The sequence below is a fragment of the Martes martes genome (assembly GCF_963455335.1).
Source record: "Martes martes genome assembly, chromosome: 3".
Lineage (NCBI taxonomy): Eukaryota > Metazoa > Chordata > Mammalia > Carnivora > Mustelidae > Martes > Martes martes.
Genome location: NC_137890.1, coordinates 73,595,139 through 74,159,262, shown reverse-complemented (window position 1 = coordinate 74,159,262; position 564,124 = coordinate 73,595,139). Strand labels below are relative to the sequence as shown.

Sequence of the window (564,124 nt, the reverse complement as noted above, 5' to 3'; positions counted from 1 at the left end):
GGTTTGGTGCCCCTCTTTTTTTGTTGTTGAGAGAGAAAAAGAGAACGAATGGAGAAAGAAGAAAGAGGGAAAAAAAGACAAGAGAAAAGGAAAAGCACCATTAGGTTTCAATACAGCACAACAAGGTGGGTATCTTTTCTTTGAAGCCCAAAAGAGGACTATGGGGGAGAGGAAAAGAAGAATGTTGCAGAAGTCACCCATCCGCAGAGCTCACAGGGAAGAGGCATGGCGAGACGCAGGAGGGAATTCAGTGGGTCTCAGAACCTCACACGGTACCCCCTTTCCTCAGACCCTTATCCCTCCTCAGCCCCCCACCCTCACCTCCTCATCCCCACTGCCATGCCCTCCCACTCCCTCCACCCCCGCACCACCTCCACCGGGCCCCCACCCTGGTGCCCTCACTGTCACCCCTCAGCCCCACCCTCAGCCCCCACTCCACCCCATCATCCCCACCCCCACCGTCTTCCCACTCTAACCCTTACCTTCTCATCCCTATCCCATGCCCCTCACACCCTCTTCTCAGCATAAGACAGACTTGGATTCCTCCCAGGGAGTTACCCTAACCACTACCTTTCCGAAAGCAGGGATTGCTTTTGGAGCCTGTGGGTGATTACGTTTCTCCCCCTTATCACTTTAGCCAAATGTATTCTTTTCTTTGTTGACATATCATTCCTTCATGATATTTTTTTTCTTATTATAAGACAACAGTAATTGAGTTCACTGTAGAAATTTTGGAAAATACAGAAAAATCCAAAGAATTTTACTTGCCCATATTTCTACCACCCTGAGATAACAACTATTATTATTTTGGGGTGCAGACTGTCCATCTCCCCCCCATGCTTATGTTACATATGTATCTACAGGTAATCTCTTCTTTGTCCTCTAAAATTTGCGATTACATTCCTACCATTTGGTAACCTATTTTTTTTTTTTTACTTTTTCTCCTGCTTAGTACCATTTTTCATCAAAATTGTTTAGTAAATTTTTATTAGTTCAAACTGCATGAATTCTCACTTTGTGAGAGCGTAGCTATGGCACCTATGAAAAACAAAAGAAAACACGTATATGGGAGTATCTGCAGGCGCCAGCCTTGCAATGAGCTAACGTGTATTGATTCATTTCATCACTGTAGCGTAAAGCAAGTACTATCCCATCCCCATTCTTCTGATGAGCCAATTGGTACATACAGTGTGATGTCAGCTATATTAGAAAAAGACCAAAAAATAAAGCAAAAATAGTAATTACCTCTATAAATGTCATACCTTTCACTCTGTGCATCGCAGAACACCCATTCCACAGTTGGTTCTGGAATGCTCTCAGATATGCAGACCAGGGCGTCCTGATTTTCCATTTTTCTAAAGTAAGGTCTCCTTAATGTGTAAAGCAGTGTGTCTAGAGTATCATAAATTAGTAACATTTTAATATTTTAAAACCAATTGTCTTAGCAGCCCCCTCAGAAAAAGAATTCTGCACTATTAAGGAAGGTTAAATATTTTATACCATAGCAGCCTCTTCTGCTCCCCTCCAAATATGTACAATAATATATCTCCTCCATTCCAATATATTAAATTCAACTCTGGCTGAAATGTCTACTTCAGCATTTGTCCTCTTAGCTAATTTCTTGGGATATTTCATAAACCTACAGACAACTGAAGTTAAGTGGAGTGAGGTCATGTAAAAATACAAATAGTGATTTGCATAGGAACAAGAAAACGAGAAATAACAGTTTATGCTCATATATTTAAGACCCAGCTTTCTTCCCATGATTTATTTTATCTAGAAGTAGGCAGAAATATGCTGATACAAAAACACAGAAATACAGTAGGAGAGAGTTAGAATTGGAAGAGAACTGAGAGGTTCAGTTTCGGCTTCCTGTTCTTTTTGGACCATCACACCTCCCCTCTCCCCCCCACCCCCATCTTTGGCTCCCCACAATGCTTAAGGTACAAACTTTCCACTTCTGGGTAGACCCCCTCTAGCCACAGGAGTTCACTACCTCCCTGGGTGGAGCATTCCGTTTATCAACAAACCTTTTCCTTTAAAAGAAAGATTCCCTGTTCTAAATTCCAATCTCTGATCTTATAATACATTTTGTTTAAAAATATTATATATGTGCACACAAAAGAATATATGAAGTGTACATTTCAAAGCATAATAATAAACACAAATGCCCACAGACCCGTATCTGACTTAATAACTAGAATATTAATAAATATCTTCAAATCTATTTTTATGCTCCCCACCACCTCAATTCTAGGTAAACTTTATCCTGAATCTTGTATTTATCATTCCTGTGCTTTTAAAAATATTTTTACCACATAGATGTGTGTCCCCCAACCATATATTGGTTTGTTTTGTTTGTTTCTGATCTTCAAAATGTGGTATCCCTCAATATGTAGGTTTCCATAACTTCATTTTCTCATCCAGCCTTATGTTGGTGGTTTTGCCTTATGGTTTTCATGTAGCTATATTACATTAATTTTTTTTACAGCTATAGAGCACTCCATCCGTGAATATATTACTATTATTCCATTTTCTTGCAATGAACATTTAGCTTGTTATCAGTCTGCTGTATTTGCCAACAATGGTACTATGAACATTCTGTACTGTACTGAGGCAGGTGTGTAAGTTTCTTTAATAATATACCTAGGAGGAAAACTGCTGGTTTATATGATATGAGCATGTTCTGCTCTACATATAACAATAATATGCTTTCCAAAGTGGTGGTACTAATCTAACTTACATGGCAGGACATGAGATTTCCTTTTGCTCTGTATATTGACCAAGACTTCTTAATTTTCAACAATCTAGTGGGTATAAAATGGTATCTCAGTGTGGTCTTTTTTTTTTTTTTTAAGATTTTACTTATTTATTTCTCAGAGAGAGAGAGTATAGGCACAAGCAGGGGGAGGGGCAGAGGGAGAGGAAGAAGCAGGCTCTCTGCTGAGCAAGGACTTGATCCCTGGACGCTGAGACTGTGACCTGAGCCGAAGGCAGATGCTTGACAGACTGAGCCCCCCAGGCACCCCTCTCAGTGTGGTCTTAATTTGGTTTTCTCAGTTATTATTTTAACATATTTATTGACAATTTAGTTTTCATGTTCTGAAAGTGAAATGTCCACTCATCTTTTGTTCATTTTTCTGTTGTTTTTTCTTACTGATTTATAGAAGCTCTTTACCTATTATAATTATTAATCCTTTATTGATTACATGAATTGCACATATCTTTTTTCATTATGTGATGGTTTTTATTCTTTCTTGCAATTTCTGACCATTGATCAGGCCCCACATAGGCCTGATCCCATGACCCTGAGATCATGACCCAAGTTGAAACCAAAAGTCAGTCACCCAACCAACTGAGCCACCCAGGAGCCCCGCCCCCATCCAAGGTATTTTAACTAGTTAGGCCAGGTTCCCTGACTCATATGCCAGAAGAGTACGTTACATTACACTGCCATCAGTCTCCTCCCTTCAAAATATTTTCTTCTCTGTGCTAAACATTGTTAAGTCCTTCGGCTGTTTGAATTTAACCAAGTTCTTCACTATCTGGCTGCTCTGTTTTGTCAATATTCTTCTGAGAAGAATAATCATTCATTCATTTCCTGAACCTAGACATTCCATTCTCATGAATGCTGCCAAAGTTCAGCTTTCCTTTTTTTTTTTTTTTTTTTTTAAGGTAACCAGGCTTTAACTGCTGGCTACTGCTAAACTTGTGGTTTGCTAGTAAACCCTTTCCTCTTTTTCACATTGGCTGTTGCCAAGTCTCCCCCACCTGATTTTTTTTTTAGCCTCACCACCCAGAATGTTAAAAGCATGTTACAATTTACCTGAATAGTTGTTGTTATATTTTTACACTATAAATCTGAAGTGCAAAGAAGATACCCTACATATAATAAAGACAACAGGAGACACCACTTACCTGACACAAACTCAACTCTAAACACTTGGCAAAAAAAGAAAGACGGCAAGCAAAGAATCGTTGATTCCCTTCCGACCTGAACTGAACCACAGAGACCTGCTGTCCCACTGAGCGGGATCAGGGACTGAGGAGGGGACAGGGAACAAGACCAAAATCAAAGAGAAACAAAAGCTCTCTTTTGATTTTTGAGCTTTCAGGCCTCTGGTCCTATACATATCAGAGTAAACTGAAGGGCTTTTCAGAACTTCTCACAAATTTTGACTCTACCTAATTTTTTGCCTTACAGGCCGATTTTAGAAACCTACCACCCCACCCCCGGCCCCAATTAAGGTGACACTTCTGGGGATCTAAATGGCCACAGGTGCTCTTTAGGTTAGTAGCTAGGACCACAGGCACCAGGGCAGAGTGGTGCAGACTGCGTAGACCTGGCCTCCAGTGGTGCCCAGTGTGTCTGTTTTCCCAGCCGCGTGAAGGGGGAATGGCTGTGAGGCAATGAGATGGTTCCAGCAGCATCCCCCTCAGCACGGATGGTATGTGTAGAACACCGCCCATGGTTATCCCTGAGCCACGGCACCACCGTGGACTGAACCTTGGCTTCGAGCCTTCAAGTCACTTAACAAGGAAGAGGAAGCCTCATACTCAGGTGTGGCCAGGTAACCTAATTTAAAATGGCCTAGGGGTGCCTGGGTGGCTCAGTGGATTAAGTGGCTGCCTTCAGCTCAGGTCTTGATCCCCGAGTCCTGGGATGGAGCCCCAAATCAGGCTCCCTGCTCAGTGGGAAGTCTCCTTCTCTCTCTCCCTCTGCCTGCTGCTCCCTCTGCTTATGCTCTCTCTATCAAATAAATAAAATCTAAAAAATAAGTATATAATATAAAATGGCATAAACCTAGAGATTTGGGAGCATTGCCTTAGTCCCTAAAGGCAGTAGGATGTATGTGAAGGCACCTACCTCTAGTCCCTGCGTGTCGTGTGACCTGAAGTGTTCGGTGTCTACGGAGCTGAGTGGGAGCAATTCCTAGGCCTGCACAGAACTGGGAGGAAACGAGAAGCCGGAAGGCACACTCGCGGGATGATTCTGCCAACCGCACAGTTGCCTCCGCAGATAACAACATTTGGATGGTTCCTGGCGGTTTGCGGAGTGATCTAGCATTTGTACAAATCAAGGATCCACGAGCTCCATGTGGTTATTTAAGTCCAATTTGTAACATCTTAACATGAATGAAAGTAACACCGTGGTCCTCAGTCACACTGGCCACGTGTCAAGTGTTCAAGAGCAATGTGTGGCCGGTGACTACCTTGTTAGAGCGGACACGGACATCTTCCGATCTCAGAGAGCTGTACGGAGTGGTGCTGAGATCTTTCAATCCTGTGAGGTATGTATTTTTATCCCCATTGTACAGATAGGCAATTTGAGGTTCAGGGAGATTAAGTGACCTGCCAAGGGTGGTAGGAACAGTTCCAGAGTAAGAACCCAGGACTTCTAACTCCAAGGTCAAAGTCAAAATGTTTTCCATTTCTTCCCTGTCAGTCATGTCACTGAAAAAAGGGGGCTGAACAGAGAATGTTCTGAGAGTCCACAGGTCATGCCGGATGGTTGAAGTGAATTCAACTATTCAACCACATATTGAGGGAAACCTGAATATTGTGTCCCCAGCAGCTGGCAGGAAGCTCAAGGGCTAAACCACTCCTTTGGAATACTGTGAATACCCAGTAGCGAGGTGCACTTACTTCTTATACTCACTGTAAACAGTATTGTGTAATTGGTAGCTTCGGTCTGAATGAAAAGTAGGTATTCTCCAGCTTGGGTTTCTGTCATTTTCAAAATGACCATGGAAACAACTCCTCTGAAGAAAAAAAAACAAGAAAGAGAACCGGTTACTTTGGAAAACGTGTGAAACTAAAACATAAAATTTCACCCTGAGTCAGCGGGCAGCACAGGGGGCCCACATTCCATCTCTGACTGTGGCACCAGGGGCTGGCAGCTTCTCACTCTGCCGGAGCCTGGTTAGTTTGACTTGGACTTCATTCAGGCCCTCCCCTCAGAGTGAGGGACCTCCATTCCAGCACATTCTCCCCATGCTTCTCAGGCCTCTTGGAGGGACAAAATGCGCAGGCTTGGGGGGTTCACTCCTGCTGGCAAGAGCAGACCATTCCCCTCAGTGACAAGCACCTCACAGTCATGTTCTGTCACCTGGCCACCAGCCTCACTTCCCCACTTACAGACCCACATGACTGTACGAGCAAGATGCCCAGAGCTAAGGAACATTGTCTTTTGTATGACTCTCTCTGTAGATGAAAGAATTCAAGCAAAATCTAACACAAGCCATTATCCTATGTGAAGGAGAAAATCACATATAGGTAAGGAGAAAGATGGCCCGGTGTTCGCTCTTTGAACTTCTTAGGGGCTCGATACCGATACATTTGTCTAGGAGCAATTTTTTCCAAGAAACTTCGATGTGTTCAGTGATACTTGTCCTCATTAAAGCTTACAATATTCTCTAATAGTTTGTTGAGTGATGTTGGGTGTAAATTTATGCTTTCTGACCTTTAGATGCTTATTACTCAAGAGTGTAAGATTTCTCTAACAGTGTTAGTCTCAGCCCACCATCCACTGAGAGGCAGACTCTCAGGCCCTGCCCAGACCCAGTGGACCCATTGAATCAGGATCTGAATTTGAACAAGGTCTCCAGGCAATCCAAATGCACATTTCTGCAGAGACGCCCTGCCCTGCTCTAGAGCTCCAAGCTGCTTGGTTCCAGAATACTATTCATAGGTTAGTAGGAGACATATTTGATTGGTGCCTGCAGACACTCTGGTCCTGTGCTTGCTTTCTCTGAACCACTCATTCTCCTGGTATCATTTGTGAACATTTAATTCATATCATAGGCAACTGGAAGATAGTGATCACAGCCTAGGTATTCAAGCTTTCTAGCCATAAGCCCAGAGCTAGATTTCCATGGTAAGTCGCTATCGTGGACAAGTTGCTAAATAGTTTTGGTATTAACTAATCCACAAGATTAGGTAATACCGATCAGTCAAGTTAATACCTATTAGTCAAGGCCGGTGACATGGACTGACAAATGGGACCATTGGTCCTAAATCAAAAAAGGCAAAATCTCATGGAATGACAAGAACCCTGCATTTGCTTTTTGGTCTCAATCCAGTGGGAAATATTGTGGCATAAAATTTTAATAGGATTACAAGAACATTTCTTTAAGTCAAAATTTTTAATAGAAGAGTGCTTTGGTTTAACCCCAAGGTACAAATAACCAAAAAACAGAAGTGAGTAAAACAGCCTCAAAAGAGGAAAGGAAAATGAATGTGTTCCAAGATTTAGAAGCAAACTTCAGAATTATGGCCGCTGTCCTAAAAATTACTTATGAGTTTATTTGACGTTAAGGGAACAAATGCAAACAGTCTGGTACAAGTCAGTCACAGAAATGTTCCCTCATACCTCAGTCAGGCAGGATACCCACTGTAGGCCATTTGGGTCCCACTTACTGCACGGTTTCTGGAAAGACAGAGACTCCTCTACACCATAGGGCACCAGAACACCCCAAGAACTGGAGAGAAAAGTAGTCTTAGAATTACCAAGGGGCATTTGAATGACTTTTGTCTCTTTCTTCCTGCCCCCATCTGGTCTCAGCAAGAGGGACCCAGATAGCAGGTGGGTGGGAGGGGCACAATCAGAACAGAGTCAGACACAGACTTGGCCATTCCATCACAATTCTTGGCTAAGATATTTTTCTGGATCACGAGATCCATGTTCCATCATACCCAGATCAGTTTCCTATTAAAATACCTTGTGGATATCACTGGCAATTCTGCTCATCATACTGTGAAACAAAATAGATTAAAACCAAATGTTCTTTCCCCTAGCATTTCCCAGAAAGAAGCTTCTGGCTACTGCAAGTAGAATGTAATGAACATTTTCTAACTTTTTATCTTTAAGACAAGATCCAATTAAAAAAAAACAAGAGACCATAAAAATCCCAAATATTCTTTCCCTGTTTGTTTTTACATTTTTCTAACTGCTCACTGCCTTCTTAGGCCCTAACTATATCTATATGTAATTTTTTAGGTACATAGGCTTTATTTTTTAGAGTAATTTTAGATTTATAGAAAAACCGGGTGGAAAGTACAGAGAGATCCCACATATGTTCCCCCCCCACACACACATTTTCCCTATTGTTAACATCTTACATAGGTGTGGTATATTTGTTACCATTGGTGAAGCAATATTGGCACTAACTCAAGTTTGTAATTTACACTAGAGTTCACTTTCTGTGTTAGATATCCTATAGGTTTGATAAACACATAAAGCCATGTATTCATGCCCTAACTATATTTTTAGTTCATTATTTCACTGGAGATAACAGTTACGATGGATACGGATAGATATTTGAAAAGAAACTCCAGGTGAACTACATTCTAAGGCAAGGAAGTTTTCCTCCCAAAATCCTTGTGGGAGCTCCCCACCCCCGCCCCCACTCCCCACTCACCTATTTTGTAAATCAAAGTGTGGCTGGCAATTCAGGGAGCTGTGTTTAAAGACCCAGAGACAGGAAATATTCCCCGGGGTATTGATCAGTACTTGCAGCGTGATGGATGCCAACATGTCCACTTCCACAGTGGCTGCTCCATACACGGCCTCTGTGCTCTCAGGCTTCAAGGCGCACCCGAGGTCTTCGGGGGTTTCTGATGCCTGTGTGGAAACAAGGTGAATTCACTATTCGTGCTTGTTTTTACAGCCTCTTCTTAGCTGGGACCTTTATCAAATAGATTCGCATTGATGTACTGCCCACTGTGCTGGAGAACGTATTACTAACTGAAAATCCTATTATTTACAATTCTCAAAAGAAGAGATAGGAGCACCGGGGTGGCTCGGTTGGTTAAGCGCCTGCCTGCCTTTGGCTCAGCTCATGATCTTACAGTCCTGGGATTGAGCCCCATGTCGGGGTCCCTACTCAGCAGAGTCTGCTTCGCCCTCTGCCTCTGCCCCTGCTTGTACTCTCACTCTGTGTCAAATAAATAAATAAAATCTTTCAAAAAAATATAGAGGGAGGGGGGCCTGAATGGCTCAGTTGGATAAGTGTTTGCCCTCAGCTCAGGTCATAATCCCAGGGTCCTGGGATGAAGCCCCACATCAGGCTCCCTGCTGGGCTTGAGCCTGCTCCCTCCTCTCCCTCTGCCTGCCGCTCCCCCTTGCTTGTGCTTGCTCTCTCTCTCTGTCAAATAAATAAATAAAATCTTAAAAAAAAAAAGATAGATGAGTTTAGGCTGCATTTCTAATATGTTTTACATATGGTTATGCGTTGAACTGTGTCCCCTTGAAATTCATGTGTTGAATCCTAACCCCCACTACCTCAGAATGTGACCTTATTTAGATATAAGGCCTTTCCACAGGTAATCAAGTCAAAAGGAGGCTGTTAGGGTGGGTTCTCATAAGAAGAGGAAATCTGAAGAAGACACACACTAGGAAAAGTGCCATGTGAATATGAAGACGAACCTCCAGGAGTCAAGGACAGAGGCCTGGAACAGATGCCTCCCTCACAGCCTTCAGAAAGAACCAACCCTGATGACATGCAGATTTTAGACTTTTAGCTTCCAGAACTGTGAGATAATAAATTTGTTGTTTAAGTCACCCAGTCTGTGATACTCTGGTATAGCAGCTCTAACAAACCAATATACAAGCAATAGTCATAAAATGCATAAGACATAGGTGACTGCTTTTGTGATTACTGGTATGTAGATAAGAATCTACATAGTAATAGTAAATTGGTATTTGTGTTAGAGGGAATTTAAAAAACAAAATATTTTCTGGGCAGATACCCCCCACAGGCTCATTGCCACCACCACACTTCTTCCCTACTTTGAGTAATTGAGACACATTGAAAGAGGGTGTAGTAGCAACTTCTGTCTCTGGACCCTTCACCTCCTACCCTCAAACACATAGTGTAGCACGCCTAAACACACACACACACACACACACATGCACATGCGCGCATACCCACAACCATGCACCCACAAGCTTCTTCAGGTGAAGAGCAGGGTAGGTCTTCTGCTACTGATCATAAGCCATACTTCTGGTTTTACTTATCCATTTATTCAGCAAGTAACTGATAAGTTCATTTACTCTGTATCTGTTAAGTGCTAAACCACGTACTGGGCACTATGGAAGTTGGAAGAAAAGACATTGATCTTGTCCTTAAAGTGTTTCAAGTCTAGTAAAAAGGAATAACTAAAACACCAGGCGAAATATGACGTACCCTCTAAAAAGATACCAGTTACTTTGAAAGGTAAATTTAAGGGGCGCCTGGGTGGCTCAGGAGGTTAAGCCTCTGCCTTCGGCTCAGGTCATGATCTCAGGGTCCTGGGATCGAGCCCCGCATTGGGTTCTCTGCTCAGTGGGGAGCCTGCTTCCCCCCCTTTCTCTGCCTGACTCTCTGCCTACTTGTGATCTCTCTGTCTGTCAAATAAATAAATAAAATCTTAAAAAAAAAAAAGGTAAATTTAAGTGTTCTGGAACTTCGGAGGAGGAAGATGTAACTACCAAGCTGGGAGGGTTGTAGTGGGGAGGCTTCACTGAAGTCCAGAAATTGAGCTGGATCTTAAAGGAGAGACACAGAATAAAGTAAAAACAAATCAAAACAAGGTAAAAAATCTGCCATACTAGAAGAAAATATTTGCAACATATATTATAAATATAATACCCCTAATATATAAAGAACTTGTTACCAATGAGGGACGCATGACCAAAACACAGTAGAAAAATGGGGAAAATAACGGAATAGGAAGATATTGAGAATAACCCTTGAACATAAGAATAAAATGTTCAAACCCAGTTATCATTAGAGGACGCAAATTAAAATAACACTGAGGTATTACTTCTCATCTATCAATCTGCCAAAAATTTTTCAGTATGACAACGCATGGTGTTGGTGAGGTTATGAAGAAACAGCTATTCTCATACATTTCTGGAGGAATACAAGCCAGTGTGACCCTTCTGGAGGAATGTTTGGCAATAGCTAATGAAATTACATGTGCACCCATCCTTTCAGCCAACAACCCCCGCTCGAGAACTACATGTATAAACCTATACCTACAAACAAGTAATTGCAAAATACTAGAAACCACCTAAATGCTCATACACAGAAGAGTGGCTGAATAAACAATGGTACCTCTACATAATGGAGTACTGTGCAGCTATAAAGAAGTATGAGGACAGTTTCAATGAACTGATTTGGAGTGATCTGGATATACTGTTAGGTGAAAAAAGAGCTACTTTCACATATACTACAGCTCTTGTAAGAAAGAAGGGGATTCAAAAAAAAAAAAGAAAGAAGGGGATTCATAAAATACACACGTATCTGCTCATTTGAGCATAAGAAATCTAGGACTAAGACAAAAAAAAATCTAAAGTGGGGACACTTGGGTAGCTCAGTCAGTTAAGTGACCAACTCTTGATTTTGGTTCAGGTTGGGATCTCAGGGTTGTGGAATTAAGCCCTTTGTCATGCTCCACAGTGGGCATGGAGCCTGCTTGGGATTCTCTCTCTTCCTATACCCCTCCCTCCATGCCTGGCACTCTCTCTCTCTCTCTAAAAAAGAAAAAAAAAAAAAACTAAAGGGATTGGCTATAAACAAGAAGTAGGTGGGAAAAGGATGGAAATTTGGTTATAGGTATGAAGAGGGAGTAATACTTCTTTGAGTATATCTTTTTATACACCTTTGGCTTTTAGGACCATAAACATGTTTCACATACTCAAAAAAATAAACAACTAAAACAACCAGGATTTGGGGGGAACTCAAAATGGAATAGTAAAAAAATTTTAATTATATTACAGATTCATAATGTAACTATGGTAAAGAGGGTGGGAAAGAAACAACTAACATAAATAACAGAAAAATACTACACTGGATACTGTATGATTAAAGGCAAAAAGAACTATACACAAAGACTCTATTCTAGTTTGTAAATATGTTTCTCACTGGAATGTGGGTTAGCAATTCTGAAATTTGTTTATGTATATACCAGGTTTATGTAAGTCAATTATTATAGATAATGAGAACCAGGTTTCTGACTATCAGAGAGAGAAATACAAATATGGAAAGAGGAAAAGGTAGGATAAAATCTTTGATGCTTAATTGACATCATAGCTATCAACATCAATTTATGGTGATCTAGAGATAGGTAAGTAGGTAGATGTAGAGATGATAGAGAGACAAAGTGTTGTGTGTGGTGGTGGGGGAGATTGTATACATACATACATACATTTCCTAGAGGGCCCAGAGGCAATGACATCCCAATAACAATGAGCACACCCAGCTCTCAGACCATGGTTTCTAAATACTACTCTCCAAAAAACCCAGTGTTGTTTTTGTTTGTTTATTTGTTTTGTTTTGTTTGAGAAGTGGCTAATTTTAGGGCTAAGGCAGGAAAAATGCAAGATGAGCCTGAACTGTATTGTAGTTACTGGAAAGTAAGGCAGTGTTTGAGAAAACACGAGCACAGGTTGAAAGGACACAGAAGTCAACCTGAAGTAGCTCCCAATGGCCAAAGCTATACAAATCTGAGTAATAAATAAAACTGATAGTCTTGGGCTATAAATCATAGAACAAAATAAATATCCCTGAGTCCATATTGATATAAATAAATAAAATGGAGAGAAAAGAGAACTCTTCCTTATGCAATTCCAATTTAGAAATGTAGAGGGAATAAGGGAAAAAGAAAGTTATCATTAGGAAAACATCACAGTAATAACTGTTGTAGGCAAGATCCACCAATGGGTGCTAAAACCAGCAGGTGAAAACTGGAGGAGAAACAGGATATTGGCAAATGCCCCCAAATACCTGCTATTTACAAAGAAAATAGTAACTTTGCAGTGGAGAAACTCAGCATATATTACATTCATCTTCAAACAGAAATGATAAATGGTGAAAGCATTCAGGTTTTAAACAACAATTAAGTGGATTGTGGGAACAGTAAAATCATCTTATTTCGGTTCCAGGTTTTATCGGTAATAAAGCTAAGGATGTAATTGCTTATTTAATAGCGTTACATTATCAAGTTTTGTCTACTAGAATGTTTGGTTATTCAAAATGCTCCTGAACTGTAAGAGTCTCAGAAAGATGTCTCATCTGAGCAACGTGAACTGTGGAAGAAATCAAAACCAATTTTTTAAAGACTGCTGCTCCCCTAACAATACACTTCCCCACTAAAGTGGGAAAATGCCCAAAAGGAGCAGCTTCAACTTCAGGAAGGTGAAAGCACATTATGCAGACTGCTCATCTTTGCATCATCTAGGATTTGTAGGATTATCTGTTTAATGTTGCTTGAGAGACTAGGTCTTAATACAATCCTAAATATTGCGCAAGAACATAACTTCTACAACATGAAAAAATTCCAGCAGGACTTAATCCCAGGAACCAAGATCAATTATTAGCTTTTTTTACAGATTGTGTTTTCTAAGAAAACACTACAATATGTGCAGCTATTTTCTTAAGTTGAAAGACACCAAAAGTTTAAAACAACATAGCCAATAATATCAACATTTTTTTGAGCACACTGAAATACTGTATGCAAAAATATTAATTATTAATAAGCAATATGTTATGATGCCAATATCTGTTTTAAAAAAAGTAAAACCAGCCATGCTTCTGGCATAAAAAGTCACGTGTTAAATCAGGAGTTTTCCATGCATGTAGAATGTTACGGAAACCTATTTCACACTATATTTTAAATTTAAGAATATTTTTACTATCTCTGATCTTAGGGGGTGGGGAGTGAAGTCCAGGGCATCATATAGTGTATGTTATGTGTTTATGTGTTCTATTTATGTAGAAGAAAACAGAATGACTTTATATTGGTATGAATCCTTAGCTGGAAATGTTCATGGAATTGGCTACACTTTATGTTCACTTTTTGTTACGTGTTTCTAATATTTTCAGTTCTCTATCATCTAAGCTTTCTTCCTTTGAGTAAATACCTAAGCTGTTAGAGGAATTGCATGAAGGAGAAGGGTGATGGAAAACAAATTTGAAACCTGAAGGAGCCAGAGTCAGATGACGGAGCAATTTGCATGTCACTTTAATGGGAAGCCACTGAAGGTTCTAAGGCAGGCTGTAAAGGATGTAGCCATGCTTCAGAATCGTCTGGGAGCCCTATCAGAATGAACTGGAGAAGGAAGAAGCCACTTACAATATTATTGTGATTACAGAGGAGTTAATGAGGGAAGTGGCTATGAGACCAGAGAATATGAGGTGATTATATGAGAACTATCAAAGAAAGGGAATTGACAAGACTTGGTAACTGACTGAATGTGAAGGTGCAGGAGAGGAAGTAGTCCAAAATAATGCTGACCTCTCAAGCCCAGAAACTAGACAGGCCCATAAACAGAAATCAATTAATATAAGAATAGGAGCAGGTTCGGGAAAATAGAAATGAAATATAGGTGGGTTTTAATGAGCAAATGGAAAATCTGTTATATCTAGATCCAGGAGGCACTTGGAAATTAGGGACTCGGGTTTAAGGTAGAAGCCTAAATTCTCTTTAAGGAGAAAGGGTAATTCCTTTTACTTATTCATGCTGAGTATCTGTGTCTTTCCTGAATCCAGACCAGGAGAGAACATGACTCTGGATAGAATGGAGTGCATATGAGTACATGATATATTTAAACACACAAAAGGAAAAACCCATATAGCTGTGCTAAGCCTCGATAGCTTACAAAGTATGGCCTCGAGAGAAAATAGCTAAAGTTAGAATTTTAATATTACTTTACCATGGGATACGATGATGATATCCCCAGTGATGAATCATTGTTCTTATGATTGATTAAAACACACTTGATCACAGGCAGATCTTGATTTGTAATAGTCTCAAATATCATGGCTGAAAAAACAACTGTAAAACAAAATAAAGACAACAATGTTGATACATGCACACCTTTAAAAGAAAATATGCATTCATTTCACAACAAAAGAACAAAACAAAATGTAATCAGGCGAAGGAGGCCAACAGGAAAGTATGTATGACATATGATTTCATAAAAGGCAAATCTTATTATAAATCAGGAACAGAGATACTAAGAATAGTCCTTTACAGTGTGCTATTGGGCATTTGAAATATTGAGGAATGAGGAATGATTATGGGCACACAAACAATTTTTCCTTCTTCATGGATGTTTGTGAAATCTTTTCCATGTGCAACTTAAATTTTTAGAATTATGTGCCTTATGGAGAGTCTGTTTTCATCCATTGTGCTAGACACTCAGTGGGCTTTTTCAATCCAGAAACTCATATTCACCTCTCAGCAAAAGTTTTCATGAATTATTTCTTTGGTTCTTTCTCTCTCCTTCACTTTCTGTTCTCCTATCATTTGGATGTTTTTCCAAAATGACGGATGATCTTTGACAGTATGCTCACATATAAGAATGAAGTCCAAAGTGTTCATCGTAAGCTCTGTGGGCATGGTTTGACCTGCTGCCCCATTCTCTCTGTGTGGTTTTCTTTAGTTTTTTTTTTCATGGACTAATCAGATCTCCCAAAGAAGAGTCCTCACTCATATTGGCTGCCCAGGTTGTGGGAGTTGCTGCTGGCAATTTATACTCTTTTTTGGGGGGGGGTCCTACAAAGGAAATCAGGTTGCTTTTCAGCTTTTTCATCCTGCATCTTTTTTTTTTTTAAGATTTTATTTATTTATTTGACAGACAGAGATCACAAGTAGGCAGAAAGGCAGGCAGAGAGAGAGGAGAAAGCAGGCTCTCCACAGAGCAGAGAGCCCGATGCGGGGCTCGATCCCAGGACTCTGGGATCATGACCTGAGCCGAAGGCAGAGGCTTTAACCCACTGAGCCACCCAGGCGCCCTCTTCATGTGTTTTAAATCTCTCTAAATTTTATTTTCTGCCTCTCCAGTGTCATTGTCCTTGTAAGTTTATGCCTTTAAAAAATTTTTGTCATTTGAGTGGATTCTTGGTGGAAGGTAAATGTATGTGTTCAACCGTCTTTGTACCATGTCGTCTGATTAAAATCTCAGTATTGTAGCTATGAGAACTGCATATTAAGATACATTCACTGGTTTGTTTTCATCTATCTTTATTATTTTATTCTTTATTAAAGAAGTCATATTATACCAATACAAGTAGAACTGTAAGAGGAAATTCACCCTAAATCATGACATCCTGACAAATAAACCATTTTCATTTCCCTAGAACCTTTCCCATCCATAGACATAGTTTTTAACTAATTGCATTAATAGAGTAGAAATCATTTTGTATTCTGATTTTGAAAATAATATATCATAAACATTTCTTATGATACTAGATGCAATTGATCTGCTTTCCTTTGGTGGCACTAACAAAAATGACCTAATCATTCCCTTGCTGTTATACATTCTGCAGTTTTTTTTTTTTTTTTGCCCTCTGCCATTTAAAATACTTCACTAAAGGACACCTAGGTGGCTCAGTCGGTTAAGCATCAAACTGCTGATTTCAGCTCAGATCCTGATCTCAGGATTGTGAGAGTGAGCCCTGCATCAGGCTCCGAGCTCAGTAGTAGTCTGCTTCGGATTCTCTCCCTCCTTCTCTCCACCTACTCCTTCCCCTCCTCATATGCACATGCAAGCTCTCTCTCTCTTAAATAAATCTTTGAAAAAAATGAAATAAAATAAAATACTTCACTAAGCTTTTCACTGTTTCTTTTTTTTTATCTAAGCATTTCACTTTTAAATATTATTTCTTTAGTATACATTTCTGGAAGTGGAACTAGTGGATTAAAGGATATAAATATATATAAAGGACATACTTAAACAGTTCTTGATATGCATTGCCATTTGGTTTTCCAAAGGTGCTATACCAATTTATATAGCCACAAGTAAGGTGAGAATGTAATTGTTTGACTACAATCTTATCAGCATTTAGTCATTATGTGTTTTTTATTCCTCCTAACATAGCCCCTAGTCTTTTGTTTTCCTTTCTTTTTTATTTTAAGCAATCTCTACACCCAACATGGGGCTCAAACTCATGACCCCGAGATCAAGAGCTATATGCTCCTGAGAGTCTTTTTGAGAGTCTCTCCCTCTCTCTCTGCCTTCCCCTGACTCGCATGCTCGTGCTCTCTCTCTTTCAAATAAATAAAATTTTTAAAGGTTTTATTTATTTATTTGAACAGAAAGAGAGACAGCGAGAGAGGGAACACAAACAGGGGGAGTAGGAGAGGGAGAAGCAGGCTTCCTGCAAAGCAGGGAGCCTGATGTGGGGCTTGATCCCAGGACCCTGGGAAGGCGACCTGAGCCAAAGGCAGATGCTTAATGACTGAGCCACCCAGGCACCTCTAAATAAATAAGACTTTAAAAAGGGGGGGGGTTGCATGCTCTTTCATCTGAGCCAGTCAGGTGCCCCAGCCCCTAGTCTTTTAAAAGAAAAAAAAATCAAATAAGCACAATTGCAAGGGACGGGGGTGGGGGTTGGGGGGGTGGGGGGTGGGGGGGCACAGATCAGAGAGTTTAGGAAACTTCCCTGTCTTATTTCCTAGTGTTTTTTTCCTCCCTACTCCTTTTTTTCAAATAGTTTTATTCAGCATAATTAATATACAGTAAGCTGAACATAATTTAAAGTGTATAACTTGATAAGTTTTGACATAAATACAAATCAGTCTATAAAACCATCATCATAGTCAAGATAGTGACCTTATTCAGCCCCAAAAGTTTCCACATGCCCCTTGGTAATCCCTCCCTCTTACTCACCCCACAACCGCATGCCATGCAACTTATAATTTCCTTTCTGTCACCGTAGATGAGCTTGAATTTTCCAGAAATTTCATATAAATGGAATCACATAGTATGAAATTTCTTTTTTTGTCAGGCTTCTTTCGTTCTGTTTTATTTTTAGATTCATCCCTACTGTAGTACGTATCCGTAGTTAACTCCTTTTAACTGACAAGTCTTTTATACAGATACAACACAATATTTTAATTCATTTACCTGTGGATAAAATTTGGATTGTTTCCACTTTTGGCCTCTTACAAATAAAGTTGCTATGAATATTTGTATAAAAGTCTTGGTTTGGACATATGCTTTTATGTTTCTTGACTAAATACCAAGGATTGGAGTACTCAGGTCATGGGGAGGTATCTATGTCTCTTTCTAAGTGCCAAGCTGCTCTCCAAAGAGGTTGTATCATTTTATATTCTTATTGTCATTGTACGGCATTGTCATGTATGTCATTCCAGTTGTGGAAGTCACATTCTCAACCAATACCTGGTATGATGAGAATTTTTAATTTTAGCCATTGTGCTAAGTATATAATAAATCATTGTGGTTTTAAGATCTATTTTCCTAATGATGTTGAGCATCCTTTTGGATGTTTCTATGACATACTATATATTCTTTGGCAGTGTGTCTGTTTACATATTTGCCCTCATCAAATCTTTTAAAATTGGGGTGCTTATTTTCTTATTATCGAGTTTTGACAGTATTTTCTCCCTGTTTTATTGTGATATTGTCAACATGTACCATTGTATAAGGTTAAGGTATACAACACAATGATTTGATATATGTATACATTACAACATGACTACCATAGTAAGTTAACATCCATCATCTCACATAGGAATAATTTTTTTTCTTGTGCTGAGAACTTTTAAGATTTACTCCCCCAGCAACTTTTTTTTTAAAGTACAAAATCTTTTTTTTTTTTTTAAGATTTTATTTATTTATTTGAGAGAGAGAGAGACAGAGTGAGAGAGCATGAGAGGGGAGGTCAGAGGGAGAAGCAGACTCCCCATGGAGCCGGGAGCCTGATGCAGGACTCGATCCCAGGACTCTGGGATCAGGACCTGAGCCCAAGGCAGTCGCTCAACCAACTGAGCCACACAGGCGCCCCCCTCCTAGCAACTTTTAAATACATAACAGAGTATTGGTAACTATAGTCACCATGCTTTACATTACATCCCTAGAATTTATTTATCTTATAATTAGAGGTTTGTACCTTTTAATGACCTTCAACCATTTCTCCCACCCCCTACCCATGCCTCTGGCAACTATCAATCCCTTCTCTCTGTAAGTTTGGTTTTTTAGATTCTACATAAAAGTGAGATCATGCAGTATTTGTCTTACTGTCTCTGACTAACTTCACTGAGCATAGTGCCCTCAAGGTCCATTCATGTTATCAGAAATAGCAGGATTTCTTCCTTTCTTTTTTTATGGTGGAATAGTATTCATAGATAGATAGATAGATTGATTGATTAGATGATAGATAGATAGATGATAGATGTATACTTATCTCAATAGCAAAAGAAGAAAAGAAAAAGAGATCTGGTTGGAAAATGTGCAACAGACACTTCTCCAAGGAGGACAGTATCACTAATCATTAGAGAAATGAAAATTGAAGCCGCAATGAAATATTATCTAACACCTGTTAGAATGGCTGTCATTAAAAAGACAGAAGATGACAAGTGTTGGTGAGGATGCGGACAAAAGAGAAGCTTTGTGCACTATTGAAGGGAACATAAAACGGTACAGTTACCATGGAAAACAGTATATATAGTAGATCTATCTATCCACGTATCTCACATTTTCTTTACCCATCCATCCATCAATGGACTCTGAAGTTGTTTCCAAATCTTGGCTACTATGAAAAGCGCTGCAATGAACACAGGGGTGCAGGTATTTCTTTCAGATAGTGATTTTGCTTCCTTCAGATATGTACCCTGAAGTAGAATTATTGGATCATATAGTGGTTCTATTTTTATTATTTTGAGTAACTTACATACCGTTTTCCATAGTAGCTATACCACTTTACATTCCTTCCAATAGTGCACAAAGTTTCTCTTTTGTCCACATCCTCACCAACACATGTCATCTTTCTGTCTTTTTAATGAAGTCATTCTAACAGGTGTTAGAAAATATTTCATTGTGGTTTCAATTTTCATTTCCCTAATGATTAGTGATGCTGTCCTCTTTGGAAAAGTGTCTATTCATTTCTACTATGCATTTTCTAATCAAATTTCTTTTTCTTCTCCTTTTTTTGTTGTTGCTATTCAGTTGCATGAGTTATTTTCGTATTTTGGATATTAATCCCTTATCAGAAACATAATTTACAAATGTTTTCTTCCATTCCATAGGTTACCTTCTCATATTGTTGATGGTTTCTTTTGCTAAGCAAAAGTTTTTTAGTTTGATGTAGTCCCATTCATTTATTCTTGTTCTTGTTGCCTTTGCTTTTGTTGTGAAATCTGAAAAATCTAATCTTGCTAAGACTGATGTCAAGATTACCCCCCTATGTTTTCTTCTATGAGATTTATGATTTCAGGTTATACGTTTAAGTCTTTAATCCATTTTGAGATTTTTGTATATGGTATAAAATAATAGTCCAGATTCATTATTTAGCATGTGGCTGTCTAGTTTTCCCAACATCTTTTATTGAAAAGATTATCCTTCCTGGATTGTATACATTTGGCTCCTTTGTCATAAATTAATTAACCATATGTGTATGAGTTTATTTCTGGGTTCTCTATTCTGTTCCATTGATCTATGTGTCCACTTTTTTGCCAATACTGTACTATTTTGAATACTATTGCTCAGTAGTAGTGTTTAAAATCAGAAAGTGTGATGCCTTTCACTTTGTTCTTTCTCAAGAGTGCTTTAGTTATTTAGGGTCTTTTGTAGTTCCACACAATTTTTAGGATTTTCTATTTCTGTGAAAAATGCCATTGGAATTTTCATAGAGATTGCACTGAATCTGTAGATGGCTTCAAATAGTAAGGACATTTTAACAATATTAACTTTTCTAATCCATAAGCATGGAAAGTCTTTCCATTTATTTGTCTTAGTTAATTTCTTTGATTAATATCTATACTTTTCAGGGTACAGATCTTTTCCTTCTTTGGTTATATTTATTTCTAGATATTTTATTCTTTATGATACAATTATAAATGGAATTTCTTTCTTAACTTTCTTCCTGATAATTTGTTGTGAGTGTACAGAACCAAGAACTGATTTATATATTGATTTTGTATCCTACAAGTTTAATGAATTTCTTAATTAGTTCTAACACTTTTTGGTTGGAGTCTTCAGGGTTTTATGTATATAATAACACACCACTTGCTACAGAATTAGTTTTACGTATTCCTTTCTGATTTGGATGCCTTTTATCTCCTTTTCTTGCGTAACGGCTCTGACAAGAACTTTCAGTACTATGTTGAACAAAAGTGGGAAGAGTAGGCATCCATGTCTTCTTCCCAATGATAGAAGAAAGGCTTTTAGCTTTTAATCACTGAGCATGATATTAGCTATGGGCCTGTCACATATGACCTTTATTACATTGAGGTATATTCTGTCTAAACTCACATTGTTGAAAGTTTTTATCATGAATGGATGTTGAATTTTTTTAAAAAAAGCTTCTTCTGCATCTATTGAGATGATCATACGGTTTTCCCCTTCATTTTGTTAATGTGGTATATCACGTTGTTTGATACTCAGATGTTGAACCATCAAGCATCCCTGGAATAAATCCCACTAGATATGGCATATGATCTTTTTGATGTATTGTTGAATTTGGATTGCCAATATTTTGTTAAGAATTTTTGCATCTATTTTCATCAGGGATACTGACCTGCAATTTTCATATATATGTCTTTGCCTGGTTTGGGTATTAGGGTTATGCTGGCCTCATAAAATGAGTTTGTAAGTGTTTTCTTGTGTTCTTTTTTGGGGGGGAGGAAAGAATTTGAGAAAGATTGATACTCATTTTTCCTTAAGTATTTGGTAGAATTCACCACTGAAGCTATCTGGTCCTGGATTTTCTTTGTTGGTAGGTTTCCCAGTCCTGATTCAATCTCCTTCCTAGTAATTCTATTCAAATTTTCTGTTTCTTCATGATTCAGTCTTTGGTAGGTTGTATATTTTTTTTAGAAGTTTATCCATTTTTGCTAGACTGTTCAATTTGTTGGCATATAAGTCTTCATAGTAGTCTTACGATCTTTTGTATTTCTTTGGAGCCACTATGACCATTAATTTAAACTCTTAATAGGTAAACAATTATCTTTGTTTCACCAAGGTTTGTTTCTGGAGTTTTATTTCATTCTTTTGTTTGGAACATATTCCTCTTAATTTTTCTGTACTCTCTGTGTTGGTTTCTATGCATTAGAGAAAACAGCTACCTCTTCCAATCTTCACAGAATGATCTCATGGAGGAGATAAACCTTGTCATCCAGTCCAGGCTAAGACCTTGGTTGCCTCTTAAACCTTTGTAATTGTCCAAGCCACCTTTTTTGTTTTTAATGGCTCTTTTTTTTTTTTTTTTTTAAGATTTTATTTGACAGACAGAGATCACAAGTAGGCAGAGAAGCAGGCAGAGAGAGAGGAGAAAGCAGGCTCCCCGCTGAGCAGAGAGCCAGATGGGGGGCTTGATCCCAGGACCCTGGGATCATGACCTGAACTGAAGGCAGAGGCTTCAACCCACTGAGCCACCCAGGTTGCCCCTTTACTGGCTCTTACTAGTAAAGGTATGCCAAGACCTGTGAGTGCCTCAAAGGGGAGGATCTCAGTCAGCACCTAGATGAAGAGTGATTGGAAGCTAGACTCTCAGGCAGCAGTTTTTCAAGTATGCAAAGCGACCTCTTTCAGGAAAAGACAGGAGCTGGAAGTTTGTCTGCTCCCTTTGCACAGAGCCATGGGGGATAGCCACTTAGGAACTGTTTCTTTGTTTGCTACAGTCTTGGGGGACCCCTCAATACAAGCTCTGCTGAACCAGTGCCAGGCAGTTAAGGGGTGAGTCCTCTGGGCCGCACCCACAAAATCCAGGGCTCCAAACATGTGCACATGCTCCTTTCAGGAAGGTACTAACAGAGGAAAAAGTGGAGATGGTGCTTGCCTCTCCAGTTTTGGGCAGGATCACAGTCAGTTCCTAGATGTATGTTAAATTGGAAGCCTAGCCTTCAGGCTACAAACAGGTCTCTTTAAGGGAAAGACTGGGAGATAGGCCTTTGGGTTGTTGCTTCTGCACTGAGCCCTAAGGGTATGACCACAGGGAGTCCTCCCAAGCCCAAAGAATTGTTTCTTTGTTTGCTGCAATCTTGCTGGTCTCATAGATGCAAGCCCCACAGGTTTTCAGAGCCATGTGTTTTGGGAGTATGTCCCTCAAGTGTAAGTCTTAATGATAGGAATGCTAGATGTTGGGTCCAAACCCTTCATTCCTTAGGGAGAAGCTGAGAGTTGTGAGTTCCTTCTGGTTTGTATATTGCTATGTTGGGGACTGGGTTCTCGTGAGACTGACGTGTGTCTCTGCCTTTTCCACCCATTTTAGTGTGGGTTTTTTCCTCATTTGTGTGATGTGTAAGAGTCACTCAGCTAGTTTCTGGATTTCTTTCAGAGAAATTGTTCCATGTGTAAGTGTAGATTTGGTGAGTCCATGGGAGAAAGTGAGTTCAGGAACCTTTTATATGGCCATCTTCAAGTTCTGAAACTTCTTTTTAAAAATATATTCTGGGGCGGGGCGCCTGGGTGGCTCAGTGGGTTAAGCCGCTGCCTTCGGCTCAGGTCATGGTCTCAGGGTCCTGGGATCGAGTCCCGCGTCGGGCTTTCTGCTCAGCGGGGAGCCTGCTTCTCTCTCTCTCTCTCTCGGCCTACCTGTGATCTCTCTCTGTTGGATAAATAAATATATATTATATATATAAATATATATATAATATATATATATAATATATTATATATATATTTATATATATATATATTTATATATATAAATATATAAATAACCCACTGAGCACCTGGGTGGCTCAGTGGGTTAAGCCTCTGCCTTTGGCTCAGGTCATGGTCTTAGGGTCCTGGATCGAGCCCCACATTGGGCTCTCTGCTCAGCGGGGAGCCTGCTTCCCCCTCTCTCTCTGCCTGCCTCTCTGCCTACTTGTGATCTCTGTCTGTCAAATAAAATCTTTAAAAAAAAAGATTTTTTTTAAAAAATCTTAAAAATCTCTGCCTACTTGTGATCTCTGTCTGTCAAAAAAAATCTTAAAATATATATATATATATATATATATATATATATATATATATATTCTGGATACAAGTCCTTATAGAATATGTAATTGACAAATATTTTCTGCCAATCTGTGGCTTGTCTTTTGTAGACTTGAAATTCTTCATCTTAAAGATGTTCAATTTATCATTCCTTCTTTTACGGACCATGCTTTTGGTTTTGTATCTAAAAAATTTTTGCTCCATGTAAGGTTGTAAAGGTTTTCTCCTAGTTTCATAGTTTCAGGTTTTAAACATACATTTTAGTTTTATATTTAGGTCTATGATCCATTCTGTGTAGACTTTTTAAATGGTATGACTATGGATCAAAACTTTTCATATGATTATATTTACGTGGGAATATTCAGTTGTTATAGCACCATTCATTGAAAGAGTTTGATTTCTCCACTGAATTACCTCTATACCTTCATCAAAAATGACTGACTGAATATTTCTAATTTCTGAAGTCCTTATACTTTTCCATTGATCTATTTGTCTATTTGGATTCTGATTCCACATTGTATAGATTATTGCTTTATAATAAGCCTTGAAATCAAGATGATAAGTTTTCCAACTTTGTTCTTTTCCAACTTGTTTTGGGTATTGTAGGTCTCTTTCATCTTCATATTAAGTTTAGAATCAGCCTGTCAAAATCTGCAAAAAGGTTTGCGGGGATTTTGATAGAAATTATATTGAATCGCTGGGACAATCGAGTAAAACTGACATTTTAACAATACTGAGTCTTATAATACATATATATGGTACATCTCTATTTAGATCTCCTTTAATTTCTCTTAGCAATTTTTTATAGTTTATAGTTTTATAGTTTTCAATGTGCTGATCTTGCCTTTATCCGTATTTCATCTTTCTGGACGTTTTTACTTCAAATTCTGATTCTTAGTTACAGAAACAAAATTGAAATTCTACACTAATCTTCTGTCCTACAAACTTATAGAACTTACTTATTAGTTGTAGTTACTTCTTTGTAAGTTCCATAGGATTTTATACCTAGATGATCGCATTGTTTGCACATAAAGACAATTTTATTTCTTTTCCAATCTGGGTGTCTTTAAATTTTTTTTTCTTGCCTTATTATACTGGTTAGAATCTCCAATACAATGTTGAAGAGAAGTAGTGAGAATATTCACCCTTGCCTTATTTCTGATCTTAGTAGAAAATATTCAGCCACTTGATATTAAAAGTATGTTTGCTAAAGGTTTTTTACAGATGCTGTTACTTAATTGGAGGAGAACTACTTCTAACCCTAAGTTGTTGGGAAATTTTATTAGGAATGTATGTTGTATTTGGTCAAATGTATTTTTTGTATCTATTGAGATAATCATATAGTTTGTTTTTGTTTTTGTTTTTCTAGTGGCTTTTCTTTTTTATTCTGTGAATATGGTGAACTACATTGATTCATTTGCAAATGTTAACCAACCTTGCCTTCCTGAAATAAACCAGCTGACTATGATGTGTTATCTTTTTTTATATATGATAGAATTCAACTTGTTAAAGGATTGCTAAGAATTTTTGCTTTACATTTTGCAATTATTGGTCTGTAGGTTTATTTTTGTTTTTCTTTCTAATATCTTTGGTTTTGGTATCAGAGTAAAGCTGGCCTCATAGAATGAGGTGAGAAGCATTATCTTCTCTAAAATTTTCTGAAAAAGTTTGTACAGATTTGGTATTATTTCCTTTTTTTAAAAATTATTTCCTCTTTAAATATTTGGTGGATTCTGCCCCAGTAGTTTTCATTATGGGAATATTTTTAACTACAAGTTCAGTATCTTTAACAGGTATAGCATTGTTTAGTTTATCAATTTTCCTCAAATGAACTTAGTAGTATGTATCTTCCAAGGATTATTTTTCCTTTAAAAGGAAATTGTCAAACTATAGGCATAAAGTTGTTAATAATATTTCCATATTATCCTTTTAGTATCTATAGATTCTGTAGTGATGTTGTCTCTGTTATTCCTGATCTTGGAAATTTGTGTCTTCTCTCTTTTTCCTGATCAATTTGGTTAGAAGTCTAGCAATATTATTGATCTTTTATTGATCTTGGTTGCATAGATTTTCTCCTTTTTGTCTTATTTTATTGATTTTTTCACTTTCATCATGTTTGTTTCTTTCCTTTTGTTTACATGGGTTACAAATAATTAATTTGTTAATTTCCCTCCTTTTGCTTATGTTTGAAATGCAGTTCATTAGTTTGAATTTATAATGTTATAATTTAAGGCTATTAACCATTTAATAATTAATAATTTAGTACTATAAATTTCCTCTTAAGTACCACTTTAGGAACATCCCACAAATTCCAATATACTGCATTTCACTTTTACTCAGTTCAATATACATTCTCATCTATCTCCTGGTTACTTTCTTTGATCCACAGATTATTCAGAAATGTGTTCTTTGGTTTCCAAATATTTGAGGACTTCCCAAATATTTTTCTGCTAGCAATTTCTAATTTAATTACAGCGAAGTCACAGTATATATTTTGTATGTCTTTAATCTTTTAAAATTTACTGAAGCTCATCTGATGGTCCAGAATATAGCCTAGCTTGGTAAGTATATTGTGTGTGCTTGAAAAGTGGAATATTTTGAGTGGGATATTCTATAAATGTAAATTAGATTAAGTTGGTTGACGTTGTTGTTTAAGTCTTCTATAAATTACTGATATCTTTTTTTCTATCAGTCATGGAAAGAGTGCTGAACTCTGAATATAATTGTGGATTCGTCCATTTCTCTTGGCAGTTCAATCAGATTTTGATCCATGCATTTTCAAACTCTGCTATTAGATGCATAAATGTTTATGATTTTTATGTCCTTTTGATGATCCAAGTCCTATAGCATTATGACATGACTTTCTGCTCCTACTAATATTCTTCGCTCTAAAATATACTTTGTTATTTATCTTCTCCAACTTTTGATTAGTGTTGGCATGGATTTCCTCTTCCACATCCTTTTACTTTTAACATTTTTGTGTCTTCCTATCCAAGGTTGGCTTTATTTATGTACCATATAGTTGGGACTTTTTTTTTTTTAAACCAAGTCTGACAACCTCTGCTTTTCAATTCTGATGTGTAGATTATTTAAATTTAATGAAATTATTGATATGCTTAGGTTTAAATCAATCATATTGTTTTTTATTTGTTCCATCTGTTCCTTTTTTCCCCTTTTCCTCTTTTTCTGCCTCCTTTGGAAATAAGTGAGAATATTTTATGATTCTACTTAATCTCATTTCTTGGATTATTAGCCAGAATGCTTTGCTTTGTTATTTTAGCACTTGCCTTAAGGTTTATAGTATACATCTTTATCTTAATGCAGTCTTTTAAGTGCTGCTATATCACCTCATATAAAATATAAAGATCTTATAACAGTATATTTCAATTTCACCCCTCCCAGGTTTTGTGTTATTGCTCTCATATATTGCACTTCGACATAAATTATACATGCAACAAGTCACTGTTATTATTTTGCCTTAAAGAGTCAATTATCTTTCAAAGGAGTTTAGACAATAAAAAAAAGTCTTCTATTTTACTCACTTTCGGAGGTCAAATATACATGTCATTGGAAAGAACAGGGGAAAGGAGGTCAGAAAAAACAGCTGATGAAGTAATGGAGAAAATGTCCAAATCTGATGTAAATTATAAACCCACAGATCTAAGAAGCCCAACAAAACCCAAACACATGACTCAGGAAAAAAAAAAAAAACTACAAAAGTGCATTTTAATCAAATTGTTTAAAGCCAATGATAAAGAGAAACTCTTGAAAGTATCCAGGAAAAAAAGGTACATTCTGACAGTAGACTTACACATCTATTTGACCAATTGCAGTTCTCACTGATTCTCTGTTCATTTTATTTTGTCTTTTCTGTTCATTTTGGATTGTTTCTATTGCTGTCTTTAAGTTCACTAATCTTTTCTTCCACAGTCAATCTGCTGTCAACTCCTTCCAGTTAATTGCAATTTTCATCTCGAGAAGTTCAATTTACGTGACTTTTTAAAATATTTACTGTGTCCCTGCTTGACATGTATAATCTTTCCTCTAGTTTCAGAACTATGTAGAATATAATATAACAACTATTTTAATGCTCTTGTCTACTAATTTTATATTCTATGTCATTGCTGGGTCCCTTTTGTATGGCTGATTTTTCTCTGTGGGTTGAATTTGTAATCCTTTGTTTGTCTATTAGTTTGTAAGTGGAAACCAGGAATTGTAACTTTCACCTCATATCAGATGTTTCTGTATTTGTTTACATATTTTTGAACATTTTTATGGGATCTAGTTAAGTTCATGAAACACTTTTCCTTTCAGGTCTTCCTTTAGACTCAATTAGGCAGGACCAGAGCAGTGTTTATTCTAGGGCTAATTTTTTCCATGAGTGGATGTCATCAAAACTTCTGGGTGCCTGGGTGGCTCAGTGGGTTAAGCCTCTGCCTTCGGCTCGGGTCATGATCTCGGGGTCCTGGGATAGAGTTCCGCATCGGGCTCTCTGCTCAGCGGAGAGCCTACTTCCCCCTCTCTCTCTGTCTGCCTTTCTGCCTACTTGTGATTTCTCTCTCTGTGTGTCAAATAAATAAATAAAATCTTCAAAAAAAATAAAAAATTAATAACTTCTGCTCCCCAAAGGAAGTGTTCTTAAACAAAAATGAAAAGTGAAGCCATAGACTGGAAAAAAATATCTTCAAAACAAACAACCTGATTAAAAATAGGCAAAAGATCTTAGGAAACACTTCACCAAACATAATATAGGGTGACAATTATACACACAGAAATATGAGCAACATCATTAGTCATTAGGGAAATGCAAATTAAAACCACCATGACATATTGCTACACACCTAGGAGAAGGGTTAAAATACAAAGACAAAAAACTGACCATACCAAGTGATGACAATGATGTTGAACAATTGCAACTCTTGTACACTGTCAGTAGGAATGGAAATTGGTACAACCACTTTGAGAAACTGGCAGTTTCTCATAAAGTTGTATATTCATACTCATCATACATTCCAGCAATACACTTCCACTTTTCAGTGTTTACCCAAGAGAAATTAAAACCTAAGCCCGCACCAAAACTTATATTCAACTATTTATAGCAGCTTTAATGATAGCTGCCAGAAACTAGAAGCAAACAAATGAACTTCATCTGGTCAATGGATAAACCAACTGTGGCACATCCAACAATGAAATACTATTTAGCAATAGAATGGAAAAAAAAGTACTGTTTAAAAAAAAAAAAAAAAAAAAAGCAACAGAGGCCCAAAACAGAGTTATTCATGCTATGGCCAAGTCACCAAACCAGGGCTTACTACATAACCTAATGGCAATTTCAACCTTCCCTAGAATGCAGTCTTAACTAACCAGTCAGAAATTTTCTGGTGAGCTTCCATGAGTTTATCTGTCACACGGGCCCTCTCCATTCCCCCAAAGAAAGACAAAGTAATCCACCTAACAAGACACCCTGTCTATCTCCCTAAAGGAAGGTGACCTTGTCAGAAGCAATCTTTTCTTTTGCTAAAGGTCCCAGCCCATGTCTGTCTATAAAATCCTTCTGTTTTGTACAGAGCTCCCCTCTACTTGCTAGATGGGAACCGTCCAGTTCATGAAGCACTTAATAAAGGTAAATAGATCTTCAAAGGTACTTGACGGACTTTTGGCTTTTGAGTACTGATATGTGTAACATGGATAAATCTCAAAGAATTAGGCTGTGGGAAAGAAACAGGCTCAAAAGTCTAGATATTACAAAACTCTACTTACATGACATTCTGGAAAAGGAAAAATTATAGGGACAGAAAAGAAATTATTGGTCACCAGAGGTTGGAGGTGGGTATTGGGGTTGATTAACTATAAAGAAGAATAAAAGAAGCTTTGGGGGGAATGGAAATGTTCCATATCTTAATAGTAGTGCTAGTTATATGAGGATAGGTATTGGTTAAGCTCAGGGAACCATACACTAAAAAGGATAAAATTTGCACTAGGAAAATCGTACCTTAATAGACCCGACTTTTTAAAAAGCCAAAGGAAGAATTTGCCACCATTGAGATTAAGGTTCTTCATGACAGAATCCATTCGCAAACCCTGGTAGCACTTCCCAGAGTCCAGTTCCAAACGCAGTCTAAGCAATGAGGACAACTTTGGAATTGGAAAAGTGGTGTGCTTTAAAGAGACAGGGCTGGGGTGGGGGTGGAGGTAAGTGGAAAAAAAAATGTAGCACCAATCAAAAATAAAATTTCAGGTATAACTAAAATCTCCTCCACTGAAAGGGTGTTGGATTTAGACATTATAAAACAAATCAGAGCATGTCAGCTCACCTCATTTTCAGGTTCTCCAAGATGAGTCTCCTGGGAAACATAGAGCTGGCGAAGACTTAAAAGGTCCTGGTTCCTGACACAAAGCTCCTAAAACCCTTGAAATTTCCCGAGTGACACGAGTGTCTTGTTATCCATGGTGGGCCCTTTTGAGCACACTGGAGTTGAAGCTAATGAGGTGGCTTTGGGCGGGGTCCCTAGATGGCCTCAGAATGGGGCTAATAGCCAGAAAGACCAAGTAATCAGAGGGTGGGAGCTTTCAGCCCCTTCTACTGACCTCTGGGAAAAAGGGGAGCTACTGATTAAACTCCATAAATATTCCTGGACTGGAAGTTTGATGAGCTTCCGGGCTGGAGAGCTTGTGGACCTGCTGGAGAGGGGCTTCCTGGAGAGGGCATGGAAGCCCCGCCCCCTTCCCACACACCTTTCTCTATGCCTGGCTTCTTTCTGGCTGCTCCTGAATTAGACCCTTTTTAAACAAACTAGTAATCTAGTAAGTAAAATGCTTTTCTAAGTTCTATAAGCTACTGTTGCAAATTAATCAAACCCGGCGGGGTGGGTGACATGAAAACCGTGGCAAGAGGGATGATCTGAATCCCTAACCTGTGGGATCCGAGGCTGTCTCCTAGTAAATAGTGTCAGAATTGAGTGACATTATAGGACATCAGCTGGCATCTGAGAGTTGCTTGGTGTGGGAAACACCTGCTGCAAGACACACACACACACACACACACACACACACACACACACACACACCTTTTTGGTGGCCAGAAATGTTCAGTGCTGTTACTGGAGAAGAAGAGACATACAGGAGTGCCTTCCCTTACAAATGGGTAGCTCTAAAGTCTCGTCCCCTCTACTCATTCTATGCTCTTTTTTCCTGAAAATTCTCATGATTTTAACTGTCATCTGTTTGCTCATTAGTTTTGAAATTGTACCCCCGGTGTGCATCACTACATATCTGGGAGTCCCAGGAACCTTCCATTCAGACTGAACTCTCCTTTTTCCTTCCTAAACTTACTCTCTCCTTTCTCTTCCCTCTCAGTTAGTGGCAACAGGGCTACTGTTTTCGAAGACAGAAATCCAGAAGCCATCTTTGACTCCTCCACGTCCCTCACTTCCCATCAGCCAGGCCATTGTCAACCCTTGACATTTTAACCTCTTGGTAATTCCCAAATTAGTGTGCAGCTCTGTGTCTCTGTTACCATTGCCCCAATTCAAGCTCTAGTCATTTCTGGCCTGGGTGACTGCCCACAACTTCCTAGCTGGCCTCCCTGCCATGGACCTGTCAGCCTGACATCCATCAGCTCTACAGAAACGTCTTTCTAGGGGTGCCTGGGTGGCTCAGTCTCATGATCCCAGGGTCCTTGAATCGAGCCCCACGTCGGGCTCCCTGCTCAGCAGAAGCCTGCTTCTCCCTTTCCTACTCCCCCTGCTTGTGTTCCCTCTCTTGCTGGTCTCTCTCTGTCAAATAAATCAATAAAATCTCTAAAAGAAAATGTCTTTCTAAAATATTCATCAAAGCATGCCACTCCTCTGCTTAAAGCCCTTCAACGACCCACAGCAATGGTGCTTACTCTTTCTTAAGTTGGACCCCTTGAAAAATCTGATGAATGCAATAACCCTCTCTCCAACACACACACACACACACACACACACACACACACGCATGCACACACACACACGTACGCACACCCCCGAGGAATACATGGATAACTGAATTCCATTCAGAAACTCCTGTTGTACATGATAAAGTCCAAGCCCCTCATCACATCACCAAAACACTCCTTACACATTAGACATGGAGCCTCTGACAACCCAGAATGTTTTTTGAAAGATGTCCACTGAACAGTCTTCAAGTAATTTTCTGAATCACAACTTTTCAAATGAGAATCACTCTGTCCCGGAAGCGTTGTACATTGTGTCTCAGCAACCTAGAAAGGAACTCTGCTTTTCCATCCACTGCGTGTTTCTTACCTCTGGACCTTTCCTTTGCTGTCCAATTGGCCTGGAATGTCTTCCTCCCCCTCCCCTGTCAACTCTTCCTTGCCTTTCTAGTCTTGGCTCTGGCATGACTTCTGCTTGGAAGCCTTGCCTTACTTTCTCTGTCTGGTTACAGGATCAGTCTGTGCATATTTCCAAACATGCACTGCAATTTCCCTTTTGTATGCTGGATTTTTTCCTGCCAACACCCCCAACATTAGACTGTGAACTCTTTGAGGGCAGAAACCAGTATTATAGGGGACTTATACAAGTCCTAGATAAAGGCAGTACTCAAAAATGTCTAAGAAGGGAAGGAGGAAACTCCTGTGACTCTAAATCCTGATGATTTCTTAAGACATTATATACTTCCCTTTCTGCAAAGCACCTGCCTAACAAAGAATGCAGCTGTACTTTACAGGAATTATCTGATGAAGGAGTAAGATACTGCTTATCTCCTTTTTACAAATGAGGAACTTAAGTGCTGAGAATTTCTCTGCCAGAGGAAAGAGCACATGTTTCCTAACTGTCTTGTTAGTCCTGATATATCTATCTGCATTGCCTCCAAGAACAGAATCCCTACCATTAGGAAAATCCTAACTCAAGTACCAAAGCATCTGAAAACAGAGTTCAGTGAATATCTTCTAATCCAAACGTAACAGTTTGTATAAATTATGACAATATCCTGTTTTAGTGTAGACTGTAAATAGTTTTTTGGAGGACTCTTGGCTACCATTTGACTTATAATGACAGCAGTGAAAAAAAATATTTTACTGTTTAAACCTAAAAAATAACAATAGTTCCTCTTTTAGGATCTTATGCAATTCCTCCAGCCACAAAAGAACACTGTGTGTGTACTTTATATTATTTTTAAATTTCCTCCACATGTGTTGGTACCCATAGACCAGAACTGCATGATTCAAATTAACGACCATCCGTGAGTTCTACAAAAGCTTTTATCCCTTGAGGACCACTGATGGTATGGCCATAGAAGGTAGCAACCAAATGTAAGTAAGTCACCTACGTATAAAGCTCATAGCTTATATAAAGCTACATATAAAGCCCACCCCCCTCCAAAAGACCAAAAATCCTTCGGCCACATGACTATGGCTACCTAACTAGTCAGTGGCAAAGGATCTTCTGGAAGTCATGGAAAAATCTGAAGATCACAATGTCACCTGACAAAAACCAAGAAGCTCTACTCAGACAAACCTCCTATAGTGAGATTCACAAGAGTGTGTTATTTCAGAGCGAATGAAGGATAGAGCAGGGGGCCTAGACCAAGATATGCAAATTATAAAGCAAGTTAAGCTAATTTTCAATCCCTCATATTCCCCCCTCCAAATTCTTACTTCTGTCTCCGCAATGTCCTTTCAACATAAAGAAAAATGATATGATATAATACTTTTGAGGTTATTTGCTTTTTGTCCAATCAGAATCTTTACCCAAAGATAAAGGTAGTATCTGGTGGGTGTCTGGCACACTTCTGAGCTTGAACATTGAACGTTAAGGGCTCTTGTCACACTGCTTACTGAGTTTCACTGAAGAGAGACAAGATGACAGGAACAAAAAGAACTGTGTGGAAAGTGCTAGCACTGAGCCTTCCTGTGGGCTTCGCAAGGGAGAGAGATGCTCTCTGGGGGTAAAGTGAGGTTGATAAGCTTTGCTCAAAGAACCACTTAGAAAATGCCTTCTTCCCAACACCATGCATTTCTTAAATAGAATAGAATTAGATATTATATGTAAGTTCCTTTTTTCTCAGTATCTTTCATCCTTGTATCCCTTGTGCCCAGCACAGAAATATGTGTTCAATAAGATTTTATGAGACAAAAAAATGTTTTTCTTTCTCATGCACGCTTCCTCTTCAAATTTCTTATCCTAAATCCTCTCTGGAATATAAGTAAAGTCTTCCTCCTTCACATTTAATATCTCCTCTCTTGATTGTTTTGCAGTTCAATGACAGGAGAATTCAACAACAACAATGACAAAATCTTGATTCATAATGAAGAGTTCCTGAAAGTGCCTTTATAGTTATAAAAAGTGGAGCCACCCTTTCATGGAAGACAGAGTCCAGAACTCAACCTCAGAGATAATTTACTATGGGTCTATGTGATGGACCTAAGAAGACATGAACAGCCGATCTAAACTTATATGGCAGCAACAATTAGAACTAGACTTTTAGAATCCTGGGACCTGATTATCAGGCCATCAGGTCTGGTGTCCTCCCATCTAAGGCAAACCTATCTTTGCCGAGCAGTCCCTTCCCTCCACCTCCTCCTGAATCACTCCTTCCTCAGGCTAGCGGTTCATCAGAAGGCAAAAAAAAAAAAAAGCAAGAAAAGCAACAAGGGCAGAGGATGACAATAAAATGTGTAATTCAAGGCTCTATGAATTTTCCCACATGAATGAAGGAGATAGCATCACATTTATTGAACTATCAAAATCCCCCTCCTCTTCTCCAGTCTCAGCACATAATGCAGTGGAGACAGTGGAGAGCACATTTCCATTCTTTAAGTCCTACTTAGAAAGCTTCATCATTTTTCATGAGAGGTAGAGCTGACAATATAAGGGAAATGGGGATAGCATCTTAGAAGTCAAGGAATTTAAAGTTTTTAAATATTATGAAGTCCTCACTTAAAGTTTCTCGCATTCTGCTCCTTTGTTCAAGAAAAATGTGTAATACCAAGTATTGGTAAAGATGGGAGGGTCTGGAACTCCCAAAAGCTGCCAGAGGGAATGTAAATTGGTAGGGCCACTTTGGAAAACTGACAGTTTCTACCAAAACTGAATCTATGCCTTTCCCTATGATCTAGGAATTCTACCGGTGGGTAGCACCCTAAGAAAAATGAGTGTTTATGTCCACCAGAAACATGTAAAACAGTGTTCACAGCAGTGTCATCCCTAATTAAACAAAATTGGAAATAACCTAAATGTTCTTCAACAACAGACTGCATAAATAAATTGTATAGTATATTGATACTTTAGGAATAGTACTCAGCAGTTTAAAAAACAAAACAACATCGCTACTGAGACCAAGGCTGAATCTCCTAATCACAAAGTTGAGTGAAAGTAGCTAGACATCAAAAAGCACATAGGATGATTGGATTTACATGAAGCCTAAAACCAGGCAAAGGGAGGGTATTAAAAGTCTGAATGGTGGTTACCTTTGGGGGGATATTGACTGAGAGGGGGTGGGGCTAGGATTGTTCTCTATCTATATTCAAGGTTCTGTGGGTACATACACCTATAGAAACTAATGGAATTGTACTGTTAAGATGGGTGCATATTTGCTGTATGCAAATTATACCTCATTTAGAGAAATCTGGAAAGAGATGTGAAATTTCTGAGATTGTTCCTAAATATAAAGGAATTCAGTGCAGCTTAAATATAGTTGCAAGTACGAATCTTTGTAAGCCTCTGTGTGCTATTGAAAAATTCGCTTACTACTTAATGTCGTACATAACAGAGAGCCAGCTTTTTGTATTAATAGACTGGAAAACATATTGTAGGATACATCTGAAATGTACATATTTACCAATTAGCAAAGATAAATGTTTAAGAAATGCAAAAGGTCTGTTTTCCCACTCTTCTACCCCTTATGTTACATTTCTTAATCTCTAATTCTGAATTATTTTTAACAAAAGCTATTGGAAATAATTCCTGCATGTCTATGTGCCACAAAGACTTCAAGTTAGAATGCTCGAATTTTGGAGCTGGCGAAAACACAGTCGGGCACCCTCACTGGATGGAGACCGATGGGGACAGCGAGGCGGGGGCGGTGAGTGCCAGTCGCAAGGTTGCAGGACTAGACAGGGACCCAAGGCTCCCGGGCTCCTCAGGCTCCCGCAAATGTCTCCTTCACCCTAAATTCAAACCATCCTCTTATGTTTCCGAATCGATGAGCTGGATCTAAAGGGGATTTTCTCTCTCTCTCTCTCTCACTGCCGACCATGCCATCCAAGAGATTATTTGGGCACAGTCAACTGAGTCCTTGAAAACCCCCTTGGGGTTTAATGCCAGGATAAAAATCCAGTAGAGTTAGAAGGGGCAGCTAGTATTCTAATATGTAAATCCTGTTTGCATAACATTTCCAAAGTAGCTATTCGTTGATCCCACTGAAATGCGGCGGGGGTTGGAGGTCGTTACTCGGGATGACTAGCTCTGGGGGAGAACGCGGGCGCCTTTCCCCCTCAGAGTTCACTCCGTAAATCAAAACCTCAAAAGAAGAGTCCAAGACGCCACCCGGGAGTCTCCGGTCTCCGGGGTCGGTCCAGGCGCGGTCCGGAGCCACCTGGGGCCACCCTTGGGGCCGCGGCCTCGGGCGGACGGCCCACCACCCGGCGCGGGGGACCGAGCGGGCCGCGGCGCGGGCGCGGGGAGGTGGGGGTGGGCAGGCGGCTGGCGCGGCCCCGGCTCCGGCCCCGGCCCTGGCCCCGGGCAGGGCGTCGGGAGGCCGCCCGCGGAATCCGGGCCGCCGTTCGGGACGCGGGCCGAGCCGGAGCGGCGGCTTTAGAAAAGAGGCAGGACGACGTAGGGTGGGCAGGCAGAGGCCGCGGGCAAGTTCGGGGCGAGCCGGGAGGGCGGCGAAAGAGGGGAGGGGCGCGAGAGCGAGGGAAGAGCGAGCGCGGGGAGGAGCGAGGCAGCGGGGACCGGGAGGCGCGCGCCCGGGTCCACAGTGCGGGGTGGGGGCGAGGGCCGCGCCGGGGGCTGCGGGGGCGGCGAGCGGGCGTGCGGGGCCTTACCGAGCAGCGGCAGCTGGCCGCCACGGCGCGCCCACGCCGGCATGGCCTCCGGAGCCCGGGGTCCCCAGGCCGCGCCGGCCCAGCCCTGCGATGCCGCCCAGAGCGGCGCGCCCCGCGCTGCAGGTGGCTCGCTTAAGGATGCGCGTCACCGACCGCAAATTCCCTCGGACTGGTGCAAAGTGGAAGGGGGGAGGATCCCTCTCCCCACCGGCAGGGGCCGAGGCGGGAGCCGAGAGGTTGGGCCGAGCCGGGAAGCGGGTGCCTGGCGCAGCGCTGCGGCCGAATCCACGTGCCCGCCGTGGTCCGCAGCCCGCGCGCTCCGCGGTGCCCGGGGCTCCCCGACTGTGGCGGGGGAGATCGGTCGCCGTTCCGCTGGGGAAGTGGTCGGAGCTCCCTTGCTGTGGCTGGGGGGAGGGGACGCGGCAAGGACTCTGCCTTGCCCCCGGGAGTCCCTGATCCTTCCCGTGTGGAGCCCGGAGTTGGGGACAGCAGAGAGCCAGAAACCGTCCCCCTCGCGCGCGGGGGTCTTTGAGGTCCCGGGATGGCAGTGAAATCCGCGCCACACACCCGCAGCCCTGGGTGGCTCGCGGAAGAGCAGAGGGTCGCATTTCGGGGTCGGTGGATCCTAATTAACGGACTGATTTTCTTTGTCTCCCCCTCCATCTCCAAGGATGCTCAGGACCCGTTCAGTAGTGGCAATGAGGAAGGCAGGCTAGGTTTCAATGTCAACCGAGGCAAGTAGGGAGGCTAAAAACCAGCCATGGAAACAAAAGCAAAATACACAGAGTACATCCTAGAGGATAGTTTGAATTATCCATTTCATAATTCTTGTTCTTCATCGAATATATACCTCCAGTTGAAAATTATTTTCTTTGCAGTAAGTTGAAGATTGGAAAGCCTTGGATGCTAGTTCTGGGTCTTTCCTTAACTAGCCCCTTGACCTCACAAGCTGCTTGACCTCACAAGCTGCTTGCCCTCTCACCCAGCTTACTCATCTGTAGATTAGTGGAGTGGGCCAAATGGTTTACAGGTGAATCCCAATTCTAGGAATGCTGTGCCTTCAATTACGTAAATAATTTTCTAATGAGGCGTGATAATTGGCAGTGTTCATCTTTGGCCATAGGATCCTTTCCCTCAGCGGTACTCTATAGCACCGTAATTTTTACCCCATAGGGTATGACGGAAACAAGTGTCTACCGTGGTGCTGCCACTGTGGAAAACAGTATGGCAGTTTCTCGAAAAAGTAAAAATAGAATTACCGTGTGATCCAGCAGTTCCACTTCTGGGTATATACTCAAAAGAACTGAAAGAGGGTCATGAAGACATATTTGTACACCCACTTTCAAGGCAGCATTAGTCATAATAGCCAAAAGGTAGAGGCGACCCACATATCCATCTACAGATGAATGGACCAACAAATGTGGTATATATATGTACAATGAGCTATTATTCAGACTTTAGAAAAAATAAGGAAATTCTAATATGTGCTGCAACATGGTTGAACTTTGAGGACATGCTAAGTGAACTAAACCAGTCACAAAAAGACAAACGCTGCATGATTCTACTTGTATGAGGTACCTAGAGTCGTCAAATTCATAGAGACAGAAAGTAGAATGGTGATTGCCATGGGTGGGAGGGAAGTGAGGGGAATGGAGAGTTGGTGTTTAATGGGTACAGAGTTTCAGTTTTGCAAGATGAAAAGGGTTCTGGAGATTGGTTGCACAACCATCTGCATGTACGTAAGGCTACTGAACTGTACACTTAAAAATGACTAAAATAGCAGATATCATCTTGGTGGATTTTATCACAATTAATAGTTTCAAAAAAATAGTAAGCATCTACCTTGGGTCCAACAAAGAACTAGAGGAAGAGGTGTGAGTTAAGGGAGGCATAAAGAGATAAAAGCAATGAAGCAGGCTAGTAACGAGAAAAAAATGGGCTGTGATCCTCCTGACTTCCAAGATCAAACACATTACCTTTTATTTATAGCATGATTACCACAAGCTTTCAAAGAAACTGAGGGTTGCAAGTCTGTAGAATATCAGCTTGGGAGAAAAAAGGTTCAAGAACACAAAATCATGAAGATGTGATGTTTCGTCAAAGAATCTTGGGCACAAGGCAAAAATCTCTATGAGAAGTGGTAAGAGGGAAGGAAATTAGTCAAATAACAAATGAGTGAAATAGGGAAAGACAAATACCATATGATTTCATTCATCGGTGGAATTTAAGAAACAAAACAAGCAAAGAAACAAACAAAACCAGACTCCTAAATATAGAGAGCAAACTGGTAGTGACCAGAGGGGAGGTGAAGGGAAGGATGAATGAAATAGATAAAGGGGATAAAAAGCACACTTTCCCAGTAAGCACTGAGTAATGCATAGAATTGTTGAATTACTATATTGTACGAAACTAATATAACACTGTATGTTAGTTATACTTTTAAAAATGTGCTCAAGAGTTGAAATTTAATAAAAATAATAATTTTTATGCCTTCAGAAAAAAAAAGAGAGAAGAGAAATTAGGAATGGCTTCTACACACACTTGATTTTCCCTGGAAATTGGTGGAGAAAAATAATTCCAGAAAGAGCAAATTTTATGGACTGAAATATTTTGAGTTATGAAATATAGGCTAACCTTTGGGAGGTGAGATAATGCCTATCATTCTTTGAAGTGTGCCAAGAGTTATGTCTCGTATGGGACCTAATTTAGTCCTCATAACATCACTCTGAGAAGTTAGCCCTACGTTATCTAGAACCTTAGGCCACACAGCTAGTTATGCATGCCAACTGTGAAATTTTCCATCCCAGATCTCGTGATATAAATCCCAATATAAAGAAGCTCCTACAGGGGCAAGAAGTAACGAGGAATGAGATGAAAGAATCAATCAAAAGAGAGATGAGTAAGTTAATTTCTGGGTTGAATGGAGGGACTTGCATTTGCTTTACAAAAGACATAGTTCCGTAGATGCTTAGCACCGTAATGCTTAGTGCTACGTAACTAGAGGAAGGGGCCATTCAAATTACACAAACAGGGAACCTGGGTGGCTCAGTGGGTTAAAGCCTCTGCTTTTGGCTCAGGTCATGATCCCAGGGTCCTGGGATCGAGTCCCGCATCAGGCTCTCTGCTCAGCAGGGAGCCTGCTTCCTTCTCTCTCTCTCTCTCTCTCTCTCTCTCTCTGCCTGCCTCTCTGCCTACTTGTGATCTCTGTCTGTCAAATAAATAAATAAAATCTTCAAATTACACAAACATATCTCTCCCCCTCTTCAAAAATCATGGTATAGTTTCAATAACAACCTATAGGTGACGTGTTTTCATATCATTTTTAAAATACAAAGCTTTACGTTTTCCTGAAAATAAGGGACAAGCAGAAGCAATATTTGAATAGGATTCTTGTGAATCCAGTTGAAATATCAACCAGAGTATAATTTTACAAATTTTTAAAGTTTACTTATGTGTTTACTTTTTAGTAATCTTTACACCCAGCATGGGACTCGACCCCAAGATCTCACGATCAAGAGTCACACCTCTTCTGACTGAGCCAGCCAGGAGCCCTAATTTTATACATTTCTATTAACAGCAAACTTGAACCTACATCTTGGCAAAACTGACAATACCAAGCATCAGCAAGAATTCAGAGCAATGGGTAGCTCTCATCTATTGCTAGTGGGAGTCTAAACTGGTATAAACACTTCGGAAAATAATTTGACATAACTTACTAAGTTGAACGTGTGCATACCCTCCTCCCAAGTTTCACCCCAGTATATATAAACAAATGCATATACCCTGGAGAAATACTGCACACATGCACCAGGACACATACACAAAAATGTTCATAGTATTATTGTTTGTGATGTCAAAAAATTGGGAACCATCTAAATATCCACGATAAAAGAATAAACTCATATATTCACATAATGAAATACTATATAATGGTGAAAATGATTGAACCACAGATATTTGAAACAACATGGATGAATCTCATGGGGTGGGGGACGGTTAAGTAATTCATGGAATGATAGACCCAAAGACAAAACCAAACAATAATCTTTTTAGGAATATATTCATAAAGGGCATAAAGAAAGAGAAGGAATAATCACAAAAAATCAGGATAGTGCTTAACTCTAGAATGGGGTGGGAGGAGAAGGATTTAACTGAAGATTTCATTCGAGAAGGCAGTATTTCTAAGGACCTAGCAATCCTCTTATTTTAACCTCTGCAATGGATGCTGGGTGTTTGTTTTATTATTTTTTAAACTATGCAACTATTTTTATACACTGCTGCAGGTATTATGTGTTTCACAATAAAAGGAAATTTAAAAGGAATATTGACACAACACTTCTACCTATGAAGTAGTCTTATCCAAACAAGCAAGAACCATTGAATCTGATTGAGATCCTAGATCCAGCTACCAATGAATAGGAAATACAAGAGATAGTGGAACATGGCAAATAATGACACAAGAATACAATCAGAAAATTCCAGACCCTAGCAAAGTTTATAGAGCAAGTAACTTATTTTCTTCAATAAAAATTAGTAAGGAAAAAAAAGTCAGAGAGAACCTATAGCTGAAAAGAAAACTAACAGATATATCAAGCAATTGCAATGTACAATGTAAGGATTTCCTTTGGATCCTAATTCAAGCAAACTGAAAATGTGAAGTAGTCAAGAAAATGTGACCGTGATTTTATCTTTGATATTATTGTTTTAAAAAGCTTATATATCATAAAATTGTTACATATTTTTAAAATAGTTCCTACCTTTCTAGAAGCTCATATGAAATATTTACAGATAAAAAGGCAGAGCTTGAGAGAGGAATAGAGAATGACGGCTAATGAATACAGAGTTTCTTTTGGGGATGATGAAAATGTTCTAAAATTAGACTATGGTGATGGTTGCACAATTCTGTAAATATATTAAATATATATTTCGTGTACTGAGTTGTACACGAAAGAGGTGAACTATAGGGCAGATCAATTTGATCTCAATACAGCTGTGAAAAATGATATAAAGTCTGAGATGTTCTTCAAAATCATTTGATGTGGGAAGGTTTGAGTGGGGAAATCAAAATTGGCCATGTGTGACTAATATTGAGTCCCAGCAATACTTAAATAAGCCCATTATATTTTTCTTAGAAATTTTCTGTAATAGAAAGATTTGGCAGGGAAAAGGATTTTGAAATAATGGCGTATTTAAGTCACCCCGAATGTGTGGAAGACAACTGTCCTCCCTTAGACATCACCAGCTGCTCCTTATTGTCATAACCCACCTGAATTAGAATGAACGATTTCACCCAACCCTGGAAACTCTCTTCAAGACACAAACTCAGTGGCACACAGGTGAACCACAAAAATTTCAATGCAGGGTTGTGTGGTAACTGACAGTTCTGTGTCTAGGAGGAGTTCAAAACAAGCATTTTTTTAGAATTCTTGGCAGCAGATAATGTATTGGTTGGTTAAGTCTACTGTAACATAGTACCACAAACTGAATGACTTAAACAAGAGAGATTTATTGTTTCACCGTTCTGGAGGCTAGAAATTCAAGATGGAGGTGAGGTAAGGGTTAGTTCCTTCAGAGAGCTGTGTGGGAGAATCTGTCCCATGCCTCACTCCAAGCTTCTGGTGGTTTGCTGGCCATTCTTGGCATGCTTCGGCTTCTGCTACATTGCCCCGGTTCTCTGTCTTCATCTTCACGTGGCATTCTCCCTGTGTGTATGTGTCTATCTGTCTATCTCTGTGTCTAAAATTTCCCCTCTCTTATGAGCACACCAGTCATACCAGATTAAGGACCACCTAATGAGCACACTGTAACCTGAGTACCTATGGAAAGACCCTATCTCCATATAAGGTCATGATCTTAAGTACAGAGATTAAGGACTCCAAATAACACTTTTAGGGGTGAGAGGGAGGCACAATTCCACCCATAACACATAGGTTTCAAGATCAGTACCTAGAAATTAATCCACATGATTCTTCTATAGCTTAGTTATTAATTGCGGGTAGATTGTAATTTAATATTTTGCTTTTACAAAGAAATAGAACATGAGTTACTTTTAACTTGTTTTAACACAAAAATAAGAGCCATTAAAAATTATGCCTCTAAAGAACTTCCATTAGAAAGGAAACAAAACTAGGGCACCTGGGTGGCTCAGTTGTTTGAGCATCCAGCTCTTGGTTTCAGCTGGGGTCATGATCTCAAGGTTGTAGGATCAAGCCCTGCCATCAGGCTCCTTCCTTAGCAGGGAGCCTGCTTGAGATTCTCTCTCTCCTTCTGTCTCTCCCCACCTTTTCCCCCCATGCTCTCTCTCTGAATAAATAAATAAATAAATAAATAATAAAATCTTAAAAAAAAAATACAAAATAATGCAAACATGTATTAGATTTTTAGAGATCATATATATACAATATGTTATATATATACAATATAAACATATATTATATATAATATATATAATAAATAAAATCTTTTTTAAAAGGATACAAAATAATGCAAACATGTATTAGATTTTTAAAGATTTTATATATATATAGATATATATCCCAAATGCCTGGAAGGCAAAATGCAAACTGGTGATCACTGACTTGTGGCTTTTTGGAGTGCTATGGAACTGGTTTCTCCAGTTAGAAATCCGAGGCTCAGGGGTGCCTGGCTGGCTCACTTGGTAGACAGACATACTCACACACAGGGAGAGCATGCGACTCTTGATCTCAGGGTGGTGTATTTGGACTCCATACTGGATGTGAGATTACTTAAAAATAAAATCTTTACGGGCACCTGGGTGGCTCAGTCAGTTGGATATCTGCCTTTGGCTCAGGTCATGATCTCAGGGTCCTGAGATGGAGCCCTGTGTCAGGTTTCTGCTCAGTGGGGAGTCTGCTTCTCCCTCTCCCTTCCCCTGCTTGTGCTCTCTCTCTCTCTGTGTCAAATAAATAAAATCTTTAAAAATAAAGAACTAAAATCTTTAAAACAAACAAACAAACAAACAAAAGAAATCCAAGGTTCAGCTCTGTTAGGTGGCACACCTAAGGTCTTTCACCTAGTGTGAGGCTACTGGGATTCAGATTGGCTCACTCCATCGTCCTGCTTTTAACCATCATGTCTCAGTATAATTGCCAAACACTGTACTAAGCACTTTATAACTGTGATCTTATTTAATTCTAATAACAATCTGATAGTTTATTATTCCTACTCTAAAGATGTCTATTAAGAGGGTAAACTGAAGCAGGGAGAGATGGAGGATTCCAGAGGCCAAAGGAAGGAGTTCATGAAAAGGAGGCAAGAATTGAAGATGGTTGCATCCAATGTAATGACTCCTTGGCCCATCTCAGAGTGTCAAACGACAACTGAGCGTGCTAAGACTCAAACAATATATAATCAACAAACCATTTACATCCTACAAGCAGAGAAGGTATCTTTTTTTTGGAGTTCTTTGGCACTTGGGAAATCTTGATCATATATCAGGTCACATAAATCAATCTTGAAAGCAAACATTACATTCTCTTATCACTCTACAGTGAAGCCAAAAAAAATCATAAGTCTGATTCTAAAATCTTGGAAGTTTATAAACACTCTGTTAAGCAATATTGGGCTCAAGGAGAGCAGCATGATTCAATTAGCTGCATCATATAAAATAATGGAACTAAAACAAAATGAAGGTGTAGAGTTTTAGCAAGTCAAAAAAGCGATCAACAACGAGCTAGTTAACATACTTCAGACAGATGGAATAGAGAAGAGTCGGTCTGGGAGAAGGGGAACTTGGGTTCATTTGCATTTCAAGGAAATGTACATCACGTTTCAAGGAAAATCACCAAGGACTCTACTGTCTTGGTAACCAGGAAAGGAGAAAGGACTTTGAAGAACCACAGTCCTGGGGAGCAAGGGATATAAGGACATTCAATTCATTCAATTGGTGGGGGAGGGTAGGACAGCATCCTCTCCGAGGGAGCCAGAGGAAGGGGACTTCAGGAAGGGTGAAACTAGGTATGCCAGGCCAGTACAGATTGGTCCAAAGCCTCGGAGTGGAATTTTTAGGGATTGAAAAATAATTGGCTTTTCTTGTCCACAGGGCTGGTAAAGCATAGAAGGGCCGTTTTGTTGGGGCCTATAAGTCCCCTACAGAAAAGAGCAGAAAGTACTGATCCAAAAAAAGAATCAAGAAGACAGATAACAAGTGTGGGGAAGATGTAGAGAAATTAGAACCCTCACACACTCCCAGTAAGCATTTAATATGGTAAGCTGCTCTGGGAAATATTCTAGCAGTTTCTCATAAGGTTAAACATTACAATTACTTTATGACCCAGCAATTTCAACATAGGTATGTACCCAAGAGAAATGAAAACATATGTCCACACGAAAACTCATACATGAATGTTCTTAGCAACTTCATTCATAGCCAACAAGTGGAAACAACCCAAATGCCCATCAACTGATAAATAGAAAAACAAATGTGATGCATCCGTACAAGGGAAAGTTATCTGGCCATGAAAATGAGAGGTAGATACTACAATATGGTACCTTAAAAACATTATGCTAATTGAAAGAAGCCAGTCATAAAAGACTACATACCATATGATTCCCTTTATAGGAAATGTCCAGAATAGGCAAATCAGTAGAGACAGAAAGTAGAGTAGTGGTTTCCCAGCGCTGGGAGAAGCAGGGTTGCAAAGGAGGGGTGACTGCTAATGGGTCTGAGGTTTCTTTTTGGAGTCATAAAATTTTCTTCACGTAGATTGTGGTGATGGTTGCCCAACTCTGTGAATACACTATAACCACTGAATTATACATTTTAAATGAGTGACTTTGGTGGTCTGTGATTTATATCTCAATAAATATATTTTTTAAACAAAAAAAAAAAAAAGGAAGAAAGAAACTGAGAATTGTAAGCTTGCCAAGAGTCAGCAGCAGAAATAACCGTGTATTTAAGAAAGGAATCGTTTTATTTAGGACCCAAGCAAACTATGGAAACTACCCCAGGCATCTCCAGCATCCTCAGAAAGTGGGGGTGGGGTGGGACTGAGAGCTGTCCTAGGGCCATTTACACTTCCAGGAAAACAGTGACAAACAAACTGATCTAATATTTTTGTAGAGTTCCTGTGTCTTTTGTTCCCTTTACTTCTCTTGTAGCTTCTTCAACGAAAATACTTAAAAATACTAAAATGCACTTGTGTTTCATGACAAGATAATAAAAGTAGAATTGGTAACATTTTCTGTTGCTCAGAAGGCCTGGCTGGTGAGTGGGGAGAGCAGGTAAGGATGGAAGATAGCAAACCATCTTAGGGCCTGTGGAGGATTCCAAATAGAGCATCCCAGCTCGGACCAAGAAGCTGATGGAAGAAAAGCTGTAGGTTTCACATTCTTCCTACACAAACCTGTTCCTATAGGGTCCGCGTGCCGCTCCTTGACCTTAGGGGAATTTTTGGGTTTGTCTTTGTGTACTTCCTACCACTCCCATGCACATCTGTGATGTCTTGCGTTTTATCCCTCTAGACTTCTGTTAAGCTGTAGGCAGCCAATCTGCTTATTAACTACAACCATCATCCTCCCACCTCTCAGATCATACCTTCTCAATCTTTGCTGGTCTGCCTTCTCTTTCCCTTCCCCAAATGCTGGTGTTCCCCTGAACTGAAGCCCCTCTCTTCTCTCCTCCAGGCTTCCTAGTGATTTGTCTACTCCCAGCACCATCTCAACACCAAAGATTCCAAGGTCTGTATCTTCAGTTTATACCCCTCTCACCAACTACATTTTCAAAAAAACCAAAATGGGCTCCTCCTGAAAGACACTATCCCAGTCACTATTCATCCTTTTACTAACCTCTTCTCTTAAATCTCCATGTTCAACTCATCATCAGGTCTAGATTGGGAGATATAACCTAAATACCTTTTTTTAAATGTTCTCTCTGTCCTTTCTATTCTCCACTGCCATTAGTCTTCACAATGATCTTGCTTAGATGATCACAGTCACCCCACAACAACCATCACTGTCTCCATCTCTTTGAGAGTCTCTAAAACACAATAGGATCATAACACTTTGTTTAAGTAAAGCCTGGATGATGCCACATGTCATTCTATAAAGACTAGAATATTGGTGCAGCCTTAGAACACTCCCTTATAAAATATTAATCAATTACAAAGTGGAAAATGATGACTCCATACTAGAGGAACCTAGCATGTGCCAACTCAACCAGGTGATGAAGGTTAACATCACCCACAGGATGGATCAACATGGAATGTCTCTTGTTGGGATGCTTGAAGAAGAACACAGTGTTATTTCTGTGGTATTCCTTCTAAGAATGCCTTACCGGAGTCTGGATGAGGAAACATGAGACAGACTAAAATTGAGGGTCATTCTAAGTAATGAAATGCCTGTACTCTTAACTGTCAAGGACACAAAAGACTGAGGAATTGTTCCACAACTGAAGAGTCTGCAGAAATAAACAACAAAATGTAGCCCATATTCCTGAATGGGATCCTGGACCAGAAAGGGAAAGAGACATTGTTGTAGACAATATTTGAATGACATCTTGAACTGTGTACTAATGTTGATTTCCTGATATGGAGGGTTTGTTTCCTAGTTAGAGAGGAGAGTGAGTTTGCAAAAGGGAAATGGAAATCAGAGATTTTAGGGCCATGCCTCTTTCTATATGCATATAGAAAGAGAGCCTGAATACAAGAGAATAAATGCAATAAATATTGACTGGAGAATCTAGATGAAGGAGATACAGAAATTCCTCTTACTGGTTAAAAAATTTTCAATAAATTTGAAATTATTTCCAAGTAAATTACTTTTTGAAGGCAATTTCTTGCCTTCCATCTGCTTTTTCTTTCCCCTGACCTTTTTCTTTCCCTTGAGCTGGAATGTGGACATGACTGTCAACCCATTTTGATGATGCAGACAGGACCACATCCTAGGGTCTGGTAGAGCAACAGTATGGAAGGCATTTAGGACTCAAAGGAGCAACCCTGAAAGTCTGGGCTACCTACATACCTCTAGACAGCTACTTGAGAGAAATAAACTTTGATTGTGTTTAATCAACTGTATCTTGGGGTGTCTTTGTGATAACAGCTTAGCCTGTACTCAGCCTATTTTTATTCCTACTACTCCTCCATAGGTACCCGAAGTTAGAGTCATAGTGAACTAGAATTCCAAACTCACCACCTTCTACCTGGTTTCCATGTCTTGATACTTGATACTGTTTCTGTCTCGAGTGACCCCTTCCCTCTTCTCACCATTTTCCCTGCCCCTTTCAGTCTGCCTTCTAGATTTGTCCTGGACTACTCTGTCAGCCCCTGACTGCACCCCAGCTGTGAGCTAGGTATATCCTCTTCCTTTCTCATGTCTGTATATTGCACTGTATGTTTGTCCCACACTTACCCACAGCCCACCTACACCCCTTTTATTCACATGCATGCCCCTAGACTCTAGCACAGTCACCAGCATACAGTATACTCTCATAAATCATTAAATATTTGTTGCATGACTTGTTGAATTTTTTGACAGATTTCTAAGCTATCTTTTAATACAGAAATGTTCAAACATACACAAAAGTAAAGTTAACAATGTAAATGATACACGTTTCCATCACTCAGTTTCAGCAACCACGATCATCTTGCCGGTGCTGGGAATGGATAGAGTTCAAGAGTAGAACATTTGGACATAATGCTTTAACTAAAAAAAAGTTTACTTCAACAGGGAGAATTTCAATCACTGTGGCAAACTGGCAAGGAGATATTTTACAGCAGATTGGTGTTTCCGGGATAGGAAGTCTTCAAATCAGTATGCATTTTCCAGTGGAGAGGCAAGAAGAGAAATGAAAAGTATTCTTCATTCCCTCTTTCAAGCAACACTTATTAAATGCCTTCTATGTGCTAGACACTGGGGTTACCTAGGTGAGGAAGACAGTTCCTACATTTAAAGAGGCACACACACACACACACACACACAAAATAATAAAGAGGCATGCAATTCTTTTCTTTTCTAAAGATTTTATTTATTTATTTAAGAGAGAGAGCGCAAGCAAGCATGGAGGGTGGGGGAGGGGCACAGGGAGAAGGAGAAGCAGATTCCCTACTAAGCAGGGAACCCAATGTGGGTGCAGGGTTCGAACCCAGGACCGGGGGATCAGGACCTGAGCCTAAGACAGATGCTTAACCGACTGAGCCACCAAGGTGCCCCAAGAGGCATGCAATCTAATATGGATTGATAGCTACATAAAAAAATACTTGTGGCAGGGTGCCTGGCTAGCTCAGTCGGTGGAGCGTGCAATTCTTGATCTTGGTGTTGTAAGTTCGAGCCCCACCTTGGGTGTACAGATTACTTAAAAATAATATTTAAAAAAACAACCAAAAACACTCGCACCAAAGTGTGATTAGGATTTTGATGGAAACTTGTGCCAGGCACAATAGAGTTACAGAGAAAAGTGTGGTCAGTTTTCTATAAAATATTCCCTCCCCCTCTGGACCTGGAGAGCTGGCTTCCTCTGTAGCTCTCTCAAGTGCTATTTATTTCCCCCAATTTCATGTATCTTGGAGCCTGGAATGTGGACATTCTGCCAGTTCTCTATTGCTTCTCCCATACCATTGCCTCTTTTCTTTTTCTCTATCTTATTTAAAAAGAATATTCTGAATTTCTAGAAGTAGTATACATTTTTAAGGCAAAAAAAATTTGGAAAGTACACATTCATACACAAGTGTTAACTAGTATTAACAACCTGATGTTAACAGATTTTTCTCTATGCATGTATGTATACATAGTTTTTAAAATTAATAAATATTAATCAAGTGTAATTTTATTTACCATAATGAATTAATTTAATCAATCAATTTTAATAATCATCATCAAATAAATAAACAAAACCTTAAAAAAGTAAACAGACGAACAAAAAACAGCTCCTGACCCCAAGATCAAGAATCACATGCTCTACTGAATGAGCCAGACAGATGCTCCTGTATAAAAATTTTTAAAAGTATTTTTTTTTTTTTAAAGATTTTTATTTATTTATTTGACAGACAGATCACAAGTAGGCAGAGAGGCAGGCAGAGAGAGAAGGGAGGAAGCAGGAAGCAGGCTCCCTGCGGAGCAGAAAGCCCGATGCGGGGCTCGATCCCAGGACGCTGGGATCATGACCTGAGCTGAAGGCAGCGGCTTTAACCCACTGAGCCACCCAGGCGCCCCTTAAAAGTATTTCTTAAAAAATAGTATCATCTTGGGGCACCTGCCTGGTTCAGTTGGTAGAGCATGCAACTCTTGATCTAGGAGTTGTGAGTTTGAGCTCCACACTGGATGTAGAAATTATTTAAAAATAAAATCTTTTTCTAAAATAGGATAATCTTTTTTTAAATTGTATTTATTTATTTGAGACAGAGAGAGAAAGAGAGAGGGCACAAGCAGACGGAGGGGCAGAGGGAGAAGGACAAACACTAACTGCTGAGCAGGGAGCCCAATGCGGGGCTCAATCCCAGGACCATGGGATCATGACCTGAGCTGAAGGCAGACGCTTAACCCACTGAGCCACCCAGGTGCCCTAGGATAATCTTATATATATTTTTATAGCTTGCTTTTTAAAAAAATCAAATGCTGTCTATATGTAGATTTTTCTACAGTATTATTTGTAATAATTAGAAATTTCATCACACCGATGGGTCATAATTTATGTAACCAATCCATGTTGTTGGCATTTTATAGCTATTTTTATTTTAATTAATATTCATTAAAGGGGCACCTGGATGGCTCATTGGGTAGAGTGTGCAGCTCTTGATCTCAGGATTGAGTTTGAACCCCTATTGAACATAGACATTATTTAAAAGAAAAAAGGTGAGAAAAGAAAAAATATTCAGTAATGGTTGCAAATTTTTCAACTAAGTGTTTTGAAACTTTTGAGCTCAACTTAGGAATCTTATTTTATTTATAAATCTAATGTAGTATGTCTTGAAATTTGAAATATCCATTTTTACTTTTTCAGGGTTAACACTCAATCATCTTATAAATTTAAATTAACTATAAATTTATTATTAAATATTCCAAAACACTTAATGCATTTACAAATTTTCTTGGATATTTTAAACTATCACACATTTAGTAACTTTATTCTTCTTTACCTAATAAAGTCTAATCAAACTTTCTCAACATTCAGGGAATATTTGCATGAATAATAAGGGAATCCTTGTAGATTTAATAATTGGATTCCCTTAAATATTGATTATAAATTTAATTAGTCAAATATTTCTAAGTATTTCACTTAGAAGTATAAATCTAACATGTCGGGTTCTCTTAAACACATCAAATATCTCAAATCATGAGTAAAACATAGAAACTGTAACAATGATTTACAAAACATTATAATACTTCAACAAAAATATTAACATTGTTATTTGGGATCAATTTTATTTTTACCATTTAAAAACTTATCTTTATACATTCCAGCATTGCAAGTTTACTTCTCTAAGAGAAGCTTGGTCTGGCTGTGATATACATTTAGGGTCACAGGTTATAGATTTGTCATTAGGAGGTGAGAGCATGGATGCACCTTCCAGAATAATTCACGGGCCAGCCTGTATTTGGCTGATCACTTCTTCAAGCCACGTTGGTTTTTAGAAATGAAAATCCAATACATTATGTATTTTTTCTTAGTCACTGCCACCCCTTTTTAACTGCAACCTCTCTTTCCTGAGTCAAGTTGAGGGGATGTTGCACTTGCCCCCCCTCCGCAAGTCTAGTTACTTTCCTCCTTCATTTGCACCCCTCTGCCCAACCATTGTCATGAGGACATACACCTGTTCAACTCTCTTCCCCCGATAACATAGACACCCTTGCTCCCAACAGCTCTGATCACAATCTGCCCATTTCCATAGTTCCACCCTGAAAATCCTCTACCTCTGAAATCGTACCTCTGAAATTGTCAGTACATGGGTCCGAGAGCAACTCCCCACCCCTCCGTGGTCTGCACCTTCTTTCAAGTCTAATTGTGATTAAAAAGCTGCTGAGGTTCATCTGGAAAGTGAGCTTTGGCAGATTTCTCTTTCTTTCTCTCTCTTTCTTTCTTTCTTTCTCTCTCTCTTTCTTTCTTCCTTCCTTCCTTCCTTCCTTCCTTCCTTCCTTCCTTCCTTCCTTCCATTCTTTCTTTCTTTCTTAAAGGACAGGGAGAATATGGCTTAACGGAAAGAAATAGAACAGATCTGTCATCAATCAGGATGAGGACTATGTGATGGCCTTGTGGGCAAAGATCAGCAGATGAGTCAGGTCACAGTGGAAAACTCGCGTGGGGGTATAGTGAGGGATGACTTAGGTGAATGAAAGGAGGGGGATCCATTTCATATGAGGGCTTTAATTTGAAATGGGAATTGAGTGCCCCTCTCAGAGCAGCCCACGTTTTCGTGCCATGGAAAAGCATCAGGAATACTTCAACGTCCATGGTATGAGGGAGAAGTCTTTAAGAGGGATTAACCATGGCTTGCCTGTGAACAAAACTTGACCCAAGCACTTATGATTATAGATTTTTCAAAATACAAGCTTCTGAGAATTTTAATGTTGTTGTTATGATTTTAGGGGATGGACTATATTTCACATTTGGGGGAGTGGGTTTTCCTCATAAATCATGGACAAAATCCAAAAAATCCTAGCATTCCAACAAACAGTAACCAAATATCTTTACTCAGGACTAATATATATATACATATGTATATGTATATTTATTTATTTATTTAATTTAAAAAACACTTGATTACATTTCTAGATTTATAGTTAACAATTTAAAAAGAGTCACTTTAAAGGCTTTCTTTGAGTCAGTCTCAATTATTCAAGGACTCATTAACCGATTTTGGTTGTACTTTAAGATGGCCTGGGGATCCTACCACCTGGTGTTTATGCTTTCGTGTTAAGACCTACCCCAAGTGTAGGCTTCTAACACATAGAAAATGGCAAAAATGATAGGACGCCATTTTCGAGATTAGGTCATAAAAAGATGGAGGCCTCCATCTTGCGTGTTCTCTATCTTCTTTCACTCACTCTCTCCAAGGAAAGCCACCTGCCATACTGTGAGTTTCCTCACGGAGAGGATATGAGGCCCAACATCAGCCACATAATAAGTTTAGTGGGTGATCCTCCCCAGTCAAGCCCTGAAATGTCTACTGCCCTGACTTTGATCATAGCCCATGGGAAACTGAGCCAGAAGAACCCTTCTAAGCTGTGCCCAGATTCCTGACTCATAGAAACTGTGAGACAACAATTGCTCATCATTTTAAGCTGCTGAATTTTGGGGTAATCTGTTAAGCAACAGCAGATCACTAATATACTCTCTTTTGTTTAGCCTATATTCAAACCTTAATAAATGAATTGGGGAATGCATGGAAATTCGGTCAAGCAGGAAATCATGAAATTCTATAAAAGGAGGAGAAGTTAGAGGATGTTAAAAATAAAGAAGATGAGACTTGATTAGTAATCATATGTAAAAAGTATATTTTTTTACTCTATCATTCATATAAAATATCCTCTGGGTTGACATTTTTTAGTAGGAGGAACATATTTGTGTTGATTCATCCACACTTGGATCTTTAGGCCCAATGGCTCATATTTGTGTATTGGCTGGGATGTGTGGTGTAACTGATGCTGAAGAGGATGGTGAGAGCAGGGGGCTCAGACTAATTGAAATTGAAGTCATAGGCTTATTGAAACCAAGGGATAGATGAAATCAGTTTTGACTCTACCTCTAGTCCATTGGACAGAGCTGTCCTCTAGAAATATAATGCAAGCCATGTACGAAATATGAAATTTTTTAGTAGTTACATTTTTATTTATTTGTCAGAGAGAGAGGGAGAACACAAGCAGGCAGAGCGGCAGGCAGAGGCAGAGAGAGAAGCAGGCTCCCGCTGAGCAAGGAGCCCGGTGTGGGATCAAGGACCCTGGGATCATGACCTGAGCCGAAGGCAGCGGCTTAACCAACTGAGCCACTCAGGCGTCCCAGTAGTCACATTTTTAAAAGATAAAACAAAACAGGAGAAGTTATTTTAATAATATATTTTATTTAACTCAAAATAGAAAAAATATTAACATTTCAGTATGTAATCACTATTAAAATATTATAGAATATTTAAGTGTTTTTTGCCCTGTGTCTTCAAAATCCACTGTGTTTTTTTGTACTTAGAGTACATCTCAATATGGATGCTAAGTTTTTACTTATTTATAAGTAAATGCTTGAGACTATTTTGCATTTCCGAAAATTTAGGGTTAAAAAGGTAGATTTGCATACCCAAATTGTTCCAGACATACCTAAAAGTTTTCCAATAACTGATTTGAGAGTCAGTGCTTAAATTTAAATTAATTAAAAATAAGGTAAAAATGCAGCACTAGCTCTCTCTCAGGTGCTCAACAGGGACACGTGGCTGGTGGCTACTATACCACACAGGGCAACTCTAGTACAGAGTCATACTCAATACATGGTTGCTGGATGAATTAATTTCACAACACTATTTCACCAATTAAATCATCCAGGAGTTGGGATGCCTGGCTGGCTCAGTCTATAGAGCATGTGACTCTTGATCCTGGGGTCATGAGTTTGAGCCCCATGCTGGGTGTAGAGATCACTTAAAAAAATTAGCCATGAGGGGGGCACCTGGGTGGCTCTGTGGGTTAAAGCCTCTGCCTTTGACTCAGGTCATGATCTCAGGGTCCTGGGATCGAGCCCCACATCGGGCTCTCTGCTCAGCAGGGAGCCTGCTTCCCCCTCTCTCTCTGCCTGCCTCTCTGCCTACTTGTGATCTCTGTCTGTCAAATAAAAATAATTTTTAAAAAATTAGCCATGAATCGGGGAAATACAAATCAAAACCACAGTGAGATACCACCTCACACCAGTCAGAATGGCTAATGTTAACCAGTCAGGAAACAACAGGTGTTGGCGAGGATGTGGAGAAAGAGAACCCTTTTACACTGTTGGTGAGAATGCAAGCTGGTGCAGCTACTCTGGAAAACAGTATGGAGGTTCCTCAAAAAGTTGAAAGTAGAGCTACCCTATGATCCAGCAATTGCAGTGCTAGGGATTTACCCCAAAGATACAAATGTAGTGATCTGAAGGGGCACATGCACCTGAATGTTTATAGCAGCAATAATTGCCTGTTGTGCCTAGCACAATAGGCAAACTATGGAAAAAGCTTAGATGTCCATCAATAGATGAATGGAGAAAGAAGATGTGAGATATATATATATATATACATATATATATATATGTATATATATATATATAAATAATGGAATACTATGCAGCCATCAAAAGAAATGAAATCTTGCCATTTGCAACGACATGGATGGAACTAGAGGGTAATATGCTTAGTGAAATAAATCAATCAGAGAAAGACAATTATCATATGCTCTTACTGATATGAGGAATTTGATAAACAAGACAGAGGTTCATATAGGAAGGGAGGGGAAATGCGAACAAGACGAAACCAGAGAGGGAGACAAGCCGGAGACTCTTAATCTCAGGAAACCAACTGAGGGTTCCTGGAGGGGAGGGGTGTTCGAGGGATGGGGTGGCTGGTGATGGACGTTGGGGAGGGTATATGCTGTGGTTAGTGCTGTGAATTGTGTAAGACTGAAAATCACAGAACTTTACCCCTGAAACAAATAACGTATTATATATTAATTTAAAAAAAGAAAACATTAGCTATGAATTAAACCAAAAGGCTGCCAGAAAAAAAATGTTATCAATAATTATGTTAGTAGCCACTAGAGTATCTTCGGTATTAGGTGGTCTTACTTATACCCATACCCTGAAGACAGCATGCTTTCTCTACACAGTGCAGCTTGAACGCTAAGCCATCAGGCAATCCATCTGAAATGTGTAAATTCTTTGGAAACACTCATTTATTTGTTTTCACCACGTGATAATTTAGGGATTTAAAATTCTCCATTAATAAATATGGGGATGAAAATCAAAATGGCTAATGAATCATGAATGGAATAAACTCATTTTAAGAATTGAAATGAAAAAAAAAAGAGTTGAAAAGGTGAGTAACTTTTCAAGGACATGCCAACCAATATTACCTTCATATCACAACATCACTAGGTTGATTAGCATATTTCCAAAACAACCCAGATTTCCACCCCCCCCAACATATACACATACATTCGATCTTCTATGAATCCAGTGATATAAATTAGAAGTTTACATTTTAGATTGGGGTGCAGTTGTACACTATGAAAGATTGCAGAAGGCTGATAGTAAACATGTGCTATTTCTGGACATTTAACAGAGACATACAGTAAGAAAGTAGGGAATGTTCACCTTATCAGTTAATTTGCTTTCTTGAAGTTAAAGCTATTTCTGTCCTTTTGTAATAGGGGAAAGGGACTACACAAGTATTGATAGGATCTTAAGCTTAGGCTGAGTTTCTAAATCAAAGCACAGGAATAAATGTTTATAAATGTAGCGTGGGAACCCCTGGGTGGCTCAGTCGATTGGGATGATGCCTTCCGCTCCCGTCATGATACCAGGGTCCCGGCATCGGCATCCGCATCTGCATCCGGCTCCTCGCTGGGCAGGGAGCCTGCGTCTCTTGCCACCTCTGCCTGCCACTCTGCCTGCTTATGCTCATGCGCTCTCGCTCTCTCTCTTTCCCTCTCTCTCTCTCTGACAAATAAATAAATAAATAAAATCTTAAAAAAAAAAAAAGGAAATGTAGTGTGTCTTTGCTCTCTCTTGCTTTTCTTCCTTCATTCTCCCTTTCTTCTTTTCCCCTTTCTTTCTTTCTTTCCTCCCTCCCTCCCTCCCTTCCTTCCTCCATTCCTTCCACCTTCTTTTCCACAGATTAAAACCTTGCTCCGGGGGCAGCTGGGTGGCTCGGTGGACTAATCCTCTGCCTTCAGCTCAGGTCATGGTCTCAGGGTCCTGGGATGGAGCCCACATGGGCTCTCCACTCAGCGGGGAGCCTGCTTCACCCTCTCTCCCTGCCTGCTTCTCTGCCTACTTGTGATCTCTCTTTCTCTCTGTCAAATAGATAAGTGGAGTCTTAAAAACAAACAAACAAACAAACAAACAAAAACCACAAAACTCAATTCCAGGTGCCTGGGTGGCTCGGTTGTTAAGCCCCACCTTTGGATCAGGTCATGATCCCAGATCCTGGGATAGGGTCCCACATTGGGCTCCCTGCTTGGCGGGAAGCCTGCTTCTCCCTCTCCCACTCCCCCTGCTTGTGTTCCCTCTCTCGCTGTCTCTCTATCAAGTACATAAATAAAATCTTTACAAAAATAAAAAAATAAAAAACCAAAAATCTCAATTCCTAGAGTTTTTGTTTTTGTTTTTGTTTTTGTTTTTTTTAGAAGTGCTATGTGGAAAAACCACAGACATCGAGAACTCTTAGGCAGAAAGTGATTCAGAAGAGCTGGGCTCTGAAAGTGAAGAAGTTTTAAGAGAAACTAGCCAATTAATTTTGCTTATATTTTCTTTTTTATGGATGCCAAGACTGTACATAATTTAAAAAAAAACCTGTCTAAGTAAGTCTAAAACAGTTCTTTCAATAAATATAAAATAAAAATTCTAATTGGTAAGAAGGTATTTTTCCCCCTGGTATTATGTAAGATAACAGTGTATCTTACTCTATGTTTGAGGGACTATAATAATCCAATCCACATAGTCATTTTTGAATATAGAAATGTTCTAAAATATGTTAAGTTGTATATTCCTACAGGTAGTTTTAAAATAATAAAATATTTAATTATTACAGAATAATATCTGAAAAGTTCTTTCTTTGAAAACCCAATGTTACTGAATAGACCTGAATATAGTGTGAAATATGGCAGGGATAGAAATTACGAATATCCTGAAATATTTTAGTTTGTTTACAAACATTTATAATTTCATGCTCCCTGCCCTTTCTTGCAGTTCACTGTTACCTTCTGGTGAAAATTAAGAAATCACTACATGGCAGTTATTAGATCTGGTGTCCAATCCTAGCTGTTCCATTCACACTGTATAACTTAACCTTGGTAGACCACAGCTTCTCTGTTTCTTTATCCACAAGGCTACTTCCCATTCTAAAAATGTTTTTAACTTTAAAAAGTCTACAATTCAACCAATAGTCAATATAATTAGTCTGAGGAAATGCAAATATTTGGCATTGATATGCCTCACAGACAATATTGACATGAAAACCATACCACAAAATAATAGGAGCAGAGACTATTTTCTTCTAATCCTGTATCATAATTTTAATAGGCTTGCTCTAACTTGAAGTAAGCATCATACCACTCATTCATCAACAAGTGTTTGTTGAAAGCTTTTGTGCACCCAGTTCTGAGGTAAATGGAAACTGTCCTTGCCCTCACGGAGCTGATATCCAGTAGGATGGACAAACATTAAGGAAAGAACCTATCATTACAAATTATGATCTATCCTAGAAGGGAGAAAGTGTCAATTGCTAATGAGAGACTAAACAATGGAGACCCAGTTTAAATTGGGGGGTGGGGAGGAAGGGTCTCCTTGAAGAGATTTAAACTGAGACTAATAGCAGGATTTGTATCAAGTTTGTGTGTTGGGATAGAGGTACGGGCCTGTATTCCATGTAGAGGAAATGGTGTCTATAAAGACTTTGAAGTGGAAAAGATCTGGTGTGTCAAGAAACTCAAATAAAGCCAGTGTGGGGGGGATGCCTGGGTGGCTCAGTGGGTTAAGCCACTGCCTCCGGCTCAGGTCATGATCCCAGAGTCCTGAGATCGAGTCCCAAGTCGGGCTCCTTGGTCAGTAGGGAGCCTGCTTCTCTCTTCGCCTCTGCCTGCCTCTCTGCCTGCTTGTGTGCTCTCTCTCTCTCTCTGACAAATGAATAAATGAAATCTTAAAAAAAAAAAAAGAGCCAGTGGGGGGCTGTTCTGACAAGAGATGAGGTACATAGGTATATCGTATCACGCAGGACTTTGAAGAACATGCCAAGGAGTTTGGATTTATATTGATTCAGTGGGAAATGAATAAAGATCTTAATGGGGGGATGTGATGAGGTGTGATTTGATCAGCTGTTTAATTTTATTTGTTTATTTATTTCCTCAGCCTTACTGAGATACAATTGACATAACATTATATAAACTTAAGGCATACGGCATGATTTGAAACATGTATGTCATTACCACATATATGATTTGAAACATGTTGTCATTACCACAATAAGGCTAGTTAATCAGTCACCTCCCATAATGACAGTTTTTGTGTGTGTGTGTGTGGTGAGAACATTTAAGATCTACTTTTTCAGCCATTTTCAAATATGTCATATGGTATTGTTAACTCTAGTTACCGCATTGAGCATTAGATTCCCAGAACTCACTCACCTTACAATTGGAAGTGTATACCCTTTGACAATATGTATTTTTAAAATGTTGATTGGATGATATTTTGGAAAATGGATTGCATAAGATAAAGTAGGGGGCTAACAATCGTTTAGGAGAGAAGTGACCGTCATATGAACAAGTATCATGGCAGTGGAGGGGAAGGGAACAAGTAGATCCATTTTGAAGGTGGGGTAAAGGGAACTTGGGAGATGGGGTGTTCAGGATGACCTTCAGGTTTCTGCCTTAAGAAACTGGGCCTTTAGAGGTGCCCTTTACCGAGTCGGGAAAGGCTGGCAGAGAAGTTTGTTGAAATAGTGAGATTGTAGTTTTTGACATGGTACGGTTGAAATATCTGTGAAAATTCAAGTGAGAATGTCAGGTAATCATTTATAAACAAGTCTGGAGTCAGAAGAGAAGTCTGGGTTGGAGATATAAATTTGAGAGTCTCCAGTCTACAGATGGTATTTAAACCATGAGTCAGCTGGGTGGGATCTCAGAGGAACAGAATACAGAAGGAAGGGCCCAGAACACATGATGCCCAAGTGTATTTGTATACTCTACTTAGAGTATACTTTAGAGTATACTTTGTATACTCTAAAAGAAACTAGGCTTCTGAATTTGGGGCTACAGCAGTGAACAGGCTTACTTTTCCATTGGTTGGTTCATTAGTTTACTCATTCATTTATTCTGCTATATATACCTGTATCTACCTTTTAAGTAAGTTCTAAACTGAAGGTCCTGGGGTATTTTTCCCTTGTTGTCAGAGCCAAAGGGAGGATCCAGGTTTGGGGGCGGGGGGACTTGAATCACATATAATTTGGGGACCCTTCTTTTTTAAAAAGGAATGCAACTTTATAAACATAGAATTAGGCACAAAAGTAAATATTTATTAAGAACTGGAAAGATATAACAAATTACAGATTTTAATTTTTTTTTAATTCCAATGTAATTGATGTACAGTGTTACATTGTTGCAGGTGTACAATATATAGAGATTAAACAATTCTATATCACTCAGTGCTCATCATGATAAGTGTTCTCTCAATCTCTTTCATCCACTTTACCCATCTCACCCACCCACCTCCTCTCTGGTAACCACCAGTTTATTCTCTCTATTTAAGAGTCTGGGTTTTTTGGTCTCTTTTTCCCTTTGTTTTTTTTCTTAAATTTCACATATGAGTGAAATCATATGGTATTTGTCTTTCTCTGACTTATTTCACTTACCATTACACTTTCTAGAACCATCTATATTGTCACAAATGATAAGATTTCATTCCTTTTCATGGCTGTGTAATATTCCATTACACACACACACACACACACACACACACACACACACACACACACATAAAAAATATTCCATTATATAACTATATATATCTATATATCTATATCTATATCTAGAACCATCTATATTGTCACAAATGATAAGATTTCATTTCTTTTCATGGCTGTGTAATATTCCATTATATATATCTCTCTCACATATTTCTTATCCACCTATTGTTGGACATGAGCTGCTTCCATATGTTGGCTATTATAAATAATGCTGCAATAAACATAAGATGCATATCTCTTTTCAAATTAGTGTTTTTATTTTCTTTGGGTAAATACCCAGTAATGGAATTACTGGGGCACATGGTAATTCTATTTTTAATTTTTTTCAGGAAACTCCATACTGTTTTCCACAATGGGTGCACCAGTTTGCATTCCCACCAATAGTGCACAAGGGTTCCTTTTTCTCTACATCCTCATCAACACTTGCTGTTCCTTTTGTTTCTGATTTGAGCCATTCTGACGGGTGTGAGGTGATATCTCATTGTGGCTTTGATTTGCATTTCCCTGAAGATGAGTGATGTTGAGCATCTTTTCATGTATCTGTTGGCCACCTGTATGCTTTTTTTTTGGAGAAATGTCTGTTCATGTATTTTGCCCATTTCCAATTGGATTATTTGTTTCGGGGGGGAGTTATAGATTTTTAAAAGTTGACAAATACCAGAGATATTACAAAATTAAAACAAATAATTTTATTTCTACATTTATATATTTATTAATTAATTAATAATTAACTGTCTGGTGTATCTTTATATCACTTCTTTCCTACCTTTTCTGGCTCCATAAAGTTTCATTGCCTCTACTCATGTCATTGTTTTTAGAAAATAATATTTTCTAGAAAGAATAGAAAGATAATTAAGTCTTTCATAAAGTATGGTCAATCAAAATTTTCATTGTTATTAATAGTTTAAAATTTCTGCATTACAATCCATGACTGGTTATGCCATGTCAGTTTTTAGTATTGTTTTCAAATCTGGTAAAACCTCAATTAAATTTCTTTCACATATGAATGGTAAGATTTCAGGGTCATTTCATTGCCTTAGCGCCAGCTTTGCATGCCATCTTGTCTAGAACAACCAGAATTTGTCAGAACAAGAGGCGTTAGATATGTTAAAACTCAATCCAGGGGTGCCTGGGTGGCTCAGTGGGTTAAGGCCTCTGCCTTCAGCTCAGGTCATGATCTCAGGGTCCTGGGATCAAGCCCCACATCGGGCTCTCTGCTCAGCGGGGAGCCTGCTTCCTCCTCTCTCTCTGCCTGCCTCTCTGCCTACTTGTGATCTTTGTCTGTCAAAAAAATAAATAAAAATCTTAAAAAAAAAAACTCAATCCAATCATAGAAGCATAAAATATAACTTCACCTAAAGACATACTGGCTGTCTGTAATACTGCTACAGGCTTTGCTCTACACACAAAGGAATTCTGGCAAATTCTATTTTGTGCCATTCCTATTTTTTAAAAAATGAATGGTTCATTTATATGTGTATACATTGCATTACTGAACACGTTCCCAACAGGCTAGGATTTCCATTTTAACTAGGTGTTGATGAGAAACAAAGCCTCCAGCTTATAATTTCACATGTTATCAATTGGAAGAATTGACTGGAAGACTTTTCTACAGACTAGGCTACAGACTTGGCTTTAGTCCTAGATGTTTGTGTTATGCTTCGTGGCAAGTTGACATTGGAGGTAGGAGTGCTCTTAGAAGCCATTCCTATAACCTGGATGACTCTCAGTGACTTATCTATGCATAGAACTGACTATGAATCCCTTAACTATATTCCATTAAACCCAAACTAAGTAAATATATCCAAACATAACCCAACACAAGGGAAGGACTGAGTGGAAAGAAACAATTGTTTGAATTAGCTGTGGTTAAAATGTATTACTTTTAAAAATTTTACAAACAAATATGACTATGAGGACACATTTCTAGGGCCCCTCCCAAGGCCTTTTGCGAGGCCATATGTAACCCCAGCTTCATTGGTTTCATAGTAAGTTGACTTCTAGTCATTAAATTTTCAAACACAGAGTTATCAACAGTCTTCAAATGGATATTATTTTATCCTCTCCTTGCAGGCAGAACAGTCATTCCTTCTCACACGTTCCTGTTTGTCAGTCTTGGGGGGAAATCTCAAGGTGATGGTTTGAGTTGCTGCTCTGGGGACACCACTGCCTAGTATAAATTGCTTTTTTCTTTTTTTCTCCTCCTCCTCTTTCTTCTTCCCTTTGTTGCTTTTGTTGCTGTTGTTGAGCCCCAGCATCTTCTTTTTTTTTTTTTAAAGATTTTATTTATTTATCTGACAGAGAGAATCACATGCAGGCAGAGCAGGCAGAGAGAGAGGTGGAAGCAGGCTTCCTACTGAGCAGAGAGACTGATGCGGGGCTCGATCCCAGGACCCTTGAGATAATGACCTGAGCCGAAGGCAGAGCCTTAAACCACTGAGCACCAGAGCCCCAGAGTCTTGATTTCAGCTCCTGTCGTGATCTCAGGATTGTGAAATGGAGCCCCAGATCTAGCTCGGCACTCAGTGGCGAGTCCGCTTCTTTCTCTCTTCCTCTCCCCTTGCCCCTCCCCCTGCTCACACTCACGTGTGCGTGCTCTCTCTCTCTAAAAATAAACAAATAAAATCTTTTTTTTTTTTTTTTTTTTTTTTTAATTAACAGCCTTGGGGGTGCCTGGGTGGCTCCGTGGGTTAAAGCCTCTGCCTTCCGCTCAGGTCATGATGCCAGGGTGCTGGGATTGAGCCCCACATCGGGCTCTTCTGCTCAGCGGAGAGCCTGCTTCCCTTCCTCTCTCTCACTGCCTGCCTCTCTGCCTACTTGTGATCTCTGTTTGTCAAATAAATAAATAAATAAAATCTTTAAAAAAAATAAAATAAAAAATAAAAAATTGACAGCCTTGAAAAAACTTACCATATACATCTGATAAATTAAAATCCAGGGGGAAATAAAAACCTGTAACTAACTATTCCTCCAATAGTAGTTATCACAACTATGTCTCTACTTTGGTGATTCTCTTCCTTTGAAAACTATGATTTAATTCTAATTTGTTTTTTTTTAAAGATTTTATTTATTTATTTGACAGAGATCACAAGCAGGCAGAGAGAGAGGAGGAAGCAGGCTCCCCGCTGAGCAGAGAGCCCAATGTGGGGCTCAATCCCAGCTCAACCCCGGGATCATGACCTGAGCCGAAAGCAGAGGCTTTAACCCACTGAGCCACCCAGGCGCCCCTCTAATTTGTTTTTTTAGCATGTAAATAACTCAAGTAGTATGTTATACTTATCATATATATTAGCAAACATACTTAGTGGGTATAGCATGTAAATAACTTATGTAGTATATTATACCTTCCTTAACACACTATGAATAGTTGGCCTAAACAAAAATTACCTAATTATACTACCTAATTATACACCTGTCCAGAGAACAGTTAACCCTACCTGGGAGGGAGAGAACAGACAAGGGAAAGCAGAGCTAGGTGGGAGAGGTGTTTTGGGGGAAGGAATAACAGTATTGATTCTATCAGAGGTATTAAAAGAAGCATAGCTCTTAAATTTAGATGGTCTGGGTTGAAACATGGCTCTCTTTTACTTAGCTACATGATCTTAGGTAATTTAGTTGACCTTTCTCAGCTTCATTTTCTTTTGAAAATGGGGGCAATAATATTTGAGAGAATTCTTGATGAATTTGATGAGGTAACAGTAGGAAATAATCATTAACACTTCAAGAATCTATCATCGTCACATACACAGACAGAGCTTTTTACTTATTTTTTAAATCTTAGTGTTCATTTTTGTAAAGTAGGCTCCACATTAGTGGAGCCCAAGTGGGGACTTGAACTCATGACCCCAGGATCAAGACCAGAGCTGAGATCAAGAGTCAGACACTTACCTGACTGAGCTATCCATGCACCCCTTAGTGTCTGTTTTTTTAAATCAAGGTTATCCAGGTATATTATTTAAAGCTTTTAATAAAAAACAGTTCAAAATCTGGAAGGTATGCCCATAATGTTTTCATGCCGTCTTCCCCTCACTATTCAATGTTAGGATTTCTTTCTCCCTTTATTTCAACTGAGTGTCATTTTCTGAATCTCATTTCTCTCTCTTGCTTACTGGGTTTCCAGTATTGCTGAAGGTTTTGGACGCAATACTATATACACATTCTCCTAAATTTTCTTATTTACTTTTTATATCCCATTTGGATTTTATTTTTCTATGCTGGATCCTTCTAGAATTTTCACATGCTGTTTTGTTTTCTAAAACAGCAAATCATAGCAGCAACAGTTATTTTTAAAAATTCCTTTTCTCACAGAACTAAAACAACAACTTTGCCATAGATTAAGTTTCACAAAACTTGGATGTATTTTTCTCTTATTATTATTATCTCTTACTATTTAGTTATCTGTTCCAATACCAGTACTGTACTCTTGTAATTATAGGAACTTTATAACAAAGTTTTAATGTCTGCTAAAGCAGGTCTTCCCTCATTTCCCTATTAATTTGTTCTTATGATGATTAAATTCTTGGCTTCAGATACCAAACAAGAGTAAAATATCACAAACAACCAAGCAAACAAATCCCCTAACAGCCCGTCTTGTGAGGATTTTGATTTATGTATGTAATTTTCAAGGATTTAGAGTTTAATGATGTGACATATTCCCACACAGGCATTTCTGTTAGTTTGTTTATTCAGATACTTTTTCTTGTCAATAAATTGCTAATACTTTTCTTCATATAAGTCCTGCAGTGTTCTAGTTAGATTTATTTTTACGTGGTTTATAATTTTACCACTAATATAAGTAGAGATATCTTTAGTTCCATTTCTAATTGGTTCTTAAAGAGAAAAAGTTATTTATTTTTAGCTATTTTTCTAATATTCAGCCACCTTAACATTTTTTCTTAATTTATATTGGTATTAGACACAGTAGGACAGTGCTGTCCAATAGAACTGTCATATGCAAGCCACTTACAAAATTTGAAATTTCCTTTGAAGTAGCCATATTATAAAAATAAAAAGGAAAAAGCTGAAAACAATATCAATAGTATATTTTATTTAGCTCAATATATTCAAAACATTATCATTTCAACACGGAATATGCAAAATTATTAATTAGATGTTTTATATTTTTTTGTTTGTTTACATGACATCTTTAAAATCCAGTATCTGTCCTATCCTTGCAGCACAGCTTGGACCAGCCACATTCCTAGTGCTCAGTGGATACCTGTGATTAATGGCTATGATACTGGATAGTATAACTTTCAGATTTTCTATATATACAATCCATGCAATCACATCATTTATAAATATAGTGTTGATTTTATTTTCTGACTATCAGGAAAATCTCTCTAAAAACATTAACAAGTAATGGTGATAGCAAGTATCCTTGTCTTTTTCCGTATTTTAATAAACATGACTTTAATGAAATGCTTTATTTTTTAAATAACATCCTCCTTAAATAGTTTCCTTTTGTTTCCAATTTACTTAAGGCTCATATGAAAGAACCGAGGAATTTTAATTACTTATTTTCACCCATTGATATAATGTCTTTTAATCTGTGGATAGAATTAATTTGTTAAGAGATTTCCTAATCTAGAACAACTTTTCATTTCTATAACAACAATTCTTGGTCATGATTTATTATTCTTTTATGTTCAACTTGCTCATATTCTAAATTATTTTAGATGTTTAAGATTCAGTTTGCAAATATTTTATTTAGGTTATTTATGTACATATTCTACAGTGAAATTAGCCAATAAATTTATTTATTTTGGCAATATCTTTACAAGGATATTTGGGTAGTGAGGTTATCTTAGTTTCATAAAGTGAACCAGGATATTCTCTTTTTCTAGCATCAAGAATAGTCCTTGAGAATTTTCTGTTCTTAGAAGTTTATATAAAATTCAGAGGCAAAACCATTTGGATTTGGCTTATATTTTCAAAAGTTATATTTCAAAGTCATGTTTTAATTCCATTGCTATTGATCTTCTGAGTTTTCAACCTCTTTCTGAGTCAGTTTTGAAAATTTAAATTTTGCTTTGAAAGCCCATTTCCTCTAGGTTTTCAATTTCACTGTCATAGCATTCAGACTATATTCCTTTAAAAATACTTTTGAAATTTCTGAAAAAGGGAAATCTATAGAAAATCTATAGAGGCAGAGAGTACAAAAATATTTGTTAAAGGCTGGGGCAGACACAGGGGAATGAAAACTAAAGGGTATAAGGTTTCACTTAGAGGTGATGGAAATCTCTAAAATTGATTGTGGTGATAATGCACAAGTCTATACTATACTAAAAATCACTGAACTGTATACTGGAAGTGGGTGAATTGTATGATAAGTGAATTGTAACTCAATAAAGTTGTTTAAAGATCAGAAAAATTAGGAAAATAGAAAAAAAGATTATCTATATATATATATTTTAAAGAATTCATTTTTTCTTTTTCTATTTTTTTCTTTTAAGATTTTATTTATTGGGACGCATGCATGGCTCAGTCAGTTGAAGATCTGTCTTCGGCTCAGGTCAAGATCCCAGGGTCCTGGGATCAAGTCCTGCATGGGGCTCCTTGCTCAATGGAGAGCCTGTTTCTCCCTCTGCCAGCAGCTCGCCCTGCTTCTCCTCTCTCTCTCTGTCAAATAAATAAGATCTTTAAAAAAAAAAAGATTTTATTTATTTGACAGAGAGACAGCAAGAGAGGGAATACAAGCAGGGGGAGTGGGAGAGGGAGAGGCAGGCTTCCCGCCAAGCAGGGAGCCCGATATGGGGCTCAAACCCAGGACCCTGGGATCATGACCTGAGCGGAAGGCAGATGTTTAACAACTGAGCCACCCAGCTGCCCTGAAGAATATACTTTTAATCTCAAAACCACAATGAGATACCACTTCGCATGTATCAGGATGATTACTATTTTAAAAAAAAGTGTCAGTGAGGATGCAGAGAAACTGGAACTCTTTTGGTTCCAATATCCAAAAGAAAAGCAGCATGTGTTTCAAAGAGATATTTGCTCACCTACGTTCACAGCAGCACTATTCACAATAGCTGGGAGGTGGAAGCAATCCAGATACTCACCAATGGATGAATGGATATTATATAGCCTCAAAAGGAAAGAAATTCTGGATGAACCTTGAGGACATTATGCTAAATGAAGGAGGCCAGACACAAAGAAAGAGAGGCTGTATGATTCCACTTATATAAGGTATCTAAAATAGTCAAATTCATAGAAATAGAAAGTGGAATGGTGGTTACCAGGGGCTGGGGGCAGGGGAAAGGGGAAATTGTTTAGAATTTAGACAGTTCTGCAAGATGAAAAGTCTGGAGATCTGTTTTGTAACAAGGTGAATATAGTTAACACTACCCAACTGTATGGCTACAAGAGGGTAAAATGGAAAATTTTACGCTATGTGTTTTTACCACACATAAAAATCTTTCAATCTCTTCCATATTTATTGTCATAACACTTTTTAAATTCCTAATGTTGTCTGTTATATCATTTACTAAAAATACTTTAACAATGTAGAAAAAGAGAAAAGTGAGTAATTCAGAAGTGTTACTGGTCAATGAATTATCACATAGTGAACACATATAACCACTACCCAAGTCAAAAAATAAAACATCACTATTATCTCACAAGTCCTCTACATGACTCCTGCCTAATGCCTTTCTCTCTCCTTCCTAAATATAGACACCACACTGACTTTAAACACTACAGATTAGTTGTGCCTGTTTCCAGACTTTTGTATAAACAGAATGATACAGAAGGTACTCTTTTGAATGTACTCCCTGGCATCTTTCTCTTGACATTATGTTTATGAGCTCCATCCATATTGCTGCATGTAGCAATAGTTAATGCATTTTTTTTTTTTTAAAGAGAGATAGCCTGGGTGGGGGGGTGGTAGTGGGAGAGGGAGAGACAGAATCTTAAGCAGGCTCCACCCTGAGGGTGGGGCCTAACATGGGGCTTGATCTCACGACCCTGAGATCATGAGCTGAATCAAAATTAAGAGTTGGCTACTTAACCAACTGAGACACCCAAGTGCCCTGATACTTAATGTATTTTTCTTGGTCTATAGTATTCTACTGGATGAACATATTCCATAATTATCCATTTTATGATTTATAGGCATTAGTATTTTTTTCAGTACTAACCTGTAATAAATGATATTTTTAGGAATAATGTATATGGCTTTTGGCACATGTGTGGTGCAAAGAAATAAATGTATTTCTGTTGGGAATTCACATAAGAGTTAAATACCTGTGTTTGTGTTTATTTTAATAAATAAGGCCCATGTTCATAGCAGCAACCATTTCCCAATGTACTTGTACCAATTTCAACTCCCAATGGCAGTATATAAAGATTCTGGCTATACATATTCTTGTCAGCATTTGGTATTATCACTTTTTAAATTTTAGCCAGTTTGTCAGCTACGCTGTAGTGTTCATTTTTGTTTTAATTTTCATTCTGATTATTAATTAGTTGAAAATCTTTCATACTTAGTGACTATTTATATATCATCTTTTGAGAGTTGCCTGTTCAATTTCTTACTAATTTTTCTATTGGGTTATCATTTTCTTACTGATTCGAGGGAATTCTTTATATATAATGGTTACAAATCCTTTACCTATTTTATGTGTGGTAAATATTTTATCCCACTTCCCCTTTCCACTTTTTTTTTTTTAAAGAAAGAGAGAGCATGAATGGAGGTGAAGGGGCAGAGGGAGTGGGAGAGTGAGAGAATTTAAGCTGGCTCCATGGACTTGGGGCTTGACCTCATGACCCTGAGATCATGACCTGAGCTGAAGGCAGCCACTTAACTGACTGAGCCACCTAGGCGCCCCAAGATCCCTTATGAGTTATGTGTTATTTTCGTATCTTTTAATTACACATCTATTTAAAACCCCACAAAGTCATTGCTATTGTTTTATACTGTCCATATTCATTCAGTTTTTACCAATATATTTCACCCTATTGCTCTTCATTCCATCCATCTAAAGTCCTTTAGTGTGGGTCTGCTAGTGATTAATTTTCTCATTTTGTCAAGACTGATTGTCTGATTTTTCTCAACACCTGAGCCATCCAGGCGCCCCTTCATCTTCATTTTTAAAGAATATTTTCACTGGACATTGTATTATAGATTGGTAGTTATTTCCTGTATGTGTTTTGAAGATAATAATGATGCATATTTTTCTTTTTTCTTGCTATCATTGGACTTGCCAGGAGTGTATCTGTTTTCTATTTCCTTAGTTTTGATCTTTCCTTTATTACACATTTCCTTTTCCTCCTGTCTCCCAGTTCATTTTGTCCTTGAATGAGTTTGTTACTATTCATTCCTTTTTTTTTTTTTTTAAATATTTATTTATTTACTCACAAGGGGCACCTGGGTGGCTCAGTGGGTTAAAGCCTCTGCCTTCGGCTCAGGTCATGATCCCAGAGTCCTGGGATCGAGCCCCGCATCAGGCTCTCTGTTTGGCGGGGAGCCTGCATCCTCCTCTCTCTCTCTCTGCCTGTCTCTCTGCCTACTTGTGATCTGTCTGTCCAAAAAAAAAAAAAAATTATTTACTCACAAAACAAACTGAGGGTTGCGGGGAAGGGGTGGTGGGGGGAGGAAGAGTGTGGTTGGTTTATGGACATTGGGGAGGGTATCTGCTATGGTGAGTGCTGTGAAGTGTGTAAGCCTGACGATTCACAGACCTGTACCCCTGGGGCTAATAATACATTATATGCCAAAAAAAAAAAAAAAAAAAAGAATTGTCTTTGGGGGCACCTGGGTGGCTCATTCGGTTAAGTGTCTGATTCTGGATCAGGTCTTGATCTCAGGGTCCTGGGATCAAGCCCCACATCAGATTCCCCACTGAGTGGGGAGTCTGCTTGTCCCTCTCCCTCTCCTTCTGTCCTTCCCCCCGCTGTGCGAGCTCTCTCTCTCTCTCTTTCAAAAAATAAATAAAATCTTTTAAAAATATTTATTTATTTATTTGAGAGAGAGAGAGAGAAAGACAGAGAGGCAGACTCCTCACTGAGAGCGGAGCCCAACCCGGTGGGTGTGGGGAGGTGGGTTGGATCCCATGAAGCAGAGATCATGACCTAAGCCGAATTTGAGTCCCATGTTTAACCAAGTGAACTACCCAGGTGCCCCTCATTCTTTTTTCATAATTAAAGTACTTAAGACTATGTATACACTTCAGGGCATGGGGGTGGCTCAGTCGTTAAGCATCTACCTTTTGCTCAGGTCATGAGATCCAGCTCCGCATAAGGCTCTCTGCTCAGCCAGGAGCCTGCTTCTACTCTCTGACTCCCCCTGCTTGTATTCCCTCTCTCATTGTGTCTCTGCCAAATAAATAAAATCTTTAATAAAAAGAAAAGACTATGTATATATTTCTTCTTAGTATAGCAGTGTTTTCTAGGCTTTAAGATGCAGTATGTACTCTTTAGTTATTGTAAGGACCTATTTAGCCAGAGTGACTCCATCTTGGTTAAAAGCCATTTTGTTGTTTGTGCAGTAAAACTTAAACTGACCCTGCCCCCCGCCCCCCAGAGAAACTTACTTAGAAGCAAGTCTGGGAAACCAGTAAAATATGGTCAGCTAGTTCCTAATAACAGAGCCCAGAATACAAGGCCAGGTCGGCCAGTTCTTGATAACAGAGCCCAGAATACAAGGACAAGTTGGGCCAGGTGGAGACATCCAATCAGTAAGAAACACACATACTTTTTCCCTAACCACCAAAGAATGTAAACCCCGCCGTTTGGGCGCCAACCTTGAGCACCAATTCTGACCAGAGTAATAGGTTAGGTCAGCTACTATAGGGTAAATTGTAATTCAATTGGCCACCTACGTGTGGCCTAACATGACTACAATCTCATTGGCCACCTATGTGTGGCCAGGCTTTTGCTCTTTAAAAGTTAGTCTGTGAGACTGGGAGGGGTCGCTCTCTTTGGAGACAACCCTGGCCGGTCAGTCTGACTTCTAACGCTTAGCATAGAATAGAGCTTTGCATAACTTTCACCTCGTTTCAGTGTTGTTCCCCTGATCTATCAGTTTGACCTCTATCACTCTTTTTTTTTTTTTTAATTTATTTATTTGACAGACAGATCACAAGTAGGCAGAGAGGCAGGCAGAGAGAGAAGGGAGGAAGCAGGCTCCCTGTTGAGCAGAGAGCCCGATGCGGGGCTCGATCCCAGGACGCTAGGATCATGACCCTAGCGGAAGGCAGCGGCTTTAACCCACTGAGCCACCCAGGTGCCCCTATCAGTTTGACTTCTAATACTTATCATAAAATAAAGCTTTAAATAACTTTCACTTTGTCTCAGTCTCATTTTGTTTAATAACGGACCTAACAGTTATATGAATAGAATATATATTTTGGCAATTGGGTACAAAGTTCTCTATTTGGCTGAAGCTTAAGCCAGTTGATTATATTAATAATATTTTAATACCCCTGGTTTTTTTTTGTCTATCTGTTAAGTTCTGAAAGAGGTTTATTAAACTCTACCATCATAATTATGTGTGTGTGTGTTGATTTGTGTGTGATTCAAACCAAGTTTTATATTGCTAGGTGTTCTTGCATTTTAGCATTCAGTAATATTATTTGGCATATGAAAGTTTATTAAGATTATTATTATTTTGTGGAGCTCACCTTTTATTTTTACAGAATGTTCCTCTTTTTCACACTTAATATTTTGGCCTTAACTTTTCTTTACCTCACGCTAATATTTTTACTAGTTTTTGTTTTCACTTAGGCCGATCAAAAATCCTAAAAACACTGTAGTACCTAGATCCTTGCTCTAAACTAGAGGGGTTTGAGTAGACTTGTGCCAAAGACAAAGTTCCTTGCTTCAAGGAGCTTCACTTTAATTTTACTAATGGCATATCCTATTAAGATTCTTGTTTTAATATATACATTTTTTTCAGCAAGTCTCCTGATATAAAGCTTTTCATCAGAGTATCAACTAGAAAATCTGTACAACAAATACTTAATCTTTGCAATAGTAAAATAAATGATTAATACAGCACTATTAGATTTAAAATAACTTAATTTCTAAACTAAAAATAAATTCATATAAAAATATAATTGAAAATTTAGTATAATTATTTATAAAAATTTAATATAACTAAAAATATAATGAAAATTATAATAATGGGCATATTACACATGGAAATGTTGAAGTGACTTTCTGGAGTAGGGGGTGCCTAAGCAACAGAAATGGTAGCAGTGAGCTTTGCTAAATTGAAGCTACTTCTGTAAGGCTGCTGGTAGCTGTATGGATGATAATAGTGATTTCCTTTAATAATCAGGGTTATTTCCAAGGTACAACTAATGTTAAAATCATGTTTGCCTTCACACAGGAATAGAACAAGAATCTTGGAGTTCTTTGAAAACTTGTAAAGGAAGGTAGCAAATTGCTTTTATTACCACAAAGACTTAAAATCTGTATACTACATACAAGTATGTAAGTACGATGACGCTGATGAAAGACTACCTCTCCTAAGGAGGGTCACAGATACACTACAATTTTTTTTCAACATATCAATTGTTTTTTGTTTTGGGTAGGCTCCACACCCAGCATGGAGCCCAGCTCGGGGCTTGAACTCATTACCCTGAAATCAAGACCTTAGCTGAGATCAGAGTTGGAGGCTTGACCGACTGAGCCATCAGGGCAGGTGCCCCAACATATCAGATATTTCTAACCGCCACAAACAGACTTTTGTTTTAAGTGCACCAGAAATTTGTCAAAACAAGATTAACACTAGGAAGTTGCTAATAATCTTATATAGAATTATAGAGCAGAACTTAGAACTTAGAACATAAGAGGACACACAATTTTGCAATTATAGAAGAAATAGATATAAATGCAGTCAGTTTCATTTCTGAGACTCAAAAATAGTCAAAAAACTTATCTACATCATGTAGTTTCCATGTTAGTTGTCTTGATGGAGAATGTTTTAAACTCAGGCTACTATCACTAACTACTCAGAAAATGTGAAGTTTTCCCTATTACTGGTATTCAATACAAATTAACATCAGCTTTAGCTTTTAGCAATCTGCTACTGGGGGAATGTTGCTAGAGGCCGCCCAGACAAAATGTAATTCTCACACTATATTCCAAAGCAAATATGATTTATGGATTATTTGCAGTTTTGGATAAAGTCTTCATAGCATGAAAATGACTTGGAGTTGTCTGAAGATTTGTTTTTAGTAAAGGATACTCAGGAATGAATCTTTCCTAAAGAGACAGCCCTCTTATGGAGGAGTCAGTTGCCTACAAAATACTTTGGAGGAGATATAAAATGTGTGAAAAATAAGATCCTAGGATATTTTTCAAAAAGCAATCACATTAGACTATAAAATCAAATGAACACATTCCCTGTAGAATACTTATTATAATTACATGGGAACATTATACACTTACATACTTATAATTTTGCTGTTGTTTTAGGAAATTATTTTCAGCATCAGCTTTTGAGCCGAACAAGAATATTGGTTTTATTTATATTGACATCATTATTTTAAATAAAAAATGACATGGCCCTGTTCAGTTATTTTTATCATTTATCACACCTGGCTCTGATAACTTTGGGTCATCTCGAAAAATCTGGTCTTCCCTTAAGGAACAAAGATTTGCTGATGATATTTTAGAAATGTGATTAGGGTACATAAGTAAATCTCAAAAATATGGTATAACTTAGAACAAGCCTTGTTTTTACCAAGGTGACAAGTTGGGAAATAATGTTCACTTAGATTATCAGGTGAAGGAGAAAAAAAACCTCATTATTTCATCATACCTCAAAGTTCTTCCACCCAGAAATGGGAATATTGCTGCATTTGTAAATACTACCATTAAAGCACACGTAAATAATTTTGGAAGTTACCTCCCTCCGTATTAGTATGTCAATATGGGCTTCAAAACCCCAGACTTGCTTGAGGGCTGTCTTAATTGAGTATCCAATGGAATGAAGTATGAATTTGGTGCATTTTAATGAAGGGTAAGGAGGGACTATATTAATCTCAAGGTGAACTAAAGGCAACAGTAAGAAAATCCAGAATGAGAGGACACAAACCCTACTGAAATGGTCATAGATTAGGAGAAAGATGATAAAACACAAGATTTTACAGAGGCTAAGAGGACTATTTTGGGGCAAGTCATAGAACCTTAGAGATCTTCTTAAAGTCTCAGGCTCCCAATATCAAAATAACATTCGCATTTTAACTGTTTCACAGGATAGTTGGGAGGAGAGATGAAAACTATGCCTGACTGCTTCTGTAAGCCGTGAAAAGCTGTGGAATTTAAGGCATCATTACAGTAACTGTCAATGTCATCATCATATAAGAAGAAAAATGTATGAATGAGAGTGTTAGAAGAAGTAATATTAAAGGCAATAAGATATAAAGTTGTGAGAGGTAAAATGCCTTCTACACAGAAAGGTGGTTAAAATTATTTTGGAAATAGAAACTTTGTTTTCTTAGTGGCAGAGAGATCATTCAATCCTCAAGACAGCCCCATAAAGTAGGTATCATTTCCATTTTAAAAATTAAGAAACTGAAGCTAAGAGAGGTTAAGAGACTTGCTAAAAGCCACATGGGTCTAAAGTAGTAAAAACCAGGTTTCAAATCACTTATTTTAATTTCAAATTCAGTGCACTTTTGTGTCTCATAAACATTTTGTGTTCACCACACAAGCTTAAGCTTCAGAGGATGTCCTATGCATTGTATTAAGTTTTAATACCTTAATGACTTGAAATGCATTTTACAGTATTTCTGCAAGTCCTACCATGTGGGCAGCACTGAATGGCAGAGGTAGAGGCAAAAAGAGGAGGAATTAAAAACAGAAAGGGGTGACTGCAAGCTGTGTGGGAAGTGCTACAAAAATGGTTATTACTGTTGAATATTACACAGGAAGCATAAAGTGGCTGAAAAGTAGCTAATAAATTTACTAATGAATATCAGCAGTGGCCCTGGTTAAAAAGAAATACTTTAACAAAGCAAGGGCAATTAAAAAAAAACCAAAAAACAAAGCAAAGCAAAACAATAAAACAAAGCAAGGGCAATGTCTGATTATTCTAGATTAAGGGATGAATGGAGATGAAGAGACTGGTTATGAAAGGATGATTCAAATAAATTGCCTGTGAAGAGAAGTTAGGACAAAAGAAGGATACCAATGGAGAGTGAGGATTTTCTTTCTTTAAAATCAAATTTTAATTACTGAAGCAGGCATATATACTTCTTGTAAAATCTGAAATATCACAGATAAAGCTAAAATCCCCTTTCACCACTGCTCCTGATCTCCATTCTGATAGCAATGTAATGTTTATGGTTTGTCCTTTCTGTGCACATTTATATGTATCATTGTAGGAAATAAATTTTATTTTAGATAAAAGGTACTACATTCCATATTTACCTGTCTTGTGATTTTTTTGGTCATTCAATAACACCTCTTGGTGTGTAATGGCACACATAGGTCTAGCTCTATATTTATGAACATTTAGGTTATTTCCAATTTCACTTTTATCAACAATGCCTCAAATGAACATTGTGATGCATGCCTCCTTGAGCACAAAAGGGTTTTTCTAAGGGAGATACCAACAGTGGCATTGTTGGGTCTTGGGCATGGATATTTGAAAATTTTACAAATCTTGCCAAATTGCCCTCCAAAGTGGCTGTGTTAGTTAGCCCTCCTACCAGCACTGTTTCTGGTATTTTTAAAAATAAAAACAGAAACATTTTTGTTTCGGATTACAAAAGGCTCACAATAGAAAGGAATGGATGCCTTACACATTATTGCAGTGTGAGACTTTATATATTCATGTTCTAGGAGAGTCAGAAAAGATGCTGGATGGAGAACACTAGACCCCTGAGGAAATGTTAAGAAGTCTGGAGCATGAGTGAACAGTCAGTCGTAGATGGGAAGAAGGGGCTCCTGTTCTAAGGACATAGGCCGTGTTTTCTTTTTATGGCCACATGAAGTAGAAAGCAAGGTAGAAGGGCTGGAATGGCAGGGTTTGGGGGACTGAAGAATGCAAACACATTTTAAAATAGGTTGTACCAGGACAGTGAGAAAGCAGGTGACTGGGACGCCTGGGTGGCTCAGTTGGTTAAGCGGCTGCCTTCGGCTCAGGTCATGATCCCAGCATCTTGGGATGGAGTCCCACATCGCGCTCCTTGCTTAGCAGGGAAGCCTGCTTCTCCCTCTGCCTCTGCCTGCCATTCCGCTTGCCTGTGCTCACTCTTTCGCTCTCTCGCTCTCTCTCACAAATAAATAAATAAAATCTTTAAAAAAAAAAAAAAGAGAGAGAGAGAGAAGGCAGGTGACTGGGCCAGTGTTCCTCAAAGTGTGTTTGAGGAACACTGACTCCATAAGATGAGTTTAAAAAAAAAGTTAAAAAAATTATGGTAAATTCTGCTTATTAAACCCTGCTTTTGGAGAATTACAACTTATCAACATATTCAAGGATCTGAAAAAGACAAAGTGTTTAACTTGGCATTTCCCAAACTTTCTCAACAATAGAACCTTTTCCTTTGTGTAAAAGCAGTTAATGCACTGTTGAACCAGTCATCTGTGAAATATACTTTGGGAAACACTGAACTAGAAATATACTTTGGCAAATGTATAATAGAAAGAGCACTAGTTCAGTGACTTTGGGAAATTTGAAGAAATGGGCAACAAATGAGTGTCCAGCTTGTCTTCACAATTAATTTATTTGAAAATAAAATGAAACAAAAAATACACGGAACAATTTAACAAACATCCATGTACTAACTTCTTAGATAAAAGGTTAACATTAAATTATAATAAATTTTTAATGCTTATTTTTCTATTATAGAAATAATATATGTTCATGATACAAATTTGGGAAGAAGAGGAAAGAAGAAAAAACTACTGTCATTTTACCACCTTAGTATAAAACCACTGTTGATGTTTTGAGGCAGTTACTTTATTGTTATTTTTATTAGGTTTTTTATTATTTACATCATTATAATAACACAGCATATACAATTTTGTATCATGTTAAATATTTACATTGTATTGTCAGCACTACTGTATATTTTCCATGGCTGCCTTTTTAATGGCTGCATAATATTCCAAGTGGATAGCTGACTATTTAACCATTCTCCTTGGTTTAAGAATTTACACTGTTAGCAACTCTTTCTTTTTTGGCTTTCACATGAAATACTGCAATGATTACAGGTGAGCATAAAACTCCTTATTTATAGTTATTTTCTTAGGACATATTTGCAAATAGAATAGTTTAAAGGTAACATACATTTTAAAGGGTTTTGAAAAAATATTGCCTATTTGCTTTGCGGGGGCACAGGGAAAGGCTGTATCATCAGTAATATATCAAAGTGCCTATTTGTGGGGTGCTGGAGTGGCTCAGTTGGTTAAGTGTCTGCCTTCAGCTTGGGTCACGATCCCGGGGTCCTGGGATCCAGTCCGGCATTGGGTTCCTTGCTCAGTGGGTAGCCTGCTTCTCCCTCTGCCTGCAGCTCCCTCTGCTTGTGCTCTAACAGATAAATAAATAAAATCTTAAAAAAAAAAAAGTGCCTGTTTGCTCTGTTTCCCTCCAATTTAATTCAGGTTTCATTTTGTTAGCACTGGTCCATTTTGTTCCAACTGATGGACATGCACAAGTCCTAATGTCATTAATTGCATTATCTATCCCCACTGGTTTTACAACATGTTACAGATCTGCTAAACATGTTATATATTTCTCCATCTAGGCAGCGAATAACATTTTTTCATAAAATGTTGAGAACAGAGTCCAAAGGAAGATAGTAAAGACCATATTGACCATCTTTGGATATTGCTTAAGGGGTTCCAATGGCAGCTTTATCAACATTTTGATTATGACTAATCAAAGATACTTAAGTCACCTAACTATAGCATATTAGTCTATTTTTCTCCATTTTGTTCACAATGATTTAATAGTAAACTCTGTCAAACAGGGTACTGAGGGGTGATTTCTCTTTGGCATTTCCCCTCATGATTCCCAGGCTGTATTTTACACATTTTTGTGTATCAGAGCCTAGCACAGAACTTGCTTGATACATAGCACACAGATTCTCAATAACAGTTTATTTGAATGATATGCTTAATTTGGCACGAATTTAATGAACCTCTGTTGTCCACTATAGATACCACTTTTCTTTCTAATCCATTAATAAACATACATGTTCATTTAGGAATGGCAAATGTATAATGGAAAGAGCACTTAGAAAAAAAAAGATTTTATTTATTTATTTGAGAGAGAGAGAGTGCAAAAGGAGGAGCAGAGGGAGTGGGACAAGCAGACTTGGTGCTGAGGTCCCAGAGGTCATGACCTGAGTCAAAATCAAGTTGGTTGCTTAATTGACTGAGCGACCCAGGGTGCCCACCTCAACCAAGAGCACATTTTATAATTAGAATTCCCTGTAAATTGGCTTTGCAACTTATAAGTTGGTTACTTTGTAAATCCAGACCTTACTCAGTTTGTTCATCTACAAAATGGTGACAACCCATCTTTCTTACTTTCCTCATAGGGTTCTTATAAGAATTAAAATGTTTTTCTCCAAAAGGAAATCTGATCATGTCCTTACTTGGACTTTTTAAAACCTTGTAATAACTTTCTTTTCTTTTCTTTTTTTTAAGATTTTACTTATTTATTTGACAGAGGGAGAGGCAGCGAGAGAGGAAACACAAGCAGGGGGCAGTGTGAGAGGGAGAAGCAGGCTCCCCACTGAGCAGGGAGCCCGATGTGGGACTCAATCCCAGGACCTTGGGAACATGACCTGAGCTGAAGGCAGATGCTTAACAACTGAGCCACCCAGGCACCCCCTGTAATAACTTTCTATTGCCCTCAAGAAAGAGTTAAATCCTGGGGTGCCTGGGTGGGTTAAGCCTCTGTCTTCCGCTGGGGTTCGGGGTCCTGGGATCAAGCCCCGCATGGGACTCTCTGCTCAGCGGGGAGCCTGCATCCCCCCCCCCCACTGCAGTGCCTGCTCCTCTGCCTGCTTGTAATCTCTCTCACTCTGTCAAATAAACAAACAAAATCTTTAAAAAAAAAGAAAGAAAGAGTTAAATCCTTTAACAGGCCATACAGAGACTTTTGTGATCACTATTCTAACAATGAAAGCTCTCTTTCACTGCAAGGCCTTTTGCACAAGCTGTGTGCTTCGTCTGTAAAGCTATTTTCTGCACCCTTCTATGCTGATTACTACTAGCAGCAATTCTACTAATAGCAATAGCTAAAATCTGAATTCTTACTAAGCACGGGACACTTTACATACAGTAGTTTGTACTTTATCAAGTAGATTCTATTATCTGTTTTACAGATAAGGCACAGAGAAGTGAAGCAACTTACCCAGAGAAACACAGCTATTAAGCCTTAGCTCACTGTCTGAATTCAAAGCAGATGTTCTCAACTTCAGCTATTATGTTATCAACTTTCTCTGGAAAATCTAACATCTCTAATATTCTCTAATAACCAATGTGTTAAGATTAGCACTTAAGGCACTGCCGCCTTATCGCTGTGTACTTTATGGGGGGCTCTGCAACCAGAGGGATAAACAATCCATTTGAACTCAGACAAGACTGCATCTAGTTTACTGTTGTTTCTCCAGGTCCTAGCAGTTTCTGCTAAACATAATGGGCATTAATAAATATTTGCTGACTAAATAAATACACTAAAGTGTTTTTAAACAAAAGACAGAAGACAATGTTATTTTTGAATTTGGTTAAGGAACATCACCAGGCTTACCAGTTTGTGATGTATGGGATCCACTTTTCCCCCTTTTGCAGTGTAGTACACTTGCTTATATCCGTTCTTCCGTGATCTCTTCTGTTTGCCACAATTCCTTAAATACTGTCGACAAATATTCCCCCTTCACAGCTGCGATACTGCCTTCTGAGAAAATCTTTTACAGAGAAGAGAAACGAAAATGTTAAAATTACTTTTCCCTTCATAGCAAGGGAAAACTTTTTTTTTTTTTTTTTTAAATATAGCGCAGCAAAACAGATCGCTGAGGGAAGAGCTATCTTTTTAAAAATGAGTTTCAAATCAAGACTAGGCTGATTGGAGAAAAGCAATCTAGCACATTTATAAATGAAAAGTTCTGAGGCTGCCTAGGCAGCGTTGTCCCCAGGTGGCACCTTATTTTTCATAATATTTTACTGAGGCCTTTCAGTAATATAAATAGAGAAAACAGGTGCTGCACTGAGCAGGGGGTTTGTCCAAATGAACCTTTTTTTGGCTCAGTTTTTTGATAGAAGGCCCAGAACTTAAGGTAATCAGTCCTGCAGCTCTCATCACCTTCAAGGAGAAGGAAAAAGAGGAAGGTGGTGAGAAAAGAGGTAGGGGAAGTGTGGCAAACAGATGAAACTATTCTCCAAATAGAGCAAGGGCTTAAGCTCCTTGCTAAGGTGCGGCCCCTCAAACTGACCGTTTAAATTCTGTTAATTTTGTCTTTTCAATTCAAAAAGGACGCCTGGCTTTATAAGTACGAAGATATACAAAAAAGGAAAGTATTCATCTCGTGAGAACTTCACCACCCTAATCAGCGTCCGGGAAAGCCACCGCGGACACCCCATCCATCCCCCGGCCCGCTCGCGGATGCCCCGGGGGCCGGACGCCTAGCGAGGTATCCCCTCGCTCTCCCGCTACCCACAAGCCACCGCGCCTCGGCGCGCCTGCGCAGCGGCGACGGCCCTCTCAGGAAGAGGAAAATGGAATAAACAACTCGGAGGAACCAGAGCGCGAGAGAGCGAGTGGAGGCAGAATTTAAAAATAAACCGGCTCTCCACCCTCCCAGCCCGTTCGCCGCTGCCGTTCCCCCTTCCCTAGCCCGCGCCCTCGAAGGCCCCATCTGGGCCCGCGCGCCCACCCCGTCGTCCCGCGCGGCCCCTTTAAGAAAAGAGAACGAGAGAGTGAGTGAGAGAGAATCCCAACTCTCCCCCTCCCCTCCCCTCCCTCCTACCCCCTCCTCCCTCCCCTCTCCCCTCCCCCCCTCTCCCCGGGCGGCTCCGGCTCCCGCAGCGGGACAGACCCACCCGCCCAGGCTTTTATCCGGCACCGGCAGCGTCTTCCTTCCCTCCCCGGTCTATGGTGGCGGCGGCGGTGGCGGCTCCTCGGGCGGCAGCGGAAGACGAGGCTGCGGCGTTGCCATGAACAGTGGCGGCGGCCTCCCGCCCCCCTCGGCCGCCGCCTCCCCTTCCTCCTCCTCGCTGGCGGCGGCAGTGGCGGTGGTGGCCCCGCCGGGGGTCGGGGGTGTCCCCGGCGGGGCGGCGGCGGGAGTGAAGCTGAAGTACTGCCGCTACTACGCTAAGGATAAGACTTGTTTCTACGGGGAGGAGTGTCAGTTCCTGCATGAGGACCCGGCCGCCGGAGCTGCCCCGGGCCTCGGCCTCCATAGCAACAGCGTCCCCCTGGCTCTGGCGGGCGCGCCAGTGGCCGCCTTTCCGCCCGGAGCGGTCCCGGGCGGGGGAGCCGGGCCGCCTACGGGGCCCAAGAAGCCGGACCTAGGGGGTCCGGGTGCAGGAGCCGCAGCCGGCGGAGGAGGCAGCAGCGGGGTACTCGATGGACCGCGGCTGGCAAGTGAGTGTGGTCCGGGCGGGGAGGGCCTCCCCGGCCTGGGGTCGGCGGCGGAGCGAAGGCCTGGGGCCGGAGGGGGCCCGGATGAGGCCCTGCAACGAGCTTTGCCCGCGGGTCCCCCCCCTTCACCTCCCTAGGCGGTCTGAGAGGCCTAGGCCGGGCCTGAGCCCTCCTTCCTTCTTCCTGCTTCCCCTCCTCACAGCCCTAGGCGAGCCGGGGAGCGAGGGGAGGCTGGGTTCCCCGGTACGTGGGTGGGTGGACTGGGGTGCTGTGAGTGGGGGCGGGGAGGAAGGGGGATGGGCTGTGCCGTGCGGTGTGTGAGAAATGGGGTGTCGTTTCCGGGGGGTGTGGAAAGGGGCTGGGTTTTCAGGCACATGTGTTTTGCGTGCCCGTGTGGAGTGGTGTCTGCGGAGTGTTGAGGTTCCCTAGTGGGTGTGTGTGGGTAGGGGGCGGGAGGTGATGGGCGGGCTTAAGGCTTCCCGGAGTAAGTTGAAAGAACGGAAAAAGTTTGTGTAAGCCTTATGGGAGAAAGATTTTCCAGGCAGGAAATGCTTTCTAAGGATTAGGAGTGAAGGGACAGCAGCTTTTATATTATGTTTAGGTTTAGTCGAGAGTTTAGAGTAGGAATTTATGAAGACTTGCATTTCAACGTAGTCTTCCTGAAGCCAACATAAGTTTGCCGTTGTCAGTAGGGATCCTGACTAATATAACTTGGTATCAAGCAGACTCTTAGCCTGGAGCTTTGAAAACGTGTCCTGGGCAGCGTTCATTTGTGTGCAACTGAGCACTAGAGTTCGAATATCTTAAGGCTCTTGGTATTTTTTACTTTTTCTCTTGTCATTATCTGTTGCCTTTCAGCTTTTTAGTTTTCAGTGAGTGGAGTTTACAGTCATTAGTGTAAATGCAATCTATTTTACAGAAGCAGAGCAGGTGGCAGATTTTTCTTTTTTCTCAGTATATTGACTACTACTTTCTTTCTTTTTTTTTTTTTTAAGTATATTGACTATTTCTAAACCAAAAGGGGTAAGAGCTTACTTTCTTGGGCATTCTAAACAGTTTTTAGATCTTAAAATAATTTGATAGGCAACTTAGCTTGGACGTTAATACATTTTTGCCTTTTTTTTTTGTTTTTTTTAAGCAGTTACTTGCTTTTCGAGGATTATCTAGTGTTTTCCTAGAGACTTGCTTTTTTAAAAAAAGATCGCTGTGATGGACTTGACTTTAATGCTCATGTATTTGGCTAGATTGATGTGCTCAGAAGATTAATTTGTAACTAAAAGTGTTTTGTAAAAAATGGTTACTTTATTGGTGGAAATTTATCACTTTGGAGTAGCAACTTTGCATATTCAAGGTAAACTTTCGCTGGCTGTGTGAGTTGTGGCTCAAAGTAATTTGATCAGTGTTTGAAAAGTACTGGGAACCTGGTCGGTGGCTTTGTTAAATACAGAAAGGCATTTTCAAAAATGCTGGCATCCGATTTAATATGTCATTTTTCTATGATTTTCTAGTACGCGGAAGTAGTAGATTTGGGACGTGAAAGATAAGACAGGATATTGTAAACAGGTGAAGATGGGAGGTCAAAAAAAGATACTGGCAATGGCTCAAAGGTTAGGATCATTCCATACCTCAAAAAAAAGAAAGTAATTGTGTGGGATATAGGATCTTGAGAGAACAGGTAACTACTGCAAAAGAAGGCATTTTAAAATTTAATAGTTAGCCATTTAACAGATATTTGATTAAATAGTTGAGTTATGTATTTAGGTTCTGTAGGGCTTGCTTTAGCTTGCCTGGGTGAAGCCTGAGGCTCATCTTTTCTGCTGTAGACTTGGTAACTGAATAGTATATAGATTCTGACTCCTTTTAGACAAGAGCAGATTGCTTCATATCAGTGAGTGGCCAGTAAAAAGTTGCTCAGGAATCAGGAAAAGAGAACTGTGTTGGTAATTTAATGGCTGCTTAGAATTTTTACACTTAAATGTTTAATTTTTAGTTTACTTTCTACCTTTTACTGGATTCTTTGGTGTATCTTTGGAAAGAGGCTTGATTTGTTAAGTGCATGAGGTAATTTAACGAGGCAACACATCCTAAGAGCTGCTATCAGGAGAAATTTAAATTTTGTTAGTTGCTGCCTTGATCATCTTAACATCATGGTTTTATTTTGTTTTTATTTTTTCTTTGCTCTTCTTTAAAGGTAAGATTGTATAGTGCTTCCTTAGCTGAGAGGTCACAAACTGATCTGCTCTGATAAGCTAGATTTGCCTGCAGAAATATTTTGTTTGGGCTTCATGGAATCTTCTGTGTGTGCATGTGTCTGTTAAGAGTTTTTATTGAGGTATACATACCCAGGTAAAGTATACAAATCATAAGTTTTTGGAATTTTCACAAGATGAACTCATAGTTTATCATCAGTACTCTGATCAAGAAGTAGGACCTAATCATTACCCCCCAAAAGTCCTGCTCTTGTCCCCTTCCAGTCAGTACCCTTTCCCAGATGTGCCTTTTGATTTCTAACACCACATTCTGACACAGAAGATTCATTTTTCACTTTTTTTGAACTTTATAGGAATGGACTTCTTTCTTTAAATCTATCTGTGAGATCTATTCCTCTGATGTAGAAACAGCTTCTGTAGTCTTGTTTCTGTATAGTGTTAACATTGTATGGATATACCACATTTTATTTTCCCATTTTACAGGTGGGCAGTGGAATGTTTCCAATTTTTGTTATTGAAAATGTTGTTTCGAACATGGTTTTTGATGAACAAGTTTATGCATTTCTCTGTTGGATCATCTAGGAGTTAAATTGCAGGGTCATAATAGGGTATGCATATGTTCAGATTTAGTAGGTGATTTCTGAAGTGGTTTTACCATATTTACATTCCGTGTGGCAATGTGTGAGAGTTCTAGTTGCTCTACGTTCTCACCAGTACTTGGCATTAGCTGTCTTACAGTTTTAGCCATTTTGGTGGCTCAGATTTTATGGATGGATTTGTAGTTAGTTAACATTAAAAAATCAAAAGATGTACTATAGAAGTAGATTTCAGACTTCCTTTGAAGGGCAGCTCTTTCTCATATTGGATTTAGGACCATTGCGGCAAGACTCTCAGTTTTGCCTTATTCTCTGACTTAGGTGACTTGTGTGTCTGGCTACTTTTAGCCTTTGAGTTTTTGACCCTTCCTTTCTACTTCACATTTGCAGAATTTCTTCGTTAGTGTTTCAGATCATGTTAAAACTTAAGAGGTAAATGCAAAAGAAAATTTTATCCTTATTTTGCATTGGAAAACTGAAACACAAAGGCTTTTTCTTCTTAATATACTTAGTTGCAATGATGTTTCGGTCTTGTGAAGGAGCCATACTTTAATTTGTTGCTTACCTTTTATGTATGCAGAGTATTATATTTTCTTAGTCCGGCTCTCCAGCCCTTCTGCTCACCTGGCAGTATAGTAGTAAACATGTTCTGGGATTCAGGATTGTTGTTTGGGAAATAACAGTTTTTGTTTTTTTAAAGAAGAATTTTTAAAAAATACTTTAAAGAAGTATTTAAGTTTTTTAAGAGAGAGAGCCGGTGGAACCAGTGGTGGGGGTCTTGGGGGGACAGTGGGAGAAGAGGCAGGGGGAGAAGTAGAGAGAATTTTAAGCAGGCTCCACACTCAGCGTGGAACCTGAAGGGGGCCTCCATCTCACAACCCTGAGATCATGACCTAAGCCAAAAATCATGAGTCAGGTATACTTAACCAGCTGAGCCACTCAGGCACCCCTGAAGATGTATTTAAGGTTTTGACATTTCATATTTGTTGGACTTGGGATCTTCTGAGGCTTAAATATTGTTTGATTTGTGTTCAGTTGAATTACTGATTCTTGACATTTTAATAATGTAATTTTAATTTTCAGCTAGCTAGACTTCTAATCTTTAAAGTGCTCAATTTTCAGCAGTTAAACTATTTATATGCCAATGTTTATATTTTATGTACATTATTTGAAATCTAGTGGATTTGTTTATTTTATCAAAAACAGATGTATTTTTTCAGTTCAGTTAGTTTAGTTAGCAGTAAAGGCTTTGATGTAAGACACATCTGTGATGGAATCCTGTCTTTCTTTTTAGTTTGTGATCTAGTGTAAAGTTTGAAACTTTAAGCCTCAGTTTTTCTTATTTTAAAAATGGGGGTAACAGTAGCACTTACTTCAGTTGTGATAGGGTTGCATGGGATAGTACCAGTGCATTGCTCAGCCCATAGTGACATTTTAGTTGTAGTTGCTGTTATTAATCAGTATTATTAATAATAAATCTGTAAGTTGTGTATTTTCTTTCCTCCATTTTTTGAGAATATGCTTTTAAGACCAGTGAAGTACTTAGATTATGGAATTGTGTGTGGTTGTCTATCCAAATGGAAGAGAACAATGGATAAATTTAAGTTCATTTACTTAAGTTCATTTACTGCGTTTAAGTTCATTTTACTTAAGTTCATTTTACTTAAGTTTACTTTAAGTTCATTTACTTAAGTTCATTTACTGCGTTTAAGTCAGGATTACACTTACCTAGAATTACAGAATTACACTATTAGCTAACAGGAAAGTGAGGAGCGGGAGTTTGTCATTAGGATAGCTGGCATAGGTTTAAACATTTTTATTGGATAGTGTACATAGTGGATAACAAAGACTTTATAATACCATTCATTTCACTCATTTTATATTGTGCTTGCAAGGTGGCAAGCTTTGACCAAACTAGGTGTAAGGAATATAATATAGAATAAAACGAAATTCTGCCCTAATGGAGTTTCTATTCTAGAGGAGAATACAAACACAGGTATAAGATAATATTAAGCCTTGATAAGTTTTATGAGGAATATTCAAAAAGGGATGTATTATCATAAGTTGAGGTAAGATTCAGTTAATGAGTAAAAGTGCATAAAAGTGCGCTTTCTTTCCATAGAGTGCATTTGAAATAGCCATATAAGAAGATAAATGGTTGCCAAAACAAAGCAAAATATCTTTATATTTTTGCCCTTTTGTAGGATTTTTCATTTTTTAAAAGATTTTGTCAGAGAGAGAGAGAGAGAACAAAATCAGGGGTGGGGGAGTAGGAGAGGGAGAAGCTGGCTCCCAGCTGAGCAAGGAGCCCAATGCGGTATACCATCCCAGGACCCTAGGATCATGACCTGAGCAGAAGGCAGACACTTAAATAACTGAGCCACCCAGGTGTCCTGGATTTTTCCCTTTTGAAATGAACCTTCTATTTTGAGATAACTGTTGAGGCACATGCAGTTGTAAGAAATGATATACAGAGAACTTGTTGTTCCATCACTCATTTTCCTCCGACAGTAACATGTTTCATAACTTTAGTGCAGTATTAAAACCAGCATTGATTGATATAGCCCACTTATCATATTCATCTTTCTGTAATCTGATTTGTACTCCTCTGTGCCCATACATGTGCATTTAGTTCTGTGGGATTTCTCACAAGTATGTTGGTGTACATACCAACACTGTCGAGACATAGAACAGTTTATCACCCTCTAGTTGCCCTTTTGTAATCCCCCGCCTTACTCCCTCCCCAAGCTTGGCAACTACTAATTTGCTCTCTATTTCTATAACTTTGTCATTTCAAGAATGTTTAAATGGACTCATATAGCATGAAATCTTTTGGGATTAGTCCCCCTCCGCCCACACAGAGCATAATTCTCTCAAGATTCAACCAAATTGTGTGTATCAAGAGTTCATTTGTATATATTGCTGAATTTTTCCTCTGGTTTTTAACTCGGGAAATTTATATTTATTACAGAGCAGCATTTTTTGGTTTGCTTTTCTGTAGGCATATCTACTTTGTGTGCAGAATTATGAACATTTACAGTAACCCAGAGATAATATTTTAAAGATTTGTGCTAGGAGCATTTATTTACAGACTTGAATATTTATTTATATGTTTTAGGGTTGATTTTCACTTAATCTTTTTTTTTTTTTTTAGTTATGAAACGCAAACTTTTTTTGTAAAAATTTCCATTGGTGCAGCAGTGTATAAAGTCTAAGTAGACCAATCTTATCTTATTACCTGGGGTTGATAGTTATTAATATAATGCTTTTGCGCTCCTAAAAGCTCTACCTCCAAATACAATTACGTTGAGGGTTAGGGCTTCAGTATATGGATTTTGGGAGAAGTGTGTGCATGCACACACACTTAAGTTTTGTAGCAGTATTTCTCACCTTTTTTATGTATTAACTTACTTTATATCCTATTTATAAAATGGTTTAGTTTGATATTATATAAGTGGAATATGATAAAATACTTGTTTTGTGTACTGTTTTCAGATAGCTTTTAGAAAGCCAATATATACAAGTATTTGTGTCTTCTGCAGGTATACGGGAATTACTCCTGGACTGGCGGCTCAGAGATTTTGATTTTTAGTGCTCTTACAAAATCACTTTGTGATCTTTAAGCTAGTCGTTTAGTCCACATGGAAATAATGTTTATCTGTAAAATGGGAGAATGAGGATAGAGTACATGTTGTCCAAGATGCTTTTAGCTCTAAAATGCTCTGTTTTCTAAATGTTCATGTTCTAGAAAACAAATTACTTCATGTTTGATCTTTAGATCCTCTTCCCCTCCCAACAACTCTTAAAACACAGACTGCTCAGCAGTTTAACATCCAGTACAATCTTGGCTGGGTTAATTGGTATGTAGATAACAATCCTCTTCCATAAAAAAGCTTTCCCCTTTTTTGATGTCTGTTTTGTTATCTATTTTTTGTTTAAAAAATAAAGTTATTTTTTTCTTTTTAAAGTAAACTCCACACCCATAGTGGGGCTTGAACTCAACCACCCTGAGATCAAGAGTCTCATGCTCCACTGGCTAGCCAACCAGGTGTCCCATTCCTATTTTTCTAAAGCGAGTTTTTAATTACATTTTTATTATAAAAATTCCAGCTTAAAAAAAATGGGAAACAATGTCTTGTTTTTGGAACTAAAAATGTAATACTTGCACAGGTTAAAAATTTAAATAGCACAAAAGGGTACTCAATGAAAAATAGTCTCCCTCTTTCTTTAGTTGCCTGATTCCTTTCCAAAAGGTAGTCACTCTTTATAATTTATAATGTGTGCATTCAGAAATACTCTTTGCCTATACAATCATTTATATGTTTTATATTTCCCTGTCTCTACCATCTACTGACACATATACGTGTACACATACACGGAAGCACTTTGAATTTTCTCACTGAATTTCATATTTTGTGGTTTGTTCCACATTCATACATAGAAATCTACCTTGGTCTTTTTAAAGGCTGCATAATATTCTACGGTATGCTGTATTCTTTTTAATGGATAGCTAGGTTATTTGTAGTCTTATTACAAATAATGGCACTAAGCTGTTGTATCTTAATGCATTATGTACATTTATACATAAACTCACACAAAATATATGTACATATATTAAGCATATAGAATCTTCAGTAATTTGGTAATTTTGTTCAAACTTGGTACATTAAGAAAAAATTATGTGGACAGCTACCATATGATCTTACATATATGTGGGATGTGAAAAAATCCTTGAGCTCATAGATTCAGGGAACTGATTGGTAGTTTCTGGAGGTGGGGAGTGGAGGGATGTGAGAAATGGATGAAGATGGTCAAAAGGTACAAACTTCCAGTTATAAGATAAGTAAATCTTGAGTATGTAATGTATAGCAAGGTGGCTATAGTTAACAATACTGTATTGTGTATATGGAAGTTGCTAAGAGAGTAGATCTTGAAAGTTCTTAACATAAGAAAAAAATGGTAACTGTGTAGTGACTGATGTTAAATAAACTTAACGTGGTAATGGTTTTGTAGTATATGCATAAATCCAATCATTATGTTGTACACCTAAAACTAATACAATATTCCATGCCAATTATAGCACGATAAAAAAATCTGTATTTTACACATTATTAGCCGAAATAAGATATTTGAAATAGTCATCAATATCAAATCTACCCCAGCAAGATTTTTTTCCCAGTGGCTCAGATATCTAGAGATAGTTTTGTAAATCACATCTTTTGCAACTTAATAGATTAGTATTTGTTAATACTTTCTGGGAAATTTCACTTGTATAATAGAAGACTAGTGTTATTATTTAATAGTCTTTCATTGTTTATCTACATTTTGTTTTTTTTTTTAAGATTTTATTTATTTATTTGACAGATAGAGATCACAAGTAGGTAGAGAGACAGGCAGAGAGAGAGAGAGAGAGGGGAAAACAGGCTCCCCACTGAGCAGAGAGCCCAGTGTGGGGCTGGATCCCAGGACCCTGGAATCATGACCTGAGCCAAAGGCAGAGGCTTTAACCCACTGAGCCACCCAGGCGCCCCTGCAGTTTTGATATGGTTACCTTAGGGTGCTTTGATAAATTAAGTAGAGCATGAAAGAGCTGGAAAAGCGGGAAAGAACTTTATATATTATTAGATATAACTTTATTATTTTGCTTATCTTTTCCTAAACTTATTTTATTGTTTAATATTGCTTTTCCTGAATCTGACCGTATACTTGATTGAAAGGATAACCGAGGTGAAGAGAAACAACATAGAATCGGGCCTCTTAAATTTCATAAGTGACCTTTTATGGCTCATAGACTTTATAGAAATGTTAGCTGTCTCTGTGGAAGAGTCTTGATGATGATGGGACAGCGAATTTTCTTTCTACTCCCAAGGCTTGGAAAAGTGATAAAGGCAATTTTTAAAGTAAAAATTTTAGAAGAGTCTTCTGATATATATTATAAAAAGATTTAATGTAAGCAAAAGAATGTATTTGAAAAACAGACTTTCAGCTTAGTATAATTAGGTCTAAAAGTGGCGATTCATTCATTTTATTTAATTATTTGATTAACACAACATTTACTGAGTACTTGCTCTGTGTCAGCCACAGTCTTAGATTCTTGGGATACGTTAGTAACCAATTATGATAGATTCCTTTCTTTGTGAGCCTTCCATTTTAGTGGGTAGGGTGGACAGCATTTGTAAACATAATCCCCAAAATTTTATATATTATAAATTTATATATTATAAAATTTGTTAAAAGATTTTAATTGCTATTAAAAAAACCCAACTCTGCTCCTAACTTCTCATTAAACTATGGGTTTGGATGATCTTACACTGATATTTTGGCACAAGGAGTGAGCTGGTTTTAGAAATACATTAATAAATTCTGATTTACTCTACTGAGAAAGCAAGAACAATGGAATACTCAAGACATTTATTTATTGGCAGATTGAGATTGCATAGAGAAAGCAATCATCTTGGCACAGATCCTAAATGAGAACTGTCTTGCTGTAAGACAAGTTTCAGTAAGTAATAAAGGGGCAGTACTAAATATTAAACATTAAATAACTTCTCGTGAGAACCCAGTTTATTTAGTTGTTTATTGTCAAGTTTGTAGCCAGTGTACCTTGGAAGGCCTGTGGTATTGTAGTGCTCCTCAGAGCCCACTGTTTACCAGAGTCTTGCTGTACTACATACAGTTCGTCTCTGATTCTGGAAACTAAGTAACGTATATCTTAAGTTTTCAGTTCAAAATAGTGAACTATGTATAGTCCAATGTGAAACACTAGGATCTCAGCTGAGCTCTTATTAAGCCGCTGTGATCTATGTAAAATTGCTGTTTCAGGATTTTTCCCCCCCATCTTCTCAGAGGCCTTGGTGTGTCTATCTTGGTGCAAAGGTATGATAACTTTCATAAGGGCCAGTTTGCCAGATAGAATTTACAGTTTTTAAAACAATGTTAACTTGCCTCTGGAGGTATATTTTATGCAGATGACTACTTAGTAAGTATGACATGGTATATGTATACTCTGGGCACTGATTAGAAAGCTTAATTATCAAGCTTTTATTGAGCACTTTTGTGCCAGATACTGTACTGTGTAGGCGAACGCAAAGATGCGTGGTTCTGGCCATTTATGAATGGGCAGTCTAGTAAAGGATTTTGAAATGTATAAATTTGGGCATAAGTATGATACAGTATAGGTATAAGGTTGTATCCAAACAGACTCTATTCAGGGATATTTTGGAAGGTCTCATGAAGAGGGAATATTTGAACTATTTTTTGAAAGATATATGAAGCATACCTGGTAGGGAAGAAGGGCATCCTAGGCAGATGACAAGGACACAGATTTTGAGAGACAGGTGAGTGCATGGTTGTGTTCTGTAGTCTCCTGATGTGGAGAAGAGGCTTTATTATGGAGAGTGGGACCAGATGATAGATTGTGTGGCCACATTGTGAAGGCCCTTGTAGGCTGTGCTCAGTGGAGTGATAAGATCTATGTCTTAAAGAGATAACCATAGGAGTTTTTGGCTTCCAAGGATGGAGATAGGGAAACAATTTGGAGTAGCCTTGTGGCAATGGGAGAGAGAAATGCCAAGGACTTGATTTAGGCAATCGGACACATTTGAGAGAGATTTGGTGAAGCACCTACTTCAGAGTATAGATGGGAGAGAGAAAGGAGTTAAGGATAAGTGAATTTTTAGCTTAAAAATACTTGTCACACACGTACTTGAAGATTTAATAATAGGTCATTGTAAAGGTGAGTCTGTAGGAAGGGCTGAGAGGAATGTAGTGTAGTGGTTTTTGTAGCCTTTGAAGTAAGTTTGTTCTGGTTTCGAATTTCATCTCTGGCACTGCCACCAAAATAGGCAATAATGATATATATTTTAAGGGACTGATGAGATTGTATATATAAGCAATACATGGCAGCTGGTATTATTGTCTGTCTATATGTAATTTGTCAGAATCAGAAATGAATGTTTCAAAGCAAGAAGGTGAGCGTTCAAGAGGGGAAGATAGGTCTAGGTAAATGGCTAAAAAGGGAAGTTCTTAAACAACATATTTAGCCCTTTATTATCTCAGTTGAGTTGTGGTTTACTATGTTTTCTACTTCTTTTGAGAATTAATATAAAAAATGTTTCTAGAAATTTTTCTTTTACCTGTATCGAAGATGCATGATGATCAGTACTCCAGATATAAAAATCCTTATAAAAATTTCTCTGAAGAATTTAGTACTAGGAAGTGTTTTTGCTCAAGGAATTGGTATTGGTTATTTTACTAGGTGAGTATTTTTAACTTACATTTTTCCTTTTTATCTTGGCTGCTTAGGAACTTCTGAACTTAATGTTCAATTGAGATACTTTTTTAAAGCTTATGTTTATTGGTTTAATAATCCCCCATTTAATCTTTTATTTTTATTATATGTGCATATTGGGGGAGGGTGATTAAACAACAAATTTATTGTCTCACAGTTCTGGAGCCTAGAAGTCTGAGATGAGGGTGTTGGCTGGGTTGCCTTCTTCTAAGGGTTGTGAGAAATAATCTGTTCCATGCCTCTCACCAAGCTTCTGGTGGTTTGCCTGCAGTCTTTAGCATCCTTTGGCTTGTAGAAGCATCACCTTGATCTCTGCTTTCATCTTCACAAGACCTTCTTCCTGTGTGTGTGTCTGTGTCCAGATTTCCCCTTTTATAAAGTCATAAGTCATATTGGTGTCAAATAACTATAATTTAAATAAAGAATTTGAAAAGAAAAAAAGAAAAAGGAAACTGATAGTGAAACCAGGAAAAAAAAAGTTGTACTGTAGGATTCACCTGAATGACCTCATCTTAACTAATTACATTTTCAATGATTCTGTACTGAAATAAGAACATTCTGAGATACTGAGATCAGGACATCAACGTGAGTTTTGGGAGGATACATTCAACTTGTTGAGTGGGTAAAAAATGAGATAACGCACATAAAATTACATTTGACTTATGATTGATGCTGTGTACTACTAAGGTCTTTCTTCTCTTTAGTTATCATCTATGTTGGTTAATGATGCCTCAGAGTTAGGTGGAGAATCTGGAATGTGGAATTGGTCTCTTTATGGTTCTGCACAGAAACTTTATCACAAATACATTAATTAGTGTTCTCATAGTTCCCTTGGACTTTTTCTTAGTTTTAGGAGCTTTTGAGGGAAGTCCAGTCCTTCACACAATCCTGTACGTCTTGTCCAGCCACCTGCTTTGGATTCGAGTCTTTTCTTTCAGACAGTTCCTATGGAATGTCTGAAATATTCCAAGCTACCTTTTCATCATTTAAAAAACTACGTGAAAAACTTCCCCTAATGCATTCTATACAAAGAACATGTTAGCTTTTCATCAGAAAAAGCAAGATAACTTTTACAAATAAATTTGTAAATGGATCCAAATGATAACCACAAAAAGTAACCATTAGGCACATAGTATCATCTAGGCATGTCATTGTACTGAATTATTCTCACAACAGCCCTGGAAAGTAGTTGTGATCATTTCTATTACAGAGGAGGAAAATGAGACTTGGATTAAATATGTTTCAAAGTGGGGTGCATTGCTGGCTCAGTAGAGCATGTGACTCTTAATCTCGAGATCTTGAGTTCAAGCCCCACTTTGGGCATGGAGCCTGCTTAAAAGTAAACAAACAAACAGTTGGAGGTCAGTGGTTGGCAACTGGCTGAAGCAGATCATATGGGCAAGTTGTATTTGCTCAGTCTGCATCAAAAGGTTGGTGCCCCTGGCTGCTGAGTGGGTGGAGGAGCCCCTGTTTCTTAGGCCTGCATCCACCTTACCATCATCTAGCACCTCTGAGTCTTAATTTCCTAATTAGGAAAATTGGAGGCAATGATACCATTTACATTGGTATTTTATGAAGCTTGGATGTGAAAGTCATAATATAGTGCATCTTTTATCAACTTTTAAAGATACCTATTTTTAAAAAGGGCTTAACTGTGTTTATACAAGTGTGCTACTAGATTAGAGAATACCAAAAAAAATAGAAGTAGTCCCAAATCTCGGTTAACAGGTAAGTTAGATGGGTAGATGTTACAGAAACATGTAAGAATTTGAAGATTTAAATAGTTGAAGGCAGCAATAAAAGTCAAAGGAAATGTGTATATATTTTTAGTCAGATGAGTGGTATAAATGATATGGTATGGGGTAGAGGTTTTAACAGCTTGGAATAATTGGGCAGTGCATTCTAGAGACAGGAGAAGAGGAAAAAATATTTATGATGACCTATGAGGCAGTTTGCATAGGTTGCTTCACTTGAGTCCCCACCACAACTCTGAGTGAGATGCTGTTGCCTCCTTTTTCAGATGAAATGAACCGTAGAGGATTGTTTGCTCAAGGTCATACAGTTAGTGAGTGGCAAAAGTAGGATTGGAACTCATTGTCTAATTCCAAGTGTTTTTTTCTTTTCCATCATATATCTGTGTCTGAAGAACATAGAGCTAGGGGTGTGTGTGTGTGTGTGTGTGTGTGTGTGTAGGTGTAGGTGTAGGAATTGATGGTACTCTATTTGTAAAGTGTAGACTTTGAAAATTTAGTGAGTGTATCATTTTGACTGGAGGAGAGAGTTCAGTAATGTTACGATTATTGTAAAGATATTTTTATAGTAGATGTGTATATATATATATTTACTTTGATTACACTATAATCTTTGGTCTTTTGGAAATATCTTTGTATTCATTTTTTTCACTGATGGATACCCACTTGTTTCAAGCCTATTTATTGAATAATTCCTTTTTTCTCCACTGATATTATAAAGTAGCCTTTTAGAAATAGATTTGCATGCTCTGTTCACCCTTTGTAAGTGTGCAGCTCAGTTTTTAGTAGATTGTATTATAGAGTTGTGCAACTGTCAGGATTCTTATACTGTTTCATTGTTTTTAATAATTTTTCATTGAGGCTTGCAGAGTAGATGGTATGAGTTTCATTTTACAAGTGATGATGCAGTCTACATTTTATAAGTATTTTGCCCGAGACTTTATGGCTAGTAAGTGGCAAAACTGAAACTCAAACCTAGTACCTTGGGAAATGATAGAGATTGAGAACAGATCGTTGAGGGCTTTTTAATGTCAGACTGAGAAGTTTGGGTTTCATCACATAAGGGTAAACATTGCCAGCATCTTGGCTATGATGTCCTCTTCAGCAGACAAAAACCACTCAGTATTTTCAGGGGTCATTTTTTGTGTTCTCTGGAACTGTAGAGCCTGAAGCTCCTCCATGTAGAAAGGGTTCCTTAGTCAGGTACATTTGGGAAGTACTCTGTCTCCTTTTTGAATTGTTACAGTTCACATTGTAGACATAGGCTCTGAGAAGTTGTGTAGTGAAGAATGGATTTACTTTTAGTTTTTTGAGCTTTTTCCACTTGACTTCAGAATTCCCTTTGGGTAACATTAGTTTATTCTAATGTTTTTGGAAAGTTAAACCCATTTCATCAAGAGGGGACAAAACTGAAGATGAAGGAGAACATTTATTTAGTGAAGCTGTGAGTTTTTTTTTTTTTTTTAAGTGGGTTATCGTCATATACATTCATATGTTAACAATGGCAGGGTAACTGCTGACAGATATAGAAGTTCTGATTCTCTAGGTACTGAGAAATCCTTTGGTTCAAAGTTTGAATGCCTCATTATCATTTTGAAAGTGCAGGATTGAAATTTCATCTTTTGATTTCTAATCCCACTCTTAAAAACTGGAAGGCAGTTTCATGCAATTGAGAGATTGCCATTACATCCCAGTTCTGTCACTTAACTAGCTTTGTGGCATAGGGCAAGCTTTCCTATCTCTCTAAATCAGTTAGTTTGCTTAATTGCAAAGTAAAAGTAGTATCAACCTTGCCACAGTTGACAGTCGGACTGAGGTTCTTATCTACACAGTGGTTGTTGAATTGATTATTATTCTGTACAGATACAAGTTATAGTAATAGAGATGATCATAGAGCTTTCCTAGAAATAGTAAGCTTTACTTATAGTGGATTGCGTACTATTATTCCATAGAGATAGTGTAAAGTTTACGTAAAGTGGATTGCAAAAATAAGGGGTTGAAATAGTGAAAAGTTCTTAATTGTCTAGTCTTGGTAATGAAAGTCTCTAATGTGTCTTATGCTTATGTAATTTAAACTTCAAAAGTATTCTACATGCCTTTTCTCTTTGTGCATCCCATAAGGTAGGTAGGATATGTGTTTATTCTTAGTAACTTAGAAAAACCCAGTATCTTCAGGATCTGATTTTCCTAACTACTCTTGGAAGTATCAAATCCCATTCTCTTCCTTCCAAAATAGGAAAAATTAAGTGAAAGTATATGTGTGGAATTTTTCCTCTCAGCTTTATTGAGATACTGACATATAACAAGGTATATGGTGTGATGGTGTGATACTACATACTACATATGTAGTATGTACATATATACATACTACAGAATGATTACCACATAGGTAGGTCAGCACCTCTGTCCCTTCATGTAATTACATTTTCTTGTGTGTGATAATAACTTTAAAACTCTACTCTTCTAATAAGTTTCAAGTATATAATACAGTTTTTTAATTATAGTCACCATGATATACATTAGATCCCTAGAACTTACTCATCTTGGAGCTGGAAGTTGGACCAACATTTCCCCATTTCTTCTGCTTCTCAGTCCTTGGCAACCACTGCTCTATTTCTTTGAGTTTGGCTCTTTTATATTCCACATATAAATGAGAACATATACTATTTGCCTTTCTCTGACTTAATTCACTTAGCATAATGCCCTTAAGGTCTGTCCGTGATGTCAAAAATGTCAGGATTTCCTTCTTTCTTATGGCTGAGTAATATTTCATTTTGTGTGTGTATGTGTGTATACACAGAATACATACACATATACATATATGTATATACCACATTTTATATATATATCACATTTTCATTAGCTATTCATCTGTCAGTGGTCATCTAGGTTGTTTCCATGTCTTGGCTATTAGGAGTAATGCTGCAGTGAACATGGGGGTGCAGAAATTTCTTCAAGACTGTGATTCCATTTTGTTGTATTAATACAAAGTAGTACTCCTGTCTTATCTGCAGGGGATACAGTGGTCCTCTTGTCTGTAGGGAATACAGTCCAGTACCCCCAATGGATGTTTGAAATTGCAGATAGTATGAATCCTATGTATACATTTTTTTCCTATGTATACATATATACCTATGCTAAAGTTTAATTTATGAATTAGGCACAGTAAGAGATTAAGAACAATAATAAAATACAATTATATCAATATATTGTAATAAAAGTTACATGAATGTGGTTTCTCTCTCTCTTCCAAAATATCTTATTGTACTGTTACTCACCCTTCTTGTGATGATGTGAGTTGATAAAATGCCTACATGATCAAGTGAAGTAGGGTGAATGATGTAGGCATTGGGACATAGTATTAGCTTACCACTGGCCTTAAGATGCTATGTCAGAGGATCGTCGACTTCCATATGGTTGACTGAGGTTGACCATAGGTAACTATGGAAAATGAAACCTTGGAGAAGGCCAGGGGGCGGGGTGGGGGGGACTACTTTAACCAGAGGTAAGGTTGCTGAATCATGTGTTCTGTTTTTAATTTTTGAGGGACCTACATACTGTTTTCAATAGTGGCTCCACCAATTTACAGTCCCACTGACAGTGGTCAAGGATTCTCTTTTCTCCATGGCCTTGTCAAAACTTATCTCTATCTTTTGATAATGACCATTCTAACAGGTGTAAGGGGGTATTTCATTATGGTTTTAATTTGTATTTTCATGATGATTTGTGATATTAGGCATCTTTTCATATGCCTGGTGGTCATCTGTGTGTCTTCTTTGGAAAAATGTGTATTCAAGTCCTTTGCTTATTTTTTAATTGGATATTTTTGAAGGGCTGTTGAGTTATAGGAGTTCCTTATATATTTTGGATATTAATCCCTTATCAGAGAGATGGTTTGCAAATATTTTTCTGTTGTTTTATGGATTGCCTTTTTATTGTGCTGATTGTTTCTTTTGCTCTGTAGATACTTTTCATTTGATACAGTCCTACGTGTTTATTTTTGCTTTTGTTGCTTGTGCTTTTGGTGTCTCGTTAAAAAAATTCTTGCCAAGACCAGTGTTTTTTTCCAGTTGTTTACAGTTTTGGGTGTTTATGTGGAATGTTTAATTAATTTTTTAACCCTAATTACTGGCCATGTTTAACCCTCTCCCCTCCTCTCTCTCTTTTTTTGTTAAGCCTTGTCAGTTGTTTCTTTGTTAGGGAGCATCAAAGTTGTGTCAAAGTTGTGTATTCCAAAGGAATGTAAACCAATTTTAATATAGCAAGAATCAGTCACTACCAGAAATTTGGTAATAAATTAGGGTAAACTCTATTTCTAAGTGATATCATATTATGAAGGATGGGATGTTTAAAAGATTGCTTTATTGTCCTCTGACAGTTTAATATTCATTTGTTTTGCAAATAACTTTGTTATGCTTAGGTGCTTATTTTTATTTTTTTAAAGATTTTATTTATTTATTTGACAGAGATCACAAATAGGCAGAGAGGCAGGCAGAGAGAGAGGAGGAAGCAGGCTCCCTGCGGAGCAGAGAGCCCAATGGGGGGCTCGATCCCAGGACCCTGAGATCATGACCTGAGCCGAAGGCAGAGGCTTTAACCCACTGAGCCACCCAGGCGCCCCTTAGGTGCTTATTAGTCCAGTGGATCTTGCTTAAAATTTACTAAGGTGAGACGTTGACCATAGATACTTAAATTCTGGCATGTTCAATAATAGTTTTATTGTAGTAGCTTTTGTAACATAGGAAGAAAAGAGAAAATTGGATTTAGAATTTGAAAACATTGAAATAAAAATGCTGTATTTAAATAATTTGACTCTGAAATTGTACTCTATTTTTTTGAAAACTATTTTATTTTATTAGGAAAAGGTAAATAGTAGATGCTATAAGGGTTTTGGTGGAATATAGGAACTCAGCCCCTTATGGATTTTTCTGTCATCATCATCGTCATTGTTATAAAAATAGCTACATTATAGAAAAATAATCTGAGAAAAGACTAATCTCTCCCAATCTCAACCCAATAACACAAGATTAAAATTTTGGTGTGTGTCTGTGTGTGTATATATATGTGTGTGTGTTTAGTCTTATAATCTGTGTATGTATATATGTAAGCACATTAATTATCATACTGTAAATAAAAATGCATTCCCTTTTTACTTCACATTGTAAACAGTTAAACGATACATACCATTATTTATTAACCTCATTTTCTACAACCTTTTATTATGGAAAATTTTAAACTTTGATAAAAGTAGAGAGGAGAATAGAATAATCCCTTATCACTCAGCTTCAATAAGGACCGGCATTTTGCCAGTTTTATTTTGTCTCTCCTCCCAGTTTTTGATTTGCTAGAGTATTAATAAATCCCAGAAATTAATTACTATAATTTCTAAGTAATTTCATAGTACTCTTTCGAAAGTGTGTTGGAATTTACTTAATTTTTTTGTTGTTGGGCATTTCACATTGTGTCTTATTTGTTATTAAAATAAGACTTTTAATACTTGTATATAAATGGACAAAGTGATGAACAACTTCATGTGTAAATCTTCAATGTTTCTGATTATATTCTTCCGCTACATCTGAAATTATAAACACTAATTTAAAAGATATGAACCATTAAAAATCTTTTTATAATTATAAAAGGAATACATTCTAATTGTGGACATTTTGTGTAATAAATCTCAAAAATAGAGACTAAAAATTACCTCAGAATTACAAGTAATCCCTAAATATTAGTCTGTTTGGGCCACTGTAATAAAATTCCACAGAGTTGATGTTTTATAAACAACAGAAATGTATTTCTCACTCTTCTGGAGGCTGGGAAGTCAGGGATCATAGCACTGTTAGATTTTGTGTGGGGGTTGGTGAGAACCTACTTCCTGGTTCATAAATGGGTATCTCATGCTCTCACATGGTTGAACGGGCTAGGGATCTCTGTAGGTGTCTTTTATAGGCATATTAATCTTATTCCTGAGGGCTCTACTCCCATGACCTAAGCACCTCCCAAAGGCCCTACTTTCTTACCATTATCTTTGGGGGTTAGGATTTCAACACAGGAATTCTGTGGTTATACAGAAATTCAGATCATAGCACCCTATATTCAGCCATTAGCTTTTTGTTTAGTTTTTTTCTTATTTGGGGGTTGGAGTGGTTTCAGTGGTCATCAAAGGCTATGCCTAGAAGTGGACGACCTACTTGAAGCTTAGCTTATTTGTAAAGCATACAACTTTGTACTTAACTGGCAGCTTGGAAAATAGCATCATTCCATGTAGTTACTGGAAGGTAGCATCTACAACAGATTGTCCATTACTTTGTTGATATATCATGCATTGTCCTACTAGTTACAATCATTCTGTATTCACCTATCCCAAAATCAACAGCTTATCTATGTTCCTGAACTCTATCTCATTGCTACATCTGCAGAATTGTTTTTACTGAATTATGAGTTAATATGAGACTGCTGGTCTGTTTCATAAGCTAGGTTAAGAGAAACAGCCCTGAGAAACTTCCATCTGTTTCTCATATAAAGATTCACAGGAGATTGCAGTGTTTTATATTCTGCTGTCTTCTTGCAAAGTTAAAGAAAATGATGAGAAAATGAAATGCGAGTTTGGTTTGTTTCTTCATGTTATGCTTGGTGGTGCTTATGTGGCTAATATAAAATAAATTACTTTATCTGTGGGAAAGAAATCCATCAACTTGAGCTTTGATGAACAGATTTTTAGAGCTGAGCCAGTTTTATTTGGTCCTGCCTTTTGTTATGAACAGATAAATAATAAATGTGACCGAGATTTCAGACTTCAAAGTTTATTTAGAGACACGGAAACTACATCAATATTTTGTGCTTTTAAAGAATTAAAATATTTGAATTTTCCTTATCTTTCAGTTCCTGGAATAGATGGAGGTGCTTTAACGGATTCGAGTCTCACAGATTCCTATTTCAGCACCAGCTTTATTGGAGTCAATGGATTTGGAAGCCCAGTGGAAACAAAGTATCCTTTGATGCAGGTATCCTTAGTATGAATTTATGTGGCACTAAACAGTGAAGTTTATTCCAATGGTGGGGGATATCTACAGTCTTCATTTATTCCTAAATTTGTTGAGTAGGAGGTAAGGTTTTAGGAATTGATAAGGTTAGGTGGGATAAGGTTGGATTCAGGGTGAGCTTTCAAGGGTGGAGACTGGGGTGGGATGACAGTGGACTACGTAGATGTTAGGTGGAAAGAGACTAATTTCACTCCTCTGTGTTTTGTGGGTATGGAGTGAAGACCTTTCAGGATGAAGAGACTAGAGGTTATAGAGTATAAGAAAGAATGGAACATGTTTAGAGAACAGAGAATAGCCTGATTTTACAGAATCTATAAGGTATATGAACAGTAATACCCATTGGGAGAGGATGTTAGAAAGCATTTGTTGACTTTGTACATAGTCACTTCATATCTTCTGAGATGGAAATTGGACTTTATATTTATTTTATAGATAAGGAGACTTAATAGTTACGTATGTTGCCCAATCTAATAAGTTATGGAAATGCAATTCAAAATTGGTGTGCAACATTGGTTTTAAATATCTGGCTAGTGAGTAAAATTTTCATTTGATGTGTCATAGAGAGTATTTGGAAATTTTTGCATGAATTATTGTAATCCATGTAGCAACATTTGTAGGAAGATTAGAGTGTCAGTAATATGAGAAGTGGATTAGAGGGGAAGAAACGGAGAAGAGTCTGAATTAGTTGAATATTCTTAATTCTGTATTTCTCAGTGATATTATATGTATCTATTTTGTTTTTCAGAGAATGACTAATAGTAGCAGCTCCCCAAGCCTTCTAAATGACAGTGCCAAGCCATATGCAGGCCATGGTAAGACTTGGTCCCTTTTTCTCTTTTCTATTTCTGACTCTAAAAATAATATGTTCATTGTAGAAATCTTGAAAATTACAAATGGGTATAAGGAAGAGAATAAGAATGATCTGTTATTTTCACTCTAAATAACTATTATTTGGATTCCATATAATTCCAAATAATCATTATGTGTGAGTGTGAAAATATATATAAATGTATACATACATGATATGTAATAATACTTAGCCAAGTATATACATGATAATACTCAAGATTGCATTGGATATACTTTTAAATTATATCATGAGTGTTTCTTGATCATTATAAATTGAATTCTATTGGTTATTTTCATAATTTACTAAACTATCTTTTAAATCTTTTTTTAAAGAAGTATGTACTCTAATATTGGACTATGTGTATGAGTCTGTATTCATATTTTGAGTTACGCTTTTGGAAACATTCTTAGACATGGAATTACTGTTTCGAAGATTATGATCATTTTTAAGGCTTTTGATATGGAATTTTCGAGTATCTTTCTGTATCCTATTTTAAAAGACAAATGTTAAACAAAAAAATAAAAACAAATGTTCAAGAATGGTTTCTTAAAATATGTAACAATTGAGTGTTAATACTCTGCATCAGTAAAATGCTAACAACTATTATTAATGGTGAGAATAGGAATTTGCGTGTTGATTATTTTCTGAGATAGACATTTTCTGTGTGTGTTTCAAAATTTCTATCACTGTTTGGATATTTCAACTTTTTTCTTGCTGTAGGAAAAAAACAATATAGAATAAAATTATTAGAAACTAAAATTTGTAGCATAATAATAATTTTAGCTTTCCCATAGAGTTTATATGTTGACTTTTAAATGCTATCAAAAGTAGACTAAAGGATGAATAATACTACTTCTTTTTCTAAGTGCCTTGAATGTATAAATTACATAAAAATATTTTACATCTTGTTATTTTATTAGCTTCTCTTTCTTTGCATTATTAAACGTTGTTAATTCTAATGAAGGACCAGACTATGAAAATTCAGGCAGACGAACCTGGAGAAATTAAGCAGCAATCTATACTGCATTATGAAGAGATTTAAGGTTCCTTTAAATGAGAACACTTACTATGGTTTTTAGAATTTTATAGACAATTTAATGAGAAACATAAGATTAACTAGAGCTCAGAATTGAAGATAACGATATTCTATGTATGTCATGCATACCTTTTCAGAAGCTCTTCTGATTTATTAAGTGAAAAACAGTTTACAGATACACTTTTGTTTGTAATTTCTGGCCACAGAGTAATAGAACTTTGAAACTATAAAATCTTTGAATTTCATGTTTGTGTTGTAAAACATGTAATATTTCCATCTTTAAAAACTTTACCTATATTTTTAGTAAGAATTAAAATATCTGGTGATAAATTTATAAATATGGAATGTTCTCTAGAATAGATGGGTTTTAAGGCGTTGCTTACGTGTTAAAATCCAAGTCCAGTAACTTGGAGTGTGGTTTACGATCTTGCCCACCTCACTGCCCCTTTAATTTTCCTCATGATTTGGTCTCAAGCATACAAACATTTACTACAGGTAGCCTTCCTTCCTTCCTAAACACATTACTAATAGCATGGTTAAGAGTCCTCTTTTCTTTTTTTCTGTTTGATTTTTCTTTTGGTTGTAAGCAAACAAATGCATCCTAATCCATATAGGTTCTGATTAAATGTGTACTGAGTATTTGCTCAACAAAGTATTCTCCAGTTTGTGTTTTAGTCACTTAGAAAATATTTGAACGTCCGTTGTATGTGAGGCATTGAGTTTAACAGTAACTGTGGTGTATGATTTTTATTACTGTTATAAGCATTGTCAAGTTAAAAATTTATTAGATTTGTGAGTTACTTGAGTTGTCTGTATGGAAACTTATGTGACTTACCTTCCAGATCCTCTAACTTCACCTGCTTCATCCTTGTTTAATGATTTTGGTGCCCTCAACATCTCTCAGAGAAGAAAGGTAGGTGAAGTTGAAATTTATGTGAGACTAAATGGAATACAGAGGTGATATTGGGGTCATCACCTATATAATGGTTAATATTCTCTTAAGTTGGGGGGCATTTGTATGGACTGTGATATTTTTCTTGCTTTTGTTTGCCCTTTTCCTTGGTATATATTTCATATATGTAGAATTTGATTTGTCTCTGTGCATGAAATAGAGATTTTTTATGTGAAGGGATGAAATCCTTTTGCTCATTTTCTTAATGTATTCTGTTTTCAAGAAAACATCTAATTTAATGTTGTAGTTGCTGTTAATGTGACCCTTTTCAGGCACACTAATCATGTCTTAACTTTATTTTTTGAGTGCTTTGTCTAAAATTTCAAATATTTCTCCCCTAATTTAAACGCCTCATGGCAAGGCAACCTTAAAAATCTTCAACTTTTCGTAAGTGGTTCACCTGTTTGAAAACAGTTTAAAATCTCTTCATTTAGAAATTTAATTTTATTTGGAATTGAGGTTGATAGGCCTTGCATAGATTTTGAAGTATTTTATAGGGGCTAGTTCTGTGACAAGGAGAAATGAAGTTCTATTACAGTTTGAAGCCTTTGAGTCTTAATGAGAATCATTATGTCAGTAGTAATAATGATCTAGAGAAGGTGGTAGTTTTAGTTGGGATCAGTAGCCCCTAAAGATGTTCAGGAGGTTGTAAATCTTGGTGGAAATTACGGCAGTGTTATAACTAATTTCAGTTTCCTAAGTAATGGAAGAAAGACCCCCCCCCCCATAAAGAATATTAATTTTAGGAAATTGATGCAAGTTTAAGATGCTTTTAGGAAGTTATCTGATCGGGGGTAGTATAAAATGAAATTGAAGAAACCTAGATATTCTCAAGAATCATGGGATCAGGTATAAATGACATCAGTACCTTACGTACCTACTATTATTTCTATTTTGAAACTAAAGATCAAGGAGATAATTACTGAATGCTTTTAATGATAAATGAAAATGTGTGGGCTTGATTTTATAGACTTACTAATGGGCTATCATCAAGAAAACGTTTACTTTTGCTTTACATGCTATTCTCATAAATTGGAATATGTAGTTTCTGAATCCTTATAGTAGAAGTGGAATAGAATTGACTCATTGGCAGTAGTGGGAAGTGACAGTAGGCAAAGCCAGTCAATATGGAAGAAAACTGAAATGCTGAAAAGCAGATACAAGCTAGAAATCAAATTATCTGGAGCTATTTGGTGTAAGGAAAAAATATAAAGCCCTTAAGTAGTCTTAGGGAGTCCCCTTTTTAAATAATCAGTTAATTGTGATAAATTGCATTTCCGATCTATGAGTAGAAAGTAAAACTAGAATGGCAGATAAACACTTAAAAAAGTGTTCCTAATATGAGGGTTTAGTGGCCTATACCTTTAAGTTGAAATATATGAGTTAGAGCTACTCACATTTGTTTTTGAGAAAATAGTAACAATCTCTGGAGACTGGAAAAAGAAGGATATATAGTGCCTGTTCTTTTAAAATTCATTTTAGTAAAAGAAAGTGGTAAATGGAAATGTTATTACCAATGTGACCTCAGTATTTGGAAAGGAAGCAGATTAATATGGTGAAATGAACACTATTTTGAAACTTTTGAGGTCTTCTAGCTTTGTGACCTTTGTCCAACTTTCTCGGCTGTAATGAAATGAACATGAAGTGAACATGGCCTGGATAATGGCTATGGTATCTTTAATCTTAAATCTCAGTGTCTTTAATCTTAAAACTCAGTGTCTCTCTAAACTGAAAGGACCTGTGTATTAATCTATACTTAGAAATTCAGGGTTCACATAGTATATCTTTGAAGGGCCATATTTTCTTGCCATTTACATTTAAAATAATATGAAGGGACATAAGATATTTATGTAGTAGTGGTAGTGGACTATATAGTTACTGTGTTTGGTACAGGTTGCATATGTTTTAAAATTGTTAATGGTTGAATTTTAATTCAATTTAATTAAATTTAATTTAATTGTTAATGTTTTGAATTTCTTTGTGTTAGAAAAACTCTTACCATAAGTGTTGCATGCTCCATGTTGTGAATTGAAGGCATCTGTAGACTTTCTTTTGTTGTTGTAGTAATGCTTAATGTCTGTTTCATGATGCAGTTTTAGTGGAAGTAACTCAAATTTAGGTAAATATAATTCTAGGTTAATATAAGCAGGGTGTCATGATTACTTAGAGACATTTTATTTCATAATGATATTGGAGAACAGATAGGCCATACCTACTACTATTTCATAGCTAAGTTATTTTCTGGAAATCTCATTTGGTGATATTACTACATTTTGCCTGGTGAGTATATGTGTTATTGGGATCAGATCAGTCAACTGTTTTTACTGTAAGCAGACTTACTATGTGCTATGTGGAAAATTGAAAGAGTATTGATGTTTTTACTGCCCTCTCAAGTCTAGTTGAAGAGGCAATACATGAACCTACTTACAGCATGTTAATTAGTGTTAATTTAAATACGATGATTGCTAAATACCAGAGAATTCTCTAGATGTAGAAGCGTTTATGGTGAAAGATGTTTTGAGTTGGGGTTTTTTGAAGTTGAGGAATATGTTGAGGCAAATAGTAAGAAGGTATTGCTTGATTACAAGTAGAGAGTTAGGATCATCAGTAAATTTTTAAATTCTTTGTATCATAGATGAGCTAAGAGATGATGACTGAGGGCCTTGCATCTATAGGAACTGGTTGAAGTAAAATGTGGGATGTGAAAAACAGTATTAAATAGGTTCATAGCCGTTTGTCTGGGTTGCTTTATTGTTGCTAGATGTGTGACAAACTTCCTGAAGAGTTGTATACTGAGAATATATGCATTAGGGCAGTACTGCTCATGTGCAGGGATCGGGGCTAATCCCTGAAGTATTTGTGACCTGTCTGTAGGGAGGTAAGTTAAAATACTGAAAGTAAATTTTTAGAAACTTCTATAGTAATTTGATAATTTGATACTGCAGCATCCAAATATGTGCTTATTTTCTAATAACTCACTTTTACTTTATAAAATATACAACCACAATATTTAGGAAATTATTATTGAATCTTCATGGTATTTCACAACTGATGTTTGAGAAGCACTGATTTTTTTTTTTCTACATTAGATACATTTAATATTATAGATAGGGAAAGTAACCAGTGTTTGAAAATGTGTAAAATTATTGTTGGCCAAGAGTGGCGGTAGAAGAAATTAAATCATAGCTGTGTACTCTGTGGGAGAGTTAAGTCCCCCAAAATGCTGGAGATGGAGTTTTGATGAAAATGAGAGCTAATATATTTGAGAGTAATACATGAGGAAACCTTAACAGCAAAATAGATGATGCTGTGAACTGGCCTGGTAGAAAAAGAGGTGAGAGTCATCCTGAATCACACCTGTGATCTAGAGAACAGTACAGTTTTGGGTAAGAATCCTTTGGGAAGAAAGTATCTTTATAACAAAGTTATAATACAGAGTTATAATACAGAGTTATAATATTATAACAAAGTTATAATACAGTTATGTATAAATGAAGTGAATCAGTACTATGACATCTCAGTAGATATTCTTGCTATGCTGTGAATTTTTATGCAGGGCGACCACAAATGATTGAGACATGTCCTAAGCAGAGTGAGAAGCCCTCAATGTATTTGGCATTATTGGCTTTCTCTTGTATATCTTTCTTAGCCTCTCTTTGCCTTCTTTTTTAAGCCATCAAGAGTCCTTTTTCTACTCAGCACCCCCCCACTCCCACCCTCTGCCCCACTACCCCCATTAAAGCAAAAAGGCTCTGGTTCCTGTCAGTTATACTTCTTGTTTTAGTTGTATTTTAATGTGATGTTTCAGTCAATATGCAGCTTTACCTGGACATTTGCGCTCCATTTCCATTTGGGATAACAGATTTTCACTTTAGTAAATTTTTAACATTTTAATAACAAGTTAAAGTCTTTAGACTTAGGGGACAAAGATTTGTGAATATCCTGTTTATTTCTTCTGTTCTCGATTTTAAAACTATTAGGATGAGGGAAGTGGAACCAAGTGGGACCAAGGGGTTTGGCTTATTTGCTGGTGGTTTATTTGTGAGGAGATGTAGGTTTTAGAGGTTCAGTTCTAGATTATTCTGCTTGAGGTCAAAGTTCACTAACTAAAGTTTAATTTAGTTAAACTTTCTCTGCTTCCTTCCATGTTTTATCTCAGTTTGGAACCTCCTTCCCACTGTGTTCTACCTCAAGATTATACATTCCTCTTTCAGCCATCTGGTGATATATATTGTATTTCCTGATTAACTTAACATTTAAGTTTTTTCTTATAACAATTCGGTTGTCATGTCTTCAAAAGATGACTTTCACACTGTTTCTACTCTTGAGAATAATATATGGAGTAACAAGGAACGTGGAGAGTATTTATGGTAGGGTTCTTTTCTGGAGAAAGGCTAAAGTAAATTTGGAGAAATTAATAGAATTATGGCAGAGAAAATTTGGAATGTAAATCCTTTCTTAATTCTTCTGATGGTTAGGTTTATTTTGGAACATCAAGTCAAGTATTGATCTCAGGAAAAATAAAAAGTGAGGAGAAAATGGAGAATATAGTGAAAAATAACAAATCTTAATGGAAATTGCAATATAAAACTAAACTTGTAAAACCACAGTGTTTGAACTTTTTTGTATATGTTCTCAAATACTGTTTTACTTAGTGTTTAGATTTGCAGGTCAGCCACATCAGTATCATTTACCTATGAGTATTGTGCAAGTCATGTTTCTATGTAAAATTGTGTTTAGAATTACAATTAAACAGAGCTGTTCTTCTTTCACTGGAGTAGACTGAGCCTCCATTCATCTCCACTTGCCGTGCTGTGGGAAGGTGTACTATCCCAACCTAAACCAGATGTAGTGAGGTTGTAGATTTAGAGCTAACATATGGGTCCATATGGGAATTGGTTGAGTCCAGATTCCTATAGGCAGGGAAGCACCCATGGTTATTGTTTATAGCTTGCTCAGAGCCCCTTCGTGAATTTTTATTTCTCTCAAACAGTAGGAATAATAATAATCTAGTGGTATTGAATAATGGTTAAAGTTTTAGGGTTTGGAGTTGGATGCCAGGAGTCTGAATCTCCGTTTCTTCACTGATTATCATTGTGTCTTTAAGCTTAGTTAAACCTTTCTTCGTTCACAAGATGAGAATAATAACAATACCTTGTGCCTACCATGTGGAGTTGTTACGAGGACTAAATGGAAATGTATTTCCTGGGTAGAAATGCCCAGTAAATGGTGGTTCTCATTGTAGTAATACATGGTATTAGCCAGACCTTTCTAGCCTTATTTGGAAATTGTTAACTGTTGTTAAATAAATAAATATCTGTTGCTGCCCACTCCGGATCAGGCTGTATTATAACTGCCCACTGGAGAAGTAGTTCTCTTCTAGCTGCTCTGAGGATGTCTGTCTTTTCTTTGAGGTGCTCAGGCCTCTCCTCCTCCAACATTTCTTTTTTGCTTCTTCCTCACATAGCTGTTAACTTCTCAAACATGTGCTTCAAATTTGGTGAAAAGCTATCTGGAGAGATCTCATGATGTACTGGCAGATGGATAGAAACTTGATTTTATTCATATTGATAATGATTTTCTGTATCTGTTCCAGGTAATATGGTGAACTTAAGTAATTCTTTCATAAATTAATGTTTTATATTACCTAATCTCCCCAACAGGTCTTTGAGAGAGATTATTTGGGAAATGGAAATTTTGGGAGATCAAGTAATTTATGTAGAATGATATAGATAATTATTTACATTTCAGAGAAAACAAAAAGTCTTTAGGGCAATATGAGAGATAAAATGAGTCTTAGATACAGTGAGAAACAGGTAGTGGAAACAGGCTACTGGTAATATGCAAGAAAGGAATAAAACATCGACCTTATGCTTGTTTCTTTTTCCATTTATGTGATTATCTCAGTAAAAATTTCCATAAGCACAGTTTTTAGGGAAAGAGTATACAATTAAACTTTTGATATTTGACATAACTTTATAGAAATGTTGCACATGTTTATATTCCTTTTCATAGATGGTGATTTTCCTAGAGCCTTGAAAATACAGAGATGTGAAAGGATTTCACATCTCTGTCATTGTATAAGGCAAAAAAAAACCCTCATTGTTTAAATTTAATTTCTGGGGTGCTGTTGAACTTCTCATTTATATTAATTGGCTATTGGTGTTTCTTTAATGTCTTTTGCTCATTTTTCTACTTGGCTATTTTTAAATTCATTGTAAGCTCTATGTGTGTTAGAGATTTAACCTCTTCTATCAGATGTTTCAATCCTTCTCCCCATTTTGTTTTTGGTCTTGAATTTCATAACGGATTTATGCTGTCACTTTTGAAATGCCACACTTACTCTGATGATCTCTTATTAAGTACATTTAAAAAGAACAAAATATTAAGCTCATTTTGTTAAAATAACATAATAATTCTCTATTTGCTGAGTCAATGATTTTAAATTGAAGGGACTATCAATGTTTCATGTAATTTGAATCTACTGTCATTTTTATTGCTAATGATCGATAGTAATTAACTTCCTTTAGCAAATGAATATGTTCTCAATCTTCTCTGCATTTTAATTGTCAAATTTAAATTTCACTTTCTTTCTGTTGCTTTTACCTCAATCTTAATCATTTCTTTTTTTTGAAATGCTGCGTAAGTAACGTTAGGTTCAAACTTGTTTGGAAATATGATAGCTCCTAGAGAAAAGGGCTCAACTTTGAAAGAGTTAATTTTGTTTTCCTACTAAATAAAAAATACTCCAGGCTGGATTTCCAAGATTGTGTTGAGATAAAGATATGCTTTGGAAAGAACAGATTAAATTTTGTTGTAACAAATCAGGAGTTCAACCTTGTATTACTTTGTGTATTTTAGTTTAATTGGTACTTTGTGTGCAGTGACCTCTTGGCTTTTCTTGAGTCAAGAAAGAATCTTCAAATTTATGATTGTAAGGAATTTGTTCTATTGACTGATTATAAAAGATCTCATGGCAGATCTTTGTTTTAGAGGGTTTTTTTTTTTTAAGAGATGTGTGGTGGTTTGGTGTTTGATTCTTAACCATATTTAAACGTGTTAACTGAATGAAGCAGCATGCCTTTTCTGTACAATATGTAATTGTATAGTCCTTATTTTGTTTTAGCTTTGGGCATTTTGGCTTACCTAATAATGACAACTTGATAAAACCATGGTGCATATACTACTTGGACTTAGGAACTAGTAGCTCACTCTGAGATTGTGTGGTTGGCTTTTTACTTTTCTCTGATCATTGTATTTACAAAGTGGAGTAGCTGATTTTAATAGCTTGGCATTACTGGTGGCTATCTCTGTTTTCCTACGAAGTAGGGGTCGGTAATGAATTAGTAAAGGTGAGTTTAGAATTCTTATCACAAACATGCTAGCCAAAGTTTTAGCTAAATTTAACCCAAACTGTGTAATTTCTCCCACTCTGTTTAATTCCCAGTATTTTTTTTTCCATGCATTTTGAAGATGGGGACAGGGAGCTGCTGAATTTCATTTCTTTGAATGGAGCCTCTGTAGCTCTTGTTTCTTATTGATAACCATCTATGCCAGTTAGATTCAGAGAGAGATTGATTCATTTAGAAATTGGTATTTGGTCATTTTAGAATTAGCTAGTATAATGTAAGAGTGAAATATGTTTAGGAATGTTATAGAATACGGAAAAGCTTTTTTCAGATTGGAGGCAGAGTATCATTTGAGTACAAACTCCAGGGCCTGACGTTGTATTAGTTGTGAGATTATAGGCATGTTATTTTAACTTCTTCTAAGCCTCACTTTTCTCATCTGTGAAGTTGGTTCTACAATTGTGCCAGTCTGACAGAATTATGATGATTAATACCATAATGGGTATAAAGTGCTTGGCATAGTGCCCTGTGCTTATTAAATGGTAGTTCCAGTCTTCTACTGCTTATGATTCTGCAGTTTTAAAATGTGTTTATCTGTTTCTGAATGTGTGTGAAATTTACTTTTGATTAACCACTACCTTATTTTAAGTTCAATTATAGCAGGGTATATTAGAGTATAATAGTAATACCAAGTATATATATTATTTAGCAGATCTGAAGATGCTCTGTTACATTTTAAGATTTAATTTAACCAGGGTTACACACATAAATACATAAAAAGGGAACCTTTTGCTAACAAGCAAATAGGCATTTTAGCATGATCTTTGGTTTTGATAAGGTACTGAAACTCATTATAAAAACTTAAAATTATTACAGTTGATCGTATGTTGTGGAAATAAGGTTCATGACTTAAAAAAACACCTTTACTCACGTTCACTTAAAATAACTTTTTGTCATGGCATTTTATTTATCTACATTTTATATTCTAGTTTCACTCTAAAGCAAAAGAATGAAAGAAGTTGCAGTTTGGTATTCTAGTTCTTTTGAAATTCAATATGGCCTTGCTTAGCAAGAGTATTCCAACTGATCTTGATTTTGTTGGAGTAGAACTCCATTGTAATATTGAGGTTTTAAGGACAAAAGTAATGACTGCTTGGTAGGCTTTCTTAAATTTATGCAGGTAATATTGGGGAACTGATTCATAGTAGAGCTTAAAAATGTGTTTGCATGTGTATGTAAATCCTCTTTTGCTTTATTTGATGTCATTTAGATCAATTTTTACTTAGCAGCATCATCTGTTTTCATCCTGTCATCCTGTACATTGATTCCACAAATTAAAAGTTCTTTTTCATTTACAGATGTTTACCTGCCCCTGAGTCTTAACAGTGAGCCTGTTTCTCGATAGACTGATTTGTCTATTATATCCTACTCTTTTTTTTTAATTTGAACAATGAAAGTTTAAGGAGTCTAATATGTTTTCACAAAAAGCCCATAATTAATAATTAATTGACAAGACAAATACAATATGATCTTTGCAGCTGGCTTGCTCTGTTTCTGACTTTTTAAGTCTTTTACCTATGGAGAAAATGATTAGAGCCAATGCTACAGTGACTTGTAGGTCTGGATTTACTATTTTAAATTAATTTGGTGTAGGATCCTTTAGGATCCAGGTAACAAATTAGGTAGAGGTATAGTTCCCTATCTTGATGATTATATGAAAATTAATTTATTTGATTTAAAAATTCAAGTGGTTTTATTGTTTGGGGTCTGTTTTTTCCCAGTGACTTTAGATTAACCACTGAATTAATGGAATTACAGTCTCATATTTAGTTCTCATAATTATAAATATGCTAAAATGCCAAGGCATTTAATTAATTGAGGGAAGACCATTGTGAGTTAGAAGAGGTGATAAAAGAAATGCAGGTGTATTTTCAAATGAGTATGTAGTAGATTCTAGATCAGAGGTTTCTATTAGTAGACCTAAGACCATCAAGAGTGGCAGGAGGTGGGTTGCCGAGTTACTATAGCAAAAGGTAATGAATTTATGTAACTATTAACCACTATCTGAAAGAAGGTAATTCATATATATGTACCACTGTTTTTAAGTATATGGAGCAGTTTTGACTAATAAAATGAAAATCATCCAAAAGTGTCATTCACAGTAACTTTAAATCATCATTCATTGTTTCAGAGTATAAAGGGTTAAAGCACAATTGTGTTTTTGATGTCCAAAAAGAGTTTTTAAATTTCACGGTATTGGAAACTTTTTGTACTAGGATAACAATTTGATTTCTAGTTTATTACTAATTAGATGACATATAACTACATATGGCTGGTAATATGAAATGTTGTTTTGCAGTTGTACCAAAAGAATTGTACACTGAAAAATTGGTCCGTTACTTGGTAGCTTTAACTACATTTTCATTACAAGCATGGTATTTATAGATTTTTCTTTGGCTTGACTGAAATTTCAGGAGAAGAGAATATATCTTAGCTTTGTATTTCTAGGAAGAAGGGCATAGAACCTTATGCTGAAATGTTGACTGAATGAATATGTGAAAAAATGTGTATACATTTAGAGTTTTGAACTCAAACAGTCCTAAAAATTAGCTTTTACTGTTTGTTCTTTTTTTCGACATAGAGACTTAGCTCAGTTGTAAGGAATGAAGGTGGACTTCCTTTAGACCTAAACCATTGGAAATGGCTTTTATGAACGAGTGCAAGGAGTTTTGAAGAGCCAGGGCTCTGGGGGCTGCATGAGTAATGGTCTTGAAGGCTCTAAGTATCTGGGTCAAGCTTTATGGATTTGGGATGTTGAACTATTGGATTTCTCTCTTTTTATTTCAGGGAGTGGTTTTAGTTTCTGTCTGGACCAGTAGTTGTTTCTTATCTAGGTTATTTCTGTGACATTCTCTGGAACTTCACTACTCAAAGTGTGGTCACCAGATAAGCAGTACTAGCAGTCTTGGGACCCTTTTAGAAATGTAGTCTCAGGCTTCACTCTAGACCCACTGAATCAGAATCTTTATTTTAGTAACATCTCGAGAAGATTCATAGGTTTGTTATAGTTTAAATACGGAAGGATCCTTGAATACTTTTGTTCAAATCTAACCTATTGTTTTATTTTTTAAATGCTCAGTATAAAGGGTAAAGCTATTTTCATCTTCTTATTGTACTGTTTATTTAGATTTTGTCAAGAATGATAAAAATTCACTCTTAGAGTAAATCTTGAGACTTAAAGTAAAAATTGTGTAACTAGAGGGGAGGAAGAGGGAGATAGGGAGGAACAGTTTCAGGCCCTGCTGTATATTTTCTACAGGAACAAAAAGAGATTGGGAATTTTGATGTACAATATTGACTTACTAGGAGGTGGGGTACAAAAGCTGGTTATTTACCAATAGGACAGGACATTTACAAATGCTTGCATTCCATAAGTGGAATTCCATAGAGGGGCAAGGCTATCAAGAGTAGAGGATCAACAAGAGGACATACCTGTTTTTTTAACTCTCACATTCTCAAGATTGGTCTAGGAAAGGATTACTAGAAGCTAAGGAAAAGGGAAGAGGAATGTTGCTTTTGTTTGCTCTGGAGTAGAGGGTTTGGATCTTAAAGATCTCAAGAATTTTAGGGTAATAACTTTAGGGGTGAACAAACATTTTCCATAAAATTTTGTTTGTCCCTTTTATTTCTTCATCTTCTATTTGACTTCTCTGATTTCCTTAACCCCCACTTTCAATCACCTATAGTTGTTATTAACCTAGCAGTTTTCTCCCCAACCAGGCTTTATTAAGTCTATTCCCATTTCAGTTCCCTTGAGTTCACATCCTTCACCTACACCAGTGATTCTGAAATGGGGGCAGTTTTGTTTCCCCATGACATTGAAGATGTATTTGGTTGTCACATCTGGGACTGTGGTGCTACTAGCATCTAGAGGTTAAAGGTCAGGGATGCTGCCAAACATGCTACAGTGCACAGAACTGCCTCCATGACAAAGAATTATCGAAAGTCTGTAGTGCTTGTAGAGTTGAGAAATTCCAACCTGGATTACTGTCAGAGTCCACAAATTTGTTTGCCTGTTTCCACTTTAATTTTCATTCAGAAGCTTTTAAGAGTTCCCCATTGCCCATGGAATGAAGTCTAATTGCCCATGGAATGAAGTCTGAAGTCCTTGGTATAGGCTATAGAACTGTTTTTTCATTGCTTTGAAGACTCATCTTTTTGCTCTTCAAGGGATAGCCCTCTCTAAAGGGCTGACTGAATACTTGGAGTTTTCGCCTAACACCACAGTGCCTCTACATACACTTTTTTCCGAGCCTACAGTACCTCTCTCTCCCACCTGCCTCCTCCATCTAGGTGCACTTACTCCTTCTTCAGAGTTGCATTCGCCTTCTCTTTGAACTCTTTGTCTCTGCCCTATGGTACCTTAATTATATATGCATTCTTTATATCACAGTATGTTCTGTTTGCATGACTTTGTTTCCTACTACATTATATTCTTTTTGAGGGAAAGGTGTGTGTTTTATTTAACTTATTTGAACAATTCCTGATACAAAGTAGTCTCTTAGATGTTTAGTTGAACATACATTTTTTTTTCTTCAAGGGATAAATAATAGGGTAGTTTGGAAATTAGTTTACAGTTGAGATATTACTCTAATTTATGTCTCGTGCAGTAATATATAATCTTTTTGCCTCACCTTCATGCTTTCTATGGCTGCTATCCCTTTTCAGATGTCATTTTGCTTTCCATTGCTTATGATGGTAATTTAAATGGTATTGATATCTTAGGTCTTTTCATTCAGTATCACATAGAAGGTTGTACTTTTGGATTAGATTTTAATCTCTGGCTAGTTATTGAAGGAAGTTAAATCTATAATGGCACATGTTTGTGGATCTCTTCCACCTAAGAGGGAAGGCATTAGGCTAATTATAGGTTTTTGAGGGTTGGGGTGGAGAGAGAGTAGTGAATTCTTCTTTGGAAAAATGAGCTGTTGAGGAGGGAGAATGCTACAGTGGATTTATTTAAATACTTTTTTCTAAATTGCTTAGTATGCTGCTGTAAGAAGATAAATTGTGCTGTTGTAATAACCAGCTCAAAGCAGGTCTGCATTTGTGAAGGATCTGAATAACAGAAGACCATTTAACTCAATGATCTACTTGCTTTCAAATATATGACTGAAATTTAGGTGCCCTTGTAGTAACCCTATTTGATAGGTTATTTTGTTTAAATAAATACTCTTTCATGTGTTGGAACTTTTCTAATAGTTAAGATATTCTTTAGCCCAGACATTTTCTAAAATATAAAATTCAAATTAGTGAAAGCTTAATAAAGGTGTAGTATTTTTGCTGTGTATCAAAGCCTTGTAGTTGTGAGCTGTATTACTAGAAATAACTTGCTTTAAAATTCTTTCATTTATAATATTGTTCTGATGGGTACATATTTATTTTCATCCACAAAAGTTGCTTGTGATGTAGACATAAAGAGTAATTGAATTGGTACAAGAGTGCATGGAGATGGAAATATTTTAGCTTCATGGAACTTTATCCACTGCTGTAATTATTGGGATGGTAGGTAGTTTAGTTACCTTTCTTATGCAAGTTTAATTTTTTTTTCCTCTTAAGTCAAAGACTACTAGCAGAGGCCCATTTCTGTAGTTAGTGTCTACTTTGCATAGAATGATTTCATAGGCATTATTTGCAAGGTCATTTTGAAATTTAGAAATCAAGGGTTTTCTTCAAATTAGTTATCTCTACTGGTCAAAATTATATTTTATATATTTCATATGTTTGCCTGGCTAGGACACTTTTTTTGAAGAAAGTTAATTTTCACTATTTGCTTTAACAGACTTATGACAGAACAGTGAGTAAACATAAGTTATTTCAGGTCTTAAACTATCTTCCCAAGAATGATTAGCATTCCTTAAAGGGAAAAATATATATACAAATTCCTATAAAGATACAATTTACTGCAAATTTACTATAAATTAGAGAGATAAGGTGGTGGAAACTGTCATTAATTTTCACATATAAAAAAGCCCTGCCAACCACTACTAAGGTTGTTTACTAACTTTATTATAATGTTTGCCAATGAGTTCATGCATTTATTGGACAAGCTATTTAATATCAGTCTGTGTACATTACTGGTATACTCATAACACCCATGAAAGTTGTGTATTTTTTTTTTTTTTTTACAAAATTTGAGCTTATTTCATTTAATACCTTAAGTTGAAGGACCACTTAAGACATAGTGACTTGTACTTTTGCCTAATATGCATAGAATTCAAAAAAAAATTTTTAAATCCATTCCTTAGGAATTAACTGCTTCTTTTAAGTGGAGGTAGTTCCTCAGCAGGAAATAAGATAGCAAAATGGGAACAGAAAAAGACATAGTTTGGAGAATTTTTTTTTACCTGTATTTGGTGCCTTTTGAAGCATTTCTTCATATTGCAGTGAGAATAGGTAAGTGCCAGTGGAAAAAATTTTGCAAGGCATTTAACTTTGCTGATAAGTTAATTTCTATTCATTAAGGTTTTATAAAATCAAATTATAATGTATACTTCTAAAACATCTGTTGCTTTTTACCTATATGTTGTTCAGCCTGTTAGGACTGTGGGTTATTTTGGAGGTATGTATTGAGGGCGGGGGTTGGGAAATGGTGGGTGGTGATAAGGACATTAGAGGGAGTGTCTTAGAAATTTTACTTGTTTCCTATTCCACCATCCCTGATATCATCTATATGTTAGTTATGTTAGTTTAGATTAGTGTGGGGGATGTTAGGAGTGGCCTGGTTTCTTTCCTTCTTTTTCCTAGCCAAGGAAGTATCGCCTGGGGATGCTGGAGGAGAGGCTAGTTCCGATGGGATCAAAGGCACGAAAAGCAAAGAACCCTATTGGCTGCCTTGCTGACAGGTGTAAATCAGGAGTACCCATCAATATGGTTTGGTGGAACAGAGTCACAGAAAACAATTTACAGGTAAAAATAATTTTATTAGACATTTTTTGAAAGTGAATATCTTGGTTGCTTTCTGTGTCTGGGTGGGATGGTGGGTGTGAGATTGAATGGTTTAGTTGATATCATTAGGTGATTTTTTTTTTTTTTTAAATTAAAGGAAGATTAGTGGCTTGTTAACCAACTAAATGACTTTGGTGACTTTTTGAACTTTCTCTGCTTATAGTTTACTTTCCTAAAAGTATACTAAATTTAGTTTTTCCCTTTTGGATTTTGTTGACAGATATGAGGTCAGTTATTTTTAATACACGAAGTTATTCAGGGTACTGTATTAAAAAATCATTATAAAATTTATTATGGGAAACCTCATTTATACTCTGAATAACAGGAAGCTTCATATGTTTACTTTTTGTACATTTTTACTAAATAAAAATTATGTAAACAAACTTGTTAAGTATTGGCTCTAAAACGAGCTTCAATATTACATTGTCATAGGCATAAACATTTTAGTCTTTGACTCTCCCTTATCAATACTGAATAATGAAAATGGATTTTATAACTCAAAAACTAGCTTTTGAATAAGATTCTGAAGTACCTATGAGATAATTTGAATTAGATTCAGTTTTAATTTGGAGTATAATTATTCTCATTTTTAAAAATTGGTAATGGGGGGCACCTGGATGGCTCAGTGGGTTAAAGCCTCTGCCTTCAGCTCGGGTCATGATCCCAGGTTCCTGGGATCGAGCCCCACATCGGGCTCTCTGCTCAGCAGGGAGCCTGCTTCCTCCTCTCTCTCTGCCTGCCTCTCTGCCTACTTGTGATCTCTGTCTGTCAAATAATAAATAAAATATTAAAAAAAATAAATTGGTAATGGTATAATATAGCTCTTAACCCAAATTTCAGTTTAGATGTAAGCAGAATATTTTTCTTCCCAAATGTTCTGAATACATCGGTATTTTTCATGTATATTGCTAGCCAAACGTCTGTAATCCCACACATGTACCACACACAGAAAAGCTATAACAAAGTTAACAACTTGGTTATATTTCTGTCACCAGCCTTGTGTTACGAAGGGGTTCCACAATATTTTGGTCTGTTCAGTATTAATACCATAGCAATATCTTTATTGCCTTGGGCACAAAAATAAAGGAGTTAGTCCAAAAATATTGCAAAACATAGTTTCTGTCCCAAATGAAATTTTCCATAGTATTTTCTAAAGGTAAGGGAAGCCTGGGGGTGGGGAGAGGGGGTCCACGTCATGATACACTTAAAATTTCATTGGAAAGTTTTGACTATGTCAATTATGAATAGCAGTGTAGTTCACTGAATTTTTGTCTTTTTAGATTGGTAGGAGAGAGATTTGATGTGGATTGTTAGAATTATTTTTCAGTTTTAAAAAATCAGAATAAATGGGGCCCTAACTGTATAAGAACTGTTAAAAGTGGAACTGGAAGTGCTTGTAGGCTGTGGGGTAAAACAGTGATAAATGCATGGGTATATCCACTTGGCCTTTCCACAACTGCCCATCTTATCCTATTGTCAGCTTTTGAGGTACCTCTGTGTAGCACAGCTTGAAAATTCGTTAGGTTACTGTAAGAATGTATGCTAGAAATTGTTTTATTTTTAATTAAAACAGGTTATAATAAGATTTTCAATGTACAAAAGATTGAATTTGTGTTATCTGAATCTCCTATTTCAACTACTACTGTTATTTTATACTTCAGCTAGTTCTTTTCCTTTAAGGACATGAGGAATGCCTTAGTAGCTTGGTCTGATATTGGAAGGACAGTATCACCTTGCAATATCAGTCACATGTTGAAGTATTGAAAAGTGCCCATCTGGTGTCCATTACTATGTTTGTGGATTCCTAAACTGTGGATACCTGGTGTTGTTTATGCAGTGCAAGGAGTATGTCAGTACCTTTTTTTTTTTTTTTTTTTTAACTGGGGTTTTTATCTTTTTGATGTGTAAGGAAACTAATTCGTGTGAATCAAGTCTTTACCTTTTTTTTTTTTTTTTAGTTTTGTATGATGCTTTTTAACATACTTGTCCACAAAAATTTTATAGAGTAAAAGAATATGAGTAGCCAGATCTATTAATCTTTCCTGTTTTATTTGTTTCCTTTCTTTTAAATCTTAGGCCTTCTCAATCCTAAGGTCAGAGAAATGTTTATTTGTACTTTGTTTTAGTAATTATAGCTCTGTTTCTTAAATGGTTACCTTATGCCAGGCACTGTGCTAAGCTCTTTACATATATTGTCTCTTTTGGTCTTTCTAATAGCTTATGAGAGGAATATCACTATTAAATGAAGAAACATCTTCAGAGAAGCTAAGTAACATTAAGGTTAAATAGTAGTAGTAAATAGAGGAGCAGACATTTTAACCCATGTTTGTCAGACTTTAAATTCTCTTACTCTTTATGTGATATACACTCTATTGAACTATAGCTGTGGTTAGCTTAATTATCTAACTGGTTAACTGAACTTCTGTAGGGCAACTTGTTTTTGGATGAGAGTGCATACATATTTTCTATCCATGGATTGTCTTATGCATAACAGCAGGATTGCTAAGGTCAGTCCTTTTTCCTCGTGATTCCATCTGATTTTCAGTGACCTTTAATTACCTTTCTTTCTGGAACTGGAAACATTTCTTCTTCTTCTTCTTTTTTTTTTTTTTAAAGATTTCACTTATTTATCTGACAGAGAGAGATCACAAGTAGGCAGAGAGGCAAGCAGAGAGAGAGAGTGGGGACGAAGCAGGCTCCCTGCCGAGCAGAGAGCCCGATGCGGGACTCGATCCCAGGACCCTGAGATCATGACCTGAGCTGAAGGCAGAGGCTTAACCCACTGAGCCGCCCGGTCACCCCTGGAAACATTTCTTTACATTGATTTCTTAGTGTTAAGCTAACATCTTTAGAAGTTTTTCCACTTTCGAAAACAAAAGATAACCAACAAAACCCTCATACCAAAATGAGCAACAGAAACTTTTCTCTGAAGGTTTCCACATGAATCATTCATAATTGCATTTATTCTCTTCAGTGTTGGATTTCTTTCAAGAGCTCCATGATCCCCTTTTAGTACTAATATATATATATTTTTATTTTCCATTAAGGATCTCATATGAGAGATCCTGTTTACACATTTGTAAGACGGTGATTCATGCTTTCATTTAAAACATACATATAAAAATACATGTGTATATATACATAGTGTGCTAATTAAAGAATCAAAGATATTTATTATTTTCCTTAGTTTTTCATAGTGTGATGAAGGCTAAATTTATTTTTCATATGGCTCTTTGAAATATTGATAATGTTCATCCGGTTTCCATTATTCTCTTTGTGGAGTTCCCACTTGAGGACCCTTGGAATAGATTCTTTCTTTTCTCTGATTTCTTTACCACCCATTTATGCCTTCAGTGTCTGCAGTTTGGTGTCATCAAAATTTTGCTAAAATTGGAACACCTGGGTGGTTCGGTCATGATCTTGGGGTCCTGGGATCAAGCCCCATATAGGGCTCCTTGCCCGGCAGGAGCCTGCTTCTCCTCCCTCTCTCTCTGCCCTCGCCCCACCCTGCTCATTCTCTCTTCTCTCTTTCTCAAATAAATACATAAAAATGTTAAAAAATTTTTTTTGCTGAAATTGCTCTCAAAATTTGTCAGAGAGCTCCTTAATTACGAAATGGAGTGTTTTATCCAGTGCTTAAAACTGCTGGCCACCTCACTATTTTTGAAACCTTCCTTTTTTCAGTTATGACTTTTTGTTTTACCCCTAGCTCCTTGTGAGCTCCGGTTCTTGACTCACTCATTCTTCGCTTTCCCTTGTATGCCTAAGACCTAAAATTTTCTTTCTATTAGGGTTGTCTTCTGAGTTCAAGACTCATATTTTTTCGTGCTTTTTGATATCTTTGCATGTTGATATGTATTCCACTGTCACTGCAAATTTGGCTTGTCTAAAACTTAGGCATTTTTCTATTTTCAAAATCTGCAGTTTCTTTTGTAGTTCTTCTTTAATGACTTTATCATCTTCCCAGTCCAGTCACTGAGGCTTACATATCTTAATTTCTCCCCTGTCATCTCATTTTTCTACCATTTATTATAAGAAGGAAACTATTGAAGTTTTGACTAATTGAAAGATAGTACATTGGACAGTTTATTTGCCATCATATTAAGGCTTTGCCACAATAATGACATATTATCCTCTTTTGACAAATAACATAAGTTGCAATTTAGAAAAGCTTTATTTTTTTTTTTAAGATTTTATTTTTAAAGTAATGTCTATACCGAGTGTGGGGCTCAGACTCATAACCCTGAGGTCCAGAGTCACATGCTCCACTGACTGAGCCAGCCAGGTGGCCCAGACCTTATTGTTAATAAGCGATAGAGCTAGGATTCTAGCCCAGCTCTGTTTAATTCTAAATCTGAGATTTTCCTACTATGTTGTCTGCCTCTAATCCCTATTCTTTAAAATTCTGCAGTATCTTCCTCTTCTTTCCTTTTTTAACACTACTGACATAGTTTCTACCCTAAGGGTATCTTCTGTATAATTTTTGTCAAATCCCTTTGGGTCTGTTTTACTTATCTAGGGCTATCTCTCTAACTGTTTATACATACTAAATTCTAATCAAATGGAATCTTTCATACCTCATATAATATGAAATACATTGTCAGATCTCTGTATCTTTGTATCTTTGTACAGTTGTTAACCGAGCCTTAAAAAAAAAAAAAAACTTTCTTCCTTTTCCTTTAAGAGTTAATTTAAATACTACCTTCATTGTAAATACTTACCTGAAAGAATTTTTTTTAACTATTTCTGTAATACTTGGTGTTGTTTAAGAGTTACTTCATTGTTTTATATTGTTTCTTTACATGTTTGCTTTTTTCCCATTGGACTGTAAATATTTGAGACTGAGCATGTATTTATTACTGTTTTTGTACCCTTAATGTATTTTGTCTCTAAATGTTACTGTTTAATTTCCTTTTATTAGGCAGTGTGTATAATTTGTGGTAATTTATTCCAGTACTTTTCTATGTTTAAAAATTGTTCTGGGATTTATAGCCACCATATTACTTTTGCTTAGTTTTATTATCACAGCTGATTTAGAACAGAGGATAGTGATTTCTTTTGAAATGTTAGAGAATCTTCTTTTTTTTTTTTAAACTCATTAAAGTTTATCATTGTTTAAGTATTCTTGATATTTTCTAATCTTCTGATCCTGGTAGTAGTCTTAATTACTTATTGACATTGTTGTTAAGTCACAGGGCTTCTCCATTTTATATTTTTCTCATCATCTTAGCCCAAACACCAAGCAGATGGTAGGTGGAAGGTCACCCGAGACTCCATATCAGTAGTACTTTATTTTACTTAAGTGAAATTCTCTTTATCATTCTTTGGTCTTTGCCTAGGTTGTTTGTCCATTTCTCTGCCTGACCAATCTATATGTCAGTTTCCAAATTTTTTATTTGTTCTGTGATTATATAGTTCAGATACCATTGTTTAGGATTGAAATATTTTAGCACTTACCTTACAGAATTGTGAGAATTCAAATTTCCAGGCACTTAGTAGATACTAAATAAATTTCCATTCCATAAGTTTCACCTTATCTCACTCCTAAAACTCGGTCTCTGTTTAGATTTACATAGGATGCCATCAGTTATATTCAGATGTATGTGGCATGGTGTGTGTATTTTATATGTAGAGAGAGAAAGAGGCAGTAACATTAATTGTCTTTTAGGGGCTCACATTTTAATGCCAGCTCTCTTGAATATTTTTAAAATTTTGTTTAAAAACGCCTTTTTTTTTTTTAAAGGCATAACAGGGGTGCCTGGGTGGCTCAGTGGGTTAAGCCTCTGCTTTTGGCGCAGGTCATGATCTCAGGGTCCTGAGATCGAGCCCAGCATCGGGGTCTCTGCTCAATGGGGAGCTTGCTTCCTCCGCTCTCTCTGCCTGTCTCTCTGCGTACTTGTGATCTCTGTCAAATAAATTTTTTAAAAAATCTTTAAAAAAGTAGGCATAACAGTGTGCTCTCACCTTTCCCATAAGACTTAGTGTTAAGGGGTGCCAGAATGGTTCAGTCAGTTAAGCATCCGACTCTTGATTTTGGCTGGAGCCTTGATCTCCATCAAGCCCTGTGTTGGCCCCTACTCTCAGCAGAGAGTCTGCTTGTGGATCTTTTTTTCTCCCTCTGCTCCTACCCCTGCACGCATGCTCTCTTTCTTTCTTTCTCTCAAATAAGTCTTTTTTTAAAAATTATTTTTATTAACATATAATGTATTATTTGCCCCAGGGGTACAAGTCTGTGAATTGTCAGGCTTACACATTTTGCAGTACTCAACCATAGCACATACCCTCCCCAATGTCCATCACCCAAAAAAGAATTAGGTGTCAGCTGGAATAAAAGGATGGGAAGTGCATGGCTTTGTGAACTTCTCAGGGTATTGCAGGTTAAGATTTGCCTAGAAGTAATGACATGTTAAATAAATTTCTGTTCATTTTGTCTCAGACTTTTGGAAATAATGGGTTATAGATCGTAAATTAATAGTGTTACTGTTGTTTTAGCTCACCCCCGAAGTGATGTAAATGAATGAGAATGGTTGGACTATTGGCTTTATTAGGAGATTCATACTTGTCAACATCTCATTTGATGGCATTTGCCCACCTTGTGGTTTGATTAAATGGCATTTCTTGTAAGGAGTATTTAATTAGAAGAATGCTCACATTAAGATCTTTTGACTCGGGACGCCTGGGTGGCTCAGTTGGTTAAGCGGCTGCCTTCGGCTCGGGTCATAATCCCAGCGTTCTGGGATCGAGTCCCACATCGGGCTCCTTGCTCCACAGGGAGTCTGCTTCTCCCTCTGCCACTCTGTCTGCCTGTGCTCGCTCGTTCTCTCTCTCTCTCTCTCTCACAAATAAATAAATAAAATCTTTAAAAAAAAAAAAAAGATCTTTTGACTCAAAAATTCTCCTGTGAATTCTAGTTGCTTGTTACTGGTGCTCTTAAGATCCTAGGGAGGTTTTTGAAACTCACCAGATATATCTCAATCTTTAGTTACTTTCTGATTTTTAGTGTTAATTCAGGTGATTTCTAGACGTTAGGCCCTAGGAGAGAGGATGGTTTGGGCTTTAGGCTGGGATGGTTTGGAATTTTTTAAGGTTGAAACTTAAACCCTACCCCACTCAGTGGTCCTCAGGACTTTGAAGAGTTCTAGAACTGTGGTGCGGCGAAAACGGCATTAGTATGTATGCACTGCTTTCTGACCTCAGGCCCCCTTTTCTCCCTTTATAGCTGGTATTCTAAGCCTTTAACACTACTCAAACTTACTCACCCCTTCCATGTCACTTTTGAGTAAATGACTTGTGTACTTCACTGGAGGGAGAAAGGGCATGAGAATGAATTGCTTCATGTGGTAACTTTCAGCCTGTGGACAGCATTTTCATTCATAACTTTCCTTACTGTTTTTCCTCCTGTTTCAGATAAACAGTTGTTCCTTTATTATGTGCTTCAGAACCTGTCTTTATTTATCTGTTTATTTTTTATACATTTTATTATTTATCCGTTTTCAGTTTTATATAATGTCTTCCTCAACAATGATTTCTTCCTCCTAGCTTGTGAACATGCAATGTTTAAATTTCTTTTGCTCTGGGATCCTGGGAGTAAGGAATGCTATCTGAAGAAATGTTCTAGCATCAATATGTTTGGGAAATTGCAATAAAATTTGAGAAATGCTTACTACTTATTGTTGCTACCTTTTTTTACCTTTAATTCATCCCTCAATTCCCATTGTTTTGCCATTCGCTTTCACCACTATGTTGAAACTTTTTGATAAGGTCACCTAAGTACCAAAAGTACCAGTTCTTATTTGATCTCTAATGTGTTTGACATTCCTCTTTCTGTGAACTTAGCTCTTGGGCTGTTCGTTATTAGTCTGTTTCGAGGACCTCTTGTTTGTTGCTTTGACCTCAGGAACTCTCCCAAACTCTGTCCTTCACTCCCTTCTCATTTATTCCACACAGTGCTCCTTGGGGGGTCTCAGCAGATATTTATCACTTCAGCTACTCCCCGTCCATAGCTGACTTTCAGGGTTTTTTGTTTGTTTGTTTTGTTTTGTTTTTATCATCCCCTCAGTCCTTCGCATTCGCTCTGAATACTAACTTCTTCAGAACATCTTCATTTATGTGGCATAAGACTTTGAAAATTCATTCTATCTAAAACAAATTTACATTTTTTTCTTTAAATGTGTTTTATTCACACTTGTCTGTATATACCTGCTGTCTGTCGTGATTATGGTATCACCCAGTTGTGAGTTTTTTTGACTCTTCCGTCTTCCTTATCTGTCACATCATTTGGCCACCAGGTGCTGTTGATTGGGCTACTTTGAAATTGTCTTCACTTTTAATATTACTGAGTTATAATTTAGGTCCACCTTCATTTCTTATCTGGATTGTTATTATTGTAAGACTGTTATTATCTAGTATCCTGCTTCTGGTCTTAACTTTCAAACCACTACCTGACTGATATTTGATCTTGTTTTTTACCTTTGTCATTAGTATAAAATTCAGATCCTTCAAGAAGGTATTCAGGGTATACCTATTGATCTCTTTCCTGATAACTGCTATAGACCTACTGAACTATTTGTAGTACCATGAAGAGTACCATGCTCTTTCTGCCTCTTCCTTTGAACATTGTGTTTGAACATTGCTTTGCTTGCTTTGCCCTTTTCTCTGTCTTGATTCAACAAACTTGTCTCTTAAGATTCATTTTGAGCATATAGTTTTATGACCTAATCAGTCAGCATTAAGCATTTGTTCACTTTTCCCTAGCACTTTAATTGCTCTAATTAATGCATATATAACTTGTCTTAAAGGTTAACAGTGTATGGCACACTGTAGATACTTAATATTTTTTGATATCTAGATGTTCTGAGCCCTTGAGATTGTGGAATTAGGTTCAGGGTACATCATATCTGTGAAATGCCCATCTGTGAGCTTGTAGAACACAGTGCCTAATTTTTTTATAGCTGCTGCTTCTCTACAGTGCCTAGCACAGTATCTTCTATGTATTAGCTATTCAAATAATTGAAAGAATGAACCTGGATTAGTGATTATTTGGAGATAAAAATATTTGGCCTGGTGGTAGTCCTGAAATTTAATGCTTTGTGCAGTTTTTTAAAACTTTCTTTGGTATAGTTTCATGTCAAAAAAATATCATGATGGAAAAATCTTGGAAAAATCTTAAATACATCTTGAATCTTATAACGGAATATGGCAGAGTTCTTGGTTGGAGAGAATGCCTCTAAGTAAATCTCTCTTACTGTGCCATGTGGCAAATAGGTTTTACTATTATATAGCTATGGTTAGAAACTGCATAGATACAGAAAATAGTTATAGCTGTATTCTTGCCTCTTTGGAATGCTGTGATGGTCTCATTGTCCTGGATTACTCATTAATTGACCTGAATGGATAGTTTTGCTTTTTTTAGGGAGAGTAATTTTTTTTTAAGCTTTCTTGAGGTAATTGACATGCAAATAGGTAGAGGAATATTGAGAATGAGCGAGGTGATAAAGCTTCTGTGACTGTTACCGATTACTGCTATTGGGTAACTGGTAACATAAATAACTTTCAAGTGGAAGAGGAGAAGCAGTTCACCCTTTTTTTGTTTGAAAATGTGTTCTATCCACTGTACACAGATTTTGCTTTTTTATTCTGTTGGTGTCAATTTAAATATTGCATATTTTACATGAATTCCTGTGTAACACCATGCTGTTCAGTGATGATGATAGGCAAAGAAAAGGGAACTGTTTAAGTGGCTTTGTGATTAACAAATCTTAAACTTTCTTACAACTTGTTTGTAAAAAGTATATGTACTTAATGGAAAAAAATTCAGATAGTATAGGGAAGTACAAAGAAGGAAGCAAAAATGTCTCCAGTTTCCTCACCACCCAGAGATGACATCTCTGTTAACATTTTAGTGAGCATCTTCAGTTACATCCTTTTATATCATATGCTTGTGTGCACATACATTTTCCCTCTTTCCCCTTCTTCCCTTTCTTTTAGGCATTGGTACACCATTTTACAGAAATAGCTATTTAGTATAATTGCTGTATTGTAGCCTAATTTCTATTTTATTTTTACTCACTGGACTTCTTTCTATGGTAAATAAAAATAAATCAGTTCACATGATTTTTAATGGCTACATGCTATTATAGGTATCAAAATCCACATGAAACATGACTAAATCCCTACCAAGAGATATTTTAGTCACTTCCTTTTTAAAAAAAATCATAAATTTAAAAAATATGTGCAAAACTTAATTTTTTCTACATACACTGTTTTCTCCTTAGCTAGTTCCTAGATGTTGGGAGTACTAGGGCAGCTTATTTTTTATTTTGATGCATATTATCAAACTACTCTCAAGAACAGTGTTTAGGGTATTACCTAGTTATGACAAACTTCATAAAGGATGGACTAATGAGTACTTTTTTGGGGGAAATTTATGTTTCCATAGTTTCAAGCTGTTATATATAATTTTTTTTGCTGAGCTTGTGAAAATTTTTCTGTTTAACTCTATCATAATATGAAGCTTATTTCGAATAGATTTTCACTTGTAGGTTCTGATGTACTGATACTATTTCACTCTAAAGATAGCCAAATTATAAATAGGAGAACTTCTGTTTAAGACAACATTGAAGTGTATCTTTTGGAAGCATTAGGAATCAACTTTCTTCCACAGTCTTCACCAATTTGATTCTGACTTATTTAGAAATCATATTTACTCTATCAGTGTGTTTATCAGAGAGCCCAGATTGCTTCAGAAAATAGACTAATTTCACAGTAGTAGTATTTTAGATGTTAACTTTTAGCTTATAAGGTGAAATTTTGCTGGTCTTAAAAAGGTTAGTTTCTGAATAGCCCAGAAGTCGAGTATGTTTTGATAGTAAATTTAAAATGGACCATATTTGGATATGCTTGAAATAAGGGGAAATAACAGCCTATTAAATTCCAAAAAATCTTGTAAAAATGTGAACTTGGAGGGTCTCGTTAGCCATTTGACTTCTCTTTTCCATTTCATCCTGTTCCTCTTTATTCTATATTACTTATGAACACTGAACACTGGTAAAAATAGCTCTGGATAGGGCTATTGTTTATGTCCTTGTGTCTCATCTTTTTATGCCTTTATAGATCATTTTATCAAGGCACAATGCTTACCAATTCCTGCCTTTCCCCCTCATTATCAGTATCCCCTCTTTTACCTACCCAAGTAATTCACTGCTCTTTGCCCTTGCCAGGAGACAGACAGACAGACATACACACACACCCCTTGGACACAAATCTTTTGAATTAGTCCCAGCTGGGCTCTTGTTAACTCCAAAGAGGGAAGAATAGTCATAAAGATGGTGGATTGGAGTAGGTTTTAGAAAAAAAAGTAGATAAGGCTAGATTTATATCAACATTTCATATCCTTTTTTGAAAAATTTTACTTGATTCAACCAAGAACAGTGGAAACTTGATCTGTTCAATCTAACTGGATTTCATCAGTAAATCATTAAACAAAACTTCCCCTTCTCTTCCTTTCTTCCCCCTCCCCCTTCCTCTTTTTCCTCCTCTTCTTCCTTTTCTTTATTTCTGTTTTTGTCTCTTACTCTTTTTAACCCTGGTTGAAAAATATAAGAAGGATTGGAGTTGAGTAAGATTGGAGTCTAGTTGGTCCATTGGGATGATGTTGCAGTAAACCTGAGAGCAGATGATGGTGGTGTAGACTAGGACACTGATGGTGACATATGTAGAAATAGTTGAATCTGAGAAATATGTAGGATGTAGAGTAGATATCTTGATTTGATGCTTCAAAGATATCTGCATTATCAGAAGAATAGTTGTGATATAATTTATCTGTTTAGGATAGAGATGCTATAGAAAACACAACAAAACTTGAAAAGAAAACCAACTTAATAGGGAGGTGGTAGACTTGCTCAGAAATTGTATGAAATGATAGTTGCAAAGCACCTCTTTACTGATAAGAGCCTGACCAAAATGAGGAGTTGGCTAAATTTTATTTATTTATTTATTTATTTGACAGGCAGGGAGGCTCAGGCAGAGAGAGAGGAGGAAGCAGGCTCCCTGCTGAGCAGAGAGCCCATGTGGGGCTCAATCCCAGGACCCTGAGATCATGACCTGAGCCGAAGGCAGAGGCTTTAACCCACTGAGCCACCCAGGCGCCCCTAAATTTTATTTATTGATCAAACTAGGGATATCTTATGTTTTGAAAACATTTACTACTAGATCAGTTTTCTGGCCAAGGTGGAAGAATGGGTGTTGGACTTACCCTCTAGAAACAGCTAAAAAACTGAGCCAGTAGATGAAATAACAATTTTCAAGACATTAGATACCAGACAGTGGAGGACAATCATCCCTGATAGATGGGAAACAAAGGTGAATCTAACTTACTGCTTGGAGAGAGTTTCCAGGCCTGGTGCATGAAGCCGGAACTCAGGTGGAGCCTAGTGATTTATTTAATTGAGGAGACCAAACGGGAGGTTAACAGAAGGTTATAGTTCACAAGAAAAAATACTGATGAGAAGGGAGTTCATAAACAGAAGGAACTTTAGACACTTGGAAAGATCCTGTTGAATTGTCAGCTGAGTACTGATCAGAGGAGGTTATGAGTGAAGAGGCTGTTTGAGCTGGAAGAAGAAATTCATAAAAAGATCACAAAAAATAATTCTGAGTTCATACAAGACAGCTTTAGTTCCTATTCTCACCAGCCAACATGGAAAACATGATGATTTATGAAGTACCAATATGGTAATGGGAAGTCTTTTGCCTAGTAGTGGGGCTAAATTATTGTCTTAAAATAAATGCTGCCCTGGGCCTTCCTAATGAAGTTTAAAAGCAAGACCTGAAGGATCAGACTATTTTTTAAGCAGTTTATGATGGAGAACAAAGCTCCAAAATTTTTATAGGAATATTAAAAAAAAATACCCAATACCCCAAAAGATAAAAGTAGCAATATTTGGCAACCATTCAAAAATTAGTAGACATACAAAGACTTCTTGTTGTGAGTCTTAAATTATTTTGAAATATTTCTTATAAAACAAAATAAACACTTTTTTCAAACATACAAGAATTGAGGGATTCACCACCAGCAGATGTGTACTTCAGTAGGTATTAAAGGAAGTATTTCAGGCAGAAGGAAAACAAAAACCTGTGGAAATCAGAATCTATACAAAGAGGTGAAGAACACTGGAAACAGATACTACATGAATAAATATAAGAAACTTTCCCCCTTATTTAAGTCTCTTTTAAAAATACTTGTTCAGAGCAAAAATAGTAACAGCCTCTTATTAGGTTTATAACATAATAGATTTTAAATATGTGATGAAACAAAACAAAGTCTGGGGGAGGAGAAATGGAAGTATAATATTGTAAGCTTGCTATACTATATGTGAAGTAGTTTAAAACTGGATGATAATTGGTGTTAGGGACTGAATTGTATCTCCCCTAAATACATATGTTTAAGCCCTAACCCTTAATATGACCGTATTTGGAAATAGGGCCTTTAAAGAAATAATTAAAGTTAAATGTCATAAGGATGAGGCCCTAATCCAATATGACTGATGTCCTTAGAAGACAAAGAAATACCAAAGGTCCACAGAATAGGCCTATTTCCTTGAGGGCACAGCAAGAAGTTTGCTGTCTGCAAGTCAAGGAGAGAGGCCTCGGGAAAACCAACTCTGCTGGCACCTTGATCCTAGACTCTCACCTTCTAGAATTGTGAGAAGATAAATTTCTGTTGTTTAAGCCGCTCGGTATATGGTATTTTGTCATGACCCTAACAGACTAAGATAGTTGGTGATAAGTTAAATATATATATTATAAAACCTAAGGTAGCCACTATAATAACACAACAGAGAGTTATAGCTGATAAGCTGAGAGAAGAAATAAAAAGAAATTTAAAAAACTAGTTAATTCCAGGAAAAGGAAAAGGGGAACAAAGAACAAAGAGAACAAATAGGAAAAAAAGTAGCAAGATAGTAGATAGTTTTGAATCTAACCATATTAATAATCACATTAAATGTAAATAGCCTTAATGTCCCAATAAGAAGGCAGAGATTTTCAGATTGGATTTAAAAAAGCAAGATCCAACTATATGAAACTGACAAAAACCCCACTTTAAACATAAAGACAAAAATAAGTTTAAAGTTATACCATGAACTAGTCAGAAAAGATTTGTGTGTGTATTACTAGCGTCATACACCACATATATATACTATGATAGTATATTTATACTAATACACTACCTATTATCAGTCTGTACATTGTGTGTGTGTATATATATATGGATATATATGGTATAGTAATACCGTTGGCCTTGAACAATGTAGAGGTTACGGTGATAACTGCCCACGCATTTGAAAATCTTTGTATAATGGGGCGCCTGGGTGGCTCAGTTGGTTAAGTGTCTGCCTTTGGCTCAGGTCATGATCCCAGGATCCTGGGATCGAGCCCTATAGGGCTCTCTGCTTAGTGGGAGTCTGCTTCTCCCACTCCCTGTTGTTCCCCTGCTTGTACTCACTCTCTCCGTCAAATAAACTAAAAAAAAAAAAAAAAAAAACTTTGTATAACTTTTGACTACCCCAAAACTTAATGACTGGCAGCTTCTGTTGACTGGAAGCCATACTGATAACATAAACTTTTGATTAACACACATTTTGCATGTTATATGTATTATACACTATATTCTTACAGTAAAGTAAGCTAGAGAAAAATAATAAAATCAAAAGAGAAAATACATTTACAGGTACTGTACTATATGGAAAAAATCTGTGTAAGCGGACTGCACAGTTCAAACTCATGTTATTCAAGAGTCAACTGTATATATAGTACATTGATGTATATATATTATTATACCTGGGGTAGCTATATTCACATCAGACAAAGTAGGTTTCAGAGCAGAGAATATTAGAGAACAAAGAGAGTTATTCAATAAAAATAAAAGAACAGTTCTTTAAGAGCATGGATGTACCATTCTTAAATGTGTATATACTTAATAGCAGGGTTAAAATATGAATATGTGAGACAGAGACTAATAAGAGTTGCAAGGAGAAGTAGACAAACAGTGATAGGGATTTGAGTACTCCTTAATATCGGAAGGAGGAGACAAAACAGTAAGGTATGGGAGATTTGAACAGCTCTATCAATTTGACATTTATGGAACACTCTGCCCCCGAACAACTGAATACATATTCTTTTTAAGTGCACATAAAACATTACTTAGACCAATTCTGGATCATGGAACAAATCTCAGTAAATTTATAAAAGGATCAGGTCAGACAAATATGTTCTCTGACCACAGTGTAATTAAAGTAGGAATCAATATTTTTGGAGAATCTTCAAGTATTTGGAAACCAAGTAACATACTTCTAAGTTATACATGGGTCAAAGAAGAAATAGGAAAAGTAGAAAGTATTTTGAACTGAGTGAAAATGAAGACTTGTCAAAAGTGGGATGCTGCTAAAACAGTAATGAGGGAGATTTATAGCACTAAATGCTTATAGTAGAAAAGAAGAAATGTTCTTAGGTCAGTGACCTTAGGTGCTACCTTAAACTAGAGAAAGAAGAACAAATGCAGCCCAAATTTGGCCCCGCAAAAGATAAGTTCATGTCCTAATCTCTGGAACTTGTGAATTCTACCTTATTTGGAAAAAGAGTCTTTACAGATGTAATTAAGTTAAGGGTTTGGAGATGTCTTCCTGAATTATTTAAGTGGGACCAGAACAATGGTAAGTGTTCTAGTTAAGACAAGGGCAGAGGGAAATTATACACAGGAGAAGGTGATATGAGGACAGAGACAGAAACAAGTGATGTGGTACAAGCCAAGGAATCTCAGAGAATGTTGGCAGTTACCAGAAGCTGGGAGAGAAGCATGGGATAGATTCTGCTCCAGGGCATCTGGAGGGAAGCACCAACAACTGGATTTTGGACATCTGGCATCCAAAAAGTGGGAGAGCATACATTTCTGTTGTTTTAAGCCATCAAGTTTGTGGCAATTTGTTACCAGGAAACTGGTACATATGTACTAGCAACAAATAATAATACATTGAAATTTTTAAAATTATGTAATTTATAATAATATCAGAAATATAAAATAGGGCTCAATCTGACCTACTGGACCTATAATTGAAAACTTTGAAACATTCCTAAGAGGAATTAAAGAAGACCTAAATAAATGGAGGCATTTATCATGTTCATGGATCTGGAGACTCATTATTGTTAAGATGTTAATTCTTAGCAAATGTATCTATAGATTTGTGTAATCCCAAGTAAGTAGTTGATTTTCAACAAAGTAGCAAAGGGCATACAGTAGAGGAAAAATGATCTGTTCAGCAAACAGTGCTGGAATAAAAAAAAAATATTAGACCCATAGCTCATACGTTATAAAATTAACTCAGAGTGGAACTTAGACCTGCATGTAAAACATGAAACCACAAAACTTAACAGAAGAAAATGGATAGTATCTGTGACCTTTGTTTAGGCAGTTATTTCTTAGTAACACCAAATATATGACTCTTAAACATTTTATAAACTGCATTTCATCAGAATTTAAGAACTTCAGTTCTTTGAAAGATACTGTTAAAACAGTGAAAAGACAAGTTATAGACCGGGAGAAAATATTTTTATATCGTATAGCTGACAAAGGACTTCTATCCCAAACTGTCAAAATTCCAATAAAAAACAAATCCAATAAAAATGGCCAAAAAGTGTGAACAGACATTTCATGATAGAAGACACAGCGTGGCAAATAAGTCATTTGGGAAATGCAAAATAAAACCACATTGAGATACTACACACCTATTAAAAAGTCTCAAATATAAAAGTCTGACCAAAGCACACGTTCCTGAGTACGTAGGGCATCTTGATCTCTCCACAGTGTGCTGGTGAACATATTAAAATATAGTACAACCACTTTGTAAAACAGCTTACCAATTTTTTAACAGTGTTAAATATATATCCATACAAAGACTTGTACGAGTGTTCTTGGCAGCTTTGTTTTTAATAGCCAAAAACTGGAAACAACCTTTGTCTATTGGATGAAAAGATAAACAAGTTGTGGTATAGTGATGTTATTGACTGTTAATCAGTAAAAAAGGAATGCAGTATTGATAAGAGGCAGTAACATGGATGAATCTTAATGTTGCCAAATGAAAGAAGCTAAGGAAAAAACCAGTGCATAAATATGTATGTCAGATCCATTCATATTATTCTAGAAAATGCAGATTAATCTATGGTGGCAGAAAGCTGATCTGTGGTTGCCTTAAGACCAAAGTAGGGGAGTAGAGAGGAATGGGAAGGAGGGATTTAAAAGAAGCTTGTGGCAACTTTTTGGCATGATGGATATATTCGTTATCTTGATTTGGGTAATTGTTTCTTGGTTGTCTACCTGTGACCAGAGTTATCAAAGTTTACATTTTAAATATGTGTGGCTTATTCATATGTCAATTGTATCTAAATAAAGCTGGTAAGAAAAAAATTAGCAGGTCAGGTTTCATTCAGAGAGTAAAAAGGTTACTGATAGCAACTTAAGCCTTATTAAGACAAGTAAAGTAAGTTGAGCTCTTTATAAGAATCTTTACCATGGCAGGTATTTAATGGGTTTTATGGGTTTATTATGTGATTTTTTAAAAAACCTGAACAATACTCAAAAGCATTAGTGGTTTCTCAGCCATATGTCACCTTAAAACAACTTCTTCTTACAGACCTTTTTGACATACTTGCAGTGAAATACTACATAAGACTTTGTGTTCTGTTTTCATTTAATATAAACTTCCTGTTTTTCTACTTAATTTTAAAAACATACTAATGGTTGTTACTTTTTATTTTGTTGTACTATTTATTAAATTAGTACCTTAATTTCTGGGACTCATTTATTGTGGTCTTAAATAAGTCTTCTCTTTGTAGTGGAGTCCAGCAGACTATTAAATACTGAATTTTACTTTAAAAGCAACAGTTTCCATGGAATCATGTAATAGAAAAACATAAAATTTTGTTAAACCTAAGTTAGAAAACTTCATCAGAAAATTACTTCATTTGTAAAAAAAAAAACCCTATTGGATAGGAAATGCTTTATCATTTTGGTTGAGTGAGATGTCTACATTGAAATGTTAATTATTTTTAAGTATAATAACAATGGCAGTAGTGCTTTTTAAACTAAATGTGAGTAGGACTCTTGATTTAGTCTATTTCTGTTTAGAGAGTACAGGTAGGGATCATAGCTAAATGTTGTAGGATGGTGTCAGTTTATAAAAAGCACTTGGCTGTTTTTGGCATGCAAGTTAGTAGTGGAAACGTAAGTGTATGAGAACCACAAACTATTTTTATTGATAAATTCTCCCAAAATGATGTCTGTTACTTCACTTGAATAAACATTGATTTTTTTTTTAAACATGCATTTAGAGCTGTTTAAGAAATGCTGAAAATTAGGATTTAAAATGTAAGTACTAGAATAGAAATAGAAATTATAAATATAAATATAGTTACCTGTATATGAAATAACAAATATAGTAGTGTAGGAACATATACTAGATAGTTATGTAAGGATTATGAAAATCATAGGGCAGGAGTAATAAAACTTTTTATTACATTCTCTTTAGAGGTGTTGAAGTTAGGCAGAACATTTGTACAACCCAAGTCCTTGAGTCTTTTTTTTTTTTAATATATATTTTTGAAGATCTTATTTCTTTATTTGACAGAAAGAGATCCCAGGTAGGCAGAGAGGCAGACAGAGAGAGAGAGGGGGAAGCAGGCTCTTGCCGAGCAGAGAGCCAGATGCGGGGCTCGATCCCAGGACCCTGCGATCATGACCCGAGCCGAAGGCAGGCGCCCAACCCATTGAGCCACCCAGGCGCCCCCCTTGAGTCTTCTTTATAAATGTAACCTTCACTTCCTAAAGCTAAAAGAAATTAATTCCTTTCTGATGAACAGATATTTGATTTTAATATGACATACTGGTTGTAGTTAACCAGTTTTGGCTTATTTTTCAAAAAAAAATTGTTCTTTTTAACATGTTAAAGGTGTGTGCCTATACTATTTTGTTACTTTATAAATCCCGTATTTATAATTTAAACCAAAAAATTAAAGTCATTTTAAGGATACATCTTTTAATTGTAGTTATTATTTTAACTAATTGTATCATAAAAAGTATTTTCATTATTATAATAATTGTTAATTATTACAAATAAACTCCTAAACCATCCACTCAAGGGAAATGCTTTGCCATCTTAAATCAGAAAAGAGAAGGGAGAGAGGATTTTAGGCTTCTCTTTTCACTTCTTATTTAAAATTCATTGTTGGTAGGTTGCATCTTTGATTGTTGAATCTGTAAAGGTTGCAGTTTAGTGTGTAAAGTTTCATGGTTATATTAATTTTAATAACTTCTAATAAATTTGGAAACTCTTTTTAATTAAAATGACATTTTATATATGATTTGTTTGGGAATGGTGGAATAGACTTTTCCCTCCTTTTTCTCCTGTGTAGGATCCTTTAAAAGTAAGCTTTCAAATTAATTTAAAATAGATTTAATTTAGAGTAGCTTAGCTTTGAAATCTGTTATTCACAGTAAATATAAGATATAACTGACATGGAAAATTTAGTAATACCTTATTCTCAGGAGTATGCTACTAAGATTTTTTTGTTTACACATATAATTTTCTTTGTCCAGATTTGCTCTTAGTAATCTTATAATCCTGAAGTCTCCATCTCTTCTAGGCACTCTGGACTCTTACCAAGATACTGATTACTTTTATCTTGACTCTCATCTTCTAAAATAGATTTAAGATTAACTGAAACACATTGGTTTAGCTCTGAAGTGATCTTGTTAGTAGCCATTCGTTCCCTTAGAACTAGGGAGTAGTATAATAGTAAAATGCATGGACTTACTTTTCTAGAAATTTTCCCAGAAATTAAGGAATTGACCATACTTTTGTAGAACATACCACTATTTTTGAAAACTTTAGAATTTGGAAGTGTTTGAAACAGACACACACACGCACAAAGAAAAGTGATAGAAGAGGATTTTTTTTTCTCTTTGAAAAATATATTTTGGATCAGGCCTGGGTTTGTTTGTTTTTGTTTTGTTTTGTTTTCAGAATTTCATATCTTAGATGTGACAGTTAAAGAGATTTCATTCTTTAATATATTTTAATTAAGCCCAGTTTAACATTTCTTCTACATTTTATGAACTTTGCATTTAACCTTAGCAGGCATGTAATTGGTAAACTCTAATTTGTTGTAGAGTTTAAATTTAGGTCAGCCTGTTGACTTACAGTCTTCTGAATCTAATAACTTGAACTCTAATTTGGCAGTGTAGAGTGGTGTTCTTATTGAATTAGGGAAGTTGTTCTCTGGGTTGTACAGGAATTAGTCCATCTTATTTTCTGCCTTGTGTGGAAATGCATTTTTACATTCTAATCGGTTCTAAAAGACTTTTAAGTGCTTGAATGCTTTACATCATGATTCAGTGCATTTTAAACTTAGTTTCTATGTATGCATAGAATGTGTACTGAAGTGTGAGCCATACTAAATTATCTCCTTGGCTCACCATTTGAAAGTTGAATTCAAATGATTAATGTTAAGAGTGATTGAATCTTTATTATGCTTAGGCATCTAGAATTTAAAATGTTCACCATTTCAGAAAAATTGAGGATATTTATTTGTTCCATGTTGACAAAATACAGGCCATTTATGAATTTGTTATGGAGTCTCATAATGTTTCAGTAGTTCTTAAAGCCTAAAGTACTGTGCCACTTGAATATATAAAATGTTGTGGCATAGTACAACTGAAGAAAATTTTTTCATGTTATCGCATAGTAAAATACTTGAAATATCAACAAAAGTTACATGTGATATTGTAGGGCATTGAAAGCATTGGGGCCTCTCTTAGGTTTTTCTTATAGCTTGATTCTTCCCACCTTTTCCTTGTTTTTAAATGTTTTTCTTGTGTTTACTCTGTTACTTAAATACATGACACCATATTATTAGGGAAATGTCTTAAGTGTCTTAAAAAAGGGAAATGATTAATTTTGGAAGAAAGGCGCTTTTGACCTTTATCCTGGTAGAAGTGGTTTGAAGATCTTAAACTTGAAACTTGTTGCTCAGTTTTGAGGTAGTCTCAACCTCCCAGTTCTCTAAAATGTGTTAGGATAGTTTGGTAATGATGCATATTTGACAGTCAAGGCAAATTTTACATGTTTCTGGGGTTAAATTCTGCAAATGAAATGATTAAAATCCTCAAATTTGATTTAAAAATTTCCTTCAAGAAATTTAATTATACCACTCCAAAATACAGAAACTAAAAACACTGTAAATCCTTTCAATAAAATATTTTACTCAGTAAATCATTGTGCAATAATGCCTAGTAGATTCAATGTCTTTTTTGGGCTTAAAGTGTGTTAACTTACTATATTTGATTTTTAAATAGACACCAAATCCTACTGCAAGCGAGTTTATTCCTAAAGGAGGATCAACCTCCAGGCTGAGTAACGTGTCCCAGTCAAATATGTCTGCCTTCTCTCAAGTGTTCTCTCACCCATCCATGGGAAGTCCTGCTGCTGCTGGATTAGCACCAGGTAAGTTGAGTAACTGTTTCCAGTGAGTTCCAGATATCAAATCTGTAAGCACTATTTGCTATTAGTTTATCAGAACTGAAATTGTATACTTGAATGATTCACATTTAGACACATTATGAGTTTTATGTTCTTAGTTTTGGTACCATAGATCAAATGTATAGTTGAAAATTTTAAACAAAATTTAAATAAAAACAAAAATTCTATATAAGCATGTTTAAAAGCACAAAAAGAAATTTAAAGTAGAAAATGGTTTATTAGAAAAAATAATCTACTTGGACCTTAGTATTTCTCTATTTTTTCAAGTCAATAATAATGCTGTTTCACTCAAAAACTCCTATAAAAGCCTCAGAAGTAGAATATTGATATGTATATATGCTTCAGAATCTTCTTTTTATAGTAAGTTTCTAAGAAAATAATTCTGTGTCATTCTAAATACAAGTTTAGGTATATTGTCTTTCAGGTGTTTGATTATAAATCTATAGTAGTAATTTTAAATTGGCTAAAGTATTATAAACAACAGTAGGAAAGAAATCTATTTAGGGGTTGTAAGGTCAAGAAAATAGTACTTTTCAATCTTTTTTTTTTCCATGTTTACCCATAATGGCTGAAGAATTTGAATAAATGCACTGATACTTCAGGGGTCCTGAGGTATAGTTCAATGTGACCCTTCCAGAATTCTATTTTCTTGAAGTCCTCTCTTTTATCTTAAAAATTCATACAAATTTTTCATTCTACTCCATGTAATAGACATTTATTTTAATACAGAAATATGAAAAATTTGTTAAATAACATCATCCATCCCTGCTGCTGTGTACCTTAATTAGAAATCCAAGGTGTGGAGAATTATGTTGAATTTATAATAAGTGCAGGGTAGGTTATCTTGTCTCTATAAACTGTTTGAAATTACTCACACGATTATGTTTCTAGAACCTGTGCTGGATAATCATCACTTAGTCTTCAATGTTTCAAAAAACAGAAATTGGATGCCATTGAAGCCAAAGGGTCTACCTAGATCAGTCTGAAACTAATAGTGCCTCCCGGGCTTAATCCAGTTAATAAGATTCATCGGTTTTGATACTGATATTGAAATCAAAGATCTTTATGAAATAAAGAATGAGAGTAGTACTGATAACTTTATGGAACAGAGCATCAGGTTTAGTATATAAAGTATCAAGTGTACTTAGAGGCAGAATAACCTTATGTTGCTAAGGATTTTATCAATGCTTCTTTCTGCTACCTTTTTCCTTCTTGCTCTCTTCCTTCCCACTCATCTTCCCTTCCCTTTCGACCCATTCCCCCTCTCCTGTCTGCTTACCTTTTCTTCTACTTTGGCTCTTTTCAGGTTCAGTTAAATTTGTAAATATTTTCCCTTCTTCCCTAGAGAGCAGTGTCAGGATTGAATATCCCTGGTAGCCTAAAAGTTTTACTTGTAAGTTAATATGCTACTATGATTTTTGTCCCATTGAGGTGTGTTCACATTGTTTACATGAACATAATCTACATGTCAGCTATACATCTAAAATTTCTTAGAGATTGTCCAGACTTCTGAGCAGTGTTTATAAAGAACCCACAAGCACGGTATCCATATGCCAATCAGAAAACTTTGGCTCTCTTAGTGAAGTACCAGTTTATTTTGGCCCGACAACACGTCTTTGCCTGTTTCAGAAGTAATTATTTTGTTCACATCTTTGATCAGATTAGTTCAGGCTTGCCATTAAAAAAAAAAAAGCTTTTTAAATATTAAAGGAGTTAAAAATGCCAAAGGAAATTTTAAATCTTGAAAACAATTAGAAAATTTATTAATGATTTGTTACTTCTTTAAGTTCTTCGGTAGGTGGGTAGGTAGATGTTTCATTGTGTGTAGGTAGAAGTTTCATTGGTCTCATTTGGGTATCAACAACTTAAATTTGGGATGAAATTAATTAATATAAAACAGTAAATTAACTGAGAAACTATTTACTCTTCTATATAGCTCTATATTATTCTTCTGTATATTTTAACATTAAAATGGTCATTTTATTTCCTATTAATGAAAGTAATTACTGTCTGTCTGGAACCTTTGGTAATAGGTCAGTATACATATTAAATGTATTCCTGAATACCTATTATTTAAAAATTGTTCTTCATTCAAATGAAATCAACTAATAAGATCAAGTATTTTCTACAAATACTGGAATGATGAACGGTTTTGCTTTTATTATTTCTTCATATTTTCTCCTTTTAGTTAATGGCTTAACATTTTCTGGAGAGGAACAAAGAAAAAAATTAAGTCTCCCTTCAATGTCTTTCATCACTTCTTACCCACAAAATTTTTTTTCCCCAAGGCCTGGGAAAGGTTTTTGGTATTTCTACTTTTAAGTTGTAGAATCAAAAAGGTGGTAGAGTTTATTTACCTACCTTAGTGGCGATTTAATTTATCTTTACTGCTTCTTGTCTACTGTAGATATAACCTATTGATCATTTTCAGTCTATGAAGTTTCATTTTCTCTTTTTTTAATTTGTGTTTTAGAAATTATTGCCCTTGGAAATATGTCAAATACCGTTTTTCTAAAAAAACATGAAACCTTAAATACTTTGGCATGCAGATATCAACTAGAGTAATGGCATTTTCATTTTGACCAAAAATGTGAACATATTTGAGCAAAATTAAGTAGATAATTAGAGTTTCAATTTCCTCAAATTATAAGGAATTAAAAGCCTTCCTGGAACACAGTAGATTCTGAGTGAATCCTGAGTGAAGATGTTCTCATCACTTTTAAACCTGATTTGCATTTTTAAAAAGCTTCACTACAAAAGTAAAACTTTATATAAAAGTTATTTGAATTTATTGATAGCTAATTAGGTTTCAAAGGTATTTAAATTATTAAAAATATGCGGCATATGTTAAGTTGCCATTGAATTGTACACACAGCCATTTTCTGCTCCTTTAGGAAATCAAGGATTTATAAGTTTAGTTGTTTTATGCACAATTAACCTAAGAACAGTAGCTTGCTACTAAGTATCTGCTATGTGTAGTTACAGGAGTATTCGGGGTATGGCACTCAACTTGGACTTCATAGTCTTTGAGATAGTTATATGCATATTCTTTATTTGTAAATGTACATTTTTCTCTGATCACAGCATGAATTATCTTCTTAGAGATACAGACTTAGGAAATTTAAGAACCACTGGCTTAACACACACTTAGCAAAATCTATTTCCTGAATGTGTTTTAGTAAGAATGTTTAAAACGTAATAGATAAAGATCTCTTTTTCTAGTAGTTTTTGCTTTAAGTGACGTTTTTGAATAGATCTTTAGAAATGAAAATATGACTACAGTAAGTATATGAAATGATAGTTTATGCCTTAATTTTTTGTGCCATGAAAACTAATTTTATCATGAGAACTAATTGTTGAATGGTTTTTTTAGTCAGAATTTTTCCTAAGAATTTTTCCTAAGAGTGTTTTGACTTGATAGTAGACTTAGTAGACTAAGTTTTGCTCTGCTTTAATTACCTCAGTATTAACCATAGTCTGTTTGAGAATGATTTTAAGAGAGGTAGCAGGGGGAGCATACATTTCAAGGGAGTTCACCAATGTATTTGGTGGTTTAATGCACAGTTCTGACTCAGGATTTGAGCATCTCTTGTTCTGCTTGATTGTGTGTGGATACATGGGAGGGGCAGAGAGAGTTTTTGAATTTGAAAATGCCATCATTAATTTATAAAGAAGAAAGAGAGCCATAAGTGACTTTCAGTATTTTCAAAAATTCATTCTTTAAGATGAAGATGGTGCAGATTTTTGGACCATTAGCCGGATTTTAATATGTTATTGCGACAAATCTCAGATAATTGATTTGGGGAGAAGCATTTAATTATACTACATGTAACATTATTAAATAATTTTATTCACTTATTATAAATCTTATTGTAATAGTCTAGAAAAATCTAATGAAAATACAGTTTTAGATTGAATTTTTTGAAATGATCTTTTCTTTTATATTCTTGAGGTTGTTGAATTGGTGGGTAAAATTAGCTAATATTTATTTTTTGGCTTGGGCAAGGTGTGGGGAAAAAGGGGACAGGAAAGGAAAAGGGGAAATTAATATTTTTCATCATTTTTGTTTTAAAATATTAAAATATTAAACCATATATATATAGTTTTAGGTATATGTATCAAATGGTGCTACTTAAAAATATTTTATTTTTATAATGTTGAGATATATCCTAAAAAGGATATTTTCTTTTTAGTTTTAAAGTTCTGTGCTAAAAAATAATAAAGGTCTGTGATTCATTAGCTCTGTGGCATTTCATATCATAGGCAAAGAAATGGAGTGTAATTTATTTCATTTGCATAGTTGTTGGTTTATGGAATAATTTGATTCTGGTCATTGATCTAGGTGGAACTTTTTGGAGTCGACATTAATTGAGCCTTGTGCCAGTGTAGAGGTGACTTTCCTAACAGATTATCATCTAACTTCTTCTTAGTAATAAGGAATTCATTAGCTAAGCGAGCTAACTCAGTGTACATTTTAAGTTTGAATAAAAAAGAAAGTTGTATCTCTTGCTAAACTAAACTCTGTCTTGTCTTTTATTCACTGGACCTAGTTCTTTCTCTTTGTGTTGAATGGGGTAAAAATTAGAATCTTTTCCATGTGATAGCCCTTTCAAATACTTTCTTTTTTGGACAAGTTGTATGTATGTGTGTTCATATAACTGATTGATTTGTATGACTGAAAAACAAGAGAGAGGGCAAATTGGGATATGTTGTCAAAATTAACAACTCATAGGTCAGAAATCACAAATTCCTCTAAGTCATTGTGGTTGGAACACTGCTGTGGATAAAATCAAATGCATAGATATGTCTACCCTGCGAGCTATGTTACTGCTCTGATATCCAGCCAAGAAGCCTATGTACCTGTGGGAAAATAGGAAATTCTTCTAATAGGTTGAAGCTGTGGTCTTGCTGATAGTGAATATCCAAGTTCATATTTAAAATTGTACTGTGTATCTTAGGTTCTACATTATAATCACTGAAGGCATAAAAACTTCATAATCTATCATTTTAGATTATTTTATGCTTTGCTCAGTGGTAAAATTACTGAAAATAAAATTATAAAAATATTTATGTAATTCTTAAACATCACCATGTTTTATAGTATGTTACTCTAGTTAGATTTTCCTATAATTATTTTCTAAAAGTCTACCGTTAAATGAATTCTGTGGGTCAACCCAGTCAGGAAACTCTGCCACTATTTTTTTTTTTTTTTTGATATTTCAGTCTGAATTGATTTGTCTGAATTGTTTTTACTCTTAATAGTAGTAGAGGTAATGTAGCATTAAAATATTCTTCATTGTTTAAAAATATCAGTCTAGATTTCCTAAGCATATTACCAGTTCCCTGTTCCCTAAGACAACCATGTCATTTCTTATCTAGCACAAACAGGCATATAGATGGTGCCTAATAAGTGCTTACTCACTTAAGCTTCATTTTTGTCTTGGAAAAAAATGTTTTAATTGGTCAGTATCTTTAAATATAGTGAATTTTAATGATTTCATGAACATCTTTGAAAACTTCTAAAAATTGCAAATGTTCAAGAGAATATAGATATTAATAGTCCTATAAGAACAGAAATGTGCCATTTGAAAATTTGACTATACCAGAATGAGAGTCACTTTGTGTCTTGAGGTGCTGAAACATTCTTAAAACCAGTGAAAATATTTGTAAGTATTATTTTTAAATTGCATGTTTCCATTTTTGTAACTACTTTGTTTTTCAGGTATATTCTGCAGAATCACTCAAACCTTTCCAGGTTTTCTAATTGGGGAGTACTTTCTACATTCAAAAATGAAATAAAAATTTATAGTTAAGATCAGGGGTCTCTGAGGTTTTTTTGAAGAGAACCTTTTCATTGCCCTGTAATGTTAAGCTCATCCTAGATGGAGACTGCTTTTTGTATGCATGTATATGGATACAGATGGTACTGTCCCAGGGAAGATTTACTAACAGTAGAACTGTAGAGCCATAACCAGGTTGGGAATGCCTGTGGGCCTGTATTCCCTTCCCGGTTGGGAATTTCAGGAAACTGAGGCGAGACGTTAATGGCGCAGAGGGGGATGTGGCTGCTGCAGCTGTCTTGGAGACCTGTCAGGTAAGGCTTAATAGCTACCAGTAGATGCTGTTCTACTGGTTGGGGAAATCCCCGGTTAATACATCTTGTTAGGTTTTAGAGGTCCTATTGTGGACTTCTGTTTAAATCTCATGTATTGGCTAACTTGTCCCTTACCTATGGGGTAGGGACTGGATGGGAGCGGGTAGGGGTTTCCTTTCCACCGAAGTTCTCAGTGATCTACTATTACAGCAACATCTGCTTCTCTTTGGCTGCTTTCATTGGATCATGACTCGATTGCCTTTAGAACGTGGTGCTAATTATAATAAAATAGCTGTGTGGTTTTGGCACACCCTTTGATCCCTGTGTTTTAGCATCTTCGTTTCTATGAGAAGCTAATATTTGATGATTCTAAAAGTCTTTCTAATGTAAAGTTCTATTGTTTTGTGACATCTTGATCTGTAGATGATAGGCATACTAAAAAGAGGCAGAAATGAACACAGTGATGAGAGAGGTAGCAAAAGGAGAGTTGGGTATTTGTACTAGACTTAAAAGGGACTTTAAAAGGTACTGGACTTCCTGGACATTGTCTGTATAAATGGAAAATCCCACCAAGGCTATCTGGAGATGAGGGGAGTTTTGTTTCAGCAATGTAAGATTGGAATCTGGGGTAAGTGGTTCTGGATGAAATGAGGCAGAAAGAGCATGTATTAGTTAAATGCTCAAGAACATTCTGGATTTCTAGCTGGATGTAGAGAATTGGAGTCAGGTCCCTGCCCACCCCCCGCTCCCGCCTTAAGTCAAATGGGTTGAGAGCTCAGGATCATTTCTTCTTTAACCTTTTGGCTTAATTGGGCCTGGTGCATGGTATGTACTCAGGGAGAGATTGTGTGAATAAAATTACTGTGCTGTGTGTCATGTCTTTAGTTAGGGATGGTCCTCTAATTCTATAGGAATGACATGAAAGGTGGCAGCCTCTTCTTTCTTTTTAATTTTAATTTTTATTTTTTTAGAATTTATTTTTTAACTTAAATTCAGTTAATTAACATATAATGTATTATTTGTTTCAGGGGTACAGATCTGTGATTCATCAGTCTTATACCAGGTGCTCATCACAACACATACCATCCCCAGTGTCCATCATCAATTACCCCATCCTCTTGCCCCCCTCCCCTCCAGCAGCCTCTTCTATATCTTGAATTTTCCCTGATTCTTCTCAACTTGACTAGTCAAATTCAAATATGAAAGCCACCTGTTTTCTTACTCTTTTTTGCTTCTCAGATGTGCAGTCCATGTGGAGTGCATGGGAAAGGTCTTAGAAAAGGAGAGGAATTAAAGATGTATCTATTTTAAAGATGTATCTATTTAAAAAAAACATATAGGCTAGTAAAGCCTAAACATAAATACTAGCAAACAGTCAAATGTGGACTGCATGTTTATGGTGACAATGTTTAGTTCTGGATTTTTTAGTCATGACTCTCTTATACATTGATCTGTCTGAAATGAGATATTTTCTTGTGATTTCATAAATATCTTCCTGTATTGTAGATGTGGTTTCCAGATTTTAGATTGGTATTCCTATAAGTAGTAACTACTAACTGATAGTCCCTTTGGGGGTTTTTGTACCTTAAAGAAAACAGTACAGATCAATAGGATGTTAGTATAATTATTGTCTCCAAACTGCTCCCTAGACTATAGTTACTATGGCTTGTACTCTTATTGTCCATTGTTTGTGATGTGGTGGTAGGCTAACCTGCTGAAACAAACAGATCCAAACTGTAAGGGCTTCTTCACGTGACAAAACTTATTTCTTGCTTTTGTACTAGTTCAGGGCAGATATTCAGGTTGTCTGAGATGCTCTTTTCCATGAAATCAGTTAGAGACCCAGATCAGGTGGTTTCTGGGCATCTCTCCAGGCAACTGGAAGAGGAGGAGCATCAGTAGGATGTTGGTAAGGACAAGCCTGGAAATTGTCTAGTGTCCAGTAATAACTGTCCACCAAAATTTGAACTTTGGTTTTTTTAAGCAGTTAGGTTTCATTTGCCAGTCTTCTTTTGATGCAAGATTTTAACAGTTGATCCTTGTTATCTCATGTCTATACATTTTGGGACACTATCTTATTTGCATCTTTGGTATCTAAAGATATTGATAAAGAAGCTGCAATAATTGATTTATTTAGGATCACAGGAAATGGAGGTTTCCAGCATACTTGATTTTTTATTTATTTACTTTTTTTTTTTTTTTTTGAGAGAAAGAACACACACAAGCAGATGTGGGTTTTGGAGGGAGAGGGAGAAAGAGAATCTTAAGCAGGCTTCCACACTCAGCATGGAGCTGGATTCAGGGTTTGATCTCATGACCCTGAGATAACAATCTGAACAGAAATCAAGAGTCTAGAGTCGGATGCCCAACCTACTGATCCACCTAGGTGCCCCGCTTGATTTTTTTTTAATATGTCAGAAGTTTTATGGCTTTAATTGTCAAAACATGAGATTTTTAGCAATTTTTCATAGATTTCTAAAATTTGTAGTACTCTTTTGTTTCAGATAGAATATAATCCTTTTTTTTTTTTTTTTGATGGATCATGCTCAACTTTGTCCACCTCAGTGATCATATTGGACCAGAATCAAATTGATACCCTTTAGGTATCAGAGTTTGTAGATCAGTTTGTTTCAAGTTATATAATTACTTAGATTCTTCACTTTTCCATTGTCCTCTTACCCCAGTATGTTAGATTATAATACCTTGAAGGCAAGGCCTTTTTCTCTTGCTCTCTGAACTGTTGAAGTGCTCCTAAATGGATATACTCAGGCAAGTTTATTTGAACCCTTTTATTGAGTTCTTAACTGGCATTTTATTGATGACTGTGCCGTGCTGTTAGTATTCCTACCTTTAGGACAGTTCTCAAATTTGAGAGTCCATCACAATCACCAGCCTTCTTGGGTCTCATCCCCAGAGTTCCTGATTTCATAGGTTTGGGTGAACCAAAAAATTTACTGTTCTAATTTGTTTCCAGGTATTGCTGATAAGATTGCTTTTCTTGGGAAGCTGTTTGAGACCTCACTGTTCTTAGTGCTCTATGCTGTCTTCTTTCCCCTTTTTTCTTATAACCCCTTTCTTTTCCTCCTGATCTGCTGAGGGCTGAGAACACAAACACATTTTTTAGTACTTTTTTTTTTTTTCAAATAAGAAAAAGACTTTGAGTTAAGGACTTGAATTGTTGCCTTTGAATAAGGTACATGGACTTTAAATTATCCTTCGAGACTAGTTTTTTTCTAGTTCTTGGATAACTGAAATGATCAGATAAGTTTTCCATTGAATTGTTACAGGAGTTACTGAAGCTCATTCAAGAACATAAACAGAATTAAAAAAAAAAACAGAACACCTGGGCAATGGAGATTTCTTCCACCTTAATAATGGTAAAAGGACAAAATAGTTTTTAAGTTAATTACTATAATACATTGATGTCTATTCTGGCTCCTGATAAGGACCATGGCTTTTTAAAATTTTATTTATTTATTTATTTATTTATTTTTTAAAGATTTTATTTATTTATTTGACAGAGAAAGATCACAAGTAGGCAGAGAGGTAGGCAGAGAGAGGGAGGGAAGCAGGCTCCCTGCTGAGCAGAGAGCCCGATGTGGGGCTTGATCCCAGGACCCTGAGATCATGATCTGAGCCGAAGGCAGAGGCTTAACCCACTGAGCGACTCAGGTGTCCCTCTTTAAAATTTTAAACTCCGTGGATCTTGAACCAGTAATCAGATACCTTTTATTTACATGTTACATTTTATTATGTATGCTTTAAAGTTTTTATGTGGAGGTCAACTAAATTGTTATGTTAGAGAAATAACAGAGGTATTTATTGATTCTATCACAACATTTTCTTGAAATCAGACTTCAGTTTTTGTTTTAAATTTGGTATTAGCTTTTATTCATTGGAAAGAAATCCAAAGTTAGAATAACATTAATATTAGCCTTACATTATTTTTGTGAATATCTATAATTTTTTTTAAGATTTTATTTATTTATTTGACAGAGATCACAAGTAGGCAGAGAGTTGGGGGGTGGGAAGCAGGCTCCCTCCCGAGCAGAGAGCCCAATGTGGGGCTCGATCCAAGGACCCCAGGATCGTGACCTGAGCTGAAGGCAGAGGCTTTAACCCACTGAGCCACACAGGCACCCCAGTATCCATAATTTTTATAATCAGACACATCTGTCTTAGAGTAAGTTTCTTGTTTATAAACAGTACAAACATAATTTGTCACTATGAATGAAGAATCCATTTACTCAAATATTCATTATCACTTGAGAAGCAAAAAATGTTTCTTTTGATCTAGAAGAGTTGGTTTTGTTATGAGATACCTGTCCTCCTCCCATTTGGTTTTAACCCTTCGTTTAAATAGCATAAATATGATTTAAACGATCGCCAACACTGTAGAGGCTAGGAAAGATCCTACCATTTTAGATCATTAGTCCAAGTTTGGGGACAGGCAGGTCACTGTTATGTTTCTTCAAATATTACAGTGATCAAATTAAGTACCTACCAAACAGGCCAGAGGATATAGTTCTTAAAATTGTAATTCAAGTCTATACAGTTGTTTTTAAAAATGTGGATAAGTTATTAACACTTTTAGAGTTTAGGCATTATAGATTACACGTAGTTAATACTCTAATACTTGTCAAATTAATTAATGAAAACTCATGGAAATAAGGCTGTTAATAAAGGTAAGGTTGAAGTTAGGCCAAAGGGAAGAATACTGTTTGTAGACATGGGAAGCAAAACAGATGTTTAGGCTGTGGTTTCCATCAAATAGTATGTCAGAGTATGTGGTTGATAAAACTCAAGTTAAATTCCTAATACGAATTTACAGTGTTTGCCTAACTTTGGTAAATGAGATTAGATAAAGTTTTTCAGGAAGCTGTAGGACACGTAATAGATTTTTCAAATGCTTTTAGTCTTTCTAATAGCCAGGTAGTCCAGATACTTTTTATCACATGTAACTAATCAGCCAAAATGAAGTAATGATTATATAAATCAATTGTTAAAATTTTCTAGAGGTTGAGGAGAAAACCTGAGATGGAAACTGAGTTGTATTTATTTTGGCCAAATCCACATGGCTTCTATTAAAGGTTACTTACATTAAAAAAGAAAGAAAGAAAGAAAACTTTTTGACGGTGTTAAAACTTTCCATTTTTATTGTGTAATGTAGTGAAGAGAAAAATATTTGTACTTTTCATCAAATATAATTTTTATAACTGAAATGTTAACCATGATTCAGTATTTTAAAACATTTTGTGCTTTTTCTTTATATTTTCCTAAAAGTAAAAATATTGGTGGTTCTTTATATACTTTTTAAAAGAATGAAAAACAGTACTTGTGATATCTTCTTGGTCCTATTCAAATAATTTTTAGTTCAATTTTTTTTTTTGATGGAGTCTTTAAAAACAAGATTTAGGTTTCTCCTACTCACTACTATATTAAAAGGCTTAAGGTGGATACTGAAGGATGGCAAAATAAGAGTAGAATCAGGAATACCACAAGTACTGGAGGTTCTTTGAATCCAAGGTTCAGTTTACCTTGACTCTAGATTTTGGAGACTTCAAGATTAGAAAATTGTTCTATCACATCTTTAAAAAAGCATTTCAATGGTAGCTGATGACTTGATTCTCTTCCCCTCTATGTGGGATGCATTTGCATGTAGGACGTGAAGCTCTACTACCTTCAATTAAAAAAAAATCTATGAGATACATACTTCATTGAGAATTTAATTTCCATTAAAAAAATCCACAAATTTAGATCATATATGTATTAAGAATCAGAGTAAGTTTTCAGGTAAGGTGTTTATTTTTTATTAATTTAATTCAAGTTTTGTCATGAATAACCTTTAGCCTCAAAACTGTTCAAAATGCTCCCTTTGGATGAAAGCTGTAATCTTTCAGGAAAGTAATTTATATGTAAGATCTAAGGTGAAATCATGCCTCTATTAAATATGGTCTGTGAGTATACATATTCCCTATCCTTTTTATGGAATGAGTTTTTAGGTTAGGCCCAGTACAAAACTTTTACCTGTATTTTCAGGTTAGAGTACTGTTTTCTTCTTTTCATTATTTTTTCCTATTTGAAAAGTTTAACAGATACCCAGAATGCATATTGTTAAACTAGAAAATGAGAATTTAAAACCAGTAATTTCAAACAAAAACAGATATATTGATGTAATTGGAAGAATTGTAGACAGTAATTTTGGGTGATTGCTTTTAGTAATTCTGAAATAAAAACAATGGGAGAAATTCTCTTAGTAATCTTATATACCTAAATTATTAATGATGAAATCATAAAACAGTTTGAATAAAAGACACTGTAAACAGGATAGAGTTTTCTTTGCTTGTCTGATTTACAGTTCTATGTGTTTTTTTGTGTTAAATGCTTATATTCCATTTTATTCATTTATTACTTAGCACAGTATTATTTAAATTTTGTTATGCATTTTAATCTCTTCTATAGAGAAGCAGGGATTTTTGTGATTTGCTCAATTGCATGGTTTCCTAATATTTTGGAAATTATGACTGTCTTATTCTTGGAGTTGTGACTTTTTTCTTTTGGAGGAAAAATATATTGTGTGGCTTGTGTACAGTTTTTTATTTTGCAAATTAATTTTGTGTATTGGACATTTTATCTATTCCTTGTGGAAGTTTGAGAGTTGTCTCGGGTAGAAGTGAAGTAGGTTCTCATCTCATTCTCATCATTTCACTGGCAAAAATCAGATTTATAGTTTTTCTTATTTACTAATCTCCCTGATGAGAGAGCTCTCAAATTTTCCATCTGTATTTTATAAAGAGAATATATTTGTAACTTAAAACTTTCATCTAATGAAAAGTAATTTATTTATAATTTTGTTGCTTTAAAACTTGGTAAAATAGGGGCGCCTGGGTGGCTCAGTGGGTTAAGCCTCTGCCTTCGGCTCGGGTCATGATCCCAGGGTCCTAGGATCGAGCCCTGGTTCTCTGGTCAGCGGGGAGTCCTCTTCCCACCCCGCCCTGCCTGCCTCCCTGCCTACTTGTGATCTCTCTCTCTCTCTCTCTCTTTCTCTCTGTCAAATAAATAAATAAATAAATCTTAAAAAAAACCCTTGGTAAAATAAATAACACATTTCCAATTTTTAAAATTTTGATAAATTGACATTTAGGTGTTTTGGTTCTCATACTTAACTTTTGGAGATATTTTAGTGTGTACCTGTATTCACAGGACATAACTAGTAACCACATGGGGGAATTGCTTGGAGAAACTTAAGGAGATGTTGAGACTTGGTTTTATTATAAAGTTTTTACTATATTCAAACTACAGTCAGTAGGAAATATGACACCTGCTCTCCACCCCCCAAAAGGGGAAAGGTCTATTTTAAACGTAATTGCGTAAATTAATCCTTTTGTTATTTTAATAATTTTGACTTTTATGACTAATATACAGTAAGACAAAGTGCTGTTGCTTATGTTCATAAAAATATTTCTGACTGTATGGATTTACTTCATGGCCTTAGCCATTAATACTAGAAAAACCTACTAATTAAAACTATGTGAAAATTAGCTTGGATTAGTGTTAATCTTTTAAAGATTAACTGAGGATGTATGTCAACATTTTCCAGGGTGTTTTTAAAAAAATTTATGACCAAGACCCATCCTAAACCCACCATTCCAATTTCTCACCCAGATCCTCCCTTCCTTTCCCCCCAGTTCTGCACATGTCTGTTTTTAGACAGCTGATCTGGCAATTCCAGTGTCCATTCCTGGAACCAGCGCTTTAAGGGGTTAGGGACAGTGGAGAAGCACTCCTCTTCTTACAGTGGGGCAGAGCAGGACTTTTCTCTCCCTCAGATGCTTTCAGTTACATATATTTATAATTAAAAGAAAATATTACTGTGTTGTCCTAAAATTTTTCATTTTTGGAATTTTGATATGAGTATGATGGAGCTGTTGTGCATATGCATGTGAATTGTATACATTATAAAAAAATTATAGGTAGCAAGTATCCTAAACTGTTTATCATTTCCCCAGCTTCATTTCCCACTTAAGCTAGCTAAGCTTTTTAAAAATCTCTTAATTACCCTAGAAGAATAGTCCTTACTTCATTTCAGAATTTATTAATTATTCTGCATTCCATTTGTGGATTTAAGGCTTTTTCTTATCGGGGCTTTTATGAAGTTGGGTAAACCTATCATCACCCTCTGAAAGATGCTTGAGTGAGAAACTTAAGATTCATCTTTGCTCTCTTCTCTCACTATCCACAGTGAGTTAATGGGTAATCTAGTCAATTCAATTTGCATATGATATCTCTAACATACATTAACATACACTGCCCCTGGTCCTAGCCATGATAGACTAATTGGTTTACCCCTGAAGTTCATTTCCCATTTAAAGGCAAAAGTATTCTTAAATATAAATGAGGTCATGGCCTTCTAATTGTTAGTAGAATAAAATCCAGGCTCCTTACTATGGCTTACATAATTCCTGTATTGTATACTTGTCTAAATCTTACCCTTCTACTCTCCCCTCCGCATTGTGTATTCAGTTACAGCCCTGCTGGCCTTCCTCAGATAGGTCCAGCCCCTTTTTGGCTCATGCTCTTGGCATATGTTGCTCCACCTGTTCTTTTGGTGACTAGGTCTTTCCTTCTCTTAGGTGTCAGCTAAAATGCCACAAAGGAAAAGTCCTTGACTAATTTAAAGGACATTTCCCACCATTATTTTCCTCAGGTGGTTCTTTTTATTTCCTTATCAGAACTTACTGCAATTTGAAGTTTTATTTTTGTTTAGTTTAGAATGGTCTTCTTTATGCCTATTGGAATATGAAGTCCCTTGTGGCGGAAACTGTGTTTAGATGCTAAGTGAATATTTTTAGAATTAAAACAATTAAAAAAAAAGAATTAAAACAGTTGAAGCTAACTGTTTAAAGACTGCTGCTTTCTTTTCTGATTAAGTAAGCCTCATCCCTTTAACTTTACCTCATGGAGGACCTACTCTGTTAAAAAGTATACATCCTATTTGAGAATATGTATTTGAACATGGTCAGGCCCCCCTCTCCCCCATCTCTGTGCCTTTGCTTTTACCTTACTCTTCCTGGAAGGCTCTTCAGTTTCTTGAGATCTTGCCTGTCTTTCATTGACTAAGATCAAATGCCTCATTTTCTTTCCCTGAAGCCATTTCTACCTCTCTGGTCATTCTTCTCTGTGCTGCTGTAGTGCTTGAGTATATCATAATATATTTTTTTAATTTTGTCTATGTTTTGGGGCACCTGGGTGGCTGAGCCAGTTAAGTGTCCCCTTAATTTCAGCTCAGGTCAGGATCTCAGAGTCATGAGATTGAGTCTTGCGTTGGGCTCATGGACTCCATGCTCATCGGGGAGTCGGCTTGAGATTCTTTCTCTCCCTCTCTTGCTGCCCCTCTCCCTGCTCACTTGCACATGTGCTCTCTCGCTCTCTCTAAAATAAATAAATCTTAAAAAAAATTTTTTTTTTGGTCTATTTATATACGTTTCTCCACTAAAGCTAAATGCTTCTTCTGGGGGCGCCTGGGTGGCTCAGTGGGTTGGGCCTCTGCCTTCGGCTCGGGTCATGATCTTGGGGTCCTGGGATCGAGCCCCACGTTGGGTTCTCTGCTTGGTGTGGAGCCTGCTTCCTCCTCTCTCTCTGCCTGCCTCTCTGGCTGCTTGTGATCTCTGTCAAATAAATAAACAAAATCTTAAAAAAAAAATGCTTCTTCTGGAGGCGTTTTTAACATTTTATCCATTATTGTGATCTCACATGGAGCCCTAGAGTAAATTTTTAAATTAGAAAATTTTGAGCACTTTAGTGGGCTTTATTTATGATAGAGTGTGAACTTCATGAGATAGGGACTAGGGCTTATTTCTTGAATTCCTGGAACCTTGTTCAGTGCCTGATCTAATGCAGTGGTTCCCATAAGCTTCCATATAGTTACAGATTAATCTTTGGTGCTTCTAAAATACAGCCTTGCCTGCCCCATCTAAGATCTACTGCATCAGAAACTAGACAATTGGAGCAATGTCCTTTGTATTTTTAAAGATTTCGCAGGAGATTCTTTTTTTTTTTTTTTTCCAAAGAGTTTATTTATTTGAGATAGAGAACACAAGCAGGGGGAGCAACAAGCAGGGGAGAAGCAGGCTCTCCACTGAGCAAGAAGCCCGACATGGAGCTCAATCCCTGGACTCCGAGATCCATGAACTGGTCTGAAGGCGGACGCTCAACCAACTGAGCCACCCAGGCACCCCAGGAGATTCTGATATCTGCCCTTTTACTTAAAAGAAAAAAAAAAGTTCAGAATGCCAGAGAATTTTAAGAAAAGTGAAGTTTTAACTGATTTGAATGAGGATGTCCAGGCCAAAAGGTTCATGGAAAAGGAAATACTGGAGATGGGTTTTAAGGGATGGAAAGGATTTCTTTAAATTTTAAACACTGTTGAGAATCTGCGAAGTTGGTTGGGTTTTGTTTGTTTGTTTCAACCAGTTGAGTACCATAATCTAGAAATGCTCTTACTCAGTTAGTGAACTTTCAAAAAGTAATTCAACCTAATAGTTAGGTAAAAAGACTGAACAGCAATGTGAAGAAAATCTCAGATGTGGTACTGAAGCTGTGGGTGGGTACCAGCGTGCAGTGATTCCACGTGACAATTTAAAGGACTATCATTAGCTCCTGTGGATAATTCTGTTTCTCCACCTTAGGCTTTTAGTCACTGCTTTTGTTATGTAGAATTTCTTTTTCACTTATCTTTTCAAAGAAATATCTTTGAAGTCTACCATTTGTGTGATGCATGTGGTGTGATATTTCATCTCTGTTATTTCAGAAGAGTGGGATTTCATTTTAAGATTAAAATTGCTAGGCAAGTGTGCCTGACTGGCTCAGTCAGTAGAACATGTGGCCCTTGATCTCAGGGCCATGAGTTGGAGCCCCATGTTGGGTGTAGAGAGTACTTAAAAATAAAATCTTAAAAAAATAAAATAAAATTGCTAGGCAAGTGGAAAAGTTTAGATTGGGCAGAAACTTGGAAAAATTAATGAAAAATGGCACTGAGATAGATACCTTTTCCCTATATTTAAAGTATCTAGTACCCCTCTCTTAAAATCTTTACCAGTTTTGATTGCCATTAACACTCCAGAGTTTGGCATACTATGTTTTGAGAGTCATGAGAATGTGGGGAAAGGGGGCTCATAGGAGGTAAGACTGGAAAGGTGATTTGGAGTACAGGTAGCAGGAGCTTCCCACTCAGCAGGCATTAGAAACTAGACTTAATTACCACTTCTGCCCCTAGGGGACCTGTGAACTAGGAATACCAAGCCTTAATTAGAGTTTAGAACAGTGGTTTTCAAAGCAGCAGGACGCTTGTGAAGATGATATATAATCTCCAAATCTAAATTTATATAAAGTCGCTAAAACTGGTATTACAGGGTTAGATTTTAAAAATTTATTCATAAAGTTATTCAGTGACAATAACAAGTCCGTGTGGTACTTTGTTGAACACAATAGATTGAAATTGGTGGGTAAAGGATAATAACTACTCTTTGTTCCTCAGTCTCCTTTTCTATATTTTCTATCATATAGTAACATGAGAATCACAATTCACATGAATACATTGTACACTTATTTGTTCAATTTTGCATAAGTACCTATGCATTTAAATAAAGATTACTCCAGAGTCTACCTTCCTAACAAAAATCCCATATAGAGAGAGAAAGAGAGAACGTGCGCGGTGACAGGAGAGAGAGGCCTTATTCTGGATGTCCTTGAAAATACTGTAATCTGATACAAACTGAGTATGTTGGTGATAATCTCTAGTATGCTAAAAATGAAGCATACTGTTTGGACCTGCATATGTGATTTTTATTATTGATTTAATAAATACTGAAAAAATAGATAAAAGAATTTCAAATCAAGAAATTTACACAACCCTGAAGCTACTCTGGAAGCCTAGGGTTTTACCTGATAAAGTTTGAAAACCACTGGCCCACAAGGCCTATTTTTCAGTAGGAGGGAACTTACCAGTACATAATGAAGGAAGCTGGGAGGGTTGGAGCTTTTCTGAACTGAGTTCTTCCTCTGAACCACAGAATACAGACAGTGATTTGAGTGACTCTCTAGTGATGTGCAGTTATGTGTCTTAGCTCATTAGGGCTCAGCTCTTTCCTGACAAAGGCTGGGAATGTGAGGAGTCAGTAAGACTTTAAGGCCAAACCGAAGCAGAAACCCCTGCAAATGACCAAAGTGTCAGATGCTTATATGCAACTGAGTACAATTTTCAAGGCAGGGTATCGGTTCTGCTAGTTTTATCTTCCATAAATCTGAGCTCAGGCACAGAGATTCTTAGTTGAGAATCAAGAATTTTCTAATTACAACTTGAAAATGACAAGGGAAAGATTTTGATTAGAATTTTTCCACACTTGAATGAGTAAGTAATAGAATTAATAAATTTTAAAAAATGAAAAGTTGTATTGGTCACCTTCATGATTCTAGTTGTATTGGTCACCTTCATGATTCTTTTTGGAGACAGTCTTGAGTAACGTATTTGTTTTATGAAAATCTTTTAATCTAATTCATGTGAAAGGACAAAATGACATTTCTGTGTTCTGAAATTAGCTTGAGATCCCTAGTTGCCTTTCTTACTGAGTTTTTTGCTTCCCTTTTCCATAATAGCATGATATAGTGGACAAAATCCCTAACTCCTGAAGTGGAAAGGCCCCCTAGTTCTGTTGTGTATATCTCGAAGCTCAAAGGCTGTGCATGTTGATTTTTGGGTTTTAGAAATAATAGGGAAGGCAACCTACTATTGCCAAGTCCTGAAACAGAACATGTTACTCTTTTTATCTTTTGATTCAGAGTATTTTTTGTAACTAATGAATGAAGATCTTGGATTTAAGGGATTATGTAACACTTCACTAGTTTTTTTATGTATGGCGTTAAATATAGCTACCCTAAGACATGTAGACTACTTCTGGGTGGCGACATTTAATTTTCACGCACTTCACTCTCTGTTTCTTGCACGAACAAGTGTGCGTGTGTGCATGCACACACAAAAATCAGCTCTTCAAAGATAAAAACAAAACAAAACAACAGCTTTGGCCCTTGGAATACTTTTCGTTTATATTCCCTGTAAATTTCTTCTTGAGTGAGAAACTATATAGTTTGTGTGATAGCTTTTCATATAAGCTTTTTAATCTATTTAACATTTCTTTGCTGTAACTGAGTGAAAGCTTTAACCAAGACCTATGGCACATAGCTGCCTTCAGTTTATTGGCTATTTCTCTAGTTGAAAGGAAGTTGAACTATTTTTTGGACCCAGTAAGTTGTCCTTTCCACTTGGGTGTTGAAAGAGCTTATGAGCAGTAGCTGTTCTGATTTTTGTTGGTTGTTTTCTCTAGGGAACAAGCTACCCTCTGAGTCAGCCCTGGACTTGAAGATAAATCCTACAATTCATGAAACTGACTGATCCGACTAAAGGATGGATAGTTTGGGCAGCGTTGGACAGCTCTATGAGGGGTCTGTTGGTTTAACTGAAGGGATTGTTGAGTTCAGCAACTTTTAATTCCCCTAATCATAAGGGGTTGCTGTTGTGAAAACAGGGTTTGTGAAGGAATCAGTTCTGGCAATTAACATGAATATCCTTATTGACTCCGTTTTCATTTTATCACACTTCATGGAACAATTCTTTAAAGTATAGAAATTTTACTGCTATTTGTTGCCAGCAAGAATTAGTACACCCTCACGAGGTCAGCATAGGATTTTGCTGAATCCAAGTACCCTTTTTTCACATGGGGTTGTAAACATTTCTTTCAAGTAAACCTTTTGGCATTTGGGTTGTTTGATCTTTGCAAAGGTAGTTTGCATTTGTGGTGTGAAACTTCTAGGACTAAATTGAACTTAATTTGATTAGTGTGTATTTTACTAGATCTGTGAATAATTTACATTTTGGCTTGTGGTTAATATTGTGATATGCTTTTGATAATTACCAATTTTTGCCTTGAAAAGTACAGTATTTTTTAGTATCAATCTTTGAGGAAATGAGAATAATTATGTTTAAATAAATAGATTTTAAAATCTGAAACAGTGAGGGATTTAAACTACAGAAAGCAAGTATTTATCCTAATATTCTAGGCCATAGTAAATTATTCAGGAATACTGTGGATTGTCTTTTTGGAGGCCTTTAAAAATGGAGTATGGCATGTCATAGGGAATATTTTGGCCAAAAGTACGTCTGTAGGTAACACACATAATCCTGTGGTTTAGGATTGCAAATATATTTATTTTAGTCATTTGAAAGTTAGCATGATTTAGAATATATAAAATAATGGGAATTTTACCTAGCCAGTATTTTAGTTCACTACTAAATATCTTTTATTGTTCAGGCTTGAAGTGCAAATGATCATCTGTCATGTCAGAGTTTGGAAAATTGGGCTGTAGATAATGAGCTTTTATACATAGATTCATTAGTTGCATGGTTATTTTGACCTCAAACCTGGTACTTTTAATTATGAACATTTTTAGCCAGTTTTGATAATTATTTGCAAAGCTTAATTTGATGGGATGATGAAATTATTATGGGGAAAGAAGTAAAGCCTATTATCTTAGCTATTACTTCCTAATTCTGTTGCTTTTTGGGTGCTGGTTTGTTTTATTTTGTACAGTCTATTCAAGGATTAGATCCATATTTAAAATACACACATGCCTGTATGACCATTATCTCAGTTGTATATTTATTTGAAAGTTTTCTTACCTCAGTTTGTGGCTTAACAGTGATAGTAAAATGTTTCCAAATTAAAATTTATTAAAATAGACTTTTTTACTTGATGGCAAGATCTTGAAGAATCTTGCTCTCAGTCCCCTTGTTTGGCAGAAAAGTGATCAGAACCATAATCTAGATTTACCATATTTTCCTGGATTCTCAGGTGCCATCTATTATAAAACGCATCCTTCAATTTAATAATAACTTTTGGGGGGGGAGAAAAATTAATGTCACTAGATATATAAGTTTAAAAAATCTTTAATAAATAAAATAACCTAGACATCCATATTGCTAGGATTCTTTAGAAACTCTGATTCTAACATAATTTTCAAATTCAAGGGCCTTCTGAATCACTCTTGTCTTGGCAGGTATACATGGCTTCATAGTCACATATTTCTTTTCATAGTACCTAAACCTTTAGGACTGATGGTATCATTTTGAGACTTATGTAGAATTCCAGAAACTTTTTAACAGATCAGTGTTTTTAATTGGTTGCACCATTCTCCCTTCCTTTAATATTTTATATTTGACTTGCAAAAACTTGCCATTTCTGCCTTTAACCAGGTTTTCTCTTTATACTATAACTTTTCCTTCTAGGTACGTTACTTTTATATAGTCATTAGGGATTTAAATTTAGGTTAAATTCAACAGCATGAGTACTACTCTTGAGCTGTATTAGCACTCAAGGGGCCTAGATTCTAGTTTCATTTGTATGATCACTAAATTTCTATGACTGAACAAATCACTGGGCCCCAACTGTCTGATTTGTAAGAAGAGAGAAAAAACTTAGTCTACTTCTGGCTTAAAAGTTGGAAGTTATAAAATATTTTCTTCAAACTATTGGTAAGTTCATGAAGTAGATTCTTAATTCTCTTTAGTAGATAATTAAGTAGATTCTTAATTATTTTTAAAAAGATAATTAGGACTTTAAGAGTGACTCAGTGGGGTGATTATAACGAAACAAAAATATTGACTAAGGATTTTTCCAAATTTAGGATTTTTAAATTTCTATGTTCTTTTATTATAAGGCAATATAGGTGATGGTGACTTTAATATTTTATCAAACAAGCTTATGCTCAAGGTTATTCAGAGTGTAAACTTAAAAGAAATTGATTTTATTTTAGGTAATGTTATTAATTATTTAACTGGCTTTTCTATATTTCCTAACTGGATCAAATAACTATGTCATGAGAAAAATTTTAGTTCACATTATAATGCATCACTTAAAATGAGCTGTTTTCCCCTAAAACCATTCTTAGCATCTTAATAGACTTTAGTTGATTGAGAATATTTTCTCTAACCTTCAAATTGCCTTTGGTTTTTAAAAAGTTATTGTATCTATTAAAAAGTTGAATCATAGTGTTATCTTTTAAAAAGCAGCATATAGGGTGCCTGGGTGGCTCAGTCTTTAAGTGTCTGGCTTCAGCTCAGGTCATGATCCCAGGGTCCTGGGATCGAGCCCTGCATTGGGCTCGCTGCTTGGCGGGAAGCCTGCTTCTCCCTCTCTCTCCTCCTGCTTGTGTTTCCTCTCTCACTGTGTCTCTGTCTGTCAAATAAATAAATAAAATCTTAAAAAAAAAAAAGCATATGTGTATGTTCTATTATATATATATACATTTATCTTAACTATAAATATCTATATATACATTTATCTTAACTATAAATATCTTTCAGGATTTAGGGTGATTTCTTAGGATACTTTCTAGAACTAGAATTTCTGGGATAAAGGTTGTGAATAGTTTTTAAGCTACTGAAACTGAAAGCAGCTACTTTTTGATGCATATACCAAATCATAGCCTGGATGATTCTCTGTAGGATTCCTCAGAATCCAGCAGTTATTTACTAAGTCTAAAGTTTTATTTCATAATTTTCTAATGTTTAAGTAAGTAAACTTTTTGAATAGCTTCTACAATTTTTGTAGGCTAGAAGCTAAGAAATACAACCTAACTATTGATAGTACAAGTCTTTTCTATTTAGTGTTAGAAGCTAAAATCTTAGTATAAGCCATAACATTTAGTGTGTATATTTAAATAGTTCAAATACTTAAGAGATAGGAGCTGATGAAGCACATAGGTTCAGCTCCTTTTTATATGAACTACATTTAATTTTTCTTTGCTGTATTTCCTAGCCATCGTGTATATGTCACTAATATATGTAATCTTTCCTAAAGGTGTGTAGATAAAAAGTAGTGAAATTCACTGCCCTATCTTAAGGTTTACTTTTTTTCTTCTGTTCCTTCCCTGAGGCATGTGTTTAGATGGGAAAAACAAAACATTTGCCCTTAGATTTTTCTGTAACAATATTCACTTTACTATAGAGCAAAATTACGAAACAGTGGTGACTATACTGGATGCAATTCAAGGTGTCTGTGAAGAAGTGAGCTAACATAGCAGGCTAAAGATTCTTGTCTTTGAAAAAGCCTGCTTGCAAGGTTGGCCCTTGGCTGATGTCCAGGAACTTGGAGTTAAGGAGTGTTCCTGTTGTTCCACAGCCTGTGAGGGTGGTTTATTGTTCCTTGATTCTTTAGGTAAATAGTTTGGTTTATGCTGCACACCACATGTATTGTACACGTGTTACTGCAGGAATAGTGAGCTGTGTGAACCCTCATGAAAGGAAGAGAGCCTAAGGAAACCTACACATGAATTCCTCTGGGCTCTACCTGTGTGTTTTCCCCTTGAGATAATGGATGTGTATGCTTGTTACATTGCTGTGATAAATCTTCACCATGAGTGCAACTATAAGCTGAATCCCTTGCGTTCTAGTGAATTTCTAAACATGGGGGTGGTCCTGAGGACCCCCCAGCCAAGGATCTTTGTTACTAAATTTATGGAGAAACTCTTAAGGATTGATTATATTTTAAAGCAGTTTTATTTATACAGTAATTATTGTGTGGAGAGTTTAGTCCATTTCTCATGTTATTCTGTAAATCTTAACATTTTATTTCAAGAGGTTCTGTTCAGTAGAAATCTGTCCTGCATACAGTAGAGTTACCTAGAGTGTCTTGGGAATTTATTTGACAGTTGCAAATTTCAAATAATTTGTTTGGCAGATTGCAAATTGCAGATAATCAAATTGTAAATAACTCCGTGATACCCAAACTTTTAATTGTTAAAATGATTACAATAAAATACTGAAACTCACTTTCTCTTTCTGCTAAGAACAGTTAGTGATAGAAATGAACTAAGAATTAAAGTTTGTGTCTGAAGCACTGAAAGAGCAAGTCAGGGGAAGTCTTCTGAACCTTACTTTGGAGTTGACCTCTTATACCCATCCTTTAAATCATCAGCAAAGTCGAAGAAAAGAATGTATTGTTGCTCTGTTTAAGACCCTGTTAGAGTTTAGGAGTAAAAACTTAGTGTCTGTGTTTTGGGCTGTAACTGTGTATCAGTTTATTTCAGGAGGGTGGTGTTATTGGGGAATTTCATTAAAAAAATGAGTAAATTAAGATATATAATTTTAGTAGTAACTTTGTTTTTTGTACCAACTGGATTTTATCACATGAATTCCTTAGTATGATTTTCTCTTGGATGAGGCACCAAATATTGACTCTGTTGCTGGGAAGATAATGCTTCTTCTATTTTTCTTCAATTTAAGTTCCATCTGTTCAGTATGAGATGTATTTTGATAATTTCTTATTTAAACTGTTCTCTTCAGTATAGTCATAACATGACAATTTATTATTGGGGATTTAATTTGGTTATTGGAACTTTGTTAAAATTATTAGCATAAGCTAATTTTATCCAAGCTACATTAACCTGGAAAGAGTAATGCTAGAATAATCAAACTGTTCTGTAAGAACAATGTCCTTCACTCCAAATTCTTGCAAATTCCTCTCTTTCTTTCACAGCAGTGTTTGGCTTGTTTCACATTTGCTTTTAAATAGCAGTGGTCAACATCTGTGTCACTCGATAGCATACACATTGATTTTTTTCTTCCCAACTTCTTGTTATACTCAGGTAATTCTGGTGATGGCATTCTCCATTTCCTGATCATGGCTATTGCTCTTTTTAGCATCTTGGTTGTTGATGTCAAAAAGAGGAAACTTTCACCTCTATATTTATTTATTTTTAACAGATTTCTTGTGTGCTGACAACTGTGCTATAACAAAGTATAGTTAGGAATACAGAGAGGATTAAGGTATATGGTTCTTTTCTACAAAGAGACAAAATGTGTGGTACCTGCTGCAAAAGAAAATCCAAAATGATGGGAATAATTTTAATATATGGGTATTGAGAAAATTTTTTATAGAGTGAGAAGACTTTTTAGAAGGATGATTTGGAATTTACCATAAGGACGGGGTTTAGAGAATTTGGTGTTGGCCAGGAGGGTTGTTGATTAATGTCCCAGAGGAGGAAGGAGTTTGGGAGACTTGTGGATACATGAGGCAGCATGGTGTCTTCATGGAAGTTGCATTGAATCTTTAGATGAAGAGAATCATCATCATTACATCTTTGTATCTGTGAACATGGGCTATCTATTCTTTTCCTTTTTTCCAGGTCTTTCTACAGAGTTATGTAATTTTCTGTGTTCGGGTCTTACATATATTTTGTTAGAGCTTCTGAAACACTTCATAGTATTTGTTGGCATTATAATTGGTGTCTTTAAAAAATAAAGTTTTTTGAAGTATCTAGTGTGTAGATAATGGGATTGACCTTTGTATGTTGGTTACGTTGATATTTCTAATATTTTATAGATTCTTGTATGTGTGCAAATAATCATAGTTTTATTTTTTTCCTTTACAACCTTTCTTCTATCATTTTGTTGCATTGGCTAAGGCCTTTAATGTGGTATTATTTAGAAATAGTCATAATTGGCATTTTTTGTCATGGTCTTGATTTTAAAAGGAAATGTTTCTGATGTTTCACATTTAGGGAGATCTTTACTCTTGGCATCTCAGCTGCATCTGTATTTGAGAGTGCATCTTTTTTTTAACTTCTCTGAAAGAAAAAAATAATTACTTTTTGTTTTTTCCTAGTAGGGATTTAAAAGTAACTTGAGCGCTTTTTTGTGAAGCATTTATTCAGTGACTCCTGTGGGCCTAAAAGATGAGCAAGACAAAAATACCCACTTTTATGGAGTTCCCAGCTTTTATTTTTCATTTTATGGCTTTGAATTGTTTACCATTATCCTGTCAATTAAAAAGTCTTAGTTGATGGGTATTGCCAGATTGATTTCCAAGAGATTGTAATAACTGATATTACAAGTGTGTGACAGTATCTATATGCTACCCACCTTTTTAATAATTGTTGAAATAAACTTTTTAAGTTTGTGCCAGTCTGTGAAGGAGACCAGTGGTAATGCTGGTCTTAAATTGCATCTCTTTGTGAAATAACCGCGTCTTCTTTTTTTTATATTTGAGGCATTTATTTTTCTTGTCCACAAAATGACTAGTAGTGTAATTTTTCCTTTTGCTTTTAATTGCTTTCCATTGTCTTAATGATTTTAAGAACTGTATTAAGCAGATTAGCCTTTTCTTAAGTATTGGAAGTATCTTTTTTTGCTGTGTAGGAAATTTATTTTTGAAGAAGTTAAATTGACAACATTTTCTTTTGACTTTTTCATTTTGTGTCTTCATAACATTGTGTTTTTTAAAATATTCTTTGAGGCACTTTTCTTCTTGAACTCTTAAGTATTCAGTCTGAATATTTATTTGAAATTTATGTGGGTAAAATGAATGAAAGAGTCAGTTTGCTTATATCTTTTTTTTCTAAATAATTAGCTTTGCTTATATCTGTATTCATTGTATCATTTAGTGCCAGCAGTAAATGGTCATATCTGACTGCTGTCCTCTATTCCACTAAAGTTTGAAATGCCACCTTTATCGTATTTCTTGATACGTATTTGAGGTCAAGTTCTGTGCCCGTTCTGTATGGACCCACTATTTATGTGACTCTTTATCAAACATTTTTATCACTGTAGCTTTTTTTTAAAATTAGTGTAGCTTTTATCACTTTTTATTATTTTCTGGTCTTATATCATACTTTTTTCTTCTTTTACCTTTTTTTGTTCTTCTACTCTGCTTAATTTTCTTTAGTAATTTTCCTATTCTTAATGTTTATTTTTTCACATAATTATAATTGGTTTGCCTAATTATAAAAAATTCTATTGGTATTATATTGAACTAGGATTAGTTAAGGGTAGAATTGAAATGTTTATAACAAGTAAGTATGAGTATTTATTTCCTTTTTTTTGAGTCACCTTTTGTTTCTGTTAGAGTTTTAATCTCTTCTTAATATAAGCTCAATATTTCTAGTTAAGCCCAATATTTTTATTGTTTGTTTGTTGGTTGAGTTAAACCCCCCAAATCATGAAATTCACCATTTCAGAGTATACAGTTCAGTGGTGAGTATGCTAACATATTCACAACTGTGTAGCCGTCATCACTGTCTAATTCCACATTTCTTCACCCTAAAAGGAAACTTCATACCCAGTAGTAGTGACTCCCCATTTTCTCTATCTCCAGTCCTTGGAAAGCACTAATTGACTTATGTGTTTGTAAAGGATTTGCCTGTTCTGGACATTTCATATAAATAGAATCATATAATAAATGGCCTTTCGTGTCTGGCTGCTTTCACTTAATGTTTTCAGGCTTTATCTATGTTATAGCACATATCAGATTTCCCCCATCTTATCATGGGTGAATAACATTCCATTGTATGGATGGATCAGATTTTAGTTACACATTTATCAGTTGATAGACATTTATCAGTTGATAGACATTTGAGTTGTTTTTATTTTTTGACTATTATCCATAATGCTGCTATGAACATGTAGGTACAAGTGTGTATTTAAACATATGCTTTCAGTTCTCTTGGGTAACATACTTAGGAGTGGAGTTTTTGAGTTATAGGATAACTATGCTTAACAATTTGAAGAACTGTCGAACTGTTTTCCAAAGTGACTGCATCATTTTACATTCCCATCAGCAATGTATGAGGATTTCAGTTTTTCCATTTGCTTGCTAATATTTGTTACTGTCCATGTTTCTGATTGTATTCTAGTGGTATGAGGTGGTTTTGTGGTTGTGATTTCTATGTTTCTAACGACTAATGATTGTTGAGCTTGTTTTATATGCTTATTTGCCATTTGTATATCTTCTTTGGAAACTGTTTATTCACATCCTTTGCCTATTTTTAAATTTGTTTTTATTGTTGAGTGATAAGAGTTCTTTATATATTCTGCATACTAGCCCCTTATTGAATTTTCCTTTTAATTTCAGTGATTGTTTTTCACTCTTAAAGAGTCTAGTTCTGTTTCAGAAGAACAGATACTCTGTTTTTTTCAAGATGTTTGTCATTTCTCTCATGTCTTCAATCATTTTAGTTTTATGTCTTTTACAGCATTCTGTTTTCTGAGATTCGTTTTTCTCAGGGTATTAATTCTCAAGTATATTGTGATGCTGACTCTTATTTTGGGAGTTCTTTTAAAAAGTGGGATTGTTTTTCTGAGGAGAGATCGAGTTTTTGTGTGTTCTGAGTTGTAGAAGCATTCATCAGAACAGTTGGTGTTTGCTTCATGCAAGTGTCCAGTGCAGTTCAAGCTTTATATTAATTTCTCACTGGGATGCCTATAACATGTCTTCTGGGAATTTTTTTTCCTATACCTGTGCATGATACAGGCACCGAGTTCTTCTCTCTCGCTACAACCCCACCCTTCTTCTTTCCTCCATCTCTCTTCCACAAGCAAGCTTACTTTTTGCCTCTATGCACCAGTAGGTAGAAAGACATTTTCTCATTCTACATTCACTGATGTGGCAGCTATTCCAGACTTCTTGGCTTCACACTGAGATTAGAGTTCCATTCCCCATGTGTTATGGGCTGAAGACCATGTTTCATATTCTCATGTGGGCATTAAAGCCTCAATTAGCCTAGGTTTTTTCTCAAACTACCCACAGTATAACCTCATAATTCCAAATTTTTTAAAAATTTCTTACTCTTGGAATTTTGTTGTTGTTGTTCTTTTTTACCTGAGCTATATTTTAAATTTGGGTCGTATTATATCTCGTAGTTCCATCTATTCACAGCATTGATGGGGGTTGAGCGGAGGGTATCATGTTACCTCATTCTCTCCACATTCCCAAGAAACAGTATTGCCCTAACTGGTTGCTTGTATTTAGGAATGCTGTTCATTTAGTATAGATTAATATTGTAACCATTTACTTTAATGAATTCTGTCATTACTTACAAGAGTCTTTTTGTTAGTTTTCTTGGGTTCTTCATGTATAGAATCATGTCATCCAAAAACACTGATAACTTTGTCTCTATATATTAGCCTTGAGGTTTTTTTATATCATTTCTACATTTTGTTAATTCCTCTGGTTATCTCCTCCAGGGAGCATCTCTTTACTGTTTCCTCACTTTTATTTGAATTAGGATACATTTAAGAGAAGATTGTTTTAAATGTTCTAAAGCAGTTAATTTAACATATATGATTTAGGTCTCACAGTTTGCATATTCACCTAATAAATTATAGTGTAGTTATGGTATCTGATGTCACCAAAATGTCATTCTAAGAGTGAACTACAAAAACTAACACAAAAAGTAAATACAAAAATGAAATATTTCTGAATCATTTTTTAAATACAGATTTTCATTCTTCCAGATTGTCTCTTACGGTACAGTATCCTCAGTGGTTACTATATTTGCTTTAGTGTTCTGGTGGTTGAATACCAGTGAAGAGCAGGGTGTTGGTGTTGTAATAATCACAAGTAGCACTTATCCCTAGTATAAGGAAAGATGGAACTTATAAAGGAGTGTTTACATGTGAGAGAGATAAAACCACATCTGTTCATTTTAATTCGTCTTTATTTTTGACTACTCATTTCTGTAATATTGTTCTACTTCTTTGTGCTGTGGATAAGTTAGTGTTGTATCTAGGCAGTTGACATTAACTATGTTGTGCCCATTGTCTTCACAGTAGTTAGGTACAGAATACCTCTCTTTGAGCAGATGTGTGCATCTTTTGCTCAGTTCTTTAACATGTTTGTAAAGTATTCTGGTGGCACAAAGCTGTGCCTTATGTGACTCGGTTTGATATTTCGGTAACTTAGGAGTTAATTTCATTTTTAGCTTCCTATACATTTAAATAGCCTGTTGCCCCTATGAGTGGTGATGCTTAATAGTGTACATGTTTCATTTTGAATGTATTTAAATAACTGTAATCCGCCTCAGCTCAGATATATGAACTCAGATTTCAGTGCTGCAATGTTCAATTAGAATAGCTACAAAATTACAAATTCTTAAGAGAAAGCTTTTACTTTACGACTTAAAAATTCTAGTATACTTGAATTTCCTTCTTAACTGACCACAGATTGTTTTTGGTAAATCTTTTGCCATGTATTCAGCCTTAAAGAGAGAGTCTACCTTTTGTCTCACTTGCACACCTACTTTGATGTCAGAATCTTTCCTTGCACCCCAGGCTGCACCTCCTCCACCCTGTGTGGCTCACGTAGTCACAAACTGAGTACTGGCTACTACCATGGGCAATGGATCCCCTTTCGGCTCTCTAGTACAAGACTTAGGAACTGGGCGACTGAATAGCATATTGGCTAAGAGCACAGGCTTTGGAATCAAAGAGACCTGAGTTGAGTCTTGGTTCTTTGGTTTAATAACCTAGGTTTGTCCTTACAATACATTTAAAAAGTTTTTTCTTTGCAGTGAGGTGAATACTATATACCTACCTCACAGGGTTGTTGTGAGGATTACATAGACTGGTGTATATGAAGTACTTTTATTAGGGTCCACCACATGGAAGGTGCTCAAGAATTGATAGCTGTTGTTTGTTGCTGTTACTTTAAGTTTAAAGGTGGTAAACAGATTTATTCCTCTTTGGTGGCTTGGCTGGCTTTGTCTTGGAAAGACTTGGACACTAGCTTTAGGAAAACTATTTTAAATGCATTTCACATTAGGTAAGTGGGGAGTATTTATCTTTTGAAAATAGTTAAATAATTCAATTTTTGCTTTTTGGATTATCCTTCAATTAAATGTGTAATATAGAGTTAGAAAAATAGAACTCTGGACAGTTTTAAAAAAAAAAAAAGCTTATATCTTAATTTAGTAGCCTGGCTTCCTTATAAATAATGATTTTTTGAAAAGCAGTTTAGATTTTTAAAGTCTGTCAGACACATTTAAGACGTACTTGAGAATGCCTGGCCTATTTTAATTTCAGTGCAGTAGACACTGTGTTATAGCAGTAGGAGTGTTACGTTTGGAGTTTGGAGACTTGGGTTTGAGTCCTGGCTTTGCTGTTGAATTTGCACAAATGTCACTGGTCAAATCAAAACCTCTTGATGTCTGAATTCTGATCTCTACTATGGTGCTTGTAACTTGACCTGCGTCACCTGCCCAACTCATTTAGTTGCTCAGAAAACCAGACAAAATAATTAAGTCAAGGCTCTTAAAAAGTGCAAAGAGCTGTTCAGAGTAAAGTTAGTGTTAATCTCAGTTCTCACTTTAGTTTTGTCCAGCTACATCTTTTCCAAAAAACAATGTTGGTTTTTTATGAATGTCTCAACATTGAAATTCATGTCCCTGTTAATTATATTTCTCTGACCAGAGGCATTTTGGTCAACTTTTTCCTTGCATTGTGAGATGGCACCTTACTCTAAAGGTGTGGGTTTTAGTCATTCCCCAAATGGCCAGAAAACAGTTTGTGGATAAGCCCGAGTTTTTTCAGAAAGTGTAACTGTAGCTCTAGAAACCCCTTTCAATCTCTGCTCAGAACTGATCACCTCCATTAAGCCTTTGATTAACCTACCTGGTTTTAATTAATTTGCATTTCATCTGCATTTATGCATGTAGTTTGCAGTATATTAATTTATATTTGAGTGTTTTTGTAAGTCATTTTTTGTCTTTTACATGTGACCTGGTCTTGTTTTCTCAGCTAGCTTGGAATCTCCTGAAGGGTTACGACATTTATCCTTTCCCTTTCTTCACCTTAGAATCATAATAGTGGATGCCTTACAAAGAATGGTTTCTTACTAGTTGCGTTTGAATAAAACTTTTGTTAGAATCTAGTGGCATCAGTTGGCCTGATTTTACAAAGTATGCATCTGCAGAAATTTTCATTTGTTTTAGTATATGCCTATTTAGAGTTAAAGATAAAAGGCATCAGAACAGTATATTGCTTGATTTAAAAATGTAATGTGTAAGCTGTCATGTATTTCAGCTAAGACTAGACTTAGTTGTTTTGCTTTTTCAAACCATTCTGTTAATTGTATTTGGCCAAAAGAAGTCTAGTAAAACTCATTAAATAGTTTGATTTTTAATACGATAGTACTTAAGGGTAACGTGGTGTTTGTATTGTTAATAGCCATAGCTTTAAATGATTCTTCACAAAAAGGGAATTGGGTCCTTTATGAAAGAAAGGCTTTTAAAAAGGCTTTTAAGAGTCCCAGTTTGTTATTTCTCATTTTTCCATTAAATTAATTTGTCAAATTACTAATGATTCTTACTGTTGAAGTTTCTCATGTAAACCTTGATATGGAGGAGACTATTCTTGCAATAAATTTCCTAGTTTATTTGAAAATGTCTATCTTTGAAAAAAGAAACATCTTTACATTTGCTTTCATCAAAGCTTTCTCTAAAACAAACCAAGATAAAATTATGGCTTTTATTTTTGCCCTTGAATTTGCTAAAGATGATGTTTCTTCCAAATGAATGTTTGCATTTTAATTTTCCAGATGTGTTTCTTTAAAACCAATTTTTGCTCCCTAAGAAACATTTTTACATCTTCTTCAGGAATGTCCTTGTCTGCTGGATCTTCCCCTCTTCATTCTCCCAAGATCACTCCGCATACTTCTCCTGCTCCTAGAAGAAGAAGTCACACTCCAAATCCAGCAAATTACATGGTGCCTTCTAGTGCCTCTACACCTGTTAATAATCCTGTTTCTCAGACTCCATCTTCTGGTCAGGTGATCCAAAAGGAAACTGTCGGTGGGACAACTTACTTCTATACAGACACAACCCCAGCACCTTTGAGTGGAATGGTATGTCTGCATTAAAGGAGAAGTGATAGTACTCTTACTATTAATGAGATTAATGAGGAAGTTTACCCCCTCTTGCATCTTTTTATTATGATGTGAAAAAGTATTTGATTTTCTAACTTAGATGATAATTCTCATCTCTCCTTATCTCTTCAAAGTAAACTGTTTCTGCAGTAATAATAACTCCAGTTTTGGACAAATCTGGTTTTAATCACAAATTAGATTATATTCAAGCTCTAGTTTAGTACTTCATGGCATGTTTTGTTCATGGGGTTACCTTATACTTGTGCTACCTAGAGTTGAGGTTTGCTACATTTGTTTATGGTTATAGGTAGTTTTACCTCTAGTAAGAAGTCAGAGAAAGTAGATGGTTTTTTATCCTAGTTACTGAAAGCAAACTCATGATTAACTCTTGCTTCAGATGAGGCAGTGATTCTGGATAGTGGAGGACATGTAGTGATAAGAGGTCTCCAAAATGGGTTTTTGGTAAGGAGGGTGGAAACCCAGGGGAGGCCCTGATCATGGGTGAGGAAAGAACTAACAAGGGAGGGAGGAGGGAAAGGGCAGAGGGAAATGTCATGTTCCACAAATTGTACCTTTTAGCTTAATTATTATATCTGTGTTCAAAAATTGTTTTTTAATTAATACAGTAAAATAAGTAGTAGTCGAAGAGCTTGTGAGTTAGAAAGGCAAATTCTATGAAAACATAAGAGCTGATCTAAATTGTAGACATTTGACATAATTTCAGACGATAGTTTCATCAATTTTAGATGAAAAGTATATTTGGATTTTAGTAAGCAGATTTTGATCTCACAAGTTAAATTAATGGTTTATTTTGATTAATATTTACTAAAAGGCAATTTGAATGGAAAGATGACAGAGTTCTTTTATATTTTTTAAGAGTCTCAGTCCTGCCATTGTTTTGTGACTTTTGAATCTTGGTACCCCTGAGCCCATTTCCCCAGTTGTAAGTGGGGATAATAATACCTGACTTTCTTATGAGAAATAAATGTGAAAACATTTATAGAAGTACTTGTAAATTATGTAAAATGCTTTTTAAAAACTAATAAATAGCTAATAGTTTTGTTCTGTTTTGTTTTGTTTTTGGTCAGAGATCTTTCAAAAATTATCACAGAACAGCTTGCCGAACAGAAGGTCAAATAATTGAGGTAGAGTAGAGACTTTCCTTGGTTCTTTCAAGTAAGAATTCCATCAATGTTTTACCTTTTTTGGGGGTTTATTATATTTTATAATTATTTACATTTTTGTTATATTTTATCATATTTGTAGAAAGAGAAAATTTAATCTATAAAGAGGTTCTTTTGTCACAAAACTGTCTCAACTGTTTTTGTAGAGATTATATATGGCACATTTTTATGATGTTTTTACCCTTCAGACCACTCTTAAAAATATGCTCATGGTAAACCTGAGGTGGTTAAGCCAAACTGTGCTATCTGGTGTAAGAAAACCAAGGCAAGAAAAAGGAGGTATTATTCTCCCTACAGATAAAGGTCAAAGGAAACCTTACAGGTATTGCGAAACCACTTCCTGATTGAGATTCAGAGCAAGAGTAATCATCTAAGGGCAGCAGAAATCAGCTGAATTCATTTTTCAAAGGGCGGGGTGGGGGGGTAGTGTTTCAGCTTGTAAAATGAAGAAAGAAAAGATAGTTTAGAATGTATGTCGATTTTGTGTCAGGGACCGGTGAAGAGGAAGGAGAGGCATAGGAAGAGAGAAGCAGCAAGGGGTGGGGAAGAGTTCAGTTCCAAGAAGCTGGAAGATTTAGTAACTTGGCTGTAGTTTGCCCAGACAGTATTTAAGTAGATTGTTGCTCCCTTCTGTTCACCTAAGCAGCAAACCCAGACCCAGAGTAAGTCAGCTGGTCCTCTTTACTTGCAGTTTGAAGTGTTTAGCCAGGTCTACGGCCATACCACCCTGAACACGCCCAATCTTGTCTGATCCCAGAAGCTAAGCAGGGTCGGGCCTGGTTAGTACTTGGATGGGAGAAGTGTTTAGCCAGTATGTACACAACGGTTTGTTCAGGTTGGCCACAAAAAGCCCGTCAAGGGGGTGGTTCTTTGGTGAGCCAGGGCAATGTTACCTCATTATCTGACTGAATCCAAACACTTTGAATATCTGCTTTCATCCTCTCTTGCAACTGCTTTAAAAAATATTTACAAACTATAACTTTTCTTCCAAAGAGCAGCTTTGGCTTCTCATTGGAAGTTAAATTTTACTGTAGTTGAAGAAATGTTTCCTTTCTCATTAGATTTTTATATTCATTATTACATTATGAGATTTTTTTAAAGTGAGTTCATTCAAAAAGTATAGTAATAACAGGTCTTGTGAGGTGTTTAATTCATTATCATTAAAATGTATCCACTTATCTATCACTGTCATTTAAAGATTAAAACTTTATCAATGATAAAGCTTATCAGTTGAGAACAGTTGGTCATTACATTTCCCCCCTCCCTACCTTTTTAGGTATTTCCAAACTATCATATTTATCCTCCAACTGCACCTCATGTTGCTTATATGCAACCAAAAGCAAATGCACCTTCCTTCTTCATGGCTGATGAACTCCGACAGGTATGCTTTCAGAGTCCCTGGTGGACATACTTCATGTCTGTTGTGCTTTAGCAAACAACTGGAGAAAGAACAAAGCTCTTTTCAAATCATACAACTTAATCAAACATGCTGTACTAAAGTAGATAGAATTTAGAATTTATGAGTTCTCATTGATTTATTTAAGGAAACCTGTTATTCAAGAAAATCGCAAGTATGTATTAGGACATAGAACAGACAAGCTGTTTAAATGGGCCACCTTTTTATACTTCCTATCCTGTACATTGAAAAGTCTCTCTAACGTTTATTAAATAAATTATTTAAATGGTTTCTAACCTTCAGACAACTTTTTGCTAATATCTATAGGATGAGAATAAGTAGTATAGCCTAGAAATAAACCTCATTTTAAAAGAGCTTAATATTTTCTATAAAGTAGGTTTTATAAAATAGTTTTTTTAGGGTAAACTAATCTAGGTGCTATTTGATATGTAGAATTTCATTTTATACTTATATTCCCAGAAAAATTTTTATTTTACAGAAGTAAGTTGTACCAGTATAGTGTTGACAAGTGAATTACTGACAAGCTTACAGTTGGCCTTGAGTTTGCCACTACAGGGTTAGTTATGGGCTTTGGGTTATAGACAGCTACTTCACCCCAACCCTAATTGTGGCTAGGTCTGTCCTATCTAGTTAGACATTTTATCATTATTAGAAATACCATTTCACATTATTAACATTAAAAAGTACACATACCCCAAAATATTAATACTTATGTTATTTAGTTATAATAGAAAATCCAATTTCAGAAGCTATGTTTATATGTAAATATACTTGTTTTCTTTTCTTAGGAGCTGATTAACAGGCATTTAATAACAATGGCTCAAATTGATCAAGCAGATATGCCAGGTAAAATATGAATTGATTGATCCTTTTAAAGGATATTATAATCTTTATGTACATGTTTTTATGTTTTGAGCAGCAGTTGCTAGTTATGAATATATTTATTTGAAATCTACTTTTGAAGAGTTCCAAGATGCCACTGATCATGTAGTTATTTCACTTCTGTGACAATATTCTAGTTCGTCAAAAAAAAAAAAAAAAAAGGTGCTTTTAGAATTCATGGTGATTTACATCATTGTGCACGGAAATATTGGTGTCTTCTGAAACTTGATGAAATATGGATAAACAGAGGGGGAAGGTAATTATTATTTTTGAAACTATGGTGTACCAGTGTGCTAATTAAATTCTTTATGTCTTACTTTCTCACAAAAATTTTATGACCTAGACATGAATACTATCTTTTCCCTCTTATGTATGAGGATAACTGAAGTTGACAGGAAGGCTAAGTAACTTGGTTTTTAAGACGACTGGCTAGTAATCAGCTGGTTGGGTCAGAATTTAAACCTAGGTTTTTCTGATGGTACCACGGTGTTTCTTAGAATGCAATTAAAATCTCTTTCCTTAGCTTATTCTGTATATAGCAAGATTAAATATGGTATAATTTAGCAGAACTTTACAAATAATGTAGTAGGAATACATTTGCCATAGAGATAATCTCAAAACATGTGGTTGTAATCAAGGATTCGGCATAGTCCACTGTGTATCTTGTTGATTGCTAAAGAATTAAAAGAAATATGTCTAGCTATTATGCCTCAAGACCAGTCTTTTCAGTTTAGAACCTACCATAGCCTGAGATTTTCAGGTTGGAATTTTCCCTCATTATTTAACATTGTCTATGAGGCCCTAGCCAGGGTAAAAGGAGAAAATAGGTTTATTTTTGCCTTTCCAGTCTTTATGATGTCAATCATGTATAAATAACATAATTGGAGATTAGACATAATTTGAAATTATAATAGAATTTAGGAAATAGCTGGATATAAGATTAATACATGTCAGTTAAATGTCTATAGACCAGTAGCCAATTAACTTCAAAATATGATGAAAAGATGTTACTTACAGTCGTTTCAGGTTAGCAGCAGCTAGGAATAAATACAGCAAAAGATATGTGAAATAATCTCAATGGGGAAGACTTACTAAGAGATATTAAGTAAGATAAATAAATAGAGTAAAATACTATATTAGAAATAGGAAGACATAATGATTAAAATGTCAGGTTTTCTAAGCTGATGTGTAGGTTCGGTATAATTGCAGTCAAAGCATGCGAGCTGTTTTTACTCATAATTCTTCTTACACCGATTTTGTGTCCTATTTATTAAGGGCTCAGTCCCACAGAAATACTCCTGTTTCAGATGCCAGCTGAAATGGGTTACCCAGGCTACCCACACTGTGTGTGGCCAACTACATATTTGGGGGTTTCTGCAACCACTGTCACCACTTCCCCATCCCCCCACCCCACTGGTTCAGTAATTTGCTACAATGACTCACTTTAGGTACTACTGCCTGTTTAGTATAGGGGATGCAACTCAGGAACAGGCAAATGGAAAAGATGTTTAGGGCAAAGTAAGGGGGGGAGTGGGGACGGGGACAGGCATAACCTTTCCAGGTGTGCCACCTTCCTAGTACCTCAGTGTGTTCACCAACTTGTAAGCTCTCTGAATTCTACTGTTAAGGTTTTGTGTTTGTTTTTGTTTCAATTGGAAGTTTCATTGTGTGAGCATGGTTGATGAAATCTTTAGCTTTTAGTGGTGAACTGAATCTTTAACTTCTTTGTCTAACCTGGGAGTTAGGAGAGAGGGATGAAAGTTCCAAACTTTTAATCAAAGTTTGATCTTTATTTTTTAAAATTATATTATAGCATAACAGAGCTTTTCATACTATATGATAAAATTTATCAAAGAGCAAAGGGCCAAGACTACCCAAGGTACTTTGAAGATGATGATCAAGAATCTGGGTATATTGAGGGAGGGGAGGCATGGTTTGAGTCTGTAATAACTATGGACAGGGCAATGGGTTAGACAAATCGGTTAATGGACCAGGCTAAGGAGAGCCCGGACACATTCTGTGTTATACGTGGCATTGTCAGTGGGGAAAGGAGGCATTGGAAAAATGGTTTTCTTTATGGTAAAAGATAAAATTGGATCATTATCTTTAACCACATCTGAAAATCAACTCCAAATTGATTAAGAACTCAATTGTGTAAAACAAAACTATAGAAACTCTTACTATAAAATCAGTGAATAGATTTAATATTTCAGTGGGGAAAGATTTCCTCTACAGAAGACAAAGATCATTCTCTCTTAAAGAAAATACTGATAAATTTTACTAAATTAGAATTAAAAACAATCCAAAGATACTCAGAGTAAAGAAAAAACCTGGAAGAAGGTATTTACACAGCTGATGAAGAATATAAAAAACATGATCAGGTAAAAGCATAAATGACTCAATTAAAAAGGGCCAAAAGAGAGGAGTAGGCATGTGAAGAAAGAGGAAATTCACATGACCGATATGACAAGATGTTGAACATCATTGATAATTAGGGGAAAATACAAATAAGATATCATTTTATTCATTCATTCATTCATTCATTTATGGATTATATTTATTTATTTGCGAGGGAGAGAGAATGAGCAGTGGGGAGGAGCAGAGGGGGGCAAGAGAGAAGCAGACTCCCTGCTGAGCAGGAAGCCCAATGCGGGGCTCTGTTCCAGGACCTGGAGATCATGACTCAAGCCAAAGGCAGACACTTAACTGACTGAGCCACTCAGGAGCTTGGTTTTAAAGTCTGGTCATATAAAGTATTAGGATACGGATCCGCAGGTTCTCCAGTACATTGCTGTTGGTGCTATAAATTGGTGAACCTGTTACCACTTTGGAAAACTCCTAAAGCTGAGTATCTGGTATGCGATATGATCCAGCAGTTCTCTTCTGGAACTACGTAAACTCCTGTACATTTTCTTTTCTTTCTTTCTTTCTTTTTTTTTTTAAGATTCTATTTATTTATTTGACACAGAGAGAAAGAGAGAGAGGGGGCACAAGCAGGGGTAGTGGCAGGCAGAGGGAGATGGAGAAGAAGCAGGCTCTCCACAGAGCAGGGGAATTCTGATATGGGACTCGATCCCAGGATTCTGAAATCATGACCAGAGCTGAAGGCAGTGGCTTAATCAACTGAGCCACCCAGGTGCCCCTCCCATACATTTTCAAATGCAAAATGTGTAAAGTATCCATAATGATGTTGCTTAAAATAGTAGAAACTTTGATCAATTCAAATGATAATGGAACATTGTACAGAGGCTTAAATGAAGAAAGTTTACTGATGTGCAACAATACAGAAGACTCTTAGTAATATAATAGTAAAGTTAGTTGCAGGAGACTACATATAGCATGATAGCTTTTTGTAAAGTTAACTAAAATTATGTATTTACATTTATGTAAATGTATGTGTATATGCATATGTGTGTATTTATATGCAATAAAACTATAAAAAGAGAAGGAAGTGAGAGAAGGAAGGCAGAGGTTGGTAGAGAGCCATATATTTAGATGTAGGTTAAAGTAATTGAGCTTTTGAGTGCTGAGTTTGCAGATGCTTATTATGTTATTAAGCATAATTAAATAAAAGCAGTCCCTGCATAGACACGAACCAGTGATTCGAGTGTCACAAGCTAAAGGTTATGGTTAATCCAGTTCTGTGCCCCTGTGTTCAACAAATTTTAATAAATGCTTTTTTTTTTTTTTTCTGTCACAGCTCTAACTGCTCTTTTTCGTGTCTTATGTTTACTGTTAATCTTGATCTCATGTTGACTTGTTTATTAGTGTTTGGTCTTGCTGTTTTTTTTTCTCTTCCTTTTCCATTCTCTACTTCATACTCCCACCAGATTAGTACTTCTCAACTTTGAAATCATAATTTATTTCCTGTAGATCAGGGGTTCCCCACCAGGAATGATTTTCCCCCTCATGGGTCATTTGGCAATGTCTGGAACAGTTTTGGTTGTCACACCTGGCAGTGGAGTGCTACTGGCTACTAGCAGGTTGCTTCACACCCTACAATACACAGAACAGTCCACGACGACAATGAGTATCCAGTCCAATATGTCCATAGTGCTGAGGTTAAGAAACAGTAGTGAGTCTCAGACAGTCGATACCTTAGATCCAGCTTACCATTCTGTATGTTCTTTGACGGGAGGTAAGGTTGAGTAGAGCAAAGACACTGACATTTTCTTTTTTTATCATTATTGTTAGTATTATTTGGTGGACTTGGACCCCAGCTAACACTTGGGGCTGAACTAAAGAGTGCAGCTCTGTCCATAGTCTTCCAAGTTGATTTTTCTTTATTTTGGTTTTTGATATTTAAAGATTTAGGCATCTCCTTTTATTCATAAAGGCACTTCCCTTTATTCGTACTTAATTTCGTGCATTTGTTCAATTGAGCTAGGAACAAAGAACAGAACAATAATGAATAGTCCTATCAATGGAAACATTTGGTTTTTAAGGTTAATATTAGGCCACATTTGATTATTTCGGGTAGAGTGAGAAATACAGTGTTAAAAGGTTACTCTCTGAAACAAGGTAAAATCATAATATGCAAACAAAAAAAGCATTTTGAAGATTATATTTAAGTCATGAGGAGCCTTTTATAAGACCTATTATAGAGCAGGAATATTAAAATGAATGTGCAAACTGCCTTTTTCATAGAGGAGGATAGGAGTTATTTTTGCATTGCTAGCAATTAGCTACATGCAGATTAGGTGTAAAATATCTCCATAGCATCAGAATCAAGACACTGGAAGGATATCCTTTGGATGGTGCCTAGTATTCTACTGATCCATAGTTTTGTTTGTTTGTCTGTTTGTTTTTCCTGTAGTGTAGAGAATTCAACATGCCTTGTTTGAAAGTACAAATAGGAATAAAGGAGTTAAGAGTGTAAGATTTTTAGTTGATTGTGACCCTCACTCACTCTTCATCCTGCTGATGCTATGAGTGCCACTGCTTGGCATAATGAGTTTCAGGTCCTTAGTATAGCACTCACATTTCCCTCTGATCCAGTCCCAACATAACTCTGTCAGTTTTTTCTCCACTTGGCACCTCCTCTGTGGTGTACCGTATTCTCCCACCACATGAGATTTCACAGTTCCTGAACACAGTGTACACATTCAAGCCTTGGTGGTGGTGGTTCTCTTCACTCTCTCGCCGTAAAGCGAAGCACTCTTCTTGGGTCGTTTTAGCTCACTGAAAGCAGTCTCATCCTTCAGTTTGTAGTATATGTACCAAATCTTCTGTTATATCTTTCCTAGTATCCTTGGGAATGGCTCCCTTCTCCCTTCTGTTTCCATGTGTAGTGGTTCTCAAACTCTGGTCCTTGACCCAGCAGCATCTTTTCTGTATGACCTGGAAACCTGTTAGAATGACAAATTCTTAGGCCCTACTTAAGATCTACTAAATAAACACTGGGCATGAGGCCCAACAAACTGTGAATTAATCCTCTCTATGATTCTGAGGGGTGCGAAAATGTAAGGACCAGTGCCACAGTGAGTTGTACTAGTTTCATAGCTATTTTCCTTTTACTGTATTATATTTTCTGTAAATCTGTCGTTCTTTTCTAAGTGTCTTGATAACCTGTATTTCATTAATACATAGTAGGCACTCACCATATTTTTACTATTTTGAAATTAATGACTTCCTCTTATTAGATGCTCCCCATGAAATACCCAGAAAACAAAATTTTATTCATCATCTGTATGTGGAAATTACGCTGATCATTAAAAAATAAAGGGGCAGAAATTATAGCTATATTCCCTTGTGTGTATATACCTCCCTTGTACTGCTTTATTTCAGAAGAACGTGCTGCTTGACCTTGTTTTGAAAGTTAGATTGAATCAGTGTTTGTTTTGCACTATGGCCAAAATACTGTCTGGGGTTAAGAGCACAAGACTATAAAAAAATCGGAGTCCAGAGTTTGCATCCCAGCTCCCTGTCTAGACATGTGATCCTTATTTTCCTTACGAAATAGAGAGTTCTGTCTCCTATGGTTCAAAAACTAAGAGTTAGTGAATGTAAGAATTTAGTAAAGGCAAGAGGGGTCGTTTTGAACCTGTCTTCTGGAATGACAGTTTTTTTCATAGGGTTTTATATGTATTACTTAACAGTCATAAGTAAAAAATTATTGGTGGTTTTTGTCTGGTTTGTCTTTTTTGTTTTGTTTTTAGAGATTTACTGCTGTGTTTTTAAAATAGTGTTAAACAGGGTTGCCTGGGTGGCTTAGTTGGCTAAGTGTCTGACTCTTGTTTTGTCTCAGGTCATGATTTCAGGGTTGTGAGATGAAGACCCATGTTGGGTTCTGCATTCATTGTGGAGTGCTCTTAAGATTCTCTCCCTCTCCCTCTGCCCTCCCTCCCCCTTCCCGCTTGCATGTACATGTTCTCATTCTCTAGTGAAGAATAAAAATAAAAAATATAAATAGTGTTAAACATATTTATTGTAACAAATTTGGCAAGTGTGAACTAGTGTAAAGAAGAGAATAAAAATCCTCCCACTCAGAGGTTACAATTGTTAAAGTTTTTGCTGTATTCCTTAGATGATTTCCTGTGAATATTCTGCATGTTCACTAGCTTGCTTTTCATTTGAAATATCTTGAACATTCCTGAGTCATTCAAGATATTTAACAGAATGGAAGCTGTCCAATTGGAAAATGTAATTTGATTATATGTGAAGCATTAGAAAACTCTTGTCGTTTTGGATTGTAAAACCAATAACAGAAGAGAAATTGCCTATACTCTATAGAGAAACCAGCCACTGAATACATTTAGTCTTTATAAGAAACAACAAATTGGGATTCAAGATAAATAGTTTTTTTCAATGCCTAACTAGAGTATCATGAGCAAATTCCAATGCATTATCCCGATTATTCTTAAACATTTTTCTTACTTTGAGGAACATTGAAAGCATGATGATAAAGTTGTTTTCATTTTTTTTCTTTTATACTTTGCTAGGGATTAAAATTGTGCTATTCTACCCTATGGTTGAACGTTCTGATAGATTGCCATATTTACACATACATACACAGACATGTCACACATATGCTCTAATTTAATGTTACTTGTTCTGAATTTCTTTATGCCTTAAAAAGCAAGAATTCATATGCTTAACACCACTAAGTATATTTTGTGTAAACTTTATAGACACACAATCTGTCTTGATTTTTATTCAACATCAGAATCAAGAAATGTTCAACATCTCTAAGTGATAACACAAATTGTTTCTAATAGCTGAGAAACAAAGAGTTGTATTGTGCTATTAGAGATAAGAAATGTTTTCGAGTGTATGAAATCTGGTTGTTCTTTTGTTGTTTTATAATGCCTATTTTTATTGATAGTGAGACCAGTTTGGTTTATAGAATTGTTATGAATGTTGACACTTCCAGAATTCAAAAGTATGTTTTAATACCAGTGGTTTATGGTAGATTGGATTTCTTTATTACTCTGAGAGATTGATGAATATCAGGAAGTTAAAGTTGTCTTCCTATGAATTACTCTAGCAGTCCCTACAGAAGTTGACAGCTACCATAGCCTATTCCCTCTAGAACCACTGCCACCACCCAACCGGATACAGAAATCAAGTAATTTTGGATACATTACATCTTGCTACAAAGCTGTAAATAGCAAAGATGATCTGCCATATTGCCTTCGGAGGATACATGGTAAGGAAGATAAATTATCTTCTTTTTGAAGCATGTTATTGAGGCTAAGATTACTGAAATATTCCTGCATATATTTATTTACTTAATATGCAAGTTTAAAGGGTAATAAATAAACGTATTTCATTTGGAAATTAATAGCTCACAAATGATACATAACATGGCTTTTTCTTCACATTTCTGACGGAATAAAGGGGAGATGTCATTTACAGTTGAGTTGAAAAGATTTTCTTTTCCAGGTTTTCGTCTTGTTAACACAAAGTGCATGGTGTTGGTCGATATGTGGAAAAAAATTCAGCACTCAAATATTGTAACCTTGCGTGAAGTATTTACCACTAAAGCATTTGCAGAGCCTTGTGAGTAATTTGTACTTGTCTTTCTGCTTATGGGCTTCATTATTTGAAGTCAGATTGCAGTAATGAGTGTTTGTGTTTTATTTTAAGCTCTTGTGTTTGCATATGATTTCCATGCTGGAGGAGAGACTATGATGAGCAGACACTTTAATGACCCTAATGCTGATGCCTATTTCACAAAGAGAAAGTGGGGTAAGAAAAAGATGCAAGCGCACTATGTTTTGACAAATGCTTTTGCTCTGTGAAAGAGTAGTTTTGTATTTTAAAATGTATGTAAATTTGTTCCTGTAATCATAGTGCATTTTAAAAAGAAATGTCTTAAAGAATTGAAGTCAATCCGTAACCAGCTGGGAAATAGGGTAGTGTGTGTGTAGACTGAGATGAAGACAGGGTGTGAAAGATTCGTGGAGGTATTTGAAGACTGAATAACCAAGAATATGATAAAAGTTTTTCCTTTTAAACATTTTTTTTCCTTTAAAAATACAGTGCTTTCTGAAGAAAGATTTTGAAAAATGATGCCTGTAGCTTCACTGCCCAAAGCACAGCCATTATCATCTCTTCATATATTTCTTTCCAGTCTTGGTTTTTTGTTTTGTTTTGGTTTTTTTTGGTCTCCTTTCATATCATTTCCTTTTCCTTTTATCATTTTGTGTCATTGCATCTTTCATTTATTTTAAGTATTTTCTTTTTTTAATCTTTGTTATTTCTTTTTTTAAAATTAATTTTTTTTCAGTGTTCCAAAATTCATTGTTTATGCACCACACCCAGTGCTCCATGCAATACGTGCCCTCCGTAATACCCACCACCAGGCTCACCCCACCCCACCCCCAAAACCCCCATTTTCCCCCTAAGTTTTGTATTCTCTGAATATAATTTAATGACTCATAGTCCAGTGTGACTATATAGCATTTATGAAATGATTTCTCTAAAAAGATGCTTTTTTTAAAGGTAGGACTTCATGTTACTTAAGGAATTAGTCTTCGAAATAAATTCTCAGGTAACGTTTACTTAAGCAGGGAATATTTTCTTTTTCTGCCCCTTTCCAGTATTCGTAATTCAAAGAACCAAAATATTGTAGCTATGTTCCAATAGATGTTTATTAAAGGGTAAAATAACTTCAGAGTAAAAGTAGGTCCATTTTGAGATGTCTGTTAATTAACTTTTATTTGGAGAGGAAAATGTATATATCATTCTCTTGTTTAGGGAGAGGAAAAGAAGCGTTGAATTCTTTTTAAAAAATGTTTATTACTGAAGTTGACAAACCATTGCATTTTTTACTGTGGCTTTTAATCTCTTTAAAATTTTCTTGAGTACATACTGAGAATAACTAAGGAGGAAGAAAGATGTGAATCCACGTTATACTATCTTTTGGATTGTGACTCCTTAAAGACTCTGAATTGTGGATAAAAATATATTACTTCTGTTTACTTGTAACTTTGCTTTCTGGCAGTTGGAAGAAGAAAGCTGTGGTTACATGGCTGTTTTCACGTTAAAAATCTGGTCATATGGTGTGGTCATTTTTTTTTTCCTTTTGCCTTGTCATCTGTAGACACATACATAATTTTGTTGAAGGGGATGTGGTATAACTTTTCCTATAGATGAATATAGCTGTAGTTGTTCAAGTTTATTTTAGTAGTAACACCTGTGAGATGACTGTTGGCTTTAATTTATAGCTGGGTTTCTCAACCTCAGCACTGTTGACATTTAGGGCTGGATAATGATTTTGTGGGGGCTGTCCTGTGCATTCCAGGATGTTAAACAGCAGCCCTGGCCCCTACCCTTTAGATGCCAATAGCAAGCCCCTTCTCCAGTAGTGACACCAAAAATATCTCCATACATTGCCAAATGTGACCTAAGGAGCAGAATTGACCCCTGTTGAGAACCACTGATGCTAGCACTCCTTTCTAGTTAGTTTTTTAATCTTTATTTTTGGTGTTGATTGATTATTTGATTTATTATATTTACATTTTCAAAGGAGTCATTCCTTTTTCTGATATTTGAAAATATTGTTTGAATAGTAGATTTCCTTGGACATACTGTATATACTTCAGTTTGTAGTAACTTCTCATACGAGGCAATTGTCAGTTTTCCTATTGTGAATATTAAAGAAAGAAAAAAGTGTGTGTATAAACTTTTGGAGAGACATAGATGGAATTCTACCATTTTCTTATACTATTTAACTTGGCGCAAATTAAAAGATTACATATAAGAAATATACTAGTTCAGAAAATGGGAATAATCATGTCAAACTGTACTATAGGAGTTGTGATGAGAGGTTTAAAATGGCACCAGGAGGCTCTGCTGCTGTTAACAATAATAAAGGTTAAGACAGAGTCTGGCACAGAGTAAGCAAGCACTGTGTTTGCTATAAATACTTTTTTCTTATTACCATGTTCATTAAATAGTTTGATCTAAAATCTTCATAGTCATCTTTGATGATGTCTTGACATTTGTCACTAGAGCCACTTTTTGAGTTATTTAACACTGTTTTCCAGAATGTGTTATCTTCAACCTGTTGAAATTGAGGGAAAGCAGTTTTTTAATTTCGTATTTGTCTTTTCTTGGAAGTGTAATCCCAATCCACAGATTTGCTCTTTATTACCTCTGAAGTTAACATTTAACTGTGTTGCTCTTATACCTAATTCACAAAAAATTTGTTCAGTCATAAGAACACTTGAATTTATAAGGTCGTATTCCCTGAAATAATTTAAAAATCTTTATTAAATTTATGTGGCTCCTTTTCCACTGATTTAAGGATTACCAGTGACCCAGGAAATAGTATTAAGAAGCATTTTTTTCTTTTTTAAGATTTTATTTATTTGAGAGAGGGAGAATGTGAAAGGGGAGAGGGGCAAAGGGAGAAGCAGACTCCCCGCTGAGCAGGGAGCCTGATAGGGACTCTAGGATCGTGATGTGAGCTGAAGGCAGTCGCTTAATGGACTGAGCCACCCAGGCACCCTCAAGAAGCACTTAAACAAGAGATGAGGGGCATCTGGGCCACTCAGTCAGTTAAGCACCCAATTCTCGATTTTGGCTCAAGTTATGATCTCAGAGTCGTGAGATCAAGCCCTACATCGGGCTCTGTGCTGGGCATAGAACCTGCTTAAGATTCTCTCTCTCCTCCTCTCCCTCTTCCCCTCCCCGCTCCCAACTCCCTCCCACCCCTGTTTATGTGCCTGTTCTCTATCTCTCAAAAAAAAAAAAAAATGTTAGAATCAAAATTATTCCTCTCATGATAGATCGGATTATTTTTGTTTCATTATTAGATATGATATTATTAGATATGATATTAGATAGTGATACTCAGTGTTTTACATTTATATTTTTATGAGTTGGATACCATCCTGCCTAACTGACATGGCTGTAAGAAACGAGACTGGGCAGTTTATGGAGAATAAGAAAATATTCAGCATAAATGATGGTAGAGACTCATTTTTCTTTCAAGCCACAGAATGAAATTGTTCACCTACCTGAACAATAATAGAGGCTAAGATTATTTTAAGTAAAATAATAATCTTCACCATCCTGTTTTTATTCAGAATTTATATTTATTTGGTTCACAACTAAATAAATATAAATTCTTTAAATAATTTTGTTTATTCGGCAATTACAATGGCCACAGAAAAGAGAACTTCAGTGAGAGCTCTGCTGCTACTAACAGTATAAAGGTATAATCTCGTAAATAGGAAATTGGAGTTTGTCTCTTAATTTCTTACTAATAAACTAAACTTTATAAATAAATAAATAAATATATAAACTTATATTTATATATTATATATTTTAATGTATGTGATAGATATTAGTATATCATATAATGTATTAATAAACATATAAGTTTATATGTAGGTATGTATAAATTGACAAGTTACGGGGCACCTGAGTGGCTCAGTTGGTTAAGTGTCTGCCTTCGGCTCAGGTCGTGATCCCGGGGACCTGGGATCTAGCCCCACATAGGGCTCTCTGCTCAGTGGGAAGCCTTCTTCTCCCTTTACTCTCCTGTGTGCGCTCTCTCTCTCTCAAATAAATAAATAAAATTTTTGAAATAAATAAATTGACAGATTGTGCCATGATACATGAATTTTTTTGTTAATTTTGGTTTGATGTTTTAGTATTTCAGTTGGTTATTTAAAAGGTGTCATTTTTGTTTTGTAGGTCAGCATGATGGACCATTGCCCAGACAGCATGCAGGATTATTGCCAGAGTCTCTTATTTGGGCATATATCGTCCAACTGAGTTCTGCATTGCGTACCATTCACACAGCAGGTTTGGCATGTCGAGTTATGGACCCAACAAAGATTCTGATAACTGGCAAAACAAGGTACTAGCATTTTGAGTTTTGGTTTCTTTATTGCATGTCTAACCTATGACAGCTTAGTAAACTGATTTAATTCTACCTTTTCATGTATTCCATCCAGAACAACTGCTGTGACTTTGAGTTCATTTGTAAGTTTAAAAAAGAAATGTTGAATTCTTAATAAAATGCCTGATTATTAACCAAGAATCTTGTAAGGGTTTGGAAAGTATATATAGTTAGGGTTGGGGGGATATAGACATAATATCAATATACCTTTTCTGTGTATAACTGTGGTTCTCAGATTGTAGCATGAAACAGAATTACCTGGAGGGCTCATTAATAAGCACACTCTATTGGGTTCCACCCCAGAATCGCTTCTCGGCCTTTTGGCTAAGATCAAGTGGGGTTCCACCCCAGAGTTCTCCTTCAGCAGGCCTAAGAATTTACATTTCCAGCAAGTTCTTAGGTGATGCTGTTGCTTTCACTGGGTCCCCTGCTTTGAGAACCACTGACACAAAATCAAGTAACAGCCCTTGACTTCACCAGTTTTATTCGAATTACTGTAATTTTGAGAGTTATCTCAGACAGCATAGCATAAAGAGCTCAAGATTTGGTACCTGGTTATTTGGGTTCGTCATATTCTAAGTCTGTTAGTTGCTATTTATATGATCCTGAGCAAGTTCTGTAACTTCTGTGTATGCAACAACCTTGTAAGACAGGTACTATTATTATCTGTTCCACATTTATAAGGTACCTCTCTCAGAAGATTATTGAGAGGATTGAATGATTAATACATGTAAAATTGAATGACTAATACATGTGAGTGGTACCTAATACATCTTCAGCAAATGTGAGAAATCTAATTAGTTCTCTTTCATGAATAACTAATAAAGAAGCAGCTTGGTGTGGTGAAAAGACCATTGGCCTGAAAAAGACCTAGTCCTGAGTTTATCCATTTCTGGCTTCTATAACATTATAGGCCTGTCATTAGTATTTTTGAGCCTTAATTTCCAACTCACCTCTAAAGTGGTGTTTGATAGAGGTTACATGGGGAGGTTAGACTAGATAATATTCTGAGATCCTTCCTAATAATATAGGAAATGTTAAATTTAAAAAAAATTTTCATTTTAATAATTTTTAAACAATTCTCTGGTCTTTAAAGGTTGCGAGTAAATTGTGTTGGAGTTTTTGATGTTTTAACATTTGATAACAGTCAGAATAATAATCCATTGGCATTAATGGCTCAATACCAGGTGAGTAAGAATGAACATGGGTACTTCCTTAATAACTTAAGGCTTGATTTTCTTTTAAGACAGATTTTATTTTTTAAGTGTTTCTGGGGTGTTAAATCTGTATTTCAATTTATTCTGGGGGTGTCTCTGTGCCAACTGTGAGTTATGAATGTTATGAATGTAGTTTAGAGCCCTTACAAGTGGGAATATATAAAGTTAATGACAGTGTCAAAGACTAACTGTTCAAATGAAAATGTATTTATGTGATGAGGAAATTTTTCTTCAGCATAGATTAAAACAGATTAATTAGTTGAATAAATAATATTAATTGACATTTTCCTTTTTTTCAATTCTTTAATGTGTTAAGATTATAGCTGTTATTTTTACTTTTAGATATTGTCCCCCTACCAATCCAAAAATTTTAGAAATATTTTTGAAGGAATATTATTATATTGCCATTTTCTAAATTTTTTCTTTTGCATACTCCTTGTATATAATCAGAATTTGATTCTAGTCTAGTCATAATAATAGTGTAGATCTAGGCCCCTTTGATGTTTTTTGCTGTTTATTTCATACTTCTTGATTAATACAAGGCCTAGGAGAATAAGACCCTGTCTCTGCAGGGAGCATTAAGTGTGTTGCTTTTGCCTTGATTACTCTGTGCAAGTAACACGGCCCTGTAAAGTAATTATTTCATATCATTCATCATTGCAGTACTTCACATTTTTTAGAGGATATGCAGGTGCTGTTTTAAGACAATGTTAATTTTTGTGTGAGAAATTTTTGGTGTTTCTGAACATTTATTAACTGATAGACGTTTGGTATAAGGCAGAATCTCTTAATTACATGGAGAAACAAGGAAGGAAAAAAACACTACCTTTTCATTGCCTTCTCATTTCGACTTGTTTTGTTTTAATCCTTAAAAAAAAGATTTTAGTTTGCTTTATATTATAAGCCAAAATTTCTGAACAAAAAGAAAAAGAATGAGAACGAGTAGAGTCTAAGTAATGCCTAGTAATCCAATTCATGTGTAAACCTCTTTTACTGCAGAACCAGGGACAGTACAGTCCCCAAGATTTAGAGCCACTCATCACTTTGAGTTGTATGCGGCCTTACCACATCTTCCTTCCCCTCTGCTCCTGCCCAGCCAAACTCAGCAGCAGCCAAGCTGTCCTGGTTGGTAGCACCATCTAGTGGGCACCACACAGAAGAATTTGACTACTATTTTCCCCCAGCAGCTTTCTTCTGCCCAAGGGGATTTGCTCATTCTTTCTTATCTAGGGTGGTGGTTCTTAGTGACTTTCCTTCTTAGCTTCTTACACCTGGTGCCTGACTAACAAGCTCTGGAGATTTTTCTTCCTAATCCCTTTCCTTCTAGAAGTGACTGATTATTGACTGAAATATTAGTGATTTTTCATGTATCCAGGAAAATAATACTGAATTTTTGAGGAGAAATTAGACATTATTTAGAACCAGTGCCACCTAACTCTATTGCAAGTATCTGGAAACCCCAGGTCCTCACTAAAAAATGAAACACCTTACAGTTTTGTTTTTTTACAAGTATAGCTTTAAGGCTCTCATTCTTCTTTATTCTTGAGTAGAGTTCTTTTAAAAAAAAAATTCCTGGTATAAGACTACTTTGATTTTGGTTTTCTGTGAGTATCATAGCAGTATTATCTTCCCTTTTTTCTTTGTGAATATACATTATTTCAGTTATGTTAGTGGTTGTGTAGTTACCTTGACAAACAACTCTTTTTAAGAAAAAATAACCCTAGAGTTCCAAACAAACTACTCTTAAGTAAGCATTTGGGACAATTGACTGGTAAGTTAGGAACTGCCTTCATTCATAAACTCAGACTGCTTTCAACCAGTCATCACCTTCGCTTTATTTTCCAGCAGTAAAGGATATCTCAGGTTTTCTTTTTTTTTTCCCCCTTTATTTTTTGGGGGTGGGTGATATTTGTGTGGAAGATTTTTCATATAGCTTATGGTAAGGTAAAGGAGAGAATTAAAGATAGTCCCAGTGGGGGATTGTGATTGTAGAGAAGAGGGTACATGAGAAAGGAGTGCATTGTTTCTTGTAGTCTATTTTTCATAGTCTGTTTCAGACACGTGAATAGAGACTGACTTTCAGTAAAGTGGACATAAGTAGAGCCATAGATAGAATCAGAGAAAAATCAAGAAATCAAGAATCAGGAAGAAACTGAAAATGAGTGGGGGGAAAACCTCCAGAATTCAACAAATGGGGGGAAAAACCAGATGGAGGTAAGAAGCAAAATAACAAATGGAAAACTATTTAGCTGGCAAATAAGGAAAGGAGAGTTACTAAGCTTTTATGATGTTAAACTCTCTTAATTAAACAGGACTTCATGAACCTCTTAGTTAAAATCATTTCTAATTTAATCTGGATTATGTGATGTGTATACCTTATTTCTAAAAGTGGGCATTCCCACCTTGAGTCAGCTTTAGAAAGGTGGTGGGATGTATTCAAAATCAGATGTTCTTATTTTAAAATCCCACCCAGTCTTTCAGCTATCTTGGACTTTGTTTTCCTGTCTCATTAATAGGAAATACTGGAGTGTTCTAGGTGGGAGATTTAGTTACAGCATCAATTCAGGGTGGAGCCGAACTGAAAATTCTATTGTTTTAAGGGTTGGGAGGCTGTGTGTTGATACATGCTGCTCAAATACTTGGTAACTAATAGCAACCTTCAGTTTGCTGAGGATATGGGATTGAAACACAGAAATTTACATTTAACATTTACATGTACTGATTTCTCTTGACCCACATTTTTATGGTTTCATTATATAACTTGGAATATTTTACTTGACCTTGAGAATGACTGAGGGGAATCCTTTTTGAGTTCGTTCATAGCAGTGCCCTCCGGAGAACAGAAGCGTTGGCAACAGTAATAGTGCTCCTTCCCATGCCACCTCCCCTCCTGCCTTTCTGGGCTCCTAACTCTGTACCACAAATGAAGTTGTAAAAAGTTTCTTTGACATAAATCCTTGGCATCTCTTATTCTGATAGAGTCAAAGTAGTTTTTTTAATCCATTTTTCCACTGGTTGGTTATAGGATCTCATGTTCAAAGTGTTAGATTCATCAATGCTGGTTTTGGATGAATTTTTGAATTTGGATTTTTTGATGTTATTTTAGTAATGGGAGTTTGACTTCTAATTTATACTTTATTATAAAATGTTGCATAAAATGTTAAGGATAGCTATATAGTGCTTAAGTTTCATTAGTGACTTCCTTCAAATATTCACCTATTCTGCAACTATACCATTTATAAACATTCCACGTTCCACGAAGCCAGTGATTCTTAACCCTGGCTGCATACCAGAATTCTTGTGGAAACTTTGAAAAATTCTAATACCTAGGTCTTACTCCAGACTGGTAACACCAGAATTGGGGTCAAGGGGATGGTCATAGGGTGATTTTTTTTTTTAAGCTCCTCAGTTGATTTTAATGCATAGTTAGATTTGAAAACTTTTTTATAGTAAATCAGTATTCAGTAAGTGTATCCAGCAATTCAGATCAGGTCTCAGATCTTGAAGATCTACAGTTTTCTGTCGAAATTACTTCAAATGATTGTATTTAATGCTGAGCTATTCCATTCTCCTAGGCATATAATTATTATAGGTACCTGCCAAGAAGGGCCACTTTGGATAACCATTCTGTTTCCTGGAGTTGTAATAGGTAATAGAGAGCTTACCTCAATTCAGCTAGCTGTCTTTTGAAAATTCTTTTAGAAGGAAAGCCTCAGAGTGGTACATCTTAAAAAATAAACAGGTAGGGAGGTAAGCAGGCAGGCAGATAGAGAGATAGTTGGATAGATACCAGGTGACTACAGAGCTCTCAAAGAACTGTTATAATATAAGGAAAAAATTTTGGAAACAAGGGCAGACAGGATGTCATTGGGGTTTGCAGTGTTTTCGATGTTCTAAAAAAACATGCTCTGAAATCAGGTAATGGTTATGTTGTGTTCGGAATAAAGGAATAACTTTTCTTCAAATAATTCCTCAAACTCCCACTGTATTTTGGGTATAATGGAAAGTAAAACAGGGGCATACTATAAGTTGTAATAATCATAGTAAAGCGAGTGTATAGTAACCAGCCTTAAATTTCTTGTAACAAGAATGTCAGCTCTGTCTAAATTTAAAAAAAATTTTTTTTTTAAATTTTAAAGCAGCAATCCCATAGTTGGCTTGTAAATTGCTCAGAGTAATGTTTCTTGGAGCTACATTCATCAGAATTGTCTGGGTGCTTTTAAAATGTTGGGCCTGCTCATCCAGACCAAATGAGAATCTACCAAATGAGAATCTCTGGTGGAGAGGCTCATCTTACCAGCTCCCAGGTGATTCTGAGCGCCAGTATTTGAGAACCGTGTGCTGGGAGTTCTGCAGCTTTTTTGTAAAGGTGCTGGCAGTAGTGGCAGTGTATTATATTTGTGCCTTATAAAATAAAAATTAAAAGTAATATTTATTCTTCCATGTCAGCAAGCAGATCTGATATCATTAGGAAAAGTTGTGTTGGCTTTGGCTTGCAACTCTTTGGCAGGAATTCAGCGAGAAAATTTACAGAAAGCCATGGAACTGGTGACAATCAACTACTCCTCTGACCTGAAGAATCTGATTTTGTAAGTTTTACTATACAATTAAGTGTATGTAATGATCATGAGATGAGACAGCTTTTTCATAAAGATCTTTTAATAGTGATTGTATTTTAGTTCTTACTATTCAAAATCAGGCAGAACACAGTTAAACAACCTTTAAATTCTTTATTGTTAAGTATATATTTCTTCGAATAAATTCACATACCAGTGTATTTAGTTATTGATGTTTTAAACATTTGGCCTCTAAAGTTGCATTGGTATTCACTAGCTACATAAACTTTTTAAGTTTAAAATAAAATAAATTAGTTCTTCAGTTGCACTAGCCACATTTCAAGAGCTCAAAAGCCACATGTGGCTTCTGGCTAATATATCCCATAATCTCAGAAAGTGCGGTTAGACAGTACTGCTCTAGAGTGATCAGTATCTCTCTGAACGCTGTCATAAATAAACCTCTGATGTGATCCAGTTACAGACTCTGTAGCCAAAACATCCACTCCAGAAAGCATGTTCATCAGGGTCCCTTTGCTTCTACTCCAGTATCTTCAGACTCTCAAGAAGTCCTTGAGTATAGGCTTGAAATGTATTTGACTTAGGAGGAACCCACTGTGGAGTACAGTCATCACAGAAATATATATCTGTGAAAGATATATCTAACATTAGGGAATTCTAGAGGGTGGACAACCATAATTCTTATAAGTTGTTCTAGAGAACAGATGCTAGGCTATCTCTTGACATTTTTCCCATTCTGTTCTAGAAGCAGTTGGAGAACAATGATCCTTTTCAGTGTCTTAGTTTTAAGCTGTTTCTTGTGATTTTTTTTTTGTAGTCTTGGATGGCTCAGTTTCTTTTTTGGACTAGTCCTGGATATAGAATTGAGGGTTAGAGGATGGGGATGCCCATTTGTGCTTTGTTACACTAGTGTAAATGTCGTTGCTCATGACAGAGTCCTGGAAGCCAGTAGTTGCCCAGTGTTCCTATTAATAATCAGATGATTGCTCTTTCAAATGAAAATATTTGTTTCATATGTTTTCACAGCAGTGATTCCTAGCCTTAATTTGCAACATCTAGGATGTTTCAAATAATCTCAAGTAGTAATCTCCAAATTTTCTTTTTAAAAAACTGGGAGTAAAGGATATAATTGTAACAAACTAGCCATATGTTAATAATTGTCAAAACTGGGTGATGGGTACATGGACATTCATTATACTATTCTGTCTATAAATTTTCCATAATAAAAATTAAGTAAAAAAGCAGTACTTTCATACTAATAACAGTTGTGTAGAGCAAAAGACTGTGTATTAGGTACTTTTGAACTGATGTGAATGAATTATTTTTCCCAATAACCCTATAAATTAGCTCCATTTTAGAGATGACAAAACTGAGGCATGGAGAGGTAAAAGTAACTTGCCAGAGTTACAAAGCTTGTAATAACTTTAAGTAGTTAGATATAAATATGTCAGTAATTACAGAAAAATAGCTAAGACATAGATTATCCACACGAGTATTTTATTCAAGAAAAGAATGCCTTTTCTGTGCCAGACTGAAGATACTGTGAACAAGATGAACAAAATCCCTAACTTCTGGAGCTTCCACTTAATGAGGAGGAGATAACAAACATGTAAACAAATAAGGTGTTTGCAGGTAGTGCTAAAGTCCAGTGAAGAAAGTAAGACAGAATTATAAGCAGAGAGTGTGAGAAGGGGAGGCTACTTTAGTGAGAATGGTTAGGAAATGGCTCACTGGTCAGAATAGGCAGTAACAGGTCACGGTCATCTTTGTATTCTAGCAGGTAGCTTTTTAAAATGTAGTATTTTTCTGCCTCAATTATAATGGTAGAAGAAACTGAATTGGTCTCTTCTGATGTATGTTAGTGCATAACATGACAACTGGTGAATGAAGTTGCAGAGCAGAAGGCAGCTTCCTAAAAAGTTGAGCCTTGTTTAATTTATCAAAATTGAAGACCCAGTTTTAGTTTCAAAAATTGTTTTGAAGAGCAATGGAAAAATCTCTTCCCTATAATCACCCCCTATTTCACCCATCCCAAAAAGTTTGTAACAGTCTTTTCATGTCCCACTATTGTAAGAAAGGGTTTGAGAATGGAAATGATTAAGTGTAACCCTACTCAACTTTCCTTTCTCATTTTCATAATAGCAAAGATGTAGAAGAGACTTATTTCTTCCATTGGCTCTTAAAATTTTCCAGAGAAATTATTAAGTCTTTCTTATTTATTTATTTATTTATTTATTTTTAAAAGATTTTATTTATTTATTTGACAGACAGAGATCACAAGTAGGCAGAGAGGCAGGCAGAGAGAGAGGAGGAAGCAGGCTCCCTGCCGAGCAGAGAGCCCAATGCGGGGCCAGATCCCAGGACTCTGGGATCATGACCCGAGCCGAAGGCAGAGGCTTTAACCCACTGAGCCACCGAGGCGCCCCCCCCCCCTTTTTTTTTTAAGATTTTATTTATCCATTTGAGAGAGAGTGAGAGCATGAGAAGGGAGAAGCAGACTCCACGTGGAGCTGGGAGCCTGATGCGGGACTCGATCCCGGGACTCTGGGATCATGACCTGAGCCGAAGGCAGGTGCTGAACCAACTGAGCCACCCAGGCGCCTGAGAAATCATTAAGTCTTACAAGTGAACTTGACTTGCATGAAAAAATGTTTTCGAATTTATGTAAACTAATACGATGGTAGCAGCGACAGCTATGTGCTTGTGGGTTGTGTTGTTTTTTAAATTACGTGTTTGACATTCAAGTGATTCTTCATCTTCACCAGGTATTTGTTGACTGACCAAAACAGGATGCGAAGTGTAAATGACATCATGCCCATGATTGGTGCTCGATTTTATACTCAATTGGATGCTGCTCAAATGAGAAATGATGTCATAGAGGAAGACCTTGCAAAGGTAACGATCTAGTTACAAAGAGATATACACACTTGGCACCTGTATGTGTAGAGAGAGAGAAAACATAGTAATTTTTGTGCTAAGTATAGGGCATAATTGGCTAAGACCATTTGCAGATATATTTGTCCAAACTTAAGGTTCAGTATTTTGATTTCTTATGTCCTCTGGGCATTTTTTTTTCTCTTCATGATTTTGCTACAGTCAGTTGACATAGTCTTGATGTTGTTTTTCATGTACGTTACTTTAACCGTTCTTAAAAATGCCCAGCTGCATGATCTTCTTGAATATTACTGTTGAATGAAATGGAAATACTATATTCAAAACTATAACCAAAAGGTGGGGATTTTATGATTTAGTATTTATTGGTTAAAGGTAATATTGGTATAGGATACCAGTTTTGTAAAATTTTGCTTTTATATTCGGTTAGCTGAAATATTAATACTCTCTTTCTTTTCAAAATGTGTTATAGGAGGTTCAAAATGGAAGACTGTTTAGGCTTCTAGCAAAATTGGGAACAATCAATGAGAGGCCGGAGTAAGGATTTTCAGTATTTTACAATATATTTTCAATCAGGGGTGCTAACAGGAATGTGTTTTCCTTAATCTTACTGGTTTTATTTGGAAAAAGAGAAAAATTCTCATGTGAAGTGACCTTAAGCCTGCTGTGGTAGCAATTAGGATGCTGCTTTTTAACTATAGCCTAGATGTGGTTTTTCTTAGGGATTCCACACACACATACATATACAGAAAAGATACTGTTAGAACACTCTGTTGTGGTTTATACAGGAGGGAACATGTTATGACAATCCATACTGCCTCTATCCTGTCTCCCTTTTGAAGTGTGGTCAGTTCAGTTTACCGTAGGCAGATTAGAGACTTCAGACAGGTCTAATGGTTACATGCCCCCTGTCTTCTATTAAAGGGCATTATTTATAGCCATCATATCAATGACACCACCACCTTATATTATTTGTCATTTAGTTCTGCCTCATTTGCAGGTTAGAGTTACCATATGTTCAAGAAAGAAGTAGAGTTGATGTCTGTACTAACTGTAGTAACTATCAAGGACAGGTGGAACAGTATTATAGCTGTTGTCATGTAGTGTAAGTGACGTTACAGGAACATTACTTCTGTTAATAGGGATAGATGATACATAAATATTTCTTGAGGGAGTTTTTTTGACCACAGAATTCATGTTCACTTCCCTTCGAAGTTAAAAAGAAAAACTCAATTAGTATTTTTCATGATAATTTTTCTAAATGAAGAGAAGATGACATTAGGAAAAAAAAAACTTCTGGCTGTTTCTTCTGGCATTTATTTATTTAAAAGTTGATATGCTTATAGTACTATTTCTTGATTTTTTTTTCCCCCAGTATTTAACTCAGCTAATGACTTTGTCCTATGGAAGATGAGGGTTTGTCTTTCATACCCCTTCCCTTAACCAAACACACACACAAATATGCACGTTCTACCACTTAGTCCATAATTTTGAGTTAAATCTTCATTCAGTGTTGACATCAGTGTAACAGGGTAAATTTGTTCATAGTTGCACCACATAGTAAACCATGACTATAGTTTCTTTCTTCTGTATTTTTTTTTTATTTTTGTTTTCCTGGGGTTATTAATTGTCTTATATAGAAAACTAAGCAAATGAAAAAATATTGACCACCAGTTTATTCCAGACTCGCTGCCAGAGTTATGAAACACCTTTCCATATGGTCAAAAATAGGTAACCTATCAGCTCCTTTTTTTTTCTCCCCCTTAGAGAAATTGCCCCTGGAGCCTCTGTCCTTCTGTTCCTATCTGGGCTGGTTGAGCTTTAAGCCTGCTCACACTTACACTTTAGAACTGGAGCTTCCCTTCACTATTATCCTGGGAGTTCTCATTGTCTCTCCCTTTGTGTTGGATACCTTGTCTCTTGCCTTTTTCCTTGGTTTACTCTTTTGATTTATTGGAGCACGTCCTCCTGTAACTTCCTGAGAAAGGTGAGTTTTTTGAGTCTTTTTAAGTCTGAAAATACCTTTATTCTGTTTTTACACTTTATTGATAGTATGAGTGAGTATAGAATTCTAGATAGTCCTCAGAAAATTCTTTTTATTAATTAAGTCTTTTGAGTAGATTAATATGAACCAGTTTTTTGAAAAGCAGAAAAGGGTTTGCAGTGAAAAAAAATCTACTTTTAACGTCCCCAGTCTTTCCACTTTCTCCCACTAATCTTTATTTTATATAAAGATTTCTGAGTTACAATGATATATTCTAATCTCCCTCCTCCCCCTTTTTAATATATACAAATTGTAGACTATGCACAGTGTTCTGTATGTTGCTTTTTCCTCCTAACTGTATTTTGGAAATCTTTTTGTTTGGGTATGTTTCGCATATACCAAACACTATTCTCAGTAGTTTACAAATATGACCTAACCTTACTCCTCATAACAACCTTGTGGTGCAGGTACCATTAGTATTCCCACTTAACAGAGATATTTGGGCATAAAGAGGTTAAAAACTGGGCACCTGGGTGGCTCAGTCAGTTAAGTGTCTGCCTTCAGCTCAGGTCTTGATCCTGGAGTCCTGGGATCAGGTACCATGTCGGACTCCCTGCTCACTGGGGAGTCTGCTTCTCCTTTCCCTCTGTCCCTCTTCCTTGCTCCTGCTCTCGCTCACTCTCATTCTCTCTCAAATAAAGAAAGTCTTTTTAAAAAAAAGTTAAATACCTTTAACAGGGTCACATCATTAGTGAGTATATGAGCCAGAATTTGAATCCAGACAGTATGGTTCCAGAGTCCATACTCTTAACCTAATGCTCTGCTTCTGTAATCGATATAGCTGTGTAATAGTCCATTCTGTGGATACACCATAATTTATTTCTCCAGTTCCTTATCAATAGACATTTGAGTTGTTTTCAGTGTTTTGCTAGTATAAACAGTCTTGCAGGGACTGACTTAATGCATACTTAGTTTTATATGTGCATGGATACAGGCCCAGTTGTGATTGTTAGGTCTGTGGTTGTGTAACTGTAGACTGTTAACAGAAGGGTTTCCCAGTATATGAGGCATGAGAGCCTTTTGCCAGCAATACTTTTTCAGCTTGTGGATTTTTGTCAACCTGTTAGATGAGAGATTGAATCTCAGTGCAGTTTTATTTTGTATTAACTTTTACAAGCATGTTGCCTGTCATTTTTATGTTTTTGATCCATTTCTCTTCCTTTTCCTGTCCATATCCTTGGTTCATTTTTATTTACAGTTGAATTGTCTTTTTGATGTGTACAAGCTAGAGAGAGTTATCCTTTGTGATCATTTTCTTTTTAGTTTGTCATTTTTCTTTTGACTCTGCTCAGTTTTTTTCCATGCAGACATTTATATATGTAGTCTTAATTGATCAAGCTTCTCTTACGCTTTTGGATTTTGAATCATAGAATGGAGAAAGGCCTTTTCTACTCCCACTATTTTAAAGGAATTACCTCATGGTTTCTTCTAGAGTACTTATGGTTTTACTTTTTTTCATATTAAATTTTTATATATGTGGAATTTATATAGGGTATGAGGTATGTATTCAGCTCCTCTACCCTTTCCCCTCAGAAGACTACCCAGTAGCCCAAAAGTTATTTATTGCGTAGTCTAGCTTTTCTGCGCTGTTTTAAGGCAGCACTTCTTTCACATTAGTATTTTAATGACTAATGTTCTAAAATCTGGTAGGTGCTAGTTCTTTCTTATCTCCATTTCATTGCCTGTTAATTTGTTTTCCTAAAACAGCTTAATTTTCTATATAAATTCTAGAATCAGCTTTTTTGCTTAAAAAAAATCAGTAAACCTGATGGTATTTTTTTGAGAAGTTAACGTGTTCATTAATAAATTTAAGGAACATTTGAGTTTATAGATGTTGAGTTTCTTAACTAAGGTAATGGTCTGTCATCATACTTGTTAACGCCTACTTTACTATTCTTAAATGCTGAAGTTGTGCCTTATGTTGTTGTAGCACACAAAGTTTACTAGGTATTTTTTCTTGTTGCTATTGTAAATGCGAACCTCCCGCCCATTCTTTCTTCTTAATCTAGTCTAATCTTCTTAATCTAATAAATTCTTAGATTGCTTATTATCGGAGCACATAAAAATTACTGATTTCTGTACATTTTGTACCCTGGTATCTTAGTGTTTGGATAGTTTTTCACTAGATTTTCTTGGGTTTCTTAGACACATAGTCCTATCTCCAAATATAGTTACATTTCCTCCTTCCTAATTTCTATACTTTTACTTTCTCTGGAGTGATTGTGTTGGCTGGTACCTCTAGTACATAGTTAAGTAATACTAATGATAATTTCTGTCAAAATTTGAAGCATTACACCATTGTCTTTTAACTTCCAGATTCAAAGCCATTTTCTTTTCAAACCCTTGCCCTTCCCCTGTGCTTTTAGAATCTTTATCAATGATGTTCAGAAATTCACAGTGATTTGCCTTGGTGTATGCCTTGTTGATTCATTTTGATGAATTAACTGGTATCCAGACCCTTTTAATAATTGAAAACTGATGTCCTTCAGTTCTTCATTGTTTCTTTGATAATTTCACTCTTTGGAATTTCCATTGCTCAGATGTTAGACCATGACAATTGATTTTCTAATATTCTCTACTGTTTTCTTTATTGTATCTTTTTGTTCTACTTTCTAGTTAATTATCTCAATTTATTTTGTCTAAAAATAAAAGTTTTTTTTTCTAATCTGTTTGTGAATATTTAAGTTTCTGTTGTCATATTTTTAATTTTCAAGAACTTTCTGTTCTCTAAATGTTTGTCTTCAGCATCTAATTCTTGTTTCTCTGAGACTCTCAGTTAAAGATTTTTGGTTAGGTTTTGTTTTGTTCTAAGTTCTGTTCCCTGCAATATCTCATAGGAATCAAGATTTTGTTTTGTTTTGTTTTGTTCATTTTCCAAAGGATTTCTGATCCTTGGCTGTGCATTCATATTAAAAATGACCTTTTTCAGGGTACCCGGCTGGCTCAGTCAGAAGAGCATGTAACTCTTGATCTTGGGGTTGTAAGTTTGATTCCTACATTGGGTGTGGAGATTACTAAAAAAATAAATGAATAAACTTTTTTAAAAATGACCTTTTTCATCTAAAAAGCTAAAAACGGGAAGGTCCTTGCGGGGTCAGGGATTGTAGAATGTGTGGCAAAGTAGTGTGATGTTGTTATGTATAATTTTTGCTTGTTTTTGGTAGATTCTTAAATGTCAGAATTTCTCTTGGGCAAGTTCATATCCAGAAAAAAATTGTTCAGCCTTTGTCTGTAGTGTAAACCCAGAGTCTAGCTTTGGGTAGCCAAAGTAAAAGGAAAGTGTTGGTTAAATAGTCTCAGCCACCATCTCTTGCTCTTCGTGGCATCCTGGAGGCTGGAGCTTCTTTGTTCACCCTGTCTAGAAAGATTTCTGGTACCCTTTCAGGCAAATTTCTGCAAAGCAGAAGTGGAGGCAGGGATGAAAAAGAGGTTATCTATTTGTTATTTATAGAACTTTTCATCAGTTCTGCCATTTCCAGCTTTAGTTTATACCTGCGCTTTCAGTGGTACCAATGATTTCCCTTCCTGGGCCTCTCTGGTCTGGCCTGCTTTTGTGGCTTCCCCTTTTTGTTTGTGCCTTCTGTAGCATCCGAGTTCCGTTTTTTCAAGTCAGCTGATCATACCAGTTACCTGTTTTTCACCTTCCAATTTTCTCTTCTGTTGTTGCTCCTGCTCACTTTGTCATTGTGTGTTTATTATATCCCTTTTTAGACATTTATTGTCAATTTGGTGGGGTTTTGAAATGGAATGGAGATAAATGGGTGTGTTTAATTAGCATTTTAATTGAAAGTCCCTGGAGTGATCTTTGCAAAACTCATATGATTGTGTTTCAGCCATGTGGTAGGCTTTCCATTTTGTTCTTAGAAGACAGGCCTGTTTGTTTGGTTTTTCCCAGACCTAGTTTTTTAACCAAGACTGCATAATCTGATCTCTCCCTTCCTATCTTTGCTTCAAATCAGCCTCATTTTTTTTTTCTTTTAAGTTTCTCCTCCCTGCTCTTGCCTTCTCTCCCCCTTTGTTCTTGTCTTTTCTCTTCCCTCTCCTTGCTCTTATTCTCTGTCTCTCCCTTGGCCTCTTTCTTTTCCCATCCCCAATCGCATCCAGCACTGATCTTTGCTGAGTTTCTAAAGTGCTGCATGCTCTGTTCCTTGCAAATACTGCTGCCTCTGACCAGGACCTACTTCCTCTGGGAAGAGCATCCACTGCTTCCTGTGGAAAGCTTCCCTTGCCTTCCCAGATGAATTCATGTTTCTATTGCATACCATTTCCCTTTCTCTTGATGGCGTTACCTCAGTATGCAACTTTCTTTGCTTATTTGAACATCTGTTTTCCTCACTAGACCATAAATTCCAGAGGTCACTGGAAAGTGACAGTGGTTGTTTTGACCAGATGATCACTGTCACTGTTCTCTAGTTATTTTATGTAAGCATAAAATAGAGAAATGTTTTTGTTTCCTTAAACATTTCTCTATTTTATGCTTACCAGTAAAGTTAAACACATATCTGATCATATCTCTCTACTCCATACCCTAAAGGTGAGAGGAGGAAAAGAATCTCTTTAAGCTATTTCTAAAGATCTTCTAAGACATTTTCTTTTTCCTCCATTTTATCTAATGGTAGGAGCTTAAATAAGAAAGTGATTATAAAATAGGAGTGTGAAAGGGATGATTGCCTTTGAGACTTAGAAACTGATATTCGTATACTTTCATGTTGTGTGAAATTAGTTTTTAAAAATTTAGCAATCTGCACATAAAATTTGAAAACAAAATGTTTTTAGCCTCCCTTTAACTTTAGGAGGATTAAAAAAATAAATCACACCCACACACACCCCCCCCCCACACACACCCCCACACCCTACTTCCTTATCAGAGAAAACAATAAAAATAAACTAGTACGGAGTCTGAAGAATCAACATGGCCATGTGGTAGACAGCATGGATTATTGAGGTAAAATATTACCTTTCCCCAGGTTTCAGAAGGATCCTACCTGGTCGGAGACTGGAGACCGTTATCTTTTGAAACTCTTTAGGGATCATCTTTTCCATCAGGTGACAGAAGCGGGTGCTCCTTGGATTGACCTCAGTCATATCATTTCTTGTCTTAACAAGGTAATTTGTATCTGGATTTTTAAGATCACAATGCCATCTACAATTTTCAGAGTTGCAAATACTAAGAGACTTAAGTGTAGATGTATTCTACTCCAGCCTAGAAGATATTTTATTAATAATTACCAGGTATATCTACTTAACAATTTCTAGACTAGGCAGGTTTTTTAACATCAACATGAATAATTATAGAATTTTTCGTTGTGGATCTTTTCATTGTGATAAAATGTCGCAAAAGCAATGGATGGGAAAAACAAAAATAGTTTTATATTGAAAAAATTTTTTAAAGTTGAATTCCTTTCTTTTAAGTCATCGTTGAGTGTTGTTGAATGTCCTACATGTTATCTGTTCATTTACTGCTAACTGTGGACATAGTAATCCAGTTTTACAATAGTAAAAGCACAGTAGGCCCAGCGCTCTAAGTGGAGAATGAGGTGAGTAGATGAACTTAGGTAGATGGAGATCTATCAGTTCATTTGAGAGGTGAGCTTTGTGTTTTTGAAAGGGCTAGGAGACAGTTTACAAAGGAAGGAAGGAATGCATTTTCCTTACGAATTGCTTGGAATCACAGAGTGTAGAACAGGTCTCCAGAAGTAAATAAATCCTAGTCTTTGTATAGGCTTATATCTAAATCTCAGTGGTCGGCAGACTGGGGCCTGACAGCCTGTATTTGTAGAGTGCACAACCTGAGAACAGTATTGATATTTTTAGGAGATTGTAAAACAAACAAACAAAAACCAAAAGCAAAACTAAGAAGAATATGTGACAAAGACTCCATGGCCCTGAAATTTAAGGCATTTACTATCTGGCCATCTTTATGGAAACCATTTGCTGACCCCTGGTCTAAACTGCCCCTAAATTGCAAGTACTAAAGGAAATACCTACCATGGCACAGAATGTAGAGCTGGTAATGTACAGCGTGCTAACTCTTCAGGGAATCTTTAGGGAAAACGTGGTTTTGTATGTTTGTTTGTTTGTTTGTTTAGGCATGACTTTGCCTTGCTGGAACTTCCTTACAACTCTTTGAAAAGAGTATTGTCTGTAATCTGCATTAAGACAGTAATTAAGCTAATCCAGTGCGACTTATACATTTATTTGCTCTTTCCCTTAAGGGGAAAACATTTTTCCTGAAAGTAATGAGTGAAGAACAATTGTCCTAGATTTTAGAAAATAGTAAACATAGTAACAAAGTGCCAGTGACTAAAAATATGTGGCACTGGTGTAAACACTGGCTGGTAGATCCTATGAAATAGAGCCATAGATACCTTAAGTGAAGAGTATTTAATGAATAATAGGATAATTGATAACTTGAAGAAAATTCTATTTCATTTCATAAAATAGCTAGTAGTAAATAAAATTTATCCCAAACCTGAAAGTACGATAATTTTCTAAGTTTGGAAAGAGTGTAATAAATTAAAAGGGATGGATGGCCATATTGATGATATAAAAAATTAAAATCTTACATAGCATATTTTGGTAGAAATTATGACAGATTAACTGTTAAAATGATCTGAAAGTTTGAGCCTTCAGAGTTAGTAAATGTTAAACATTTTAACGAATGATTTAATGAAAAAGGAAGGAAAATGTACACCGAAAAAGTGAAAACCATAACAGATAAGTTAAATGGACTAAGGATTAGTATGTATGCTTTATAAAGACCTCATTAAAATATTACTACCAAATCTTGACCACTAAGTGGGTAAAGATCATAAACTGGCACTCCTACAGTGGAAATAACACAAATAAATATAGGAAAGCATTTGGTAACATTCATTAAAAAAATGTAAATAAACATAACAAGGCATGCACTTGATACAGAATTGCTTATAAATTGGTACAACTCATAAATCAGTGGTTTCTGATACCCTTTGGAAAACAATTTAGCTGTATGTATTAAGCTATAAAATTATCTGTACTTTTTGATTCAGTGTTTATATTTTTAATTATCTCTTCAAAGGAAGTAATTATTCAGAAGAAAAAATTAAGTAGATGAATATGTTCATTGCTCTATAATTTGACACAAAAAAGTTGGAAGATACTGGGGTTCCTTGTGGGACTCTTGATCTCAGGGTCGTGAGTTCAAGCCCCACGTTGGGTTTAGAGCTTACTTAAAAAGAAAAGGAAGGAGGGGTGCCTGGGTGGCTCAGTAAGTTAAAGCCTCTGCCTTTGGCTCGGGTCATGATCTCAGGGTCCTGGGATCGAGCCCCGCATTGGGCTCTCTGCTCAACAAGGAGCCTGCTTCCCTTCCTCTCTCTCTGCCTGCCTCTCTCCTTACTTGTGATCTCTGTCTGTCAAATAAATAAATTTAGAGAAAAAAAAAAAAAAAAAGAAAAGGAAGGAATAATGACATGATGGAATATAATGCAGATAAGAACTAAGCATGAAAGATAGGTGGAAACATCCAAGTTGAGAAGTGTGCATGCTGATTAGTGATGTAAAATGCTTACGTATATCTAGATGGGAATATGACAGAAATTTTTAAAATATTCATCAGTGCTGCTAAAGTTGTGCTAAAATAGATACAGTGGATTATCCTCTGCCCAGTATGAACTTCCCATTTTGTGTGTCTGTCTGTTTCAGTTAGATGCTGGTGTGCCAGAGAAAATAAGCCTCATTTCCAGAGACGAGAAGAGCGTACTTGTGGTGACTTACAGTGACTTAAAGCGCTGCTTTGAAAACACTTTCCAAGAACTGATTGCAGCTGCGAATGGTCAGTTGTAGTATTTGCTGAAAAAGCACGCAGGACATGGCTGAGGACCTTAACCGAGAGCAAATTGCACTACAGCTGAACTGTTCTCATCCTCTCATTTCACATTTGGGAAACAAACAAGAGATGAGCAAAGCTGCTTGCACTTCAGTCAGGTACACTGTTACTTGAAAGGAAGAATGTTTCACTTATCCTAGAGCTGTGGCTGCCGTTGGGGCCATATCTGTGAAGAATTTATTTTAGATTAAGGGGCACCATTAGGTGAATGGTGTTCCTGCTTTTGTTTTCTTCCACTTGTATATGCACTAATTTTAATTTTTTAAAGACTTTTTTCTGATCTTTGAACTTTTGCCACATTGTATACTTACTTATTAAGGGAAACTATTTGCAAGGACATTTTTGGGAAACAATGCTGGGCAGCGTTTTTGTCACTGAGGGTTGCAGAATTTGCTCTTTTGGGGATGGGTTGCCCTGAATAACATAATGGACCAGGTAAATAATTTCACAGAAGTACAGTATAGTGTATAATTCTTGTAAGAGTATTGTATGCAAGCTCTGTATGCCACCCACACTGTTAGTTCCAATGAAGATTTTTGGGTTTTTCTTGTTTTGTTTTGTTTTGTTTTTAAGTACACACAAAGAGAGATCAGTGAGTTGTTGGATACGAATTCCCCCATCAGTAGATGTAAATCCTTTCTGAGTGAGGATTGGATAAACAGGAACTTAAGGAGCACGTAAAGCTCTTTGCTCCAAATTCAACCAGAGTCTTTTTTTAAAAAGCTGTTTCCCTGCTTGTCAGATATATTTACATTTATGCAGTTTTTTTAATAGAAAAAAAAATTCTGATAAAGGCCTGAAGGTCAGGAGTATATTGCTTTAGATTCTTTCCAGTTCGCTTTTTTTGTATAAAGTTCTGTTCTTTGAACCACAGCTTTATTATGGTACTTTACACTGGATACAGACACAGAGACACTGTTCAGAAGATGAACTAAACACAGCAGTGGTCTGGCATCAAGAGCTTTCTGAAGTTTTACAGCCTGAATCTGGAGGGATAACAATCTGCTGTGCCTTTGCAGTCACTGCTTAGCCCAAAGTAATAGTACTTTTGATAATAACTTCACTATGTGGGATATTCCTGAATAAGTCAATCTCAAAAGTTTGGAATTTTCCTCTTCTTAACTTTCTTAATATTTGGACGTGCAGTTGTCGCCAAACTTGGGTATTCATGGAATTTCTAGTTAATGAAATACCTATACTTTGATACTGAAGACTGCCAAATACATAGGAATTTTCTTTCACAAAAAAACAGTAATGAAGACTCTATCTCCTTTCCCAGCACTGAATGTTTTACTAGCACTGGGTGCTCACCATGCAACTATGAAGAAAATGTGGAAACTCAAAAGGTCAGGAAAGACTTCCAAGCACTTGCAACTGATGTTACGGTCTTCAATTTTAATAATTATACATATTTGTAGTTTTCAGAGAAGTTTTTAATATTTCTCTGTCCACTTTTTATAAGCTTTAAAATGATTTTCTCTGCCTTGAGATTTGCATCAAGAAAAAACACCTCTCCTCACCTGAAAGCTTTGAAGACTAAAGACACGCTTTACACATTTTAACAGGTGTGTTTGAGTCCACGTTTGGTAGCATCAGTTGTTGAGTTAAAAAGAAAATCAATTATTGCATTTGATCTGGATGGATTTTAAAAGAACATAATGTTCAATATTCAAAGGATAATTAACATTTGCCACCATAATGTTCTTTTTTATGTAAAAGGAACAAGAACTTGGAGACATTAACATGCAAAAGTCTTTTATCATTAGCTCATGTATTTGAGGAAGAGCAGCTGTCTTTTTATATGTTTTTTGACAAATCATATTGTAATTCTTTTGTACAAAAAAGAACTACTTGTATTCTAGAAGAAATATGAAATGCTTAATTTATAAGCGGGCTGGAGATTTTTTCCAATATTGTTTTCTTTGAAAATGAAAGGGGATCATCTATTTTAGTTTTGGGGTCTGGGAACTTTTTGAAAATTTAATTTGTGGACCAATGTTTTGTGAAAGCTAAGGAAGGGCAGGGGTAAAATAGGGCTTGAATTTCTCATCCTGTATAGACCAGCAAACTTCCCTCTGCAAGGCAGGTTCAAATTACAAACCCAAGAATGTTTGCATCCTAAGTGCTAGTTTGCTTCAGCCCCTAGTAACCTCAGGACTTGGTTTGAATATAAAGGTAGACAGCTGATATGTTTTCATGAGTAAATATTGTCGGCCAGAAAACAGACGGTGTCAGGTAATACATATTTTTTTTAAGCTTTGTTTTATATTTATTTTTCATTTAGTTTTTATTGGGAATGGTTTTCAGTAGAACTCTTAGTTCTGCTTAGGTGTTTTTTGGGGGAGCCCTCTTTTCCATAGTGTAATTCCATTTGAGAGGTTGTCTAAAAGATAGTCTTTTTAATTCATAGGAAGATTTAAATATCTGAGAATAGTCAAATTAAGGATATAAACTTCCCATACCTTCTGTTATGACAGATCAAAGCACAGAAAGGACAACCCTTGAAATCATGTAACGTTGGTCATTTCATTTTTTTGTACCTATTTTAAATTCTGTTAGTGTATTTACTTCATTGTAAATATTTTTGAGGGTACCTTTGTATTTTGCTTTTGACCTTGGTTCTGTGGTTTGGATGTCAACAACTTCCCTAAAAAGCACCAGTATGTTAAGTTCTGATGTCATGATCCCATGTGGGTTATTCATCTTTAATCCTGTTTTCAGTCTCTATGTGTACAGCCGTATTTTTAATAAAGAATTACAGAGAAATTTGTCGTTTTTTGGGGTATCAGTTTATTTAACAAGATGATGTTTGCCTGATGATCGAGATTTCAAAGGCTGAATACTGCCTGTGTGTTTGGAGGAATTGTTGGTGGCATGTTTATTCATTAATTTACCAACTATCTGTGAAATGCCTACTTGGATCTTTTCTAGGTACTAAAAATGCAGATGTGAGTGCTTGTTATTTATAAAGTGCATAGTTACACTCAAAACATTTCTTTTTTTTTTTAAGATTTTATTTATTTATTTGACACAGAGAGATCATAGGTAGGCAGAGAGGCAGGCAGAGAGAGAGTATACTCAAACATTTCTATATAATACCTGGCTTTTACAATGTAGTTGAGGAAAGAAGACTGACTTATGTGAAAGGATAGCAAATGGTAGGTGGCTAGCCTTTGATTCAGTACTTCAGTAATTTACTATTTAGGTATAGGTCTTCCAGAAACATTATTCAGAATATAAGAGCAGATTTCAAGAATGGCAAAGATGTTAACATCTGAGTACCTAGTGTTTATTTCCTGTACATTTGAAAAGTTAAAAAATGCAGAATAGAGGGTGATAAGGGACTTGAGACCTAGGTGAAGGGTAACTAGAGTAAAGAGGAAGGAGGGATTATTTTCACTGAAGGAACTGTTGAATTGCTTGTAGAAATTCAGAGAGAAAGAGAGAGAGAATAAGTATAGAAGTTCCTTGTGGGGAAAAACAAACAAACATGGATTTGATGGCAAATTAAAATGACCATTGGAGGTTCATTGAGAAGAGAGACTAGTCTGCCTTGAATAGGGGATGTTTTGGGGGGTCTTTCAGATTTAAATTTCGTAAGAGAAAACATTAAATATACCGTTAAAGCTAGGCCAATGTTAACATCTCCTACACTCTAGTGAATGGACATACACACGGGTTTATTACTTATATCTCCTGTGCTCTGAATAATCGAAAACAGGCGTTTCCCTCCACCTTGAGCAAATGCGCTCGTAGGGGTGCATCTGTAAAATATCTTTCATATAAGTGGGGGGGAAGGAGTACAGTGAAGAAAGATTTACTTATTTATTTATTTTTTAAAAAAGACTTCTTTATTTTTAAAGAAAGAAAAAAAGAGTGCATGAATGGGAGGGGCAGTGAGAGGGAGAGAAAATCCCAAGCAGACTCTACACTGAGCGCAGAGCCCGACACAGGGCCCCATCTCACCACCCTGAGACCACAGCCTCAGCTGAAACCAGGAGTTGGATGCTTAACTGACTGCGCCACCTGGGCACACCAATGAAGAAAGACTTTTAAACCACACATCTTTAACATTTATTTAAAGTAGTCTGGATGATGGTTAAGAAACTAGCTTGCCAGAACAAGCCTGCCTGAGTTCATATAGTGGCTGTACTACCTAGAGCTCTGTGATCTTGGGAAACCACCTACGCACAGTTGAATGATTGGGATTCACTCATTCATTACATATTTATTGAATGCCTGTTAAATGCCAGGCATTGCTCGAGAGGAACCAACAGAACAACTCTGACCACTACAGACAAATATTTCTGCTCTTACAGAGTCTCTGCTCTTACAGAGTTTCCACTCTAGTGGGGAGAAGACAAAATACATAGTAGCATAAGTGGTACTAATGGCTGTGGAAAGATAGGAAAGTAGGGTAAAAGATGGCGGTGGGGTTACCAGATGTAGCGAATAAAAATAGAGAACACAAAGTTGAATTTGAATTTCAGATAAACCGTGGATAGTTTCTTTTTTAGCATAAGTATGTCTCAGGTATTGCATGGGGCATACTTGTCTTAAAAAATTAATTTGGTTATGTGAAATTTGAATTTGGATATCCCTGTGTTTCATCTTGCAACTTGAGATGTGGGGAATGTGGTGGTGCTGCTAGAATTTCCAGTGGGATGATCTGGGTAGTAGCCCTCACCGAGAAGGTGCTAGTCAAGCAGGACTTGAGGTAGGAGCCAGCCATGCAGATATCTGAGGGGGAAGAACTCCAGGTTGGAATGGAATGGAACTCTAGGCAAAGGGGCCAGTGTGACTACAGAAGAGTAAGGAAGGGAAGTCAGGTAATGGGGAAGGAGGGTTGTGTTTTGGAGACCATTTTAGAGCCATTTTGGCTTTTGCTCCCATTGAAAGGAGAAGCTGCAGGAAGATTTTAAGTGGGAGAAAAACCTGATATAATTAAAAAGGATCTCTTTGGTTACTAGTAAGAAGCTCTTGTAGTATTTTGAGCAAAAGATGATAGGGGTTTGGACTGGAGTGATAGCAGTAGAGGTGGTGTGAAGTGATTAGGGGTTCCAAATATATTTTAAAAGTAGAGCCAAAAAGATGTCCTGATTATTGGATATGGAGGAGAAAAGAAGTCAAAATCACTGTTAAGATTTTGAAGTGATGCTGACAGGAAGGAGGATTCTACTGAATTGAAAGATACTTGGAAACAAGGGTTTCTTTGGAGGGTGGGCAAGAAGGATGGGGAAGCGAGGAAAGACAATTGCGAGTTTGGTGTGGGGCCTGTTACGTTTAAGATGTTCAGTACACATTTGTTCTGGTTACTTATTTTGTAATGAATGACTCCAAATTACTGGCATAAAACAACAACCATTTTATTATTCTCAGGAATTCTGTGGGTTAGGAATTTGGACAGGGCACAGCTGGGATGGCTTATCTCTATTCCATTAGGTCTGGGGCCTCTGCTGGGAAAATTCCAATGGCTGGGGGCTGAAATCATCTGGTCTGGCATTGGGACTGAATGACCTAAAAGCTGGGGTCAGCTGGGGACTGCCAGTGGAAGCACCTATACGTGGCCCCATCCTGTGGCTCAGCCTTCTCAATTATTGGCGACTGGGTCTCTAATGGGAGCTTCTGAAGCATGAGTATACCAAGAGACTTGGATGGAAAGGGCATGATCCCTTCTGACCTGGCCTCAGAGTCATGCAGTGTCACTTTTGCCACATTCTGTTGATTACAAGTGAGTCACAAAGGCGTCTCTGATTCTAGGGGAGAGGAATTTGATGGGGAAGTGGCAAGGGCACATTGCCAAAGGTCATGTGGGATGAGAGATGTTACTGCCACTATTTTTGGAAAATACAGTCTGCCACAGCATCAAGAGATGTCAGTTTAACACGCAGGTGTGTGAGTTTGGAGCTTGGGGGACAGATCTCGTCTGTACATGTAATTTGCAAGTCATCATATAGATGTCATTTAAAGCCCTGAGATTGGTTGAGATCATGAAGGGAGTTAGTATAGATGGAGGAGAGGAAAACGTCCAAGGGCAGAGCCCTAGGGTGACTGGAACAATGTGTAAGAGAGACAGAAATGACCCGTGAATTAGGAAGAAAAGTGTGCAATGTCCTGGAATCAAAGTTAAAACAGGTATTTTCAGGAATAAGGGGCAAGTTGTTGTTGAGTCCAGAAAGACTGAGACTGAAAATTGGCTGTTGGATTTAGCACTTTGCAGAAAACCGATACCCTTATCAAGGGCGGTGTCCATGAGCAGGACAGAAAGCTAGGTTTGAGAGGAGTGAAGAGTACTTGGTGGGGGAGGGATCATAAACAGAGACTAACCACCTCAAGGAATTTTGCTGTCAAGAGGAGTAAAGAAATGTATTGGTAGAGGGGAAAGAAGGATGGAAGTTTTTTTTGTTTTGTAGGGAGAGAAAATAGCGTGTTTGTCTGATCTAGTGGGAAAGGGACCAGCTGATGGGCATGAGGGAGTGCTGTGTTTCTGAAGCCGTGTCCTTGAGCCTAGGAAGGAACCCAGCTGCATGAGGAAGTGTTTCGAACTGGCCATCCAGAAGAGAAGGCTGACTGTGGAGCACAGGTGCTGGCAGGCAGGTAGATGTGAGGGTGAGATTTTGAAGCTCTCTTGATTACCTCAATCTTCCCATTGATGTGGGTACAATGAATGTTAACAGTCGCGTTGGATTGCTTTGAAAAATAAATGAGTTTATTCCTCTAAGGCACTTTAGCATAGTTGCTGGCTCATGAAGTTAATCTATTTTCGTCTGAGATTAAGCCCTTAATCTTTTTTAAATGGGTCTTCTGTGAAAAGTTGTCATATTAAATGGGTTTTTTTCTTTTAACAATCTCTTACTGAATAATAGCACACACATGCACACAGGTTCGCAAATAAGTATATAACTCTGAATTATCACAAAGCGAACACACCTAGGTACCCAGACTGAGAAATAGAACATTTGTGGCATCTAGTTGTTTTTGTTTTGTTTTGTTTCTCTCTTAAAATATCCTTAGTTCAAAAAATAGAACGCTAGTCATCCCTATGTTGGAATCCAGGATATTTTTGTAAAATTTACTGGCCTGTGAAACCCAAAAGTCTGGCAATATGTTTAACACTGAGGAGTCCAGTAAACCTTACTGGGCCATCCTTCTGCTGGAAGAAAGAAAGAAAGAAAAAAAAACCCACAACAATTCCCAAAGGTCCTGTAAGTTTCCAGAGTCATGAGAAAATTTCAAAACAATGATGTGACACCAATTCTTCGAGCATTTTTCAAGTCATGTGCTTTGATGAGTGACTTTACTCTTATGTTATGAAAATCAGTAATATTTTTGAAGGATTTCAGATTCATGAAGATAAAATGCCTCATGCCCTCTTCAGTTAACCGCACATTTACTGGGATGAGTCATTTTTCCTCTTTCTTGCCTCTGTACCCAAGAGAATCAGACTGATTTCCCTTACATGTCTCCAGTCTAGTTTCCTCATGTTTTTAGGAAGGTGAGGTAAGAGCACTTTCCAAGATGATGTGTTGGTCACTTATGTCTATTAGTGATGATCTGAATTATTTCTCTTTTTAGGATGTAATCCACCAAAAGACAAGCAAAGGACACTTGGCTGGTGTACTTTTCTTAGGGAAGCTCTTGTGTCTTAGGCTTTTGTCTAATTACTTTGTATGGTTCCCTGCACACCACCTCTAATACTCAACCGTAAATGCACACACACACATCCTGTAATTATGGTCATCATTTCTTAGCTGAAAATCAGTGTCTGGGAAAACCCACCTCTTTTTAAGTTGAGGGCACTTCCATTTGCAGCCAGCACTTGCCCTCAGTGTGTACATTTTACTCCGTGTTCTTTTTAGTGTTTTGTTTTCCGGGCCATGTGCCTAGCATGAGTTTGGTTTTGATTTACTGATGCTTTAGAACCGTCATCTTGCGGCACAGAGAGAAAGCTCTCAGAACACCAGTCCTCCACCCCCAAGGAAACCCATGACCCATTTTTTCATGTATAAGTAAATTGGAGAAAATATGTAGATGTTTTTAGAAGTTAATTTTATTATATGAAGATAGCATACAAAATACATTCATAGTGACTAGAGATGTAGGACCAAATTAAGTCTTACTTATATCTGCAGCATATATTCTTGGTATGTATAAAAGTAACTTTAAAATTCCAGTCTCCTTAAATAGTTACGCACAAAACACACACACATATATACACATACAGTTACTACCACTGTCAAAGATGCACTCCTCCTTTCACCAGTGAAAAGGGGCTGGCAAGTATCTGTTTCATGTCTGACATTCTTACGGGCTGGGAGACAAGGCACAGCTAGAAGACCTACATGACATTTTTCAGGATTTGGACGAATTTGTCCCATGGGCTAAAACGAAGGTCTGAGCATCATTTCGTAGACTAACTAGATACAGACTTGCATATGGTTTCAGTCCCGTTCCACCCACACTGTTACACATAACATGGTCTCACAAATCCTGAAAGGAAATGCTGCTTTACTTGTCAGTGCCAACTATTTTTGTCATAAATGGCAAATGGTTCCAATAATATCATCGGTTAATTAATGTTTTAGTTTTCAGTGCTGTTTAATAAATGTTCAGGGCCGGTAAACAAACCATTCTGTGGCAAGCCCTTTGCCACTAGATAGACCCATTCCTGCAAGCTTCCACTTTTCTTTCTGCATTAAGACTCTAGATGGAACCATTGCTGACTGATGGACTCGTGGAGGCTATAAACCTGAGTCTTTGAAGCAGCTGAATTAACACAGTTCTAGTATATGTTTTTGTTTGTTTTTGTTTTTGTTTTGGAAAGATGGCATTACTAAAGTCTGAACAATCCAGAATTAGATCATTGAAATCAAGATGCGGTACCTGTAGTGAAGGTTTTTGTTTTCACTCACTGCTGGCTCCTTGTCTGATTTGAAAGCATGAAAGAATTGATTGAGGTCTTCTTTTATTTTCCCTATTCAACCTCCCTCTGGTTCCCTGACTGATACTGTTGCCGGCTGTCCCAGGCGCTTTTGTGCGTGCAAAGAAGAGGAAGAACAAAGCTCATCCCCTATTCTGGCCCTGGCCTGGTTTTGTTGGCCCTGGGCTCTTGGTGGAGAGGCCTGCCTCACCTCTCTGCTGGCCAGAGGTTTCCCCAGCAGAGCCACCAGTGGTGCACCTGCCGCCTTGCTTGGGGTGTGCTGACCGTCCCAGCTCTTTATACTAAGAAACTTGAAACCAGAGTGTGACACACAGGGAAGGAAGCAAAGATTCTTCTAGCATATTTCAGGTTCTAGAGTTAAGTTCCTTGCATAAAGGGAAGCATACTCTTCTCTACCACCAGAAGCAGCAGGTCACTGTTGTCTGTCCAGCCTTGACTGGTTTTAGAAGGTGCATACATCCTAAATACATAGCATCAAACTGAGCCTATTGAGAGAGCCAGGGTCCTCAGACCCTGAAACGTCGGCACCCTTGTGTACCCTGTCTCCCTATTTCCATCATCCTCAGACCCAAGGCAAGGTCCAAAGCAGATGAAAAGAGGCTTTTCTCCTCTTGATGGCTCATTAACTAATATCCTGAGTCCCAATTCTAAAAGTATCTTGCATAAATTACATATCACCTTTTTTCTCAAGGAGCATAAAGTGCTTAATAAACATTGGTTAACGTTCTTCCACATCTTTCCAGTAGACTAGCATGAGACAGTAGAATCCCCATTAAAAAGGAAACATGGTTGACTTCCTACCCTTTGGGTCCCAACTGTTTCAGTGAGTTGGTTTGGTTGGTATAGAGATGGGGTTTTCACTCTGTTCATCCTGTTTTGGCTCCATCTGTCCTGGTTTTGGTATAGAGGAAACCATCCGCAAGACTCGTTTTCATCCTCCTCAGCTTCCTTTTATAACTAACTGGACAAAACAGGTTAATGTAAAAAATGGAGTGAAGTATCTTGATTATATATTAAGACTCAAAATAGAATCTGACAATATTTTGGAACATGTGGCTTAAAGCCCGACCGGTAACCCTAACAGGCCAAACTCGTTCCAATTAGCTTACTCGGAGCAAGGAACCTGCTAAGTGTGAGGCCATCACGCCGCAGAGCCGACTTAGCTCAGGGTGAGTATTCAGTGTATCTTGCTAGAGGGGCCTGCAGTCTTGGCTCAGATTTAAGCACAAGTTCAGTGCTAGAAATTTTAAAATGTGCCATGGAACGGACATAGATCCAGTCCCATAGGTAAGATTTTAAAATTTGTTCTGTAGTTCCAAAAAAATTCGTTCATCCTTTTCTTGCCTGCCAGAATCCGGAAAATGTCCCCTCGTCCTTCTGTCCTGCCTGCTCCCTGGCTGAATTCTCCATGTGGACTGGGTTCGGTCGGGCTTTGGAAGCCACAGCATGGTCATGGCTGATAGCCCTCTCCTACTCCCTTCCCATCTGGGACAGCACAAATTCCCTACAGTGCTCTGTCCTGTTTGCTCTCTGCTTCCTTTCTCCCTTCTTTCCTTCTCCTCCTCCTATGTTGCTTCTGCTAGAGGACCCCAGAGACATTGCACAGGCCGGCTTGGGGCTGGTTGCCTCCCGGTTCCAGGGGGCTGGGCCCTATCAAGTCCATACTGCACTGCGGGATCAGTGCATCTCCCGAATCATCAAATGCCCTGTGGTCTTGGGGGTAGGAGCAGGTAAGTCATTGGGCTTAGAAAGGGTTTCTCTAACACACTGAAAAATGTGAGGATTTACCAGTGGTGTTTTTCACTTATCGCTATTACTCTATCTGGGGTTACATTCTTGTTAGTCAAAAAGAAAAAAAAAAGCACTATTAAAAATCACAAAAGGCAGCTTGCTCCTGTGGAAAGGTAAAGGTGTAAATTTATATATGTGTCATACTGGCAAAAGCTAGTTTTCAGGGGGCATAAATACTTGTGTGGTTCTAGAAAGAAGGTGATGTGTCAAACTTTAGACAGGCGGGGTGGAGTATAAGACCACCGAGTTGTAGTCTGGGGGAGGAGAGCAGCACGAAATCTTCTTTTCCAGCTCTGAATTGTCATACGTGAACCTGCGTCTTCCTCTGTTGATGTGCCCACACCCGGAAGGGCAGAAAGCAGGCGGCGTGAGGTCAGAAAGCCCCGACTCCTTGCTTTTACTGGTTACTCTCAAGCTAAAGAGAGAAAAGAAAAAAATAAATAAATATGCAAAACCGATTGCTTGAAAACAAACACTAACGTCCACTCCTCCCTGTTAGGTCTTGGCTCATAACTGTTCTAGAGCTAATGGTTATTGAGCCCCTTCTCCGTCTCAGGTCAGGGGCTCTGTTCTAGGGCCATGCGCTGTTTCTCTACTACTAGCTTGGGGGCACCGGGCAGAGAGATGCCTTCCTCTGGCCAGGGACTGGACTGAGTGAATAGATACTGCAAATCCATAATCCCGGGTGGAAAATAATTCCAAGATGGGTATAGCCCTCCCCTGCTTTCGGGCCAGTTGGCTACCGGGGTAGGCTGAAAAACGCTCCCGCCTCCAAAACACGTTGATCTCAAATCCCTGGAACCTGTGAATAGTGCTTTGACAAAAGACTGAACAGTACCTCATGTGGCAAGACAGGTGATGAAGCTAAAGGTCTTCAGAGGAGGAGCAGAGCCTGAACAGCCCAGGTGGGCCCTAGATACAATCACACGGGTCCTTATAAGGGAGGCAGATGGAGACTCCCAGCCACACGCAGAAGGCGGCGGTTGAAGGCGGAGCAGGGAGGCCCGGCCGCAAGCCCAGGAGTGCGTAGACAGACACCGGGCGCTGGGAAGGCGAGGAAAGGATTCGCCCTCAGAGCCTCCAGAGGAATCTCGGCTCTGCCAACACCTTGGTTTGGGACTTCTGGCCTCCAGAAGTACAAGAGAATGACTTTCCTCTTGGCTTAAGCCTCTAACTTCGTGGGGATGTGTCACAACAGCCTCAAGAAACAAACAGCGTTTCAGACAAACAGGTCAGTACAGCTGTTTCCCTACCATGTTTGTGTTCTAGAAAATGGATGTTAGGGGACTGTCGCTAGCAAGGCTCCAAGGAGGAGAAACTGGCTTCTGGTTCTTTCTGTTACATCCAGCCTGAGACAGATACATGGGGAAGAAAAGCTGCTCTTGTCCTTTCATGTTCGTTTGTTTCTTCACGCTGGGGTGAGAACGAGAAAACCTCGTGTGTTACCGCATTATTCCGATGGGGTCTGGACTAACACGTCAAGCATTCTCTGTATTTTTTTTTTTTTTTTTAACATGGAGGTTAAGATCTTGGTAAGGTTTTTTTTTTTTTTAATTTTTTTATTTTAATAAACATATAATGTATTTTTATCCCCAGGGGTACAGGTCTGTGAATCGTCTGGTTTACACATTTCACAGCACTCATCATAGCCCATACCCTCCCCAATGTCCATTTCCCCACCACCCTCTCCCGTCCCCCTTCCCCCCTGCAACCCTCAGTCTGTTTCTTGAGATTGAGTCTTTTATGGTTTGTCTCCCTCCCAATCCCATCTTTTCATTTTTTCTTTTCCTACCTCCCCCCAACCCCCCCCCGCCTTGCATCTCCACTTCCTCATATCAAAGAGATCATATGATAGTTATATTTCTCCGATTGACTTATTTCGCTAAGCATGATACCCTCTAGTTCCATCCACGTCATCGCAAATGGCAAGATTTCATATTTTTGATGGCTGCATAGTATTCCATTGTGTATATATACCACATCTTCTTTATCCATTCATCTGTTGATGGACATCTAGGCGCTTTCCACAGTTTGGCTATTGTGGACATTGCTGCTATAAACATTCGGGTGCACGTGCCCCTTCGGAGCACCACGTTTGTATCTTTAGGATATATACCCAGGAGTGCAATTGCTGGGTCGTAGGGTAGCTCTATTTTCAGTTTTTTGAGGAACCTCCACACTGTTTTCCAGAGTGGTTGCACCAGCTTGCATTCCCACCAACAGTGTAGGAGGGTTCCCCTCTCTCCGCATCCTCGCCAGCATCTGTCATTTCTTGACTTGTTAATTTTAGCCATTCTGACTGGTGTGAGGTGGTATCTCATTGTGGTTTTGATTTGTATTTCCCTGATGCCGAGTGATGTGGAGCATTTTTTCATGTGTCTGTTGGCCATCTGGATGTCTTCCTTGCAGAAATGTCTGTTCATGTCCTCTGCCCATTTCTTGACTGGATTATTTGTTCTTTGGGTATTGAGTTTGATAAGCTCTTTATAGATTTTGGATACTAGCCCTTTATCTGATATGTCGTTTGCAAATATCTTCTCCCATTCTGTCAGTTGTCTTTTGGTTTTGTTAACTGTTTCCTTTGCTGTGCAAAAGCTTTTGATCTTGATGAAATCCCAATAGTTCATTTTTGCCCTTGCTTCTGTTGCCTTTGGCGATGTTCCTAGGAAGAAGTTGCTGCGGTGGAGGTCAAAGAGGTTGCTGCCTGCATTGTCCTCAAGGATTTTGATAGATTCCTTTCGCACATTGAGGTCCTTCATCCACTTTGAGTCTATTTTCGTGTGTGGTGTAAGGAAATAGTCCAATTTCATTTTTCTGCATGTGGCTGTCCAATTTTCCCAGCACCATTTGTTGAAGAGGCTGTCTTTTTTCCATTGGATATTCTTTCCTGCTTTGTCAAAGATTAGTTGACCATAGAGTTGAGGGTCTATTTCTGGGCTCTCTATTCTGTTCCATTGGTCTATATGTCTGTTTTTGTGCCAGTACCATACTGTCTTGATGATGACAGCTTTGTAATAGAGCTTGAAGTCTGGAATTGTGATACCACCGACTTTGGCTTTCTTTTTCAATATTCCTTTGGCTATTCGAGGTCTTTTCTGGTTCCATATAAATTTTAGGATTATTTGTTCTATTTCTTTAAAAAAAATGGCTGGGATTTTGATAGGGATTGCATTAAATGTGTAGATTGCTTTAGGTAGAATAGACATTTTCACAATATTTGTTCTTCCAATCCATGAGCATGGAATATTTTTCCATTTCTTTGTGTCTTCCTCAATTTCTTTCATGAGTACTTTATAGTTTTCTGAGTATAGATTCTTTGCCTCTTTGGTTAGATTTATTCCTAGGTATCTTATGGTTTTGGGTACGATTGTAAATGGGACTGACTCCTCAATTTCTCTTTCTTCTGTCTTGTTGTTAGTGTAAAGAAATGCGACTGATTTCTGTGCATTGACTTTATATCCTGACACTTTACTGAATTCCTGTATAAGTTCTAGCAGTTTTGGAGTGGAGCCTTTTGGGTTTTCCACATATAGTATCATATCATCTGCAAAGAGTGATAGTTTGACTTCTTCTTTGCCGATTTGGATGCCTTTAATTTCTTTTTGTTGTCTGATTGCTGAGGCTAGGACTTCTAGTACTATATTGAACAGCAGTGGTGATAACGGACATCCCTGCCGTGTTCCTGACCTTAGCGGAAAAGCTTTCAGTTTTTCTCCATTGAGAATGATATTTGCGGTGGATTTTTCATAGATGGCTTTGATAATATTGAGGTATGTGCCTTCTATCCCTACACTTTGAAGAGTTTTAATCAGGAAGGGATGCTGCACTTTGTCAAACGCTTTTTCAGCATCTATTGAGAGTATCATATGGTTCTTACTCTTTCTTTTATTAATGTATTGTATCACATTGATGGATTTGCGGATGTTGAACCAACCTTGCAGCCCTGGAATAAATCCCACTTGGTCGTGGTGAATAATCCTTTTAATGTACTGTTGGATCCTATTGGCCAGTATTTTGGTGAGAATTTTCGCATCTGTGTTCATCAAGGATATTGGTCTGTAATTCTCTTTTTTGGTGGGATCCTTGTCTGGTTTTGGGATCAAGGTGATGCTGGCCTCATAGAATGAGTTTGGAAGTTTTCCTTCCATTTCTATTTTTTGGAACAGTTTCAGGAGAATAGGAATTAATTCTTCTTTAAATGTTTGGTAGAATTCCCCTGGGAAGCCGTCTGGTCCTGGACTTTTGTTTGTTTGGAGATTTTTGATGACTGTTTCAATCTCCTTACTGGTTATGGGTCTGTTCAGGTTATCTATTTCTTCCTGGTTCAGTTGTGGTAGTTTATACATCTCTAGAAATGTATCCATTTCTTCCAGGTTGTCAAATTTGTTGCCATAGAGTTGCTCGTAGTATGTTCTTATAATTGTTTGTATTTCTTTGGTGTTGGTTGTGATCTCTCCTCTTTCATTCATGATTTTATTTATTTGGGTCCTTTCTCTTTTCTTTTTGATAAGTCTGGCCAGGGGCTTATCAATCTTATTAATTCTTTCAAAGAACCAGCTCCTAGTTTTGTTGATTTGTTCTATTGTTTTTTTAGTTTCTATTTCATTGATTTCTGCTCTGATCTTTATGATTTCTCTTCTCCTGCTGGGTTTAGGCTTTCTTTGTTGTTCTCTCTCCAGCTCCTTTAGGTGTAGGGTTAGGTTGTGTATTTGAGACCTTTCTTGTTTCTTGAGAAAGGCTTGCACTGCTATATATTTTCCTCTCAGGACTGCCTTTGTTGTGTCCCACAGATTTTGAACTGTTGTGTTTTCATTATCATTTGTTTCCATGAATTTTTTCAATTCTTCTTTAATTTCCTGGTTGACCCATTCATTTTTTAGAAGGATGCTGTTTAGTCTCCATGTATTTGCGTTCTTTCCAAATTTCCTCTTGTGATTGAGTTCGAGCTTCAGAGCATTGTGGTCTGAAAATATGCAGGGAATGATCTCAATCTTTTGGTACCGATTGAGACCTGATTTATGACCCAGGATGTGGTCTATTCTGGAGAATGTTCCATGTGCACTAGAGAAGAATGTATATTCTGTTGCTTTGGGATGAAATGTTCTGAATATATCTGTGATGTCCATCTGGTCCAGTGTGTCATTTAAGGCCTTTATTTCCTTGTTGATCTTTTGCTTAGATGATCTGTCCATTTCAGTGAGGGGAGTGTTAAAGTCCCCTGCTATTATTGTATTACTGTCGATGTATTTCTTTGATTTTGTTACTAATTGGTTTATATAGTTGGCTGCTCCCATGTTAGGGGCATAGATATTTAAGATTGTTAGATCTTCTTGTTGGACAGACCCTTTGAGTATGATATAGTGTCCTTCCTCATCTCTTATTATAGTCTTTGGCTTAAAATCTAATTGATCTGATATAAGGATTGCCACCCCAGCTTTCTTCTGATGTCCATTAGCATGGTACATTGTTTTCCACCCCCTCACTTTAAATCTGGAGGTGTCTTCGGGTCTAAAATGAGTTTCTTGTAGGCAGCATATTGATGGGTTTTGTTTTTTTATCCATTCTGATACCCTGTGTCTTTTGATTGGGGCATTTAGCCCATTAACATTCAGGGTAACTATTGAGAGATATGAATTTAGTGCCATTGTATTGCCTGTAAGGTGATTGTTACTGTATATTGTTTCTGTTTCTTTCTGATCTACTACTTTTAGGGTCTCTCTTTGCTTAGAGGACCCCTTTCAATATTTCCTGTAGAGCTGGTTTGGTGTTTGCAAATTCTTTCAGCTTTTGTTTGTCCTGGAAGCTTTTTATCTCTCCTTCTATTTTCAATGATAGCCTAGCCGGATATAGTATTCTTGGCTGCATGTTTTTCTCGTTTAGTGCTCTGAATATATCATGCCAGTTCTTTCTGGCCTGCCAGGTCTCTGTGGATAGGTCCGCTGCCAATCTAATGTTTTTACCCTTGTATGTTACAGACTTCTTTTCCCGGGCTGCTTTCAGGATTTTCTCTTTGTCGCTAAGACTTGTAAATTTTACTATCAGGTGACGAGGTGTGGACCTATTTTTATTGATTTTGAGGGGCGTTCTTAGCATCTCCTGGATTTTGATGTTTGTTCCCTTTGCCATATTAGGGAAATTCTCTCCAATAATTGTCTCCAATATACCTTCTGCTCCCCTCTCTCTTTCTTCTTCTTCTGGAATCCCAATTATTCTAATGTTGTGTCGTCTTATGGTGTCACTTATCTCTCGAATCCTCTCCTCGTGTTCCAGTAGTTGTTTGTCTCTCTTTTGCTCAGCTTCTTTATTCTCTGTCATTTGGTCTTCTATGTCACTAATTCTTTCTTCTGCCTCATTTATCCTGGCAGTGAGAGCTTCCATTTTTGATTGCACCTCATGAATAGCTTTTTTGATTTCAACTTGGTTAGATTTTAGTTCTTTTATTTCTCCAGAAAGGGCTTTTATCTCTCCGGAGAGGGTTTCTCTAATATCTTCTATGCCTTTTTCGAGCCCGGCTAGAACCTTGAGAATTGTCATTCTGAACTCTAGATCTGTCATGCTACCTATGTCTGTATTGATTAGGTCTCCAGCCTTCGGTACGGCCTCTTGTTCTTTTTTTTGAGGTGAGTTTTTCCGCCTTGTCATTTTGTCCAGGTAGGATTTGCTTTCTCCTGCTGTGGAATTCCTCTGTTCTTGGTGACTGAAGTTGGTTTTGGATCGGTTTCTTGTTGATCTTCTGGGGGAGGGGCCTGTTGTAGTGATTCTCAAGTGTCCTTGCCGCAGGTGGAATTGCACCGCCCTTGCCAGGGGCCGGGCTAAGGAATCCGCTCGGGTTTGCTTTCGGGAGCTTTTGTTCCCTGAGCGCTTTCCGTAGAGTTCCGGTGGACGGGAATGAAGATGGCGGCCTCCCAATCTCTCGGCCCGGAGGAGCTGAGAGCTTGGGGTTCCGCTCCTCAGTGCACTCTCAGAGCAAAGCGCCCAATAGCCCCTCCTCCCTGGCTTGTGGTCGCGCCTCGAGGAAAGCAGTCAAATGTTGGAGCTGGAGAAAAGCGCCGGGTCGCTTTTGTCTCCGCGGCCTACGGCCGCGCTCCGAGCCCACCCAGCCTGCGACCGGCACAAGGTAACCCCGGGCTTAGAGCTCACTCCTCGGCTTTGTCGCTATAGCCGGCTTCCCCGCTCTAATACCTGCGAGCTCTGCGGCACTCAGACACCCCCAGTCCTTCTGTGACCCCGCGGGTCCTGGGGTTATGCTGACCCCGCCTGGGTTTCCCCCCAGTTTAGCCTCTGGAGCGATGTCTCCCAGTGGAGCCGACTTTTAAAAGTCCCGATTTTGTGCTCCGTCGCTCCGCTGCTTGCCGGGTGCCGGCCCCTCCCCCCGGGGTCTATCTTCCCGTCGCTTTGGATTCACTTCTCCGCAGGTCTTACCTTTCAGAAAGTGATCGATTTTCTGTTTCTGGGATTGTTGCTCTTCTTCTCTTCGATTTCCCGTTGGATTTGTAGGTGTTCACAATGCTTAGATAAGCTATCTAGCTGATCTCCTGCTACCTGATGTCGTCTCAGCCTGCTACTTCTCCGCCATCTTGACTCCTCCCCCGCATTCTCTGTATTTTTAATGTCAGAGTCGAGGGCGAGATGATGGCTTTCCTTCACAGAGATCTAGAGTCAGTGTTTCCAAATAGGGAACAAAAGGTTGCTGGGAGCCTGCTTTCTTTTCTCCCTTATCCACGTCGTCTTTGTGAGGGTCCCCTAACCCGCTCCCCTCTGAGGGAGGTACCATCACGGTGCTCATGTTAAAAGGAAACAAGTGCGAAGATGTCTGCCTGGCACTGTGCCTCCCCTTCAGACTTCCTTGTGGTGGTTAAATTGTGCTAACTCTGTCACTGAGGGGCATCTGGGGCCACATTTTGATGTGGATCAAGGTCAGTGAACTATAGCCTGTGGGCTGGCCACAGGCTGCTTGGTTTCCTTTTTTTTTTAAACAGCTTTATTGAGATACGGCTCACCTGTATAAGGTGTGCAGCTGCAAGGTTTTTAGTATATTCACAGATGGCGCGACCATCAACACAATGGCGTTTAGAACATTCTCCTCACCCCGCAAAACCCATACCCAGTAGCATAGCCAGTTACCCTTCCTCCCACACTTCCCACCCCCGGCCCTAGTCCTCCACCGACTGACTTTGTTTCTATAGATTGGCCTATTCCTGGCATTTACATAAATGGTCTCATATGCTATGTAGTCTGTTGTGACTGGCTTCGTTCACTGAACAGTGTTTCCGGGGCTTGTCCACGCTGTAGCATGGATCCGTACTTCATACTTCTTATTGGCAAATAATATTTGTACGGGTGGACTGCGTTTTTATCAACTCATCAACTGAAGGGCAATTGGCTTGTTTTTACTTTGGGTTATTATGAATGCTGCTGCCATGAACTTTTGTGAATAAGCTTTTGTGCGGCCGTACGTTTTCATTCTGTTGGGTATATACTGAAGGAGGGGGATTGCGTGACTCTATCCTTTGCAAGAATTGCTGCTATCCTGTTTCCCAAAGTGACTGTACCATTTCCCATTCCCATCACAACACACAACGCTTATAATTTCTCCACATCCTCATCAACGCCAACTTTTTGGTTCTAGCTATCCTAGCAGGTATGAAGTGGTATCTCGTCATGGTTTTGATTTGCGTTTCCCTGATGACTCATGACCTTAAGCAACTTTTCATGCGCTCATTGGCCACAGTCATCTGTTTCTGTAAATAAAGTTTACTGGAACATAGCCACACCTCCTTGTTTATAGATGGGTGATGGCCGCTTTTATCCTACAATGGCAGAGTTGAGTAACTACTGTTGTTTTTAAGATTTTATTTATTAGAGAGAGAGAGAGAGACAGAGAGAATGAGCAGGGGGAGCAGGACAGGAGGACCCAGAGAGGGAGCCTCTCTGCTGAGCAGGGAACCCAATGCAGGGCTCGATCCCAGGACCCTGAGATCATGACCTGAGCCAAAAGCAGAGGCTTAACTGACTGAGCCACCCAGGCACCCCAAGTAGTTGTTTTCTATGTGACTCCTGAAGAAAAAGTCTGCTGACCCCTGGTTTAGAGGAAAGAGGAGCACGTTCTCCCTCTGAGTGAGATGGGCAGGCATTGAGTTGGGAAAGGTAGGAATGCCTTCTAGATCAGCTCAACCTTTGCCTGTCCAGCACGATCCCTAGGTAGAGACTAGCACAGAGAAGCTGCGGTGATAGGTCCGGTCATGTAAAAAGCTAGGGTCCAGGTAATTCCAACAGCACTTGCCAATGGCCACCATAGGGAGGGTGGGGTGCCAGGAGCCAACAGGAAAGCAGCCTTCTCTTGGAAGCATTGGCTTCTCAGGATGGCATGTCTTAGGCTGGGAAAACAGGACCGTGTGCTTTCCCATACCAAAGCTGCCAGCCCCGGGTATAATCACGGGCCAGCTGCCCTCCCTGCCCCCATAAGCATGTCTCCATCTGACTTTTGCTCTGTTCAGTTGGGCCTTGAATCGGGCTCCTTCCAGCCGAGACACTGTGTTTCATGTGTTTGGACTGCCTGTCCTGCTAGAATTATCCACACGTTTCCATTTCTCAAATCCTTCTCAGCACTTAGTGCTCATTTCTCCGATTTTTATACCCTCCTTCTTGCCCATCTGAGGGCAAAAAGTGCTTTTCTGCAATGCCCAAACACTGTAGTTCAAGAGGGCGAGTGGTCCTCGAATGTCCCCACTGAGTTTTCCCCAGCATCTTCCTTCACACCCCTCCCTCCTTCGGCTGGTCACAGAAAAGACCCCCAGCTTCCTTACTCAATCTTCACGGAGGCCTTGGGTTTGCTCTCAGCCCAGGTGAAGCGCTTCAACAAGGGGGAGGCCAGCAGGGTGCTGCTGTCCACCTGGTAATCCTGGAGGGAGGAAGGAAACAGATGTCACTCCTTGGCTGACCCAGAGAGGTCCGATCTGGAGGCGTGATACTGGGATGCACGTCTGAAGTCCCTCCAAGCTCTGTCCTCCCCTGCCTATTAAGACCAAGCATGTTCTCCGCATGGGCAAATCAAAGTGTTGTCAGTGGCAAGAAACGCCTATTATGTTTCTTGTGAAACCTACCAGTCAAGACCCTGTGACTTTGAGGTCCTTCTTCCTAAAGGTGACAAAAATACCTTTAAACAAAAGGGGAAGCTGCAGGTAACAGGAGAGCATTTTTCAAAGTAAACTTGGGTGCAAATGATTGTATAAAGCTATGAAAGCGAATTACGGCAGAGGATTGTTGTCTGTGAGTATGCTGCTATTTGGGGCCTGCCTAAGATGCAAACACTGCGAGACGTTATAAAGACCTGGTGTATTATTATTATTTTTTGTGTGTGTGTGTGTATCCTACGGAATTTTGGGGCCCTCCATGGTCACGGTTTGCAACAATTCCATTTTCTCCTTGGTTCAGCTTTAGCGTGGAGTCCCAGGCAGGCTCCTGCGTACTCTGCGTTCCCAGTGTGTGGATGCCACACTCTGTCCCTCTGAGTCTCTGACGGGGGGGGGGGGGGGGGGGCTGTGTTCATGTGTGTACTCACCAGTAGGCAAGCCTAAGTGAGCAAAGAGCTGTTGTGGTCCCCACTGTATCGGGCTGGGGAGGGTAAGGTGGACAGGAATCCTCTGTGTTTGGCTCACTATCGCTTCCTGGCACTTAAAGCCGGCTTAAGAAGCAGAAAAACAAAATTTCCAGCTACTTTTCTTTTGTGTTCTGTGGCTTAGTTGTAATGCTTTTCAATGTTCCAGTCATCTTGTCCTCTCTAGTGTGTTTGAAACTCTCCTGGTGCTTTCTAAATGGTGACTGTGCTGGGTCTCAAGGCCACAGTGTTTGCAGTCATCACCTTCCCATGGGGGTGGGCTTCCCAGCCCTTTCATGGGACCTGGGCCTTACCAGTGCCCCTCAAACTTTGCCATGCACATCTGTCCCCTGGAGACCTCGTGACAGGGCAAAGTCTGACTCAGTGAGTGTGGATGGGTTTTGAGACTTGGCATTTCTAGCCCGCTTAGTGGCCACGGTGTTTATCTGGAGATCACACTTCAAGTGTCAGGGGCTTGGTGGCAGAGGGGTACTCCTGCCCAGGCCTCCCTCTCCTCCCCTTACTGTCTCAACCTCCCATCCCAGAGTTTCAGAGGGACAAGCTGGATAAAGCCTTGGGTTTGCCGGGCTGCACTGTTTTCTCCCAGTGTGGCTGATCAGCTTCTAGAACCTCAATGGGAAGGAGCATGAGGCCTGGGTCGCCTTCTCTCAGGACCGCAAGGCTATTCTTAAGGGAGAGCTTTCTGTTAGATCCTGAAGACCCAGCCACTCACAGCTTTGAGTTCCTCCATTAATCTGAAAGCCGGATTCCATCTTTGATCGCCAAGAAGCTTAGAAACACACTATGAGGTTTCCTAAGGGACTCAACTATGACCAGGTGAAGACATGGCCCTGGAGTGAATTCGGGGTCATTGTCAAACTATAGAATTACCTGCTTTCAGGTTAGCTCTGTATAGTTAAGTCTTGTTAAGTCTGTATAGCTAAGTCTTATCACTCCCCTGAAATTATCATTTCAGTCACTACTCATGACTGACCCCCACGGACTGAGAGCCACCAGACTACCGGAGTTTGTGTTTGGATAGAGACTGCAAAAAGGGTCCTGGCATGGTGCCTTGAGTACGTGAATCCCATTACTTACATCAAAGATAGAGGCGGTGTTTGGTGAAAGTTCTTCAAAGGTTTTGATTCTCTCCAGACTCATGAAATTGAAAGCATTTACGTATCTGATGAAGAAGCAGAAAGAATAGTCAAGACAGGAAAATGCATCCAGCTTTCATTAGCTGGGAGACTACGGGCACTGTATCCCAGCTGAGGTGAACCACAGTCCCACAGGAATCCCCTGGCTCCTGAGGCTGAAAGTCTCCTGCTGTGTCCTCCCCTCGGGGTCTTCCCATGGCGGTCAATCCACACTGCATAGTTTTGAGCAAAACCCCAGAGGGACCCTTGAGAGACACCTCAGTGGTTGGGGTTCTAGTCCCTTGTGGAACTGGAGAAATGTCAGGCCTAGAAGAAACCTGAATCCTCATGCGGTCTAAACACCCTATCCTACAAAGGAGAGAAATGATGCCCAGAGAAGGGAATAGGACTTGATCACGTAGAGTTGCCTACTTCTCAAAGGGTGTGAGGAGACCAGGGAAATGAGGTCACACAGCTCATTTAACAGCTAGTCCTGTAGATTCTGTTCTGGGGTTCCAGACTGGGAGAAATGGGTAGTATTGTTGTGTTTTCTCCTATAACTACTGGTCTGTTGCTGATGATCCATTAGGAAGGCTGGCAGAGAGCTGCACTATGTGCTTCCTCCTAAGGCAAGTTCACCTATGGACTGAGTTTCTCCATCTGAAACCCCATCATCACTTGTAAGGCCGAATTTCTTACATAAGCTACTTATTGGCCTAAGGCTAAGCAGCATCCTAAAAAAGGCAAAAATAACTGACAACTTCCCTCCCCCATCTCTGATACAATCGGATATCGCTCATCCCGGCTGGTTTTTTAATCTTAAAAAAGAGTGATTCATCTGTGTCAGCCTCTTGGGCTGGGAAGTGTGAGAAGTATCACTGACCTATAACCCACAACCAGAGATCCGGGCTGGCCTTCTAGGCCTGTCAGAGATGGCTATCGGTCCTTTCAGACTGCCCCAACCCTTAGCCGTGCCTCCCTTGGCTGAACTGGGGTCAAAGCTCTAGGGTTGTGCCCATGCAGATAAGGATGCCACAAGGCCCACAGGATAGTCTAAATATCCTAAAAACTGCTCTGATCGCATGGGAACAGGGATCGAGTATCCAACCAGGTTACAAACTCCAATCTGGCACTTCCTAGATGCACCGTTTTGGCAAGCCATCTGCCATGGAGCCTTAATGTCCCCGTTTGTATAACAGGACTAATAATACCTACTGTAGAGTACTGTTTAGAGCATTAAAGGAATTGATGTCCACAAAGAGCCAGGCACAGGGCCAGGCCACACACAGTGTGTGTCTGTGTGCCCACTAGTACCGAATGTGTACGAAACACGTGGAACCGTTAGCAGTGGTGAACATCCTCATGTACTGTTAGGACTGTTGTGTGATGTGTGTGTAACCACTACTAAGGACGTGCTGATACATGTGTAACCACTTGTGCCGAACATGTGTGATACACGTGTAATCAATAGTACCCAAGAGTCAAGTCCTGCCCCCCAAGTAGCGACACTAAATCAGTATTTTCCCCCTGTATCTCTTCAAATTCCTCTGCAGTAATGAGAGATAGGCTAGTGTGTCAAGTAAGAAAAAAAAAAAAAAGTTTAAGGCTGTATTAAAAAAAAAAAAATCATGGGGAAGGAAGGAAGATGTAGGAGCATTCTAGAATAAAACCGAAGAAAATGTAATGTGCTATTCTTGATTGGATCCTGTGTTTGTCTTTTGTTTTTTCTTAAGGTATAAAAGACATTAGGGGAACTTAAGGAAATAGGAATATTTAATAAGGGAATTATCCGTTTCTTTGGTGTGATCATTTTGATGTAACATAGGAGAACGACCTTCTTACAAGATTTTGGGGTAGAATGTTATAATGCCTTAAGCTCTCCTTCAGTTGGTTCAGCAAAAAGAAAAAAATACACCTATAAAGTCTATACATAGAGACAAAATAGAGCAAAATGTTAACTACAGTTGAATTTAGGAGGTAGACTCGTTTGTCTACTGTTTGAAAATTTTATAATATAAGACTGGGAAAAGAAGGAAATCTTACCTGACATTATCAGAACTTCCTGAATTAAACTTTGGATGTGAAATATCTTCCTTGAAGAAGTCATCAGAGAAGGCAGGAGGAGAATATGTGAACCCACTATTTCCTGTCAGTATGGCATTTAGTGGGATATAGTCCTTGCCGTCCTAAAATACCAAAGATAGAGCTCTAATTATACAAATTTCTATTTCAACCCATGTCTGGGAAATAGGCCAGCTTCAGCTGTGTCATTTCTGCCATCTCTGTTGTGTTTTAGGAAGATAATTGTCCATACACACACTGCACACATGCACACACACTTAACTGCTAATCTCTGCTATTAATAGCTCTTAAACAACAAACAAAACACCCCCTTGACTTCTATTCAAAGGCATTTGGGGCTTCTCATATGCAAGATAAACTCAGCTTTACCTGTTGTACGTTTGCTTGAAGCAAATCGCCTAGCTTTTCCACAAGTTCTGCAAATCTTGGCCTTTCTTTTGGGTCTTTGTGCCAGCAGTCCAACATGATCTGGTAGCTGTCGGGGCCGGGGGGGGGGGGGGGAAGCACAACAGAAGTAGCTGAAGACCAGTGGTAATCATGTAAATTGCCCCATGCTCATCAGCAAAGTGATGCGTGTCGTCCCGTAGACCCAGACTAGGCTTCTTGTAGCATATCGTGTTTGCCTTCACGTTTGGACGCGGATAGGCCACACCCTCCCATGCAAGGCTGCTGGGACCAGGTCCTGTAGTAGTGGGAAGCACGTCTACAAAGGCAGACTAACAAACCAACACTCTGGAGCCCATCGCCACCCAAGTTCTTTGGCGTGCTGGTCGTTTCTGTGGGAGGGAAGGCGCGAGCTCTTCTTGAATAAAGCTGGGCTCCTGCGAAAGGAAGTCCCAACACGGACTTGCACTTCGCTGTGCGGTGGAGCGCTCCTCCCCTTGCTCTCAAAAGCGGGGCAATGTCCCTTCAAGGTAAAGGCTCACATAGACACCAATATCCATGGGCAAATTGTTCATAGTACTTCTAGTCTCAGGTTGTTAAGAAGCCTGAGTCAATCTTTTTTTTTTTTTTTTTTTTAAAGAAGCACGTTGTGTGTCCACAGCCTCATGGCTCCATGATGGAGCTCAGCAGTGGAGATGGGTAGAGAAGGCATTGTTTACAGGACCCCTGTCCCTTCCAGAAGGTGAACGTTTGTGTAGAGTGTGGGTCATTCCTTGGGCTGCCTGCAGGTTCTTGCATGTGGCTCCGCCCCGCCCCTGCCCAGCTCCGACATTTCAAAGCTGCCATCACCAACGGGCCTCCCTCACCTCTCAAGGTGCTAGGTACGGACTGAGTGAGGTATGGACATGTTTGTCTTAATCTCACAGAAGCTAGATCGTGTCCTGGGATTTAAATGTCAACATGCTTCCCCTACAAGTCTTCTCCTCTGACCTTGGAGATTGGAAAGGTATTGGGTTCTTCTCTTGGTCTTGCTGGAAGGAACGAAGGTCTCAGCCTGCCCCGCCCCCTCTGCAGAACACAGGCCAGAAGCTTAGAGATTTACCCTCCTTGGGTCTTGGCTCTCCTTGAGAGCTGTTTACTCTTTGTAATCTCTTCTCTCAGAAGATCATCTGGGCTCGAGAGTTCTCTGACCAAGTCGGAGCAAAGTCCGAATGGCCTCAGAATTTGGAACCCGATCAGAACCTGGCTGTTGGCGCTATGGGGGCAGGGGCCATGTCTCCACATCCCTCGCCTAGCTCAGGCCATTCCATAAAAGAACTCCAGCATCTGATGTGAAGTCAGACTGGTCTCTGGGAGATTTTGCAGATTTTGCTGATCTGCAAAATATATATCCTGACTGAGGAGCGGGATAGACGCAGTGCTCCGAGCTTCCGGGCAGCTGGAGAAAAGGAGGAGTAACTATGTGATGCACATAAGGCAAAAGTTAAAAACAGACCAGATACTTGGAAGAAGCCCGGATGTTCTTAGAACTGAAAACCGAAAGGAAGCTGTCCTAGATGCCTCTCAACACTGTCATTTCCATCTAGGAAATAACAACTTCATGGGACTGTCTTGTACCTTGTCCTTCAGTGTTGGCCAAAGCCTGAACAGCAGAAGTACCACTCCGGAAAAACGATTCTGAGAAGCAAGACACTGTGGTCCGGGCTGTGTCTCCTCAGGTCCCCAGGGCAGGGGTGGCCCCATGTGGTCTTTGGACACCCTCCATGGGTACTGGTCTTCAAAGGCAAGCTCCTCTACTAGATGGTGGAGTTGAGCGTACTTTTAAGTGCCCAGCGAGCACCTCTTCTAAGTCTTTGATTAAGGGACTGGGGCTCTTAAGGATCACTTATCTGAATCACAGATTCTCCTGACTTTGTCCAAACTGATGGGTCAAGGCGCTTCCCCAAAGATGACTCTGGTTCCCTCTCGTCCGTGTATTTCATCTACTGTACCCATTTTACTTAACTCCCAGGGGGTGTGGTGGGGCTCAATGGGTCCCAAGAGCTGGGAAGGCCAATGTCAAGGACCACTCTACAAGGCTCAGTTTGCAGACATGCAGGAGACTGAGGTGAGGAGGGGGAACACAGGCTCTCCAACTCGGGGCCTATTGTCCCCCACTGTCTGAGAGACCTAGGACAGGGGCTGCAGTGCCCACGGCCCCTGACTATCCCTGACCACTAGCCTCCGAGCCAGGGCTCAGGACACTTGCTCTGTCCAGGCAACCCAGGCCAGCCTGCTAGTGGCCAGAGGTCTGAAGGGGCCTAAGACCATCCGCCCGATCCTATGTGGAACTCACGGTCTACTAAGTTTACACGGTTGACCAGTTTTTTGAGCTGGGTGCAAAAATGTTTACCAAGGAGACAGGAGGTCACTGGCCAAAGCCCGTGGTCCCACATCCCCTGGCTGCACTGGCTGTGATGTGATGAAGGCTGGCCTGCTTCCATCTTACCAGCCTGAGGCTGAGGCCGTTCTAACAACGAGCAGTCCTGGAGGCTGTTGGAAGGACATTCAGTGTATATGCGGATAATGTAAAAGGTAACCAAAGCAAGAAAGGCTTGAACCAGGCAAAAAAGGGGGATGGTCCTGTTGGGGGCCTTGGCTTCTCTTAGTCAGTACCCTTTCCCTGCTGAGCCAAACACCGCCGTGAAGAGGACTCTCCCTGACTTCTCTCTGCCCAAACTAGCAGAAGGGACCACCTACAACTACTTGCTGTTTTTATTTTGATTCTCGGTTTCTGATTTCTACTTTCCATTCCTCTTGCTTAAAATCCAATGCAAATCATCTCCGCAAACACCAAAGGAAAAGGAAAAAAAAAATCAAAACATTCATTGCTTATTTCCTTATTGAAAGACATCTGATTAAACAGGCCCTGGGCAAGGAACCAGCCACTCAGGGTCAAACCATTTACATCACTAAGTAAACAGGTTGAGCACAGTAAAGACACTCGAGCTTCACCCAACCCAACAGCCCTCCCTGAAACCAGCTGGGGGAAGGGCTTCCTGTTCAAGCTATCACCCAAGTCCCCAAGTGCAGGCACTTTAGGCCAAGTTCAGGTCACAGGGGCCAGTTCTGAGAGCTGTACTCTGTCCTCCACCCAGGCTTCCCGCTGTGGAGCAAACAAGAAGGCGAGTTACGCCACCAGCTCTCGAACTCTTGAGAATGGCTGATGGTTTGGATTCTAGCCTTCTGCGTACACATTTCACAAAGCCACTGCTTTTCGCCATTTCTATAACTCCCCAGCATTGAGGAACCATCCTTTTGTCTACAGGCTGCATGGTTTACAGGGGTTTCCTGGAGTGGGTTCATGTGAAGACTTAAAGCTTTGATAAGGTCCAAGGGGGTTTTCAGCCCAAAACTGATATGACTTTGTACCTCTACTGTCCTTTTGGACTGGAATCTGGACAGGTATTAGACTCTGCAAGCATGTAGCCTGGTGTTGTGGACTCTGGGCTCAGACATGCTTACTAGCCATGTGGCAGACCACTTAGGTATTCTGTGCCTTGGTTTTCTCACCTGTGAAATGGCGTGAATAACTGTACCTACTTTATAGAGTGGTTATGAGCATTAGGTAAGTTAGTATATGTTCAAGGACCCTTAAAACAGTGCCTGGCACTTAAGCACTAAATATCTTAAGCACTTAAAAAATATTAAATGTTACTCAGTAGTTGAGAACTAGTCTTGTGACTGTCAGATTTTTTAAAAGAATTATTTATTAGAGCAGGAGCTGAAGGGCAGAGGGAGAGGAAGAAGCAGACTTCCTGCTGAGCAGGGAGGCCAATGCGGGGCTCGATCCCAGGACCCTGGTATCATGACCTGAGCTGAAGGCAGCCGCTTAACAACTAAGCCACCCAGGTACTCCGTGATTGTCAGGTTATACAAAAAGTGGAAGGAATATTCAAAGCATGAGTGGACATATTAGAGAAACCTTTTTTTCCTAAGGAATGTGGGGTATATTTCTAATTTAACAGTCCTGGGATGTAGGGAAATCCATCTAAAAGACAGGCTTCTAACCGTCTCCTCTGCTACTTAGTTGATGGAGGACACATCACTTTGCTTTTGAGAGGATTAGTCTCATTACTCATCAAATTCAAATTACAACATCTGCCTATTTGCCCCTCAAGGGTTGCTGGGAGCTTTCGATGGAACTGTGTGGAGGAAACACTTAGAAAACCATAAAGTTCAAAGTAATCTCATTTCACTCCAGATCTCCTGGCGGTTGCCCCTCTCCACCAAGCAAAAGGAAGCAAGCGATTAAAAGCTCTCTGTGCCTTCCAGGTTCCACAGCCCAAATGTCATCCTGGGGGCTAATCTAGTTTCGTTCCCAGGTCTCAGGAGCCCTGCATCAAGGTCTCTGGACTTTCCTGACCAGACCCCACAGTAGCCTGACAAGACAGGCGCCCCAGCTCCTTTCTGCACTCACGCTCCTCCCCGGCGCTGCCTTCACAGGCCCTGAGTCTCCCTCTCCCATCCCCCCATCCCCCCATCCGGGGCCTGACCTAGTCTTGTCTCCAGATGCTTAAGGAAAGAGACTGCAACCTTGAGCTTTGGCCAAGCCCACACTTCCTTTATTCCCTCTGACTCCTCCCCAGAGGCCATCCCAGGGTTTCTGACAAGACCCCATTGTGCAGGTAGGACAGGGAGGGCCGCCTGCCGGTTCAGGAAAGGTGGTGCCGCCGCAGGAAGGTCCGAGTCCTTGTCAGCAGCTGGACGGAACTGCCCGGTGTCATCCCATTCCTGCTTAGACCTCGAAGCGCAAAACCTCCACAAAGCTTCAGGGGCAGCAGGGTGTCTGAGGGAGGCCAGCAAGTGTTTGCATGGTGGAGAATGCCTTCACACGGAGCCTAGACTCTAGGACTGTAAGCAGGGACCCCCTCAAGAAGTTCCACAGAGCTGCCAATTCCTAGAATGAGTCTTGAGAAGTCTTAATGCCCACAGAGCCTTCTGGGGAGGATGATTACCACTTCATTCGGCAGAGTCCCCTTTCCCTCTCCTGCACCACTTCCCCTGAACTCCACATGAAAACCCCTCATGGGTCTCTAGCGTGAATGGAGGACTGGCTGGCCCATAGAGGCTTCTAGCCCTCTGTCCCTGGGGCTGCTTAGCTCATCTGGCTCCTGCTTTGGGAATGAGGACAAGGTCTTGTGTTCTGTGCCTGGGTGGTCTGTTCACTGTGCCTGCGTTCATGCCTAGAAGCTCAACTTCTGAGTTCAGTTCCAGCTAATGGCCTTGAAAAGTCATGTCCATGCTCAAGAGGGGAAATATGGAGGCACAGGTCAGGGATAGTGTGTCCCGCTTCCAGAAAGTACTCCCAGCACAGCTGGGCCCAAGAGGGGCTGAACGTCAGCAGGACGTCCCCTTTCAGAGGTGTGCTGGTGGGGAGAGTGAGGTTGGGCGGGGAAGGGAGCAAGTTGGGGGGCTCACATTTCAGGAGTTGCATACTGGGGGGCCCTCATCCTCATGCCTTCCTTCAGGCGGCTGCAGAAGTCCTCGTCCATCTGCACACCCGGGTATGGAGACCCACCTGCGGGAGACATTGCGGGAAGCACAGGGCTTGTCATGGCTGAGGATGCAGAAGACCACGGGGTGGGGAGGTGGGGGGGACGTGAGTTCATGTCTGCCTCCTCCCTTTAAACTGATGGCTTAGGACCATATCCCCCATGGAATGGATCTCCACAGCCAGTACCACCCTCGGAGAGGCTCTGCAGACCCTGGTCAGCCAGTACCACAGGCTTGCTTGGTGGGTCCTGTGGTACTGGCTGTCGGAGGCCCCCAGGCCATTCCCATGTCAGAGGAAGGTGTGTCCTCGGCAGGGCGTTCCCCTCCCCCCACAAGGAACTCTCAAGAAAGCCTGTCATCTGAGACTCCTACCTTGGGTGACTGAGAATCTTTTCAAAACCCCAGTGGACCTGGGCTTGGATAGTCATGGGTCATTCACACCTCAGTGAGAATGCTTTACTTCAGCACTGTCTTGTGAATGCTGCTGGGAGCGACCCAAGGGAAGGGGGACCTTGAGCTCCAGGGCGAGGCTGAACGGGGTAGGGTGTCTGTGGGCTGGAGTGTGCCCAAGGGGGGCCCGACTCTGCCTTCTGCCAGTTCTACCGTCCAGGAGACCCACATAACCCTTCCTTTCAGGGGGATGCTTGGCTGGAGCTAGGGCAACTCCGGCCTCCCGGCCGGCTCTACTGCAGACCTAGCATCTAGTCTCTCTCGACATGTGTTTGTCTGCACTTTCTAGTGCTCGTGGCTGGTAGGAAGCAGCTGGGAGGCGTGAGGCTCTGGCCATGTGTCACTGTGGGGCCACTGCGGACGCCAAGCTGCTTTCAAGGACTGGAAGCAACAGGTGTCTGTCATCGAAAGCAGGGGAATGATTTTCACACATTACAGGAAACCAGGGATGTTACTGGGTGACTTTTATTTGCTCTGAAAGGCAAATTTTTGGCAAAGTCAAAAGACTGTTGGCTAGACCCCATGCTTGGGAGGCCTCGGAGCATCAGTGTGTGTCTGTGAGCAGATGTGGGCCCTGTGCACATCTGTGTGCCTGGGGCCTTGAACAGGGCTTCTCACCACCCAGTATGGATGTTATTGGAAGCAAAATAAATGCAACCATATTCCCATTGCTCATCCTAGGTAAACCAGCGTCTAGGGCCAGCTGCATCCTAGAAATGAGCTGCGGCCCGTTTCTAACAGTGATGCCGGGTGAGCTGAGCTTGCTAGGGTCTTTCTAAAGAGGGGAGGGTGATGTGGGGGGGGGAAGGAGCAAGGCATTAGGAATTGGGGGGTTTGAGGAATTAGGAGAAGGAGCGAAGGAGAGGGAAAGTAGTTAGACCGGCGAATGTGATGCTGGCGCACCCCCCGAAGCCCGTGTGTGTTCCTACAGAGTGTCCTCCCAGTACAGGGCACTCACATGTGCACCGTTCCTCATGGGAGCTCCTACAAGGACCCAGGCATCTTTTAGAGGCTGATCTCAGGGTGGGTCTATCCAGAGGACACTCGACAGAGGATGCAGACCTTTGGTTCTGGGCCATTTCTTTGCTCCCTTCCGTCCCCCCAGATTTACCTAGGGAGAAGATTTCCCACAGCAGAACTCCGTAAGACCACACGTCGCTCTTGGTGCTGTAGATTTTGTCGAAGATAGATTCAGGAGCCATCCACTTCAGAGGAAGTCGAGTCTAGAAAAGGGCGGGGGGCCTTGAGCAGAAGGACTGGAAACAAAGCATGTTCAACCCAAGCGCCCATAGGGTCACCTCCCAGATAACACGTGGCCCACAAATCATTTCCTAGAACAGCTATGGCTTCCTAAAATGGAGGAAACTCTCATAACACGCGTTGTCACACTGATAGAGAGAGCAGACAATGTCTGGTGAGCCCCTCCCACGTATCCAGCCTGTCCTCCCTCCAGGACTCTGGAAGAAGCCCTTTCCCCGCCAAATGGCATGTGCTCTACGGGGTCCTGGCAAAGGCTAATCTGAATTAGATCCAGAAAAGTCGACGATTTTCAGGGCTTTGGTTTTTGGTGTTTAAGAAGGAGGATGTTGAAAGGCATTCCTGTGTGAGAAAGGCAGGATTCTAAAAGTCACTGAATCGGGGAGCGGGCAAAGGCACTGGAAGGAAGGAAGGTGAGAGATCAGAGATCATTGAGGAGACTGTTTGGATAGTTTTCAAGTGTGCGGACAAATCTTCCATCTCTTCAGACAGCAGGAGTCCCGGAGGGTTAGGCCCTCACTACAGATGGATGGGATTTGACAGGAACTATGGGATCGTGGCGGTGGGGGGTAGGGGCTGGGGGAAACAGAAGTGGGAGAGGCTGGAAGAGACAGAGATGACAGGAAATAGGGACAGACTTCTGAAATGAGCGCTCCTGAGGCAGGTTTGGTGTTCTTCTTTTATAAGAAGAGACTGTGGAGCAGTGGTTCTCAAAGACTAGTCTCGGGAGCAGCTGTGTCTGCAGCACCTGGAAACTGGTTAGAAAGGCAGACCTTCAGACCACACCCACGACTCCCATCAGAATCTCTGGGGGGCAGAGCTCAGTCAGTTATGGTTTCATAAGCCCTCCAGGCGAGGTGTGTTCACGTTCAAGTTGGAGAGCTGCTCCCTCAGTCCCCCTCAGAGCCCAGACACAGGCTTCAGCCCTCTGGCTGGAGAAGAGAGGACACAGGAGGTCACCCACAAAGGTGAAAAATAACACTCTGTTCAAAAACAAGCGGGGAAGAGAAGCCAGTGGGAGCCAGCAGGGAGATGCTAGGTGGGAAGGCAGGCATGGGAGGTAAACCATTTCCTCCTCCGAGAGATAAGACTGACACCCTCCCCCACCCTTTCCTGAGCTATCCACACCTGCTGAATCAATCACCCGGGGTTTATTTGAGGAAAAGAGTCCAAGCTGTTCCTTCCAGCTGTACAGAGTACAGGGAACTCCCACAGGAGTCAAAGGGGGGCGACGAGGGGGGTCTTCCCAGGCCCCCACTGGACTGAACACTTCTCGGGGTACCAGGCTCTTGCAGTGCTGCCCAAAAGGTACCAAGCCAGCAATGGGGGAGAGAACAGAACCAAGAGATGGGGGTCTTTTTGAGACCCCCGCGAGGGCTCTCTGATACGCAGCCCATCTGGGCTGCGCGTCTGCACAGAAAGCACATTTGCAGGGAGTGTGTTAATATTTACCCAGGGCTTTGGTCTGTGGTTTAAAGATGACAGGGTATAAATGAGTCAAAGAAACACCACACTGACTTACATCTCCTTTTCTCACATAATCGGGGTTCTTATAAATATCCCGGGCAAGGCCAAAATCGCAAATCTTCACCACATTGTTCTCAGATAAAAGAATATTTCTTGCGGCCAGGTCCCGATGAATGCACTAGAACGAAACAGTTACGTCATCACTGCGTTTCCTTAATCTGACCCACCGTTGCCCTGTGCCTTTTCGGTGTCCCAATTCCTCTTAATTGGAGGATCCATTTCACATGCTTCCTTTACATGAAGGAAGCGACTTCCAGAGCCCACGGGGTGACCATAAACACGAAGGCGTTTCTTTACATAGAGGCACCCACCCAACCCTCCCTAGGCCCCAAAGCCACAAAATGCCCCAAGTCCGCTTTGCCACTGGTCGGCAGGACAGCGTTCCTGGTAAACCCAGCTGGCCATCGATGGCTCCCAGTGAGCAAAATCCCATCAACCCCGCCCCTGCCTTTAGTCCTGAGCCACCAAGGTCAGATCATGATCCGGCTGCAACTTCGGGGTGCGCTCCACATGGATGAATTAACAGGAGCTCTCCCAGGAAGTTGTGTATTCCGAAATTTTGGCCAGTTTTGAAAACATGCCAGAGGGCAATGTGGACAGTGGTGGCCAGGTTTGTCTGGTCTGAAGCCTGGGGAGGTTTTCCCCTGGAATCCAGGTCTACTCATGGGTATCCAGGGCTTCTCTGTCCCTATCAGGACAAATCGAGGCACTTGGTGTGATGTTTCCTCTACATAAGTCTAAGCAAATACTAGGAAGGGCAGATTTAGAGCCACAGTGAACGTGGGTCCATAGAATGTCCACATGTCCGGGTCTCGCAAAGAAGGGAAGCAGTAAAAGGCAAGGCTGACCTTTCTGGAAGACAAAAACTCCATGCCTCTGGCCACTTGGAAACTGTAAGAAATCAGATCTTCCATAGTGATGGGCTGCTTGTAGAAATCATCAGAGTCTGGAAAGCATTAAAACCATAACTGTTTGTAATGGTTCTTGTTATTCCACCAAATCCCAGTTTATTGGAACAATGTTAGCAAAACATAAAACCAACAAGTAGATCAGAGTTCATTTTTAAGAGCATTGGAGTTTCAACATGAATATCAGAGATTTTTCCAGGCCTCCAGCCCATTCTCCCCAAGCATGGGGTGGAGGTGGGGGGATGATCCGTTTGGACAAAAAGCCCTGAGGGGAGACAATTGCACAGTTCCCTGTCAAAATTAGTAACTCTGTAAATAATCTTAATTCAAATCTTATCTCCTCAGGACATTACCCTTCAAGTCTCCCACGGATGTTTATTAGGGTGATAAATAAGAAAAAAATGTCAGAGATGCACAGTATGTTGTAAAAATATCTCAGACTGTAGGACAGGAAGGACTTAATACCTACCCTCCTCTTCCTCAACATCGCTCAGACTTTTATCTTCCTGAAACCCGGAGCTTGCGAAGCTCTCGCTGCTGGTGACACTATCTAGTCTTGGTTTCTTGTCTTGTTCAAGGTCTGGCTCCATTTTTTCTGTCTTAGACTCCACGTGTAATGCGGCATCCTTTGGACCAACCGAGAAGGGACACAGAGGAAAGAGAGTTTCAGGACAGCGATGGGGGAAACTAATCCCTCCAGGGGTGGGCGCCTGAGTTGGGAGAATGTCCTTAAACAAGACAGGTGGTAAATTGGTGGCAAGGGCCCTAGGGCTCAGATGCCTGGCTCTTCACGGGGTTCTGGAGTCTGTTGGACTTTCGAGTGGATTTCAAGATAGCACCTTAGGTACGATAAAGAAATATTAACAGTCACTGGTATTCACCGAGTGCTTGCTCAGGGTCACCAGTATATTAAGACTCTTAGGGACATTTTCTCATTTAGTCTTTGTAACAATTTTATGAAGTAGTTATTGCTGAGACAGGAAGAAACAGGTTCGGAGGAGGCAAGTAATAAAAGTCACGTGCGAGTAGTAAATGGCAACACTTAGACCCAGCTTTGGCCAACTCCAGTCCATGCCTTTAACCACTTTTTCCATACCACATGCCACCTTGTGAAAGATGATCCGAATAATAGAAACAAACCCCTAGTGGACTTGGGGTTTCCCTTGGCATAATGCCTGTGAGTAATGAGAGACGGCCATACTTACCGATTTCTCTGGTATCTTTGGAGAAGAAGGGAATGCAACCATTTCTTTGTCGTCCCCCCCCCCCCCCACCCATTCAGAACAAAGATCCAGCTGAATCCTGGTAAGAGTAGAGAAGGCCTTTCATCCTGGACTGGGCATCCAAGCCCTGGTGTGTAATCTGGCTCTTTCATTAATTACGTGATATGGGGCAAGTTACCTCCGTTTTGGGGTTTCATTTTCCTTCCTGGAAAAGCTCTATCTTATGATATTTGGTCTCCTTGGAAAGGATGTGTTGGTTCTGAGTGTTTGCATGGAACCGGAAAAGATTTTTATCATCTTCGGTAATTCACCTGGTAACTGTGACACTACAAACTTGGCGTGCCCAGTGGCCTCGTGGCCATGTGCTGGTAGAGCACGGACCTCGGCTCAGTCACACGAGCTGTCTGTACTGAGGAAGGGGCTGAGAGGGACTGGGGCCCTTGATGCATCTGCCAGGAGTGGCAGAGCTGGGACTCGCCAGCCACACAGCATGGCCTTGCTTGGCTTTCCCCAGACATGTCACACGTTAGGAGAGATCCTTCCACTAGAGGGCGCAGTGGGAGTAAGCAGAGAACAGGAGGGAGCCACCGCAGGGACAGCCTGACAAACTCAGGTGGGAGGTAACCAGGCTCTTGCCTCCTAACCATAGCCCCCCAGGAGCCCTGCACGGGCGGGCGACAGGCAGGCCGCAGCGTAGACCCCCACTGCCACCCCACGTGACCTACCTGAGAAGAGGTAAACTGTAATTCTTTGTTACTGTGTCTCCCAGAGGCAGTTAGAGTTGGTTCTGCTCAGCTGGGGACTGGAATTGGATTTTTCACAAGACCCGGCTCAGAACACAAGGCAGCAGGGAAAAGGCACTGGCAAGGGTGTGAGGAGGAAAGTGCTCAACAGGTCTGCTCACGGCTGAGCCCGTGACAATCCATGCTCTCTGCTCTCCAGGCCACCTTCATCCTTGTCCTCCCAAGGGGTCCCAGCCCTGGACACGTCTGCAGAGGTCATAACTCAAGCTCCCTCACCCCCCTCCTTGACTCCCTATCAGTGCCGCATTCAACTTGGCTTACTGGTAACCACCGCTGTGAAATAAAGGTGTATGTATGGAACTTTCAAGACTCTGGCAGAATGTGGTAAATTTATTACAAATAGTATTGAGAGATCCTGCTACATTTATTTGGAAAACGAAATATCCCATTTCTATTTAGGCTTTCAGTTTTTCCTTCACTTTCTCTTTATATTCCTTTAGGTTCCAAATATGAAATACAACCATGTGTTTTCCATGAAAACACTGAGCTCCACCAACAGGGGGGTGAATCATTAAATATAGCCAGAGGAGGAAGCAGAGCCTTCTAAACAAAGGACGCACGAACCCAAACGTTCCATCCTGCCCAGGTCCCTGGGGTATGCTGCCGCCTTAGTTCTTCTTGAAGCCAATCCAGAATTTCAGGACTGAGGGGACTTTGCACTGCTCCCAACCCGGGCCACCACTTTCCCCTTTTTCTTAATAGTGTTTCCCCCATCCTGCCCCCACTCTGCTTTCCTTATCCAGCATAAGGCCCAGAAAAGCTTTGCAACAGTCGTCAAGAGAGCAGGGCTCTTCTCTCCCAGACTTCACGTCTGCATAAGTGAGTGTCTTTAAGGCAATCTCTCACTTGACTTTTCTGGGCACATCTATAATGTGAGAGCATGAACTAGCTGAACACAAGGTCCTTTTCAGATTCAAGATTTTTTTTTTTTTTAATAATTTCTACCCCCAACATGGGACTTGAACTCAGGACCCTGAGATAGAGTCCCATGCTGTACTGACTGAGCCAGCCAGGTGCCCCTTCAGCTTCAAGATTCTAACTACTGGAGGGCATGGTGTAAAATGGGAGACAATAAGTTCTCGATAAATGTTTCCAAGTCGGGTAGACCACCTGTGTCTTCGTTGGGCCAAAGTTGGAGGCATGAGAGAACTGGCCAGTTGGCCGGTGGTTCTTATTTGTATGTTCCATGACTACTATGTGACAGATGGGTGTAATTCGTGGAAGTGTTGCACTTTATCCATTGTACAGTCATATAGATCAGTGGCATTACAATGGACTCTCCCAGTCTTTCTCTCTCAGTGGGTCAATCGTGACAATGACCATTAACATGCCTGGAGTGCTTAACTCGGTGAAAGATGTGATTCTGCCAACAATGGCATGACTTCGGCTCTGTAAGTACCTCCATTTAATAAAGGAGGGAACTGAGACTGAAAGATTGAGTAACTTGCCCAAGGTCCCAGATTTTGAGTGACAGAGACAGGATTTAAACCCAGGATGTCTGATTCTGAGTCTGCGTGTTTAACCACCACAATGCACGGACTCATTACCAACACTGCTGATTATCAGGTAATAATAATGTTGAGTCCTTGCTCCCTGGGCGGTTCCAGCACAGAGAAGGACACAACCTTGGTAGGACGGGTCACATCGGCAAAGTTTTATTCCTCCATTCAGTAATCTCTGCCTTCACGACTTAAACCTACATGTTCCTTTTGTTACATGGCTTTATTTTAGTGGGTAAGGCTGGTTCTGTGTTAGCACAGGGTTGACATGGGTGGTGAGGGTCTGGGGAAGGTGAAGAAAAGGGCACAGCAAGAGGAGAAAATAATTTCCTGGGCCCCGTCACTGACTTCATGGTCACGGCAAAGTCACTCAGTTGAGTCCTTATTTTCTCTAGTAAATGGAGACAATTATACTTACTATCCTCTTCTTTAAAGAAACAAGTAACTGCTTTGGGCGGGTGTCTGTGTATATATGGAGAGAGAGAGAAGGGAAGAAAATGCTCAAGATGCTTGGTTGGGTAGTCAGGTAGATGACTTGAAATTTTAACCTCTAATTGTTGCTGCATATGCTGGGATTACGTATTCTCTGCTCTGCCCACAAAAAGTGTGATATATTAGCATGGAAGGAAAGAGCAGAGATTGGGTTAGGGGCTTAGTGGCTAGTGGAAACATGTGGGTTTCTCTTGCTTTATGCCACCATAGCCTAAACCTCCACCCCCTACATTTCTTACCTTGTTGAGAAAGAATAAGTCTCGCTTGCTCTTGAGGTAGTTGGACAGATTTCCATATTTGCAATATTCGACAATCACCATCAGGGGCCCTGCATGAAAACAGATGGCTTGTCTGGGTAAGGGTAAGGGAGAAGCAGGCAGCCTAGGCTGGATCTCTAGGACTCTGGTTGGGGCCTCCCAGCCCTCACCTGCTTTCTGTACCCACTGCTACTCTGAACAGGTAGTGTCTTCCCGACGACCCTTCATTTCTACTACGTTTGCTGACCTTGGAAAACATTGACTGCACAGGTGTTCTGCACCTTTCTTTCTGGCTAAAGCAGTAATCACACACCTATACCCAAGTGCTAACCTTGCCGCAGGGGAAGGTAGACAGGTCTTCAGGAACACGCCGGAGCCCTGAGTCATAACCACAGCCCTGTCCCGGCCACTTGCCCCAGAGAGGAAAACCGGTCTGAGGAGAAGGGCCCTTCTGGGTGTCCCTTACATCCCCTCCTCCTGAGATCCCACCAGTAGTGACTCCTTCCTTTATAGGAAGCTTCAGGGAAAGCTCACCCTTCTACCCGTTACCTTAGCTCCGGCCACACTCCTTCAAAGCCGTTCTCAGACAAAAATGCTCTCCACCTGACCTGGAGCCCGTGGAAGGAAATCTCAAAGGGAATCCTTCTCTTTAGAACCTTTCAACTAACTGTACAAGGAAGGCATTTCTAGGACGGGAGCGCCTTTCCATAAGCGGACAAATTGTTTCCTCTGGACCTACTGAGAGGCCCTTTTTCGGGAGGTGAGGAGGAACAGGAGAAGGAGCTGTATGTCCGACTCTGCTGTCGGCATGGGACCGGGGAAAAGGGAGCAGGCCCTCCTCATTTACCTCCTTGCTTGGTACAGGCTCCCAGCAGGTTGACTACATTCAGATGGTGGCCAATGTGGGTCAAGATCTTGAGCTCAGTCATCAGAGCTTTGTACTCGCTGGCTGTGGCCCCCTCTGTGTGAGAAACAAGGAAGAGTCAGGGCGACAGGACAATGGGGCTCTTTCCGCTGGAGGCGGCATTCCTGCCCTCCATGTTTGCCAATGCTCGGCCGGTGGCTTCGTTGACTTCCCCACATTCTGCAGAAAGACCCGGTCTCCAGACTGTTTTCATTACTCCCTCCCTCCTGAGCCGACATCCTTTTGATTACAGTAAGGCCCAGAAGCAGTGGTGGGGTTAGTCACTGGGCATTTCCTCTTGGTGGACCTGGTCTGCTCAGCAATGCGCTGACTCAGAGCTGGGCACCTTGTGGAGGCGCCTTCCAAAGGCTTCCGCCCCACAGCACCAGGCGCAGCAAGAGCCTTCCAGACAGGGGATGAGCCCACACCTCCCCTCTTTTTCTCACTTTCCCCTCTTTGAAGAGTTACAAAGAAGGAGCACCGGGGGTCTGCAGGAGTGGGATGGCCGCTTCTGTAAACATCTTTGCAATGTGTTATTTTCTCCCTATAACCTTTTCCTCCCTGGAGTCTGCAGGGTTATCTCGAGTTGTAAGGATCCATAAGCATCTGACTTCAACTTCATTCGCAGAGATAAACAACATCACTCTAAGTTTTAGCAGAGTCTAAAGCCTAAATTAAGTTTGTTCTGTTTGTTTTCACTCTTTTTTTTTTTTTTTTGGTGGTGGTGGGGAATGGGTGGTGGGGGGTGTCTTTCTTACTGGTTAACGTATAAGACATTTACAAAATTAAAAAAAATAAAGTCATATAATCTTGCAAAATATTCTAACAATATGATGTATACAGAGTAAAAAGTGAGAATCACTCCAGCCACTTACCTCCCTAGACTTTTTTCTATGTATTTATAAACACATACTCCCACTTAAAGGTCTTCTTGTTTTGTTTGCATAAATGGAATCCTCTCTGTATTTTTTTAAAATTTGCTTTTTTTTTTTTTTTTAGTATGTCAGAGACTTTTCCCATTCTTGTAGCATTCTTGACATTTGAACTGTCTCCAGTTGGGGTGTGTGTGTGTGTGTGTTTTGCCATTACAAATAACGCTGTAGTAGATAGCCAACGTGTAATCTTTGTACATAGATGCGAGTATTTCTGTAGAACAGTCTGGGAAATGGCCAGAACATGTGCATGGCATTTCACAAGCACAAATCATTTTTAAAATTATTTTTTTAAGTAATAACCAGATAAACTCTAGAAGCTCTTCAATGGGATCAAGATTAGCTCATAGTAGATGCTTCACAAATATTTGTTAGAAAGATAAACACCATGAACACTCTTCTCATTTCAGACATGGGCACAAGGCCCAAAAAAGGTTAAAGGTCCACCTCGAGGGCACTTTGAAGGAGCTTCTGACTCACGGCCTATGTCTGACATTCTGTCTTTTCAATTTCTCCTAGAAACAGATGGCCAACCAATTCGAGCAAAAAAGCTGAATGAAAATGGTTTTTAGGAATTTTATGGAGTGGGTGATTTGGCCATCTTTTAAAAATCAAGGCTCGTGGCTTAAAAAAGACGAGGATTTATAAAGATATCGTGCCCTGCTATTTCTATATTGCAAAGAATACATTCTTTGGGCCTTTAAAAATTGTCAAGTCAGCATCGTCCCCCTCAAACTCAACAGCCCCTGCACGCTTCTATGTCCCTTTGGCACAGAGTGGGGAAACCAGGCTCCCTTGCCTGGATTGTTCCATTTCCAGGCAGGTGTTCTCTTGGATCCAGGACAGACAGGCATGAGCAGCAGACCCGCCTCTCCGGGAGACGATGTGTGGTAGTCAGCCGGGAAACCGGACCAGCTGAGGAAGCAGATGCTTCCAGACGGAGTTTCAACTTCGTTCAAGGTTGGATATTAGGTTGCCTCCGTAACTTGGGCTAGGATCACGTAAGGATTTTGGAGCACCGGGCCATTTCCCGGAGACCGGTCTCGGCAGCCCCTCTTGTGTAGTGCTGTGGTGGGGGGGATGGGGGGAGGGGGGAGGGCTGCTCTCAAACCCTGACTTTTGCACTGGGGACTTTTGCCTTGCAGAGATGATTTAATCTTTATGGGCCCTGTTTCCTCATCTACTAACTGGGAGAATAATACCTACCTCACAAGGCTGGAGAGAGAAAAATCAGAAAAATGGCAATTTCATGTGGTTCACACGTGAAAGTACTTAGTCTGGTGCTTTCTCACACGGAGGACATGGTGATGCCTCTTCCCTTCAGCATCTGGGGCCAGGGTGGGGTCAGGGTGCTGGAGGGCGGGGGTTCTCACAGGAAGGCCTGCCATCATCGGGGCAGTCCATTTCGAGCATTAGTCCTGATTCATGAGTCTAAGACTCCTTCCGCGGCTACTTTCTGGTAGAATGGTCAGGTTCCTTGGAGAGCTTTATCAGAGCCTTTGCCTGACAAGGACAGCCTTTTGGGGGTAGAAAATATCATTTCATGGGGCTCTTGTAATGCTGGCATCCATGCTGGAAGAAAGGACGTGTTCTCTGTATGCGACTGGTCGTTTCTCCTGGAGCCTTTCCTAGGGATCTGCCTGGCTGGGCTCACAGCCCCCTATGCCCCAGGATCCTCTGGTCCTATCTCAGAGAGCTCGGAAAGCTAGAAAAATGTCCTTCGGGGTTTCCAGTACTTTTTGGTTTTGGAATCTTCAAATGAGTCAAAATGACATGAAAATTCCACCGTGAATGAAGAAATGAAGTATTTTCCATATTTTAAAAGACACCTGCCTCTTTAGGGAGTCTGGGTTATGCACTTTCCACCTATTTTCATTTTCATCTGTCCTGTGGGGGTCATAAATCACTTTGTCATGTGACTCCACCTCCCAAGGGCTTCCGAGAGTGGTAGTATTTGTCAACACTAGAAAGATAGATATCTATTTTAATTTCTAAAGAGGAAATGTTTTGTGGGTGGGACTTGACAGTATAAAATAGTTAAGAGTTCTGATGATCTCAATTATTGCAGCTTCATAATTATACTTTATAGTCAGGTCAAGCCCCAGCCAAGCCTCCGGGATTTATGATACACAGCTAATTTCCCATTACAAGGTCGCTAATTTCCCATTACAAGGTCATAATGGATCATTCCAAAACTCTGAACCTGTGGTTGCAGTGAGCTTGAGTCCCTGGTAGTTTAGAGGCCACAATGAGAGACAAGAAAGATCTCTGAGGTGACAGAAATCGTTTTCCCGTGGACAGTGCTGGGTGGTTTCATTTATAATGTTTATTCTGAGCTCTCACTGGCCTGATCTAAAACTCCTGAAGCCAAGCCTTCTTCCAGCAGCGGAAGACCATTTATGTGGCCAGAAATAGCCACGTCTGTTCCTAGGCCCTATCGAGCTTGCACTAGGGTTTTAGGAATGCAACCAGTCTGCTGAAAGCCAAGCTATGGCCCCCATACCTTTCAGCATTTTCACAGCCACAGTCCGGCACGTGGGTGACTTCTTAATGCCAAATGCAGAAGCTTGAACCACTTTTCCAAAAGCCCCTCTTCCAAGGGACTTGCCTGCAATGAAAAGACGACATTCATTTGTTTGCCAAGCCAGCAGGGTGAGGTTAAGTCTCGTTCAGGAAGAAAGTGCCTGGTGTCCTATGTGCATGTGAGCCATGTAGACTTTGAATGGAATCCCCAATAAGCTCAGCCCCAAAGAGCCAAAGTAAGGGACACGTTTCTGGGTATCTTCCTTCTGCCTCTTCACTGGGCTTCTCAGGGGCCTTTGTCCCTTACAACTAGGCTGGGCCCCGGGAAGGCATTTGCTGTGGGTGGGTGACCAGTTTCCTCCTCACCAAATCCTCCTGGGGAGTCTCTTCCATTGTTTAACAACATGACGACCAAGACTTCCCTTTGTTTAACCTAAGCCACTTTTCTTGATTTCTTCTGAGCTGTTTTCTTTTAAGATTTGATTGATTTGAGAAAGGGAGAGAGAGAATGCACTAGAGAGGCGAGGGGCAGAGAGAGAAGGAGAAGCAGGCTCCCTGCTGGGTAGGGAGCCCGACGTGGGGCTCGATCCCAAGACCCTGGGATCATGACCTCAGCAGAAGGCAGATGCTTAACCAACTGAGCCACGCATGTGCCCCTCTTTCTGATCTGTTTTCAACAGGAAGGAAGAAACCGAATGACACTCACTACTATTGGTTCTAATAACACCCCATAGCTACACAAAAGTCTCTAAATCATTTCTCAGCTCTTCCTTTGAGGCAACGTACTCCCAGCTATCCTAACATGCCCTTACATGTTGCCCACATCTCCAGGGCACAGCACTTGAACCTAGCAACTCCTCGTAGCAATTTGTTTCAGCCAGAGACATGGTTGCCAAATGCCATAACAAAGTCAGGTGTCTTTCATGGCCCCTGTCATGTTCTGTGACCACTGTCACCATGTTTCTTTCTTCATCCTCGCATGAGACCACGTGACTCGGAGGGAGAGATAACCACGTCTGACTCTTCCCAGAAGCGAGCTCCGGGCCTTAGTGCACAAGGAAGAGTAGCAATTTGGGAACTTGTGAGACGCTCACAGCAAGTCTTATACAGTTATGGGTACCTAGAGGAACCCTTGGGTTGGAGACCGTGAAGGTGACGCTCTGTGAAGAGGGCATTCCCCCAACCCTGGAAAACCTCAGGTCCTTTTTATATCATGGCACGGGTAGCCAAATAGAACCGAGAGAAATAATGCACCTCAAGCATGATGTGGCAAAAGGAAGAGTGAGCCACAGAAGTCACTCTGGCTGGGTTCTTCTTTTTTTTTTTTTTTTTTAAGATTTTATTATTTACTTGACAGACAGAGATCACAAGTAGGCAGAGAGGCAGGCAGAGACAGAGAGAGAGGAGGAAGCAGGCTCTCTGCTGAGCAGAGAGCCCGATGCGGGGCTTGATCCCAGGATCCTGAGATCATGACCCGAGCCAAAGGCGGAGGCTTTAACCCACTGAGCCACCCAGGTGCCCCTGGCTGGGTTCTTCTGACAGGAAAAGTGGCCAACACAGAGCCTCTGGTCAAAAGTAAATCCTGGTAGTTAAGAGGGTTAACTTGACACGACCCCTCCTCTCCAGCCTAGTCCTCTTTCTCAGACTGTCCTGATAAGGGATCTTCAATGAGTTAACCAACCAACCAACCTACCTTCCTTCCTTCCTCCCTTCCTCCCTCCCTTATATTCCCATCCCTTCCCCGCAAAGACATAGGTTTCTGTTTGTTTTCAAGATTCTTGCAAAGCTGATAATGAAGCTTTCCTGCTTCCTTATCATATTACAGCTTTATACTTGTCTGCGCAATGACTCAGTAACAAAGATGATGTCACCCTGGCTTGGCTTAGTATTGTCCCCTCACTACCAACCATCCCAGGCATCCAGTCAGGACACAGGAAGAATTCAATTATCAATGTGATCATCAGAGTCTCTTTGTAGATGTCTCTTCATATCTGCTTCCTGGGGACTCCCTCTTCATTAGGAGGGAACACTGGTGACATCACATGCTTTTTCTCAAAAGGACGGGTAGTGACTGATAGAGGTCATTCCTCCCAGAGTGGGCACCATGGACAGGGGTACGGGCTCTGTTTCCCCCTTTGGATAAAACTGTCCATGAAACAGACCAGAATGGGGACTCTAGGTTTAAATAAAAGTGCCTTGGGCAGACCCAGAAGGTAGTGAGTGTGGAAATCACGTGTGGAAAGAACACAAGCAGACTTGTGGAGATCAGGCATTTTGGTTGGAGGTTCATTCCTTGCTTTTTTGGGGCAAAAGAACATTTTCCTTCTGCAGTGCCTGGGAGGTAAAGTGTCCCGAGCCTGACAAATAACCCGGTAATAATCTCGATCTTAGGACACCTCTCCAGGTAATAATCTCGATCTTAGGACACCTCTCCACATACCACGAAGACTCTTGCTTTGTTTGGGGGCAGGCAGAATCCTCTTCCCTCAGCCCCCACACATTCCCTTCTTTGTCAGCACAACACACTTGATTTTAACTAGTGTTTGGGGATTTTGCTTCTGTCAATGAGAATAAGCTTGTTCTCACTTGGCTTCCCTCGGCCTTTTCATCTATTCTCTGGGAAGCAGACTGCTGCCTCATAAAACAGCATGAAGCTATTATGGGCTCTTTAATCATCTGATGCATTGGAGTCCTTTGGCAGACCCACTGTTCCAGTTTCAGGGGAGCCCGGTGACCCTGGGCTTGACCTTGCCTGATCCTTCTTTTCCCTTAAAATCCTCCTTGGTGTTACCTACACGCCACTGACTGGTTCGTTAAAGTGCTAGGTCATGGCTATACAATGAAAGGCTATTGGAATCTCCTTCAAGAATGTCCTTGACTGACCAGGGTCCCTGGGACACTCCAGGGACAGTGCCCGGCAGCACTGACGTGCAGAGCTGGACTTCTAAGAGGCAACACCAGCCCAGGCAACCGTCCACTTGCGAATTCCACCTTCCCCATGTTGTTTCCTAGATTAGGTAATTCTGACTTTGTTTTGCAATAGAAAGCTGTGTTGTCTGACATTATCCCAGCTTCTGTGATACATTTACAAGAGCTGACATCTCCCTTAGGTTTAGTGAGGAAGCACTAACAAAACAGATTCCTTTTCTTCCTGGATTGCAGGAATTTCAATGGGAGCAACACTTTTGACCTGAACTCCTACTGTATCCATCTATCAGGTACTATAAATTCCAACTTCTCTCAACAGGGCTGCTAATAGGAACCAACGAGTACAAAAAGCTGAAATTGGATGCCACTTGTCTGTGTATTTCCCTACACAGTGTGCTTTTCTGGGTATTTATAGCCCCATTGTAACTCTGCCCATCAAACCAGCTTTTTCTCTCCATCCATCCAGACATAATCTTGGTTACTTTCACTTGCCAGACATTACTTAGGATTACTTTCTGTCATTTATTTGGCTCAACCCCCCCCCCCCCAAATCTTGGGCTCCCATGCTAGTAGGAGTTGCATTCCTCTAGCCCTCACAGCCGGGCTCTGCACTGAAAGACAGAGTGAGCTGACTTAACACCCATTCTCTCGCCCATCAAAGACACTCACAAGCACATGAGCCAAATCATAACATCTGGCAAGTCCAGGAAGGGAAAGAACCATAAGACAGATCTTCCACAAGGAGAACCTCCTGAAATGGGATTATCTAAACCCACGGAGGCCCCACAGGAAATCTGGTGGAAGGATTAGCAGTGTCCCTCGGTGTGATAGGGAGCACAGGGACTCTCGGTGAAGGAGTGAAGAGATGGGACAAACAGCTCATATGTCCTATACGGGAAGAGGCATGTTTGATTGTGACTAATAGCTCTGGAAAGCAATGTGGCCTGAGAATGGCTTATGGTTATGGGAAAATTATCCCAGTTCCCTGCCAAGGTCATGGAGGGGCTGGGCTAGCCGCCATATAATTTAGACTTGCAGAAGGAACTCATCTAGTGTACCACCTGCCCTTAACTACTCTAAATTTAGTTGATTTTTTTTCCCCTGTCAGCAGCCATTGCTGGCTTTTGCCTGTCTCTCCAGCTTTTTACTGATTTCCAATTTTCTTCCCCAAGCCAAACAGAATGTACTCTCGGGGCCAAGTATTCTTTCTCGTGTAAGAAGAAACGTAAGCAGAGTCATTTCAAGGCCCAAGAGAACAGCAAGAACCATTTCTTCCTCACCGTCCCCTCAGACCCCCACTCCAATATAGTCTGCCTGTTGGGGGAGGCGAGGCAATGCCGTCGAATTTGGAGCGATGGGCTCTTTCCTGACGAGATCCAGGACACTGGATCCACGATCTCTGTTGTCGATTCCAACTATTAATGATTCTGGCATACACAGGAGTGAGTAGAAATTTTTCAGAAGCCACAGTCCAAATATTTTGGGCAAGAGTCACTGAGGCTCCTTTTGTTTTGTGCTACCCCAGGCTGGAGATTCATTTGCATCGTGATGTCTGAGCTGGAGGAAAGCACGGTTGCCTGATGTTTACGGGGGAACGACCCTTCTTGCTCTTCAGAAATGAAACTTAAAAGACCCCTGGGGCTTTCTTCTCTATCTGGACATTTCGAACACCCACAGAAATGGAGCGTATAGAATCTGTGGATTTGTGCCGACGGGTCTATGTGGTCCACAGCCTTGAAAGGGTGCTGACGCTCTGACCACATGTTTGGCTGTGTTGTTTGTTCCTTGCCATCTTGAATTGTGTTCTAGGTCACAAATTTCTAAGTCCTCAAAAATGTCCCTGTTTAGGAGTGCCTGTACTTGAAAGCCCGGTGGTGGAACTATCCATGCCCTTCACTTATCTCCTTCTGTGGCAATCTCCTCCACCTTTGGAGGGAAGGCACTCAGACACCTGTGTAGCCTCATGGCTTAGACGGGTGTCTGCTACTCAAAGGAGGTGCTTAGAAACGTGGTGAGAATAAGTGGGGGCCCCTGTCTTCCCCTTTTTTTTTTAAATTTTTGATTTAAAATTAAAATTTTGATTGACTTATAATTTGTCAGAGAGCATAAGCAGTGGGAGTGGGAGAGGGAGAAGCAGGCTTCCTGCTGAGCAGGGAGCCTGATGTGGGGCTCGATCCTAGGACCCCAGGATCATGACCTGAGCCCAAGGCAGATGCTTAACCAACTGAGCCACCCTGGCATTCCCCTCCCTGGTCCCCTTGTACTGGCATCCCAGCATACTGTTAGAATTATTTCCCTCTGTGCCCACCTCCCTTGCTAGTCTGTGAGCACTGGAGGGGAGAATCTCGAGTCTAGTTGACTTTTGCAGCCCTTGGGGCACAGTGTGTTGTATGTAGTAGGTGCTTGGTGTAGATTTAGGGATCTGCTGATACATTACCCAGTTTCAGTCTCTCCCGGGCAAACTCCCATTTGCTGGCATCATAAGGGAGCCGCTCGCACTGCTCGTCCAGGGGAACTTCATCTGGGTCCATTATGATCGATAGGTAGTCTGTTTTTATTTCAGAAGAAGACTGGGAAGGAAAGAGATCTCAAAGTCACCAACAAGAAAACAGCTTAAAAAACCCTTAAAAAACAATATCCAGCAGCATCTGCTGCTATTTTGGTCCCTTCGGTCAAAACCATGTGGTTGGGTACAGAAAGTACCCCTCTGCATACACGTCAGAAGGACACACTTCCCATTAAACAGCCCCTCACTCTTCTCATGCTGCATTTCTATAGGCTGGTTCGGCCATACTGTCTCCAATACTATGCACCCAGATTCTCTGGTGACCTTGTTGCTTGTTCTCAGACAATGATCCGATGATAGTCCTTCTCCAAAACATGCAAAGCATTTTTATAAAATCATTCCAAATGACTGGCCGAAAATAACTTTCCATGGCCATTCTGTACAAGCAGGGATATACGTCACAAGCCAGGCCAACAGTGAGAAGTGTCACTATGGCTTTTCCGCATTTGCAAGAAAGGTCAGAGGTGGTGAAGTGAGCCCTGGAGCCCGGGAAGGCTGAGACGCATATTTCACGTGGAGTATTTAAATATACGCAGAGGGCCTGGCTCCTTGGTTCCTGCAGCTACCTGGAAACACTGTGGGGTCCCTCGGTGAGAACAGAGTAAGATTAACCTTCAATAAAAAATAGATTATTTCAACGCCCCAGGAGTCTATAGGGCATGGGACTTAAAACACAGCTGTGGGGGCGCCTGGGTGGCTGGGTGGGTTGGAGCCTCTGCCTTCGGCTCAGGTCCTGGTCCCGGGATCCTGGGATCGAGCCCCACGTCGGGCTTTCTGCTTCCCTTCCTCTCTCTCTCTGCCTGTCTCTCTGCCTACTTGTGATGTGTCAAATAGATAAATAAATGCATCTTTAAAACACACACACACACACACACACACACACACACACACACACCCCACAGCTGTGTCCTGAGCTCTTTGGCCATTAGTGGGATTGTCAAATATGTAAGGCGAGCATCTGCCTTCAGGTACTTATGTTATCTTGGTAATGGACAACAAGGCCAGATAAGATCTTTTATTTCAGAGCATAGATAACTGGATTTACATTTAGTGTCTTAGATTCATATCAACAGTTGTGTTGCTGGTTAATTTGGATGTAGAAGTGACTTTGGCATTTCTATGGGCAGTTCGGGAAAAGAAGGCTGCTTACCCATATAAGGTGGGTTTTGGAAAGTCTTGCCTGGAAGTTACATCAGCTTCATGTCAATGAGTTTTGGAAGCCTCTTGCGTTGCCCTTCCCTAGGCAGGACCAGAGTTCAGGAGAGAAGTCACCCTCTCCATACACACCATTTCACGCTCGCCTGCATTCTTCAGCTCTTACTCACCCTGTTCTGGGCTGTCACAGCTCACCTCATCCATCACTTGCAATCGGTATCCTTCTCCCAGAAATTATCACTGAAATGTGTGACAAATAGCTCGAAGCAGAAAGATCGGCCTGGCCTCCACAGGGAGTGGAAACCAGAGAAAGACACGGAGCACATTGGTCCTGAGCTACATTTGCCACTGGTGCTAATCTGTGAGGGCCAGCCCATCGGATGCTCGAGGGAGTCTAGAAGACTGGGAAGGAATATAATTCCTTTTCCAGGGTCCTGGGTGTGCACTGAAGGAGACACTGGGGTAGGTTTTATGACTATGTCATAAAACCTATGTCCATTATAGGCAAGGCCATGAGAAACAACCTCCAATCTTCAAAGCGCACAGGCTAGGGGAAGCCTAGCAAGGAACGTGTCAGTTTCGGGAGCACACGTGGGAAAGCTGGTGGAGGTGTTGAGACAGATGGGGGATCAGGCAATGAAAGACAGTCCCCCTATGGAATTTTATGGTTTATCTCAATAAGGCAGATGAGAGGAAACACCAGACAAGCCTCAAGTAAGGGCTCGAGGAGAGTTAGAGAGTAGAATCTTAGTTGACAAATATTTATTCTTCCGATTGACATTAACACTGAGCAGCTACCAGGTGTTTGGCTTGGAAGCTACACAGCAAAGTGCCTCAGCGCACAGGCACTGAGGCTGCTGGCTGCCGGGCTCCGCGGAGTCACAGATCAGCTCTGGACCAGCACCTAACCTCCGCAAGTGGCTTAACCTTTCTAAACCTGGTGTCCTTATCTGCGGAATAATGATAATGACAGTGCTTATCTCCTAGGGCTGTGGTGAATATTGCATGAAACCATCCATGTCAAGCTGTTAGAACAGGGCCTGGGACACAGGAAGCATCCATCAATGTTCGCTCTCATCCTAACGCTGGCCTGTGCAGCGTGGGGGTACAAGGATAGCATCCAGTCCCTATCAATGAGGAATTCACTTGCGGTTACAGAAACCACATGGAAATAGTTTTTGAGGACCTGTATCTCTTTGCCTCCCACAATTCATCAAATTCTCTAAGGATTCTCTTTTGGAGAGATTAAACGTTTGCTCTCCTCCTTTCTTATTGACATCAAGATTTCAAATTTTTAGAAGTTCTAGGGCCACCTTCAATGTCCTGGTTCACTGTTCCAGCCTTATTTCCGCTCTGCTCCTGGGTGTTCCTTCCCTCCTCTGGGCCGTGGGAAGGAGGAGGGTGGGCTGCGTTTTTCTGTTCCTTTCCTTTCTGCCACAGCCTTCAAACTCTTTCTCTGAACTTCATTTTCTCTAAAGTTTTTTCTCCCCCTCCCTCTTTCGTAGGCTTTGGACCTCCCTTCTAGATTTCGCAAGCTTTGCTTGTGTTAGACCTAATTCCCTCCATGCTCTGTCTCCCCTTTTAAGATGCCGGTGGTGTGGCCTCTGTGCCGTTCTAGAGCAGTGGCCTTCACTGTCACATCTCAAAACCAGTCGTTCCACACAGCCCATGCCTGATGTTACGTATTATCACAGAGGATGCCCGCTGAGCCTCGCCTCTCATACCGACCCCATAAAGGACACCTCATTGGTTTGGTTACTAAGCCTAAGGTCACACAACCTGGGTTCAATGCTCCACTCCAACTCCAGCTAGCTTTATGATTTTGGACAGGTTATTTTACCTCTCTGAACCTCTCTTTCTCTCTATAGTAGGAATGCTAACACATCTACTTCCTTGCATTTTTGGAAGGATTAATTGAGATAGTACATGAAGAGCTCATCATAGGACCTGGCATGATAATGAGGGCTAAGAAATCTCTAGAAATGGAGGAGGCCTCCTTGACACTTTTCAAGTCCTGTTGATTTAACCTGCTAAATACGTCTTGAATTTTAATCGCTTAGACTAAGAGCTACCACCATGTCTCACTTGGGCTACTAGAAAGTCTTCTGGTGGGTTCTTCTATGCACCCTTGCCTCTGGTCCATTCTTGCTGCCGAAGCCAAAATTCTCCTTCCAGACACAGCTCTCTTTCACTGGTGATTGCCTTCCTTTGCTTAACAATACTGGTCCCCGCCCCCATGCCCCCAGGCTTTCTTTTACTTCCAGAACGGAGACTGAATTTCTTACCGCAGCCTGCAAGGCCCTATGTGGCCAGCCTCTGCTGCCTCTTCTCTCCTACCTCACCTCCTACCTTGTTCTCTCCATGGCAGTCACACTGGCCTCTGTCAGGCTCTGGTTCCCGAAGTGTCCCTGTCCTGCCCCAGCCTCGCACCGGCTCTCCCTCTGCCTGAAGCACTTTTCCCTCCCTTCTCGCCCGACTGCCCCCTTACAGGACAACGTTCAGCCAGCTTGCCTCCAGTGGCAGGTTCACGTTTGCGTGTGTAACTGGTGAAAGCCGGGCTCCTCTCTGACTGTACCCTCTGCATGTCCTCTCCACTGTCACCCGACAGCCTGACGCTCCGTATGGAGCAGGTACGTAAATGTTGGAGGCGTGAATGAATGGATGAGTGCATGTTGACTCTCCTCCCTGGAACTACAGAGAAGCGAGGGGGGCTGCAGGCCTAATGATGGAGAGCTGATATCTTGTGTTCAGGCTGAACCTTGCAGCAAAGAATGTAGTTGTGTGGTGGGGCTCAGAAGAGGGTTCCGTCTGGAACCGCCGGAACCGCTGTGCCCTGTGTGCCCTCCTATGACATTAGGAGATGTAAGTCAGAGGTGGGTCTCTATTTTGCTTTTGCTTTTTCATTTCTTGGCAGAGAATAAGACTTTGCAGGTCTTAGGCTGACTTTAAAGATTTTATGACCTATTTTTATATCAAAAACATCCCTTCTGTTTCTAGGAAATAGTCCTCTGTTCATTGCTCTAGGTTTTGGTTTGAATACTCCCCTTGATGGTTGAGAGGCATTTTAATGACTCATGTTTGGTGTTCCCCAGACCAGAATCAGAAGCCAGGAAGAAGGGGACTGGAGTCTGACACCGGCTTAGTGCGTGCTCTAGACGTGAGGCTAGCATTTTAGAACATTCTGTAAAAAGAAGCCTAGAACTTCATCTGAAATGTTCTTACCCTTTTCAGTTTTCGGATGAAGAGCGTTAACAGGAGCCAGAAGAGGGTTGCAGCCACACAGGTACACGTCAGAGTGATGAGCTCCAGGTTAGACTTGTCTGAGGTCCCTGCAGAGAGAAAACCATCAGGATGACCCTCAAAAGGCACCATCCAACTTGGAGTCTTTGTGATTCTAGAAAACAGGACTAGTGCCCCTAAACGGTTCGTCATGGTGAACCAGGTCTGCTGGCGTAAGAGTTAGTCTGGGACAGGTCTTCTCTTACCTTCTGAGTCAAGCAGGGTGCGTGATCTTACTGTCATAAACTCACACAGAAATGAAAAGGCTTTCCAGAAATTCTGCGGTTGAGCTTGCAGACTCTATAATCCCAGAAATAGCTAATTAAGAATCAGAGGAGAAATTTTTAAAAAGGAAAAAATTAAGGCAGGAACAAAAGCCCATTCAAGGGCTAAATCTGGAATACGTGAAATCTCCCTAGTGGGTTTTAGAGGAAATTCTAAAGAAAAGGAAAAAAAAATTAAAATGACATAAAAGTGCTCCTTTGGGACTCGCAAAGTTCTTCTACTTTGATTTTAAAAATAAAAATAAAACTCAAGGACTGTCACAATTGCCTGCTCGCTTCTTTTTGAACAGTCGGGCCAGACTGCCCACCTCCTGCTCCCCACTTCTGGCTCCATTTCTGACCTTCGCAGCGGCAGCTGGCCTGCAGGGGCTGGGATGCTAAGGGGGTCTTTCCCAATTGCCCAGAGTCAAAAGCTGATCAGTTCCTCCTCGCCAAGAAGAAACCACCCAAAGCATTCAGGAGAAGCCTCCAGAGGGGAAGATCTTTGGGATTTGGAAAGGAATACCCCCAGGGGGCCAGAACAGTGGTTTCCTACTTACAGACTCTAGGGGACAATTTCTGGAGAATTCTAAAGTAATGCCTTATCCTTTAACCTCATTATAAGGAGACAGAGCCCTCATGTTAAGCTAGGGAAGAACAAATGGAACTTACTCTCTTTAGAAATAATGATGTGGGGGCGCCTGGGGGGCTTGGTCGGTTAAGCCTCTGCCTTCGGCTCAGGTCATGATCCTGGAGTTCTGGGATTGAGCCCTGTGTTGGGCTCCCTGCTCAGCGGGGAGTCTGCTTCTCCTTCTCCCTCTGCCTCCCTCTGCTCATGCTCTGTCTCTGTCCCTCTCAAAAATGAAATCTTTTTTAGAAACGGTATGAATGGCATCATTGCGCCCTCAATATGTGGCCAGCCCTCAGAACCCCCTTACGAAGCAGGTAGCAATAACATTCCCATCTCCTAGACAAAGCACTACATCTTGTGGGTTCTTTGTTTCAACTCAGCAAGAAGATACTGAATCCTACTGCAGGTGACTGTCAGTCTGGAGGCGATGGGAACAGGAGCAAGAGAAAGTAGTCATGCTCTGGGGACTCGCGCCCAACCTAACTGAGACATAAGGCAAATAGAAAGGAGGGTTGAGGGAACCTAATGCTTTTTGAAAGAGGCGACATTTGAAATGGATGGTGGCCTACAGAGATGAGGCGGGGGAGGGCATGGAGGCAGAGGGCATGGAGGCAGAGAGGCAGCAGGAGCGGGGACCCAGAGCTGGGATGACGGGGTGCCCATGGCAGTCTAAGGCCAGGCCAGGACCTGACCACTGAGAGGTTGAGCATCTGTGTGAAGGGTTTAAACTACGTGCTGCGAGCCAGCAGTTGGAGCCAGGGAAGTTTCTCTGAAGAGCAGCAAATGCACAAGCTAGAAAGAAGAGCGGCGGCATCCTTCCCTCTCACCCGCGTGCTTCCTGCAGGCCGCGATCCTTGCCACAGCGGGTCTTTTCGTCTAGAGGGGAAAGGCTCATTTTCTCTCCATCCAGTCTGACACAAAGTCCTGCCCCTTCTCCTCCCATGGCTCAGGAAATTGTCACCTCCTGTCCTGCCAGGCTCTCACCACCTACCTCGAGTCCCCGCCAGCTGTCACCTGGACCACGGCACTACCTTCCTAACCAGCCTTGACTCCCCCCAGGACTCTCCTCCTCGCTGAGCCAGCGTGACATTGCCTCTGTCTAGATGTCATCCCTGCCCTCCTCTGTCCCTGTGGCTGGCAGAAGAAAAATCCTAATCTTTGGTTCCTTTGTGCCCAACCCTGCCTGTCCCTTCACCTTCATCTCCTGCCATCCTCCCATGGGCTCCAGTCACCTCAAAATCCTTGGAGTTTCTTAGATCGGCCAGCCCTTCTGCATGGCCGTGCTTCGGCCCTCGCTGTTTCTCTACCAGAACGTAGACTGCCGGGGGCTGCGGCCACATCCCCCTCATCTTTATGTCCCTGCTCCTCGGTCTGGGTGAGTGAGTGGGTAACTTATGATGGGCTTTGTCACCGGAGAGTTTCATGAAGCTTTTAAAGGGTTCAGGGTCAAATTCCTGTTCATGGGCATTAATTCAATAAACACATGGAACACCACCTGTGTTGCAGGCTCTGTTCTCGATGCTGGCATAGGGTGGTAGATGAAAGGTATGGTCTAGAGTTCACAGGCTGGCATTGACCTCTGACCAGGTGAATAGGTTCAAAGTTCTGAGTGGAGCAGCAGACGGTAGGATTGTGGTTCTGTTCACCGCTCTGTCTCTGATGTTTGGAAGCATGTCTGGCCCTGAGTGGGCATCCTGAGTTTAGTGGGTGAGCAAATGGATGAGTTTGGCTTCATTTGCTGCTTTGTTAGCTTGCGGCTGTTTCCCTGACCCTCACAGGACTGAGAACAGCTTCCTTGAAGTTTCGAAGGATAAGTTTTTCTCTCAGTATGCATCCCCTTGATGGGAATATGGTAAGCTCGAGTTAATAGAAGGTTGGCTTTCCTCTCCCATGTGAAAGGTCGGAGGCTTCCCTGTTGTATTCACACACACACACACAAACACACACACACTCACTCACTCACTCACACTCACAGTCTTCTCTGCTTATGCTGCAAATAAGTTCTGTGGAATCTTATTGTGACCTGCTCAGGCCATTCTGGCCTTTGGCTGTTGGAGATGCTGATAGCATCTTGGGACACGATACTGTCTGCATTAAACCTCTGCAGAGGCCTCCTGGCTGGAATGCCCTGGGAGAGGCCCCCTCCCATCGTGGGAATGTTCCCACTGCATTCCACGGGGCAGGAAGTTGACCCCCAAAGTAATTCCACAGCTCTTACTCAGGCAAGATTCCTTTCGGTGGGACCAAATGGGCTTGTGTGCACTTATACATTTAAAGAATCAACGTAAAAAAAATAATAAAGAGTCAACTTATTAAAAAACATCTTCAAGACGAACATCTATGACAGTGGAAAGATCTCCTTCGCGTTCTATTCCTGCTTACTGAAAACTAGACTAGGAATTTAACAGGATATCATGTAGTCTCTGTGCTCGCTCGCTCGCTCTCTGTCCTATTTGCTTTATTTGGAAAGTAATCATTAGGATAGTCTTATGTTGAGGAGACCGACTTAGGTCAGCAGCATCTCCTATGCAGCTCTTGGACGTTTTCTCAGAGGTCAAACCTCCCCACACGGGTCTGACTAGACCCAGCTTCAACTGGCTGGTGACAGCTGACGAGCTCAGTCTGTGAAATGGCCCAGCTGCCCGTGGCAGGGGGAACGGAGGCCAGAGGAAGTGTGGGTGGGGCTTGACACTAACTAGGCGCGAGCGCTGGGGCTCCAGGACATTGCTCTCCTAGGTGGTGTGTGCAAGACTACTTCGGGTCACGCGGCAAGGTTATTTTTATATGGGCGAGTGACAAGAATGTGCCCCCTTTGAAGAGTTAGGGTGACTCTACTTTTTAGTTACTGACTACTAACCCTGTTGCACAGAGCTTTCCAGGTCAGCTACCCTCTCAGGCTTCAGACCACGCCTCCTGGGACAGGAAGGGCAGATGCCCCCCAGGGGAGGCACTGAGTCCTGAGGGGTGATGTGCCTACTCTAGAGCCCTTGCAACTGCAGGGACTGGCTACCCTGCTCTGAGGTTTTGCGATGGGTCAGTAGGCACCCAGCTGGACTCTGGGTTGCGGCAGCATCCCACTCACCCTGACATGTGGCACTGTGTGGCCCCGGACTGCCCGAATCAACAAGCAGGAGAGCTAGGAAACTCAGCTCTCGCAATGGAACCGGGGGTTCTTCCCAGGAGTTAGGAACAACCCCCCAAGCAAAAGACCAGGGCCTCTGGCTCTGGGACCTGCCTTGACTTGAGATGAGCCCAAGTTTCACCAGGAAAGGGCAGGAAGCAAGCAGCCATGTCTTAGACCAAGGACCCTGTGCCCCATCTTCCTCCACATGTGGAAGTAACAACAGCACCTCAGCTCACAGGAGAAATGTGTGATCCAGTGGGAGTGATTCTTTTGAAGTTTCCCCCCAACCCAGCACTGCCTTTTTTTTTTTTTTTTAATCCTTATTAGTTTTTGGACTTCAAATACAAGATAATTTGGTTCTCATCCAAACCTACTGCAAATATCACAGTTTGTCTCTTCTTTCTAAAACTATTCAGACTTCGGCCAAGTACCGATTGTTTTTCACAGAACTGCTTTCCCTGAGAAATTTGCCTCATACCTCCCAGGGTGGTTTAGGTGGTGTTCTCTGGTGCGATCATTATTTTAATTTGAGGTAACAGTTTATGTGGGCTACTTGTCCACTGAATTCTCAAGACATCAGGAGACGGTTGTGTTTCGTGTTCATTTGGCATCTCCAGCACTGGTCCAGTGGAAGTCTCAACAAATACTTATATAAGAATGAAAAGCAAATGAATCAGACACACCTAGACCTCATCTTCCACATGAACTAGTCAAGCAGTGCTACCACCTTTTATCTAAAATCCAATAACCAATAATCCAGCTAACCTTATCACATAATTTCTCTAAGACTCACAAGAATATTCAAATTGCCTCTTCTACTATTTTTGAAGCCTTTTGGGAATCTTTGTACACCGGTTTGGAACCCCTCTTAAGGACATAGAAATACTGTATTCATATTAAATTGGAAGTACGTTTTCAAGAATAATTTTAAGGAAAGATACTTAAAATTGCTATTATGCACCATCAGGTCTAGGACACGTTTTGGTTAAAGCTGGTAAAGCTAAATCCTTTGACCTAAATCCTTAGGACAAAGAGGAACTTCGTGGTTTGGAACCCCATTTGGGTAACTCCCTGCTTAAGTGTAGGAAAACTAAAATACAGGAAGTTTTGTTGAAGTTCATATGGTTTATCATATTAACAAACAATAATGTTAGCTAATATTTAAAAAGTTTCTATTATAGACCAGATATGGTTTTAATGTGTTAATCCTTATAACCCCGTAAGGTGGGCATACCATCATTAACGTCGATTTGGCAGATAAGCACCAAGAAGGTAAATAACCGGCCCGGGGCCGCAGCTCAGGGGCAGTGATGCACCTGGCTTCAGAGGGGGTCCTCTGCTCTCTTAGGGCAGAGAGGCAGCAGGGCAGAATGGTTCAACATGGATCCAGTTCTCCGCTCTGCCACTCCTACCTTTGTAACCCTGAACAAAGTCCTAGATCTTTCTGTGCTTTAGATTCTGACTCGCACATAGGAAAAAAAAAAACCCCATTGGGTTGTCACAGAAGCTGAGTAGACTAATGCATGTTCAGTGAGCATAAGCTATTAGAACTGAATTCCATCACCATTTTTTGAATTCTTGATCAAGGCCAGCTTTATGTCATTGTTTAGACTTGAAGTACAAAGGCATGCATATCCTGCCCCCAGCCCTCCTGCGTGAAATTAGTGAGTAACAAGTTCACTTCACCATTGGCAGCTCTGGTCTCTCCTTGGGAGCCCTTCTGAGTTGCCAACACCCAGGAGAGGAGTGACATCAGTCACCAACATCTTCACGTGAATTAGTTTAGCACATCCTTCCCAGTGCCAGGAGAGCCAGGGGAGTGAATTTGGGGCAGGATTGAGGAAGAGAGGAGCTAATGTGGAGGGTCCCTTGGGCTTGGAGGAACATCAGAAAGAAATGAAACCCAAAAGCTGGCCTGGCCAAGGGGGATACGAGGGAGTGGCTGCATATCCAAGACAGTTTTGGGCTTTTCCTATTTTTTACACTCAGAATTGATGAAGGAATACAGTGTAAGTTTCCTGCTCTATGGGTCCTTTCCTGAAACGCAATAATGTTCAGTTATCACGGCACAATTTTACAAATGTCACCTCTACTACCACTCCAAGCATTTAGACTGTGGGACCCTAAGGCAGTCCTGTGTTTTCCAGGATTTCTGTATCCATCAGTCATCCCCAAAAGAAGGTTTAATGTCTTATTTTCTCTTATGTAATTATAAAGCCTACTGAAATAGTATTTCAATAGCAAGGCCTTAAATCTGTTAGAAGAATGTATTTATATATAATTGCGGTTCTGACTTGCCATCATAAAGTCTAGTTTATCTCAAGTCCTTGGTCGAGAATGTGCCACGCTTTCATTGACACCATTCCATTGAGTTGCATGGACTATTGAGCGCTATGTCAATTTCAGAAATTATTTTGGTTACGAACAGTTTTGTGTTGTTGTTTTTAACGTTAGAGCTTCCCCTTTGAGAGTTCCACGTGTGCTCCTGTGCAGTCCAAACCAAACAAGACCTGTGACTATTTAAAGAAGCCACTCTGACTCCACAGTCCACTCATCCTTTTCAGATACAAAAATAACACATTGTTTTATCTATGAGTATAAGAATCCTTTTTCAAGGGAAATAAAAAGAGCAGACAGTTTCCTTCCTGGCTAATTCACGAACCTCTTTAAATCTGTTAAACATAGCCGCAGACACAACTCATTTGCTTGGTTTCGTTTCCTAAACTCAACCTGACAAGATAGGTCAGCGTTAAGGGTCTATATGCAGATATTGGGAAATCAAGTCAAAAGCTAGGGGGTGTTCCATGGCCACCAGATTGAGAGCCACCAGAGAGAGCAAGGATCCAATTTTAGTAACAAGATTACTAGCCATGTCCTGCACTGAACACTTTGGAAGAGCATCTAAGGATCCAACTTTTATTCAGTGAGCTTCAAATACATCCATTCAAGATAGCGTGTCCAACTAATAAGATCCACTTTTAAAAATCTCCTTATCCCAAACAAAAATGGAGCTGACACCTGTCTTGAAATTTCACCCCCATCTCCCTTCCTTGGTTCTGCTTATCTCTTCCGGAGTGTCAGAGAAGGAGTGAAAGGTCCCCTCCATCTGAAGCTTCTCAAATATTTGAGGAAAACAATAATATCACTCCTTAGTTTTTAGACTAAACATCCTCATTTCCTTGCGCTACTTCATCGTGACCGTATTGGGATACGGCTGCATGGACTTCTGAATGGGTACAGTAGTTCAGGCAGTTTGATGAATACAGATCAGGGGATCTGTTTTCTCAGCTATCCACAATTTTGAAGCAGAGAGGTTGGATATAGCTGTCCTGGCCAGAGCAAGGGGAGGAAAACTTACAAAACCGAGCCAGGAAGAAGGCAGAAAAACTATAAAAAGCAGACAGAAGAACTCAAAAAGCATGGCAGTTGAGGACAATAACGAGTCGAAAAGAAAGAACCACGTTGCAAGCTATAGCATTTCTCCAAGTGCTATTGGAGATTCGTGCCACACGAGCGGAAAGAGGTCATGAATCAAAAGTACCAGTTTCTCAGAAGAGCCAGTGGCTAGACAAGAGGAAATATTTAAAATTACCTTGACTTTGTTGTTGCCAAGGGAGATACCAGCGTAGAAGGCTCACAGTTGCCTCGTGGTTCACGGCCCCCTCTGCCTTGCCGACCCAGCAGACTCTGAGGCTTCCTTTATACCTTAGCTTGCCCCCCATGGCCTTTCTTGTCTCTCTGAACTCCTTGAGCTCTTGTCAGCAGCACTGTGTGGTCTGCCTGATACAAACTAGTGTTTCTACTTTACCCTTAGGAGGAGCTCAAATTGTCTTTTTGAAGATTTATTTATTTAGGCGGGGGGCGGGGGCACATGGGAAGGGGCAGAGGGAGAGAATATCCAAGCGGACTCCAGCTGAGCACAGAGCCTGACATGGGGCTCAATCCCATGACCCATGAGATTAGGACCTGAGCCGAAACCAAGAGGTGGATACTTAACCGACTAAGCCACCCAGGTGCCTTGAGGAGCTTAAAATTATTACTGATCTGGTTCTAATTGTTTCATGTGCACCTTAATCTGCTCCAACCAGGTTCTGAAAGCACACTGAGGTTTGACATGCTGCACAGTCCCAGGAGCATAACTAAGTTGTCGAGTTAAGAACAAATTGAATTTAGCTTATCTCTATTGCCCTAAACAATCTATCGATATGCATCTTTTTTCAGACATTCAGTGGTTTTCTAAGTAGATCAATCTGGCAAACACATTTATCGAACGCTCAGGGAGAGAGGAGTGAAGAGTAAGCTGTGGTAAGCGTTGCATTAAACGTTCACGTCAAGTACTCTGGGATTATGGAGGGGACAGTGATGGGAAGGCAGGAGGTCCTTTCCTCTACACCTGAAGCAAGCAAAAATGAGTTGTCAGGATGAGTAGCGTTGTCCAGGGGGAGAATGAGGTGGGAAGAAGGAAGGCCGTGGAGACCAAAGGAAGGCGCTCTGTGTAGGCAGAAGATGAGAGGAGAGGCAGTGTGCATTCAGGGGGTCATGAGCAGTTGCACAGCTGGGGAGTCAGGGGTGAAGGGAGGGATAAGCCACAAGGCCCCAGGAGGAGCCCAGGGAGGACCTTGGGTTCCTGGATGAGGATGAGAGGCGATCCAGTACCACTGCCAATTTGAAGCAGGGAAGTAACGAGTCATAAGATTAGTCATTTAAAAAAATCACTCTAGAACTGAAAGAGGATGGAAGGAGAGAGAAGTAGGTGGACTGTTTGGGAGGATGAGAGATGATGTCAGGAGATAACAGGGTCAGGATGTCTGTAGTGGCAGCCAACATGGGCAACTGAGGTGAGAATGGTCGCCCCTTTCCTCAGAAACAAATGACACAGCCTGATGGAAATGTAGAGTGTGTAGAAATGTGTAGAAATGATCAGTGGCAGCCATATTCTTCATGCTATCTGACATCAGAAAAGCATTTAGTGGGAAAAGGAATCACTGTAGGAAATTAGAACCAGGTAGAGAGAAAACCAAATGACAGGATAACTGAAAAAGTCTGCAGGCTCAAATTTACACTAAGGCCTCAAGGGCAAGTTCCTACGGCATCTCAGGGAGTGGGACGGATGGAGGAAGAGTGGACCCTCCACAGGTTACAGGACATGGACTGTGGCCAGCCTTCCCGCTGACTTCGTTGTAGGACTCTGGGCAAATCATTTAACCCTTCTGGAGTGTCCATTTTCCCATCTGTAGACTGAAGATAATACTAGTTACTTCTTTGGGTTCTTGTGAAGTTCACAGGATTAGGTATACCAGTTGTCTAGAAGTGTCTGCACGGAAAGGTACTAAGTAAATAGCCTCTTGCTAAGTGTGCGGCACGGCTAAGGGATTCAAAGACAGTTCAGACACAGTTCTGTCTCAAAACATTTACAATTCAGTCGGGAAGAGAGGCATGTCAATCCCCAAATAATAATAAAAAGCAGGATAAAATAAGTACTGACTGATGATCCAAAAGTCATGCTGTGGGAGGGCAGGCAGGAGAATGAGTATCTGAGTCTACTGTTCATACTGGAGGACCACTGCTAAACTGGCCATGGGGGAAGGAGGGTTAATGGTGAGTCAGGTGGTCTGATGGCCAGCACACTGGGTCTGGTCCAGCCTGGGGGTCTCCCCAGGGCTGCTGCTCTGCTCCTGGACAGCAAACACAGCCCAGCAGGAGAGACTACTCCCGGAGTCTAGATTTACGGCAAATAGAAGGATGATGGTCATGACTGTGGGCAGAAGCCATGAATCAAGTTGGCTTCTGAGAACCCCAGACTAGTCTGGCAGAAAAGGTGAAGGGAAAGGAAGTAAAGTCTTTGTGGAGAGCTGCAAACTCGCAGAAATACCCCTGCTTCAAGCAAGGGCTTCTCTCAAGCTGTCCCAAGCTGCCTAGTCACTGGGTCAGACACAGCCCCATATGCCCTGGTAGAGAAGAATGGGGGTCGTGGGGATGGACCACAAGGAAGGCAGGTATTGGGGGGCTGGAGTGGGTCTGAAGAACCCAGTTCTCAGGCATGTCTGCCATTTCCTGGCTGTCGGGTTTAGATCAATCATCTCATTCCTGTCTGGGAGTTCCTAACCGCTCTGTGCATCTTTTGGAGGATATGGGGGGAAAATGCCTTCTGAACTGAGGATCCGGAACCTCCTTGCCCGTCTCTCAGATCTGCAACCTCCCTGGCCCGATTCAGTGACTCCCTGAGGGCCACATCTGGAGTCCTTGTTAGAAGGTAAACCACCCATCCTTTGAAGAAGGAGGTGTTAAAGAGAGATGTTCATAATTGTTTTTTCCATGGCTAACTGTTTTGTCTGTGCATAAGCAGACCAGTTGAAAGAATCCTTAGAGACAGGACCTTTTGGGAGAGAAACAGGACCATCACTCTAAGTACTGGGGGAATGCTACCCTCGACTTTTTCCGAAAGGATACATTTGTGGAAGTACAGTTTTTAGATTTTTCAGCAGGCTCTCTAAAATCGTCTCCCTGGCAAAGAATGGGGTTGATGCTCTGTGTTGAAGGAGTCTGGAGTCTCAGAGTCAGACTCTTCGAGCAGTGCAAGTTTCCAGGGCGGAAGAACTGATTTCTATGTCGTTTCTCCGCCAGGAACACATACTTGCGCATTCTGTTGTCTCCCGGGGAGCCCTTGGGAACAGGCTACCGAACAAATTGTGTCTTTTTATGTAAAACCTCAAAGTGCCATAGCTCTTTACATCTCAAGAGATGCCAATTTGATATTTTATGATACTGTACATGGGAGGTTTGGATGATTCCTGGCACCCGAGGACTGAAATTGAGGTCTCAACTACTTTTCAAATGGGAGCCCCAGGGCCACAGCGCTGGCTCGGATTTGCTTTGGATGTTGCTGCTCAACAAACTGTCTGAGGTCTACAAAGAGGAAGCACTTGGAATAGTTTTCTCAAATATGCTCTGTTTTTTATGTGTGGCTTCTCCCTGATGATATTTTGCAGCCTGCTCCATGTTTAAAAAAAAAACAAAACCAAAAACAGTTTGTGAAAACATTCAGGAGAGCAGCATATGTCTAACTCTGGGGAACTGGAAAAGGAAAAAGAATGAACAAGTTTCTAACGTGTGGGTGTTCCCCTCTCTCTACACGCCTCTGCCTTCTTGGATTTCTTTGTCACAAGCGTGGCCACTGCGGTCGTTCTCTGCAGGTCAGTGACATGGTCCATTCCGGGAAATATTTCCCTGCAGGGATGGAGTTCAGATGGTGGCCCTGAGGGCGTGGGTGGCCCTGCCAGTGTCTTCCCCTTAGGCCTTGCCAGCCCCCTCTCCCCTCAGAGGGTCACTTCCCAGAGCCCCAGGGGAAGGGGCGAGGAGGTCAGAGAAAGGAACAGGCTGGAGGCAGCAGGAGACCGGGAGGTGGAAAGTTAAACAGGGAAATAGACGTCTGATCTGTTTCTTGTTGCTTTCTGCAGCAGCTGTTTACCTTGAACAGTGAGGTACGCGGAACTTTCCACGGACCCCTTTTGGTTGGTGGCTTTGCAGTGATAGACCCCTTCATCCTCTTCTGTGACTCTTTCAATAAACAGCGTGCTGCTTCCTGGTCCTAAAATAATTCCTGCGGGGTGAGAGATGTTTACATTAGTGGGCCTGGGTGACACACAAAAACAGCTACTTCTGTAATCCAACCCTCTTCCTATAATTATGCGTTCAGACGAGGAAATCCGAGCTCTAGGTAACCTTGGGCTGGGCTGCTTATTTGTTTTCTCTCAGTCCGCACAGCGGAGCTCGGACCCCAGCTCTGGAGATGCAGACAGGACCCAGGCCCTTCACGGTGTGGAGGGCAACGAGATGGGGCTGCCAGACTCCGCTTTCGGGAGCAGATGTCAAGGGGGCAGCGTGCCTAATGATGACACTTACTGTCCACTCACCGCCAGCTGCGTGCGAGGCTGCTACAGACACTTCGAATCTTGACATTGACAACCGCCCCTTAAGGTCTTAGGGTCTCCGTTTTACAAACATGGAAACAGATCTGGGGAGGTTAAGTAACTTGACCCAGAGCCCACAGCTGCACGGACACACATCTGTGGCCTCGGGGCCAGAGGAAGTCCTGCTTCACTGGCTGGAGAAGGGAAGAGCTGGGGCGGTGTTTTAGTCCAGGTCTTAGCCCTTCCAGCTTTGTCTCTCTAGGCGAGCTACTTCACCTTTCTGTTTCAGTTTCTCCAACCTTAAGAAGAAAATGCAAGCAAGTCCTACCAGGTACACAGGAACACGAATGGCTAGCGCAGGACACAGGGTTAAGTGCTCTGTAAATTTGAGCTAAAGGGTTACTACCGAGCATCACGTAATAGAAGGAGCACCAAAAATTTTCAGAACCCAGCTTGAAGACCTAGTAGCCTCAACACCAAGGACTATCACCAAATATTTACCGAGTACTGACTCCGATAGTAGTCTATGTTAGACTTTAGGGGAGGGGGAAGGCTAAGACCCCATTATCTGCTAAGGAGGGACAATGAATTCCTACCAAACACATATATATACATATATATGTTTCACACACACGCGCGCGCACACACCAGCAAACAGAAAGTGTTTTGTGAATGAGAGTTAATAAATGTAGCATGACATACCCAATTAAATGCAAAGCCTGGGATGGGAAGGAGATTGGTAAGGAATAGGAAAACTCAGGAAGGCGTCATGGAGGAGGTGGGCCTTGAGCTGAGGTTCCAAGGATTATCAGAGGTGCAGGGAGAAGAGCAGGCAAGAGAATAGCCCTGCTGCTGACATGAATGGGCATTGAATTCTTGTTCTGGAATAGTGATAAAATGGGCCTGGCCAGACTACAGGCTATATTTCGTTTAAATAATTTGTATTCTCCCTGATTATAAAAGACCCTCAACAGAGAAATATTTGAGAAATATTGGAAAGCATAAAGAACATTTAAAACAAACCTACAGTTTTTCCTCCCAGATATTTTCCCTTTATTCTTTCTAAAGTGGACTTTTTAACACATTTTGTTCATTCATATGATATTTTTGAGCTCCTACCATTTACTAGCCACTATTCTAGAACTGGTGATAGAATAATAAGGAAGACAAATGAATGCTTGCCTACAAAGGGCTTAAATTCTAGTTTGGGAGAATTATAAATAAGTAATTTCAAGGAACAAAACCTGTGAAGAAACGAAACCAGGGTAAGGGGACCACAGGGCATGGAGGGTGCATAGGGAAGGTTCTCTGAAAGGGTGACATCAGAGTAGAGACCTCAAAGATGGGGAAGAACTATTTGAAGATCTGAAAGGTGCATTGGAGGCATAGGGAGTAGCGACTATAAAGTCCCTGGGGCAGGAATGGACTTGTTTAAGGGACAGTAAAAAGAGCATGTCGACTTTGGTTAGCAAGCAGGAGAGAGGAGAATTGGCTGGGCTCGATCAGGTATGACCAGAGGCCATGGTAAGGATTTGTGGTTTTATTCTAAGCACAGAAGAAAGCCATAGGAGGGTTGTACCTAACTGCTCATAACTCTAAGTCACAGTGTAATTAACATCTTTCAGCATAAAGATTTTTCTGTATTTCAGATTACTTCCTTAGGAGAGATATCTGGAAGCAGATTTATTAGGTCAAAAGCTCTTGATTCTTATAACCACATGCCTTCCAAAAGGATTATACCCGTGAACATGTCTACCAGCAAGGCTGAGAGACTATTTTATGGGATCATCTAAAAAAAGAGAAAACACAAACCTCTGCTGATTTGATAGATGACTTGTTAGCCATTTTTACTTTCAAAGCACGCATTTGGAGTGGTTGACTGGAAAAGGTGAGTTCAGATTAAGGAGAGGTTTGAAATCCTGGCTGAGGAGTCTCTATTCAGGGCAGAAGGAAAAGAGGGGTTCACAAAAATTTTTGAGCAGGGAAATGACATAATGAAAGCAATGTCTAAGGAAGTTTAGTCTAGAATGAGAATGCAGGGTAGACTGGAATGAGGGAAAAGAGGCATCTGGAAGTCCAGCTCACTAGCTGTAATTCAGGCAAGGAATGCTGAGGATCCAAATCTGGATGGTGGGAAAGGAAGTGGAGAGGAAAAAATGCAAATGGGTACTTTGTAGAAACAATCTACAGGAAGTGCTTCCCTACTCAATGCAGAATGGACAGAGATGAGTGCAAGGTGATTCTGATATTCTAAGTCCAGGTAATGGGGTGAAACATGAGACTCTCCCCTGTAAACTTGGTTAAATCATTCAATGTCTTTGGGTCTGTTTCCCCATCTGTAAATTGAGAATATTACCTCCTTTGCCTATTTTATGGGATTGCTATGAGGATCAATTGAGATAATTTCAAAGAAAGCTCTGGAAAGTGCAAGATATGGCATACATGGCAATTGCAAAAAGTAAAAGCTGGCTGGAGAACAGGTGGCCAAGGGCAGTGATCATTCCTAGTAGCAGCTATCCTGCTACTCACCATCATCTTCGTTGCAGTAGACCTGACCCTCAGCCAACTTTCTATCACTCCAATCCTGGTTTAAGGCTGATACAACAAACAAATAAAGCCCAGGGCCTGGGATTTCACCCAAGGAGACAGGGCTGTAGTGGTGAAGGTGAGCAGATCGTGCCAAGGATGCCATGAGCTAACATCACCTGGCTCAGTGTCCTCTCTCCTTCACGTGGAGGAGGAGCTGGGGTGAGAGGGTGTCCCAGGCCAACCAGCAACACCCTTCTTCCCGACTTGCCCTCACACTACACTCTGACCAGTGGCACAGAGGTCAATGCATCACCATCAGGAGGACACTCAAAGCCTTCATTGGGCACTTGCTCATTGTCTGTTCTCGCTATCAATTTCCCTTCTCTCAGACATTCACCAGTTACTACCCTTATTCTTCCCCTCAGCCCTCAGATCTGCCTGTCCTTATTCTAAGTTGTGTGCTCTTGTTTCTTTTTAATGCCTTAGCTTGTTGCTACTCACTTTATACGTATGATACAAGCGCTGTTCTACTGAGGAGCTCATCTTCTACAAAGGGTGCTCTTAGTTTAACTTTTTCGTTATGATTCCTTTCAGACATTTAAAAGTGCAGGAAAAATAGAACCCATGTATCCACGATGAAGATAATCAGATGTCATCATTTAGCCATATTTGCTCTAATCCCCCCTGTCTCTTTTATATAAATAAAATGTGTAGATACTTTTCCCCCTTCCTTCTCCTTCTCTCCCCAGAGGTACTGCTATCCTGAAGTTGGTGTGTCTCATTCTCATGCATGTTTTTGTGCTTTTGCTACACTGATATGTACCTCTGTAGAATGTATAACATTGTTTTGTGGCTTTAAAAATTCTAAATAAATGGTGCCATACAGTATATACCTATTTTCAGCTTTTCCTGTTCAATGATGTTTTAATATGTATCCTTGTTGATACAGGTAGATGGAGTTCATTTTTTTATAAAGATTTTTATTTATTTATTTGACAGAGATCACAAGTAGGCAGAGAGGCTGGCAGAGAGAGAGGAAGGGAAACAGGCTCCCTGCCCAGCAGAGAGCCCGATGTGGGGCTCCATCCCAGGACCCTGGGATCACGACCTGAGCCGAAGGCAGAGACTTTAACCCACTGAGCCACCCAGGTGCCCTGATGGAGTTCATTTTTAACTCATGTTAAAAAGAACTCATGGTGGGGAACCTGGGTCTGTCTTTGGCTCAGGTCATGGTTCTTGGGTCCTGGGTTCCCTGCTCAGCAGGAAGCCTGCTTCTCTCTCTCCCACTCCCCCTGCTGGTGTTCCCTCTCTCGCTGTGTCTCTCTCTGTCAAATAAATAAAATCTTAAAAAAACAAAAAAACAAAAAACACTTCATGGTATAAAAAGGTCTACTTCTTTACTATAAGCTAGCTTTCATTCTTACTGTTACAAAGAAAGCTGCAATGCACATCTGACGAAGCTATGTATACAAGATTCTGCAAAGATCTCCCTGTGCTGGGTTATACAGTACACAGATTTCAGCTCTATGCATAGGATTACAAAATTGTCTTCCAAAATATACTGATTTATACTTTCACCAGCACTGAGGAAGAGCTCCCCTTCCCCCATATACTTCCCAATACCTGGTACTACAAATATTGTGATTGATGGCAACATGGTGGGTGTAAGATGGCATCTCTCTGTGGGTTTAACAGATGTTTCTCTGATTACTAGTTAGATGGAACATCTTTTTCCAATTTTATTGGCCATGTGGACTGCTTTTCCTATGAATTACCTCTTCATGTTGTCTGCCCATTTTTCTATTAACCTATATGTCTCTTCCTTGATGATCCTGGGTTCTCTATATGCTTTGGATAACGATCCTTTGTTAGTTAAATATGCTGCAAGTCCTCCCCTATTCTATAAATAGTCTTTTAAATGTTGTTTATGGTGAGTTGTCAATACAAATGCTCTTAAAATTCTAATGTCAAATTTATTTGTGTTTTCCATTATCCTTTGTGCTTTTTGCTAATTGTTTTTTTTTTTTTTTAAGATTTATTTATTTATTTAAATATTTGAGAGAGAGAATGAGAACAAGCAGGGGAAGGGGCAGAGGCAAAGAGAGAATCCACCAGCAGAGTTCAGCTGAGTGCGAAGCCCAATGTGGGGCTCGAACCTAGGATCCTGAGATCATGACCTGAGCTGAAATCACATCAGCTTCTCAAATGAGTGAGCCACCCAGGTGCACCTGTTGCTTGCTTTAAAAAGATGGTTTCCTACTCTGATTATATACTTTCTCTTAAAAATTAAAAAATATACATCTTAAAAAGATTTATTTAGAGACTGGTTTTTTCCATTTAGGTCTTTAATCCATCTGGATTTGTTTTTATGGAGGGGTATGTGAGGCGTGAGTTAAAAATCTAATTTTTAGGGGCACCTGGGTGGCTCAGTGGGTTAAAGCCTCTGCCTTCGGCTCGGGTCAGGATCCCAGGGTCCTGGGATTGAGCCCCGCATCGGGCTCTCTGCTCAGCAGGGAGCCTGCTTCCCTTCCCCTCTCTCTGCCAGCCTCTCTGCCTAGTTGTGATCTCTGTCTGTCAAATAAATAAATAAAAGCTTAAAAAAATTTTTAATCTAATTTTTACCCTATAAATAGCCAGTTATTCCAGCATCATTTACTGAATAATCTGTTCTTCTCCCACTGAGTTATGCTGTCAGTTCTGTCAGATACTATGTTCCCATATACTTGTGGTTCTGTTTTTAGGTTCCCTATTTCCAATAACCTATTATCCCCCACAAGTTATGATAGCTTAATAATGCTTCGTCATATTTGCTCTGGTATGACCCCTTCTTCTTCAGAATTGTCTTGGCCCTTTATACGTCCATAAGGATTTCAGGTTTAGCTTGTCAAATTCTGTGAGAAGCACTGTTGGGATATAGTTGGGAATGTCATTGAATTTATGCACTAATCTGGGGGAAATCGTCATATTTTTTTTAGGTTGAAACAAATGAAATTGCCAATATTTTTGACCTGCAGAATGAGCAAAAATGGCTCAAAAATTGTTCCACTAATAATTATTCCCTGGGGCACCTGGGCAGCTTAGTCGGTTAAGCAGCTGATTCTTGATTTTGGCTCAGGTCATAATCTCAGGGTTGTGAGATCAAGGCCCATGTTGGGTTCTGCACTAAATGAAGAGTCTGCTCGAGATTCTCTCTCTCCTCCCTCTGCCTCTTCCCAAATTCGTTCACACTCTCTCTTTCTCAAATAAATAAATAAAATCTTTTAAAAATAAATATTCCCTTCCAAGAATATCAAATATCTTTGAGTTATTTTGGCATTATTTTATGTCATTTGATAGCTTTATGATTTTCTCTTTACATATCTTTTCAGTTATATTTATTCCTAGATAGGTTATAATTTTGTTGTTATGCAAAATGGTATTGGGTTCTTTGAAGAGTCACCCTAAATGAATTTTGTTTCCCTGTAGATGTTAATCATTAAAACTAACAAGTGGAACTCACTTAGAAACATGGTGCTCTACTTTGTGTTGTTGAGATGAGACCATTTAATTGTAGATCTGCTTGCTTTTAGAGGGATCCCCTAAGTAATTTTCAACCACTAAAAACATAACAATTTCTGTTAAAACATTATTTATTTCCCTTTATTGAAAGAAGTTGTATCAGATTGGACCAACAGGGCACAGAGCAGGATTTGCAAGTGTCGATGTCTTCAGGGGCTGGGCACATAACATAAATGAGTTGGGGATGAGATCATGGGAGGGGGACTGTGTCTGTGCAGTGCAGAAAGCCTGTCTCCTATCTCAAGGTGGAAGCATTAACTTAGCTCCAACCAACTGGAGTCGGGGAATTTGAGTCCCGTGCTGTCTTCTGAGGGTTATAGCTTTTTCTTTTGTTTTGTTTTGTTTTTAATGTAGGCTCCATGCCCCGCGTGGAGCCCAACACATGTCTTGAACTCATTACCCTGAGATCGAGACCTGAGCTGAGAGCAAGAGTTGGACGCTTAACTGACTGAGTCACCCAGGTGCCCCATCTTCTGAGTGTTTTAAAAATTTAAATCCAATTAATTAACATATAACATATTATTAGTTTCAGAGGTAGAGGTCAGTGATTCATCAGTTGCCTATAACACCCAGTGCTGATTCCATCACGTGCCCTCCTTAATGCCTGTCACCCAGTTACCCCATCCCCTCACCTTCCTCCCCTCCAGCAACCCTCAGTTTGTTTCCTACAATTAAGAGTTCCTTATGGTTTGTCTCCCTCTCTGATTTCATTATGTTTCATTTTTTTTCCTCTCTTCCCCTATGATCCTCTGTTCTGTTTCTTAAATTCCAGATGTGAGTGAGATCGTAATTGTCTTTCTCTGATTGACTTATTTCACTTAGCATAATATTCTCTAGTTCCATCGACAGAAATCTGGATTTTTCATGTTAAAGCTTATGATTTCCAAATGTTGGCAACCAAAGCAACCTACATAAATATGCTGTAAGGGCCAACAGAAGCATGTGTGCTGGGTAGAGTAGATATAACTTTGACTTAGAAGATGTACATGGATGACACTATTTTATTTCGTGAAGAAAAGACCTCCATGATCTGGCCCCTGCCTATTTTTTCCCAGTTTCTGTCACTGCTGCACCCCTAAGGGCATCTTTGGTGGGAGGCATCCTTGTCTATTGACGGTTCATGATAAGCCTCCATGACTTTGCCTGTGACTCTCTTGACCTGTCACTTAGCTGGCATTCACTTCCTAATATTCAGCTCAAGGCAAATGTGGATGTTCTGGAAAGCATCTGACGTCCTTGTGCCCCTTCTTTGTTATCCTTGCATCACCTCACGCCTGCCTCTACTCCAACACTTAACATTTTGTAGTGAATTTGCTGACTTTCTCACTTGCGTGCTCCACTGTCTTTTTATTACTGAGCCCCAGTGTCTAGCACTGTGCCAGCAGGCAGCAGATGCTTGGCAACAGAGGAAATGGCCAAAGAAACCAAGACCATGGAAAATGGAATTTAGGGGGCGAGGAAAGGAGGGAGCTCTGTAGCATTTGCTATCCGAAGCTGAGTAAGGTGGTAGCTCACGTTGACGCCCTACATACCCAGCTCTCCCCAGTCTGTCAAGTTCTATGTCAGTTAATTTTATGATCTTAAGATTCAAGAGCTTTGTTTGGGTCCTTGAGCTTAGAGATGCAGACTCAGGTAGTTTCATGGGTCTGTGTTAAACCATTAGCCTCAAAGGCTTAAGTAGAATTTGATGTGGAGTTATTTTTGTAGGAACTTGTACTTCAAGGAAATCTGGTGACAGTACCAGTGTAAGAACTTGAAGCATCTATCGTGTTGGCTGCTGGTGGGGGTTTTAGATCAGAGTTTGACAACATTGGTCTATATATTTATCCATGGGGTGCAGTCTACATTTTCCACATACAAGCACCTCCTTCAGCTTTTAGTCTTTTCAAGGGATTTTCACACTTTTATTTCTTCTCGTGATACCATAAGGTAAAAGACAGTCTTGGCATTTTATACATAAATGCCACATTGTCCAGAGAAGGGCATGAAACAACTTTAATCCAATTCACCACTGAGTAAATAAATCTGTCAATCTTTAAATTGAGCTGTTTGACTAAATTAATGCACACCATGTGTTTTCTTCCTGTTCCTTCCACAAAAATCTGCTTGTTGTTTCCTAAATTGGCCTGCCAATCTGACCAGGGATTCCTGTTTCGTGGCTCAGCCTAGTATCTGTACTCCTGACTTAGAGAACATATCCATGCAATTTGGCCAAATTAATTGTCAGCATCAAAACTCTTCTTCAACCATCAGATTCTAATTCAGATGACACCACCTCCATGAAGCCCCCCTGGATCACTCCAATTGGAGGTGCCAATTTGTAGCTCATGGAATTTTATACCATTCACATTGCGTACTTACAAACCGACTTGTACCTATTATATTTAAGTTTTCCAAGAGTAAGGGCTAAGTTTTGCTCATTTTCATTTTCTCTCTGGCTCATAGACTAGGTAGTTTATAGATGTTAGGTTTAATAAAAGTAAATTTTGTTATGAGAATAACAATGAAATGATAAATTCTTTAAAGTTGGCACATGATATATTTTTGATAAACAGAAGCCATGAGGATGATGATGTTTATAGTTGTAGGTACATGATAAATTGTACCTGCAGAGTGATACCTCTTAAAGGAATCGATAAGCTAAGAGCTATATCTGAACAAGGGACCAGCAGAGCCTAATATAGATTCAAGATGACTAATGCAACCCAAGAAAACTAGAAACTGGATGTCTGATTAACATTCCACAAAGAACACAGAGGAGACTGTGTTTATCCAGTCAAACTTCAGAGGTTTGGACAACTACGGGGAAGAGACATCCAAGTTTGGTAAGCTACAAAGACTGACAAATTTGGGAAGTAAGCAATGGTGGACTCATTCAATGGCCCTAAAAATGCAAATGATTCCAGTGTTTCCAAAGGATCGCCACTGGGCTGCTGCTCTCTCTGCTGAGAATTTTGCCGTAAGGTCAAGCCATGTGGCAGAGCACTTGCACATGAAAGAAAATAAAAGTTGGCGAGCGGTGGAATAATTTGAGACATAGTGAAAAGCAGCCTTATAGTAACGTGTTATGTTGGAAGAGAATTATGAGATGTTTAAAACACATGGCCTAAAGGAGACCTGATGGGAAATGGGATCCGTTGTGAAACTGTTGGCTCTTTAGCCATGAAAAAGAGAGAAGAGGAGCTCTTAGAGAAGAATAGGATTGATGGGCGCCTGAGTGGCTTAGTTGGTTGATCGTCTGATTCTTGATTTTGGCTCAGGTCATGATCTCAGGGTTGTAAAATGGAGCTGGTGTCAGGCTCCGCACTGGGTGTGCATCTTGCTTGGGATTCTCTCTCTCTCTCCCTCTGCCCTTCCTGCCTCTGCCTTCCCTCTAAAATAGTAATAATAAGATTGAGACCAGTGGTGGAAAATGCTGTATAATATTCCTCTTCATGAAACCACCAAATAAGGGAAAAGCCATAAACGAAGGTCTTTTCATGTGGGACAATATCTATTGCTTCACAATCCTGACTTACAAAACTGGGTTATGAGAACAGAATGGTTTCCAAAAGCTGTCAAGAAATTGTAAACTGGCTGACTTGAAGGGGTTGTAGTTGAAGTGAGCACCTTGAAACTGTGCCAAACACACATGTATTTCTAAACATTTAAGAATGAAAAGCATTCTTGTGCCCTTTCACTGTGAACTTTGCCTTTGTTCTAATGAAGTATTTCAAGATGATTCAGGCACTTAAAAAAACGTGTCCAGCGGTGCTAAGTCTATAGTTATACATAGTCGATAGCTAAGGTTGCATGGTTCATATGTATACATCGTAAACACACACACGTGTGTGCACACACACGTGCACTCATTCCTGCTGCATAGATTCTTGTCTCCGTTCAGATTTGCGGTAGTTGCTCCGTGAGGCTGGGTGCACGTATCCTGCGGACCAGAGCCATCCATTCGAAGTGGCCTTTCTGTGTCTAGCGAAGAGGTGTTTTTACGACCAGTTTAGTATTAGTACTGCGTTGCATAGAGGTTAAAGTCAAGAATGTGTTTTTCCATCAGCAGAAGAATAAATTATGAGCATGCATACCACATGATAGTATACGGAGGCTAAAAAGAACGAGGCAGAATGTTATGCACTGACATAGAAAGAGCTCCAAGGTACACTGTGATCAAAGCAAGTCCTAAAACAAAACACATAGCATGACCTCAACGCATATTTATCTTAGAGAGGCTGCCTGTCCTATGTGACCCCTCTTCTGGTCCCTCACTATGATCTATGACATTGTTTTGTCCATCACAGCAGTTACTACTATCTGATGGTAGGCAATATGTGTATAGTTCTGTTTGTTAAATTTATTACCTGGGCTTTTCCATTAGAGTGTAGATTCAAGGTCCTGTCTGGTTCCGAGCACCTCCTATATTCCTGGTACGGAGCTAGCTTTCAGTGAATAACTGTTGAATGAATGAATGACTGAATCCCATTTATTATTTGCCCCACATCTATGTGTGCCCCAACCTATATATCTGCATATATCTAGGTTAAAAAAAATGATAAAATTGTTGACAGAATACAAATCAAACAGTTGGCCTACATTAATTCTCCAGAAGGAAATTTTTTTAGCACATGCTATTTCTGAACTGTGTGATCTTTTATGATGAAAATGTATTCATGTATTATTTAATTTTTAAAAAGGGTAGTTTGAAAAATGAAACGATGGTCCTCCAGACCATCAGCAAAGAGCCACTGAATAAAAGTTTAAAAGATATATACGTCTCCGAATACTTAGACATTTGCAAAGTTTCATAATATTTGGCCATACAATGATGAAATATTTTTGGAGAAAAGTTGTACTTCACAATAATTTATAATTAAATTTTATAATTATAATTAATTATTAATTCATAACATTTTATAATTTTATAATTTAAAATTGTATAATTTTGGATTAAGGCAAAACCAAAATCCATCCCATCAGAAGACTGGCCCCCTATAGAGTGTGTGTATGTGTGTGTGTGTGTGTGTGTGTGTGTACACGTGTGTGTGTTGGGGTACACAATATATGTTTGGTTTGCTTTATTTTAGGACTGGGTTGAATGAGATAACTCCTTAAACTAACATGTAACCTAATTGCTTCAGGCTGCTTACTAGCCGGAGATAATGCAAAAGTGAAGCACTTGAACACAGGGTGGGGAGGAATGGACTTTCTCAGTTTGACTTTATCAGCATCGATGCAGTCATGCAAGCCATGCCCAAGTCCACTGACTAGGTCATCTGTGAAGACATTTATTTGTGTGCATGTTGTCCTTAATTGGATTGGGAGTCGCCAGATGCATTGCCGTCTATCACTGCAGGTCCTGGTTTAACTGTTTCAAGTTTGTACTTGGGGGGAAGCGGAGGCAGTGCAAATTCTGGACACATGGAGTAGAAAAGCCTCGTTTAATTGTTCTGCTAAGAGATGGAGGTACAGTATGATCTAAGGCAGAGTATGGCTTTTCCTTCTTTGGCCAGGTGGTCTTTGGTGTAAGCAGAAAACTGGAGACTGGGGATGGAGATGCCTCCCATTTTAAGTGCCCAGACAGTGGCTGTTAGTTTTGGGGTTAGTGACCTTGGACAAGGTGCAGCCCTGAGATCTCTAGGATCTTTGGGGGTGACTGCTGGGAGGGAATTCCACCTGTCCTCCCCCACCATACACCTGCATGTCTCTATTTCTCTTCGTTCTTCTTCATTCCCCATTTCTTTTTCTCTGCTACTGGTCCCTCAAGCCCTAGATGCTCAGCAGACAAAACAGGCTGCTGACCTTGGCCATGCTCAAACTACAGTTCCATGGGTCATGAGACGTCACAAAAGAATAAAAAATTGAGCTTCATTCACAGTCAAAAGCTTTAATGGGTATAAGGTTTCTCTTTGAGGTGATGAAAAAGTTCGGAAACTAGAGAGTGCTGATGGTTGATACTTAGTGTCACCCAACTGTACATGTTGATGATTAAGTGATAATATTTATGTTATGTGCATTTTGCCATAATAAAGAAAAGGGGGTGAGAGGCGCTTTCTAAAACGATGCTCACATTCTCCAGTTCTTTTCCCTCTCTTATGGTCTAAATTTTTCATTTGAAAATCAAGAGGACTTCTTAAAAGGCACAAAACCAAACTTGAACCACCAGCCCCGCCATTTATATGCATGGGCTTATGCAAACTTAGTGTGTCTGATTCCCTCAGTGGGGTCTTGCTGTGGCTCACACACGGTCTGTGTTTGGAGGCTTTTCTGGGCTGGTGGAAAGCACATCCAAGAAATTTTCTTTGGGCAAAGCATTAGGATAGGATTAGCTACATCTAAAGAACATACAATACCTAAATAAGCTGGATGTTATCTCAGTGCACAGATAGATTGGGGTGTCAGGACTGATTCTCCATAAGTAACTTCTAGTGATTTTCATTACAAAATGGGACTCTACCCACGGGTCACTTCACTTTTCTGAGTGTGAACCAGAGAGCTCTATAGCCGTGCTTGTCAGTCTCACTGAACCTGCCCGACATCGGCAAGTAATTGCAGAAGTCCGTAGTGACAGCCTTGATTTCTCCACCGTGTCGAGGCCATGGTGAAAGTCAGGGTTCCTCTTTCATCTGGCGTTGGGCTTGCAGCTCTGAACTCTGGCAGTGCCAACCAAGGAAACGTTTCCCCTGCTGTTACTTCACTGTACTCTTTCCTTAACGCCACTCCTTTCTCCTCACCTTCTAAATGGATGTTTATCCTTAGAAAGGAACAGAGTCTTGGTTCTACATGTTCAGAAGGTCCCCTATGCTTATATTGTTGGGGGCACAACTAAGCCTTGAGAATTTGTTGGAAGATTCTGGCCAGGGAGGGGAACTCCTGGGATAGCCATGTGTGAAGCTTGGGGGTTCTTGGTCTGGGTACATGGACCCCCCACCCCTTACCTTAAAGACATACTGGAGAGAAAGGAACGGTGAGAGCAGCTGCTTAGCCAGTCACATCAGGGGACTGATGGGGCTCAGTGGGGGTGATAGAGAGCGCAGCCAGCTTGCCCTCCCATGCACCATGTATATCAGGAATCTTGGACACATATTCATTCATTATACGCCACAAGGGTGGATTTCATAAGAAAGAGAAGGCAATTACTCTTCAAGTTTTGCAAAAGATAATTGACATTTCTGATGTTTATTAGTACCAAGCAATCAAGGGAAGCTGCTGATTCTTGCAGCCTGAAGGGGACAGGGAGTCACTTGATTATCCTTAGGATTATCCTTAGGCATTCACATCCGTTTTCGTTCTCTCCTCTACCCTCCTTCAGGTCTTTCCTAGATCTCTGAAAGCTACTTTGCCCTTCAGATGTCATTCTGCCGCCCCCCACCCCCCCAGCCCCCAGTACAAGGACAGCTGGTCCCCTCAGTCTGAATATGCTCTACAGGTACATGTATTTGGTGTCTGTGATCTAGTGGTGACAGGGAAGCTGTCCCCTTCGGGGCGTTAGATAAGTGGTCTTAGCGACCAAAATCCAATTTAGGAAGGAATATTAATAGGGGGTCAGAGCAATTCTCTCCTGCTCCAGCTTCAGGCTATTTAAGAAGGAATTTACTCCTTCTAAACTCTCTGCTGTTCCCCTAGGTGTAGTGCTCTGATCTTAAAATATTCTGAAAGGTTTTGCATAGAAATTCAGTTTAAGCAATAGTTTGCTGATGGTTTCACAGTTTAGGGAATCTTTACTAGAAACCATCTCAGAGCGGCATTGTTTTCTGTCCTCTTAAATATTTTCAAAGGAAAGTTTGTTACTTTTTCCGGCATTTTAATGACTTTTTCAGAAACCCCGTTTACTCTGCCCAATCACTTGGGAGGTGGTTTGGCCTGTGTGGAAGCAACACGAGGCTAGGTAGGCCTTGCGGATCTGCTCCGCACAGCCCTGGTGTCTGTAGAGTGTCCCCACACTGCTGCCGATGGCCCCACCTGCTCAGATCTGTTGCAGTTTTGGACATTTTTAGGAACTCGGTGGAGAATCTGGGAAGCATGGGAGATAGAAAGGCAACGTTCTGATCATTTTGGAGGAATGCAGGTCCCTTGGGCAGATGGCCGGAGAAGTAACGATGACACCCAGGAGGTCATACGTGCGGTCTCCAAGATGACTTTGCACCATGATTCCAAGACTGGGTACAAACGCTTTACGTGTCTAACCCAAAGGAAAGGGACATTTCTTAGAGGAGTTTGCTCTCTGTATACCCCTAAGAATCCAATCATGCTCCAAGCAGCCACTGGCCAATAGAATCCATCTCCAACTTGCTATTGGGCCTTCCATATGACATTTTTTTCCCCACCCAGTCCTTGAAATTCTACTCGCTTTAGCTGATCAATTCTTGGTTCACCTGTCTCTTCGAAGTAAACAGGCCTCAAACTACTTTTCTCTTCAACGCTCTGCACCATATCAGCCCCTCCTAAAAGTTCCAAGTGGCTTCTTCCCTCAGTCTAATTTGCAAGTTCTCCTGCCTTTAGTTCCTCTTTATCTCATTTGCATTCTGCATATTCAGTGAACAAGGAATATTGTTGCATATGCCGCATGAAAGTAGGAAAATTGAAGCAGAGGGGATGTATTTTTTCAATTAGCTAATGTATTCCAAGATATTTTAATCCTGTGATGGAGACATATTTTCGACTTGTCCCATTTATTAATTCACCTTTTTCCACGTTTAGACTCATTAACTCTGGTGCCCAACTATTCACTATTCAATGATTGTGAAGAAAATGGACACACGTGGTAGTGGCTTGAAGAGGCTGTGTTCATTTAAACACCTACATAAACTAATTACTTTAGATATTTGATCATTCAGATTTTAGCTTTTTCATTCACTGCTGTATTGGCAGAGGCTACACAGCACCAGACACGAAGTACTGCCTTACAAATGTTTGTTCAGTGACTAAGAGAGTGTTGGGCTGCTATGGAATAAATTCTGAACCTTTTAAAACGTAAAAGTAACTGGATTTGGGTTCAAAATAATTTTTAACTTCATACAGGGCATGTCTGCTTTTATTGCATTTTATTTATTTTAAGATTTTATTTCTGAGTAATCTCTATACCCAAGGTGGGGCTTGAACCCCACAGCCCCAAGATTAAGAGTCCCCTTACCCACCCAGCCAGGTGCTCCATGGGCAAGCCTTCTTAAAAAAAGTGCTTTAAATATTTTTAATATGCTGTAAATTTTTAACATTTAAAAAAATAAACTATAGTCTTTGGGAAGCTTAAGCTTTAAGGGTTAGAAATGAGAAAATATCCATTGTTTTAAAAATATGCTTATTAGCACCCATGAGGTAATTTAAAAGTGCTTAGGGGCACCTGGGTTGCTCAGTGAGGTAAGCCACCGACTCTTGATCTCAGCTCAGGTCTTGATTTCCGGGTCCTGAGTTCAAGCCCCACATTGGGCTCCATGCTCAGCATGGAGCCTATTAAAAAAAAAAAAAAAAGTGGTGCTTGTGTATTCCTGGGAGCGATGTGCACCAGCAGTCAGCCCCCATGCTCAGCGCGCAGAGTGTGGTGTCCCACCCTCTGGTCCTAGCCTCAGACCGCTCGGCGCAGGCTCCGTGACCTAGTCTGCTATTTCTCCTGCGTCTACACTTCCTCATTCTTCCCTTTGTAAAACAGGCATCATAACTTATCAAACCTCTTAGGATTGTTATGATGAGTAAGTGAAATGCCTGGAACAGGACCAGGTACCTAGTTCAGCGCTTGCTGAATTAAACTAGCTCTGCGAAACGCCATCGAAGCCCAGTACCTACCTCTGATGACAGTCGTGAAAAGTAAATGAGATATTTGTAAATCTCACACAGTGCCTTGGTTCCTGGGGAGGGCTCAATACATTTTTATTATTTTTAATAAAGAAGACCTATTAAGATATTATCACTATCTTCGAAGGTGTTCCAAACAAGCCCACATAAAGCAAGGGAGTAAGTGACACAGTCTATGGCATGAATGGTAAATAAATCAGCTCTTGAAGGGAAGGGTCTCCATGTACTGGACTGTGAAAGAAGGATCCCTAGTGGAGGGAGCCTCTGGGGTCCACTGGCCGAGAAGCAAAGATTCTTTTTTTGGGGGGCGGGGGGGGTTGTTGCAGGCGGAAATGGCAACGCGCGGGACAGCGCGCAGCTCCGTGGAGGCCCCCAAAGCCGGCAGGTGCTCGCGGGGGCCGGGAGGGCCACCTATCAGTGCGCGGGGCCGCACGGCTTACGGGGGGTGCCCTGCTGGGGACTGCCTCGTGTCCCCCGTGCACATGCTTTCCTGGGCCTGTGCGCGTAGCCTCCCTCTGGTTCCTGCGGATGCCCTTTGGCCCAAGAAAGCACTACTCAGCAGCTTTCATAAGGTTTTCTTGAAGCTGCGTTTCTTCTCTAGAATGGCTGTGCCCCACCGAAGGGCTTCCTGAAAGGAAATGAGGAGGGAGGAGAAAAGCTCTCCCATAAAGTCTTTCGGTAGGCGTTTTATAACCCCTTGGCCCGAGCATGAGCCCTCATGTGTGCCCTGCTTCCTCTCTCCTATTTTCTTTGGAATAGGGTAAGTTGTCATTTAACAAATGGCAATGATGATGGGCCAGATCCCATCCCAGACCCAAGGCCACTAAAATCCTCTCAGTATATCAGTTTTTTTGAGTTGCCATGCGTTACAGCTCTTTCAAGGATGGGCCGTGTATTCTCTGGATTTTTAAACTTTAAATAAGTAGCTTAATTAATTTTAAACCATTATTTATTTATATTTAATTCTATCATTTATATTCATAAATGAAATATATTTATAATGATATATTTCATTAAATATATTTAATTCTATATTTGGTATTTGTAAAGATATCGCATGAAATATATAGTTAATTAATTATTTAAACTTTATTTAAAATTTATTCCCAATATGGCTTTCCAAAGGCTTAGTTTAAAATGGACTAGTTTTCAGTCTTTTCTAGGCTGCGATCTTGGTGTTTTCCCAGTTCAGCTTTGGGATAACCAGCGAGTCAAGGACTGTCACTCTGGTTACCTGTAATCTTTGCCCATAGGTTTAAAAAATAAATAAATAAAGAATTGGTAGAAGATGAATTGGCAAAAGAATTCTGAAGATGTCCCCATGCATAGTCACCGGGTCATAGTCATAGAGCCTATTGCGTTGGCTGCTGAATTTGATGCCTCAAATTGGAAATCTTATATATGAAAATTTATAAATACTACAATCATGTAAGAGATTATCTCCAGAGAATTAAAAAGTTCTTTTCCAAAAGGCTATAGCAGTTTTAAGGAGTGAGTAAAAGAAGAGAAAATGGATGACTTAGTACAGTTGAACTTCATAAATGCCAACAATAGCATAGTATAATGATATTCATAAAAGATTTTACATAAGTATTTATGTAAGACTTGTTTTAGATATTCTTCTCTTGGCCTTCTGAAGATCAAAGAAAGCTAGAAGGAAGAGATCTTTATTGGATTTAGAAGTGTTTCACTTTGAGCTGAATTACTAATTAACTCATCTGATACTTTCCAACAAATTCGGACAACTCATTGGCCAATTTCTATGTAAATGAAGTGGGTCAGAAGATAGCATTTACTTAGCCATAACTAGGGGCAGGCTTAGTGATATTAACTCATTTAAACCTTGCCACATGGTTCTGTGGTCAGTATTCTCCCAATTGTATACGTAAGGAAACAGAGGCTCAGAGAGGAAGGATAAGTGAGTTGCCCAAATTCCCTGACCCATGAGGGCAATGGTAGGACTCAATCCTTCCCTCACACCTCATAATCTTTTTTTTCTTTTTGAAGATTTTATTTATTTATTTAACAGAGAGAGAGAGATCACAAGTAGACGGAGCAGCAGGCAGACAGAGGGGGAAGCAGGCTCTCTGCTGAGCAGAGAGCCAGATGCAGGGCTCGATCCCAGGACCCTGGGATCATGACCTGAGCCGAAGGCAGAGGCTTAACCCACTGAGCCACCCAGGCGCCCCACACACTTCATAATCTTTTTCCATTTGTAGTAACTGCCTTAGCATTCCCTCTTGCCTTGTCTACCCTCTAGTCCCAGAATGGCCATGAGCTTTTGAAACTGGTTCAACCCTGATTTTTTTTTTTTTAAGATTTTATTTATTTATTTGACAGACAGATCACAACTAGGCAGAGAGGCAGGCAGAGAGAGGAGGAAGCAGGCTCCCTGCTGGGCAGAGAGCCGGATGTGGGGCTTGATCCCAGGACCCTGGGACCATGACCTGAGCTGAAGGCAGAGGCTTTAACCCACTGAGCCACCCAGGTGCTCCTCAACCCTAATTCTTTTTTATTTTTTTTTTTTTAAGATTTTATTTGTTTATTTGACAGGCGGAGATCACAAGTAGGCAGAGAGGCAGGCAGAGAGAGAGGAAGGGAAGCAGGCTCCCCGCTGAGCAGAGAGCCCGATGCGGGGCTCGATCCCAGGACCCCGGGACCATGACCTGAGCCGAAAGCAGAGGCTTTAACCCACTGAGCCACCCAGGCGCCCCTCAACCCTAATTCTTTAACCCACATCCAAAGTATGAAAACTGAACACAAGCCAAATTTACTTCTTTCAAAGAACCCAGCACCTTACATTAATCTCATAAAATGTATTTTATGATCAAGTTATTTGTGGGAATACTTTAAAGCAATTTACCTGATTTCTTTAATATACGGCTTCTGGCATCTTTTTTTTTTTTTTTTAAGATTTTATTTATTTATTTGGCAGACAGAGAGAGAGGAGGAAGCTGGCCCCCCCGCTGAGCAGAGAGCCAGATGCGGGGCAGATCCCAGGACCCTGGGATCATGACCCGAGCTGAAGGCAGAGGCTTTAACCCACTGAGCCACCCAGGTGCCCCGCTTCTTGGCATCTTTAACATACTAATGTGAACTCCGAACCTCTAAAGGGAGGATGCTACAGGTACTGTTACACAAACCGTTTTATTTATTTATCCTTGTATTCATCTTTTGGTTTTGGTAGAATACATCAAGGTAGAATGCCTCAGGAATAATACCTCAAGCGTTCATTTTCTATGAAATTGCCCATCTTAATAGTGTGTCATCTTGGGCAAATCACTTTACCTCACTGGGCCTAAACTTTCTATCCTACAAATGGGACCAAAGATATCCCAAAGATCCCTTCAGCTTTAAAAATTCTATGATACAGCTTCCCCAACCACCCCTAAGTGTAGGCATTCATGCTCCCAGGTGAACTTGCTAAGGCTAGAGTAAGATTTTCTGAAAAACTCTCATTCATTCATTTATTCATTCATGAAACATTGATTGATTGCCAAGCACTATGCCAGTTTCTGAGGATAAAAAGAGAAATTAGATACAAATAAGATAAAACAGATAAAAGATCTAGAGTCTGCCCTCAGGATGAGGCATGGTAAGATGATAAACATGTAGGGATACAGTACGGAAAAAGAGCAGTAGAAGTACGCAGGGATAATACACAGATGAACTGATGATTATAAAATAACTCAGTAAGACAGAACAGAAACATTTATAAATGATAAAGACCACTAGAGGATCTGCCCTTTCCTTGCTGTGGCCGAATAAGTCTTTCTAGAAGAAGAACACCCAGTCTGGGTGTTAAAGGGCAGGCAGGCGTTAGATGAAGGGAAGGTACTCCAGGCAGAGGGGACACGGGAACAAAAACAGCAGAGAGGTTGAAGAAGCGTGTGTACCGTGATCCACAAGGGTTTGGCAAGTGCTAGAATATAAGGTTCAAGACAGGGGAGGGGAAGCATAGAGCTGGAGAAGTAGGGAAGGCCGGTTGTTGAGGGCCTTGTCTGTGAGAGAGCTTGAACTTGGTCTTGGGATAGAGAGCCAGGGGAAGACTTGAAACAGGGAAGTGGGGTGGTCACAGCTGCCAAGATCTTATCCAGCTGTGCGGAGAAGATTCCGAGAGAGGAAAAAAGAGGTAGAGAGATCAGTCCAGAGACGTTCAGGAGACCGATCGTGAGCTCCTGAACCCACAGAGGGACAGCAGGGGAGCAGAGGGAAGGCGGGACTTGAGAAGTATTTCGTAGTTAGTAGACATAACCTGCTCAGCCTGGTGACAGGTGAGAGAAGGACGAAGGGGAGGTCAGCAGCTTCTGGTTTGGATGATGAAGTGAATGACATCAGTATGACAGAACAGCGCTGCTCGGTGGAGAAAAGGGACGTGATGTGGTTAGTCTGGCATCAGCTTAGGGTGAGGCGTTTCTAAGACGTCTTAAAATCAGAGCTCTTCTACCACCAGCGCTTTCTGTGCCTCATCCTCCAGTGGAGATTTCGTTTTGCATAGAGAATTCACATTCAAGGACCATTCAAGGTCGTCATTTGATTTAGGTTGTTGGGATATTGCGAATAAGTGATACACTTTTATTTTTCATGTAAATGGGATTATCAAGCAAGATTATAAAGAAGTTCATTCTAATCTTCATGACAAAATCATGAAGCAGGCAGCAGAGAGCGTTGATACTTACTGATTTAAGCCTAGTTGTTCTTAGATGTATTTTTTCTTGAAAGAAAATTAACACGTGACCATTAGTTTCACTGGTTGTTTTGTTTCGTTTTGTTTTGTTTAAACGGGTATTCTCTCATTTAAAATATTCTTCTTTTTACCAAATCATGAAAATTGATAATAAGTGCATTTAAAAGATTATGAAACAACTCTGGACTTCCTGTCTATACCAGCTGTTCAAAGTTCTGCCATAGCTCAAACCAAGGAGCGCACTCCTCACTTTCCCTGTTGTCAAGTTGAACAGACACATTGTCTCAGGGGCTATTAGCATCTCTTTACGAAGGCACCCTTTAAAGCAGATCTTTCTGCAAGGTGCAGAAGAACGGGCTCAAACATCCCTCACTTAAAGCTGCTCTCAGCATGAACCAGTGCTCTACTGCCAAGAGGTTCTAGAGGTCCGAGAGGCAGGTGAGAGGACAGTGGAGGGAAGGAAAGGATGATGAGAAAGAGGACGTCACGGAAAACAAGCTCTCTTACCGGGTTCTTGCTGGATTTTGTGGTTGTTTTTAAACCAGGTTATCTGAGGCTCTGGGACGCCGGTAGCGTGACAGTCTAGGGTGGTGGAGCTGCTGATGGCCACCGTGTGGTCACTGAGGTTTCGCAGAAGGTGTGGCGCTTCCTGATCTAGTGAATAAAGAAAGGGGATGGTTAATCCTCGTCACCTGTGTTCCCTTCTTAGACATGCACAGAAACACTTCACAGATACAAACAGCAAAACTCCACTATACGGTTTCATTCCTATTTTGCTCCCTCAATGTTTCTTCTCTGCGTAACCTGCGTCATCTCCAGGAAGTTCTAGTGTACTGACGTTTGTTAGAACACACGGTAAAATCGAGAACAAAGTGCTATAGGATTCGGTAGCATGGGTTTCGCCTGGCCAACAAGTTCTCTTCCTTTCTGTGAGAGCAGCTTTTCCGAGACCTAAGGATGTTGCATCCTCTACGAGGAACGAAACAGGAAAACCACGATTTTTGGTTGGAGGCTTAGAGTGAATTTTTACATAAAGATATCCTATTAGAGTGATGAGCTTAATGTAATTTTGCACGTATTTTTCTTGATGTGTTTGTGAGGCCATGTCTGTGTGACTCAGCTCTCTGTAGTCACCTAAGGTGTGAGGCAGCAGACCAAACAGGAGAATTTCTTGAACTTTGCAAGCTTTATTGATTATTTCCTTCCTCCATTCCCTTCCCCAGTGCGAGCAACCAAAGGATTAATTCAAGAGGCAGAGGCATAGGTTTGTAGTTTTTGCACTATATAATAGTACAAATATTGTATTTTATATTATTTTCTCTTAAAACATACAAATATGATACAATACAATTTATTTTAATAAAATGCCAACCAATATAGTACAACAAAATGAATTTCATACATTAGGATGCAATACATTACAACATTAAAATCCCACATCGGAACAGCAGTACCCCCAGAGGCCCCAGTTGAGTACAGTGTCTCTATTTAACAAAGTAGTCAGTCCTGCTGATGTGGATACATTCTAGTTAGGCGAGTGCTGGATTGGCAGCTGGAGCTTCCAAGGAAAAAGAATAAAGACAACTCCTAACGTCTTTCCCACCCTCCCGAGTCACCGTCTTCACCCCCTCCTGTTGCGCATCCTGGAACAGAAATCAAAAGGCGTTTGGCATGACTTACACATTCTGTGCCACTGGCTTCAATTACAGTCTGAGCTGTCTCCGACCACTGCGGATTTCCTCATCTTAGTGTACTAACACTGTGAAAGCAGTTTAGGAGCGATTACAAGGCTAGGAGAGGTGACACAGTGCAGTGGCTTGACCCTGTGTCCCCACAGGGTTGCTGCCGACGCCCCAAACCTTTCTCTTTTTATTCCTGCAGGGAAACTCTCAGGATTAGCATTCATTTGAGCAATTCCAAAATCTCAGGTTAAAAAGTATAGTATCCTATACCTTTCACGGAGGAACAGCTTTCTCATTAAATTTTGATTTCCAGAGCGCATCCCTAGCTCTTTCCTCGTTTTATACAAAAGGAAATCGGAAGGCTAAAAAGAGCGTTGAAAGGAGGGCCCTGATTTAGAAACTCTTCAGAGCGTGGAATGAGTGATCACAACGGCTCTTTTGCCTTCTGTCCGTGTATCTTTCTAGTCTGTTCTGCACCCCACTCCACGACCAGGCAGAGCCATTTCAACATTTCTGTTTGCCTTCTGTGCAGTCTGTCAAATGGTGTTTCCTAATTGCAAATGCAGCCGGGTATCAAAATCTTGAATCCTGATAACTTTTCATAAGCTTGATTGTTACAATCTTGACATTTTTACACAGTAAAGACTCCAAAAGGATCAGTGCAACAGGATGAGATAATGAAGAACAGTGTCATATTCCCATGTAATGTCCATTACAGTGGCGAGCCAAATTCGACATATCTCGTTTAAAACTCAGACACAGTTCATGGAGTTCTATTTTAGGAGCTTTCCCTATCACAGTGACTATTTCCCATGCTGTAAATATGATAAAATGATCAATCATTGCCCACGGGCCTTATTATAAAAAGGAAGCCTGAATATAGGGCCTACAACACCCAAATTATTTTCATAGCTACAAACTACAGCATCATCAACAAAGACAGCATTTGACCTCCCTGACAGGTGTACTAGCAAACACTTATATGAAGGAGAACGGTTTAACAGAAATGTCATGAGAACTCTCAAAGGCCCTATCTGTCCTAGACAAACTTCAGACAAGAGAAGCAGCAAAAAGACTGCAGAATAAACATAGGACTCTCAATTAAATACAAAGTTCATATAAACATGTCTGAAACACACAGTATTATATTTTTCCTTGTACCCATTTCTGGAAGAAAAAAAAAAAAAAGCTCTCCTACGCGAACTATCTCATTTTTGACTGGTTTCTCAATGACTGATCAAGGAATCATTGTATCAATTCCCCTTTATACTTTATAACCTGTTGACATTTTAGGTAAGAAAAGTACATCGAACCCTTATTATTAACCCCAAGTTATTTGATGGAAATAGGTAGCTGCTTTCCCAAACTTAACAAAGTGGAGCTGATCCCTTCAAATGGAAAAAATCAGAATTAACAGAATATTTCTGCTGGTTATCAATAGCCAAAGATAGCTCCCTACCGGGTTCTTCTTTCAGCTTTTAGTGTTATGGCCCCAAGGATCTGCCAGGTCTCCTGAATACATAGTTTCTCTTCTTCACTTGGGCTGGGGGCTGAGGAACCAGCCTCATGCCCTCTACTCCAATTCTGACATTCTCCATATTAGGCTCTTCTTCCTCTCTTTTTTCCCCCCATGATCCTCCCCTTCCTCCACACCCCAAAGAGTGACCAAAACAAAAAGAACCCACCCAAAAGATTTTTCTTTTTGAAACTCTCTGGAGAGATGAATTACATAGCAAACAATTACTTTGTGGAATTCTTAAAATCATCTCTTGGAAGTACTTAAAATCCTCCCCTGGGAATACTAACACCCTTCCCCTCCCTGCAAAATTGCAGGCGCGGTTTCAAGGGGGAAGGCAATGATAGCTTCTGCATGTCTGCGTCACCATCTTTTCAGAAGCAATCCCTCAACCATCCCATTTGCTTTTTCGGCTTTAGTGAAAATGGAGTCCCCACGATCTGTGGCACCAAGGCATTGTTTCCTGAAGGAACATGCTGGCTTAGAATGAACAAAGACGCCAGGCAAAAGAGCCATAGGTAACATTTCCAGATACAATTGATTATTCTTTCCTCTGGGCTGACAACTTCCAGGTTACTAATTGTTTTCAGAGCATTTGGGGCGCCATAAAACTGGCATTCCGGGGAAACACTATTGTTTACTCTTTCACACTTGACAAAAGCAATTCCCACGTGAAAGACAAGTTTAGCCGTGGGACAGCGGCTGTTACCTAGAGGAGGAAACAGTCTGGTGAGTTCCCAAGCCTGAGAAGTTGTCACCTTCTATCGGGCTGCCCGGCCACTGTGTTCTCAGCCGTGGCTATTTCGGTCACTGTGGCTTGTTTTCCAATAGTTCACTCAAGGCACATATAATGATCAATCATAAATGAAAACAACAGAACAATGCATAGTAAATTGGTGAAAAAGTCACTTTCCCCTCAAACGCAAGCTCGAGAGAGGAGATTTCCATCTCTCCTGATTCCAAAATGAGGTGGGTTTTTAAAAGGCTCTGAATGCTGCTTCTGTAGTTTTGCCATTTCTTAATCCCCATAAAAATCCCATTAAGAAAGTGGACTTTTTTTTTTTTTTAATGGCCAAATCCTAGATTTACATTTAGAAGAATGCATTCAACCATGGGTCACAAGAGCCTTGATTTCCTTGATGACCTGATTGTGGTATGTATGTCTTTGAATGCCATCAATTAGATAGGAGAGGGTTCTTTAAAAGAACAACCAGGGGATATAATCTAAGTAAGATGAAGGCATGATGTCCATTTTTGGGGATGTGGTCAGTAGCTAGATAGTCCACTCAGAGGCAGTGAGGGGGAAGCCTGCCCTGGCTAGTCGGCTGGCTACCCAGAGTGCACAGAGCCAGGACGTGACCTTGACCCAGGTGGGCATTCTGAATTCATACTGTGATAAAGCTTTAATTACCTATGGATTACACCAACATCTTGCACTCCTGGGGCCCATTTTAGAAGCTCCAGTTTAAGATTAATGCGCTTAATGTAAAAAAAAAAAAAAAAAAAAGGCATTTTCAAATAAATAAGCATTATCACTTGCTTCCAGGTGCTATTTACAAATCGAGAGCAGATGAAATAGTACAAAATAAAACCAGGCAGAGGTCCGGTAAGAGTCTCAAATTCAGCTGTACTCGTTCTGAGCTGGCAAATTAACTTATTCATGTCCATCTTTGGCAGAAACCAGCATTGGTTTAAATTATTCAGTTTGCGTAGCTTCGAAACTTAAAAACACAGAGAGGTTGGCATCAAAGTGGGAGGAAAGGATCAGTCCCAAGTTGTTGTCTATCAGGCAGGAGAAGACAGCAAAGAGCAGAACAACAGAGAATGCACTGCAGGGATCCTCCAAATCCAAAGGCGCACCAAGTCGGCCCCAGAGAGCAGAGCCCTCAGCCCGAGTGGGGAGCCCAGAGCTGGGACCTCGGGAGCTCATTATCACTCCTATCATCTCCAAATTCATTTTGGGAGGAGCATCTCCTCTGAGCCGGAAAGTTAGCAACAGTGACAATAAATCAAGATGATATGAGACAACTGTTACTTTTTAATGAGTCCTTTAATGTTTTACATTATTTTGTGTGGTACAATCATTCCTTGTGCTTTTAAATTTGGAGATCCGAGAGAAAACAGCCTTTTTGTTGCAGTGCTCACCTCTAATTGTAACTTCTTTCTTCTGAAGGATTTCTTCCCCTGTGTATATGTTCCTGGCTCTGCAGGCATAGGTGCCTGAATCTTCCAGGGAAACGTTCTTGATGGTGACATTGAGAGTGATGGAGTTCTCTTTCGTGATGGCCATTTTCTGCTTGCTGATGCTGTGGTGCATCGTTCTGTTTTTAACTGTCCGCAGCAAGATCCAAGTAATGTCTCTATATAAGAACTTGTTAACTGTGCAAGACAGTTTCAGGTCCTCTCCTTCTGTAGGCATTTTTTCCAAGTTAACGTGAAATCCGTTTGGCACGTCTATAAAATAAGAACAGAGAACTTCAGTCCATAGAAAAATCAGTGTCTCCTCTGGAGATCATCACAGATCTTAAGAACCGTTCCGACACATTCTCTCAGTGTCGGCATTAAAAGGGTGAATACTTCTCTTTTCGTGTTAGGGGAACCGATCAAACCCAGGTAGGAACCAACTAAGTCCGTTCCGTCAGGAGCGAGGCAGCAGGTACTAAGCAAGCTGGTTATTAGGAGGGCACATTTTTCCCTAGTTGCCCCAGTGCCTCTTCAAAGTGCTATTTGTTTTACATCTTGGGGTGATAGCCATGTTCCCCATTTCTGTAATACATCTGGAACTTCTACGGGTGGGTGAGTGGGCGAAATAGGGAAGCCCTAAGAGAGGGATCTGTACTAAAAACCAAGGGTGGTGTTACGGTCAGACTTATCCAAAATACACTGTGACCAGGTGAGAAGGGGAAGTCCCAAGTACACGGCAGGAGACTTCAGTCCTGCCAGTCGCTACCACTTTAATCCTAAATTTCTCCAGGGGAAAAAAAAACAAAAACAAAAACCAGATTTCCCTAGTTTCCAACCACTGGACAGACAGTATCCCTGCCTGCTACTGTGCCATCACCTTGCCTGCTCTTGGTGGGCGCAGTGGGTAGAAACTAGCCACAGTACTTGCTTAGGTCCCCTTTCACGGACATAATTCTACTCAGAGGTCAAAGAACAACAGGCAGCCAACGAATCTGAAAGAGTTGCCTGATTTCAAAAGTGGAGGCAATGGGGGAGGGGGAGAACAATTTTTTTAAAAATCACTTTTCCTCTCAAAAACAGTAAAGGTTTTTGAAAAGTGAATATGCCATTAAAAGCCATTTGTAGGGACACCTGGGTGGCTCCGTCGGTTAAGCATCTGCCTTCGGCTCAGGTCATGATCCCAGGGTCCTGGAATCGAGTTCCACATTGGGCTCTCTGCTCAGCGGGAGCCTGCTTCTCCCTCTGCCTGCCACTCTCTCTACTTGTGCTCTCTCTCTCTCTCTGACAAATAAACAAAGTCTTAAAAAAAAAAAAAAAGCCATTTGTCTCTTGTCAATCCCCAGCTAACCTTCACTGCCATCTCCAGCAACACCTCATGAGCTCTCCCCCTCAGCTTTCTTACTCTGGACTTGTCACTTAGCTTTTGTACTCAGAGTTCCCTAGTCTCATTTTGGACCATTTCCCCAGAGGATTAAAAAAAAAAAATTGGTTGCTGGCCCCGAACTGACCTGCTCCCAAAACCCTCCCATTGCTTGTTACTTAGTGGCGTATCTGTATTTGAGCAAAGAATTTGGGCCAACATTTTACAAAGTACTTTGAAGATGAAAAGCGCTATGTTCTGCTATTATTATTATTATCCGTTGCACACAAAGCTATAAAGAAACCTTTAAACCTTAAGGGGACAATAGTCCAAAATTAGATATCATATCAACTCTTTCCTAAATCTGACTTTGCTTGTTTTTCTGATTTTTCTGGGCTTTGGCTTTATTATAAAGTGTCACGTCTGAAGAAATGCCAAAGTATTCATTTGAAACCTGGGAGCAGGGGGTAGCAGCGGCTTATGAAGCCGTGAGTGGCTGGAGAGAGAGGAGACCAGCAGAGGTTTTCCTGCTTTTAAAATGAATATCTAAGAATGTGCCAGAAGATGCAGAAGCCGCTGACAGTCATTTTTAACATAACAATAAGGTGTCAGAAATAGCCCCTCTAATTCAGCATCTTTTTATATTTGGGACCTTTTCCAAGCCTGCAGAGTAAAACCTCAGCCGTCAACTTTTACACAGATACCCGAAGCATTGTGCACTGACTGCGGTCAAATCGTTTCTTCAAAGACCATCCACAAGCTTTCCATTTGTTTTGAGGTCCGGTCCTGGTGATTAGAACCCAAGCGAGCCCAAGTAACACCATTGAGATCATGTAGAGTTTCTATTTACTTTAGTGATTTGAAACTTCCTGTGGAAATAGCTCACAGGTTTCCTGATGGAAGATTTTGTTTATCTTTGCCAAGCACCACCAGGAATCTCAAAATAAAATGCATTTAGTGACACTGGGAAACCAGGGAGATAAGGCAGTGCCGTTCCTGTGTCACCGTCGGTAATTGCTAACACACCCATGGTCATGCGGAGGGCTAGCGAACAGCAAACACACACACGTAGGAAAAGAAAAGAACCAACTGGATTTTGAGGTCTGCTTCTCATATGGGGCACACTGTCCGTGAAGTTGACTTGGTTCGTGTTCCTGGACGGCCTCTTAGAGAGGCTTGTCCATTTCTCAGGATAACCCCTTTGGCCTTCTCTTTGGAGCCATAGAAGATGATAAATAAAATGTCCTAACGCTAGTTAATGAATCCAGAGGGAGTTTTCCTTCTAATTCATGTGGATTTTTTTTTTTTTTTTAAACAGCCTGAGTACAAAAACAGACCCAAAGAATTGCCTTCTAACAAAGTGAAAGTAAGAAATCTTCCCACACTTAAGTATCTGGGCAGATTTAACACAATCCTCACCGGCGCCTACCAACACTCCTAACGCATAGACATTCACAGCATCTTATGGGGTATCGTGGAGAAGAATCCTCTTTGCTCAGAAGAGACATTCAACTTAGGGTTGGGGGGAGGAGTAATCTACTTACACAGGTGCATATACTGGGGGGGCATATTGGCTTGGTTAGATCAAACCATGTGAATTAAGTTCATGAAACAGACAAGCATAGAAATCAACCGGCTGAGAGGGGTCTCATTTGTCAGGTGGTAATAAAGAAGGCTTTCCTTCTATTGAAGAACAGAAATAACATTCTCTCTTAAAGAGGTGAGTGCTTCCTAGAAAGTTTTGCTTGTTTTAAGTAGATACCGTTTACAAGGGAATACCAAAGTTGAGAGTAGAAGCAGTGGAGAATTCTTAAGGCCACCACTAACTCGGTTACATCAGTTTGGAAGGCAACCTGTGTGAGCTGTTGTTGTATTTTAAGGAACGGGCAACATGCATGACATGAAGATCAATAAGGATCCCTAGATTGGTCTAGATCTTTTGATTTAGAACAGTTGAATCTTAGATCTCTCAAAGCAGTCCTTGCACGAGGTCAAGCATAAACACCGAGTGAACGTACATTCACTTTGCAGAAAATACACACGTAAGGAGCAACATCCTTAAGACTGTCTAGTTTTATCTCCAGTGAGAATAAATCTCATGACAACGATTTAAGTGAGGAAAAGGGTAGTCATTCGTTAAAAAAGTAATACATGTAAGCAAATTAATGTATGATTACCAAAAACTTGACCTTTTCAGGATTGGCAGAAAAGAATTCAGAGTAATTACATTCCGTTTCAGTGTATGTTTAAAGCTCTTGAATTTCCAGAGGAAAAGCACTGTAACCCTTAAGTATGTGTGTTTGAATTGAATTCTCATAGCTCCTTTCTGTGGACAAGTCTTGAAATCTAGGAACGGTTTCAACCATCCCATGGTTATACATTGTACAGTGTGGTAGGAGGTAGGAGGGCATCTCTGTCTACACTGAACAGGTGATCAGCTTTGTCAGTAATACCGCTGCACACAGACAGACACGCAGCGAATGCAAAGCTCAGTGGGGGTAGGCTAGGTATTGGTGTTGCAATTAAGACTGGGCATCAATTCATCTTTCTTGGGGACTTTGAATAATAAGGAAATGAGCACAGCATCCCCCTCTACTCTTGGTACCTCTACTTCCAGTACTCCCTTCAGACCCAGGCAAGCAGACCCATCTAAAGGCTCTATTCCGGCTATCTCCCTCCTCACAGCATAGAGTCTGTGGGGTCAAGAAAGCATGCCTCCCCCACTTCCATATCTTGCTCGAGATGCTTGGGATCCCACAATTCTCTGTAAAGGTGATCCTCAGTCTGCTTCTAGACTGTCAAAGACCTCTTTCCTAGGTTTGTCCTCCTGAGGTCAGATCACCCATTCATGTGCACACTTCTAGATCTCGGGGAAGACTATTAGTCAGGGGTGTGGGCAGCACTTGGATATGTGGGCTGTGGAGACCATAAACCCAGGTGCAGTAGTGGGACAGAACCAGGAGCCAAAGGAGAAGATGGTGGTGGGGGTGGGGTGGGGTGTTCCTTCTGTACCGCCAGACATTGTCACTTTCTGTTGTGGAGCTGTGAGTAGTCCCCAAACTCTAAATTTGCACCTCACCTCAGGTCATCATGGAGGTATTTTTGCCCATGAGAAGCTGAAACATCACAGCTTGTTTGTTTCATTTAGAATTTGTGAGGTGGTTGGGTGTAGAGCTTGTGGGCCTCTAATGGTACTCTTGCCTTGGCTCTGAAAATGTCAAGGCAAGCCTGTCCTCTTCTTTTGACCTCTTCCAATTTTATCCCCTCCTCCCCCAGGACCACCTCAGCCCTTCCTTCTCAGAGACTTGGAGCTCTGCTCTATACATACTCTCCACTGGCCATGTGTGGCTACTGAGCACTTAAGATGTGGCTAGTGTGACTGAAGAACAGAATTTTATTTGATGAATTTTATTTCAATTAATTTAAAATTTTAAAAAAGATGCAGGGTAATATTTTAAAAACCCTGATTGCGTGGTGAAATGGTATTTTGGATATACTGGGTTAAATAAAATTAACTTTTATTTTTTAAAATATAGTTTTGCTAAAAAATTTTATATCACATTTGTGGCTTATATTTCCATTGGACAGCATTGGCTTGGCGTTGGTAAATTCATCTGCCACATTACTTCTGCATATGCCTTTTGATATTAGGGTACAGATAACACTCCTTTATGTTAAAACTGTCTTCCTATAAAGACAAGGCATCAGTGGTAATCCGTTCAAGGGCTCAGTGCAGAGTTGAACTGTTCTAACTTCACAGTTAGTGCTCCTTAAACTTGTAGAAACTTGCTGAATGTTCAGAACGGGAATCTTCTGAACATCTTTTATATTTGCAATCATACATACAGTGACTATGGATTTGGATAGGAACTTGCTTGCAACCAAATAAAAAGGACAGTCCAAGCCTTTGTTCCTAATTAGTCTAAATCACCCGAGATGGGTTAGAGAACCAGTATGTGTGAAATCCTCCCCTAAATAAAGGACTTTTCCTACTTGGAAGGGATGCAGAGATGATCTCCCTTCCGCTCCTCGGATGTAAGAGGACAGGGGCTGACTTGGTCTCGGGTGGCTCTGCTGTGTCCCTTTGCACCTCTCCAAATCCCTTTCCTCATTTGCAAAGTGAGGGGGCTGTCCTGTTGAATAGCCTCTCCAGTCTCTTCCAGCTCTGACATTCCGTGAGAATCTACCTCAGGAGATCTCCCACAACACAGTTTCTCTGAGGATTGGCTAACTTGCCGGAAGGCTCCCTGCGATCTGACAACCGCTATGTCTCATACAATCAGACCTACCTATTTCTTTCTGGAGAATTCTAGGCAACTGCTGCAGCCTGCCCCATGCAGTGCGAAGTTTCCAGAAAGCTGGCAAACTGCCCGGGTTTCCTCAGAAAATTGGGGGAGTGCGGAGCCAGGCAATTGTTTTTATACTTTGAGCTACTTATTTCCTTCCTGTACCCGCGGAGGGACCTAGGGAGTGCCATTTGTGTACCTTGGAAGTTTAAGATTTGCAGAGACCATCATATTTCAGGCTAAAAAAAATGGGTAAATGCTACCCAAAAACCCAGCACATTAATTACTGTCAACAAACTCCGTTTCAGATTTCTGTAGGAGAGCCTCATTCCTCAAAAGTAGAAATGACTTAAGTTGTGAGACAATTAGCTTCTTGGCTTCAAAACCAAAAACATATCATCACAGGTTTGGTGTCCTTGATTGTTACCGAACAACTGCTACGTCCCAGACCCTGTGCCAGGTACTGAAAGGAGCTCAAAAATGAACATGACAAGAGCCTAAATTCACAATCCAGCCTGGGAGGGAGACGTACACACCTAGCTCTAAACGGGACCTCAGAGAAAGAACTCGTTTGGAGATCCGGTAATACTGTAGAATACTATTACTGAGAGCAAGGATGAAGGTGCTCAAAGTTTAACAATTCTGTGGGATTTTTAAAAAAATAAAAATCCTCCCGGCCCTAAGCGCACTAAGGACAAACAGAACTGAAAGGACGGCGAGGTCACCAGGCTCTCTTCGGGAGTACGGGATATACGGCTTACCTGTGACATAAAAGCTTATGTTTCTTTCCACAGTCCCTACTTTATTGGAAGCCATGCAACTGTAGATTCCAGAAATTCTAGAGTCAGCCACAACCAAGGTGCTAGCCGTCTGTAAAAGAAAAGGAAACTTTAGCTGGAGCGAAGAACTACTAGAACACCCCGAAGAGTCTTCTAAGGGTCGGAGTGATTCAGCTGTTCCATTCATTCAACAAGGGGAGTACTGCACGCATGACGGTTACCAGAAGGCGCTCCCTTCGCCGAGCCCCAGCAAGAATGGAAAAATAACAGGAAAGCAGGTCCTCAGGAGACCGGGGGCTATGACATCCGACGCGTATGAGGGTTTCAGGCTTATTTATCTCGTGCTGCTGGCGTAACAATTACAGACCTGAAGCGGAGATGCGGGACTGCACGTCCTGCTCTATGAGGTGGTCGGTTCCACGTCAATGAGAGGAACAGGTGAGGCTGAGGCCTTCCCTTTTGTTTGGATGACCTGAGACTAGGGATGCCACTGGGTAACAGGTTTCTTTGCTGTTTGCTTCTGTAATGGGTGTGTTAAGCGAGCAAGGACAGAAGAGAAAGGTTGGCCGGACCATTTCTTTTATGTACTCAAAGAATAGGGCACGGCAGTTCCTAAGGTGCCGAAGCTCTGGAAACTCTCTAAGGCTGTCCTGTGTGTTTGTGAATGACTTCATCTCTCAGTCTGCCAATTTCCAATGTAGAAAACGCAGACACAGGATTTTCGTGCTGCTATCTGACACATGAGCCCTTGAAGAAACACTAGTGGTCACATTTGTGGGAGCTGGAAAACACTTTCTAAACTGGGATGTCTCAGAGAGTAATGAAACACAAATCTGTACGGTGTGAAGACTCGCTTTGCTGTCTTCTTGTAAAGATAAAAATCAGTAAAATGAAACAGGTTGTTGAGAATTTTAAAATTTAGTCCAGCCTTGCAAAAGTGCAATGCATCCTTTCTATGAAACAAATGAAAAGGGGAGTTATGTTTCTCTTATTTTTTAAAGTGTATCCCATTATTTATAAGCTATTGCCGCTCATCTCCTAGAACACAAGTAACTGGTCATTGGCTTTGAACTTAGAGAGGCTTGCTGATGCTTCTAGACCAACGGGGAGTCCTAGCTGAAGCCGAATTAGATCAAGTGCCTTACAGGCTAACAAAATATATAGGTGGAAATGTGACAGTCGGCTTCCTAGGAGGATGAACCTGGATTCTACAAAGGGTCCCAGCATTTTTCTGAATTGTTAAGTAATGGGCTAATTAAGCTCTTTACTTGTGTTCTCAAATCCCAGCCAGTAAATGATTTATCTTTAATCTGCAGATCAAGAACACTGAAAAATATAATCTTCACTTTTTCAGCCAACAAGCTTATTTCTCCAAATTCTCTGTAATTTTCACTATGGTATCATGCACATTACATGATGTCTCCTCTTGTGTCTCTTGGATCTGCTTAATTGCTTCTTCTCATTTGTCCTGAGTTATTGAAATTACTGGAAATGAAATGTCTGCAATACATGACAAGTTTCATTCAACTTAGCAGACATTTATTGAGCGTGTATCAAGGCACTGAGCAGATGTTGTAGGGGAAACAGAGATGGTGAGTGTGACACAATCCCTATTCTTAACCTTGAATAGTCCTTGGACTATTCAACAAGCTGACAGAGAAGACTTTCCCGCTTAAAGATCAAATACGTATTATTCTCTCTTTTGCAGAGAAACACACGTGGAGGCAAATGATCAATAGAGGAGATCATGGAAGACCTCAGGCTCTCTTTCCCTATGTTAATTAATCATTTTTAGCAGAGGTGGGAAATACAAGGAAATGCTAGCCAGAATATTTCTTTCAATTACTGTACCCACCGCTTAAGAGCCGTGGTAGTAGTTAGAAGAGAAGCTTGTAGGGAACCATGTGAAAGGAAGTGTTAGCTCGTGGCCGCTGGGACAACTCAGACCATCAAGTCAGACTCTGACTTCTTTATTTGGTCTCTGCAAGCTTGAGCTCAGATGCTTGGAAGCAGTATGCAACAAGCTCAGACCCAAGGGACACCCATGAAGGCCCCCAGCTCAAGCACTGCTTTTCTTATGACGTCAGCTCGCCCATGTTTATCCTCAGGGGTCTCAACAGAGTCTTATCTACATTCTTTGATTTGTTGCTCAGTAAGTAAGTGAGAAACGCATTTCTGTTTCTCTGGAGGATTTTGATATGAGGGACAACTACTGCCTGAGTCTGAAAGTTGCATCTGCATTTCTTTCTTTTTTGTTTTTAAAGATTTTATTTATTTATTTGACAGAGAGTGAGAGTGAGCGGGCACACGCAGGGAGAGTGGAAGAGAGAGAAGCAGGCTCGGAGGGAGCCTGATGCGGGACTCGATCCCGGGACCCTGAGATCATGACCTGCGCCGAAGGCAGACGCTTAACCCTCTGAGCCACCCAAGAGTCTGGCATCTGCATTTCTGTTAAAACTGCTTTGATTTCACTGGACTCAAAGCAAGTGAGCACCAGCACTGGGCTTCATGGTAAGGGAAAGTCAATTCAGATATGGACAACTGCCACAGCTAAGACTTCTGCAGGCGATCTGGGATGATTCCAACAGCTGGAGAGTTCAGAACTTTTGTATAATCGGAGAATGAAATTGACATACCTAGACCTGAAAGGGGTCCAGGTCACCGGTGAGCCATGGAGAGATGAATGCATCTGAATCTCTCTTATTTTGCTTGAATGACCCCTTCCCAAATCAAGAGCTTACCCAGAGGCAAGCCTTCTCCAGAACTCACCTCTCCCAAGTTTCTACTAAAATTGAACGAGAAAATGACATTGATCGGAGTTTACATTATTTCTTTGTTTCTGGGTGCCTTTAGGTAGCTCTTGCTATGCTATGCACCAGACGGCGTGAGGCGTTATCTAACCTGTTGCTGGGCAGGTTAACTATGTGACTGTAGGTAAAAGCATCATTATAGTCTAAGCTGAGACTTTACTTCCTTCCTATAGCCTGTGAGGTAGGTATATTACCCTTGATCTCTACATGAGACTGCTTCTTGCTTTAAAACTCCTCAGATTGGATGGCACACATCTATGGGTAGAGTCCCATCGACTCTTCTCATTGAGTTCTTTCTTAAGAATCATCCTGAAATTGGCCGAGACGGGTCACATAAGCTAAAATGCTAGTATGTACAGAAATACTAGTTTCTTTCTTATTTACTTCACATAAGCTGTAAGCTATTTTTCAACTGATACATTGTTATAAGTTTTGAGAATATGATGGATGAATGAAAAAGTCATAATTAAAGAAGGAAATTTAAAAGAGGAAATTAATATCCTATGACCAATTTTGCTAAACATTTCTAGAGCACTTCTTTTTCCAGAGCATATGTTTTAAACTTAGAAACTAAAACATATTTTCATGAAAAACAAAAGATATCTATTCGATAGTTGAAGTATAAACACTATAGGGTCAGAAAAAGGAGCTCAAGTGTGAGTTGTAGGTGAGTGTGGTTTTTCGGGACAGGAGAAAACTTCTTGTAGGACAGCAAGGCTGAACACCAAAGTCTTCCGAGTAAAAGGGACAAATCCATTCCCCAGAGCTCGTAACCAAATACTGTCGTTTCAAAGGGTGAGAAAATGAAAACAGCCTAACAGTTGGAACACCAAATATTAACTTCATACTTTAAAAGAGGAAGTGCCAAGAATTTGAGTCGTTACATGTGTTTGAAATTATAATCATTTAGAAGGTGTACCAAAAGAAATTCTCCAGGATGGCTGCTTGTCTTCGTTCTAGAAGAAGTTCTCTTTTGCCATAGTTGTTTTTTAGCTCTGAACCTACACTTCGGGGGTGCCTTGACTTGCCCTGCCAGGACCCCAGAGATTTAGATATTAGAAATAGACCCTGAAAGTCATTCTCTGGGTTCTTTTGTATGATCCAGGGACGCTGATGAAATCTGTCGTCAGGTACTGTAAGTTGGGAAGTTATTCATACCCCTTCCTTCCTTCCCTTTCCCTAAGCATTAGTAACTTCCTACCACAATGTGGTTTCAACCTCGTGGATGAGAATGGAGGGGATGATGTGTAATTCAGCCTAATTTCCAGAACGAGTTTTAAAAGGTCTAAATATGGACCCGTGATTTTAATCTCGGGATGTTTCTAATATCGTTTCCTTTCAAGTGTGTCAGGGAGACATAAAAGTAGATCTATAAAGGTCATGGAAGAAACTAAAATTAACCTCGGGTGGCACATTTTTGAGCCAAGTGATGGGAAAATAGAACATGAGAATTTGAAAAAATTGAGGAGTGTGGGAAATGAGACACAAGCTGTAATTCTGTCATTAGATTTAAGGCCTCTGTCATGGATTGGTCTCGTATGGTAACACTCCTCAAGGGAACATCCGAATGATTTCAATGGAAACGCTGCTAAAGCATTAAAATTGTCACAATTCTCCCGCCTCACAGAATGAATGCTGTAATATGTATTTCCTGAGTGTTTTTTCTAACCCAGGGTTCCTTCTACTTCCTACTCCATAGCTACAAACCCAATAGTCTGGCAACGCCATTAAAGAATACTAAAACTCCACATTTGCTATTAGCAACTCCAATTGATGACTCATTTTTCACAAATCAAGGCCAAAACTTGCCAATGAGGAAACTAAATTTTATTGTCCTCTGCTCCCTTCTATGAGTTAAACCAAAAACAACAAAACCAAAAAAAAAAAAAAAGAAAAGAAAAGAAAAAGGAAATTCCTAGAATCTAACGGGGGCTCCAGTGGGATCTCTATTCCCCTGATCTGTGGGGGGGTGTCACTGTGCAGACTAACTATGTGACTGTAGCTAAAACAGTCATTAGAGTCTAAGCTGGGACTTTAATATACTTCCTAAAGATGGACAGAAAAGAAAAGCAGTTTTAATTGTAAAAGCATGGGGTGCCTGGGTGGCTCAGTGGGTTAAGCCTCTGCCTTCTGCTCAGGTCATGATCTCAGGGTCCTGGGATCGAGCCCCGCATCGGGCTCTCTGCTCAGCGGGGAGCCTGCTTCCCCTCTCTGCCTACTTGTGATATCTCTCTCTCTGTCAAATAAATAAATAAAATCTTTAAAAAAATAATAATTGTAAAGGCATGACCACTGTAAATAATTCTGAAATAGCCAAACCCCCATCTGTCATCATCGTAGATTTTTCCCTATGTACACAGATAAATTAATAGATGCCCAAATTGTAGAAGTGGTAAATGCTTCTAAAGTTAGGCCTTGAAATGAATAAGGAGAATCTACTACAGTTACAGCTTCCAAGAGGCTGTGTCCCTTTTACATGATATACACAGAGATCAACTTTGTTGAGAAACAGTATTAAAAGCTTTTCAATGCAGATAGTTATTGAACAAACAGTCTTCATTGCATTTGATCACAATCAGCTTGGGAACTGCATTAGGGCATAGATGACAATCATGCTTACGAGAATGGGCAAATGAGGGAGCACAAGGATTATGAGCGCCATCATTTGGAGGAGGGACACGTTCAGAGAGAGGGACTCATCTGCAGGTGGTTACAAATGGCAGAGCTGGACCCCAGGGCACCTGGCTGCAGGCCGACATATGTGCCCGCTGCGTCTAGAGGTCTCTATTTAAAACCTCTGCATAACTACAGAATTACAAGACAATAAACTCATTTCAAGCCGTGTAGAAAAAAAATCAAGGAAGTTCCTTATCTCACTCGGGTTTTGTGACTTCACTCCCTCTGTGCTCTCCAGGTAATTCTGTACGGAGTCAGGTTGCTACTTTCTGTTTCAGGCTAATCTGAAACCCCGCCTGGCTTTTTCATTTTCCACTTTCTTTTCCATTGTCATTTCTGGGGCTAGGAAGCCAGAATAGAATCAAAACTTACCATTGGAATCAAGTTCATAAATTCTTTTTTAATAACCAGCAATTAACAGTACATCTCCCTGATGTGGTCAGGAGAACGTAAAACAAACTGAGACATTTAGTGGCATCTTGAAGTTTTCTAGTGTTCTGTGACAACTAACTTGCCTTCTACTGCGAGGCATTTCCTTTCTTAGAAAAAAATGTACTGTCACTCAAATTAAACTCTCAAGTTCATAGAATTTCCTCTTTCCTAAGGATTTCATTGAACTGCTCTTGCCAATGGTTACCCATCATGTGACGTTTCAAACTACTGTTCATTTGTATTAGAGAGAACAAGAGTTGAAAACCCCTGCGGTAGTCAGAAAAACTTTTCGTAAATCCTTGACAAGTGATTGTTTATATTTTCAGGCAAATCGTTACCACTTTAATCTCTGCTCCTAGTTGGTAGAGCCGTGGCTTTGGGACTAGGAAGACTTTGCTTTGAGTTTTTCGTCCGCCACATTTAGGCTGTGTGGCTTTGAATTCCTCTCATCACCCCTGATTTTCTTATCTTTAAAAAGTAGATAGCCACTCTGGCTGGCCAGAATGATGTTGATACGAGCATATGTCAAAAAGTTTTACAGAATGAGGAATTCAGATGTTTTCTGTCATCATTGTTCAATCCTTCATGGGGGATGGGGGGAATGATGCCATCTACTTTGTTGCCTCCAAATGCAAAGAATACAGCTGAATACACAGATAATACGAGCATAACCACACTCCAGCAGATAGCACCCATACTAACGAGCCACTTGGAGTCAACATATGCACATATAAATAGACATTTTGGCAAGGGGTTGATAGGTTTTTACTTTTTAAAGCAGCACTACCCCTGTGCCTGATAATAGGAGATTTTAAAGTGTATTTTTCCCAAATTCAACCAAAGAGAAGTCTGAGGTCCACGAGGTATGTCCAGTTCACAAGGCATCAGCTATTAGCTAATAAGGCTCAGTGGAGGTCAGGGAAACAGAGAACAAATGGCAGGCAAGAGCGGCAACAAAGGCCGCCCATGGTAAAAAATGTGGGTTCCCAAAGTTCAGGGTCCCTCAGCTGCTGTGCAAATCCACTGCCTGCAGTTTCTACCCAGGCACTCAGAGGCAAGGGGCCCAGGGCTAACATGAAACCTGAGAGATTTGCTATGAGTGATAAAGTCCTTGTATCTGACCAGTAAGTAGCAGGTCTTCAACCACCAAGCATAAAACTGGGATAGGGCTACCTGTTAGCCTGAAAGCAGGGTTCAATCTCAGAGCTTCGCAGTTCTCGGTACCTTTTTTTTAGAAGCTAAGTTGAATCTTCCAAAATTGGTCAAAGGGTACAAAGTTTCAGTGATGCTAGATGAGTAAGTCCTAGAGATCCACTGTTCAGCATAGTACTAGTAGTGAAGAATGCTGTGTTGTATACCTTTGCTATGCGTTATCATGGACTCATTCACACATTCCTACATTCAGTGGGAGGACATTTTTGGAGGTGATAGATACGTCTGTAGTATTGACTGTGTCAATGGTTTCATGAGTGTATATTTATCTGCAAAGTCATTATTAAACTGTACACATTAAATTTGTACAGCTCTTTGTATGTCAATCGTATCTCAATAAAAATTATTTAACACTGAAAGGAGTAATAGCAAAGAGGTCTGCTTGACCCCATTAGGTCAGGGAACCTTTTTTTCCCTCTGATTAGAAGTCTCTTCTTTTTGAATTGAGGTGTAATTGACATATAACATTGTGTTAGTTTCAAATGTACAGACAGCATAAATGATTCAATATTTGTATATATTGCAATACGATCACCACAATAAGTCCGCTTAACATCTGTCATCACACATAGTAAAGCAAATTTTTTTCCTATGATGAGAACTATTAAGATCTTTTCCTAGCAAACTTTCATATAGGCAATTCAGTATTATTAACTATATTCACCATGTTGTACAATAATCCCCAGGACTTAGTTATTTTATAACTGAAACTGTACTTTTCGACCCCCTTCACTTATTTTTCACAACCCTTATATACCCCCTGCCTCTGGCAACCACAAATCTGTGCTCTGTAACCTATAAGCTTGGGGTTTTGTTTCTTTTAGATATCACATATAAGTGAGATCATATGGTATTTGTCTTTCTTTCACGTAACATAATGCCCTCAAAGTCCAACCATGTCACAAATGGCAAGATTTCATTCTTTCTTGTGACCGAGTCATATTACGTTGTGTATATATACCATACTTTCTCCATTCATTCATTCATTCGATGGGCACTTAAGTTGCTTCCATATCTTGGCTATTATAAATAGCACTGCTATGAACATGAGGGTACAGATAATTTTGAGTTAGTATTTTTGTTTTCTTTGGATATATACCCAGAAGGAGAATTGCTGGGTTCTAGGGTAGTTCTACTTTTAGTTTTTTGAGGAACCTCCAAAAACTCCATGTTTTTCCTAACAGCTGTATAAATTTACAACCCACCAACAGTGCACCGAGTTTCCCTCCACACCCTGGCCTGTACTTATGACTTCTTGTCTTTTTGACAGTGGCCATTCCAGCAGGTGTCAGGCGAGATCTCACTGTGTTTTTGATTTGTATTCCTTAGGTCAGAGAAACCTGATACACTGTAGGGGTTTGCCTACCCTGAGTTAGGCTTTGCCCTTGCAAAGACAGAGGGAAAACAAGCTATTTTGTGAGACGGAAAATATTCCAGTTTAGCCCTAAGTCTTACACTAGCTTTTGCTTATCGACACCCTACTTTCTGTATGTCAGAGATTCTCAGTCCTGGGCTTGGGCAGAAAGTTCCCTCCCAGGGAACTTCCATGAACCCCAAGCTCTACTCCAGAGATTCAAATGTAATAATAGTTGGTGGAGTAGCCTGATAGTCAGCAGGACTGAAAGCCACTGATATGTGAGAGCCCGCTTCACCTCTTGCATTAGGACCTAGTACTCAGGCCTTGGGAACTGGTGAGCCACTGGAGAACAGAGTTCAGGGCAGCGCTCCACGAAGACACCTCTCAGATCTCGTCTTCTCTCGGAATGTTTGTTTGAGCGTTTCAATTACTTCTGGTTCTAGTGAACCCAGAACCGGAAGCCAAGTGTGTGTTTTTAAAATAAATATCCCAGGGGTACCTGGGTGGCTCCGTCAGCTAAGCGTCTGACTTTGGCTCAGGTTATGATCTTGGGGTCCTGGGATCGAGTCTGCTTCTCTCTCTCCCTCCCTCTCCCTTTGCCCCTCCCTGTATTCATGCTCTTGCTCACAAATAAATAAATAAAATCTTGAAAAATAACATAAATATGCCAGCCCTTATTTTTGCAGACAATACCTTATTCTTTCCTTCTATTACTGCCGTCCGCTGAGTGATGCTCTCAATCCTGTTTCCTAGGTTGCTGTCAGGATCCAGGATTAGGGACTCTTCATTATTGGAGCAAAAGTCATACCTTTTATTAAAAAAAAAAAAAAATTATCATTATGTTGCTTTGTAGCATGGTCCACAGTGACAGGTGAAATAAAAATCACTGGTAAGTCCTGAGATAACAGAGATAACAAGACACGCTTTCTTCTTTTCCTTAGATTTTTCCCTGCACAGTCATCTCCACAACTTAGAAATAGAAAATATATTTTGCTTGCTCTGAAAGCAGCCCACACCAGTGTATCTCCATACATCCTTCCTGTTCTAAAGGTTAAATACTAAGTAAAAATGTAAAAATTAGGAAATTTAATATCTAGATTTTAATTAGTTCCTAGTGGAGGAAACATGCAAACACGGGGTGGGGGATAAGTTATCTTAATGAATGGAAATCTTGAGGAAATAATCGCATTTCACATCTATAAAAAGTTGGATTTAATCAGAATATTCCATTATACAGCTAATTTTTTCCAGGGCTAATCAAGTGTATATGGAAACACACAGCATGAAGCAGTTACTACATTCTGTTTCTTTCCAAGTTTTGGGGTATCATGAGAAGCCCTTTAACTGCTCAGACCTTAAGTGTTTAATTATAAAATGATCTTTTCTGTTTCTAAAAGTCCACTAGATCTCTTATTATATAAAACTAGCTGGTAGAGTACCATTTTAAAGAGAGGAGTTGGCATGTTCTCTCAAACACCCATTCTTATCAGCAAGCTTCTGTTTCCATATGGTTTATTACTCAAATTTTGGTGGAAATAGTTATTAATCTCAACACCTACAAAGTTGCTCCCAGACCAAACTCTGAATGTTCTGGTTTTTAGTGGAATCCCTTTTGCTCCCAAAGCTCCAGCGACTGTACTGAACTTTTTAAAGCCCAGACTTGATTGTCTGACACTCAGGGCCATTCATAGTCCATTCCCTCTGAGAATTTGTGGTGAGAAGAGAGACTTCTGGGCTCTCATGTGTATTTGTCATGGTCAGGTTATGGAGATTTTCAAACCAAGAGGAATTTCACAGCCCAATTTCCAGAGAGAGCAAGCGGTTGATCCTAGGCAGCCAATGGCCATCTTGATTTACATAAGATGACAGCAAGAGAATAAAGTAAGTCAAGAAAGAAGGTAAGATAGATGGGATTGTGATGACCTGGAAGATGTTCTGTGATTATCCCTCTCTGGTCCTTGAGTTGAGAAGGAACTCCAGTCTTGCTGGGTGGTCTCCTGCCCTGATCTATCATGTCCGGTCCAGAACATTCCCCACATTCTGAGTGGCCCCAGTGGGCCAGCAGCTCCAGGGGCAGGGCCACATCTACTACACACTCTGTCCTCACACCACAGCAAGGGCCGAGCATGTCATCGGCACTCTATGAACACCTATTAATATACACACAGGCACGGGGACCGATACGCTGTTTCTAGCAAGAGCTTTCATTGGTTTTCTTTGCTCTTTAGTTTCAAACATCTCTGTAAGTACAGCCCTAGCATAATAAAGGTCCATACACCCATCACCCAGACTTAACAGTTATCCAGATTTTGCTACAGCGGTTTGGTCTATCCTTATTTCTTTCCATCTTTCTCATTTGTGACATATTTTAAAAGCAAATCTCAGATGTCATGTCACCCTTACATACTTCAGCGCATATCTCTAAAAGAATGCACATTTTCCAAGGTAACAACAATGCCATCATGACACCTCATTGTACCTGCTCCATATATCAGATTTCCCCAAATGCTGGCAAAATGTCTCCCTTTTACAGTTAGATTATAAAATTTAAACTAAGAAAGAATAATAAGGACTGGCCATTCTTTAAGGAATTTATGCAATTTCTACTAGATATTCTTTCCAGTCATCAGGTAAAATAAGTGAATGTCTAAACTGTTATTGATTAGTAGAGGAAAATGAACCCAAGAGAAATTATATTCTGTCTCCTTCACTTGAAACATTGTCATGCTATTGAAATCCTAAGTCATTCTGCTGTTTTTTGTTGTCTGTTCTCTGGACTGTTCCATCCATACCTTGAACCTCCGTGTGACCTCCCGTCCTTCACACACGCTCAGGACACGTATGAGTATATCAGCTCACATATGCCTTACATGTAGAGGGAGTTTATTACACACGTGCACACCTGTATGGGACACGTGCGTGTGTACTTGGCTTTATGCCGTCAAACAGCTGAAGTTCTCTCGTATCTGGAAAAGACGCTTTTAATTGTGTTCCTTTCCCCCTCAAAGAAGTGAAAAAGATAAACGGATGCCTCAAAGACCTTAATTGCATACGCTTGGTCTGCAGGAAAGGCAAAGAAATATGTTGGAGTACAATGAGTCTAGGCATTTTCCGAGGGAAGTGCAGTCCGCTGCCCAAGTTCACGAGGGGCTGTCAGCCTCTGATCCCCACCCCTGCCCCGAGGGGCGGCCACTGGTGGCAAAAACCCTAGTATGAAAGCTATAGGCTAGACTCATGGCAATGTCCTCCCAGTGCAAAGGACAGAGTCTGTGGCCATTTTCTAATTTGGGGACTGTTTTTTGTTGTTTTTTTTTTTTCCCTTTTCCCTCTTTGTAATTGGAACCATAAAAATAGAATGTCATTTAGGAGCCTGACTATATAACAGCACTTGAAAAGAGATTTAGGGGGAGGGGAATTTGCCTAAGCCTTAAGAATACATCAAGCTCTTAAGGAAGTAGATTGTGCCATGTTTGAAGATGCAAAGATAATCACTGTGCTGGGAACCGTCTTGAGGGGGGAGGAAGCCGAACAACAAGAGGAAAGCAGCGTTCACTCCTGATTTCGCACAGGAAGCCCACAGCACCTCCTGCCAAAGGGAGATAAGAAAGCTCCCAGGCACTATTCTGGACAAGGCCACCGTTATCAGCTTTAGCTCCACTCGGTCCTCTCCATGCTCCAAGCCTCTGTCCCTTGCCTAATGAGCTTTCGGATTCCTACCTCCATTTGCATACAGCGCGACAAATACAATAGCAAGGAGGTATTTATAACCATTGAGACGCAAAAAATTTCCGGGGTTAGGGTGTACTCCGTGTCATCTCGTCAATTGCCCTGGAGTTGAAACAAATTAGTTTTGGACTAGAATTGATAATAAACACGTTAAAACAAAACAGCCAATTGTAAATCCAACACTGAGACCCTACATGTGACGTGTCGGTCAAACCCCAGGTAGAAGCTGTCTGTGGGACTCTGGTCTAAGCAGCCAGGCTGCTGCTTTCCACACATAATGGGAAAACGCCACCCTCCATAGACGGACGACGCTTTGGGTTGATTTTTCCTGTACTCGTGATGGATTTGCCTTATTCCCTTCACAATCATAAATATTTGGCTCCTCTGTGACGAAAGACAGATAATGGCAGCCTGGGGCCACAGACAGAGGCAGAGCCAACACTGAGGTCAAAGCTACCATCTTGACTGGGGTCCTCACACACACGCTAACCAGCCATGGGCTAGAATAATTGTAATCTACACCATGCAATATTATACTCTCCTGTAATGGTATTTTCTACACGCCAAGCACCAGGATAAGTGATTCATATTCTCTATCTCACTAATCCACATAACCACCTAAAAAGTAGGTACTATCGCCAAACCCCCCCCCCCTTTAAGGGACAGGGAAATTAAAGATTAGGGAGGTTAAGTAAATTACCCAAGGTTAAACAGCTAGTAAATGGCAGAGGCAGAATTTGTCACCAGTTCTGGCTCATTCCAGAATCTGTGCATTAACCCTTACCCCACATGCAACATAATATCCATGTACTATGATCACATATGAGAGATTATTACACTTCAGTGCTTCTTTGCATGTAGGAAAAAAAAATTTTTTTTTTTTTTAGCCCTTTCTGGAATAAAACTTCCTCCCAAAATATGGCAAGCAACTCTCCTCACACACCAAAATGTATTAAGCACTCAAAGTGCAGGTTGCACACTTACCATTTAAATTAGAGCTCCCTTTGGCATCCTAGTCTCCGAACCAGGTTCCCACTCACCTTCATAAGTCCTCTGGATCCCTTTTACAGGAAATGCAGGGTACAGTGCACCCAAAGGTAACCTTTTGTGTTCCCTGTGCTTTTACTTAGTGCTGGCTTTGAACAATTCTGATTTTCAGACTTTGTTCAGTCCTCCTGCCTTCCTCTCCCCTCCCCCTACCACAAATGCAGAGCTCACACTTTCTTTTCTTTAGAGGATGGGTGGTTGCTTCTGGTGGAATCAGAAGGAAGCCTCCAGCTGGGTGAGCTTCAGCCATTGATGGTTAGTGTCTGTGTATTCTTTGAAGCAGCATTCTAGAATAGTTCAACACTTCACTGAGCCTTTCTGGAAACTGACCATCTGTTTAGTGCCTGTTAGGATACCCACATCTCCTGGAGATATCCAGTAGGACTTCTCATTTCTTAAATGATTTCTAGCAAATTCTAGATGGTCTACTCCATAGGCTGAATCTCAGGATAAAGAGAGATTTTTTTTCTTTTTTCTGGCTCGCCTTTCATCCTGTAATAAATTATATTAAGCTGATCTTTCTTTCAATATTTCTGTTCTGCTAAAGCCTGACTCTTGGTTGGCTGAAGGGAAACTGGCTGTTTCTGAGCTACTAGTAATGTGCCAGGCCTGGGCTGGAGTGGGGAGGGGAGGGGCTATACATATTTAATTCTCACAGTCCAACTAATTCTCACCGTCCCCCTTCAGTGAAGCAGGCATTATAATGCCCATTTCAAAAATTATTTTACAGTAAAGAAAACCAAGACTCAGAAAAAACAAATGCCTTGCTCAGACTCACAGAGAAAGCAGGAGACCTGGGATCAGAACCCAGATACACTCCACTCTTTCTACCACACCAGAACTCAACCCATCACACAGGATGAATTCTGTTCCCAAGAACTGTCCCAAACCTTTATCATCATGCTTCACAGGGTGAGTCTGGCTCAGAGTCACAGGTTAGAGGAAATCTCTGGGAGTCCTCTGAATCAAACTGGTACAAAGTCAGACACCAAGAGAAAGTGAAAAATAAGCTTTCAAGAGGAGAAGCGGCACCCAGTCCTTTGGTGGAGGGGAAAAGGGAGGGGCATATTTTATAATTACATTTTTGACATAAGTTCTGGTTTGTTTGGATCATCATGATGTCCTGATGCTAAAATTATAGGAACTCTTGGAATTTTATCATTTTTAAAAAATCTTGCAACAAAATAACAAATCCAACTTTTATCACAATCTTTGTCTTTCCCTGTAACTTCCTTGCATCTGCACGACCCCTGGACGTGTTCTGGGATGAAGCTCGCCTGTTTTATTATGAACCCCAATACACTGGTAGCAGGCAGCAGACTTTAAAGAGGACCTCTGGGGTGGGGGTGGGTGGGGGTGCACTAGGTGAGCCAAGCACCCAATACCCAATGGCTGCCTACTTGAGACTGAGCCATGCCTGGGAATGAAGGTCTATATCGATTTACAATGAAAGCACATTTACCTGGAAAAGAGGCTCTAGAAATCTCTAGATTTCTAGACAGAGACTAACCTCCCCCTCCTTTTTTTCTATTTTGGATGATGAAATCTGAGAACTTCTGGTGTGGACTCTGCTTATCTGTTTAATGGGATTTGACTGCACGTGCTAACTCTGATTAGAATCTGTTTGTACAGAATATTGAATCATTTCAAGTTAGGAAACAAAGAGGGAGAGCCATAATAAAAAGCAAATCAAGGCTATAAAATGTCTTTTAAAAAACTAGAAAGGAAAAAAAAAAAAAAGGGCCACCTGGCAGCCTGCCAGAGGGCACGGCGGCCGGGGCTGGTTCCCCATGATGGCGCACGATCGTGTAGCAGGGCCTGATGGAAACTTTCCCCTGCTACCGTGGGTGTTGTGTCAAAACATTAGTGACAGTGGGCCTGAGCCATCAGATTAATAGAATCTGCAAACACTCTCTGTTCCCCTCCTCTCCCGTTCTCTCAAAACAAATAAAACAATATAGGGGAGGGGACGCTGGCAGAAAAAGGTGTGGAGTTGGAAGAGGTGTTTAGACAGAATGGTTCCTGCTCCTTCTGCCTCAGGAAAAGGGCCTGGGCCTTCGGGTTGGTCACAGGGTCACAATGAGGGGATCCTGGATGAGTGACTCTCTTGCGCACGGAGAGACCTTGTGACGCCTTGGAGCCCATAATGAAAACTACTTCTTGCCTGAATGGAGAGGGGGGAGTGGAGAAGGCTTTTCGGGGATTGAAGGCTCTGGGTCAGCTCCCTGGACAATGGTGGAGGTGATCCAGCGCCCTGGCCACCTCTGTTTCGATAAGAGCTTTTCCGTGAGCGTCTTGGCCTGTGCTGCTTCCTGCCCTCCAGGGTCTCGTGGTCCATTCACACTCAGAACAAGGCCTGTCTTCCCAGCCTCTGCTTTCCTTCCTCCGCTCTCCCAAGCTACCCAGGACTCTGCCCCTGTCTCCTGTACAGAATCTGAGCCAAGGGCCAAGGCATCCTTGCCACCCTGTCACTGGGGTGACTGAGGATGGATACTTACTTGGCCACACCCACATGTGGCTCTTTACACGAACACCTATTTTGTTCATTCATTTTTCCTCTAAGTGAAAGATTAATCAGCTGAGGAAGGGTGATTTGATAAACTAGAATTCTTCAGGGAAATCTCAAAAGGAGCTGCAAGTAATATCCTTAAACCCATTCAAGGAGCCTTAGGGTGTTAACTCTAGACATTTCAAGCTATGGTTACATTTTGTTGTCATGGAAAGGAAGAGAACACATGGCTTATTATATTGCTGTCAAGGCTGACATGTCCAGGGAGCCTTCAGGGGGAGTGGGTGGGCGATCAAAGTTTGGCATTAGGAACACAGACCTAGCCTGACCTGTGTCCAAATCATAGTTTTACAACTTCCCAGTTTTGTAAGCCTGGATAAGCAAAAGTCCAACTGTGAGAGTCACAGTCACAGAACATTGCTCAGAGGACTCAGTCTTTTCAATCCTTTGAGTAGTTCTGAAATAGAACTTTGGTTAAAGATTTATCTATTTGAGAGAGGGAGCACGCATGTGCACACAAGCGGGGGAGGGGCAGAAGGAGAGGGGGTCTCAAGTTGACTCTGTGGTAAGTGTGGAGCCCACTGCCAGGCTCCACCTACAACCCTGAGATCACAACCTGAGCCAAAATCAAGAGGTGGATGCTTAACTCACTGAGCCACCCAATCACCCTGGATCATTTCACTTTTAATAAATTCGGCTTTGGTGTTAGGCCACTGATCACCTCTAAGGGATGTGATGATTTCCTGTCCCGTGACACTTGCTGTAGTGGAAATGTGGTTCAGGAATTTGTGTATAGTATGTGCTATGTCCCAAGTATTATGACAGGGGATATAATTTTTCTTGGATTTTAGTTCCCTGAAATCTTGGTTTGTTTTTATCTGATGTGCCCCTTCAGCTCGCAAATGTCTATTTCATGTGTCTGTCTCTCTCGACAACTAGAAAGTAAAAGCATATGGGCCATATCTCTGTACTAGCCTTATGACATTTTCTCCTTTCATTCAGATTTGCTGAATTATTTATTGTACTCTTTGTGAACTGCCTCGAATTCTTTGGGAAATGAATGTGTTCTTAACACTGCCAACTCGGAAGAAGTAACCCCATGTTACCATGTCTTACTAGTTATTATAATAGGAGTTAAAAGACAAACAGAAGGGAAATAATTTACAGAAGAGTCTTTTGCCGTCAATGATGGTGAACATCACGGGGACACTAAACGAGTTAATTTACATAATGTGCTTAGCACAGTGCCCAACATACTGTAGACAGATAATGTAAGTTGTCATTTTATTATCTCACTAGATAGCTATCTAAGAGCAGGGTCTGTGACGTGTACCCAAATGTTTATAGCAGCAATGGCCACAATAGCCAAACTATGGAAAGAACCTAGATGTCCATCAACAGATGAATGGATAAAGAAGATGTGGTGTGTATATATATATGGCATATATATATACACACATATATATACACACATACATATATATACACACACATATATATACGCATACATATATGTATGTATATGTATATGCATGTATATGTATGTATATACACATAAATATATGTATGTATACATATATGTATGTATATATGTATGTGTATATATATGTGTATATATATATATACAGCTAGCTGCCTGCCTTCTCATTCACACTATATATATATACCATATATAGTGTGTGTGTGTATATATAGTATATACTATATATGTATATGTATATGTGTATATATACATATATACTGTATATATGTATGTATATATACATATATACACATATAGTGTATATATGTATATATATACACACACACCATATATAATGTATATATATACACACTATATATATTATATATATAATGGAATACTATGCAGCCATCAAAAAACCCCCATGAAATCTTGCCATTTGCAACAACATGGATGGAACTGGACAGTGTTATGCTAAGTGAAATAAGTCAATCAGAGAAAGACAATTATCATATGATCTCTCTGATATGAGGAATTTGAGATGCAGGGTCAGGGGTCGGTGGGGGTAGGGAGGGAAAAAAATGAAACAAGATGGGACTGGGGAGGGAGACAAACCATAAGAGACTCTTAATCTCAGGAAACAAACTGAGGGTTGCTGGGTAGGGGGTAGGGATGGGGTGGTTGGGTTATGGACATTGGGGAGGGTGTGTACTATGGTGAGTGCTATGAAGTGTGTAAGCCTGGTGATTCACAGACCTGTACCCCTGGGACTAATAATACATTATATGTTAATTAAAAAAAAAAAAAAAGCAGGGCCTGTCTCTTGTTCACTATTATAACTTTCAGGCCTAGCCCAACCACCTGGTCAACAGAGGAGAAGCATCCCCATCTCTCGCTCAGTTGACTGTCTGATGAGAAGAGTGAATCCTGACAATGGCCTGACTAGATGTGGATTCAACCCCATGTCAGGCGTCAACCCACCATCCATCATTTAGCTCCCACATGCTGAAAAAAGAACACTACTGACCCTCAAATGACCTCACACATCTCCCCTCAGTGAAGCACTATGTCACCGCCAGCAGGGCCTGTCTACTCACAGTGAGGAGTACTAATACAGACAGAGGGTCTGACTGGGACCTGGACCTACTCTGCACAGCATTATCCATATCTGACAAACTGACAGTCATGGGCAATTTCAACTTAGGCATGCTCACACATGAAGAAGCATCTTCTGGTCTAACAGAAAATAGAAAACCAGCTAGCAATCATCCTCTTCTTTCCTCAAGGGTAGGCCAAAATGTGGGCTCATGATCCTCAGCACCATTTTACGATGCTAATACACATTCATACATATTCCACTTAGGAAGTAAAATCATGTCCTCCAAAAGAAGTAGAGGATTCAGTTCCTTCTGTTATTAAGGAACATATACATTTATCAAAGAGACAAATCAAATACATGCTCATGTATCAAAATATCCAAAAAAAGTCAGAATATAATTGAGCACAAACAAGTAAGATATCAAGAGCCCATATGTGACCATCACTGGACAAGACTTGGGTCAATGCACATTTGAATGCTGAGGCAGAGTTCTCAAATGCAAGTAGATACAAGATATTATAGCTCCTTTAATTTCCTAAAAAATCTGAAAATTCTACCTTTCTGGTCCCATCTTAATCTCTTTGGAGTAAATCACCATAGTCAGAAGACCTGTCTAAATATGCAAACACAGGGTCAGTGGGTGGCTCAGTCGGTTAAATGTCTGACTCTTGGTTTCAGCTCAGGTCATGATCTCAGGGTCTGGAGATCGAGCCCAGGGACAGGCTCTGCATTCCATGCAGAGTCTATGTGGAACTCTCTCTCCCTCTCCCCTTCTTCCCTCCCCACCCATCAGATAAATAAATCTTTGAAAAAAAATTAAGATGCAAGCATGTTTCCTTTTTTGTCCATTTTGTCACTACGATCAGCTTCCACAGGACACCAGTGTGTGTATGACGCCACGTCAGAGGGAAGCTGCTTTGCAGTGGGCAATCCTAGAATGACCTAAAAATACTGGACAAGTTCCAGCAAACAAATGTAGTGCTCGCAATGCACCAGCCATGGAGCGAAATACTTCTTGTATCTTAATTTAGTCCACCGAACAGCCTACGATTGTCAGTGCAATTTCTCTCTTTACCATGCAGGACCGGAAACTTGGACACCCAGAGGTCCTTTCTTTGACCCAGAAGCTAGTTGATGGTGGTAGGTGGAGGCAGGATTCAGGCTCCAGAGCCCAGGACCTTAAACTTGAGGCTAGATGTTTCTGCATTCTAACACCTTTTAAAATTGCTTCTTGATGTCATTTACACAGGCCTCACGAAATACATTTGCTTTCCGGATCATGAGCCTTTGTCCCCAAATTACTCAACTTAAGGTCTAATTTAGTTGTTCCAGAGCCAATGCTAGGAGGGAAAATGAAGGGCTTGGTAGATGATGGGTGAGAGGCCACTCTGACACGTCCCAACCAGGGCTGGTTTCCTAACAAGGTACTTAAAATTTCTGTAAAGGTAATCATCCCAGGATCTGCCTCATTGAAGTTCTGTGACAATTAAATTAGACAATAATGTCCTATAGATACATGGTCAATAATTTTCAGCTACAAAAGAAAGAAAAATAGAAATCTTAGGCCATAGGATCTTCTTCGGGACATAACCTTCTGTTTGGCTCTAAGCAGTCTCCAAACATTCATTCTTGTTTTCCTCACCTTACCTCACCAAAGGTTTTTTCACGCGAGAGAATTTCTCAATAAGGGAGCCATCAGTGATCTTCTTACATAGTGTTCAATGAGGAAGACAAGGCATATGGAACATTAAAAGCCTCAGGAAATGGGGAGAGAGACAGGATGTGTGCGCATGCACGTGAGCAGGGGTGCGGGGGAGGGGCAGAGGGAGAGGGAGAAGCAGACTCGCTGCTAAGCAGAACCCAATGTGGGTTCAGTCCCAGAACTCCCAGATCATGACCTGAGCGGAAGGCTGATACTTAACCAACTGAGCCACCCAGGGGCCCCACCCCCACCCCCAGATCATTTTTTCTCCTGCAAAAATCCACAGCTTTGTGAGCCCCTGAGCCCCAAGTGCTTGCTGAACCCTAATCCAGAAAAATAATCCTGAGCAACAGAGGAGGGAACGGGACTTCTGGCAAGACACCAAATACACCTGCAAGGTGAGAAAGTCACAGAGAGGAACAGTGCCACCCAGCACAAGCGCCCAACTGACTGAATGACTTGCTACCCTCCTCAGGTTGGTCGTATTTAGACCTGCTCATCCCATCGGGGTTTATATCCCCTCCAAGGGGCTATTCCTACCTGCAGGTCTGGGGCCTAAACCAGTGCAGGTCATCACCAGTTCCCAAAGTAATTGTGAAATCTGAGTCGAATGCTCCCAGCTGCTCTTTCCTCTCTCCCCTCCCATCCTCAGGGCAACTGATTCAACAGGCGGACTCTGCACGATCACTGGTGACAAGAGTAAATCCAGCGGCCAGAGCCTCCCCAAACCCATCCCCCTCAAGGGTTTCTGTGCCTTCCTCTAGGAACGCACAGGGGTGTACTTAGAGGAGTCCTGTGGGACACCAAGGGAAAATCCTTCTGAAATGCCAACCTACTTAGCCTCTCTTATTTCATGATCTGAAGACACCTGAGAAATAACTGAGCTTCAGTCTCGTAATGGGGAAATTATGTCCATTCTGGAACATTGTACAGATTAGGGGTAGTGCATAGAAAGGGGTGACACTTTGACACTAGGAAGGGCTCATTGATTACATTGGTTATCATTACGTAGACAGTGGCATTCAAGGTGATAAGACACCCCCCGAAGTTTCGAGAGAAAGTATGAAGAAACAAGTTCTAGTGACTTGAAGTGCTTATAAGGCACCAGCTGGCCATGGTCTAAATCCATTACATCCTTTCTATCTTCTTAATGTACCAGGCTCTTCTTCTTCACCCAAAAAGGCAATGAGGTTACATCAAAACCACAGACCAGAGTTCATATTTCAGGAAACAGTCTACCGATTTCATTTTTTGTGCTACAGCAACGTGGGCAGGGTCGGGGGCAGTCTACTAAGTCAAGATGTAACTAAAATGTAGATTTCCAAGAACAGGTGCACGTTTTATAAGTGATTTGTCCTATTTCCCCATTATCTAAAGCTCTTGTGTTTGGACATTAGTTTCTAGATTTAGTCATGAAAATGCCCATTTGATTTTTAGAAATCTGTGAATATGGCCATAGAAAAATGCGAGAAGTTCTGCCAATCTTCTTTAAGGAATCTTCCCAAACCATGTGTCATTACCTTCTGGCATTCCTAATCCTGGGAAGCAACACTGAATTTCGCTCAAAAGATCCCTATAAAAACCATTCCTATGACTCAGCCTTTTGGTTTAATTTAAACACACAATGAAATGTTTGATAGCAATTACAGGAGACAGTTAATTCATTAGAAACAATTATTCCTCAGACTTGCTGTATTACCATGAGGAGTGGGAAAAAGAGGCAAATCTCACAAAGCAGAGAAAAGTGGCAGGGAGGCATTTGGCAAATGAACTCATGCTCTGTTCTCAGGACTTTGTATGAAATATTAATAAGGGCCCGCGTCCAAACATTCACATTGGGCAGCATGGACTTCCTCATCCAGCAATTACAGAACAGAAAGCAAGAAGTTTCTCATTAGTAGGTGAACATTCACGTTCTGCTTGTGATGAAAGCCTCCTGGAGAAGATGGCCAGATTTAGTTGAGCTTGTTTGTTCAAGCTCAGAGTCCTGCTAAAGGGGGTCTTTGGAGAATGAGTCTTCTTTAAAGTCCCCATTTTGATTCAAGGTGTTGCATATGGCGAATTAAAATTCTCGACAGCATGTCTGGTTTGGGTCCACAGACCCCTATGCACCCCGCACAGAAAATATGTCAAGAGACACGTGGATACAAATTATATGTACCCTTAGGAGGAATGTGATAAACATTAAAACACACAGTTCGTGATATTTCCAAAAGAAGAGGTCTTCTTAAATTATGCTTCCCTCTGACATCGGACCTATGTTTAGCCCCCAGGAAATGTTGACTTTTTTCAATGTTTACACTGTTAACACTTTCATTTCATAGATAGTAGAATAGGGAACATAAAATTGTTTCAGAAAAAAAAAAAAAATAACAGACATTCATGCTGGCAGTCAATTAAGTCCTTGAGTACATTTCTAATTAACTACCGTTAACAATTGTTTTGTTTTGGTCCTGTTAGTTTTGTGCATCAGTGGGGTATGTAAAATTACGTTTCTCTCAGATGATCTATCCCTCACACATCCCTAATGATTCAGGCCTTCCTTTCTTTGCCAATTTGCTGATGTAAACAATAGAGGGATGCAATTAAGCAAGCCCTTCTCAGAGTTCCTAGAGGCCTCTGCCTTCCCTTATTTTGTAGGCTACCTCCCACCCCACTTCCCCCAAGGAAGCCCAGCAAACCACAGTTGGTCCTGGATCATTCGGCTTTCCCTAGACCCAATCCCCAGTCCTCTACTGCCGGGCAGAGAAAGAGAGTCCAGGAACGGGATGTCAAATTGTGTGGCGGGATGATTATATCCTATGAAACTTCTAAAGCATGTAACTATTTGAGGTTCCAAATCTGACCAGCTTTAGAGTTCCGGAAATTCCATGTACGCCTATCGGGTTTTTTCTTAGCAAATCCACCATTTTGGCTAAGAAAGTAATACCGAATACCCTTCACCCCCCCTTCACCTGCCATGAGCAGAGAATCCAATGACATTTTTTGGCATTCTAAAGGGGCTCATTGGCAAAAGATCAAATAAAGCCTGCAAGGCTTTAGGACTAACTGGGCAAAGAATGATACTTCTGCTTGGAGGGTTGGACCAAGACCAGCAAAGGTAGTCCAGCTCAGCCCTGAAGAAAATGTGGGTTGACACCAGCAGTGGAGGAGCAGCGGGTTTTTGTTTTTATTTTGTTTTTTTAAATGGGTGATTACTCGCATTATAATTACTGAGGCAGTTCTGTACCACAGAATACATACTTCCATGTAAGACTTCTCATAGCCATTCAACTTTCACAGGTCGATTTTTTTTTCAGTGAATTTGGCATTGACCCTCAGAGTTAACCCTCAGGTCAAATTGCTTTATAATTTGTAAGAAGCAGAAGGGAAATATCCGTGTGCCACAACTAGGAAATTATTTCAAGCTTTTTTGAATGAAGAAAACGTCATTTTAAGAGATTTTCTCATTTCACTCATGAATAGCTGTGTATTATAGGAAAGGGGAAGCAGGGCCGTTACCATTTACAGAAGGGGAAATTGAAGCACAGATTAAATAACTGGCCAAGGTCACACAGAAGTCAAGGCCTGTGCCAAGAATAGAACCCACTTCCTTGCTTCCCAGGTCTCTATCCCTGAGACTGGGAATTAGATATTCTCCAGGTACACACACAGAGAAAATAAGTAACGGCCCGCTATGGTTGATGGTGTATCATTAAAACATACACGCTGAAGGCTAATGGTGTACGACAGTCAGTGCGATGAACAGACGGGTGATAGCATATTTGGGCTGAACCCTGATGATGTGCAAAACACATCTGTAAGATGCAAACAGTGTGAATGCCACAGAAGCAGCTGAAGTTTCTGTGTATTCTCATTGGTCACCACAGAGAGCTGATGAAGAAAATGAGATTTTCACAAAGAACTCAATACACATAACAGTCTTTTTCCACTAAAGGTCACTCCATTATCATCTATCAGTGTTATCTGTGACCTCGATAGTTAGCCGGGGACAGGGAATTAAAGTAGACTGTGATGGAAAGCACACGCACTCTAAAAACAAAGCTGGAGTCATCAGTGGCCACCGTCCCTGGAGAAAAGACCCAGACACATTCAACATTTGGAAAGCAGCCCTTAGTCTTAGAAGGAAGACAAGACAACCTCGGAAACAACTGGGGAGACTCTGGACATGGACAGGAAGCCAAGCTGTGTTAATGGGTTGACGGTGAGCATCAGGGAGGATGACCCAGCAGCGGCCCACTCACCACCCTCCTGTTTGCGGTGAGTGAATGACCCAGCCAGGCTTGAAATTCTCCAGTCAGTCACTGGCCAGGCTCCTGGGTGCTCAAGCATGCGTCAGTTAAAGTAGTCTTGAGACATCTCAGACTCTTCCTGAGAAAAATGGAACTGGTGGTCTGGAGTACCAGCCTCAAGCCAAGGATGTTGTCCCCCGTTTCCTGCCAGGGCCCCCACAAATCCATCTCCTCCGTTTCCCGAAGAATGGGTCCCTTCCCTCCAGTCCAAGACGGTTACTCTTCCCTTTAGAGACCAGTCTCCATGCAGTGGACATCATCATCCACATGACTCCCTGTGAGATGGAACCAGTGTTGTGGCAAAGGACTACGTGAGGAAGACCAGCTCATTGCATGTACTCTCGCTTAGTGCTTCAAAATCCAGGGGGGACGAGGAGTTCTAGAATCTACTATGGACTCTCTCAGTAGGAATGGGCTATGCCACGTCCCACTCTGCCCCACCCTGCCCCACCCTGGTCTTTGCCAATGCACAGGTCAGAACCACTTCCTCCCATGACAGGAAATGAGCGGGTGAGGCAGGCCGCACAAACTGGGACGACTACTTTAGTCTCCCGCTGCACAGTTTTGTGTCATCTTCCTTTTGCTTTTGCCTAACTCATCTGTATTTCCTTCCTCTCTCTTCTTTTGAAAAATTGTGTTATATTTTCCTCGAGTCTACAGCCCACACCTACTACATCTCTGTTTCTCAAGCACAGCAAAAATCACACTTTATTTTCCACAACTTGTGTTCATTTCTCAGAAGCCTTAGGTTAAAAATTGTCAATTCTGTGAAACTAGCTCTATAGAAGGCAGAACATTCTTTTCAAGTTCCTTAAAAGTTTTGGAGCCTTAGGGCACCTGGGTGCCTTAGTGGGTTAAGACTCTGCCTTCTGCTCAGGTCATGATCTCTGGCTCCTGGGATCAAGCCCTCCATCGGGCTCTCTGCTCAGCAGGAAGCCTGCCCCCCCCTCTCTCTCTGCCTGCCTCTCTGCCTACTTGTGATCTCTCTGTCAAATAAATAAATAAATAAAATCTTTAAAAAAAAGTTTTGGGGGGCGCCTGGGTGGCTCAGTGGGTTAAAGCCTCTGCCTTCACCTCAGGTCATGATCCCAGGGTCCGGGATCAAGCCCCGCCCTGCATCAGGCTCTCTGCTCAGTGGGGAGTCTGCTTCCCTTCCTCTCTCTCTGCCTGCCTCTCTGCCTACTTGTGATCTCTGTCAAATAAATAAAATCTTAAAAAAAAGTTTTGGAGCCTTAAACACTTTTATCCCACTGCAAGCAGTAATCACAACCTTGCCTTTCAATGGCACTCCGTACCTCTCCCAAATACATGACCTCATTTGAACCTCATATTGTCTCTGTGAAGTACGTGGAATTATCTGTATTCTACATGAACAGAAGCTGTAAACTACACACGCGTGATAGGTACTCTGTGCTTAACTGCCCTTATGCACACTCCCTTGGTTATGCCCCCACTAACCTGGAATGAGTTAAGGAGTATCTACTTGTAATTCTCTGCTAGTTGCTGAGGATGAGGAAAAATCCAAAATCCCACTTCATTTGGTATTGATGAATTATTTCAATGCTATTAAAAATTCAAAAGAAATATTCTAGCTCTCCTACTACTTTACCACCCAAAGGTGCAGAAAAGCAAAAGGGGAGAAGATTCTGCTGTATTTCTTCTCAGCTCATTAGGAATGTGAGTTGAAAAGTAACTACCTTTTTCCTCCTTTCTTTCATTCCTAATGTTTTACAAGAACAAACTCTAGGTGAATCAGAAGCATCGCTGAAACAAAGCTCAGCAGTATATCACAGGAGGAAATTCCTGGTCATTTTATTTATGGTTCTTAATTTCCACAAAGGTGGACTACTTGAACAATAGTCCTGACAGCTTTAAGATATATTTAGGTATTTACCAGACTCCAGAAAACTATGCAATTTAAGTCTGAACCTCTTTAACTTAGACACATGAACCAGTTGGCCATATTAAACCAATTAGTAAGTCTGAGCTACTTAAACACATTAAACCTCAAAACTAACCTAATGCTTCAGTTGTGTCCACATATAGATATGCCCTTTAAGTAGAACCTAAAATTTAAATACCAAGAATTAGTCTATATATTCACGAGTAATGACATATTATCATTCAATCTCTTTTGACTCTCATGTCATGGAGATACCACCAAACAAATATGTCACTATGTAACTCAAAATAAGATTCTGAAAATTCATGCAACAGAGCCTCCTTTATTCAAATGTCATTCACTGAAATTCCTATCTGCAATGGAATCTAGGTGTTAAGTATATGAAATACATTTACCTAAAGATGTATTTGAAAACTTCTAGTAATTAAAGAAGGATCCATTTCTTTGTCAACTTTAGCTTCTCTCTCTCTGACAGGGTGAAGTAGAATTATTCTATTTGTGTCCTAGAGCACAAAGGTCCTATATATATTTCTGAACTATTTCTAAATCAAAGGTACTGATTTAACCACCAAGCACCGAATTTGGGCCTGACACAGGTAGGCTAACCGGTATGCTGACTTAGGGAAAAAACAAACAAACAAACAAAAAAACTTCTTATGGATATGCACATTTTGTATCAGATAATTTCAAGCAACAACATATATTTTTCTTATATGAAGCATCACTGAAAAAGTTAAAGCTTGCATTTTCTATGTCTTATGATTGGTTAAAAAAATGCCTTGATGAGAGAATAAGTCAATGGTCAACAAACATTTCCTGAAGACCTGAGGCACTGCTCTGAGTCTTGAGAGAAGAGGAATTAGGCATTTTTTTAGACCTTGGCAAGCTTACTCTGTGACACAAGGACAAGGATCCCAGGTACCACAAAGAAATCAGAAAAAGAGAGCTAATGTCTCCAAAGTTTTACTTACAATGACTTCATTCCCCAAACCATATTTTATTAGCATTATTCAAACCCAACTTTATAACATTATATTCCCTCACTCATAATTCTTATTTTCCAACAGAGTTCCTAGCTCTTCCCTAAATAGAACTGAAATTTTATTTTTATTTTTTAAAAAATTTTTAAGTAGGTTCCATGCCCAGCATGGAGCCCAATGAGGGGCTCAAACTCACGACACTGAGATCAAGACCTGAGCTAAAATCAAGTGTTGGATACTTAACCAACTGAGCCACCCGGGTGCCCCTGGAATTGAAATTTTAGATTTGCTATTGTCAAAACAGAAATTAAAAACATCTATAAAAGGCTATGTTATTCCCTGAAAATTCAACTTTACACTTTTCTCCAAATAGCTTAAATTATTTAGTTATTTTTCACTTACTTGCATGTTAGGTTAGCACAAATATCCAGGCCTTAAGGGAATGGAGCCCCAAATATGGATGCCTACCCCGAAGTTAGGAAAGTCACACAAAATCTCAGTAGATCTCACTTTCCTTTGGGGTAAGCATCCACAGGGTAAAGAAGATTTTCAAGCTTTACAATTTCTCCATATTTCTATTCTTAGAAAATGACATTCCCATGAGAAATTGGGACAAGTGTGGAAATAGCGACTTCTCAGGAACCCCAGGACTCACCAGCAGCTTTCACTATCAGAATGAAAGACCTTAAGCAAAAGATTACAACACAAGATGAAGAGTTGAAATGGCAGGAACAATCCAGAAACCGAAACAGCCACTTCTGTTCATGCTAGAGTCGTGTCTTACTTATTCTCAAGCTAATTTTGTTTTTGTTTTGGTTTTAAATAGCAAATTCCCCCAACATTCTACAAGTGGAGTTAAAAGCAATAAGGCAATTATTATGGCAGAGTGATTGTTCTTGGGCGGTCTCAATAGTATCTGATTGTTGCACTTATCGATTCTATTCCTGTCCTTCGAATTAGCTCTCATGAACTGTCCTTAGCATCATTCCTCTAGACTAAACAAAAATGGGAAAAGAGTAAACAGGACTCAGTCATCAACAGGATGCAAGGAAATGCTGCACAATGACAGAAGGTAGGGACACGGCCACTCAGCAAGTACACGGTAAGCCTCTACTACTGTGCGTGCCAGCCCCTGAAGATACAGAGGTGATCTCAATCAGCTCAGGGGTTAGAGACAAAACACATGCATGCAAACGTATGCAAACCCAGAAAAGTAAGAAGGTGTCAATGAGGCGTGGTTCGTCCTGAAGAGGGGGAAAGGAGTCTGAAGGAGGCAGTCAGGAGAGTTTGCAAAGAAGCTAAGCCTGGGAGGATAAGGAAGGACTTCTCAGGAGGCAGCCAATGCGTGGAAGCACATTTCAGACGAACGGAAGAGCACGAGCAAAGCCTACAACAGGAAGTGATCCCCAGGCAGGGAAGATCTTCTATCCTATCCAATGGTCACAAAATGACAAATGGGAAGGCCACTGCAGCTGAATTAGCTCCAGTCTGGAGGTTCTCCTTTGAAAACAAGACTGGAGTTCCAACCTGAGTTTCAAAAAAGGCTCACAAGGTGACCTTGATTCTGTCCCCGCGCTCCTAAAACTATCAACTAAAGAGAAAAATTATGAAATGGTTAGAAATGAGTATGGAAGAAGAGTAAATATTGCCTACTTTTTCCCTTGGGAGGGAAAGACTTTGCCCCAAATATAACTGCATATCCCATTTGTCAACTTCCATCTATGTCCTTTAAAGAATCTTGAGTCCAAGTTTAGCAAGTATTTGAAAGTTCGTCAGGAAACAAATGGTCCTTACCTTGCTTTGGAATGACTATGGTTACAGGGACGCCAGTACCATATGACTGTAGGTTGAGGGATACCATAAATGGTACAAGTCAGGATTTGTCTGCTGCCCAGAGGATAGAGAGTCGGGTCTAGAAAGGATGACACGGCCTTTTCATAGATCTGGGGTTTCACTGGAAGGAAGATGAACAGGACAGAAGTCAAGAGCTGTCCAGTAACTTTCTCCCGAGCTACCACACGAAGGACCGCATTCTCCTGGTGGTGATGTCAGCGAAACAAACACATATCTGTTGTCATTATGGCCATTTCTTTTTTTTAAAGTAGAAGTGTTTTGATAACAGTAAAAAACTGATTCCATGGTATGTACATCATGATTACAATGATTAAAAAATCATATTGCTTATGGAAGATAACGAGCAGACCTGAAATCAGTACAATGGAGGCGGGTGAAGTTTTTAAAACCATTACTTAAAAGTGTGTTTTCTCCCCAAAAAAAAGTGTGTTCTTTCTGACTTTGTTCTATGGACTTTTGGTTCCCCAATTTTCCTGAAGAAAGTACAAACAACAAACTTACCATTTACAATTAAAGTGGTGGTAAGGTTTTGGAACACGCCATACTGCTTTATGGCCAGCAAGACCGTGTAATCCCCGGCATCTTCTGCAGTGACATCTTTGATAATTAATGCGTAGCCATGAACCAGATAGCGAGGAGATTTCTCAGTCACGGGGAACCCATCTTTTAACCTGTGGTGAAGAGTGTGATCGGGAAGTCATTCCACACGGCCTCTCAGAGATCATTCTAACACTGTCATTTACGTTTGTGAGCTCAAGTTGAGACGCTTCAAGCCTTTAGTCCTCCACATTCATTTTACGAATGTAGACACCAACTTTTCAGTAAATCCAGGTGTGGTTTTTAAACGGAGAAATGCTTCAATTTATTGGCAAGGTCGAAGAAGTACGTTGAAGAGAGAAAGAAAAGCGAGGGTTTTAAGGTACCCATGTGACTTAAGAATTCACCCAGCAGCACTGGCTGATCCCATCGAGATGTTTTTCAGTTTTGCGTGAGGCCTCATCAGCAATACAAGGGCCATTGTAAGTCAGATCAACTAGATCACTTCTCCAGATAAAAATAAAAATAGACTTTCCTATTGTGGTCTCATGTGGAGTTCTTATTAGTTGTATAAATGGTCACACCAGTTGTCCCTTTCATAAGCTATAGTAAAATCAAGATTATCAAGATTTTTCCCCTGAGGAAGAACAGTTAAGGCACAAAACTCACAAACAAAAGGTACAAAACTTAAAAAAAAAATTCTTTTTAACTTTAAATATAGAATCAATGCCTAGATATCACGCAGTTGCATACAGAACTGAGAGCCGGGAGGCCTGAACGCTTGTCCTAGCTCTGCCACTCTGTGCTTATCTGTGTGAGCCTCAGTTGCTCCAAATTTTCTAGAGCTTCTCAAAGATTTAATGCTACAAGTCTAAGTTCATTAAATTGCACAGTTCTTTAGCTGGGTCTTTTTAAATCTGTTAGGAGTTTACTGTGTTCTGTAGGAAGTTTTAATATTGGAAATGGTATTAGTTCATATCCATGCAAACATTACCTTGTCCTGTACGCAAATACCCATCACTAATGGGTCTTGGTTCCCAAGCAGTTGAAATGACTATGCTCTATGTTATGACTGCAGATGTCATCTTAATTGACTGAATTTCTCATGAACAAGTCAGTGTTTTCAAAGATGGATGGAGTTATTGTGTATGTGTTTTACGTCCTACCTGCTTAGTTACTAAAGAAATTAGCACTCTTTAATAGATGGGGATACTCTCAGACCCTTTTGAAGGAGGGAATGTATAGCCTGGACTGATTACATTCCAATGAAGGAATTAATGTACACTCACAGGAAAAATTTACTATTGGACTTTTTATACATTATAAAACAACAAAAAAGACCTCTCTTCTACCGTGAAGCCACAAAGGGGCGCAGCACAAAGTTTAATTTTCTCTTTAACTCCCTGTTAACTATTTGAGGAAACTGAAAACAAACACTGCAATCGTGTGATATTGTAAGCAAAATGAGGGCTGGTGGAGGTGATTCTACAATGGTACCATTTCCATATTGTGCGGGTTGTTTTCCTAATGGGTTTTGTACCGTACTCTTTGTTTAAAATGTAATGGTTTGAGCCAAAGATATTAGCATTTAAAAATGATTTAATAAAATGACTGCAGATTATAAACAGATTACATTGTTTTACATCAGGTGTTGTACTAACAAAAAAAGGACCTGCTTCGGGAGGTTCTGAATATGCAAACTTCGAGCCAAAAAAAAAAAAAAAAACTTAATTAGTTCAAGTAGGTCCTTTCCTCCACCCCTACAACTGAATAAGTCTTGTCTCTCTTAATGTTTGTTTAATTTTACAAGAAGACTGGAACTTTCATCCCAGCTGTATATAAAAGAATTATTTTCAGATAATAAAAGAATTATTATCCTCATTACAAGGGCCCACTTCTTCAGGGTTAATAGAGCATGTTAGATATTCAAGACGCTTCCTACTCATTGCCCAACATACTCCATTCAAAGGATGTTGACATCATGGGGGAGGTTTAGAGATGCAGAAATTTAGTCACAGCGTGTGAAGGGCTGAACTGAACCGAGCACTCAAAAACACCTCATCTCCCACTCCATCCTGGGACATCCCCTTCCCCTCCAACCCCGCCTCCCAGCCCCCAGAAATCAACTCAGTTCTTGGCTTTCCACCGGGGTCTGGGGACACTTCTCTTGATATTTTCTCAGGAATTCCCATCATTGGGCTCCTGCGTCTTCCTACTCACAAAGCGTATCTTAAACTGATAGGAAAATAATTACGGTCCTACCATAGAACCTCTGGTGAGGGAAATGCCTTCACTTTCACAGAGAGCCTGTAGGACCGCTTGCCCGCTATGGTCTCCAGCACGTGCTGTTTTCGATGTTTCACCGTGATGAATGCTTTATCTTGGAGAGGAAAGGCGATGAAGAGATTAGGAAAGGCCCTGTTTATCTTAACAGAGCAACACCAGCCCAAACCCCTGCCTCCCAGGAGGGTGGAAGCCGTGAACAAACAGAGAATTCCGATCAAGACCATCAGGGAGCCCGGGGTGCCTGGGTGGCTCAGGGGGTTAAAGCCTCTGCCTTCCGCTCAGGTCATGATCTCAGGGTCCTGGGATCGAGCCCCGCATTGGCCTCTCTGCTCAGCGGGGAGCCTGCTCCCCACCCCCCCGACCCCCACCTGCCTCTCTGCCTGCTTGTGATCTCTGTCAAAATAAATACATAAAATTAAAAAAAAAAAAAAAAGACTATCAAGGAGCCCAAATACTGATCCCTGAATAAAATAATCCAGAAGCACGCTAACTAGTGAGGTACATTCAAGTGAAAGGATTGCAAGGAAAACAGAAAAACAGAGGCAGGACCACAGAAAATGGAACATCTCAAATATCTGTATGGCGATCACAGAAAAGTAGAGAGACTTCTGAAAATCTACCATGCCCGAGATGAGTATGATAGGAGAAAGTTCCTTTGGGCGTCATAAAACAAATGATCTGATTTAAAAAAAACAAAAACCAAAAAACCCTACTGGAGAAAATCAAAAGAACATCTCAGGCCACTGCCAGGACAGTTCAAGAGTTTCTGCTTCTTGCCGTTTGTTTTTTTTTTTCCCCAACAGTGGAGATAAATAAGGTTTTTAAGGATTCTAAAGATGTTTAAATATTTTCTTTACAGAATTTGCCTATTGGCGTTAAGCAACAATATCAGGATTTCATCAGAGTAATACCAGGGATAAAATCACATCGGTTCTAAATAACTTATCCCACCACATTTTTCTCTAACTCACAGCAGTACCTGAGAAATAAAGGTCAATCTGTCATATTTTTCTGTATTGTTTATATGGAATGCTAAGAAAAGAGCTTAATATAGGTTACAATATGATCTAACTGAATTACTCACCACAATAAACTGGCAAGGAAAAGATTCTCTAATTCAAAAGTATTAAACAACACTTAATGTGCTTTGCTTTTTGGCAGCAGGAAGAGGGGAACCAAGTAGTATCATTCATGATAGAGTACCTCTTGGCCAAAAGAAAACGCACTTTTTTACAGAACCCGCCCCAAATCCATGATGATAGAAAGCAGAGCAGGAATGGCTTACCATATATATGCACTGACGTGTTCACAGATTTGAATGACGGGCCACTCTTCACATTGCAAGTATAAAGTCCTTTGTCTCTGTTCTGTACTTTGTCAATAGTAAGAACGCTGTAGAACACAATGGCAACGGAGGTGCGCTGGCCAATTCGTTGCCTTATAGATGCTCTCTTCTTTGTCTAGAAAGAAAATGTACAGCAAAGGTGGACGTAGTAATTGTTCACGCTCAAGGTGGGAGCATTTCTCAGATCATCACTGAGATGATCAACATTTTATGCTGGGAAGCAAACCCACCTAACACCAAGATGTTTAGAAACTCAAACTGTGGGGTGCCTGGGTGGCTCAGTGGGTTAAAGCCTCTGCCTTCGGCTCAGGTCATGACCTCAGGGTCCTGGGACCGAGCCCTGCATCAGGCTCTCTGCTCAGTGGGGAGCCTGCTTCCCTTCCTCTCTCTCTCTGCCTGCCTCTCTGCCTGCTTGTGATCTCTGTCAAATAAATAAAATCTTAAAAAAAAAAAAAAAAAAAAAAAAAAAGAAAAGAAAGAAACTCAAACTGTGTCTCGATGCGTTTCCAATATTTGCCATGGGAGCATTCACTTAGCTCGTCGTCTTCTCCAGATGGACTTTCACGTACATTAACCCAGCAGTTTCTCACTGGGGAGATAGGCAGCATCACTGCCCTTCTAGAGATGAAGAGGCTGAAGCCTCAGAGGTCACCATGGGCAGGAAACCCAGGTCTCTGGAGGATATAAATCTAGTGCCTTCCCTCCAGCACACACCTCTCTAAACAGCAACCAGCTCTCTGGGCAGAGATGTGGCTAACTCAGGCAATAAGTATCTTTGGTACCTGACTCCATGACACTGTTTCTCTAAGCGTGAGTTTTCTTTTGCTCCCTTACTAGAAATGAAGGAAAAAAATCAGGAGTCCTGGCTCCACACACTTAGGTGTAATAATCCTGCTCTTATCATTTCACTATTTTGAGCAAGGCTTACCAATTTCTGCTAAATCACAAAGAATGGATCTGAGGCCATGCAAAGCCATCTACAAGCTTAGGCAACATCTGATGGTGGTGGTGGTGGTGGGCCGTGGTCCTCTGTTTGCCCCACGGCACACCAGGAGCAGGCCCCAAGGTTCAGCAGCGTAAACTGGTCACAATGCCTCCTTCCTGGTTTTGGGAAGATGAGATCACATTGCCTTTTCCTTCCATTGTTCCTTCTCCCTCTCTTGCTCTCTCTCTTTTTTTAGCATTACATTTTATAACACATAATACGTTATGTCTCCCTCTCCATCCTTGCCATTTGAGGAGGAATGGGGAAAAAAAAAAAAACCTACTGTGAAAGCAGTATAGAACTGGTCTTTGGGTCTTGAACTTAGCTCTCTTCTGTGCCATGTTTAGGCAACTTCTACCCACCTGTCCTTATGTTGCCCTGCTGGAACAGACACATGGGGAGGCCATTTTCTTCCTTCTTGGCAGTAACCAGAAGAAGATGCCAACCACCACCATCAAAAGTCAAAGCAGCGGGGGCGCCTGGGTGGCTCAGGGGGTTAAAGCCTCTGCCTTCTGCTCAGGTCATGATCTCAGGGTCCTGGGATCGAGCCCCACATCGGGCTCTCTGCTCAAGAGGGAGCCTGCTTCCCCCTCTCTCTCTGCCTGCCTCTCTGCCTACTTGTGATCTCTCCCTCTGTCAAATAAAGAAATAAAAAAAAAATATATATATATATATATATATAAAATCAAAGCAGTGGTCCCTTAAATGCCAGCCTGAGGGATTTTCAGCCACTCTCTGTAGGTATTACTTCCGTCTTCTCCGTTAGAGAACTCCTTCCTTCCCAAATTCAAGTAACATTGGTATTGTTTCTGCCTTTGGAAAACAGCTGATCCTGGGTTTCAGACAACTGTTTTGTCTGGCTCTGTAGCCACCAGCCACACGTGGCTTTTAAAATAAGAAATGCAGTTCCTTAGTCACAGGAACCACACTCCAGGCCCTCTTAGCCACCTGTGGCTAGTGGTGACTGTAAAAGTCAGACAAGATATTTCAGTCACACAGAGTTCTACTGGACGGCGCCATTTTCCAAGGTTTAACTGGCAGTCGGCCACCAACAGGATCAGAGTTTGTTCCCTCTTGTTGTTTACTGAAGAATAGCTGACTTCTATCAAAACCCAGAAACGACTGCCACAAGTCACAGCATTTTTATTTAAATGAAACACTATCACTTTCTAGAAAATAGATGGACGAGTCCTTCAGGGCACGCATTCCATTTTTTTGTTGCCAAGTTATTCTATTTCCATGGCAAGAGATGTTTGAGGAGAAACAACAGTAGCTCGGGGCTGACGTGTTAATCTTTGGCATATAATTTAATCATCAGTTAATTCTGTGATTGGGCAATCTGAATGACAGAACACACGACAGGGCTTGGGATCTACCCCCCCCCCCATTATGCCGCCACACAGCCAATGGGGCCACAGTGACAGTTAAAGTTTCTTAACAGCTGATCTTCAATTCCCCATCTACACGTTTGCAAACCAGGACTGTTTGTTTGCAGGGACGTTTGGACTGAATAAGGAGCCCCAACTCGGTCTCCATTCTTCTCATTTTTCTGAAGGACAGCACTGCTCCGTTTTCACTGAACACAGGGAATACTGGCCGACTGGCTTGGAATATCTTTTCCAAACATGCGCCAATCAGGTGCCTTGCTGTCTGCTCGTATCTAAAATTAACACGCTGACAACAACTTTTTGTTGTGGTTCTTACCACAGATAGGCCCTGCCTGGCACTGAGTGATAAATTTCCCTCTCATCTCTAAATCCCAGAGAACAGTTTCCAAGGATGAAACAATCCCCTTTTCCACCCGGAGTCATGCAATAGAAATACCAGCCTATATACTTCAAAACAAAACCTCCAGACATCAAAAGACCGTATCTGTGCACACACACTCATGAAACATCAGACGAGCCAAGCCTCGAAACCACACCCACAGCTTCCTTGTTCGCTCAAACCGCCACACGAGTCAGAAGATGCTGATTTTGTCCCACCTCCAAAACCCAGTGGCAAGCCCCTTGACAGAAAGAAATACTGCCCTCCAGAAGCCAGAGGAAAATGCCACTCACTTCACCAGGGTAACTCCAAGTCATCTGAACCCTTGTGTTCAAAGCAGTGGTAGCGGTGCAGTTGAGGGTAAGAGTGTGACCTCGAAGTAACTTGACTGGGCTTGGCGAGCTTATCTGGACATCTTGGATGGTATTGGCTGCAAACATAAGAAATGAGATTTTTTTTTCCCCCAAATCAAGGTCTCATTATGCAAGGAAGCCCTGAAGCGTTTTGGCCTGTCCTCATGCCTTTGGAACCCCACTTACTTTGTCGATAGGTGAGATAGTTGCTCTTGTACAAATGTCCATTGACTGTCGTTTCACAGGTCAGAAGGCCGATCTCTCTGTATGTTGCATTTGCTATTATAAAACCCTTCCTACTGTCCCAGCTTATTCGTTTTCCATCCGGGATCAGGGTGTCAAGGGGAAACTGAAAAGGAAGAAGAAAAAAAAGAAGATGCTTTAAGAAAATCGTAGGAGCACCGTGACAATAGTGTTTCACTTGTAGTCTGTGAAATCCCAGTTTTCATCGAAAATGAAAACGGTAGAGGTAAAAACTCCAGTTTGGCATTATTGGCTCTTTTGTTTGCATTGCGTGGAGCAAGATATATATGATGAGGATAAATTGTGGTAATTCATTATCAGCCTCAGCACCCCCCCAGGGTGGACCTAGCTGTCCTGTCAGACTTGGAGGGGGGGGTGCCCTATCACTTGGCCTCTGGGAATCACCCTTGTAACGGACCCGCCTGAGAAACCAATTAGGAACTTTTCCACTGGGTCCGCCAGGTCACCTTCCCAACTTGTCCTCCCATTTTGCATGATTTAGTAAAGAGGTGGCTGTCTTCAGAGGACCGTAAGTAATTCCCAGTCCTTTGAGACGCATAGCCCTCACTTGGTGCTTGCTGGCGTTATCATTCTGGGAAGGCTGAGGGCCTCGAGTCTGCCTCTGGGAGGGAAAGTCCAGGGAGACGGACAGTGAAGACAGCTGCAAACAGATGTGGAGCCCAGAGACACTGTCATGAGTGAGGCGTTCTCAGATTCTTAGAAGTATTCCCAAATACCGTGAGTCCAGACAGAAGAAAGGAATCCATGATTTGATTTTCCCTTATGCCTTCTGCTGGACGCCAAGGACTTTATTTTTAAAGACTATCGTAGAAACAGTCCGCCTGGGGATGAGACTTTATAAAGGGCTATTGCTCCACTGAGTGGCCCAGCCAAATTCCCCTGATGCCAGATTCCCAGCCCAATTTCAGAGGCATCTCTGACTACCACTGTGACTTATCCCCCTGCTGGAAAAGGGTGGGGGTGGAGAATCAGATTACCTTTCAGATCTTTTTCCTCTTCTTTTAAAAAAGTGCACCTGGCATTGCTTATCTGTTTATCACTTATTTATACTGCTTGTTGAAGGACCTAATCTGGCTGGGATTTGCAACTCCATGGCAGAAATTCCTCTGTGAGGCGACCCCAGCGCCCTCTCCCAGGGAGCATGTCTGTGTGGGTCTGTGTTACCAGAATGTCCCACAGCTTTGAAACGAGCTGCACCCTATTTACGAAGAACTTGCAAGCAAGTGAAGGAGGCATTTCATGTCCTAGTAAATCATGATTCTATCCACAGGCTCAGGAAGGCTCTATCTCCAATGGGAGAAAAAGAGCCTTTCTCTAACTTGAAACCAATTATTAAGGGCAAAGCTCAGACAAGTTTCAGTCAGGGATTGAGATCTATGATGCTTTGAACACAGGCGACCCCAAGCCTGGACCGAATCTAAAAGAAAGGCTTGCTGATGGACTTCCTCAGCACAACTCAGAAATATACAGAAGTTTCCTTTAAAGTTTCAGAGGAAGTTTCGCTTACAGATCTGCCCTTACCGCCACCAGCAGTATTTTACTGACAAAGAAACTTTGCTCGAGCTGAATTAGCAGAAGGCCACGTAGCTCATCAGCTATGGCGGTGCCTATGAGTATCACAGAGAGGCAGGGGAGAAACAGCCTTGAAAGAAAGGACTGGACAGGGAGGCTGTCTCCAGCTGACCACAGCTCCTACGGCGGGGGTAGGTGAGGGGGAGAGAAGGAAGGGACGGCAGGTTAAAAGGGACAAGAGGAGAGGTAGAAGGGAAAGATCTTATAACTAGAACAGTTTCAATATGTATATGGCAAACCCAAATCCCTATGAGAACAGTGTGCTTTTCTCTCTCTCTCCCTCTCTTCCACTCTCTCTCTCCCTCCCTCCCTCCTTCTCTCTTTCTCTCAAGTGTATTATAGATCTTAGGTAGAAAAACAGAGAAAATAAGCTCCCCCCCTCAGATTTTTACATGGGGGAATTTGGGACTGTTTCTTAGCACAGAAAAATGATCTGCACTAGAGCAAAAAGGCAAGGGGCTTGCCCAAAACAGAGACGTTCCACAGCCCCATGGCATGTTCCATATTAATCACACAGTGATTATTACCTCAGACTAAGAGGAGTGGATACCACGCTTGATAGTAAATATCACTTGATAATAAATCAAGTATTGGGTATTAAACTGTTAGGTAAATAATAATAGTTAACCCTTGATGGGGCTCACCTTATACAAAGAACTGTTCTAGGGGTTTTTTTGTATCACCTCAGTTACTTCCTAACACCCCTGTGAGGGGGGTTTGACTGTAACCACTCCCATCTCTCCAATGAGGAAACTGAGGTGGAGGGAGTTTAGATAACTTGCCAGTTGGTCCAGCAGGTTAAGTGGTTTGGTGATCAGAATCCACGCAGCATGGCACAAGGCTCTGTTCTTAACCGCTCTGGTCTCTCTCCAGCACAAACTAAACCGTTAGCAAAGGTGGCAAGAGCACGGAAGCAGTCAAGATACGGATTCCAATGCCCAGGGTGGTCTGGGAGGTCCCCAACTCCCCAATTCCCCTAGGACCTCAGTTTGTCCTTCCGCCATTGGTTTTGAATCCTCTGATGCTCTCAGCTCTGAAATACAGCGGCTTTATAATTACTGGTGGTGACACACAGATATAATGGAAGCTAAAACCTGTCACTGATGGACTATCCTGAGGGCTTCAGTCAAATCAATAATGTAGGAAAGTGAATGCAAGGGAAGGAGACCAGGAGACACCTCCAACATATTGCAGGATTTCAGGCCAACCAGTGACACCGGAAATCACTCCAAGTTTTTCTGGCTCCACTACTACAACCACCAAACACTTCCTGAGAACCTAAGTGGGACAGTGGTGCTGAACGCTACCTTGGGACAGCCTAAACTTTTCCTCTTAAACCTCAAAGCTCTCAGGACTCACCACTGTTTTCCATTTGGGAAGTACCTGTCCACCTCTCGCCCTAGTCTGTTCCCAAACTCTTAGCATCGATGAATTAGCTGGAATGTCACATTTTAGTTTTTATCTTTATTAGGTTCCATCCCAAATCTTTTTCTTTCTTCACATGCATAATTTACAACATGATATGAAGAAAAAAATGTCATGTGAGGCTTTCTTGCCCCCCTCCCCACTTTTTTCCCCTTTCCCTAAGCAGCTAAGTTTGGCTGCCCAGCAGGACATAAGCTTTTGTTACTGGGAACTTCACAACTCAAACAAAAGCTGGTGGCTGTAGGCACCTGTCTCACAGTTCTGTCCTTGGCAAAAATCTGGAGTAATCCCTCTCTGCCAAGTTACTAATTTGGATAAGCAACAGAATTGGTTTTTCTCACATTTGCAGACAATTGGATTTGTGGCCTTAGATGAACATATGCACAATTTTCATTCTTTCATGATATTCACACCAATTTATGCCCACACAAATGTGTCATGTTATTTCATGCCTGGGTATGACCTCTAGCACTCATCCTTTATAGTAAAAGGATATTCGAGTAAAGTCCACTGAGCAACCCAAATGTCTGTAAGAAAATCATTCCAGAGAGATAAAAGGACTTGAAATTCATTGTGCTCACTTGCAGAAAAGATTTTCTGAGAGAAGTATTGCTCGGTTTTACCTTTTTTAAAGTCACAGTGATGTTAGGTGATGTGACCCGGCAGGGGATGACGATCTCCCTTCCTTCAGTCATATATATAATTTCGGGTATTTCACTGTGCATCTCTAAGAAAGGTCTACCTGTATCTGAATGAGAAGAAAATGAAAAATACATATATATATGTGTGTATATATATATATACATATATATATATAAATGGTTGTATCAACATCTAGACACCATAGCTGGGTGAGGCAGACGGTCACTGACACATGTCCCCCTTAATATAATCCATAAACTTGCATTCTTATCTCTGAATTTGGCCCTCTTTGTTTTTGCCCAGAAACAGAGTGCTTCTGTAAGAAACCAAATTCCTTGGGGCACCTGGGTGACTCAGTGGGTTAAGCCTCTGCTTTCGGCTCGGGTCATGGTCTCAGGGTCCTGGGATCGAGCCCCACATCGGACTCTCTCCTCGGCAGGGAGCCTGCTTCACCCTCTCTCTCTGCCTGCCTCCCTGCCTACTTGTGATCTTTGTCAAATAAATAAATAAAATCTTTAAAAAAAATTAATTAAAAAAAAAAAAGAAACCAAATTCCTTATTCAGGTCTTGACCTTGGGTCAGATTGCCCCTGATGCCCTAAGATGCAACTGTGATGTGGGGGGTGGGGAGGGAACGGGCTTAGGTCACCATTGCAAAAAGCCATAAAAGTGCAGGGAGAAAGAAAGGAGAATATTCTGCATAAATTTCTTCCTACCACTATGCTAAGTGCCTCCGGAAGCAGCCTCCAGAGCCTTTGTAAGGCGTCCAAGGGCCCTGGGTGCAATGGTCAGCTGACTTCAGAGCAGATAGAGGTAAGGCAGAGGTGTCAATTTGTAGGGGATTAGCATTTGAATGACAGAAGCCTGACTTAAAGGTTTTCTAGACCTTTCCTGCAGACTCATAAGGAGTGAGGAGCTCTGAGCTGCTCAGGGCCTGGGGAGAGTCTGGAGAAGCCGCGTTGAGGACTGCGTTGACTTTCCAGGCCTACTAGATTCCTTTAGTATGTGCAGTGTTATCTACTAACAGCACAGTAAGTCCCAGCGCCTGCAGAGGGGGCTGGAAAAGGCTTACATCATCACTAAGATACCACCCTTCAGAAGGAGGGCATCTGGCCAAGTCTCAGAGGCCACGAGGATTCAAACCACCTGTTCAGCTTCTCTGTGGTTCCTCTGGGGACCAGAATCAGCATCAGATCTTTCAGAAACATTCGCACAGTCTACCACGCCCTCACGCTCAGGAACCCACTGATATCTCATGATCTCTTCAGGAGTCACTGTGCCACCTTCTGCCCTTGGCTTTAGCCTTAAACAGCCAGATGGAAAGAAGTCTGCTGTTAACTCTCTCCATCTGGACCTGAAAGACCCAACGAGCCCCCCAGGGGCTTGCTGGGCTTTAGGAAGCTCAGTCTGGATGCTGAATGGAGACACGGAGCAGCGAGTAGGCAGTGGTTGCCTAGACTAGATGGTGGCTGTGATGTTGTTGTGGGGTAAACTGTGTCCCCCCCCAAAAACCAAAATGCAGAAGTCCTCAACCCCAGTACTTCAGAATGTGACCTCGTTTGGATCAAATGGAACCGCTGTCAGTGGAATTAAGAGGGTGGGTACCTACCCCAGTATGGGTGTCCCAGGGTCAGGGACATGGGGTGGGGGGAGAAGACACATGAATATACAGGGAGAGACTGAGTGATGGGGTGCGAGGTGGGGGTTGCCAAGGCAACCACCACAGGTAGGAAGAGACATAGAAGGAACCCCCTGCAGGTTTCAGAGGGAGCATGGCCCCACTGACACCTTGATTTCAACCTCCAGTTCTAGAATGTGAGACAATAAATTACTATAGGTTTAATCAAAAAAAAAAAAAAAAAAGAAAAGGTGACATTGGTGTAGCCTGCTTAAGACACACTCATTTGACACACACTGGACACTAGAAAGGCCCTATTATCGCAGCCTAGCTCATATGCCCTAGATTTCTAAATAATTCCTCCTTGTCCTCTTGGAAGCCCTGCTAGGCCAGCCCCTTCCTTATACCCTTTCTCCATCCCCGCCTTAGGGGTCCTCCCCAAATTCTCCACATTCTCCAATAACAATACTTCACACACTCTACATTGAACTGGCAGGTTACTTCTCTGGCTGCAAACCGGCTGATGAGTTCCTAGAGGAGAGGAGACAGACTGTACTCATCTCAGTCCGACATGTGGTAAATGAATGAATGAATGACCTAACAAAATGGAGGAAGACCTCTCCGACAACTCTGTCCTCTGACAGATAAGACAGGGGTGTAAATGCGTGAAGTGATGTGAGCAGAGCCAGGCCTGGAGGCCAATGTCTCCTGACCTCCTTTCCCCCTACCACCCTCAGGGCTGGAGCTCCCCGCCTCCTCCTCACTCCACAAAGGCTGTAGCTGGCAACTGCTCTTCAGAGATGAAGGCTGATTTTCACACACGTGGTGGGGAGAGGATGTGCCCTGTCAGTCTAGTTTTAGAGAAATTCTGACAAGAGGACAATCACCCAGGGGCAGGAGGGCTGTGAGGGCAGGCTGGGGGACAGGGCGGTTACAAGGCTGAGTCAGAGGGAGTCAGCACATGGTGGGGGCACAGAGCTCACACTTTACAAATTGGGTTGGAATCCTGGCTCTGCCCCTTCCTGGCTGTGAAACCTCAGGCAAGTCATTTTACTCTCTGTGCTTCATTTGCAAAATCCAGTTCAAAGGGCTATGATGAGGGTTACATGAAGGAATAGATGTAAAGCGCTTAGAATGGTACGTGGCGGACAGTTAATGCTGGATATGTGTTGGCTGTTACTTACTATTAGGAGAGATTTGAACTTATGGAGAGTGGGCGTTGGGATATATGAAAATCACAGATTATACCCATGATCTTAACTATAAAAGGCATAAATATATATTCGGATATGGCATAGGGAAAAAAACAAATACACTAAAATGTTTGAGTAGTGGTTTGTTGTTATTTTCTTATTTACCTTCTTATATGTGTGTCAGATTTTCTAGAATGATCATGTATTATTTTATAATATTTTGAATATTGAATTTAAGTCTCAAATTATAAAGCAGCATCCATTCTTACCTGAGGAAAACTATCAATTCTGCATTTGGTTTACTTTAGTTTTGCCCAATAGAATGACACACGAACATTGCATAGTTAATAGTTATATGTCTATTTGGAGAGCTCAGTGGGTATAGCAATGTATGCAGAGAGGAAAAGTTAATTATACAGAGACAAAGATTCACTTATCAGCACAAAATTCCTCCCTTAAATAAAGTTGCTGAGCTAGATGTTCAGGCAGAAACTATTGGGATTTGATCATTCCTTTCCTTCCTCCTGTGAGTTTATATTTTTGTCTTCTTTGTGAGTCCCAAGGTAAACACAAACACCAGGAAATGGTTTAATTCATGTAACTAAACTGTAAATCCTTCACATTTAATTTACTGTCTCCTTAAGCAACTATTTGCAACAAAGGACACTGGCATAAAAAGTTCGTGCGGGAAATAGTAAACATCAGTGTAGTCATTTCTAGGCGAATGAATGCCCATCCCAAATGAAAACAGAAGAGGTGAGCTCGATGTGTCTTTGAATGTCTCCTTCCCCTTTGCCACTTTGGAGCCTCCCAACACTTGAATTTTACTACAACTATTGGCCTTTACAAGCCAATACCAATATCAACCCTGGGCCCCCTGCAATTCTGCTCAGCACTGCAATGAATTGTGCCCATCGCAACCCAATTCAAGATACCTCATTTGTATCAAGTCTGCAGTTGCATTAAAATCCACCATGTTTGCCAATGAGCTTATGACTGTGGACACACACACACGGACACACACACACACACACACACACACACACACACTGCTCTGGGCTTAATAATAGTATACTTCCTCTGCAATTTGCTTCAAGGAAGGGCTAAGAATGAACTTGCCTGACATATTATAATACAAACATTTTTTGTTTTGTAGGACCATAGATACAGAAGAGGTCACAGTTCCATTAATATCACCAGTAAAACCACTTACTACTCCCATAGGACATATTTGTCTTTGTCACAAAATTAAAAATGACTTCTGAACCCAGCCAGCACTGCAGAGTGGTTTCCTGAGACCAAACTGGCTGGTTGTTGAGCAAGGAAGAGCTGCTCCAAAGATTGTCGGCGCTCTGGCGGTGCAGACACACTGTCACCAGGGACTCGGGCCAACACACAGCTAGGCAGAGGTCACGCCACCCTCCCCTCTCTGAACTCCTAGAGCTCAAAGCAGGGACAGGAAACTGGCACCGAATGTGAGGTGTGCTCCTCCAATGGCAGTGTCGGGGCTATCCTCCTCTAGGACAGCAAGTGGGCTCAGACACAGCGGATGATCAAACAGGGGCCCTTGCTGAGTGGTCTTACACCTGTTTTTTAAACGTGTTTTTTTCCTTTTGAAATCTGTACTCACTCTGGCACAGTAAGGCCCATAGACACAGAGGTCCCGTATGCCATCCTCATTCCATGCCATTTCCCAGTAGCATCACTTGGGGGTTCTTCCACTGCTTTCGGGGCAAGTGAATGACCCAAAGAATTCAGGGAAGCTATTCTGACTTAAGGAGTTCAAGAGTAAACATCTTATTTCCTAACACCTTCGTATTCCTCTGATTTTGATAAAATTTTTCCTGATTTCCCTTTCCTTTAATTTTAGTTCCTTACCTCTAAGTTCTGGTCATGAGGCCACCTCACTGTTTTAAAGGAGGATGTGATTTTAATTTGTTGAGGATGATGTGAAGAGGATGACCAATCCCATGATAGGGTTCTATCTAGACACAAGAGTTTTTACATCATGCAGGGCTTTGTGTGGGGGGACTCGACTTCGTGCTCAGGGAGAGTTGGTTGACTGGTAAAATATTTCATTTGAAAGACGAAGGGGGAAAAAAGAAAAAGAGGTAATTTCTTCACTCATTTACAGTGCCCATCAAAGCCTATGAAAATTCAAACCTGAGCTTTGCAGCAAGCATAAGAAAGCTGAAGTAGCTATACTAATATTCGATAAGAGACTTTAAAACAAGACATGTTACTAGAGATAAAGAGGGACATGTCATAATAAGAATAGGGTCGATCCATCAGGAAGATATAATAATTATAAACATTTACAACTAAGAGCAGAGTAGCAAAATACACAAGGCAAAAACTGAGGGAAATGACAGAAACAGACCATTCAACAATCATAGATGAAGATTTCAATATCTCAATTTCAATAGAACTACACCGAAAATGAAAAAGGAAACAGGGCTCGAACAACGCTAATAACCAGTGAGGCCAAACACCCATAAGAGACCCCAGCCATCACAGCTGGATATACATTTTTCTCAAGTACATGTGGAACATTCTCTAGGATAAACTGTATGCTAGGCCATGAAGCAACCATCAACAGATTTAAAAGGATAGAAATAATACTAAGAGTATTCTCTAACGTGGAATGAGAACAGAACTCAGTAACAGCAACGAACTTGAGAGGCCCATGGATTAAACAACACCCTCCTAACTAGTTAATGAAACAAGGAAGAAATGAAAAGCATAATGAGAAAACAGATGAATGAACATGAAGATGTCATGTTCCAAAACTTATGGGATGGAGCTAAAATTTATAGTTGCGTGGAGGGAAATTTGTAGCTGTATGCCTACTCTGAGAAAGGAGAGAGATCTCAGATCAATGACCCACTCTTCCACCTCAGAACTCTAGGGAAAGAATAGCAAGTTAAACCTAAAGGAAGCAGAAGGGAAGAAAGAATAAAGATTAGAGTAGAAATTGATGAAGCAGAGAACAGAAAAACAAGAGAGAAAAATCTGTGAAACCAAGAGCTCGTTCTTTGAAAAGATGAACAACTGGGTGGGGCTCCTAGGTGGCTCAGCCAGTTAAGCATCTGCCTTAGGCTCAGGTCATGATCCTGGGGTCCTGGGATGGAACCCCACAGTGGGATCCCTGCTCAGCAGGGAGTCTGCCTCTCTCTCTCCTTCTGCCCTCCCTCTACCCTGGCTTGTGCTCGCTCACTCTCTCTTTCATGTTCTCTCTCAAATAATTACATAAAATCTTTAAAAAAAAAATGAACAAATTGGAAAACATTTAAACAAACAAGCCAAGACAAGAATAAAAGAGAGAAAACAAATTAACAAATGAGAGATGAAATAGCAGACATTACTACCAGCATTTTACCATTACTAAAATAAAAAAACATTATAAAGGAATATTGTAATTGTGTGCCAATAAGTTAGATCCGAGATGGACAGGTTCCTAGAAAGACATAAGCTACTGAAACTAACTCAACAAGAGTTCATTTCAAGAACTAAGAAGATACAGACAACCCAAATAGACCTATAAGAAGTAAAGATTGAGTCAATAATCAAAACACTACCCACAAAGGAAAGACCAGGCCCAGATGGCAAATGAATTCTATCAAACATTTAAATAACACCAATTCTTCAAAAACTGTTCTAAAACAGAAGGGCAAACTTCTGGATTCATTCTGAGGGCAGCATTATCCTGATACCAAAACCAAAGACATCACAAGGAAGCCACAGATTATATCTTTTGTGAGGGTGGATACAAAAAAGCTCAACAAAACACTAGCAAACTGAATACATATAAAAAGAATGAGACACCAAGACGGACTGGGATTTGTTTCAGGAATGCAAGATAGGCTTAACATCCAAAGATCAATGTCACTGATATGCCATTTGAATAGAATAAAAATCAAAAATCAAAAGGCATACGATCATTTCGATAGATACAGTAAAAGCATTTGACAAAATCCAAACCTCTTTCATGATAAAAACTCAACAAGCCAGTAATAGAAGGGAACTTCCTCGCCCTGTTAAGGAAATCTACCAAAAGCAAAAACAAAACCAGAAAGCCCTAATAGCTAATGTCACATTAATGATGACATACTGGAAGTTCTCCCTTTAAGATTAGGAACAAGACAAGGTTGTCCACTCTCACTACTTCTATTCAACACTATACTAGAAGCTCCGCGGCTACTGTGAATAATGCAATAAACATTCCAGCCAGCACAATTAGGTAAGAAAAAGAAATAAAAGGCATCCGGATTTGAAAAGAAGAGGTAAGACTTTTCTCTATTTTCAGATGACATAATCTTGCACATAGAAAATCCTAAGGAACTCACTAAAAAAAAAAAAAAAAAGACTATTAGAACTAGTAAGTTCAACAAGATTGCAGGAGCCAAGAAAAATATACAAAGGTGAATTATATTTCTATATACTTTCAATGAGCAATCCGAAAATGAAATAAAGAAAACAATTCCATTTATAACAGCCATCAGAAAGAAAAAAGTACTTAGGAATATATTTAACACAAGAAGTGTAAAACTTATACTTTGAAAACTACAACAACATTGTGGAAATTTAAAAATATAAATAAATGAAAAAAAATCTTGTGTTCACAGATTCGATGACTTGACATTGTTAAGATGGCAATGCTCACTAAATTAGTCTATAGTTTCCATGCAATCCCTATCAGCATCTCAGCTGAGCTGACAAGCTGATTCTAAACTTCAAAGTTGCCAAGGACCCAGAAAAGCCAAAAGAATCTTGAAAAAGCAGCAGCAAGTTGGAAGACTTACACTTTTCAATTTCAAAAGTTGCTACGAAAACTATAAGCAACAGTGATTAAGACAGCATGGTCCTGGCATAAGGACAGACACACAGATCAATGAGTAGAACTAAGGATCTAGGAATAAGCCCATGAGTCTACAGTCAGTTGATTTTTGATGAAGGTGCGAAAGCTCGTTCGATGGGAAAAGAATATGCTTTCAACACATGCTGGTGGAGTAACATTACATGCAAAAGAATGAAGGCAGACCTTACTATCACACCATACGCAAATACTCACTCAAAATGGATCAAAGATCTAAATGTAAGACCTGAAATTATAAAACTCTCAAAAGAAGCCCTTGGGATAAATCTTCGTGATCTCAGATTTAGCACTGGATTCTTACTATGACACAAGGCACAAAAGAAAAAAGTTGATCCACTGGAATTCATCAAAATTTACAACTTTTGTGCTTCAAAGAATACTATCAAGAAAGTGAAAAGAATCCACAGAATGAGAGAAAATATTTGCAAATTATGTATCTGACAAGGAACTTTTACCTAGAATATCTTACACATTTATACAAATCTAGACTTTTAAAAATCTAGACATACACATATATCTATAACATGTGTCACTACCTGGGGCACCTGGGTGGCTCAGTGGGTTAAAGCCTCTGCCTTCAGCTCAGGTCATGGTCTCGGGGTCCTGGGATCGAGCCCCGCATCGGGCACTCTGCTCAGCAGGGAGCCTGCTTCCTCCCTCTCTCTCTGCCTACTTGTGATCTCTCTATCAAATAAATAAATAAAATCTTTAAAAAAAAAGTGTCACTACCTTCTATATCTAGATGCTATTAAATATTTAAATATATAATTATATAAAATACATGTATATATAAATCAATAATAAAACACTGAGGCACTCTTACAACTCAATAGTAAAGACAAGTAGCTCAATTAAAAATTGGGAAAAGGCTCCAAAGAGACCTTTCTCCAAAGAAGATACACAAATGGCCAATAAGGACATGAAGAGGAATCATCGGGGAAACACCCAATTGGATGGCTATAATAATAATACACAAAAACTCACAATAATTCGGAAAAACTGGAACCCTCATACACCACTGACAGGAACATACAATTGCAACAGCTTTGGAAAACAGCCTGACATTTCTTCAAGCAGTTAAACACTGAGTTACCAAAGGACGCGGCAATTCCTCCCCTAGGTATCTACCCAAGAAAATGAAAGCGTCTGTCCACACAAAAACTTGGATACGGATGTCACAGCCAAAAGGTGGGAACAATGCAAAGGTCCCTCTACGGATAAATGGATAGCTAACACGTGGTAGATCCCTACCGTGGAATATCATCCCGCAACGGAAAGTGATGAAATGCTCATACTTGGTACAACACAACATGGACACACTTTAACACGTACTGAGTGAAGAAAGCCAGCATATATTTATAGATTTAACAATAAAATGCTACATATTTTCTTCCATTTATATGACATATCCAGAATAGGCAAATCTATAGGGACAGAAAATATATTAGTGGTGGCTTCCGGCTGGGAGCTGAGGGATGGATAATGGGGGGATAGCTTAAGTGTACGGGGGTCCTTTTAGACATAAGGAAATGTTCTAAAATGGACGGTGGTAATGGCTGCATATATGTGTCAACAGGCTGAAAGCTATTAAATGGTACACTTGTAAATGGGTGAAGTATATGGTATCTAAATTACATCTCAAAAGCTTACTTTAAAAAAAAAAAGAACTTGGGGCTCTTTTTTTTTTTTTTTAAGATTATTTACTTATTTATTTGACAGAGATCACAAGTAGGCAGAGAGGCAGGCAGAGAGAGAGGAGGAAGCAGGCTTCCTGCTGAGCAGAGAGCCCGATGCGGGGCTCAATCCCAGGACCCTGAGATCATGACCTGAGCCGAAGGCAGAGGCTTTAACCCACTGAGCCACCCAGGCACCCCTGGGGCTCTTTCTTAGAAAGAGTGACAGGCTGGTTTTTTTGAGGCAGAATAGTTCCTAGAGATTATCCAGTGCAAACTCTTCATGTTACGGGTCCTTGCAACTTTTTTCCCCAGTCCACTTTGCATCCAGGTGGGCTACTCATGAAAAATGGCATTTTCCCCTGTGACAAAGTCATCCTGACAAAAGATTTGTCCTTCCGTTCCCCTCAGCAGTCCCAGGTCAGTGAGGAGCCCAGAGGAACTTCTCTACCTTCGTTTAAAGAAGTCACTTGGCTAACGTGTCTGAGGACGACAGTCTACACAGAGTATACAAGTGGGTATTTCCTAGTGAGTTATCCTGATTTTCCAAACGAGTATTGTAAAACCTCAGCTGCACTTTACCACCAACCCTACAGATATAATCATGGTTACCCCTAGTGGCTCAGCGTCCAGATTCCAAAGTGAGAAAAATCCCGGGGTGGCTGACTGGGGGTATCGGCGGCCAGCCTCTGCCATCTAGACAGACAGCAAGCGCACACAGATATTTCTGTTCGAGCAAGGCCAATAGAGAAAGGTCCTCATGTCCCAGCCCCAAGATGCTCTCCCCAAATTACAAATTTTAAAAATGTATTATTTGTGTGGTACAAAATAAGAAATGCCTCTTTTTTGGAAAAGCTCTTTCCTGGCCACCTTTCTTCAGAAGAGAAACACATCGTTTTGCCTTATCTCGCTTGGAACCCCACTGGCCCAAAGGTAACAGCTAACTGAATAGCAGGGGAGGAGAAAAAGACGAGAGTTAGAAAGCAGAGCAGGAAACACAGGCAACAGTCCACCATCACTCCTTCCTCTTGCATCTTTTATGAACTTGCTCCTTGAAACATGGGCAGCGAGCAGCAGATCAGGGTAGTCAACCATCTCAGCCCAGTGTCCAGCCCAGGCTGCGCACATGGGAGACAGTCAGCTGATGTTTATGGAGAAGATATCAGGTGAAGCAAGAGAAAAGGTGAAATCAGGACATATTATATACCCAGTGCTGGCCATAAAGCATAGGCTGTGAACTCAAGGTCCTTCTACTATAGTCCAGCTTTCTGGTCAGTGCACATACCTCCCACACAAAGGAATTTTCAGATTGATTAGAGGAAAAAGGACACACTAAATGTTGCCCTAAAGGAAAAGAGGAACATCAGTTTTTTGTTTGTTTGTTTCAAAGATTTTATTTATTTATTCGACAGGCAGAGATCACAAGTAGGCAGAGAGGCAGGCAGAGGGGGGCAGGGAGCAGGCTCCCTCCTAAGCAGAGAGTCCAATGCGGGGCTCGATTCCAGGACCCTGAGATCATGACCTGAGCCGACGGTAGAGGCTTAACCCACTGAGCCACCCAGGCGCCCCAGAACATCAGTTTTTAAAAATTACAGCTAAGATCTAAATAAGTTAGTTGAAGATCTAAGTAAGAGCGGAGTGCTGAGTAGATGGCGAGCTTGACTAGACTCTAAGAGCCAGGCAAGCAGAGACAGTCTCGGGCGTTCCACGTGCCCTGGAACCTTGCTGACTGCGTGTTCACGCAAAGCTGCTTAGTTGAATGACCTCAGTCAGCTTTTCATCTTGAGCACCTGAAGCATCTCAAAAAGAAAAGAAAAAGAGAGAGGAAGGAAGCTAAGGAGGAAGAGAGAGGAAGAGTGGAAAGGAAGGAGGAAGGATGGATGGATGGAAAGGAAGAAAGATAGATGGAAAAATGGAAGGCAGGAAGGACAGACGGAAGGAAGGAAGGAAAGAAACGAAGCAGAAATGAAGGAGAAAGGAGAGGAAGAAGGAAGCAGCTCTGAAGGACTATTGTAGCTCTTTCTTCTACTATCAAGATTTTGGCCATGTCCCCAGTCCTATTATTTCCAGTTTTACCTCTGAATCATCGAACTGTAAAACTGTTAAGAGGCTTTTTTGATATCCTAACACTGTCTCTCATGTTACAGAAGAGGAGACTGAGGCCCAGAAAGAAGGAGCACAGGAATCATAATAATGGCTGAGCCAAAACGGAATTCAGGATTCTTGATTCTAGATCATCTCTCTTCACCACACCAAACCTGGCCCTGACTCTCCTGAATGACCTGGGAGCAACGCCACTTTCAAATATCCACCCCAATGGGAGAAATGGTGGCACAGACACAGGAGTAGTATGGTCCTTCTGACGGAACTCAGAAATACACAACAACAGACTGATAAGTAATTCTCATTATTGGAATCAAGCTTAGTTCTCTCTCCTATCAACAATGCCAGTGATCCCTTGTTGGTCTCTGTGACATCCCCCCCGCCGCCCCGACCAAGAGCAGCCAAACCAGAGAAAGTCCTGTTTTATGGTGACTAGAGACGGAATTCCTTCCAAGGGTACAGTCGGTGAGTACAGGGGACGCTTGGTCACACCCCTCCCCAGCCAGGACATGGGTTCCTCTAGGGAGCAGCTACCAGGCAAACATTCCTTCCAGAGTCATGGGGACCGGGCAGCCAGGGTTCCGTTCAGGCTGTGCGCCCACGACTTGTGCCACCATGGGTCTCCCTCGGACTCAGCTTCCACATCTAGAAAGCACGGCGAGCACCTTCCTATTTCCAAACTTATGATTTTGTCATTCATTCACTTGGAATGTTCTGGCTGGGCACGGCACGCTGATATTCCCCCTGGGGGCCAGGCCAAGAAGGCAAATGAAGGGAGTAGCAGGATGAGAAACGGTGAGAAAGTTGGCCACTGAGAGTGTGCGGACCAGGTCTGGAAGAGGCAATCCTTGCTCATGGGAGCCAGTGGAATAGGGGCCAATATGGCTACTTTCCAGTTTTTAAAAGATAAGTAGGGAATCAGGTTTTTCTGTGAACTCCTCCAATTATTAAATATTGGCAGCCAAAACCACTCTGCCTGCCAATCAAAATGTATGTCAGCTGAATCTGGCCCCACACACTTCCCGTTTGCGATCCTGCTCTGCACTCCACCTTCCCCCACTCTGTTTCACCCTGCACACAAAGGTCCGAGGGGGCTGGGGCAGAAGCCCTGGCAAGGCCGTGTTGGAAAGAGTGGTGGCTTCGGTGTCACCCAGATCTGGATCCAAAGCTTGACTTGGTAACTTACAAAGTGTGCAACCTTGAGCATGGTATTGAATTTCGCCAACTTTTCTGTAAAAGGAGACTTGTATTGGAATTTATTCCATTGCGTTGTTAGGATGAAATGAGACCATATATGAAATGAATCTGAGCCAGATATTAATACATGACAGCAACACACACCCAGTCCTCGATGAATCCCAACAGGGGGAAGACCCTGAGGCATCATCTCATTTACACCCACCAAGGGAGCACCTGCCCTGTGCTTGAACACCTACACACATGGGGAAGTCACCACATCCCAAGACAGTTCATTTTGGATAGCTTTAAAGATTAGGAAGTGTTTCCCTCTGTCAAACTGAAATGCATATCTTGACTTCTTTCATTCTTAGATGACACTTTTCTGCCATCTAGGTTCGTAAAGACAAAGAAGCTTAGTCTCTTCATCACAGAAGGAAACTTTGAAAGAGACGATCCTATAGTGTCTCCTGTTTTCCCACCTGATTCTTTACTTCTTTAAACACTGCAGTTCCTTTCTTTGGTTGTTCCTTGCCAATGGGGATAATAAAGTCATCCAATTATTTGATGCTCACAACCCCATGAGGCCGGTGCCCATTTTACAGAGGGGAAAATAAAGTTTAGAGAGGTTGAAAAATATGCTCAGAATTCCTGTTTTTTGTTGTCTGTCTTGAAGCGTAAATGAAATGGTAAGACGCGCACCACCTTTATTCTGAATGCTACGTATTAAGCCAGTCCAAGACAGGATCCTATGCCTTGGCCAATGTGGAGTCTCTGTCAGGCTTGCTCAGTCACAGCCTCCCCTGGACAGTCGCAGGACAGCTCGTGGGTTTTGCAAGCCAAATGTAGTCCTTTACACTTACTCCTGTCAAATCTCATTTTGTTAACCCTAGTTTACTGTTTAAGTCAGCTGGAAATTTTTTGGATCATGATTCTGCCACAGGTTAGGTGAGTTTTACCCCCAGATTTTGTTCGCTTGCTCAGCGTGCCCTCAATTTCCTCATCAAAGTCCAGGAGATGAGGCGAGGCTGATGTAACTGAAAAATCCCATGTTTCTTTCTTTTGTTCGTTCATTTAACAAACATTCTTGAGCACCTCCTAAGTATAAGACCCTGTGCTGGGTGCTGGAACCAGCACAGTCAGTCCTGGTCCTCCCAGAGCCGGGGAGAAGGGAGTTCTATGTGAAAGCAGGAGGGCAGCAGAAGACCAAACCTAGTTTGGGGGAGCCTGGGGAGGTGATGTTTAACTTGAGACCTGAAGAGTAAGTCAGCTGGTGAAGCTGGAGGGAAGTGTGGGGAGGGGACAAGTGTCCCAGGCAGAGCGTCCCTAGTCTATGTTCCTCTTACTCTTTCCCAAAGTGCTTTGCAATTGGCTCATTGTAACAGATTTCATTTGCCACAACTGCGGGCCCCTCAAGAGTTAAGGGTGTCATCTTTGTCATTTCTATTCTGCCCAGCACAGCGCCTTTCACACAAAGTAATTATTGCTGATTGATCCTGCCAAGTACGGGCACCGTGTTCTGTCTATCATGTCATTTCATCTCTTGACAACCCCGAGAAGTAGTCCTCTTCTCGTTTTGTAGGGGAGGAAGCTAAGGCTCTGAAGCTTAGATCATATTAACAACAGCAGGAGCCATCCCAATAAACGCCCAGCACACGCCCTAGGTCAAGCCCTGGGACTAAATGTTTCACAGGTATGAACTCCTGACTGTTAGAGGTGGCGAAGGGCAAGAACTTCGCTGCCGTCTCTACCATGTATTAGTTCCAGGACTCCTTAAGCGAGCAAGTTGCTTAACCTTTCTGCGACATGGAGATAAAACGAGCACTGCAGAGGAAAAGAAAACCATTACCCTGTGCAAAGAGCTTCCCGTGGTGTCCAGCAGAGTGAGACCTCAGTGTTAACCCACTATTCTTACTAAGAAATTGGTACAAAGTCAAAGACCTAGCATCTGTCAGAACAGGGATTTAAACCTAATCTGAATCAGATCATGTGGTTTCAACTACAGCGCACTGGTTGACATCTGATGAGGGAAGGCAGGGAGTTTATGGTTTTAGTAAGTCACCCATTTTGAGAAGCGCCATCTGTGAGCCAAGACGATGCCAAGGTAACCCAGCAGAATGCATCAGATGACAAAGCAATGAATATTTTAAATAGTAAATGAAAACGTAAGAATGTCGGAACTGCAAGAACCATAGAGATCAAAACAGACCTCTGGATCTCCAGGCAAAGCAGGCGTTTCGTTACCATGGTTAAAGAAAGTTACAAAATGTCAGAAATTTAAAGCCTTTTCAGCTTAAGGGGATTTCTCCTGAAAAAGTCCCTTGCTCGTTCTTCTTAAAAGATCACTTAGAGGAGATTTTTAAAAGTCTTTAAAGCCATAACGTTTTGATGGACTGTTCTTCACACTTTTTGATTGTAGAAGGAAAATGAGAGGGTATGGTCAGTTTTATTGCTTTTGGACTCTACTGCCATCTGAAGATTTCATTGATTGTACCTCAGTCTTTAACTTCTCAAAGTCTTAGGTTGTGTCCAAATGGCTCATTCAAGACTATGTTCATTCGGATTATTTTTTAGTATTTCTGTAGTTGTACTCAATGCCTTGTGATATACACTTGTATAGCAAAGCTTAGCCAGCTGGCATGCCAAAATTTTCTGGTAGGGAGACTAAGGAGTGTGAGAAAATGCTCTCTTTCTGAGGGCAGGGCTGGAACGTTTGGCAGGTACCACCAAGGGCTAAAGTTGAATTCCTAGGAATATGCTAGGTGAACACAAGCTCTGGGGCAGGGACCAAGGAAAGAAGGTGCAATGCCCCCGATTGTCAACGAATCTACCAAGAGGAGTGGCTTCTATCCCAATCACACGTACGTGTTCTCTACGGCCAAAGACCCTTGCTATCTAATGACAAAATGTTTCTAGAAATGAAATATGAAACGGCAGGGCTTGAAGATACCGAGAAGGTGTTATATCAAATTTTCACAGAGCTGGAAAGGAGAATGGATAAGAGTTAAATTACTCTTCTCTAAACTCTCACCATGTGGTCCTAATCAGCTGTCCCCAGTGACAGACAGAATGGATAATCTCCTTCATGCCTTGCGCCCTAGAGGGAGTACAGAGCTTGAAGGCAGAGGGGTCTGTTTCCCAAGGAAAAACCTGCCATTCCAATCAACAGTGTCATCAGTGTATATTTTAAAGCCTAGAAATATTTCTTTCCCCTTTTATACAACTTCATCAAATGAGAAAAAAGGAAGGGAAAAAAAACAAAAAACAAAAAACAAAAAACACCAACCCAGCAAAACCTGGCCTCACACTAAGTTTCTGATGAAGCTGTATGCAGAGACAAGCCAGAGTGTTCCTAGGAATTCTTTACAGAAGATCATTTGTAGTAGAATTCTGGAAATGCATACCAGCCTCAGACCGCTGTGGTTTGAGGAAGCCCACCTGTGTTTCCAAAGACCGAGAGTCCAAACTCTGTTCACCTCAATGTGTTCCTCTGTCTCCTGAGCAAATATATCAGGCAACGATGTAAAAAGAATAAGAAACACAATCTATCAGCCAACCTGGCTTCATTCTTTGCTTCCTGGTGCTGCAAGGTGACTGGTAAGTTTTCACAACAACTTTGGGCTGGAGAGACTACTGGGGCAGGAATCTTAGACTTCCCCCAGAACAAAACTCTGGAAAGCCATTCTTACTGAAAGATGCCATGTTAGAATAAATGCAAGTTTCAGAAAATAAGGGGCAGGAGCCACAAGTTAGGGATACAGATGAAGTGAATAAGGGAGGTGTGGGGAGAAGCTCTTCGGATGGGCAGGGGGAGGGGAGAATGGCTACAGGTTGTAAACTGACACTTAAACCTGGAGATGACTCTAGACATTATTGCAGATAATGTCATAGATTTGCCAAGAAATCCAGACCTAAAGAATTCACCCAAGTAATGTAGCTAAGAGTTTTGTTTTTGTTTTTTAAATTGGTTTCGAATTTTTTTCTTCCTACAAGACGTAAACTGTTGAAGCATCCTTTTCCCTTGGAGGAGAATTTTGATGAATAGAAACAATATTTTCTCCTTCAAGTTTCACGAAAATATGACGGTGGTTGCACTGAAATGTTTTTGGAAGCTCGGGAAGTTCGTTCAGCCTTGCTATGCCCTCCCCGCCCATCACGGATCTGCCCTGCATGGGGCGGTGTGTCTGGCTGATGCAGTCCGAAGCACGAAGACACCCCCTTTCAGGTTAGGCAGAAGGGCTGACATCCTCTGTGCACACCCCCCTACAAATGTTATCATCACTACCGTGGAAGAGATGGAAGCCGCGAGGCTCCAAGTGCATGGGCAGGTCGCTACTCTTTCCACGGATGTCCCTGATTGTTACAATGGCTGTGCTGTCTGCCCTACCAGGATGGCAAATGAGGCAACAAACACCGACCGCTCAGACATCACCCAGCTAAGCAGTGTCCACTGAGCATGTCGCGCGGGCCCCACTGGGTGTGAGAATGGGGAAGGGGCCCGATGGAGGGCAGTGTTGGGACGCAGGCTTCACAGGGCACCCTCAGTAAGAGGGTCGGAGGAGTCCCTGTTACTCCTTGGAAAGACCCACTTTTGAGCAACAGTTATTCCCTAAAAAAGTTAAACCTGTGCTCACAAATCTATTTGGGGTCACGGTCTTAGACCATGGGGACTCCCAAAAATCGTAAGATCCCCCAACTTTGCTATTTGTGCTGGCACAGAACAAGCAACAGGGCCTGGTACCTAGCAGGTGTGCAAGCCCCCTCTGCAGATGGATCCCACCTGCCCACAGCACCTCCGGAGTCAGACCCATTGGTGGGAAACACGATTTCAGGGCTGTGGCGTGCAGAACACACAGCCTCGACACAGAGCCAGCAACAGGAAGACAGGGCTTACCCCACTACTGAGTTCTCTGCACACCTCTGTTTTAGAAGTGGTGTGCCAAAAACACCACAGTGCGGGGCACCTGGGTGGCTCAGTCAGTTAAGTGTGTGCCTTTGGCTCAGGTCATGATCTCAGGATCCTGGGATCGAGCCCCGTATCGATCCCTTGTTCCATGGGGAGCCTGCCTGCTCAGCGGGGAGCCTGCTTCTCTCTCTCCCTCTGCCAGCTGTTCCCCCTGCTTATGCTCTCTCTCTCTGTCAAATAAATAAATAAATAAAAATCTTAAAAAACAACAACAACCATAGTGCTTCTATAACTGGTGCTCTTTTCCTAAATAAAAAGTACAGATAGGACCTACTTTGTCTAAACCAGGTTAACACTTTCATACATTTACCTGTTTAAACTTTGATCAGTTTGAAATTTTAAACATATTTATTCTGAGTTCCACAATAAGACACACATTTCACATCAGACCCTCTGAACTTCTGTTTCCACCTTACATACACATGCACACACGCAGACACGCTGATGTATTTTACCTATATGTGGGTATGTGTGTGTGCATATGTGTGTAAGATGGAAACACAAGTTTTATTTAAAAATGCTTCCAAAAAAAAAAAAAAATGTTTCCTCAGGGCACCTGGGTGGCTCAGTGGGTTAAGCCTCTGCCTTCGGCTCAGGTCATGATCTCGGGGTCCTGGAATCCAGTCCCGCATCGGACTCTCTGCTCAGCAGGGAGCCTGCTTCCTCCTCTCTCTCTCTGCCTGCCTTTCTGCCTACTTGTGATCTCTGTCTGTCAAATAAATAAATAAAATCTTAAAAAAAAATGCTTCCTCAAACAATACTTACCCTTACCTATTGCAATATACTTGGATATTCTCCATTCTATTCTGCTCTTCTTTTTTTAACGCTGATTACAATCCAGTAATTTGATTCCACAGACCATTATCATGTTGGGATGTACATTTTTTAAAGCCCCAGTCAACTTGGTACATAGAGAGAGCTATATCTCTCTCCCATGTCTCATGAGCTAGAACACAGCCGTGGAACAGTGTGTATGCAGATGGCCCCAGCTGGGCTCTGTTCCCCACAAGTGACAACACAAAGTTCTCTGGAATGGGGATTTGTGGCTCTAAGGTCCATCGCTCAGAAAAACACTCTGCCACCAGCTTAACCTATCATTCCTCAAAAAAAAAAAAAAAAAAAAAAGATACTGAATCTGAAATTTTAAAAAATTTTAATAACTAATATATATTCTTAAAGATTAAAATAACAATTAGTTTCATAGTTTGAAGGCCCCAGTAGCTGGAACTTGAGCAGAGTAGAAATAGTTAGGGATCGGACCTAGATCCCCGACCTGGCTTGTCATTTTCTTAGTTCTGTCTTCTGAAGGTCACTGAGGCTCTTCTCTTGTATATAAAATGGAAGAAATAATACCAACATAGTTTATCTCAGAGATCATTATGTAAAAGCGCTTTAGGAAAATCTGTACAAGTGAGAACACAGGACCCTTCTCAGAAGGTCCATGTCTCCACCGCACAGCCAAAGAGAGCTTTCTCTCATTTACATGAAGGCATGATGATTATTTTCTCCCAGGATACCTGGAAAACACTTTTTAAGGTAACCTCTATGCCCAACGTGGGGCTCGAACTCATGACCCCACCATCAAGAGTCCCACGCTCTACCGACTGAGACAGGCAGGCACCCTGCCTCTCCCAGAATATCTGAGTCAACAGAACCTCTACTACTTTTCAGTGTTGTACCTAATGGGTCTGATAGTTTTGGGTTTGTTTGTTTGTTTTTTGTTTTTTTTACCTAAAATGAAGCTGCTATGTACATCTTACCAGTTTGACACAAATGAGAGAACCAGTGAAGGAAAATCTGTCAGAAAAATGCCCCAACCCCTTTGCTTTCATAGACTCAGAGGGAAAAACAATCAGGTAAAGAGAAGCAGAAAAAAAGAGACAAGTTTCTCTTACAGGGAAGAGGTAGAGGATATTCACCCAATAATAACACACACACACACACACACACACACACATTTTTTTTCCCTTTTCAATTATAATTTTTTAAGAGAAGACGTTATACTTTAAAGAGCCCTGAAAGGCTTGGTTGTGGAGAGAGGAGGAATTCAGGCTGACTTCCCCCTGTGGGGAGCTCAGCATGCTAAGTTCAAGGTCTTCCTAACTAAACCCCAGACGCTGACAAGATAGCACACACTTCGGAGATGCCATTAAAAACTCTTCTGCTCAGCTTTCTTACTTTATGGCCACAACTCATATATTACAAAACTAATTTCAAAGAAATCCTCCAACTTTTAGGAAAGGCTGAGCTGCAGCCAGTTTCTCATGTATACCAGAGGGTCAGAAAAGCCACGCAAAAGCATTCGTTCTCTCCAAAGGGGATGAACACCACCTAAGCAGGCCTTACATTACTATTCATCTAGAAATCTCTCTGTTTTGCAATTAGCAAAGCATGGTGGAGTGCTTTACAATCTGTTTTTCTTTATGACCCAGAACTCTGCAGCTGTAGTTATGGGGAGATTCCATTCATTTTGCTAAGCAATTTTCTAGAATGTATATATTTTTTCAGGTACTGCCATTCAACCGCCATTTATCAAGAACAAGCCAAGGGTATACCAAAAGAGGGGGATGACTGTCTTCACGTCAGTGTAATTCAGGGACACAAAGCTCTACTTGGCTATGGGTACAAGCTGCCTAGGCACCCGTCCAGAATTCCAAGGGTCTCTGACTCCTTTCCCTCACCCACCATGACCCAATCGCTCACCAAGGCCAACTGAATCCCAACCCCCACAACTTCTCTCCTTCCCCACAGCTCTCAGAGTGACCTCGGATCACAACTCCCCTGCATCAATGAGCACAACAGCCCCATCCCTGGTCTTCCCACCTCTGCCTTGCCTTCTCTGGATCTCCTTGTACCACTGAGACTCTGAAAGGAAAAATCTGACTACCTTACTCTGCGGCTAATACTTTTGCGGTCGCTCCCCCTTGTAGCTTCAACGTGAAATGGATCTTAGGTTCCTCACTTGTAAAATGAAGAGAGGGATGCTTTACGGGGTTGTTGTGGGAATTAAATGGCATAATGTAAACAAAACCGTTTGTTGAAACGAAACTTCTTACAAATGTAAGACGTTATTACATTAAAGGAAATGGTAATTTACCAGAAAATTCAGCAATTAAAGTGGTTAAATATAATTACTTGAATAATTAAATTGATGTAATGTATTATGTCAGAGGCTTGGTGGACTTTATAAAAGCTGTAATGCCAAAGCAGTGAGGTTGATTTCTCTGTACATCACGTATCAGATGATATGTCCGAATCACTGCTCAGGTGGGAAATGTGCCCATTATCCAGCAGGCCGTCAACGATGACTAGATGATAGTTTGGTTATAATTCACGTGCTAGCTCTACACAGACAAAGCTATACAGTCCTGATTCTTTTTCTTGGAGCCCTATCAGACTACAAATCTAGGTCTTTTTCAAAAGATTAATCTAACACTTTCTCAACTTCACGGAAATCAAAGTGAAATGCCAATACATTCACAGATGCTTGTCAGGGCAGAAACTCTCCAAACAGAACAATGAGCTCTGAAGTAAATATTCAACAGTAATAAATAAGTGATAACCAGTTAGTACCTAGTGAGTAATAGCAGCTGCGTTATCAGGACCTGGTCAGAGTTTTAACAACACCAGAGACAATTGTGAGTCATGGGGGACAAGTTTTGTGCCCCTGAATGAAATTAAACTTGCAATGTAGTAAGTATTCAATTAAAATGGAAGCATAAGACCAACTTTTTTTGGGCGCCTGGGTGGCTCTGTTGGTTAAGTATCTGCCTTCAGCCCAGGTCATGATCCCGAGGTCCTGGGACTGAGTCCCAGATCCGGCTCCCTGCTCAGTGGGGAGCCTGCTTCTCCCTCTGTCTCTGCCTCTCTCTCTGTCTCTCATGAATTTTTTTTTAAAGACCAACTTTTTTCAAAGGAATTGATACAATAATGAAAACATAAAATGCATAAAATGTTAGGCTATTTGAAAAAGTTACCGTTGCTTAATAAATTATATCACAGCTCCCCTGGACTTCAGAAGAGGGTGTTTTGAGATCAACATCACTATCCAGAAAGACCACAAAACCCGCACTACTACTCAGGGCCCAGTTCAACAAGCATGTAGAAGGTAAAAGTGAAAATAGTTGAACACTCCTTTTTAGGAAAAATAAAATAAAATAAAAGAGATTTGGTTTGTTTGTTTGTTCTGTTTTTTACTCATTTAAGTATTTGATTTGAAAGTCAGACTCTGATAAACCCACAGGAGACAGTTTTATGAGACTTTTAGTATGAATGAATTTTCCCTCTTTTCATTGGAGAGATGGGAATAAGAGTGTTTTCTTTCCTCCACTAGTGCCTGAAAGAATATAACATACAACGTGGAACTAGAAAAAGAGAACAGATGGCTGAGTATTTGATTTTTTCACCACTATCAAACTTTGTGTCTGCTTTCCCCCTGAGCTGCAGAAGTAGCTGTCTGGAGGTCTGTCCGGCTCTGCACCTTTTTCATCCTACCCATTTCCTGCCCGCCACCCTCGCTTCCCTCCTATGGACGTGGGCTGACTTCCCCAAGCCAAGATCCCAGGCCGACCCCCCGCTCTGACTTTCAAGCACATTGACTATGGTCCTATGATGGAGCACTGCTAGTAAGTTGTAATTGACCCCCATCCCCGACCCTGGAAAGGTAAAAAATGTAAAAACAGGAGTTTGGAAGAACAGAATGCAGAAAAAGTGGCTTAGTCTCGATCAGGCTGATACAAGCTAAAAAGAGGTTTCTGACAGCACCCTACAATACAGCTGCTCCACTGTCTCCTAAAACAGGAGCTCTGAGTCTGTGTTTTTTTTTTTTTTTTAAGATTTTATTTATTTATTTGACAGACAGAGATCACAAGAAGGCTGAGAGGCAGGCAGAGAGAGAGAGGAAGGGAAGCAGGCTCCCTGCCGAGCAGAGAGCCCGATGTGGGGCTCAATCCCAGGACCCCAGGATCATGACCTGAGCCGAAGGCAGAGGCATTAACCCACTGAGCCACCCAGGTGCCCCTGGATTTTTTTTTTTTTTAAGATTTTATTTATTTATGGCAGAGAGAGACAGTGAGAGAGGGAACATACACAAGGGAGCTGGAGAGGGAGAAGCAGGCTCCCTGCTCAGCAGGGAGCCTGATATGGGGCTCCATCCCAGGACCCTGGGATCATGACCTGAGCCAAAGGCAGATGCTTAATGACTGAGCCACCCAGGCACCCATGAATTATGGGTTATTATACGTTACGCTTGGGTGAAACACTGTCTAGTTGCTTTACTTCAAAAACTAAAAAAAGAATCCTGCCAAAACGTAATTCTGTAGTTTTGCCTTCCATGGGACGCTTCACTGGGAAGTAGACCCACCATATTGTATATTTAGGCTACTGACACAGGTGGTGGCTTGTCCTGTTTTGGTTTTTTAATTTGATTTTGTGCCTGAGGTGCCTACTAACTTTGCTTTTTGCTGTCTAGAGCCTCAGGGGTTTTTTGGGTTGTTTTTTTAAAATCCCATTCAGTTAAGTTTTGGAAATTGGCTGGAACTGATCAACAAGGAAGAACAAGACGACAGGCCATTTTCCTTATTCTTTCTTGGGCATCCATTTCTACCGTCAATTGATATTTCTTTAAGGATTTTGCATTTGTTCCCTCTGAGTATCGCTTCATATGTTCATTTTTCGAGGAGTGAAAAAGAGCACCATAAAAACGGTAATTGGAAAATGATTCGGTTTTGCCTTTTGCCCTTTCTACAATATAAGGTTATATGCCAGTTCTTATGTCATTATAATAGTTGCTTAATGAACATGAAATACAACAACATTATTGGAACCAACTCTGTAACATTCAAGGGATGTTAGCAACATTACATATTTAAATCTAGTAGAAAGAGCAGTATTTTACAATTCTGACATATAAGTGAATGCAGTTGTGCTGAAGGACAAAAAAAATCTTATATTCTGTTTTGCTCTTCTAGATAATTAAGACGTAGAACTAAAATCTTATCATTCATTTATTCATCCAGCTATGCTACATGCCAGCCCCTGTTCTAGGTGCTATGGATACATCTGTGAGCAAAACAGACAAGAGACAAGAGTCTCTCCCTGCAGGAACACACAATTGACCCTGCGTCCTTGAAAATCATGGTTGAAATTGACCCTTAAGAAATGCATTAAAAATGCATTCCACCAGTTTCCAGGGCAGAAGCTCTTTCTTGGCCCATTTCCTTCATCGCTAAGAATGCCCACTTTCCAGGGGAACAGGGCGGATTTATAACCCACTGCAAAGCGTAACAAACAGAATGTAGAAAATGGAAACCCTACCATTAATAAATATGTAGATCGTAGATTCTGTTTTCTTCTTCTTTGAAGCAGGTACAGATAGATATTTGCAGCTGTAGAAGCCAGTGTGGTTTGCCTGAACCGCGTTCAAGGTCAGAGTACTGCAGAACTGTTTGCCATTCCTTCCACAGGCCGATTTAGCTATGCTCAGCCTTTTGCTTTCCTTTCTCACTGTTTCAGGCAAAGACCATGAATGGGCTGCTTCCCCTCTGCAATCACAGATAAGAAAACAAAACACAGTTAGGGCTGGGGCCAGGTCCTAAGCATCCATATCATTAGGAAGCGCTATTCTGAGGGCCTTGAAATATTAGAAAGCTTTTAAACAACTTGGAAGAAAAATGCAAAGATGTTCATTCAGGCCATTGCTTCCCTGCTTCCCCTCCAGTGAGTGAGTCTCTCCTTGAGAAGCTGGATACATGCGGCTTGCACTTTGCATAGTACAAGAGACTACTTATGTCCCCACCTTTGTTCTCTGAGAGGCAACCCCTTCCACTCTGCCAGGGAATGATTTGGCCTTAGAAAAGGCAACCAGGTTATCCCCAAACCAACACCGTCACTTACCTACATTTGAGATACAGTGTCTGGCCTGCTTGCATGACCTGCTGGGTGCCTTTTAAACTCAGTTCAGGACCTTTTAATTTTGAACCTGAACTAGATCCTGGAAAACAAATTTTGGAAATGTATTATTTGCAAATTGTCTTCTCATGGTTTCTTAAAGTCGTATCTTCCGTGAAGGCAACTTTTAATCTTTAACTTACTTACATTTGCAAAAAGGTACATGTAATATTAACTTGTCTTAATTCACCAATTTTTTCTAGTCCAAGCCTTGTTCACAATTATACATCCTAGTTTACCAAATCATTTAAATAATATCCGAAAACCCAGTGATCCAGAACATTAATAGATTCAAACATATTCCTAAATGCAGCCATGTTAAGAATATAAAGTAACATTAAAAACTCTCGGGATTAAATGTCTAATTAAATTTAGTGTCATTCAAAACTGAACTTCTTCCACGGTGGGTCATCTGGTCCTACAGGCCTGGCTGATTTGGAAAGGATTCTTCCTTTCCAAATACAAACAAAGTATAGAAGCTTTCTGGGTTCTAGACATAGCTCAATGATTAGCAAGGCCATGATATTTTAGGCAAGTCATTTCTCTTTCTGAACCAGTTTCCTCTTTCGGAAAACCAATAATAGACCAACAATCAGTTTTAGAAGTCTTTTGGTTTGTCTTACATAATCTCCAAGTTCCCTCTATCATGGAAAGAGAAAAAGAGAACTAATCACCCCTACGTGACATTTGACAAGCATGCTTCATGGGGAATGTTGTGAGATAATGAGATAAGCCACGCAAAAGTGCCTGGAAATCTACACATCTCTATACAACACGATAATAATATCCACCCTAGGGACTCTGTGTGACACTAGCCAAGCCACCTCTCTCTCCAGAGCTCAGTTTTCTTATCTGGAAAATGAGAGATGGGGCTAACTGACCTTGGATCCCTAACTCCTTTTCTGACATTTCCAGTCCCGTGATCTTGGAGCCACGGATGCTATAGAGGGTGATCCTCTCCTGAAGCAGCCTTGGGCATGAACTCATCATAATAAATATTAATAAGGATCTCTCCCGCCTCTTCCTCCCCCCACCCCCTCCTCCTACGGAGGCAGCTGCACATGCCTGGCAAAAGCAGGAGATCAGGGGCCCAGGATTAGCAGGCACAAGCATGAGGGAATGGATATTCTTAGAAGAAAAGTTAAACCAATCCTGGAGCCATTCTTTGGGAATACTTTTTTACTTAAAAAATAGGTTCATGCAGTGGAATTCAAGATAGAAGACTGAGCTGAATCCTCTAGGCTTTTATGTCAGATCACAGATCTGTGAGATGAGATACGCATGTCAAATTCCACAGTTAAGTCTAGCAGTGCTCTCTAGCGTTACTTGTGGGTCCTAGTATCGTAAAGAAAATTAGACTCTGTTTTAAAAATATGAATTTGAAGTTTAATTTCTCCATTTACTAGCTCATTGGCCTTGGCCTGGCTTCATTGTTGCTCCATAGTATCTTCAGGCATAAACCGGAAAACCCACGATCTACCTTGCAGACGTGGTGTGTGGATTCAGAGCACGGTCCTCTAAGTAAGGGTGCTGCCCTGGTGTGGGGGAGATGCCCAGTCACTGCCATCTAGCAGAACTGCTTCCCCCACCTCCTGCTAGAGAATATTTTGCTGAGATGTAATTGCGAAGATAATTTAAGCTTCATTTCTGATGTTGCTGGTGGATACAAATTAACATAAAAGTAACTTTTATACACAATAGGTCCTGGTATCAAATTACTGCTAGGAAAAAAAATGACTTGATATTAACTAATTTAAATTAAAATCACCGTTTCATATAGATCTAATTGGTCCACCAAATAACCCCAGAAAACAAGTCAACCCATTCAGGTACTCAGCAAAGCATTTTGTACTTTATTCATCTTTATGAGTTTCCTGAGGCAACAGAGAGCTCAACCTTAGTGATCCACAGGAACACTAAGATTTTCTAAAGCCACAGCCAGGAACTGAGAACACCTATCCTGAAAAAATTTCCAGGCCAGAATAGTTTCTGCCCTTCTTTATGGCATGGAATTCTGGAGATTTCATTGAGTAGTTGTTCATGTGCTGGAAAAAATCCAGCAAAGTTCCCTGCAGAAAATTCTGGCATGACCTAGAGAGGTCTCTAGGAGATGGTGTGCTTTCTCATCCAGGAGAAGCCAGGGGAAAGAAGCCTCCCTTTTCCTGACATGAGGTGAACCCCAGTGCCTGCTAGTTCATTTCCAAATCATATGAATCTTTATCAGCACCCTAGAAAACCAATACTCCTGACCCTTATCAGAAAGAAGCTTTGACCTCAAAGACCCAAATCACAGCCATCCACATGCTCCTCTCTGCACTCCCCATTCCATCCTTCCACCAAAAGAAAGCAACAAAACTGACTGATTGGTTAAATAAGACACAGAAAATACTGGAAAGTTTAGGGGGAAAATGCTAAGAAAAATTTTTTGCTATATAGTCTCCACTGACATCAATGAATTTTGCACTCAGAATGAGGAAGCTAGATTAAAGAAGTTGATCAAACAAAGGAAAGGAGAAGTAGAAGGAAACCATTTCCAAGTAACTGGACACTGTGAGTATACCATCATTCTTCAACTAATAGGAAACTAGAATCTCATAAAAATTAATGGAGGTGCCAAGACTACAGTTTAACAGGAAAACTCATAGGGAAAAAGGAAAGTGAAATATTTATTCCTCAAATGCTCTTAAGTCACCTTAGGTCTTAAAACATTTCTTTAAAGCAATTGAATGTCCATACCCCTACTTGAGTAATGAAGATCTAACATTTTTTGAGTATCTACTGTAGGTCAGTATTTCCTCCATTTCGGTAGTGATCTATGCAAAAACGTAAAATGTAAACATGTACATAACCATAGCCACATGAAAACCAGTTTGCTCTCTGCAGCAAGTAGCTCAGAGTCACACTGCCCAATTAGAAACAAATCCACAGGTTACTTATTTCCAAGGGTGGAGTGCTAGAATTGAACAGGAGTTCTCCCCCTGTGAAGCTCAGATGGGGATCGGAACTTTCTACTGTTTGCCATGGTGGCCTAAAAGTCTGGTTGAACCAAATAATTGTCCCTTGGTGATTAGGTGGTCTGTGAACCACTGTTTCCATCAAAGTCCACTACAATATAGAGCAGTCTCCTCTCGTCTGCAGGGACACATTCCAAAATGCCTAGTGGGTGCCCAAAACCACAACAGTACCAAACACTCCAGGTACTGTGTTTTTTTCCCATATATACACACCTATGATACAGTTTAATTTATAAAGCTGGCACAGTAAGAGATTAACAATGATAACTCATAATAAAATAGACCAATTATAATCACATACTGCAATAAAAGTTATGTGAAGGCTTCTTTCTGAAAATATTTTCTCGTGCTGCACTCTCCTTCTCCCGATGATGATGGGAGATGATAAAAGGCCTAAGTGATGACACGAAGTGAAGGGGGACGACGTGGGCACTGTGCAGCTGTTAATGACCTTCTGACCTTACGTCTGAAGGAGGATCACGACTTCTGGGCCACAGCTGACTTCAGGTGACTGAAACTGTGGAAAGCAAAACCACACGGTGGGTGGGAGGGATTGCTGTCGTTAAGATAGGCAAAGAGATGTCCTTCTGTCAGGAGAATTATTATTTAAATAACAAAACAAAAAACCATGCAGACCATGGAAGTGGGCTTTACCACATGCTTCTTAGAATAATTAGAATCAGCTATCCAGTGAACCCTGAAACGGGTATTATTCTTGTTTGAATATTTTCTTCACTGTCAGTCTGTTCTGTATTGTCTGGCAGTTCGAGAGAGAATAGAACATTATGACTCTTTGACAAAAAGTCCTTCCCCACACAATCCAAACCTCTACTGGAATGCCCACATCCAGACGGTTCTAAAACACGGCTTTCCGTTCTACCTTCATTTCGTCATGCAGAACAGAGTGCTGTCTTGGACTTCGGGGGGAAGAGCGAGTACAGTTCCAAGTAAAGTACAGCTTTCTTTTGCAATCAAAGCCAAACCCAAATGAGCCGGGTTCTTTCTTCAGAGCGACCCCGCTGGATCCTGACAGAGCAAACTTGCCCTAAGTCACTGGGAACCAGACAGCCTTGCCTATCACTTTTAAGACTGAAAGAAGATGCTTCTGTAGGGCTGGACTAAAAGCGTCATTAGAAAACTGATGTTTATTGACCAAAGCAAAAACGGTTGAATATAACTTCAAGACAAACCTCTTAGCCCCTCTTCCTTCCAGATGCCAGCCCTTCCGTCACCTCTACTACATCGAACTCCAAGGGTTATTCTCTGTAAGAAAGGGCCTTAGCTAAAAATAAATCATGAAACGTCTACATTTTCCCCTTTTTGATTAGAGTCAGTCGTCTCCCCAGTTCAGCTACTGGCTTTGTTGTGGCCATGGGCATGCACTTAAAGCTCAGATTCTCCCCCTGCCAATGAGGGGGCGGGGGACGGGGGATGGCCTCAGATTTTTAGAATTCCTTCCAGCCTAAAAATTCTGTGATCCTGAGATTACAGTGTTTGATACCAATGTGCAAGTTAGAAATCACGTCAAAGAAATAATCATAACTAATAAAAGGACAAATAACCCAATTTAAAAAACAGACAAAGGATCTGAATAGACCTTTTTCCAAAGAAGATTTGTAAATGGCCACCAATAAGCACATGAGCAGATGCTGGAAAAAATGCAGAAAAAATGCAAATCAAAACAACAGTAAGATAGCACTTCAAACTTCCTAGGTTCGATTAAATGAATAAAGACAGACAATAATAAGTGTTGGTGAAGATGTGGGGACATTGGAGCCCTCACATGGTGTTGGTCAGATTATAAAATGGTACCATCACTTTGAAAAACAGTATGGTGTTTATTCAAATGGTTAAATACTGGTTAAACATACAACCCAGCAATTCTACTCCTAGATATCTACGTATCTATCCAAGAGAACTAAAAACATATGTCCACATAAAAACTGGTGCACAAACGTGTACCTACAGCAATATTACTCTTAACAGCCAAAAAGTAGAAACAACCGTAATGTCTATCAATGACAAACAGATAAACAAAATGTAGCCTATCCGGACAATGGAATATTACTTGGCAATACAAAGGAACAAAGTAATATACATGGTACTATTAGAAAACTCTTGAAAATATGCTGGTGCACAGAGGAAAGGCCTTTGAAGACGGAGGGAGAAGGCAGCTGTCTACAAGCCACGGAGAGAGGCCTCCGAAGAAACGAAAGCTGCCAACACCTTAAATTTGGACTTGCAACTTCCAGACCATGAGAAAATCAATTTCTCTTATTTAAGAACCCAAAGCAAAAACACTCTGCTAAGTAAAAGCAGCCCATTACGAAAGGCCACATACTGAATGATTCCATTTGTATGAAATGTCTAGTATAGGCAATTCAGAGAGACAGAAAGTACATTAGTGGGAGCCAGGAGCTGGGGGTAGTGGGGGATGGGGAGTGACTAATAGCGGGTATGGGTTTCTTTCTGGGGTGGTGAAAATGTTGTAAAATGAGATAGTGTTGACAGTTGCCCAGCTCTGAATACAGTTAAAAAGCATCGAATCATGCAATTTAGAATGGTGAGTTTTGGGACACTTGGGTGGCTCAGTCAGTTAAGCATCAGCCTTTGGCTCAAGTCATGATCCCAGGGTCCTGGGATCAAGTCCTGTATTGGCTCTCTGCTCAGCAGGGAGCCTGCTTCTCCTTCTCCCTCTGCCTACTTGTGCTCCCCCTCCAATAAATACATAAAATCTTTTAAAAAAATAAAATAAAATGGTGAGTCTTATGGTATATGAACTCCACCTCCATAAAACTGTTTTTTTTTTAAACTGGTTTTTTTTTAATGATTAAGTAATCACAGCGATAAGTTGAAGACACAGAATATGGAACTATTTTTCACTTTTCACTATTTTTCACTTTGCCACATGTGACCCCATCGGTATTAGATTTTATACTAGTTATTTTTCCAGCCTAAAGCTTTAGAAGGCTGATTTTAGGAGAAATCATTTTTCCTCCATGCTCGGTAACATCACTCTTCTATGTATTAGAACTTTCACAAACATATTGCAGAAAACTCATTGTTTCCCCAAATTACAACCTTCTACATTTAATTTGATGTTAATTTTAAGTCATTTCTAATGGCCTATTTTGAATTTTAACTATTTAAATTGGAATTCTAACAAATTGAGTCACATAAAAATTATGTTGTTAGAGCTCCCTGAAGAAACCTGTTGGTGTTTCCTCCTATATTAAAATTGATTTCCGATTTTTTAATTGCAAAGCTTTGTATATTAGATTTATTTCAAACGAAATGCATCTGTCTTTGATTTCTGCATACCATGTTTTCAATAGTACATAATCCTACATGATAAATGACCTCTTTAAATATAAAGTCCCAAGTATCATGTTTCCAAAATTTGATTTTAAGACCATGAGCCTTTACCAAGGTTGTGTGAGGTTAATTAAACATAATTCACAATAAAAGAAGATATTCTTTCCCCAAGACATAGGCTATTAAAAGCTTAAGTCTCACAGACTAAATTTTAGAGAATCTTTCTGGCTGGTGGCAAGGCTGGGAGAAAGGTTAAACCTGCAACTGCAGGTGAACCAAATTTCTAGAAACTACCACAATTTTGGTTTGGGCTGTTAATTCCTACAGTGCTTCTAGTGCTTAGTAAAAAGCTAGATCTTGGTCTCAACCTCTGTGTTGTGCCTCTATTACAGTATTTGTAAATTAATACGAAGTATAGATTGAAACTGAATGCACTATTAGAATGTCTGTCTTCTATGATGACCACATCACCAGCTAAGCTGACAGCACCCACTCTGATGGGGGCATTACACTGTGCATGTTGTTCCCATTTGTGGCATGATGGAGAAAGACCAAAGGATTCATATTCCATTCACCAACAGACCACATCAAAGATAGGAAAGCCACGGGGATTTGCATGGCAGCCGCAGAACTTGAACCCCATGATTAGGCATGATATTTGCTTTCAAAAAAAAATTTTTCCCCCAAAACAATTAGCATTGGGTCCAGGAAAACCCTAAAGAAAAAAGGCTGTTAACCTAAAAACATAGACACACCTATCTATTTGGATTTCTGTCTGTGAAGACATCAACAAGTTTGTTTGAAGGGTGAGGGGAAGCAGGTAGAGTAGGGAAAGAGGTTTGGGGGGAGGTGTATGAATTGTATTCTCCGTTGTTTTAGGCATAGGGAAAGCTCTTTTTGGCTGGGATTTGGAAATTGACACGTACTTGGCAGTAGCAAGCTAGAAGTCACTGGCTTCTTGCTTTAGAGTTTTTGCCAAAGTAATCCCCAAATGAAATGTCAAGCATCTGATCTCCATGCTTTACTAGAAAATTTAAAATAGTCATTTACATAGAATTTGTGTCTTAAATTCAAGGGTCAAAAAACAAGAAGTCATTAAATGTTTAATTTCAGCAGTTAGTGTTGGCATCACCCTAGAGATACGTTCATTTGAATAATTCTGCTATAGTGTGTGTTAGAGCTGTCTTACAATTTGTATTTAACTGTCAGTCAGCAAAGTCCGTAAATAGCTTTGCAGTGCAAGGCACAGAGGACATCACACTATCTGCAAGTGACATGGCCGACCGATGTCTAAAATCGTCAGAACTTGGGCAGTCTGCACCCTATCCATGAGTTATTGGCTTTGTTCATTTTTCCTTTATAAGTTACTTAAAAGAGAAAATTCTGTGTGGTTTAAGATGTTTACCAAGAAAGAAGTACTCTAATAACCTCGACGTTCCTACTATCAGTGTTTATGAGGGTGCGTCTCCAGTGTACATCTCTGAGCTCTTTCCTTGACGCTGGATTCTCTCAGGGGTCATGGTGTAACAGGGCATCTTCATTTATCATCAGGCCTGTCACCAGGCTACCATCAGGAGCCTACCCTCCCAATGACCTGTACCCGTGCACAGCTCCTTTTCATGTGACATCAGAGTTAATTAAGGTCGGTCAGTGAGAAATCTCCTGCTGACCAAGGAGGTACCTTCCCCCCCACCCCCAAAAATGCTCTACTCCCACACTGCTGTTCTTTTATTGAACGAGTTCAAAAACCACCTCCACAGAGCAGTCTAACAACATGTCATTTCAATTTACCATACAATGTCATGAAAGTTATCTGAGCTGCCTGGAGCAAGGGTCAAGATCTGGTTGACAGGGCACAAGACACGGCTCGGAAAGTATTTACTGGAGAAGTCTGGTAGACCATCATCTGCTGATGCGAAGGGAGAGGAATGGAAGAATGTTCACACCCTAAAAACGCATAAAGATTTCGTCTGTTAGGTGGTGCTTCTCTATCAGTAGCAGGAAAAGCATTACATTTGGAGCAGATCACCCCCTGCCTCTGTTCTACCCAGTGGTACTGTTCCGAAGACTGTGCGCAACTTGACCTGATGCCACCTCGTACAAAAGGGATCGTCATCATCAACAGCCTTCTGCTGTTGCTTCGGTTGATTCACATGGTATTTCAGGCCACAACATATTCATTTTCAGGCTGTGAACACCTAAAGTTCACAATGTATTCAATTTCAAATGTATTTAATTATTTATTTAATGAATTAAATTCATGTAGGTATAATTATTTTGAATCATTTCTCTATATTTGTATATAATTATTTATTTGTAATTTATAATTATTCATAAAAATAAATTAAATAAATAATCTAAATAAAATTATTTAAATGAATTCACAATTCATTATGAATATGTGGAAAGAGATTGTTCAGGAAAGGTACCATTTCCATGAAAACGCATGCACTATTTGAAAGGTTAAATACACATCATTTGGTTTAACGGAAGTAACTGTTTTGTTAATCTTTCAGCACTTGGTACACAATCTTTAGAATCACAGGGCTCTAAAGCAAGGCACTGTGGTCAGTGACAGAATGCTTACAGACATGAGAGCATGTGGCTAGAGCTGCATTAGGAAGGATAGTAGCATTAATAAAATGCTTGAAGTGCCTTAGCATACCCTTCTCATCTCTCATTTTTGTTTAGAAAGCCAAGTTTCAGTTCTGCCAAAGGTACCCTCCATGTTATTTTCAAATAATCAACTATTCCTGAAACTAACATAATGTTGCATATCAACTATACCTCAATTTAAAAAAAAAAAATTTTAATGGTTAAAACCTTCATACAAATGCAAACAAACAGTGATCAGTCTGGAAGCCTAGGACAATGTGTATGCAACCCACAGTTTGAAACCTAAAGTTTTCCCCATTCTGCCTGACATTAGGATTACAGTTTGGTCTACTACCAAATATTTTATCAAATGCTCTGTATCCATTGGTGCTCTTTGCCAAAGGGCCAGGCATCTATGGAGATGATGGGAGCAAGTACCCGAATTTCATGGACATGTTATTTACATTGCGGTACCAGTGGGTTCCATTAGGAAGGAAAGCATCCCAGAGAAGGTGTGAGAAACATTTTATCAATTCAATAGGACCTTGCCATAGAATGGTTAATGCAAAAGGACAGGAAGTGGAACTTTTACACTGTAGCATAGCCACTGCCTATTATATAACACACAAGTAATCTGTAGACGCATACACAGTTCTTTTTGAAGAATGAGTATAACATGGAGTTGTGTGCTGTGATGCTATTGAGTAACCAAAAAGTGCACTGTGCTGAGGTTTTAATTCTGAATCCAAAATAAGGTCTTAAAATGTGCGTGTAATAAAAATAAGGGTAGCAAGCTAGTAGGCAGGCAGGCAGGCAAGAACACCCCTTAACTCTAGCTATCCAACAAGGAAGAGCCAAAAACGTTTCTATAGGTAACCTGTGTTTGGTCTCTTCTTTTCACATATTCTTCAACTTTGTAATCTATTGCAAATAATGACAAATAGCGTTTGCTTTGCGTATAAAAACAGGAGAAATAAAACGAGATTGGCAGGCAGAGTGTGATAAGGTTCTCACGTTAATTGTAGGCTCACGCTGATCCAGTTTATGAAAGCTAAACTACACAGAGAACTTTTTTTTGGAGTGCTTTAAACGGTCTATAAAGGAGGTGCTTTATAAATTCCCTCCCTGAGAGGCAAGTTGAGAGATCTCTGCCTTTGTAACCAATAATATATACAAACCCTCTGACCTCTGAGATTTAAATGGCCAAGTGTGTGCGATGAAGTTATCCATCATAGGGGAATTGAGTTTTTGAAAGCTATGTTAGCATACTTTCGAAGGCTCATTAAAACACTATTCCTGACCATTGTGTTTCTGTTGTCAAAATCAGTTTCCTTCTAAATTAAACAATTTGAAATACAATTGCTTTCATTACGGATATTTTGGAGACTAATCCCGCTTAGACAATGGGAGGGATATGTTGCCCAACCTGTTCTTTTTAATTCTGGCTTCCTTTAACTTTCATGTTTTCTTAAGAGTCACTTAATTTACACAGTAAATATTTGTAATCTTCCTAAAATTTCACAAACTGTTAAAAAATCCTATCTCAAAAGGAATAATGTTCTACAAATTTTGTTGAAAGCCAGGATTCTCGAAGAGAAAGTAATCCACTAAAGGCAGTTTGCTTCCAGCAGAAGTATCTCAATATCTCAATTTTAAAAAATTATTTTTATTAACATATAATGTATTATTTGCCCCAAGGGTACAGGTCTGTGAATCATCAGGCCTACACATTTCACAGCACTCAGTATCTCAATTTTTTTTTGTTTTAATTGCAGGCTCCCTGCTGAGCAGAGAGCCCGATGCGGGGCTTGATCCCAGGACCCTGAGATCATGACCTGAGCCAAAGGCAGAGGCTTAACCCACTGAGCCACCCAGGCACCCCAGTATTTCAATTTTTAAAGAAATAATTTACTGGACGGTTTTCACTCACTTCAGTATGTGATAGCAAGGGCTTCCTTCAAATATCCGTGAATGACTTTAAAGTCATTTATACCCCAAACCGGAAGAATATTAATTCTCAGGGCATTTTTACCCATACACTCTCTTTAGCCTAATCTAGAATTTTGTTTCTAGACTTAGCGGATCTGATATCATCCAAGATATCACACCTCTGATGGAAGAAAAAATAAAACAGAACACCATTTTTTTCTACCAGTTGGCCATCAACCTAAGAGGCTTTAAAATAACTTACAGATCAGCTGACTCTGGAGGACAAGCCCAAAATCAATAAGCAAAAGTTATATAAAACCAGAAGGAAGAACTCTGTAGAAAGGCAGGAAGGTCCCTAGTCCTGGAGCTGTCCCTATAAAGTTAAGCCACCAACTCTCTGAAATGGGACTGAGGCACTGGGTTAAGGGTTGGACTCCCGATGATGATCCCAGGAATATGGGAACTTGTTCCCCTCATTTATCTTTCTTCTCTCTCTTTTACTGCTGGCCAACCCTGGTTTTTCCCCCACTACATCCCCAATAGGACCCCCTTTCTCTCACTCCTCACCTTATAAATTCCTCTGATCTTTAACCTCAGCATTTATTCCTCCATGTAATATTTTCCCCATATATTAAGAGAAGGATACAATGATAAACAAGACACATAAGATTCTTTAAAGTGCTTGTAACTTAAGCTGGATGCCAGATAAAGCAACAGGTAAATGTAGACATAAATAATTTCCTACTTACAAATTACTTTCTATATAGACATAAAATTACATTAGCCTTATGTCTATCACAACAAAGCACCAGATGTAGGGAAGCTAGCCCAGCCCAGAGAGTGAAGGACGTTCTCACAGAAGAATAATGTTGAAGGGAAGACCCGAAGAATGAGGGTGTACTGGGTAAAGGAAACACTTGGTTCTCTTTTCTTTCTCTTTCCAAGACTTCCAAACCTTCAAACCCTCTAACGCTTCATCGTTACTTTTAGCCAACTCTTTTCCTCTACCAACTACCCTTGACTCTCTTGCCCGTACAACTCTGCTTTCCTTGACCTCTTTGCTGAGAGGCAATGCCCCAGTTTGCATATTTTTTAAAATGGGAGATTTATTTGACTTTACTTGCCACTAGAATAAAAGCCACAGAAGAACATACTGTAGAAGATCTGCCCAGGTCATGCTGTGTTTTGGAAATCATGGAAGAGGCCTCGGATGGAAGTAAGGCAATGACAGGAAAAGAAGAAAATGATGAGTTTTCATTTGCTTGATTACACTAGCCAGGACTGAACTTGTCCCTCCTCTTCAACCCTCTCATCTTCCTAGCTTACCCTGGGGATGGTGCAGAGCCAAGAGGAAATAGTTTCCAACCCAAATGTCTTTATCCAAGATGGCAAAAACAATAGCAGGGGCAGTAACATCACCTAATATCTTTAGGCTGAATTGGCGTACCTAGAAATTCAGGTTCGTAACCAATGGTCTATCTTCTGTGCTGTTTGGGAACCTTGACCAGCTAAGAATTTCCCAACAGGAGGGCTCATCTAAGGAAAAGATCTCTGGGGAACCATTTCTCTAGGGCTGGGCAACTTCCATCCTCATTTTGAATCCTAAGTCTAGATTCAATTCAGGAGAACATGGCCAGCTCAGCCAAAGACAAGAAAGGGGTCAATGGAATCAGAGAATGCCCGCAGGGAAGGAACAGAACATTACAGATGTGCTGGGAGACTGACTGCCTGCTCTTGGGCATATTTTTGCCAACCTCCTTCACCCACACTCCCACGTAGGTTCTTAGAAAGTGAACCAATGTGGAACCATGACTCCTACAAGGGCCTCTAAGAACCGGAGGAATGGCTAGGTTATAGTTTCAGTCAGCTCAACCAGCATTTACTGAGTGACTGCTGTGTACCAGCTACTGTACTGGATTCAGAGCTGGGAAGGTGAATCAGAAACAAGCACTTCCTTTTGAAGGGCTCTCAGCTCTGAGCAGTCTCTTAGGTCATGAGTCATCTAGAAGTAGATAAGGTGAATACGAAGAAATGTAGAAGATTATCTAAGTCAACAAACAGAGATCACCTCATAACTATGTATTGCTTGTTTTCAAAGACATATTTCTGAGGGAGTCATAAGTTCTTCACTAACTTGAGTGATTCACTTCGGTAAAATTCAGTTAATGTCACAAACTAAAACACGTATTCGATGACAAATATACAGCACAACGAACACAACTGTGTTTATATCTTGAAATAAAATATAATGGGGTAATTGATGATAACTGAGCACCTTTTAAGTGAATATGTTAAAATGTTCTAAAATAAAATAGTCTTCAAAAAGAAATCGTCTTCTGCGCATGCCTGAATTCAGACAGTCGTACCTAAACCTAGAATGACTGGTTATGAAACAGGCAACAGGAGAATCAAATTTGTTATGATCCATGCTTTTCCTGATGAAATCACGGCAGAAAGTATAGCATTCCAAAACATTCTAAGGAAATATATTTCTTAAAAAAACTTTCCCATCCCAAGTTTGTCCGTAACACTATCCTGAAATGGTGAGCGAGTTATTCCAGAAAGGCAATCCTATTCCCATCTGCTTGGACTGGGCTTTACATCCAAAACAACTCTACCTCAACATTTTGGAATTTCACTGCTCTTAAAAAGAGATAACCAGATATAGAATTCCTAAGTTCAATGTCAGTCGAGACAGACTAAGGTGAGATAGAAATTCCTGAAAATAGGCATTTGTGTGAGGTTCCTGAATTTCCCGTTTGCCTTCCAGGTGACTCTGTGTGACAAAGACTTTGCATAAGCTATTTCTCCTTTACCAGTTTTGAGGACAGGGAACGGGATAGGAGAGTGTGTGATAGAACCACTGCCAATAGCCTATGCAAAGTATTCGGCAATTTGTACATCAAGGACGTGCATCAAATATTCTCTAACCCTCCAGAAGTTATAGGTACACAAGGTCCATCCTGGGACCATAGGATTGCTCAATTCCCATGCAATTTTTCCTTTTCTCTAGTTCCAGCAGAATTCCCTATGGAAAAGATTTCAAAGCTATAAACATTTCCAAAGAACATTGAACAAAAATGTGATCTAGCAGGAGACATTAAGTGGAAAGGAGAGTTAAACAATGTTTTCCAAAAAGAAAACAATACCATTAATCACAGGCAAAATGCCATAACGAGAGTTTACACTGCCTTCTCAAATTATTTGTAATCTCCTCTAATATAATGCTGCCTTTCCAAGTGTTTACATCTACTTTTGGTTGCTCTAAGGCCAACTCAGAAAAAGGAAACAATAATAAAAAAATCAAACGGTATATATATCACTAGTCCTTACAATTCCCATCCAAGGCATATATCCATTGGACGACATTTTCCACTGTTGGCTTAGAACAAACGATAAAAGGTGGCATGACAGGGTTTTTCTTAGATTTGGATGAACACAGCCATATTCTGGTGGACTGGAAAATTGTCCCTCTCCAAGTAACTGATCAAGGAAGAAGTAAAACGCTTTTTCCTCTTTTCTCGACTTCTTGCAGGTTTGGATATCTGAAAGGAACGATCTAGCAGAGGAGGAGAGAGCCAAGGCACGACAGGGCTTGAAAGAAATGCTTCCATTTTGGGGGCGCCTGGGTGGCTCAGTGGGTTAAAGCCTCTGCCTTCACAAGAAGGCAGAGAGGCAGGCAGAGAGAGAGGGGGAAGCAGGCCCCCTGCTGAACAGAGAGCCGATGTGGGTCTCGATCCCAGGACCCTGGGATCATGACCTGAGCCGAAGGCAGAGGCTTAACCCACTGAGCCACCCAGGTGTCCCTAAAATATTCTTAAGAAACACACAAGAAGGCGCTCCTGGGTGGTTTCATCGGTTAAGTGCCTGACTCTAGGTTTTGGCTCAGGTCATGATCTCAAGGTCATGAGATCAAGCCCTGTGCCAGGCTCCCCACTCGGTGCAGAGTCTGCTTGAGTTTCTTTCTCCCTCTCTCTCAGCCTCTCCCCACTGCTTTCTCTCTCTGAAATAAATAAATCTTTAAAAAAAATTCTTATTGACATTGGGGATCCTTTTCGGACATGAATTTTTTTGGAAGGTCCTGGATCAGAAAACCCACGTGGTCACAATCCCATCTTTTTTTTTTTTTTTTTAAGATTTTATTTATTTATTTGATAGAGATCACAAGTAGGCAGAGAGGCAGGCAGGGAGAGAGGAAGGGAAGCAGGCTCCCCGCTGAGCAGAGAGCCCAATTCGGGACTCGATCCCAGGACCCTGAGACCATGACCCAAGCGGAAGGCAGAGGGTTTAACCCACTGAGCCACCCAAGCGCACCCAGAATCCCATCTTGATGGAGACTTCACTGGAGACATGCAACAGTGGAACTTCCCAAGGCCGCTTCAGGCTGGAGTAGCAGCGGCATCTCACATTCTTGGGAGATGGCAAAACTCCAAGGGGAGAGAGTTTTGAAAGAAGGGGAAGACCGGCACATTCCCATCAATACTCTTTTCTTTCTCCCGTTTTCATTTAGGCATGGCAGGTGGAGGGGGTCTGGGAGTCAGGCACGGCAGACCGGAATAATTCCAGCTTTACTTACCACTTCTGCGGTCGGAGGGCAAATCCTGATTTCTCCATGTTTGAGAGAACTGTACCTACCTCTTGGGACTGAGTCAAATCCTATAGGTAAGTCAAAGGGCCTGACGACCCTCGGGGGTTAGTGTCCTCCTTCCTCCTTTCCTCAAAGCATACAGCCTCCCCACATCGTCCAGAAGGTGTTCCATCGAAGATCCTCTGATATGAGTACAAGGAAGCTGTGGGGCTGCTCACCTCAGAGATGACGCCTGCTATGCTCCCTTGCTGGGACCACAGCACCCATCAGAGGCCAGCAGCTCCAACAAGACACGATACCTTAACCATGACCGATGTCCCCTAGTCGTAAGATTTATGAAATGGAAGCTCTTCCAGGGGGCCAGCTGCCTCAATCACAGGTAGCGTTTAGAAGGGCCAAGGAATTGTTCACTTTTTTCTTGGCCAGGTGCCGGCCTAAGAGCTCGACTGAAAAGAAAAAGCTACCAGTGCTGACAGTCGGGGGTGGGGGAGGGGACTGGAAAACACTGCCACCACATCGCACAGCTACTGTCTTCAAGAGAGGAGCCCTTTTCCTCAGCCCTTGACTTTGGGTTAGGACCTGCTTTTACCAATTGGATGTGGAGGAATAGTGTCGTGGGAGAGGCCAAGTCCAGGCGTCCAAGGGCCTGGAGGCTTCCACAGTCACCCTCCTGGACCGCCCCTGCTTCTGAGTTAAGAAGTCTGAGCTACACTACTGAGTGGCCAAATGCCGGGTGTGGAGGGATACCCGGGGATGGCGGGCACCTAAGTCCCAGGGGCAATGCCAGCTGACGGACAGCGGCATGAGGGAGCCAGAGGAGACCCGCCCAAATTCCTTACCTACAGACTCAGGCAGGCATAATGATTTATTGTTGAAGGCCATTAGTTTTGGGGCAACCTATTACAAGGCAGCAGATGACGAATGCCTCCGTGACTCAGCCCCCCAGACTGTGATTCAGTGGTGAGAGTGCGTGAAAGATCTGTTCCTTCTATATCTGAGCATCGAGTGCGCAAATGGAGCACATATGGCACATATGCCATTCGGCCTCGAAGGCCCCATAGGTACCCTGACATGCTCTCAGGGACGCAGCTGGGATTGTTGATATTCAATAACCCAGCACATGGTTCGGCATGAGGGGAGGCCAGCTCTCTTTCCAGACAAGCATCGACTCCTCTCACCGAGGGGGACAGACCCCTGGTGCGCCATGAATGTCAGCAGAACCAACAGGCAGAATTCAGCCACCCAAGTTGGGGGACACCGATTCCCAGCAAAGGAAATATAGGCCAAGGAGCTCAGTTACGGGGGCAGAGCCCCACAAGGCTTCCAGCCGCACGCATTGTGTGGGATCCCGGAGGGCAGCAAGGCAGGTCTGAGGTACGCGGGCGCCCTGGACAGGTCAATGGCACGGCACCTTCCAACAGGACTCTGCAGACATTTACCAGTGTTTATCTGGAGGAAAGCCTGTGTGCTCTGAGGTGTCAGGCAGAGGAAGGCTACGATTAGCTCTGTAATTCGGTTCCGGCTCCTAACTCACCCCACCCCCACCCAGCAAGAGGATCGAGCTTTCCTCGAAAGGCAATCTCGCCCCCTCTCTTGGTTGCATGCTCCAAGCATTTGATCCTAATATTCCTTCTGTCATGCTACTAACACATACTCCTCCTGGCAAGAATTCTTGTAAATGGCTTCCTCTACCATGTTCTACGTCTAGTGATGACTTGGAGCCTTTTACGGATTGGCACATGGGTCTCCCAGGTGGCCAGGCCTCTCCAACCAGCCCCTAGGGCAGTGGCTCTCCCACTGTGGTCTCTGAATTGGGCACACCAGCCACCCATGGGAACCTGTTCGAAATGCAAATTCTCGGCCCCGCCCTAGGCCTACCGCATCAGAAACGCTGGGGTGGGGCCCAAGACTGTCGTGCAGCAAGCTCTCCAGGTGATTGGGATCTATGATAAAATATGAGGTTCTTAAGCCCCGGGCCGCCCACTGAAATCACCTGGGAGCTTTAAAAATCACTGATGCCTGGCTCCCACTCAGGGGATTGTGATTAAATTGGTGAGGGGTGCAGCCAGGGCAAGGGATGTTTCAAAGCTCCCCAGATGATTCTAATGTAGAACCAACGCTGGGGACCATGACCCTAGCCAAACGCAAAGGGCTTCACAGAAATCAACTGGCAGATTAATTACTAATCAGGGTTTTGCTAAAGGTGGCCTTGAGTTTAAGTGGTTTCATATTTGTGTATAACGAAAGCAAAGGCTTTTCCTTTATATAAAAAGGCTCACTTCGAGCCCCTTTCAACAGGAGCATCTGATCATTGTTTTAGCTTGGCTTGTGGGGACCACATGGGTGGGTCTGCGGCTTGGAAGGAAATTCATTCACACTCCATCAGTTAAATAGGTTAGAAGACCAGTCGGAGGAAAAGTGCCTGTAGGCACTGTGGTAATCTGTGAAAAGACAAAGGCATTTGCCAAGATTTGCGATAGGAGACAAGGAAGAATGAATACAAACACACTGCCTCCCTGACCACTAAGATTCCAGAGGACACTTACCTTTGTTGCATAATGTCACCAACTAATTTTGTTCTGAAAGCAAATACCTCATAAAACTTTTACTTATGGTTGAAACCTGTTTAATGCCAGTTTTACTTTTTTTTTTTTTTTTTTTTACTTTTTTTTTCACCAAGTCTGTTATTTTCTAACAGACAATCATGCCACCCATGATTTGGTTAACCATGGTATCCTTCAAGACCATCTCTGTTTCCTTGGATTACAGGTCCAAGCCACATCTAAGATTTTATAAAAAGAATCTTCAAGAAGGACACAGGTCTCCCAGGAGAAGACGGGGCACAAGCATAATGCAGGAGCCAGAAGAGGCTCCTGGCTGGCCCGGGTCTAGTCCCTTAGCTATCTTTTTTTTAGAATAAAGATGAAAAGGAATTAGATCCTGACACCAGAGCTAAGAATCCTTTGCTAAAATCTGTGCTTCTCCATTTTTAATGTGCAAAGAACATGTCAGTGGACTTTATTAATACACACGCTCTCTGATTCATTAAGTTCCTGGGGGCTGCTGCTGCTACACCATGGAATACAGTTTGAGAAGCTTGTTTTGGATAATTTTGTGGGCATGTTCAGAGTGTGGGGTGGGGGTGGTGGAAGGAAGGGACCACCAAGGTCCCCAATCATGGGATTCAGGTTTTTTAGAAGAACAGGTCTCACACCTTCCTAGTAGAGTGGTCCAGCCAGGAACAAACTTGCATGAAGGGTCAAGAAGAGCCCATCCCATGGAAAGAGGAACTCCGGCAGACTAGCCTGGTCCCATAGCAAATGGCCCTAATGGAAACGGAGCATCGGGGCTGAGTGTGGCCAGGTCTCTGTCATTGGGTTTATATCACTGCCCAGCACCCATGGACTCAGGTTTGAGTCTATGAATGGATGAGTAAGGCAAACCATAAAATCTGAGAGCATTATTGCTTCTAAAAAATTGTATAATATGCTGCTGGGCAAAACTGCAGTGCTACCGTCAACAGAGGCTATGCCAGAACTTCTGTGTAGACTGAAATCCAGCTTTGGTGGCTTCGAGTCCCCAGTGAAGCATCAGGACAGAAAAGGAGAGGATTACAGAAGAGAGGGATCTCGGAGGTTGAAGATCCTAGCTGATTTCCTACATCTTAGCCACTTGCCAAAATGTCATCATTGCAGACCAACATTATCTCTTGGGAGCAAGCCTTCTAAGGAATCCGCTGTAACTGAGGCCAACTGGACAGACGGGAGCACATTAATATAAAGGGATAAATTCATATCTGGCCCTGAGAGCTTTCTTCCTGGAAATGGTAGCGTGGCGACACCACTGATTCATTCCAGCACGTACCGAGGGCCTCTGTGCTGGGCATATGCACCAGGTGCCGGGGATCAGAGAGCAAGGGGATGAAATAGTAACGATGCAAGGTGAAAACAACTAGAAAGGGGTACGCATAAGGGTTCTATAGAGGAGGTACCTACAGGAGCAGAAGAAACCACAGATTCCGCCTGCAGCTATAAGGAGGAACTCAAAAAAATGGTGACTGCGGAGCTTTGAAAGGCTTTTGAAGGCAGGGGAGGAGGAAATGCAGAAGAGGGAAAGGGTCTTGAAGAAAAAGGGCATGAACACGGAGTGATGAATGCACAAGGCCCATCCTAAGAATGGTGAGTAATTTCTTTGACTGGGGAAGGGCTTGCGTAGCTGGGTCACACGGTGCGTGGGGGGAAGTGATGAGAAACGAGGCTAGTCATGTAGGCTACAACTATTTAAACCACAGCAGTTCAAAAGAAGGGTCACAAGGAGAACCAATCTGCTCACCAAATCTGTCAGTGCACTGCTAAGCAGCCGTAATTTTGGTATTCTCAATCTCAAACCCCTTGTGGGCTATAAGAAAATAGAAGAAAATTCCACATTTGAGAAAGATCCTGACATTTAAAAAGAAACGTGAGCGCTGTAATAATGTCCTTCAGCAAATGTTTGAACATCTCTACCCTGATTGGGGTAGAGGAAAGACAGAAATGAAGAAAAAGTATTATCTGTACTGGGACCATCAGATTCTATGCCTGGGTCTGCCACCAGCCAGCTACTGAACTGGCGGGGCAGGGGTGGGGGGTGGGGGCAACACTATTCTGGGTGGGTTTTCTCATCTCTGAAATGAGTATGTTGGATCTATGAGGTTCCATCTAGCCCTCACAACCTGTACGTCTGAGAGACAAGATCAGGTCTCGCAAGGAGCTCAAAATCAAGGAAAGGAGCAAGAATCAGATATGGCTCTCAGGCATCCAGCTTACTGAGACTGATGGGAAATCCCCAGGAATTCTTGACATCCCCCCACATCCGCCCCAGGAGCAATGCAGGAAATCTAGTCCACTATCTTCAGCAGACTCAATGGAACCATTTCCTTAATGAAACCCCCCTGCAGTCCCAGATGCTAAGCCAGAGGCTTTCCTCTCAATCCTTCCCTCAATTACCCCATTCCTCCCATTTCCTTCCCCTCCCTCAATCTGGTATAAAATCCAGTAATGTCATCAGCAGCATGCAATTTCCAAGGCACCCAAGTGTGTGAGGAATCAACAATGATCCTGGAAAGCATTTGGCAAGAGATCTTGTCATTCCTTACAAGCCTCACCAGTATACTAAGACCAGTGGAATGGAAGGGACTATCCTCTTCTATTAAATTATTTAAAGCAATGCAACAGATGCTTTTAATGCTTTTAACCAGTCCTCATAATATATTTTTGTTTAAAAAAAAATTAGGTCTGGTGTCGTTTCACAGTCCCTCCTCTCCTCTCCACAATGACCAATACTCTGAAAGGTTGTATTTACTTGATATCCAATAAACTCCCAACCGTGCAACTGCACCAAAAACCCAACGCCAGCAAGCTTTGCATTTAACACCCAAGTGCCAAGAGAGCTTCTTTCGCTTTCTCTCCATTCTTATGCCCACTCGCATACACATCTCAGTTTGTTCTTGCTTTGCAGAGCTTCCCAACCCCAGGGTAAACAGCAGGCACAACCCTGAAATAGGTTGGCTAACCTTCCTTCAGGACACTGCATTTTTTTTCCCTTGGTAATTATAAAACCCATTTTTTGGCAACATATTTTCAACTGCTATATTACACACATTCAAAGTAGATTTAGAATGTCTCAATACATTTGGTAAGAACAAAGTGATTATTTGGTTGCTTCTAAAAGATCATATAAAATAGGTCCAATTTTAAATAAGAGGCTTAGCGTCCCTGTGGCAATCTGAAATTTTTTAAATGAAGTTATTTTTGAATCAAATATGTGAGAATTAACTTAAACAAACAAACAAGAAATTCTTCTGAGTTTAAAATGACTGATGGCCTTTTAGAAGAGGTAATGTAACCAGAGTCAGAGAGTAGAGTTTAGTTCGCAGAGTTAAGGATTCTGTTTGGAAAAAGAAAAAAAAAAAAGCCTATGATTACCACTGGTTCAGACAACCTAACAGCTTAGCTCTTGCAACACATTAAAGAACTAGTTAATCAGCTGGTGGATGAAAAAGAAAATGCAATGTGATTATTGATAGCAGGTGCTCTGGTATTACCGGGCTTATCATCCATTTTACATGCAAATGTGTAAGGGCAGGAGAGAAAGGGACACACCGTGTTCAGCCTACTCCTTGGAACCATTCACTGAGTCTTAATTGGGAAGGTGCATTAGAAGTAGGTATCTATTCTAACTTCTGACTTTCACAGTGAAAACGAAAAATCCAGTTAGAGATCCTCAGGGAAGAAACTGGCGAGCCTGTTATAGAATTTTCAACAGGGAAAGAAAAAAACTTAAAATAACAATAAACAAATAAGGTAAAAATATTAAGGAATAGACCAGGTGACCACCTGTAGTCCATTGGCAACAGGACTCATCAGGGGGGAACCTCCCCACGTGGACTGCCAGAAGTGCTAACTGATTAAGAATACAAATATGCAATATGGAAAATCACTACCAAAAAAGTATAGCTTCCTAAACCTTCGAGAAAACAACAAAAATTGCCATGTAAAATTAGCTTTACTACGAAAGATTTATTACATTGTATTTGGAAGTGAGTATTATTTTCAGGCACATTTCAACTTCGTATTATTAATGTAGATTTCCCTCATAAGATTCAGAAGTCATACATTTCCAGTTAGTTAGTTGTAAATATCAGCTGCTCAAAAACCCCCAAAAGATGGAGACAGGAAAAAGGGGCCCATGGCTTTAATCATGGACATGGTGCCTTAAAAGTAAGAAAACGAGACTTTGAGCAGAGTAAGGGAGGTATTCTTTTTAGAGGGAAAGATCGCAATACAGAGGACTTGAAAATACCCAAATTACTGTCATCTTTTAATTTCTCAGGAGATTTGGAAGAAGGTAAATGTAATCTTTAAGGGGGAAATGCATTATCTTTCTGTCTGAGCTTCTGGTTATTTTATATCTCAGTGCATGCACACACCTTCACACACACACTCAAAATATTAATAACTCACAAATATTCAAAGGCACCTGAAAGTGAGCAGACTCCTGATAAATCCACAGAGCAGAAACTTGGCCTCTTTCTGGACACCACTTCCAGGAGAAGCAGCCCCTCACAGCCCCTCAGTTTAGTCTGAAAGCCCTGATGCAATTTACAAAGTAGGCAGCTGACTGTTGTTCTGTGGGTTCTCTGTTAACCAGCCACAAGCCTGTGGTTTACAAAGCCATGCTTCAAGAATTACACCCCGGACCACTGATAACAACAGTTCCTAACCCAGCAGGTAAGGAGGTTCTCACCTTGCTAATGTTTTGCCTTGCTTTCTTGTAAAAACACATACACAATTTTTTAAAAAATCAAACAAGAGTCTCAACGTTTCTGCCTCATTTAAGGGAAATAAAATCTAAAAGAAATCTCAAGAGAATCTTACTCAGGTTTCTAGAAAGCTTGCACCGATCTAAATTGGTCCTCATCACCAACAGAACTATACTTCACTGGTCAACCACGTTTTTGAAACAAAAGTAAAGATGTATTTGTATGAAGCAGAAAAGCCAGTGAAACATATACTTTTCCCTTCATTGGATTCGCAGGAATTAACCTACATTTACCTTTACAGAACAGGTGAATGGACTTCAGAAGTTACTTCAGTGCTCTGAACAACTATACTTCAATATAGGTGACTTTTCAAAACAAAAAAAAAAGTTTTTTGAAGATGAAAGGCAATATTTCCTATAATATAGCTATGTTACCGACTTCCCCAACTTACAGCGAGTTCCCAGACATGAGGGCTTCGCCTACCTTTCAGCTTAATGGTTTTGCCAACCTAATCGGAACTATTGTTTTTTAGAAACCGAGGATCTAATTAGTCTTCCCACTGAGAAAGAATGTTTTTTAACAGTTACTGCTTTTGGGGTTTAACAAGCATTTAAAAAAAAATTCGCTCAACCCTACTTTTTCCTTCTCTGGAATTACTGCAATAACTTGTTTATGTTACTGTACTTTATTTCCTATTTTACCTTTTCTCCAGAAATACGGCTCTCCGCGCCCATGGGACTGAACCGGAGGGCTTGGCCACTCAGCCCCAATGGGCAGAAAAGGCAAATCTGGGCCGCGAAGTCCCCTCGGGCTTTGACGCCCTGGTGCGGGGCAACCTCCACACTACAGCGATATAACCTCCGGGGCCCCGGACGGTTCTGCCGCGCGTTTCTCGAATTCCCAGCAAAGGGGCGGACCTCGCCGATTCCTCAAACTGCATCTTTTGGTCCAAATCGTCCTCTCTCTTCTCTGGGAATTTAAAGACTAGGCCTGCAATTCCGAAACTTAACGGTATTTGGGTTCTCCACTACCCTGGTCAGGTTCACTCAGGTCGGCGACCTGGGCTGGACCGGCCGCAGAGGCCCCACCCGGGTGGCTGCGCTCAGCGCGCTCTGCCCGGCGGTCGGCCAGCGGCGGGGAGGAGCAGAAGCTGCTGGAAAGTTCCTGGGGGCAATCGGGGCAGGGGACCCGAAGTGGGTCGAAGGACACCAGCTTTTTGCCCTCTCCTGGGATCTGTCGGCTACCGGCAGGCACGCGACCCCTCCCGAAGGGGCTCTCCTCCTCCCCTCTGGGGGCACGACGTCGTGGCCGGTGCCCAACCTCGCCAACGCCCGGGCCTCAGCCCAGCCCCCAGGCAGTGTGGCGGGCTTTCTAGAAGCCGCTGCTCCGGGCTCCCGTGGGCCCTACCGACCCGCGCCAGGCCGCCGGGGAGCAGGCTGTGGGGGTCAGGCAGGTCCGGGCGCGCGGTGCTCCCAGCGTCCGGGAGGGGAGAGCCGACTCGGCAGCTGGGCAAAGAGGCTCGGCCGCTGCAGCCGCAAAGGGGCAGCCCCAGGGCGGACCCGAGCGCGGCGCCGGCAGCCCTTCAGAGCGCCGATGCCCGCGGACCTCCGCCGGCGACTCTCCGAGACGCCTGCACTGCCTGCCCAACGGAAGAGAAGGGAAGGGCGCCGCGGCCCCAGGCGTGCCCACGACAACTAGCGTCCCAGGCTCCCAGCGAGGCTCGGTCCTCGCGGCTGCAGCTTCACCTCCCCGCGTGCACCCGGCCCCAGCCCCAAGGGTGTGCCCGCCCGCCGCCCCATGCGGGCCCCGCGTGGGCCTCTGGTCCCAACCTCGCCTCACCTGTAAGCAGCAGACCGCCAAGCAGCGCGCACAGCAGGAGCCCGGTGTCCCAGCAGCTGACCATGGTGAGCGCGACGCGGCCTGCTTGCCCGCTCCCCGCGCCGCTCGCGGGCCAAAGACCCACAGCCGCCCGAATCTGCCTCCTCGCGCTCCGGCCCTCCGCCGCGAGCGCCCCTCTCCGCGGCTCCAACAAGGGGGACAACCACTTCCCCGGATAATCCTCGCAGCTCGGCGTCCTCTGGCCGCTGCGCTCCACTCCCGGAGCCCGCTCCGAGCCGCCGCTGCCGCTGCCGCTGCCGCCGCCGGGGAGGAGCCGCGAGGAGTGTCTGCCCGGCGCGCTCCGAGCCTTCAGCGGACCTCGATTAAGAGGAGCCGAGGGCGGGGGCGATTTATAAACTTTCCCCAGCCCACTTCCTACCCCGGCACCTCCTTCCAGTGACGTCAAGGGGTCCCCCACCCCTCATCCGCCTCCCCACCTACCCTCTTCCTCCGGGACCTGATTCCCTACGGCTCTCGAGAGGGGCGGGGGCTGCCGGGGGGGGGGGGTAGTTGGGGGCCGAGCGTGCGTCTGGACCGAGCGCGAGCGCTCGTGGGGAGGCGCTGGCTACTCAGCCCGCAGGCGGCCCCGGCAGGTTCAGGGTCCTTGCTCCCGGCCCTCTGCCTGGGTCCCTTCCTCCTTCCCTTAGCGCTCAGGAAATCCTTGCAGTCTCCCTCCCTCCTCCCGGCTTACTCAGCCTTTGGGGGCCGCCCGAAGCAGGGAAGGGGGACCGGGCAGGAGCTCCGCCGCCCAGCCTCGGGGGCGGAAAGTCCGATCCGTGGGAAGCTGGCCGCGTCTCCGCGACAGTGTCCTTGGCACGGAGGAGCTAAGCGCAGCCCGGCTCCCTCCTCTTCCTTGTTCTTGCCGCCTGGTCTAGCTGCCCCAGACCCCCCAGATCGTCCCCAGATGTCTAGGAAGGCGCCGGAGACCCTCTGCACAGGGACTGGACCGGGAGCATCCGAGGGGACCGGACGCTTGCCCGGCACCTTCGAGAAGACAGAGAACCCTCTCAGGTCCCTGGGGAGGACGTCTGTGTCTCTTTCCACGGCAGAGATGCACCCGCCCAAGTCATTTCCTAAACCCTGTGCTTCCTAGAAGCAACACAACGAATAACATCAGGATACCTTTTAAAAAGTTGAGGCGTGAAACTGCTCCTGCAACTTGTAAGGGTCGAGCAAGAGCTTTAGTTCCTAAATGCTTCAGGAAAAAAAAAGAAATCTTCCTGATGGCATCTTGCTACGCAAGATGAGTGACTGCTGCTCTTCGAACAAAACCCGATGAAATTGACTCGAGGCACTAGATCACTCGCGATGACACTAATTCCACGTTGTTCCTCAATTATGTTTCCATTACCTCAAAGGCTGAAATCGTCCTAGACTCCATGGAGCAGCCCAGTCTTGTCTTTATAAATACCGCTGGTTTGAAAAATAGTTCTATTGGAACCTGCCAGATGGTTGGTCTTGATAAAAGGGACTGTGATGGCTCCTAAACGGGACCAGCGACTCTTCCTGTAGGACTGGACTACCTCCCTGCCTGGGAAGGTTGGGCAACCCGAAGTTGCCACACCTATGGGCGGCCTGAGGGAAGACAGCTCCCTGCCACCCCCTGCCCCATGCAGGCAACTTGCAAACCCACACCTGGCGCCTTGGAGCCTAAGTCGCAGCCCCTCGCCCCTTCTGGTTGGGAAGAAAGTTCGGACTTCGTGGAGTCATGGCTCCCTGCCAGCTTCACTAGCGTTCTCTGTGTTTCCAACATTCCTCACCATTCTCCCTGGCTCCTTTTCTCTGCCTCCCCCAAACCTGGATCGTGGACCCATGAGCAAATAGTAAATATGAATTACTGGAAGCTGACAGCTGATCTTCTCAAACATGTCCAGGAGCACTGGAAGAGCCAAGGTGTCCCTCTGCCTCACCTCAGAGCTGCTTGTCACTCCCAGGCTCCCTCCCAAGGAGAAACCCTCAGCATTGGCTTCCTGCAACACCTCCTAGGGGCCAAGCAGTGTGTTGGGGCTAAAAGCATTGGGATGGGAAGACACCATCTCTACCTTCCAAGGAGCTTAGAATCTGGAGAGGAGGTTGACAGGTAAAGAGGCCATGACAATACAGGGCACGGACCACAGTGTGGAGAGGGGTTTGGGTCCTCATGGGTGCAGAGAAGAGGTGATCTGCCCTGGGAGCTCAGGAGGGCTTCTCAGGGACAGGCACTTAGCTGACTCCGGAGGAAAGTAGCCCATAGTACAACCTACAAACATGTAATTGAACTTCAAAAATGTCATTTGATTTTGTAAACACCCAGAGAGGAAAGCACCTTATACACCTGCTGTATATTACATCAGTACATATAGACTATCTAGTCTGCATTAAGTTTATTTGTAAAGCCATAAGTATTTGATGGACAACTGAAACAGCCTTCATAATTTTAAGATGCCACCCCACAGTGCTAATATATTGTTCAATTACTTGAAGTTAAAAGAGAAACAAGTAAATAAATAAAGCTAAAAGAGTCACGGTCAAATCAATCTAACTTCATTTATGCCCAGATTATTCGGCATTAAGAGTGATCCTCCTCAAATTCCTCAACTCTCCTTCTGGAAAGTTGCAAGCTTTTAATTATAGTCAGCAGTTTGCTTCCTGCTTCTTATTTTGGCAGCCGTGTTAGCCTCCTCACAAAGAATTCAAGATCCTACAAATTGTTGCAAGGTTTTGTTCATGATTTTATTTTTAGCTTAAATTTTAGTATTTAGTTAAGCGAATATCTAAGCAAAATTATGGGGAATAAAGGTTTGGCTCTCAGCTCCCCTCCCTCCAAAGAGATAATGCCTTTGAATGAGAAGGGGTTATTGGCACTCTTCTAACTGAACCACTAACCAAAGAGGTTTTATAGATAATCGTGATGGAAAAGATCAATTTCAGCATGCCTGGTGGGTATAAAAAGCTATTGAAGTAGACTATCTACTTGCTTCCTGCTTGCATACAAAAGAACATTTCATCTCCTGCAAAACCAGACACTCTCTCTTGTTATCAGCTACAAACATTCTCTTGAGGATTCTTTCTAGTCCCCATTCAGAGGCTCAGTGCTGGTTAGACCAACAGCTTTAATATTCAAGACTGAATAATAGTGTGGAAGCACCAGTGGGAGAGACAGGAGGGAAGCCAAGGCCTCACCTTCCTACAGTGGACCAAGTGTGGAGCGACTCAGCTTCTCAGAACCCGGGCTCAATCAGGAATTTCACCCTCACCTGAGTGAGGCAGCTTCAGCGCAAAGACAAATGATACTCTGCGGCTACACACCACGGAGCATAAATGTGTATGGCTGGTTACAAGAACCAAATGATCTTATAAACCCTCTGTGTTATATGAAAACCCCCCACCTGGCAATGCTTCTTCATTCAATAGTTAACCTGGTCTCAGAAGCCCAGGCTCACAAACCTGTAGGGAACCCTGCTGAGCTCACCAGGCAGGCGCACTCAGGGTTTGATCTGACAGATGCTGCTAAGCTCTGCTCCAGTTCCAGAGGGGACATTGGCTGCCAACATCTTTACTCTTCTCCTTTCTGTTCCATGGGCGTCACTCTCTTCCTGACCACCTGCTCTTCACATAAATTGGTGCTGCTGCTGTTTATCTCACTTGGGTTTATTCAGGGTTTTGGCTTCTTTTTGAGGCTGGTTAGGAGAAGGGATGTCCAGGGAAATTAACAGGGGTGGAGTGGAGAAAGAGGGAGGGGCCGGAGAGAACTCCAGGGATCCAAGGAGGACTTGAAGATAGTGAGCACTGCCAGGACGGGGACCTTGGGAGGGTGCTGAGGAGGGCGAAAAGAGGGAGAGCAAGGAGGGGAGGGGGTGAGGGTAAAAGAGAAGAGGGGAGGAAAAGGAGGGGAGGGTAAAGGAGAGAAGAGGGGAGGGAGAGAAGGGAGGGGGGAAGAGGATGGGAGGGATAAAGGAGAAAGGGAAGGGGTAAATGAGAGAAGGGGAGACAGAGCAAGAGGGAGGGAGGGGTAAAGGAGAAAAGGGGGAAGGGGAAGAGGGGAGCTGAAGAGGAAGGGGGGGATGAAGGAGAGAAAGGGGAGGCAGAAGAAGAGGAGGGGGAGGGACGACGAGCTGGGGAGGTGAGCCAGGAAGGGGAAGAAGGGGAGGGGTACCAAGGACTTGGCTTCAGGCAGGCTGAGGTGAGTGGGCCATGAAAAGCAACCCAGTTTATTTCCTCTTGAGCCAAGGCAGGGTTTGAAGTGATAATCATCAGATTGCCATACCCTAACACTGGGCAAAAATCTTATACATCTAAATGTAATGTCTGAGTTTTGTGTAATGGCGGGGCGATGACTAGGAGGTTTATTAAAAGCCCTGGATCTAACTTCCACTTCTGAGTAAGCAGGGCTGACCAGCAGAGCTATCCATCTTCGACCTTCCTTTTTCAAAAGTTCTCCTAACCCCAGGCACAGCCTCAGGGCAGGTCTGCTGGCAGCTTCAGTGGAAGACCATCCCTTTCCTTCCTGCGTCTCTTCCAGGCTCCTCCCAGACGTACTTCTGTCTCGGCTGCTGCAGAAGTCACGGAGAAACCGGGGCCACTCTGCCCGAGCCCAGGGGCCCATCTGAACCAGAAGTCAGCGGGATGCAGAAACGCGGGGGGCGGGGCGGGGGCGGCAATATTCTAAGTCCTCAGCAGATGTGAAACGGGCAAATCTGCCATCTGTAGGAAAGGGAGACCCCTCCCCCTGCCGCACCCCCTCCACCCCGCCCCGCAATTTCACCTAACCCTATGGTGGATGGAAGAACTGAGTATCCCAAGTGGCTTTAGGTTTTTTTCTGTTGAAAAACGAATATTCCATAAAATCGAGTTCTAGCTAAACGGAGAGCACGGCTTCCAATTAGCACTTGAAAGACACATTGTAACCTGCGTTCTGCCAATTTTTAGACTGTTAGATAACTTTGTGTTTAAACGTTTATAATGAAAATTTCCTCAGGATCATTGTTTCTGTATTTCAGAGTACAACTCCTGCTTATCAACATAAGAGAAAAAAAGTTAGAGTCAAGATATGACAGACAAATCTTGGTTTTAGACATAAAGCATATCAATGTCCAAAGCATCAACTCAAATATTAGTGTGAAATATTTACATTTCTTGCTGAAATGCAAATCCCAGCTAAATAACAGTTTATTATTTAATAAAACTTATTAAGATTTTAATTAATTTATTAAAATTAAAATATTATTAAATAAAATTATCTTGTATCATTGACTAAAGTAATCACAGATGACAATAGAACAACTGAAATTTGCTTCAGAATTATCCAAGAAGAGGGAACCTCGGTAGCTCAGTTGGTTAAGCAACTGACTTCAGCTCAGGTCATGATCCTGGAGTCCTGGGATCAAGTCCTGCATTGGGCTCCCTGCTTGGTGGGGAGTCTTCTTCTCTCTCTGACCCTCCCCCTTCTCATGCGCTCTCTCTCTCTCTCTCTCTCAAATAAATAAATATAATCTTAAAAAAACCCAAAAAACAAAATTATCCAAGAGGAGTAAAGATGAAGCAGGTTAGGACATATATTGATAATGTGAAGCTGAGTCATGGGCATATAATTTATATACATTTCTTTTTTTCTTATGTGTTTTTTTAAAGATTTTTTACTATTATTTTTTAAGTAATCTCTATGTCCAATGTGGGGCTCAGACTCACAATCCTGAGATCAAGAATTGCATGCTGTACTGACTAGCCCAGCCAGATCCCCTTCTTATGTATATATTTAAAGTGTTTTCTTAATAAAAATACTTTTTTCTTTCCTCATCTGAAATTGAAAACACAAACTATCAGGCACCTGGGTGGCTCAGTTGGTTAAGCATCTGCCTTTGGCTCAGGTGGGACTGAGTCCCACATCAGGGCTCCCTACTCTGCAGGGAGTTTGCTTCTCCCTCTGCTTCTGCACACACATACTCTCTCTCTCATGCTCTCTTTCAAATAAATAAATAAAATCTTTTAAAAAAGAAAGAAAGAAAGAAAAGAACACACAAACTATCAGCTCAAACTACATTTTAGGATCTGAGCCTAGGAAAAAAGCTAGAGAGAAAAGAGGGACGGTGACCAGAACTTTGGTGTCATGGATAGTCTTGAGGAAATGTGTCCTTGGCATGAGTTTCCAGCAAATCCAAAGTTCGCTGATAAAGAGGTATGAATAAATGTAAAGCAATCAGAGGAGACAGCTTACAGTTTTAAAAATCCACTTGATTTGAAAACTACAGCTGTGTTGAGAAGTAATACAGATAAGTAGAAACAAGATCAAAAATGAAAAAGAAGAAAAGAAAATAGGAAAATCTCTTTAAAAGGAAAATACTATCTGATGACAGAGAAGAGAAAAATGCACCAGTTTTGAAAATCCCTTTTCTTCATGATATTTATTAAAATTTATTAAAGATGGTGCATGGTAATATTATTTATTAAAAACTATGTTTTTAAAGAAAGGGATTTGTTGGCAAGCAGAGACAATTTTAGAAACAGGAAGACAATATTGCAAGATAATTGACCATTTTTTTCTAGAATGTATGAAAAAGAGAGGTTCCAATGGTTAGAGAAAGAAAGAGATTCCACAAGACTGACTGGTGGAGATAAAAGATAAAATTATAAAATGTTAGCATACAAATGGACTTCAGAGATGACTTACTTCAACCACCTGACCTGATGGAGGAAAAGAGGCAGAGAGGCCATGTGCTTGGACTCTCCCCTGAGCAGTACCCCCCACCCCTCCCCAGCAGCCCCCTCATGTTCCCCCCAACTCCCGCCCTTCTGGACTCTTAAACCCAAGCCTAGCAGACAGAAGGAAAGAGCTGGTTCCTGTAGCCCCATACTTCATCCACTGGGTCAGTGTGGGATGATCTAATACATCAGGGGAAGGAAGGATGGTTCTGCCTGCAAGTCAGTTCATATTGCAGTCAGATGAAGGTCATCACCTTTGGGTAGAAGGTCACCTGAACCCAGAAAGCAACATAAAACTAAGTAGAGAGCAAAGAGCCCTTCCTGGTATGGGGCAACTTCCAGCCCTCCCTGCCCCTTGCTGGGTATATGACCTTGAGCAAACCACTTCACATCCCTGGGTCCCGCCCTTACGCTTTAGAGCAAGGATAACATAATATGGTTGCTGGGAAGATTAAAAGAGGAATCCAGAAAAGAATTTATCATAGTACCTGGATTGAAATTAACACTGAATAAATGTTAGCTGTTATTACCTTAGCAATGCCCTTCTGCATTCCCTCACTAATCTTCCCACACCCGCAGTGGGGTTGACTGTCCTGCCCTCAAATTCCAGATCTCCCTTGGGACTGGGCCTTGAATGGCCTAACCCATTGTCAATCCTTCCTAGCTTTGTCCCTAGAGGGTAGACCCTCTTATCCTTACCCTCAGGCAGTGCTGGAGACCCTGTCTCCTCTTGGACTTCAGGTGTTCCCTGATGTTTAGAGCCTCCAGTTGCTGACCCCATCCTCTGGACTAGGAGCCCTCCGCTGTCTGTCTGCTGGGAACTGACCCTGAGTAAATGCTGCATTTCCTAGCCATCCCCTGTGGGGCCCAGGTCATACTGTCATGTTTCCCTGCTACCTTTCCTTTCCTTTCCATTCTGCCCTGGTCCAGCTGCCCATTCTTGCTCTCCATGGGTCCCTATTACCGAAGTTTTAGCACAAAGTTCCCCGCTTTCTGTAAGAAAACCCATCAGCTCCTTTGATAAGCAAAAACCGTAACCACCAAGGTGGACAGCGATAGGAGAATCTCACCTGGGAGAAGGCCTCCCCATTCTCCTCTCCTACAGAGATCTCCTTTCCTTGAGTTTCCCACTAATCGCCACTGTCCCCATGGAGCTGCCCCTGTCGCACTTGGCATGTGCGGATCAAAGCTCCCTTTAACTTCCTTCAACAGAGCTGAAACTGACTACAGTCAACATCAGGTGCCTACCAAAGGCTCCGAACAGATCAGCAGAGGATGACTCCTGCCTCTCCAGAGCCCAAGGGATGTTTTCTTCCTGTCCCTCTTCAATGATTCCACATGATCGGATTGAGCTCTGGGCCCAGGAAGAATCCACAGATAAGGGACGACAGTAAGAAAGCTAGAGGAGGCAGAAGGTGACAGGCAGTTGACCGGCCGGGGACCTCCTGTGGCCACAATTCCTCCTGCCTCACTGGGCAAGCTGTGGCTTGCTTTTGCTTATTTGGTTCCCTGTGCTTGAAATGTTCTCCAGCTTTAAAAAAAATGGTAGTGTCAGAGAAAAAAAGTAGAAATCCTGTGATTTCAGTGTCTGGAAAGAGCAGCAATGATAAACAACAACTTCAAGGATGATTTTAGTTTAGAAAAGCCCCAGTGACTCATCTCTTATAAATGAAGAAAATGAAGTCCCAAAATATGAAGTGATCTATCCAACGAAGGCTACATAACTCTTAGTGGTAGAGCAGTACGAGAAACCAGATTTTCTTCTCCGGCCACGGCGTCTGGCTTTGCAGTTGAAGAGTAACTTAAAAACACAGTATTTTGTCATGTACGGCATTTTTCATCAGCAACAGTGTTAGGCAATTTAAGGAGCCTGACCACACCTAGAAGTCAGAAAATTTGCCACAGGTTACCAGGAGTACCATTGGCTTAGAGGAACCCTCTAGGACCATGAAGGAAATTTCCAGAATGTTGGTCTGGTCCCTTGACACCAAAATGAAGACCACTTCTGACCACGAAGGAGGACAGGGTTTCTCGGTCTCAGGAAGAAGGTAAATTAGGAACCCAGGGAACCCACCCAACAAAGAGCAAAGGCACACACCACAGCCTAGATTTGGAGTCCATGAGGACCGTTGATGTGTTGCTCCCTGCAATCGTCCTCAGGGAGTGCTGGAAGACTGAAAGAACAAGGTTTCTGTGGGATCCATGAGACCTGTAACACTCAGGAATTTAATTACAGACTGGAATCCAAGTCCTTTATGGTATCCAAAGGACTGGCTGTCATTTGCTTATACTGGGACCTTCCGCCTGCATGTGATGTGCACTGACAATTTCCATCTGCCTGTTCTTCTCTTACCCACAGCCCAAGTCCTGGTCCAAGTACAATATGCACTGTGAAGACTTTCCTGAGCACTCTGGTCAGCCCGATCCCTCTCTCCCTTGCACTCCCCTAGAATGCAGAGCTCTGAATTTTTATCTTGTACTGTCTTGTTTAGAAACTATAGGGACCTGCAAAGGGATGTCTTTAGGCAGTTAAATGCTTGTTTAAAAAGCAAATATAATGCATATCCTGGTTAGGCATGATTCGGTTGCAAGTAACAGTATACCTGACTGAAATTAACGAACAATAAAGACAAAATGTAATTATCTCATATAGCAAGGAGTCTGGGGAAGGCAGTTCCAGGTTGGATGGATATGCGATAATCCCACAATGTTACAAAGTACCCAAGCAACCTGTCTCAGTCTTTCTGCTCTACCATCTCCGATGTTGCTTATGGTCTCAAGTTGACTTGTGCAACTATATTCAAGGTAGGCAGTGGGGCAAAGAGGTCTGCTCCTAGCTCGCTCTTATCTATTAAGTGAGAATCTCCCAGGAGCTACCCAGCAGACTCCCCTTTATGTCTCATTGGCTAGAAATGGGTCACATGTCAACCTTTAGACCAATCATTGGCAAGGGGGAGTAGATTTAACTTGACTGGCTTTAGCCAATCAGGATTAGTTATCACTCTCACCCCTGCCTGCCACACACGTACTGGGCAGGATGCTCTGTCTCCTAAAATAAAGGATGTCCTTTCAGCTCCCACCAACTAGACCAACGTCGAGGGGGGGGGTGGGGGGGTGGGGCGAAGGGGTCTCTTAACAACCAAAAGAAAGACACATCATAGTTTGTATAAGCATCAGTGTAGCTGCAGTGAAAATATGGATAGTCAACGATATACGATATGTAAGAGCCATAAAAATCGACTTTCCTAAACTATGGCATACATCACGTCACTTCCCACATGGAAAACTGCAGACTGTGTATCCGTCTTTTGCCTATTACAGTAGAGAAGCAGTGACCTTAACGTGGAATTAGAGGAATTGGTTTAGTGTGCTGGATAGCATGACTTATTAGTTATGTGGATAAATTAATTCACTTTCTTGAGCTTCAATTTCCTCATTTGTTTAAAATAGTGAATTGGAGTTGGTTCATCTCTTTCAGTTCCAGTCCCCTGTGAGTCCCTTTTGACTTTTAAGGCTTCCTCAAATCTGGCCAGACATATATATTTAATCATATTTCCTGCTTAGTTATTTCTATTAAGATTCTTACTTCCTTTATGCTAGCCCATTCATTGCCTCAGAGCACACTACGTCATTCATTCATTCATTCTTTCTTTTCACAAGCATCATTGAATGCCTGTCAAGTTCTAGGCATTAGATGACAGCAATTCTCTAGAAAATGGTAGAGCAAGAACCAAGAGGGATTTGGGTCTCTGGATGACACAGAGGAAACCCTACACCACCTATTTCTTCTAGATTGTTTCATGAGAAAAAAAATAACATACCTTTTTGTCTTTTTTTGAGACACTGTATTTTTTAATCCCTTAGCCTATGCACTACTGTTAAGTCCTCCTGATTACTTGTTATGGGCCGAATGGCATTCCCTCAAAATGCATGTTGAAATCCTAACTTCCAATACCTCAGAATATGACTGTATTTGGAGACAAGTTCCTTTAAGAGGTAACTAAAGTTAAATGAGTTCATGGCGGGGGGGGGGTTAATATAACTAGTCTCAAATATAACTGGTATCCTTATAAGAAAAAAAAATTGGACAGAGATGGAAGACCATGCAAAGACACAGGAAAAAAAGATGGCCAACTATAAGCCAACGAGAGAGGAAGAAACCAAACCTACCAAAACCTTGATCTTGGACTTCTGGCCTCCAGAACTGTGAGAAGATGAATGTCTGTTGTTTAAGCCACCCAGTCTGTATTACTTTGTTACAGTGGTCCTACCTGACTAATAAGCTACTTCTGCCTGACTGCTTTCTTAATTCTTAAAACTACAATTTTATCTTCTAGTTGATAACACACAGCTTAAATCTTCTCCTCCTCACACCTTTTTAAAAATTTCACTAAGGGTAGGGAACATACCTTAAACTTTTGTAGGAAGTTCTATTGCTATTGTAATTTTGAAACCAAAATCTAGACAGTCTTTTAGCAGAACTGGTAAGGAAAAAAAAAAAAAAAAAGGAAGAAAACACACACACACACACACACACACTAGTAATAATGACAAAGGAGCCAAACAACAAAGTGGCTAAATCTACAGGTACAGTCTGGTGTTTTAAAAAAAATCATAAGAAAACGCTGGACCATGGTATGCAGATCATTCTGAAAGCTTAAGTGAATTTGACAATTACTTATAGGGAAAAAAAAATACAAAATTAGACTGAAGAGATGTCTTAGTTAAAATGAGAGATGAAAAAAAAATTTTTTTAAGATTTTATTTATTTATTTGACAGACAGAGATCACAAGTAGGCAGAGAGGCAGGAAGAGAGAGAGGAGGAAGCAGGCTCCCTGCCGAGCAGAGAGCCCGATGCGGGACTCGATCCCAGGACCCTGGGATCATGACCTGAGCCGAAAGCAGAGGCTTTAACCCACTGAGCCACCCAGGTTCCCGAGAAATGAAATTTATACCAAATAATATCCTTCCCTTAATACCTAAAAGAAAAAAAAAACATGAAAATACTCCAAATGTATAGTAACAGCAAAGAAGCAAGGATAGAATTACAGCTTAATGAAATACACTTCAAATATCAGTAGCCAAGGACAAACAGGACCTTCTGGAGCAGAACTGAGAGGCATAGAAAGGCTAGACTTCTAATTTCACCCCTTCACCCAAAACCATACCATGGAGTAGTACTAAGAATTCTTACTGATGACCCCCATGAATACACTGGGGAGAACAAGCTATTCAAGTGTCTTCACTTTTTCCCCCTTTCTGTCTGACAAACAGCAACAACAGAGAAACAAGTGAGCATATCACAAGAAACGGTCTCAAATCTGAGAATATTCTCTCCATGGGCATTGGGATTCCTGGTTCTAGCATTGTAACAAGATCTCGGAAGGGAGAAAGCAATCACATAGCCTCGCAAATACTGCTTAGCCCCCTACACTCTCCCCTTCCCACTCTCCTCTCAGTCCTATTTAAAAAAATACAATATGCACAGCTTAACCCTCAAACTATAATTTGGAGGAGAAAAACTGTTTTTAGATACAGTGGAAAAGGAGTAAAAAAAAAAAAGTCACCCACTTTGTAACAGAGAAAATACAAGGCTGGACAGAATTGCTCAAGATAAAGAAAAAAACCAGCATGACAACTATGCAAATATGCTGTATGCGGGGAATGAAAGAAAAGAAGCAAGGGAAAGGGAGGGAATGAGCAAGCACGAGACCAGCAAAGACTTAACTTAGGAGAACACGTCACTCAAATAAAAGAAGAAAACTCTTCCTGATCTCTTCCTGATTCCTTTTTAAACCCATGAAACAATAAAACAAGAACTTAAAGAAGGTATGGCAAATGTGGAGAAGATAATGCTATATGTTCACCAAAGCTTGGGCCATTTCCTTCCTCCCAGCACACAGATATTTTGCATTTCTTTGTTCTTGTAGTTACTATGACCATTCTGGGCAAAGAGGGTGCATTCTGGTAATAAACGTAAAGGGCATGGCCTGCATCAATTCCAGGCCAACTTCAGCCAATTTGAGGTCAGCAGATATGAATTCTTCATGCTCAAATTTCTCTGACCAAGGCAATTTAGCCTGTGACAAGACTTCTGAGATGCAAATATCTCGGTCTCTGAGTTCTCTCAGGACAGGAACTACCCTGGAATGCTTTGCATGAGAAAGAAATAAAACCGTAAGTGATAAACCCCTGAGAAGTTGTGGCCAATTAGTTACTGTAGCATAACCTAGCTCACCCTCTTATCTTGAAACAACAAAATGAAACGTAAAAAGAATCTACAGGCACAAGAAAACCAATTGGTAGCCAAACAACATCATTATAAAACAGGTATATAAATTAGGAACAAAAAGAACAGACAGATACCACTGAAAACCTGATTATTAACATAAAGGAAAGTCTTAAAAGATTTGAAATAATATATGCAAAAAAGACAAACATGACAAAAACTAATGAGAACTCAAAGAAGTAAAGAAAGATTAACTTACTTCAACTTAAGACAACTGATGTCCCTGAAGTATAGAATGGGTGAAAAATTACAAAATTAAAGAATCTTTAAAAATTAAAGAGGGGAACCTGGGTGGCTCAGTGGGTTAAAGCCTCTCTGCTTTCGACTCAGGTCATGATCCCAGGGTCCTGGGATCGAGTCCTGCATTGGGCTCTCTGCTCAGCAGGGAGCCTGCTTCCTCCTCTCTCTCAGCCTGCCTGCCTACTTGTGATCTCTGTCTGTCAAATAAATAAAGTCTTAAAAAAAAAGTTATAAAAAAATAAAAAATAAAAATTAAAGAGAATATTTATTCAAATTACGTAAGAAAAATTTTATAAAATAAAAACCTGACTCCACACATCAAGAGGAAAAATCGTCTTTCCGGAAAATTTAATACAGTACAATACCAAAGAGATACATTCTAATGAAACTATTGAACTTTAAGGATAAAGAAAGAATTTATCAGGTTTTTGGGCAGAAAGACCAATTACTTACAAGAAACAGAAATTAGGCTGGCCCCAGGGCTCTCCTCATGACCTTGAGGGGCAGTAGACAGCAGGGCACTGCCTTCAAAGATCTAAGGGAAGGGATATCGGCCCAGGCCCTGGATGTCATTCAGGGAGAAAGGCAAGGGCAGACATTTCTCGAAAATGGTGGAATTCAGGGAATACAGTCCTATGACACCTCACGGGGAAAGCTAGATGACTTGACAACAAGTTCCAGCCAATTAAAAAAATTAATCAAATAGAAGAACTCAGGAATGAAGAAACTGTGGTAAAGGATTTAAAATGAACACCATTTGAAGACATGCATACATTCATACATACATAGTAAACAGCTTCAGGAAATACATCACTTACTAGAATGTAAATATTGCAAATTGAGGCAAAGATCAGGAGGGGAAGAAAAACAGGAGGAAATAAAATATTTTCATGTCAGAGAGTCAACTGATATTGTCTAAAATTTGAAAAAAAAAAAAAAGAGGTAATTAAAAAAAATCACAATGAGGGCACCTGGGTTGCTCAGTCAGTTAAGCATCTTCCTTTGGCTCAGGTCAAGATTCAGGGTCCTCCGATGGATCAGCCTGCATTGGGCTCCCTGCTCAGTGGGGAGCCTGCTTCTCCATCTCCTCCTGCCTGCTGCTCCCCCTGCTCGTGCTCTCTCTCACTCTCTGTCAAATAAATAAATAAAATCTTAAAAAAAAAAAAAGACAGTTAAAAAAAGCACAATGGATATAATACCCTAACGTTTTAAAAAAATTTTTCTTCTTGGCCTACAGGGAAATTTTAAAGGAATTATCTCTCTTATCTGCAATTTAGTTTCACTTTAACCTCTTTTTTCTTGAAAAAATTCAAATAAAATGAACAAATTTATAACTATGCCTATTTATCTTTCTAAAAATAGTATTTATAAATAACCATTCATCCATCGTTCATCAGTCTTTCTATTGCATTTTATTTGTATGAATGCATTAAGAGTTGTCTGGAATAAGTATTGATCTAGTTCATGATGGTTTTTTCTTAATGGTGAGGTTTGGAGTAGGTTTAAAAAAAACCTTTCATTTTTACACATGAAAATGCTCAACATCACTCAACATCAGGGAAATGAAATCAAAACCACAATGAGCTATCACCTTACACTTGTCAGAATGGCTAAAATCAAAAACATAAGAAACAATAAGTGTTGGCAAGGATGTGGAGAGAAAGGAAGCCTCGTGCCCTGTTGGTGGGAATGCAAACTGGTGCAGCCACTGTGGAAAACAGTATGGAGGTTCTTCAAAAACATTTAAAATAGAGCTACCCTACAATTCAGCAGCTACACTACTTGGTATTTACCCAAAGCATACAAAAATCCTAATTCAAAAGGATACATGCACCCCTATGTTCACTGCAGCGTTATTTACAATAGCCAAATTATGGAAGGAGCCCAGTGTTTATCAATAGATGAATGGGTAAAGAAGATGTGGTATATAAAAAGGCCTAAAAAGAATGGAATCTTGCCATTTGCAACAACATGGACAGAGCTAGAGAGTATAATACTAAGTGAAATAAGTAAGTCAGAGAAAGACAAATACCGTATGATTTCACTCATATAACAAAACAAATGATCATGGGGAGAAAAAAGAGCCAGAGAGAGAAACAAACCAAGAAACAGACTCTTAACTATAGAGAACAAACCGATGGTTACCAGAAGGGGGGGGGGGATAGCTGAAATAGATAAAGGGATTAAGGGTACACTTATCATGATGAGCACCGAGTAATGTATAGAATTGTTGAATCACTATATTGCACACCTGAAACTAATCTAACGCTGTATGTTAACTATACTGCAATTAAAACTAAAAACTTAATGAGTAAATAAAACAGTAAAAAAAAAAAAAGACTTTCACTTTTATACTTTGGGCTTGTATTTTTTAAAAGATGTTATTTATTTGTCAGAGAGAGAGAGAGAGATACAGAGCACAAGGAGGGGGAGCACCAAGCAGAGGGAGGAGCAGACTCCCCACTGAGCAGGGAGCCCGATTGGGACTCGATCTCAGGACCTCGGGCTCATGCCCTGAGCCAAAGGCAGATGCTCAACCTACTGAGCCACCCAGGCATCCCTAAAAATATTTTTCAATGTAAGAGTATAACCCTGAAATTATGTAGTAATTGGACATTAAAAAACAAAACAAGTAGGAAGATTTTTTTTTTCTTGAATAGTTTCAGGCAACAGTTATAAACCACATTTTTGTGAAACTCGGGTACTCAGGAACTGGACTGAGGTTTTGAGCAGAAATTTTCCGAAAAATACCAAATTAATGGAAACTTTTCCTCTATTAAAATTTTTTTTCTATTTAAAAATTTTTTACCAACTATTTCTCATAACTTTGATACCTCCCTCCACCTGTCTATACAACAAGCTAGACTGAGATGGTATACAATTTTTCCAGAAAATTCTGTGTTCATCTGACTAAAGGCAGCAGAACAGACGTGAAGTCCTGATCTTCGAAGCCACACTGCCTTAGCTCAACTCCAGCTCTCTCGTCTCCTTGTTGAATGGTCCTAGACTAGAGGCCAATGACACAGGAAACTTAAGCTTCTGGACCCCTCATGCAAGGTCCTCACTCAATTTGTTTTCATGGGTTTGAGTTCCCTTTCTTAATGGTAGCCTCTAAAATTGCCTATGTATCTGGCACACAAAACCAGATCTGCCTCTGTTTGGTGTAAAGTACTTACCCCCTCTGAATATCAGTTTACTCTTCTGTAAAATCGGGATAATCACAGTATGATAGTATTAACCTCATTGTGAGGAATTATATGAGATAATATGCAAAGCAAGTAGCATAGGAATACACAGTAAGTAACACTCAATAAATGATAGCTATTGTTACAATCACCATCATCATTATTGAATTTATTGTCTTAATTTTAACATGTTATTCATGGTACTCCTCCAAGAACTCCATGATAGGCAGGAGCTCCACTATCTTTATATGCCTAAGAGCCCCTGTTTGGAAGGTGCAGCTATTTGGAGACAGAGGCTCTGGACCCCCTGTAGCTTTACAATCCTACTAAATCATGAAGTCTTAAGATGACCTGGGGTAACAGCCATTGGTTATTATGGGGGAGAATTACTTGGAATCTTCAAGACTGAGATCTATAAAAACACAAATTTTATAGTAGTTTTACTTTTGGTGCATTAACATTAATACAATATTTTCTAACTAAATGAATCTAGAGAACATAGACAATGTTTTTTTAGGACATGCTCTTTTTGTATGTTAGAACTATTTTTATAAGATGTTTATGATTCTTAAATGGCAATAGTTAAGACTGCTATACTCTGGCCCCAGACCTATATTCCAAATGTGTCCCCCACCCCACCAATGGGTCCATATCACCCTTAGTTGATAAGTGGAGGCTAGAATGTTTTGATTACAAATGTTCCATTGTCTTTTATGTAATTAAAGACAGAAAGCTGTGCCATTTCAATGCTCTGAGGTAATGTCTCAGGGACACAAAGAGTGACATGGGAATGTATATCTAACCATCAGAGGGCAGAAGAAAGCAACCAGAACAAGCTTTAGAGGTAAAATACAAAGATAGGAGTTTGATATGAAGAGAATCCTTTGCTGGTTTAAAAAGTCAACATTTGGGCACCTGGGTGGCTCAGTGGGTTAAAGCCTCTGCCTTCGGCTCAGGTCATGATCTCAGGGTGCTGGGATCAAGCCCTGCATCGGGCTTTCTGCTCAGCAGGGAGCCTGCTTCCAACACCCCCCCCCCCACCTGCCTCTCTGCCTACTTGTTATCTCTGTCTGCCAAATGAATAAATAAATAAAAAGGTCAACATTTACTAAGCGAAAGAAGTCATTTCGAAAAGGCTAGAAACTCTATGTTTCCAACTTTATGACATTCTGGAAAAGGCAAAACTATGGCGACAGTAAGAAGATCAGTGGATGCTAGTGTTAGTGCCGGGAGGGAGGGATGAATAGCAAAGAAGAGAGGATTCTGGCGCAGTGAAACTACTCAGCATATACCATAATTGTGGTGGCATATCTTTATCCATATGTCCAAACCCATGATATGTACAACACTAGGGGTGAGCCCTATTGTAAACTATGGGCTTTGGATAATCACAGTGTATCAGTGTACATTCATCAGTTATAACAAATATATCACTCTGGTAGGGGATGTGGATAGTAGAAGTGAGGGGCATGGCCATACCTGTCAGGGGATATATGGGAACTCTCTATAATTTCTGTCCAAGTTTGCTGTGAACCTAAAACTGCTCCTAAAAATAAAGTCTATTAGGGTTTTTCCTCTAAGATCAGGAACAAGACAAAGGTTTCCAGTTTCAATTTTATTCAACATAGTACTGGAAGTCTTAGGCACAGCAGCCAGAGAAGAAAAAGACATAAAAGGCATCCATATCGGTAGGGAAGAAGTTCAAGTTGTCACTATGTAGTTCAAAAAACTATTAAAAGTAATAAATGAACTCAGTAAAGTTACAGGATACAAAATTAATACACAGAAATTGGTTGTGTTTCTATACACTAATAACAAAGTACAAGAAAGAGAAATTAAGGAAACAATCCCACTTATACTTACACCAAAAACGATAAAATGACTGGGAATAAACTTAACCAAGGAAATGAAACCCTAGATTCTGAAAAATATAAAATATTGATCAAAAGAAATTGAAGACAACATACATTGAAAGATATTCCACATTCCACGACTGGAAGAATTAATATTGTTAAAATGTCCATACTATCCAAAGCAATCTACAGATTCAATGCAATCCCTAGCAAAATACCAATAGCATTTTTTCACAGAACTAGAATAAATAACACTAAAATGTGTATGAAACCACAAAAAAAACCCCAAATGGCCAAAGCAATCTTGAGAAAGAAGAACAAAGCTAGACGTATCACAAAATTCTGGATTTCAAGATATACTACAAAACTATAGGAATCAAAATAGAACAGCATTGGCAGAAAAACAGATGTATAGATCAACAGAAAGAATAGAGCCCAGAAATAAACTCATGATTATATGGTCAATTAATCTACAACAAAGGCGGCAAGAGATACTAGGGGAAAAAGACAGTCTCTTCAATAAATGGCACTTGGAATAATGAATAGCTCCGTATAAAAGAATGAAACTGGATGACTTTCCTTTACCATACACAAAATAAACTCAGAATGGGTTAAAGACCTAAATGTGAGACATGAAACCATAAAACTACTAGAAAAAAGCTTACCCATTGATGCCTCTGACATCAGCCACAAAAGCAAAAATAAACTATTAGGACTACACTAAAATAAGTAGCTTTTACACAGCAAAAGAAATCATCAACAAAATGAAAAGGCAACCTACTGAATGGGAGAAGATATTTGCAAATGATATATCTGATAAGGGGTTAATATTCAAATTACTTAAAGAACTTATAGACTTCAACACTAAGATAAAAACAATCTAATTTAAAAATGAGCAGAGGACCTGAATATACATTTTTTCAGAAAAGACATACAGGTAGCCAACAGATACATGAAAAGATGCTCAATATCTCTCATCATCAGGGAAATGCAAATCAAAACCACAATGAGACATCAGCTCTGTTGGAATGGCTAGAATAAAAAAATAAATAACAAGTGCTGACAAGGATATGTAGGAAAAAGAATGCTCAGGCACTTGGTGGTGGGAATACAAATTGGTACAACAACTATGGAAAACAGTATGGAGTTTCCTCAAGAAATTAAATATAGAAATGCCATATGACCCAGTAATTCCACTACTGGGTATTTATCCCCCCAAAAGGAAAACACTAACACAAAAAGATATATGCTCCCTAAGGCATATGTTTATTGCAACATTATTTACGATAGCCAGGGTATGGAAGCAACCTAAGTGTCCATAGACGGATGAATGGATAAAGAAGATGTCACACACACACACACACACAAACACAGTGTACTATTACTCAGCCCTAATGAGATCTTGCCATTTGTGACAGCATGAATGGACCTAGAAGGTATTAAGCTAAATGAAATAAGTCAGATGTAGGAAGAAAATACCATATAATTTCACTTATACATGGAATCTAAACATGAGACAAACAAATAAATAAATAAAAAGCAGAGACAGACCCATAATTGTGGAGAACAAACTGATGGCTGCCAGAGGGGAGGGGTGGGGATAGACAAAAATGGGGCAAGAGTGGGAGATATAGGTTTCCAGTTCTGGAGTGAGTAAGTCACAGGATGAAAGGTACAGCAAAGGGAATATAATCTATGATATTGTAATAGTGTTGTCAGATGACAGAAGGTGGCTACACTTGTGGTGAGCACAGTACAATGTATAAACTTGCTGAATCACTGTGTTGTACATCTGAAACTAATGTAACATTGTCAACTCTACTCCAATTAAAGGATTCAAAAATACCAAAGTTTATTAAAAAATTTTAACCTATTTTTTAAAAGATTTTTATTTATTTATTTGACAGAGATCACAAGTAGGCAGAGAGAGAGGAGGAAGCAGGCTCCCTGCTGAGCAGAGAGCCCAACATGGGGCTCCATCCCAGGACCCTGGGATCACGACCTGAGCCCAAGGGAGAGGCTTTAATCCACTGAGCCACCCAGGCGCCCCCAAAATTTTTAACCTATTTCTTTTAAAAATGAATCTTCAGGATCTTGATTCCCTAATTTGTAGGTGATTTGCAAACTTGATTCTTCACTATTTTTAGCAGTCACAGAAATCTGAAGCTTAATTTTGTTCACTCTTTCCCAGGGTCTGCCCAATAGGTACAACTACATATTACTACCATAAAATATACATAATGTTATTATGTTGTTTAAAAAAATGAAAAGAAAACATACATTAAAAACAAAAAGTGGCAAGTCCTATGAACGGAAACAGAAAAACTTTCACCTTGAAGTGGTGATTTAATTTAGCAATTTAAGGAAAACTACACTATGCATTCAGTTTTCACTATTTGTAGACTGTGCTTACTGTAACATGGAAGTAATCCTGACTCATAATCTTTAGCAATAGTTTCCTTCTTATTCACCTTGGGAGTTTTCTTTACCGAGTCTCCTTCTTCTCATAAGCTTCTTTCCTAAGTTCGCCTTAATATTTTGATCTAAATATTTAGGAGAACGTAAACGAATTTTTAGTTCTTGAGACGGAGTAGGCTGCAGGTTTTCCTCGATAGCTCTGAAGCATTCTTAGAGCCCAAATGTTGACTGAAACAGCTCAGTCAAGTAAAAAAATAAAATAATAAGAAAAAAATTTAAAAATTGCAGTGATGCTTGGGTGGTTCAGTCAGTTGAGCACCTGACTCTTGATTTCGGGTCATGTCACGCTTTCAGGGTCATGAGATCAAGCCCCCTGTTGAGAGTCTGCTTGAGATTCCCTTTCTCCTTTTCCCTCTGCCCCTCCCCACCACACTTGCACACGTGTATCCTTTCTCTCTCGCTCTCTCTCAAATAAATAAATAAATATTTTAAAAAAGAAGCTGTAGAGGAGGCCTGGGTGGTAGGGATTTAGTTTAAGATTTAAAAACAGCACATATCTCGGGGTGCCTGGGTGGCTCAGTGGGTTAAAGCCTCTGCCTTCGGCTCAGGTCATGATCCCGGGGTCCTGGGATCGAGCCCCACATTGGCGTCTCCTCAGCGGGGAGCCTGCTTCCTTCTCTCTCTCTGCCTGACTCTCTGCCTACTTGTAATCTCTCTCTCTATCAAATAAATAAATAAAATCTTTAAAAAACAGCACATACCTCATAGGGGTATTGCAAGGAAAAGGCATGTGGGTGCTTAACACCTTCCGCCCATTGTAGGTGCTCAGTAAGGCTTCCCCGTTAAAATGATTCATCTGTCAACCTACTCACTCTGCCTGTATTTCTTCCTTCCTTCCTTTTCTTTTCTTTTTTTTTTTTTTAAAGATTTATTTATTTATTATCTGAGAGAGAGAATACCAGCAGAGGGGATGGGTAGAGGGAGGGGGAGAAGCAGACGCCCCACTGAGCAGGGAGCCTGATGGGTATGGGACTCAATCCCAGTATCCTGGGATCATGATCTGAGCCAAAGTCAGGCACTTAGCCAACGGAGCCACCCAGGCGCCCCACCTGTCTTTCTAAATGATTTAAATTTCCAAATGCTTGAGTCTTCATGGCCTTGTCAGTCGTGTGGATGGGTTTGCATCAGACAGAGTGACCAGGTGTGCATGCATAGATGTGCATGTATGACTGTGAGAGTGTGTATGTGTGTGTGCACGTACATGACTGGAGACGGGTGCAGGCATGTCTGATGCTTGAACGTGAACTCCGACTTCAAATGGCAAAGAACCTTGTTAAGAAAGACGGCCACAATGTAAATTCTTCTTCTGATAAGGAAGAAGGCTACCACAGTGCTCCTGTTGCTGGCCTGGACCTGTCATTTCCCTTTTCTCCATTCAGAGCCCTTGGGAGGGAAACAAAGAGGGCAAGAGAGAGGCAGAATAGGCATTTTTATAAAAAGGCTCCAGATACATGGGTAAAGGAGAGCCTTTCTGTTAGTATGAACCCAGAGTTAATGCAGGAAAAGAGCTGGTGGGAGAGGTGTTATAGGACTGAAAAGCTGGAAGTGAGTTAAAAAGTTGTTTCCCCCTCAAATACATACATGTAGGGCCAGGGACAACATGGCTGGAGAAGGGAAACAAAGTCAAGTAAATTCATTTTTACTACCTTTTCTCCAGGTGTTTTAATTAAACCGTGTTCTAAGTAATAAAATAAGTTTAAATTCATTTACAGAACATAAACTACCGAGGAGAGGGTAGAGCTATTTAGATGAAAGTTTTTTTTTTTTTTAAGATTTTATTTATTTATTTGACAGCAATCACAAGTAGGCAGAGAGGCAGGCAGAGAGAGGGGGGGGAAGCAGGCTCCCTGCTGAGCAGAGAGACCGATGTAGGGCTCGATCCCAGGACCCCAGGATCATGACCTGAGCCGAAGGCAGAGGCTTTAACCCACTGAGCCACCCAGATGCCCCAAGATGAAAGTTTTAAATATTATAGACTATTGACATTAGGAGGGCCGCATACTCCTCTTTAATATTCATGCTTAAGATTTTTTTCTTTTTAAAGATTTTATTTATTTATTTGACAGACAGAGATCACAAGTAGGCAGAGAAGCAGGCAGAGAGAGGACAAAGCAGGCTCCCCGCTGAGCAGAGAGCCCGATGCGGGGCTCGATCCCAGGACCCTGGGATCATGACCTGAGCCGAAGGCAGAAGCTTTAACCCACTGAGCCACCCAGGTGCCCCATGCTTAAGATTTTTGAAGAATGTTTCATACACCGAGCGTTTCTATATTCGAGGACTCTTTTTTTATATGTGTAATTCATGAAAGGCACGTGGCTTTTAAAGACTGAGTCATTCTTTGACTCAGTGAGTCAAACTTGTTAGGGAAACTAGCCGTTGGAAAACCTAAGTTATCACTGCTCTCCAGATGGCAGCTTGCCTAAAATGTGAGCAGATTACCCAGGAGAAAATAAGCAGACTTGGAATCTGGCCTTGCAGACTAAAACCTGAAAGGTGCTTGCAAACATCACAGGGTATTTCAAGTCTTGTCGTGACTCACATGTTTCTCTTTTTTCAGGGCTGTAACTATGACCCTCGGTTGATTTTTTTTTTTTTTAATTTAAACCTGCCACCTTTTCAGAAAGGTTTCGAGCTATCATCGGGTCCAGTGGGGAAATGGTCAGATACTCACGATAAGCTGATGCCCACAAAGGAAAGTCAAGCTCCAGAAAGGAGAAAAACAGAGACTGAGAGAAATTGCCAATGCTGAGGATGTTTGTGTCAGAGGTAGGTGCCCACGGATTATCAGAATCTTTAGGCCAGGTCCAAGAAATTAATCAGCAGTGGGGAAAGGAGCCAAAGATAAGGTAAATGGACACTGGAAAATATAGGCAGAACACCACAGTAAGATATCAGGGTGGGCACACTTCTCAGGGAGGGAGGAGGCAAAGGGTGTCTGATAGGGTTCTCTACCAGGTCTCAGCCTCAGCACCAGAGTTCTAGAAAAGAGACCTAGCAACCGTTCTAGAAGGAAAAGATTACTAGGGAGGAAACCAGGGTAGGAACGTGAAGGGTAGGGGCTGGGGAAGAACCAGATCAGAGGAATAGAAGAGGGAATGGGGGCCAGTGGTGGGATATCTTGAATAGTAAGACGGGGTGTGTTATTAGCTCCCTGAACGAATTTCTTTCATATAGACTTCTACTGAACGGAGCCAAGGAACAGCTTTACTGATATGTTTCAGCAACCCACGAGGAACATAAAAGACTCATCTCTAGTCACCCACACAAGTTAAGGCAACATGAACAGTCCATTGGAAAGCAAGCTGAAATGTGACCATTCTGCATTTGCCAGCTGCTAGGGAGCCCTGAAACCCTCCTAACTGAAGGTTATCAAAGGAGCTCCAGAGCTCAGTAAGTCCTTGACTTACTTAGCTTAAATTTGGGCTAATCCTTTGGTGAGAAGGCTATGGCGGAACAGCCTGCCTCTAGAATGTTGGCAGCAACAAAGTAGGTAGAAACACCAGGAGGATGTGCAGACAGATGGAGCCTTAGGAATCTGGGTGCAGACAACTATTTCCATTGAAGAGAACAGAGGATTCAAACCCTTTGTCATTTTCCCCAGCTCTGAGCATTTCTATTCTGAAAAGGTTTCTTTTTTCTTCTAGTTCATAGATCATGTTCAGAAAGCTGTTTTTTAAGGATTAGTGACAGGGAAAGTTCAATTTTAAATATTTTCCCCTATGAATAGCTTTGGGATAGCAATCTGCCTTTGCCTGTTGTTGTCATTCACCTGAGATCGATGTTTGCAAAAGGGTCCTAAACCACGGGACCACAAATATAAAAGTCACTCTAGTAGAAGGTTTTTCTCCACTGGTCCCTTGAAGCACACCCATGTAATGCCATTGGAAAGCTGCCACTGGAGGGCATTAGACATCATTTAATTTACTGCATGATGACTTTTTGACCCCTGCATTCATATCACGCAGGTTACTTGCCAGTTCATCCCTCTTACCACCATCAAACATTCATTGATCTGTTTCTAAGTGAAGCAAACGATGATTGAGCAGCAGATCCAAAGTGATCTTCTAAGGCGCTCCTAGTCCCGTTGAAACGAATACATGAAACCTGAAGTAAATTCAAATCAGACTTGCATGCACTCTCAAAAAGCCATGGTGAGACAAGAGCAACAATGTTTTCAGGGACAGTATTTTGCAAAAGCAGCTAAGACCTCTTAAGGAGCAAACTCATAGCGCCATACAGGGTTTTTTGCACACTCTGCTGGACAAGTCTCATTGCATCAAGACTAACCATAAGAATCAGCCAACATTTTCATTATTACAAAATATTTGTTGAGCAATTAGGATGCAACCAATTTATGCCTTCTTAGAGATCGCTCCATCTGTTTCTCCCCAAATTTATTTCTATGGACCACAAAGTTGTAATCTCTTCTCTAAGCTTACAAATAAAAGAATATGTAAATACAAAATAGAATATGATCAATCATTCATTCATTCAAAGCTTTAAGCAGCCTTGGCTTTTACCCAGTTCAGTCAGGACTCAGGACTCCAGCAACTGGGGATGATTTTCACATTACAAAGGGTTCCTTTTAGTGCTTCTCTAGAGGATTTAAATATTTAAGTGTTGCTTTACAGACCATTAACTCTTGCAGCTAGAAGAGGAAGAAGGGATAAATGTGGATGGTCAGGGGGAAAAAAAAGTAGATCTAAACCTGAAATGTTGGAAGCCAGTGCCAACATTAGACCACTGATCCCTGTCACTGATTTATCTCACTCATATAGGTTAAAAGTCCTCAACGTACATTGTTGACATTCCCTGTTTTGATCTTAACATCAGTTAGGCATGTTGATAAACTCAAAAACCGAGCATTTAGAGGGATGACCAGACGGAACACAGGATTTTTAGGACAGGGAAACTACTCTGTATGATACTATAATAGTGGACCCATGTCATTATACATGTATCTAAACCATGGGATGTACACCATAAGAGAACCCTAATGTGAACTACGGACGTGGGTGATAATGGCGTGTCCATGTAGTTCATGGATTTTAACAAACGTGCTTCTCTAGTGGGGGATGTTGACCATGGCAGAGGCTCCACATATGTGGGGGGAGAGGTATATGCGCAATCTGTACCTTCTGCTCAATTTTCCTGCAAAGCCACAAGTGCTCTGAAAAATAAAGCCTACCAAAAATGTGGGGAGTTTACAATTTGATGGTAAATAACATTTTCAACAATTAAATTCCTATGAAATGTTTGATGAATTTGTTGCAAAAGATTAACGAGAAGGGGGAGGTATGCCTGTAATAGATTTGAGATGGACCCTGGATCTTCCTCTCTGCAGATGGTCATCAAGGCAGGTGGAGGAGATGGGGATGGTACAGGTATTTCAGTCATTAAACATACAGTGTAGTATGTGTGTGGTAGGAGTCTGCCTCCCCACGTGCCTCCCCACATGTATAGAGAACAGCATGTAAATGACACACGTATAAATTTTGTGAGTATTTTCTGCAGTCAGCTGGCAGTATACCCCACCTACAAATGAGAACAGTACGAGATGGCGGTAGGGCTAGCTAGGATAGGCACCAATGTCTCCATTTTTAGTAAACATTCAGAACGATAACTGCAGACAGAGAAGACTCTTGTCTGTCTCTATGATTTGGCAATCAAGTGTTAGTCCAAGAGACAAGAGACAGAGCAAAGGGAGCCGGAATACCAAAATAGAAGTGCTAAGGGGAGTAGGATAATATTTACTAGCAATTTTGTAGACCTAACAGCTGTTCATATCTGTACATATTGGGACCGCCCAGGCAACTCCTTCCAGCGCCCAAAGTTAGCCAACTTGGGGCACCCCCTGGTACCTCCAGTGGCTGGGCAGACGGAGGGGAGGGTCTTTGGGGAGCTGGGGGCTCCTTCTGCCAAGTTCCCCTTCCAAATAAAACGGGCTGCAAGAGGACTCAGACTGCCACTTGGCACAGTCCGCCCTGATGGCCCCAGTGGGAGGGTCACTGCTGAGACACCCAGCCCCATCTTATTGTTCAGCTCCGGGAGTTTCCTCCTTTGGCAGAGACCTGGAGCCCTGAGCTGAGCGGGAAGGGGACGGGCTGGGGCAGGACTTTGGGATGTCTATTGCTGCTGCTCCTTCCCCTCTCCGGGAGCTCGGGTTTCCCGGGGTGTGTGCGGATTCTCAATAAAAAGGGAAAAGCACGATCCAAGTTAATTTTCCAGCGCTGAGAGGAAATGCTGTTTCCTGCATCGTACAAAACTGGTGCCAACAAGACTGACACAGGAGCCCATTGTCCCGCTAACAATGCGGTGATGGGGGAAGGACGCCTGAGAAAACAGACCTCGGGCCGCCGTGAGCGTTTGATCTTTCCTCATAAGTGTGTGAGTGTGCCTGTGTGTGTGTGCGTGTGTGGCGTAAGGATGGGCTGGCAGGACCAGGGCACAGCCCCTTTCCGTCCTGCCGTCGCTCCCCGGGCACGCTCCTGAAGATGCCCGGGGAGACCTAACTCTCTAAAGCGTCCACGAGACACAATGAAAAGGGGAAGGGCAGGAAAACCCAGAAGAAGGCGTGGAAATGGAAAGAAAGGAAAGGAGAAGGGAAAAGACAAGACTCACCCCAAAGTCCCCCCCACGGGTTCATTTCAAATCCTCCATCGGCCCGGGTCCGAGGCAGAATCGAAGGTCTCCCACCCCACCCCCGCCCGGGTGCCAAGCCCGCTCCTCCGCCGACCCGGGCCGAGGGCGAGCCCACGCGGTGCGAGTGGCCGGGACCGTGGCTGGACTCGCCGGGAGCGCAGCCGGCGTCGGCCGCTGCAGGGAGGGAGGGAGTGAGGGAGGGAGGCTGAGGGGTAGCGGCTCACGTAGGAGTCCCTCGAGAGCCCAGCCGCCGGGCAGGGCTGACCCGCTGGTGACTCGGCCCAGAGAGCGCCCGGTGCGCCCCGATCCCCGCCTGGCGGCGGTGGCGCCGGGCCGGGGCGGGACCGGCTGCGGGGGGCGGGGGGATGGGGTGGGGGTGTCGCTGCGCCTCGGGGTCGCCCCCACCCCGCCCGCGCCGGGACGAGCGTCCGAGCCGGGGGCGCTCGGCGGGGACTTCCGCGGAGCAGGCGGGGGCGCGGGAGCAGCGCGCAGCTGTCCGCCCCGGTTCCCCTGGGCGCCCGGGGTCACAGCCTCTGCCTGAGGACACGTTGCCGCGGGCTCCAGGGGACGCGGGTTCATCCCAGCGCCCAAGTGTAACCTCCCCGCCCTTCGCTCGCTCACGTAGTCCCGGGTTTCGGGACGCGGAGTGCTGGCGAGGAGGCCGCTCGCGGCCCCGGCGGGGCCGGGGGATAAACAATCGCACAGGATACACGACACCCTGGACTGTCACAAGTCCCTCGCAGGAAAAGATAAATAACATCTGAGGAGCCGCGGCGCAGCTTCCCCGGCCGAACAGAAACTCGGCAAGAAGTGAGTAAACAACAGAACCCGAGAGAGTTCACCGAGCCTTGGCGGCAGAGAGAATCAGACGCGGTGTCCCCCGCTCCCCCGACCGGTCTCTCACGAGAGCGGGGGTGAGGGGTGGGGAGGGGGTGTTCTTCCAGGGGAAATGAGGGGGAAAACAAAACAAAACAAACCGCACACGGTTCAGACTTTGTCCTTTACACTGACTGGCGCTTGTCAGGTTCGGGATGCAAAGCCTGTTTCCTGGGCATTGGAGGAAACCTTTCTGGAGCAGGGGTTGAGATGGAGGGGGTTTTCTGGAAGGGGAGGCTAAGGAAGAATTTCCTGAGGAAGCCACACTCTTCCCAAGGTTTGCTCCTTGGGCTCAGAGTTGTCAGGGACCTAAACCACCCTCAGGAATCTGTGGTTCTATGGGGATTTCTTAATGTTAAAGGAAACCTCCTCATCTATGTAAAGGCTATGTCCTTGGGGGAGGGGGTGGCCCGCGGGGAGAGGGAAGGGGGAACAAAATCCAAACAAGGGAACTGCAGATGCTCCGTGGGGCGGATCAAGTATGCACACCTGAAGGGTTTACCTTTCTCCCGAGGGAGTTTGAGTGCCCAAAGCAGTCCTTTCCCTTCTGTGAGGGAGCAAGGCACTTTCCCAGCCTCCTCTCTCCTCCTCTCCTGCAAAAACTCACTTAGTTCCTAGACTGCCAATCTCCCCAGCCCAAGAAGGACCTCATGGGAGGTGCAACAGCCTCTTGGACACTGCCCAAATTGCACTACACGAGATCTATTACTCTGAAATAAAGCTACAGCCCAGGATGCAATTTCCCCTGAAAGGATATTCATTCATTACTCAAGCACGCAGGTGTTATTTACCTGTTCCTGTAAACTGGGCTACTCCGGGAGCTCATTGTCTATTTCATAGTGATGTAGCTTTTCAGCAATCCTTATGTCCATGTGAGTAAGTTTAGGTAATTGTTTTGAGATTAGGGAAAACGGGATGAGGACAGTGAGGATGTGGTGAGAGTGTGGGCTGGCCTCTTACTAAACACAATTCACGGCAGACTGTGGTCCTCATCCCTCTGAATATTCTGACCGGTCCCTCAGCGGTCATGTACAGACATAGCGTATCCGGATTTCTAGATGTTCTTCAGGCTTTCTCATGCCAGGCATGCGGGCAGCATGGGGACATCTGGATGGGATGCTGGTGCAAGTAGGTTAGTTCTGACTTAGCCAGAGTTCTAGTTCTGATGGTTACACTCACGGAATCCTATGGGAAGCTTTCAGTGTGATTCACAACCCACTCATCTGCTGTGAGCCTCTCTAGAAACAGCCCCATTCGTCTTTGTATTCACAGTGCCTGCCCAAGTGCCTAGGACATCGTGGGTACTCAACCAGTATGCATTGCTGAACAAAGATTTTGTAGGTCTGCTTATTAAATTTGGAGGTGACACAAAGTTGAGATGGTAAACATGATTATAAAATCAGAGTCATCCAAAGCCCTAGAAGATTGGAGTATTCGATGAATCTATAATGAGAACATTAAAAAAAAATTTTATTTATTTATTTGAGAGAGAGCACAAGTTGGGAGGCAGCAGAGGGAGAGAGAGAGGGAGAAGCAGACTCCCCACTGAGCAGGGAGCCCATGTGGGGCTCGATCCCAGGACCTTGAGATCATGACCTGAGCCAAAGACAGATGCTTCACCAACTGAGCCACCCTGATGCCCCTATAATGAGAACATTTTAGGTCCTTCTCTTGAATCCCCCAAAATTTAACTCTGCAAATACAGATTGGGGAAGATCAACTAAGTAGCCAGCCTAACAATAATAATAGCTGAGGGAAAGTTCCATGTGGGCATCAGAGACCTCTGTCAAAAAAGTAACTGAGGCCCTGGATCAGAATCTACTCCACATGTCCTAGACGTATGAGTTCTGGGATCGGTACTGAGCTCCTCAATATGGGAAGAGATTAGATATAGCTGTATCTGTTAAGAGGAAGGGCGCAGGATGGAGAAATACTCAAAATCATGTTGGGTGAGGATGGTCAAGAGAACTAGTGATGTTTAGTTCAGGAGAGAGGAAGGACTTTAGGAGACAGGAGAGCTGCTTTCAGATATATTTTTTTAAAAAAGATTTTATTTATTTATTTGACAGAGAGAGAGATCACAAGTAGGCAGAGAGGCAGGCAGAGAGAGAGGGGGAAGCAGGCTCCCCGCTGAGCAGAGAGCCCCATGGGGGACTGAATCCCAGGACCCTGAGATCATGACCCGAGCTGAAGGCAGAGGTTTAACCCACTGAGCCACCCCCAGGGCCCCTGCTTTCAGATATTTAAAGAGATGTCAAATAAAAATAGGGATTAGAATTATGTGGGCCCCCATGCTCTAGATGAGGACCAGTGAACCCTGAAATGAGAGTGACTGTCCACAGTTGGCATGTTCCTGGTGACTGTATCTTTTAGTTGCCCTGCCTCAGGGGGAAATGAGATCCCCAAAACAGAAATGACCAGAGCAGAACCTGGATGACCCCTCGCCAGGGCCATAGTAAGATGGGATTTAAGCATCCCATGGGGCTGGGACAGAGAGGGCTTTTAGGATTCCTTCTACCACTAAGCAAATACTATTCTATGTCCATTTCTCTTCTGCTAAGGGCTAACTCTGCCTTGCTATAGTTTCTTAAACTTAATGAGATCTTTAAGGCACTTCCATATTACTGTTTCATAAAGAAAAATGTACATGTGGAAACAACCAAACAGTGCATATTTTGGGGCCCTAGCTTATAGAGTGAGAAGCTTCAAGATAAAACCATGTATTGCTGATGATATAATGACCGTGATTACTACAGGTTTGAAATTAAGATTTTATTTATTTATTTATTTGACTGACAGAGATCACAAGTAGGCAGAGAGGCAGGCAGAGAGAGAGGAGGAAGCAGGCTCCCCACCGAGCAGAGAACCCGATGCGGGGCTCAATTCCAGGACCCTGAGATCATGACCTGAGCCGGAGGCAGAAGCTTTAACCCACTGAGCCACCCAGGCGCCCCTATAAGTTTGGAATTAAATAAGAGGCCGATATTTGTGAAGAGCTTTGTCTGCCTGGTGAGGATCCAGAACAACAGGAACTTGTATATATTACTGGTAGGCATGCAAGAAGGTAGAGTCATTTTAGAAAACAATCAGGCAGTTTCTTATTAATTTAGACATATACTCTCTAAATCACCCAGCGACACCACCCCTAGATATTACTCCAAGAACAATGAAAACTTATATCCATACAATGACCCATAGACTAATGTTTGTAGCAGCTTTATTCATAATGCTGAAAACTGGAAACAACCTGAATGCTCACCAGCCAGTGAATGGGTGAATAAATTGTGCTCCTCCCACACAATGGAATACTACTCAGTAATGAAAAGGAATGGATTACTGATTCGGGCAACAACATGGAGGAATCGCAACAGGGTTATGCTAAGTGAAAGCTGCCAGACACCAAAGCTACTATACTGTGTGATTTTGTTTATTTGATGTTTGGAAAAGGCAGAACTGTAGGGACAAAACTCAGATTAGTGGTTGCCAGGGGCTGGGGTAAAGGGGAGGGCTTGGCTACAAAGGGGCACAAGAGAACATCCCGGGGTGATAGAAATATTCTGTATCTTGATTTTGGTGGTGGTTTTACAATATATATTGTCAACTCCTGGACCATATACCCGAAAGGCTGAGCTTTGTTTTACATAAATTATGCTTCAAGAAAATGGCTTTAGTAAAACTCTGCCTGCATTTTTAATAATTGATAATTAATTAATAATTAATAATAATTAATAAGTGATTTTTTTTCTGGTGACTTGCATAATATTGATACACAATAAATATTTGCAGAATAGATGAATGAACCTGTGTGGAAGTTTTGCTTTTCCGTGAAGTCAAAGCTTACAAGCATGCTCTGTTTTCTGTCTGAGGGACCCGCCTTTTCCATCATCCCTCATGACATGGAGGTTGTGTGGGAGGACATCCTTTTTCTGGGAAGAGGCATCACCCTGATCATCAAGTCAGTTTTCTGAGGAAGTCTTATTCATCTGGAATTGGGAACTTCATCCGGGAAATACCCAGCAGACAACTCAATATTGAGACATGTGGATGTCGTCTGGGGGTCTGCAATGGCAAGGACTGGCTGGGGACACGCAGGCAGGAGAAGTTCCCATCCTAGAGGAACAGGGGATTCTAAATGAAAAGTATCACTCCACAGGATCAGTATCACTTTCCAAGTTTCTAATCTAACAGTTGTCTTTGGAAATTGATTATAGAACAAAGAGGTCTTAAAACACCCCCCCAACAAATTTAAGTAATATATTATTACTAATTACTATAAGAGTATAGCTGGGCTTTAGGAAGATATGAATATATACCATTTTGAATTTATAGAACTGTTACTTTACTTTTATTATGTCACTTTTCCCCCCACAACTATCATAGAAATTTTTTTTAAAATCATTTAAACCATTTTAAGTGTACAATTCAGTAGTGTTACGTACATTCACATGGTTATGCAACTAATCTCCAGAACCCAGTTCATCTTGCAAAACTAAAACTGCATCTTCATTAAGCAACTCCCCATTCCTCTCTTGCCCCAGCCCCCGGCAACCACCATCCCACTTTCTGTCTCTATGAATTTGACTCTTGCAGTACCTCATAGAAGTGGGATTATGCAATATTTGTTTTTTTGTGGCTGGTTCATTTCACTGAGCACATTGTCCTCAAGGTTCACCCACGTTATGGCATGTGTCAGAATTTCCTAAACTTTTAAGGCTCAATAATATTTAACTGTATGTATATGCCACATTTTCTTTTTTTGAGAGAGAGAGAGAAACAGAACATGCACACAAGTGAGCATGGGGGGAGGTGGTGAGAGGCAGAGGGAAAAAGAGGAGAGAGAATCTTTTTTTTTTTTTAATTTATTTGTCAGAGAGAGAGAGCGCGCACAAGGCAGGCAGAGTGACAGGCAGAGGCAGAGGGAGAAGCAGGCTCCCTGCAGAGCAAGGAGCCCGATGCGGTACTCGATCCCAGGACGCTGGGATCATGACCTGAGCCGAAGGCAGCTGCTTAACCAACTGAGCCACCCAGGCATCCCGAGGAGAGAGAATCTTAAGCAGGCTCCATGCCCAGCATGGAGCTGGACACAGGGCTTGGTCCTAGGAGCCTGAGATCATGACCTGAGCTGAAATCACAAGAGTCAGACACTTAACTGACTTAGCCACCCAGAAGCCTCTATACCACACTTTTTTGTATACATTTGTCCATCAGTGGACATTTGGGTTGCTTCTACTTTTTGGCTATTGTGAATGCTACTGCTATAAATATCCTTGTGTAAATACCACTTTAGGGCCCTATTTCCAATTATTTGAGATATACATATTTATCCAGATATCCAGAAGTGGACTGGTTCGAGCACACGGTAATACTATTTGTAATTATTTGACGGACTCTTATTTGCACAGTATTTTCGCCATTTTATATTCCCAGTGAGAGTGCACGAGGGTTTCCATTTCTCCATGTCCCTCCCAAAACTTGCTATTTTCATTTGTTGTTGTTGTTTAATAGTAACCATCTGATTGGGTGTGAGGTGGTGTCTTATTGGGGTTTTGATTTGCTTTTCCCTAATGATGAGTGATGTTGAGCATCTTGTCATGTGCTTCTCGGCCATTTGTAGATCTTCTTTGGAGAAATATCTATTCAAGTCCTTTGTTCATTTTAAAATAAGGTTGTGTTTTGTTGGTGTGGTCAAGTTGTAGAAGTTCTGTGTATATTCTGGATGCTAACCCCTTGTCATGTATATGATCTGCAAAAATTTCCTTCCATTCAGTGGGTGGTATTGTGGGATTCTTTTAGGCAACAGCATCCTCTGTGTGGGAACCTGGGTTCCCACTCAACAAGCTCCCTGGGTTATTCTGATGCATTGTAGGCCTTTTGCATCACTCTTCTGATGCACATACAATCGGATGGAACTTCCGTTGACATATTAAGTAATACATTTGTGTGGATTTGGTTAGAGCCTTAGGATATTTGAGTAGAAGGAACACCAGGAGGTCACTTTACCCAAGCACCTATTTTTATGATCAACAAACTAAATCGGACTCCCCGGAGGGGGCACAGAGCAAGAGCTTTGACACAAAGGCCTTGTTCCCAGTTCTTGCTACTCCCACCATGCTGGGGGCTCTGGAATATCTTTGTAGGAGATTTGTTGGCTCTATGGGCAGATTGTGTGTTATGTTCAGCACTCACCTTACAAAATATGTTCATTAAAGTGAAGTGTTTTGTTTTTCTTGAATGGGAATGCCTAATATGAAACAAATCCAGGTCAACAAATTGCCTGAATGTCACTTTCATTTGACTCCACTCTGGAGGTATTCATAAAACCCTAATGTCCTGGAGGAATGGAGCCTCATGACAGGTGGAAGGGACTGTATCTTTCTTTTTAGAACAATTGTTTCTCTTACCTGTCTCTGTGATTTATGGCTTCTCTCCCCTTGCTTCCTGCTTCTCCTTCTCGCTCTCTTGCTGTACCTTCTTTGTGCCCTTTAGGACCATCTCCTCTCTCCCCTAAATGTGAAGGTTGCCCTCAGCCCCCTTCTTTTCTCACCAAATACCTAGACAACTGTGATTTTGTCCTTGATTTTGCTGGTGATGACTCTCAGATTGGGGGCAGCAGCCCAGACTCAGATCTGTGCGTGGCTTCCACAGGTGTCTGTCTGCAAGGGAGCCCCAGCATGTCAAACTCCAAGTGTCCAAAATTTCACCCAGTCTGTTCCTTCTCAGAACTTGTTCTCTTTGCCCTGTCTGCATTTGCCAAAGCCAGAAACCTAGGAGCCAGCCTCTCCCTTAACACCCATGGTCAATCAGTCATTTAACTATTCATGCTGTTTGTTAAATAGCAACATTCCACTGATCCTTCTTTTCCCTCTGGCTTGACCCAGTCTTCATTAGCCAGTCATATTCAGAGACGCTTAGGCTCCCCACTGCATGTGTGTGCGCGCACGCACACACACACACACACACACACACACACACACAGAGTGGAATGTGTGTATAAGACGCTATATCCCGGAGAACAGACAGTACCATGGCTAGGAGCTCCCTCCGAGGACTGGCTCAGGACACCACAGAATACCAGGATGGCTGGGGAGGAGAATGCCATTCTGACTCCAGAGGACATCTGGCAATGAATGTCTAGACACTGGGGTGGGTGTGTGCTACTGGCATCTAGCGTGTAGAGACCAGGGAATGCTGATAAGCATACTACAATGCACAGAACAGTCGCCCCCTGCTCCCCACAAAGAATTATCCAGCCCAAAATATGAATAGTGCCAAGGGTGAATAATCCTTCCCTAAAATGATCCATAGCTTTTGGTTCTCCACCCAGGTCCCTTTTACCTGGAGGATGCACAGGACTGCTGAGTGTTGGCTATTAAGGGCTCACCACTGCCTCCTGCAAAGAAGGAGCTACCTCAAGATCTGTGAGGTTACTGTACTCCCCACCACCAAGGTGCCTTTAGCCAATGACTGACTAGAGTCAGGATACAAAAGCCCAGACCCTCCGCTTCAAAGAGGAACAGCTCATGTGGTGCCCTGGGATCAGGGCTGAGGCTAGACTTTAGCTGACACCACATCTTTTGTTAGCTGTCCCCCATCCGTTTCCTGATTCTCCCACCTCTCTACAGATTCCTCCTGAGGGCACACTCCCGATATACCACGTGTACAAGAATCCCCACCTCAGCTCTCTTTCTGGGGAACTGACCCACAGCGTGGGGCTGGCTGACATTTGTCAACGGAGAAAGCAGAGCTTGGAAAGACCAACCAGTCCCTCCCAAGCCCCTGGCAGCTGGAAGAACATGGGTCTGCCCCATGGAGTTTCTCTGCTATTGACTTCTGGCCCCAGGGTGCTCAGCCAAAGCCATCTCTCAAGAAAATGATGAAGAGACAATGAATTCAAGGCAGTGTTACTTTACCAACCAGATAATAAATTTAAGGTATTAATTTACTTACTTTAAAGAGAAGTGAGGGGCATCTGGGTGGCTCAGTCTGTTAAGTGTCTGACTCTTGATTTCAGTTCAGGTTATGATCCCAAGGTTGTAAGATTGAGCACCACATCAGGCTCTGGGCCCAAGGGGAACCTGCTTAAGATTCTCTCTCACCCTCTCCCTCTGCCCCTCCCCTCCCTCTACAAAAGAGAGAGAGAGAGAGAAGAAACTTGCTGACCTAATCTATCCATATTGCTCTATAGGAACCCCCTGACTGCTTGGCTTTTTTGGGAAGGTGATGGTCAAAATAAGCTCTGAAAGATGAGATGAAGTCAGCAGAAAGTAGAAGAGAAAGTGCCCTTGGACAGAGGGAAGAGCTTGTGCAAAGGCCCTGAAACAAAGCAAAACAAAACAACCCTCACCACTTCCACCAGCACCACTAATCGTAAAGGAAGAAGGTGTCCCAGGGACTGAGAGGAAGCCAGTGTACCTGATGCTGGCAGAATTAGAGGAAAAGGAGGACAGGAAAAAGCTGAAAGAAAGGTAAAGGCTGGAATATGCAGGGCCCTGTAGGAAAGGCATGTGAATCTTATCTGAGATGCAATGGGAAGGTTTTAAGCAGTGTGTTGAAAACAATCTGTTTTCCATTTATAAAGATGATCTGACTCTGGAGTCTCTGGATTAATCGGAAAATGTCTATAATTTCCAAAGAAAAATTACCGACAATTTCAAGGATAAGAGAATCGCTTTTCCATATGTCCTTGAAATTGTTAAAAGCCATTTTACTTTTCAGTCTAGTACAGGAAAGGTTAAGGGGGGGGTAGCTGATTTGTTTTAAAAAGTAAATTGACTATAGGTATACCTATAGGTATATCTATAGGTATGTGGAAACTTTGTAAAATTTTAAATTTCCTTCTTAGACCGTAGCAAAGGATGAACATGAGTTGAGTAATTTTTATTTGATTAGATAATTTTAGGCAGATTTTACATTCAGGAGCTTTATTTTGGTAGCTTAAATGCAAAAGGCTTTGGTGATCATTTGCAAAGATGTTGTTAAACTTTCCTTTTTTTTTTTCCTGTTTTATTCTAATTCCAGCATAGTTAACAGTATTAGTCTCAGGTGTACAACAGAGTGATTCACCAATTCCATATATTACTCCGTGCCCACTAAGATAAGTGTATTCTTGACCCCCCCCCACCTTTGAATTTTAAAATTCTGTTTGCATGTATTGCTGTTTTTAAAGGGAGAGCTACCATTTCAGGGGGGCCTGGCTGGCTCTGTTGGTAGGACATGTGACTCTTGATCTCAGCGTTGTGTTTAAGCCCCATGTTGGGTATAGGGGTTACTTAAAAATAAAATCTTAAATAGATAAAAACAAAACAAAATGACAGCTATTATTTCAAAGCCTTAATTAATGTAGTTATAATTGCAGTGTAATTGTTTCTTCAAATGAGATTCGGGACTCAATTCCAGGACACTGGGATCATGACCTGAACCAAAGGCAGACACTTAGCCGACTGAGCCACCCAGGTGCTCTTCAGAGTTTTTAAAAGACATTTTAATTTCCAGGATTTTCTTTTTTAACAGTTTCCCCTAGCTGTTTTGTGGAGGCTCTATTAGGCAGGGCAGCAGTGAACGAGGGGCTGCTCAGTGGCTTTGACGGGGACAGAAGCTAGACCGGAGTGGGCTTGAGGAGGGAACAGGTGACTGGAACTCAACCCTGGGACAGCTCCTGCAAAGATTTGCGTCACTAGGGATAAAGGTGGGAGGAGCCACAGAGAACCAGTTGGTAGCAGCAGGAAGATGACAGTAAGACAGGAATGTGCCCATAGATGTTTAACAAAACCCCCTTTGGAAAACCAGAGGCTTCCTTTGCAGCGGTATAAACACTCTCAGCACAGCCCATTCCGAGTCACCAACATAATGCCCAAGAGCTGGCAAGATCCCTGAAAATCTAACTATCGACTCTTCGGAGCCAGCATGACCCAACCGCAGCCTGCCAGTACATCAGAGAAACACTCCTTCTCAGAATGTAGACACTAAAACAGATCAGCCAGCTATTGGAATGATCCTGGGGAGCAAGAGAGAGCGCTGTGTTAGGACAGCATACACAAGACAGGTAAGATGGGAAGGAACCAGGCGTACATGCTGAGAGGTCTGCCAGTTTGGGGATGGGAAGAGCAGGGAGGCTCCCCTCCAAAGCCCCCATTCTCTCTTGTCTTGGGAGACAAGGCTGTCAGAGCATGGCTGTTAGTGGATGACAGCAGCACGTAGTTGAAGGACTGTGTGGTGGAAGTATTTGAATAGGAGTGGTGGAAGGTTGGGAAGGTGTGGTGGGTGAGAGAGGTGTGGGATTAGAGATTGGGGGACTATATATATGATGACCTAATCCACATGTCCACCTGGGTGGGGGTGGCTGCTTTCAAGACTGTTGCATGGTCAAGGGTCTAAGAGGCGAGCATGGTGGTTGTGTCAACACTACATACATAGAAAAAGCCGAAAATCCTGCAGGAGCTGGGGTGGAAAGGAGGACAGGCAGCCAGGAGCCAAAGCCTTGAGCATACGAGGGGAGTGTGTGTATGTGACGTGCAGAGGGTATGTTCTGGAAGTCTGTGCATGAAGGTGGCATGTGAAGGGTAGGAGTCTCAAAAAGTGGGGGTTTGTGCAACAGAGAGGGAGAGACATGGCCTGCAAAGGGTAATGGCAGCCCAGGAAATATGGCTTTTGCTTCTGATCCTGAGTTCTAAGATGTGTGTGAGAGAGAAATAGCATACTTGCTTGGGCTGCAGTGAAGACTTCTCAGGGTGAGCCAGGTGCTTGTGAAGAAATGGAGATGTGTTGGAGGGTTTTGCTGATTGCAAAGTGAAGGCTCCAGGTAGGGGAGCAGTAGTGGGTTGGAGGAGGGGTTTGGCTGGGGATGGGGTCCAACTGAGGATCCGCACAGTATTATGGGGGTATAACTTGGGGTGAACAGAGAAGTTTGGATTTCTGGCTGTGATTGTGCTAAGGATGGATTTGAAGCATATAATCTTGTTGGAATACAACACATTCCACACCAATATGCCTCTAACATTATCAACAAGATGTCAGATTTGAGATCCTATGAGACATTACCTGATGTAACCTCTAAGCAGACTGAAAGTCTATCAAGCATCATTTGGCATCCCCCACCCCTGACCCCTTCCTTCAGTTAGGACCTCTTGGGTCCAGATTTCTGGCATCCAATGTAGACTTCCTGGCTCCTGACATTCCCTCCTTAGAGAGTTTTTCTCTCTGAAATTTAATTACAACTATCCTTTGTATGTCCTCTTTTATTTTTCTCCTCCTAAGCTATCCATGTGTGATCTACAAACGTGTTTCTTCAATAGGATTTGTTTTCCCTTAGTTTCAGGTTAATTCAAACATACTACCTCTTAGAGCCTTTTCTTTGATTACTCAAACTTTTCTCCTGATCAACAGGGAGGTGCAAAAACATTAATACAGACCCACATAACTGCCTTGATTCATGTAGGAATAGTTTTAGTGGTCATACGTCCAGTAATAGTCCTCCTCCCTGTCAGTCCTTTGAAAGAGAATCAGAGGGAATACATCGACCACAAGTACTTTTCTGCAGAACTTAGAAGATTCTTAGTAGTCAACAGCATGCGATAATGAAATCCGTTGCAGTAATTAACTGATAATATAACAGCTACCAATTCCTATTTCAGACAAAAAACCCACCCTATTATGCTGAAGGCACAGGATTTCAAATGCTCAAATTTTTTTTTAAAAAGATTTTATTTATTTATTTGGCAGGCAGAGATCACAAGCAGGCAGAGAGAGAGAGAGAGAGAAGGAAGCAGGCTCCCTGCTGAGCAGAGAGCCTGATGCAGGGCTCGATCCCAGTACCCTGGGATCATGACCTGAGTCGAAGGCAGAGGCCCTAACCCACTGAGCCACCCAGGCACCCCAAATGCTCAATTTTATAACTTGAGAATTTTCCACCTGTAGAACGTGGCCTCTGGAAACAAGAGAAATGCTACCTTGGGTTTCTCTTTTTGGGGGTTGTGGCATTCAGTGAAATGAGAAATTCAACAAGGTTACAGGAACTGCTGATAGAAAATGTGAGTCAGACTCAACTTGGTGTGGGTGTTGCTAGAATTAGCTTTTAGTTCTAGATTCTCTAAGGGAGTCCTCTGATGAAATTCTCCATGTGCTTTAAAATTTAAAAGAGAAAAAGAAATGAAAAGAACAATGGGCCCCAACCATTTTGTAAAAGGTGTCAAACACTTGACATTGTTTGACAATGTCACGCAATTGTGATAATGTCACAATTTAAAATTATTATTTTAAATAATTTTATTATTTATTTATTTTTTAAGATTTATCTATTATTATTTGACAGAGAGAGAGAGAGGAAGAGAGAGCACATGCAGGGGAAACAGCAGGCAGAGGGAGAAGCAGGGTCTGTGCTCTGCAGGGAGCCTGATGCAAGGGTCAATCCCAGGACCCTGAGATCATGGCCTATTCTGAAGGCAGATGCTTAACTGGCTGAGCCACCCTGGCACCCCTTAAATGATAATTTTAAATAAAAATAAGTAAGTGTCCATTGGCATGGCTATTGCTTGACCCTACTATATTCAGAAATCTCCAGGAGCCTGAAAGATCAGGTGTTTCTGGCTCTAATAGACAAACATCCTCTTGTTTGGTATTTTTTTTTTTTTTAAGATTTTATTTATTTGACAGACAGAGATCACAAGTAGGCAGAGAGGCAGGCAGAGGGAGAGAAGGGGAAGCAGACTCCCTGCTGGGCAGAGAGCCCAATGTGGGGCTCAATCCCAGGAGCCTTGGGATCTTGACCTGAGCCTTAACCTACAGAGTCACCCAGCTGCCCCTTGTTTGGTATTATTGGAGGTTCACAAGCTAAGCCTGTTTTGATGACCCATTTTTCTATTCATATTTGTTGAGTGTCTGCAATGTGCAAAGCACCGTCAAGTGTTTGGGGGAAGCATTAATCCATGTAAAGAAATACTTATAATGCAAAGCACATGTGATAAGAGATATATAAGGAAGCCCAAAACACTCTGGGAGTTTAAAGAAAGGAGCATTAATTCTTGCCAGGAGATGAGAGAAGGAATTGTAGAAGTGGAATTTGAGTGGTGTGTCAAAGGAATAGGAGGTTTGGAACAGAACAACAAAGTAATGGGAAGAACAGCCAAGGCAGGGGAATTAGTGAGCGCAAAGTTGCATTGCATGTTTGGAAAATGCCAAATAGACTGGTTTTGGGGGAGAACACGCGATGCAAAAAGAATACAAAATCACTTTATGGCCAGACTTGTATGGATACCAAGCTAAGAAATATGGTCTCTATGGGAAAGGCAGTGGGGCGCTACTGAAATTGAGAGCACGTGCTCTCCAAAGTTATTATCTCCCACCACAGGTAGAATGGCTTGGAGAAGGGGGGACTGGAGCAGAGCTGTCGGCTAAGACACTAGATGTGTCCCATGTTTAAGATCCTCTACTCTTAGGGGTGCCCAGCTGGCTTAGTCCATGGAGCACATGACTCTACATCTTGGGGTTGTGAGTTTGAGCCCTATGTTGGGGGTAGAAATTACCTTAAAAAAAAAAAGATGTTTTACTGTTATGATTTCATTATTATTATTATTATTACTGTCATGACCACGTATTAGATACCTACCATGTGCCAGGCACTAGTCAAGACTTGTGGATACACAAATGATCAAGACAGAAGGTAATGGAGTGTATAATCTCATTGGACTTGTCAGACAATAAGCAGAGTAAGGAGGGAAATTTCAGATTTACAAATTCTATTAAGAAAATAGAGTATCTTTCCCTTTCCATGATCAGGTTTGGGTAGGGGTAGGTTATTTGGAACAGCCCTCCCACTGAAAATCACTAAAAATGCTATGTAAATTACATTTAAAAACACACACATACACCTTAAAAGCTCAGATACGATAATAAGGAATTTACTAGGTTGAGATCAGCGGTGGGGGTGGGGAGGAGGCCAGAGAGTTAAGTGAATCTTGAGCTGCTTTTGTCCTGAGGATGAAACCAGTCGTGGGGAACTTGAATTTGGGTTATGATGGACCAGAGGGGTGGGAGGGAAAATCCTTGCACCTGTCCTCACCCTGGGGGACTGTACATAAAGCACCCTAATCACACCAAGTTGGAATTAAACTATGAGCATGAGAGTAAGTCTCCACTAGAAGCAAGCCTTCCCACCCCCGTGATCTGAGATCTCAACTCTGCCAACACTGTGGAGAACTTAGCCCCTTTCCAAATACATAATTAACTGTTTCTAAAAAGTTCTAAAAAGTTCTCCTGAAGATCACAGACCATCTGAAATCAATGACCAGAGTTTCAGTTATGCAAACTCTCATATCTATTCAGAGTGCTCTATGGATAGGTAGAAGAAAAATACACTGGGGGCTTGGTTTTGGATCCAGCCTATAAACTTCGAAGCTGATACTCAAAGCTAACAAGTAAAAACAAAACAAAACAAAATGGAACAAACTGAAAAGTCAACAACAACTCTTCTTAAATCTGTAAGAGAAGTGAGGACACGGGACAAACCGCATGCCCCTCCCCTACCAAACTGGAAAGACACACAGGCAGATAGAGTCACAACTTACCAGAGCAGAAAGCTGGGGAACCAGGGCGGGATAGGAAAACCTGAATGGATGAGTTGCTGGAGGCTCAGTGTGGACATATCTGAGAGATTAAAAACTCCAAGGACACCCAGTCATCAGGCAGCCACTTCACTTTGGGTAATTTTAGCTCCTGGTGCTCTATTGGGTTTTCACAGTGACTTTCAGCTTAAAAAAAAAAAAAAAAAAAAAAAAAAAAACCCCTTCATGCTTCTGGCAGGAGGAGGGGAAAAGGAGCCATTTTGAAACACCCCAGAGCACTGGGTTCTTCTTAACAAGGTCTGCCCTTGGGGGAAATTAGTTAACCAGCCCCTCACCTGCTGTGGTTTTATTAAAGCCTAACTGACCCAGGAGAAGACAAGTACCCAATGTCAGCCCCCTCTAGCCCTGTTCTCCCACCTAAAGGAGGAGAGAAAAACAGGAAACCCTGGTGAGGTTCCCGGTCTCGAGGCACACACTCACTAACCGTCGCCGGAAAATCCATCTTCCTTGGTGTGAAGAGGAGAACAAAGGACACTACATTCCCCACTTCCCCCATGCAAGTTTGCAGCAGTCAGGGAATTTGGAAGTTGGGACACAAGCCTTGATACTGACAGGATTTGATAACTAAAAGAGCGATCCGTGTGACCACGCCCCATCATACTGAATGGACTCACCTGAGGTTAAATAATGCAATCCTCCGAAACAATGGGCACCACACCTGGCCTGGAGGTGTGGGGCTGGTGTCCTTCCTTCGGAATCTGATTCCCAACAGTGTGGCTGGTCCTCGCAGCATCTGGGAGGTGACCTGGCTGGAGGGCGGCCTTCATTCTGGTCACTCAGGACGAATGTCTCCATACACTTGTTTGTGGCAGAATGTTATGACTCCTTCAGCAGAGGCACAGAGAATCAAGTGTCCTGTCAGATACTTTCCCCTAGCAGGCTGTTAACTACTTAATCAAGCAGAAGAGAGAAGGAAGTCAGTTAGGCCTATTTTCTGAGAAGCTATTTAGTGCATTAATTTATTGGCAGCTGACAGAACTACACATTACAAATGTTCACACTATTTTCTTTTCGAGTTGTCAATAGATAAAAAGCTTTAAAAAAAACTGGCTTTTAAATAATAGTACAATCGGTTGGTACTTATTAGATACTTTACACTCACTAAGCTTTAAAAAAAAAAAAACCCTAAAAACCAGCAAATTCTATGAGGTAAATACTGCTATGCCTACAGGATGAAAGAAACAGGCTTTTTTAAAAAAAAATATTTTTATGAACATATAATGTATTATTTGCCCCAAGGGTACAGTTCTGTGAATCGTCAGGCTTACACAATTCACAGCACTCACCATAGCACATACCCTCCCCAATGTCTATAACCCCACCACCCTCTCCCTACCTTCCTCCCCTTGGAGACCCTCAGTTTGTTTTGTGAGATTAAGAGTCTCTTATGGTTTGTCTCCCTCCCGATTCCATCTTGTTTCATTTATTCTTTTTCTACCCACCAAGCCCCCAATGTTGCATCTCCACTTCCTCATATCAGGGAGATCATATGATAGTTGTCTTTCTCTGATTGACTTATTTTGCTCAGCATAATACCCTCTAGTTCCATCCACGTTGTCGCAAATGGCAAGATTTCATTTCTTTTGATGGCTGCATAGTATTCCGTTGTATATATATACCACATCTTCTTTATCCATTCATCTGTTGATGGACATCTAGGTTCTTTCCATAATTTGGCTATTGCAGACATTGCTGCTATAAACATTTGGGTGCACATGCCCCTTCAGATCACTACATTTGTATCTTTAAGGTAAATACCCAGTAGTGTGATTTCTGGGTCATAGGGTAGCTCTCTTTTCAACTTTTTGAGGAACCTCCATGCTGTTTTCCAGAGTGGCTGCACCAGCTTGCATCCCCACCAACAGAGAAGGTGGGCTCCATATGACCCTGTAGGAGACCTGTCTTCCTCACAACACCCTCAGCTTTCTTCCTTGTAATCATTGGTTTAAGGTTCTTTCCCCATCCCAGAATTATGGTGGACTCATTTACAATTGCATACGCAGAGCCAAGCACAGTACACATTATGTGTTTAGTAAACATTGGTTGGACCGAAGAATGGAAAGACTACACATGAAGAAAAGGAAACAGAGTCAAAGGAAACAAGTTTTTTGGGGAAAAAGATAGTTTGGCGAAGTCCTTATTTGGGGGGAAATGTTCTGGCACAATCCCTACTCTTCTTAATTTAGCATCTTTAGGAAGTTGGAAATGATCGATTCTGGGGGCATACCTGAGGTCCTCTCAGTGCAGCCACTAACTCACAAGTTCATAGAACAAAACTTGCTCCAAGACTGAAGATCTCCTGGTGGCCTCCCTCATTCTCTTCAGGTCCCAGGTACTTTGGGAGCCTTGGATTTTAGTGCACACATGACCAAGTCCAAGAACCACACCATGTACAACCAGTCCCGAAAATGGCACAGAAAGCATGGAGAAGCCCCAGTCACAAAGATATGAATCTCTTAGGGGTGGACCCCAAGGTCCTGAGGAATATGCACTATCACGGCTATCCAGGCTCTCCTACAGCCCAAGGAGGTCAGGCCCAAGATCCCACAGTGTCAATCACAAGCTCAGTCTCCTTACCTACACTGCCCACACCAAGCTCGGGAAATACGCTCTTGTGTGCATCACCATGGTCTCAGGTGCTGCCAGCAAAGTCCAAGAGCAAGGCTCAAACCGTGGTCCAGCCTGTGGCTCTGGCTCCAGCTCCAGCTCCAGCTCCAGCTCCAGTTTAGGCTCCCAAATCTGCCCAGTTCCCCACAAAGACTCTAGAGCAGAGGCCTCTGTCTGCCAGTGTGAGGACGGGAGGACTGGTGTGATCATGGGCTGCTGTGTGGGGCTGGTGTTCTCTGCTATATGTATCTGTCAGCCTCAGGCAGCATTTGTCAAAAAAAAAATTTTTTTTTAAGGAATGCCTGGGTGGCTAAGTCAATTAAGTGTATGCCTTCAGCTAAGGTCATGATCCCAGGGTCCTGGGACTGAGTCCTGCATCAGGCTCCCTGCTCAGAGGGGAGCCTGCTTCTCCTTCTGGCTGCTGCACCCCCTACGTGTGCTCTTGCTCGCTCTCTAACAAATAAATAAATAAAATGTTTTTTTTAAATGTGGTTTTTTGGGGGAGACTCCCATTGGGAGGCAGCAAGGATGTTTTCTGATCACTTTAAACAGTGCCACAGCCTCCTGCCTCTGGGAAAATGCCACACTATGCAGTGTTTTTTGTTTTAACTAAACCACGTTTGTGTATTTAGAGTATTGGTTTTTTTTCTGGTGTTTTCCTCCTAGAGAAAGAGGGTGCCAAAAAGTTCTCTGGTCTGTCCCTTTACTCCCACCTGCTAGCAGCTCATCAAATCTAAAAAGGCAAAAAAGGCTTTCAATGACTATAATGGATTTGGATTCCCGAGGTAACATGCAAGGCCAAACTCATTTATGGGCAGAACTATGCTAGAAAGTCTTTTAAGTTGCCCGTAAATGATAGCGGTCTATTCTCTTAGCCTAACAGCCAATCTTGCCTTCAGCCTTGGAAGGGATCACCATGACTTCACTGGACACGGGAAGGCATGGTTGCTGTATGCTTGCGGTCCATGACGTAAACTCACACTGAAGAAAAGCACTCACATCTTCCAAGGGTCATAGCAAATGAGAGTGAGAGCACTGTGTTGGCAGCCACTCAGCGACAGGCAGAATCGCCAGGACTCCACCTGTTTGCCACCCTCCTCTCCCTCCCGGAGCAAATATATGTTCTCTCTCCTAGGAGCCGTCACTGTGGGGCCCAGGGGACACAAAGGCACTGTCCTCATCCTTGCAGGGTCCACAGCCTAGTGAGGTTCACAGCTGTGACCCAAACTTTATATTACAACAAGAGGAAATGCAAAGAGAGACATGCTAAAATAGTTATGAGTACAGAGAGGTGGTCACGACTAGCTGAGTGGGGTTCTCCTGGGAGGGCTGTGCTGGAGACATGACATTGGACCTGGATCTCAAGTGTTGACTATGAATTCACTAGGTCCAGATGAGGAGAAAAGCCTGTGGAGGGAGGCCTGGAAGGGTACAGCTTATCCCAGGCATAGCAAGAGGTGGAGGGAAGAGGGAACAAGGCAGAAGATGAAGTTGGTGTAGAAGCTGGAGGCCAGACTTGACTTTGTACTGGCATATTCTAGGAGTCAAATAGTCCAGGACTTAAATAGTTAACTCCACTCTGTTTGTCAGCCAGAAGACTAAATGGTCTTGATTCTTACCTTACCTACTCTTTCTACATGGAGCGGGGGGGGGGGGGGGGGGGGGGCTCCCATAAGTGAATGAAAAAGACCAAACTAAAGGTGTGTTTTCCAGACCCAACTCCCAGTGAAGCCACCTTTGGATGGAGTAATTGGCCACTGGAGTCAGCTTTGCAGAGTTCCCGTCCCTTTGATCGCTCTTCCTCTTCAGGAACCTTGGTTTGGAGTAAGCAGCACAGCCGTGGTCTTGACCTTTGAAAACATGAAGTCTCTATTTCTATTTTTCACACCCAGACCCCAGCCATTGCCACCCAGGAGGAGTAAGGGTTTTGTTTCCATACAGTTCAAGATGTGGGAACTTAATCTAGGTTCACATGTGATCTCCAACCAATAGTGATTTGGCAAGATCTCAGGAGGAAAAGAAATTTGTATTCTAAGTTATGGCTAATTGTTCCCGTATTATTTTGCACTTCCTTATTACATGAGCTGTAAGCATGCTTGAGGCAAGATACAGCATGAGTTAAAGTGAGGTGTTAAAACAAAGCGGGCTTGTTCCATTTACAAGAAAGGTGAAGACCATGGATTGATAAAGGGAAGGGAGTAACCAGCTAAATGAGCAACTTTTTAATTCTAAGAATGTTACAGAAAACTCTGGTAATACCATGACCTGCAAAATTAACCCTTCACTTTGCTTAACACACAGTTGAGCCTTGTGAAAAGTCAAATGCTATAAACGATTTTCTGTTAGAGGCAAACTCATACATTCCCAGGCAAAAGCTCTGAGAATGTTAAATCTTTGGGAAATATACAGAGGGAGCAGGGGAAGAGTGAGCCAAAATGCCACCCCCACCTAATAGTTTTTAAACAAGATTCAGGAAGAGGTCTCAAAGTAAAGTGTTCAAAACATCTGGTTCTTATTTGAAATATAATTAGAAATATATCTTAATATATAAGGAATTTTAAAAGCTGAGAGGAAGAACATTTCTGGGTGACTAAATATTTGAGATGATGTCACAATCGTGGCATGAAGAGGAATACCAAAGGCTCTTTAGAAGATTTTGAGAAATTATTTTCCTTATGTCATGTTACTATTTTTAGGAAAAGTCATTTTGAAATCAAACAAGAAGAGAATGAGACTTTATCAAATATAATTAGGAATCAAGGGATTCCTGAACTTAAATGTTATAAAGAGAAAAGTTAGTTGATGAGATAGTGTTTCAAATGCTAGTTAATTATAAAACAAGTGTTTTGTCTATTCTTTCCATTCCTGGCCCTTCTCTACTTCTATTTGTTTTTATTTGGTCCATTTTCCGCTCTGGGAATAACGAAGAGAGAGGAGCTTGTATTGAAATTGAACTAAAAAAATAAAATAAATGACCACTGTCTGGCTCCTTGTTCCAGATCACTTTCCTATCTCCCCTTGGCCAAATTTTATGTCCTGATATCCAGACCTATTACACTCGAACCTCAGGGGGTCAGACCCAGGCATCAGGATTTTTTGGTTTGGATTTTTTTTTTTTTTTTTTTTTTTTTTTGGTGATACTAAATGCAGCCAAGCTTGGGAACCACTGTCCTCGATGATATAACCTCATGAGTGAGAGACTCCCCGGAGGTCTCTACGCCAATAACCAAGACTTTCCAAGGCTTCTTATTCACAGACTAGCAATATTTCAAAAAGCACTTGGAGGAGCAATATATACTTTGATTGGTCAAGATAATAAGAACAACAATAACCACTTACTATCATGATCAGCTCATGAAATAAAGGACATTTTCTATCAGGAGAGCAGAAAGAACATAATCTCAGAGTACTGAAAATCTGACATATATACATATACACATACTTATGTATATATACAGACATCATCATATTTCTTTTTTCCCTTTTACTAAGAAAAGTTCTTGGACTGCCCAGCTTTGGAAATGACTTGGATCCTATCTGCAGTGCTCCTTCGAAGAAGCTGGTGCTAATTGAGCACTTACTATATGCCAAGCACTTGTCTAATTACTTTACATTTAAGTCATTTAATTCCCCAAACCATAAAAAGTGGGTACTATTACTATATTTATTTTTCAGATGAAGAAAAAGATTCCAGGGAGGTTAAACAATTTGCTCCAGGTCACACAGTAAGTGACGGAGCCTGAATTTGAATCCAGGCAATCTGATTTCAGAATCCTACATTCCCAACTATTGCACATGTAGTAGGATGTTCATGTATTACATTATTCAGCAAATGTTTCTTAAGCAGCTACTATGTGCTAGGTACTGTGATGAACCCCAGGAATCCAGAGATGGAGGGGGTTAAAACTAGGCCCTTATACCTAGGTGATATGGGCACACACTTATCTCCCACTTCTTATGTTTCCTAGGAAGGAAATGAAGGAGGAGTCAGTTCACCTTCTCTCTGTCTCCCTACTCACTACTAGGAATACCTTATGTGGTTTATCAGATGATTGGTGATTTGGAAGAAGAAACCCAGTAGGCCAAGCAGTGAGTTTCCCAGTTGTCCTCCCAGGGTGGGGGTAGTTTACAGTGGTCCGAGGCTGCTGATTACCATGGGGAAAGTCTGGCTAATTCACTGCTTTCCTGGAAGTCCCACTGGCCACTCAGCTCCTGAGGCCAAGAGCCCAGGACCTGCCATAATTGGGGTTGTTGTCACTGGCGACAACAGCTGGGAATGAGAAAAGATTTGTCTCCCTGTGAAAAATAGTCCAGTAAAATTTAGCCTGTACCGGGGAGATCCACACTGAAAACACATGACAAGGGAAAAGTTGGGCATCCATGCCAACATTCTCACATTCCCTAGAGTTTCCAAGGCCAAGGGTCTTGTGTTCAGTGTACAGGTGCCTGGGGAGGTAGACCAGGAGGCTAGGGAGCCCAGAGCAGGTGTTCCCAGCACAGATTGTGGGATAGGGTACATGAACTGAGTCCTGGAGGCCCACAAGCTTTTTAGACTTTGAGGGGTAGGGCGGGGGTGGTAGGATGCTCCAGGCAGGGTTGAAGGGAAATGCAGAGGCAGAGGAGGACATGGCATGTCCTTCAGAATGACTGGAGCACAAAGCATCTGTAGCAGAGGGGTAGGGAGTGAGGCTGGAGGGATATGCAGGCCCTTTTATATTTCACCCTCAAGGCAATGAAAAGTTTCTGAAAGATTTTAAGTGGGGAGTGACATGATTTTACATTCTGGCAAGATTTCTCTAGCAATAGTGTGGAGAACTGGGGATAGGAGGGCCCGCTGGGAGGCTGGGACAATGGCCAGGCAAGAGATGGCGAGATCTTTCAATAAGAGCATTGGCTGTGGGGATTGTAGAGAAGAGAGAGATTAAAGGGATCTCAATAGATCATAGTGATGGATCAGCTTTGGGGACTGGGGGAAAAGGGAAGGCTGATTTCTGGTTTAGTGACTAAGTCTATGTTGGTGCTATTCTCAAGATAGGGATTGTAAGGAGATAGAGAAGAGGATGGCCAGGTGCATTTTGAAGTGCCTGTGATGGGAGCACTTGTCCTGCTATGGTTGGCCCCTCCATGGTTCACTGAATTGGACACCAGTCCTGCCAGAATGCCACTCTCCTGCCATTGCCAGTAACACCCATGAGATTGCAGGGGCTATCCAATGCTGTGGTCTGGAGTCCATTTTGTTTCTCTTGCTTGCTCAGGGCATTGGCAGAGCCTCAGCTGAGGCTCCAAGGTGTGGTTCTGGCTCCCTTCCCCTGGGAATCACCAGGCACCTCCTGCACGCTCATTCCTCACCCCCCTCAAATCACTCCTGCCATACTCCACAGTAACTGGTTCCACCAGTTTTTCTGAGCATTCTTCTCTTTCCTCCACTCCAGCTGAAAGCTTTCTTGATGGAATCACTTAGCCTCCAGGCAAACACGTTCTTCCCCTTCCTCGTGCAAGACACCCCATCCCAGCTAAGAAGCCGCTAACCCGCTATCTTAAATCATGCTCCCAGCTGGTCTGTCTGTCCTGTGTGGACCCTATTTGGGGTCAGTTCTGCCTGGAGCTGGCAGATTTAGATTAAATATCCCAGCACATCTGCTTTTCTCTGAGGTCTGCCCTGACAGAAGACACACTTTGGTCTTTTAACAGGAATTTAAGGTGAATAGGGCTATCTTAGGGTCAGCAGTAAGGCTTGGGGCTACACCAGCATGGAGCTAGAGCAACTCCAAGAATCTCCAAATTGCCCCTGGCTCAGATTCAAGTTTGACGGAGAAAGACTCTTCTGTCTTATTCTCACTACCCTCCGAGACGTGGCTGAGCCTGTGAAGAGATGACTGGATTCCTGGCCAGCTGGAGGATCACAGAAAGAGCTAATTTTAGTAGACAATCCAAGAAGTTAAGTTTAGGACTGAATTAGATCTCAAATTTCTTTCTGGACCCAGCAGCTCAGAAGACTTGCCTACCAAACGTGGTTGGTTGATTGCTCTTGGCTGGGACGGTATAAAGGAGGTTGGCAGTCCCAGGACTGTCTTCTGGGAGTCTGGCCACCCAGCTAAATCTTCTGTAACTTCATACTTTCCCATCCATGAACCTTCATTTTGATGTGAATTGGAATTCAGACATGGCTCAATTAGAGCCCGAGCTCTGCTAAAGAAATGGCATTGCTACATGACAGTGGTCCCAAAGACCCCAGACAGATATGGATGACCCAACAGCCAAAATGGGCCTTTCCTAAGGTCCTGCCAAGTGAATTACCCCAGTGTAATCACTTTCAACTCCAACCTGTCTTTTCTCCTGCCCCTATCCAGTTGTGCAATGTCATGGGAAGGGTTCTGGATGGGAAGCCAGGAAGTCTGCTCCTTGGTCTCATTGTGCCCCTTACCAGCAGTGCTGCCTGGGCAGGTTGCTTAACTTCTCTGGGCTTCAGTTTTCTCAATCTAAAAAACATCAGATTAAAAAAGAGACTTAAGGAGATTAAAGGAGAAACATGTGGAAATTCTTGCATTTAGTACAGACCAATAAAATAAGAATTTTCTGTAATCGTTGCTTCAAAGCACTGCTGACCATTGATAGACCAATTTAAATGTTTCCTTTTTGGTTAGCATTCTTTATATATTCATGTGGCAAGCAGCTATCGACATTTTCGCACTGCGGTGGTACCAACTTGTTCAATGAGTTTATCTGTGTTTTTCTTTTCCTGGTGTTTTTTGTGATCCCCAGTCCAACCAGAAAGCAGTAAGAGGCTCTGTTTTCACTGCCTTTGTATTTGAGAGGTTAGAGCAGAAATGTAGAGAGAATAAAGCTACCCTTGGCTTTGGATTTCAAAATAGACTTTGAGGGGTGCCTGGGTGGCTCAGTCAGTTAAGCATCTGCTATCAGCTCAGGTCATGGTCTTGGGGTCCTGGAACTGAGCCCCACATTGTGCTCTCTGGTCAGTGGGGGAAACTGCTTCTCCCTCTCTTTCTCTGCCTCTCCCACCCCTGCTCGCTTGCTCTCTCTCTCCATCTCTCTCTCTCTCCAATAAATAAAATATTTTAAAAAATAGATTTTGAGTCTCATAGTGGAGATAAGATAAAAGAGAAAGGTTTTGAGACCAAAAACAGGGTTTTAAAGGACTTAGGGCATAGAAGTTGTACCATAAACAACATAGTTAGGAGAATGAATGATCAGATGAGAATGGATTTTTTATTTTTATTTTTATTTTATTTGACAGACAGAGATCACAAGTAGGCAGAGAGGCAGGCAGAGAAAGAGGAAGGGAAGCAGGCTCGCTGCTTTGCAGAGAGCCCAATGCGGGGCTCGATCCCAGGACCCTGGGATCATGACCTGAGCCGAAGGCAGAGGCTTTAACCCACTGAGCCACCCAGGCGCCCCGAGAATGGATTTTTGCACTCTCTTGTCATCCAGACCAAATGGGGAGGGCAGAGGAAAAGACATGAGGGGGATGCAGGGTATTGTAGAGGAGAACTGTGCTTCCATCTAAGAGGAGACTGATTTGGGGGCAAGTCTCACTCATGGTGGTGGAGTAGAGCAGCAGGAAGATGAAAAAGGCAGCCTGGCCAACCTACACGGGGAACGTCTGAGACATCCCCTTATAAAGCATCCAAAAGTTTGCCACCTTTCCTTCCCCTATTGAGAGACAGTCAATAAACCTGCAGAGAAGGACTAAGCGTGAGCCATATGGATCCAACAACAGACCAGAAGAAATGTGATCATTCCAGCCAATGCTAATGTAGGGAGAGGGAGCATCTTGGCCGATGCCAGAATGGACAGATGATGACAGGGATCTGATCCCTGGAAGGGGTAGCATGTTAGCATTTTAGAACCTGGACTTACCCCAGGTGTATGGGCAGGGAGGGAAAACTCCAAATCAATCAAGAATATCCTGACCGAGTTTGTTCTGAAGTGGTTAGGTTCTTACCACCAATGGCTTGAGGTTCAAGAAAAAAGTCGGTTAAAAAAAAAAAAAAAAAGGATGTAGTTTTTGCATCTCTGAGTTTCATGGATCAAGATTTGTAACCACTGAAGTACATTGTTTTCTCATCCGTGGATGGTTCAAAGCACTTTCCCACATCATCTAAGTCAGGACAGAACCTCCACTGGCACACACAGGGACAGCCATACCAGTATCTGTTCTGAGTGGTTGATGATTTTGCTGTACTGGTTATTAAATATTTTGAAATTACCCTGAAATTGAATGCCTCCTAATGTGCATAGCCACTGTTTTTATGGTCAGTGTGTCTCATTTCCATTATATTTTCTTTCATTTATTCATTCAACAAATATCTAAATTCCTTCCAAATACCAGGAACTATGCTAGCAACTTCATGGTGAAAAGAAAAAAAAAAATAACAGTTTCTGCCATCAGGGCCTTACAGTCTAGTAGTAGATAGAATTTAAGAATCCTAAAATAAATGTTAAATGACAACTGTTACCTCAATCAAAACAAACAAACAAACCAAAATTATAACTGTGATGCCTGGTACCTGGAAGAGGGACCTGGTGTTATGAGAATTCATAATTATAGCCAGAAAGGTCACTTTGAGGAGGTTAAGACTGGCTGAGTCTGAAGAAAGATGAAGTGTAAACCAGGTAAAGCTGGGGGAGGGAAGAGCTGTAGGGAGTAGGGCATTTCAAGCAAAAGAATAACATATGCAAAGGTCCTGTGGTTTGAGGCAGCGTGGTTTATTTGAAGGACTGAAAGGGGCCAGGATGGCTGACATGCTAAGAATAATGTGGAGTGTGGCCCAAGATGAGGCTGGACTTGGTAGATGGTGATAAGGATTAGGATCTTTATCCCCAGGGGGTAAAAAATAAAAAAGGTTTTAAACAGGACAGTAGGCTAACAAGGGGACTGTGCCCCCCTGAAGCTGACTTTTAGTGTAGACACGCAAATCATTCTGGGAGGGTTTATGACTTTGAAATAGAATAGATTTAGTAGAAGTTGCCTTTGAATTCTGTCTCTGAGTACTTCCACCACTCCCCATTCTGATGTCCACCTTTTCCTTTTGCTTCTCCTGGAAAGTTGTGGGTTCATAATGGGTCATCCATACAATAGGGATCGAGCCAGTGACTGTAAAGTTATTTCTCTGTACAGAAATTCCTGGATGTCTGCTACTTGCAAATAAGTCTAGTTGTGGGTATGCACTGGGTCAGTGTGCTTCTCCTGCCCAGCACTCAATCCTCCCTTCTGATCACAGCTCCCTGATTGTCCTGTAGGGAACTGTTTTACCATTCTCATTCCAGCTGAGAACTGGTGGGGCCAGTTCTGTCTCATCCCTGCTCCCTCCTGCCCCCAGCTCCAGGGCTGAATATGATCACTCGGGTTGATGAACATAGGCCACCCCATCGTGACTGGTCCAGGGACAGTATGAGAGTCAGCTTGGTCCACTACATCCCCTTCCTAGAGCTTCTTCTGAAACAGCGGGGAGAAGAGGCCTCTTTTGGCTGGGACTGCCCCACTGGGGAATGTGGCCACCTTGTGGAGAGGGTCTGAGGGTGAAGCCAATGCAGAAGGAAAATGAGCTGAGAATGAGAGAGAGAGAGAATTGCCAGGCCCAAGAACGTCTCCCGGAGCCTGAACTTTATAGTATTAGGGACCAGTTGCTTAGCTGTGGCTCAAATTAGCCAGCCCTCTTGCTGGTGGCCCAGAGGCCCAATCCAAATGATGACCCTTGGTCATCATTTTTCTTTCTTTTTCTTTTTCTTTTTTTTTTATTTAACAGACAGAGATCACAAGTAGGCAGAGAGGCGGGCAGACAGAGAGAGGAAGAGAAGCAGACTTCTCACTGAGCAGAGAGCCCTACCTGGGGCTCGATCCCAGGACTCTGGGATCATGACTTGAGCCGAAGGCAGAGGCTTTAACCCACTGAGCCACCCAGGTGCCCCTTGGTCATCATTTTTCAATGTCTGTTTCACCGCCTGTATCCAGCATCCAGTTGTCCAGTGTCCCTTCAGGCTGCCCCTTGCTTTTACACAAGGTCCACACTAGAGACTTCTCTTGGTCCCCCAGCACCAAGGAAGCTCGGTCCTTTCTGCTGCATTCCCTGGCTCAGCCTGACCCACTCCCCTGTCCACCCCCATCAGCCAGTCTCTCCTTTTCCAGCGTGAAGTGCAGACCACAAGGCTTATTCCTCAACACTCTTCAGCTGGAGTCGTTCTAAAGCCGACAGAGAGGACACTTCAGGCCCCATCAGCACTGGTTTCTATTGTCAAACTCCCAAGCCACAACCTTTGTTTCACATGGTTCTTTCCCCTTCCGGTGTGTGGTTCCTGCCCCCGCTCCATGGGCAATGCTCTTCATAGATCTACTTCTCCTTCATGACCTTCCTCATCTTCTACTTCCCTCGCAGTCCGACTGCCAGCTTTAGACATACTTTAGGTCCTGGGTCTCCTTGCCTGGGTTTTTCACACATGTCCCAAGACGAGCACTGTTTCCCACCCAGGGCTCTCAAACTCACAGCCCCCAGGATGCAGCCCCATCTTTTGGTTTCCAACAGAACAAACTCACGTGCCACTGAATGTGAGGATACGCATTGTGAGAACTCCAGGGGAGGACAGGTGCAAAATATCCCAACCCCTTGCACTGTCGGGAACACACCTGGGGACCAGAGAGCTTGTTCCTTATCCCCACCTCACAGTTCCTCGACAATGGAGTGATTGTCCGAAAGGACGCGGTGGCGAGTGTCCATCGCCCAGCTGCTCCTGTTGTTTGGCTTTATTGAACACCAAGGTTGAAACCCTCAGTGCCTGTTCGTCCAACAATAACCGAAGAGGGAAAGGCTTGCCCCCCCTCGGTTGACTGTTGTCACAGGATAGCTTATGGGAAATGCAGTGACTAATGCAGGTTTGGGAAAGAAGAGAGCTAGAGAGTCCTTGAGATTAAGTTGGGAGAGGACTAGGATCATGTAGAGGGAAAGAAACCCTATGTGTTGCCAAATACCTCTGACTGATACACTTCAACTTCATCTGCACTTAACTCCCTCATCTAACTGAAACTCCCATTCGATGCTCACTGGATGCCCCTGGGACAGCTGATGATCTTGAGAAAGTAAAGGGTGAAATGAGCCCTACGGCTGATGTTGAGGCTGCCAGCAAGTCCCAACACCAAGTCACAAAGCCAGAATTAGGGGGCAGCTTTCCAAGGCTTCTCTCTTCTTCCAAGCTCCCACTCCTCCCCTCTTCATGCACATCTTCTCCTTCTTCTTGTTCTCATCCCAGTTAAAGGGTCTAAAGAAAAGACATCCATATGAGATGGGGGGAGGTAGATAGGACACAAGGGGAGAGAGGGTGGAGGGACAGAAACAGAAGCGGCAAGGGGGAGAAAATAGGGAGACGTCACTTAAACTCTTCATACGTATTGTGGTGAGTGGTTTTACTACACTGCTACATTTTGATAAGGGGAGATCATTCCCCTCTCGGTGAAAATGGAGGAAAATACAAAATAATAAAAAAAAATGATTATTGTCCCTATTGAAGAATAATTGTTCTGCACTAGGTGTGTGTGTATGTGTATGTGTATGTATATATATTTATATATATATATATACACTAGGTGTATGTGTATGTGTATGTATATATATTTAAGAGAAATGTCGATAAATTGATAAAATGACAAAATCAACAATATGCAGTGAGAGATTCTTAATGTCTTAAGAGATAATGTCAGCAAAAAAAATCTTTTTTTTCCTTTTTTTAAAGATTTTATCTCTTTACTTGACAGAGAGATAGCGAGAGAAGGAACACAAGCAGGAGGAGTGGGAGCGGGAGAAGCAGGCCTGTGACTGGACAGGGAGCCTGATGCGGGGCTCGATCCCAGGACCCTGGGGTCATGACTTGAGCCAAAGGCAGATGCATAATGACTGAGCCACCCAGGTGCCCCAGCAAAAAAATTCTTGATGAAGGTAAAGAGGTATTTCTTATGGACACACACACACACACACACACACAATGTGCATATATGTTGTATTGTGCATTAAAGTGATTTACTTGTCTGGGTAATTTGAAAGCAAACTGTGGCCCATCCTGAGGTGACTTGCAAAATCGGAGATGGGGATAAATGAAAATATGGACTCTCTTCTTTTTAGCCTACTTTGCATAATCCCTGACACAATTACATTGTATCCTGTTCTAAAAATGGTGATGGGATCTCTTTCTCACCAGAGGCTGGAGTCCCCTGATTCTGTTACTCTATTGGTTACCTTTTAAGTGCTTAGATCTTAATTTCCTAGCTGAACTGTGAGCTCCTTTCCTTTATCTTTGCCTGCCTCACGGACCCTGCCCTGGGATGCTGGGCTGGTAGAAGAGGTCCCATAGGGCGCCTGGGTGGCTCAGTGGGTTAAGCCGCTGCCTTCAGCTCAGGTCATGGTCTCAGGGTCCTGGGATCGAGTCCCGCATCGGGCTTTCTGCTCAGCAGGGAGCCTGCTTCCCTCTCTCTCTCTCTGCCTGCCTCTCTGCCTACCTGTGATCTCTCTCTGTTGGATAAATAAATAAAATCTTAAAAAAAAAAAAAAAAGAAGAGGTCCCATAAACGTTGCTGGCTGGCTGATGGCCAGCTGGACCACGCAATTTCCTTCAAAACCAAGAGGATGACTTGTCTTGGCAGTTCAGACTCTGAAGATAAAGGATAAGACAAAGACTGACCGAAAATGTAGGTCTGGCTGTCCGAGGAGACCAAGGTGGGGCAAAATGGACTGAGCCTGGCGGAAGAGAGTCCCGCCCTGTGGTCAGCCATCCAGGAGGGCTTGTCCTGCCTTGACTCACTTGGGACTGGCTGCTTACTCCTCCAAAAAGAGAGCAGAGCCCCCACTGAGGATTTAACATTCAGACATGATTTTTCATTTGGATCAGTCAACTCAGATTCTTATATTTCTTGCTTCTCTTTCTTTCTGCCTCTCTTTTTCTATTTCTCTCTCAATGTACATTGAGCTTATTTGGGGCACATAAAAAGGAGGCAAAGGTATGGGAGTTCTATGAGAATGCCCCAACTTGGGCAGTTACTCTATTTCAAAAGGAAAAATTCTTGTTGTTGTTGTTTTAAACAGGATTAATTCTACTTAGATTATAGCCCCTTGCCCCAGCTCCTTACATTTTTATGGCATCCCTTAATTCTGGAGGTGCCACAGGTTGTAACCCATTCCTTTATCCTCTATTAAAATATAAATACACTCATTCAGAAAGCTCATTCAAAAAATGGTAGCAGCCACTCATATTTTAGTATGAATGAGTTTATCAGATACTCCATTTATAGAAGTCACTGGCAAAGCAGCAGATGAGAGCAGGGGCCCCAAGCAGTGGAGGCTGTTAAGAGGGGCTGGTGGGTTAAAAGAAAAATGAAGCAAAAAGATGAGGCTGAAGATACCAAAGAAAAAACTTTCTTCTTTCCAATTTTTTCCCAACATCCTCCCTGCCCATCTGTCTCTCTGACAGCACTTCTCTCGTTGGTGAGTGCTTGTAGGATATTCCTCTATGTACTCATAGGCATACCAACACTATTTCAATAGTACACAATGGTAAGTGATCCTTTGAAACCATGCCAATGTTTGGCATTGGAACTGCGGAAAAACCTACGACATTTTGAGTCAGATGTTTCCATTCATTTATTCAACAAATACAGTATTGATTTAACACTCTGCTGAGCAACAGGTGAAAATATGGGCACCCTTGTTTAACTAGATTGCTTTGGAAGAAAAATGAAATATGCCTATTTGGTTTAGGTTGATGGAAATGTGTGTGTGTGTGTGTGTGTGTGTGCGCGCGTGTGTGCCTGTGTATATTAGTGTGTGTGGTTGCGTGTGTTTGCATGCATGTTTGTGTGTGCATTTGCATGTGTTTTTGCATATGTGGTTATGTGTCTGCGTGTGTGTGCATGTTTGTGTGTGTGCTTGTGCTTACGTGTGTGAGACACGGAAGGTACAAGAAATTAGTGGGTCTTTTTGGGTGTTTTTACACCTATTTTCTACACCTATAATATGAAAATACTAATATCACCTATTGAAATTTCATGTTACCTTGAACGATGCCTTTATCTCCATCTTATGCTCGTAATGTTATAGAGAATAAATTCTTGGAAAAAGAGCTCGTACCACAAAAATGCCAACATTTAATAACCAAAAGCACAGAAAAATAAGTAGAGCATAAGTATATATGCTTTTATATTGATTTATCAAGTATATAAATCCAAACACTAAAAGCAACCTTACTGATATTTCTTTGGAGGATTTTTCTTCAAAGGATGCACTTACTGAGAATTCTTAGAAATGAGCACATTCAAATCTAGATGAAAGATGGCTTCTATCATCTTTATTGCCAGAAGGCTTCTGAGATCATATAAAACAGAAGATGCATCTTTCTTAAGCCTCTTGTTTGCTAACTGAATGTGTATGAGGGCCTCTGCAATTGCTTGAAAGGCAACAGCTGAGGAAACCCTCTTTCCTGACTCGCTGGACGAACGGGGGACATTGGTCTGTTATGAGTCAAGGGCTCTTTGCTCCAGTGTGTGCAGACAGAATCCTCTCCTCCTTCACCCAGGACTGACGGTGTTATTTGTGGGGTCCAGGGTGAAGTGAAAGTGACAAGCCCCTTGTTCACAAAGGGTTAAGCATTTCAAGAAGGTGACTGCACAGCATTAAGCCAAGTGCGGGTCCTTCTGAGTGCAGGGCTCTGGGAAAGGTAGTTTGCCTGCCCATCAAGCCAGCCCTGTACCCACATGGATACACAAATAGCTTTGAAAGGCACTGGACACATTCTGTTCTTTACTCCACAGCCTGAGCTCTGCTTCTGCTTCTTTTCTGGGCTCTGACTCAGTTCTCCTTGTCCCAGTGCATTCTCCTCATATCTTGAGTAACACCCTTCTCTGTCTGTCTGTCTGACTGACTCTCCCTTCACCCCTACCCCACCTCAGCTTTCTTTTCTTGTTATGTCCTGCATTTTGATACTTCTACATATGGCCTATTCAATCTCAGGATACAAATCCAAAGCCTGTTCCAAGATTACCTCTAGGGCCAGGTCCATACGGGTCTTTCAAACTTTTCCTTGTATCTCCAAGTCTTCCTCTTTTTGGTGCCAAATTGGATTTTATTTTCTTAAGATTTTATTTATTTATTTTTCAGAGAAAGAGAGAGAGTGAGTGACTGAGTGAGAGAGCTTATGCACAAGCAAGGGGAGAAGCAGGCTCCCCACTGAACAGGGAGTCCGATGCAGGACTCGATCCCAGGACCCTGGGATCATGACCTGAGCTGAAGGCAGACACTTAACCAACTGAGCCACCCAGGCATCCTAAGGATTTTCATTTTAATTGGATTTTCATTGTCAAGTCCTAAGGCAAGGGTCACAAAGTGTGAAGAAGTGGGCCCGTGGGAGGTGGGTGCGAGGTGATTGATTATCTGGTCTTACTTGGAGGGACAAGAAAGAATCAAAGAATAAATGATGCTCCCAACAATCCCCTTCACTTCACCTCTTTACTACTGTCCCTTTGGTTTTTTGTTGTATTCCTCAGTTCTCCACATTTCCAACCTCCTGGTCTCCTTCTTCCAACCTGTTGGCGGTGGGTTCCAGTTCTGCTTGGAGCCCTTGTTGAGGTGATTCTGGACCCACAGTGAGAGAGGGAACCCAAAGCTGAAGATGCAGTGTGGGCCCAGCAGCAAATGTTCAACCACAGCATCATGCATACCCAGGGCATAGACTTCCTCTAACACGTGTTGTGGAGGAAGAGGAAATGTTTGACACATCTCTCAGATTGCCTTTGTGGTAACTGCTTTGAGATGGTTCTTGTCAAATAGTATAACCAGATGACTCATAAAAGAGTCTTTACTCATTGACTCTTTCTTCAGAGGACTGAATGAAATGAGTCACACCTCTGTTTACTAGCTTTTATTGGGAATGTTAGGAGAAATCCTTTCCCCTGGGAACAGGAAGTTTTTGATGTTTCCTGTGTAGGTGAAACACCACTGGGGTCATGCTATCACACACACTATTGGTGGGCTGACTTTCTATCATGGATGCTCAATTAGGGTCAGCTGAGCAATGTTTCTGGGGGAGGGCATATTTCACATTAATACTGTTTTGATAGTCCAAATCCACAGAAGGTAAGCCTGGACAAAATGTTTCCCATGGTGAGAACTTAGGAGAGACTCTGAGTGAGAGCGCATCATGGGGGAGCATTGACAGAAAACTTAATAACCGAGTCTTGAAAAATGCAATAATTGATTTTGTCCTATGGGGGATGAAGTGAAATATCATTCCGCAATCCGTTAGAAATAAGGGGAGGTGCAGCCAGCTGGAGGCACCAGTAGGATTTCTCCCCATGGCAGAAAGGCAGATTATGAACTCAGCAGCCACAGACCTCAGACTCAGGATAAGCTGGGCAAGTGACAATCAGGCAGAGAGGGTCTTTACACCAAAGGCCAGCAGATAGCACAGAGTATGGACCCTAGGGACTGCAGAAGTTCAGGGAACCTCTCTTCCTCCACTACCACGGGACAAATAAACTACATGTCTCTTCCCCAAACATCAGGCACCATCTTGGAGAAAGAAGCAGAGGGAAGGGAGGCCTCCTGTGTGAGAGAAAGAACAATTATATAAGAGAAACAAAATGCTACCTGAAGAAAACGTCAATTATCAGATAGATTAAGCTTTATATGAGATCAGACATTTAGTTAAAAATTTCTCAGTAGCATGAGAAAATGATAAGGTTGGGGCGCCTGTGTGGCGCAGTGGGTTAAAGCTTCTGCCTTCGGCTCAGGTCATGATCCCAGAGTCCTGGGATCGAGCCCCACATCGGGCTCTCTGCTCAGCGGGGAGCCTGCTTCCCCCTCTCTCTCTGCTTGCTTCTCTGCCTACTTGTGATCTCTGTCTGTCAAATAAATAAATAAAATCTTAAAAAAAAGAGAGAGAGAGAAAATGATAAGGTTATTTAAAGACCAAAGTCATTATTTTCTTGTCTATGCATCAAAGGGTACCATGCGTGAATTAGCAACCCTGCTACACAGTTGACTATGGAACATCTATTATATGCCAGACACTATACTCAAAGTGGGGGAGGGCAAAATCTAGTTTAAGAGAAAAGCAGAGAGGTAAGTGACTATTACACAGCATTGTTGGTAAGCTCTATGACAGAGGACTACCTCAGTGATATAGAGGTCCAGAAGAGAGACACTGAATTCAGAATAAGGACTCAGAGAAGACTTTTGGGTTGTCAAAATGAGTCAAATTTGGAAGGACAAGAAAGTGTTAACTAGGATTTAAGTTCTAGATGAAGAAATGAGGGAAGCACTTCCAAGCCAGGAGAACAGGAACAGCTCTCTGTTCCCCTAGAGGTGAGAAATGCATGATGAGGTGGGAGAGGATTCTATGCGGAAGTGTCAGGAGATGATGCTGAAGAGGTAAGAAGAGTCCAGTCAGGAAGAGACCTGTGCGCTAAGGCTTTCGACTTTGGTCTTGAAAATTACAAAGATCATTGAAAGATTCTAACCAGAGATAGAACAGAATCAGATTCTCCTCTGAAAAAATTAACTCAGGTCACAGGGCGGAAGACAAGGAAAGGAGAAAGGGACAAGGGAGACCAGGGAAGTGACACGTGAAGGAACCCAGTGAGAAGTGATGAGAGCCTGAACCAAGATTGGGGCTTCGTGAATGAAGAGCATGTTCAGACTGAAGACATACGTGGGGAAATGAATTTTGTAGCCTGTGAGACAAGGGAGGTGAACAAAAGGGACTTGCAGAGCTCTGGCTGGAAGGGAGTGCCCAAGTGGGTGCATCGTCCCAAGGGGAATGCAAGACAACAGAGGGTTCAAGGCAGCAGATAATGAGTTCGGTGGGGGTGTGACTGATAATTTTGTTGTGGTGCCAGACACCCAGGTGGGTTTGTCTAGTATCAGAGTGATCAGTAATATTCGATGGCTCTGAGAAGTAAAATACAGGCTTGGGCTCTTCATTGGGCTTGTCGACTTGACAGTTATTGGGAACCTTAATAACAGCATGTTCAGTGGGTGAGATAAAAGCCATATGCAGCGAATTGAGGATCAGCTGATAAGAAAGTGAAGCTAGCGTCTTCCCTCAAACTGAGCTTACTCCTCCCAATGCTGAGCGTATTCACCCCTGTCATGGTGAAGAGTCCCACTGAAACTGGACGGTCTTCATCTGACTCCTGGCTTTTTCCCATCATGGACTGGGCAGTGACTGAGTCCTATTGACTCTAGTTCCTTAGGATCTCTTGACACCTCCCCCATTCTGCACACCACCTCTCACCTTCATCCAGTCTTTTCAAGCCTGGTGACTCAACTTTCATATGAAACTGAGGCATCTTTTTTTTTTTTAATATTTTATTTATTTATTTAACACAGAGAGAGAGAGACAGAGATCACAAGTAGGCAGAGAGAAAGGCAGAGGGTGAGTAGAGAGCAGAGAGCCGGATACGGGGCTTGATCCCAGGACCCTGAGATCATGACCTGAGCCGAAGGCAGAGGCATAACCCACTGAGTCACCCAGGCACCCCTGAAACTGAGGTATCTTTTAACAACACAAATCTAATCATGTAGCTCTTTGGCTGAATGTCACGAGGTGGCTCTGATAACTTTCTGGATAAAGTCTGGACTCCATGGTGGGACATATAACTGGATCTCTGAGTTCCTATCCAGTCTTCACTCTCTCAGCTCCTCCTCCTGGCCCGTCCCTAGACCTCTCTGCTCTGCTCAGATTGAGTTCATAGGGTTCTCTCTCTCTCACATCCGTTCTCAAGCACCCCAGGCTCACCTGCAGCATTATCAGGGAGCAACACTAAGGACTCCCTCATCTCACCACTAACAAGAACAAGAGAAGGAGCTGACATGTAGACATGTAGAATGTTAGTTGGACTCAGTGGGATTCAGCTAAGTTGAAGCCATATGTCAAAGGCTGTAGTGGGATATCTATTTAGCAGTGCTCGGCAGCTATGTGAAGAAGGCACACTGAACCCCGCCCCCCAGCAACTTAATGGGTAGACTGGAGGTGAACAGGGTGGGTGAAGCAGAGAGCCAAGGGAGAAGGTTTGATGTAATGAGTGAGAGAGGGATTGAAAGGGTGTGTCAGTCACATGGTATAGGCTGGAGAGAAACAGAAATAAAAAGAAGCTAATGGTTTGCAGAAAATAGAGTAGACAGTAGGGTGCAGGTTTCACTTCAGTCAAGGCAGAGGTATATTGGGAACAAGAGAGTGAGACCAATGGAAGGCTTAGGGGGTGTAGGGGAAAGATCAGGAGGTCCATGTGTTCTGTGGCACAGTTGTTCAGGGTTATGGTGAGCTGGTCATGGGTGTGGTAGCTCAAGTACTGTGATCATGAAGGTCTTTGAAAAAATGAATAATCAAGAAATTACAAGGCTGGAGGATTAACTGAATCATTTGCAAGAACACAGGGGTGGAGGGCATGCTGAGAACTCAGAACCCAAACTATCAATCATGAGTGTGAAAGTGAATGGGAAGGGAGATCACAACAGGGAGGGTTGGTGGTTGGTTCCCCTGTGGGGCATTGGCCTCTCTATGGGGAGGTAGAGGATGGTGGCCTGAAATGACAAGAGGAAGATAGGAACATTCTCATGCATTTACCTCTTCTCCTGGGCCCCAAGTAAAGGGAAGGGTTGGGAGTGAGCAGTCTCCCCTTGAGAAGAGGAAAGAACAACCATCTTTTGGTGAACCCTAGAGAAATCTTCTCAAGAAGACATTATGCATATCCTTCAGTTTCTTCTATATGCTGGATTTCCAAATCCAGGCTTCTGGGAGTCGCACACCCAAATGGCAGCTGGCCATCTTTACCTGCATGTTCAGAGAAAACTCAGACACTCGTGTCCAAAACCGAATTCCCACCTTCCCCAGGATGTCCCCTTCCCCATATGCCTAACCTTTTATGTTTCTTCCTTGTAATAGAGAATTATAGCACAATTTCCTCATTGCTCAGGTTAGAAATGTGGGATCATCTGACTCCTTTGTCTCCAAATCCTCTGGTTTTCAGCCAGCTCTGTCAAGTTCATCCAGCCCTCTACCTCTTCTCTGGCACTTCCTGCAGAGAGTGGTCACTCACATTCATAAATGTCCTAACTTCCCTCCTGCTCTCCCATCTCACTCCCACTGCTACCTACGTTCACATCCTTGACATCACAGCTATGTTCATCTTTAGGAAATTAAAAGCTCTTGCCAGGACCAGGGAAATATGGGGACCTAGCTTGGGACAAGGAAATTAATCTCCTCTCTTCACAGGCTCCACTCTCCCAACCTATGGCCAATGGTGACCCCCCTAAGGGGTTGCAACCTCCACACTGGGATGTACTTGGTACCCTGTGTTGCTTGGGTTGCCCACTGGGTGTGCCATGGGGCTGCCAATTTGGGGTGGTGATGGCCACTGCCTTGCTCTGCCCCAAGATGCCATGAGGCTATTATATCCAACCTTCCACATGTGTGCACCTGGACCCCTCCCAAGAATGGAAGGTAACAGCAGAACATGGGCCTTCTCCTGCTTTCCTTTTCCTGGGTGGAGGGCAGAAGCCATAGTATGGCAAGGATCAGGAAAGAGAGTTAGGCAGGGTCAGGTACCAGGACATAGGAAATAGGTGGCTAAGCATATATCCTAGGAAGTAAGAAAGTATCAAGAGCTGGGACCACGTATGAGCAGAGGCTCCAAGCTCCTGACACGCTCCACTGTCCCATTCAACTTCACCTACAGAAGACACATTCAAAGAGAGAATTCTTTAGAATTTTAATATAGCAACTACAGGATCATTAAACTCCAACCATCCAAGTACACATCCTATGCAACTGCATTGGCCCCATCTGTCCATGATGCCAGCTCTTTCTGCTCTCCTTAAAATCCTTCAGTAGTTCACATTCCTTTGTTTTTCTTTCTTTCTTTCTTTCTTTTTAAATAAGGAAAAAAGTCCAAATGCTTTAACCTGAATTTTAGCATTAGGCTTTCTGACATACCATGCTCAGTATTTGGACCACATTTACCCCATTCCTATGTCCCTTGGCATAAGTAAGTCTTGTTCATCACTGAGATCATGGTTTTAACACCACTTTCTCTGTGAAACTTTCCACGACCCTCTTGTTTAAGAGCTTCATTCGTTCGACCTCACAGCACCAGGACCAAACACAGAAGAAATTCACATGGAAACACCAGTCACCCATGTCACAGAACAAGGACTGAAATAAGCACACACTTGGAAATGGGACTATAGGCCTTGACTCAAAAATGGGTGGGGTTGCCTCTTTGACTTGGCAGGGTCTGGGGTGGAAGGCTTTATGATTCTGCCATTATTAACCTGTTCCTTTCCCTAAGATTGTACTTATCATGAAGGGTACAATTGCTTTATAGGTCCAAGTCACATCTGTCACTTGCCATAAGTGACCTCTGTGGAGGTTGGGATTTTATTATCGTTGCCTCACACAATGCTTGGGACCTGCTAAGAGCTTGGGAAATATTTTCTGGCTAAAGAAATGAATGAAAGAATTGAATATGCACCCTCAGTTTCCTGTAGCATCCTAAGACTGAAAATCCTGCATTTTAATACTTGAGTTTCCCCAAATAACAACCAGCCTCTAAAGATCCTTAGGGATCCCCAGAGAATGCATGAATTAGCCTGGGTGGAAGGACTGTGGGTCCTGAAGATTGAATGCAAAATTTTATAAGTACTATTATAGTTTGGGGAAGGAGATGATCAATTTTTTTTTATCAGAAATTCAAAGTAGCTTTCAGCCCAAAGTTAACAAATCTTTTCTGAAACAGTGGTTCTTAAACTGTGGTCCCTACAAGAGTGTCTTCAGCAACATTTGGAGACTTTATTAGAAATGCAGATTCTTGGGACCCTTCTGTGGCTCAGTCAGTTAAGCATCTGACTCTTGATTTCAGCTCAGTTCATGATCTCAGTGTCGTGGGATCAAGCCGCATATTGGGCTTCATGCTCAGTGGGGAGTCCACTTGAGATTCTCTCTCTTTCTCTCTCTGTCTGCCCTCCCCACTGCTCTCTCTCTCTCTTTCTCTAAAAATAAATAAGTCTTAAAAAAAAAAAAGAAATTGAATTCTCTGCCCAATGGGCATAATCAACAGGTCACTCTTTTTTTTTTTTAATTTTTTATTTATTTTCAGCGTAACAGTATTCATTGTTTTTTCACCACACCCAGTGCTCCATGCAATCTGTGCCCTCCCTAATACCCACCACCTGGTTCCCCCAACCTCCCACCCCGCCCCTTCAAAACCCTCAGGTTGTTTTTCAGAGTCCATAGTCTCTCATGGTTCACCTCCCCTTCCAATTTCCCTCAACTCCCTTCTCCTCTCCATCTACCCTTGTCCTCTATATTATTTGTTATGCTCCACCAATAAGTGAAACCATATGATACTTGACTTTCTCTGTTTGACTTATTTCACTCAGCATAATCTCTTCCAGTCCTGTCCATGTTGCTACAAAAGTTGGGTATTCGTCCTTTCTGATGGAGGCATAATACTCCATAGTGTATATGGACCACATCTTCCTTATCCATTCATCCGTTGAAGGGCATCTTGGTTCTTTCCACAGTTTGGCGACCGTGGCCATTGCTGCTATAAACATTGGGGTACAGATGGCCCTTCTTTTCACTACATCTGTATCTTTGGGGTAAATACCCAGCAGTGCAATTGCAGGGTCATAGGGAAGATCTATTTTTAATTTCCTGAGGAATCTCCACACTGTTCTCCAAAGTGGCTGCACCAGTTTGCATTCCCACCAACAGTGTAAGAGGGTTCCCCTTTCTCCACATCCTCTCCAACACACGTTGTTTCCTGTCTTGCTAATTTTGGCCATTCTAACTGGTGTGAGGTGGTATCTCAATGTGGTTTTGATTTGAATCTCCCTGATGGCTAGTGATGATGAACATTTTTTCATGTGTCTGGTAGCCATTTGTATGTCTTCGTTGGAGAAGTGTCTGTTCATATCTTCTGCCCATTTTTTAATATGATTATCTGTTTTGTGTGTGTTGAGTTTGAGGAGTTCTTTATAGATCCTGGATATCAACCTTTTATCTGTACTGTCATTTGCAAATATCTTCTCCCATTCCGTGGGTTGACTCTTTGTTTTGATGACTGTTTCTTTTGCTGTGCAGAAGCTTTTTATCTTGATGAAGTCCCAGAAGTTCATCTTTGCCTTTGTTTCCTTTGCCTTTGGAGACATATCTTGAAAGAAGTTGCTGTGGCTGATATCAAAGAGGTTACTCCCTATGTTCTCCTCGAGGATTCTGATGGATTCCTGTCTCACGTTGAGGTCTTTTATCCATTTCGAGTTTATCTTTGTGTACGGTGTAAGAGAATGGTCAAGTTTCATTCTTCTACATATAGCTGTCCAGTTTTCCCAGCACCATTTATTGAAGAGACTGTCTTTTTTCCACTGGATATTTTTTCCTGTTTTGTCAAAGATTATTTGACCATAGAGTTGAGGGTCCATATCTGGGCTCTCTACTCTGTTCCACTGGTCCATGTGTCTGTTTTTATGCCAGTACCATGCTGTCTTGGTGATCACAGCTTTGTAGTAAAGCTTGAAATCAGGTAACGTGATGCCACCAGTTTTATTTTTGTTTTTCAACATTTCCTTAGCAATTCGGGGTCTCTTCTGATTCCATACAAATTTTAGTATTATTTGCTCCAGCTCTTTGAAAAATACTGGTGGAATTTTGATTGGAATGGCATTAAAAGTATAGATTGCTCTGGGCAGTATAGACATTTTAACGATGTTTATTCTTCCCATCCAAGAGCATGGAATGGTCTTCCATCTTTTTGTGTCTTCTTCAATTTCTTTTAGGAGTGTTCTGTAGTTCCTCGAGTACAGATCTTTAACCTCTTTGGTTAGGTTTATTCCGAGGTATCTTATGGTTTTTGGTGCTATAGTAAATGGAATCGATTCTCTAATTTGCCTTTCTGTATTTTCATTGTTAGTGTATAAGAAAGCCACTGATTTCTGGACATTGACTTTGTATCCTGCTACATTACTGAATTGCTGTATGAGTTCTAGTAGTTTGGAGGTGGAGTCTTTCGGGTTTTCCATATAAAGAATCATGTCATCTGCGAAGAGAGAGAGTTTGACTTCTTCCTTGCCAATCTGGATACCTTTTATTTCTCTTTGTTGTCTGATTGCTTCAACAGGTCACTCTTAAAGTGAATTCTTGAATCTGATCACCAGGAAACACCAGCCAAACTCAAACTGGGGACAGTCTATAAACCCATTGACCTATACTCCTAAAAAAGATTGATGTCATGAAATATAAAGTCAGACTCAGGAATAGTTGTAGATTAAAAGGAGACTAAAGAATGTGACAAATATCTTGGTTTTTCTTTTGCTGTAACATATATTATTGGATCAACTGACAAAATATTTGTAAGGTTTATAGATTAGAGAATAATATTTTAATCAATGTTAGTTTGCTGGTTTCAATAATTGTCCTGTGGTTTTGTAAGAAAATTCCTTGAGTTGAGACAATATACACTGAAATATTTAAGAATGATGAAACACCATGTTTGTGTCTCACTCTTTAATGATCTAGAAAAATAATGAGAGAGAGAAGATAGAAGAGGATTTCTTAATGAACATAATCATGATTCTGCTAGGAAGGAGAATAGGAAAAATGGATGTTGGACCTCATACTAGCACACAGATCTTAGTAAGGTGGGCTTTTATTGCTGAAAATAATTTGGATAAATTCTGCTCTAAACTATTAAAACATGCCACTATATGTAACAGAACATCAAGCGAAATTTTTCCAGTGTCCTAGAATTAACCAGAGGCATTAAGTACCCCACATTGAGAGAGCTACCAACAGTTGGGGTTATCTCTTCACCTCAGAGCCTATGAGAGGCACCAGTTCAGAGCCAATCCTATTTTCCCACCCTACCCTAAACCCAATGACCATGAGAAAAAATTTAAGAGGTAAAGGAGTCCTCAGGTTTTTGACTAATACAGTGTTTACGAAAAGCTATTTCCTTCCATTCTCTAAAACCAAGGGTAAGACTCCAAGAGAGAATCAGCTCTAAAGGTCTGGGAAGACTGCAAGATGGGGAGAGTTGTATTTTATTCCCTGGTTGAACGTCAGCTTATCTAGTAGAGGTTCTACTCTGCCCCTCTTAGTTGAGCAAGAGGAAGAGAAACTTCAGGATGATGGCAAGATGGAGAGGGGTCTCTGCGGTGGAACAGCCACACTAACCATCTGACTAGACAAAGATGTGTATGTTTCTAAGAGGTCCAACAGATTCCAGTGCAAAGAACTAGGCTTGGGTCCCATTGCTGATACTGGATCAAAGACAGTTAACCTGAAGGAAAGGATAATCCCAGGATCAAGAGGTATGAGATGGAGCATCTTTGGTATGGACAGGGACAGTGAGAAGGGAGGGTGACGAGAAGCTAGCACAACTTACAGAGCCATGTGGTCTGGAATGTTGCCTACTAAATCAAATCTGATATTGTCAGGGGAATCAAACCTGCTTTCAATCCCACTTGTACAAACCACATTTAACCTCATAAGCCCCACGAACCAAGCCAGGTCTACTTGGTATTAGGTAAATGAGGGGAAAAAAGCTTGGAATGATTTTTGAGGTAGAAGGCTGGAAATGAACAGGAGTGAATGAGACTTAAGTATCAAAATGAGACTGTTCTAAGTCAAGAATACCTAAGAATTACAAAATTTGAAAAAGGTATGAATAATGCATGAGCTACTTGTTGGTAAAGTTTGACAAGACCGATTGGACAAAATTATTAGAAAACAATTTTAAACATTTTCTGTTTTAAAGGCATGAGTTTAGATTCCTAAATAAACTGGTAATATATAGAAACTAAAATAGAATAAAACACTGGTCTTGAGTCATAGTCCACCCAGATGTACCTCCCTTTCACCAGCCCTGCCCTGTGGTTAATGAACCACAGTAGAGAAATACCAAGAGACCCTTCAGCTGTGACAGTAATAGGACAGCCAACATTTCCTAGGAAATTTCAGGGGAGTGAAGTCATAAAATCAACATCAAATGGCCTCTGAGGATGTGTTCTCCAGGGTCTGCCACTGCCAAGATATCCTGACCAGGAGTAGCAGGTCAGCGAGCTGATGGCAAAACTGACCTTCTTCCCACTGTGTGACATGATCCCTGTGACCCCACTTTCAAGGGGCCACCATCTTATTCCAAGTCTGTTATTGGGAAGAAAGGACTAAGGTAGGAAAAAGCAAACTAAATCTAGCAACAGTCAGAATACGATTTCATTTGCCTTGGGTCTCCTTCGCTAAATTTGAGTGAGGCAATTGACACAAATATTGACATATTTTCTGGTTGCAATTCTAATTACCATTATATCTATTGTTTCCATAGGAGACACTGCACAGAACAAGGGATGGAAGGCGAGTGCCGAGGTTCAAATGTCAACAATCACAGCCATTAGCATTATGACCATGGGAAAATTATTTTATCTCTCTGTGCTTCAGTTTCCTTGTCATAAAAAGATTGTGGGGCTCCTGCATAGCTCAGTTGGTTAAGCATCTGACTTTTGATTTCGGCTCAGGTCATGATGTCAGGGTCGTGAGATCCAGCCCTGCATTGGACTCCACACTGAGTGTGGAGCCTGCTTGAGATTCTCTTTCTCCCTCTCTGTCTCTCTCTCCCTCTCTCTCTAAAAAAGGAAGGAAGGAGGGGAGGGAGGGAAGGCGGGAGAAAAGAAGACAGAGGGAGAGAAAGGAAAGAAGGAAGGAAGGAAAGACGGAAGGGAAATGCAAATTCTCAGGCCCCGTCTCAGATCTGCTAAATCGGAATCATGGGATGAGGAGTCCAGTGGTCTGTGTTGGGAAGTCTTACAGGAGATTCTGGTGCACAATCAAGTTTGAGAACCACTAAAGAATTAGAACTAGAATATTGTGTTTCCAAAGTTGCAGAGGTAAAAAGTGGGGATAAAATATTAAAGGCGGAGAGAGCCCAGAAAAAAGCCCTTGTGTATATACGGTCAAATAATTTTTGACAAGAGTGTCAAGACCGTTCAATGCGGGAAAAGATGGTCTTTTCAACAAATGGTGCTGGGAAAATTGGATATCCATCCATCCATGCAAAAGAATGAAGCTGGACTCTTATGTAACACCCTATGCAAAAATTAACTCATAAAGGATCAAGGACCTAAATGTAAGACCTAAAACTCTTAGAAGAAAATGTAGGATGAAAGCTTCACAGTATCGGGTTTGGCAGTGATTTGTTGATTATGACACCAAAGGCCCACATAGCAAAAGTGTCGCAGTGACTTACTCCCAACAAAAACCCTGGACATCAAGACTCATGAGAGCTTCCTTAGTTAGCAGAGTTAGCCTCTCATTGTTGCTGGGAGAACAGAATGCCGTGTGCATGAATCCTCTGGGAGAAGAATGCTGGAGGTTCATGCTTGGTCCTCCTGGACTCCAAACATGTGCCTTTTGCCACTCCTGATTTTAAACTGTATCCTTTCCCTGCAAAGACCATAACTGTGAGTTTAACAGCTTTCCTGAGTTAAACAAACAAATTATTAAAAATTATCCATTAATTAAAAGCAGAAAGAGAGACAGAGGCAGGAAGGAAGCATGGCAAATAGAAATCAAAAATTGGGTAGTAGAAATAAGTCCAAAATAGATCAGTTACCGAAATACATGCAAATATACTGAAGTCACCAATGAGAAGCTAGAGAGGCCCTGTGGATTGGGATAGAAACAACAATGGGTAGGTCTAGGAAAAAAAAAGTGTTAACATTTACAAAGAGCCCTCCGTCTATATCTTGTAAGCTCTGTGAGGTTACAGGCTGGTCCAAAGTGCTGAGCCAGTAAGGAGTGGGGCAAGGGGAGCCCCACATTCCTTCCTCCCCACCAGTGGGGTTGGCAGGCTTCTCTGCCATAGTCCCTTCCCCAGGCGCAGCAGGGTTGAGACTGTGTGCCTGATTACCATCCATTATCCCTAGCTAGCATGTGAGTGCTCATTATGCCATAAAATTCATTCCCTTTTTAATGTAGGACGACTCATCAAGGGCAGTTGGTTTCCTCTAACAGGTTTTTAACATAATGTCAAATTACTGTTGGTTTGTTTTTTAAGAGCTTCCATCTCAAGACAAGCAAAGTGGGGAAAGGTCCAGGGTCCACTTGTTAAGAGCACAAGATAAGCAGTAGAATGGGCCGAAGGGAGGCTCACGGAGCCCAAGAATCTCAGGACAGTGAGGGATGGTGCAACCTCAGTCCCCCGGTCTGGGTCCCGGTCTCGGTCCCAGTTCATAGATAGAGATGTCAGCTGGGGCTGGAAAAAAAGGACTCACAAGTGGAGGCCGCTTTGACAGTGAAAAGAAAGTATTTGACCTCAAAGCAGATGAGGTAACATCCCCAGGGGACTTTGAAGTTTGGTCTTTTTCCTGAGGCTGAACTGAGCCGGGATTTCTCCAGCAGCAAGCTACAGAATGTCTGACGCCAAGGGGAGGGCCTGCCTTAAAGCTGAAAATGGAGCAGATTGAGCTCTTTGAAGTCGGAGAGACCAGACTTCCCATTCGAGGGATACTGGGTCATTGTTTAATTTCTCCGAGATGAAATGTCCTCATCTTTCAAAAGCTGGGACCAAACCACCTCATCGAGTTGCTGGAATGATGACAAAAGTGGTAAAGGACAGAATAGGAACTCCATATATACTATTTCTTCCCCCCAGGGCCGAGGTACATGGGTTCAAATTCATTTTGTATTTCTAGATCTCCAGCAAACGCATTTAGCGTAGCACGAATCACCATTTCGCTGGAAAAGGAAGCCTCACCTTGCATTGCCGTTTTCACGATATAATCTACTCGGTATCTTCTGAACCGAAAAACTCAAAGAGATGTCTGGTGTGTGCCTCTCCCTCTGCTCTGCTCTGGGATGGCCCGATTTTTTTTCTCACCGTTTTTTTCCTTCAGTAGATCAGATATCCTCTTCATATTTGTGTTTGCAAAGTTCTATCCCTAGGCCCGCATCTTCTCCAAAGTTCTAGTGGCCCAGATCCAAACAGCCTGCAGGCATGTCCCCTTGGAGGGCTTGCCCTTACCTCACTGAACACTTTGTATTTGTTTTTCTAGCAAATATGTATGGAATGTAGCGAAGTGCCAAATCCTGCGCACATGAAGGGGGGGGGTCCCACCGTTTTCAGCTGAATTAGAAACAGTTCGACCCTCAAGGGGCTCCCCTCCAGGGGCAGAGTCGGATTATGCAATGTGGGTGATATGGGACATGCTACATTCCAGGTGCCTGGGGGATGGAGCAGGCCAGGCGCTGCCTGAGAAGCAGAGGAAAAGCAATCCAGGGGAAAATGCGGCACCCCAGGTGCTGAGGGCCTCTGCCACATCAGAGGGCCTGCCTGGGTGGTGAGTGCCCAGGATGCCTGGCGGCGGGCCGGGGCTGTCTGCTCTGTGGGCAGCAAATGAAGGAATCACAGCCTGAAGCAGCCCGAGGGGCCGACTAGAGAGAATGTACAACCACAATCCAGCGCTCATCAACTGTGGGAAGTTCAGTGAGTGCAGAATCCGGGCCACCTCAAGGCCTCACATGCTTGCTTGGGAAAAGAAGGAAAGGTTTTGTGGACTGACACTCCCCAGGGATTGTCGGTGTGCACAGGGACACGTGGTATCCAGCACTTCCAGTTAAGTAAACACTGTCTTGTCATAGGGGTTGGGGGGTGGGGTAGCATGGGGGAAGCTGTTCAACACTCAGATCCGCTGGCCAGGCAATCTGGAGGACCCAGACTCTGCAGCCCAGCAACACGGAGGAAACCAAAATACTGAGGAGAATGCATAAAAGAACGAACCCATTAGACATGCAAATAAACAGATAGAGTACCACAGCAGCTCTGTAAAACCCTCAGAAATCACCGTTCTAGCGGTCAGTTGGCAACACAATGGAGGGAAGAAAACATGGCCTCGGGTCAGACATGCCGAGTCAAACCCCAGTTCTGACATGCAGTAGCTGGGCCTCAATGTCCTAATCTGTAAACCAGGCCAATGTGTGTGTGTGTGTGTGTGTGTGTGCGCGCGCGCGCGTAGGGGGGGTTCCTTAGAATTAATGTGTGAAAAGCCAAGTGCCTGGTACATATTACATGTTCAACCAATGGCTATTGTTATGACAATTATTATTATTGAAGCAAAGTGAGTGAGTTTTGCCCCCTGCCTCTTCTCATTCTGCACCAGATCCTAGACAAGTCCTTTGTAATCTCCCTTCTCTGTCTTCTGTCTTCTCCCTTCCCTTCTCTTCCTCTCTCTTTCCTTCTTCTCTCTTCCCTTCTTCTCTCTTCATCTCCTTTCCTTTCCCTTCTCCATTCCATTCCATTCCCAATGGGACATCAGGCAGCTGTGGGCTCCTGGTGGCTTCTCTCCCTATTCCACTCTGCCAGATAATGTGCCTGCACTCTGCAGAGCTGGCTTCCTTGCCCCAGCAGAAGGGGGCCTCTCCTGCCCTGAACTCCCTACCACAGGTCACACACATGCTTCTCATTCCACCAGACACATTCTGCATGGCACTGTGGTGTCCCAGCACCTGCCACAGACTCCGTCCATACTGGACCAGGTGCCCCGAGTGCAGAGACCAGGTCATTTTGACTGGTTCCCATTTAACACCTACAGATTGCCCTCCATCTACAAGTGTTCTTTATGTATGGAGTATAACAGAGAAAAACCCCACAGTCAACACATACTGATTATGTTAACAAATGAATCCAAGTACTTTTACCCTACATGGTTTCAAGAGATGTATGAATAAAGTTTATGTAAGTCAATTTCCCATGGACAGTGTCCCCAAATAGCATGCAGTCAGCATGTAAGGACCTATGCCAGTCTTCCAAGGAGGCCACCAAAACCATATATTGTGGTCTTCAGTTTTCTGGAATTTACAAGATAAAATGGGACCTGATGCCACATTCCAGCACCATTATGTTCAAATCATAATACTACAAACTTGAGGAGATCATAAAATGCATCATAACAAAGATGACTTCCAATGAGAGAGTCTGGCTGTGTAGGGTTTAGAGATCTCTTGGTTTGTTGAATAGATGTTGTTATGATCTAATTTCACTGGCGGCATTACCAGCAAACTTTATAAATACCAAGGATGCTATTGGCTGGGGAGAAAGTTGGAATTGTTGGAAATGCTGTGGGGTGGAAAACACACTCGAGATTAAGGAAGAATGTGTGAAAGAAATGAGGAAAGGCAAGTCAAAATTGGGAACTGGTTGAGGTTTTGGTGGAGTGGAGCTCTGTCCTGTTCCTGAGGCCCTTCTTCCTCTTGGCTTCGTTCTTTACCCTAGCCTTGACAGACCCTAAAGAGGACAGGGTGGTAGGAGATATCTAGGACATGGAACAGGCTGGTTGGGGAAATATTTGTGGGTTTCCCCCTTGTGAGATTATTCCTATTCTAAAGAACTTGGAAAAGATAGGATTTGCCAGTCTAAAGAAGGACTAACATCAGAAAAGTGTTTGTCCTTTCCTGCCCATTTCTACTAATCTCAATCTCTACTGAGATTCCTCCAAATCATGATCAGCACACAGTAGTTTCTCAATAAAATACCTTTGAACTGATTAAAGACATGTATGATCACTTGTGGCCACATTAAACTGTGTTTCCTATGACGGAGAGTAAGATTAGTTTTACTTTTAAGATGGTTACCTGACGTGATGTGAGGACCAGCTCTGTAGGATCTGAATAGTTTCATGATGGAGAGATTCCAGCAGGTCATTGTGTATCTTTTCCAGCCATCCTGCTTGCTACCTGTCTGCTAAAACAGACAGATGTGCAGACAAAACTTTGCTCTTTTACCTTATGAAAAAAAAAAAAAAGGCCTTCATGCCACAGGACACAAGTGACAGACCTTAAAAGAGCAAATACCAGTGAACCGCAGGACACAGATGGAAATGTATTTATGCCTAATAAACAAGGGATGATGAACCCAGGTCTATAGGAAGTAGTGAGTAAGAGGTCGGAATGGGACGCGGGCAGTGAAGAATATCTGCTTTTTAAATAACTCTTGTGGTTTAGGAAAGGTAGGCTGTAATTACAAAGCTTGGCTTTCTGAAGGTCTGTTAAAGCTTTGTAGACACACACGCAAATTCTGTAACAAGCCTGCAATATTTGGATGCGCTAGTATGTTAACGGAGTAGTGTGGGTGGGGGATTTATGTAGGAATATTTGGCACATGGAACTTCTGCCTCTGTCAAAACACATATTCTGATTAAAATGTTCATATCGAGTATTTTTGTTCCATTATGTTTATGAAGCTCTTTGATGATTCTTGTCATGTGCTTCATGAAGGGAACCGTATTTAGCATGAGATACGGTGCTTTTCATACAGCTGGAAAACGCCATGGTTCCTCACCACCCTAGACTCCATGTTGCTGATACCATAAGGTTTTCTGGCCATGGAAAGGCCCCCTCGGGGCACCAGGGGATTCCGTGGGATGTCAGCAAGGGCCTCAGGGAGCAGGAGAAAACTAGACTCTGACCCAGTGGGATCATTGCTCCTGGGGCCTTAGCTGTTTATTTTCACATTCCTCCTGCCCACCACCTTATAACTCATCATCTCCCTTCTTCTCTGACACTTTTGACACAAAGCAGAGCCAGCAGAAATGAATAGAAAGTTACCGATGAAACAGGCTAAGGGAAGGTTTGGGAAATAAGCTCTGTGCTAGGCAGAGAGGCCAGAGGAGCAGCGGCCATATTGAAGTCCGGACGTGGGACAGCTGAGCAACATTTAATAACAGTCCCAAGGGCTGATGATAGGACTCAGGGAGCATTGTCCACTGGTAAGGGACAAGAGGGGTAGGTTTACATTCTAAGTGGAGTTAGAGTCGACCAAGGAAAGGTTCGCCCATCTTCCAGAAGTCTTTGGCAAAAGATGACTCATGGGTTCTAGCTGTCATGCCACACTGAAAGGCAGCCTCACCTCTTTGAGGATATCCACTCATGTATTTACTCAAAAAGCATTTTATCAAAAATGATCACTTGGACATGGAAGGTAATATGATGCACTCCCCTTCCTCCTTGCACACACACATACACTAAATATTCCTCACTGAGAATCTCTCTTCATAGGTCTAGCCATGATTGCGTACTGGCCTTCTGAGAAGGCAGAGGAAGACTGCTTTTTGAAAGAAAGTATATAAAATCATTTAAAAAAATTTCTAATACCTATCATTTCATCATTATAGCTTCATTCCTTTGGATCTTTCAAGTTCCTATTTAAAATTTAAACAAAATTGGATCAGAAGTGAAGGGTACTCCATAGGTCCATCAGTAAGTAAAGAGTAGCTTGTTGTTCTAGAGGTTATCTTGGGATTCTTTAGCTCTGAATTATTTGAACATCTCATACACCCTGCCCCGAACTTGTACTATCCAGGGCCCCAGGCCTGCTGTTGCTGGGACTTAGATTTCCTTGGGCTGAGCTTTCCCTCCTGGCAGGCTTAGGTTCCAAGACATGAGCCTGGCTAGAGACTTACAGGACCTCAGGTCCAAAACCAAAATAAAAAGCAAACAACATATTGGGAAAATATTTGCAATTCATGACAAAGGTCAATCACCTTACTACAAAAAGAGCTCTTGACAAATCAATAAAAGATGAATACTACAATAGAAAATCAGCAACATCACCAAACAGACCCAATGAAAAAATGAAGAGAATGTTCATAAGGGAAGAAATACAACATGATGGAAAAGCAAAGAAAAACAGTTCACACTTACAAGCAGATAAAGGAACACAAAATAAAGCAAAGAGATAGTTCTTCACTTATCACATTAGCAAAAAAAAAATTGTTTTGCTCTATGAGTGATAAAATTCAGTATTGTTAGGGTTCAGGAAAATGTACCTCTTTTACACTGTTGGTAGGAGTGTGAATTGGCACAGCCCTTCTGGAGGGAAATTTGGCATATTTATCAGGACCCAGCATTCCTTAGTACACGCACCACAGGAAATCAGCTAAATAGAATATGGTTCATCCACATGTCACCGTTAAAAAAGTTGTAGGAGAAACATCAGGGTCACAGATGAAAGGGTAGATTACAAAATAACATGCAATACAAACTTAATTTTTGATTAAAAAATACATAGGCATGAAGAACCAGATTCTTTGTGATAGAATTATTGAGCACATAAACCTACTTATAAAATTTACATAAAATTATCATTCTAATAAAATGCAAATATTACGTAAATCAAAATTATTTTACAGTTATGTAAAATTATTAAGTTTGAAATTTATTTTGCTTCCAGGAATGTGGAGGATGTGGAGAAGAGTGATCCCTGGTATACTGTTTGTAGGACTGTAAATTGGTACAGCCACAGTGGAAAATAGTATGGTGGTCCCTCAAAAAATTAAAATTAAAAATATCATATGACCCAGGAATTCCACTACTGGCTATTTACTCAAAGGAAATGAAAACACTAATATAAAAAGACATACGTAGGGGCGCCTGGGTGGGCTCAGTGGGTTAAAGCCTCTGCCTTCAGCTCAGGTCATGATCTCGGGGTCCTGGGATCGAGCCCCACATCGGGCTCTCTGCTCAGCGGGGAGCCTGCTTCCTCCTCTCTCTCTCTCTGCCTGCCTCTCTGCCTGCTTGTGATTTCTGTCTGTCAAATAAATAAATAAAATATTAAAAAAAGAGACATACATACCCCTATATTTATTGCAGCATTATTTACAATAGCCAAGGTATGGAAGCAACCCTAATGTCCATCCATAGATGAACAGATAAAGAAGATGTGGTGTGTACATAAAATTATGTATGTTACTCAGCCATATAAAGAGAGGAGATCTTGTCATTGGTGACAACATGGATAAACCTAGAGGGTAATGATAAATGAAATAAGGCAGACAGAGAAACACAAATACCCTATGATTTTACTTATGTGTGGAATCTAAAAAAACAAACGAATAAATAAATGAACAAAAAGAGAAACAGACTCATAAATACAGAGAACAAACTGATACTGATAGCTGACAGCGGGAAGAGGGTGGAGGGATGGGCAAAATGGCTGAAGGGGAGTGGGAGGTACAATTCATTCCAGTTATGGAATGAGTAAGTCATGGGGATGAAAGGCACAGCACAGGGAATACAGTCAATGGTGTTGGGAGAGCGCTGTGTGGTGACAGATGGCAGCTCTGCTTGTGAGGAGTCCGGCATAACACACAGAGTTGTCCAATCACTCTGTTGTGCACCTGAATCTAATATAATGTTGTATGTAAAAAATATAGATATATTTGAAAAACCATATTCTTTGTGATATAAAATTGTTGTTTCCAATTTATTTTGCTTCCATGAATATAGCTCCTTAAAAATCTAACACAAAGAATCTCCTTAGCAGTAAATAGTTTCTCTACAAATATTTATTAAACTCCTCTTACGAGCCAGGCACCATTTTAGGTGAGAGAGACAGAGATATTTAAGACAAAATTCTATTCTTTATGTTCCTTTTGGTAGGGAACATAGACAATAAGCAAAACTTACTTAAGAGCGATAATTTCATAAAGAAAATAAAATCGGTTACTGTAATAGAGACTGTCAATGGTTTAGGGAACAACATTAGCTATGATAACCAATCTGAATTATATTTCAGCTGGGACCAGTGTGGGTGAAGTTTTGAGCCAACTGCAAAGCATTACAGGCAGGAGAGGCCCTGAAATGGGAACAGCATTGGAATGCTTAAGGAACATACTTCAATGTGATAAGAATCTGCATGAAAGAGAGCAAGAGGATGTTAAGAAATGAGGTCAGAGAATTAGGCAGGGAAGAAATCATATGGACTCTAATGCCAGGTAAGGAACTTGAGTTTTATTCCGTGGCAATGGGAAGTCATGGGAAGAGTTCAATTTATTGACAATTTGACAAGTTGTATCTTTTAAAGGATAAAAAATTAGATGTAAGTGTTTGGTAATATGCAGTTAATAAATTAACTTCATAGACAAGATTTTATTTAATGTAACAATTCTGTGGGCAGGTGTTATTTATTCTCATCATACACCTGCTACAGAGGCTCAGAGTTGTTGAACGACTTGGCCATGGTCATACAGCTAGTAGGTGGCATGATTGGGAAGAGAAGCAGGGGCCCCTGAGTTCTGGGTAATTTACCAGGAAGCAAGCTAAACAACAGTCTACAACACTAAATGTCAGGCAGCTGGTATGATGGTTAAAATTCATACAGTGCCATTACCACATGAGCACACTGAATGAACAAGTGAACTCCTCTGTCACCACCTCCCCCTAGTATAGGCTTCTCAGGAAGTAACTAAGGAAGGAACTCAGCCTATGTCATCCCATGTTATGGCACCAGGACTGGAAAATCTGAGACTTTGGTTACAACATTTGGCACCTTGACTTCAGATCATCTTCAAGCCTTTTGAATGGGCTAAGTGTGCTGGGTGCATTCTGTCTCTTGAAGCAGCCTCCTAGCCCTGCCTCACTGGGCAGAGTGCTGTAGGAGGACTGAGTCCTTCTTCCCAAGCCAAGGGACTGGTTGGAGCCTGCTCGAAGTGAGAATAGGTAGAAACATTTGTTATGGACCTCACCCCGCTCTTCCACCATTCGGTCCGTTGAGAGGAGGAACAGATTGGGCAAAGTCCTCACAGCTGAGCCTCTGTGCAGCTGTTGCTGAAGCCACCCTGCTTCTCTCCACTCCCTAATGGTGTCACAACAGCCACCGTCTGCTGCTTCTCTCCACGTGGGGCATTGGAATCTTACTCCTCTCCCTGTCCATCCTCAGCTCACCCCGGCTCATCCCTCAGGCAGCTGCAGGCTGTGGAAATATTCCACCCACTCAGTGGTCTCTCTTTTATCCCTGGATTCCCAAAATGCTGCTTTAGGTTAGCTGCACTTTCCCTCTTCTGGGACTTGCCAGCCTGTGCTTGCAACTATCGTCGGCATAGTTTTCTGTAGGGACCTTCCCACATAGCTCTCTGGGATCTGAGTTCAGCCTTCTTAAACAAGCATGTAGCTGATAGGAGATAAGTCAAATTCATAGGGACAGAAGGTAGAACAGTGGCTTCCAGGGGCTGGGAGGAGGGGGGAATGGAGAGTTGTTGTTTACTAGGGACAGAGTTTTAGTTTTGCAAGATGAAATAATTCTGGAAATCTGTTGCACAACAGTGTGCATACAATTAATACCACTGAATTGTATGCTTCAAAATGACTAAGAAGCTGTGCATTTTTTTTTAACCACAATTTAAAAAAATAAGCAGACAAGCTGTGAGCCTGGTGTGTCCCTAGTTTGCTATCCTCTTCTAGCTCCAAGCTGTCCACTCAAACATGGTCCTCTGCTTCCTTGTTTGGAGGTCTGGCCTTTGGTAATGAGACTCCTTGACCTCTCGTTTGGTGGTACAGCTGGAACCCACTATTCTGAAATCTGCATGAGGACACAGTCCATCTCCTCAGTCCTCTCCTTCGAAGCCTCCATCCCCATCAATCCCCAGCCACACTTCTTGTCAAAGTCACAATGATTTTCACTATGCCAAATCCAAGGGTCACTTTTTGGTCCTTTTCTCTCTTAACCTTTCTCTTTAACACAGCTGACCTCCTTGAAATACACTCTCCTCTTAGTTTCAAAACTACTTTATTATCTTGGTTTCCTCCTAATTTGCTAAACATTTTAGAGTCCTTTGCTGGCTCCACCTCTTCTCAATGGTTTAATGTCAGCATATCCAAGGCTCCAGCATCGACTTTCTCTTCCCTCTCAGCATTTTTTTTCTAGATCATCTCATTCATCTTTAGATTTACTTATAAGTCTCTGTGGATAACTCCCAAATTTGTGCATTCAGCCTGGATTTTCTCCCTAAGCTCAAAACTTATGCCTCCAACTGCCTCCTTGACCACTCCACTTGGAGTCTATAAATGTATTGAGAATTTTCAATTCATTGGACGGTATAAACATGAGATCATTTTATGTTTTCCCATGGCTGCCCAATTATGCTGTTCTTCAAGAATCTTGGGATGGTTCAGTCCAACTGTGCAATGTTGAGATTAATAAAGCTGTCTCGTGCTAGATTTTAAAATTTCAGTACTGCCCATCTTAAATACTATCTCAATGGTCAATTCGGTCTGGGGCAGGAAATGTGGAAGATAGGCCTCAAAAATCTTAGGACACCAGAAATCAAGGAATCAATTGAAGAATTCTGGGGCCATGCCAAAATAATTTGGGAGTCAACTTGAAGAGTCTAAAGGTGGAAATATTTGATCAATCATAAAAGAAATAATAACTGCAGTGGATTAAACACATAAAAATTATTAAGTCTGTTAGTTCATAATGAAACTTAAAAAAAACTCAACTCATTTGTCTCATTTTGAGGATGCTAGGGAACTAAGACATCATTTTGATAACTTGTAATTAGAGAGAAAGTATGCATTTTCGTGTTTAAAATGAGGCTCAGGGTAATAAAGTAGTTGATGAGGAGAAACTTCTTTTCATAGAAACATTCTAGCTGATAAATGAAGAAGAACAGAAATGGAATATTGGAACTTCTGATGAAATAGTTATTTTGGCTATGATCATCAATGACGACTAAAAGAAAGAAGAAAATGGGGAAGAGCTGTACAACGGATTTGGCAAGGATTTCTTGGATAAGACAAAATGCACAGGCAATGAAGGTAAAAATAAACAAATTGGACTACATCAAAATCAAAAACCTCTGTGCATCAAAGGACACAATAAACAGAGTGAAAGGACAACTTAGGGAATGGGGGAGAATACTTATAAATCATATCTCTGACCAGACTTGAATAGAGATCGAAAGATGATATACAGATAGCCAACAAACACTTGAAAAGATGCTCAACATCACTAAATTAGGGAAATGCAAATCAAAACAACAATGAGGTATCACTACACATCCATTACATTAGAATGACTACAGCCAAAAGTAATAATAATAAAAAGGAGGAGGAGGAAGAGGAGAAAAATAAGGAGTAGGAGGAGAATGAAAGAAAAGTTGAAAAACAAAAAACGGAAAATGACAAGTGTCGGCAAGGATATGGAGACATTGGAACCCTTCTGCACTGTTGATGGGAATGTAAAGTAGGGCAGCCACTATGGATAACGGTATGGCAGTTCCCAAAATAAAATTAAAAATTGAATATCCATATGATCCAACAATTCCTCCTTTGGGCATATACTGAAAAGAATTGAAAGCAGGGTCACAAAGTGATATTTTTATACACATGTTCATAGCAGCACTTTTCCCAGTAGCCAAAAGTTAGGAGCAATTTAAATGTCCATTGACAGGTGAATGGATAAACAAAATGTGTACAATGGAATATTATTCAACCTAAAAAAGGAAGGAAATTTGCATACGTGCTACAGCATGGATGAAACTTGAAGACATGATGCTAATTGAAATAAAACGGTCACAAAAAGACAAACGTGGTATGATTCTATTTATATAGAGTGGTCAGATTTATAGAGATAATTATTGAGAGCTGGAGGGAAGGGAGAAGTGGGGAGCTGGTGTTTAATGGGCATAGACTTCCAGTTTTATAAAATGAAAAACTTCAAATATTGGCTACACAGCAATGTGAATGTGCCTAACCCTACTAAACTGTACACTTAAAAATGGCTAAGATGGGAAATTATTTATACATATATATATATATATATATATATATATATATGTTTTTGCCACAATTAAAAAAGAGAGAGGTCAGGACAATTGGCTATTATAGTCTTCCCAGGGAGGAACATAGGATCACCTACAAAATAGTCTTGCCAAAAAAAAGTCACAACAATTTAAACTTGATCAAGCCACTGGATCTAACTACCAATTTACAGAAAATGCAGGGACAGAGGAACTTGTTCAACAACATCACATGGAAGCAATCAGCAAAATACAAACTGTGGGAAACTACAGGAAAACAACAGAGTTTCTTCAATAAATAAGTTGCAAGAGAAAAAAGTAGTAGTAGGAGGAAACCATAGAGTAAAATTCTTAAAAGAAATAAAAACCAATTGCAGTGTATGGAATTATTTGGGTCCTGATTCACACAAGCCATTAAAAAGTATGACACACTCAGGGAACATGTGATACCATTCAGGAATCTAATGGTTGTTTTCAAGTTCTTATCTTCTAGAGACTTATACTAAAATATTTGTGGGTGGAATAGTATAATATCTAGGACTTGCTTCATATATAATTGGGGCTGAGGAAGTTGGAGGGCATAAATGAAATGTGCTTGGCTGAGTTCCTAATTACTGATGCTGATTGGTAGAAGCTACTGCATTATTCTTCCTATCTTTACATCTGCTATTTTGCACAATTAAATTTTCTTCACAAAATATTAACTTTATATTCCACTCCAAGCCTTTCTCCTCTTCCCCCAGCAGTTCAGCATAAGGGAAGGGAGGGCGGTCTGCAAACACTTTCACTCACCCTCATCCAGTGACTTGGCCTATTCAGGGGGCAGGCAGGAGGGGGAGCAGCTCCTTGCTAGGCTGTCCAGAGTGAAAGGCAATCCTTTCTCTCTGAATTGCCATAGCCTGTTCACACAGTCTGACTTTCGTATGGTAGGAACTGCATGCTAGATCTCTGCTGAAACACATCTATGGGTTCCCTGAATGAGTCTTCAGATGGCATGGAGGTCTGGCTCAAGTTCAAGTTTGAGCTCTTTCTACAGTCCCAACACAGCTCCTAGGGTTGCCCTGGCCTGGAGGACACATCTCTGGGTGGGTTACCCGAAGATAGCTAAAGCCCAGCCATTTTCTGAACTATATACAAAACCCGCAGGAGATCCGTATGTCCTTTCCATGTCAAAGGAGGAGACCCTGGCTGCCCAAGTGGTCCGCCTTCTCTTGTCTTTTCTTCCACTCCTTTTTCCACATCCAGGGTAGCATCAGATAAAGTATAGGCAACTTGTAGACAAAAGACAGGACTGGGACTAGGATTAGGGTTGGATTGGGCCCATTCACTCTTTACAATTGATTATTTTGGGGGTCTTTCTCTTTCATTTATTGAATGAAACTCCAAGTAAAATATGGCCAGATTAGGCCTACCATTAAGTTCTACAAGCCCAAGTATTCCAAATAGGGAAGAGTCTGGATTTCATGTGACATAGAGAATTGGTAATTGGCATAAACTTGTTGATTTTTTTTAATGACCCTGTGTCTTAGGTGAGACTCTCTATTAATTAATTGAATATCTCAACTTCTTTTGGGTTTATTTCACAGATAGAAAGAACTATAATCATGCCTACGAACAGAAAGTTAATGTTAGACCATCAGGGCAATAAGTACAATATTGAATAAATTTTTCGCTAAGGAAACATTCCTTGGCACAAAACAAATGGAAGAGTCAAGAAACACATATAGCATAGCCCAACAAAGAAGATAATGGCAGATACCACTGATTTGCATAAGTCCAATGCTAAGTACTTTATATATGCTACTTCATATAATCCCCACATGATGCCCATTATTATCTCCATTGAGAGATGAGGCAGCCAAAGCTCAGAAATTACTTTAATGAATCATGGAGCCAGGATTCAACTCCAGCTCCATTTGACTCTAAAAGTTGAGTCCTTAACCTCCATGTACTACCTATAATAAAACACTAAAAATATTTATCTGGTTAGGAGATTAGATAGATAGATATGATAAGATATGATATAGATAGCTATAGATTATACATATTTTATATTCAAGGTAAAATTCATTGACCTTCTAAGAGGATTTGTGAAAAGCTTAATCTATATAGTTATTAAATCCTTACATATTTAACACTGCTTCTAAATGATCATGGAAGTTACTTTCCAGAAAAACGTTAGTAGCAGCTGCACTGAAAGAGCGTTTAGGAAATGTGACAATGTTGTTTACAGCAGTACACTATTTTGTAGAACTCCTGGAGATCCAGTGGGATCTGCCTTTGTGGAATCTGAAGCAAAGAAACAAGTAGCAAAACCTATTGAGGTAAGCCCAATTTCTAAAAAGAAAAAAAAAATTTAGCAAGTGTTAAAAATTATAAGAAACATTTTGGCAACCATGTCAGTTACATTATCCACCATAAGAGGCACCGAGAAAACCTAATATAGTCCCTGAGACAGTAAAAATCAACTGTTTCCTGCCCGAAGAGTAGCTGGTGAGTTGTTTATTTAATATTTAAGCAGATGTAGCTGCAGTGAAAGGAAACTTATGATAGCACTGTTACAAGAGAAAAGAAAAATAGGAAGAAGAAAGCCTGAGTGAGGAGGAGTATGAATGAAAGAAGCATATGCTGGGGCCAAAGCTTTGAATAAGGACACAAGCTGCCAGAGCACCTATAAGACACAAAGGCCCAGGACCACGTCTAAGGACTCCGAAGTAGAAACAGCTGAACCCTAAAATGCATCCTCAGAGCAAAAACAAAAATGGGAAAGAGTTGAAGTAGCTAGCTTCCCTGAAGTCAGAATGGAAAAGGAGGAAGAGAAATAGCTTTGAAAATGCAGAATTCCTAGCTCCCAAATTAAAAGTCAAGAAAAGGGCCCAGAAAAACAATATTTAAAAAGAAGCTTCAGAAGTACCCAAAGAAAACAAAGGTAGGACTACTCTAAGGTTAAGATTGCATAAACAAGGTTACATTCCATTCATTACATGACCACAAATGTCTTAACTGGATTTTTAATTTTTCAAGATTTAGAAGTTTTTACTAAAGAGGAAACAGGATGCTGGATATAAAACATGGAAACCTCTGAAAAGCAAAAAGGAAGCATAAAAAAAAACCAGAAAAGAAACAAAATAAGAGAAGAGATTATACAATTAAGAGTACTATCAAAGTAAGTCTGTGGTATAAATTCTATTGCTGGTACTTGACATACACTCCAAAGTTAAGCTATTTTTTTGTTGTTGTTTTGTTTAAATTGCAGTTAGTTAACATATAGTGTAATATCAGCTTCAAGTGTACAATATAATGATTCACCACTTCCATATAACACCTGGTATGCATCACAAGTGCCCTCCTTAATTCCCATCACCTATTTCATCCATCCCCCCAACCCACCTCTTCTCTGGTAACCATCAGTTTGTTTTCTTTAGTTAAGAGTCTGTTTCTTGGTTTGCCTCTCTCTTTTCTTTTTTCCCCCTTTGTTCATTTGTTTTCTTCCTTAAATTTCACATATGGGTGAAATCATATGGTATTTGTCTTTCTCTGACTTATTTTGCTTAGCATAATACTCTCAAGTCCATCCATATTGTTGTAAATGGCATGATTTCATTCTTTTTGATGGCTGAGTAATATTCCTTTGTCTATATACACCACATCTTCTTTCTTTTCTTCTCAAATCTAGAGTTAGGGTTGGGGCGGAGTGAGGGTATGTGCTTGATATTCTGCAGTTCACAGACCTCCCCAGAGAATAAAACCCCAAACTTCTGCTAGGGTGAGAATAGACACAGCAACCATCTACTATACAGAGGTAAGGAGGGTATTTGGAACCCTAAATACTGTTTAAATAGATAATCCATTGTTCCTTCTGCTTTGATTTCCACCTCCACAACCATTTTCGGAAATATTACCAATTATTAAATGTTTGGGGGTCTTCTCCACAATAACTAGGCTGCTTCTCAACTTGTCATGTGTTCAGGAACTCAGTTTCTCAGATTGAGGGTTAGGATGTGGGTATGTGAGGTTAGGCTGTGTTTTTTTTTTTTTTTTTAATATATTTTATTTATTTATTTCACAGAGATCACAAGTCAGACAGAGATCACAAGTAGGCAGAGAGGCAGGCAGAGAGAGGGGGAAGCAGGCTCCCTGCAGAGCAGAAAGCCGGATGCGGGGCTCGATCCCAGGACGCTGGGATCATGACCCGAGCCAAAGGCAGAGGCTTTAACCCACTGAGCCACCCAGGTGCCCCTAGGCTGTGTTTTAATAGCTATGACCATTAGCTTTGAAAGCCTGAATTTTTAATATATGGGCAGATTTTATCATTCTGAAGGTCATTTGCATTTATATGCATTTCCTGACATTATAAAAGAAGGCAGAAAGAAATGGAAGGAAAAGCAACACAGCACTGTATTGCTTAAATCTTGAATGACTCAACGCTATTTACTGAGAGCACATAATGTACCAAGCAGTAAAGCAGGATTTAGGGGAGTTCCCAAGGGAATCTCCACAAACCATTTTTGTATCTAGGATTTGTTTGAAGAAAATTTAGAAGTCCCCATGGACATGCTGTTTAGCTAAATTCCTTAGCTTATTATACTCCAAAATGTTTAAAAAATATATCTTTTTTGCATAAAAATCAAAGTAAAGATTTGTTAGTTTCATTTGTTACAGGGAACTATACATTTCATGGTGTTGGATATGTTTGGCTCAAGATATAAAATTTGGTTATTCATTTTTTATTTCTTATTTTAATATGTTTATATAGGGGCAGCTGGGTGGCTCAGTCATTTAAGTGTCTGCCTTTGGCTCAGGTGACTATCCCAGCATCCTGGGATTGAGCCCTGCATCAGACTCTCTGCTCAGTGGAGAGCCTGCTTCTCCCTCTCCCTCTCCCCCTCCCCCCACCATTTGTGCTTGCACGCGCACTCTTTCTCTCTCTCTTGCTCACCCACCTTCGATCTATCTCAAATAAATAAATAAAATCTTTAAAAAAAGAAAAATACATTTTTATATAAAAGGCAAATTCCATTTCACCTCTGGGGAAAACATTTAGATTTAGTATCTAAGACAAATATATTTTATTTCTCTATGTAACCAAAATATGACATGGATAAATTCAGGCCTTTGATCTCTTCTCTAAATGAAGTTAGTAGGCAATTGTATTAGTTACCTACTGTTGCATTACACATTATCTCAAAGCTCAGTGGCTTAAAACAATAAGTATTTACTATCTCAGAGTTACTATGGGTCAGGAATTTGGGAATGGCTTCAGGGGTGGCTCTGGTTCAGGGTCTCTCATCGGGTTGCAGTCAAGAAGTTGGCTGTGGCTATAGTTGCATCTGAAGACTTGAGTGGGGCTGGAGGGTCTGCTTCTAAGGTGACTCACTCATGTGACTGGTAAGTCAATATTGGCTATTGGTAGGAGGCCTCCATGCCTCATCATGTGTGTCTCTTTATATAGCTGATCAAGTGTCCTCACAACATGGTGGCTGACTTTCCCAAAGCAAGTGGTCCAAGTAAGCAGGGCAAAAGCTGTAATGTCCTTTATGACCTTGCCTCTGAAGTCATACCCTGTCATTTTCACAGTAACCTATTTGTTACACAGGTCACCCTATTCAACATGGGAGGGTAGTACCTAGGGATGTAAAAACCAGGTAGGAAGCATCATTGGAGACCATCTTCCAGACTAGCTACAACAGAAAACAAGGCACTCTAAGAACCGATATTTCCAAAATAAAAAGTTGCACGTGTGGAGAGCATGAAACACAAATAGCATATATTCTATAAAGTATGGTATGGTATATTGTTACAGAAATAGCCCAAGAATCACACCTCCCTAAATCTCTGCCATTGCATAGTTCCCTTTCACACTGACACTAAGGTTGGCCATACAACTTTCTTGGGCCAAAGGGATGTTGGCACTGTGATGCAAGTAATGATATGAAAGCAAACATACATTGGGACTTGACCTTTTATTATACCCCTGGAGATTCTTCCTTCACTAAGTGTAGAAGTAAAGGAGGTAAAATTGATTACATGTCAAAATGATAATATTTGAAATATAGCAGGTTAAATAAAGTATATTATTTTTTTTTGAATATTTTATTTATTTATTTGAGGAAGAGCATGGGGGGTGCGGGGGCAGAGGGAGAAGGAGAAACAGACTCCCCACTGAACAAGGAGCCTGATGCAAGGCTCAGTCCCAGGACCCTGAGATCATGACCTGAGCCAAAGGCAGACGCTTAACAAACTGTGCCACTCAGGTGCCCCTAAATAAAGTATATTATTAAATTTAGTTTCACCTGTTTCTTTTTAACAATGTTAAAAATGTTTTTAAAATATGGCTCCTAGAAAACTTAAAATTACATACATGGTTTATATTTATGGCTCACATGGTATGTTCATTGGACTGTGTCCTTCCTGGTGACTGGGAGAAATTTCAACCACTGCCATTGTTCTGTGTCAAGTTCTGTCCCCACAAATCAAGAGAAACAGAAGCTCCAGACCTCAAGTCTACTTTCTAAATTTCAGCTCCACCATCTCCATTCCCCCTACCCACATACATGTATCATATAGTCCTTTCCCTGGCCCCATCCTGCTGGTCTGTCAAAACATGCTCTCAAGAAATAGTCTAAATTCAATCACCCTGCTTGTAAAATTCAATGACAGCTTAAATGTTTCATATAATTTTCATTTAAAAATAAAAAAATAGATGTATAAAAATTTGAAGATCCAATGGTGAAATTGTCAGGAATAGGTCAAAAGAGTTGTTTTGTTTTCTCCTCCCTGTCCTACCCTTCACCTCTCCACTCTCCAAGTAGTAGTTGAGAGGGAAACAGGCCTGAGAGGAAAAGGCGATATAGATGAGAGACACAGTCTCATCTGGAATAAACTACACTCCACCTACAAGCCCAGATGGTGCTCTCATAATAGTTGCTCATAATTAGGGGGTGAGAAAGCCTTTCACTGTGACCTTAATGGACTCTTTCCTAAAACCCTTTCCACTCAACTGGATACTAACTGGCCCACTGCTATAGACAGCAAAAAACTTTACAAGCCCAGAAATGCGCAGAGAAAGGGACCCTTTAAAGGGTTTTTAGTCCATACATAGTAGCCTATTATCTTTCCCCAAAGCAATCTATTCTTACCATCATGAATTGGGTCAAAAACTTATTCTTACGATTCATATGGCTTTTCTTTATGAAAATATTACCATACTTCATTGTATTTTTTCTTTCTTGTACCTACATGAAACTACTCATCCATCATCCATCATTAGTACAATATATATATTGAATAAATTTTGTAGACTAGATGGATTTTCACTGCCATCCTCCATCCCTTGTGATCAATGTATGCACTGAGAAAGCTCTGAGGCTCCATATTCTAAAAAAGTATGGTGAATAGTACTGCCTCCCATATATGCTTAGGGAAACAACAGGAACAGAGAAATTTGTATAGACATAAATTTGCATATTGGTTCCAGAACTTATGGTTTGATTTCAGGTGCATTCTTTAACCTCTTTGAGCTTTATCTAGAAAGTGGCAATAATGATACCTTGCTCATTGGATTCAGGTGAGAATCCATAAGGTGCTGTGTTTAAAGCACCAAACACAGGGCAGGGCACATGAAAAATGGTCTTAATGAATGTTGGTCTCATTCAGCTTTGCTTTCCTTTCCTCTAGTTAACATGTGTGCTATGGGAACAAACAGTATCACTTCAGTTCTGTGTCTCATGTCATGTAGGTACAGACAAAAACCTGAATCAAATCTCTCTGGTCTGAAAGCAGAATATTTTATTTTATTTTATTTTATTTTATTTTATTTTATTTTATTTTATTATATGAACATGAACAGGGGGAGGGGCAGAGGGAGAAGGAGAGAGAGAATCTCAAGTAGGCTCCAAGCTAGGCACAGAGCCCAATGTAGGGCTTGATCTCATGACCCTGAGATGATGACCTGAACTGAAATCAGGAGTGGGATGCTTAACTGACTGAGCCACCCAGGCACCCAGAAAGCAGAACATTCTCATTAGCAGCTGTAACCAAGGATGAAAAGCTCCTTTCTTCTGGAAGTTCAATGTAAGGTGGAACTCACTGACTCAGACTAACAGCCATGACTGGGCAAACCAGCCCCAGACAAATAACAAATGTGTTAGTTAGTGAAATGAAATGAATATAGGAATGGTACAAGAGTTTTTGGTGTGGTTGTGTGGATGACAAGTTCAGACAAGATGGATTTTAGTGGGGAGTAGAAAAGGGTAGCAAGTCACCATCTTGGTCCAGCTTATTGGGAAAGGCTTTGTGAGAAAAGTCTGATTTTAGGATTATTTGAATATCAGAAGAAGGAGGTTTTTGAGCTAGCCATGAAGGGGTGTTTCAGGTACAGGGTGTGGCCTAAGAGAGAGTTCCAAGGACAGACAGAGAGGGTCTCACTACAGAGGAGAGGAGATACCCAACTACAGCCAACATTATTCAGAATAGGTAAGGAAGGACTAAATCACTGGTCTATAATGAAAGACAGGTGGGATCTTTGGGTGAAGCTTCTGCAAAGTTGGCAGCAAAAGTGAGTCTTTCGGAAATGCACAAAAATATTTCCATGGGTATTGGCTCAATTAGAGTGAAGTGCAGGAACTTGGAGCCATTCCAAAGAGGGTAGGGGTTGAAGCCCTCATAAGGAAAAGCCAAAGAGATTGGGAACTAGTTAATTTGGACAGCAGATGGTTTAGGAGAGACTTATATTTCCTTCATTTTTTTCTTAAGACTCCTGAACAAAAACTTCTCTAAAGAAGATATACAAATGGCCAATAAGCAATGAAAATATGTTCAAAATCATTAGTCAAGGAAATGCAAATCAAAACCACAGTGAGATACCATTTCACATCCACTAGGATGACTAAAATAAAAAAGACAGACATGGGTGCCTGGGTGACGACTCAGTGGGTTAAGCATCTACCTTTGGCTCAAGTCATGATCCCCTGGTCCTGGAATTGAGCCCCATGATTGAGCTCCCTGCTGTGCAGGGAGCCTGCTTCTCCCTCTTCCCCTCCAGCCCCCTGCTTATGCTCTCTCTCTCACAAACAAATAAATAAAATCTTTTAAAAAAGAAATAGTGTTATCAAGGATATGGAGAGTAGAACGTCCTCCATGGTTGGTGTGAATATAAACTGGGGCAGCCACTTTGGAAACAGTTCAACAGTCCCTCAAATGGTTAAACATGGAGTCTCCATGTGACTCAGAAATTCCACTGCTTGGTATGTGTATACGCACGAGAACTGAAAACATATAAGGGGCACCTGGATGGCTCAGCCAGTTGAGTGGGCGACTCTTGGTTTCAGATCAGGTCATGATCTCAGGATCATGATCTCAGGGTCCTGTGATTGGGCCCTACGTTGGGCTCTGTGCTTGGGAGGGAGTCTCCCTCTACTCCTCCACCTGCTCTCACTCTCTCTCAAATAAATAAATCTTAAAAAAAAAAAAAAAAAAAGGAGCACACGAGAGAATTGAAAGCATATATCCACAGAAAATCTTACACATGAATGTACATAGCAGCCTTATTCACAGTAGCCAGAAAGTGAAAACAACCCAAATATCCATCTGCTGATGGGAGGGTATATTTATGTAGTATGTCCCCACAATAGCGTATTACTCAGGAATGAAGGACTGACACATGGCACAGCATGGCTAAACCTTAAAAACATTATGCTTTGTGGACGAAGCCAGTCAAGAAAGACCACCTTGTATATGGTGCCATTTATATGAAATGACTAGATAAACAAATCTATAGAGAAAGAACAGAAATTGGTGGTTGCCTAGGGTTTGGAGGGGAAAGAGGAGACTGGGGGAAGTAAGGACTGACTCCTAATGGGCACAGGATCTCTTTGGGAGTGGTGAGTATATTCTAAAATTGATGTGCCCGACTCTGTGAATATACTAAAAATCATTGAACTGCACAGGTAAGTGGTATATGACTTATATTCTATCATATAATTATATATTTTCAACTACAGAATGAGGTTTTAGCCCAGTACAGAACAACCAGCCTGCTAGAAATAGACCCAATATTATGGTCCAGCCAACATTGCTCAGGATCTCTGTCTTATTCTCAGAGATCACCAAGTTGGGCTGCATATAGCACCCCAAAGTGTATGGAAATTTAAGCAAGTCTGTTCCTAAGAAATTTCAGAAGGTCCCTTATGGTGGTGTGCTAGTAAATGTTTAATAACTGACTCTCTGTTGGGAAAACATATATACTATTTCTAGCACTGCCAATATCCCTGGTGTAGAAATTCCCACCATGGACAATTTTAAGCTGCCAACATGGTATCACTGAATGGATACGAGATATAAAATGGAGACGAGAAAGGTGGTAATATACCATCATATAGTATTTCTACCATTCCAATACAATAGATGTAAATAACCTTAAAAGCATAAGCAATAGCAAGATATAGTAAAATAATTAGGAAGTGATGAGTTTCAATCATTCAATACCTTCTATAAACAAATAGTTTATTAAATGGTAAGCTTATATAATTAATTTTAATAATGGATGATGACTTGGCAAAATTTCAAAAATATAACAACTGGCTCTCAAGAACTGATCCAGTTGGCTCCAGCAACCACTGGTTCCTTCATGTGTCTCAGTCTGTGGCTGGTCAGAGGAAGAGAGAGACAGGTGGGCAAAGTTTCCCCTCTCACCACTCCTACCCCTGCCTGCCCCCACTGTTAACAAAGCAGGATGCCCTGCCTCCCTAACCCAGGATCAGGCAGCTCCCGGAAAAGTGTAAATCAATTGGGAGTTTTCTTTTTCTTCGTATTTAAATAAGATTTCCAGCTTTGACCATATTCACCTACACCCCCACCTAATATCCTGCCCATGCTCCCAGAAATAAGGGAACTAGAAGGAGGCAGGTAGGGACAGCAGTAGGTGAAATGCCTTTGCCACACTCTTTGGAAAGGTAATGTTCAGATCTCTTCTGTTCACAATGAGTCAATTTCAAAGTCAGAAGAAATTTGACCTGAGTCAACCACCCTCCACCCTAGAGTCCAGTGAAACCCATCAAAATGGAATTTACATGGAAAATGCTACAGGCATTTTCAGGCTGACAGCTCAAGGTAATGTGTTTAAAACAGAATCTGGGCTTGTTTTGCTGGTCTCTTTGTCAAAACGAATAGAACCTTTTAAGATAGAATGTGGGCTGCCCGGGGCCTCCTAGGAAGGCAGGGGTAAGGGTGCTCTTCTTCTGTCTTCCCCTAGTGAGCTGGGATTCCTCCCCCACCCCTGAAGGACTCGTCAGCACCTCCTCTGTGCAACCACAGCTTTTTGCTTATTTTTCCATTATGGCACGCAGCTGGCAAGTTATGTACCGAGCACCCACTATGTGCTAGACTACTAGAGCTATAGTCACGAAATGCCCAATTCAGTCTCTGTCCTCAAGGACCTTAGAAATGTGGTGGAAGAATTCATCACCTTGTTATGGCTCCTCCTGCACATGTCTGTGTCCAGGACACCAGGAGCTCATACAGGACACCAGCACTGGTCCTCGGCCGCCATGGATACTCAATAAAACCTGTCCAACAAATGAACCAGGTCTATAGAGCCCTGACTATTCCACAGGCCCAGGCCTCTGAAAGCTTCTCATGAAAATCTACCCTAAAGAAAGCTGAAACTCTTCCGTCTCTCAGAATTGGGACACAAATTCCCAACTGCCATCTTCCCCCTGACTTAACTAACGTGTCCTTCAGCCATGAATTGCCTTCGTAGTCACAGTTGAATGAATGAATACATGAATCAGTAATTTACAAGCAGCTTCAAATTCTGGGTCAGAAATACCCTGAAGAGAAAGCAGAAGGATTGTGCAAAAGATGTTTTAAGATTCCTGGAAGTTGCCTGTGATGACTGCTGTGAGGGAGACTATTTTTAACCAGACATTGCATAAAAATTTAAGAATTTTTTCTTTTTTCCTTCTTTTTTTCTTCTCCCCCCCCCTTTTTTTTAAACAAAATAGAACAAAGACAAAGGGGAACCAAGAAACAGATGGGAATTTTCCAAAGGCTTTCAGCTATGCCTCTAGATCATCTGCATTGCTGTAAATAATATGGCACACAAAGACAAACACGCAGCAAGGGATGCATAAACATTCTGCGCCCAAACACGGACTCACAGATGTGCACAGCCACGGATGCCCAGGAGGACAACTGATTTCTTCTGGTTTTAACAAATGAGCTCTTGAAAAGAGAAAAGTATCTCTTAAGTCACACCAAATAATGATTCTATAGGCATCATTCGTATAAACCGACCGGGCTTTTGTTAATTAGATATATCCTCCTGTGGTATCTCCTTGATGACTGATTTTACACAAATCGAAGTGCTCCCCCACCCCAATTTTGAAACAGAGCTTATCTGATGCAGTGAATGCCTCCTTTCATTGTAGAGAATAAGGGGGAGAAGTCAACTGTTTATATCCTTTTCCCAATAGCTCTACACCCAATATGAAAAAACAATCAGAAAACAGAGATACGAATCGATCCACATAACTTCATGCCCAATTCCATGAACTACTATCCACCACAGACAGTCGATAGCGGTAAGAATTGCCTTACTTTTAAGAAGTGTCACATTTGTGCTCACTCAAAGATATGGCCTTAGATTCTGTACTTCCACTAGGAGGGACCTCACAGATCTCTCTCATTTCATAGGTAAGAAACTGAGGCCTGCCAAGGTTGTGACATTAACGTGAGTCCAGCAACACCTTTCATTAAAGGCTGTTTGCCTTTCCAGGTCTCCTCTCCAGGAAGACATTCCTGTTTGTTGTGAGAGGCTGACCAAATATGAGTTGCATCTCAAGATGTCATCCCCAGACCAGCAACATCAGCATCACCTGGGAACTTGTTAAACAGGCAAATTCTCCACCCTGCCCCCCAGACCTACTTAATCAGAAACTTGGAGGCGGGGCTCCAGCATACTGTGTTTGACTGAGCCTTCCAGGTGAGGCTGATGTTCACTCAAGGAGACACTGGATAACATGGGCTGGTTCCTTAAACCTCTGGCTTCCAGCTGGGCCTTGGCCAGTGGGAATCCTGGCAGGAGATCCCAGAAAGAAGGAGGAGAGAGTGAGGGCGTTTCCTCGCCCTCCCTCCCCCCAGGTCACCTTCCTGTGGGGTTGTCTACCACTGCAAGTGTCCCTGCATCAAAGGTCACTGTAACTCTCAGGAGAGCCTCTGAGCCACAGGACTCATTCCTTTTTGAACCAGTAACTGCTTCCTCCCTTTACCCTACAGGTCTAGGGATGGTAACAGTCCCTACTATTCCCTCCAGATTCTGCTCTATTTTTTGAGATTCCCCACCCACGTCTTTGTAAAGGGCTGTGCTGGGCATGGAAGCTGCTTGAGATTCTCTCTGTGTCCCTCCCTCCACCAGAAAAAAAAAATCTTACCACCTTATGACTATTTTGAAGTGTGCAGCTCAGTGGCGTCAACTACGTTCACCCTATTGTGCAACCATCACCATGATCCATCCAACTCTTTGCATCTTGCAAAACTGGAACTGTCCCCACTGAACAATAACCCCCTATCCGCGACCTCTAGCCCCAAGGCAACCACCATTCTACTTCCTATATCTGTGGCTCTGATGACTTCAACTCCATGTATCTAATTTGAATCACGCAGAAATTGTCTTTTTGTGATTGGCTAATTTCACTTAGCATAATGTCCTCAAGACTTATCCATGTTGGAGCATGGATCAGGATTTCCTTCCTTTTTTAGGCTAGATAAAATGTCATTGTATGCAGAGACTGCATTCTGTTTACCCATTCATCCATCAGTGGATGCTTGGTTGCTTCCGCCTTCTGACTCTTGTGAATAATGCTGCTCTGAACGAGAATGTACAAATGTCTGCTCAAGTTGCTGTTTTCAGTGCTTTCAGGTACCCAGAAGTGGAGTTGCTGGATCACGTGGGAATCCTATGTTTAATTTTTTTAAGGAACTGCCAGATGGTTTTCCAAAGCAGCTGCCCCATTTTCCATTCCCCACAAGAGATCATGAGGGCTCCAATTTTCCACATCCTCACCAACTCGTGTTATTTTCTGCAATTTTTTTTTTTTTTGTAGTAGCCATTGTAATGGGCATGAGATGGTATCTTATGGTGGGGTTTTTCTTATGCTCTTTCCTCTACCTAGAATGCCCCTGTATATGCTTATTTAATATCTTGCCCAGTTGAAATTGATCTCTTCCTTTATACTTTGTACTTTTATTGTAGCACCCATGATGCCCTCTCTTCTGCTCTCAGATTTTTTCTCTCTTCGACATGGATGCCAGTTCGGGCAGGACTGATGCCTTGGATTATTCGTCTTTCTCTCTCTCCTTGCAGTAAACCCAAGGAACTGCACCCTGTAGGCTCTAAAATCCTGAATGATTTGAAATGCCAGCGGTCACCCAATTAGTGGCAAAACCACAGCCCTCCCCGCCAGGTTTCCTAACCCTCTGCCAGATGCTCTCTCTGCTGCCGAGCATCAGTGGAACCTCATTCACAAACAAAACAAAACAAAATTGTGTTGTGTTTGGAAACGAGATCTGGCTTCCTGACTTTAACGACTGCCACTCAATTTCTGACTGAACATATTTACAATTATAAAAACCAACGTCGTGTCCTCAAATACACAGAATTCGCGCTGTGGTTCACAGAGACTAGTGACTGGATTCCTGGCAGTCGGCTCCAAATTACAGGGCCACGTGCTGCACTAACCACATGGCCTTTAGACCAGTTAGAAGCAGATGTTGTAGTTTTCCTCATGATAGCTTGTTCTGGTGTGTTCTGTCTTAATCCTGATGGGTTTTAACGGGCTCTCTCTTTTTTGAGGAATGGTGCTCATGCCTCCCTCTTCTTTGATAACGACATCAATGTTCTCACTGAAAGCCCAGAATGTTAAAGGGCAGGAAGGACATTTGATCTGGTGTTCTGAATTCTTTAGAGATGTAAGGGCCTGGCCTAAGAATCTTTCTTGTGTCTGCTCACTTTCCTCCAATCTGGAGGATGGAATTCACCCATTGTTTTGCCCACATGCCAACTCTCTTCACAGTTTTAGCCACAGGAGATTCCTAGAGATTATGACTTAGGCCGCTTGTCCTGTTAAGACTACTATAGGCTCCAACGACCACTGATATCTTCAAGCAAGCAGCTCTTCTTATCGCTTCAAGGAAGAGGCCCCCCCTTTGGGCACTGTAACACCAAGTGGGATATAGTGAGATCACAGGATAAAGGCCACTTCCTGGCTTTAGTCTCTTTGATTTCTTCTTTAGAGAATCTCAAGAGGGAAGCAGATAGAGATGGGAAAACCCATACTGCTCCTTTAAAGGTTTTCTTGGGGAACTCACCACTCTTAGCAGGGCTTGAGTCAGTCATCCTGAATTCCATAGTCTCTTTGAATTGGGTTGTGGTAGTGTTAGAGCTTACTTAGAGAAATCTAATGAACTTCCACTCAACCATTTCCTTCCTACTTCACATTGTGGGACCTGTATAGCGAGGCTCAGCATCAACAGCCAAAATATCTCCATTGTGTCCTTTCTATTATAAGCGAATGAATCATTAACTGTTGTTTTTGGAGGCATATCTTGATCCCTATGGTGGGTGCTGCTGTCCTTCCTAGAACCAGAATTCCTGTCAGTTCTTGTCCCAGTGGGAGCACCACACATCTCATCTGTGTCTTGGAGAGACAGAGCATGACAGGGTTTTTCCAGAACTGCGCTGCCATTTTTTATGAAAATCTCCAGACTTTCTCTTATTAGGAAAACTGGCTTTTACCACCAGGCTCCCTCCTCATGAGGTGTGCTGTCGTCAGACAATTTGAAGCTTCATGGGACACAGATCCCTTGTCAAAGCCTCCTCTCTCACTGTGTTTGGTTCTTGCACTCATCCCTATAGGCTTGACCTCAATACAGAAAACAAAGCCATGCGGTAACTGCTATCATGGTTTGAAAATACACTGATTTGGGGTCAAGTATAACTCAGATCTGTTTACTTTCTGTCCCTTCATTTAGCTGCAAGTCTAAGTAAACCACAATAACAAGATCATCTCACCATGAAGGGGCAGGAGGAAGCCTTTGGAATCCTGTCACCTGAGATCATTGCTTGTCTCTGCCATCAGTTGTGGGTTGGTGGGCAGGTTACTTGACTCTCCAAATGTCAGTCTGTTCATCTGTAAAATGGAGATATCATCTCAAACAATCTCCATTAACAGTCATGCTAAACTAATCCAGGGAAAATATTCAGTGCAGTATCAAACATGTAGTAAGGAGAGGATATTGGATTGAGCCAATATGAAGTTACTCATGACTTAAAGAGTGCAGCTTTAATGATGTGATATGGTACAAGAGGCCATTTCCAAAGCACTGTCCTATGGTCCGCTTTGATCCCTGGAGCATGAAGCAGAACCCTCAGGTTGGTTCTCAGTCCCTCAACCCTTTCCTGTTCTTGTTTTATTTATCAGGTTCCTCTACTGTCCAGACCTGCCCTTGTACAAGCTCAATGTCCTCCTCCCTGTGTATCCCATTCAGGACCTGATGGGTGAAGCCAGACAAATTGGGAAGCTGTTCCAAGAAGCTGAGTTCATGCAGTACCTTGAAAGAATGTGCCAGTTTCCATGAGAGATACTGGAGAATATAACACTGAGCTAGGCAGACATAATCTCTCACCATATGGAGCTTACAGCTTGGGCTAGAGGCAGACACGGTCACATCATCTCCTGCTTCTTCAATGTTCTGAATATGTCAATCACATTCTTGCCTCAGTGCCTTTGCTCTGTTTCTGGAATATGTGTCCCCAGACATCTTCATGGCTTATTCTCCTGATTCCTGTGAGCTGATGATAAAATGTTCTTTTATCAGGATGTCCTTCTGGACCACTTCACCTAAAATAATCTTTCCACCCTTATTTCCCTCTGTCTTCCCTACTTCATTTTTCTTTAGAGCACTTAACATGTGACCTATTATATAGCTGTGTCTCTACTTGTTAATTGCTCATCTCTTTCCACCAAAAGGTAAGTACCAGAGGACAGGGATTTTGCCTGTTTTGTTCACTACTGGGTCCCTGGTACCTGAAGCAGTGCCTGAGATATCATGGATGCACAATAAATATTTACTGATGAATGAGCAAATGAAAACATTACTTAAAAATTCAATTCCAGGTTAATGAGCTAAGGATGAAATCAGAGATATACAGGATAGGAGCCTAGGTGAAGGGTGCTAAACTCAGATGAGGGCGTCAAAGGCAGAGGCAGGAAGGAAGACAGAAGAAACAGATGTGCAAACACCGGGAGGCAGAAGAGAGTGAACATAGTGCACTCAAGAGTCTGAAAGGTCTTCAGGTCAGTTGGAACATGTCACAAAGGGTTGAGAAGTGAAGCTGGAGGGACCAGATCATGCAGGGATGAAGGGGTAAATTTTCTAGTTCTGGAATTTTACCTGCCGTATCAGTCTTTCTTGGCAGTTGAAGCAGATGAAAAACAATCGAGTAGTGCCCCAAAGTGTTGGGATTAGCATAGAAGCCATGGGTCTAAGCTAGAATGGAATGAAACAGGAAAAAACAGGAGAGTGATTAGTAGTTTAATCTTGTGTTAGACTAAGTTAATAAATTCCATTTGTTCATTTCTTCTTTAATATTCATTTGTTCTTTTATTGCATTGAATATTCATTAAATGCCTATGATGTGTCAGTCACTGTGCAAGTCACAGGGGTGATTAACCTGGACATATGTCCTACTTCCCACCTGCACAGAGCTCATTGTCCAGGGGGTAAAAGAAAAAAACAAAGAAAACAGACAAAGAGTTAAAATCACTGCAAGTTGTAATAAAATCTGAAGACTGAGGGCACCTACTTGCAGCAAAACAATTATGAATCTGGTGAAAGGTGCACTTAATTAAAGATGAGAAGTTGTGTAGTGAAGGTTGGTCGAGGGGGCCATGAAAATGGTCAAGGTTGTGCCTCTCTTGTCTTCCTCCCTGGGGCTGATGACAATTACCTAGAAATTCTTCCGTGAAGACCTGACCAGAAAATCATCATCTGTACTTTATTTGGGAGACATTCATTTCACTCTAAAACTTCTCCCTTCCATCTAATCACTGACCATTCTCCTTCTAAGAGATGCCAAGAGCCTCTCCTTCTGTCTCCAGGCCTTTCACTAGGCAGCTCTGGGCTGCCTAAACTGTCTCAGCCTACATTTCAATGTCTCTGTTCCTTTGTCTTTAGTTCACTTAGGAGAATAGGTATAAATGTGCTATCTTCACAGATTGTGCAATGCAGGGGGGCCCTCTAAAGTGAGGGGGCTCCCCTCTCCTGGGGTTAGATAAATGCAGTTAGCTAACACCCATCTATTGAGGGCCTGCACTGTTCTAAGCTCATCTTAAAATTCCCACACGTCATTTTACAATGAAGAAGTTGTAAATCATGGTACCCCAAGATAAATGGGCCCCCTCATGAGTTGTGGTGATGCTCTGGTTAGGTTACTTCCAAGGCTGCACCTGTCTCTAGAGTGGGCTTCCTCCCCCACACTGCATAAACCTCTCTTCTGCCACTGAAACAACCTCTGAAACTTTCCTTCCTTCCCCGGAATCTCTTCTGTAAGAAAGGTTCTTTCCCTTTCACTCCACCCTGTCCAAGTATGTTCCTCCCACGACCTGTTCCCTCAAATACACCTGCCTTGTGGTTGACATCAAGTGAATTGTCTGCTGTTTGTCCTGGGGTTCCTCTGAATACCTATGGGCGGGCTTATCAGTAAGCCTCCAGAGGTCAAGAATTGTCTGTTTATTTGCACAATTATTATCACAAAGTAAATGTATAAATAAAGCAAATGGGAAAATATAGCACCTGTCCCAGAGAAGGGACAACAGAAAATACTTACTGGTACAGAAGAATAGAAGAATAGATGGTTTAAAACTTTATTTACCTTTTTGGAGAAGGAATATGTGAATATGATATGAAAGTGTGTAGGGCAAATTCACACATTTCCTCTCTGCAGGTAGCCACTGTTGCCTGTGGCCTGTCCATCCTTCCAGAGGTTTCATGAATAGCCTCTTAATAAGTGAGGCTTCTCTATGGAGAACTAATTACTAGAATCCAGCTTTAGTTACATGTGGAAATGACTGTCCTTCCTGCCTGCTCTCGGCCCATCCCTGGTACCTCCCCGACATTCTCATTGAGGGATTCACCTTGAAAGAGAAAATGAATCAAAGTCACCAAAAGGGTTTTAATGAATGTAGATGGGTCACTGTGGGCAACGTTTGTGAGGAGCTCTGCTCAGCCAGGTGGGTGGGGCTCTCCTTGCTGCCCAGCTCTCAGCCTGAAGCCACTGGCCCTACAGTGCCATTGTTCACTCTGCTTGTTCACTAATCACAAACGTTTAGAATTATAACATGTGCCAATAATGAATCATGGAACACTACATCAAAAACTAATGATGTACTCACTCGGCATCAGGGAAATACAAATCAAAACCACAAGATACCACCTCACACCAGTCAGAATGGCTAAAATTAACAAGTCAGGAAATGACAGATGCTGGCAAGGATGTGGGGAAAGGGGAACCCTCCTACACTGTTGGTGGGAATGCAAGCTGGTGCAACCACTCCGGAAAACAGCATGGAGTTTCCTCAAAAAGTTGAAAATAGAGCTCCCCTGTGACCCAGCAATTGCACTACTGGGTATTTACCCTAAAGATACAAACGTAGTGATCCAAAGGGGCACGTGCACCTGAATGTTTATAGCAATATCCACAATAGTCACAATAGCCAAACTATGGAAAGAACCTAGATGTCCATCAACAGATGAATGGATAAAGAAGATGTGGTATATATATACAATGAAATACTATGCAGCCATCAAAAGAAATGAAATCTTGCCATTTGCGACGACGTGGATGGAACTAGAGGGTGTTATGCTGAGCAAAATAAGTCAATCGGAGAAAGACAGCTATCATATGATCTCCCTGATATGAGGAAGTGGAGAGGCAACGTGGGGGGTTTGGGGGGTAGGAAAAGAATGAAACAAGATGGGATCGGGAGGGAGACAAACCATAAGACACTCTTAATGTCACAAAACAAACTGAGGGGGGCCGGGGGGAGGGGGGTAGGGAGAGGGTGGTGGGGTTATGGACATTGAGGAGGGTATGTGCTATGGTGAGTGCTGTGAAGTATGTAAACCTGGTGATTCACAGACCTGTACCCCTGGGGCTAATGATATATTATATGTTTATTAAAAAATTAAAAAATTTAAAAAAATTAAAAATAAAAAAACCTTAATGATGTACTGTATGGTGACTAAAGTAACATAATAATAATTTAAAAAGGACATGTGATAGGATAGTTATGTATTTTAAAGTCTACTAATAGAAAGAATACATATACTAATGCTAGTATATCAGCAGAAACTGATAGATAGGAAGGTGGTGAGACTATTAGTAATTGTTTCCTTTCTTTTTTTTTCTATTTTTCAAAACACTCTTTAACGTGCTTTATAATTAAAATATGTGTACCTTACAATTTATGATACGCTACTGGATCTCATTGTCTTTTTCTGGCATTCAGCCCACATGGGTATTTAAATACTGAGTATTGGGTAATTAATAGTATTTAATACACTAATAACATTAAAAAGGAAAGGCAGTAAGCTCTTCCATTAGTACATATACACTGAACAAATGAAATCCAATTTCATTCTTGCCTATATGCTCATTTCCTTTTTTTTTTTTTAATTAACATACAATGTATTATTAGCTGCAGGGGTACAGAGCCCCCCTCAGTTTGTTTTGTGACATTAAGAGTGTCTTATGGTTTGTCTCCCTCCCGATCCCATCTTGTTTCATTCTTTTCCTACCCCCCAAACCCCCCACGTTGCCTCTCCACTTCCTCATATCAGGGAGATCATATGATAGCTGTCTTTCTCCGATTGACTTATTTTGCTCAGCATAATACCCTCTAGTTCCATCCACGTCGTCGCAAATGGCAAGATTTCATTTCTTTTGATGGCTGCATAGTATTTCATTGTATATATATACCACATCTTCTTTATCCATTCATCTGTTGATGGACATCTAGGTTCTTTCCATAGTTTGGCTATTGTGACTATTGTGGATATTGCTATAAACATTCAGGTGCACGTGCCCCTTTGGATCACTACGTTTGTATCTTTAGGGTAAATACCCAGTAGTGCAATTGCTGGGTCACAGGGGAGCTCTATTTTCAACTTTTTGAGGAAACTCCATGCTGTTTTCCGGAGTGGTTGCACCAGCTTGCATTCCCACCAACAGTGTAGGAGGGTTCCCCTTTCCCCACATCCTTGCCAGCATCTGTCATTTCCTGACTTGTTAATTTTAGCCATTCTGACTGGTGTGAGGTGGTATCTTGTGGTTTTGATTTGTATTTCCCTGATTGTATGCTCATTTCTTGAGAACACACATAGCATCCTATGACGTGATGATTCTCTGCCTTGCCCAGATACTGGGATCACCTGCAGATCTTTTGTAGAAAACCAGAGCTTTGTTTCCAACTATAGAGACTGTGATATAGTTGGACTGCTGTTGGGCCTGCTTTGGGGTTTTTACAAGCTTCCCAAGTAATTCCAAGGCACATCAAAGGTTAAAAAATCTGATTTAAACAAAGAAAACAGGAACACACCACACCAAAAACTAATGATGTACTATATGTTGCCTGATTGAATTTAAATAAAAGAAAATATATACATATATATATATAAAAGAAAACAGGAACAAATCCCATTGGGAATGTATCAAAATAAAACATTGAAGACTGTATAAATTACAATCCATCTTGTTCGAATCAAGAGAAAAATATAGTATTTTTGCAGCTCAAGAATGAAAATATTCTAGAATTTAAATAGTTTATTAGAATTAGTAATGATTCCCACTATTTAACATATGTCTGGCATTTTACATATTTCGCCTCTCATCTTCATAAGAGCTCTCAAAGAGAAGTAGCGTGATACCCCTTTTAAAGGTGAAACTCAAAGAACTTATGTAATTTGCCCCAGAACACACAGCCAGTAGATCAGCCCTATACTGATCTCTAACCCACATTACTTGCGTTGGCAAATAAAGATATAATGTCGGGGCGCCTGGGTGGCTCAGTGGGTTAAAGCCTCTGCCTTCCGTTCGGGTCGTGATCCCAGGGTCCTGGGATTGAGCCCCACATGGGCTCTCTGCTCAGCGGGGGGCCTGCTTCCCCCTCTCTCTCTGCCTGCCTCTCTGCCCACCCCCCTCCCCCCCCCAAAAAAACAAAGATATAATGTCACACAGAACAAGGCACAGAGTCTGATTCAACTTGTGTTAAAGCAGACACACAGCCCTCGGGGTGCATTCTGGGAAAAGGCCCGAGCGATGTCCCTCAAACGCTAAACCCCGTCTGAGGAGGCAGTCCTATCCCTTTTTGCTGTAACTACTTTCAGTGTTCCTGTTGTTTGGATTTTTTCACAATGAACATGAATTATGTTTGTGATTGATCATTTATAAAAGCCAACGCTGAGGTAACTACCACAGTAGTGTGGGTCCTTAAGGGCAAAACCACTAGAACCTGACTGAGGGGGCAGCGTCCTCCCCCCCCCCCCCCCGCCCCCGACTTGTCCTCCTTAAACGTCTGGCCCCTCCTCTGTCAAGTGAGAGTAATAACAGTACTTACTTGCGGGGGGGGGGGCGCGGGGGGGGCGCGGAGGGGGAGCTTGGGAATGAAAAGGAATATCATGAATACCGTACCTCTATTATATTACCTAGTATCATTGTAATAATCATTGCCTTGATCATTCTTTATACTCTTTCCACAAGTACTGTGAAATGTCTTCCTTGTTTCAACCTGGCAGCCAACACACGGTAACTCTCGGTTTTGCACCTGGGGAACAAGGTCCCGAGGCACACCGTACTTGAACGGCTGTTCCACCCAGCTCCGAAAGTCCCGAATTCCAAACCCAGTCTTCCCTCGGTGCCGGGCCCGCTTGGACTCCGCGCTCCCTGGAGGTTGGTGATTTCCCATGAAGTAACACTGGACAAACATGAGATCATCTTAAAGATTTGTTTTTTCTTTCATGCATGAGGACATTAAAAAAAAATAAATCAAAATTAGTCAGAACAAAAACAGCAACCCTGTGCGTCCAGAGAGCGGTTTGGGGAAGAGCTAGAGACAAACAAGCTGCAGGTCCTCACAGCGGCTGCCTCCACGCGCGCTCTAGAAGCCGCAGGGGGCCAAGCCCAGGTTTTATCAAATCTCCTCTCCAAGCCCTCCTCTCCAGCCCCCTGTCCTACCCGAGCTCACTGCGGGGGACCCACAGCCCGTGTCTAAATGTCAGGGCCGTCCTCATAAAATGTTAGGTAGTTCACACGCAGTGCAGTAGTGGTTTCTGGAACACGGACACGCTTTACAGGAACAGGACCTCCAGGAGCCAGACATAATTTTACGGGCAGGGGTGAAGGATGAGTACCTGCTTTGGAAGGCTTGTGGAAACCCTTCGGCTTCTCAGATTAAAAGCCCACCGTGGAACGGCGCGCCTGACTTCCGGGAGGAAGTGGGCTGGAGGTTAAGGGGAAGGGGAGACTGACCTTCTCTCCCCGCAGGAAGCAGGGGGATCCTCCGTGTCTCTGTTGCCCTTTCATTTGAACACGTAGCTGCGGACACGGGGCTTCAGTCCGAGTTAATTAACCGTGCCTACGAGGAGAAAGTTCCGGAGCAGGATACGGAGGTGGAAGGAGGGGCCCGCCAGAGCATGCAGGGCTACACGGTCCTGCTGGGTCTCTGACGACAAATGGGAGGCAGGGGTCTAGATTAAAAAGTGGTTCTGGCATTCAAGAGGGAAACACAGCCGCGTTTGGGAAAACACAACGTGCTTTCCCTCTCACACACACGCAGAGGACGAGGACACAAAACAAATGATCCTTCCGTGGAACCCAGATCCATTAATGGTAGGAAGCATAAGGGGAAAAGATCTGTGTCCCAACAGGAGCAAGACGGGAAAACGCTGAAGTAGCAGCCGGCCAGGCACATGCCCTCAAGGCATTTGGGACAGCTGTGAAACCAAGGGGCCTGCAGCTCTTCTCTTAACCAGGGAAAAATAATGGATTGGGGGGTGGGGGGCAAGGGGAGAGTGTGCAAAGCAAGGAAGGTGAAATTTGCAGGAACAGAAGAGGTTGTTTATCAGAGTCTGTGAGTGTGTGTGAGAACGGGAGTGCCCAAGAACGCAAGTACTCATCAAAGAAAGAGGTCAAGGCCTAAGAGCAGGTTCTTGGGATTAGAAAGAATGAAGCAAGACTCAGAATCAGGGGAAATGAGAAGGTAACACAGGGAGGGGTTGGGACAGCAAGTGACACTTCGGGAGCAGCTCCTGTGGCTCAGGCAGTGTACCAGACCCTTCAGCTGCATCGCCTCTCTTCTTCCCATGGACTTGAGGGGGCTTCTAGGATTCTCCTCTAGGGCCAGGAATCTGCAGGCTCAGACAATTAAGTAACACGATCAGCTCACACAGCCACTAAAAGAGTGGAGAGGAGATGTCAACTTGTTTCCGCCTGCTAGCAAAGCCCCTTGCTCCATCCCCTTGACCATCTTGTCATTCAGGGTGGGACAGACCACAGAATACCTTCAAAAAACAAACAAACAAACAAACGTAAGTAAGGCAAGTAAGGCGAGAGCAATAAGCAAGTATCACATCTAGTCTGACTGACCCTCTCAAGAGCCCTGACATCTTAGGAGGGACTGACCTGTCCTGGGCCATGCGTGTTCTACGTGACATAGTGCCTGAGTAGGAGATTTTAATATTTTGGCATATTGTCTTTCTGGGTGTGGTACACTATTGTTACAGGCCGCACACCCAGACAACATTGTGTGAGGGTTGCTGCTTACCTGGAAACTCCGGGCACCAGGATTTTAACTGTAAGAGTCAGAAGGGGTCCACCCTGTGCAGGTATCTAGCTATAATAATAGCTGGTGGCTGTCTGTAACCCAGGACTTAAAGAAGATGACAAAAGGAAGTATCGAGAGAGCTTGAACTCATGGTACCAAATAAGGCCAATCCAGTTACTTCCGGTTAACTTAAAATCTCATGCAGCAAGCTGCAGGTGATACAGAAAGGCACTTTGGTGTCAACTTCCAAATCCTTTCAAGGACTTAGAAAAAGTCTTAGCCAGGGGTGGCTAAGAGAATGTTCCAGTCTGCTCTGAATTCCTCTAGGTCTTGGGTTTCCAACTTCTGGTGATTCTCTTGAGAATATTCTACATTGATCTTGTCACAGACCTCCAGTGAAGTCTGGTCTTTACATTGGGACTTGTTCAAATTATACATTACACCCTAAATATGTAGTAACAAGATTCCTAAGGAGGTTTGTTCTCTCCCATAGACTCACCCAAATGCCTGTTGCTTATCACTTCTGCTTTGCAAAGGGCTTCTCTGTGTTTTCAAGGCCCTGCAAGTCTGCAAACTGGTGTTCTGGCCAGTTGCATTTAAATTCTGCCCATTCGTGTTGTCAGAAGTGATTACATTCAGGGTTTTTTTTTTTGGTGGTAATAGTGACATCTTTATTTGGGACCCTCCTCAGATCAAAAACAGAGATGCTGAGATCTTCTTGTTTAATTCCATTACAAATTATTTTGGGTATAGGAGCTCAGGGGTGTTGCTATTAACTGTTTCGTCCTCACTATTGTGTGGGCTGCACTGTGATAGGCTGCTAAAGACTGAAATAGGTCTAGATCCTTAAAAGAAAACCATCCATGGGGCACCTGGGTGGCTCAGTTGGTTAAGCGTCTGCCTTTGGCTCAGGTCATGGTCCCAGGGTCCTAGGATTGAACCACACATTGGGCTCCCTGCTCAGCAGGGAACCTGCTTCTCCCTTTCCCTCTGCCTGCCACTCCCCCTGCCTGTTCTCTCTCTCTCTTTGTCAAATAAATAAATAAAATCTTTTTAAAAAAAAGAAAAAGAAAAAGAAAACCATTCGGGTATGAATAATAGGGAACTAAATTTTATGTATTTCACTTAATTAAAATGTGACTACCTCTTATGGGCTAGTGGTGTGTTAGGAACTTCACATACTTGCTTTCATTTAATCTTTAGAATATCTCTATGAAGTGCATATTCTATGCCCGTCATATGGGATTTTTTTTTCAATGGTGATGGTGGTAAAATAGCACATAAAAATTTTCACCTTAACCATTTTTAAGGTTATAGTACAGTAGCGTTAACTATACTTGAATTATATATAGCACATTGTGCAACAGATCTCTAGAAATCTTTCATCTTGCAAAACTGTAACTCTATACCTAATGAATGAGAACTTCCCACCCATCCTCTCTCCAGCCCCTGCCAACCACCATTCTACTTTCTGTTTCTATCAGTTGACTAGTCTAGGTCCATCATGTAAGTAGAATCCTATGGCATTTATTTTCTTGTGACTGGCTTCTTTCACTGAGCATGATGTCTTCAAGCTTCTTCCAAGTTGTAGCACGTGTCAGAATTTTTTTCTTTTTTAAGGCTCACTAATATTCCATTATATGTTTATACTACATTGGCTTCCAGAGCTAGGATTTTAATCCAAGTCTTGTGAGGCTGCAAGTCCCATGCTCTTACCTTGTGAGTTACCATGTCAGCGCTATAAGTTAAAGAGAACAGCAGACTTTACCCTACATGTGAAACAGAAGTGAAATGAGATAGTAGTGTCCTGGCTTTGGTTCTTAGCCTTCCGAGCTCAGAGATGGAGGGACAGAGGGACAGGGCCCTTTACTGCCATACACACCGGAACCCCCGTCTTTCTCACCGGAGAGAGCCCAGCACCCCACTCCTCTGCTCACTTGGCACCACTCATTACTGCCTCCCACCACCCTCCTACCCCAGCACACACCCTGGTCTTTCTTCTTCCCTAAGTCACGTACCAAGGGCTCCAGAACGTCTCCAGCTCAATGTAAACAGCCCTGAGACCTCAAACTCCCCACCCTTCCTCACCCAGCCTTCCCTGTTGCCCAACCTCGTCCTCTGGGCTGTGTCAGTGTCCTGCTGCTCCTGCAAGTATGACACCTCAGTCATCTTGGCCGCCTCTCCGGTCTCAGCACTCACCTGCAGCTGCCAAGGGTGGCGGCTTCCCTCTCTGCAGCCCACCTCGCAGCCCCTCAAATCTTTCCCTTCTCCACAGTCCCCTCCGAGTGCCTTGACCTGGGCCCTGTTGTCCCTGCAGCTGCAACATGGCTCTTCCTATCCACTCCCTGCACATCCCCACCCTCCTCAACCCACCGCTGCCCTCCTCACCCCCCTCCCCCACCCCAGCAGTCTTGAACAACCTCCTCATTCCTCCCACGGGTTGATCTTCCGCCTCCTCCCTAGCATCTCATCAAACCAGACTCCATACCATCCTGCTCAAACCTTCCCCCACTGCTTGCCTACTTTCTCCATCTTCACCTAGACTCTCCTTGTCAGCTCTTTTCTGATCAAGAGTATTTCCTGGCCCCATCTCTACCCCAACCTGTGCACTCCACATTCATCTCTAACCTGTGGATGTTCACTTGAGCCCCCTCCAGACCTGGGGCTCCTTTCTCTTCCATTGCTGAAGGGAACCCCCACTCTCTTCTCCCTCCCTCTCTTTGGATTGCCATTTGCAATTCAGATGAATTCCACCCCTGTTGTGTCATTTGTCATTTCTAAACTTTCTCGGATTTCAATATAATTAATGTTTCTTTATACACATTTTAAAAATGATATGGGGATTTATATATATCTAGAATGGTATATGGATATATATCTTCTCACCTAAATTCCTTCGAGGATTAGCCAGGCCTGCTATTCATATGCCCAAATGGCTCCCTCACTCTCACAGCCTATATTATACCATAAATAAATTATACCATAAACATCAGGGAAGAGGGGAGTCAATATAACACAAGAGCTGTTTTTCCAGCCAAGATGAGTTTAATTGGGTCAGTGATGGAGAACTGGAGGAAATGGGGCTTGGGTCCAGACATGGATGGGCTCCCAAAAAAGGGGCAGCATTTTTTAGCAAAACAAACCCTGAGAGAGGTCCCTCATAAGGTGGGGATGTTGGCTCACATTTGGCTCCGAAGCCAAGAGCAATGTGCACAAGCCCCACCCCCCAACTTTAGCATGACACCCAGTGAGCATTTTATAGGCCCCCCAATACCAACTGCCCCCCAGTTCAGGTTACAAAGAACGGCCAAAGGAAGGATGCCATGGGCGGGACATCACAACCAGGGTAAGCCTCACCATCAGCAGGAACCGAGGGCCACACTCTGGACCCGAGAGCCCAATCCCAGCTCACTGGAAGCCAAAGACAACCTCAGAACAGTCAGAACTTGCTCTTGTCCCCTACCCCATCACAGACACGACAAAATGTTAACTAAGACTTCCTAAGCCGGATCCTATCCCAAGAGGAGGAAACGAAAAGACAAAAGGGAGGATCCTGAACACACTGAGGGGTTAGCCCAAGGTGACTGAGCTTAAACCGAAGTGACTGGGTTACTCAAATTGGCCAGATCCAGGCTTCCATCACCGTGAGGAGACCGGGCTGAGGAGCAGAGCTGTCTTCATCACAGTCTGTGGAATTCCTCTCCTCTGTACACATTGTGCACCTAGCAAAGAGCCCCAGAAATGTATGACTCGTGAATTAGGTCCTCTGGGGTTGGCAGGGGCTCTGGAGGTGACCAAGGTGGAGCCCATCAAATTCATGACAAGAACCCAGGATGCAAGGAGGAGCCAGGGATGTGCCCATGCCAGTGCTCCTGCCTCTGGGGCCAGCCCATCCCACCTCCCTCACTGCCTGCTGGGCTCTGTTCATCCCTGAATGCAGGAGAAGCCATGGTGACAGGAACAGAGAAGACAAATCATGCTTAACAGGACAGTAGAGATTTAAATGAAAAGATTCAATAATCCCAAGTATTATATTGCCCGTGTATATATCAGGAATGTGGAATTTGAAGAGTAAAGAGATTCTGTTTTTCTCTTTTCTTTTTTTTAGATCGGAATCAGAGTGGGAAGGCTAAGGCGGCTTCCTGTCTTACCAGGCCCTGGGCCTGGGTGACTTGGGGTCACAGGTGAGGTACGTGGAGCCATCGTCTGAAGAGGCTCCAAGTGGCAGGTCCCTTGCTGGGCATTTCTGCATCTAGGGAGTTAAACTCCCATCACGCCTTGCTCAATAGAATTTGCTTTACCTTCTATAGGGAGAGTGTTTTCCAAAAATGTATACCCACTGTCACAATTATCTAACCCTTTTTCATAGTTACAGGGAAGATGCAAACCCAACTTATTCTTAACTTACGTGAGCGTACAGACCTGGCCCACCTCCTTCTTGGCTTCCAAGTCAAGAATAGAATATGTTAGTGTTGGATTAAGGAGTCACAGATCTTCACTCTCCCATGATTAAGAATTCATCTTCCCTGTGCTCATGCTTCCTTTCCCCCATGCAAACAGGTGTGTGTAGCACAGAAGCAGAGAAATGTATTTAAAACCTTATTATGAGTAATCTCATAAGCTTATTAGGAGTACACTTATTCCAAGTAAGTGAAAGCAAATACATCTTTATATAGTGTCTCGATAAGCATGGCGATGTTTTAAGAAAGACTTACTGAATGAAAAGTGTCTCAGTGATTCCAGGCAAATGTCACTATCAATTTCATTGGATGGAATAAGTCAAGGCTTATTATATTAAGCCCATCTGACCTTTTTATCCAGTGTGTTGTTGTTCTTATATGATAAGGCAGGTTTTCCAGTTTGTGAACCTCATTTACCCAGTCAAATTGTTTCTTGCTGACCTTTTAGGGGTGATGGTGGGGAGTGGGGAGAAAGGAAGGAAGGTGAGGGAGACCCTTGGGGCCTTCGGCTGTGGGATGATCTTAAGCTTACGTTTATGTCCATCCACAATAAATAGTCAAAAATGAATCCGGAGCTGTGAGGCCCTGGAAGCGTGGAAGGGGTCTGCACTCAGACTCACGCATGAGGCTGAGGACAGGAGAGCCAAGGTGGAAGTTTGCTGTCCTTTCCGCTTACAACTCGCGCCCCGACCCCCCCCCCCCCCCCCGCCAGCCACCAGGTGATGCGACCTTGCAACAAATGAGGGTACCCGGAACCGTACACTTTCATTGCCTGTTAAAGAATAGGTGATCGTTCTCCAAGATTTTTTTGTGCAAGAGTCAAAGGTAACAGTAACGGGGGCGCCTGGGTGGCTCAGTGGGTTAAAGCCTCTGCCTTCGGCTCAGGTCGTGATCCCAGGGTCCTGGGATCGAGTCACGAATTGGGCTCTCTGCTCGGCAGGGAGCCTGCGTCCCCTTCTCTCTGTGCCTGCCTCTCTGCCTACTTATGATTTCTGTCTGTGAAATAAATAAATAAAATCTTTAAAAAAAAAAAAAGGTAACAGTTACGTAATGACCTTGTGAATGACACAGCCGTGCTTAGCCTTTCACACACACTATCTAATTCAATGCTTCTAAATACCATAGGAGGGAGGTATGATGGTCCACTGCTACGGACTGAATTTTTTGTCTGTCTCAAATTCATATATTGCAACCTAATCCCCAAGGTGATGGTATGAGGAGGTGGGGCCTTTGAAAGGTGATTAGATCGTTAGGATAGAGCCCCCATAAATGGGATTATTGCCCTGATAAAAGAGACCCCAGAGAGCTCCCTCCCCACTTCCATCATGTGAGGTCACAGCTAAAGGTGCTGTCTGTGAACCAGGAAACAGGCTCTCACCAGACCCTGAGTTTGTTGGTGCCTTGCTCTTGGACTGCGTGGCCTCGAGAACTGTGAGAAATAAGTTTCTGCTGTTTATAAGCCACTCAGCCCTGTGGCAATTTCCTATAGCAGCCTGAATGGATAAGGCAATCCCTTTCTACAGATGAGAGACCTTTGCATGCGTTGCATAAACCTGGAAGGGGGGAGCTGAAGTCTTAAGGATACACACTTGCTTTGTGTTATTTCTTTCTTTTTATTTGTTTTAAAGATTTTATTCAGTTGAGAGAGAGAGCGGGAGAGCACAAACAGGAAGGGGAGAGGGAGAAGCATGTTCCTGGCCAATCAGGGAGCCAGATGCAGGGCTTGATCCCAGGATGCTGGGATCACAAGCTGAGGCTCAGGCAGATGCTTAACTGACTGAGCCAGCTTGGTGCCCCGCTTTGTTTTATTTCTAATACCAACACAATACTTACTAGGTGCCAGGCACTCTTCTAAATGCTCAACTCAGGATAACTTGTTTGCCCCTCATAAGAATCCTGAGGCTGATCACTCGCCCCAGGAGCTGGAGTGGGGACCACAGACCCTTTGGTGGTCTAGACCCTGCTCCAGATCCTATGCCATGCTGCTTCTTTGAGGACCAGCCATGCACGCTCACAGCTGACCCTGGGCGCCTCTCCTTCCTAGCCCTGATAAACCGAACAGCCGCATGATTGTTTTCTCCTTCACCACCCTGGCACCCACGATGGTGAAGACTAGATCTTCTATGCTCACCACAGTCTTCGGGACCCAGAACAATACCTAGCACATTGTAAGCCCTAGAAGAGCAATGGCTGAATGCAAGGATCTCTCTGTTCTATTCTTCTGTGATACTCATGCAGAACCCACCTGACAAGACAGTTTTATTTTTAATCTTGCTTGTTTGAAATTGACATACGCTAAATATATGAGACGTTTCTAATGCCTGAAAGAGTCTAGAAACGATGGTTTTGCAAAAGAGCAACTTGAGATATCATCTATTAAAGATGGACTAGTTTCTCGGCAATCTGTTAAGCCTTTGACATGCATTTTCTCATTTATTTCTTATAGCAACTCTAGGAAGTAGGTATGGTTTGGTCTATTTTGTTTTTTCAATTCAGATGCACTCACACAACATTAGGCTAATTGCAATCCTTAGTTCAGAGTGCGCTGTCATTGTTCCAGGCATGACCCCTTTTTCATTCATCTTTTATTCATTTATTCATCTATTTTTTGAATAAAATTGACATGCAACATTGCATCAGTTTCAGGTGTACAACATAGTGATTGAACAAGTTTATACATTATGTTACGTCCACTGCAAGTGGGGCTCGCACCTGTCACCGTACAGCACGATTACAATCCCATTGACTGTATCTCCTATGCTGTGCATTTCTTTCTTGTGACTTATTCCTTCCATAACTGGAAGCCTGTGGCTCTGCTCCCCTCTGCCCAATTTGCTGATCCCTCCATCCCCTTCCCCTCTGGCAACCATCAGTTTGTTCTCTGTATTTGGGGATTTGACACTGCTTTTTGTTTGTTTATTCATTTGTTCTGTGTTTTTGGTTTTTTGTTTTTTGTTTTTTTAGATTCCATTTATGAGTGAACTGGGATGGTATTTGTCTTTCTCAGTCTGACTTATTTTGTCTAACATAATAATCTCAAGGAACTTCCGTGTTCTCTCAAAACCTTTACTTATATTTTAAGTAATAAAATGAACTTGTCAATGAACTTCCCGCCCGACCCAAAAACAAGAACATTAATGTTGACTTAAACGTTCATCTCTGTGCTCCTCCCATCCTCTTCTTTTGCACTCCCCACACATAACCACTATCCAGAATTCTGTATTTCTTTTTCTATTGTTTGCCTGATACTTTATGGCTGAGTTTTCATTATTTTTGGACTTCATGAAAACAGTGGCACACTTTTCTTCAGTCAGCATCATGTTCTTCACATTCACCGATGTTTTCACGAGGCGTCATGGTTCCTTTGCCTTCTCTCCTGTGTCATTTTCCCCTCACATTCTTCTACTGATGGGCATTGCAGTTGCTTTCTGGTTTTGTTTTGATTAGTCTGTCTCTGTTGGGTGTAATGCGGATTTTAAAGAGGAAAAAAACCGAGGACATGAGAAGTTAAGAAACTTGTTCAAGGTCTCCCAGTCACTGAATGGCTGAATCAGGATTTGAACCTACATCTCTCCAGCTCTGAAACACACGGTTTTCAGCACTTTATTACAGCCTTTATCAGTCTTCCCATGAGATAAAGATAATAGGAGGCAAAGAGCACATTTTCCTTCCTTCTTTTACTGGTAGAAGGTTACCTCACCCTCTCTTTGTCCATAGCAGAAGAAAAACTTGTAAGTTGGGTTAATTAGCCATTCAAATAAAATCACTCTCTTGGAGGCAATAGCTATCTACTCCTTTCCATTTCAAAATGATACTGTTGGGTACAATATTTTCTCAGAGACCACACGTTCAAATACTTCAGCTCTGCACCTGTCATCTGTTCAGCTCTTGGTTTGGGACCTAAATTCCCTTTGCAATGGAATCAAGTGTGTGTGTGTGTGTGTGTGTGTGTGTACTTTTAAATCAAATGCTTTAAAGAAGACAATGATGAAAAAATTAAGAAATACGTTAGTTTCTACAGCCTGTTATAATCTTTCTAGAAGCAAGATAACTAAATTCACCTGTTTAGATTAAAAATAAGATATACAGGGGCACCTGGGTGGCTCAGTGGGTTAAAGCCTCTGCCTTCAGCTCAGGTTATGATCCCAGGGTCCTGGGATCAAGCCCCGCATCTGGCTCTCTGCTCAGCGCGGGGCCTGCTTCCTCCTCTCTCTGTCTGCCTCTCTGCCTACTGGTGATCTCTGCCTGTCAAATAAATAAATAAAATATTTTTTTAAAAAATAAGATATACAGGGGTGCCTGGGTGGTTCAGTGGGTTAAGCCTCTGCCTTTGGCTCAGGTCATAATCTTAGGGTCATGGGATCGATCCTCACATTGGGCTCTCTGCTCAGCAGAGAGCCTGTTCCCCCACCCCTCCCACCTGCCTCTCTGCCTACTTGTGATCTCTGTCTGTCAAATAAATAAATAAAATAGGCTATACATGGAAAGGAAACTAACTCAGTAAAATGAAAGAAGCTCTGATCATTTCTGATGTAGATCAAAATTTTAAAACAGAAATGATTTCACTTACTTACCAAGGAATTTTCAAAAAAAAAAAGTTTAATTATTTAGAATTTTGAAAACGAACAAACAAACCAGAAATGAATGCAATATGTGTTTGTATTTGTAGTTTATTCTTTGGAAAAAAAGAGAGAGAGAGAGAGAGAGAGAGACATTTCTGTATGCTGGGTGCTAAACCATGTAAACTTTGAGTTTAGGTAGATGTTAGATATGGACCAGATTGAGGTCTGTTTTCTGCAAGGTTATATCTTTCCACCCTTGACCTGCTCCCAAACCTCAGTGCCTCCTGTGTTCTCACCTGTTCTCCTTACAGCAGACCATTCTGGGAGCAACCCACTTCGTCCATAGCTATTGCTCACATCTGTTTCCAGCCTCTGGGCATGTGAATTTGGGACATGAAGATGTTTTCATTGCTCTTTAAAAATAGAAAACAACAACAATTTAAAAACTCATCTAACAACCTCCCCCAAAGTTTAGAAGATCAAGGGGATAAAATCTAACGTGCTCTCACCATCCCCATTTAATGCCCACCATTGCGTATTTCCACCATTGTGTATTTCCTTTTCATCCTGGCCTGCATCAGCTATTGTGGCAAAGAGAGCTGGCCTTCCCTTCCCTAGTCTGCAGGTCTTGGTTTGGTTTTGTCCAGAAGCAGACCCTGAGAAACAGTAATTTCTGTGGGAAGTACAGGCAATGCTGCTAGGGTAGTGGGGAAGCGCTATAGGGAGGAGAAGCAGCCAATGAAAAGTGTACTTGGGAAGTGACAGAAGCTTGTTCCCCAAGAAAATTGGGGACTTGATGCAAAACACATACCTCAAAATAATTCTATTCCAGGCTGATGAACAGTCATTGTTTGAGGATTGCTGGATGGAGGGGATGGAAAGGGGAGCTAATTCCTCAGCTGGTGTGTGTCCCCAAGTGGGAGTGGTCAGGAAAGAGCCCCCAGGTTCAGAGATGCTCAGTCTGGCAGCTGGAACTTGGCTGGGACAACTGAGAGCCCTGAGTGACATGGGCGGACCCGGAGTATCTGCTATCCTGCTCTGTTTACTTAACATTAATTACAACAGCAACACTTCCTTGTTGCTACACAGCCTTTACATTGATGAGATAAATTTCCGCATATTTCCTAATGGAATCCAGATTGAACTATCCCTCTACTATTGGCTATGTGCTTTGCTTCGAAATGGAATGAATGGGTTGGCAACAAGTAGCTAAGTCATTTCTGTCTGAACTCTAAAAGCAGGGATCAGATACCCAGGAATAGAAGTGTCATATGTTCTTAAAGATATTGGAAGATGTCTCTGCAAACAAGCCAAGCAGAACATCTCAGATGAAGACACCCTGGGAATCATGACCATGTAGCCCATGCAGGAAATGCTCCGAATGGGTTGCATTATTATTTTGAGTGACACTCAAGTGGCTGGTGCATGTTCATGGGAGACCTGTATTTTGTTCTTCCAAAGTTCTAGGATCTATATACATTTTTTATATCAAAACTATACCAGGGCCATGATAGTTCAGAAGCATGTTTTGTACCAAAAAGTAATATTGAAACAAGAGCCCTGGATTTTGCCATGGTTAACTTCCAAAGAGCTGTGCCCCCTTGGGGAGGGTTCGTGTTTCTCTGTGCCTCACCTGTACATCAAAATGTGTGGCAAACACAGTTGACAGCTTCTCCAACCGCCATGACCATCTTCCATCTTTGTCCTTGCTGACACAGCTCAGATTTTATGTAGCTGCCAGGTGAGGAATCCCTGTTCCCAGGGAAAGCAGCCCAGTGACAACACCAGGGGATAGTCAGGATTGCTTTAAGTCACTTGCAGTACTTCCTTTACGTTAGCCACATACCCACATTCCCAGCTTCCTTTGTAAGGAAGGCCAAGGTCAAATAATAGTTCTTACACATTATGACACTTGCCATGAGCTACTCGTTAAGTATTTCACGTTTCCCTTAACTCACTTCATTCTCTCCACAAGCCTGTGAGCCAAGCATATTATTATCATCCCATTTTACCAAGGATCAAATGTGCAGCAGAGAAGTTAAGCAAATTTGCTCAGATCACAAGGTTAGTAAATGGTGAAACAAGGACCCTTATGTAGACTTATCTGTCCTCACTGTCTATGCTCCTTGGTTACATGCAGAATACCCAGGCTTGCCTTTATGTAACCACGAGTATATCCAAGCATTACACCTGAATTAGCGAGAGTTGGCCTTGGGAGACATTGGCTGTCCTCTATAGCCTTTCTCATCAAGATTGATTCCAACAGGAGTTACCTCCTGGCTCTTTTTTTTTTTTTTTTAAGATTTTATTTATTTACTTGACAGAGAGAGAGATCACAAGTAGGCAGAGAGTCAGGCAGAGAGAGAGGGGGAAGCAGGCTCTCTGCTCAGCAGGGATGCTGAGGCAGATGTGGGGCTCGATCCCAGGACCCTGAGATCATGACCTGAGCTGAAGGCAGCGGTTTAATCCACTGAGCCACCCAGGAGGCCACCTCCTGGCTCTTAATGATCAAATTTGTAGTTTCCTCTTAAAGGTCCCATAATTAAATGCAAACATTAGTCAAAATCACATTACTGAGAGGTAGCTGGTAAGAATGTTCTTTCTCCTATTCTTTGAAAGTTAGGTTGTGTAGGTTAGAGTGCTTGCAAAATTGCCTCCCCTCCAGTTCTGCTCTGGGTCACACACACATGCATGTGCACGTGCGTACGCACACACACACACACACACACACCCTCATATGGGCATCCCCATACATGGTACTTCAGGATATGCTCTCCTATGTGCTCATTTGCCAACTTCCTATGAAGGAAACCTTTCCTCACACCTCATGCGAACCTGTTCTCAACTCTTAAGGTCGCTGACCTCTAGTTTTTTTTGGTTTTTCTGTTGATTCTCTTTTTGACAAGAGACACACTGTCATCTTTCACGCTAGAAGAAGAATGGATTCTTCTCATAAAGTCCTTATTTTGTTTTAGCAACCAGCTAATACCTCTTCCAATTCCACAAAGCCTTTAGGTCCCGCTTACCTTGACCCCAAACCCAAAGTCGCAACTTTAACCAAAGCTTCAAAGACTCCAGGCAGTAACTTCTTAATGCTTTTGGTTATCAGTGATTCAGTACTCTCCAGCCAGCTCTGCTCATCCTTCATTCCAGGTAATTACAACAGTAGTAGGAAAAAAACAACATGAGGTCTTGCTTAGAGAACCACTCCCAGTTCTCTTTGGAAAATTATATAGAATCAGAATTTTCAGAACACTGGTTATAGGAAAACATTGACCCGGTTTTCAAATGGACGAAGGCTGGATTACAGAAACTATGATCCTTCAGTTGGACATGACCATGGGCATTCAGAAAAGGAAGCACCCCAAGAGTTGATATGAACTCACTGAGAACAAATCGGGCCAGGCTGAGCTTGTTTTCACTTTCAAGAGAGCTGGTAAATGAAAGAAGCAGATCTTAGCCTCAGCTCTAATACCTTGGTGTATGACAAGCCGTGGAAGGGGGTGGATTAGGGTTATAATTTGCCCTCCAGGAATGATAACTTATATTCAATCTATACTAATCTATTGCAGCCACTTGCACTGTAAAAGAGAAAGCTACAAACTGATCAACCATTCCATTTCAGTACTTAGAGGGCTGTTGTGTGGAGGAAACATTAGACTACGGGGGTCAGAACTAGGATAAGCGTGTACGGATCACAGGGAGGCAGCTCCGCACTCCATAGAGGGAAAAACTAATGCTTAGAAAGGAGTTTCTTATATCTGAGTCATATACAGACCTCCTGACAGAGAAAAAATACTCCTGCAAATCCCCAAGATTTACATACAGTTTTTTCTATGTGTTTCTTAATTACAGGCATACAGGTAGGTAGAAAGTCCTTCTGCTTACAGTTATAAAAATTTACAAATTAAAGGTACAAACTGCATCTGCAATTGTATAAATTAAAAGCCAACAAAGCAATGGCAATAATATTTAAATAATCTGATTTTAACGTGACATATTATTTTGTTTTGCTGAAACAAAGTCACCATTCAGAACCTGACTATGGTACCAGTGGCTTTTGTCTCAGGCAGATGCAGAGCACCACATAAATTGTGATAACCCAAACCTGTTTCTTTTTCTAGACAGAGAAACCTTCATTTAGGAGGCATGCTGTGATGTCACTTTCTTTCACTAAAACTGACACCATTTGTTGCCTGTTGATTTCAACACTGTTCTTTTCTTCTTCATCCCAGATAATTAAAATAGAATTACTCTTATAACCCATGAACAAAAATAAGCACTGACAAATATATTCTGGTGGTCTTCAGATAAAAAAGATATCAATACATTTGTTGAAGAGCATAGAATGTACAACACAAAGAATGAACCTTAATGTAAAGTCTGAACTTTAGTTCATAGTGGTATAGAGGGGCGCCTGGCTGGCTCAGTCTGTTAAGCATGCGACCCTTGATCGTGGGCTCGTGAGTTTGAACCCCACATTGGGTGTAGAGATTATTTAGATAAATAAATAAGTAACTTTAAAAATGTAGCAATAATTGATCAATATTGGCTCATCAATTGTAACAAAAGTACCCCATTAATATAAGGCATTAATAATAGGGAAATTAGAGATATGGTGGTCAAGGGTATACGGAAACTCTATACTTTTTGCTCAATTTCTCTGTAAACCTGAAACTGCTCAAAACACAAAAAGTCTAGTTTTAAAAAAGGGGTCACCATAACATGCTTACGTTTGTGTTCTTTCTAATTCATTATAAATGAAAAGACAAAATTTATCAGTCTTGTATACAACTCTTAGACCTCCAGGAATATGTATGTGTGTTCCAGGTTCCCCACCATGGTTTAAGAAATGCTGAAATCAGGGGTTCAAGAATGGAATGAGGCATTCTGAAAAGTTGTGAGAGCTCTTTCCTCAACGTGTCCCGGAAAATATCTGGAGGGTCATCTTTCGGAGATGTCCTTCTGGGGATTTTTGCTTTTGGAGGGAGGTCGGAACCCGTGATCTCCAATTCCAAGATTATGTAATTCCAGTTTTTATGAAGATTTCACCCTGAATTAATTTACTTTGGGTCCTACTTTTCACAGACTGCAGTGGCCTGATGCCAGAACCACAATGTGTTTAAACTTGTAACTTTCTACATCTTTTTTTGAATTCCCACAACTCTGTCCAAACAGTGACAATTTCATTTAGGCCAACCAATTGTCAATTTTTTGGTCCTGGGAAAGAGTAACTAATAAATCCCACTTCATTCCAGGGAGCACAGATAGCATTCCTTCCCGATGGCCTATCACATTCCATTCTGAGCCGAGTACCATAGTTAACAGTTCCATTTTTACATCTTTGGGCAGTCTGTTTTCTAACTGTTCTCTTGGGCAAACCCTAGAAAACCTTTCTATTTCACTACTCCCTATGGAAAATATTTCCTTCCAGGAACCCAAGGCTAAGGAGACAATCTGTAAAAGGACTTGTAATTGTGAACTTAAAAAAAAAAACCAAAACAACACTTTTTATACTTTATTGAATTCACATGTGTACATCTTTGCTTCGTTTTAGCAAATGACACTGGCATATTAGGTGTCGTAATATCATTGGCATTAGTATGTAAAATCCTTGTGTAAAATGCCAGTTGGGTCTAAAATACTGAATTGCTTCAGCCAGGGTAGAATTCCTAAATTGGGGTTGAGTTGTTTTCCATTTGGAAGTAAGGAAGCTGGGTCCTATTCATAAACGTGGATACCTAAGGGAGGAGGAGACAGCCACGTGTTGATTCCAGTCTGTCCTCTACTCTCTCCTGGGCTTCTCTTCTCCCCTATCCCATTACATCAGAGTTCTCACACTTTTGTCTTGGGACTTCCACAAATGAAGGCTGGCTAAGAGGCATGGCTTTTCAACTCCACCTACTGTCTGTTCCAAGAACTGCATTAGATTTTTTGTTCCTTGTTTTTAAGAATTATTTACTTGAGAGAGAGAGAGAGAAGGCAGGGGATGGGGCAAAGGGAGAGGGAGGGAAGAGAATCCCAAGCAGACTCCCCACTGGCTCGATCCCACGTCCCTGAGATCATGACCCGAGCTGAAATCAAGTGTGGGGCGCTCCACCTCCTGAGCCATCCAGGTACCGCTCCAAAAACTGCATTCCTATTTTAGACATCCCAGTCCCAAATCCAAGAGGAGAGATGGCTCTCCCAGTGGCAGAAGGAGGAAACGTATTGCCATAGAGAGAAAGGATAAAATGAAAGAGCAAGTGAAATTTCACAGATTCTTGGACGCAGTTGGTTAAGTGTCTGCCTTTGGCTTGAGTCATGATCCCAGGATCCTGGGATAGAGTCCTACCAGCATCAGGCTCCTTGCTCAGCAGGGAGCCTGCTTCTCCTTCTGCGTGTCACTTCCCCTGCTTGTGTTCTCACTCTCTAATAAGTAAATAAAGCATTAAAAAAAAAAAAGAAAAGAAAATTCACAGATTCTGGAGAATAATCCTGAAAAATAAGGCACAGAGGGAAACCTGTTTCTCCTTGATATTTCCAAAAGGGAAGACTTATTTATACAAGATTACAACCAAACTCCAAAAGATTGAAGAGGGATGTTGTTTTCCATGTAGTAATATGATTGACTAATTATTCTCAAGTTGAATTAATATCAGTCGTTTGATAAAATTTCTTTTCAGAGATATAAATATATTTCTTTTTATAATTGTTATCCTAGTGTGTTCTCTGTTTGAAGCCTATTACAGAGTTAGAATCAATGCATTTTTGAACACGGTTAACAGCCTAGAAAGAGACAAAACATGCCTCCCTGGGCGCCTGGGTGGCTCAGTCTGTTAGGCGTCTGCTTTTGGCTGAGGTCATGTTCCCAAGGTCCTGGGATCAGAGAGCTGTGGAGGGCTCCCTGCTCAGTGGGGAGCCTGCTTCTCCCTTTCCCTCTGCTCCTCACCTACCCACCCCAAACCCCCACCCATCCAATTGCTCTCTCTCTCTCTCACTCACTCTCTCTCTTTCAAATAAATAGAACCTTAAAAAAAAAAAAAGAGCCTCCCTGATGTGTTGAAATTCTGCCTTTTTTTTTTTTTTCACTTCAGTGGTAATTTTTTTTTTTTAATACTTTCACCAGTTTCAGGAAAGGGTGGGTTGGAGTCAGGGGCTTCCTGAAACTTTTCAGAACAAGAATTCTAATGAAGCAGCGTGTTTAGAGGGGCCCCCTGAGAATCGTGTTTTGGAACACACAGACCCCACGTGGTATTATCTTTGTCACATTTTGCAGTTTTGTGTGAAATTTATTTTTAATCCTTAACAAAGCCTGCCCATGTTTATCTTAAGTTATGAAAAAGTGTAAAGGTTTAAAACAAAACTTTTTAAAAATAATTAAATATACAATGAATGCTGAAACATAAAAGTCAGACAGAATGTTACCTTAACAAGAAAGAGCTTCCTAGGAATCAAAGGACTGTTGTTTGTTTTATTTGCTAAAGACAAATAACAAGTACTTTCACTTTAAGGGATTCTGATGGGTAAGGAAGGAGGGGAGGAGAGGCTTGTGTTCCCCACCCCCACCAAGACAAAGGCTTCCTACCCCTCATATTCACAGAGCTGAATACTTATTGACACTAAAATAGATATACTGGGTGTTTAGAGTGGGATGCTGAGATTTGATGGAACACAGATCACAGATCAAGCCAATGGCTTTCTTGAGCATGCTTTCAATCATATTTAAAATTATCGGGGAGAGAGAGACAATACCTTGGGCTTGCCTTATTTTGTGTATGGGAAGTCAGTAATTAGTGCAGCACAGAGTGAGAACTAACTGAATGGGTTGCTGTCTCATTGTATGTAAATGTTTCTAAATTCCATTCACTTTTCATGTTGAGCTGATTTCTGGGCCACCTTTGATAAAGAAGGGAAGATATGGACCTTTCAAGAAAGAAAGCCTTTTTACTCTAAGTACCCACAGATTTGGGGTTTCTTTAAGTCTGATTAGTTAAGTCAGTTATGGGCTAACATGTCAGAATAGGACAAGGTGGAAATACATTCTCAGTTGAGTTTGTGGTGGCTTGTAAAACATGAGTCTGAATAGTGGTGGTCCCTTTCTTTATGGGACCATTGTAATCAGCCAAAGCACTTTTGGGTAGTGTAATATCTGGTCCTCCCCCATCTGCAGCTATCTTAGGGGCCCTATCAAGTGCTACAAAAATGTTGTTCAAAGAGAAACAATGATTCTTTTTCTTTATCTTGTATGCGTTGCCGGCAAACAGCTTCAAAATACATTTGCTAATTTTTATGAAAGCTCTCAATAAGTATTTATTTTGTGTGGGCTACACAGTGATTTCTCTGTTTTTATGAAAGTGTTGCTGAATTTTCCACCCAGTTAGCATAGTAAAATGGCTAAGAGCTTGAACTCTAGAATCCGACACAGGGATTCTGTCACTCACTTGGCAAGATCTGGGCAAGTCAACGGGCACCAACCTTGCTAATTTGCAAAATGGCAAGTAGTAATAGTATTTAACCTCAAAAGTTGTTGTGAGGATTGAACACAGGTAACGAAACAAGCTCAGCACAGGACCTGGCACTAAGTGGCAACTCTTCTTATGATAAGTAAGGACATATGTCCAAGACCTTAAATCAGTTACAAAGAACCTAATAGATGTTAGGCGGTAGTCGAGGGAAGTCTAACACTACCTCTTCCTTGACCTTGGTTCCTGTGATAGTCTCACGGAATGGTATGGAAGTTCTTAGCAGAACGCTCATCTGTAGGCAGTCTATGGGCTCGTGCTGTGAGGAGGAAGGTCACAAAGCAAGAAGAGTGACCCTGATAAACATGGACATGACAGAAGTCATGCTGAAAAGGGTTTTGTTGAACCAGTCATTTTAGAAATCTCTACGTGGGACTGGATTTAATTGCAATGTGTGTCATAAATGATATACCATGACTTCAGGAAATCTTACAGAAAACAAACACAAAAAAACCTCTCATGGTTGGGAGGACAGTAATGCAAATATTCCAAACACCAGGTACTCCCTAAATTGTGGCTTTGGAATGCATTGAATCAGCAAATTTACTTTGTTTTGCTAAGTGTACTTTAATGGGAGGCAGTAGGGCAGAGTGGTGAAATGAGGCAACTTCACTGCTATCACTATTTTACAAATTATTTCACAATATTGTTATCAATAATTGCTTGTGATTGTTGGCTGACATTTTATAATTTTAACCCCTTTGGAAGAGCTAGAATGGCCACTTCATATGTATTAGAGATAATAAAAGGAAGTTTAAAAGTATCAAAGATATGATAGGGGATGAGTTTTATAAGGAAGGATTCCGGAAATAAGACTAATTATTTTTTTGAGTAGACTAATTCTGTTATTTCAGGTGTCTAAGAGAGTTGTTCTGGTTTGCAGAAAGACGAGTTTGGATTATATCTATTCGATACATTTTACATCCACATTTTTTAATAAATAAAAGATTAATAATAAAAATGTTTATTTATTTATTTATTTGAGAGAGAGAGGGAGAGAGAGCATGAGCCGGGGGAAGGGCTGAGGAAGAGGGAGAAGCAGATTCCCCATTGAGCCCAGAACCCAACCTCCAGGCTCGATCCCAGGACCCTGAGATCATGACCTGAGCCGAAGTCAGACGCTTAACCAACTGAGCCATCCAGGCCCCTCTCATATGTTTTTATTTACTTTTCAATTGACTGAATAAGTGAGTTTTAAAAACCCTTTACTTCACCCACAGCATGATTAACATTAGTATCGGGACTGAGTCTACAGTGTTTTCCCAATGTCAATTTCATATCTGTTTTCAGTTCCGGATGTGAGGAAGTTTAGACCTGATGATGGCTGATTCTGAATGAATGCAGGCTCTGCTATAAGATGGCCCCATAATACCTCTATTGGAAGTTTCTTTATAGCAACATCCTGATCTGCAAAACTGATAGTGAGAAGACCGTTGTAGTTGCAATCCCATAACTCTGCCACCAAAATAGATTTTCAGGTTCTTTTAATATGAGTGTTATCTAGATAAAACTATATCTAGGTCCTCTTTGACAAGTTACATGATTCAGTGCTTTGTTTCTATAAACTAAAGTTAGAAACTCAGAGTGACTCACTTTTCTTTTTTGTACACATCTCAGTGTACAAGGAAATCGGACTGCTTCTGGTGTTGCTTTCTTTAAAAGAAAAAAAAAAGATCTGCTCCTTCTCAAGTATCCTTTTTAGGTCAGCAATTTTGAAGTGCAAGACTTATTGGCATCCGAGCGGAAAGGGCTGATGCTCTCCTTTATCACGACTCTGTGAGTAGAGCTCTTCCATAGCTGGAAAAAGGAAAACATTTGTTGTACTAATACTGAATGTGCTTCCTGTGTAAAATAACCTTTAACTCTGTGGAGATCCCCCATTTTAATGATCAGGGACATAGTGGAAAGAGAAGGAAATCCAAACTCCGCACTGCAGCCATTCTCCTCACCGGCAGGTCAAGCTGCAATCTTCCTCATGACAGAAATGGCTGCTGGGGGAATGTTCAACGAGGCTCCTGCTTCTCCTATTTTAAGATATGACGGCTTTAATTGTTTAAAAATGTGTGTGACATTTTGACCCCGTGAGAAGGCTGGGCTACATCAGTCAAGGATCATGAGGTACATGGACCAGTGGAATCCTCTTACTCACATGTCCGTCGTGGGGATTGTAGGAACCTGGTCAATGGTAGAATCAGCTTTTAAAGCCCAAGCAAGACTGTACATTTCTCTAGCTCCATGTGTCTGTTACAGTAACACTACTGAGTCTTCAGTGACTGCCCTGGCCCTTGGAACATTTCTGTTTATGCAGAAACTTAAAGCGGGATTTCCTACACCGAGCAAGGGGAAAATCCAGCAGTGAAACAAACTTCTCAAGTATATTTTGGCTTTAGAAGCCCCCTGCTCCTTAATTTCTTATGTCTACATGTTAGGGAAAGAAGGAGGTTAATATGAGTTCAGGGTTTCCCTGGCTGGTTGGCACTATGTGTCCCACTGCAGAACACAATCACATTCTGTCCCCGCAAACTCACCTTGAGAACTGCATTTGGTATTCCCAGAATGCAGTTAGCACTGGATGACCATGAGGGTTACCCACAGGTCAACCAATGGCATGTCTGCCTCTGAGCTCATTTGCAGATTGGTCCTTCTTAGAAAGATATGACTACTTTCATAAAGACGTTGGAGCTGATTGGGAGAGAGAAGAAAAAGAATAATGAGGACTGATTATTTTAATCTCCTTCCCATTTATTTTCTTTCTCTCTCTCCTTCTATCCCACTCTCCCCTTCTCTTTCCCACTTACATCTACAACCCCCTCAAGCCAGATCATCCAGTTCTTCTTGATTTTCATCTGTTTTGTCTCCTTCTCCCTAAATGAATGATTAGTCTCTAAGTACAGATCAAACCTAATGACACAAGGGTTGTGTATTTCACATCACAAGCCTGCATTGCTGGGTCCTAAAATGACAGCAAAGTCTGCCATGGTTATGGTGTAATGGAAAGAACACTACCTCAATCTTAGAAAGTGTTTGATAACTATTAATTTTTGTTTGACATTTGATATTTGCTGATGGGTTGAACACTGGTTAAGAATCATGAGAGCCAGGCTCTGTCAGCATTCTGCTACGAATTTGATGTATAACCTTTGACAGTCTCCCATCCTCTCTGGGTTTGCAATTTCCTGGCTTTCTAAAAAGGAATTGTACTTTCATGATTCTTGAAATGGGCCATCCAGACAGAGGAGTTCAGGATTGTATCAGAGGATGTACATAGCCAGAAGAGAAATACTTTTCTAGTGTTATCAATTTCACTTCAGGGTAAAACCCGAAAGGTTTGTTTCCTGTTGTTACATGAAACCAAAGATATATTAGATACTCCTGAAATGTCAAGTGTGCCCAAATTTCACACCGGCCACCAACAGCTTTGGGTCTTGACCACAGATTACTTCTTATTCATATTCACTTTCTTCTGCTTTTAAAAGTTCTTCAGTGGAGAACTCTGAGAAGTCCTCTCAGGTGGTAGGTACTCTCCCTTTAACTCCTGTTTCTTTTCCTAATCTTAAAGGTTATCTCCTTGAAAGATCTCCCCTGGGCCCTAGGCTTAAACTACCACTTACATGCAGATATCTCTCTCATTTAGATGTCTCTCCTGGGCTCCAAAAGCCTGTATATCCAGGTGTCTACTTGGGATTTCCTTCTGGGTATCTCAGACCCAACACGTCTAATGCAGGACTCATGAATTTCCCCCCAAACCTGGTACCCTTCCAATGTTCCATATCTGAGTAAATGCTACTACATCCATTAAGTTGTACAAGTTGGTAAGTTGTGTCATTCTTGACATCTGCTGCTGCCTTATTTCCTACAACCAATCTATCACCCAAACTTGTAATTATTGATTTCTAAATAGCTCTCAAATACACCTTCTCTCCATCTTCAAGCTACTCTCACCCCTTGTTTTAGCATCATTACTCCACATCCGATTGTGCCCTCTCTGTGAGTGAGACCCTGCATTTTCCTGCCTGTACCCACCTGTAACTGCTTCACTTCTGCCCTAGCCACACTGGCCTTCTCTTATTCCCTCTTATATCTTTTCTCACAGTACCCTGCCTATGTCTATTTTCACTTTCTCCTTGCTTCACTCAGTTAACTTCTACTCATCAGACCCAAGAACTTTTCTGACCTTGCTGACTAGTTCAAATCTCCTTTATTAGAACCACTTATTTCTCTTTTGTGGCACTTGCTGAAGACACATTTTTTTTTGTTTATTTGATTATTTGATTCATAGGGGCTTCCCTCCAAGGCTGAAATTCCATGAGGACCAGAATCATATCTGGCAGGCATTATGACTCCATAATTTTTAAAAAATATTTTATTTATTTATTTGACAGAGAGATAGAGAGTACAAGTAGGCAGAGCAGCAGGCAGAGGTAGAGGGAGAAGCAGGCTGTCCACTGAGCAGGAAGCCCGATATGGGACTCGATCTCAGGACCCTGGGATCATGACCTGAGCCAAAGGCAGCTGCTTAACCAAGTGAGCCACCCAGGCACCCCTTGCCAGTAGTTAATTTAACAGTAGACACTTTAATACATAAATATTTGGTGAATGAATGAAATAGTTATTCACTGGCAAAAGAATGGGAAGTATGGATAAATATCATCAATAACAATGAGTTGATACACATGGAAGAATTTTGGGATTCTAAACTGTTCAATTATTAAATTCTGTTTGGAGTGATTAGTTGAGATGTTATCTTTCAAACATCAAGTGTTGATTATTTGAAATATAATGTACAGATTTATAAAGACAAAAGGCAAAAAAGCATTTGGAGTCAAGCACTTAGATCTTTTAACAGAATTTCCAATTTTTTTTTAGGTTTTATTTATTTATTTGTCAGAGAGAGAGAAAGTGTGCGTACAAGCAGGGGGAGCATCAGGCAGAGGGAGAAGCAGGCTCCTCACTGAGCAAGAAGGCCGATATGAGACTCAATCCCAGGACTCTGGGATCATGACCTGAGCCAAAGGCAGACGCTTAGCAGACTGAGCCACCCAGGCATCCCAGAATTTCCAATCTTTTAATGGTTGCTATACCAGGGCATTTAAACAAAAGAGCAGTTTTTATACATATCCATAAACCAGACTCTTCATTTATTTTAACTAATAAAATTATTTTCCTGCACTTGCATGACTTTTGTCCTAACGAGACAAATATATTTTCAGAGTGTTCCCCACTTAAAACAAATCTCCTTAAGAATTAATGGCATGATACGGAAATGCCAACAGCAGAAATAACTTTAAAATGATCCTCCTTTTACTTGTAAGACTTAAAACTTCTGTTTAAGTGACAACATGAGTCACAACACTAAGTTTAAAAAGTAATCTCAATATACACAGATTTCCAAATAAATTTTCAATGGAAGGAGAAACCCTACAAGCTGTTTTTAATACGTGATTAATCTTTTCTTACTAGTCATTAATTTAGGCATACATATGCATAGAAACAAAACAGATTTTTTCAAGTACATGATACAAAATGATCAGTGATTATTTGAAAAACATTATTGAGTACTTACTCTGTTACAATGTTCTGTTGCATTTCACAGGAAAAATAAATCATGATGTTTTAAGATTATTTTTGCGCCACAGACTATCAGACTAAAGAGTAGATATTAAGCAAAAAAGACAATTATTTTTCTCCTCTAGCATGAAGTCTAGAGGTAGGCAATCTGTGTTCAGTGCGGTTATCAAGGACATGGGTTCCATTTCTCCATGATTGTTTTTGTCACTTCATGAGCTCACAATTGCATTCAAAGCAGGTGGTGGTATAGGGGTTAAGGATAGGCAAGGGTAAAACATGACCACTTTAGAGCGGACCCCCTGTTTTATCATGAAATTTACCATGTGCCCCAAAAATTCAAGGTAGGAGAAATAAAAAGGCGTTCACACCAGGACACATTGTGGACAAATGCAGACAAAAAGAAAATCTTAAAGCAGTCAGGGAGAAAAATACAGATTACCCACAAGGGAAAAACAGACTTATGGTATAGTTATCAAGAGCAACAATGGATGCCAGAAGGCAGTGGAACAATATTTTCAAAATGCAGAGAGAAAATAATTGACAGGCTAGCTTTCTACAGCCATTAAAACTATCTTCTATGAAGGCAAAATAAAAACATTTTCCAACAAACACAAAATGAAAGTTTACTATCACTCACTAGAGGAATTTCTACAGGATGTACTCCAGGATGAAGAAAACTCATCCCAGAAAGAAGGTCTCAGATCCAAAGCAGATAGCAAAGAAAATAATAAATACATGGGTATATCTAGACAAGCAGTTTAGTAAACAACAACAGTAATGTCTTAATTATAAGGTTAAAAAAATTATACACAACTAAAATGCTGGTAAAAACAGCATGTAAGTTGGGAGGAGATAATCAGGAATAAGGCATTCAAAGCTCTGTACTTTGTTCAGGAGGGTAAAACACTAATTTCAAAACTTACTAAATTACACACTTTACTAGTTACATACTTTATTAAATTACACATATACATATGTATGTTAAAATTATAGAACACTTTGTAAAATATTAAGAAACAAAGGTATAAGTTCCAAACTAATAAAGGGGAAAATAGATTAAGAAAAAAGCCAAAACACAAAACAACCCCCCCCCCAAAAGCCAAGAAAATGAAAAAAGAATATAGGGAAGGCAGAATAATAGAATGCATAAAATAAAACAGTAGAAATGAAATTCAAATAATTAAAATAATAATAAGGGTAAGTGAGCCAAACTTTTTATCAGATTAGATAGAATGCAAAATCTTGCTACATGTTGTTTACATGAGACACTGTAAGACAAGTTCACAGAAAAGTTACAAGTAAAAGTAAACAACATTACTAACGATAGACGTTTGTTACCTACTAAGGATGTAAAATTCTTTAGAAAAATGTAAGCAATTCTAAACTCACATACTTCTAATAAGATAGCTTCAAAAAACTTTAAGTAAAAGATGATAAAACAAGAAAAAGAAATTGCCAAATACACTGTGATGGAGGTAAACTTTAATAAATCTTTGCCAGAAATTGACAAGATAAAAATATCTGTATTAATAGGGACGATTTGACCATTACAATAAACAAACCAGGTCTAATAAATGTCTATAGATGTCTATATCCAATAAACTGGAGAATACACTTTCTGTTCCCGGGAACAGTTATAAAAATTGACTAGGTACTAGCTTATAAAGTAACTTTCAACAAGGTCAAAAAATCACTATCATGTAGAACACATTCTCTGACCACAATGAAATTAATAACAAAAAATAATCCCTAAATCCTGGAAATTTAAAAGTATAATTCTAAATTGTTCATGGGTCAAAAAAGAAAGCAAAATGAAATAAGAAAATTAGAACCAACAATAGCAATTCTATAGAAAATTCTGTGAGAAACAGCTAAAGTGGTAGATGGAGGAAGTGATAACCTTATAGTACTTATATTAATAAAAAAGGAAAAGTTGAGATTACAAAAAGAATAAAAAATAGAATAAAGGAAATAATAAAAAGAGCAAAGATTAATGAAATTAAACATTCAATAGAAAGGATCAATAATGAAAATGTGGATTCATTGAAGAGAAATGAATAAAATTGACAAACCCTTAGCAAACCGATGAAAAGAGAGGGCAGATGCAATTTTAAGAATGGAAAAGGAAATCGCAAATACAATAGTAATTACACAGGTAAAATATTACAAGCAATTTTTAAATAAATTTAAAAACAAGTAAACTTAAAGCAAATTTCTGAAAATACAAAGTTATAAAGCTGGCTTAAGAAATTTAAAATTATAGGGGCACCTGGGTGGTTCAGCTATTAAGCACCTGCCTTCAGCTCAGGTCATGATCCCAGGGTCCTAGGATCACCCCCTCATTGGGCTCCCTGCTCAGCAGGAAGCCTGCTTCTCCCTCTCCCACTCCCCCTGCTTGTGTTCCCTCTCTCGCTGTGTCTCTGTCAAATAAATAAATAAAATATATATTAAAAAAAGAAATTTAAAGTTGTAAATAAGTCTGATATTTAGTTTGTATGCAGTCATACAGCTATACTGTTTGGTTAGGGCCAGGGTCAGTTCTGATTATTAGTGTGACCATTATAATCGATTGTTCAATAATTTGGTTATCCCCCAAACTATAACCATTAACAAAAATTTTCCCACAAAGAAAACACCAGATCCATGCAGTTTTATAAGCAAGTTTACCAAGATTCAAGAAAGAGATCATTCTAATCTTAAATTTTTTAGGGCATACAAAAGGATGAACATCCCCTAACTGACTTTATGAGGCTAGTATAACTATACACAAAGCCAGACAAGAAAAAATCCACAATCCAACCTCACTCTTCATCATGGATGCAAAAATCTTCAACAAAATATAAGCAAATGTATCAAATTTTATATATATATATATGTGTGTGTGTATACATATACATATATACACACACACACACACACACACACATAATGACCAATTTAGTCTACTCCAGGAGATGATTGTTATACTATTAGAGTTTTATTAATGCAATTTACCCCATTAACAGATTAGAAGAGAAATATCATATGGTCATTTCAAAAGAGATAGAAAAACATTTTTAAAAAATTTCACAAGCCATTTATAATAAAAACAAACAAAAAACTTGTAGCCAAAAAGGAATAGAAAAGAACATCCTTAGTTTACCTAATAAAAGGTATCTGCAAAAACAACTCCAGCAAGTATACTACTCCATAGTAAAAAAGTTAAAAGCATTTCCTTTAAAAATAAAGCCAAAGACAAGGAGATAAACTATTATCATTCCCAATTCCTTTATCCTGCAGTTTTAGCCATTGCAGAGCATCAAGAAAAATAGCAAAGGGGTATAAGAATTGGAGAGGAAGAGACTAAATTGTCATTAGTTACAAATTAAATAACTATGTAAAAAACTCAAAGAATCTACCACAAATTATAATAAAAAAATTTATCAAGATTACTAGATATAGGATCAATAAATGAAAGTTAATTGCATTTCCATATACCAGCAAAAAGCAGCTATAAATTTTAATTTTAAAGGATACCTGTTACAATAGCACAAAATGTCTATTAATAAATCTAACAAAATATTTAAGAAAGTTCATGTAGAATATTTTATTTACTGAATCAAGAAAAAGGCAGACCCACTATCACTATTATTTATTCAACATTATTTTGAAGGTTATAGCAAGTGCAGTGAGATAAGGAAGGGAAATAATACTAAATTAATTTAGTAATTATTTAGTAATTAATTATTTAGTAATAATTTAGTAATTAATTAATTAATTAATTTAATACTAAATACTTCTTTGGTAAAGAAGAAATTAAATTATCTTTTTGCTGCTAATATAATTACATATTTATAACTCCCAAGACATGCTTTCAAAATGAGCCTACTAGAATTAACAAGATAATTGAGTAATGTAGCTAGAAACAAGATAAATATAATAGAGAGACACATATACATATACAAATATGCATACAAATGTGTGTGTGTGCATTGTTCTCTCTATGGTAGAAGCTCTCTTGATTCACGTCTGCACAAATGCAGGATTTACACAAGTTCTCAGTTTCATTTGTAGAACTTGCAGACTATCACCTATGGCAGGAAAAACACCCTCACCTTGTGAGATAAACATGTATTCCACTTCACCAGTTGAGCCCTATGCTTACTAATACCCAGTTGTGTATTCTCCTAAACTTTTTTTTAGGACAGGTGTACTGCTATTAAAACTAAGTAATTTAAATAAATATTACTGAATCCAACAAACAATAATGTGAAAAGAATGAATTGTTTTTATGAAAACTAAGTTGTCTGCTTTAGAAAGATTCAAGGGGTGCCTGGGTGGCACAGTCACCTAAGTGTCCAACTCAGTTTTGGCTCAGGTCCTGATCTCAGGGTCTTGAGTTCAAGTCCCACATCAGGTGCTGCACTCAGCATGGAGTCTCCTTAGTAATCTCTCTCCCTCTCCCTCTCCCTCCCCTGCCCCACCTTGTACTCTCTAATAAATAAATCTTTAAAAAAAACTTTAGAAAGAGCCAATAAAGGCAAGTTACAAACAATGCTGTTGTTTTGGGTGTGAAATTATAAAACAGGAGGGAGACGTTGTAAGATTCTGCATTTACATTTTACTGCAAGTATAGTTCTTGACCCATAGTAGAGAAATCTAAACTACAAATTGTATAGGATGCATTACATTTTTTTAAGAGATTTTATTTATTTATTTGAGAGAGAGAGAAAACACAAGCAGGGGAGGGGCAGAAGGAGAGGAAGAAGCCGACTTCTTGCTGGGCAGGGAGCCCAACCTGGGACTTGATCCCAGGACCCCGTGATCATGACCTGGGCCAAAAGCAGATGCTTATCAAACTGAGCCACCCAGGCATCCAATATAGGATGCATTATGAATGTGGCTTATGCAAGAAAAATATCATGATATTTGAAAGCAGTGGACCCCTACTTAAACAAAAGGACTTTGTCCTATATAACGATATGCATAAATGTGTGTGTATACATATATATATATGATATATGTTAAAATGTTTAAAATCCATATGCTGTATTTGTCAGGATAGGTTAGGTTATGCTGAAGTAAAACAAACAAACAAAAAACCCCAACCCCCCAAAACCCTTAAATCTCGGTGATTTAAAAACAGCAAAGGCCCTTCACCTGGATAGTACCCAGGACAACTATCTTCTACATTATGGTCCAGCATTCTAGCTACTTTGGTCTTTTGGTACTTCCATACCAACACATACTTCCATAACCACCAATACAGGGAAGATATTTGAAGAATCATACTCCAACTCCTTAATGTTCCCATGAAGAAATGAAAAATATCTCTTCGGCTCACATTTTCATTGTCCAGGATTAGTCACACAGCTCTATCTAATTTTAAAAGATAAGAAAGGATAATCTTTTTACATACTTAGAAGTAGAGAGGAGATGATTATTGAACGGTGATGTCTATCACACAATTATTTTCTAGGATTTCTCAATCTTGCCAACTTAAAAACAAAACACTGTGATGGTTTGTATTACTGATCAAAAATATTTGCTGCCCTTCCTTCTGGAATATTATTTCCATCCCACTGGCATTGTGACTTGAAGGGGCCTTTCCTGTAAAAGGATTCTGGGTCTCTGACATTTCAATATCAGACATGAGCATATATATGTTTTGCTTTGGCTCATGAATGTGAGGGTAGGGGATGTGGCACACTTCTTTGTAGAAGCTTTAAAAGCCAGGAGATGCTGTACCTTGACTTCCTTCCCTCTACTACAACTGCTGAGCAGTTACTCCATTAGCCTGGGTCCCAGAGATAAGATGGTGTGAAGCCAAACTGCCGTCAGCTTGTGACAGACATGCAGTTTGAGGAGACTGTCATCACAAGCCACTGAGACCTTCAGGTTGCCACTGCAGCATAATTTACCCTAACCCAACTAATATGCCCACCATCCTTATGGCACCCCTAAGAATGCTGATAGGAGTAGCCAGACAGAAATAAAAATGGAAAGACATATATTCCATTTGTAATAGTGGTAAAAGTACTTAATACTTAAGGCTAAATTTGACAAGACAGGTTTAAGACATATGAAGAAAATTATAAAATATTATTGAAGGATAGATAGCATGTGAATCTTCCCCAAATTGATGTATTAAATTTTATGTAATCCCAATCATAATCCTAATGGTTTCTTTTTAATTTGGTAAAAGCATTTTGAAGTTCATGTGGAATAACAGAATTGACCTATGTTGTTGCTGCCAAGATTCAATGGGCTAAAATATGTAAAGTGCTTAGGACAGTATTTGGCACAGACAGGCATAATAAGTGTTAGCTACTTTTGTTGTTTGGAAAACTAGATCATTAGCATGAAGAATCTCAAAATGTCTCTTAGTGTAAATAGGATTTTAATATAGCCTCTGGAGGAAAATAAAATTAGACTCCTCTCTTAATCCATATGGAAAAATAAATTCCATATGAATTAAAAACAAAGTATGAAAAATAGTATTTTAGAATAAAATTCAAGAATAAATCTGCACACTAGGAGTTAGGGAAATATTTTCAACTGCAACAGCCAGGAAGTTGTAAAGGACAAGAAACGTTTATTAAAAAATGTATGGGGCACCTGGGTGGTATAGGCTGTTAAGCATCTGACTCTTGGTTTTGGCTCAGGTCCTGATCTCAGTGTCACAGGATCGAGCCCTCATTGCGCTCCAAGCTCAGCAGGGAGTCTGCTTGAGATTCTCTCTCTTCCTCTCTCTTGGCCCCTCCCACTCATGCTTGCACACATACCCTCTCTCTCACAAATAAATAAATTAATCTTAAAAAAAAAGTATAGCTGGAATATACCAAACCAAAAGAAAAATACTACAGCAGATTATGAAAAATATTTGAGATGCATAAGACAAAGGTTAACAATTATAGTATATGAGCACCTACAAATTTATAGGAGGAAGATGAAAAACTCCATAGAAAAATGAGCAAAGGATGTGTGAATAGGCATTTCCAGGAACGCAAATCTAAACAATAAATAAATATGAAAAGCTACTTTATCTTACCAGCAATCAGGAAGAATCACATGAAGTAACAATAAGCCATCACTTCTCACTCGTCAGATTAAAAAAAAAATTAATTGTTGATAGAAATGTGCATTTACACATTCTGAATCACTTTTTACATCTATTTAAGAAAAGGATGTCTCAGAACAATCCTTTAATAAGTATAGTGGTAAAGGAAGAAATTATTTTGTATTGTAATTAGTCATACACAAACTATGCTATTTTGTAATTTCAGGTTCTCATGGAATGTATTTTGACAAGACTTTGACTTCTGTTGCTCTTTGTATCTTCACACTGTAGGTCCCTCTGAGCTCCAAAGAATTTTGCAATTACTTAAGGTCACCGGACAGTGTTTTTATTGTTTTTGTTTTTGTTTTAATTTTTAATTCCAGTTAGTTAACATACAGTGTTATATTCACCTTAGGTTTACGATCTAGTAATTCAACACTTCTATATACCACCCTGTGCTCATCATGACAAGTGTACTCCCATAACCTAGTTAACCCACCCCTCCCTCCTCCATCCCCTGGACTGTGTTTTTGTTTTTTTTACACTTTATTACCTTTTTGGATCTATGACTTTCATGATTCTTCATTAGTTTCTCACAGGTACTTTCCTACTTAACTCCTGACTCTTCCCCCACTGCTTTCTGAAATCTCTCAGCAGGGTGCTAGGGCCAAGGCAGTCTTAATACTTATTGTAGGAAACAAGTCAGACCCACTGCTAGCTGTGCCCTGGGCTAATTTCACCCAGGTTCAACCACCAAGACCTTTGAAACATGCAGCCATTGTTCATTGAGTCTACGAATGTGGTGATGATGTGTTGAATGGATTAAGGAACAGGTGAGCCAGGAGAGGCAGGCAGGCCAGCTGAAAGGCTATTACAATGTTCCTAATGAAAGATGAGATCTACCAAAGGATACAATCAGCTCCAACAAAGATAGTGAATAGAGTTTACATGTTTTACAAGTCTAACAAGGAGAGGCATATGTGAAACCAAGAAGGGCAACAATGTGTTATAGATGCTGTGATAGGATTTCTGTACTATATATGCAATAGGGCACAAATCTCGTCTCCCTGGAAGGGGAAAAGCAGGACTGTAGAGGAAGCCAGGGAAGGCTTCATTAGAGGAATGATGCCTGCCCTGAGACACTGCTACTAGAGCCTTCCAGGAAAACAGGGAGGACAGGAGTAAAACTACAGGGACGTGAAATTCACAACATTTTCAAAGAATTCCAAGGGATTTAATATGAGCAGAGTAAAGGATTTAAGAATGAGATGAAGTTGGCAATCAGATCACAAAAGGCCTGCTTGCTATTCCAAAGAATCTGAAATTAACACTGTAGGGTGGGCAACAAGAAGCTATTGAAGAGCTTTAAGTAATAGATTTGAATTTTAGGGGCCAAAACATCTTTGGTAGCACTATGGAAGATGGTTTGGAATAAGGCAGGGAGCTCTTCCTAATGACCCAGGTGTCAGGCAATTATTCTGTTGACCATGATACCCTATTTGTCAGGCAATTTCACTGAAGTATTTGAGAAGTAATACTCTTCTTTCTTGCTGATGTAAAAACACCTAACTAGAACAATAAACAAGCAGGTCTTCTTTTTTTCTTCTATACTCTATTGCACAAACTTAGCTGTACATTCTAATTTAATAGATGGAGTGAGGCTGACTAGCCTTTGGCATCAATCCCTGATACTAAAATAGTGAGAAAACAACAAAACAGGGAACATAATATCTATCCATAAATCCAATTGTATGGTTAGGGTTACAGAGCACTTAAGAGTTATGATTTCCCTGGCAAAGTACCAAAAAAACATACCTTTGAAAATTATTCGGAACAGCCACTTGGCATCCTACCATGCTGACAGAATGAAAAATGTCAAGTAAATAGCCTACGTGTAATTCACCATTCTTGAAGGAGTAAAGGAAGGATGTTTTCTAAGGCTGCAGAATGACATATTTCATTTAAAAAAAAAAAAAAAACATGGTCATGAAAAAAGCCAAGAGAAAACTTCCCAACTCACTTAGAAAACACAGTCAATCTATTTTTTTTTTTTTTTTAAGAAACAAATATATTCTGTCATATAAAAGGACATCTCCAAGCCACACCATTCCCAGTGGTTCTTTCTGCTCTGGATTTCATTCTTTTTGCCCTTTGGTGTTTTCTAATTTTCTACAATGAGCATGTATTGCTCCCATAAGGAAAAACAAACAAACAAGCAAACAAACAAAAAACCCTCAAATAGACCAACCATACAATCAGAATGACTCAGGCTGTCTTTCTTAGCTTTTAGATTCTAAATCAGCTTTCTGATTCTGAAAAAGATTAGTGTAGGCTGCTTTTGAGGTAACCTCCTAGTATGCTTTGAACATAGGTAAACTTTCTCTCCTCCAGTTTTTAACTGTCTTCAAGGAACAAAATTTTGAATTTTCAAAAATACAAAAGCTTCCCCTCAATTACTCATGCCAGTGGAGAAGATTGACCCTAGTATCCAAAAACAGCATCTGAATCGAAAATATCCAGTGTACATGTATATTATACTTGGCTCTATATGCAACTATATGATGTTTTTCACAGATCTGCCTTCCAAAGTAAATTTTTCTTTAGCTAGTATTAACGTGACTCTATGCTTCTACATGTGGGCTGCTGATAAATGAAGGGTAATAGAAATGGGGCTCAAATTTAAATTCTGTTGCATATAATCTAAAATTGTATGCTCTACAGATGAATAAATAAAGACTCTTTATGATGAAAGTATAAACCACTTTTTCAAAAGCACAGACCTGAAATGGGGCTACAAAAGCAGGGAAAATGGAATGCTAACCTCTGCTGTGTCTGATGCAATGCAGATGTAAAATAGTAAAACAAAACACCTGGATTCAAGAGTCTACTTTAGCACTTATTCTCAAAACCCAGCTTTTCATATTCAGAGGACACTCTTTTAAAAGCAACTCCATCTGAAATCATAGTCAGCAAGTATTTCAAGAGAAATATGAAACACTCATCTCTTAGGGTTAAAGAAAAGGGTCTGTCAAATAAACTGGGTGTGAAAGTATTTCTCCATCCCTTAACACTTATGAAGGGACTTGCAAAGACAGATGTGTAAATATGATTTATCTGAAATTAAGCACATTGAGCCTTCCCCAACACTACAAGAATTTAGATCATTTAAAGAAGGGTTCGGTGTACTATTTATAATTTATATATTCTTTTCAGGTCCTCTGAGACATAGTAACTTTCTTATTAGTTGAGATTTGTACCACCTCTTCACAAAAATTCCCCTGCAACCTCATAGGGGAACATAGTATCTGAAACTTACACAGCCATACAATAGGTACCTTAGAGAATATGTTTTACAAACTTTTTACACTAATTAATTCTCCCTTCCATCTTTCTAAAAAAATGGAGCTCTCATCTTTTTATACCAAATTCTTGAGGGAAAACCATTGTCACCAACCCTTGCCGCCTGACCCTCTCCAAATCCCCCCATCCTGCTTTCAGAGCTCAAAAGAATCCATCTGGCTAAGAACTGTCAGAGACCAGGAAGAAAAAAGACCAAGCAGGACTGGCCAGAATTTGTAGCTGGGAGGGGGAGAGGAAGGCGGGGGACATCACACACACACACACACACACACACACACACACACACACACACACACACACACATCTGTGGCTCTTACTGCTAGTGGATGTCAGAATTGTAGACTTTTTGGTAAGGTGCCAGTTTTTGTTGAGTCTAGCCCTGAGGGAAAGGGGATAATTGGAACCAGATAAGGATTTAGGGCCTTAGCTTACAGTACTGAGCTTTAAGGTTGGGCTCCAGGCCCAGGAAGATGCTCCTGGAAAGTTCTTCAAATAAGTTTTCTTGGATCACCCATGTCTACCTCAACATATTTCCCAACCATATGAGCCAGCCTAGTCTTGCCTATTAGCCACAACTATCCATTTATCTGCTCTTTCCCACATTTTTCATTCAATAAACATTTACTGGCTCTTTCTGTGTGCCAGATACAGATACAATAATATGTAAGGCATAGCCCCTGAGTGCAGAAGCTTGTTGAAAAGAAATAGATGTGGAAATAGATCAACACAACTAAGTGCTAAAGGTTATGGTAGTGTACAGGTCACATCAAGTGCATAAAGGAGAAGACCTTGACTTCTCTACTCTTGGTACTCCTCTGGTACCATTAAATGCTCATCACTTGAACCTGCTACTCACTGGTCTTCCTTTCAGAAAGCCCGCCACTAAGTCCCCTGGATCATTCAACTAGACTTCCCTAGTTTATTGCAACTAGATTTCCCAGTACTTTTTTAATTTGCCACAAGTTCTCTTCCCACATCTTAGCCCTAACTAAGAAAGCTAGGTTTCTCATAAACGATGCTACTTTCCTCAAAAGCCTGTCCAGTGGTGTCTACTCTTTCGCCCAAAGTAGTACAAATCTTCAATTTCCCTAATTTACAGAGCAAGAAAAATGTCAACACAACTTCTTGCTCCCCACTTTACTGCTTGATCATTTATCACTCAACTACCTCTTCTTCGAAATGCATGCATTGGTGGGGTACCTAGGCGGCCCAATCAGTTAAGCATCTGCCTTTGGCTCAGGTCATGATCTCAGGGTCCTGGAATCAGACCCCACACTGGGTTCCCTCTCCCTCATTCCCCTGCTCAGGCTCTCTCTCTCAATAAATAAGTAAAATCTTTTAAAACAATGAAATGCATACATTTGCTTTACCCCACCCTTTCTTTACTTTTGAAGGGATGAAGACTCAACCAATGCCACGGGCATTTTTCAACTCAGCATGCTTTTACACCAGCCTGAGCTGTTACCTGGCTGTCTTCATTCACCTGCTCTCACCCTACATTCTAGATGGGTTTCTTCTGCTATGTTCAACAACATGCATTCAACAAATATTTTTGCCAGAAGAGCTTAAGAGTAAAGTCAAGGCAGACAACAAAAAGTAAAGTAAAATAGAGTACTTGTTGGGCTACAACGCACATGAGCTTGCTTCCTACGTAAAATGTGGATGATAGTAGTACCTACCTCACAGAGTAATTGAAGATTAAGTGAAATGAAGTATGTCAAGAACTAAGAATAGGGCTTGACATATAGCAGATGTTAACATTTACTAATAGTCTATTCTCCATAGAGCCTAAGCAAACATATTAAATCATTCTAAACCATTCTAGTATCCAATCTAACTTAATTCTTTAAACTACTTTAGCACACTCAACACTGACTTGTATTAGTTAATGCTGTAATAAACCTTTTTAGAAGGATATAAACATAGGTGTGTGTATATGGCTCAAAAGATGGCAATTTTTCTCCTTGCTTTTCTACTGAAATTACCTTCACATCAGTCACTAAAGATCTATTTTCGAGACTTTATGAACTTTTTTTTTTTTTAAAAGATTTTATTGATTTATTTGACAGACAGAGAACACAAGTAGGCAGAGAGGCAGGCAGAGAGAGAGGAGCAGGCTCCCCACTGAGCAGAGAGCCCGATGTGGGGCTCGATCCCAGGACCCCGGGATCATGACCTGAGCCGAAGGCAGAGGCTTTAACCTACTGAGCCGCCCAGGCGCCCCGAGACTTTATGAACTTTTTAAAGCTATTTTAAAACTACTTTCTAACCTCTCTTTTGAACTACTTTTCAACCCCTCAACACTCTCTTCCCCTTTGGATTTTTTGATGGCACTTTGATTTTCTTTCTACCTCTCTAACCATCTCTTTTTTGTCTCCACAGCAGGATCTCCTTCTAATGGTTGCCTCATGAATTCTAGTATTTCTTAAGGTCTATCACTACTTTTCACTGCTTCTCAAAGTCTCTGCAATGTGCTGTGATACCTTTCTACCCTCTCTTTTGTGGACTACTGCAATACTCTAAATGGTATCCTGGTTCCTAGTTTCTCCCACTTCCAGTATATTCCTCATGCTGCCACCAGAATTTTTTTTAATGTCAAATGTTTGTGAAAAGACCTCCATTACTGCCTATTTTCTCAAAAAAAAAAAAAAAAAAAGAAAGAAAGAAAGAAAGAAAAAAAAAGAAAAGAAAAGAAAAAAGAAAGAAAGAAAGAAAAAGAAAAAGCCCCAAACTTCAGACACCATACAGGCCCTTTATTTTACCCCACCAATCCCTCCAATCTCATTTCATCTTGTTCCCCTACTCCCCCAGAACTCCAAACACATGGAAAACTTCATTGTCCATATTACAACATGCCGTTTGGCAAATCTCTGCCTTTCCACATTTCCTCTTCCTCAAAAGCCTATTTTCCCTGTTCCCAACCACTTCCTGATCCAACTTCCTTTCTCTATTAAGCATTTACCACATTTATTTACCATGTTTATTCCCTAAGGAAAATAAAAGCATCTCAAGTATAGGGAAATGGCTTTTTCTTCTCTTTAGCTCCAGAATCATAAGCTCAACAAAAATTTAATAACTCAATCGTGAGGAATCAACATTAAAGTGATTTCTTTTTAAGAGCTGCAGTTTTAAAATTTCTCCTTAGGTGGAACTGAGTGTAAGGAATAAGATGCAAATAAAACATTCAAATTCACATCTCAAGGTAGATATGGAGAGACAGAAGATAAGGACAACAGTGCAGAATATTCGAAATCTGGACTACTCTGGAACTTCAAGGTTCCTTAGCCTCCCTCCTTAGAAAACCTTCAGTGGCTTCTTAAAGCCTCATCCTTAACTGGCACAGAGGCCTCCAAAATAAACTTGCCTCCATCTACTTACAGCCTCATCTCCCACTACTCTCTACCTTACTTTCTGAACTTCAGCCTTACATACCTCCTTTCCCACCTTTTTTTTTTTTTTAACCTAAGCAAATGCCAGTGATGTTCTTTCATATATTCTCCTATCTCAAACGAGTTCATTCTATCCTTTCACTATCAGCCCAAGGATTCCTTAAGTCACCTCCATTATACGGTGACAGAGTATGAGTCCATTTTATCACATTATATTTGGAAGGCAACACAGTGTGATATGATAATGGATTATGGGTTCTTCCGTATATTTAACCTCTTTTGTCTTGCTTTCCTGGACCGTAAAATTGAGACAACAGTGGTACATACTTCATAAGATAATTGAAGGGATTAAAGGAGATAGTTCATGCAAAGCCCTTAGAATTGTGTTGCTATAAATAAAAGCCAATATGTGTCTGTAATTATCAACCATACTCCATTCGATGTCACCCTTCCCCCCACCCCCACCAACTTCGCTGCTCCTCTAGCCCAGGAACCATATCAGCCAGATTCACTTCTGTATTCTTGTCCTTGGGACAGGATTTTGAACATAGCAGGCCTTCGATACATGATCTGTAAAAATAAACTGGCAAAGCCTCGTGTTCTACGTTTGCCTTACTAGCTCAAAGACTGCAAATTATTCATCCCACCTATGCTTCGTTTACCCTCACGAAAAATGTAGTACCCACTTTAACGAGCTTTTGTATTAAATAAAGGGACGCATCTACCAAAGCACATTGCCCATCTTCAAATACTGTACCAATGGCAGATGTTTATTAACCAAGCGGAGGTCCTCGTCTTCCCTCCCCTCCGGCACGTCTCGTCCCGACCCCGCCTTCCTCCCAGCCCACACCCTTACTGCGCCCTTGGCCCCGGGTCCCTCGGGACTTCAAGCGTGGGAGCCCCGGCCCCGCGCGGCTCCCTCCCGGCGCCCCGCGCCCTCCTTCCTTCCTCGCCCGGACGGACGCACTTCCGGCGGATGGGGGGGGGACCCCGGAAACGGAAGTGAGCGGCGGGGCCGGCTGACGGTAACGGGGCTGAGAGGCTGTTCACAGAGCAGGTGAAGATGGTGAGTGAGACCCTGGGCGACCTGAGTTCCCGGCGGGCTCGGGACCCTGGCCCGGGAGAAATGGTCCGCCTCCTCCTATCTCGTCCCGGGGTGGCGGCGGCGGCGGGAGGATGAGGCCGGCCTCGGGCGCCATGATCTGTCGAGTCACGGGGTTAGGGGTTTCGTGGCTGTCGTCCGGGCTGGGCTCCGGCACGGGTCCCGCGAGCAGCGCTTCGGCTTCATTTCCTTCACTTGTTTCTCTCGATGTGCGCCCTCTCAACCCGGAGACCCCCAGCACGCCCCGGCCCCCTCCCCATAGTTGGCGCCGAGCTGGCAAGGACAGATCCGAAAGTGCAGCGTTGTTCTGTGTTGTGTTCTGCGGCGCTGCCGACTGACTACCCTTCCCATGAGGGGCAAACCTTGGGGACCCAAAGCCCTCGAATTCCTCACTCACCCCAGACCGCGGAACTGCTTTGCTAACAAACCCAGCTATAAAGTCTCCTTTTTTATCTCTCACCTTTACAGACATTTTGGGGAACCTGTAGTATGCCAGAAGTTGGAGGGGGAAAAATCGAGACGTTTGTTACTCCCCGTTTGTCATTATTGTTAGTGCATCCTCCCCACTCCCACCCACTTTCTATCTTTCTAACTTTAAAAGTGGGATGCTTGGGAAAGACTCCTCAAAGGCCGCGGCCCCTGACTCTGATACTAGGCCATCTAAATCTAGAAAGTTTCTGTTGGTAATATTGCTGATCATCGTGAAGAGGTTTTATAAACACTTTGAGGTCTAGTGGTACTTAACTTTTCATAGATTTGTTTTCCTCTGCTGCTTTTATAGAAACATCAGGTACCAATCTTGATTTTACAGAAGGAAATTGGGTGAAATCATAACAGTAAAGCCCAGAAATCCGAATTCTCCTTTTCTTTGTGTGTAGAAGAAACTTTTCTTCTCTTGCTTTATAGTAAAGCAGTCTGAGAGGAGGAGAATGTTTATGTGAGAAAGTACCAGGAGATACATTTGGAAAGGTACAGTCGTACAACTCTAGATGTGGAAAGAGTTCAGGCACCTGGAGGGATGAGTAAAAGGGGCCAGAGAGATTGTATGCCTTGATCATAGTCACATAGTAGGTTAGAGACAGTTGGACTAGGTTCCAGATTCTTTTCCTGATCAACCTTGACTTCTCTGTAGGGAGGCCTGTTTTGTAGGTTCTTGAGTTCCAGGCTAAGGATGTTGGACTTATTTTTCAAAGAAGACATTGGCAAATCAATGAAAGGTTTTATAACAGCTTGGTGGTAGATATTGTACGTTTTAGGAAAACCTTGATTTGTGGAAGTAGAAAATGGAAAAGTCTAGAGACAGCAAGACCCAGTCAAGTGCTGTTAAAGTTACCCAGGTGTGAGATCCTGAAGTAGGATGTTAGATTGAAGAAACTCTGAACAGGATAAAGTACCTGACAATATAAAATACACACAGATAAATTAAGAAATCAATTTAAAATGCTGGTTTCTCAGAGTAGTTTCTCCTAGAATAGTGTAAGGGGATACCAAACTGTTGTAGCTGTTTTACATTTTTCTGCAGAATTACAGCAATATTGTATTTGAGCAACAAGTGATTAGAAGTCAGCTTTTGGGTTTTACCTGTTGTAATGTTTATTGCATTTATTTGCTTGTTTAATTTATCTTCATTAGACTAAACCCTGGAACGTAGGTGTATATCTTCAGCATCTACCAGAGTACCTGCCACATAGTAGATGTTTAATAAATATTTGGTGATCAAATTTTTATGGTATATATGTGTAGGGTGATAATAAACCAATACCAGATATACTGGGAGTCTTTGTTCTTGTTTGGTTTTGTTTATAATGTACTGATTAGATTGATTTTTCATAGGGAGTACCCTGTTCTAAAGACCAAATACTTTCTGAATGTCTTTTTTTCCCTTGGCTTCTGTGACCACATTCTTCTAGCTAGCCTGTTCTTAATCCCACTTTCTTGTTCTTCATTAAGGAATTGTATTCCCCAGGATTCTGTCCTCGACTATTTTCATTCTGTGCTAGTCATTCCAACCTAAGCAAGGGATCTTTCCAATGAAAGTAAATCTGATCCTGTCATAACCCTCAGAGACTCTCTATCAATTTCAGAATAAAACCTGAATTTCTTTGCATGTTTAAGCCTTTTTGTTTTTTTCATTTTGCCAGCTTTGGTTTACTTGATATGGAGTTAGCTGGTCATGTCAAACTGCTTATAGCTTGTTTATTTATATTTTTGTACCTTTACCCATGTTCTTTTTTCCTGGAATGCCTTTCAGTATGGCAGTATTCAGAGATCAATCAGGAGTCCTTCCTACCCCCAAATTTGATATTATTTAATGTACCGTGTATAATCATTCTACCATAATGTAAAGGCTCATCATAATTGTCTAGACTGTGGGCCCTTTGAGGGCAGAGACTTTATTTTTTTTGTCTAGTGCTTATACAGTGTTTTTTATGTAGATGTTCAGTGTGAATTTTTAACCATTTTTTGTATTTAATAGTGTTTTTATTTGTGTTGTAGAATGCCAGAGGACTTGGATCTCAGTTAAAGGACAGTATTCCGGTTACTGAACTTTCAGCAAGTGGACCTTTTGAAAGTCATGATCTTCTTCGAAAAGGGTATATGGGGGAATTCTGACTTTGACTTTGTTACAATAAAATGTTTCTGTGAATTCTTTTTCACAGTATTCTTTAACTATTTTGATAGACCATAAATATATATTTAATTTGGGACATAGTAAATAGTATGCCTTAGACTTGGGGAGGGTGGGAGTGGATGTTTTTTGTAATAGAGGAATTCTTAACAGTAGTAGGACTGGATAGGGCATCCTTCAAGGAGCTGTTACCCAGTAGCATGACTTGGTCCGGTTCTTCTTTTTGCTACTGCTAACTTGGAGAGCCGTTTGTGTCCTTATTAACTACTGGAATAATTCTCTGGGTGAAACTAGAACACAGCAGTTAGGAGCCTACTCAGGAGTAGGATGACTGGGTTTTGATTCTGGCTCTGCTCTTTACTAGATGTGTGACTTCAGGCAGGTAACTTAATTGCTCTATGTCTTAATATCTATATCTGTAAAATAGGGCTGTTAATAGTATAATTTTCATTTTGAGAAATAAAAGAGTTAATACATGAAAAATATTTAGAACAGTACCTGACATTAGTAAGCCCTCAGTAAGTGTTAGTTGCTGTTACTTTACTTTTCTAGCTTCAGCACACAGTTGTACCCCTTCCTTTGATTTCTTCCATGTTTCTATATGTTTAGGTCTCAATTTCTGGTACTTATTGGCAGGTTGCTTTTCTACTCAATCATATACGGGTAGTGCCTACTCCTGTAAACATCTGTTTTGAATTTTTGAATTTTATATGTAACTTTAAGGTATTTTGGTCTTACTATAATAAAATGTCATTCTGATGGTGGTGTCTGGGGACAGACCTAATGCTTCATTATTGTCTTTCCATTTTCTAGTGAAAGATGCAGTTTATAGTCTTTGGAATTGGAGATATAATTTGATTTATGGTATGGTATAATCAAATTCATAAAACCAGTCAGTAACCAGGTTCTGATGATTTTTTATATATTTATTTTTTTCCACCTAAAATGCTCCTTATTCTTCCTGGTTAGACTTTAAGATTGCTGTGAACACAACCATTTTCAAATTCTGCTTCTAGGATAATGTTCTGTACAAAGACAATGTGCAATGAATGATTGTTGCAGGTTCTTTTCAGCTCTCAAATCCCATTTTGGCAATAAGCATAGTCCTCTTTATGTATCTAGAGTGTTAAAGACCAGTGGCCTGGTTCTAATAATGTATGACCTTATATAGTAGGTATTTAGTAAATGTCAAACACACTACTCAGCATGTATTTATTAAAAATACATTAAATATTGAATATGCATAGAACTGAACGGAAGAGGTGTAGTTGTTTTTAAGATTCATTTATTTATTCAAGGGTGGGGCATGTGAGTGTGGGGAGGGACAGAGGAAGGGAGCAAATCCTCAAGTAGACTCCTCACTGAGTGCAGAACCTGATGACCCCGAGATCATGACCTGAGCTAAAACCAAGAGTTGGACACTCAACTGACTGAGCCATCCAGGTGCCCCTGGATTTTTTTTATATAATATAGGAAGCATGTCATCAAATAATAGTAATTTTAAATATACTTTGTTAAATTTCTTCCAGATGTAGGGCATCATTTAACACTGTTTTTCGTAGGGTTCACCCTACTGAATTGACCACTAGTATCTATAATTGCTACTTTTTAAAAAGATTTTATTTATTTGTCAGAGAAAGAGCACAAGCAGAGGGAGATGAAGGCTCCCTGCTGAGCAAGGATCCCGTTTCTGGACTTGACCCCAGTACTCTGGGATCCTGACCTAAGCTGAAGGCAGACACTTAATCAACTGAGCCACTCACGCGTCCCTAATTGATACGTTTTAAAATATTTATCATATGTAGTAAATTTGACCTTTTTAAAAGTGTTATATAATTCATTATGTTATATTTCACAGTAATATGAATTTTAATAAATATTCCAATCCCTGCAACCATTGCCATAATCAAGATACAGAAGTGTCATTGTTCCTAAAAACTCCCTTGTGCCATTCCATTATACCTATTGATATACCAGTTATACCTGTTGATAGATGCAATTGAGTGATTTATAATCTCACTTTTAAATACTTTTTTTCAGCCTACCTTGTGTGAAAAATGAACTTTTGCCCAGTCATCCTCTTGAATTATCAGAAAAAAATGTAAGTATGTTATCCATGTTTCTATTTTTATCCTCTAGTAGAAGAATATATTTTTAGTAATACATAGTTACATTTATTAAGATAATTTTAATGTTGAGCATTTGACCATGAAGAATATGAGGACTGACTTTCAGTATCCTTGTAGAGCAGGCTTTGAATTATCATTAAACTGCTTCACTAAAGCTTCTTTTCCACACATTCTTCTTTTGTCTTTTTTATGGACTATTTTAACTAGGCTCTACTCCCAACATGGGGATTAAACTCAAGACCTTAAGATTAAACTCAAGACCATGCTCTACCAACTGAGCCAGTCAGGCACCCCTGTATGGACATTTCTAAAGACCAATCCCCCTTTCCATTCCTCTCATAATATTTCCTTACTTGATGACCCTGTTTTCCTTTATAATTTTCCTCTGCCATTTTTGTTGTTGACCGCCAGTCCATATCTCTAGCCTTGACCTCTTTCTCAAGCCCTGCATCTCCAAGTTACTGAGAGTCATATTCTCTTGCAAGGCACAGTAGGTACACAGATGAGTGTGACATAATCCCCATCCTTGAGGGGCTGAAAATTTAATGGGAGGACAAGCAGTGGATAGGGGCTTCATAAAATGGTATAGAGGACCAAGATGGAGCAGCCACCTGTGCAGAGGGCTGCTGGGAGGCTTTGTAGAGGAGTAGACATTTGAATAGCTGTGGACCAGTATTAACCAGGTTAATAGATAGGAAAGGGTCACCCCCGAAGAGGGTATATCCTGTATACATGTTCTAAAGACAAAGACTTTCTAAATACACGTTCAGAGCAGGAAGAAAGAGGTATCTTACTACTTCAGGAAGATGGTGCAGTGTTGTTACTAATAATATGGGGCTCAAATCAAGGGAGATTACATTCTCACTTTCTCAAGTATTAGCCTGGCCATTAGATTTGGAATTTTGGTTCAGTTCTGAGCAATACATGTTAAGAGAGACATTAACAAATCAGAGTGACACTGGCCCAAATGGTGATGAAGAGTTTAAAAATTGCATAGATCATTTGAGACTCAGTTTACATCAGCTGCTTCTGTGTAGTCTCCTTAATCACTTAACCAGCTAATGGCAGTCTCTTGAAATTCTGTGCCACTTACTAACTATTATAAGTCCTTTGGCATGGGTTGTGTAATCGAACTATGTAGGTTTAGATTCTTGACACCATCCTTAGCAGCTAAGTGAACTTGGGCAAATTCCTTAATCTCTGTTTAAGTCTTAGTTTCCTCATCTGTAAAATGGAGTTAGTGATAGCCCATGCCTTGGCATATGCTGGCTTACAGTAGCTCTCCATGATCAGGAGCTGTAGTAGTGACAGTGATGGAAGATGACCATCCTTATTTATACCAGTGGTTCTCAGCTAGGGATGATTTTACCTCCTCCAGGGGACATTTGGAATGTCTGACTGTTACAAGTAGTGTTGGGAGAGAAGGGTCTTTGGTCCTAGCATCAATCGGATGGAGGCCAGGGACACTGCTAAACATCCTGCAATGTAAAGGACAGTCCCCATCCACCACAACAAATAATTGTGTAGCTCACCATGTCAGTAGTGCCAAGGGTTGAGAAGCCCTGATCTATATATAATGTCTTCCCAATTCGATTATATAACCTCCTCCATGGCAGACTGTTTTGTGGTTTGTTGCCACCAAGCTAAATCCTCATTTTGCCTATGGTCGCTAATAATTAAATACATGTTGATTGATAATTATAGTTTGACATCGTATTAAAAGATGGACATACTCATCAAAGTTTATAAAATTGTATTTTTTACATAAAACTATTTACTTACGAGGATAGCTCAGTATTTAACAGAAATCCTTCAGTGAGAACTTCAGATTATATACCCATAATAAGGACCATCAGTTAAAATTTTATACTCTAGCTAAAGTAATTAAAAACCATGTCACTGGGTACCTTATCTTAGACTTAATGTATATGGCCTCTGGTCATGTCTTAAGTGGGCACTAATCTCTCAGTAGGTTTTTGATCAAAATTATTCCCCCTGCCCATGACCTAAAATCTAGCAATATAATAAAAATAAAATGTAGAGAATGTAGTATAATAAAAATTGATCACAGAGGTCACTTTATCTTACTGTAAGTACTTTAACTGGGACAGACCTTGTAGTAGTCTGCAAATCATATCCACTACCCATTTTGGGAAACTAGATTAGGATTCATGGGTCAAGTTGATTCATTTTGCCTAAAGTACATTAGATTGCAGTCAGTTTTTTAGAAGTAATATTAGTGTTTAGTAAAAGTATGATTCTAGAAAAAAAATTGCTTATTAGCACCCAATACAAACTGGACAAACTTTAGAGTTTTGGGTCTCCCTGCCACCTGGGAATCTATTACCCCAACAAGTGGAGTTTAAACATTGTACTTAATTAATAGGGTGGTATCATGGGTTAGACTATTTCCTTTGTGAAATCTTTTGAATTACATACTTGCATACTTGGAAATTCACTATTTTTGTCACTTGTATGTAACTCTTTCTCATTTATACCTTTCCTTTGTTTTACAGTTTTGTGGTAATTCTAATAAAAAACACTGAAATATTTTGTAAATATGTTTTTTCAATGTGAAAAACATTCCTTAATTTATCAGTTCTGTAAATCCAAATTTTAGGTGATAATTTTTTACATTGGTGAAGTACACGTGCATGCTGGATAAAACAGACATTTATGTTCTAAAATTTATTGACAAAATTAATAAAAGTACTTTGTGGTTTTTTTTTTTTAAAGATTTTATTTATTTATTTGACAGACAGAGATCACAAGTAGGCAGAGAGGCAGGCAGAGAGAAAGGAAGGGAAGCAGGCTCCCTGCTGAGCAGAGAGCCCAATGTGGGGCTCCATCCCAGGACCCTGGGATCATGACCTGAGCCGAAGGCAGAGGCTTTAACCCACTGAGCCACCCAGGTGCCGCTAAAAGTACTTTGTTTTAATTTCAGTTATGGATATTAAAATTCTTTAAGTGTTGTGCTACATACGTATCTGTGCTGTTTTGAAAGCAGAATGTTGCGTGTAACATTTAAAATTACGTTGTTTGCCTTTGTAGTTTCAGCTCAACCAAGATAAAATGAATTTTTCTACACTAAGAAACATCCAGGGTCTGTTTGCTCCACTAAAATTGCAAATGGAATTCAAGGCAGTGCAGCAGGTGAGTTTATGGATGTCAGTTATGACATGTATGTTGCTGTGGATTGGAAGGACTCTTCTCCAGGACTAGCCCCATAACCCTTACCTTCTCTGCAGTCCATTCTACTTTGCCCCTTTCCAGGATATGACCTCGATTTCTACTTTATAGAGAAAAAAGAAGACATTACGTGGAAAACTTCAGATTATGAGCTCAGTGCCAAAACTTCTCTGCATCTACTTTCGTGATTTTCTCTTTTTGGGAGGGCTACATTGAATTTGAAATGCCTCTAGGAATATGCATGTGGTTGTATGTTTATATGTAGGCAGTTTGTATGTAGCCGAGTGCACCTGTTGCTCAGGAATAAGATCTTCAAAAATGTCCTTCCGAGTGTGTAAGACCTGCCTTGACCTGTGCCCTGGATTCTGTCATCTCACACTACGTCAGGGAACTCCCTTTTCATGGATTCTTCCTATAGCTGATAGCTTCATCCTCTTTCTCTACTCGCTCAGACTCATCAGCAGTGTTTACATTCATTCTAACACCTTTTTTGTCTCTTAAAACAAAACTTCTGTCAGTCCCTTTATAGCACCTTCTCTCTCACTAAGTGTGCTTTTGCAGGTTGAGCGCCTTAAAGTTGCCTCCATTTGTATACTCCTTTGCCTACTATTTCACTCAACCAACTGGTTTCTGGCTCCCATCGCACCAGTGAAGCTGCTTCTAAACAATGTGGATATCTGTATGCCCTCCTTTTGTTTGATCTCCCTGTGGTATGTTACACCATGACTCCTTCCCTTGGCTTTTAGGACACCACACTTTGCTGATATCCCCTTCATCTCTGAAACCTTATTCTCTGGTGTTGCCACATAGATTCCTTTTGCTTTTTTCTGCATCCTGAAATTCTGTTTTTTTAGTTCCCATCTCCAGTCCTATTTTCATCCTGTTATTTCCTGTCTATTCCTATAACTTCAAGTATCATTTATATGTTGATGACCCCCAAGTTTTAATTCTCATGAGCTATAAACCTGTAGACTTCTCCATTGGAAGTCCCACAGGCACTTCAAATTTCACATGTCTAAGTACAGAACAACTCATTATTTCTCACATACTCACATGTATCACGTATGAATAGGTTGCTTCCTAAGGCAGAGATTGGAGCATGAACTGTGGTTATCTCACCCTGCACCACATCCCTACCCTCCACCCATACCTCCCACCATCTAGTCAATTACATGTTTTCACCACTGCTACCACATTGGTTTTGACTGCCTACTGTGTTTTGTCTGGATCACTGCTGTCCTCCCAGCATTGTACATGCTCTAGCCACAATAATCTTTATAAAACACAGATTTGACCATGTCACTCCCCTCACTTTGCCCTCAAATTAAAACTCAGCTCCTTAACATGGCTCTGTCCATGAACTGGCCTCTCCTTGTTCTCCACCATACTTCATAGCCTCCTAAAACTACTTGCATGTCCTGATTCAGTTTTTCTCTCACCTTTTGGCTTTTATACGTGTTCTTCCTACTACTGTGTCTTTTTTAGTAAATTCTACTAATGCCATCAACTATGTTGGCCAAGTCATTGTAAAAGCTATTTCAAGACTTTTTTCCAACGATCAAGTTCTAAAAGAGCGTGTGTGGCTCTAAGTCAGAATAATCTAGATGTGAATCTTGGCTCCACCATCTACTAGTCTTAAGAACTTAAATAAGTTAGAGACCTTTCTGAGCCTCAGATCATTTGTTTGTTTGGGGATTTTTTTTAAGATTTTATTTATTTGACAGAGATCATAAGTAGGCAGAGAGACAGGCAGAGAGAGAGGAGGAAGCAGGCTCCCTGCTGAGCAGAGAGCCCGATTCAGGGCCCGATGCCAGGACCCTGAGATCATGACCTGAGCCGAAGGCAGAGGCTTTAACCCACTGAGCCACCCAGGTGCCCCCATTTGTTTGTTTTTAATGTGAAATGGAGTTAACCATAACAACAGTGTGTGGTTATTAGAGTTCTTCTGAAGCTTGAAATAACACAAATGTGGCACAGAATTGCTAGCTTCACTTTGATTTTCCTGCTGCTCACATTCCAGCTACATACGGCTCATATATCAGCCCTAAAATTTTAATCCCATTTGATTCAGAAATCTTTGTCCAAAATTCTGCTCCCTCCCTTTTTTCCCTTATCCCTGTACTACTGCAGTTCTTGCTTATGGGGATGTATAACAGCTGTCTGCTCATCCCTGCTTTTGGTCCTTTCTCAGGGCTATGGCTGATCAAACTGTACCTGCCAGGCCCTTACTCTCTGGCTCTCTGGTTTAACTTAAAAGCTCCGTTTTTGTTTCTTCCTCTGTCATCCCTACTTTCCTTTTAAAGAAAGGAAGGAAGAAAGAAAGAAAGAAATATATATATACACATATATATATATATAAATGTAAATAAAATATATATGTATATTTTATTTTATTTTTTTTTAAGATTTTATTTATTTATTTGACAGACAGAGATCACAGGTAGGCAGAGAGGCAGGCAGAGAGAGAGGAGAAAGCAGGCTCTCCACGGAGCTGAGAGCCCGATGCAGGGCTCGATCCCAGGACCCTGGGATCATGACCTGAGCCGAAGGCAGAGGCTTTAACCCACTGAGCCACCCAGGTGCCCCTATATATGTATTTTAAATAATAGATATATTTTTCTAATTTTGACAACCTGGAGAATTTTTTTCATCCCAAACACTATAGGCCATTAGTGATTAAAAATATTTTTAGTCTGGGGGCGCCTGGGTGGCTCAATGGGTTAAGCCGCTGCCTTCGGCTCAGGTCATGCTCTCAGGGTCCTGGGATCGAGTCCTGCACCGGGCTCTCTGCTTGGCGGGGAGCCTGCTTCCCCTTCTCTCTCTCTGCGTGCTTGTGATCTCTCTCTCTGTCAAATAAATAAATAAAATCTTAAAAAAAAATTTTTAGTCTGGATATATTTTCTTGGGGGAAATTATCTTAACAGCACCCTTAGATTTCAGAGTTATGATTATTTTAAAATACTAATATCCTGTAGTATGGACTGCCTATTAACTGTTGGCATTCTTTTGTCAATATCCAAAGTAATCTGCATTGTTTCCGATTATGACTGCTAGACAACTAACAACACAAAAACTGAAAATTTGGTTTGGGTATATAAAAGTTTGTTGAATACCAAGTATATGCCAGTGACTATACTATAACCATCCTTTACACATATCATCTGGCATGCTTGAGAGGAAGGTGGTATTAATTACCCTGTTTCACAGGTGAGGAAGCTGATGGTGAGACAGATCAGGTAACTAGTATTGTAAGTAGTAGAACAGTTTAATTCCAGGGCTCTGACTCTGCAGCCCGTGCTTGCTCCACTGTGTACTTAATTTCAGTCTGCAATGTATATATTTAACATTTGAGAAAGGTAGATAACGCTAGTTCAGAATGGTATTTTTTAAAGGCCCCACAAGTGACTTTGATCTTCCTTTCTGGTTAGCCGAACTGTTTTAAGGATCATAATTTACATTTTATGTTATATATGTTATGTTATGTTATGTTACATATATGTTATATTTACATGAGCAATATAAAACAACATACAAAGTGAAGTAATCAGTTTACTAAGTAGAATAATGCTCTTACTGAGTTGGAATTTCTTCAGGAGTTTGATTATCCCACTTTTATTAGGAAATAGATATAATGTTAGATCTGGGGTTTTGCATTTCATCACGTGTATACTGTGATTTTCTTGGGACAGAAGCCAAGCCCCAAAATATATGCAAAGTTGATGGGATTATTAAGTGTTAATAAACTAATTTTCAGTGTCTTTATATATTTTGAATAAAGTTTTAAGGAATTTTAAAAAATTGATTTGGCTCTGAAATATGAATTGGTGTTTTTCCCACTGGTTATATTGGTGTTTTATTTGTAGCTTCGTGAATTTTACACGTAAAAAACGAGGAGCATGAAATTAGATTATATATTGTTTTCTTTCTCCCCTTGTTTTTCTCTTATTTTGCCCTTTCATATTTTTGTGAAGGTTCAGCGTCTTCCATTTCTTCCAAGCTCAAACCTTTCACTGGATATTTTGAGGGGTAATGATGAGACTATTGGATTCGAAGATATTCTTAATGGTAAGTGTCATTCAGCACCTTTTATGGAGCCCTAATAACGTACAAGGCAATGGAAGCAAACAAAACCTATAGCATCCTCATCCTTATGGAGCTTATAGATCACTGGATTGATTCGCTTATGTTTATTCATTGCTGTAAGACAAAATTCAATGGTAATAACTGTTCTTTAACTGGTTTTAAAGGTGAAATTTATGGAGTTTTGAGGTTGTAGTCATTATCAGTCAGTTGATGATAGTCTTTCATTTCATGTCCTGCAATTATAGTCTGATGTGTGAATCTAATTTAGTATTACAAGGGTAGCTTAAATAATGATTTTTGTTTCAGTATTCAAAATATTTGTGGGATATGACGAGTTTTTAAAATGACTAGAAAAAGTCAGAAACGTTTTCTTTAAAAAATAGCTCCCACCCTCAGAGAGTTTTTGTGCTTCTGTAGGTGGTGAACAGGAAAGGAGAATCTCATTTTTCTTTTTTTTTTAAAGGATTTTATTTATTTATTTGACAGAGAGAGAGAGAGAGAGAGATCACAAGTAGGCAGAGAGGCAGGCAGAGAGAGTGGGGGAAGCAGGCTCCCTGCCGAGCAGAGAGCCTGATGCAGGCCTCAATCCCAGGACCCTGAGACCATGACCTGAGCCATAGGCAGAGGAGGCTTAACCCACTGAGCCACCCAGGTGCCCAGAATCTGTCATTTTTAACAAAATTCCTTGAATAATTTTATTATATATGAGATAAATAATTTTTAAGTAAGAACAATCTAAACAGCATCCTCTGTTTTTTCTGGTTCTGGGGAAGATAAACAAATATAACTCTGTTAAGTATTGCATCTGTTCATTATGCCCCAGCAGTTCAGGAGAAACAGAAAAACCCAACAGGATTAAATTATAGTAGCTTTGCGGGATGCCTGGGTGGCTCAGTCAGTTAAGCGGCTGCCTTCGACTCAGGTCATGATCCCAGTGTCCTGGGATCGAGTCCCACATCGGGCTCCTTGCTCCTCGGGGAGCCTGCTTCCCCCCACCCCTCTCTGCCTGCCTCTCTGCCTGCCTGTACTCTCTCTATCTCTCTGACAAATAATTAGATAAAATCTTTAAAAAAAAAAAATTATAGTAGCTTTGCTTGGCTGCTGGTGTCTGGTAAGGAAATGCTGTGGACATGGCAGAAGTCTGGTGAGCCTCCCCTTTGAGAATCATTCCTGAGGGAGCTTTTTGAATGCAGGGAAATCTGGAATTCCTAAACTTTTTACATTGAACTTACACTTCATTTTATTTTATTTTTTTTTAAAGATTTTATTTATTTATTTGACAGACAGAGAACACAAGTAGGCAGAGAGGCAGGCAGAGAGAGAGGAGGAAGCAGGCTCCCTGCTGAGCAGAGAGCCCGATGCGGGGCTCGATCCCAGGACGCTGAGATCATGACCTGAGCCGAAGACAGAGTCTTTAACCCACTGAGCCACCCAGGCACCCCTTGAATGCCTTCTATATAGCAGTTACTCTGCTATTAATGAGGATAGCAGCGGCAGTTGTTGCTAAGTCTACTTTGTTGTGTGATGAGTGTAGAGAGTGAGTGTATAGATTGCTGAACTGATGTGACACAGAATCTCTAGTCTCTGAGGAGATCAGTGAGGAATCATCCAGACCTGTAATTTTTAATATGGATGGTTATTTATTTTTACAAACTGATTTTATAGTTCATTGGGTTTTTATCCGAATAGGGGGCAGAAACAGAAAAAGGCTTTATTTGTTTTTTTGAAAGCTTACTGTTACATTAATTTTAAAAGCTCCCTTATGTGTACTGTTCAGTTAGAATAAGACTTTGATTGCTCTCTAAAAACAAGATAGTGAAGATTTTAAAGACTTTCTTGCTCTTGAATTCTGATTTATGTTTGTGTATGTGTATATAATATGTAACAGAGCACAAAACAATAGAAATAAAATGTTTTTGCAAACTAGATTAAGAGACTTGCTCAGTCTTTTAATTAGAGATTGTTTCCTAGAGTCATCTGGAAAGCCACTGGAAGGCTTGAATTTTGAAAAAGGAGAATTTTTCCAATCTGTTGTTGGCTTTTTTTTTTTTTAACAACTGTATTGAGATATAATTGACATATAATAGAATGTACGCATTTTAAGTGTACGGTTCTGTGAATATTAGAAAATGTGTACTGCTGTGTAAGTGTCCCCCCAGTCAAGATATAAAATGCTTATCACCCCAGAAAATTTCCTTGGTCCCTTTGCAGTCACTTCCCTACCGTTGGCCCCACTAAGCAGCCACTAGTCTCTTTTCTGTCAGTTTTGCCTATTCTAGATTTTCATGTTAGTATCATTGAATTTATCTTTTTTTTTTTTGAGAATCTTTAATATGTTTGTTTTTGTTTGTTTTCAGACCCGTCACAAAGTGAACTAATGGGAGAACCACACTTGATGGTGGAATATAAACTCGGTTTACTGTAATCTGTTATGCTGTTCATGAAAGTAGAGGGGCTGCATGTTGTTTACAGTCATCTTTTTTACTATAACTTGATGTACACAACATTAAAAGTACTGACACATGAGAATTTTTGCCTAAATATTATCTGTGATCATTTGAAATTATTTGGGTCTTTGGTTTATGGCCATGTGACAATGGAAAGCACTAAAGGGAGATGATTTAAAACTCCCAATTATAGAAAACAACAGCCTTCTGTGTCTTTAAAAAATTGTTGGTAAAGAGTATTTTAAAACTTTCTATAGGTTCCAATGCAGCCTGTTTTCTGGGTGTTCCATAAGCTTAATTTTGAATAACCATTATCAGCATTTGAATCTGCAGCCTTCATAGTAGCATCTTTCAGAATAAACATCTGTAATTGATTTCAGTGGCAACACTTCAAATTAAGTACAAAGTAAGACATTTATATTTCACCTTGTTTCAGTATAGCCTATTGATACTCATAAGAATAATATTGGGTTTATTGTTGCTCTTTTAGAATTGTAGCTATTCTTTGGTTCTTTCAGGTTGAAAAGTATAATAAGTTCAAAGGTTTTGATTTAGGTCTTATCTTTAAAGTGAAAAATTAAAGCAACCAGTGTAGGTTGATTAAGCTGTTGTACTGCATAGATTTATATATCACAAGATGATTAGATTGAAAAAATTAGAATATTCATGTACATACAAATTCCATAATTATTTAAAAATAAATCTTCACTATAGTTCTCTTTGTGATATAGATATAGATATATCTAGATCTATAGATCTATAGATCTAGATATATCTATAGCTATATATCTATATCTATATATCTATATATCTATATCTATATAGATCTATAGATCTATAGATATAGATATATCTATATCTATATATCTATATCTATAGATCTATAGATCTATATAGATATAGATATTCTTTGTGAACCTGGTATACAAAAATCATGAATTTTAGATTTAATTAGTAAGTGAGTCATCTTTCACTAATTAAAAAATATCTTTTGATTATCAATTTTTTGGGAACATCTGAATTGGGTAGTGCACTGATTTGCAGCTGAAGGCCATATTGCCCCTCCCCTTTTGGGGGTTGGGGGGGGGCATCTAACAATATGTCGAGAATACATAGGAAGGACTGCTACTCACATTAGTAGAGGCCAGGGATGCTGCAAAACATCCTACAACAGAAAAGACAAAGAGTTATGGCCATGTAACAAAAGTACTAAAGGAAGATCATTTTAGAAACTCATAATTTATATTGAAACAGCCTTCTATGCCAAGAAATTTATTACTGAATATTCAGAGTTTGCTCCATGCAACCAAAAATGATTTGCTTCAAAATGTCAGTAGTGTCAAGGATGACAAACCTTGAAATAAATCATATGATACATTTTTAAAAACTGCTTCTAAGTATTGAGATTAAGTTTAAAACATTTTTGCTACTATAGTATTTGCCAAACCATTTTACACTTGTTATGAGAAACTAAGTAATGAAGGTTCACTAATTGTTTCTAGATCTATTCTTTCAACTAATCAATAAAGTGGGAAATTTCTCCTGTACCATAGTTTTAAGAATACTACATATCCTTCCTGACCAGTAGAGGGTACTGTGAAATTAATGAGCACTCTTTAAACAGAGTTTGTAATTGCGATTAGTGCTTTCTGAAGGTCTTTTTGCTTTTTCTTTCCTTTTCCGCTTTTATACCTTCTTTGTATTTATACCGGTGACCCTTACTGCTGGATTCATAAAAAATCACCTGGGAATCTTGTGAAAAAATTTTGGTATTGGGTCTGAATCCTGGAAGTTCCAACAGGAGTGGTCTGGGGTGAGTCCCAGGAAGTGTACTTTTGAAAAGCTTTCCAGGCCTCAGAACCTTTGATTCTTATGCTTGCTTTCTTCTTTGCTTGCTTTTGCCTCTATATTAGCAATAGTCATTAGCATCAGTTAATTTCTGTGCTGAAAAGTTTGCTATTTCTTAATCTCTTCAGTCTTTGTGTGCTTGAAGTTGGTGTTATTTGGGTTCCTTTGTAAGAGCTACAGATCTGAGTTATTTGCCTAGGTGTCAAACTCTAGGCATTTTTTTTTTCTTTCAGATGCTGTGGTTTTATTGAAGAATTAGTTTACTATTTTCCTTGTTTCTGTTTCGAATGCAAAACAGCTTTGGGTTCATGAGGAACTTCATAGATTGGTGACTGGTTAAAATTCATTTTATTAAGATTAAAATGACAAAATTCACATTAAAGTATAGAAACATACCTAATGAGGGTGCAATCTAATTCTGTATTAAGCCTTCCAATACGTATGAGAATAAAGGAATTTGTAGATTTTATTGTCTGGAAGTGTTGGGGGGCTGGCAAAAAAGTAAGCACCATTTGGCATACATGCTGTGGGATAGCTTTCACTATGAACAGACCTTTTCACTCCTACCATTTGTACAAAATAAAGATGAAAGTGTGACCATTTTTCATAATTTTGTCTTTTGCATTGAGCCTCTTTCAGGAGTACACATAAGTATAACCCAGAGCTCCCCTGTATTTTGTTATCCCTTTGAGTGCAGACATTTCAAGAATGATAAAGATGATCTGAACAAATAGATTATTTTTGAAAAACAGACTATGTTGTGTATAATCTTCCACTGGAATTTATAATCGGTTAAATGTTTTTTTATCAAACACATAAAATCTAAGTATATGTTAACTAAATTTTGACTTGCTGTTTCAATTAAAAGAAAACAAAAATGGTGTGACACTTCATGGAACTTAGAATTTAGCTCATGATTTCAAAACAAATTTAGATTCCTTCATGTGCAATAAATGCTTACTTAAACCTATACTTCATTTATTTTATTGTAGATCCTTAAAGTCATATTAAAGAATATGAACATACCATTCATTAGTTTTTGAATCAAATTTCAGCAGGGTTTGTTTTATTTCCTGATTGAAAAAGTAAAAGAAACTTTAACATGTTTTTTCTTTAAAAGATAAATCAAGTTTTGAAAATTTAGAGTTTGCTTCCAGATCTCGAATTTATTTCTGGAGCCGGTAGACGTGCTTTGTCAGTTGTACTTTGTGTTTTTGCTTCTTTTCAGTGTCTTGACCTAGCGGAGACAGGAAAAAGCTATATTGTTCATCTATGTGACAAAATAGAGGTCACAGAGGATATGGCTCTGGGTCAGTGAAGGAAGGACCGGGCAGAATTCTGGTTCAACTCTGCCTGGGCTTTTTTACTTTTGAAGAGATGGATTGATTTCAACCCAAGACTTACACCACCCTTTTTGTTTGTTTTCTGTATTTATATGGAAATGTTACAAACATAACTTATATTCTCACCAGCTTTTTATTTTGAAAACTTTCAAACTTAGAGAAAAACTGAACAAACAATACAAAACATCCAACGTAATCATGGAGATTCACCTATTATCAGATTGCCTTATTTTCTCCTGTATAGATTCAGTCTATAATAGAAGCAGTCTACAAATGTAGTGATAGGTACTTAAAACTGCATCACATCAGGAGCCATAAAATGTTAGGTTGTCTCATTGATTGCTGTTGCTCAGTATGATCGCTTGGTTAACAGGTGGTGGCTGCCAGAACTTTCTGTTGTATGAGTACAGTTTTCCTTTTTACAGTTAATAAATAATCGGTGAAATAGTAATTTGGGACCTTGTGTATATCTTGTTCCCCAAGAACCTCTCATCCAGGGTTTGAGCATCTGTGAAAAGTCTTTGCCTCAATTACTTAATCTGTTTTTTGGGGACAGGAGTCTTGAAAAACTGTCATTATTTCGTCTAGATTTATGGACTGACAAATTTTTCTAAAACCAAGTTTCCCCCCATTTATCTTTCTATCTTTATGGAGGAGATTCCAAAGGTTTATAATCCCTATCTGTCATTACTCTTTGATGCCCTAAATGGAACCATTTTTTAAAAGGATTTTATTTATCGGGGCACTTGGGTGGCTCAGTGGGTTAAGCCTCTGCCTTTGGCTCAGGTCATGGTCTCAGGGTCCTGGGATCAAGCCCTGCATCAGGCTCTCTGCTCAGCGGGGAGCCTGCTTCCCCCTCTCTGCCTGCCTCTCTGCAGCCTTGTGATCTCTCTCTCTGTCAAATGAATAAATAAAATCTTAAAACAAAACAAAACAAAAGATTTTATGTATTTTAGAGAGAAAGAGAGCACGAGGTGGGGAGGGGCAGAGGGAGAGGGAAGAGGAACTTTAGCAGACTCTGCACTCGGCACGGAGCCCTGTGTGTGGCTCAGTCTCAGGACCCCAAGATCACAACCTGAGCCAAAACCAAGAGTCGGACACTTAACCAACTGCCACCCGGGTGCCCCTAAACCTAACCATTTTGATGAATACACAGACCTTTAATTTGAAAAGAAAATTACATGGGGGTTATAGTACTAGATGTAATTTTTAGCATTCCTAATTTGTTATTTCACAGGGTATTGAATAGACTTAAGATACTTTAGTTATCAGAATTACCGTAATCATAGTTATCAAAGAAGTTATGATCAAAGAAATATGTTAGTTACAGGGGGAAAGAAACACTGCTGAACTTGATACTACTGATGTTTTGCCTGATCACATGAGAAAGTCACGAGATCTGGACACACAAGGGCAGCTATGCCCAGTGCATACATCCATTTCTTTATTAGGGATTGCAAAATGGTGATTCTAAGTCTGTCATTCCCTCTTCACTTTTTTAGCCAAAATATTTACTTAGAAGGAAACTTACTGCCATCTACCATTTGGTTACCTAGGAGTAGATTTATATAGGAAAGACAGGAAAAATAACACTTTCTTTGTTTTTTAGCCATTTTGAAAATAAGGTGACTTTCTTGGTTTGTTTTTTAAATATTCTGTAATGGTTTAGTTTTGAGGGAAGATAGGCAAGGCTAGCTTTATTCCGCATTCCATTACCCTTTATTTCATCTTCCATTTTGTAGAATTCATTTGTCTATTCACTCTCACTTTCTGAACACTCTGAGTTCTTTTTTTTTTGTTTTTGTTTTTATTTTTTTAAAGTATGTTCAGTTAGCCAGCATACAGTACATCATTAGCTTCTGATGTAGTGTTCAACAATTCATTAGTTCTGTATATCCCAGTTATTGAGGGGAATCACCTTTCCTCCACTGCGCATTGTCTTGAGGGAAGGTCCTGCGTGCCTCCCTCTTTAGAATTCTAAGAGGGCATGCCTTTCTGCTCCTGGTGCCCCGTGGACCAGGTATGTGACCTGAGTCACCTAGTCAAACTCCTTTCTTGGACTTGGACTCCACAAGGGCATGAGGAAGACAGTGAGGTGAGTCATCCCTGGCAGAAGCAGTGCCCTTTTGTGCTGCTTAATTATTGCTGTGTTGCTGTTGCTTTATCTCTGTAGCTTTCTCTGGCTCCTGATTGCCTTCTTACCTGTTCTTTGGCTTTTTTTTTTTTTAAGATTTTATTTATTCATTTGACAGAGATCACAAGTAGGCAGAGAAGCAGGCAGAGAGAGGAGGAAGCAGGCTCCCTGCTGAGCAGAGAGCCTGATGCAGGGCTCGGTCCCAGGACCCTGGGATCATGACCTGAGCCGAAGGCAGAGGCTTTAACCCACTGAGCCACCCAGGTGCCCCTGTTCTTTGGCTTTTTATTGAAGCTGTGAGCCTGTGCTGGCATGCCAGTGAATCCAGTGTGCTTAAGATAAACAGTACATTTTGTTGCTTCTGGTCAGGATCTCTGAATGCTACAGTAATAGGCATCAGATAGTTGGTTATGGCGAACACAGCCCCAGAGAATTGTGGGAAATAGGAATTGGTTACCCAAACTAGATTAGGCAGTGAATCTAGGTGGGAAATCTAGCTATCTTCAGCTGGCAGTTGTAAAATAGCTATCCTGTCTGGCCACATGAAATCATATGCCCAATTTACAGCAAGGTTCTAGGCAACAAGAATGTGGAAAAGTCAGGATGGTGGAGTGGCTGCTTCTTGCTGTATTGGAAAGTTTGGAGTAAGTAAGTAACAATTTCAAATCCACATAGCAAAACCTACAGAAGCCTAAAGAATGCCATTTCTTACAGGTATAGTACTTAGCCAAAACAAATCTGAGGCTCCAGAATTAGCACAGCTGTTGAAGTCACTGCCTTTCGGGATCAGATGTATGAAAATTGGAGCACAGATTAGGACCCTGAGAATTAAGTGGGTATATGATTGAGGAAGGAAGCAATTTCTTCACTTAGAAGGAGGGTGTTTCTTTTTTAAGAAATTTTCACCTGAGGGTGTCCGTTTACCAGAAAAAAACAATTAGTCTCTTTCCACGGCACTGCATGGCACTCTATTCCCAAACCCGTAGCTAGGGTTAAGAGCCCAGCATGCCCCCTGGAGGCCAAATCCGAAGAAATCTAACATGTAGGAAGAATTCTGAGACTGTTAATTTACATCTTCGGAAATTTCCGGAACAGGTGAAAGAATCTATTTTCGAATGTGCTTTTTGAATGTCAGTATGATCCCCTTATACGAGATAATTTTAGATACATTTAACTCAAGAAGATAGATGTAGTTTTAATAGTTTGCAAAATTGGATTCAACACAGGCCACGCTAAATAAAGCTGAGATGCCAGAGGTCCTTAGTATCGTGTAGAACAGTGGTTCTCAAACTTTCTGTGCATCAGGATCATGGGAGGGCTTTTAAAAACACAGATTGATCCTCCCTCCTACCAGAGCTTGTGATTCAGGAGATTTGAGTTGAAGCCTGAGAATTTGCATCTCTAACAAATTCTTAGGTGTTGG

At 40.6% G+C, this 564,124-nt stretch overlaps 4 protein-coding genes and 1 long non-coding RNA gene across 5 annotated transcripts in view; 2 read left to right on the top strand and 3 right to left on the bottom strand.

Annotated features, from left to right (window-relative positions):
• Nucleotides 1-15,369, bottom strand: part of FLT3 (fms related receptor tyrosine kinase 3) — a gene marked incomplete at its 5' end in the record, with an annotated part of 51,944 nt that extends 36,575 nt beyond the window's left edge. Inside the window, 5 exons of the mRNA XM_080799397.1 lie at nt 1,263-1,392; nt 5,647-5,762; nt 8,421-8,623; nt 14,699-14,820; nt 15,342-15,369. Coding sequence (XP_080655523.1) covers nt 1,263-1,392; nt 5,647-5,762; nt 8,421-8,623; nt 14,699-14,820; nt 15,342-15,369 — 599 coding nt within the window. The remainder of the gene's footprint in view (nt 1-1,262; nt 1,393-5,646; nt 5,763-8,420; nt 8,624-14,698; nt 14,821-15,341) is intronic.
• Nucleotides 15,370-77,253: 61,884 nt separating this feature from the next.
• On the bottom strand, nt 77,254-81,232 carry LOC308339427. The gene is made up of 3 exons (XR_013966516.1): nt 80,998-81,232; nt 80,316-80,472; nt 77,254-78,083 (listed from the first exon to the last, which is right to left on the bottom strand). It is a non-coding gene; the product is annotated as an uncharacterized lncRNA (long non-coding RNA).
• Nucleotides 81,233-81,718: 486 nt separating this feature from the next.
• PAN3 (poly(A) specific ribonuclease subunit PAN3) lies at nt 81,719-209,146 on the top strand (the record flags this gene model as incomplete). The annotated part of the gene is made up of 21 exons (XM_080798069.1): nt 81,719-82,148; nt 101,875-101,996; nt 102,781-102,847; nt 104,764-104,834; nt 119,030-119,191; nt 140,634-140,781; nt 173,390-173,637; nt 174,747-174,803; nt 176,119-176,223; nt 177,048-177,105; nt 184,628-184,789; nt 185,026-185,142; nt 185,230-185,331; nt 189,292-189,457; nt 190,596-190,686; nt 195,166-195,305; nt 198,056-198,185; nt 198,655-198,719; nt 205,194-205,332; nt 207,910-208,039; nt 208,968-209,146. The coding sequence occupies 21 exons, from the start codon at nt 81,719-81,721 to the stop codon at nt 209,021-209,023; spliced, it is 2,766 nt and encodes a 921-aa protein (XP_080654195.1). The 3' UTR covers nt 209,024-209,146.
• Nucleotides 209,147-216,132: 6,986 nt separating this feature from the next.
• FLT1 (fms related receptor tyrosine kinase 1) lies at nt 216,133-395,351 on the bottom strand. Its single transcript, XM_080797935.1, has 30 exons — nt 394,915-395,351; nt 370,281-370,377; nt 369,702-369,928; nt 345,764-345,888; nt 342,066-342,228; nt 341,820-341,956; nt 338,715-338,889; nt 337,406-337,523; nt 335,108-335,277; nt 334,547-334,706; nt 314,726-314,840; nt 305,528-305,636; nt 299,082-299,390; nt 294,246-294,392; nt 272,749-272,880; nt 261,206-261,312; nt 256,700-256,832; nt 251,315-251,419; nt 247,823-247,936; nt 246,958-247,046; nt 243,171-243,327; nt 242,642-242,739; nt 241,789-241,911; nt 240,121-240,232; nt 238,485-238,584; nt 233,010-233,115; nt 232,602-232,744; nt 230,521-230,605; nt 228,632-228,726; nt 216,133-219,240 (listed from the first exon to the last, which is right to left on the bottom strand). The coding sequence occupies exons 1-30, from the start codon at nt 394,976-394,978 to the stop codon at nt 219,039-219,041; spliced, it is 4,017 nt and encodes a 1,338-aa protein (XP_080654061.1). The 5' UTR covers nt 394,979-395,351; the 3' UTR covers nt 216,133-219,038.
• Nucleotides 395,352-542,677: 147,326 nt separating this feature from the next.
• Nucleotides 542,678-559,826, top strand: POMP (proteasome maturation protein). The gene is made up of 6 exons (XM_080798413.1): nt 542,678-542,863; nt 545,396-545,493; nt 547,569-547,629; nt 550,709-550,810; nt 554,818-554,911; nt 557,287-559,826. The coding sequence occupies exons 1-6, from the start codon at nt 542,861-542,863 to the stop codon at nt 557,352-557,354; spliced, it is 426 nt and encodes a 141-aa protein (XP_080654539.1). The 5' UTR covers nt 542,678-542,860; the 3' UTR covers nt 557,355-559,826.
• The last annotated feature ends 4,298 nt before the right edge of the window (nt 559,827-564,124 follow it).

What these genes read in the sequence shown, in the direction of transcription:
- FLT1 (XM_080797935.1), bottom strand. Translation starts at nt 394,978, where the DNA reads ATGGTCAGCTGCTGGGACACCGGGCTCCTGCTGTGCGCGCTGCTTGGC. An exon ending in GATCTACATATTTATTAATG is followed by an intron (nt 345,889 to 369,701) that starts GTAGGGTTTCCA and finishes CTTCTCATTCAG; the next exon opens with ATACAGGTAGACCTTTCTTA. An exon ending in GGAAGTTCTGATAATGTCAG is followed by an intron (nt 230,606 to 232,601) that starts GTAAGATTTCCT and finishes CTTCTTCATCAG; the next exon opens with ATACGTAAATGCTTTCAATT.
- POMP (XM_080798413.1), top strand. An exon ending in TTGAATTATCAGAAAAAAAT is followed by an intron (nt 547,630 to 550,708) that starts GTAAGTATGTTA and finishes TTGCCTTTGTAG; the next exon opens with TTTCAGCTCAACCAAGATAA. An exon ending in AATTCAAGGCAGTGCAGCAG is followed by an intron (nt 550,811 to 554,817) that starts GTGAGTTTATGG and finishes ATTTTTGTGAAG; the next exon opens with GTTCAGCGTCTTCCATTTCT.